This window comes from Bufo bufo, chromosome 1 (genome assembly GCF_905171765.1).
Source record: "Bufo bufo chromosome 1, aBufBuf1.1, whole genome shotgun sequence".
In the NCBI taxonomy this organism is placed as follows: Eukaryota; Metazoa; Chordata; class Amphibia; order Anura; family Bufonidae; genus Bufo; species Bufo bufo.
Genome location: NC_053389.1, coordinates 378,681,651 through 379,258,366, shown reverse-complemented (window position 1 = coordinate 379,258,366; position 576,716 = coordinate 378,681,651). Strand labels below are relative to the sequence as shown.

General features: G+C 44.4%; 1 protein-coding gene and 1 long non-coding RNA gene across 3 annotated transcripts; one reads left to right on the top strand and one right to left on the bottom strand.

The window, feature by feature from the left end:
* Window positions 1-26,909: 26,909 nt before the first annotated feature.
* LOC120977312 lies at window positions 26,910-40,596 on the bottom strand. The gene is made up of 3 exons (XR_005773870.1): window positions 40,586-40,596; window positions 29,655-29,666; window positions 26,910-27,090 (listed from the first exon to the last, which is right to left on the bottom strand). It is a non-coding gene; the product is annotated as an uncharacterized LOC120977312 (long non-coding RNA).
* Window positions 40,597-192,216: 151,620 nt separating this feature from the next.
* Window positions 192,217-571,426, top strand: PDLIM4 (PDZ and LIM domain 4). Of its 2 annotated transcripts, XM_040405182.1 has the most exons (8): window positions 192,217-192,416; window positions 331,613-331,764; window positions 351,189-351,239; window positions 419,567-419,645; window positions 527,363-527,559; window positions 541,080-541,237; window positions 569,651-569,771; window positions 570,252-571,426. In XM_040405182.1, the coding sequence occupies exons 1-8, from the start codon at window positions 192,324-192,326 to the stop codon at window positions 570,454-570,456; spliced, it is 1,056 nt and encodes a 351-aa protein (XP_040261116.1). In that variant the 5' UTR covers window positions 192,217-192,323; the 3' UTR covers window positions 570,457-571,426. The 2 variants fall into 2 exon arrangements, with proteins under 2 accessions (XP_040261116.1, XP_040261125.1); XM_040405191.1 differs by lacking the exon at window positions 351,189-351,239 and having other exon boundaries at window positions 192,220-192,416.
* The last annotated feature ends 5,290 nt before the right edge of the window (window positions 571,427-576,716 follow it).

Sequence of the window (576,716 nt, the reverse complement as noted above, 5' to 3'; positions counted from 1 at the left end):
GCAAAACACATACGGACATCTGAATGGAGCCTTATAGGGGGGTGATCAAAGACAGGGGGTGATCACCCCATATAGACTCCCTGATCACCCCCCTGTCATTGATCACCCCCCTGTAAGGCTCCATTCAGATGTCCGTATGTTTTTTACGGATCCACGGATACATGGATCGGATCCGCAAAACACATACGGACATCTGAATGGAGCCTTATAGGGGGGTGATCAATGACAGGGGGGTGATCACCCCATATAGACTCCCTGATCACCCCCCTGTCATTGATCACCCCCCTGTCATTGATCACCCCCCTGTAAGGCTGCATTCAGATGTCCGTATGTTTTTTACGGATCCACGGATACATTTATATTCCAGACTTCTTCTCACGCTTTAGGGCCCCTAGAATGCCAGGGCAGTATAAATACCCCACATGTGACCCCATTTCGGAAAGTAGACACCCCAAGGTATTCCATGAGGGGCATATTGAGTCCATGAAAGATTGAAATTTTTGTCCCAAGTTAGCGGAAAGGGAGACTTTGTGAGAAAAAATAAATAAAAAAATTCCGCTAACTTGTGCCAAAAAAAAAATATTCTATGAACTCGCCATGCCCCTCATTGAATACCTTGGGGTGTCTTCTTTCCAAAATGAGGTCACCTGTGGGGTATTTATACTGCCCTGGCATTTTAAGGGCCCTAAAGCGTGAGAAGAAGTCTGGGATCCAAATGTCTAAAAATGCCCTCATAAAAGGAATGTGGGCCCCTTTGCGCATCTAGGCTGCAAAAAAGTGTCACACATCAGGTATCGCTGTACTCAAAAGACATATCTTGGCAAAAGACAACTTTTCCCATTTTTTTATACAAAGTTGGCATTTGACCAAGATATTTATCTCACCCAGCATGGGTATATGTAAAATGACACCCCAAAACACATTCCCCAACTTCTCCTGAGTACGTTGATACCACATGTGTGGCACTTTTTTGCAGCCTAGGTGGGCAAAGGGTCCCACATTCCAAAGAGCACCTTTTGGATTTCACCAGTCATTTTTTACACATTTTGATTTCAAACTACTTACCACACATTTGGGCCCCTAGAATGCCAGGGCAGTATAACTACCCCACAAGTGACCCCATTTTGGAAAGAAGACACCCCAAGGTATTCGCTGATGGGCATAGTGAGTTCATAGAAGTTTTTATTTTTTGTCACAAGTTAGTGGAATATGAGACTTTGTAAGAAAAAAAAAAAAAATCATCATTTTCCACTAACTTGTGACAAAAAATAAAAAGTTCTATGAACTCACTATGCCCATCAGTGAATACCTTAGGGTGTCTACTTTCCGAAATGGGGTCATTTGTGGGGTGTTTGTACTGTCTGGCCATTAGGAAAAAGAGAGAATACAGCGGCTCACCCTCTCTCTATATGGAACAGGTGCTCACCCCCAGGTCCCACCCTCAAGACCAATGGTAGAGTAAAATATAGCAAATATGGGGGGGCACTCACAAAAGGGAACACCACAGCAATGACAGTGATTGTACACTTTAATCTGTTAAAATTTTAAGAACATACCCCTAAAATCATACAAATACATATACCACATATGACCCACACTCAGTCTCTGCGTCAAATGCGTAAATAATCAAATATAGAACCGCGTGCAAAAGATGTTTTATAGTAATGCCACCAGTTCTGTAGATAAATGCGCCAGCAACAGTGTACTGCTTAGGTGCAGTGATTCAATGCACCACTTCAATGTCCAGAGCACTTGATATAGTAAAGCACAGGTCCAAAACAATGCGGTATGGCCCCACAATCCTGGGTATGACTCACTTGCCTCTACAGTGCTCAGAATCGAGCCCGGTCTTACCCGTCTTCACTGCCTCCTCCGCAGCGGCGATCCAGGCGGCCGCTCACCACACAGCGTCTCACGTGGTGTGCTCGGCCTAAACGTGGCGTCCCACGTGACCTGGTTGCCTTGGGGACCGGATACACGCTCGTATGACGTCACTATTGAGCGACTGCCTTGGAATCCGTACGTAATGCTTGGTTTACTTTGCTTTTGCTTTTGAAGTAGCCGGCTTCTTCTTTCTTTAGATGGATCCACGCTCACTTCCAACCGCCAGACGCGTTTCAGGGTCCTACACCCCTTCCTCAGTGGCCAACTGAGTGAGCGGATCCTCACTCCTTTTAAATGGGATAACCCCGCCCACATTTCTCCATATTCCTTATATCATTGTATTCTATGGAGTGGATTTGCCCCTTGTGGAGTGGGTTCCTATTTCCAGTACATGGATCATACGTCAGTTCGTTATACATATTTAAAACAATAAATACCCCTAACAATGTATCTATTACTGTCTGGCCATTGTAGAACCTCAGGAACCATGACAGGTGCTCAGAAAGTCAGAGCTGCTTCAAAAAGCGGAAATTCACATTTTTGTACCATAGTTTGTAAACTCTATAACTTTTACCCAAACCATTGTTGGACATGTAGAACAATAAATTTAGAGAAAAATTTATATATGGATGTTGTTTTTTTTGCAAAATTTTGCAACTGAAAGTGAAAAATGTCATTTTTTTGCAAAGAAATCGTTAAATTTCGATTAATAACAAAAAAAGTAAAAATGTCAGCAGCAATGAAATACCACCAAATGAAAGCTCTATTAGTGAGAAGAAAATGAGGTAAAATTCATTTGGGTGGTAAGTTGTATGACCGAGCAATAAACCGCTAAAGTTGTGAAGTGCCGATTTATTAAAAAAGGGCCTGGTCACTAGGGGGGTATAAACCTGTGGTCCTTAAGTGGTTAAACAGTTCGGTGTTTATTCACACAAAAGGAAAAACAAAAATAACTGTTCACAGTCTTGGTGTTTGTTCACACCATGCAATGTCCATAGAACAAAATCTGGTTAGCAGTTTTCCATCCGCAGTCCACAGCAGGCTTTAGGGGCCTGTTTCCCGGCATGCGGCTCTCAGCCCTTTAGCACGGCACAAATTCACAGATCCCAAAACACAGACTCCCCATCTTCTCTGTCAGATGGAGGATAAACCACCCACAGATGAGACTCTGGCTGGGTTTTATATAGGCCAAAAAAAAAACGGCCTGAGAAGCCACCCACCCACCCAGCACTTTTGCTACTCCCAGTAACAGCCGGCCCGGATCGGCTTTACAGCCATACTAACAGCAAACAGTGTCAGTCAGCACTAACTGCTGCTGACACTTAAAACTACCGGCTCCTACCTCACCGAGGCCAGGAATTGCGGTGACACGCCTTCCTACATACCTCCCCCCTTTTTTCAACCCTGAGGGGGTGAACACCTGCCAGACAGTGTACTCGGGATAGGGCATCTGCGTTTCCCTGTAACCTGCCTGCCCTATGTTCTACGGAAAATTTAAAGTTTTGTAATGACAAGAACCACCTAGTGACCCGAGCATTCCTCTCTTTGGCCTGGCTCATCCACTTGAGAGGGGAGTGGTCGGTCACCAGACGGAACTTTCTCCCTAACAGGTAATAGCGGAGAGACTCGAGTGCCCATTTGATGGCCAGGCACTCTCTCTCCACTATACTCTACCTAGTCTCAGCTCGGGTAAGCTTCCGGCTCAGGAAAACAACAGGATGTTCCTCCCCATTGATGTCCTGAGAGAGTACAGCTCCGAGGCCTATTTCAGAGGCATCGGTCTGTACGACACTCTCCCTCTTGAAGTCAGGCGTCACCAATACCGGGGACCCACACAGGGCAGACTTCATAGGGAGTTTACAAATACGATGTTTAATGAATGGAATGGTAAAAACAAATCACTGGGACCATTTAGATAAATATAACACTGTAATCATGTATGAAGGTCATGACAAGTTCGGTCATCTAATCAAGGTATTAATGATTTTATTGTATATATATTTTTTTACATTACATATTAATTGTGACACCTTAATGGTGTGGGTAACATGGTATTGTATTGTGTTGATCATTGAGATTTTAGTATGTTTTGAGGTGAATAATGACTGTGATTTGGCAGAACTGACCATAGCCAGGTCGCTTCCGTATGGTGGGATATTAATGTATTAATTTTTCAAATTAATGTATCTATTTATTTATTACTGTTCAATGTTATATCTTTGTACATAGAGATATATGCATACCGGTGTCTCATTGGCCAAGATGTGATCCCTTTATAGCGATGGTATCATGCAAGTCATCTGGCTCATGTGATGCGCATGCTCCCGTGACGTAACCTCCCACGTACCTTAGACATTTCAGGTCATATCCGGGTAGGGGCTGTCCGACTTGCGGGTGCACGCGAGTTGGTCCGCTCACGTGGTTAGTCACATGGTCTTACAGCTCTCGCGCGGCGTGACTTGGACAGCCTTTACTTGGTCGCTTTTCTGGTCCGATCATGTGACCATACATGGATCACAAGATTAGGGCTAGCTATCACGAGATCGGGAGTCAGGCGGATTGCTCAACCCACTTCAGGTGTATTGGATAAGGACGGACCTCTCGCCCAATCTTAGGTAGGATAGAAAGAGAGATGGGTGGGATGTGTAGACACGCCCCCAGGAAGAAGCTCAGGCAAAATGTGCATTGGGGTTGGTGTGCCCTGCGACTCTGCTGGTCTGTATGACAATGTTAGATATTTTGCACATGCATTATTGTTAAGAGTATTGTCTTGTGGGTTGGACTTATACTGTGGATTGCATATTGAGGACGTTTGTTCCCTAAGTATATGCTTACAACAGTGCAACCAACCTGCCAGACATTATATGTAATTCAGTGATATAGTGTGGTAGCTACCTATGGGCTAAATTGGCCTGGATTATAATGTGCAATAAGCCAAATGATACCAATACCAGTGCCTACTGCCTCTTGGTTAGGTCATACTTGGGACTGGGGGTATCTTTGTGACACACCTGTGTTGATCAGTATCTCCAACATTGCTGTTTTTATACTTTATTCTTTAATTAATTATTTTGTAATAATAAAGATATATTTATTCATCATTTATGTGTGTTCGGTTTTTTGGTTGTTGTTGATGTGGCGTAACAACATTTAAGTTTGGTAGTCTGTCTACTTATTGTTGGCTTTGCAATTCCTAATTGCCTTAACTTTGTTCACCTGAGGTTTGATAACTCCGTGCCCAATTACATACCCCAGGTATTTGGTCTCTTCTAACCCTATCGCACACTTTCTTGGGTTAGCGGTTAAGCCAGCTTTCCTAAGGGAGTCCATTACAGCCTGTACTTTAGGTAGGTGACTTTCCCAGTCGGTGCTCTGGATAACGATATCGTACAAGTACTCCAAAGCGTACCAACGATGTGGACGGAGTACAATGTCCATTAGCCTTTGAAACGTGGCGGGAGCGCCATGTCGACCAAAGTGTAATACCTTGTACTGATACAGCCCCTCTGGCGTGATGAAAGTACCCTTTGGTGAGGTTCAACACAGAAAAATACCTTGGCCCAACTTCTCAATAAGCTCATCCACTCGGGGCATGGGATATGCGTCAAACTTGGACACCTCATTAAGTTTGCAGAAGTCGTTACAGAACCGCAATGTCCGGTCCGGCTTGGGTATTAAGACTATCGTACTGGCCCATTGACTTTTTGACTCCTCGATGACACCTAGCTGGAGCATTAGCTGCACTTCCTCCGTGATTGCTTGTCGCCGAGCCACGGGTACCCGGTATGGTTTTAACCAGACTTTTGCCTGAGGCTCAGTGATAATGTCATGTCGGACTATGGAAGTGCGTCCAGGGAGGTCTGAGAACACATCTGTGTTCCGACTAATGAACTCCCTGACTTCCTGAGCCTGTTTAGAGGAGAGGCTGTCAGCAATTTTCACTGTGGCATCCGCTTCCCTTGCTTCAGACAGAGGGCCCGAAACCGCTTCCCCTAGGAACCCTGGTCGTGGTCTGTCTTCTGTACAGGTTTCCCTATCTTTCCAGGGTTTGAGCAGATTCACATGGTACACCTGCTCCGGCTTTCGCCTCCCTGGTTGGTGTACCTTGTAATCTACCTCTCTAACTTTTTCAAGCACCTTGTAGGGCCCCTGCCACCTAGCTAGGAACTTACTGTCTACGGTTGTTACCAGAACCCATACCCGATCACCCGGGTTAAAGGACCAGACCCGAGTCTGCCAATTATAGATCCTACTCTGGATTCGCTGCGCTGTCTCCATATGCTCCCAAACCAGAGGTAAAACTGCTTCCATCCGTCCTTGCATCTGGGTGACGTACTCAACAACACTTCTGTGCGGTGTGGGTTGTTGTCCCCAAGCCTCTTTGGCCACGTCCACAAGAACGCAAGGGTGTCTGCCGTATAGCAGTTCGAAGGGCGAGAACCCAGTAGAGGCCTGGGGCATCTCTCGCACTACGAACATGAGATAGGGTAGAAGAAGGTCCCAGTCTCTCCCATCCTTAGACACCACTTTTTTTAGCATATTTTTTAATGTTTGATTAAACCTCTCTACCAGGCCATCCGTTTGCGGATAATACACGGACGTCCATAGCTGTTTTATGTGGAGCAACTTACAGAGTTCCCTCATGACCTTGGACATAAACGGGGTCCCTTGGTCAGTCAGAACCTCCTTAGGCAGACCCATGCGAGAAAACATCACCATTAACTCCTTAGCTATGAGTTTGGCTGATGTATGCCGCAGTGGCACCGCCTCCGGGTACCGAGTGGCGTAGTCAAGGACAACCAAGATGTGTTGGTATCCTCTAGCAGACTTCGGTACCGGGCCTACGAGATCCATAGCAATTCGCTTGAACGGGACCCCGATAATCGGGAGGGGTACGAGGGGACTACGGAAATGTGGCTGGGGGCTCGATATCTGGCAGGTGTCATGAGGGTATCTAGAACCACGCCTGACTCCGTTATACCCGGGGTCAGGAAGTCGCAGCGGTTGGCTGCGCGCTCTATGTAAGATAGGGCTGTTTCCTTATGGAAGCTTTCTGGGTTTGCTTTGCAAACCCTTTTGGCTCACTCAGGGATCCGTAGCTCCTTCTCCTCAGCTGTTCCTTGTCCAGCACTCCCAACCTCCTTATATTCCCCTCTCACACTTCTCTGGTTGCCAGATATAGAGCTTCCTGCCTGGACATCTATTCTGACCCTCTGGAGCTGTGTTGCTGCGTTCTCTGGTTGTTGGTCCAGAACGCTACCCTCCGGATCCCTGTTGGACCTTTGTGGTCTGCTGTGGTCGCCCACCTGGGTGTATGTGTTTGTCTGTATTGTCTGTCCTCTCCCTGGTGTTTCCCTCTTAGTGTCAGTGGTGCGGACTAGCGATCCCAACGGCCCATTCACTATCTAGGGCTCATTTTAGGAAAAGCCAGGGTTTAGGCACGTGATCGCCGCACGGGTGAGGAACCCGTCTAGGGACGTCAGGGCAGTCAGGTACCAGCCGCAAGGTGAGTCAGGGGTCACCACCTTTCCCTCTCCCTTGGGCAGGGCTTTCCCTTTTCCCTCCCTGTGTGTGTCGCCGGCCATTACAGCAGGTTGGGCTAGACTTATATACAATATTCTTCTACCTCTCTGAACACACTGGGCCAAAAAAAACGCTGTAGAATTCGGTCCTGCCTGGGGCACCATCAACTGTTCAATGGATTCACCTCGCAGCTGGTTTACTCGATACAAAATCTCTTGATGAACTACAAAACGGGGAAACACCGACTCTGCCCCGGTTGTTGTGGTTCCCCATCTATTATTAATACATTTTCCTAGGCTCAGGATAGGGTTGGGTCCCGATGTTGTGCAGTACCAAAATTATCCCCGGAGACATTGAGGTCGGCTAGCTCTGGACCAGGCGGCAAGTCCTCCATGTCTCCCACCATCACACTTAGCGGGGTTGTCTCCCCCTCTTCCACCGAAGTGGCGGTCACCCCTACCGCTGGCCCTTTGGACTCAGGTTCCCTAGGGTTCTTGTCTACCCCTCTGTCTTGTCTACCACTCTGCTAGGGTCACATCTGTCTCACGGTTATCTGTAACTTTCGTGTCCGACCATAGTGCCGGGAAACCGGGGTAGTCTCTCCCAATTATTAGTTACTATGGTAATTTTGTGGTGACTGCCACCTCATGAGTCCACCTGCCGACCACCGTTGATATAGAGACCAGGGCGGAGGGATAGTCCTTTAAGTCCCCATGAATACATACAATGCCGACCTTTCGGCCAGTATACTCGACGGGCCACACCAGGGCAGCTCTTACCAGGGACACCAGGCTCCCTGAATCCAGAAGTGCCACCACCAGAGTGTCCCCCACTTCCACCTGGCACAGATGGCTATTGTCTACAGTCTTGGAGGTACCTGTGGCACAAAGCTTCCTGGCATACAATGAGTGGCGGTAGCCATAGTTGGTATCCATGGGTTCACCCCGATGAGGACAGTCGGCCCTTATGTGTCCAGGTCTGGTGACACCGCCAGCAAACCACCAGGGCTGGATCTGCAGGGGATAAGTCCCGGGCGGGTTTGGCTAGCACTGGGCGCCGACTCTGGGGTGGATATTTCCGGGGTTTGACTTCCCTCTACCTAAAAGATTTCAGTTTGCTTTTCAATTGAGTTGTACAGTTTATAGGTCACATCAAAGGTGGAAAAAATGAAATGATTTATCTTTGTCTAATTTTTTTTTACATCACAGAAACCTGACATTTTAACAGGGGTGGGTAGACTTTTTATATCCACTGTATATATACATATGTAGTAGAGTTAACACACATGCTTTATGAGACGTGTTATCTAAACTATTTGTCTTAGGCTACATGCACACAAACGTTGTTTGTTTCCATGTACAGTTGCAAGAAAAAGTATGTGAACCCTTTGGAATGATATGGATTTCTGCACAAATTGGTCATAAAATGAGATCTGATCTTCATCTAAGTCACAACAATAGACAATCACAGTCTGCTTAATAACACACAAAGAATTAAATGTTACAATGTTTTTATTGAACACACCATGTAAACATTCACAGTGCAGGTGGAAAAAGTTTGTGAACCCCTAGACTAATGACATCTCCAAGAGCTAATTGGAGTGAGGTGTCAGCCAACTCTAGTCCAATCAATGAGATGAGATTGGAGGTGTTGATTACAGCTGCACTGCCCTATAAAAAAACACGCACCAGTTCTGGGTTTGCTTTTCACAAGAAGCATTGCCTGATGTGAATGATGCCTCGCACAAAAGAGCTCTCAGAAGACCTACGATTAAGAATTGTTGACTTGAATAAAGCTGGAAAGGGTTATAAAAGTATCTCCAAAAGCCTTGCTGTTCATCAGTCCACGGTAAGACAAATTGTCTATAAATGGAGAAAGTTCAGCACTGCTGCTACTCTCCCTAGGAGTGGCCGTCCTGTAAAGATGACTGAAAGAGCACAGCGCAAAAACTGCTCAATGAGGTGAAGAAGAATCCTAGAGTGTCAGCTAAAGACTTACAAAAGTCTCTGGCATATGCTAACATCCCTGTTAGTGAATCTACGATACGTAAAACACTAAACAAGAATGGATTTCATGAGAGGATACCACAGAGGAAGCCACTGCTGTCCAAAAAAAACATTGCTGCACGTTTACAGTTTGCACAAGTCACCTGGATGTTCCACAGCAGTACTGGCAAAAAATTCTGTGGAGAGATTGTAACGGTCGCGTACACACACACACAGGGGGGAGGGAAGTGACCACTGCGCTCCACCCTTACCCCTGGCCCTGCCTACTTGCCTCGCGAGTCCTAATGACAGGGGACAACTGGACGGCAATCCCTAACTTGGAGTAAGTGCAGGGATGACAGACAGACAAACAAACAACAGGACGTGAACGGACCGAGTCAATACCAGGAAAGCTGCAAAGTACAAATGGAGCAAGCAGAGAATTGTCAGGAGAAGCCGGGGTCATAAATACCAGGAGAGCAGAGAAGTACAAGAGGAGTCCTAAGAGAGTAGTCAGGTAGGAGCCGAGGTCACAATACCAGGACGGATGCGCAGTACAGGAGGATCAGGCAAAAGGATGGTCAAGGAACAGGATCAGGTAAGTATTCAGCAGTCCAACAAATAGCCAGGAACCTAGAAATTAACAGGCAACCTGTAGCCAGCAGGCTGCCTGTATTTATAGTGGGGAGTGAGGGTCATGTGACGTGGCCAGCGTCACATGACCGACAGACCAACCAGTCGAGCACCGAGTGATCAGCTCGGCGCTCAAGGCAGACTTAGGAGCAAGGAGCCACCCAGCTAGTAAAGCCGCCCTGGGAATGAGGTCAAACACAGAACCTCATTCCAAAAGCTAAGCAACAGTTATGCGGGCAATGGGGGACCGAGTGCACCTTCGGAACCCCGTGACAGAGATGAAACCAAAGTTGAGTTGTTTGGAAGAAACACACAACACTATGGCTGAGTTCACACGGGCGAGATTTCCGCGCGGGTGCAATGCGGGAGGTGAACGCATTGCACCCGCACTGAATCTGGACCCATTCATTTCTATGGGGCTGTGCACATGAGCTGTGAAAATCGTGGTGATGGACCATGTGATATGACGTCACCACAGGTCCTTTAGCCGGCAGCTCATGATTAAAGAAGTAAGAAGAGACCGGCAGCTACGCGATCAAGAGGAGAAGGTGAGTTAATTAATTGTTAATCAAGAGGAGAAGGTGAGTTAATTAATTGTTATTTTTTAACCCTCAATTGACCACCTACTAAGCATTCTGTATTAAAGAATGCTATTATTTTCCCTTATAACCATATAACGTCTGGGATACGGTCGACCAGGGAATGGCCTCTTCTCAGCATAGGCACCACTTTCGTCTGACACTTCTTTTTTCATCTTGATTGAAGAATCTATCGCTGAGGAGGTTCTTCCATGGACAGATAAGTAGGTCTTTACAACAATAAGGGAAAATAATAACATCTACACACCACCTAACCCAAACCTGAACTTCAGTGAAGAAGTTCGGGTCTGGGTACCACAGTCAGCTTTTTATCACGCGCGTGCAAAACGCATTGCACCCGCGCGATAAAAACTGAACAACGGAAAACGCAAAACTGACTGCAATTGGGTACCTACTCGCGTGGGTTTGCCGCAACGCATGCGGACCTTATCCGGACACGCTCGTGTGAAATCAGCCTATGTGTGGAGAAAAAGAGGCACAGCACACCAACATCAAAACCTCATCCCAACTGTGAAGTATGGTGGTGGGGGCATCATGGTTTGGGGCTGCTTTGCTGTGTCAGGGCCTGGACAGATTGCTATCATCGAAGGAAAAATGAATTCCCAAGATTATCAAGACATTTTGCAGGAGAAATTAAGGCCATCTGTCCACCAGCTGAAGCTCTGCACACCTGCACTGTGAATGTTTACATGGTGTGTTCAAAAAAAACATGGTAACATTTAATTCTTTGTGTGTTATTGGTTTAAGCAGACTGTGATCGTTTATTGTTGTGACTTAGATGAAGATCAATCACATTTTATAACCAATTTGTGCAGAAATCCATATCATTCCAAAGGGTTCACATACTTTTTCTTGCAACTGCATGTTCCGTTTTTTTTGCGGATAGGATGTGGACCCATTCATTTCAATGGGTCCACAAAAGATTCGGACAGCACACCGTGTGCTGTCCGCATCAGTATGTCCGTTCCGTAGCCCCGCAAAAAAAATAGGCATTGTTACAATGGATCCGCCAAAAAAACACGGATGGCATACGGATGTCATCCTTTTTTTGCGGATCCGCAATTTGCGGACCGCAAAACACATACGGTTGTGTGCATGTAGCCTTAAGCAAACACCTTCAATTGCTTTCCAATGGCTTTTGTTTCAAGATAACATGATGTGTTAAGAAATTTGAGTTAAGAGTTTGAGTGTTGACTCTGCTACATCTGTATATTCAAATATCACCCTTCCCTCTACAATCCCACTGTTGTCGAGTACACGACAATAGCTTGAGGGAAGGGCGGGGATGTATTTGCCTCCTCAGCCCCACTCACTGCTGGTAGCAGTTCAGGAAGGACTGAAGTATACTCTCGCCCTTAGGTACCTAGACATCACCCATCACGGCCGACACCTCCGACCTGCCCTTCACCGTAACCAGACATCTCCATCCACAGAATACACCATCTTCTCTCTGCATCTTGAACTTTCTTCCAACTGTCAGTGTCGATCTTCAGGTTTCAGCCACTCACACAGCCATCTTTTGTGGGTCAGACTCTGGGATGGCTTTACCCTCACCATCTCTCCACATAGCACCCCCTTCTTTCTGGGGTATGGTAAACCGTGGAATGGACTTCCATCCGACACTTGTCCTTTCATTCAGGTAGCAGCTGCTTCCATTGTCGTCTTTTATTGGTCACACTCTGGGATGGCTTCACCTTCACAGTCACCTTCTTTCTGGGATACGGTCGACCAGGGAACGGCCTCTTCTCAGCATAGGCACCACTTTCGTCTGACACTTCTTTTTTCATCTTGATTGAAGAATCTATCGCTGAGGAGGTTCTTCCATGGACAGATAAGTAGGTCTTTACAAGGCAAGTCAGAATTTCTGATTAGGAGGCGATGTCATAGTTCCTAAATTCTAACTGCGGGAAAGAACACCGCCCTATCTGATATTAAGTTCAACCCTTACAAACATCACCGTTCTTGGGTTCCCTAGGGGATCTACTCTTTTCCCCATTCATACAAAAACAGGTCACATCCCTCCCAACAGTAGAAACAGTCTGGGTAAGACTGTTCTGAGGAGGAGGAGACTGGAACAAGTCACAATACTCAAGCAATGATTGAATTGCCACATGGTAAAAGTACGCCCAAACAGGAAACAAGATGGCTTTCAATCAGCACACAGCCATCATTGTTAAGGGCAAATCCGAGAGCAAACATAGCAGCCTCCAGTGGTGAAGAGTAGAAGGGCAAAACAATAGTTCAGAATGAGTGAAACAGCGACCACTAGTGGTTAAATAGAAAAATACATCAGGATCCTGACATCTCCTTTCTCTTCCACAGCTCCAGCATTGCACGTAACAACACCCAGCTAGTTTATAGTGCCTTCCATACAGCTAGTTATTTAGACATTTCCCCATCACTGCCCCTAACAACTCCCAGTTAATTTATAACGCATTCCACCCAGCTAGTTACATAGAAACTACGCATCGCTGCCCCTAACAACACCCAGCTAGTTTATAGCTCCTCCCACCCAGCTACTTACATAGATCGTCCCCATCGCTGCCCCTAACAACACCCAGCTAGTTTATAGCTCCTCCCACCCAGCTACCTACATAGTTCCTCCCCATCGCTGCCCCTAACAACACCCAGCTAGTTACATAGACACTCCCTATCACTGCCCCTAATCACACCTAGCTAGTTTATAATTCCTCCCACCCAGCGACTTATATAGACACTTCTCATTGCTGCCCCTAATCATGCCCAGCTAGTTTATAGCCCCTGCCACCCATAGACACTCCTCCATCACTGCCCCTAACAACACCCAGGTATTTTATAGCTCCTCCCACCCAGCTATTTACATAGGCACTTCCCATCACTGCCCCACCACCCAGCTAGTTTATAGCTCCTCCCACCCAGCTACTTACATAAATACTCCCCATTATTGCCCCTTACAACTCCCAACTAGTTTATCGCTCCTCCCACCCAGCTACTTACATAGACTTACCCCTATCACTGCCCCTAACAACACCCAGCTAGTTTATAGCTCCTCCCACCCAGCTACTTACATAGGCACTCCCCATCACTGCCCCACCACCCAGCTAGTTTATAGCTCCTCCCACCCAATTAGTTACATAGACACTCCCCTATCACTGTCTCTAACACAAAGCTAGCTTATAGTTCCTCCCACCCATCTAATTATATAGACACTCCCCTATCACTGCTCCTAACAACACCCAGCTAGTTTATAGCTCCTCTAACCCAGCTAGTTACATAGACGCTCCCCATCACTGCCTCTATCAACACTTAGCTAGTTTATAGCTCCTCCCAACAGCTGGTTACATAGACACTCCCATAGCACTGTCCCTAACAATACCCAGCTAGTTTATAGCTCCTCCCACCCATCTAGTTACATAGACACTCCCCATCACTTCCCCTAATCACACCCAGCTAGTTTATAACTCCTCCCACCCAGCTACTCACATAGACACTCCCCATCGCTGCCCCTAACAACACCCAGCTAGTTTATAGCTCCTCCCACCCAGCTAGTTGCATAGACACTCCCCATCACTGCCCCTAATCCCACCCAGCTAGTTTATAGCTCCTCCCACCCAGCTACTTACATAGACACTCCCCTATCACTGCCCCTAACAACACCCAGATAGTTTATAGCCCCTGCCACCAAGCTAGTTTCATAGACACTCCCCATCACTCCCCCTAACAACACCCAGGTATTTTATAGCTCCTCCCACCCAGCTACTTACATAGGCACTCCCCATCACTGCCCCACCACCCAGCTAGTTTATAGCTCCTCCCACCCAGCTACTTATATAGACACTCCCCATTATTGCCCCTAACAATTCCCAACTAGTTTATAGCTCCTCCCACCTAGCTACTTACATAAACACTCCCCATTATTGCCCCTTACAACTCCCAACTAATTTAAAGCTCTTCCCACCCAGCTACTTACAGACCTACCCCTATCACTGCTCCAAACACCCAGCTAGTTTATAGCTCCTCCCACCTAGCTACTTACATAGGCACTCCCCATCACTGCCCCTAACATCCAGCTAGTTTATAGCTCCTCCCACCTAATTAGTTACATAGACACTCCCCTATCACTGTCTCTAACATGAAGCTAGCTTATAGTTCCTCCCACCCATCTAATTATATTGACACTCCCCTATCACTGCTCCTAACAACACCCAGCAAGTTTTTAGCTCCTCCAACCCAGCTAGTTACATATACACTCCCCATCACTGCCTCTAACAACACCCAGCTAGTTTATAGCTCCTCCCACTCAGCTACTTAAATAGACATTCCCCTATCACTGCCCCTAACAACACCCAGCTAGTTTATAGCTACTCCCACGCAGCTAGTTACATCGACACTCCCATAGCACTGTCCCTAACAATACCCAGCTAGTTTATAGCTCCTCCCACCCAGCTAGTTACATAGACACTCCCCTTCACTGCCCCTAACAACACCCAGCTAGTTTATAGCGCCTTCCACCCGGCTACTTACATAGACACTCCCCATCACTGTCCCTAACAACACCCAGATAGTTTATAGTTACTCTCACCCAGCTAGTTACATAGACACTCCCCTATCACTGCCCCTAACACCATCCAGATAGTTTATAGTTACTCCCACCCAGCTACTTACATAGACACTCCACATCACTGCCCCTAACAACATCCAGATAGTTTATAGTTTCTCCCACCCAGCTAGTTACATAGACACTCCCCTATCACTGCCCCTAACAACACCCAGATAGTTTATAGCTCCTCCCACCCAGCTACTTACATGGACACTCCTCATCACTGTCCATAATAATGCCCAGCTAGTTTATAGCTCCTCCCACCCAGAAAGTCACATAGATACTCCTCATCTCTATTTGCAACAACACTCAGCTAGTTTATAGCTCCTCCCACCCAGCTAGTTACATAGACACTCCCCATCACTGCCCCTAACAACACACAGATAGTATATAGCTCCTCCCACCCAGCTAGTTGCATAGACACTCCCCATCACTGCCCCTAACAACACCCAGCTAGTTTATAGCTCCTCTCACCCAACTAGTTACGTAGACACTCCCCTATCACTGTCCCTAACACCCAGCTAGTTTATAGGTCCTCCCACCCAGCTACTTACATAGACACTCCCCTATCACTGCCCCTAACACCCAGCTAGTTTATAGCTCCTCCCACCCAGCTACTTACATAGACACTCCCCATCACTGTCCCTAACACTCAGCCAGTTTAGAGCTCCTCCCACCCATCTACTTACATAGACACTCCCCATCCTTGTCCCTAACAACACCCAGCTAGTTTATAGCTCCTCCCACCCAGCTACTTACATAGACACTCCCCTATCACTGTCCCTGTTGCTGCTTTGACACGCCCATGGACTTAACATCCCAGAAAGTAAGAAAGATCCTGCATGGACACGGTCACGTGACCACAGCCCACACTGGAAATTATGTGCATTAAAGGCAAAATAAATACATTACAAAACTACAGCTACCTTCATAAATGATTATTTTAAAGGTATTATTCTGGGGTGCATGTTTTTGTATAGCTTTTTATTAACAATTCTGGCATTTTATTTAGCTTTTTTTATTCTGCTTACCATATGAGATAAATAATGCATTAGTTTTATAGCTTAAGTTGTTGTGGATGCGGTGTTACCAATTATGCATAGTTTTATTGATTTTTATTATTTACATAATAAAGAATTTGCAAAAATAAAAAAAAATTGTGGATTGTTTTATTTATTTATTTTAAAAACACGTACACTAGGTAAATATGGAATAATGTACCCCCTTACTAAAAATATTAAGGCTATTTTAGGTCACAGAGGAATTGTGTAACAACCACAAGTAAAGTTCTTCTATTCAGGTCATAAGGCCCTTTTCTGAAGTAAGAGGACCTTCCCATCAAGCAGATCACTTCACATCCATGTAGCTAATTCTTAAAATATTGTTTTAATATCAGCTTAATATCTATATCAAATTAATTCTATCTCGTCCGTAGGCTTCACAAATGTGGTAGAACATGGCTTTTTATTTTAAAATGAGGCATACTGTTCCTCACAAGGAGGAAGCAGCCAACTTGTACTACTGCACAGTGGAGAATATTCAAGTTGTGAAAATTGCTGGTTGTACTAGAACCAGTCTCATAATGGAAAAAAGTTGCTGCAGAAAAAAACACTTGAATTACCAGTTACAGCAACTATATGTGATGCTTGAAAGGAAGTGGCAACCCTTGTGTACACTCCCAGCTCCTTCATCTTGTAACAAGTTTCCATGAAAAGGCCCTTTACATCTGATTTAAGTACATGGATTTCTAGATCAAAGCACTGACATTTCCATAATTGGACAATGTTTAGCATTGGGCTGGAAATGTGTTCTTTGATGGCTAGTTATTTGGTGCATGAATGTTCCTCATTTTCTTGTAAACTTTCTAAAACTACGCCTTGTGTATGTAGTCAAATTCCAATTACAGTAACAGGCTGCAATAATTACCGATATGAATAACTAATCACCAAGGAAAAGATTCAGTATAACTTAAGAATACAGTGGACAGTCCTACTTAGCTGCCTAGCTGTCAGTTATTGCCTAGTTAGGATTGGAGATAACTCTGATCCTGGCTATTTAACCCATTAGATGAGGCGCTTGACGCAGACCACAGCATCAAAGTTGTTTACAGAGTGAAGGACTTCCTTTGTTCCCCATTTGCCCTCTGTGATGAGCTTGTGGGGTGCTGATGGTCACTAGGGCAGCTTGAGCCTTTACAAAGTCCTCTGGGTGTGCCATCTATGGAAGCCTATCAGGCCAGGAGGCAGGGTCTAATAGGCGAACTGTCAGTGTACAACTGACTAGTATAATACTTTATAGTAGATCTATGTTGTAATATACCAGCAATCAAGACATCAAAATGTCCGTTCCCTAGTGAGAAAGTGAAAAACAAACTTGTTTTAGAAAAAAAAAAAAAATATATATATATATATATATACACAGTTGCAAGAAAAAGTATGTGAACTATGGAATTGGAATTATATGGATTTCTGCACAAATTGGTCATAAAATATGATCTGATCTTCATCTAAGTCACAACAATAGACAATCACAGTCTGCTTAAACTAATAACACACAAAGAATTAAATGTTACCATGCTTTTATTGAACACACCATGTAAACATTCACAGTGCAGGTGGAAAAAGTATGTGAACCATAGAAATGAATGGAGCATGCTGGAAGTTGTATTTTCACCATAGCTGGAGTGCCGGAGGTTAGCCATCACTGCCCTAGACCATCCTGCTCCTCCAAGCAGGCATGTGCAATGCTCCTCTTACCCTGGTGCTGCTGTTCCGGTTGTTCCGTATGTCCTTCTCTGGCATGTGTCAGACTGCTACTTGAGGGCAATGACCTCTTCTTCCTGCCAATAGAGCATGTAGACTCTCTTCTACCTCTCCTGACCTGTACCTGATCACCATATTGACTCTTAACTGCATGCCCTGACCTCAGACTGTTTATCGGATTGCTTGTACTCTGCCTGCCCTGACCTTGGCCAGTCTCTAAGATTTTTGTCTTACACCTTGGTTCTCCACACTGGTGTCTCTGACCCCTGTGAGCCAGCGGTCACCCACATAGAAGCTACTCAAGGTGGTTGCAGTTTCATGGTTCTATCACGACCGGCGTGCCGATCACATACGTGACGCAAAGGGAGGGAAAAGGAAGGCCCTGTCCAAGGGAGAGGGAAAGATGGTGACCCCTAACTCACCTTGAGGCTGGCACCTGACTGCCCTGACGTCCTTAGATGGGTTTCTCACCCGTACGCCGATCACGTGCCTAAACCCTGGCTTTCCCTAAGATGAGCCCTACGTAGTGAATAGGGCAGTGGGAACACTAGTCCGCACCACTAACACTAAAGGGAAACACTAGGGAGAGGACAGACAATACTGACAAAACATAGTTCCAGGTGGGCGACAACAAACAACCAACAGGGATCCGGAGGGTAATGCTCTGGAACGACAACCAGGGATAACAGTAACTCAGCTCCAGTGGGTCAGTATAGAAGCCCAGGCAGGAAGCTCTATATCTGGCAACCAGAGAAGTGGGAGAGGGGAATATAAGGAGGTTGGGAGAAGAAGCTACAGATCCCTGAGTGAGACAAAATGGATTGCAAGGCAAACACAGAAAGCTACCATTAAGTAACAGTGCTATCTTTAGACATAGAGCGCGCAGCCACCCGCTGCGACTTCCTGACCCCGGGTATAACGGAGTCAGACGTGGCTTTTGACACCCTCATGACAGTGCCCCCCTTTCCACGAGGGGCCTCCAGACTCTCAGGACCAGGTCTCTCAGGATGAGAGGCCTGAAAAGCTCGAACAAACCTGTCAGCGTTTACCTCTGACGCTGGAACCCACATTCTTTCCTCAGGGCCGTAACCCCTCCAATGTACCAGATATTGAAGAGAGCGGCGGACCCGACGAGAATCAACAATTTTGGATATTTGAAACTCTAGATTACCATCAACAATAACAAGAGGGGGTGGCAGCGGTGACGGTTCTAGAGGTGGAACATACTTTTTGAGTAACGACTTATGGAAGACGTTATGGATTTTAAAAGTTTGAGGTAGCTCCAGGCGAAAAGCCACGGGGTTAATGATGGCTACTATTTTGTAAGGACCAATGAACCTAGGACCCAGTTTCCATGAGGGTACCTTTAACTTAATATTCCTAGTAGATAACCACACATAGTCATTCACTCCTAGGTCCGGACCTGGCGACCGTTTCTTATCAGCCATGCATTTATATTTACCTCCCATATTTTTCAAGTTAGCTTGCACTTTCTGCCATACAGATGAAAGAGATGACGAAAACCGTTCCTCTTCGGGAACCCCAGAAGACCCCCCCTCTTTGAAAGTACAGAATTGGGGATGAAAACCATATGCACCAAGAAATGGTGACTTGCCAGTGGATTCCTGACGGCGATTATTTATAGCAAACTCGGCTAACGGTAAATATGATGACCACACCTCTTGGTTGAGGTATGTCTCAAGGTTTTGGTTGGTACGATCAGTCTGTCCATTCGACTGAGGATGGAAAGCTGAGGAAAAGGACAAGTGTACCCCCAAACGGGAACAAAAAGCTTTCCAAAACGTAGAAATAAACTGGGTTCCCCAATCCGAAACAACATCGGAAGGGACCCCGTGAAGCTTCACGATTTCACTGATGAATACCTGAGCAAGAGTCTTATCATTAGGTAGTGCAGGTAATGCAATAAATTGTACCAATTTGCTAAACCTGTCCACTACTACCAAGATAACTGCCTTACCCGCAGACTAAGGTAAGTCAGTGATGAAATCCATTGACAGATGTGTCCATGGCCTATTGGGAATGACAAGTGGCAATAAAGACCCTGCAGGACGTGTATGAGAGACTTTAGCGCGTTCACAAGTAGAACAAGTAGACACAAAATCCATTACATCCTGACGCAACCTTGGCCACCAAAAACGACGAGACAATAGCTCCAAGGTTGCTTTACTACCCGGGTGCCCAGCAATTGCCGAATTATGATGTTCCTTTAATAATTTGAGACGCAGGTTTAACGGTACAAACAATTTCTCTGAGGCACAAGAGACCGGGGCGTCCCCCTGGGCTTCTAACACCGTCCCCTCCAGAACAGAGTGTACAGCGGAGACAACCACTCCTCTTTGTAGAATGGGTACCGGATCACCCACATTACCCCCTCCAGGGAAACTACGAGATAATGCGTCTGCCTTGGTATTTTTTGCCCCAGGATGATAGGCGATGAAGAAGTTAAACCTGGTAAAAAATAGAGACCACCTAGCTTGTCTAGGGGTGAGACGCTTAGCTGATTCGAGGTACAGAAGGTTTTTGTGGTCCGTAATCACAGTGACGGGGTGGATTGCCCCCTCTAAAAAGTGACGCCATTCTTCAAATGCTAGTTTAATAGCTAATAGTTCCCTATTGCCAATATCATAGTTCTTCTCCGCTGCAGATAGTTTTTTTGCAAGGAGACGGACCCTGAGACAGTACAGCCCCCACTCCCACCTTTGACGCATCTACTTCAACAATAAAAGGCTGGGAGACATCAGGTTGGATTAGTACCAGTGCCGAGGTAAACCTCTCTTTTAGAGAGGAAAATGCCATTTTGGCGGCGTCAGACCATATAGAAAAATCAGTCCCCTTCCTAGTCATGTCAGTAAGGGGTTTGACAATCACAGAATAGTTTTTAATAAATTTTCTATAGAAATTTGCGAAACCTAAAAACTGTTGCAGTGCTTTAAGGTTCTCAGGAAAATCCCAATCTACAATTGCCTGCACTTTCCTAGGATCCATACGGAAACCTGAAGCAGATAATAGATATCCCAGGAACTGTATTTCCTGAACGGCGAAAACACACTTCTCAATTTTCGCATATAATTTATTCGTCCGTAGGACCTGCAGTACCTGTCTGACATGCACCTCGTGTGTCTTCAGATCAGACGAGTAAATTAAAATATCATCTAGGTATATCACCACAAACCAGGATCCTATAAGGCTAGATAAGACTCTAGGTCAGGCATCCTCAAACTGCGGCCCTCCAGCTGTTGCAAAACTACAACTCCCGGCATGCCCGAACAGCCTACAGGTATCAGCATACAGCAGGGCATTGTGGGAGTTGTAGTTTTACAACAGCTGGAGGGCCGCAGTTTGAGGATGCCTGCTCTAGGTATTCCTGTGTATGAACACACCTACCTCTGGGGTCTGTTCATACTGCTAGGCAGTCAGGATACTTTTCTGTATTGAGCTATTAACTCTATGTATGAAGAATACACAACATATTCCAGATTATTTCTAATGTTTTAGAAGACTGGCAGATTGAGATTATCTGGATAATATAAATGACCTTTAGGGACAGAAAATATTTACTGACAAATTCTAATTTTTGGTAACTTTAAAAATAGTTCTTTAGGGAACAGCTGAGATACATCTGTACAAAGTCACAGTCCAAGGTCAGCAGATGAAAATACACCACCACCCACCAGGCTACACTTTTTATATAAACATTTCCAGATGGCCATAAAAGTCCCAGAATATTTCAATGCATGATTTCCTCTGACTTACTTAAGGTTCAGACCTTTTTTGGTGGTCTAGTAATGCATTTGACACATCTCTCAGGAATAAAAATACATTTCCTGACACCATGGACAAATAAGTGTTCAGAATCCATGTGTCGCATGTAGCAAGTGTGATTATTTGCATGAAGTGTAAGGAAATGACTGCTTTTTCCATGGATGCAGGACATAAAATATTAGTTTTTCCTGTTACAGAAAAAAGACAACTTCACAAGGAGACACAATTTTCCATTGTCTAATAGTTGTTAGATCTTTCTTTCCACAGTGTAATGTAAACTTAGAAGAATTCTGCATTTTATAGGAATATGAAGGACATGTTTTAAATGAGGGCACCAGTTTTACTACTGAAATTACAGAAAAGCCAGTAAGTATCTGTAACGCTACTCAAGCATCTACAATATCTTTCTTTCACAAAAATATATATATATATGCTATGAATACAAATACCAAAGAACTGCCATTGCCTAGTATGCTAATAAAAAAAAATATAGCTTTCCAGTGGCTCAGCTAAGTCTGTCTTTTTTATCTATCACTTTTATTTAATAATAGTGATTAATAATAATTATTATAATAGTTATTGGCAATGCTTCATGAGAAACCAATATGCAAAGAGGTATTTTCCCAAGAAAGAGAACCATCTCGCTAGCACCACCTATAAGAAGTGGCTCCTATGAGTCAAGATCCAACTTTCCAACAAACTTTGGGATTTGACAAGGAAATATAGCTAGGCCAGATATCCATCTGTAGACAGCTGTTTTGGAGTGCTTGCCACGATCAGTACGGAGTAGGATTCTGGAAAGTGCTGAGGCAGGGTGCTGAATGTCTCTAAAGAGATCAGTCCTGGAATCATACTCTGTACTGATTTAAATCAGCATGAACCTAGTGGTCTAATTTTTACAAGTTTGCAGTTAGTGAAAAATAGACTGGTGAGGAGGAAACTACCTAGTAAAAATAGATGGGCTTGTAGCCTTCCCTCCCCTTTTCCTCTCAATTCTACATTCAATATCCTACATAAACAGTGAGGGGCATTTACTAATGTCTTTACACCACAATAGTGGAGTAAAAAAAGTCGTAGATTATGGTGCACTCCATATGCGTACAATAATTAGCAACTTTTGAAGCTTCTTGCCACTTTTTTGAAGTGGTGAGAAAAGGAGGCAGGGCTTATAGGAGGGGCCCACAGGATTTACTATAACTTACGCAGAGGGACGGATTGGCCATGGACCCTACAGGGAAATTTCCCAGTGGGCCGATGTCCAGGGAACCACTCAAGCCCTCTTGATGGCCGCAGGTACATAATGATCTAATGCTCAACGGCCGCAGGTGCCCTCCTAAACTCAACTGTATTACTGTCCTCATGATGGTGATACAGTTAAATACTGTGATGAGGGCAGCAGTATTTTGTGCTGTCCTGTGGTATTTGGTTCTGCTGGGATGGTATTCTGTACTGCACTACAGTATTGCAGGCCCTACCTACTTTGTTTGTCCCCACCTACTTGTGTTGAATCCACTTACAACATGGGGCCACTTTTAGGTTTTTTTTCCAGGGCCACTTTAAGTTCCCAATCTACCCCTGCTTATGCCAGAAACTGACATAAGTTACATTTCACATTTCCACTGGCCGGCACTGCCTCATTGTGGCAGCACGTCCAGTTGCCAAGGGAAACGACATTGTGATGCAGTCCTCTCAGCCTGGGGCCAATAAAGGAGAGTGTCTAGCAAAACCATTAACTAGCAAAACCATTAACAGATTTATTTAACCAATCACTGGCAACAGGAGTCATCCCAGAAGATTGGAAATTAGCAAATGTTGTGCCCATTCACAAGAAAGGTAGTAGGGAGGAATCGGGCAACTATAGGCCAGTAAGCCTGACATCAATAGTGGGGAAATTAATGGAAACCATACTTAAGGAGAGGATTGTGGAACATCTAAAATCCCATGGATTGAAAGATGAAAAACAGCATGGGTTTACTTCAGGGAGATCATGTCAAACTAATCTTATTGATTTTTTTGATTGGGTGACTAAAATAATAGATGGAGGAGGTGCAGTAGACATCGCTTATCTAGACTTTACTAAGGCTTTTGATACTGTTCCACATAGAAAGCTTTTCAATAAAGTGCAGTCTTTGGGCTTGGACTCCCATATTGTTGAATGGATTAGGCAGTGGCTGAGGGACAGGCAACAGAGGGTTGTAGTCAATGGAGTATATTCAGACCAAGGTCTTGTTACCAGTGGGGTACCTCAGGGATCTGTTCTGGGACCCATATTGTTTAATATCTTTATCAGCGAAATTGCAGAAGGCCTCGATGGTAAGGTGTGTCTTTTTGCTGATGACACAAAGATTTGTAACAGGGTTAATGTTCCTGGAGGGATACACCAAATGGAAAAGGACTTAGGAAAACTAGAGGAATGGTCAAAAATCTGGCAACTAAAATTTTATGTTCATAAGTGCAAGATAATGCACCTGGGACGTAAAAACCCAAGAGCAGAATATAAAATCAGCGATACAGTCCTAACCTCAGTATCTGAGGAAAGGGATTTAGGGGTCATTATTTCAGAAGACTTAAAGGTAGGCAGACAATGCCATAGAGCAGCAGGAAATGCTAGCAGAATGCTTGGGTGTATAGGGAGAGGAATTACCATTAGAAAGAGGGAGGTGCTCATGCCGCTCTACAGAGCACTAGTGAGACCTCATTTGGAGTATTGTGCTCAGTAATGGAGACCATATCTCCAGAAGGATATTGATACTTTGGAGAGAGTTCAGAGAAGAGCTACTAAACTGGTACATGGATTGCAGGATAAAACTTACCAGGAAAGATTAAAGGACCTTAACATGTATAGCTTGGAAGAAAGACAAGACAGAGGGGATATGATAGAAACTTTTAAATACATAAAGGGAATCAAACGGTAAAAGAGGAAAGAATATTTAAAAGAAGAAAAACTGCTACAAGAGGACATAGTTTTAAATTAGAGGGGCAAAGGTTTAAAAGTAATATCAGGATGTATTACTTTACTGAGAGAGTAGTGGATGCATGGAATAGCCTTCCTGCAGAAGTGGTAGCTGCAAATACAGTGGAGGAGTTTAAGCATGCATGGTATAAGCATAAGGCCATCCTTCATATAAGATAGGTCCAGGGGCTATCCATAGTATTTAGTATATTGGGCAGACTAGATGGGCCAAATGGTTCCTATCTGCCGACCGTAATGACCGGCGTCACGCAAAGGGGGGGAAATGGGAAGGCCCTGTCCAAGGGAGAGGGAAAGGTGGTGACCCCTGACTCACCTTGCGGCTGGCACCTGACTGCCCTGACGTCCCTAGACGGGTTCCTCACCCATACGCCGATCACGTGCCTAAACCCTGGCTTTCCCTAGGATGAGCCCTGAGTAGTGAACGGGGCGGTGGGATCACTAGTCCGCACCACTGACACTAAGAGGAAAACACCAAGGAGAGGACAGACAATACAGACAAACATATAATCCCAGGTGGGCAACAACAACAGACCACCAAGGCCCAACAGGGATCCGGAGGTTAATGTTCTGGAACAACAACCAGGGAACACAACTACACAGCTCCAGTGGGTCAGTATAGAAGTCCAGGCAGGAAGCTCTATATCTGGCAACTAGAGAAGTGGGAGATGGGAATATAAGGAGGTTGGGATTGCTGGACAAGAAACAGCTGAGGAGGAGAAGGAGCTACGGATCCCTGAGTGAGCCAAAAAGGGTTGCAAGGCAAACACAGAAAGCTACCATTACGAAACAGCACTGTCTTTGTACATCGAGCGCGCAGCCACCCGCTGCGACTTCCTGACCCCGGGTATAACTGAGTCAGGCGTGGCTCTTGACACCCTCGTGACAAGAGGATTCAGCTGCGGGATCGGAGTGCCACCAGTGCAGAGCTTGCTCAGGAATGGCAGCAGGCAGGTGTGAGCGCATCTGCACGCACAGTGAGGCGAAGACTTTTGGAAGATGGCCTGGTGTCAAGAAGGCCAGCAAAGAAGCCACTTCTCTCCAAAAAAAACATCAGGGACAGATTGATCTTCTGCAGAAAGTATGGTGAATGGACTGCTGAGGACTGGGGCAAAGTCATATTCTCTGATGAAGCCTCTTTCCGATTGTTTGGGGCATCTGGAAAAAGGGTTGTCCGGAGAAGAAAAGGTGAGCGCTACCATCAGTCCTGTGTCATGCCAACAGTAAAGCATCCTGAGACCATTCATGTGTGGGGTTGCTTCTCATCCAAGGGAGTGGGCTCACTCACAATTTTGCCCAAAAACACAGCCATGAATAAAGAATGGTACCAAAACACCCTCCAACAGCAACTTCTTCCAACAATCCAACAACAGTTTGGTGAAGAACAATGCATTTTCCAGCACGATGGAGCACCGTGCCATAAGGCAAAAGTGATAACTAAGCGGCTCGGGGACCAAAACGTTGACATTTTGGGTCCATGGCCTGGAAACTCCCCAGATCTTAATCCCATTGAGAACTTGTGGTCAATCCTCAAGAGGCGAGTGGACAAACAAAAACCCACTAATTCTGACAAACTCCAAGAAGTGATTATGAAAGAATGGGTTGCTATCAGTCAGGAATTGGCCCAAAAGTTGATTGAGAGCATGCCCAGTCGAATTGCCAAGGTCCTGAAAAAGAAGGGCCAACACTGCAAATACTGACTCTTTGCATAAATGTCATGTAATTGTCGTTAAAAGCCTTTGAAATGTATTAAGTGCGTGTAATTATATTTCACTACATCACAGAAACAACTGAAACAAAGATCTAAAAGCAGTTTAGCAGCAAACTTTGTGAAAACTAATATTTGTGTCATTCTCAAAACTTTTGGCCACGACTGTAGGTAGAACTGAACCTTGGCATTGAGGCGATTGGTCTCAACTTGCTGGTTTGCCTCAGCCTGGCACTGCATGTGAAAAAACTCTTCCATCATGTTGAGGAGACTTAACTGGCTGCTGTTATTGCTACTGCAGTTTCTGCTGCTTGTGAAAGAAAGTGGGTGATTCTGTGGGGTGGAAAGGGGCCTCCCTTTCAGCATCTGCTCACCAAAAGCTGCAGCAAGATGCCTACTCAGTGTTTCCTGATAATAATGTAACTTGGCCACCCTTTCGGAGGGAGAAAAACATTCCCCCATTTTGAATTAATAGAGAGGGTCTAAAAGCTTGGTTATCCAATAATCATCAGACTGTTTGATGTGAATGATAGGCCTGTCAGTGTGTAAGCAAGCAAGCATACAGCTTGCCATTCTGGCAAGCGTGCCAGTTCTTTCCAGCTCTGCACTCCACTGAGACAATTAGGTGTTGTAGCCAGTGTCACCGTCATCAAGATCATCAACCTCCACCTCTTTCATTTACTCCTCCTGTGGCAGCTCCTCACCCTCCTCCTACATGGGAGTTTCACTTTGTGGGTCCCCAATAGCTACAGGGTGGACAGCAAGATGTGTTAGCTGTTCTTCTTTCGCCATTGTCCCTTGCTGCATGAGCATCAGCGTGTTTTCTAAGATAACTATGAGGGTACGAGATTGTTCATGCCGCAGTCGTCCCTACTGACAAGTTTTGTTGCCTCTTCAAGGGCTTCAGCACCTGAGAGGTGTCTCAGATGAGCTGCCACTGCCTGACCTTGAAACACCACATGCTCCCTGCTGAGGTGGACTGGTACATGACTAAACCATTAATGGCTTTCCACTGCTCGGACAGATACTCTAGCATGTGCAATGTTAAATTCCAGTGAGTTGGAACACTGCGGATTAAGCTGTTGCTGCAATTCCAGGAGAGTGTTCCTTGCACAAGCCAGTGGACTTTTTCAAAAAAGTGTTGCACAACAAGGTTAATCACATGCGCCATGCAGGGAGCATGTGTTATTTTCCCCAGGTTCAGTGCAGTCACTATGTGGTGGTCATTGTTGCTGAACACCTTGCCCAGTTACAGTTGGCAGGGTAACAGCTAGCGGGATGTTGGCTGCTTGATGTACTTTAGCAAATGCTCGCCCATGTAGCTACTCTTGTCCAGGCTGATTATCTCCAACACTGCATTGCAATGCTTCACTTGACACATGCGATAGCAAGGAGGGGGAGTGGGAGTAATACTGTATCCTTCTACTGTTGGGGATGGGAGGTTGTCCATGGAAAAAGAGGTGGAGGAGGTGTATAAGTGCCTGGTGTGGAAGCCAAGCCAACACAATCATGGAGGGGTCAAAAGAACCTGGCCTTGTTGCTAGGGTGCTGCCTCGCCGCGCCACAAAAAAACATTCATGATCCTGTGGGCCGTGTAAGACATGTACTGTTTCTGCCCATAACAGCTGCTCTAGGTGTCCACTGTGGAGTGCACCTTGCCTCAAAGCGACAGTCGCAAGAAGCGGCCCATGTTCTCCACCATGTGATAGTACAAGGCAGGGATGCCTTTTTGGGAAAAATAATGCTGGCTAGGTATCTTCTAGTAAGGCTGAGAGCTTGCCATCAATTCCCAGACTCTACTAAATGGTACGGCAATAAATGCACTGAAAACAACTTGGCCAGATAGGAAATGAGCTTGCGTACCATCAGATTGGTGGGCTTGTAAAGTTGTTTCCTGACCATGCATTCCATTATTGATGGCTGACAACGGAGCGGAGGAGTAGGAGTCTGATCAGGAGAAGCAGAAAGTGATGACTACAAGGTGAAGAACACCGTACTGGTCATGTAAAGCGCTGCTGTCTCTTTCTAATTTAATTTAATTGGTATAGATATAATATACCGTAATACTGAATATACTTTACATTTTCACTACTTTAGTTCAGACTTACCAAATTGATTTACATCCCTCCCTACCCCATGCATGTTAGGAGTAAGGAGGCCCACTATGACTTGTACATTTAGAAAAAGTGGTTAATGTTAATCTATAGCTTACTTTTTTATACTGTTATGCCTAGTACTGTAAACAATAATATGAATGTACTGCACTAGGAGGGTAAAAGTCCCTGTGTGCACAGGCCCTGGACATAGCTGTCTAATGGTGGGAAATGTTGCAGGTAGTCTGCACAGTAGACTCTGTGCATATTTAACTTACTCAGGTCCTTAAGCTGCTGTAAGAGCATGTGTCTAGGAGATCTGCAGTACCCCAGAGCAAGGGGGTATCTGCAAATTGTTCATTTCTTTATGTTATGTAATGCAATGTTATATCATGTATTGCACCCGGTATAACCATGTATGGATGGCACAGCCAGGGTCAACAACCCACTCCTGGCTGTAGTCTAAAGTGAAGTTTGGATGGGAGAGGAAGCTGTGACTTGTCCTCCCTCTTCTTAGGCCATAACAACTACAGAGTCTCACTGATCTCTGCATGATGTACAGAAGGAGAGAAGGAGTAAGACAAATGAGAGAACTAGAGAACCTAGAGTCTGCATGACCAAGTATTGCAGACAGTAAGGTGACCTGCTACCAAAAGCTGTTAAGACTTTACTGCAGTGAAGGACACTGTTAAGAATTCCTTCAAACCTGGAAATGAACTGACTAGTCATACCTCTAGAACCCTATATTCCTCAGTAGACATTACAGCCACCATTGCAAGTGCATAATTGCCCATTCTTGATTCTGCAGGAAGAGACTTGAGATAGATATAAACGGTAGAGAGCCATAACTCCCATCCTTGCCTAAATTCATACTTTTGTTCAATCAATATCTGGGAAGAATTGTACTGTGTACAGTCGGAATTGTGTTTTGTTATTGTTGGATGTACTACAACTCCAATTTTGCACTTCAGTAAAGATAGACATTTATTCTGTTACATCTGACCTGGTTACTGACTCTTGCAATACAAATATTCAACATCACAGGCAACCTGACTACCATCAGGCAGGAGACCCAACGTAAGAGTATGCCCTGGGGAAAGAAAGGATGTGTCCTCCAGCAAGAGGCTCTACCACTCCCATCCTCCACTCATACTCCTTCCAGGCCACTGCAGATGATGAATGCCAGTATACCGCAATCTTCATGGGGATAGCAGTAAGACAAATTGAACAGAAAGTAGGGAAGCAGCTGCTGGAAACAAAGCGAGAAAGTGGAGCTACTCATTTAAATAGGAGTATCAGTGGTGTTCCAGCTCTGTACACAGTTTACCTCCAAAACCTGTGGCTGCTGCTAATAGCTGATCGGTGGGGATGCTGGATGTCAGACCCCACTAATTTCATTTGATGACCTATCCTTAATAGGACATCAATAAATTAGTCCCAGAAAACCCCCTTTACTGGCATACATAAATGTATGGGTGTAGCAGTCTTTAAAGGGTACCTAAAGCATTACTGAAATCACAAAGGTGCAGCGCTTCTCAAAGTGCCCTGCACCCTTGACTTTCTGGTCAACTTTACCAGTGTGCAGACTGCGGAGTACTGATCTCATGTACTTTCTATGGATCCATACTCCGCACACTGGAAAAGCAGAGAATAGTTGAAGGTGGAGAGCTGATACACCTTCATGATTTCAGTACAGGTTTCAGTACCCTTTAATGCTATGGACACCTCTGCGGGCATTTTTATTATTGCATTCTACTTATTTTGAGCTAAAAATCATTTCATCATTTGGTCTTTATTAGAAAGTTTCATCGGTTTGTCTTCTAGAGCCTTCATTTACACTGCATCTGCACACTGTGTCTTCTGCTTCTCAGTGAATCCATCAAAGAGCTGCTCCGATTGCTCGATCGATAGTCTTTACCTCTAGTTCCCTCATAGCTCATAAACACTCACTTTAAGGGACACTACCATTTATTTTACTCATGTATATAATGCTGACATATCCGGATCACTTTACAGACATTATCATTGCTTGCTGTCTCCAACAGGGCTCACAATCTAAGTTCCCTATTAGTATGTATTTGAAGTGTGGGAAGAAACCAGAGTACCTGGAGGAAACCCACGCAAACATGAGAACATACAAACTCCATGCAGATGTTGTCCGTGGTCAGATTTGAACCTTAAACCAAAGTGCTGCAAGACTACGATCAATGTTTTATCATATACTAACAGTTTATACATAGAAATTATATGTAATTTCTAGGGATGAGCGAATCGACTTTGGATGAAACATCCGAAGTCGATTTGCATAAAACTTCATTCCAATACTGTAATGACCGGCGTCACGCACAGGGAGGGAAAAGGGAAAGCCCTGCCCAAGGTAGAGGGAAAGGTGGTGACCCCTAACTCACCTTGCGGCTGGCACCTGACTGCCCTGACGTCCCTAGACAGGTTCCTCACCCGTGCGGCGATCACGTGCCTAAACCCTGGCTTTCCCTAGAATGAGCCCTAGATAGTGAACGGGCCGGTGGGATCGCTAGTCCGCACCACTGACACTAAGAGGGAAACACCAGGGAGAGGACAGACAATACAGACAAACACATACACCCAGGTGGGCAACCACAGCAGACCACAAAGGTCCAACAGGGATCCGGAGGGTAACGTTCTGGACCAACTACCAGAGAACGCAGCAACACAGCTCCAGAGGGTCAGTATAGAAGTCCAGGCAGGAAGCTCTATATCTGGCAACCAGAGAAGTGCGAGAGGGGAATAAAAGGAGGTTGGGAGTGCTGGACAAGGAACAGCTGAGGAGAAGGAGCTACGGATCCCTGAGTGAGCCAAAAAGGGTTGCAAAGCAAACCCACAAAGCTACCATAAGGAAACAGCCCTATCTTACATAGAGCGCGCAGCCAACCGCTGCGACTTCCTGACCCCGGGTATAACGGAGTCAGGCGTGGGTCTTGACACCCTCGTGACAGTACCCCCCTCTCTACGAGGGGCCTCCGGACACTCAGGACTAGGTCTCTCAGGATGAGGCGCATGAAAAGCCCGAACTAGCCTGTCGGCGTTTACCTCAGACGCAGGAACCCACATTCTTTCCTCGGGACCGTAACCTCTCCAATGCACCAGATATTGAAGAGAGCGGCGGACCCGACAAGAATTAACAATTTTGGATATCTGAAATTCTAGATTACCATCCACAACAACAGGAGGGGGTGGCAGCGGTGACGGTTCTAGAGGTGGAACATATTTTTTGAGTAATGACTTATGAAAGACGTTATGGATTTTAAAAGTCTGAGGTAGCTCCAGGCGAAAAGCCACGGGGTTGATGATGGCTACAATTTTGTAAGGGCCAATGAACCTAGGACCCAGTTTCCAAGAGGGAACCTTTAATTTAATATTCCTAGTAGACAACCACACATAGTCATTCACTCCTAGGTGCGGACCTGGCGACCGTCTCTTATCAGCCATGCATTTGTATTTACCTCCCATATTTTTCAAGTTAGCTTGCACCTTCTGCCATACAGATGAAAGAGATGATGAAAACCGTTCCTCTTCGGGAACCCCAGAAGACCCCCCCTCTTTGAAAGTACAGAATTGGGGATGAAAACCATATGCACCAAGAAATGGTGACTTGCCAGTGGATTCCTGACGACGATTATTTATGGCAAACTCAGCTAACGGCAAATATGATGACCACAACTCTTGGTTTTCAGACACAAAACATCTTAGATATGTCTCCAGGTTTTGGTTGGTACGCTCAGTCTGTCCATTCGACTGAGGATGGAAAGCTGAGGAAAAAGGACAAGTGTACCCCCAAACGGGAACAAAAAGCTTTCCAAAATTTAGAAATAAACTGGGTACCCCGATCCGAAACAACATCGGAAGGGACCCCGTGAAGCTTCACGATTTCACTGACGAATACCTGAGCAAGAGTCTTAGCATTAGGTAGTGCGGGTAACGCAATGAAGTGTACCATTTTGCTAAACCTGTCCACTACTACCAATATAACTGTTTTACCCGCAAAGGTAAGTCAGTGATAAAATCCATTGACAGATATGTCCATGGTCTATTGGGAATGACGAGTGATAATAGAGACCATGCAGGACGTGTATGTGAAACTTTTGCGCGCGCACAGGTAGAACAAGAAGACACAAAATCCAATACATCCTGACGCAACCTTGGCCACCAAAAACGACGAGACAATAGCTCCAAGGTTGCTTTACCCCCCTGGGCCTCTAACACCTTCCCCTCCAGAGCAGAGTGTACTGCAGAAACAACCACTCCTCTTTGAAGAATGGGTACCGGATCACTCACATTACCCCCTCCAGGGAAACAACGAGATAGTGCATCAGCCTTGGTATTCTTTGCCCCAGGACGATAGGTAATAACAAAGTTAAACCTGGTAAAAAAAAATAGCGACCACCTAGCCTGTCTAGGGGTGAGACGCTTAGCTGATTCGAGGTACAGAATATTTTTGTGGTCCGTAATCACAGTGACGGGGTGGGCTGCCCCATCTAAAAAGTGACGCCATTCTTCAAACACTAGTTTAATAGCTAATAGTTCCCTATTACCAATATCGTAGTTCTTTTCTGCTGTAGATAGTTTTTTAGAAAAGAAAGCACAAGGACGCCATTTGCCAGGAGACGGACCCTGAGACAGCACCGCCCCCACTCCCACCTCTGACGCATCAACTTTAACAATAAAAGGCTGAGAGACATCAGGTTGGACTAGTACAGGTGCCGAGGTAAACCTCTCTTTTAGAGAGGAAAAAGCAACTTTAGCGGCGTCAGACCATTTAGAAAAATCAGTCCCCTTCCTAGTCATGTCAGTAAGGGGTTTTACAATAACTGAATAATATTTTATGAATTTCCTATAGAAATTCGCGAAGCCCAAGAACCGTTGCAGATCTTTGAGGTTCTCAGGAAGATCCCAATCTAAAATTGCCTGGACCTTTCTAGGATCCATACGGAAACCTGACGCAGATAAAAAATAACCTAGGAATTGTATCTCCTGAACGGCGAAGACACATTTTTCAATTTTAGCATATAATTCATTCGTCCGTAGGACCTGCAGTACTTGTCTGACATGCACCTCATGTGTTCTCAGATCAGACAAATAAATTAAAATATCATTTAGGTATATTACCACAAACCTGCCGATTAGATGACTAAAAATTTCATTAACGAAATGTTGAAAGACGGCAGGAGCATTGGTCAGACCGAAAGGCATAACTAGATTTTCATAATGCCCCTCAGGGGTGTTAAAAGCTGTCTTCCACTCATCCCCCTCCTTGATACGAATCAGATTGTAGGCCCCCCTAAGATCAAGTTTGGAGAACCACCTAGCACCCGCAATCTGGTTAAACAGGTCAGGAATGAGAGGAAGAGGGTATGGGTCTCGGATGGTTATCCGATTTAATTCACGAAAATCTAGGCAAGGACGCAGGCCCCCATCTTTCTTTTTAACGAAGAAAAACCCTGCAGCCACGGGTGAAGAAGAGGGTCTGATGTGTCCTTTAGCCAAGCTCTCAGAGATATAATCCTTCATGGCTTGTCTCTCTGGACCCAAAAGATTATATAACCTGGTCTTGGGTAATTTTGCGCCGGGAATAAGGTTAACCGGGCAATCATAAGGACGGTAAGGTGGTAACTTCTGACAACCTTTTTCAGAAAAAACTTCCTCAAAATCCAAAATAAATGTAGGTAGGGTAGTTATGGAGGCGACTAAGCAATTGCTATTTAAGCAATTTTCTCTGCAATGCTCACTCCACTCCGATATCTCCCTGGCCTGCCAATCCACCACTGGATTGTGCGCTACCAACCAGGGAAGGCCCAGCACTACCGGAGTGGGAAGCCCCTCCAGAACATAACATGAAAGCATCTCGTTATGGTGGTCCCCTACCCGAAGGTGTAAATTATGAACAATGTGGGTGAGGTTTCTCTGAGACAGAGGAGCAGAATCAATAGCGAATATGGGAATAGGTCTCTGTAGCGTACAGAGAGACAAACCCATAGTGCGGGCAAAATGGGCATCTATCAAATTTACCCCTGCTCCACTGTCTAGAAAGAAAGAAATAGTCTCCGTCTTAACACCAAAAACAATAACTGCAGGCAACATAAATTGCGATGTACGTATGGAGGAAACATATACCCCCCGGCTGACATCCTCCACACAGCCTGGGGTTAGTAGTTTTCCGACGGTCTTTTGTTTCTGAGGAAAGAAGGACAGACATTAATGAAATGACCCCTCTCCCCACAAAAAAAACAAACCTCACGCTTACGGCGAACCTCAGGAGGACGGACCTGACGAGTAGTTCCTCCTAGCTGCATAGGCTCGTCTAAGTCTGTACAGACTAACTGCTGCTTGGGAGGGGTTACCAATTGCTCCGGTTTTTTCAACCTGTCCCTAAGGCGTCTATTTGGATAGAAAGGGACATAACCGCATCAAGGGAAAAGGGGGTCTCATATAATGCAAGCGCATCCTTAACCCTTTCGGATAACCCAGAGCAGAACTGACTCCTGAGAGCCGGGTCGTTGGGTATCCGTAGCCCACCTACGGAAGTCAGAGCAATACTCCTCTACCGGCCGCTCTCCTTGTAGGAGTCTCCGTAAACTTGATTCAGCCAGTGCGACTCAGTCAGGGTCGTCATATATGAGACCCAAGGCCCCGAAAAACTTATCCACTGACCGAAGAGCCTGGGAATCAGAGGGTAAAGAGAATGCCCAGGACTGCGGGTCCCCCTGCAGTAGGGAAATAACCCCCACCCGCTGTTCTTCATTACCAGAGGAGTAAGGGCGCAGTTTAAAATATAATTTACAGGCCTCACGGAATGTCAAAAACTTGTCCCTTCCCCCAGAAAATCTGTCAGGGAGAGGGACCTTGGGTTCCGCAACAACCTGGTTACCAGTAGCAACCGCTGGGCTTGCGGTCAGTTGTAATTGCTGCTGTTGCTGGAGGACCGACGCCTTCAATCCTGCCACCTCCAAAGACAGGCCATGAAAGTGTTTGGACAGAGCAGCAATTGGATCCATACTGGATTCTAAGTAGGTAAAAAAAAATATATTTTTATATATATATATATACATACAGTGGGGGAAATAATTATTTGACCCCTCACTGATTTTGTAAGTTTGTCCAATGACAAAGAAATGAAAAGTCTCAGAACAGTATCATTTCAATGGTAGGTTTATTGTAACAGTGGCAGATAGCACATCAAAAGGAAAATCGAAAAAATAACTTTAAATAAAAGATAGCAACTGATTTGCATTTCATTGAGTGAAATAAGTATTTGAACCCTCTAACAAAAAAAGACTTAATACTTGGTGGAAAAACCCTTGTTTGCAAGCACAGAGGTCAAACGTTTCTTGTAATTGATGACCAAGTTTGCGCACATTTTAGGAGGAATGTTGGTCCACTCCTCTTTGCAGATCATCTCTAAATCCCTAAGGTTTCGAGGCTGTCTCTGTGCAACTCTGAGCTTGAGCTCCCTCCATAGGTTTTCGATTGGATTAAGGTCCGGAGACTGACTAGGCCACTCCATGACCTTAATGTGCTTCTTCTTGAGCCACTCCTTTGTTGCCTTTGCTGTATGTTTTGGGTCATTGTCGTGCTGGAACACCCATCCACGACCCATTTTCAGTTTCCTGGCAGAGGGAAGGAGGTTGTCGCTCAGGATTTCACGATACATGGCTCCGTCCATTTTCCCGTTTATGCGAATAAGTTGTCCTGTGCCCTTAGCAGAAAAACACCCCCAAAGCAAAATGTTTCCACCCCCATGCTTGACGGTGGGGACGGTGTTTTGGGGGTCATAGGCAGCATTTTTCTTCCTCCAAACACAGCGAGTTGAGTTAATGCCAAAGAGCTCTATTTTGGTCTCATCAGACCACAGCACCTTCTCCCAGTCACTCTCTGAATCATTCAGGTGTTCATTGGCAAACTTCAGACGGGCCTGCACATGTGCCTTCCTGAGCAGGGGGACCTTGCGAGCCCTGCAGGATTTTAATCCATTGCGGTGTAATGTGTTTCCAATGGTTTTCTTGGTGACTGTGGTCTCTGCTAATTTGAGGTCATTAACTAACTCCTCCCGTGTAGTTCTAGGATGCTTTTTCACCTTTCTCAGAACCATTGACACCCCACGAGGTGAGATCTTGCGTGGAGCCCCAGAGCGAGGTCGATTGATGGTCATTTTGTGCTCCTTCCATTTTCGAACAATCGCACCAACAGTTGTCACCTTCTCTCCCAGCTTCTTGCTAATGGTTTTGTAGCCCATTCCAGCCTTGTGCAGGTCTACAATTTTGTCTCTGACATCCTTGGACAGCTCTTTGGTCTTTCCCATGTTGGAGAGTTTGGAGTCTGCTTGATTGATTGATTCTGTGGACAGGTGTCTTTTATACAGGTGACTAGTTAAGACAGGTGTCCTTAATGAGGGTGACTAATTGAGTAGAAGTGTCTAACCACTCTGTGGGAGCCAGAACTCTTAATGGTTGGTAGGGGTTCAAATACTTATTTCACTCAATGAAATGCAAATCAGTTGCTATCTTTTATTTAAAGTTATTTTTTCGATTTTCCTTTTGATGTGCTATCTGCCACTGTTACAATAAATCTACCATTGAAATGATACTGTTCTGAGACTTTTCATTTCTTTGTCATTGGACAAACTTACAAAATCAGTGAGGGGTCAAATAATTATTTCCCCCACTGTATATATATATATATATTTTTTTTTTTTTTTTTTTTTTTCACCTACACAAAATAAGGGCCAGATATAATGTAATGACCGGCGTCATGCACAGGGAGGGAAAAGGGAAAGCCCTGCCAAAGGGAGAGGGAAAGGTGGTGACCCCTAACTCACCTTGCAGCTGGCACCTGACTGCCCTGACGTCCCTAGACAGGTTCCTCACCCGTGCGGCGATCACGTGCCTAAACCCTGGCTTTCCCTAGAATGAGCCCTTGATAGTGAACGGGCCGGTGGGATCGCTAGTCCGCACCACTGACACTAAGAGGGAAACACCAGGGAGAGGACAGACAATACAGACAAACACATACACCCAGGTGGGCGACCACAGCAGACCACAAAAGGTCCAACACGGATCCGGAGGGTAACGTTCTGGACCAACTACCAGAGAACGCAGCAACACAGCTCCAGAGGGTCAGTATAGAAGTCCAGGCAGGAAGCTCTATATCTGGCAACCAGAGAAGTGTGAGAGGGGATTAAAAGGAGGTTGGGAGTGCTGGACAAGGAACAGCTGAGGAGAAGGAGCTACGGATCCCTGAGTGAGTCAAAAAGGGTTGCAAAGAAAACCCAGAAAGCTACCATAAGGAAACAGCCCTATCTTACATAGAGCGCGCAGCCAACCGCTGTGACTTCCTGACCCTGGGTATAACGGAGTCAGGCGTGGGTCTTGACACCCTCGTGACAAATACTGTACGGAGCTGGAGCTCTGTACAGTATTAGAATGTATTGGCTCTGATGGGGTACCACTTGGAACTGAACCAGAGTTTGGGAAATGTTTTTTTACAGTACAAATTAATTTATGAAGTTATTACCAGAAGTCTCACGAGACTTCGCAAAGCAATAACTTTGGCTCATCAGAGCCAATACATTCTAATACCGTATGGAGCTCCTGCTCCGTATAGTATTGGAACGAAGTTTTATGCGAAACAACTTTATGTTTCATCCGAAGTCGTTTCGCTCATCCCTATTAGTTTTCAGTGGATGGTTTTCTGGATTTTTTTTTTAAATTAAAGACACTTTATGTCTTATACCTCCTGTTCTGGCTCTAGAACTTCCTCCTTTTTTGTTTGGACTTTTAGCTCAGCAAAGAGCCTCTATTGACTTTCTCAGTCAGACCATCACTGTGAACAGAGAGGCAAGGCAGGTGAGCGACTCAATTATTGCATCACACATTATATTCTGACTCCGATTGTTGTGATAGCAATCTATCCCTTGAAAGACCTCTATGCCTGGCCCGTATAAGCAGATGTAATCACTGCGGACAATCCTCATCAGATAGCTGAACTCACCAATACAGTGTTCATCCACAAAGTTGCTTTATTCTGTACATCAGACAACAGGATACAGCAGAATGTATGGATCTCAGTATTATGCGGTCAAAAGATGATACTTTCTTTAGCGTACCATGAAGAATACATGTGTCCCTGTTACATGTGGCCTGCTAGCTACATCCATGATACAGGAAGTGCTGTTCTCCAGAAGAAGGGTGTAGCATTGCAAAGGAAATGAATCATAGATCTCAGGGAAGGGAACATGGAAAAACAAGTGCATTACCAAAATAAGGCCACTAGATGGCAGCATAAAAAGTAACCATAGAAATATCCCTAGGAAATGGTTCAAAGAATAAACTATATAAATTCCCAGCTGCATTAATGTAAATATTAACTGTGTAACATCATACTCCCCATCTGGCATTGTAAATGTCACTATTTACACCATAACAGTAGTTATACAAATGCAAATAAACAACAGTGCAATTTGCTTTGATGTCTGAAGACCTGAAAGACATAAAAGACAACATGCGTATAATGCAACAACTATAAGACTTCAAGTTGTATCAATTAAAGTCACAGGTAGGATCCAGCAGCATACACAAGCAAGTTATTCTCCAAAGGGCAAAAGTAGAATAAGTTCCACGATAGGTCTGGTGAAAGTCTTTACAGTCCCTTGTCTTGCAACTTTCACCTCCACCTTGCGTACCTTACCGTCATCACTAATAACGCTCTTTACAATAAGTTCCATAGGCCACTCGATTCTTTTGGCTTGCTGGTCCTTGAGCAGAACGAGATCTCCAACTTGTATGTTAGGGTTCAGGCGTTGCCATTTCCTGCGTCCTTGCAGAGTAGAAAGATACTCCATTTTCCAACGATTCCAGAAGCAGTTGGCGGGGTGTTGTACTCGCTTCCACTGGTCATAGCACAGATTTCCTGCTTTAAAGTTTCCAGGTGGAACAGGAACGGACCCAAGCTTCTGGGTAAGCAGGGTAGCTGGGGTAAGGATAGTTGGGGTCTCTGGATCTGTAGACACTGGAACAAGTGGTCTTGAATTGATTATGGGAGATGTTTCTGCCAGGAAGGTGGTTAGAATCTCGTGGGTAAGTCTTGTGGAGTTCAAGTCCATAAGCATAGAGTCCAGTATTTTACGTGTGATGCCTATTATTCTCTCCCATGAGCCACCCATGTGGGAAGAATGAGGAGGATTGAAAATCCATGTACAGCCTTGATCAGCTAAAAAGTCTTGGATTGGCCTACAGTTGAGCTGTAACTCTTGACAGGCTCCAACGAAATTAGTTCCACAGTCAGACCTTAGTGTCTTGACTGGTCCTCTGATGGCAAGAAATCATCTTAGAAGCTTGAGGCATCCATAGATTCTACTTCTTCAATGTGTACTGCACGCACACACATGCAAGTGAACAGCACTGCCCATCGTTTGCTATTTGCTTGGCCACCTCGAGTTCTACAGGCTGTTACCATTCATGGTCCAAAGACATCCAAAACAACGTGAGTGAAAGGTGGGTCAGTACTTAACCTGTCAGCTGGCAAATCTGACATCTGCTGTTGCTGATGTTTACCTCTTATTTTATGGCATTGAACACAGCTGTGCAGTGTAGTTGTAATCTGTCTTTTTGCTCCTATAATCCAAAGGCCTGCAGATCTTATCGCACCCTCTGTGAAGTGTCTACCTGGTGCTTAACCCCTTAATGGTAATGTCGTATGAGCAGAGTGATGAGGTGATGGCGAGCAGGTATAATGAGAGGATTCTGTTCTTTCTCTCCCAACTCAGCCTTGTTTAAACGTCCACCAACCCTTAACATGCCATCATTGTCAATGAATGGGTTCAGGTTAGCAATTGGACTGTTCTTTGGAATGTCCCTCTTGTCACGGATACATTTAATTTATGATCCAAAGACATCCTGTTGTACACTGCGTATTATGATCATTTCACCTTCAGCAATGTCCTTTGCAGAAAGAAGCTTTTGGCACATGTGCCAACCTTGACATTAAACATCGGTGGGCTTCGTGTGAAAGCAGTGTGCAATATTGACTAACACCTTGCAATGGTGCATACAAGCCTTATCCACTTAGAAAAACGTTCAAAGCATTGACAGCCCAAGACAAGTCTTTGATCAGTTCTGGTAACAAGGGTTTTAACTTCAGGACGAATCTGTGGATCTTTGTCAGGTTCTAGAAGACTGAAGACATCAGCTGTGGTTTCTTCTGGATGATCTGGTGGCATGATCTGCAGGATTAATTTCAGATGGGACATAATGCCATTTCCTGATTCTTTCTACACGGTTGCTGACATACACATAGAAACGTTTTGTCTGGTTGTATATGTAGCCCAGAACAACTTTACTGTCTGTGTAGAATTTGGTGTCATCTATCTAAATGTCTAGCACACGCAGTTTGAAATCTGCAATTTCTACAGCTAGCACAGTCCACAAAGTTCAAGCCTAGGAATTGTGTGCTCAGTATTAGGTGCTAACTTAGCTTTCCCAAACAGAAACTGTATGTGAGTTTGATTAAAGGAGTCTCACCTTGAGGTAGGAAACTGCCGCTATGGCCTCATTAGATGCGTCTGAGAACATGTGAAGCTCTTTTCTCTGACTTGTAGCAAGGGAAGCTGAGGTGTAGAAGCGTGGTATATGGATTCCATCCAGGCATGTAGAGATTGTTTCCAGGACTCCCACTTTGAAAGCTTGTCTGATGGCAGTGGAGCGTCCCAATCTTTAATAAACTCTGAGAGCTGTCTAAGTAAGGCTTTACCTTGTATGGTAATGGGAGCCACACCACTGACAGAACACCATGCTTGGTAAATGTCTTGTCTGCAGAGCTGACTTGAAAGCCGAAGGTGTCTTTTAATAAGTCCCACCGTAGGCCCAGACTTCTCTGTACAGGTGGCATGTCCATTCCTAGATTTAAGTCTTTAAACCCTGTGGCATGATCACCAGGTTGAAAGGCTTTCATAACAGCAACACTATTTTAGGCAATCTTGTGTAGTCTGAGTTTAGCCGCAGAAAGCATACCTTGTGTCCTTTGGAGCAGGTCTATGGCTTCCTCATCTGTAGGTAAAGACTTAAGTCCATTGTCAACATAAAAGTCTCTCTCAATGAAGTGTCAAGCATCCGCGCCATACTCCTTTTCTCCATCACCGGCAGTCCTTTGTAAACCGTGTATATTGCAACAGCAGGTGAGAGACTATTTCCGAAAACATGTACCTTCATGCGGTATTCAATAATCTCATTGTTCATGTTGTTGTTACGGTGCCACAGAAACCTTAGGAAGTTCGTATGGTCTTCGCGTACAATAAAGCAATGAAACATTTGCTCAATATCAGCAGTTATGGCAACTGGTTCTCTTCTAAACCTCATAAGTACACCTACAAGGTTGTTAGTTAGATTCGGGCCAGTGAGAAGAACATTGTTTAGGGATACTCCTTAATGCTTGGCACTGGAGTCAAATACTATCCTGATTTGTTTTGGCTTACATGGATGATACACTCCGAAGAAAGGCAGGTACCAGCACTCATCGTGTCTTTGAAGTGGTGGCGCTGGTTCGGCGTGATCATTGTCAAAGATCCTTCTCATAAAGGCGATGAAATGGTCCTTCATTTCAGGCCTGTACTTTAGTGTTCGTTGAAGTGAGTTGAATCTGGATAGAGCCTGTTCATGATTGGTTGGGAGTTTGCCCTTTGCAGCACAAAGAGGTAATGATGCAACCCAGCTATTAGACTCATCCTGGAAGAATAATTTGTCCATTATTTTTATGAACTCTCTGTCTTCAACTGACAAGGCTATTTTGTTGTGATCACTTCTAGTACAAAACACTGTGGTACCTAGGTTGTCAACACAAAGGACAGGAGTAACATCAGGTACTTGGATGATGTCAAGGGGCTTCTCCTTTACTTCATAATGGTGAGGGCACTCTTTGAAGTGGGTTCCACGTCCATTTCCCAACACGTAAGTTTTGAAGGAGTGGATCTCAGATGATGTACGCATCCTGGCCAAGCATACATCGCCCTCTATTACCCAGCTTAGGCATAGTCAGGTCCATCGCACTGGTCGCATACTTTATGTACTCTGAGAATGTCCCTTCCTAGCAGGAATAATATTTCAGCACTCATGTCCATTGCAGGAATCTCATTAACAAGGTGCCTTAAATGAGGATGGTGATATGCAACTTCTGGAGTGGGAATTTCTTCCCTTTCATCTGGTATCTAGTCACACTCAACTAATGTTGGTAGGGGTATGCCCTCTCCATCGTTGATATAAGAGACATTGAACCCATCGACCCTTCTGCCGAAGGTCTCTACACGACCAGAACAGGTTCTGAGAGTATACGGTGTGACATGACCCTCTATGCCAAAGATCTCAAAGAATTTAGGCTTAACCAGGGATCTGTTGCTCTGTTCATCTATTATGGCTGTAAGAAGGTACCTGAAATCATCATGGATGGAAGGTATGTGTCACCAAGGTTCTTGGCCTTGGGAAGTAAGAGCCGGTATTTTATGTGTTAGCAGCAGCTATTGCTAATTGACACCTTGAGATTTAGCATGGCTGTCATAGCTGATCCAGGATGGCTCTTACTGGGAGTAGTCAAGGTGCTGGGTGGGTGACTACTCCCTATGTTCCAGGCTGGGCTTTGCCAGGCATAAAAACCAGCAAGCACTGCCAGGTGTGTGGTTTTACCTCCCTCTGACAGTGGAGTTCAGGAGTCTGTGTGCTTTGAACTGAGGGCTGTGCTGGGATTTGAGGTTTGAGCCGGGCAGGAGGACTCAGGCCCCTCTAAAAGGTGAACAGGCCGCCTATGGACTTGATTTAACAGGGTGTGAATTAACACCCAGGAGAAAATTTGACTTTTATTGTTTATGGACTTTCTTTGTGTGTGAACAAACACCTAGCCACCTGTGTTTTGATACACCTTATCTGCATTTTGTTATATACCAATGTATGAATAAACACCACAGTTTGATTCAAGAACTGTGTACTTTGCCTCTATACTGCATCCGCTAGTCCTAACTACCAGAGCGAATCCCCACATGGCATACATCCTAGCAGCTTTCTCAGGATGATCCTTTTGGTATATCTTGACTAGGCATATCTTGGCACAGCATTTGTGATCCATGCCTTCTCCACAGACTTCTGTGCATGAATAAGAAACATTATCTTTGCCTGGTGCTTGACTTTGTTGCTCCCCGCCATGATTTGAGATAGGGGTGGAGGTAGGTAGCTGCTGTGGGTTGTCTGGAAGTGGAGTAGGATGCATAGCAGTAACATGTCTGTCACTACTTGATGAAAACGTTACAGTCTTTAGCAAAATGGCTATAAGAAGCACAGCACTTGTAGCATATTCCAAGTTTCTGGAGAATCTCCTTGCGCTCTTGTAAAGTCTTTGCCCTGAGCCCACAACATTTCTTAAGAGGGTGAGGCTTCTTGTGAATAGGACACTGACGATTAGCGTCTTTATCTCTGTCATCCACAACGCCCTGATCAGTAGGTGAGGTTGTGAAGGGTGAGATGTCTGTCCTTTTAACAGATATGGTTCTATTAAAGTCTCTACGTTTAGCTGCTGTGTTATCATACCTTGATGATGATGAAGATGAAGCAGGCAAGTTATGTTCACTGAAGCGGAGATCGTTTCTCGTCCAGGCTTTATCACTAATGAACCTGCAAAAGTATGAGGATGGAGGAAAGAATACGTTATAGTCTCTTTTGCACCTTGAGCCCTGTTGTGCCCATTTCTCTTGCAGACCGTATGGCAGTTTAGACACCACTGGGTTGACACCATGAGCGGTGTCCAGGAAGCTCAGTCCACGTAGACGTGAGTCTGTCTTTGCCAACTCTAGCTCCATGAGGAGGTCACTTAGACCTTGGAGCTTGCAATAGTCTTTGTTCCCTATTTTTGGGAAGTTTTGCAGTCTCTTGAATAGAGCGCTTTCTATGGCTTCAGAGCTACTGTACCATAGGCTTGCTCAATTCCTGCCCATGCAGCAACAAGACCTGAATCTGGGTGGTCAACATGTACTGTCCTCAGTCTTTTAACACGATCTGCAGATTCTGGTCCCAGCCACCTTATGAGCAAATCAAGTTCCTCCTTAGCAGTAAGGTTGAGATCAGCAATAGCAGCCTTGAAGGTTGATCTCCAGGCCCTGTAGCTCTCTGGACAGTCGTCAAACCTTGAGAGGCTGGTGTTAATGAGCTCACGACATACCATATATCTGGCAAAGTCATTCAAGTCTGATCTCTCACTCTTTGAAACTTGTGGAACCCCTTGGGTGTGGAAGTTCTCTGGTAATATAGGGAGAGGTTTACCAGGGTAAAATTATGTTGCATGAATGTTTAACTGTGGTGTAGTCTCTAAGGCTTGTGCTGGCCTCTGGCTTAAGCTGCGGCTTATCACTGGAAGTCACCTTGTTGTTGGCATGAGTTGATGTGGTTTGCTGAGTAGATGCACTTGCGTTGTAGACTTAAAGAGGCTTAGGTATATAGAGCTGAGAGGTGTCTGTGTTGAGAGTCAGAACAGTGTTGTTAGTAGGAGGTACAGGAGATGACTGTATCTTTTCAAATGTTATGCTTTAGTACGTATTCACTGGTGTGTTCAACTGGCAGTCTGAATTAGTACTTCGTCCCATTGCTTGATCAAGGACTTTCAGCCTTGCTAGGGAAGCTGCTTCCTCCCTTTTCATTTGCAGAATCTTTATTTGTGAATCTACCTCTGCTTGTTGATCTACCATCTCAGCATGGCAAGCTGCCTTGCGTGCTTCTACCTCTGCTTCCTTTCTGGTGAAAGGGCTTTGCGCTCTTTTTTATTCTGCATCAGAGTGGGCCTCTATTAGTTTGTTGCTTAATGTTGACCTTCTGAAGCGAGAGGATCTAGAAGAAAGTGCAGTGTGCTTGGTTGAGGTGGATCTGTGAGATCTGGTTTCCTGCAGTTGAGTAATGCGGAGTTCTGACTTAAACTTACCATTTTGCACTGCGAGATCCCTTTGTTGGTTCAGTGCATCAGTCCTGGACTATTCTGCTGAAGAATCCTCTATATTAAAGTCCTGCAAGAAAGCTGAATATTTTGAGGACAGGCGCTGGTAACGTTCATACGCAGAAAATAGGCGATATATAGAGTCTCTTAAAGGGAACCTGTCACCGGGATTTTGTGTATAGAGCTGAGGACATGGGCTGCTAGATGGCCGCTAGCACATCCGCAATACCCAGTCGCCATAGCTCTGTGTGCTTTTATTGTGCAAAAAAACCGATTTGATAAATATGCAAATTAACTTGAGATGAGTCCTGTCCCTGAGATGAGTCAGGTACAGGACTCATCTCAGGTTAATTTGCATATGTATCAAATCGTTTTTTTACACAATAAAAGCATACAGAGCTATTAGGACTGGGTATTGCGGATGTGCTAGCGGCCATCTAGCAACCCATGCCCTCATCCCTTTAACCCCTTAAGGACTCAGCCCTATTTCCCTTAAGGACTTGGCCATTTTTTGCAAATCTGACCAGTGTCACTTTAAGTGCTGATAACTTTAAAATGCTTTGACTTACCCAGGCCGTTCTGAGATAGTTTTTTCGTCTCATATTGTACTTCATGACACTGCTAAAATTGGGTCAAAAAAGTTTATTTTTTTGCATAAACAAAAATACCAAATTTACCAAAAGTTAGCAAATTTCAAAGTTTCAGTTTCTCTACTTCTGTAATACATAGTAATACCCAAAAAATTTGTGATGACTTAACATTCTTCATATGTCTAATTCATGTTTGTATCATTTTGGGAATGCCATTTTCTTTTTTGGGGATGCTACATAGCTTAGAAGTTTAGAAGCAAATTTAGAGATTTTCCAAATCCCACTTTTTATGGACCAGTCCAGGTCTGAAGTCACTTTGTGAGGCTTACGTAATACAAACCACCCAAAAATGACCCCATTTTAGAAACTACACCCCTCAAGGTATTCAAAACTGATTTTACAAACTTTGTTAACCCTTTAGGTCTTCCACAAGACTTCATGGCAAATGGACATAAAATGTAAGAATTTCGATTTTTTGGAAAATTTTCCAATATAATCATTTTTTCCAGGAACAAAGCAAGGGTTAACTGCCAAACAAAACTCAATATGGGTTGCCCTGATTCTGTAGTTTGCAAAAACACCCCATATGTGGTCCTAACTACTGTTTGGCCAAACGGGAGGACATAGAAGGAGGGGAACGCCATATGGGTTTTGGAAGGCAGATTTTGCAGGACTGGTTTTGTTTATATCATGTCCCATTTCAAGCCCCCCGTTGCACCCCATGATCAGAAATTCCCAAAAAATGACTCCATCTAAGAAAGTACACCCCTCAAGGTATTCAAAACTGGGTTTACAAACTTTGTTAACCCTTTAAGTGTTCCACAAGAGTTAATGGCAGATGGAGAAACAATTTTGGAATTTCTATTTTTTGGAGAATTTTCAATTTTAACCCTTACTTTATTACTGGAAAAAATGGATTAACAGCCAAACAAAACTCAAAATGGGTTGCCCTGATTCTGCAGTTTGCAGAAACACCCCATATGTGGTTGTAAACTACTATTTGGCTAAACGGCAGGACATAGAAGAAGGGGAACGCCATATGGTTTTTGGAAGGCAGATTTTGCTGTACTGGTTTATTTACACCATGTACCCTTTCAAGCCCCCTGCTGCACCCCTAGAGTAGAAACTCCATAAAAGTGACCCCATCTAGGAAACTACGGGATAAGGTGGTTGTTGTTTTGGGACTATTTTAGGGTAAATATGATTTTTGGTTGCTCTATATTACACTTTTTTGAGGCAAGGTAACAAACAATCTTAATTCTAAAATTGTTTCTACATTCGCTATTTAGTTTTGTGGAACACCTAAAAGGGTTAACAAAGTTTGTAAAGTAACTTTTGAATACCTTGAGGGGTGTAGTTTTTTAGATGGGGTCACTTTTTTGGATTTTATAGTCTAGGCTACATCAGGGGGGATTCTAATGGGACATGGTGTAAATAAACCAGTCCATCAAAATCTGCCTTCCAGAAACCATATGGCGTTCCCTTCGTTATATGCCCTGCCGTGTGGCTATATGGCCATTTACGACCACAGAATCAGGGCAATAAATATTTAGTTTTGTTTGGCTGTTAACCCTTGCTTTATTACCGGAAAAAAAGGATTCAAATAAAAATTTTGCCCAAAAATGGGTGTTTTGGCACGGTTTTTATTTTATATTTTTAACGCTGTTCATCCGAGGGGTTTGGTCAAATGTTATTTTTATAGGGCAGATTCTTACGGATGCGGCGATACCCAATATGTCTACATTTTAAAATGTATTTAGATTTTACACTGTATTATCATTTTATGAACAAAAAAATTTTTTGCGGGATGAGATGGCAGTTTTATTGGCACTAATTAGGGGTGCATATGACATTTTGATCGCTCGCTATTACACTTTTTGTGACAAAAAATAGCTTTTTTTTTTTTTTTTTTTTTTTAACGCTGTTCATCCGGGGGGGGGGGGGGGGGGAGCGTTGGGTTAAATATTATTTTTATAGAAAAGAATTTTACGGACGCGGCGATGCCCAATATGTATGGCTCTCAGACTTTGAAGACACTAAGCAGGCATCCTCAAACTGCGGCCCTCCAGATGTTGTAAAACTACAATTCCCACCATGCCCTGCTGATAGCTGTAGGTTGTCTGGGCATGTTGGGAGTTATAGTTTTAAAACATCTGGAGGGCCGCAGTTTGAGGATGCCTGCACTAAAACTAATATTTTCTGAGAAAAAAAATGTGTTTCTGTGTCTCCAAAGTCTGAGAGCCATAGTTTTTTATGTTCTCTAGGGCAGCGGTCCCCAACCGCCGGGCCGTGGAGGATTGTTAGCCGGGCCGCGGCGATCAGGGCAGTCTTTAACTCTGTACTAATGAAGCGCTTCCATTATGGAAGCGCTTCATTAGTACAGAAGGACCAGGGAGCGGTGAAGGATCTGTACTCACCGCTTCCTGGTCCTCGGCTCGGCTATCGGCTGTGCATGGCTGCGCACAGCGTGAGGTCTCTCTGTGACCTCACGCTGTGCGCCGCTATACACAGCCAGCCGACAGCAGAATGAAGAGGATCGCGATGGTGACCAGGAGCAGGAGAGGTAAGTGTTTTTTTTATTTTATTTTATTTGCACTGGGGGCTGATGGCTGACCTGGGGCTGACATGAGGGACATGGGGCTGACATAAAGGGGCTAATGGGGGGCTTATGGCTGACATGAGGGGCTAACGGCTGACATGAGGGGCTAATTATGGCTGACATGAGGGCTAATGGGGGGCTTATGGCTGACATGAGGGGCTAATGGCTGACATGAAAGGCTAATGGGGGGCTTATGGCTGACATGAGGGCTAATGGGGGCTTATGGCTGACATGAGGGGCTAATGGGGGGCTTATTGCTGACATGAGGGGCTAATGGGGGCTTATGGCTGACATGAGGAGCTAATGGGGGCTTATGGCTGACATGAGGGGCTAATGGGGGCTTATGGCTGACATGAGGGGCTAATGGGGGGCTTATGGCTGACATGAAGGGCTAATGGGGGGCTTATGGCGGACATGAGAGGCTAATGGGGGCTTATGGCTGACATGAGGGGCTAATGGGGGCTTATGGCTGACATGAGGGGCTAATGGGGGCTTATGGCTGACATGAGGGGCTAATGGGGGCTTATGGTTGACATGAGGGGCTAATGGGGGGCTTATGGCTGACATGAAGGGCTAATGGGGGGCTTATGGCGGACATGAGGGGCTAATGGGGGCTTATGGCTGACATGAGGGGCTAATGGGGGGCTTATGGCTGACATGAGGGGCTAATGGGGGCTTATGGCTGACATGAGGGGCTAATGGGGGGCTTATGGCTGACATGAGGGGCTAATGGGGGCTTATGGCTGACATGAGGGGCTAATAGGGGGCTTATGGCTGACATGAGGGGCTAATGGGGGGCTTATGGGTGACATTGGGGGGCTTATGGGTGACATTGGGGGCTTATGGGTGACATTGGGGGGTTTATGGCTGACATTGGGGGGGTTTATGGCTGACATTGGGGGCTGATAGATGGCTAAAGGTTTGGGGGTTGATCTGAGCCATTGGGGGTCTGATCTGAGGTCTGATTAACATTGGGGGTCTGATTGCTGGTCTGACCTGAGGTGTAATGAAAAATATTTTTTTCTTATTGTTCTACTCTAAAACTAGGTGCATCTTACAGTATAGGGCGAAAAATACGGTACAGTGCAGCAGAGACCAGTGCAGCAGAGACCATAGTCAGTTTATATAGTCATTACATAGTGTTATATATTTTAATATGCACCTTGTGTTTTGTTATGCGCGTGAATCAGTCAGCCCCGCCCACCCCATAAGCCCTGGATCTGGCGGCAAGGGACCTGAACAATGGAATGCTAGTATAAAAGTGGTGGTGGGGGGCTGGGGTGGGGCAAGTGGCAGCACTCCTGAGTGGGTCTAGGGTCTCACAGCTAAGTGCTGTGGACCCCAACCACCAGAAACAATAAATCAGATAAAGTTTTTTTTTCCCCCTAACTAACTCTCCCTTCCATCCCTGCCTAATCATGCCTCTCCCTCACTGACCCTAACCTACCTGGAGGGTGATTGGTGCAGGAGGGTGACGGGTGCCGACGGGGGGATCGCAGGAGCTGGTGCAGAACGGTGCAGGTGCAGCAGCAGGAAGAGGAGAGGAGCGCCGGGAGTTTGAATCTCCCGCCTCTCTCTCCGCACCAAGGACAGCACCGCTAGCACCAAGGACAGCACCGCCACCCCCAAATGCTCGGACTGTGATTGGTGGTGTGTAATTACCGGAGACCCGAATGGACCGGAAACGCAGCAAACCGCAGGTCTGAATTGACCTGCGGTTTGCTGCGATCGCCGTTGTGACAGGATGCCCGCTGAATGATTTCAGCGGACATCCTGTTTCGATTAACCCTCGCCGCGCCGCAATGTAGTTTTAAAGTTATGACATACCGGTACGTCATGGGTCCTTAAGTACTCGGCAAACATGCCGTACCGGTACGTCCTAAGTCCTTAGGGGTTAATTCAGCTGGTTGATCAATAAAGTGTGACAAAACTGACATGCAGTGTGAGGTTCTGTCCCAGAGCTCTGACAGATTACTGGAGAACTCATCTCTAGTGGCTTCATAGTTTTCTCTGAGTTTCTGTGTCGGTTTTTATTGTAAGTTTGGGTCTTAAACTCTGTTCGGTAATATCTGCAGAATCTGCTTCCTGTACGTCTGCCAGTTCAGACGCAGGATATATCTGCATTGTTTCAGCCATAAAAGAGTGTTCAGAGCCTTGTTTAGATTTTTTTTACGGTTTTGCGAAAATGGTACTGTCTCTTTGAATCTACATTGGTTCGGCCATAAAAGAGTGTTCAAAGCCTTGTCTAGACATTTTTTTTTAAACGAAAATTGTACTGTCTCTTTAAGAAGACGAACAGCAGCTTAGGTGAGGTAACACAGTTCAATGTAGAGAAACAGTTTTCAACATTCACGTGAATTGCAGTAGGCTTGTGCGACCATGTGCTTTCACAAGATGGCGAATGGCACTGAGTTTGATTGCAGATTAGGCACACACATATACACAGCAGGCTGTAGGAATTCTATGCATCTTTTGACTATTCTGACTCAGATTGTTGTGATAGCGATCTATCCCTTGTAAGAGCTCTATGCCTGGCATGTATAAGCAGATATAATCACTGCGGACAATCCTTATCAGATAGCTGAACTCACCAATACCGTGTTCATCCACAAAGTTGCTTTGTTCTGTACATCAGACAACAGGATACAGCAGAATGAATGGATCTCAGTATTATGCGGTCAAAAGATACTTTCTTTAGCGTACCATGAAGAATACATGTGTCCCTGTTACATGTAGCCTGCTAGCTGCATCCATGATACAGGAAGTGCTGTACTCCAGAAGAAGGGTGGAGCATTGCAAAGGAAATAAGTCATAGACCTCAGGGAAGGGAACATTGAAAAACAAGTGCATTACAAAAAAGCATATAACCAACCATATAAATTTCCATAGGAAATGGTTCAAAGAATAAACTATATAAATTCCCATCTATATTAATGTAAATATTAACTGTGTAACAGCATACATTATACTGATGAGTGCAATGTGGGTATTTTGTGGGTATTTTTTATCTAGGCCTATGAAAAGAACAACAGAGCTGTCAATCTTTTATCACATATATTCAATTCGTATAATTCTAGCAGATAATATCTTTTCCTCACAGGAAAAGGAACCTGAGATAGGGGCTACAGATTGAGCCATCAGAGCATCTCTCTGACCGATTCACTAAGAAGGAGAAGGAACAGTCTGCAATTGCAGTGAAAATGAAGGCTATAAAAGACAAACAGTTGAAAATTTAAAAAAAAGACCAAATGAAATAATTTTTCGATGAAAAAACCCCAGAAAGCAATAATAAAAATGTGTCCATAGCCTTTAACCTTACACTTGAATCTTTATTTTCTAGCATGCTTGAAAAAAATTGGGATAGAATTCTTTTTGTACAAGTCATAAATTGGAGAGTGACATGAATTAAGTGCAGGGCATGAGAATTGAAGCAAAAGTGAACACTTAATCTTCACCAGCTTCTAAACAGATGTTAACGAGGTCAGCATTTGGCAACTTAAAATTATAACGTTAAACCCAGGGATTTTTAGCTGTTATGTACATACTGCAAACTTAGCTGCAGGCATATAGCAATTAGCTCGCTGAATCCACGCTGCAATATCCATATACAGTAAAATACTCAGTGTTAAGGGATTTAATAAAACAAACACTGCTGTTTCCCACAGCAAAAAGCACCGTAGTTATACGGGAAACGCAAGGACGCATTTGTGTTCTCTTTATTAATGGACTAAGGGTGCAGTCATGTTTGATTTCCTGTTGGAGATTCTTGCACATGTGTACTATGCGTCACTCATGTTAGTGTGCTGTATATGGACATGCCCAGACAGTCAGGTTTAGCTCCCTTAGCTTTCTCAATAACAGGGTCATATAGTCTGCATTTAATATGGGTCTATACATACGGAGTGGTACATTTTTAAGGCTCCTGCTGCACAAGGGGGTAATGTTTTAGTATTTTCATGTTTATAGGTGTGGGTTATTCATTAAGCTTTTAGTGTATACTAATAAAAGTTGCAGTTTTATACACTTTCACACACCTCCTCCCCTTTTCCGTGAATTATTATTGATTAAGATCTATGAATGCATGCATTTCATGCCAGCAAGCATACATTGCTATTTCAATGGAAACTTTTTTTGTGAAAAAAGTAATTCTTTTATGATTTTAGACATATTTTACATTCCGTATTAATTCATGATCAGAATCATAATAATAAAAAAAACTCACTGTCCAGAACCTCCTCTCCCAACATCACTGCTCTGCCCTCCCTGCTGGCCTTTGTTTTCCTGGGTGCAGCAGTGACGTGCTTGTATAGCGCATGTGACAGCTTTAGGCCTCTTGCACACAAACGTATTTTCATTCTCTTTCCGTTCCGTTTTTTGTTGCGGACCGTATACAAAACCATTCATTTCAATGGGTCGACAAAAAAATGGAAGGTACTCCCTGTGTATTCCGTTTCCGTATTTCCGTTAATAGAACATGTCCTATTATTGTCCGCATTACGGACAAGGATAGTACTGTTCTATTAGGGGCCAGCGCTTCCGGTCTGCAAAATACGGATTGCACATGGATGTTATCCATATTTTTGGCGGATCCGTTTTTTGCAGACCGCAAAATACACACGGTCGTGTGCAAGAGGCCTTAGTCATTCACTTTCCTCAGCAGACTTGTATTGTGTACCGCTGACGCCATTTGGTTGCAGGGGGTCACACACAGTATACAGGCATGTCATCACTTCAGTCAAAACATTTTATCACGGCTGTAGGGGTGGGGAGGATGGGCTCACTGAAGCTGGAACAGAGGGTGTTCGGGATGGTATCACATTTTCTTATTATTCTGATGATTAAAATGATGATATTGCATTGAATAGTAAAATAATATAAGTGATCAGCCTCCTTAACCTCTTACCGACCAGTACTGTACTAGTATGGCTCTGGCCAGGTCTTCGGATTGGAGCGGGCACCATAGCCGTGGGGTGCCTGTTTTTTCATACAGCAGACACGTGTGGCTCATGTCCGTGACCAGTGATAAAGCTGGTTGCAGACATTTAACACTTTGCTTGCCATGGTCAATCCTGACCATTGCATCAGAGCGTGCGAAAATTAGGAAAAGCGTGCGCTTCTGGGTATGCTCCCTCCGGCGGTTATTAGAGGAGCCGGGGCATGTTTGCAACAGCCTCTGTCATTGAGAATGACAGGAGGCGGCTGCATAGTGTTTTCTGTGGAGCTCCTGTCTGCAACAGGGCTCCATAGGAAACTAGTAAATTTCTCATAGACGCCAATGCTAATGCATTGGACTCTATGAAAATAGCAATCTAATGATTGCTTGTTATAATTCCCTATGGGAACCATAAAAAAGTGCAAAAAAACAAAAAAAAAGTTTTTAAAATTTTTTTAAAATTCAGATCCCCTTACCTCATATTAAAAATAAAAATGCTAAAAAAAAAAATACACATCATGGGTATTGCCATGTATGAAAACACCCACACTATAAAATATAAAAATATTTTCTCCATGTGGCAAATAGTGATGAGCAGCATAAGCAATATTCGTATTTGCAATATTTTGTGAATTTTTGGCCTAATTTTCACCACAAATTTGCAAATTCTAGAATTCGTGATCTTCAGTCATTATTTTCTTGATTGTGAAAATCGGCAATGTAATATGCGCGTATTGAGCCTGCAATACAGGCGTGGCTCACTTTTGGTAAATTTTTCAAGCTAGAAGTTTTCTGACTGGAGAAAATGGTTGGCAGCAACTTTCGTAACTGTGAGGAAGAACTCCTGATCACTGTAAGTAATTTTACATTACAGCACAGTTTTTTTATTACATTTCGCATGCATGGCAGAACAATAGCTTTATATGCAGATAGAGTGCTCCAATATATTTGCGATTGCACAAACCGGCACTAATCCCAATCACAGCACAGTAATTACTATCACACTACCTAACACCCTGCACTGGAACCTATCAGGTACACTATATCACTATTTAACCTACACTGACTATCTCCCACTAACTATCTGTATTATATATATGAGCTAACTATCTAATGTAATTGAATAAGGATCCAGATGACTCAGCAAAGCACAGAGCACAGCAATGACACTGCTCTCTCTCTCAGAACTGCAAAAAACACCAGAAAATGGCTGCTGGGGAGTTTCCTATATAGTAAGGGGTAGGCAACTTTCCTATTGGTTGCTAGGGATGCTGCTAAGCTCAGACAAAGATATTGCAGCCTTCTCATTGGCGCACAAGCAATAAGCAGTGAGGGTACTGATGAAAAAAAATAGAATATTCGCGATTACGAAGATATAGCACTATATTCTAGATGTTCGCGAATTCTCGAAGTGCCGATATTTGCAATAAAAATTTGTGATTAGAATATTCGCGAACAACACTAGTGGCAAACGGTGAAACAGAAAAAGTCAAAAATGTCCAATTCGCATTTTGTGGTCTCTTCATTTCCCACAAAAAATGAAATCAAAAGTGATCAAAAAAATCGTACATACCCCTGAATGGTATTAATGAAAAGTACAGATTGCGCTGCAAAAAAACTTCATACCCATACCTACAAAAAAGTCATAGGGGTCAGAATATGATTTTATCAGTATCTAAATGCAAGAAAAACCATATAAGGTATCGACCAGATTTGTACTGACCTGGAGAATGAAACTAACTGGTCAGTTTTATTGCATATCAAACGTCGTAAAATAAAAAAAAACATTTGGAATTTTGTTCCTGCTTCCCACTACATCATATAGAAACATAGAAACATAGAATGTGTCGGCAGATAAGAACCATTTGGCCCATCTAGTCTTCCCAATATACTGAATGCTATGGATAGCCCCCGGCCCTATCTTATATGAAGAATGGCCTTGTGCCTATCCCATGCATGCTTAAACCCCTTCACTGTATTTGCAGCTACCACTTCTGCAGGAAGGCTATTCCATGCATCCACTACTCTCTCAGTAAAGTAATACTTCCTTATATTACTTTTAAACCTTTGCCCCTCTAATTTAAAACTGTGTCCTCTTGTGGTAGTTTTTCTTCTTTTAAATATGCTCTCTTCCTTTACCGAGTTGATTCCCTTTATGTATTTAAAAGTTTCTATCATATCCCCTCTGTCTCTTCTTTCTTCCAAGCTATACATATTAAGGTCCTTTAACCTTTTCTGGTAAGTTTTATCCTGCAATCCATGTACTAGTTTAGTAGCTTTTCTCTGAACTCTCTCTCTAGAGTATCTATATCCTTCTGGAGATATGGCCTCCAGTACTGCGCACAATACTCCAAGTGAGGTCTCACCAGTGTTCTGTACAGCGGCATAAGCACTTCACTCTTTCTACTGCTTATACCTCTCCCTATACATCCAAGCATTCTGCTGGCATTTCGTGCTGCTCTATTACATTGTCTTCCCACCTTTAAGTCTTCTGAAATAATTACTCCTAAATCCCTTTCCTCAGATACTGAGGTCAGGACTGTGTCAAATATTCTATATTCTGCCCTTGGGTTTTTACGCCCCAGGTGCATTATCTTGCACTTATCCACATTAAATTTCAGTTTCCAGAGTTCTGACCATTCTTCTAGTTTTCCTAAATCCTTTTCCATTTGGCGTTTCCCTCCAGGAACATCAACCCTGTTACCTATCTTTGTGTCATCAGCAAAAAGACAAACCTTACCAGCGAGCCTTTTTGCAATATCACTTATGAAGATATTAAACAAAATCGGTCCCAGTACAGATCCCTGTGGAACCCCACTGGTAACATGACCTTGTTTTGAATGTTCTCTATTGACTACCACCCTCTGTTGTCTGTCACTCAGCCACTGCCTAATCCACTCAACAATATGGGAGTCCATGCTCAATGACTGCAGTTTATTGATAAGTTTTCTATGTGGGACAGTGTCAAAAGCCTTACTAAAATCTAGATATGCGATGTCTACTGCACCTCCACCGTCTATTATTTTATTCACCCAGTCAAAAAAATCTATAAGATTTGTTTGACATGATCTCCCTGAAGTAAACCCATGTTGTTTTTCATCTTGCAATCCATAGGATTTTAGATGTTCCACAATCCTATCCTTTAATAGGGTTTCCATTAATTTGCCTACTATTGATGTCAGACTCACTGGTCTATAGTTGCTCGATTCCTCCCTACTACCTTTCTTGTGAATGGGCACGACATTAGCCAATTTCCAATCTTCCGGGACGACTCCTGTTACTAATGATTGGTTAAATAAATCTGTTAATGGTTTTGCCAGCTCACCACTAAGCTCTCTTAATAATTTTGGGTGTATCTCATCAGGCCCCTGTGACTTATTTGTCTTCACCTTAGACAGCAAACTTAGAACATCTTCCTCTGTAAAGATACATGCATCAAACGATTTATTAGTCATTCTTTCTAGTGGAGGTCCTTCTCCTTTTTCTTTTGTAAAAACTGAACAGAAGTATTCATTAATGTCGTCGGCTAGCCCTTTATTCTCTTCTACATACCTTCCGTCCTTTGTTTTTAATTTAGTTATTCCTTGTTTTAATTTCCTTTTTTCATTTATATATCTGAAGAATGTCTTATCCCCTTTTTTCATAGACTGAGCTAGTTTTTCTTCTGCCTGCGCTTTAGAAGTTCTTATAACTTGCTTGGCCTCTCTCTGCCTAATCTTGTAGATTTCCTTATCTTCATTGCTCTGGGTTTTTTTATAATTACAAAATGCTAGCTTTTTATTTTTAATGATTTGGGCCACTTCTGCTGAGTACCACAGTGGTCTCCTCCTTTTTTTGCTTTTACTGACAAGTCTAATGCAATTTTCTGTTGCCTTCAATAATGCACCTTTTAAGTAGTCCCATTTCTCCTGGACTCCATGTAATCCGTTCCAGTCTGATAAGGACTCATTTATGACTAATTTCATTTTTGAAAAGTCTGTTTTTCTAAAATCTAAAACTTTTGTTTTTGTGTGGTGGGACTCTTTCACAGTTCTTATATTAAACCACACTGACTGGTGATCACTAGTTCCCAAGGTTTCGCCTACAATGACATCATATACCGAATCCCCGTTTGTGAATACCAAATCCAAAATGGCCTCCCTCCGGGTTGGCTCCTCAACCACTTGTTGTAGAGATAACCCCAGTAGGGAATTTAGAATATCTGTACTCCTGGTAGAACTTGCTATTTTGGTTTTCCAGTTTATATCTGGGAGATTGAAATCTCCCATAATGAGAACTTCTCCTTTCATTGTCATTTTAGCTATTTCTTCAACTAGTAGATCATCTAGTTCTTTAACTTGACCAGGTGGTCTATATATCACATCTACACGAGTTACTGCATGGTTAGCAAACTGCAACGTAACCCAAACTGACTCTATGTTGGCCTCACCAACTTGTATTAGGTTAGATTTAATGCTATTTTTCACATACAGGGCCACTCCTCCTCCTTTCTTGCCTTCTCTGTCTCTTCTGTATAAAGAGTACCCTGGTATGGTTATGTCCCAGTCATTTCTTTCATTAAACCATGTCTCCGTAACAGCCACTAAATCTACATTCTCAGATGCCATTATTGAATCAAGTTCATTGATTTTTTTACCTAAACTGCGAGCATTTGTAGACAGGACTCTGAGCTTATCATTTCTTAACCTCTGTGCTTCTGACCTGTTCTGGCATCGTTTCAGGGGGCAAATGGACTCTTTTATTTTCACTCTTTTGCCCCCCCTTCCTAGTTTAAATACTCTTTCGCAAATTCTTGGAGTTGTTCACTAAGTACATTTGTTCCTTTGAGAGAAAGATGCAAACCATCTTTTTTGTACAGTTCCTTTCTATTCCAAGTAGAGCTATCATGAGAAACAAAGCCAAATCCTTGCTCTTGACACCATTTACCAAGCCATATGTTGAACTCCTTTATGCGCCTCTGCCTATCATTCTGAACATTATGCACAGGCAGAACTTCAGAAAATGAAATGGTGGATGCAAAATCCTGTACGTCATTACCAAGTGTGATAAAAGATTTTTTCACCTCTGACACTTCATTGCAAGCCAGATCATTTGTCCCTAGATGGACAAGAACATCCACGTCCCCTTCCTGCTTTGCTTGCTTAACAATATTAATAATACGTCTTCTATCTCTTCTAGCAGTAGCCCCAGGGAGACATCTCACAAAACCATTTTCTTTAAGCTCCACACTTCTTATGATTGAATCACCCAGCAACAGCTGCTTCCTTTGAGACTTCACTTTATCTTTTTTGTTGCATACATTAGACATAGGAGTCGATGGTTTCACACCCTCTGTGCTTGAGTCCATATCCATGTTGTCCTTACATTCTGAGAGTGCTGCAAATGAATTATGGAGAACCACCGACTGTGGGACATGTCTTCTATCCACCACTCTAAGACTTCCAGAACCTACAGTAACCCATCTGCCATTTCTGGGGGTCCTCTGTGGCAGTGGCATTGCAGCAGTCCTAGCTGGAGTTTGTTTAACAGATAATTTAAATATTTCAGCTTTCAAAAATGCAATTTCCTGCTGCAGTAAGGAGAACTGTCTACAGATCTGACAGCATCCGAATCTCCAAAGAGTGGAACATGAAATAAATGCACAACAATTCCTGCACTGAACCAAGTCTGCCATTTTAAAGAGGAGGAAAAAAATAAAATAAAATAATAATAATAATAATAATAATAATAATTTGTAACTTTAAATCAAACAAATCTTACCTTTTTTTTGTATTGTTTCCACCTTCCAGCCTACCTCCTGACTATCTCCTGCAATATCTCTTTACTAGTACTTAATGTAGTACTTGAAGCTAGTACTTGCAATATGCAATATTAAATGGTGGCATTGGAAAGTACAACTTGTCCCGCAAAAAACAAGCCCTCATACGGCTAGGTGAACAGAAAAAAAAAATAATTATGGCTCTGGGAAGGCAGGGAGCGCAAAAACCCCCCCGCAAAAATGAAATAACCTCCGTGGTAGAAAGGGTTGAGGAAGTCTGTCAGTGCTTTTGACCATGCTAAACTGCTAACAGCATTAGGTAGGGGCTGGAGAGAGGAGGGCAAACATATCTTTTGTGGCGCGTTCATTATAACGAATAGTGTAACTATAAAGTTTTATTCTGCCTTTGCTTCACTGTGAAGTGCTCTGAGTTTGTACTGTTCTTGCAATCCCCCACCTAGTGCTGTCAGCAGTTCAGAGTGGCCAAAATGCTGAAAGACTCCCTTTAATACCGTTGAGAAGATTTTTAGTGGTACTGTTTGTAAAAAAAAAAAAAAAACTGTTTGGGATTCTCTTTTGATAATTCTGGATTATTGGAATTGCCTTGAAGAACGGTATTTAATAGCCTTTATCGCTTTATATTCAGATAAGAGCCAGCTACTGGCTACTGTGTTCATTCTAACTTTAATGTAGTTGTCTGTATAAGAGAAATGTGCTCTATTTTCAAGCTATTTTCAGGCTATTTTCAAGTTTCACAGCTCTAATGCATGACTGATAACAACTCAGTCAGCAAATAGGTGTGTATTGGAGTAACTCATGAGTGCATAGTGGTAATGTGGTGCATGGAAGGCAACTCGCAATATTTTTTTACTGAAATGATGTCAGTCAGACAGTTGCAACTTTAATTATTGTTTGTTTTACTATAGGGGGTAACACAACAGTTACAGAGACTTAAAACTGTGCACATGATTCTTTCACCATGCAATAACTGTATACAGTCTTTGTCTTATAAGCTCTGTGCTCTATACACTTTGCACCAAGACCAGCCAGTGTTTTTGTTTCTAAGGCTACTTTCACACTTGTTAATTCCGGTACTGAGATCTGGAGAGGATCTCAATACCGGAATTAAAATGATCAGTTTTGATATTGCACATCAGGATGCAGCCATTCCGTTAGGATGTGGTTGTGTGAAATTAAAACGGGGGGGGAAGTAAAGATCCTAAAAGGCTCCTAAAAAAACAGATCTATCAATATTGACTTACATTGTTTTCAGTGCCAGATCCGTTTTTTTCCATTTTTATAACCGGACACAAAACCGCAGCTTGCAGCAGTTTTGTATCCGGTCACAAAATGGAATGCTCACAGAATGGAAGACATCCTGAAAGGATCTCTTTCCATTCAGAATGCATGAGGACCAAACGGAAATGCAAGCATGAAAGTAGCCTAGTACCTCCTAGTATATATAAGGTTGTCTCATCTCACTGTTAATAAGGTGAGATTACACACAGTCCTGGCCACCTCCTGGCCGGGAAGCAGGAGAACGCTCCAAAGCTCTGCTGTTTCAGAAGCTCTCATTGCCATGTATGAGAGCTACAGAAAAAACGTAGCCCAGCAAGCTATGGTGCTTCCCTAACTGAGAAACAGTATAGCTTGCTGTGCTGCACTCATAGCTTTGTGTAGATAAGACGCGGCAGTCGTGTCTATTTAGACTATGGTGCTGCTTGTGCTGGCTTCCCAGCCAGAATCATATATTGAAAGAAAAAACAACCGCACTCAATACAAGAACTATTGTTCTGGTTTGTTTATTTTGTGGCAACTTCACCAATTTGTGACGTTTCGGTCATAAGACCTTTATCAAACACAAGTTGCCGTAAAGAAGAAACGTGGAAGGAGTAAAGCTAATGGTGTATCCACACCCATATAGCGTCTATATGGGTGTGGATACACCATTAGCTTTACTCCTTCCACGTTTCTTCTTTACGGCAACTTGTGTTTGATAAAGGTCTTATGACCGAAACGTCACAAATTGGTGAAGTTGCCACAAAATAAACAAACCAGAACAATAGTTCTTGTATTGAGTGCAGTTGTTTTTTCTTTCAATACTGCACTCATAGCTGTCATACACAGCAATGAGAGGTACTGAAAGAGCAGAGCGCCGGAGCACTCTGCTGTTTCCTGGCCGGGAGGTGGTCGGGACTGTGTCTCATCTCGCCTTAACAACAGTGGGATGAGACAACCCCTTTAAAGTGTCACTGCACATTGAGAACATTTTTGACATGTCATGGTGACATAACAAAGGTTTTGAATGGTGGATGTCCAAGTGCTGAGACCCCCACCGATCACTAAAACAAGGACAGAGAAGTGCATGCATAGTACTCTCTCTCCTCACTACAAGAGAAGGAGGTGAAACTGACTCAATAAAATGTCTATGCACCTGTCTCAATTCCATCTCCTGCAACGAGGATCGAGAGTGCAATAGGTGAGCATGTCTCTCTCCTCATTCTAGTGAAAGGTCGGGGTCTCAGCACTTAGACCATCACTGAGATCAAAACCTTTGATATGTAGCTATGACATATCAAAAGTTTAGTCAAAGTACAATGACACTTTACAAATCCTCATGGCTACATCCCATCAAAAGCTGACAACATATTACATTACATACATGCAATATAGCCATTAGTGAAAATTCATATAAAATTCATACAACTCATTGAACTTGCGGCATGTGTCTGCTGCAGCTCCCATCCTGACCTCCCTAGCACTGACAGGGTCGCATAGAATTATATTGATTTATGATGGGGGGGTCAGTCAGCACATCCCAATGCGCAGGTGCACGTTGCTATGGCTGATAACACAACATAGAACAAAACATACAATGCAACAGCACTCTGCAAACCAAATAAAGTACAAAAATGCATTATAATTGCTAATGCTATGCTTATAAATTAGAGATGCTTGGCAAATACATTTTGTACAAAATTATTTGAGCCCATCTGCCACACGTCAAGGCGATCTCTGTAAGACGAGAACCTAACACTAAATTCTACCTGTTATGTGCCATGATGGCTACCATACAATTCAGGGAGTGTAGGTGCCATATGCATGCTGGGCCCACCTTATTTTTATAATCTTTGGTGCCAATATGGCCTCCTTTATATCCAGGGAATGCAGGTACCAACAGGCATGCCGAGCCCACTCCACACCTCTCCTGGTGCCAAAAGGCCACCAACGAATGCAATGAGAGTCCACCCTATACCTCTCCTGGTGCCAAATGGCTTTCAGTGAGTGAGGGAGAGCAGGCTAAGCTTTATACTCACACTAATTAAAATAAGCCTATGGGGCAGACAGGCTGGTCAGGAGTGCACGACTGAAGTGTCAGCCACATCTCCAGTACAAACTGCAAAGAAAAAAAGGGGGTCAGTCAGCACATACCAATGTGCATGTGCACGTTGCTATGGCTGATAACACAACATAGAACAAAACATACAATGCAACAGCACTCTGCAAACCAAATAAAGTACAAAAATGCATTTGAATTATTAATGTTATGCTTATAAATTAGAGATGCTATGCAAATACATTTTGTACAAATTTATTTGAGCCCGTCTGCCACACGTCAAGGCGATCTCTGTTAGACGGGAACCTAACACTAAATTCTACCTGTTATGTGCCATGATGGCTACCATACAATTCAGGGAGTGTAGGTTCCACATGCATGCTGGGCCCACCTTATTTGTGTAACCCTTACAGTCCAGTAATGTATTGAATAACACTGACAGCATTATGTCAGAGTTATACAATACATTCCAGAACTCTAAGGGTTACATAGCATTATAAATCAATATAATAGTTCTTACTTGACCACAGCTCTACTGTACTATAAGTCACGGTATTATGGGAGTACAGTATAGTAAGACAGTCAGGCAGGAATTCTCAGCATCATAAGTCATTATACTGTGAGCTCAGTCAAAGAAGCAGTGTTTTTGTTCGGGGAAATGCAACCATCACACAGAGTGGTCATCAGTGTAGGATGTGGCCAAAGGACGTCCACTTCTATGCCTTTCTGTGACTCTTTCAGTCTCTTTGTATCTCTGTTGCAACCTGCTGATGACAATCTAAGCTCAGTGGCCACTTCTGTCTGAGAATATCCTGCTCGAAGCCTCGCAATGGCAAGGTACTGTGGATCAATTGTTAGGTGTCGTCTTGGTCTCATGATGACAAAATGTGAACAGCATGATGAGGAGGACTGTTTAAATACCAATTCTAATTGAACCAGGAAATGTATTTGGAGATTCATGGATCAAACACCTGTTGTGAATTTTGCCATTAAGCTCCTTGTTAGAGAACAGCAAGTTGTGCAAAAAGTATTAAAACATTGAATAGCTGGACATGTGCCTTCAACATTTTAGAGAAGGTCACATTTAGTCCACCTGTAAAAGTTAGAGTACATTTTATTCATTATACATCCTGAAATTTCACCCACAAGCCAAATATTCCAAACTTTTTGTGAGTAGTGTATATCACAGCACTATGCAGAGATGGTCATTACTCCTTGTTCCCAATCTAAATTCCTAATTGATCTTGGCATTATGCCAGTTACAGTAACTATTCAGCAGTAAAGCTTACTGTATATTACACTTGCAGATAATACTGAAGATCATTGTTAATGAGCATTCATATGAATGCTCGTTTGTGATGATCTGGCAGTGCAAAGATTCATTCACATGTCAGTGTTTTTGTCAGTGATTTCCATCATCGATTGAGAGTCAAAACCAGGAGTGGAGGCTACACAGACATAAGGTATACGGGAAAGATCTGCTCCTGTTCTGTGTTTAGAGGCACATCTAGTTTTGGCTCAAAATCACTGAGCAAAACACTGATGTGTGAATGAGGTATAATACTGCAGCCAATTACCTGATGAACGAGCAAACTCTATACGAGTGTATTACTGTACAGCGGCGGCAGCATGAAGCGTACGGCATCATAGCAACCAATGACGTTGTGCGCTTGTGCACTCAGCAGGGCGGGTTTTCACGGACCGTGGTCTGTGAAAATCCATGTATGTGTGAATGAGGCCTTAGAAGTTTAGAGATGTGTTATTAACCACCTCAGCCCCCCTACCTTAAACACCCTGAAAGACCAGGCCACTTTTTACACTTCTGACCTACACTACTTTCACCGTTTATTGCTCGGTCATGCAACTTACCACCCAAATGAATTTTACCTCCTTTTCTTCTCACTAATAGAGCTTTCATTTGGTGGTATTTCATTGCTGCTGACATTTTTACTTTTTTTGTTATTAATCGAAATTTAACGATTTTTTTGCAAAAAAATGACATTTTTCACTTTCAGTTGTAAAATTTTGCAAAAAAAACGAGATCCATATAGAAATTTTGCTCTAAATTTATTGTTCTACATGTCTTTGATAAAAAAAAATGTTTGGGTAAAAGTTATACCGTTTACAAACTATGGTACAAAAATGTGAATTTCCGCTTTTTAAAGCAGCTCTGACTTTCTGAGCACCTGTCATGTTTCCTGAGGTTCTACAATGGCCAGACAGTACAAACACCCCACAAATGACCCCATTTCTGAAAGTAGACACCCTAAGGTATTCGCTGATGGGCATAGTGAGTTCATATGGAAAATGATGATTTTTTTTATTTTTATTTTTTTTCTTACAAAGTCTCATATTCCACTAACTTGTGACAAAAAATAAAAACTTCCATGAACTCACTATGCCCATCAGTGAATACCTTGGGGTGTCTTCTTTCCAAAATGGGGTCACTTGTGGGGTAGTTATACTGCCCTGGCATTCTAGGGGCCCAAATGTGTGGTAAGGAGTTTGAAATATCTTGGCAAAAGACAACTTTTCCCATTTTTTTATACAAAGTTGGCATTTGACCAAGATATTTATCTCACCCAGCATGGGTATATGTAAAATGACACCCCAAAACACATTCCCCAACTTCTCCTGAATACGGAGATACCAGATGTGTGACACTTTTTTGCAGCCTAGGTGGGCAAAGGGGCCCATATTCCAAAGAGCACCTTTCGGATTTCACTGGTCATTTCTTACAGAATTTGATTTCAAACTCCTTACCACACATTTGGGCCCCGAGAATGCCAGGGCAGTATAACTACCCCACAAGTGACCCCATTTTGGAAAGAAGACACCCCAAGGTATTCGCTGATGGGCATAGTGAGTTCATGGAAGTTTTTATTTTTTGTCACAAGTTAGTGGAATATGAGACTTTGTAAGAAAAAAAATAAAAATAAAAAAAATCATCATTTTCCACTAACTTGTGACAAAAAATAAAAAATTCTAGGAACTCGCCATGCCCCTCATGGAATACCTTGGGGTGTCTTCTTTCCAAAATGGGGTCACTTGTGGGGTAGTTATACTGCCCTGGCATTTTCCAGGGGCCCTAATGTGTTGTAAGTAGGTAAATGACCTGTGAAATCCGAAAGGTGCTCTTTGGAATGTGGGCCCCTTTGCCCACCTAGGCTGCAATAAAGTGCCACACATGTGGTATCGCCGTATTCAGGAGAAGTTGAGGAATGTGTTTTGGGGTGTCATTTTACATATACCCATGCTGGGTGAGATAAATATCTTGGTCAAATGCCAACTTTGTATAAAAAAATGGGAAAAGTTGTCTTTTGCCAAGATATTTCTCTCACCCAGCATGGGTATATGTAAAATGACACCCCAAAACACATTACCCAACTTCTCCTGAGTATGGAGATACCAGATGTGTGACACTTTTTTTGCAGCCTAGATGCGCAAAGGGGCCCACATTCCTTTTATGAGGGCATTTTTAGACATTTGGATCCCAGACTTCTTCTCACGCTTTAGGGCCCCTAGAATGCCAGGGCAGTATAAATACCCCACATGTGACCCCATTTTGGAAAGAAGACACCCCAAGGTATTCAATGAGGGGCATGGCGAGTTCATAGAATTTTTTTTTTTTTGGCACAAGTTAGCGGAAATTGATTTTATTTATTTTTTTCTCACAAAGTCTCCCTTTCCGCTAACTTGGGACAAAAATTTCAATCTTTCATGGACTCAATATGCCCCTCACGGAATACCTTGGGGTGTCTTCTTTCCGAAATGGGGTCACATGTGGGGTATTTATACTGCCCTGGCATTCTAGGGGCCCTAAAGCGTGAGAAGAAGTCTGGAATATAAATGTCTAAAAATTTTTACGCATTTGGATTCCGTGAGGGGTATGGTGAGTTCATGTGAGATTTAATTTTTTGACACAAGTTAGTGGAATATGAGACTTTGTAAGAAAAAAAATATATAATTTCCGCTAACTTGGGCCAAAAAAATGTCTGAATGGAGCCTTACAGGGGGGTGATCAATGACAGGGGGGTGATCAATGACAGGGGGGTGATCAGGGAGTCTATATGGGGTGATCACCCCCCTGTCATTGATCACCCCCCTATAAGGCTCCATTCAGATGTCCGTATGTGTTTTGCGGATCCGATCCATGTATCCGTGGATCCGTAAAAATCATACGGACATCTGAATGCAGCCTGACAGGGGGGGTGATCAATGACAGGGGGGGTGATCAATGAGTCTATATGGGGTGATCACCACAGTCATTGATCACGCCCCTGTAAGGCTCCATTCAGACGTCCGTATGCGTTTTGCGGATCCGATCCATCTATCAGTGGATCCGTAAAAATCATGCGGACATCTACAGTGGGGGAAATAATTATTTGACCCCTCACTGATTTTGTAAGTTTGTCCAATGACAAAGAAATGAAAAGTCTCAGAACAGTATCATTTCAATGGTAGGTTTATTGTAACAGTGGCAGATAGCACATCAAAAGGAAAATCGAAAAAATAACTTTAAATAAAAGATAGCAACTGATTTGCATTTCATTGAGTGAAATAAGTATTTGAACCCTCTAACAAAAAAAGACTTAATACTTGGTGGAAAAACCCTTGTTTGCAAGCACAGAGGTCAAACGTTTCTTGTAATTGATGACCAAGTTTGCGCACATTTTAGGAGGAATGTTGGTCCACTCCTCTTTGCAGATCATCTCTAAATCCCTAAGGTTTCGAGGCTGTCTCTGTGCAACTCTGAGCTTGAGCTCCCTCCATAGGTTTTCGATTGGATTAAGGTCCGGAGACTGACTAGGCCACTCCATGACCTTAATGTGCTTCTTCTTGAGCCACTCCTTTGTTGCCTTTGCTGTATGTTTTGGGTCATTGTCGTGCTGGAACACCCATCCACGACCCATTTTCAGTTTCCTGGCAGAGGGAAGGAGGTTGTCGCTCAGGATTTCACGATACATGGCTCCGTCCATTTTCCCGTTTATGCAAATAAGTTGTCCTGTGCCCTTAGCAGAAATACACCCCCAAAGCAAAATGTTTCCACCCCCATGCTTGACGGTGGGGACGGTGTTTTGGGGGTCATAGGCAGCATTTTTCTTCCTCCAAACACAGCGAGTTGAGTTAATGCCAAAGAGCTCTATTTTGGTCTCATCAGACCACAGCACCTTCTCCCAGTCACTCTCTGAATCATTCAGGTGTTCATTGGCAAACTTCAGACGGGCCTGCACATGTGCCTTCCTGAGCAGGGGGACCTTGCGAGCCCTGCAGGATTTTAATCCATTGCGGTGTAATGTGTTTCCAATGGTTTTCTTGGTGACTGTGGTCCCTGCTAATTTGAGGTCATTAACTAACTCCTCCCGTGTAGTTCTAGGATGCTTTTTCACCTTTCTCAGAACCATTGACACCCCACGAGGTGAGATCTTGCGTGGAGCCCCAGAGCGAGGTCGATTGATGGTCATTTTGTGCTCCTTCCATTTTCGAACAATCGCACCAACAGTTGTCACCTTCTCTCCCAGCTTCTTGCTAATGGTTTTGTAGCCCATTCCAGCCTTGTGCAGGTCTACAATTTTGTCTCTGACATCCTTGGACAGCTCTTTGGTCTTTCCCATGTTGGAGAGTTTGGAGTCTGCTTGATTGATTGATTCTGTGGACAGGTGTCTTTTATACAGGTGACTAGTTAAGACAGGTGTCCTTAATGAGGGTGACTAATTGAGTAGAAGTGTCTAACCACTCTGTGGGAGCCAGAACTCTTAATGGTTGGTAGGGGTTCAAATACTTATTTCACTCAATGAAATGCAAATCAGTTGCTATCTTTTATTTAAAGTTATTTTTTCGATTTTCCTTTTGATGTGCTATCTGCCACTGTTACAATAAACCTACCATTGAAATGATACTGTTCTGAGACTTTTCATTTCTTTGTCATTGGACAAACTTACAAAATCAGTGAGGGGTCAAATAATTATTTCCCCCACTGTAAATGGAGCTTTACAGGGGGGTAATCAATGACAGGGGGGTGATCAATGACAGGGGTGTGATCAGGAAGTCTATATGGGGTGATCACCACAGTCATTGATCACGCCCCTGTAAGGCTCCATTCAGACGTCCGTGTGCGTTTTGCGGATCCGATCCATCTATCAGTGGATCCGTAAAAATCATGCGGACGTCTGAATGGAGCTTTACAGTGGTGTGATCAATGACAGGGGGGTAATCAATGACAGGGGGGGTGATCAATGACAGGGGGGGTGATCAGGGAGTCTATATGGGGTGATCACCCCCCTGTCATTGATCACGCCCCTGTAAGGCTCCATTCAGACGACCGTATGCGTTTTGCGGATCCGATCCATCTATCAGTGGATCCGTAAAAATCATGCGGACATCTGAATGGAGCTTTACAGGGGGGTGATCAATGACAGGGGGGTGATCAGGGAGTCTATATGGAGTGATCACCACAGTCATTGATCACGCCCCTGTAAGGCTCCATTCAGACGTCCGTGTGCGTTTTGCGGATCCGATCCATCTATCAGTGGATCTGTAAAAATCATGCGGACGTCTGAATGGAGCTTTACAGGGGTGTGATCAATGACGGGGGTAATCAATGACAGGGGGGTGATCAGGGAGTCTATATGGGGTGATCACCACAGTCATTGATCACGCCCCTGTAAGGCTCCATTCAGACGTCCGTGTGCGTTTTGCGGATCCGATCCATCTATCAGTGGATCCGTAAAAATCATGCGGACGTCTAAATGGAGCTTTACAGGGGGGTGATCAATGACAGGGGGGTAATCAATGACAGGGGGGTGATCAGGGAGTCTATATGGGGTGATCAGGAGTGATCAAGGGTGATCAAGGGTAAATAAGTGGTTAATAAGTGACGGGGGGGGGGTGTAGTGTAGTGTGGTGCTTGGTGCAACATATTACTGAGCTGCCTGTGTCCTCTGGTGGTCGATCCAAACAAAGGGGACCACCAGAGGACCAGGTAGCAGGTATATTAGACGCCGTTATCAAAACAGCGTCTAATATACCTGTTAGGGGTTAAAAAAAATCACATCTCCAGCCTGCCAGCGAACGATCGCCGCTGGCAGGCTGGAGATCCACTTTCTTACCTTCCGTTCCTGTGAGCGCGCGCGCCTGTGTGCGCGCGTTCACAGGAAATCTCGGCCATCGCGAGAGGACGCGCTGGCGCGTCCAGGAGGAATGAATCAACCACCTCCAGGACGCGTCTGTGCGTACAGCGGTCTGGAGGTGGTTAAATGACCAGCACAAAGTGAAAGTACCAGTCACGCAGTTAGAAAAACAGTTAAGCCTTTGTGACAGAACGGCTCAATATTTTTAATAAAGGCCTATTGAAAATAAAAATTTTAGCCAAAAAGGAGTAAAATGCAATCATACACAAAAATTGCCTCCGAAGGTGTACATAGCCTTTAATCAACGGCACACACAGATATGTCCATGGGTGTTGGATTTTATTCACATGCAAACAGTGTCCAGATACCACCCAGGTTAATATGGCATGAAGTTAAAGTATATCGCAGATACTGACAGACACCGGATCCTCTTGAATCATGCAACCATTTGCCATGACGTAAGGGGAGCCAGTCACCACCTTGGCCAGTGGAAGTAATGTAAAACTGGATGTCGACATTGAGGGAACCCAGAAAACCATTGCTTGCCTGGAGGAAAAGGAGCAGGCAGTCGCTGCCGGGAAGTAGATAAGTCATTTATCACGTCTGAGATGGCAGGTAACAGACGTGCGGCGCAGAGGGGAGGGAAGAGGAGCACCCTTTCACTAGGGAGAGGGAGGAGTGGTGACCCCTAACTCACCTGGCACTGGCACCTGGCTGCCCCGACATCCCTAGAAAGACTGCTAACCCGTACACTGATCACATGCCTTGTCCCTGGCTTACCCTGAAATAAGCCCTAGGTAGTGAGTAGGGCAGTGGGAGCACTAGTCATCACCACTGACACCTAGGGTAACAACAGGGAAAAGGACAAACAACACAAACACCACAAACAATCCCCGAAGGGAGACAACAACAACAACAACAGGAGTGAACCGGAGATCCAACACCTCGTGTTCCAACGGCTTTACAGCAACAGTTGTCCACCTGAGGTCAGAATAGAAGATCTGGAAGGAAGGTCTATATCTGGCAACATGGGAAGCAGAAAGGGAGAATGTACAGTAGCTGGGAGTGGCTGACAAAGAACAGCTGAAAGAAAAAGCTACAGATTCCATAAATGGGCCAAAAAGGATTGCATACCTAAGCAGGAAAATCTGGACCAGAATCTATTCTCACCATTAGATCATGGAGCGATCTTTTGAGAAACCGAGCTCGTAGCCACCCGCTGACCCCAAGCACAATAGGATCAGCGATAGATCGTGACACCCTCGTTACATCATCTTTACAGGTCTAGTCAAGTGGGGGAGGGTTTGCCAAAAGGTCCCCCATTCTTGTACAACCCATTTAAACACCAGTATGTCGACAGAAAAACATAAAAGTTGGCTTTTTAAATGCAGAGATGATAAAACAAAAAAATTGCCATGTTCTTAACCACCTCAGCCCCTATAGCTTAAACACCCTGAAAGACCAGGCCACTTTTTACACTTCTGACCTACACTACTTTCACCGTTTATTGCTCGGTCATGCAACTTACCACCCAAATGAATTTTACCTCCTTTTCTTCTCACTAATAGAGCTTTCATTTAGTGGTATTTCATTGCTGCTGACATTTTTACTTTTTTTATTATTAATCGAAATTTAACGATTTTTTTTGCAAACAAATGACATTTTTCACTTTCAGTTGTAAAATTTTGCAAAGAAAACGACATCCATATATAAATTTTGCTCTAAATTTATTGTTATACATGTCTTTGATAAAAAAAAAATGTTTGGGTAAAAAAAAATGGTTTGGGTAAAAGTTATAGCGTTTACAATCTATGGTACAAAAATGTGAATTTCCGCTTTCAAATGCCAACTTTGTATAAAAAAAAAATGGGAAAAGTTGTCTTTTGCCAAGATATTTCTCTCACCCAGCATGGGTATATGTAAAATGACACCCCAAAACACATTCCCCAACTTCTCCTGAATACGGATATACCACATGTGTGACACTTTTTTGCAGCCTAGGTGGGCAAAGGGGCCTATATTCCAAAGAGCACCTTTCGGATTTCACTGGTCATTTTTTACAGAATTTGATTTCAAACTCCTTACCACACATTTGGGCCCCTAGAATGCCAGGGCAGTATAACTACCCCACAAGTGACCCCATTTTAGAAAGAAGACACCCCAAGGTATTCGCTGATGGGCATAGTGAGTTCATAGAACTTTTTATTTTTTGTCACAAGTTAGTGGAATATGAGACTTTGTAAGAAAAAAATAAAATAAATCATCATTTTCCGCTAACTTGTGACAAAAAATAAAAACTTCCATGAACTCACTATGCCCATCAGCGAATACCTTGGGGTGTCTTCTTTCCAAAATGGGGTCACTTGTGGGGTAGTTATACTGCCCTGGCATTCTAGGGGCCCAAATGTGTGGTAAGGAGTTTGAAATCAAATTCTGTAAGAAATGACCAGTGAAATCCGAAAGGTGCTCTTTGGAATATGGGCCCCTTTGCCCACCTAGGCTGCAAAAAAGTGTCACACATGTGGTATCTCCGTATTCAGGAGAAGTTGGGGAATGTGTTTTGGGGTGTCATTTTACATATACCCATGCTGGGTGAGAAATATCTTGGCAAAAGACAACTTTTCCCATTTTTTTATACAAAGTTGGCATTTGACCAAGATATTTATCTCACCCAGCATGGGTATATGTAAAATGACACCCCAAAACACATTCCCCAACTTCTCCTGAATACGGAGATACCACATGTGTGACACTTTTTTGCAGCCTAGGTAGGCAAAGGGGCCCAAATTCCTTTTAGGAGGGCATTTTTAGACATTTGGATACCAGATTTCTTCTCACGCTTTGGGGCCCCTAAAATGTCAGGGCAGTATAAATACCCCACATGTGACCCCATTTTGGAAAGAAGACACCCCAAGGTATTCAATGAGGGGCATGGCGAGTTCATAGAAAAAAAATTTTTGGCACAAGTTAGCGGAAATTGATTTTTTTGATTTTTTTCTCACAAAGTCTCCCTTTCCGCTAACTTGGGACAAAAATTTCAATCTTTCATGGACTCAATAAGCCCCTCAGCAAATACCTTGGGGTGTCTTCTTTCCAAAATGGGGTCATTTGTGGGGTGTTTGTACTGCCCTGGCATTTGAGGGTCTCCGCAATCATTACATGTATGGCCAGCATTAGGAGTTTCTGCTATTCTCCTTATATTGAGCATACGGGTAATGAGATTTTTTTTTTTCGTTCAGCCTCTGGGCTGAAAGAAAAAAATGAATGGCACAGATTTCTTCATTCGCATCGATCAATGTGGATGAAAAAATCTCTGCCAAAAAAAGAAAAAGGAGGGGAAAGGCGTCTGCCAGGACATAGGAGCTCCGCCCAACATCCATACCCACTTAGCTCGTATGCCCTGGCAAACCAGATTTATCCATTCACATCAATCGATGTGGATGAATAAATCCTTGCCGGGATTTTTTTTTTATATATTACAAAGTGTTTGCCAAAGTACACTGCGTGCAGAATTATTAGGCAAATGAGTATTTTGACCACATCATCCTCTTTATGCATGTTGTCTTACTCCAAGCTGTATAGGCTCGAAAGCCTACTACCAATTAAGCATATTAGGTGATGTGCATCTCTGTAATGAGAAGGGGTGTGGTCTAATGACATCAACACCCTATATCAGGTGTGCATAATTATTAGGCAACTTCCTTTCCTTTGGCAAAATGGGTCAAAAGAAGGACTTGACAGGCTCAGAAAAGTCAAAAATAGTGAGATATCTTGCAGAGGGATGCAGCACTCTTAAAATTGCAAAGCTTCTGAAGCGTGATCATCGAACAATCAAGCGTTTCATTCAAAATAGTCAACAGGGTCGCAAGAAGCGTGTGGAAAAACCAAGGCGCAAAATAACTGCCCATGAACTGAGAAAAGTCAAGCGTGCAGCTGCCAAGATGCCACTTGCCACCAGTTTGGCCATATTTCAGAGCTGCAACATCACTGGAGTGCCCAAAAGCACAAGGTGTGCAATACTCAGAGACATGGCCAAGGTAAGAAAGGCTGAAAGACGACCACCACTGAACAAGACACACAAGCTGAAACGTCAAGACTGGGCCAAGAAATATCTCAAGACTGATTTTTCTAAGGTTTTAGGAACTGATGAAATGAGAGTGAGTCTTGATGGGCCAGATGGATGGGCCCGTGGCTGGATTGGTAAAGGGCAGAGAGCTCCAGTCCGACTCAGACGCCAGCAAGGTGGAGGTGGAGTACTGGTTTGGGCTGGTATCATCAAAGATGAGCTTGTGGGGCCTTTTCGGGTTGAGGATGGAGTCAAGCTCAACTCCCAGTCCTACTGCCAGTTTCTGGAAGACACCTTCTTCAAGCAGTGGTACAGGAAGAAGTCTGCATCCTTCAAGAAAAACATGATTTTCATGCAGGACAATGCTCCATCACACGCGTCCAAGTACTCCACAGCGTGGCTGGCAAGAAAGGGTATAAAAGAAGAAAATCTAATGACATGGCCTCCTTGTTCACCTGATCTGAACCCCATTGAGAACCTGTGGTCCATCATCAAATGTGAGATTTACAAGGAGGGAAAACAGTACACCTCTCTGAACAGTGTCTGGGAGGCTGTGGTTGCTGCTGCACGCAATGTTGATGGTGAACAGATCAAAACACTGACAGAATCCATGGATGGCAGGCTTTTGAGTGTCCTTGCAAAGAAAGGTGGCTATATTGGTCACTGATTTGTTTTTGTTTTGTTTTTGAATGTCAGAAATGTATATTTGTGAATGTTGAGATGTTATATTGGTTTCACTGGTAAAAATAAATAATTGAAATGGGTATATATTTGTTTTTTGTTAAGTTGCCTAAAAATTATGCACAGTAATAGTCACCTGCACACACAGATATCCCCCTAAAATAGCTAAAACTAAAAACAAACTAAAAACTACTTCCAAAAATATTCAGCTTTGATATTAATGAGTTTTTTGGGTTCATTGAGAACATGGTTGTTGTTCAATAATAAAATTAATCCTCAAAAATACAACTTGCCTAATAATTCTGCACTCCCTGTATATGAACACCGCCACCTCCTCAGCTCATATGCCTCGGCAAACGTATCTTTTACTGCAGAGGTCAAATCTCGTCTTGCAGCGCTGCATACACCGACTTGAGTGTAATCTGACAGCAGCGCAATGCTTCTGTCAGAATGCACATCAGTGCTGCAGCTAGTCGATCGGTTGGTCCACCTGGAAGGTAAAAAAAACAAAACAAAAAAGAAAAAACCAGGCCGCAACGCAATAAATTTATAAACTTTTGAACCAAACATATAAACTTTTTTAAACTTTTTTAACTGAACGTTAACTTTTTTACTTACCAGTAATTTGTTTTTTGTTTAGTTTTTTTTACCTTTTATAGAACAAACCTCTCCTTCCCCATGGGACAATGTACAAAGTGCAAATCGCCCAAAGATGTGGCGAAGTACGTTATGCACTTTATCCCAGGTGAAAGGAGAGGTTTGCAGCAGCTGTGAGTAAAAGGGCCCTAATAGCCCTGTGTGCCTGTCCAGTGAGATGCAATCCCTATGCTAAGTGTACCTGGGTGTGGTACTTCCGGAAACACTCTCCAAAGCATAGGGCAGGGTGGTCAGGACAGTCAGGACAGAAATAGCGGGTGTCACGCCTTATTTCACTCCTGCTACAGACACGACATCTTTTTCGGGTTGACGGTTGGGTTGAGGTACCAGGAACGACACTGGGGAAATGTCGCTCGTGTAGACGGCTAACTACACTGGTGGATGGGGCCACGGAACCTTCTGGATACAGGAGGTTCTCGATGATCTCTTCCTGGAATTTGAGGAAGGATCCTGTTCTCCCAGCCTTACTGTAGAGAACAAAACTATTGTACAGAGCCAATTGAATTAAATATACAGACACCTTCTTATACCAGCGTCTGGTGCGTCGGGAAACTAAATAGGGAGCCAACATCTGGTCATTGAAGTCCACCCCTCCCATGAGCAAATTATAGTCGTGGACTGAGAGGGGCTTTTCAATGACACGGGTTGCTCGCTCAATTTGGATTGTCGTGTCTGCGTGAATGGAGGAGAGCATGTAAACGTCACGCTTGTCTCTCCATTTCACCGCGAGCAGTTCTTCGTTACACAAGGCAGCCCTCTCCCCCCTTGCAAGACGGGTGGTAACGAGCCGTTGGGGGAAGCCCACACGACTAGTTCGCGCGGTGCCACAGGCGCAAATCCGTTCTAGAAACAAATGCCTAAAGAGGGCCACACTTGTGTAGAAATTGTCCACATAAAGATGGTACCCCTTGCCAAATAAGGGTGACACCAAGTCCCAGACTGTCTTCCCACTGCTCCCCAGGTAGTCAGGGCAACCGACCGGCTCCAGGGTCTGAACTTTTCCCTCATAGATCCGAAATTTGTGAGTATAGCCTGTGGCCCTTTCACAGAGCTTATACAATTTGACCCCATACCGGGCACGCTTGCTTGGGATGTATTGTTTGAAGCCAAGGCGCCCGGTAAAATGTATTAGGGACTCGTCTACGCAGATGTTTTGCTCGGGGGTATACAAATCTGCAAATTTCTGGTTGAAGTGGTCTATGAGGGGCCGAATTTTGTGGAGCCGGTCAAAAGCTGGGTGGCCTCTGGGACGGGAGGTGGTGTTGTCGCTAAAATGCAGGAAACGGAGGATGGCCTCAAATCGTGCCCTGGACATAGCAGCAGAGAACATGGGCATGTGATGAATCGGGTGCGTGGACCAATATGACCGCAATTCATGCTTTTTAGTTAGACCCATGTTGAGGAGAAGGCCCAGAAAAATTGTAATTTCGGAAACTTGGACTGGTTTCCACCGGAAAGGCTGGGCATAATAGCTTCCCGGGTTGGCGGATATAAATTGTGTGGCATACCGGTTTGTCTCTGCCACGACTAAGTCCAAGAGCTCCGCAGTCAAGAACAGCTCAAAAAATCCCAGGGCCGAACCGATATGAGTAGGGATGAGCGAACCCGAACTGTATAGTTCAGGTTCGTACCGAATTTTGGGGTGTCCGTGACACGGACCCGAACATTTTCGTAAAAGTCTGTGTTCGGGTTCGGTGTTCGGCGCTTTCTTGGCGCTTTTTGAAAGGCTGCAAAGCAGCCAGCCAATCAACAAGCGTCATACTACTTGCCCCAAGAGGCCATCACAGCCTTGCCTACTATTGGCATGGCTGTGATTGGCCAGTGCAGCATGTGACCCAGCCTCGATATAAGCTTGGGTCACGTTGCGCTGCACGTCACTCTGCTGATTGAAGCATAGGGAGAGGTTGCAGCTGCGACGTTAGGGCGAGATTAGGCAGTGATTAACTCCTCCAAAAGACTTAATTCTGTGATCGATCTACAGCTGTGGATCATTGAAGTACTAATATTGACTTGCTCACTTTTTTGAGGCTGCCCAGAGCGTTTTTAGATCACTTTTTTTCTGGGGTGATCGGCGGCCATTTTGTGACTTGTGGTGCGCCAGCACAAGCTATCACCAAGTGTATTTAACCATCTATAGTGTGGTTATTTTGTGCTATATCCTACATCAGCTGCAGGCTGAGCCTGTGTCACCGAAGTGCATTTAACCATCAACAGTCTGGTTATTTTTTGGCCATATACTACATCAGCTGCAGGCTGAGCCTGTGTCACCGAAGTGCATTTAACCATCAACAGTCTAATTATTTTTTGGCCATATACTACATCTGGTGCAGGCTGAGCCTGTGTCACCCAAGTGCATTTAACCATCAACAGTGTGGTTATTTTTTGGCCATATACTACATCAGGGGCAAGTTGAGCCTGTCACCCAGCGCCTAAAAAATAGACCTGACATTTCTATTCAAGCAAATCTGTACTGTTTTAGCTGGTCAAGTTATTTGTAGCGACCGTAAAAGCCCTTTTTTTTTCTGGGTTGAAAAACTATTCCCAAATTTGCCATTCTCAAAATAACTAGTTTCTGGTATTTGAGGCCTACTTGAAATCTATCCCAAAAAGGATATCTTACATTGAAGGTACTGATAGTGTCATTCAGAAAAACCTAAGACACACGCTACCGTGCAGATAGAAGTCTGATTCTGAGATTAAACCTTAACCTGTCACACAGTGCAAAAAAAAACAGGTCTCACATTTCTATTCAAGCAAATCTGTACTGTTTTAGCTGGTCAAGTTATTTGTAGTGACCGTAAAAGCAAATTTTTTTTTCTGGGTTGAAAAACTATTCCCAAATTTGCCACTCTCAAAATTGTGGTGAACGGGAACAATGAGGAAAACATCTAATAAGGGACGCGGACGTGGACATGGTCGTGGTGGTGTTAGTGGACCCTCTGGTGCTGGGAGAGGACGTGGCCGTTCTGCCACAGCCACACGTCCTAGTGTACCAACTCCCTCAGGTCCCAGTAGCCGCCAGAATTTACAGCGATATTTGGTGGGGCCCAATGCCGTTCTAAGGATGGTAAGGCCTGAGCAGGTACAGGCATTAGTCAATTGGGTGGCCGACAGTGCATCCAGCACGTTCACATTATCTCCCACCCAGTCTTCTGCAGAAAGCGCACAGATGGCGCATGAAAACCAAGCCCATCAGTCTGTCACATCACCCCCATGCATATCAGGGAAACTGTCTGAGCCTCAAGTTATGCAGCAGTCTCTTATGCTGTTTGAAGACTCTGCTGCCAGGGTTTCCCAAGGGCATCCACCTAGCTCATCACCAGGGGTGGAAGAGATAGAATGCACTAACGCACAACCACTTATGTTTCCTGATGATGAGGACATGGGAATACCACCTCAGCACGTCTCTGATGATGACGAAACACAGGTGCCAACTGCTACGTCTTTCTGCAGTATGCAGACTGAACAGAAGGTCAGGGATCAAGACTGGGTGGAAGACGATGCAGGGGACGATGAGGTCCTAGACCCCACATGGAATGAAGGTCGTGCCACTGACTTTCAGAGTTCGGAGGAAGAGGCAGTGGTGAGACCGAGCCAACAGCGTAGCAAAAGAGGGAGCAGTGGGCAAAATCAGAACACCCGCCGCCAAGAGACTCCGCCTGCTACTGACCGCCGCCATCTGGGACCGAGCACCCCAAAGGCAGCTTCAAGGAGTTCCCTGGCATGGCACTTCTTCAAACAATGTGCTGACGACAAGACCCGAGTGGTTTGCACGCTGTGCCATCAGAGCCTGAAGCGAGGCATTAACGTTCTGAACCTTAGCACAACCTGCATGACCAGGCACCTGCATGCAAAGCATGAACTGCAGTGGAGTAAACACCTTAAAAACAAGGAAGTCACTCAGGCTCCCCCTGCTGCCTCTTCCGCTGCTGCCGCCTCGGCCTCTTCTGCTGCTGCCGCCGCCTCGGCCTCTTCTGCTGCTGCTGCCGCCGCCTCGGCCTCTTCCTCTGCCTCTGGAGGAACGTTGGCACCTGCCGCCCAGCAAACATGGGATGTACCACCAACACCACCACCTGCGTCACCAAGCATCTCAACCATGTCACACGGCAGCGTTCAGCTCTCCATCTCACAAACATTTGAGAGAAAGCGTAAATTCCCACCTAGCCACCCTCGATCCCTGGCCCTGAATGCCAGCATTTCTAAACTACTGGCCTATGAAATGCTGTCATTTAGGCTGGTGGACACACACAGCTTCAAACAGCTCATGTCGCTTGCTGTCCCACAGTATGTTGTTCCCAGCCGCCACTACTTCTCCAAGAGAGCCGTGCCTTCCCTGCACAAACAAGTGTCCGATAAAATCAAGTGTGCACTGCGCAACGCCATCTGTGGCAAGGTCCACCTAACCACAGATACGTGGACCAGTAAGCACGGCCAGGGACGCTATATCTCCCTAACTGCACACTGGGTAAATGTAGTGGCGGCTGGGCCCCAGGCGGAGAGCTGTTTGGCGCACGTCCTTCCGCCGCCAAGGATCGCAGGGCAACATTCTTTGCCTCCTGTCTCCTCCTCCTCCTACTCAGCTTCCTCCTCCTCTTCTTCCACCTGCTCATCCAGTCAGCCACACACCTTCACCACCAACTTCAGCACAGCCCGGGGTAAACGTCAGCAGGCCATTCTGAAACTCATATGTTTGGGGGACAGGCCCCACACCGCACAGGAGTTGTGGCGGGGTATAGAACAACAGACCGACGAGTGGTTGCTGCCGGTGAGCCTCAAGCCCGGCCTGGTGGTGTGCGATAATGGGCGAAATCTCGTTGCAGCTCTGGGACTAGCCGGTTTGACGCACATCCCTTGCCTGGCGCATGTGCTGAATTTGGTGGTGCAGAAGTTCATTCGCAACTACCCCGACATGTCAGAGCTGCTGCATAAAGTGCGGGCCGTCTGTTCGCGCTTCCGGAGTTCGCACCCTGACGCTGCTCGCCTGTCTGCGCTACAGCGTAACTTCGGCCTTCCCGCTCACCGCCTCATATGCGACGTACCCACCAGGTGGAACTCCACATTGCATATGCTGGACAGACTGTGCGAGCAGCAGCAGGCCATAGTGGAGTTTCAGCTGCAGCACGCACGGGTCAGTCGCACTGTGGATCAGACACACTTCACCACCAATGACTGGGCCTCCATGCGAGACCTGTGTGCCCTGTTGCGCTGTTTCGAGTACTCCACCAACATGGCCAGTGGCGATGACGCCGTTATCAGCGTTACAATACCACTTCTATGTCTCCTTGAGAAAACACTTAGGGCGATGATGGAAGAGGAGGTGGCCCAGGAGGAAGAGGGGTCATTTTTAGCACTTTCAGGCCAGTCTCTTCGAAGTGACTCAGAGGGAGGTTTTTTGCAACACCAGAGGCCAGGTACAAATGTGGCCAGACAGGGCCCACTACTGGAGGACGAGGAGGACGAGGATGAGGAGGAGGTGGAGGAGGATGAGGATGAAGCATGTTCACAGCGGGGTGGCACCCAAAGCAGCTCGGGCCTATCACTGGTGCGTGGCTGGGGGGAAACACAGGACGATGACGATACGCCTCCCACAGAGGACAGCTTGTCCTTACCTCTGGGCAGCCTGGCACACATGAGCGACTACATGCTGCAGTGCCTGCGCAACGACAGCAGAGTTGCCCACATTTTAACGTGTGCGGACTACTGGGTTGCCACCCTGCTGGATCCCCGGTACAAAGACAATGTGCCCACCTTACTTCCTACACTGGAGCAGGATAGGAAGATGCGCGAGTACAAGCGCACGTTGGTAGACGCGCTACTGAGAGCATTTCCAAATGTCACAGGGGAACCAGTGGAAGCCCAAGGCGAAGGCAGAGGAGGAGCAAGAGGTCGCCAACGCAGCTGTGTCACGGCCAGCTCCTCTGAGGGCAGGGTTAGCATGGCAGAGATGTGGAAAAGTTTTGTCACCACGCCACAGCTAACTGCACCACCACCTGATACGGAACGTGTTAGCAGGAGGCAACATTTCACTAACATGGTGGAACAGTACCTGTGCACACCCCTCCACGTACTGACTGATGGTTCGGCCCCATTCAACTTCTGGGTCTCCAAATTGTCCACGTGGCCAGAGCTAGCCATTTATGCCTTGGAGGTGCTGGCCTGCCCGGCGGCCAGCGTTTTGTCTGAACGTGTATTCAGCACGGCAGGGGGCGTCATTACAGATAAACGCAGCCGCCTGTCTACAGCCAATGTGGACAAGCTGATGTTCATAAAAATGAACCAGGCATGGATCCCACAGGACCTGTCCATCCCTTGTGCAGATCAGATATTAACTACCTCCCCTTAACAATATATTATTCTACTCCAGGGCACTTCCTCATTCAATACTATTTTTAATTTCATTTTACCATTATATTGCGGGGCAACCCAAAGTTGAATGAACCTCTCCTCTGTCTGGGTGCCGGGGCCTAAATATGTGACAGTGGCCTGTTCCAGTGGTGGGTGACGTGAAGCCTGATTCTCTGCTATGACATGAAGACAGATTCTGCGCTGACATAAGGCCAGATTCTCTGTTACGCGACCTCTCTCCTCTGCCTGGGTGCCTGGGCCTAAATGTGTGACAGTGGCCTGTTCCAGTGGTGGGTGACGTGAAGCCTGATTCTCTGCTATGACATGAAGACAGATTCTGTGCTGACATAAGGCCAGATTCTCTGTTACGCGACCTCTCTCCTCTGCCTGGGTCTAAATATGTGACAGTGGCCTGTTCCAGTGGTGGGTGACGTGAAGCCTGATTCTCTGCTATGACATGAAGACAGATTCTGCGCTGACATAAGGCCAGATTCTCTGTTACGGGACCGCTCTCCTCTGTCTGGGTGCCGGGGCCTAAATGTGTGACAGTGGCCTGTTCCAGTGGTGGGTGACGTGAAGCCTGATTCTCTGCTATGACATGAAGACAGATTCTGTGCTGACATAAGGCCAGATTCTCTGTTACGGGACCGCTCTCCTCTGTCTGGGTGCCGGGGCCTAAATGTGTGACAGTGGCCTGAAGCCTGATTCTCTGCTATGACATGAAGACTGATTCTGTGCTGACATGAAGCCAGATTCTCTGCTATGGCATGAAGAGACTGATTCTGTGCTGACATGAAGCCAGATTCTTTGCTATGGCATGAAGAGACTGATTCTCTGCTGACGTGAAGCCAGATTCTCTGCTATGGGACCTCTGTCCAATTGATATTGGTTCATTTTTATTTTTTTAATTTTTATTTTAATTCATTTCCCTATCCACATTTGTTTGCAGGGGATTTACCTACATGTTGCTGCCATTTGCAGCTCTCTAGCTCTTTCCTGGGCTGTTTTACAGCCTTTTTAGTGCCCAAAAGTTCGGGTCCCCATTGACTTCAATGGGGTTCGGGACGAAGTTCGGTTCGGGTTCGGATCCCGAACCCGAACATTTCCGGGAAGTTCGGCCGAACTTCTCGAACCCGAACATCCAGGTGTTCGCTCAACTCTAGATATGAGCCGTCTCAACCCGAACTCCAGACTGGGCGGTGAAAGGGGGAACTACAGGTGCGGCTGAAGTTGGTGACTGCCAATCAGGGTTTGCCAGCACCTCAGGGATTCTAGGGGCTCTACGGGCCTGTCTGTGCGGTGGCTGCGACGGGGTAACTATTGCACGTGCCACCGTACCAGCTTCAACTGCCCTTCTGGTGCTCGCCACGTCACCATGTTGTACGGCAGTGCTGGTACTAGGTCCAGGGAAGGCTGCGCTGCTGGTGTATGCCTCACCACGTGATCCGGCAGCGACAGCCCCACTCTGCTGCTCTTGAAGCGGATCCTGCATAACCTGTGGTCTAGCGACACGGGGCCGGGTACGCCTGGTTCTATCAGGGACCTCCACCTCCTCGTCCGAACTTTGGGTCAGAGAGCCACTGCTTTCTAAAGGTTCATATTCTGACCCGCTAGATTCGTCAGATGAGGGTTCCCATTCCTCATCCGACTGGGTCAGAATCCTGTAGGCCTCTTCAGAAGAATACCCCCTGTTTGACATTTTGGACTACTAAATTTAGGGGTATTCCATGAGACTACCCAAGAAAAAAAGCAAACCTGTCTTACAAAGGGGAGGCTAGCGAAGTACCGAGGCCGCTGCGGTTGATAAAAAATATCAAAACTGATTTTTTTATCGCCGCAGTGCTTGTAAAGTGAATGTGCAGTGATCAAAAAATATATATTTTTTGTCACTGCGGTGGGGCGGGCGTGGGTGAACGCACGTGTGGGCGACCGATCAGGCCTGATCGGGCAAACACTGCGTTTTGGGTGAAGGGCGAACTAAAGTGACACTAATACTATTATAGATCTGACCGTGATCAGTTTTGATCACTTACAGATACTATAAAAGTACAAATGCTGATTAGCGATACGCTAATCAGCGAATCAGTGACTGCGGTGCGGTGGGCTGGGCGCTAACCGATCGCTAACTACCTAACCAAGGGGCCTAAACTATCCTAAAACCTAACAGCCAATACTAGTGGGAAAAAAAAGTGACAGTTTACACTGATCACTTTTTGTCTTTCACTAGTGATTGACAGGGGCGATCAAAGGGGTGATCAAAGGGTTAATTGGGTGCAGGGGGGTGATCTGGGGCTAAGGTGTAGTGTTGGTGCTACTCACTGTGAAGTCTGCTCCTCTGCTGGATCCAACCGACGAAAAGGACCAGCAGAGGAGCAGACAAGCCATATAACAGATCATATTTACTAATATGATCTGTTATATGGCTTGTGATTCGTTTTTTTGAAAATCGCCAGCCTGCCAGCCAATAATCGTTGCTGGCAGGCTGGTGACGAAATTGTTCTTTAACTTTTGCCGGCCCGCGATGCGCATTCACGGGCCGGCTTTGAGCGAAATCTCGCGTCTCGCGAGATGACACGTATATGCGTGACTCTGCGCAGCGCTGCCGCCTCCGGAACGCGATCCTGCGTTAGGCGGTCCGGAGGCGGTTAAGTACCAAACCAGCCCATTTAGAGTAGTGTCATACACAGCTTTTTGTGGCAGTTTTTGATGCAGTTTTTTTACACAAAGCCATCTAGCAGGATGGAAAAGCTTAACCCCTACACTACCGAGCTACTTTTCACCTTAAATCCCAGGCCGATTTTTGCTGATGTGTCACTTTATGTGGTAATAATTTTAAAACACTGTTACTTATCCAGGCCATTCTGAGACTGTTTTCTCGTCACATATTGTACTTCATTAGAGTGGTAAAATTGAGTACAAAAAAAATCTTTATTTATAAAAAAATACAGAATTTACCAAAAATTTCCAAATTTCAATTTCTCTACTTTTATAATAGATAGTAATAACTTCAAGTATAGTTATTACTTTACATTCCCCATATGTCTAATTCATGTTTGGATCATTTTGAAAATTGCATTTTATTTTTTTGGGACGTTAGAAGGCTTAGAAGTTTAGAAGCAAATCTTAAAATTTTTAAGAACATTTCCAAACCCTAATTTTTTAAGGACCAGTTCAGTTATGAAGTCACTTTCTGGGGCTTACATATTAGAAACCACCCATCACCCCATTTTTTTAACTACACCCCTCAAGCTATTCAAAACTGATTTTAGTAACCTTGTTAACCCTTTAGGTGCCACACGAGAATTAAATGAAAATGGGAATGAAATTTGAAAATGTCACTTTTTTTTTTAGCAAATTTTACATTTTGATCTATTTTTTCTGCAACACATCAAGAGTTAACAGCCAAACAAAACCTAAAATCTATTACCCTGAATCTGGCATTTACATAAACACCCCATGTTTGCTCAAAAACTGATGCATGCAAATCATGCTTCAGAGTGGAAGGAGCACCATATGGCTTTTGGAGAGCGGATTTAGCTGCCCCATTCTTCCAATATGGGCATGGCGCGTGTGCCGTGCAATGTACTATGCAATCCCAATATGAGTGGTATGTTAAGTAGTACTATTCCTATCAGTTTAATCCCTGTTACGTCCCCTATCAGGGGACATGTATGGAATAGAGTGTAGACAACCGCAAAGAGTTGTCAATAGTTGACACACTCATGACATAAATTTTATTCCTCTATGCGTCAATCTTGGTGTAGTGAGGACTGTGCTCGTGCGCACGTTTGGCAGATTGCAGGCGATGGCGGTTTTTCAAAGTCTATGGTCGTGCTGAGGTAGTTCAGTGACAGTTAAGTGACCCAGAAAACAATGATTCTGCAGTGTGGGCCCATTGTTGGCCTAGTAGGCTTTAATGATCACCTTAGATGATCACAAAGAAAATTAATGTTTTTTCTATGCAAAATTATCCAGCCGATCGCTTTTGGTCTGTTCACAATGAAGCAAGGACCTTATCTCATCTGGGGTGTGCCAACATTACCATTGCCAACACACTCAGAGGTGATCGCTTCATTGTGATACGCAAGCCCCTTCACCACAACAAGGTAACGATCACGAAGGGGAATTGACACATGTATGTGCCTTTTTTTTGTTTTTGCAGCCACAGTGCAGCACCAGAGGCCAGAAAAATTAGGCATGTACACATGCCTGAAAAAATAGGTATTGTTGCAGCCGCTGCTGTAGCAGAATTGATGTTTTCCAGGCAGAAAGTGCACTAAAACATTTTGGCTTGAACCCTAGTTGGTGGCGGAGAAGTCTCATCACCAGGCCTTTTTTAGTCAAATGTATCGCCCACTGTCAGTCCCTTTGGGATCCATGCCTCATTCATCTTAATAAAGGTGAGGTAATCTAGACTTTTTTGACCTAGGCGACTTCTCTTCTCAGTGACAATACTTCCTGCTGCACTGAAGGTCCTTTCTGACAGGACACTTGAAGCGGGTCAGGCCAGAAGTTCTATCGCAAATTGGGATAGCTCAAGCCACAGGTCAAGCCTGCACACCCAGTAGTCAAGGAGTTCATCGCTCCTCAGAGTGTCGATATCTGCAGTTAGGGCGAGGTAGTCTGCTACCTGTCGGTCGAGTCATTCTCTAAAGGTGGACCCCGAAGGGCTGTGGCGATGCGTAGGACTTAAAAAGCTCTGCATGTCCTCCATCAACAACACGTCTGTAAAGCGTCCTGTCCTTGCCGGCGTGGTCGTGGTAGGAGGATTACTTTCACCTCTTCCCCTGTTAGATTCCTGTTGTGCTGTGACATCACCCTTATACGCTGTGTAAAGCATACTTTTTAACTTGTTTTGGAACTGCTGCATCCTTTCCGACTTCCGGTAATAACATTTCAGGCACTTTCTGCTTATACCGGGGGTCTAGTAGAGTGGCCACCCAGTACAGGTCGTTCTCCTTCAGCCTTTTTATACAAGGGTCCCTCAACAGGCACGACAGCATGAAAGACCCCATTTGCACAAGGTTCGATGCCGAGCTACTCATGTCCCGTTCCTCGTCCTCACTGTTCTTCCCCCCAGCCACGTACAACACCACGGGTACCAGATAGGTGACAATGAGCACCCTGGGATGCCTGCTTTGGTTGGTCTTTATCCTCCTCCAAGCCACATTCCTCCTCTGACTCCTCTTCCTCAGACTCCTCTTCCAGCGTTGCCGCAGGTCCAGCAAGAGATGCTGATAAGGCTCCATTCAAGCGTCCGCAAAATGGGTCCGCATACTTTTCGCAATTTTGCGGAATGGGTGAGGACCCATTCATTCTCTATGGGGACGGAATGGATGCGGACAGCACACAGTGTGCTGTCTGCAGCCGCAATTGCGGAGCGCGGCCCCGATTTTGGGTCCGCAGCTCCGCAAAAAGATAGAGCATGTCCTATTCTTGTCCGCAGCTTGCGGACAAGAACAGGCATTTCAATGGGGGTGCCGGGCTGGTGTGTTGCGGACCCGCAATTTGCAGGTCCGCAACACACCACGGACGTGTGAATGTAGCCTAAGGCTGTTTCTGATGGTGACCACAACTCTTCCTCTTCACGCTCATCTATGGCCTGATCCAGCACTCTTCGCAGGGCACGCTCCAGGAAGAAAACAAATGGGATGATGTCGCTGATGGTGCCTTCGGTTTGTCACCACCCAAAAGGACGCATGAGCCTACAGGCATTGCGCATGAGCGTCCAGTAACGTGGCAAAAAAATACCCAGCTCCGAAGAGGCTGTCCTAGCACCCCGGTCATACAAATACTCGTTGATGGCTTTTTCTTGTTGGAGCAGGCGGTCGAACATTAGGAGTGTTGAATTCCAACGTGTCGGGCTGTCACAAATCAAGCGCCTCACTGGCATGTTGTTTCGCCGCTGAATATCTGAAAAGTGCACCATGGCCGTGTAGGAACGCCTGAAATGGCCACACACCTTCCTGGCCTGCTTGAGGACGTCCTGTAAGCCTGGGTACTTATGCACAAAGCGTTGTACGATCAGATTCAACACCATGCACGGCACATGTGTCAACTTGCCCAAATTCAATGCCGCCAACAAATTGCTTCCGTTGTCACACACCACTTTGCCGATCTCCAGTTGGTGCGGAGTCAGCCACTGATCCACCTGTGCGTTCAGGGCGGACAGGAGTGCTGGTCCGGTGTGACTCTCTGCTTTCAGGCAAGTCAACCCCAAGACGGCGTGACACTGTCGTATCCGGGATAGCGTGTGGAATAGCCCCTGGGGAGCTGCAGTTGATGTGGAGCAAGACGCAGCAGCAGAAGAGGACTCAGCCGAGGAGGTTAGCGAAGAGGATGGAGTAGGAGGAGTAGAGGAGGTGGCAGCAGGCCTGCATGCAAGTCGTGGCGGTGTCACCAACTCCTCTGCAGAGCCACGCATTCCATGCTTGGCAGCCGTCAGCATGTTTACCCAATGTGCAGTGTACGTGATATACCTGCACTGACCGTGCTTTGCAGACCAGGTATCAGTGGTCAGATGGACCCTTGCCCCAACACTGTGTGCCAGATATGCCATGACTTCCTTTTCCACAATAGAGTACAGGTTGGGGATTGCCTTTTGTGAAAAGAAATTTCGGCCGGGTACCTTCCACTGCGGTGTCCCAATAGCTACAAATTTTTTGAAGGCCTCAGACTCCACCAGCTTGTATGGTAAAAGCTGGCGGGCTAAGAGTTCCGACAAGCCAGCTGTCAGATGCCGGGCAAGGGGGTGAGTCTGTGACATTGGCTTCTTACGCTCAAACATTTCCTTGACAGACACCTGACTGTGGGCAGATGAGCAGGAACTGCTTAAGGCGAGAGGCGGAGTGGCGGATGGTTGAGAGGGGGCAAGGAGGACATCAGTGGTTGACATGACTGAAGATGCTGGACCAGGAGGAGGATGGCGGCTTTGAGTTTGTGTGCTGCTTGTACTCATGTGTTGATCCCATAGGCGTTTGTGATTTGAGATCATGTGCCTTCACAAAGCAGTTGTACCTAGGTGGGTGTTGGACTTCCCACGACTCAGTTTCTTTTGGCACAGGTTGCAAATGGCATCGCTGTTGTCAGAGGAAGACACACAAAAAAAATGCCACACTGCTGAGCTTTGCAATGACGGCATTCTGGTGGTGGCAACAGCATGCGTTGATTGGCGTGCTGTCTGGCTGACCCCGGGTGCCGATGCATGCTGTCTGACTGTGCCACTAGCTCCTTGTGACGACCTCCCCCTGCTTCCAACTCGTCTCCTCTTCCTCTCTGTCTCCAGATCTGAACTATCCCCCTGTTCTTCTTCTCTTCGAGCGGGCACCCACGTGACATCCACGGACACATCGTCATCATCAACCGCTTTACTTGTATCTGACAACTCAGCAAAGGAAGCAGCAGCGGGTACAACATCATCATCATCACACCGTACGTCCATGTGTGTAATGCTGCCTGACTGAGACATATCCCTGTTATCTACACCCTCTGGCAATAATGGTTGCGCATCACTCATTTCTTCCAACTGACGTGTAAATAACTCCTCTGACAGATCAAGTGAAGCAGCTGTGGTGCTAGTGTTGGTGGTGGCGGCAGGCGGGCGAGTGGTAACTTGAGAGGTGCCCAAAGCTGAGCTGGAGGAGGATGGTGCGTCAAGTTTCCAAGCGGAAACTGTAGAAGATTGGGTGTCCTGTGTTAGCCAGTCAACTATGTCCTCTGAACTTTTTGAGTTCAGGGTATGTGGCCTCTGAACACTGGGCATTATTCTAGGGCCAAAGGGAATCACAGAACCATGACCACGACGGCCCCTGCGGGGTGGCCTGCCTCTGACTGTCTTTTTTTTAGATTAGTTGTACTATGCGTGCAAGCTACTGTGACACCAGATATGAGTGGTGACACTGTGCACTGGCAGTAGTTGGCACAGTACACACTGTAGGCCTAACACACACGCTTGCAGGCAAGTAACTGAAATTAGATTACACACTGTACACACTGTAGGCCTGTCACGGATGGTGTTGCAGATAGCTCGAAGTCATGGATAAACATCTGACTGGCTTGATCCCAAACTAAGGAGCATAAAGGTGATCCCTATAAAACCCTAAGAGCTCACCCTGACTGCTTAGCACATACAAGGGTCTCAGAGGTAGACGATTGCATGCCCTCGTACCTAGACTGTGTGACACCTAAAAACCCTAAAATAGTGAGGGGACACGACCACCGGCTCCCTGCACTTAATATGGAGGGAGTCAGGGTCACCTAGAATCAAGCCAGCAAGGAAACACAATACATGAAAGGACTTATCTGAACAAGCAGCCACAGAAGTCTCCAGCAGTGAACACTTCAATCCAGGAAGTAGTATAAACCGCAAAGTGAGGCAGTATGGGAGGGAATATAAAGGAAAGAGGATTAGTCTAAATAGGTGACACCTGGGAGAAGGAAATGAGATGACAAAGTGAAACCAAAACAAAGAACATCATGCAAGAGGTAGAAAAGGACGTCTGTCAGACCTTCTCACAGAAGTGGCGGTGACAAGGCCTAACACACACGCTTGCAGGCAAGTAACTGCAATTATATTACAGTCAAAAAAGTTTTTTGTTTTTTTTATGTAATCTACTGTGACACCAGATATGAGTGGCACTGGTGGCACTGTGCACTGGCAGTAGTTGACACAGTACACACTGTATGCCTAACACACATGCTTGCAGGCAAGTAACTGCAATTATATTACAGTCAAAAAAGTTTTTTGTTTTTTTTTAAATGCAAGCTACTGTGACACCAGATATGAGTGGTGGCACTGGGCAAGTGGGCACAGTATACGCTGTGTGCCTGACACAGACGCTGGCAGGGAACTGCAGTTAGATTACAGAGGGCAAAAAAAGCAGACTGATGTACTAGCCCTAAAAAGGGCATTTTGGGGTGCTGTCAGGACGCTGTCCTTACAGCAGATCAGATTAGTCTTTCAGGACTGGAGTGGACACTGAATACACTGGCCTAACTATCGATTTCCCTATTAAATCAGCAGCAGCTGCACAGTCCCTCCTCTCACTAAGACTGCAGCTTCCGAATGAATCTAAAATGGATGCTGTCCAGGAGGTGGGAGGGTCTGGGAGGGAGGGTATGCTGCTGATTGGCTGGAATGTGTCTGCTGACTGTGAGGTACAGGGTCAAAGTTTGCTCAATGATGACGTATAGGGGGCGGACCGAACATCGCATATGTTCGCCCGCCGTGGCGAATGCGAACAAGCGATGTTCGCCGGCGAATAGTTCGGGACATCTTTAGTTATTAACGGTACACACTCAGATTGGGTCACTGTCACAAGTGGGGTACCTCAGGGGTCAGTACTGGGCCCTATTCTCTTCAATATATTTATTAATGATCTTGTAGAAGGCTTGAATAGTAAAGTATCAATTTTCGCAGATGACACTAAACTGTGTAAAGTAATTTACACTGAAGAGGACAGTATACTACTACAGAGGGATCTGGATAGATTGGAGGCTTGGGCAGATAAGTGGCAGATGAGGTTTAACACTGACAAATGTAAAGTTATGCACATGGGAAGGAATAATGCAAGTCACCCGTACATACTAAATGATAAAACACTCGGTAACACTGACATGGAAAAGGATCTAGGAAAACCCAGTGTCAGGCAGCTGCTGCCAAGGCCAACAAGATAATGGTTTGAATCAGAAGGGGCATAGATGCCCGTGATAAGAACATAGTCCTACCACTTTACAAATCGCTAGTCAGACCACACATGGAGTACTGTGTACAGTTCTGGGCTCCTGTAAACAAGGCAGACATAGCAGAGCTGGAGAAGGTCCAGAGGAGGGCAACTAAAGTAATAACTGGAATGGGGCAACTACAGTACCCTGAAAGATTATCAAAATTAGGGTTATTCACTTTAGAAAAAAGACGACTGAGGGGAGATCTAATTAATATGTATAAATATATCAGGGGTCAGTATAGAGATCTATCCCATCATCTATTTATCCCCAGGACTGTGACTGTGATGAGTGGACATCCTCTGCGTCTGGAGGAAAGAAGGTTTGTACACAAACATAGAAAAGGATTCTTTACGGTAAGAGGTGGTGATGGTGAGTACAATAAAGGAATTCAAGAGGGGCCTGGATGTATTTCTGGAGCGTAATAATATTACAGGCTATAGCTACTAGAGTGGGGAAAATAGGCTTCTACCTCACAGTTTTTTTTTTTTTGCCTTCCTCTGGATCAACTTGCACGATAACAGGCTGAACTGGATGGACAAATGTCTTTTTTCGGCCTTATGTACTATGTTACTATGTATGTTACATGGAGGGGGATGAGAAATGTGACATCTAGGGGGTTGAAATGTGACATGGAGGGGGAATGTAACAGTCGCGTACACACACACACACACAGGGGGGAGGGAAGTGACCACTGCGCTCCACCCTTACCCCTGGCCCTGCCTACTTGCCACGCGAGTCCTAATGACAGGGGACAACTGGACGGCAATCCCTAACTTGGAATAAGTGCAGGGATGACAGACAGACAAACAACAGGACGTGAACGGACCGAGTCAATACCAGGAAAGCTACAAAGTACAAATGGAGTAAGCAGAGAATTGTCAGGAGAAGCCGGGGTCATAAATACCAGGAGAGAAGTGAAGTACCAAAGGAGTCAGCAGAGGATCGTCAGGAGGAGGCCGGGGTCAAATACCAGGAGAACAGCAAAGTACACAAGGAGCAGGCAGAGGATCGTCAGGAATTCAGCAGGAGGTAAGTACGCCAGGAAAGACCAAATCACAGGTGGAACGTAAATTAACAGGCAACCTGTGGCCAGCAGGCTGCCTGTATTTATAGTGGGGAGTGAGGGTCATGTGATGTGGCCAGCGTCACATGACCAACAGACCAACCAGTCGAGCACCGAGTGATCAGCTCGGCGCTCAAGGCAGACTTAGGAGCAGGGAGCCACCCAGCTAGTAAAGTCGCCCTGGGAATGAGGTCAAACACAGATCCTCATTCCCAAAGCTAAGCAACAGTTCTGCGGGCAATGGGGGACCGAGTGGACCTTCGGAACCCCGTTACAGTACCCCCCCCTTTTACGAGGGGCCACCGGACCCAAGACTTTAGGCGATGGCTTTTCAGGGTGTTCTAAATGAAATTTTCGAACAAGTCTAGGAGCATGAACCTCCCTGGCAGGTACCCAAGATCTCTCTTCAGGTCCATACCCCTTCCAGTGAATCAGGTACTGCAAGGAATTACGCACCTTCCTGACATCCACTATTTTAGACACCACATACTCGACAGCATCATTAACAAGAACCTGCGGAGGCAAGGCTTTTGATGGTACTACCGGTTCAAAATATTTTTTAAGTAGAGACGTATGGAACACATTATGAATGTGGAATGACTCGGGCAGCTCCAACCTAAAAGATACCGGGTTAATCACTTCCGTGATCTTATATGGTCCAATAAAACGAGGAGCAAACTTTTTAGAATCTACCTTAAGAGTGAGATTCTTGGAGGACAACCATACCTTATCCCCAACCTGAAAATTCACCCCCCTTGAACGTCTCCTATCGGCCTTGAGTTTCTGTGAACTTTGAGCCTTTTCTAAGTTCGATTGAACCCGGGCCCAAACTGTACACAGTTTAGAGGAGAGCCTATCCGCCTCAGGGTTAGAGGAGGAGACGGATGACCCAGAATGAAAACGGGGATGGAAACCATGGTTACAAAAGAAAGGTGAAACCCCAGCAGAAGAATTGACACGGTTATTCAAAGCAAATTCAGCCAGTGGAAGAAATTTCACCCATAATTGCTAGTCATCAGCAACATACGACCTCGAGAATTGTTTGACAGACTGATTAAGGCGTTCAGTCTGCCCATTACTCTCAGGGTGGTAGGCAGAGGAAAAAGACAATGAAATTTTACATTTTTGACAGAAGGCCCTCCAGAATTTGGACACAAACTGCACACCCCTGTCAGAAACAATATTTTCCGGGATACCATGCAATCGAACAATTTCTTTCACAAAAATAGTCGCCAGGGTTTTGGCATTCGGGAGTTTAGACAGGGGAATGAAATGGACCATCTTGCTAAACCTATCGACCACTACCCAAACTACAGTCTTACCTTCCGCCGGCGGTAGGTCAGTTATAAAGTCCATTGAGATATGGGACCAGGGTCTACTAGGAATTGGTAGGGGTCATAGGTTACCAGCAGGGCGAGTCCTAGGTGTCTTGGACCTGGCACAAACCTCACAGGCTGACACGTAGGACTTGACATCCCTAGTTAGAGAGGGCCACCAATAAGATCTAGATACTAGATCCTTAGTGCCCTCAACACCCGGATGTCCACAACAGGCAGAATCGTGACACTCACCCAACAGCTGGAGACGAAATTGTACGGGAACAAACAACTTATCTGTTGGGGTGGATACCGGTGCCAGATGTTGGGGTGGATACCGGTGCCAGACCTAATGCGAGCCGAGATATCCTGGGTAAGAGCTGCTAAGAAGATTTTTGCTGGTAGGATGGATTCAGGTGGTACCTCAGTAGGTTGAAAAGCATGGAAGCTCCGAGATAATGCGTCCGCCTTCACATTTTTACTTCCCGGCCTGAACGTGATGGAAAAATCAAAACGAGTAAAAAACAGAGCCCATCTGGCTTGACGGGGATTCAACCTCTTAGCAGACTCGAGAAACATAAGGTTTTTATGGTCAGTGACAACAGTTACACAATGCCTTGCCCCCTCCAGAAAATGCCTCCACTCCTCAAATGCCCATTTAATGGCCAGCAGCTCCCTATTCCCTATGTCGTAGTTTCTCTCCGTGGGAGAGAATTTCCTGGAGAATAAGGCACATGGTCTCAGATTAGTGAGGCTAGCAGGACCTTGTGAACGGACTGCTCCTGCGCCATCCTCGGACGCATCCACCTCCACAAAAAAAGGTTTCTCCTGATCAGGCTGGATCAGAATGGGAGCGCTACTGAATGCCTTTTTTAATTTTTCAAATGAAGAAATGGCCTCAGTAGACCAATTCTCCAAATCCGCCCCTTTCTTAGTAAGGTCGGTCAACGGTTTAGCAATTACGGAAAAATTCATAATAAATTTACGATAGTAATTGGCGAAACCTAAGAACCGTTGTAAGGCCTTTAAGGATGAAGGTCTTACCCATTCCCTAATTGCTAGTACCTTACCAGGATCCATCTTGAAGGCGTGAGGAGTCAGAACATGCCCTAGAAACAGAATCTCCTGTACACCAAAGACACATTTCTCTTGTTTAGCGGATAGCTGATTCTCCCTCAACACCTCTAATACTTGTTTAACATGAGACACATGGGATTCGAAGTCAGGAGAGAATATCAAAATGTCGTCAAGATAGACAATAACAAATTTACCTAAGAACTCCCTAAGAATGTCATTCATGAAGTTTTGGAACACAGCTGGGGCATTGCTGAGTCCAAAAGGCATCATCTGATATTCAAAGTGTCCTACCGGAGTATTGAACGCCGTCTTCCATTCGTCTCCCTCCTTGATTCGGATTAGATTGTATGCCCCTTTCAGGTCAATTTTGGAAAACCAGGTTGCCCCCAGAACCTGGTTAAATAAATCCGGAATCAATGGGAGGGAGTATCTATTCTGGACAGTGATTTTATTTAATCTCCGGTAATCGATACACGGCCTAAGACCACCATCTTTTTTCTTAATGAAGAAAAACCCCGCCCCCATAGGAGAGACAGAAGGTCTAATATGCCCTTTACCAAGGCTCTCCTTAATATAATCTTCCATGGCCTTGCGTTCGGGCATAGAAAGATTGTAAATTCGTCCTTTAGGAAACTTGGCCCCCTCTACTAGCTCTATGGTACAATCATAAGGTCTATGGGGGGGTAGAACCTCCGGGGTTGGTGATGAGAATACATCAGAGTATTCTCTAACAACAGAGGGTAAAGTATCAGACTTTACTGAGACCCCAGCTTGTACCACGGACAAGCACGAGTCACACTTAGACCCCCATCTCACCAACTCCCCATTGGACCAATCTATAGTAGGGTTATGTAGTCAGGGCCAAGGCAACCCTAGTACCACCTCAGCAGGTAGGTTCTCCAGGACTAGAAGCGAACATCTCTCTGAGTGGCACACACCCACGGTTAGAGAAATCTCTGAGGTACATAAGCTCACCGTACCACCAATAAGAGGAGTAGCATCAATAGCCATGACATGGATAGGAGTTGGTAAGGCAAACATAGGAATACCCAATCTTACAGCATACTCAGAGTCAATAAAGCTAGCCGCTGAGCCAGAATCAATAAAGGCCTTACCCGGCCATTTATCTACTCCCAGAGAAATCGTAATGGGTACCGAAAGCTTACATTTAGAAAATTCAGGGTGTACCTGGTCTTTAGGTTGCCTTGCCTTAGGAGACTTGACAGAGAGGACCTTCTTAGGACACTGGTTGATCCAATGGTCAGGATCTCCACAGTAAAAGCATTCTCCACGTCTGCGGCGAAGATTCCCTCGGGTCATGCCAACCTGCATGGGTTCCTCGGTGGAGACCTCAGCATTGTCTCTGGGATAGGCCTCTGGCTGGACCACCATCTGGGAAGAGAACTGTTGTTCCTGTCGTCTCTCTCTAACCCGTCGGTCAAGTCGGACAACAAGGGTCATCATCTCCTCTAAGGTCTCTGGAAGTTGATAACTGACCGGAAGATCCTTTAATTTATCAGACAGACCTGATCTGACTCTTTAGGGCTGGTTCGTTCCATCCTGAGGGGACACACCACCTTCTGAATTGGGTGCAATAATCCTCCGCTGGTAAATTGCCCTGAACCAGTGCCTTTAGAGCCGTCTCGGCTACTAGAGCCCTGTCTGGTTCATCATAGAGGGTACCCAGGGCCTGAAAGAACCCCTCCACAGAATATAAACAACTGGCGCCAGCAGGTAAAGAGAACGCCCAGTCCTGGGGATCACCCTGTAATCGGGAAATGATAATGCCCGCGCGTTGACTCTCGGGGCCAGAGGACACGGGGTGCAAACGGAAGTAAAGTTTGCAACTCTCCTTAAAAGAGAGAAACTTCTTCCGGTCTCCAGAAAAGGGTTCTGGGAGCTTAATCTGGGGCTCAAAATGCGGACTGGAGGCCTGAGGAGTGGAAGAACCTTGCCCTAACTCAAAAGAACTGAGTTTTTCCCCTAACTCCTGCACCCTCTGCATCAGATTAGAGACATGGTCAGTCAGGGTCACCAGAGGATTCATAATACAGTGGTTATTGGGCCTGTCAATCTGTAACGGTCGCGTACACACACACACACAGGGGGGAGGGAAGTGACCACTGCGCTCCACCCTTACCCCTGGCCCTGCCTACTTGCCTCGTGAGTCCTAATGACAGGGGACAACTGGACGGCAATCCCTAACTTGGAATAACTGCAGGGATGACAGACAGACAAACAACAGGACGTGAACGGACAGAGTCAATACCAGGAAAGCTACAAAGTACAAATGGAGTAAGCAGAGAATTGTCAGGAGAAGCCGGGGTCATAAATACCAGGAGAGACGTGAAGTACCAAAAGAGTCAGCAGAGGATCGCCAGGAGGAGGCCGGGGTCAAATACCAGGAGAACAGCAAAGTACACAAGGAGCAGGCAGAGGATCGTCAGGAATTCAGCAGGAGGTAAGTACGCCAGGAAAGACCAAATCACAGGTGGAACCTAAATTAACAGGCAACCTGTGGCCAGCAGGCTGCCTGTATTTATAGTGGGGAGTGAGGGTCATGTGACGTGGCCAGCATCACATGACCGACAGACCAACCAGTCGAGCACCGAGTGATCAGCTCGGCACTCAAGGCAGACTTAGGAGCAGGGAGCCACCCAGCTAGTAAAGTCGCCCTGGGAATGAGGTCAAACACAGATCCTCATTCCCAAAGCTAAGCAACAGTTGTGCGGGCAATGGGGGACCGAGTGCACCTTCGGAACCCCGTTACAGGGAAAATGTGATATTTCTCCCCCTCCATGTCACATCACCCCCTGCTTTTTACATCACCCCCTTTGTGTCACATTTCTTCCCCCCATGGCACATATTTTCCCCCATGTCACATTTCAACCCCCTCCATGTCACATTTCAACCCCCTATGTCACATCACCCCCCCCCCTTCCATGGCATATTTCCCCCCTACCATGTCACCCCCACACCTATTAAAGGGGTTGTCCGGGTTCAGAGCTGAACCCGGACATCCCTCCATTTTCACCCCGGCAGCACCCCTGACATGAGCATCGGAGCAGTTCATGCTTCGATGCTCTCCTTTGCCCTGTGCTAAGTTGCGCAGGGCAAAGGCATTTTTAGGAGTTCCGGTGACGTACCGGGGCTCTCCATGGGGCTGACAGGAACCCCGGTGACGTCACCGGCACTGATGGGCGGGATTTAGCTCTGCCCTAGCTAGTAAAACGGCTAGGGCAGAGCTAAAGCCCGCCCCTCAGAGCCGGTGAAGTTTCCGCCCGGCAGTGTGTTATTAAAAACAAAAGAGCCCGTGCCCTGCGTGATTTAGCGCAGGGCAAGGGAGCGCATCGGAGCATGAGATGCTTCGATGCTAGGCTCAGAGATGCTGCCGGGGTGAAAATAAGGGTATGTCCGGGTTCAGCTCTGAACCCGGACAACCCCTTTAATGTTGTGTAAAAATAAAAATTATGCTCACCTGGCCCTGGTCCCATCTGCAGCAGCTCCCCTTCACCTCTGTGTGGTCCTGGTATCTTCTCTCTGTGCTCCCGACAAGACTTTGAGGACCTTTCCCACTCAGCCAATCAGTGGCCGCAGTTGTGTCATCTGTCAGACCAGTGATTGGCTCAGCGGGAAATCACTGCCCTGACACGTGACACAGCTGCGGCCACTGACTGGCAGAGTGGGAAAGGTCCTCAAACAACTTGTCGGGACCCGGCAGCCCAGAGAGAAGATATGAGGACCACGACACAGAGGAGAACAGCTGCAGGAGGCTGCTGGCATGCAAGTGATTAAGGGGAAAAAAAAAGCTTAATTTTTCCGATCCCCCCCTTTTCAGCGCCCTAAGGTAGCCGCTTGGTCTGCCTTATTATAGCACCGGGCCTGGTCAGAAGGAAAGGAGCACCAAATGGCTTCTGGAAGGCAGATTTTACCGGAATAATTGACAGGCGCCATCTTGCAACTGAACACGCCCTGAGGTACCCCTAGAGTGGAAACCCCCAAAAAGTGACCTCATTCTGGAAACTACACCCCTCAAGGAAAATTTCAAGATGTGTAGTGAGAACTTTGTCCTCAAAGGGGATTCATGGAATTGGCTGTGAAAATGAAAATTTTTTATGTTTTCCAGAAAAATTTACTTTAGGCCCAAATTTTTCACTTTCACAAGTGGGAACTAGAAAAAAAGGAACCCCCTAATTTATTGCCCATTTTCTCCTGATTACAGAAATACCCCATATGTGCTTGCATACTGCTATATGGGCGTACCACAGGGGTCATAAGGAAAGGAGCACCAAATAGCTTCTGGACGGCAGATTTCACTGGAATAATTGACAGGCGCCATCTTGCAATTAAACATGCCCTGAGGTACCCCTAGAGTGGAAACCCCCAAAAAGTGACCCCATTCTGGAAAAGACACACCTCAAGGTATGTAGTGAGCACTTTCACCCATCAGGCGTTTCACTCACAGAATTAGAAAATGGTTGGCTGTGAAAATGAAAAATTAAAAAATTTTCCAGAAAAAATTGCTTTACACCCACATTTTTCACTTTTACAAGGGGAAACAGGACAAAATGCACCCCACATTTTGTTCCCCATTTCCCCCCGAATACGCCAACATCCCATATGTGCTCAAAAAATGATGTATGGGTGCACAGCAGGGCTCTAGAGTCAAACAGCTAAATATGGATTTTGCTGACCTGAATTGGCCGACATTTATTTTAGGTGCCATGTTGCATTCAATAAATTCATGAGATCCCCAGAAATGAAAAACCCCAAGAAGTGACCCCATTTCAGAAAGAGCACCCCCGTATGAACATTTTAAGTGGTAGAAAGGGTACTTTTCAGCAAACAGGTATCTCACAGAAGGCAGAAATTCTAGAGAATGCATTTCAAAGCACACATTTGTAAAAATGAAAAATTACTAGCAGACCCCAATTTTTCACTTTCACAAGGGGTTAAAGGAGAAAATGCACCCCAGCATGTGTTCCCCATTTTCTACCCTTTTTGCAAACACCCCCTATGTGCTTGTAGCCTGTTGTATTAGAGCAAAGCAGGTCTCTAGAGCCATAGTGCAAAAAAAAACTGAATTAGTCTTACCGGTAATTCAGTTTCCATGAGATCACCACGACGGCATACAAGGAGATTAACTTTTGACCTCTGTAGGGGCAGGAACAGAGAAAGGTTTAAATCCCCCCCTACCACCAACACCAGTATTTCCAAAAGGTGGCGAATCACACAAGAACAAAATAGAAGGACCTCCGGAAAGTAACAAATAAACAAAATAAAAGGGAGGGAATAATGTGCTGTCGTGGTGATCTCATGGAAACTGAATTACCGGTAAGACTAATTCCGGTTTTTCCATAGCATCTCCACAGCGGAATACAAGGAGATATACAAAATAATATATCAAGGTTGGCAACTGCCTGAAGGACATTCCGTCCAAAAGACAAGTCCGATTTTTTAGAAAGATCAAGTCTATAGTGTTTCACAAAATATATGCACACTTGACCATGTAGCTGCTCTGCAGATGTCTTCAAGGGATACACCTGCCCTCTCAGCTTGGGAGGAGGACATGGCCTGGTTGAATGGGCCTTTAGGTTGTCAGGACAAGGATGGTTCTGAATCTCAGAGAAAAGAGAGACAGTATTCTTGATCCATCTGGCTAAAGAAGATTTGGATATTTTTTCGCCCTTGTTTTTCCCTGCAAATTGAATTAGCAGACTGTCGGATTTCCTGAAATCCTTGGTAGGTTCAATGTAATTCAGGACAGAACGTCTGACATCCAGGGAATGGAAAACTAATTCTTTATTATTTAAGGGACTTTCACAGAATGAAGGCAGGATGATTTCTTGACTAAGATGAAAATCAGATACTACGTTTGGAAGGAAACCCAGATCTAACTTGAGGATTATTCTATCGTCCATAACATGTAGGTACGGTTCTCTGATGGAAATTGCCTGTATTTCACCTAATCTACGGGTAGATGTGATTGCTATTACAAAAGCAGTTTTTAGTGAAAACTTTATAGAACAATTGTCCAAAGGCTCAAAAGGAGGTAGAGTTAGTCCTGAGAGTACGATATTTAGATCCCAGGAGGGGACTCGAGATCTTACAGAAGGCTGAAGTCTGGAAGCTGCTCTCGTGAACCTTTTAATCCAACGATGGTTTGCGATATCCTGATCAAAGAAACAGCCAAGTGCTGACACCTTGATCTTAAGAGTAGACGGTCTTAGTACTAGATCAAGCCCTTGTTGTAAGAAATCTAGTATTTTTGGAATGTTTGGTTTCTTTAAATTCGGGTATGTTTCACCTGACCAGGAATATAATTTTTTCCATATTTTCAAGTAGATTGCCAAGGTAACTTTTTTCCTGGAGGCTCTAAGGGTATCTATCACTTTGTCTGAAAGAATCTGGAACTTCAGTATTTGGATCTCAGGATCCAGGCTGTTAGTTTCAGGAACGGAGGATTGGGATACATAACTGGTCCCTGATGCAGAAGATCCCTCCTGAGAGAGAGAGGCCAAGGTTCCGAGACGGAGAGCTTTTTGATGGAGGAAAACCAGCTTCTCTTTGGCAAAAAGGAGTTATCGGAATTCATGTTGCTCTGTCTTGACATATTTTTTGAATCACTCTTGGGATTAATGGGAGAGGGGGAAAAGCGTAGCATAGACTCCAGTTCCATCTTAGAGAGAAAGCATCTAACGCCTAGGGATTGTCCCTGGGGTTTAGGGAACAGAATTTCTCCAACTTTGTATTTGCTTTGGAGGCGAAGAGATCCCCATTTGTCTATTATCATCTGAAAACACTCTATGTTCAGGGACCATTCTGTCTGATCTAATTTTTTGCGACTGAGGAATTCCGCCTCTAGGTTTAAAGCTCCTCTGAGATGGATTGCTGAAATGGAGCTTACATTGTGCTCTGCCCAATCTTAGATCTTGGATCACAGTGACAGAAGAGTGTCTGATCTTGTCCCTCCCTGATGTGAGAGGTAAGCAATAGCCGTCGTGTTGTCTGAGAAGACTTTTATGTGGTAACCTTGCAGGTTCTTTTCTGATACTTTTAGGGTTTCCCAGACCACCCTCAGTTCTCTGAAGTTCGACGACTAAGACCTGACTGATTGGGACCAAGATCCCTGGTACAAGAGGTCGCCCACTTTTGCTCCCCAGCCCGACTGACTTGCGTCTGTCACAATTTGTATGTAAGGAGTCTTTTTCCACAGTACACCCCTGGAAAGATTTGTTGATTCCATCCACCAGTTTAGGGACTTTTTTATCAACGGGGTATAAAAATTGTGCAGTCTAATGAGATCTGCTGTCTGTTTCAGACTCTGAGGATCCAAACCTGTAGGGGTCGGAAATGACTGACTCCAGGGTACCGATGGTATGGAATAAGTTAGTAGGCCCAAAAGACTCATGGCTTCTCTTATGGAGCACATCTTCTTTCTCTGAAAAAAAAACAGATTTTCTGCTGTAGTGATACAATCTTGTCCTGGGGAAGATATGTGGATTGAACGTGGTAGTGTCACAGATGATGTTGCAGATAGCTGGAAGTTATGAATAAACGTCCGACTGGCTTGATCCTAAACTAAGGAGCATATAGGTGACCCCTATAAGACCCAAAGAGCTCACCCTGACTGCTAAGCACATACAGTGGGGGAAATAATTATTTGACCCCTCACTGATTTTGTAAGTTTGTCCAATGACAAAGAAATGAAAAGTCTCAGAACAGTATCATTTCAATGGTAGGTTTATTGTAACAGTGGCAGATAGCACATCAAAAGGAAAATCGAAAAAATAACTTTAAATAAAAGATAGCAACTGATTTGCATTTCATTGAGTGAAATAAGTATTTGAACCCTCTAACAAAAAAAGACTTAATACTTGGTGGAAAAACCCTTGTTTGCAAGCACAGAGGTCAAACGTTTCTTGTAATTGATGACCAAGTTTGCGCACATTTTAGGAGGAATGTTGGTCCACTCCTCTTTGCAGATCATCTCTAAATCCCTAAGGTTTCGAGGCTGTCTCTGTGCAACTCTGAGCTTGAGCTCCCTCCATAGGTTTTCGATTGGATTAAGGTCCGGAGACTGACTAGGCCACTCCATGACCTTAATGTGCTTCTTCTTGAGCCACTCCTTTGTTGCCTTTGCTGTATGTTTTGGGTCATTGTCGTGCTGGAACACCCATCCACGACCCATTTTCAGTTTCCTGGCAGAGGGAAGGAGGTTGTCGCTCAGGATTTCACGATACATGGCTCCGTCCATTTTCCCGTTTATGCGAATAAGTTGTCCTGTGCCCTTAGCAGAAAAACACCCCCAAAGCAAAATGTTTCCACCCCCATGCTTGACGGTGGGGACGGTGTTTTGGGGGTCATAGGCAGCATTTTTCTTCCTCCAAACACAGCGAGTTGAGTTAATGCCAAAGAGCTCTATTTTGGTCTCATCAGACCACAGCACCTTCTCCCAGTCACTCTCTGAATCATTCAGGTGTTCATTGGCAAACTTCAGACGGGCCTGCACATGTGCCTTCCTGAGCAGGGGGACCTTGCGAGCCCTGCAGGATTTTAATCCATTGCGGTGTAATGTGTTTCCAATGGTTTTCTTGGTGACTGTGGTCTCTGCTAATTTGAGGTCATTAACTAACTCCTCCCGTGTAGTTCTAGGATGCTTTTTCACCTTTCTCAGAACCATTGACACCCCACGAGGTGAGATCTTGCGTGGAGCCCCAGAGCGAGGTCGATTGATGGTCATTTTGTGCTCCTTCCATTTTCGAACAATCGCACCAACAGTTGTCACCTTCTCTCCCAGCTTCTTGCTAATGGTTTTGTAGCCCATTCCAGCCTTGTGCAGGTCTACAATTTTGTCTCTGACATCCTTGGACAGCTCTTTGGTCTTTCCCATGTTGGAGAGTTTGGAGTCTGCTTGATTGATTGATTCTGTGGACAGGTGTCTTTTATACAGGTGACTAGTTAAGACAGGTGTCCTTAATGAGGGTGACTAATTGAGTAGAAGTGTCTAACCACTCTGTGGGAGCCAGAACTCTTAATGGTTGGTAGGGGTTCAAATACTTATTTCACTCAATGAAATGCAAATCAGTTGCTATCTTTTATTTAAAGTTATTTTTTCGATTTTCCTTTTGATGTGCTATCTGCCACTGTTACAATAAATCTACCATTGAAATGATACTGTTCTGAGACTTTTCATTTCTTTGTCATTGGACAAACTTACAAAATCAGTGAGGGGTCAAATAATTATTTCCCCCACTGTACAAGGGTCTCAAAGGTAAACGATTGTATGCCCCCGTACCTAGACTGTGTGACACCTGAAAACCCTTTAATAGTGAGGGGACACGACCACCGGCTCCCTGCACTTCATACGGGGGGAGTCAGGGTCACCTAGAATCAAGCCAGCAAGGAAACACAATACATGAAAGGACTTATCTGAACAAGCAGCAGCAGAAGCCTCCAGCAGTGAACACTACAATCCAGGAAGTAGTATAAACCGCAAAGTGAGGCAGTATGGGAGGGAATATAAAGGAAAGAGGATTAGTCTAAATAGGCGACACCTGGGAGAAGAAAATGAGATGAGAAAGTGAAACCAAAACAAAAAACATCATGCAAGAGGCAGAGAAGGACGTCTGTCAAACCTTCTCACAGAAGTGGCGGTGACAGTACCCCTCCCTCTACGGGTGGACTCCGGACACTCAGAACCCACCTTCTCAGGATGAAACCTATGGAAAGCCTTGATGAGACGAGTGGCCTTAATGTCCGCCACTGGGACCCACATCCTCTCCTCAGGACCATAACCCTCCCAATGAACAAGGTACTGGAGAGAACCGCGGACAATGCGAGAATCCACAATCCTAGAGACCTGGAATTCAAGATTACCATCAACAAAAATCGGAGGAGGAGGCAAAAAGGAGAGAACAGTGGGTTGGACAGAAGGTTTTAATAGGGACCTGTGAAAAACATTATGGATCTTCCAAGTCTGAGGAAGATCAATACAGAAGGCAACGGGATTGATGACAAACAAGATCTTGTAAGGCCCAATAAACTTAGGACCCAACTTCCAGGAGGGAACCTTCAGTTTGATATTCTTTGTAGACAACCAGACCAGATCACCCACATTCAGGTCCGGACCAGGCACACGTCTCTTATCCGCCACACGCTTATATCTCACTCATGCTCTTTAGAATACCCTTAATCTTTTGCCAAATAAATGACAAAGACGAGGAAAATCTCTCCTCATCAGGTAAACCAGAAGACCCCTCTCCAGAGAATGTCCCAAACTGTGGATGAAACCCATACGCACCAAAAAATGGTGACTTATCAGAGAACTCCTGGCGACGGTTATTTAAAGCAAACTCAGCAAGGGACAAAAAAGAATACCAATCCTCCTGATTCTCCGACAAAAAACAGCGCAGATATGTCTCCAGATTCTGATTGACGCGTTTTTGTCTGACCATTCGACTGCGGATGAAAAGCAGAAGAAAATGACAACTGAATCCCCAAGCGAGAACAGAAGGCCTTCCAGAATCTGGAAACAAATTGCATACCCTTATCAGAAACAATGTCTGAATGTCTGCAATTTAACAATGTGATCAACAAACGCTTGCGCCAACGTCTTAGCATTGGGTAACCCAGGAAAGGGAATGAAATGCGCCATTTTGCTACAACGGTCCACTACCACCAGAATCACATTCTTCCCTGAGGAACGAGGCAGGTCCGTAATGAAGTGCATGGACAGATGCGTCCAAGAACGGAAGGAATGGGTAACGGGAGGAGAGAACCCGATGGCCGTGAATGAGGGACCTTGGCACGAGCGCAGGTTTCGCAGGCTGCCACAAAACCCTCAACCGTCTTACGAAGAGCCGGCCACCAGAATCTTCGAGCAATGAGATCCACTGTGGCTCTACTCCCCTGGTGCTCAGCAAGGACAGTATCGTGGTGCTCCTTAAAAACGTAAAGCGAGGGGCACAAACAACCTCCCAGGAGGAGAAAGATCAGGAGCCTCTGCCTGGGGTGCCTGAACCTCTGCTTCCAAATCAGGATAAAGAGCAGAGACGACCACCCCTTCAGCCAAAATGGGACCCGGGTCTTCAAAGTTCCCCCCTCCCAGAAAACAACGTGACAGGGCATCCGCCTTCACATTTTTAACCCCAGGGCGGAACGTGACAACAAAATTAAACCTAGAAAAAAACAAAGACTATCTGGCCTGTCTTGGGTTCAGACGCTTGGCTGATTCCAAGTAGGCCAGATTCTTATGGTCGGTAAACACGGTAATAGGGTGTCTGGCTCCCTCTAGCCAATGGCGCCATTTCTCAAAAGCTAATTTGATGGCCAACAACTCCCTATCTCCCACATCGTAATTTCTCTCTGCAGAGGAGAGTTTCCTTGAGAAAAATTCACACGGTCGCCATTTGGCAGAAGAGGGACCCTGAGATAAGACCGCACCCACACCCACCTCAGAAGCGTCCACCTCAACAATAAAAGGTAGAGAGACATCAGGTTGTACCAAAATGGGAGCGGAAGCAAAACTCTCTTTGATACTAGAAAAGGCCTTAAGCGCATCTACCGACCAGGAGGAAAAATCTACCCCATTTTTAGTCATATCAGTGAGTGGCTTAACAACAGAGGAATAATTCAAAATGAACTTTCTGTAATAATTGGCAAAACCCAAAAACCACATCAGCGCCTTCTGATTCTCAGGAAGCTCCCAATCAAGCACAGCGCGGACCTTCTCAGGGTCCATGCGAAAACCAGAAGCGGAGAGAAGAAAACCAAGAAATTGAATCTCGGGAACCGCAAACACACATTTTTCCAGTTTAGCGTACAATTTATTCTCCCGCAGAATGAGCAAGACCTGACGTAGGTGGTCCCTATGAGTTTTGAAATCAGGAGAAAAAATCTAAATGTCATCTAGATACACCAGTACAAATTTCCCCATTAAATGATAAAAAATGCTGTTCACAAAATGTTGAAAGACGGCCGGAGCATTCATCAAACCAAAGGGCATAACCAAATTCTCGAAATGACCCTCAGGGGTATTGAAGGCCGTCTTCCATTCGTCCCCTTCCCTGACCAGGTTGTATGCCCCTCTTAAATCCAACTTAGAAAAAACTTTAGCCCCAACAATCTGGTTAAACAGGTCCGGGATCAGAGGAAGCGGATATGGGTCACGAATTGTGATACGGTTCAGCTCCCTGAAATCCAGACAAGGTCTTAAAGAACCATCTTTTTTCTTAACAAAAAAAAACAGCGGCAACAGGTGACTTTGAGGGTCGGATGTGTCCCTTTCTCAGGCTCTCAGAGATATACAGTACAGACCAAAAGTTTGGACACACCTTCTCATTCAAAGAGTTTTCTTTATTTTCATGACTATGAAAATTGTAGATTCACACTGAAGGCATCAAAACTATGAATTAACACATGTGGCATTATATACATAACAAACAAGTGTGAAACATCTGAAAATATGTCATATTCTAGGTTATTCAAAGTAGCCACCTTTTGCTTTGATTACTGCTTTGCACACTCTTGGCATTCTCTTGATAAGCTTCAAGAGGTAGTCCCCTGAAATGGTTTTCACTTCACAGGTGTTCCCTGTCAGTGTCATGGTCTTACCTTCTTGCTGTTCTCCTTCGTTTGACATGTGCTGGCGGCCATCTTGGTTTCTGGGTTTCTTGTAGCCTTCCACCCTGCGGCTCCTCCTTCCCACTGGGAGGAGCTGGATGCCTAGCTCATATATATAGGAGGTCTGTGGCTTCAGTTCCTTGCTTGGTCCTCTTGTGTTCACATGCTTCTAAGACTGCTGCTGCTTCTGGTTCCTGATCCTGGCTTCGTCTGACTACCCTGCTGGTTCCTGATCCTGGCTTCGTCTGACTACCCTGCTGGTTCCTGATCCTGGCTTCGTCTGACTACCCTTCTGGTTCCTGACCTCTGGCTTCGCAAAGACTCTGCTCGGTTTCACCATCCGTTTGGACTTTGCTTTACAGCTTTATTTTCAATAAAGCCTTCTTATTTTCACTTATCTCTTGTTGTACGTCTGGTTCATGGTTCCGTGACAGTCAGGTTTAATAAGTGGGATTTCTTGCCTTATAAATGGGGTTGGGACCATCAGTTGCGTTGAGGAGAAGTCAGGTGGATACACAGCTGATAGTCCTACTGAATAGACTGTTAGAATTTGTATTGGCAAGAAAAAAGCAGCTAAGTAAAGAAAAACAAGTGGCCATCATTACTTTAAGAAATGAAGGTCAGTCAGCCGAAAAATTGGGAAAACTTTGAAAGTAAGGGCTATTTGACCATGAAGGAGAGTGATGGGGTGCTGCGCCAGATGACCTGGCCTCCACAGTCACCGGACCTGAACCCAATCGAGATGGTTTCGGGTGAGCTGGACCGCAGAGTGAAGGCAAAAGGGCCAACAAGTGCTAAGCATCTCTGGGAACTCCTTCAAGACTGTTGAAAGACCATTTCAGGGGACTACCTCTTGAAGCTCATCAAGAGAATGCCAAGAGTGTGCAAAGCAGTAATCAAAGCAAAAGGTGGCTACTTTGAAGAACCTAGAATATGACATATTTTCAGTTGTTTCACACTTGTTTGTTATGTATATAATTCCACATGTGTTAATTCATAGTTTTGATGCCTTCATAGTCATAAAAATAAAGAAAACTCTTTGAATGAGAAGGTGTGTCCAAACTTTTGGTCTGTACTGTACGTACGCATAGCAACTCTTTCAGGTTGGGAGAGATTGTATAAACGTGATTTTGGCAGCTTGGCGCCTGGGATGAGATTAATAGGGCAATCATACTCCCGGTGAGGGGGCAACTCCTGGACACCACTCTTGGAAAACACATCCAAAAATTCAGAGAGAAAAGATGGTACAGTCTTGGTAGAAACCTCTGAAAGAGACGCCGTGAGGCAATTCTCTCTGCAAGAGTCACTCCAACCATTTATTTGCCTTGCTTGCCAATCAATGGTGGGGTTATGTTTAGTGAGCCAGGGTAGCCCCAACACTAGAGGAGTAGGTAATCCACTTAGGACGAAACATGACATATCCTCAACAGGAGCATCACCCACAGTCAAACAGATATTGTGAACTATGCCCTTTAACGATCTTTGAGAAAGTGGAGCGGAATCGATAGCAAAAACAGGTATATCCTTTTCCAAAGTGCATACCTGGAAACCATGAGTTATAGCAAATTGATTATCAATGAGATTGACAGCTGCTCCACTATCTACAAAAATCTCACAAACAATGTCTAGTGCCACCCTGGCAGGTAGGAGAAAATGGGAACTACAAGCAAACGGCAAACCTTCAATTTTTGCATCAACCTTGCCAATAGTAGCAAATGGAAAGTTTTTAGAGGTTTTTTTTCTTTTTGTTTCTTTTTATTACCCTCAGAAAACTCCATGAATCTCCTAGAGGAGCAAACATTAGCCAAATGATTTATACCCCCACAACAGAAACAAACCCTCCTCTGAGAGCTGAATCCTCTACTATCAGAGGCAAGCAAACCCAGCTGCATGGCCTCCTGCTCAGAGGGGATTGAGAGAGACTGAGACCCCTGAGTACTGAATGAGACAGCCCCACTGTCCTTGGGCTGAATATAACAGGAAGGAGTTGTCTCTCCTCTCTCTCTAAGACGCCTGTCAATACGAACAGCTAGAGACATGGCAGACTCCAACGAGGCAGGTCTCTCATGAAAAGCAAATGCATCTTTCAATCCCTCCAAAAGACCATGGCAAAATTGACTTCGGAGTGCAGCATCGTTCCAACCAGTATCAGCTGCCCATCTCCGAAAATCAGAACAATATATCTCTGTGGACTGTTTACCCTGGCATAAAAGACACAGTTTAGATTCAGCCAGAGCAATACGATCCGGGTCATCATATATCTGCCCCAGGGCTACAAAAAATTCATCCACCGATCGGAGGGGCCATGCCCCCCACCGGCAGCGAAAAGGCCCAAGACTGAGCGTTATCCCTGAGCAGCGAGAGGATTATCCCCACCATCTGCTCCTCATCACCAGAGGAATGGGGAAGTAGGCGAAAATGGAGTTTGCAAGCCTCTCTAAAGCGAACAAAATTCTCACTACCCCCGGAGAACGTATCCGGAAGCGAGATCTTAGGCTCGAAACAAAATCCATGAAGGCAAGCAGAACCGTTCACCTGAAACTGAGACACAGTTTTACGGAGATCTGCTACCTCCAGTGAAAGACCCTGCATGCGGTCAATCAAGGCTGAAACGGGATCCATGCTTAAGACGGTAATGGAGGTTTATAGTGTCACGGATGATGTTGCAGATAACTGGAAGTTATGAATAAACGTCCGACTGGCTTGATCCCAAACTAAGGAGCATATAGGTGACCCCTATAAAACCCTAAGGCTGGGTTCAGACCTGAGCGTCTTTGATATGCGCGTTTAACGCGCGTTTTTGATGCGCGTTTTTGACGAGCGTTTTTTGCAATAGTAAATGCGCGTTTGACGCGCGTTTGTGTGATTGACTGCAATGTCCTATGGCCACAAACGCGCGTCAAAACGCCCCAAAGAAGCTCAAGTACTTGTTTGAGCGTAGGGCGTTTTACAGCGCGTTTTTCAGCGCTGTAAAACGCTCAAGTGAGAACCAGGGCCATAGGGAAGCATTGGTTTTCATGAAAGGACTTATCTGAACAAGCAGCAGCAGAAGCTTCCAGCAGTGAACACTTTAATCCAGGAAGTAGTATAAACCGCAAAGTGAGGCAGTATGGGAGGGAATATAAAAGGAAAGGGGATTAGTCTAAATAGGTGACACCTGGGAGAAGAAAATGAGATGAGAAAGTGAAACCAAAACAAAGAACATCATGCAAGAGGTAGAGAAGGACGTCTGTCAGACCTTCTCACAGAAGTGGCGGTGACAGGTAGTCTAGGATCATCCCCAGAAACCATGTTCTTATGAAAGGTTTAAAGTTGGATTTTTTAATGTTTACTATCCACCCCAATCTGGTCAGTACAGATAGTAAGGTGTGTAAGTCATTTTTGGTCAGTTGAGGGTTGTCGCCAATCAGGAGAAAATCGTCCAAGTAGGGGATTATCGTCAACCCCTCCTTTTTCAAGAATGACACCATTTCCACTATCAACTTGGTGAAAATCCTTGGAGCGGAAGCAATTCCAAATGGAAGGGCTGTGAACTGATAATGATGAACCAGACCTCTGTTGTCTTTGATGGCAAATCGCAGGAATTTTTGGGATCTGACATGGATGAGGACATGATAATAAGCGTCCTTGAAGTTCACCGTACACATCAAGGCGTCCTTACCTATCAATGGTATTGTGGACGCTAGGGACTCCATCCTGAATTTTTTGTAAGTTATAAATCTGTTTAGAGACTTTGGGTTTATTATTGTACGGAAAGAGCCCTCCCTCTTTTTTTTTTACCAGAAAGAGATTTGAGTAGAAACCCTTTCCCTGCTTTGGGCAAGAGACTTGGACTATGACATTAATCTTTTAAAGATCCTGTACTCCCTGCCAGATCTTTTCCTGGAACCGGGTTGATATGAATCTGTTTTTTTTTTTTTTAAGAGAACTCAATCTTGCAACCCGATCCTACAATTTCCTTGGTCCAGGGATTCTGGAAGATTGATTCCAAGGACGTAAGGAAATTTAACAATCTCCCCCCTACTCTGGCATCATTTTTTTCCGCCAGGTTTCATATGAGAGGAGGGGAGGAAACCCCTTCCTCTACCCCCCTTGGGGTAGCTCCCACGCCCCAACTTTCCTTTTCCCCTATACGACCTGTCTTGACTTGTGGTGGAACGAAAGGAGTACCTACGCTTATAGATTCTGTCTTGGGGAAAACCCTTTTCTTGTCTGAGGCCTTCTCTAAGATCTTGTCCAGCACTGGACCAAAGACGAATTCTCCCAAAAATGGAATGGAGCAGAGCTTTATTTTTGATGTCTTGTCACCTGACCAACACTTCATCCAGAGTGCCCTACGGGCCGCATTGGAGAGACCTGTGTCTCTGGCAGAGAACCTCACTGATTCGGCCGAAGCATCTGCTAGAAAAGCTGTGGCTGATTTTAGAAGGGGTATAGAACTTAAAATTTCCTCTCTTGATGTTTTATCCCTAATATGATCCTCCAGCTCGTTTAGCCAAAGTAACATAGATCTGGCCATGCGATGTTGGACTTAAGGTTGAACATTGCTGCTTCCCATTACTTTCGCAACAGACTGTCGGCCTTCCTGTCCATAGGATCTCTTAACTGGGAGGCATCCTCGAAGGGTAATGATGTTTTTTTATTCACTTTTGCCACCTGTATGTCTATTTTAGGAATTTCATTGAAGATCTTAGATTCCACCGAATCAAATAGTAGATGATTTTTGAAGGTGTTAGATACCCCCAAGCGTGGCGTTAGATACCCCCAAGCGTCTGTCAGGGTCCGACCACTCCTCTAAAACCATATCCTTTATATACTCGTTGATAGGAAATACACAAGTTTTTTTGACTCATAGACCCCCAAACATCTCATCTTGAATGGAGTGAGAATTCTGCACTTCCTCTACCTCCATAGTAGATCTGACTGCTTTCAACAGATCTGCCATATCATCTGTAGAAAAATTAAATCTTCTATTACTCACAGAGGATTCTGCCTCAGAAGCTCCCTCCTCGTCTTCTCCAGTTTTAAAAGAGGAAACATCATCAAGGTCCTCAGAATCTGAGGATGAAAGAGATATCAACCTTTTCCTTTTGGGAGGAGGAGGATCCCCAGGAGTAGTAGACAATTGAGACAAGGAGGATTTTACTTCTTCCTGTATCATCATTCAAAATTCTTCCCTTAGTGAGGGAGTTTCCTTATGAATGATATTAGTAATGCAAACTTGCCACAATTTTTTGGGGTAATTATCCTGAAGCGGTATGTTACAAGAAATGCATCTGAGTGACTTCTTAACCTTTTGTGCCTCATTGGAGATCTAAAGGTAAAAATAAATCAGGAGGCACTTAGCATAAATATTATCTTTTATAATATTACGTGGTTTAAGGAGAGGGGGATCAAGCAGACTCCCTGACCAACACGCATTATGAAAGGTCAAAAAGTAATCTCCCCACCGGGAACTTACCAAAGGCGGCAATGGAGCGTCCGGCTCCTTAGGAGAACGCGGCTCTGGTCCAGACATGATGTAGGATGAACCGGCTGGATCACTGCTTCAGCCTTCAGCCCCCTTTATGCCGGCCAGAACGCTGCATGCCGCCATGCGTCACTCCGTCCGCCGGAAGGGACGTCATCATTATGCGCATGAAGCGCCGGGCGTGCAAAACCCGGCTTAACCTACCAGAGGCAAGGCGGGAAATGTCACCCCGGGAGCAGGCTCCAGATATACCGGAGCGAGCCCTCCCGATTTCCCCCCTGTCTAGCGTTAGTACTGGACCGCGGGAGGACATGGGGATACCATGATCCCAAATGGTGCACACGGTCCACGAATCCTTGTAAAAAGGAAACTTCATCTCCCTGCATACAGGGAGATCTTTCTCTGCCCCGTCCTCTGTAGGGACAGAAAACACTGGTGTTGGTGGTGGGAGGGGGAGGGGGATTTAAACCTTTCTCTGTTCCTGCCCCTACAGAGATTAGAGGTCAATCTCCTTTTATGCCGTCGTGGTGATGCTATGGAAAAATGTTTTTTGCAGGCCTGCATAAATAGACATGTATTTTAGGTGCCATGTTGCATTAAATACATTTCCTGAGGTCCCCAGAAATTAAAAACCCCAAGAAGTGGAAATAACACCCCCGTACAAACATTTTAAGTGGTGGAAAGGGTACTTTTCAGCAAACAGGCGACTCACAGAAGGCAGAAATTCTAGAGAAAGCATTTCAAACCACACATTTGTAAAAATGAAAAATTACTAGCAGACCCCAATTTTTCACTTTCACAAGGGGTTAAAGGAGGAAATGCACCCCAGCATATGTTCCCCTTTTTGCAAACACCCCATATGTGCTTGTAACCTCCTGTATGGGCGCACAGCAGGGCTGTAGAGGCAAACTGCAAAATATGGATTTTGCAGGCCTGAATAAACAGACATGGATTTTAGGAGCAATGTTGCATGTTAAAAAATTCCTGAGGTCCCCAGAAATTAAAAACCCCAAAAAGTGACCCCATTTTGGAAAGAGCAACCCTGTACGAACATTTTAAGGGGTTGAAAGGGCACTTTTTAGCAAACAGGTGTATTACAGAAATTAATATGTAGTGGTTGGTGAAAGGTGGATATGTAAGCTCTGTGGACAAAATCAGTTAAAAGGTGGTAAAATACAGGGTACATCAAGGATTAAATTATTCTATGGATGAGTGATAGATTCTGAAGCAATCCTTGATGCAAAGGCCCGGTTTTTCAGGGCAGGTTTTGCAATGGTGAATGGTGTCTTTACTTATCCCCCTTTTGGAACACATCTTTCTTGGGTCTTTCCCTTTCTCGCTGTTTGGGGGACTTCACCAGGAAAATGCTGCCCTGGTACAACTCGGGCACCATAACTTGCAGAAGTACTGGGGCCCTCGATTGCTTGGTTAGAAAAAAATAGGGCATTTATCACCACCTCTTGAAACTGTAGGAATGTTCTTGGATGTCCTCTAGATCTAAAAAGCACAAACACATTGTACAGCGCCATCTGTTCGAGGTGCACGGCCAGCTTTTTGTACCACAGTTTTGTTTTTCGTGTGGCATTGTAGGGCTTCAGAACTTGGTCTGAAAGATCAACCCCCCCATGTGTTTATTGTAGTCCAGGATGCAGTCTGGCTTGGGGATAGTGGTTGTGCTACCTCGTACAGCAGCAGCGGAGCGTGTGTTAGTGTAGATGGTGATCAGTAAAAGGACATCCCTCTTGTCCTTAACCACCAACATGTTCTCATTGAGGAGAGCACGGCTTTCTCTTTTTCTTAGTGGTTGACCTATCAGGGATCTAGGGAGGCCTCTCAGATTTTTGCGTACTGTGCCGCATGCCACAGTACCTCTGGAAGCTAGAGACTGGAACAGTGGTAGATTCATGTAGTAATTATCCACGTAGAGATGGTAACCCTTATCCAGCAGTGGGTGCAGTAAGTTGCACACAATCTTCCCACTAACACCTAGGACGGGGGGGGGGCATTCTGGGGGTTCAATCCGGGTGTCCCTCCCTTCGTAAACCCAGAACTTGTGAGTGTACCCAGAGCTACTCTCACAGATTTTATACATTTTTATGCCATACCTTGCCTGCTTGCTTGGCAGGTATTGGCGGAATCTTATCCTCCCTTTGAAAAGTAATAGAGATTCATCTACGCAGACATTTTTTGGGGTGTACACCAAGAATAATTTTTTTTTTCCCACAATAATGCCTCTTGTACATCATCTTATTATCTTTTGGGAGACACCTATTTCATTTCCCGTCAAAAAATTACTTGCTGGTTGAATAAAAGTAACTTTAAGTCAAAATTTGCCAGGGGTATGAATAATTATGGGCAGCACTGTATATATAAAAAACTGCAGATGTAAATGAGCACACTCGTTATCAATGCTCTGCAGCACGCACGCACACAGATCGTGCGTGCGTGTAAAAACTGTAGTATAAAAATTCACTACAGTGGTCAAAAAGTGAACACTGGCTAAAAATTTAACACATATATATATATATATATATATATATATATATGAATAAATACAGAGCTCTATATATATTTACATAAATACTAACTACAGTTTCTTCTTTTTGACAAAAAAAAGGAAAAATTGGCAAAATAATGAACATAGATGTGAAAAAAATAAAAATAAATAAATAATCCCCAGGTGCTTATCAGGCAGGTAAGCACTGAACAGCACTTGGCGGTCACAGCTCGCACGCAGAAAAAGTTGTGCAGAGCTGGAAAATAGTAAAAAACGAATAAAAAAAATAAATTAAAAAAAACGCACTGACCGTCCATATAAAAAGGGGAGGAGGGGGGTGAGGGATGGGAAAGGACAGGGATGGAGGGTGGTTTAGGGATCTAGAACAGCTGCAAATGGAAATATAAATCACTGCAGCTGTTCCAGATGTTCTTTTCTTCTTCTTTACAGGAACAGCTGAAGTCACAGTGGTGGTGCACCACATGTCCCATCAAGCCAACCAGCAGCACAGAGGGGCATAGAACCTCTCTGCATGCAGTCACCAGCTAGAATGGCTGCATGCAGCGCTGGCAGGGGACGCCAAACACTGGTGTCCCCTGCCTGACCCAGGGGAAACAGGTTCTGACAAGTTCAGCACCAGTCAACCCTGTACAAACCCTGTTCCACCCCCCTGCAGTTTCCTGGATGAATGAAAAATCATCCAAAGCTGCGATTGGCCGGTCTGCAGAAATCGGCCAATCGCAGCAATCAATGTTGCAGTGGGGCGGAAAAACCTCCCTGTACCCCTTGGGAAGATAGCTGCCTGCCGTCCTGAGCAGCCATCGTCACCCGGTTACCAAGCGACAAACAACATACTACAACTGCGACACAACTGTTGCAAAAAATTCTTACCTGATGGATTTTGTGCCACAGATCACAACTTGCATGCACCTTTTATTCCATTGACTTTAATGTAAGTTGCGTTTAATATGCGATTCACCTGTGACTTTTCTGTGGCTTGGCAGTGTTTTTTCAGTGTAAGGGCTCATGTACACAACCTTGTTTTTGGTCCACATCTTATCCACATTTTTTGTGGTTCAGATGCGGGCCGATTCATCTCAACGGGGCCGCAAAAGATGCGGGGACAGGACACCCGTCCATTCTGCGACCCTGCAAAAAAAAAATAGAACATGTCCAATTCTTGTCTGTTTTGTGGACAAGGATAGAACATTTGTGAATAAAAAAAAAAATGGAATAAAAAGTGATCAAAAAGTGATACACACCCCATGATGTGGTATCAGAGAAATGTAGAGTACAGACCAAAAGTTTGGACACACCTCATTCAAAGAGTTTTCTTTATTTTCATGACTTGTAGATTCACACTGAAGGCATCAAAACTATGAATTAACACATGTGGAATTATATACATAACAAACAAGTGTGAAACAACTAAAAATATATGTCATATTCTAGGTTCTTCAAAGTAGCCACCTTTTGCTTTGATTACTGCTTTGCACACTCTTGGCATTCTCTTGATGAGTTTGCATGGATCGGATCCGCAAAACACATACAGACGTCTGAATGGAGCCTTACAGGGGGGGTGATCACCCCATATAAACTCCCTGATCACCCCCCTGTGATTTATAACCCCCCTGTAAGGCTCCATTCAGACGTCCGTATGTGTTTTGCGGATCCGATCCGTGGATCCGCAAAACACATACGGACCTCTGAATGAAGCCTTACAGGGGGGTGATCAATGACAGGGGGGTGATCAGGGAGTCTATATAGAGTGATCACCCCCCTGTAAGGCTCCATTCAGACGTCCGTATGTGTTTTGCGGATCCGATCCGTGGATCCGCAAAACACATACGGACGTCTGAATGGAGCCTTACAGGGGGTGATCAATTTCCTCTAACTTGTGCCAAAAAAAAAAAATATCTTCTTCTATGAACTCACCATGCCCCTCATTGAATACCTTGGGGTGTCTTCCAAAATGGGGTCACGTGGGGTATTTATACTGCCCTGGCATTTTAGGGGCCCTAAAGCGTGAGAAGAAGTCTGGGATCCAAATGTCTAAAAATGCCCTCCTAAAAGGAATTTGGGCCCCTTTGCGCATCTAGGCTGCAAAAAAGTGTCACACATGTGGTATCGCCGTACTCAGAAGAAGTTGGGCAATGTGTTTTGGGGTGTCATTTTACATATACCCATGCTGGGTGAGATAAATATCTCGGTCAAATGCCAACTTTGTATATAAAAATGGGAAAAGATGTATTTTAGAGAGATTTCTGCCATCAAGGTATTTCGTGATGGGCATAGTGAGTTCATGGAAGTTTTTATCTTTTGTCACAAGTTAGTGGAATATGAGACTTTGTAAGGAAAAAAGATAAATAAAAAAATCATAATTTTCCGCTAACTTGTGACAAAAAATAAAGTTCTATGAACTCCCTATGCCCATCAGCGAATACCTTAGGGTGTCTACTTTCCGAAATGGGGTCATTTGTGGGGTGTTTTTACTGTCTGGGCATTGTAGAACTTAAGGAAACATGACAGGTGCTCAGAAAGTCAGAGCTGCTTCAAAAAGCGGAAATTCACATTTTTGTACCACAGTTTGTAAACGCTATAACTTTTACCCAAACCAATAAATATACACTTATTTTTTTTTTTTTATCAAAGAAATGTAGAACAATAAATTTAGAGAAAAATTTATATAGAAATGTAGTTTTATTTGAAAATTTTTACAAATGAAACTGAAAAATGTCATTTTTTTGCAAAAATTTCGGTAAATTTTGATTAATAATAAAAAAAGTAAAAATGTCAGCAGCAATGAAATACCACCAAATGAAAGCTCTATTAGTGAGAAGAAAAGGAGGTAAAATTAATTTGGGTGGTAAGTTGCATGATCGAGCAATAAACCGTGAAAGTAGTGTAGTGGAGAATTGTAAAAAGTGGTCTGGTCATTAAGGGTGTTTAAGCTAGGGGGGCTGAGGTGGTTAATATAAAAAGGGCAACATAGATATGTTAAATTAACCCTATACTTTGGTCACACTGTCAGTTTATGTGCAAAGTTTATTGCTACTCATATTGCTTAACCTATATACATTTATTGAGCTACATGATTTATACCTCTTACTTTGTGATTCAATAAGTGTCCCTAGTTGTGTGAACTATTCAATTATTTTTTATATTTGTGTTTTTGTGTGGTTTCTTATATATATATATATATATATATATATATATATATATTTATTTATTTTTTTTTTTTTTTTTTTTTTTTTATTTACTTTTTTTATTATTATTTGTTTTTTTGTGTTGTATATTATTTTTTATTAATTATTTATTTGTATTATATAATAATAGTTTTTTTAAAATATATATTTGTGTTTTGATGAAAAAAAAAAAAGGGGGGGGAAGGGAAAGGGGAAAAGAAGAGAAAAGGAATAAAAAAGAAAAAAAGAGAAAGGCGCTTTGTCCCATCGCCCACAAAGCACTCAAACGGAAGCCGGAGGAAAAAAGGAAATGCTGCATATAAAAAAAATTGGTGCACTTTTTTACAAGTATTGCATTGGGTCAATATAGTCCAAGAAATATACATGGAGCAAACGTGGTATGTCCTTCGCTGTATGTCCGGATAAAGGGATCCCAAACAACAATCCAGAAGATTCTTTATACTCAATGCTGAGCTGTTCCAGGTGAAGAAAGGAAAGAAGATATTCTGACAGCACCCAAAGTGATGAACCAAGTAATCACGTACAAAGCAAAAACAAAAAAAATAAATGTATAAATCTGAAAGAGAAAAATAGAAAACAAAAATGTGTATGAATAAAGCATTATCTGGCATAGAAACCTGTGAATAAAAGTTCCTCGTTAAGACCCTGCGGGGACAAACTATCTAAATTGTAAATCCATCGGGATTCAGCTTTAAGCAAGCATTGTGTCATATGTGTACCCCTAATGTTGTGATTGACTTTTTCTAAGCCCACCACCTGCAAACCATTATACCATGGTGATTTTAAGAAATGTGTGGCCACAGAAGTGAGAGGTTTCTCCTTTTCGACCCTATCCCGGGCAGCCAAAGCAATGTTGGACATATGTTGTTGGATCCGTTTCCCTAATTCCTGTGAAGTTTGCCCCACATATATTTTCTTACATGGACAAATGATTCCATATACAATGTTCCTGGTGCGGCAATTGACATAGTGATTAAGGCATATATATACTCCTTGTCATTTAAAAAATTGTCCTTGCCCAACATGAATGGGCAAACATTGCATTGGCCGCACGGATGTGTGCCCTTCAATTTGACACCTCTATTCAGCCCCCGTGTGGGGTGCTGAAAATGACTCCGTACGAGTTGGTCTTTGAGAGAAGGTGCCTTGCGTGCAATAATCTTTGGTTTGTTATCCACATAGGGCATCAACCTTTGATCAGACGTGAGCAGAAACCAATGATTCTCCAAAATCTTATAGAGTGCTGTCCACTGATTGTTGTAACGGGTAATAAGATTTATCTTGCCATCCCTAGTTTTAGTCCTGGGGGTGAACAGCTTAGTTTGATCCGAGCTCTTGGCATCCTCATAGGCACGGGATACAATTTTCTTGGGGTAGCCCCTATTCTGGAACCATGATGACAGATCTGCTGAGGCTGCCCTGAAATCGGTCAAATGTGTACAGTTGCGTCGTAATCTGAAAAAATTTACCTTTCAGTATTCCATTCTTCATATGTGCCGGATGAAAACTCCGGTAGTGTAGCATAGTCAAAATGAGGCTCAGTAGTGTGTGTGGCCTCCACGTGCCTGTATGACCTCCCTACAACGCCTGTGCATGCTCCTGATGAGGTGGCGGACGGTCTCCTGAGGGATCTCCTCCCAGACCTGGACTAAAGCATCTGCCAACTCCTGGACAGTCTGTGGTGCAACGTGACGTTGGTGGATAGAGCGAGACGTGATGTCCCAGATGTGCTCAATTGGATTCAGGTCTGGGGAACGGGCGGGCCAGTCCATAGCATCAATGCCTTCGTCTTGCAGGAACTGCTGACACACTCCAGCCACATGAGGTCTAGCATTGTCTTGCATTAGGAGGAACCCAGGGCCAACCGCACCAGCATATGGTCTCACAAGGGGTCTGAGGATCTCATCTCGGTACCTAATGGCAGTCAGGCTACCTCTGGCGAGCACATGGAGGGCTGTGCGGCCCTCCAAAGAAATGCCACCCCACACCATTACTGACCCAATGCCAAACCGGTCATGCTGGAGGATGTTGCAGGCAGCGGAACGTTCTCCACTGCGTCTCCAGACTCTGTCACATGTGCTCAGTGTGAACCTGCTTTCATCTGTGAAGAGCACAGGGCGCCAGTGGCAAATTTGCAAATCTTGGTGTTTTCTGGCAAATGCCAAACGTCCTGCACGGTGTTGGGCTGTAAGCTCAACCCCCACCTGTGGACGTCGGGCCCTCATATCACCCTCATGGAGTCTGTTTCTGACCGTTTGAGCAGACACATGCACATTTGTGGCCTGCTGGAGGTCATTTTGCAGGGCTCTGGCAGTGCTCCTCCTGTTCCTCCTTGCACAAAGGCGGAGGTAGCGGTCCTGCTGCTGGGTTGTTGCCCTCCTACGGCCTCCTCCACATCTCCTGATGTACTGGCCTGTCTCCTGGTAGCGCCTCCATGCTCTGGACACTACGCTGACAGACACAGCAAACCTTCTTGCCACAGCTCGCATTGATGTGCCATCCTGGATAAGCTGCACTACCTGAGCCACTTGTGTGGGTTGTAGACTCCGTCTCATGCTACCACTAGAGTGAAAGCACCGGCAGCATTCAAAAGTGACCAAAACATCAGCCAGGAAACATAGGAACTGAGAAGTGGTCAGGTCACCACCTGCAGAACCACTCCTTTATTGGGGGTGTCTTGCTAATTGCCTATAATTTCCACCTGTTGTCTATTTTATTTGCACAACAGCATGTGAAATTGATTGTCACTCAGTGTTGCTTCCTAAGTGGACAGTTTGATTTCACAGAAGTGTGATTGACTTGGAGTTACATTGTGTTGTTTAAGTGTTCCCTTTATTTTTTTGAGCAGTGTATATACTAGCTTATGTGTTATTCAGGAACAGGCACCCCTGAGGAAGCCAGTAGAGCCTGGTGATACGCGTTGGGCCTCTTTCCTGACCACCACGCATACCCCCACTATGCTACTTTAAATGCTAAGTATTACAGCTCTCCATTTGTTGTTGATGGATTTAATGCACTTTAAACTGTTATACATTCATCTATGTGGGGGCATATTTATGGCTTTGTGGTGAGTTAGGGTGGCATGTGTACATGGTTGGTTCACATGGCCTTGATTTATTGTATACAGTGGTATCAAAGAAAATTACAGATCGCCCTGCAAAAAATTAGCCCTCACGCAGCTCCATAAAACATAATATTAAAAAAGTTATGATGGTCTATTCTGGATGGTCTATTCCAGACCATCCAGATCGTCTATTCTAAGTTTCAAATTTTTCTCAGTATTAACCACCTCAGCCCCCATAGCTTAAACACCCTTAATGACCAGGCCACTTTTTACACTTCTGACCTACACTACTTTCACCGTTTATAGCTCGGTCATGCAACTTACCACCCAAATGAATTTTACCTCCTTTTCTTCTCACTAATAGAGCTTTCATTTGGTGGTATTTCATTGCTGCTGACATTTTTATTTTTTTGTTATTAATCGAAATTTAACGATTTTTTTGCAAAAAAATGACATTTTTCACTTTCAGTTGTAAAATTTTGCAAAAAAAACGACATCAATATATACATTTTTCTCTAAATTTATTGTTCTACATGTCTTTGATAAAAAAAAATGTTTGGGTAAAAAAAAAATGGTTTGGGTAAAAGTTATAGCGTTTACAAACTATGGTACAAAAATGTGAATTTCCGCTTTTTGAAGCAGCTCTGACTTTGTGAGCACCTGTCATGTTTCCTGAAGTTCTACAATGGCCAGACAGTACAAACACCCCACAAATGACCCCATTTCGGAAAGTAGACACCCTAAGGTATTCGCTGATGGGCATAGTGAGTTCATAGAACTTTTTATTTTTTGTCACAAGTTAGCGGAAAATGATAATTTTTTTTTTTCTTACAAAGGTCTCATCTCATATTCCACTAACTTGTGACAAAAAATAAAAACTTTCATGAACTCACTATGCCCATCACGAAATACCTTGGGGTGTCTTCTTTCCAAAATGGGGTCACTTGTGGGGTAGTTATACTGCCCTGGCATTTTAGGGGCCCAAATGCGTGCGAAGTAGTTTAAAATCAATATCTGTAAAAAATGGCCGGTGAAATCCGAAAGGTGCTCTTTGGAATGTGGGCCCCTTTGCCCACCTAGGCTGCAAAAAAGTGTCACACATGTGGTATTGCCGTACTCAGGAGAAGTTGGGCAATGTGTTTTGGGGTGTTATTTTACATATACCCATGCTGGGTGAGAGAAATATCTTGGCAAAAGACAACTTTTCCCATTTTTTTTATACAAAGTTGGCATTTGACCAAGATATTTATCTCACCCAGCATGGGTATATGTAAAATGACACCCCAAAACACATTGCTCAACTTCTCCTGAGTACGGCGATACCACATGTGTGACACTTTTTTGCAGCCTAGGTGGGCAAAGGGGCCCACATTCCAAAGAGCACCTTTAGGATTTCACCGGCTATTTTTTACAGATTCTGATTTCAAACTACTTACCACACATTAGGGCCCCTAGAATGCCAGGGCAGTATAACTACCCCACAAGTGACCCCATTTTGGAAAGAAGACACCCCAAGGTATTCCGTGAGGGGCATGGCGAGTTCCTAGAATTTAGTATTTTTTGTCACAAGTTAGCGGAAAATGATGATTTTTTTTTTTTTTCTTACAAAGTCTCATATTCCACTAACTTGTGACAAAAAATAAAAACTTCCATGAACTCACTATGCCCATCACAAAATACCTGGGGGTGTCTTCTTTCCAAAATGGGGTCACTTGTGGGGTAGTTATATTGCCCTGGCATTTTAGGGGCCCGAATGCTTGAGAAGTAGTTTGAAATCAAAATCTGTAAAAAATGGCCGGTGAAATCCGAAAGGTGCTCTTTGGAATGTGGGCCCCTTTGCCCACGTAGCCTACAAAAAAGTGTCACACATGTGGTGTCTTTGTATTCAGGAGAAGTTGGGCAATGTGTTTTGGGGTGTCATTTTACATATACCCATGCTGGGTGAGTTTCATATCTCGGTCAAATGCCAACTTTGTATAAAAAAATTGGAAAAGTTGTCTTTTGCCAAGATATTTCTCTCATCCAGCAAGGGTATATGTAAAAAGACACCCCAAAACACATTGCTAAACTTCTCCTGAGTACGGTGATACCAGATGTGTGACACTTTTTTGCAGCCTAGGTGGGCAAAGGGGCCCACATTCCAAAGAGCACCTTTCGGATTTCACCGGCCATTTTTTTACAGATTTTGATTTCAAACCACTTCTCACGCATTCGGGCCCCTAAAATACCAGGGCAGTATAACTACCCCACAAGTGACCCCATTTTGGAAAGAAGACACCCCAAGGTATTTCGTGATGGGCGTAGTGAGTTCATGGAAGTTTTTATTTTTTGTCACAAGTTAGTGGAATATGAGACTTTGTAAGAAAAAAATAAAAAATAAAAAAAAATATATAAAAATAAAAAAAAATTATCATTTTCCGCTAACTTGTGACAAAAAATAAAAAATTCTAGGAACTCGCCATGCCCCTCACGGAATACCTTGGGGTGTCTTCTTTCCAAAATGGGGTCACTTGTGGGGTAGTTATACTGCCCTGGCATTCTAGGGGCCCTAATGTGTGGTAAGTAGGTAAATGACCTGTGAAATCCTAAAGGTGCTCTTTGGAATGTGGGCCCCTTTGCCTGCCTAGGCTGCAAAAAAGTGTCACACATGTGGTATCGCCGTATTCAGGAGAAGTTGGGCAATGTGTTTTGGGGTGTCTTTTTACATATACTCATGCTGGGTGAGAGAAATATCTCGGCAAAAGACAACTTTTCCCATTTTTTTATACAAAGTTGGCATTTGACCAAGATATTTATCTTACCCAGCATGGGTATATGTAAAATGACACCCCAAAACACATTCCCCAACTTCTCCTGAGTACGGCGATACCAGATATGTGACACTTTTTTGCAGCCTAGATGCGCAAAGGGGCCCACATTCCTTTTATGAGGGCATTTTTAGACATTTGGATCCCAGACTTCTCACGCTTTAGGGCCCCTAAAATGCCAGGGCAGTATAAATACCCCACATGTGACCCCATTTGGGAAAGAAGACACCCCAAGGTATTCAATGAGGGGCATGGCGAGTTCATAGAATTGTTTTTTTTTTGGCACAAGTTAGCGGAAATTGATTATTTTTTTTTTTTTTATCAAAGTCTCCCTTTCCGCTAACTTGGGACAAAAATTTCAATCTTTCATGGACTCAATATGCCCCTCACGGAATACCTTGGGGTGTCTTCTTTCCGAAATGGGGTCACATGTGGGGTATTTATACTGCCCTTGCATTCTAGGGGCCCTAATGTGTGGTAAGTAGTTTAAAATCAGAATCTGTAAAGCCCTAAAGCGTGAGAAGAAGTCTGGAATATAAATGTCACAAAATTTTTACGCATTTGGATTCAGTGAGGGGTATGGTGAGTTCATGTGAGATTTTATTTTTTGACACAAGTTAGTGGAATATGATACTTTTTTAAGAAAAAATAAAAAAATTTCCGCTAACTTGGGCCAAAAAAATATCTGAATGGAGCCTTACAGGGGGGTGATCAATGACAGGGGGGTGATCACGGAGTCTATATGGGGTGATCACCCCCCTATAAGGCTCCATTCAGATGTCCGTATGTGTTTTGCGGATCCGATCCATGTATCCGCGGATCCGTAAAAAACATACGGACATCTGAATGCAGCCTTACAGGGGGGTGATCAATGACAGGGGGGTGATCACGGAGTCTATATGGGGTGATCACCCCCCTGTCATTGATCACCCCCCTATAAGGCTCCATTCAGATGTCCGTATGTGTTTTGCGGATCCGATCCATGTATCCGTGGATCCGTAAAAATCATACGGACGTCTGAATGGAGCCTTACAAGGGGGTGATCAATGACAGGGGGGTGATCAATGACAGGGGGGTGATCAGGGAGTCTATATGGGGTGATCAGGGGTTAATAAGTGACAGGGGGGGGGTGTGCGCGCGTTCACAGGAAATCTCGCGTCTCGCGGGATTACGCATATATGCGTGACTGTGCAAAGGGGTGCCACCTCCGGAACGCGATCCTGCGTTAGGCGGTCCGGAGGCGGCTAAAATGCAAGAAAAAAATAGACTGTGGTATCATTGTAATCGTGCTGACCCAGAGATTAAAAGTAACAGGTTAGTTTTACTGCATAGGAAACGGTGTAAAAAAAAACAACCCACAAACTGTGGCAGAATGTTTTTTTTTTTTTTTTTTTTTTCCCACTTCCCACCACTCTGTATGTGACCACAAATGGTGCCATTAGAAAATGCATCTTATTCCACAAAAAAACAAGCCCTAATATGGCTATGTCAATTAAAAAATAAAAAGGTTATGATTTTGGGAGGGTTGGCCATGAGAAGGCCTTGTGTGGCCACCTGGGCATCAGCTCACTGGGAAATTTCACTGTAGGGTCAAGGGCCAGTCCACCCCTGCTAGGACACCATTCTCTTGAATGGTGGGAGGTCCAAGTCAGACCCCCACCATTCAGATACTTATTATCTATTCTAATGATATTATTCACAGTTTGAACATAATCCTGTTCAGGGGAATAGATTGTAGAATGAGGTTGTATAACGACAAATTCACAGAACTGCCACCATTCTAAAATATAACCTTTATTATTTATTATATAAAAGTAGTAACACCCTTTTTTATATATAGATACAAAATATTAAATAAATGAAAAAAGGAAATGGTAAAGACAGAAAGGTATAGGTCTGGTAGTAAGGTCTTACTAAGATTATTTGATAGGGGTAGACGTAGATTAATAGGGGCCTAATGGGATATGTGTCCCTATATCTAGCCCTAATGTAAGATGCCCTACCTAAGTACGGAATAGCCGCCCCGATAGGGGCGATCCCGTTTCTCGTTCCTCCTGGTGACCCTGGAGGACCCTGTAGGGGAGGAGGAGCTGCCCTAATCGACGACCTATACTAAAGTACAAAAATAATAAATAAATAACAATATAAGTACCCAACAATAGTGACTGTTAATATCCAAGTGAAAAATAACCAAAAAATAGAAAGATGCTCAAAACCGTCCCTACGCGTTTCGCCTGGTTGTTATCAGGCTCATCAGGGGACAAAATTGATCATGGAAAACCCAACACCAGAGTACCTAATAAATTATTATAATATATACACTTTAATTCATTTATTTTTGATTTTCAATTAATTTTTGATAATTCATAAAATCATGATAAAGAGCCACTGATTTTAATAAACAAAGATGTGTATCAGCCTCATAATTAGTAGGCAAGTCCCAAAGAAATTTATATCATGCCTATTAAGGGTTTGAGAGATGGGGTCAAAAAGATGTATAGTCCAATCGAGACTGACTCTTCTATCTCACAATCCAAAATATGGCTAAATACCGATATATCAGTTTACAGATGTACACTTATATCCCATATAGACTATTAGTTTATAGTAAAACCAAAGAATTTAAGGCAATTATAAAACCTAAGTGGTATAGAGGTATAGCCATCTGCTGTGGCATGAAGATCACCAATATTAGGCCAGTTACACAGTATATAGAGGATCACACATCTAATATCAATGCATAATACAGCATTGACAATGGTCAGATAGCGCTATCATGATGAGCGATACTTGCGTTCCCCAGAGAGAGCTGATGGGCCAGTGGCGATAACCATGGATGAGGATGCCAGTGCCATGCCATGATCAATTTTGTCCCCTGATGAGCCTGATAACAACCAGGCGAAACGCGTAGGGACGGTTTTGAGCATCTCTTTCTATTTTTTGGTTATTTTTCACTTGGATATTCACCGTCACTATTGTTGGGTACTTATATTGTTATTTATTTATTATTTTTGTACTTTAGTATAGGTCGTCGATTAGGGCAGCTCCTCCTCCCCTACAGGGTCCTCCAGGGTCACCAGGAGGAACGAGAAACGGGATCGCCCCTATCGGGGCGGCTATTCCGTACTTAGGTAGGGCATCTTACATTAGGGCTAGATATAGGGACACATATCCCATTAGGCCCCTATTAATCTACGTCTACCCCTATCAAATAATCTTAGTAAGACCTTACTACCAGACCTATACCTTTCTGTCTTTCTGTCTTTACCATTTCCTTTTTTCATTTGTTATTTAATATTTTGTATCTATATATAAAAAAGGGTGTTACTACTTTTATATAATAAATAATAAAGGTTATATTTTAGAATGGTGGTAGTTCTGTGAATCTATTCTAATGATAGTAAGTTGTTATGATGGGACAACCCCTTTAAGAGTTCCTTCACACACAAAAAAGAGTAAAAAATGCCTGACTTATTTAAGTAGTAAAAACAATCAAATAGAGGTCTATGGGAGAAAAAAAACACACAAAATGAGGGGTAAAAATGCCAGACCCAGAGCATGCCGTAAAAAATACCATTGGCACAAAAATGACCATCAAGGATGAAAAAAACACCACTACAAGAAAGGCTGTTTGTCCTGCGTTTAATATTCCACATTCCCAACATCTGGAGATGGAATTTTTGTCTAAAAATGTGGCAAAAATGCTTGCAGAAAAAAACACTTCTTAAACCTCACACAACATAAAAAAAGCCAAAAATACCTGTGGATTCACACATAGATAGTTTTTAGGAACAACAAATTTTTTGCAGCATTCTTGGATTTTTTTCTCCAGCCATCTTTTTTGCAAAAAATGCTGCAACCAGATGCTATAAGTCAATAAATAGTGCAGTTCTAAGTGTTCACCTGTGTTTTTTTCTGTTCAGGGACTTTCTTTTTTTTTTTCAAAAAAAGGGGGATTTCTAATCCTATAAATGGTATAAACTTAGACAGGCCTGTACCAGGTTTTCATAGTGTCTCAGGCTGGATGATAAATGTGGTGCAAGGACAGACACTTTTGTCTAGCTCTATAAGTGGTTGGCTTATCAGAATAATATTTTAATTTTTAAACAAAACTGTACATCTTAGGCCCACCCTTTCCTGTGAATCCACACCCCTTCCCATTAAGTTACACCGCTTTTCAAGCTAGTCAGATAACATTGGAGTTAAGTCTAAGCTGTACCAATTAGTGCCACTTTTTAGACAGATATTAGGCACAACCACATTAGTAAATACAGTCCACTATGCTCTAGGCTTGTCTATAGGACTTGAAAAACACATGAAAAAATGCAACTAAAAGATAAATGAATGAAAAATTATGACAGAAAACACATAAAATTCAGGACTTTTTACAAGCCAAAATAAAAACACCCTCAAAAATGCATGTTAAGGAGGCCTAATGCGAATGATGAAAATACACTTCCTACTCTCTTTCTATATGTGTCATCTGAAACAATTTCTGATGAACTTGAATCACTGAAATGTCAATCTGACATTTGAGCAGCACAGGCAGTAGCTAGTCAAACTTTCCCTGACCTGCAGGAATCAGGCATGCAGGTTTTAATCCGGAGCAGTTGTGTGCAGACCCATAACTAATATTGCTAGGATGTGATTTATAATTGTGCTACTTGTTTATTCTGAAGCTACCCGCTGAAATTCAGCAAAATAACATGAAAGAATTTCTCATCTTCCAAGACAAAGTAGTAACAGTTTGTCCATCTGAAAATAGAAGAGAACGGGTCCAACTCAAATTAACAATTGGAAAAATACAAAAGCTCCAAAAATGTGGCGTTTACCACATATTTTTTAGCGAGCAATACACAGCTGTACAGAAAATGTCTAAAAAAAACAAATCCCTTCTACCCACAAGGGGGCATATCAAGTTGCTGAACTGAAACAACTCTAAGGTTCAGCAGAAAGAAGAGGCAAAACAATACATAAATATTTGTGCCTTTTGCATTTGCCAAGGAAAATACTCCTAGAATTGAAAATCATGGCATCATAAAGAAAGTTAAAATCACGACAGTGTACTGGCCGGGCCCATGCTGCAGAGATGAAATTGCGGTCCGCAATGCACAAGCACCGACCGTGGGGCAGCTGCATGCGGATCGTGGACCCATTCACTTGAATGGGGTCTGCGATACGCATCCGACGGTCCGCACCACACTTTTTTGCGGTGCAGAGGCATGGCCAGAAACACCACGGAAGCACTCCTTATTGCTTCCGTGGGTTTCCGATCTTTGCTTCCGCAACTCCGGGTTTGCGGACCCATTTAAGTGAATGGATCCGCATCCGTGATCATCTTAGTAAACATCTTAGTTTACACCTACCTTACACCATCAAAATATCCCAATGTTTTTTTTTTATAATGTTTTTAAACATCTTAGTTTACACCTACTTTTAGTACAAGGGAGATCAACTTTTTAGACTTCAAGCGTTGTCAGGTGGCCAGCATGCACATGGCCGGTGCCCAGTGTATGCGGGATGCAATACGGCCACGGCGGAGCAACGGCCGTGTGCATGAGCCCTTATGTTGTTGCAAGTGAAATATTTTTTAATCTTTGCTATGAGTTTTCCTGTTTGGCTTCCTTTAACCATATTTTTTGGCTTTTATTTTTTTTCTTGTAAAATCTAAAAACTGAGTCCTGATGGGCATTTGAGTGAAAACAAAAAAAGAGAAAATGGTCTGCTGGGGCGCTGGACACTAAAACTGTGATTTATTGCGTATAAATCATTAAAAACAAAACAATAAAAAAAGGGGCAAGCAGAGGGCAACAAGTTTCAGAGGTGGTCCGCCTCCTTTCTCAGGCCAACAAATACTGACATCATTGCCAATTAATAGCAGTGAATAGTAAGTGCAAAGGTCATATTTAGTGTTAAAAAATAATAAATCATAAGAAAATAAAAATATAAAAGACATAAAGATACTAATATGTGTCATATTATGACATGATTGTGACTTCAAGAAAAGTAAGTGTGAATCAGTGGCGTGCCTAGGGTGTTTGGCACCCGGGGCGGGTCCTTTTTCTGGCATCACTCCCCCAATACTTAACCACATACCTCTTACATCCAGGGACATCTCCTGTCATGTAGACCTTCTCTTTCCTCTTCTCCTCCATTAGACCGCCATGACAAATTTTTCCATCAACCTCCCCATCCTGGTGTCCCCACAGTGTTATCCTGCTGCTACCCCCAATACTGTGCCCGTTGTGCCCCCCAATGCCCCAGGTACTATACTGCTGGAAAAAAAAGAGTGACCCCAGTAGACATAATTGGGGTAATTTATCAAACTGGTGTAAAGTAGAACTGGATTTCGATTTCCAAAAGAGCTATCAAATATGAAAGGTAGAATCTGATTGGTTGCTATGGGCAACTAAGCCAGTTCTACTTTACACCAGTTTGATAAATTACCCCAAATGTCCCTATTGTGTCCACAGCAGCTATAATGTCCCCTAGAGTGCCCCCAGTAATAATAACACCCTATATTGTGCTCCATGCAATAATCCCTGTATAGTGTCCCCAAAACTAAATAGAATTGCCCCTACAGTGCCTCCCCAATAGCAAAGCCCCCCATGCTGCCCCCATATTGTAATTTCCCACACACTGCCCCCCCCCCCCATAGTAATCCCCCCATAGTAATTTGCCCCCACACAGTAATTTCCCCCACACTGCTCCCATACAGTAATTTCCCCCACACTGACCCATATAGTTATTGCCCCCACACAGTAACTTCCCCCACACTCTAATTTCCCCCACATTGCCCCCCCAGTAGTTTCCCCCACACTCTAATTTCCCCCACATTGCCCCACAGTAGTTTCCCCCACAATGCCACCCACACAGTAGTTTCCCCCACACAGTAGTTTCTCCCACACTGCCCCCCACACAGTAATTTCCCGCACACTGTCCCCACACAGTAGTTTCCCCCACACAGTAATTTCCCCCATACTGCCCCCAAACAGTAATTTTCCCCATACTGCCCCCACACAGTAATTTCTCCCACACTGTAATTCCCCCCCACAGTAATTTCCCCCCCACTGCCCCCATAGTAATTTCCCCCCCACTGCCCCCCATAGTAATTCCCCCCCACACACAATAGTTTCCCCCACATTGCCCTATATAGTAATCCCTCCCATAATTATTTGCCCCACATAGTAATCCCTCCCATAAATATTTTCCCCCACACAGTATCCCACCATAATATTTTTCCCCCACATGTCCTCCTGTGTGTCCCCCCCATTTCCCCCAAAGTTGGCACATAAAAAAAATAAAAGCCAGAAGCCTTTGGCGGTGATCGGTGGCGGGGCAGGGAACTATGCGCCCCCCCCCCCCCCCCCCCAGGCACGCCACTGGTGTGAATATTGCCAAAAATACATGAATACATGAATACAATAAAAAAAATCCCAGCCAATTACTACATAAATGAAAAAGCAAATAATGTAAACAATAATGACGATAATAATGGACATTTGGTCACTCATCCCAAAGAAATCAATAGTATATTAAGATAACTTTATGCTTCATTATATAGAGAAAAGAGAAAGGTAGAGAAAGTGAGACAGGAAGGGTAATTTTCTAAAGGATACAGCTGCCAAAGATCAAGACAGCACAACTAGACACCCTCAATGCCTCGATCATTGTGTAGAAATTTTTAAAGGGATTCTGTCACCAGATTTAACCCTATTAAGCTTGTGTCAGCTATACCTAACTAGCATATTCCTACCTTTATCTATGCCCAGTTACGCCTGAAATCTAACTTTCATAATATGCTAATTAGCCTCTAGGAGCAGGGGGGTTGTTGTTCCTGCTCCTAGAGGCTCCGTTCTCCAACCTTTGTCGCCTCCCTCCAAGTCCTGATTGACAGGGCCAGTCAGCGCTCGCATCTTTCCCTCACCACACCTGCGCCGAATGGCACAAGATTTGACTAGAGCACAGGGCTGGCAGACAGATCGTGGACCCATTCACTTGAATGGGGTCTGCGATACGCATCCGACGGTCCGCACCACACTTTTTTGCGGTTCTCTCTCATCATACTCTGATGTTTAAGCCTGCTTTTCTCCTTCATTCAAATAGTTCAATCTCTGAATATAACCCTATTGGTGCTAATGTATTCATATTAAAAATCCAACTTATCTCCACTTTAGACATTTTTTTAAATAAAATCTCCTCCTCTTTTATCTCCCTTAACTATTTCTATTCCACTAAATTGAGTTCCCACACTTAAACCCCCATGTTTCTCCTTATAGTGTCGGGATAATCGGTGGCCATCATATTTTCTATGGATATTATAAATATGTTCCCCCATTCTTTTATTTATTGACCTTTTTGTACATCCTATGTATATCTTCTTACATGGACAAGTTAATGAGTAAATGACAACCCGACTATTACATGTGATATAATCTCTTATCATGTACAAATGATCCATCTGTATTTTTTTATTTGTATAGTTCATCCAGATTTCTTAGTAATTGTTAATCTTTTGCATACCCCACATAGAAAAAAAAACTTTTAATGGTTGCTTTATTTTTCCCAAATTGTTCACCTGTATATTTATACATTTATTTGTTGGTGCCACCATATTCCACACATTTCTCGCCTTCCTATATATAAATTTGGGGACCTTGGGGATATAATCACTTACTATTTTGTCTTCTTTCAAAATATCCTATTGTTTTTTTAATAATGTTTTTAAAAATCTTAGTTTACACCTACTTTTAGTACAAGGGAGATTAACTTTTTAGACTTAACTATTGTGGGGTTTCCCTCTGGTAGATAGGGTAAGCGGGCGCAGAACAAAGGCAAAATATAAGTTTTTAACTCAAAATGTCAGTGTTTATTCACAGTTGAGGCAATTGCACAAAACCGCATGTAACTTTACAGTCTTGGTGTTTATTCACACACAATGGAAAGCTCATATAAGTCACCTTGCTGGCAGTTTTGCCTGCAGTAGTCCACAGCAGGCTTTATGGGGCCTGTTTCCCCAGCATGCGGCTCTCAGCCCTCCAGCACGGCACAAAGCCTCAGATCCCAAAAACAGAGACCTCTCTGCTGAGCCCAAGGCCTATTTAAGGACAGGTGCTGCCAAAACCCAGACTGGCAATTAAACTCCGGTCCGGAATTTTACCTCGCCTGGCTAGAAACTAGCCAGCCGCACATGCTGGGAGGAAAATACCTGCCTTGCCAGACACAACCCCTCACTGTATAACAAACCCCCCCTTTGTTCAACCCTGAGTGGGTGGACACACGCCAGACAATGCACCCGGGACAGGGCATCCGCATTTCCCTGCAACCGGCCTGCTCTGTGTTCTACTGAGAACTTAAGCTCTGCAGAGATCAAAACCATCTGGTGACCCGGGCATTCCTGTCTTTGGCCTGGCTCATCCACTTGAGAGGGGAGTGGTCGGTCACCAGGCGGAACTTTCTCCCCAACAAATAGTAGTGGAGAGACTCAAGTGCCCACTCTCTCTCCACTATACTATACTTGGTTTCGGCTGGGGTCAGCTTGCGGCTTAGGAAGACAACGGGATGCTCCTCCCTGAGACAGTACAGCACCGAGGCCTACTTCGGAGGTATCCGTTTGTACCACAAACTCCCTCTTGAAGTCGGGAGTCACCAAAACCGGTGACCCACACAGGGCCGACTTCAAAAGCCTCTTCCGCCCGATCATCCGAGCGAACCATCACCGATTTTCGTCCCTTCAATAGCCTGTGTCAAGGGCGCGGCTAGAGTAGCAAAATGGGGAACAAACCTTATGTAATAGCCCACCATTCCCAGGAATGACTTTATTTACCTAGTGGCGACAGGTCGGGGCCAATTCCGTATCGCCTCTTTTTTGTTTACTTGGGGTTTGAGGACTCCGCGCCCAATGACATACCCCAGGTACTTAGTCTCTTCTAACCCTATGGCACATTTTGTTTGGTTAGCGGTTAGGCCAGCTTTCCGAAAGGAGTCCACTACAGCCTGCACTTTGGGTAGGTGACCTTCCCAGTCGGTATTGTGGATGACAATATCGTCCAGGTAAGCCAAAGCGTACCAACTGTGTGGATGAAGCACAATGTCATTAGTCGCTGAAAAGTGGCAGGGGCGCCATGAAGACCAAAGGGTAAGACCTTATATTGATATAGCCCCTCAGGCGTGATGAAGTCAGTTTTCTCTTTGGCACCCTCAGTTAAGGGCACCTGCCAGTACCTTTTCGCGAGGTCCAAAACTGAAAAATACCGGGCTTGTCCTAACCTCTCAATGAGCTCATCCACCTGGAACATGGGATACGCATCTAATTTGGAAACCTCGTTAAGTTTTCGAAAGTCGTTACAAAACCGCAACGTTCCGTTCGGCTTGGGTATCAATACTATAGGAGTGGCCCACTCACTTTTTGACTCCTCAATTACGTTTAGCTGCAACATTAGCTGCACCTCCTCCGCTCTGGCTTGTCGCCGAGCCTCAGGTACCTGGTATGGATTTAATCGTACTTTTGCCGGATGCCAATGTCATGCTGGAATATGGAAGTGCGTCCAGGGAGCTCCGAGAACACATCTGTGTTCTGACTAACGAATTCCCTGGCCTCCTGAGTCTGTTTAGAGGAGAGGCCGTCAGCAATTTTTACTGTGGTAGCCGCCTCTCTTGCATCAGACAGAGGGGCCGGTACCTCTTCTCCTATAAAACCCGGCCGCAGGCTGTCTTCTATACAGTTTCCCTATCTTTCCACGGTTTGAGTAAATTCACATGGTAAACCTGCTCTGGCTTTCGCCGCCCTGGCTGATGTACCTTGTAGTTTACATCTCCAATTTTCTCGAGTACCTCGTAGGGCCCCTGCCTCCTAGCCAGTAACTTACTCTCCATGGTCGGCACCAGAACCAAAACCCGATCACCCGGGTTAAAGATACGGACCCGAGCCTGCTGATTATAGACCAGACTCTGGGCTCGCTGAGCTGCCTCCATATGCTCCCTAACAAGAGGCAACACTCTCTCTATCCGATCTTGCATCTGGGTAACGTACTCAATGACACTTATGTGGAGTGGGTTGTTGTTCCCACGCCTCTTTGACCATGTCCAAGAGACCGTGAGGGTGTCTGCCATATAGCAGTTCGAAGGGCAAGAATCCAGTAGAGGCCTGGGGTACCTCTTGCACTGCGAACATGAGATAGGGCAGAAGGAGGTCCCAGTCCTTCCCATCTTTAGACCCCATCTTTATTAACATATTTTTTAATGTTTGGTTAAACGTTCTACCAGACCGTCCGTTTGTGGATGGTAAACGGACGTCCGTAGTTGTTTTATGTGCAGCAACTTACAGAGTTCCCTCAACACTTTGGACATAAAAGGGGTCCCTTGGTCGGTCAGAACCTCTTTAGGCAGTCCTACTCAGGAAAACATCTCCATTAAGTCCTAAGCTATGAGTTTGGCCGAGGTATGTCGCAGCGGCACCGAGTGGCGTAGTCTAGAATGACTAAGATGTGTTGATGCCCTCTGGTGGACTTCGGTACTGGGTCTATGAGGTCCATAGCTATTCGGTCAAACGGCACTTCGATAATCGGGAGAGGTACTAGGGGACTATGAAATGTGGCTGGGGGCTAATTATCTGGCAGGTCGGGCAAGACTTACAAAACTCTTCCACTTCTTTGAATATGCTGGGCCAGTAAAACCGCTGTAGAATACGATCCTGAGTTTTCTGCAGCCCCAGGTGACCCCCGAGAACATGTTGGTGTGCTAGATCTAACACAAGCTTGCAATAAGCCTTGGGGACCACCAACTGTTCAATAGGCTCACCCGTAGTTGGTTTACCCAATACAACATATCCTGATGAACCACAAAACTGGGAAACATTGACTCTGCCCCAGGTTGTTGTGGTTCACTATCTACTATTAACAAATTTTCCCAGACGCGGGATAGGGTTGGGCCACAACGTTGGGCGGTACCAAAATTATCCCCGGAGACATTGAGGTCTGCAAATTCAGGACCCAGTGGCAAGTCCTCCATGTCTCCTACAATCACACTTAGCGGGGTTGTCTCTCCCTCTTCTGAAGTGCCGGTCACCCCTACCGCTGGCCCTTCGGTCTCAGGGTTATGGTCTCCCCCCTGAGCCAGGCCACTCTGCTAGGGTTACCCCTGTCTCATGGGTATCAGTCACTCTCATAGCAGGCCACAGTCCTGGGAAGTTTCTCCTTATTATAAGTTTGTAGTGTAAATTTGTGGCAACTGCCACTTTGTGAGTCCATCTGCCAGCCCCTGTGGTTAGAGACACCTGGGCGGTGGGATAGTCTTTCCGGCCAGTATACTCCGCTGACCGTACCAGGGGAGCCCTTACTAGGGACCCCAGACTCCCTGAGTCCAGCAGAGCCTCCAGTGGTGTGCCTCCTACCTCCACCTGGCACAGGTGGTTTAGAGATTTTGAGGTACCTGCTGCACACAGCTTCCTGGCATATAGTGACTGACGGTAGCCATAGTTAGAATCCATGGGTTCCACCTGATGGGGACAGTCATCTTTTACATGGCCCGGCTCCTGACACCACCAGCAGACTATCGGAGCCAGGTTCATAGAAGGTACACCCGAGTGTGTTTGTTTGGTACAAATCGCCGGGTCTGGGATGGAGATTTACGGGGTTTGACTGCCCCCCTCCCAAAAGAACCCCCTGTAACAGTCTTAGTAGCCTCGTAAGCCCTCCACTAGGTCCACCATTTCTAAGGCGTTGCCAGGAGACACCTGGCTGATCCAGTGCTAGAGAGGAGGTGGCAGAGCCTTCCAGAACATATCAGCCATCATAGCCGTGGGACTCAGCACATCAGGCTGTAGCCACTTTTGCAAGAGGTGGATTAAGTCATAATACTGGGTCGAACTACACCTCCTGAGAATCGGATGCCAGGAATGGAGCGACGACCTCAGCCCACTGGTCATGGGGTAGCTTTTCCCTGGCAAGTACTTCTTATCTTTTCTGCCCCTCAGTCTTATGCGTTAGAACACTAGTTGGCAACCCAGCAGCAGGGTTATATTTTTACCCCTGCCTCGCACCTTAAAGAGGACCTTTCACTAGAATAAAACATCTAAACTAACTATACAGACATGGAGAGCAGCGCCCAGGGATCCCTCTGCACTTACTGTTATCCCCGGGCGCCGCTCCGTTCTCCCGTTATAGCCTCCGGTATCTTCATAGTTAGGCTCCACCCAGGGGAACCTGCCGGGGTCTCCTTCTCCCATGCTGTAGCACTGGCCAATCACAGCGCTCAGCTCATAGCCTGAGAGAAAAAAAAGCCTCTCAGTGTCACGGCTGAGGATGGGGGAAATCCTCAGCCGTGCGATGCCCGATGATGTTATGGCTGCTCGGCCAGGACAACAGGATTAGGGAGCAGATCACCTCCTAAAGCGTCCCTAACCTGACCCTAACTCCTAGCTGCATGGGCCGACCTTTAAGGTAGGAGGACCCATGCTCCGGAACCTCTGATCCCTAACTCACCCTCCGACCGGTCCCTGGACTAGGAGTCAAGGTAAGACAGCCTGTTCCTACTGGACACGGAGGAACAGGGGTCTCACTGGCCAAGCTGCAGGGAAAAGGGGAACACAAACAGTCTTACGGATATGGCAGGTGAACTATCCGAGTTCGACCTACCTGCCACAGCCTTGCTGACTGGATCCCTGTGCAAACAGGAATCCAGATCCATAAGCTGCACTAAACAACATAGGAAAATCCCAACAGACCTTCACATAGACATCACACATAAGGATGAACATAAACTTAATGTGACATTATATTTATGAACCACAAGGGTGGCTCTCACTGGCAGTTGGTAAACACAGGAGGCTGCTCCAGCTAAGCATGGCTGAAGCAACCTACTGAGCCATGCCAAACACCAAGGCTATATAGGCCTAAGTGGCCACACCCACACAATCAGACACACCCTGTGACTCATACACACAGAAAGGGAGTTAACCCTTCCAAAACCACAGGGAAGGGAAACCACCAACTTAAAGGGGAAGTGTCAAAACGAAAGTCACACTGTGGCTGTTGCCGCAGGCAACGACATGGGTGGCTACCATGTCCTGGGAGTCAGCCCGAAGGCCGGGACACTGCCACCACATGTACACACTATACAAAACGTTGCTGCGAGCAGCCACAGTGAAGGGAAAGGTCTCAGTGCACACGTAAAATAAACACAGTGCACACCATACATACATACACACACACACACCTAACAAAGCGGTAGCTAGGTGTAACCGCATGAAGATGCCGCAAGCTGCCTAGCACCAGCTCAGGCTGCTATCTGCGACAATCTCCAACCACTTGTTGCCCGCGGCAACCACAAGTGAGGCAACACACAAGCAGCCCTTACCTGTGGTTGAACAACCAAAAACAAACCGCAGGGAACCGCATGTGGTTAAGGAGTCACGGTCATGGCCATGGCCGTGACACTCAGGCTATGAGCTGAGCGCTGCGATTGGCCAGCGCTACAGCATGGGAGAATGAGACGCCGGCAGGTTCCCCTGGGTGGAGCCTAACTATGAAGATACCGGAGGCTATAACAGGAGAACGGAGCGGCGCCCAGGGATAATAGTAAATGCAGGGGGATCCCTGGGTGCCGCTCTCCATGTCTGTATAGTTAGTTTAGATGTTTTATTCTAGTGAAAGGTCCTCTTTAAACTTATGACTGCTAAACGGCCTGTTACTGGGTGACACCCCTTTTACCTAGACAATTAATAAAGATTTATTGTTTTCACATTTTAGCGTCTTATACAGGCAGTGAATAGTTTAGAATAATAGACGCACACCCACATATTTTAATTCCGTAACTATTTTTTTTCAGCCTTTGGAATCAAAATAATAATGGCCTCCTCCATAGATTCAGACAACTTTTTGGATCTCTTGGCCTCAATCAGGACCTCCATTAATTCCGAAAGGAGTTCCTGACTAAATTCTTTATAAACCTCAATCAAATGGTAGTCCATCACTTCCTGGAGCCTTTTTGTCTCTAGTTATTGGAAATTGGAAAAGTTGCTGCTTAAGTTTTTATAATAGCAATTTGCATATACTCCAGAATGTTATGAAGAGTGATCAGATGAATTGCATAGTCCTTCTTTGCCATAAAAATTAACTTAATCCCCAAAAAAACTTTCCACTGCATTTCATTGCTGTCATTAAAAGGACCTGCTGAGATCATTTCAGTAATCATCTTGTTAACTTGTGAGAATGTTGACGAGCACAAGGCTGGAGATCATTATGTCAGGCTGATTGGGTTAAAATGGCAGACTTGACATGTTAAAAGGAGGATGATGCTTGAAATCATTGTTCTTCCATTGTTAACCATGGTGACCTGCAAAGAAACGCGTGCAGCCATCATTGCGTTGCATAAAAATGGCTTCACAGGCCAGGATATTGTGGCTACTAAGATTGCACCTCAATCAACAATTTATAGGATCATCAAGAACTTCAAGGAAAGAGGTTCAATTCTTGTTAAGAAGGCTTCAGGGCGTCCAAGAAAGTCCAGCAAGCGCCAGGATCATCTTCTAAAGAGGATTCAGCTGTGGGATCGGAGTGCCACCAGTGCAGAGCTTGCTCAGGAATGGCAGCAGGCAGGTGTGAGCGCATCTGCACGCACAGTGAGGCGAAGACTATTGGAAGATGGCCTGGTGTCAAGAAGGCCAGCAAAGAAGCCACTTCTCTCCAAAAAAACCCATCAAGGACAGATTGATCTTCTGCAGAAAGTTTGGTGAATGGACTGCTGAGGACTGGGGCAAAGTCATATTCTCCGATGAAGCCTCTTTCCGATTGTTTGGGGCATCTGGAAAAAGGCTTGTCCGGAGAAGAAAAGGTGAGCGCTACCATCAGTCCTGTGTCATGCCAACAGTAAAGCATCCTGAGACCATTCATGTGTGGGGTTGCTTCTCATCCAAGGGAGTGGGCTCACTCACAATTTTGTCCAAAAACACAGCTATGAATAAAGAATGGTACCAAAACACCCTCCAACAGCAACTTCTTCCAACAATCCAACAACAGTTTGGTGAAGAACAATGCATTTTCCAGCACGATGGAGCACCGTGCCATAAGGTAAAAGTGATAACTAAGTGGCTCGGGGACCAAAACATTGACATCTTGGGTCCATGGCCTGGAAACTCCCCAGATCTTAATTACATTGAGAACTTGTGGTCTATCCTCAAGAGGCGGATGGACAAACAAAAACCCACTAATTCTGACAAACTCCAAGAAGTGATTATGAAAGAATGGGTTGCTATCAGTCAGGAATTAGCCCAGAAGTTGATTGAGAGCATGCCTAGTCGAATTGCAGAGGTCCTGAAAAAGAAGGGCCAACACTGCAATTACTGACTCTTTGCATGAATGTCATGTAATTGTCGATAAAAACCTTTGAAACGTATGAAGTGCGTGTAAATATATTTCACTACATTACAGAAACAACTGAAACAAAAAGATCTAAAAGCAGTTTAGCGGCAAACTTTGTGAAAACTAATATTTGTGTCATTTTCAAAACTTTTGGCCACGACTGTATATCCTCCTCCAGTTGTTTTTCCATTTCTTCATTAAGATATTTAAACAAATCCTAGTTTTTATACAACATTTTTGACCTACACAAGTCGTGGTAATATTCCCAAAAAACCCCACTAATCTGTTCCAGAGTTCTTACCATTTGTCCGCTACTGTTCTTTAATGTACCAACCCAGTTTTTGTTGAATATTAATTATATTTGCCAGTAGCTTGCCTATCCTTTCATTCTCAGCAAAAAACCTAGCCCCCTGAAAGAATAATAATGTTTGAGATCTTTAACCCCTTATGGAAAAAGGGGTTATGGAAAAAGTTAACTGTCATCGGTCAGGGAGCTCCCTCCCTCTCCATCAGGGGGCTGCTGTGCCTTTGCAGCCCCCCGATGGAGAGAGCCCCCCGACAGCCCCCCTCAGCCCTGTGCTTACCCTTCCCCGTCTGCGAAGTTGTGGCAGACGGGGAAGGTTCCCATGGCAACAGGACGCCTGCTCAGGCGTCCTGCTGTCCATGGTGCTGAACAGATCTATGCTAAAAGCATAGATCTGTTCAGTGTAAGTAAAATACAGTGCAGAGCCCTACATAGGGTTCTGTACTGTATTATACAGACATCAGACCCACTGGATCTTCAAGAACCAAGTGGGTCTGGGTAAAAAAAAAAAAAAAAAAAAAAAATTTAAAAAAAAGTGAAAAAAGTTTTAAAGATAAAAAAAAAACATTTATCACTGAATAAAAATTAAAAAAATAAAATAAATAAACTACACATATTAGGTATCGTCGCGTCCGTAACGACCTGATCTATAAAACGGTCATGTTACTTTCCCCGCATGGTGAACGCCATAAAAATAAAAAAATAAAAACTATGAGAAAATTGAAATTTTGCCCACCTTACTTCCCAAAAAAGGTAATAAAAGTGATCAAAAAAGTCGCATGTATGCCAAAATAGTGCCATTCAAACCGTCATCTCATCCCGCAAAAAATGAGACCCTACTCAAGATAATCACCCAAAAACTGAAAAAACTATGGCTCTTAGACTATGGAGACACTAAAACATTTTTTGGGTTTTAAAAATGAAGTTATTATATAAAACTTACATAAATAAAAAAATTGTATACATATTAGGTATCGCCGCGTCAGTGACAACCTGCTCTATAAAATTACCACATGATCTAACCTGTCAGATGAATGTTGTAAATAACAAAAAAAAAAAAACGTGCCAAAAAAGCTATTTCTTGTTACCTTGCCGCACAAAAAGTGTAATATAGAGCAACCAAAAATCATATGTACCCTAAACTAGTACCAACAAAACTGCCACCCTATCCCTTAGTTTCTAAAATGGGGTCACTTTTTTGGAGTTTCTACTCTAGGGGTGCATCAGGGGAGCTTCAAATGGGACATGGTGTAAAAAAAAAAAAAAACAGTCCAGCAAAACCTGCCTTCCAAAAACAGTATGGCATTCCTTTCCTTCTGCGCCCTGCCGTGTGCCCGTACAGCGGTTTACGACCACATATGGGGTGTTTCTGTAAACTACAGAATCAGGGCCATAAATAATGAGTTTTGTTTGGCTGTTAACCCTTGCTTTGTAACTGGAAAAAAAATATTAAAATGGAAAATCTGCCAAAAATGTGAAATTTTGAAATTGTGTCTCTATTTTCCATTAAATCTTGTGCAACACCTAAAGGGTTAAGAAAGTTTGTAAAATCAGTTTTGAATACCTTGAGGGGTGTAGTTTCTTAGATGGGGTCACTTTTATGGGGTTTCTACTCCAGGGGTGCATCAGGGGGGCTTCAAATGGGACATGGTGTCAAAAAAACAGTCCAGGAAATTAGCCTTCCAAAAACCAAACGGCGCACCTTTCACTCTACGCCCCGCTGTGTGGCCGTACAGCAGTTTACGGCCACATATGGGGTGTTTCTGTGAACAGCAGAGTCAGGGCAATAAAGATACAGTCTTGTTTGGCTGTTAACCCTTGCTTTGTTAGTGGAAAAAATGGGTTAAAATTGAAAATTAGGCAAAAAAATGAAATTCTCAAATTTCATCTCCATTTGCCAATAACTCTTGTGCAACACCTAAAGGGTTAACGACGTATGTCAAATCAGTTTTGAATACCTTGAGGGGTGTAGTTTCTTAGATGGGGTCACTTTTATGGAGTTTCTACTCTAGGGTGCATCAGGGGGCTTCAAATGGGACATGGTGTAAATAAACCAGTCCATAAAAATCAGCCTTCCAAAAACCAAACGGCGCACCTTTCACTCTACGCCCCGCTGTGTGGCCGTACAGTAGTTTACGGCCACATATTGGGTGTTTCTGTAAACGGCAGAGTCAGGGCAATAAAGATACAGTCTTGTTTGGCTGTTAACCCTTGCTTTGTTAGTGGGAAAAAATGGGTTAAAATGAAAAATTAGACAAAAAAAATGAAATTCTCAAATTTCCTCCCCATTTGCCAATAACTCTTGTGCAACACCTAAAGGGTTAACAATGTATGCAAAATCAGTTTTGAATACCTTGAGGGGTGTAGTTTCTTAGATGGGGTCATTTTTGGGTGGTTTCTATTATGTAAGCCTCGCAAAGTGACTTCAGAGCTGTAGTGGTCCCTAAAAATTGAGCTTTTGTAAATTTCGGAAAAATTTCAAAATTTGCTTCTAAACTTCTAAGCCTTATAACATCCCCAAAAAATAAAATAGCATTCCCAAAATAATTCAAGCATGAAGTAGACATATGGGGAATGTAAATTCATCAAAATTTTTTGGGGTATTACTATGTATTACAGAAGTAGAGAAACTGAAACTTTGAAATTTGCTAATTTTTCCAAATTTTTGGTAAATTAGGTATTTTTTTGTGCAAAAAAAATAATTTTTTTGACTTCATTTTACCAGTGTCATGAAGTACAATATGTGACGAAAAAACAATCTCAGAACGGCCTGGATAAGTCAAAGCGTTTTAAAGTTATTAGCACTTAAAGTGACACTGGTCAGATTTCCAAAAAATGGCCTGGTCCTTAAGGTGAAAATGAGCCCGGTCCTTAAGGGGTTAAGTGTATCTTTAACTTTCCTATATTCCTCCTCCCAATTTCTCAGGTTTTCTGGTGAGGGATCTTCTGTACAGAGCTCTTTCGCATTTTTTTTAAAATTTTTGTTCTGCAACCTGAGTTTTACTATTTACTTGTTTTTTTCCAATTACTTAGGCTTCGTTCACATCACCGTTCAGCCTTTCCGTTCTCCTGCATGCACAACTTTTGTCTCCGCTTAAAAATAATCATCATTATAATCATCATTATAGTCTATGGGGTCCTAAGGGCTCAGTTTGACTCAGTTTGGCATCAGTTATGTGCCTTTTCCGTCCTTTCCGTTCTCCTGCTCCTAAACGGAGCAGGAGAACGGAAAGGCTGGACGGTGATGTGAACGAAACCTTAAGCTACATTCACACCTGCGTTAGGTGCGGATCCATCTGGTATCTGCACAGACGGATCCGCACCGATAATGCAAACGCTTGTATCCATTCAGAACAGATCCATTTGCATTACCATGAACAAAAAAAATAAATACATTTTTTTTTTTTTGTTCATGATAATGCAAACGGATGCGTTTTGACTTACACTAAAAGTCAATGGGAGGCGGATCCGTTTTCAATTGCACCATATTGTGTCAGTGAAAACGGATCCGTCCCTGTTGACTTAGGCTACTTTCACACTTGCGTTTGGGGTTCCGCTTGTGAGATCCGTTTGAGGGCTCTCACAAGCGGCCCCGAACGGATCGGTTCATCCCCAATGCATTCTGGATGGATAAGGATCCGTTAAGAATGCATCAGTTTGGCTCCGTTCCGCCTCCATTCCGCTCTGGAGGCGGACACCAAAACGCTGCTTGCAGCGTTTTGGTGTCCGCCTGGCTGTGCGGAGCCAAACGGATCCGTCCTGACTTACAATGCAAGTCAAAGGGGACGGATCCGTTTGACGTTGACACAATATGGTGCAATTGCAAACGGATCCGTCCCCCATTGACTTTCAATGTCAAGTCAGGAGTCCCTATTAATATACCATCGGATCAGAGTTTTCTCCAATCCGATGGTATATATTTTAACTTGACGCGTCCCCATCACCATGGGAACACCTCTATGTTAGAATACACCATCGGATTTGAGTTAGATCGTGAAAACTCAGATACGACAGTATATTTTAACACAGAGGCGTTCCCATAGTGATGGGGACGCTTCAAGTTAGAATATACTAAGAACTGTGTACATAACTGCCCCCTGCTGCCTGGCAGCACCCGATCTCTTACAGGGGGCTGTGATCCGCACAATTAACCCCTCAGGTGCCGCACCTGAGGGGTTAATTGTGCGGATCTCAGCCCCACAATCGGGTGCTGCCAGGCAGCAGGGGCCAGACCCCCCTCCCTCCCCAGTATTAAAGCATTGGTGGCCAGTGCGGGCCCCCCCCTCCCTCCCCAGTATTAAAAGCATTGGTGGCCAGTGCGGCCCCCCCCAGTATTAAAAGCATTGGTGGCCAGTGCGGCCCCCCCTCCCTCCCTAGTATTAAAAGCATTGGTGGCCAGTGCGGCCCCCCTCCTTTATCTTCCGGATTATATAATCACCAAACATCAACCCATCCAAATTCAGATATCAATCTGGCCAGATTAGTGTTACTTTTCAAAGTCTTAGGCCTCTTTCACACAGGCGAGTTTTCCGCGCGGGTACAATGCGTGAGGTGAACTCATTGCCCCCGCACTAAATCCGGACCCATTAATTTCTATGGGGCTGTGCAGATGAGCGGTGATTTTCACGCATCACTTGTACGTTGTGTGAAAATCGCAGCATGCTCCTCTTTGTGCGTTTTCCACGCAACGCAGGCCCCATAGAAGTGAATGGGGCTGCGTGAAAATCGCAAGCATCCGCAAGCAAGTGCGGATGCGGTGCGATTGTCACGCACGGTTGCTAGGAGCCGATCGGGATGGAGACCCGATAATTATTATTTTCCCTTATAACATGGTTATAAGGGAAAAAAATAGCATTCTTAATACAGAATGCATAGTACAATAGGGCTGGAGGGGTTAAAAAATAAAATAAAAATTTAACTTACCTTAATCCACTTGTTCGCGCTGCCCGCCTTCTCTTCTGTCTTCATCTTTGCTGTGCACAGGAAAAGGACCTGTGGTGACATCACTACGCTCATCACATGGCCCGGCACATGATCCATCACCATGGTAAAAGATCATGTGATGGACCATGTGATGAGCGCAGTGACATCATCAAAAGGTCCTATTCCTCAAAGAAGAAGACAGAAAAGAAGCCGGGCTGCGCGATCAAGTGGATTAAGGGGAGTTAAATTAGTATAATTTTTTTTTAACCCCTCCAGCCCTATTGTACTATGCATTCTGTATTAAGAATGCTATTATCTTCCCTTATAACCATGTTATAAGGGAAAATAATACAATCTACACAACACCGATCCCAAACCCGAACTTCTGTGAAGTAGTTTGGGTACCAAACATGGCGATTTTTCTCAGGCGCGTGCAAAACGCATAACAATGTTTTGCACTCGCGCGGAAAAATCGCGCATTTTCCCCGCAATGCACCCGCATTTTATCCGAGCCAAAAACATGACGCCCGTGTGAAAGAGGCCTTACTATTAGATAGTTTGTCTCTACTTAAATCCATCACTGCATTATAATCCCCTACGGCAATTAATATACATTCTTGTCTCTCAATCATATATTTCTGTAACTCATATCATACATCAGGCTTATACGGAGGTGGAATATAAATGTTTGCAATTACCGTGAAAATACCATTAATTTTACACTGAAGAAAGAGATACCTGCCACAGTCATCCACTTTTTTTTTAAATTCTTTTTATTGAGCATAAAAATACAGAAATTATACAAAGTACATACAACGGTATGTACCGTACAAAAATCACAAATACAATCCGTACATGTCATGTTGGTCAATCACGTTACCTAAGACACATTTCTAAATATATTGTTATGAATGCTTACAGTACATTTAATGTAGAACAGGAGTTCACAATTATCTCGACACTTCAGCCAAAGAGTTAGAAAGATCCTGCCTAGTGTTCATCGACTGCGGTGAGGAGCACCACCTCTCCCATATTTTAGCAGACTTCGAGGGACATCCCCTATTTTTGTATACTATATTCTCGTATGGGATGATGATGTTCACTAAGTTTTTCCATTGATTCAATGTGGGCCCTCTCTCCCCCATCCACCGAATTGCTACTGCTTTCAGTGCCAAAAACAAGGTCTCTCTCAAAAAAATTCTCTCGTAATGATCCCATAACTCGTCATCTAAAATACCAAAGATACATATTTTGGGGTCCATAGATACTGGACGCCCCAAAAGGATAGTTAAGAAATCAGTAACTTTTGTCCAAAACCTCTGAATGTGTGAACACATCCACATCAGATGCCAAAAGTCAGCACCTTCTATGGAGCATCTATGGCAACAAGAATGTGTGAGTACACCCATTTTATACAAACGTGAAGGAGATAACTGTATAAACTTATTGTTTATGGCCGGAGATACCAAAACTGGAGATTCTAGTAAATCTTCAATATCTTCATCAGTTAGGTCTGGTATCAATGTTTGCCATTTTGATAGTACCTTCAATGGAACTAGCTTACATTTAGCATTCAGAAGATGGGTGTATAATCCTGAGATAAACCCTTTGGGACCTTGAGATCGGATTACCCAATCATAGGGAATTTGGTTATCTGAATTTGGGACGCACCAAAATGTGTCTGCAAAGCATGACGTATCTGTAGGAACTTATGAAATGAACTCCTAGGTAAATCAAATTTACTGCACAAAGTGTCATAAGTACAAAAACTACACTGCTCAAAAAAATAAAGGGAACACAAAAATAACACATCCTAGATCTGAATTAATTAAATATTCTTCTGAAATACTTTGTTCTTTACATAGTTGAATGTGCTGACAACAAAATCACACAAAAATTAAAAATGGAAATCAAATTTTTCAACCCATGGGGAGGTCTGGATTTGGAGTCACACTCAAAATTAAAGTGGAAAAACACACTACAGGCTGATCAAACTTTGATGTAATGTCCTTAAAACAAGTCAAAATGAGTCTCAGTAGTGTGTGTGGCCTCCACGTGCCTGTATGACCCTTACTACAACGCCTGTGCATGCTCCTGATGAGGTGGCGGACGGTCTCCTGAGGGATCTCCTCCCAGACCTGGACTAAAGCATCTGCCAACTCCTGGACAGTCTGTGGTGCAACGTGACGTTGGTGGATAGAGCGAGACATGATGTCCCAGATGTGCTCAATTGGATTCAGGTCTGGGGAACGGGCGGGCCAGTCCATAGCATCAATGTCTTCGTCTTGCAGGAACTGCTGACACACTTTAGCCACATGAGGTCTAGCATTGTCTTGCATTAGGAGGAACCCAGGGCCAACCGCACCAGCATATGGTCTCACAAGGGGTCTGAGGATCTCATCTCGGTACCTAATGGCAGTCAGGCTACCTCTGGCGAGCACATGGAGGGCTGTGCGGCCCTCCAAAGAAATGCCACCCCACACCATTACTGACCCAATGCCAAACCGGTCATGCTGGAGGATGTTGCAGGCAGCAGAACGTTCTCCACGGCGTCTCCAGACTCTGTCACGTCTGTCACATGTGCTCAGTGTGAACCTGCTTTCATCTGTGAAGAGCACAGGGCGCCAGTGGCGAATTTGCCAATCTTGGTGTTCTCTGGCAAATGCCAAACGTCCTGCACGGTGTTGGGCTGTAAGCACAACCCCCACCTGTGGATGTCGGGCCCTCATATCACCCTCATGGAGTCTGTTTCTGACCGTTTGAGCAGACACATGCACATTTGTGGCCTGCTGGAGGTCATTTTGCAGGGCTCTGGTAGTGCTCCTCCTGTTCCTCCTTGCACAAAGGCGGAGGTTGCGGTCCTGCTGCTGGGTTGTTGCCCTCCTACGGCCTCCTCCACGTCTCCTGATGTACTGGCCTGTCTCCTGGTAGCGCCTCCATGCTCTGGACACTACGCTGACAAACACAGCAAACCTTCTTGCCACAGCTCGCATTGATGTGCCATCCTGGATAAGCTGCACTACCTGAGCCACTTGTGTGGGTTGTAGACTCCGTCTCATGCTACCACTAGAGTGAAAGCACCGCCAGGATTCAAAAGTGACCAAAACATCAGCCAGGAAGCATAGGAACTGAGAAGTGGTCTGTGATCACCACCTGCAGAACCACTTCTTTATTGGGGGAGTCTTGCTAATTGCCTATAATTTCCACCTGTTGTCTATCCCATTTGCACAACAGCATGTGAAATTGATTGTCACTCAGTGTTGCTTCCTAAGTGGACAGTTTGATTTCACAGAAGTGTGATTGACTTGGAGTTACATTGTGTTGTTTAAGTGTTCCCTTTATTTTTTTGAGCAGTGTATTACCGTCATATACATCTCCTAACAGATGCACATTATGCAGTTTCCAAAATTGAATTCCGGGAAGTGATAGTAGAGATGGGAACATGGGGTTATCCCACAGAGGGACTTCCGGTATGTGGTCCGAATATTCATATAAGGATTTACATGCTTTCCACACCTGGACACCCAGTCTATGTATTGGTAATAGTAGTCTAGGGAATAAATTCGGTTTTTCTAGAACCGGCCACAGTGATTTTAGGTCCAAAAATTCAGCAAGGAGATATTCTGATCTAGGTGTTTGGATATCTATATTTAACCATGCTTTCAAATAGCGTAATTGCCCTGCTAAATAGTATGTATATATGTCCGGTAAAGACATGCCCCCACATCCCCTCTGACGGCATAAGGTATCCACCGACAGCTTGTGTCTGTTAGGTCCCCACAAAAAAGGCACTAGCATAGATTTGTATTGTTGAAAAACCTTCTTTGGGATAATATAAGGTGCATGTTCCATAACATAAGAATTTGGGTAGAACAACTAGTTTGATCAAGTTGATGCGACCTGCTACCGATAATGGCAGGCCTCCCAAACCCTAAATTTCTCCTTACAGAAGTCTAGTAGAGGTCCAATATTGGAAGCATGAAAGGAGACTGCATCTTTTGTGATAGTAATACCCAGATATTTAAAACTAGATACTATGGGTAAGTCCCCATTAAGAAGCTGCACAGGGTCCATGTCAAAGGAAAAAGTATGGACTTGGTCCAATTGATTAGGAGGCCAGAGAAGCGACTAAATCCTTCAATTAATGTTACAGCTCTAGGAAGAGTAGTTTCTACATCAGACATGAAGAGCACCATATCGTCTGCGTATAAACCTGTTCTGTCTTCCCCTTGTCCCAGACTCACTCCCTTAAAGACTCTGTCTTCTCTAATGCGTATAGCCAGAGGCTCTATAGCCAGTGCAAATAGCAAGGGGGAAAGTGGGCAACCCTGCCGCGTGCCTCTACCCAACTGAAAGCTACTTGAGGATATTCCATTCACTAGGATATTGGACCTAGGCTCCTTATATAATATGGAGATCCATTTGATGAAATTAGGACCAATCCCAAAAATTGTTCCAGTGTGGTAAGTAAGTATGGCTATTCTATGGAGTCGAAGGCCTTGGCCGCATCTAATGAAGCTAATGCCCACCTCTGATGTCTAGCCAAGCCTACTTGCGTAATCACCTGCACCCTTCTGATATTATCCGATGTAGATCTCCCAGGCAGAAATCCCGACTGATCTGGATGAATCAATGGGCTAACCACCCCACTCAGTCTTGATGCCAGAATCTTCGCTAATATTTTGTAATCCAGATTCAGCAGGGATATCGGCCTATGAGAGCCACATTCCACTGGATCCTTCCCAGGTTTCAACAAAATCACAATAGATGCATCATAGAGGGATGGTGGTAAATTTCCCTGTCTAAATGACTCAATATACATGTGCAGCATAGATTGAGATATAGAAGCAGCATATTTGGAGTAGACCTCCATAGGCAGTCCGTCCGGTCCAGGGGATTTCCCTTTTGCAAGTGCGGATATAGCATCCGAGATCTCTTGAGTTGTTATATGAGCTTCCAATATATTCCTTGACTCCTGTGATAGTTTAGGAATCTCTATGTCTAAGAAAAAATTAAACACCGGACAAGATCCTAACTACCGTGGCATGAGCTAACCTAATCCTAAAGAGAGACAGACAAAATGCTAACGCTGAAACCTCATTACTCACAAAGGGAGACCCACCTCTACCTTCCACAAAACAAACGACTCCATGAACGGACATAGTCTGACCACGTCGCTGGGGCTACTGACGACTGAAGATACGACATCCCTAGGACCAGATCAGATTCCACAGATGTGGAGGGCACACTTCCCCTTCCAAATCGGCCCCCGCCGCCAATGAGCGAAATCTCTGAAACTGAAACCGAGACAAAGCATCAGCAATAGAATTATCTATACCTGGAATATGGCGCGCCTTTATCCAAATATTCAACTGCAAACAAAGCAAAACTAAATGGCGTAACAGCTTTACCACTAACGGACACTTCGAGGACAAGTGCACCAAAATAGAAACCCCTCTTGAATATCCATCTTTTTTCTACACAATTTAAAAGTTCCTCATCTAGATGTGTTTCCTGTAGGCAGATGATGACTGGCAAGTACCTCCCCACCCAGTCAAAAAAAGCAAACCTTTTTAATCTTTCTCCTAGCCCTCGTACGTTAATTGAAATAGATCTGATCATTCAGAGAACAATACAAACACCCTAGTCGGAGATAGATAAAAAATAAACAACCTTCACTCTTAGGGAAACCTAATCCACCCCAAACCCCCAAAAAAAAAAAACATTCTACTCCCCATATCATAACAGAGAGCCCCTTTTACATGCATTATAAACTCCTTATATCCCGCCCCGCCCTCCTTCTTAAACAACTACTTCACTTAAGCCCTTCAAATCTAGCCATTCGCTTCTTTTGGAGAGTAAAAAAACAATACTTTATCTTGGTGCAATACTCACAATTTGGCTGGAAAGACCAAATTGTATTTAATCCCGGCCTGCCTCAGTCTCATTTCTATACCATCATATTTTTTCCTTTGAGCGCTATGAGTTGCTGCCCGACTACAAGTCTACCGCCCTGTGCTCATAGCATCATTAAAGAATGTAAAGAATGGGACAATAGACCCACATCTGGGCTGCAACTCACAACATCATAGATCACTTTGATGCAGTGAGTTCAGCTCACATGAGCCATGGTCGGTCTGGGTAATGTGACCGTCACATGGACTACATTTCTCGGACTGCACACAATCTTGTGAAATTAGGCTAAATGTCTAATCTTTTGAACGTAATGAAACCAAAAGACATAACACAAGGATTTTTTTTAAAGTGGTTTATTGTAAAGTATGTTAGTGAAACAGAAATTGTTCAGATATTGTCCAAAAGGAGGTAGCGAAGTCGAGGTCACAAACAAAGTCGAGGTCAAAGCACACACGATAGACACAATCCTAAAGAACGTTGGTGAGGGTAACAAAAGACCAATCACAGGCCAGCAGGCTGCCTGTTTAAATATCCCTGAGTGGTGAGTCACATAACGTGGCCAGCGTCACGTGACTCACATTACACAGGCCAACATAGCCGAGCGCCGATTCATAATTATCGGGGCTCAGTTCCCCTGCTGATTGTCGTCTAGGGGAACGCTGGCCGCGCTGAGGAGGCGTGTGCGGCCGGGTTCTTCCCGCCCCCCTGGCGGGATGCCGCCGGTGCTGCAAGGAGGAAGCGCGTCGCCGACTCCCCATTACAGTAACCCCCTTTCCTCAAGGGGCCACCAGACCCATAATTACTGGAGCGGGTTTTTCCAGGTGAGTTAGATGAAATCTTCTCACTAGACTCCCACAATGCATCTTACTAGCCGGCACCCAAGACCTCTCATCGGGACCAAAGCCATTCCAATGGACCAAATATTGCAGAGAGTTCCTGTGAAGGGGATACAGGTGACACATACTTTTCAAGTAAAGACTTGTGAAAAGCATTATGGAGCATTAAAGGAGTCTGGTAATCTTAACTTAAAAGATACAGAATTGATAATGCCCCTATAAACCGTGGTGCAAACTTATTCAAGGGTACCTTCAAAGACAAATTCTTGGTGGAAAGCCACACTTTATCACCCAACTCAAAATCTACTCCTCGAGAGCGCTTTTTATCTGCAATACTTTTTTGAACCTCCTGGGCTTTTCTCAGGTTCAACTGAACCTGGGCCCAGACTGTGCACAGTTCTCTAGCCATTACATCAGCCTCTGGAATTTGCGAAGAGGACGGCGAAAACGAACTAATTTGCGCATGAAAACCAAGATTACAGTAAAATGGAGACATGCCAGTAGATGAATTCACCTGGCTGTTAATGGAGAATTCAGCCAGAGGCAGATGTTTCACCCACATCTGTTGGTAATCGGAGATATAGCACCTTAAATACTGCTCTAAAGACTCGTTCAAACATTCAGTTTGACAGTTGGTTTCCTGATGAAAGGCCGAAGAAAAAGACAGAGATGTTACATTTACGACTAGGGATGAGCGAACCCGAACTGTATAGTTCGGGTTCGTACCGAATTTTGGGGTGTCCGTGACACGGACCCGAACATTTTCGTAAAAGTCCGGGTTCGGTGCTTTCTTGGCGCTTTTTGAAAGGCTGCAAAGCAGCCAATCAACAAGCGTCATACTACTTGCCCCAAGAGGCCATCACAGCCTTGCCTACTATTGGCATGGCTGTGATTGGCCAGTGCAGCATGTGACCCAGCCTCTATATAAGCTTGGGTCACGTAGCGCTGCACGTCACTCTGCTGATTCAGTGCTAATATCGAATTGCTCACTTTTTTTTAGGCTGCCCAGAGCGTTTTTATATCACTTTTTTCTGGGGTGATCGGCGGCCATTTTGTGGCTTGTGCTGGCGCACCACGCTACCACCAAGTGCTTTTAACCATCAATAGTGTGGTTATTTTTTTGGCCATATACTACATCAGGGGCAAGTTGAGCCTGTCACCCAGCGCCTAAAAAATAGACCTGACATTTATATTCCTCCAAATCAGTACTGTTTTAGCTGGTCAAGTTATTTGTAGTGACCGTAAAAGCACACTTTTTGTTCTGGGTTGAAAAACTATTCCCAAATTTGCCATTCTCAAAATTAGTAGTTTCTGCTATATCAGGCCTACTTTAAATCTATCCCAAAAAGGATATCTTAGATTCAAGGTGCTGATAGTGTCATTCAGAAAAACTTAACACACACGCTACCGTGCAGATACAAGTCTAATTCTGTGATTAAAGGTATATCTGTCACACAGCGCAAAAAAAAATAGGCCTCACATTTCTATTCAACCAAATCTGTACTGTTTTAGCTGGTCAAATTATTTGTAGTGACCGTAAAAGCACAGTTTTTGTTCTGGGTTGAAAAACTATTCCCAAATTTGCCATTTTCAAAATTGTGGTGAACGGGAACAATGAGGAAAACATCTAATAAGGGACGCGGACGTGGACATGGTCGTGGTGGTGTTAGTGGACCCTGTGGTGCTGGGAGAGGACGTGGCCGTTCTGCCACAGCCACACGTCCTAGTGAACCAACTACCTCAGGTCCCAGTAGCCAGCAGAATTTACAGCGATATTTGGTGGGGCCCAATGCCGTTCTAAGGATGGTAAGGCCTGAGCAGGTGCAGGCATTAGTCAATTGGGTGGCCGACAGTGCATCCAGCACGTTCACATTATCTCCCACCCAGTCTTCTGCAGAAAGCGCACAGATGGCGCATGAAAACCAAGCCCATCAGTCTGTCACATCACCCCCATGCATATCAGGGAAACTGTCTGAGCCACAAGTTATGCAGCAGTCTCTTATGCTGTTTGAAGACTCTGCTGCCAGGGTTTCCCAAGGGCATCCACCTAGCCCTTCCCCAGGGGTGGAAGAGATAGAATGCACTAACGCACAACCACTTATGGTTTCCTGATGATGAGGACATGGGAATACCACCTCAGCACGTCTCGGATGATGACGAAACACAGGTGCCAACTGCTGCGTCTTTCTGCAGTGTGCAGACTGAACAGGAGGTCAGGGATCAAGACTGGGTGGAAGACGATGCAGGGGACGATGAGGTCCTAGACCCCACATGGAATGAAGGTCGTGCCACTGACTTTCACAGTTCGGAGGAAGAGGCAGTGGTGAGACCGAGCCAACAGCGTAGCAAAAGAGGGAGCAGTGGGCAAAATCAGAACACCCACCGCCAAGAGACTCCGCCTGCTACTGACCGCCGCCATCTGGGACCGAGCACCCCAAAAGGCAGCTTCAAGGAGTTCCCTGGCATGGCACTTCTTTAAACAATGTGCTGACGACAAGACCCGAGTGGTTTGCACACTGTGCCATCAGAGCCTGAAGCGAGGCATTAACGTTCTGAACCTTAGCACAACCTGCATGACCAGGCACCTGCATGCAAAGCATGAACTGCAGTGGAGTAAACACCTTAAAAACAAAGAAGTCACTCAGGCTCCCCCTGCTACCTCTTCTGCTGCTGCCGCCGCCGCCTCGGCCTCTTCCTCCGCCTCTGGAGGAACGTTGGCACCTGCCGCCCAGCAAACATGGGATGTACCACCAACACCACCACCTGCGTCACCAAGCATCTCAACCATGTCACACGGCAGCGTTCAGCTCTCCATCTCACAAACATTTGAGAGAAAGCGTAAATTCCCACCTAGCCACCCTCGATCCCTGGCCCTGAATGCCAGCATTTCTAAACTACTGGCCTATGAAATACTGTCATTTAGGCTGGTGGACACAGACAGCTTCAAACAGCTCATGTCGCTTGCTGTCCCACAGTATGTTGTTCCCAGCCGCCACTACTTCTCCAAGAGAGCCGTGCCTTCCCTGCACAACCAAGTGTCCGATAAAATCAAGTGTGCACTGCGCAACGCCATCTGTGGCAAGGTCCACCTAACCACAGATACGTGGACCAGTAAGCACGGCCAGGGACGCTATATCTCCCTAACTGCACACTGGGTAAATGTAGTGGCGGCTGGGCCCCAGGCGGAGAGCTGTATGGCGCACGTCCTTCCGCCGCCAAGGATCGCAGGGCAACATTCTTTGCCTCCTGTCTCCTCCTCCTCCTACTCAGCTTCCTCCTCCTCTTCTTCCACCTGCTCATCCAGTCAGCCACACACCTTCACCACCAACTTCAGCACAGCCTGGGGTAAACGTCAGCAGGCCGTTCTGAAACTCATATGTTTGGGGGACAGGCCCCACACCGCACAGGAGTTGTGGCGGGGTATAGAACAACAGACCGACGAGTGGTTGCTGCCTGTGAGCCTCAAGCCCGGCCTGGTGGTGTGCGATAATTAGCGAAATCTCGTTGCAGCTCTGGGACTAGCCGGTTTGACGCACATCCCTTGCCTGGCGCATGTGCTGAATTTAGTGGTGCAGAAGTTCATTCGCAACTACCCCGACATGTCAGAGCTGCTGCATAAAGTGCGGGCCGTCTGTTCGCGCTTCCGGCGTTCACACCCTGCTGCTGCACGCCTGTCTGCGCTACAGCGTAACTTCGGCCTTCCCGCTCACCGCCTCATATGCGATGTGCCCACCAGGTGGAACTCCACCTTGCACATGCTGGACAGACTGTGCGAGCAGCAGCAGGCCATAGTGGAGTTTCAGCTGCTGCACGCACGGGTCAGTCGCACTGCGGAACAGCACCACTTCACCACCAGTGACTGGGCCTCCATGCGAGACCTGTGTGCCCTGTTGCGCTGTTTCGAGTACTCCACCAATATGGCCAGTGGCGATGACGCCGTTATCAGCGTAACAATACCACTTCTATGTCTCCTTGAGAAAACACTTAGGGCGATGATGGAAGAGGAGGTGGCCCAGGAGGAAGAGGGGTCATTTTTAGCACTTTCAGGCCAGTCTCTTCGAAGTGACTCAGAGGGAGGTTTTTTGCAACACCAGAGGCCAGGTACAAATGTGGCCAGACAGGGCCCACTACTGGAGGACGAGGATGAGGATGAAGCATGTTCACAGCGGGGTGGCACCCAAAGCAGCTCGGGCCCATCACTGGTGCGTGGCTGGGGGGAAACACAGGACGATGACGATACGCCTCCCACAGAGGACAGCTTGTCCTTACCTCTGGGCAGCCTGGCACACATGAGCGACTACATGCTGCAGTGCCTGCGCAAGGACAGCAGAGTTGCCCACATTTTAACGTGTGCGGACTACTGGGTTGCCACCCTGCTGGATCCCCGATACAAAGACAATGTGCCCACCTTACTTCCTACACTGGAGCGTGATAGGAAGATGCGCGAGTACAAGCGCACGTTGGAAGACGCGCTACTGAGAGCATTCCCAAATGTCACAGGGGAACCAGTGGAAGCCCAAGGCGAAGGCAGAGGAGGAGCAAGAGGTCGCCAACGCAGCTGTGTCACGGCCAGCTCCTCTGAGGGCAGGGTTAGCATGGCAGAGATGTGGAAAAGTTTTGTCACCACGCCACAGCTAACTGCACCACCACCTGATACGGAACGTGTTAGCAGGAGGCAACATTTCACTAACATGGTGGAACAGTACCTGTGCACACCCCTCCACGTACTGACTGATGGTTCGGCCCCATTCAACTTCTGGGTCTCCAAATTGTCCACGTGGCCAGAGCTAGCCTTTTATGCCTTGGAGGTGCTGGCCTGCCCGGCGGCCAGCGTTTTGTCTGAACGTGTATTCAGCACGGCAGGGGGCGTCATTACAGACAAACGCAGCCGCCTGTCTACAGCCAATGTGGACAAGCTGACGTTCATAAAAATGAACCAGGCATGGATCCCACAGGACCTGTCCATCCCTTGTGCAGATTAGACATTAATTACCTCCCCTTAACAATATATTATTGTACTCCAGGGCACTTCCTCATTCAATCCTATTTTTATTTTCATTTTACCATTATATTGCGGGGCAACCCAAAGTTGAATAAACCTCTCCTCTGTCTGGGTGCCGGCGCCTAAATATGTGACAGTGGCCTGTTCCAGTGGTGGGTGACGTGAAGCCTGATTCTCTGCTATGACATGAAGACTGATTCTCTGCTGACATGAAGCCCGAATCTCTTTTATGGGACCTCTCTCCTCTGCCTGGGTGCCGGGGCCTAAATATGTGACAGTGGCCTGTTCCAGTGGTGGGTGACGTGAAGCCTGATTCTCTGCTATGACATGAAGACTGATTCTGTGCTGACATGAAGCCTGAATCTCTGTTACGGGACCTCTCTCCTCTGTCTGGGTGCCGGGGCCTAAATATGTGACAGTGGCCTGTTCCAGTGGTGGGTGACGTGAAGCCTGATTCTCTGCTATGACATGAAGACTGATTCTCTGCTGACATGAAGCCTGAATCTCTTTTATGGGACCTCTCTCCTCTGCCTGGGTGCCTGAGCCTAAATATGTGACAGTGGCCTGTTCCAGTGGTGGGTGACGTGAAGCCTGATTCTCTGCTATGACATGAAGCCTGAATCTCTGTTACGGGACCTCTCTCCTCTGCCTGGGTGCCTGGGCCTAAATGTGTGACAGTGGCTTGTTCCAGTGGTGGGTGACATGAAGCCTGATTCTCTGCTATGGCATGAAGAGACTGATTCTCTGCTGACATGAAGCCAGATTCTCTGCTATGGCATGAAGAGACTGATTCTCTGCTGACGTGAAGCCCGATTCTCTGCTATGGGACCTCTGTCCAATTGATATTGGTTAATTTTTTATTTATTTTTTTTATTCATTTCCCTATCCACATTTGTTTGCAGGGGATTTACCTACATGTTGCTGCCTTTTGCAGCCCTCTAGCTCTTTCCTGGGCTGTTTTACAGCCTTTTTAGTGCCAAAAAGTTTGGGTCCCCATTGACATTGGGGTTCGGGTTCAGGACGATGTTCGGGTCGGGTTTGGATCCCGAACATTTCCGGGAAGTTCGGCCGAACTTCTCGAACCCGAACATCCAGGTGTTCGCTCAACTCTATTTACGACCAAAAGCCCTCCAAAACCTTGAAACACATTGGACACCTCTATCCGAAACCACATTCTCTGGGATTCGGTGTAAACTTATAACATGATCAACAAACAGGGAAGCCAGAGTCTTGGCATTAGGCAAGAGGGATGAATTGCACCATTTTACTAAATCTGTCCACCACCACCCACACAACTGACTTACCCTCAGAGACCGGTAAGTCGGTGATGAAATCCATAGAAATATGGGACCACGGCCTATTCGGAATGAGCAGTGGTCGTAACTCATCCACAGGACGGAACCTAGGGGTTTTCGACCTGGCACAAACCTCACATGCGGAAACATATGAGTGGACATCTCTAGACAAGGTGGGTCACCAATAAAACCTGGAAACAAGTTCCTTGGTGGCATTAATACCCGGATGTCCGCTAAAAACAGAGTTGTGACACTCACCCAACAGTCGGAGACGTAAATGAACAGGGACAAATAATTTATCACTAGGAGATTGTACCGGATCCAAGTGTTGTCCAGCAGAAATTTCAGTCGTCAAATCAGCAGAGACCGAAGCCACAATGACTCCTGCTGGCAATATAGGTTCAGGTGGAGTGTCAGGAGGTTGGAAAGCACAGAAACTTCGGGACAGGGCATCAGCTTTATTTTTTTTACTTCCTGGCCTGAAAGTAATACAGAAGTTAAAACATGTGAAGAACAATGCCCATCTAGCCTGTCTGGGATTTAAACATTTAGCAGATTCCAAAAACATTTGATTTTTATGGTCAGCAAGAACTGTAACCCGATGTATGGCCCCCTCCAAAAATTTACGCCACTCCTCAAAGGCCCACTTAATATAGCAAGTAATTCTCTGTTCCCAATATCATAATTTCTCTCGGTAGGAGAGAACTTACGAGAGAAGAAGGCACACAGTCTCAGGTTCGTGAAAGTTTATGACCCCTGGGAGAGTACCGCTCCTACCACATCTTTGGAGGCGTCGACCTAGACCACAAAAGGCTTCTCTTGGTCAGCTTGGACCAAAATAGGCGAGTTAACAAAACACCTATTGAGTGTTTCAAAAGCCTAAGGCTGCGTTCACACGGGTGAGATTTCCGCGCGGGTGCAATGCGGTAGGTTAACGCATTGCACCCGCACTGAATCTGGACCCATTCATTTCAATGGGGCTGTTCAGATGAGCGATGATTTTCACGCATCACTTGTGCGTTGCGTGAAAATCGCAGCATGCTCTATATTCTGCATTTTTCACGCAACGCAGGCCCCATAGAAGTGAATGGGGTTGCGTGAAAATCGCAAGCATCCGCAAGAAAGTGCGGATGCGGTGCGATTTTCACGCATGGTTGCTAGGTGACAGTCTATTCACTGTATTATTTTCCCTTATAACATGGTTATAAGGGAAAATAATAGCATTCTGAATACAGAATGCTTAGTAAAATAGCACTGGAGGGGTTAAAAAAAAAAAAAAATTAACTCACCTTCTCCTCTTGATCGCGTAGTTCCCAGTCTCTTCTGATGAGCTGTCGGCTAAAGGACTTTTGGTGACGTCAGATCACATGCTCCAATCACATGGTCCATCACCGTGGTGATGTACCATGTGATTGGAGCATGTGATCTGACGTCACCAAAGGTCCTTTAGCCGACAGCTCATCATTAAAGAAGTAAAGAAGAGACTGGGAACTACGCGGAGGAGGTGAGTTAATTTTTATATATTTTTTTAACCCTCAATTGATCACCTACTATGCATTCTGTATTCAGAATGCTATTATTTTCCCTTATAACCATGTTATAAGGGAAAATAATACAATCTACAGAACACCGATACCAAGCCCGAACTTCTGTGAAGAAGTTCGGGTCTGGGTACCACAGTCGGTTTTTTTATCACGCGCGTGCAAAACACATTGCACCCGCGCGATAAAAAAACTGAACATCGGAACGCAATCGCAGTCAAAACTGACTGCAATTGCATTCCTACTCGCGCGGGTTTGCCGCAACACACCGGGACGCATCCGGACCTAATCCGGACACGCTCGTGTGAACCCAGCCTTAGTGACCCTTTCTGGTTAGGTCAGTGAAAGGCTTAATGAAAACCTGCTTTTAGAGAAGAGGGTCTCACCAATTCCAGAATCGCCTGCACCTTCCCTGTATCCATCTCAGGCCTCATGCACACGACCGTTATGTGTTTTGCGGTCCGCAAATTGCGGATCCGCAAAACACAGATGGCGTCCGTGCGCGTTCCACAATTTGCGGAATGGCAAACAGCCATTGATATAACAGACAAGAATAGGACAGGTTATATTTTTTTTGCGGACCACGAAACGGAGCAACAGATGCAGACAGCACACGGAATGCTGTCCGCATCTTTTGTGGTTCCATTGAAGTGAATGGGTCCGCATCCAAGCCGCAAAAACTGTGGCTCGGATGCGAACCAAAACAACAGTTGTGTGCGTGAGGCCTTAAACAATTGGGGTGTGAGAACATACCCCAAAAACTAAATTTCTTGCACCCCAAATATAAATTTTTCACCTTTAGTAAACAGTTGGTTTTCTCGAAGAACCTCCAGTACCTGTCTAGTGTGGCTAACACGAGACTCCCAAATCGGGTGAATAGATCAAAAATATCGTCTAAATAAACGATCAAGAATTTCCAATGAATTGCCTGAAAATATCATTGACAAAATTCTGGAAAATCGCTGGGGCATTGCTTAAACCAAATGGAATCACTATATATTCATAATGCCCCTCAGGGGTATTAAAAGCAGTTTCCCACTCATCCCCCTCCTTGATACGAATGAGATCATATGCTCCCCTGAGGTAGAGTTTAGTGAACCATTGAGCTCCAAGGACCTGATTAAACAGGTCTGGAATCAACGGCAAAGGGTATTGATTTTTGACAGTAATTTTGTTCAACTCTCGGTAATCAATACAAGGTCTTAACCCACCATCTTTTTTTTCAACAAATAAAAATCATGCCCCCATAGGGGAAACCGAAGGTCTGATATGACCTTTGTGTAAACTTTCCTTCAAATAGTCCCTCATAGACCTCCGTTCAGGGCCAGATAGATTATAAATACGACCCTTAGGGTACTTGGGTCCTGGAATAAGTTTGATAGCACAATCATCCCCCTACTTGGAAAATACATAACCAAAGTCACTGATGTAAGAGGGCAGGCAATTCGATTCAGAAGTGATTTCAGCTTGAATAACCGGTAAACAGCATGACTCACACTTTTGTCGCCATTTCTCTAATTCACCCGTGGACCAGTTGATAATTGGATTATGAATTTGAAGCCAGGGCATGCCCAAAACTACTTCCATGGGTAAATTTTTTAATATCAAAAAGGAACAACTCTCCATATGAGTAACCCCCACTGTCAAGGTTACCTCAGGCGTACAATATTCCACAGTACTGCCCACCAAAGGAGTGGAATCAATAGCTATAATGTGTGTAGGCTTGGGAAGAGACAAGATAGGTAATCCCAATGACAAGGCAACATTACTGTATAGTCGATACAATTCGATGCGGACCCAGAATCAATGAACGCCTTCCCAGACCCATTAGACATGCCCAAAGAAATAATCACTGGCAACAATATTTTTTCTTTTACTACTATTCTTCTGATCATCAGGCCTGAAGGATCTCTTGGAGGGAGGAATTTGGGGGCAAAGGTGTACCCAGTGATCAGATTCTCCGCAGTAGAAACAGGCACCCTTTTGGCATCTGAGATCCCTCCTGGTCATCCCAAGTTGCATGAGCTCTTCTGGGTTACTTTCCAACTTGACTCTCAAGGGTAAAGAGCTCGGTTTGACCACCACCTGTGGAAAAGTCAGAAGTTCGCCGTCTATCTCTAACACGTCAATCTAGTCTGACAGCCAGGGTCATAGTCTGAACTAAGGTGTCGGGGGTGGGATAGCAGATCAACATGTCCTTCAGTTCATCGGAGAGTCCAGTCCTGAATTGACACCTAAGTGCTGGATCGTTCCAGCCAGAGGAGACGCACCATTTCTGGAATTGGGTGCAGTACTCAACAGGTCTGTCCCCCTGACAAAGCGACTTTAACTGGGACTCTGCCACTGTCGACCTATTGGGTTCATCATAGAGTACCCCTGAGGCCTGAAAAAATGCTTCAACAGTAGCTAGGCAGGGGGAGTCCACGGAGAGGGAGTAAGCCCATTCTTGTGGATCCCCCTGCAGCAAAGAGATGATAATGCCTACCCTTTGCTATTCGGAACCTGAGGGATGAGGGCGTAAACGAAAGTAAAGTTTTCAGCTCTCCTTAAAAGTAAAAAAATTCCCCTGAAAAGTGATCGGGCAACTTAATATGAGAATCCAAATTCTAAGAGGAGTAAGCCGCAACAGGGGGGGTCTGGAGCAACTCCTGCTGCTGTAACCCCTCTACCAGTTCCTGCACCATTTGGGCAAGATTCTGAACTTGATCCGTAAGGATACGCATGGGATCCATGTTTAGAGTTATGCCCTGTGATTCTGTCATGGTAGGGAGGGATAAGTGCAGCCCTGATATCCACCCGCACCTCTGTCCCTACCTCCATGCATGGCCCGTCCTAACTGACGGCGTACAACTTGCGGACGGTCCCTTTCTTGGATAAGTGGCCTAAAGACATATACGAATACCATGGACAAAAGCAAAGGTCAAGCCAGGAGGACGCGTAAATACAAAAGGAGCTAGCAAGGTCAAGGTCACAAACAAAGCCGAGGTCAGAAGCCAAACGGTCACGTCAAGTACAAAAGGAGGTAGCGAAGTCGAGGTCACAAACAAAGCCAAGGTCAAAGCACACACGATAGACACAATTCTAGAGCTGGTGAGGGTAACAAAAGACCAATCACAGGCAACCTGTGGCCAGCAGGCTGCCTATTTAAATAGCCCTGAGTGGCAAGTCATATGACGTGGCCAGCGTCATGTGACTCACATTACACAGTCAAGCACCGATTCATCATTATCGGCACTCAGTTTCCCTGCTGATCGTTGTGTAGGGGAACGCAGGCCGTGCCGAGGAGGCGTGCGTGGCCAGGTTCGTCTCACCCCCTGTTCCCCATGCAGACGAGGACGCCTGCCGCTTCATCGCTCCTGCACGCAGGCGTGATGCCGGCTGCTCTGCAAGGAGGAAAAGCGTTGCCGGTTCCCAGTTACAGGTGCTGCATACAATTAAAAAAACGGCGAAAAACACTAAAAATGCTTAATTGTAGTGCAAAGATGTGCTCTAAAATGATGTAGTACAGTGCATTATGCACTATAGACTCTAAAGCAGGGGTGCACAACCTGCGGCCCGCGGGCCGCATGCGGCCCCCAGAGCCATGGTTTGCGGCCCCCGCCCTGCTGGGCTGAAACACAGCTGATCCTGCAATCAGCTGTGTTTCTGCACAGAGCACCGCACAGCAGATGGATCACAGGTTTTGCTCCTGCACTGTATCAGGAGCAGAAAGGGTCCCCGGCTATTAGTGAGAGCGGGGGAGCCGAGGAGAAGACAAAAGCGCTTTATTAGCGCTTCTGCCTTCTCCTCTATGAGCACTCTGCAGTGTAGACCCAGCGATCACGTGATCTCTGGGTGTCTCGGGAACTGAGGAGCGCTGCCCTGGTACAAAGCCTCCGCAGCAGGCTGGTTTCCCTGTAACTGGGGCTCCTTTGGATGCTCCAGTTGCAGTGGAAATAGTACAAAAAAAAGTCACTTATTGTCTCCCAAAGGTCTTTCAGTGACCTCTTAGGGACAAATTATGTGGTAAAAAAATATTTTAAAAAAAGTAAAAAAATGATAAAAAAAAAAAAATTTAACTAAAAAAGTGACAAGTATCCCCCAAGGTCTTTTTATGACCTCTTGGGGGACATATTATGTAGCAGAAATATATTAAGTTAAAAAAAAAATTCATACATAAAAGAAAAGACACCCACACCAATCAAAACCGTTACCATTACTGCCCCATTCACATGAAACTTTTCATATTATACACTCACCTAAAGAATTATTGGGAACACCATACTAATACGGTGTTGGACCCCCTTTTGCCTTCAGAACTGCCTTAATTCTACGTGGCATTGATTCCACAAGGTGCTGATAGCATTCTTTAGAAATGTTGGCCCATATTGATAGGATAGCATCTTGCAGTTGATGGAGATTTGAGGGATGCACATCCAGGGCACGAAGCTCCCGTTTCCACCACATCCCAAAGATGCTCTATTGGGTTGAGATCTGGTGACTGTGGGGGCCATTTTAGTACAGTGAACTCATTGTCATGTTCAAGAAGCCAATTTGAAATGATTCGAGCTTTGTGACATGGTGCATTATCCTGCTGGAAGTAGCCATCAGAGGATGGATACATGTTCTCATTCTGTTTACGCCAAATTCGGACTCTACCATTTGAATGTCTCAACAGAAATCGAGACTCATCAGACCAGGCAACATTTTTCCAGTCTTCAACAGTCCAATTTTGGTGAGCTCGTGCAAATTGTAGCCTCTTTTTCCTATTTGTAGTGGAGATGAGTGGTACCCGGTGGGGTCTTCTGCTGTTGTAGCCCATCCGCCTCAAGGTTGTGCGTGATGTGGCTTCACAAATGCTTTGCTGCATACCTCGGTTGTAACGAGTGGTTATTTCAGTCAACGTTGCTCTTCTATCAGCTTGAATCAGTCGGCCCATTCTCCTCTGACCTCTAGCATCCACAAGGCATTTTTGCCCACAGGACTGCCGCATACTGGATGTTTTTCCCTTTTCACACCATTCTTTGTAAACCCTAGAAATGGTTGTGCGTGAAAATCCCAGTAACTGAGCAGATTGTGAAATACTCAGACCGGCCCGTCTGGCACCAACAACCATGCCACGCTCAAAATTGCTTAAATCACCTTTCTTTCCCATTCTGACATTCAGTTTGGAGTTCAGGAGATTGTCTTGACCAGGACCACCCCCCTAAATGCATTGAAGCAACTGCCATGTGATTGGTTGACTAGATAATTGCATTAATGAGAAATAGAACAGGTGTTCCTAATAATTCTTTAGGTGAGTGTATATCAAAATACACAAAATAGAGAATTAATTATAATAATTTATTTTGGTGTCAGTTTGCATATTTAAAGAGGACCTTTCACGACAATAAAAAAATGTAAACTAACTATACAGACATGGAGAGCGGCGCCCAGGGGTCTCCCTGCACTTACTATTATCCCTGGGCGCCGCTCCGTTCTCCCGGTATACGCTCCGGTATCTTCATATGTTCAGCTCAACTGGGTGGAGCCTGCCGGCGTCTCCTTCTTCCAGGCTGGAGTGCTGGCCAATCGCAGCGCTCAGCTCATAGCCTGAGAGAAAAAAAAAACTCTCAGGCTATGAGCTGAGCACTGCGATTGGCCAGCGCTACAGCCTGGGAGAAGGAGACGCCGCAGGCTCCACCCAGTTGAGCTGAACATATGAAGATACCGGAGCCTATACCGGGAGAACGGAGCGGCGCCCAGGGATAATAGTTAGTGCAGGGAGATCCCTGGGCGCCGCTCTCAATGTCTGTATAGTTAGTTTACATTTTTTATTGTAGTGAAAGGTCCTCTTTAAAGAATAAGGAGCTATAGTTTGAAAAAGTATATACTTTTTAAAAACGTTTTGTACAGTTTCCCCCAAATAAAAATTGTTGCAAAAATTATCTTGGTAGTCCAACAAATAAGATAGTTACAACCATTTGAACCACCACGCGTGCTAAATCACAAAAAAGTGTCTGGTCATTAAGGCCTTTTCGGGCCTGGTCATTCAAGCGTTAACCAATAGGCTACTTCCCCACTAGCAAGGTAATGTGCTTACTGGTTACTGCAGGGCGCCTATACCTGGATTGGCAGGAGCTCCGTCCTCTGCAGTGAAGGAAACCGCTGATTTATAAATAGGAGGCAGGATGGAAGGAAATGTCGCCACTTTTCTGGTAAAAATGAGGCCTGGAGCATGGCCTCTGAAATAGAAAATTCATAATTACCTGCTCCACTCCGCTCTGGTCCTCTGCACTGCCTCCGCTGCCTCCATCTTCCGGTTCCCGCTCTGTTTACACCTGGCAGTGCATAACCATGGTCACTTGCACGGCTCCAGTCAATGACTGGCTTCAGCAGTGACACGCTGCTTGTGGCCACATCACCGCCTAAGCCAGTCATTGTCTGGAGTGGTGTATGACCATGTCCATGCACTGCCAGGTGTAAACAGCGGAGGCAGTGCGAAGGACCGGAGCGGTGGGGAGCAGGCAAGTATAACTCTTCGGTTTCAGGGGCTATGCTGCAGCACGATATTTGGGACAATTACTGGGAACAAGTGTTCATAGGAGCGCTCATATCTTATATCTGGCCGGTATAATCGTGGAGCTGATCAGTCGATAAACAAGGAATTGCTCATTTGTCGGCTGATTTGCATATTTTATCAGGATGAAAGATGTCCGATTATCTGCAGCACGACTGTGGCAGTGATCACTCCTCCCCAGTCACTTTGCACTGGCCTGTGTAATAGGCAGATGAGCGCCGACCAACATTTTTTTATTTGCGGCCCCTTGAAATAGAGCGATGTGACAATGCGGCCCCCAGACCAAAAAAGGTTGTGCACCCCTGCTCTAAAGTAACAAATGTGCTATTATTGTCTGCACAGGGGACAAGGATAGAACTGTTCTATTATGGGCCAGCTGTTCCGTTCCACAAAATGCGGAATGCCCAAGGACGTCATCCGTATTTTATGCGGATCAGTGTTTTGCGGACCGCAAAATACATACGGTCGTGTGCATGAGCCCTTATTCAACGGATTTCATAGCGGATTTTACCCCTTTTCAATGCAAAGAATGACACTAATCTGCATCTTGAGAAAAATGTAATAGGAATAGCTCACTCCTATGCAAATAGGGACCAGGTGCTCTAGGCCAGGAAGACTGTATCACCCATACAGACACGTATTAAAAATAAATACAGGGTGGGCCATTTATATGGATACACCTTAATAAAATGGGAATGGTTGGTGATATTAACTTCCTGTTTGTGGCACATTAGTATATGTGAGGGGGGAAACTTTTCAAGATGGGTGGTGACCATGGCGGCCATTTTGAAGTCAGCCATTTTGAATCCAACTTTTGTTTTTTCAATAGGAAGAGGGTCATGTGACATCAAACTTAATGGGAATTTCACAAGAAAAACAATGGTGTGCTTGGTTTTAACATAACTTTATTCTTTCATGAGTTATTTACAAGTTTCTGACCACTTATAAAATGTGTTCAATGTGCTGCCCATTGTGTTGGATTGTCAATGCAACCCTCTTCTGTCATGACTGTGACTGATCCAGACAGGTCTGGGAGGAGAAGGTCGCAGCGACTTGCTACTCGCGATAGCTTGTGAGTTTGCTCCGTGGTTCAGGGTATGTCATCTGGGTTTTGCCTTGTGAACCTTTTTGTCCTGACTGGGAGTTTGTAGGCATCCTTCTCAGGTGAGTCCTGTCTGCCACTCCCAGCTACTATATTAGTTTCACTTTCACTTGCAGTCATTGCCAGATATAGTCCTTACTTCCAGTTCTATTCTGACCTTTGAAGGAGATCGTTTGATGGTGTTGCTGTGGAGTTCTTGTCCGGCGTGGACTGTCGTGATTGGGATCGCCTTCTCTGCTCGTGACTGGATAAGTCTATCGTTTGATATAGTTTGTTTGTTGCTGTCTTCCCCTGCTGTTCTCCTAGACATGAGTGATGGTGACTAGTGCTCCCATCGGCCTTTCCCCACTCTAGGCTTGTTAGGGTGACTGAAGGTTTTAGGCATCCTGCTCGCCGCACGGGTTCACACCCCGTCTAGGGTATCAGGGCAGACAGGTGCCAGCTTAGGGTTAGTCAGGGGTGGCCATACTATTCCCATCCGTAGATAAGGGTCCCCCTTCCCCTCCGTCTGGTGCGACACGACTGCTGCTGGGGTAGCGGTCGTGACATCTTCTCCCACTGATAGCAACACCGCAGGAGAAATGCTAGCACAGGCTTCCAGTATCCGTAGTTTCAGGTGCTGCACATCTCGTATCTTCACAGCATAGACGATTGCCTTCAGATGATACGAGATGTGCAGCACCTGAAACTACGGATACTGGAAGCCTGTGCTAGCATTTCTCCTGCAAATGCAATATAAGGTGATCACACAATTTAATTCACAAACTCAAAATACAATAAGATACACACAATTGAATAAAATGTGTAATAAAAACACTAAAAATTGATAGCAGCACTAACATGTGTTATTTCATTTAGTATTTCATGATATAAGGTTATCGCAATCAAATATCCTATAATATCAATGATGTAATAATGTTTCATAAGGATATCCCAATAGTATTGGGTCCTGATGGGTTAAAAAATATTCTTTCTGCATATAATTCCGTGAATAGGAAACCAAAAAACAGGATATTGTCCTTTCTCTCAAAAATATCTGTATGGAGAGGGCAAAAAACGCTTGATTCTGTGATTGTTTGTCCTGTCCACAGTTTGAACACAGACCAATATGTCTTTGGTCGCAGTTTACTTCAATTGATAAATAAAGTGCTGTGTGCTCCGAGGTAAGAGAAATGGGTCTTACCTTAACCCGGATAATAGTTTAAAGTCAGAATGACTCACGCTTACTTGGCTCCTATGGTGAGCGTGGTCCCGCGTTTGGTGAAGCTGAACGCCGGAGTGGTGCGGTCTATGGCGTACTTCTGGCTTAGTTTGTACCAGGTTGCCTGTATCGCAGAATGCGCCGCGTCTCACGTGGTCTATGACGTACCTCTGGTCCGAGACTGCAGCGAGGTATCGTGGGAACTGGCGTGCTTCTGATCTGTGGTTGATGACGAAATATCGCGAGAACTGTGCTCGGCGGATCCTATATGAAGAAAATTTTCACTGGAGCGCTCCAGATTTTAAAGCAGATTATTCACAGGCTTTGTATTATCTGTATCATCTGTAAAAAGGCCTTGGTCAAAGTGGGAGTATATCAGCTGGTTACGCCAGACGTGTTCCGGGGACCTCTTACCCCTTCCTCAGTGGCTGCCACTGTGGACAGGACAAACAATCACAGAATCAAGCGTTTTTTGCCCTCTCCATACAGATATTTTTGAGAGAAAGGACAATATCCTGTTTTTTGGTTTCCTATTCACGGAATTATATGCAGAAAGAATATTTTTTAACCCATCAGGACCCAATACTATTGGGATATCCTTATGAAACATTATTACATCATCGATATTATAGGATATTTGATTGCGATAACCTTATATCATGAAATACTAAATAAAATAACACATGTTAGTGCTGCTATCAATTTTTAGTGTTTTTATTACACATTTTATTCAATTGTGTGTATTTTATTGTATTTTGAGTTTGTGAATTAAATTGTGTGATCACCTTATATTGCATTTTAGTCCATTTTTCCATATCTTACCACACTAATCTGCATCTATCTCCACAGCTTTTCTGCAACAAATCAGGGCCATAGTAGCCAACAGACCTGAATTTGCAATTACTATCCTTAATTCTCAGTGACATTCTCTGCAAATGTGGATCATCCCGGAGCGAAAACTGGTGAAGCCTATGTAAGGGTACTTTCACACTTGCGTTTTTCTTTTCCGGCATAGAGTTCCGTCCTAGGGGCTCTATACCGGAAAAGAACTGATCAGTTTTATCCCCATGCATTCTGAATGGAGAGCATTCCATTCAGGATGCATCAGGATGTTTTCAGTTCAGTCATTTTGACTGATCAGGCAAAAGATAAAACCGCAGCATGCTACAATTTTTTCTCTGGCCAAAAAAACTGAAGACTTGCCTGAATGCATTTACATAGGAATGTATTAGGCTACTTTCACACTTGCGGCAGAGTGATCCGGCAAGCAGTTCTGTCGCAAAACGTATGCAAACTGATAGCATTTGTAAGACTTAAAAATGCCTGATCAGTCATAAAAATACATTGAAATGCCGGATCCGTCTTTCCGGTGTCATCCGGCAAAATGGATACGGCATTTATTTTTCTCACCTTTTTTTCGGTATGCACATGCGCAGACCGGAAGGACGGATCTGGCACTAATACATTCCTATGGAAAAAAAATGCAGAATCCGGCAGTCAGGCAAGTCTTCCGTTTTTTGGGCCGGAGATAAAACCGTAGCATGCTGCGGATTTATCTTTTGCCTGATCAGTTAAAATTACTGAACACATCCTGATGTGCAATGCCGGAAAATAACTGATCAGTTATTTTCCGGCATTGCCGGAAAAGAAAAACGCTAGTATGAAAGCACCCTTAGTGCCGGATCCAGCATTCAAAATACCGGATCCGTCCTTCCGGTCTGCACATGTGCAGACCGGTAAAAATGTGAAAAAAAAAATCGTAACGGATCCATTTGTCCGTATGACAAATGGACAGACGGATCCGTTCTTGCAATGCATTTGTAGGATGGATCAGGATCCTGATCAGTCTTAAAATGCATTCAGTTGGCATACGTTTTGCCGGATCCGGCGGGCAGTTCCGGCGACGGAACTGCTTGCCGGATCACTCTGCCGCAAGTGTGAAAGTAGTCTTACCTTTGCCCACAAATGGGTGTTCCCAGCAGGTTTGAAGCACAGCGTTTCACAAGGAGCAGGCACCTCCTGACTACTTTGTCAAAGTTTTTTCTACTACCCACAGTGCAGACATGAGCCAGGGCCGTAACATGTGCTCGACCACTGAAGGCCCTTGTGGCCCAGCTGATAAGGTGGCATGTCTATTACCCCCTCCACACGTACCAGAAGCCTACCCTCCTAGTTCTGCATAGATGAACGATGCCCCTGCTCAGTGACCAGTCATTACATAAGCCATTTAAAGTGAACAGCCACATCCTGTCATCTGTAATAAGGAACAAGATGAAGGGAGACATACTGGATTGTATATGTGCAACCTCATCTTACATGTCAGACACTATTTCCTGAGCAAATCTGGAGCTTTTCAGTATCACGGAATGCTTTCTCAATATCATATGGAAGTAAGCAGATTTCTAAACTCTACTGCAGCTCAATTTCTGGACTGATTCAACAGGTTTTTTTTGTGGATGAGATTTGGTAAAATCATTGCCTTGCTTTATACTGCAGTTCTGCTTTTTGTGGCTGCCATATTACTTCAGCACTTTTTTCAGAATAAATTCGAAATTTATCATGACAGGAGCATAGCAGACAGACATCCCACTGTCGGCTCTGTATGAGAGGGAGGTGCTTGCACCAGGTTCCTTCACACGTAATCTTTCACTCCCGTTTTTCCCGTTGTTTTTTTCAATTTTATTCTTGGAACCAATGTTCCCTCTAAGTCTTTGCAGTTGGAGAGTGGAGCAGTTAGGCAGCTGGGCGATACATCATGAAATGTGGACACTCTGTTAATAACAGGGCTGTGGAGTCGGAGTCGAGGTCGAAGTCAATTTTGGGTACCTGGAGTCGGAGTCGGCAAAAAATGAACCGACTGCTACTAGATTTAAATTGGAATAAAAATAAAAAAAAGCAAGTTTAAATGTCCCAATTCACAAAAAGTTATAATTACCGTATTTTTCGCCCTATAAGACGCACCTGCCCATAAGACGCACCTAGGTTTTTGAGGAGGAAAATAAGAAAAAAAAATATTATGAACCAAAAGGTGTGCTTTTGGTGGGTTTTGAACTAATGGTGGTCTGTGGATGGCACTGTTATGGGGGCTTGGTACGGTTAGATTGGTACTATTTTGGTGGGCAAAAGCCTTTTTGATCGCTTGTTGTTGTACTTTTTGTGATGTAAGGTGACAAAAAAATGGTTTATTTAGCACAGTTTTTATTTTTTATGGTGTTCATCTGAGGGGTTAGGTCATGTGATATGTTTATAGAGCCGGTCGATACGGATGCGGCGATACCTAATATGTCTACTTTTTTTTTACTTTATTTGGGGAAAATTATGTTTTTGTTTATTTTTACTTGAAACTTTAAATTTTTTGGGGGGGAAAACGTTATTTTTTAAACTTTTTTTTAATTTTATTTTTTGTCCCACTTTGGGACTTCAACTTTTGGGGGTCTAATCCCTTTTACAATGTATTCCAATACTTCTGTATAGGAATGCATTGGCTGTATGAGTAATAGTGTGTGTATTACTCATACAGCTTCCGGCCTGTGAGATCCAGGGGGCTGGATCTCACAGGCTCGTAACTGGAAGGCAGCGCAGATGCCTAAGGAAGGCATCGCGCTGCCTTCCATGCCATCGGGTCCCCCCTACAGCCGCATGGGGACCCGATGGCACCACCGCCGGATAAGGTAAAACCGCAAACTGCAGGTCAATTTGCGGCGATTGCCGATGCAGGGGGGGTCACATGACCCCCCCCCGGCGTTGTGATAGGATGCCCGCTGAATGATTTCAGCGGACATCCTGTTCTGATTAACCCCCGCCGCAATGTAATTTTAAAGTTAGGACTTACCGGTACGCCCTGGGTCCTTAAGGACTCGTGTCATATATCTTCTATATGAAAAAGAATCTTCATATAAAAGAGAGGATAAAAAAAATATAAAAATATATTATCCTTCAGGCGGACATAAAAAACGCCTCTAAGTTCTTTTTATCAAGTATCTTAATTTGATTTGTGCAAGCAGTGAAACAAAGGAACAATTTTATGCAAAAATATATAATCGTTTATTATAAAAACAAAGAATATAAAAACAATACAACTGCAAAACAAATGATGAAGTTACAACGTAACATCCAAAATGTACCACACGGTGGTGTTCACACACCCCTATCTGATCAGCACAGTATGATTTATTGATTCATGACAACCAGTGTCATACTTTTAACAAACGGACTCATATACCAAGAGAAACTTAGGATCTTCTGTTTATCAAACAGGTTATAACAATAAAACACGGATTTACAGGAAAATTATTATCCCTTGACTCTGTTTTCCTATGACCAATCAAAAATATATGATATTAATATGATAAAATATTCAACTTGGCAATCAGACTAGGGAAAATAACTTTCCAAGGGTTTAGTCCTCTTTTAAATAATGTCAGATCTTCCATTAACAATATGCATCTTTGCTAAGAGAATAATCAGCATTATGGAGGCACCTAACACTATATATATTTCCACAATATGGGAACTCTTGGCTATATACAGAGAGAAATATCTTATTAATATCACGAGTAGTAGACAAAATATACGTTACCGGGTCAAAGGTAGACAGAGTTCAGATGGGACCAGTTCTGAAGAACTTTCCTAGTAATCCAAAAAGAATAATCCAAGTTTCTTCTGGTAAAGTTTTTCTTTTTGATTGAATGAATGTATGGATCAATGGATATATGGATCTTTTTCTCTAGCTCTTTTTTTTCCCTCTTGCTAACCTCTATGCTACTCCGCACACGAGTAATTATTCCCCCCCCTTATCTAAGAATCATCCCCTTTAGATTATGGATTCCCAATCAGGTAGGGTGGGTGTATTCGCATGCTAATAACATCATGACGTTATCTCAACTCCTAATATGGTATAGGACAAATAATGAAATAATATAATGTTGCCCATCTGCCTCCAGATGGCACTGCGGTACTGTAGGTGTACATCCCAACTTTTAAGCATTAAAATTAAATATCTAATAATATGTTTACAGGACCTCGTTGACCTTTCTCACTATAAATCATTGAGGAAGGTTTTTTCCTGACACTTTTAATTACCTATATACTGGACTTGTTGGAGTTGACTGTCTTCTCCTATCTTTTTGAAATATAGGTTGACTTGGTGAAAGTTTTATATAGCGGCTTTGATGCTTGGCATCGGAACTTGTACATTTCATTTATCTACATCCATGAATAACTTATTTTGAAATGGCGTTTACTTCTCCCAGAAACCCAATTAACATAAACTTACTTGTTTCTATATCTTCTACAATAGCTTCTAAATGGTAAATACATGGTATGACATCTATATAAATCGATACATTGTTACACATAGATAACACATTATATGAATTATTGATGAACATATGTTGTAAACTAAATATACCATACAGAGATATATATATATATATATAATAATAAATATATAAATTGAACCTCATACAGCAGGTGTGCGATAAAGACATGAATCCTTATCAAGTAACCTTGTTCCCTCCAGACAGACATGTTTTAGGGAGTTGGCATACTCCTTACAGATGGTCTCATATCTTTAGCAATAACTTTTAATACAATGTCCATTTATGTTCACAATTATTTTTTTTTATATAGACTGAACTTGCCATGAACTCATCTTGGCTTCCTCAGCCATATAATATAACTTTGGTTCAGGCTGATCTTATTCTTAAAGGCAATGAGATGAGCATTCATTTTGATTATAATGTCATTAGAGAATATTGTATACGTATGAAAATGCACAACACTCGGCAAACATGGCGTACCGGTACGTCCTAAGTACTTAAGGGGTTAAAGGGGTATTCCCATCTCTGACTTTTCTGTGGATTTACGACTAAGGACTTTGTCCGAAACGCGTCAACAAAATACCGCTTGTGTCTGCATTGTCTGTACGTGGATTTATGTTGCTTCAATAAATGGAAGATTTCTGCTGCAAAGCCTCTACAATGCCGGATTTTTTTCTCCTCACGTTTTGGATCCCCTGGTCCTTCCGTGCAGGCGGAGTATTCATACACAGGTGAGCTGGAATTGTAATTCATTGCACAAAGAAAATGTAGTAGATGTTACATGCAGTCCTATGTAACACAGCAATAACTCTCATAGTACAAATAAGGCTACTTTCACACCAGCGTTTTTGCTGGATACGTCATGGATCAGCAAAAACACTTCCGTCAAAATAATACAACCGTCTGCATCCGTTCTGAACGGATCCGGTTGTGTTATCTCTAAAATAGCCAAGATGGATCCGTCTCTAAAACCATTGTGTGACGGTAACGTACACTACACACAGGGGGGAGGATAGTGACCACTGCGCTCCACACTCACCCCTGGCCCTGCCTACTTGCCTCGCAAGTCCTAATGACAGGGGACAACTAGACGGCAGTCCCTAACTTAGGATACGTGCTGGGAAGACAGACAAGACAAAATAACGGAACGTGAACGGACCGGGTCAATACCTAGAGAGCTACGCAGTACTAAGGAATGAGCAGAGAATAGTCAGGAAAAGCCGAGGTCAAATACCAGGAGAGAAACGAAGTACAACAGGAGTCCGCAAAGAATCGTCAGGTGGAAGCCGGGGTCAGGATACCAGGAGAGATGCGCAGTACAGGAGGAGCAGGCAGAGAATCGTCAGGGAACACAGGATCAGGTAAGTATGCAGGAACAAAACAATCACCAGATACCTAAAATTAACAGGCAACCTGTGGCCAGCAGGCTGCCTGTATTTATAGTGGGGAGTGAGGGTCATGTGACGTGGCCAGCATCACATGACCGACAGACCGACCAGTCGAGCACCGAGTGATCAGCTCGGCGCTCAAGGCAGACCTAGGAGCAGGGAGCCTCCCAGCTAGCAAAGCTGCCCTGGGAACAAGGTCAATCACAGATCCTCGCTCCGGAAGCTAAGCAGCAGGTCTGCGGCTGATGGGAGACCGAGTGCGCCTTCGGCAACCCGTTACAGTACCCCCCCTTTTACGAGGGGTCACCAGACCCAAGACCTCAGGCGATGGCCTTTCAGGGTATTCTAAATGAAATTTTCGAACAAGTCTAGGAGCATGAACCTCCCTGGCAGGTACCCAAGTTCTCTCTTCAGGTCCATACCCCTTCCAGTGAATCAGGTACTGCAAGGAATTACGTACCTTCCTGACATCCACTATTTTAGACACCACATACTCAACAGCATCATTAACAAGAACCGGCAGAGGCGAGGCTTTTGATGGTACTACTGGTTCAACATATCTTTTAAGTAGAAATTTATGAAACACATTATGAATGTGGAATGAGTCATTCCATAAATCTCTCCAACCTAAACGATACTGGGTTAATCACCTCCATGATCTTATATGGTCCAATAAAATGAGGAGCAATTTTTTTAGAATCTACCTTGAGAGAGAGAGATTCTTGGAGGATAACCACACCTTATCCCCAACCAGAAAATTTGCGCCCCTTGAACGTTTCCTATTGGCTTTGAGCCTTTTCTAGGTTCATTTGAACCCGGGCCCAAACTGTACACAGTTCAGAAGAGAGCCTATCCGCCTCAGGGTTAGAGGAGGATACGGATGACCCAGAATGAAAACGGGGATGAAAACCATGGTTACAAAAGAAAGGGGAGACCCCAGCAGAAGAATTAACACGGTTATTCAAATCAAATTCAGCCAACAGAAGGTATTTAACCCATAATTGCTGGTCATCAGCAACATACGACCTCAGGAATTGTTCCACAGACTGATTAAGGCGTTCAGTCTGCCCATTACTCTCAGGGTGGTAGGCGGAGGAAAAAGACAATGAAATCTGACATCTTTGACAAAAAGCCCTCCAAAAGTTGGACACAAACTGCACACCCCTGTCAGATAAAATATTTTCCGGGAAACCATGTAACCGTACAATTTCTTTCACAAAAATAGATGCCAGGGTCTTGGCATTCGAGAGTTTAGACAGAGGAATGAAATGAACCATCTTGCTAAACCTATTGACCACTACCCAAACCACAGTCTTACCCACCGCCGGCGGCAGGTCAGTAATAAAGTCCATCGAGATATGGGACCAGGGTCTACTGGAAATGGGTAGGGGTCGTAGGTTACCAGCAGGGTGAGTCCTAGGTGTCTTAGGCCTAGCACAAACTTTACAGGCTGACACGTAGGACTTAACATCCCTAGAGTGGGCCACCAATAGGATATAGAAACCAGCTCTCTAGTGCCCTCAAAACCAGGATGTCCACAAAAGGCAGAATCATGACACTCACCCAACAGCTGGAGACGAAATTGTATGGGAACAAACAACTTATCTGTTGGGGTGGTTGCCGGTGCCAGATGTTGTTCAGCCTTAATGAGAGCCAAGATATCTTGGGTTAAGGCTGCTACGAAGATATTTGCTGGTAGGATGGATTCAGGCGGTGCCTCTGTAGGCTGAAATACATTGAAGCTCCGAGATAGTGCATCAGCCTTCACGTTTTTACTTCCAGGCCTGAAAGTAATGGAGAATTCAAAACGAGTAAAAAACAGTGCCCATCTAGCCTGACGGGGATTCAACCTCTTAGCAGATTCGAGAAACATAAGGTTCTTATGGTCAGTGACAACAGTTACACAATGCCTTGCCCTCTCCAGAAAATGCCTCCACTCCTCAAATGCCCACTTAATGGCCAGCAACTCCCGATTCCCTATGTCGTAGTTTCTCTCGGTTGAAGAAAATTTTCTGGAAAAGAATGCACACGGTCTTAGGTTAGTTAGACTAGCAGGACCTTGTGATAGGACTGCTCCTGCGCCGTCCTCAGACGCATCCACCTCCACAATAAAAGGTCTCTACTGATCTGGCTGGATCAGAATGGGAGCGCTACTGAATGCCTTTTTTAGTGTTTCAAACGAAGTAATGGCCTCAGTAGACCAGTTCTCCAAATCCGCCCCTTTCTTAGTAAGGTCGGTCAACGGTTTAGCAATTACTGAAAAATTCTTAATAAGTTTATGGTAGTAATTGGCAAAACCTAAGAACCGTTGTAAGGCCTTTAAGGATGAAGGCCTTACCCATTCCTTAAAAGCTAGTACCTTACCAGGATCCATCTTGAAGGCGTGAAGGGTCAGGACATGCCATAGAAACAGTATCTCCTGTACACCAAAGACACATTTCTCTTGTTTAGCGGACAACTGATTCTCCCTCAACACCTCTAATACTTGTCTAACATGAGACACATGAGATTTGAAATCAGGAGAAAATATCAAAATGTCATCAAGATAGACAATGACAAATTTACCTAAAAACTCTCTAAGAATATCATTCATAAATTTTGGAAAACAGCTGGGGCATTGCTGAGTCCAAAAGGCATAACCTGATATTCAAAGTGCCCTGCCGGAGTATTGAACGCCGTCTTCCATTCGTCTCCCTCCTTGATTAGATTAGATTATATGCCCCTTTCAGGTCAATCTTAGAAAACCAAGTTGCCCCCAGAACCTGGTTGAATAAATCCGGAATCAATGAGAAAGAGTATCTATTCTGGATAGTGATCTTATTCAATTTCCGATAATCGATACAAGGCCTAAGACCACCATCCTTTTTTTTTTTAAAACTTTCAATTTTTATTGATTTTTCAACATAAGAAAATCAGACAGTAAATATGTCATTTGCATAAGCCAGAACAATGTTAAGATTTGCAAGTACAACTTTGACATTTATATTGTGATGTTACATATTTAAGCCAACAAAAGAAAGAACCATCCTTCTTAACGAAGAAAAACCCTGCTCCCATAGGAGAGACAGAAGGTCTAATGTGCCCCTTACCGAGGCTTTCCTTAATATAATCCTCCATGGCCTTGCGTTCGGGCTGAGAGAGATTATAAATACGCCCCTTAGGAAACCTGGCACCTTCTACTAACTCTATGGCGAGATCATAAGGTCTATGGGGTGGTAGAACCTCCGGGATAAGTGAGGAGAACACATCAGAATATTCCCTAATGACCGTGGGTAATATATCAGATTCTACTGAGACCCCAGCTTGTACCACAGACAAGCACGTGTCACACTTAGGTCCCCATTTCACCAACTCCCCCCTGGACCAATCAATAGTGGGGTTGTGTAATCGGAGCCAAGGCAACCCTAGTACCACCTCGACCGGTAAGTTCTCCAGGACTAAGAGGGAACATTTTTCAGAGTGGCACACCCCCATGGTTAAAGAAATCTCTGAGGTACATGACCTCACCATACCACATACCAGGGGAGTGGCGTCAATAGCCATGACATGGATAGGTGTAGGAAGAGAAAAAATTGGAATACCCAGTCTAATGGCGTACTCAGAGTCAATAAAGCTGGCCGCTGAACCAGAGTCAATAAAGGCCTTAACCGGCCATTTATTAACCCCCAGAGATATTGTTATAGGTACCAAAAGCTTACATTTCGTAATATCAGGGTGTACCTGGTCTTTAGGTTGCCTTGCCTTGGGAGACTTAACAGAGAAGGCCTTCTTTGGACACTGGTTGATCCAATGGTCAGGATCTCCGCAGTAAAAACACACTCCACGTCTGCGGCGCAGATTCCCTTGAGTCATGCCGACCTGCATGGGTTCTTCGGTAGAGACCTCAGCGTTGTTTCTGAGATAGACCTCAGGCTGGACCACCATCTGAGAAGAGAACTGTCGTTCCTGTCGTCTCTCTCTAACCCGTCGGTCAAGTCGGACTACAAGGGTCATCATCTCCTCTAGAGTCTCTGGAAGCTGATAACTCACTAGAAGATCCTTTAAGTTATCAGACAGACCTGACCTGAACTGACTCTTAAGTGCTGGTTCATTCCATCCTGAGGGAACACACCACCTTCTGAATTGGGTGCAATACTCCTCCACAGGTAGATCGCCCTGAACCAGAACATTTAGAGCAGTCTCGGCTACCAGTGTCCTGTCTGGTTCATCATACAGGGTACCCAGGGACTGAAAAAAACCCTCCACTGATGTTAAACAACTGGCGTCAGCAGGTAAAGAAAATGCCCAGTCCTCGGGATCACCCTGTAACCGGGAAATGACAATGCCCACGCGTTGACTCTCGGGGCCAAAGGATACAGGGCGCAAACGGAAAAAAAGTTTACAATTTTCTTTAAAGGAAAGAAACTTCTTCCGATCTCCAGAAAAGGGCTCGGGAAGCTTAATCTGGGGCTCTAAATGTGGACTGGAGGCCTGAGGGATGGAAGTACCTTGTCCTAGCTCAAAAGAACAGAGTTTCTCGCCTAGCTTCTGCACCATCTGCGTCAGGTTAGAGACATGGTCAGTCAGGGTCACCAGTGGATTCACGATACAGTGGTTAGGTTACAGCGTGTTAATCTGTGACGGTAACGTACACTACACACAGGGGGAGGATAGTGACCACTGCGCTCCACCCCCACCCCTGCCTACTTGCCTCGCAAGTCCTAATGACAGGGGACAACTAGACGGCAGTCCCTAACTTAGTATACGTGCTGGGAATACAGACAAGACAAATAACGGAACGTGAACAGACCGGGTCAATACCTAGAGAGCTACGCAGTACTAAGGAATGCGCAGAGAATAGTCAGGAAAAGCCGAGGTCAAATACCAGGAGAGAAACGAAGTACAACAGGAGTCCGCAAAGAATCGTCAGGTGGAAGCCGGGGTCAGGATACCAGGAGAGATGCGCAGTACAGGAGGAGCAGGCAGAGAATCGTCAAGGAACACAGGATCAAGTAAGTATGCAGGAACAAAACAATCACCAGATACCTAAAATTAACAGGCAACCTGTGGCCAGCAGGCTGCCTGTATTTATAGTGGGGAGTGAGGGTCATGTGACGTGGCCAGCATCACATGACCGACAGACCGACCAGTCGAGTACCGAGTGATCAGCTCGGCGCTCAAGGCAGACCTAGGAGCAGGGAGCCTCCCAGCTAGCAAAGCTGCCCTGGGAACAAGGTCAAACACAGATCCTCACTCCCGAAGATAAGCAGCAGGTCTGCGGCTGATGGGAGACCGAGTGCGCCTTCGGCACCCCGTTACACATTGAAAGTCAATGGGGGACGGATCCGTTTTCCTTTGTGTATGAGAAAACGGATCCGTCCCCATTGACTTACATTGTGTGTCATGACGGATCCGTCTTGCTCCGCACCACATCACGGACAGAAAAACGCTGCTTCCAATCAGTTGCCTTTGTCACACAACCAATCTTAGGTGACAAAGCCAACCTCCTCCAATACTATATGCAGTGCCACCATGCAGGGCCGTCTTTAATATTGATTGGACTATGGGCAAAAATTTATTTGGGCCCCCTGAATCACGCCTTCCCACACCTTAGCAGGCAATCACGCCCTCCACCACAACACACACAAAAAATCCACACCCCTGGTAGAGTACAGTGAATGACTGTAAATACTTCCAGTTCTGAAGACTCCAGCGGCTCAGGATCAGTGCTCTGGGCAGCTGGGCTCAGGCTGGAAGTGGGCACCGCTCTGCAGGAAGGAGATCAGGGCTCACCCTAGTGTTACAGTGCACCCCAGCACCCCACAGTATAGCACCCTATAGTATACAGCAACCCACAGTATGCAGTATAGCACCCCACACTATACAGTACCCCACAGTATATAGTAGAGCAGTATAGCAGCCCACAGTATACAACACCTCACAGTATACAGTAGAGCAGTATAGCACCTCACCGTATACAGCACCCCAAACTATACACGATACAGCACCCCACACTATACAGTACAGCAGTATAGCACTCCACAATATACAGTACCCACAGTATACAGCCCCCCACACTATACAGGCCCCCACTATACAGTAGTTTACAGTATATTAGCATAACAGCCCCTCTCACCTTTTTCTGATGTAATCTTCACAAAAAAAGCTCCACAGTCAAGGCAAACTTCTACAGCAACACTCCTGGCAGGACCTTGATGACCTCATAGCCATGTGACCAGTAATATTGCTAGGTTACTGGTCACATGGCGATGATGTCATCTAAGGTCCTAGAGAATCACAGCTCTCACAGTATGCTGCCTGGAGTGCCGGCAGGCATGGCATGGCAGCACCCCCTGTGTAGCTGACAGCCTGACACCCGGGGCAGTGGCTAGCAGGGCTCAAGCGGGAGCTGCCTTAGGCCCCCAAGAGCAACTGGGCTCGGGGCAGCTGCCCCTTTTGCCTCTTGTTAAAGACGGCCCTGCCACCATGTAGCTTATGGGCACCAAATATGGCGTCCAGGCAAACAAACAAATCTGCACCTTTTTCTGGAAAACGCTGGCAAATGACATGTGCCAGGGTAGCAAAACCTTATAACCAATTACCGAACGTTTTCGCCAGCTTCACTCTCTTATCAGACCCTTTGTCAACAGTCGCCTGATCAACCGATATCAAAGCCCAGATATCAACAAGCTTGCGTTTACAAATACGATCCCTGATTTCAGGAGACAAGCGAGTACCGAGAGGGGACACACCACAGAACAATGAATCACAAATGGACAATCCAGCAGTAGACGGCAGATCCTTCATGGGCTGTGACACACCTGAAAGGGGAGGTGAAGGCGAAGGTACCATACTCCCTTTCAAGCGTGCAACAACCATTTTTAACGCCAACACTAAATCCGCTGGAGAATTTTCAGAAGCAGACCAATCAGGACACAAGACAACTCACTCACAGACCGTATCCCTGCAGACTCCAGGGGTATATTGGCTGAGGAAACGATTGCCAGAGCCGATGCCTGTCCCCAGGGGCGGATTAAGTGCATGATAGGCCCGGGGCTGTCTACCCAACTCGCCCCCTTACTCCTCCATTTTAGTTTTAGGTTTTTTTTCTGTATGAAGAGGCTGCGGTGCTTCGTAATCGCCATAGTCTCTTCCTAGGCCATATGACATTGTTCACATGGTCTAGGTGCAGCTCTGTCCGATCTGAGTGATTGGGGCTGAGCTGCAATACCAAGCACAGTGCTATCAAATGGAAAGCGCTGTGCTTGGTAAGGAGCAAAGAGGCTGCGGCGCTCACTGGGACATCGCAGTCTCCTCAAACAGCTGATTGGCAGGGGGGGGCAGGAGTCTGACCCCTACCATCTCATAACTCTGAGTACATAAGTCATAGATGTTACTTGCAGTCCTATGTAACACCCCACATAACACAGTGAACTGTTGTGTTATGTGGGGTGTTACATAGGACTGCATAGAACATCTACTACAATATCTGCACACAGAAAGTAATCACTGTTATCTAGGCTGTTACATAGGACTGCAGGTGACATATAGGGGAAAACAACATCACATACCTGTTACATCCAGGGACATCTCCTGTCATGTAGATCTTCTATTTCCTCTTCTCCTCCGTTTGACTCAGACTGCCATGACAAATTGTTTCAGCCGCATCTCGTCTCTACAGAGTTTGTTACACAGACACGTTGGAGTTCTCATAATTGGGGTCATTTATCAAACTGGTGTAAAGTAGAACTGGCTTAGCTGCCCATAGCAACCAATCAGATTCCACTTTTCATTTTCCATCTGTTGCTATGGGTAACTAACCCAGTTCTACTTTACACCAGTTTGATATATTACTCCAAAGGTCCCTATAGTGTCGTCAGCAGTTATAATGTCCCCTAGAGTGCCCCCAGTAATAATATTGTGCTCCAGGTAATAATGCCTGTATAGTGTCCCCAAAAATAATGTCCTCTAATAGCAACACCCCCACACTACCCCCATATAGTAATTTCCCCCACACTGCCCCCATATAGTAATTTCCCCCACACTGCCCCCATATAGTAATTTCCCCCACACTGCCCCCATATAGTAATTTCCCCCACACTGCCCCCATATAGTAATTTACCCCACACTGCTCCCATATAGTAGTAATTTCCCCCACACTGCCCCCATATAGTAATTCCCCCACACTGCCCCCATATAGTAATTTCTTCCACACTGCTCCCATATAGTAATTTCTTCCACACTGCCCCCATATAGTAATTCCCCCCACACTGTTCCCCATGTAGTAGTTTGCCCCCACAAAGTAATTTGCCCCCCACACTGCCCCCATTAAGTAATTTGCCCCGACACTGCCATCCATTAAGTAATTTGCCCCCACACTGCCATCCATTAAGTAATGTGCCCCCACACTGCCATCCATTAACCCCTTAGGGACGCATGACGTACCGGTACGGCATGTTTCCCGAGTCCTTAAGGACCCATGACGTACCGGAACGTCATGTTTAAAACGAGATTGCGGCGCTGCGGGGGTGTCACGTCTGTATGTGAGCAACAAGAGCATACACAGTGAATAAGCTACTGACCGGACCCAAACTAGGGAGGATAAAGGGTGACCCCTGTCAGACCCTAAAAGCTCTCCCTATGCTGCTAAGCACATGTCCAGATCCAAATGGTGGATCGAGACATGCCCGCGTACCTAAGGCTGATGACCACTGTAACCCCTACAATAGTGGAAGGGGCACGGCCACCGGTGCCCTGCTCAGAATATGGACGGAACCGGGGTCGCCTAGGATCCAGTCAGAAAACAAACAGAAACACACAATGTCTGCACACTTAACTGAAGGAGCTGCAGCAGCAGTGAAGACAGATCCAAAGTCAGCAGACACAATCCGAAGTACTTGCTTCAGCAGAACTCAGGTCCATAGAAAGATAACACACAAGTGAAGATACTCAAGCGAGAGATACAGCTCAAATGAAAAGTATAATCCACACCCTACAAAGGAGGAGGGGTGATTTAAAGGTAGAGAAATCAAACACAGGAGGGACAGCTGGGAGGAAGTAAAGACCTCAACACAGGGGCGGAGAAACAGAGCAGAGGGAACTCCTCCAAGCTCTAGTAGTGACATCATCACAGGGGTGGAGAAACAGAGCTGTGAGAACGTCTCAAAGCTCTGGTAGTGACAGGGGGTTTATCGGAACAGGATGCCCGCTGAAATCATTCAGCGGGCATCCTGTCACAACGCCGGGGGGGGGTCATATGACCCCCCCCGTATCGGCGATCGCAGGTCAATTCAGACCTGCGTTTTGCAGCGCTTTCTGCATCTTCTGATCCGGGGGATCAAACTTTAAAATGCCCCAAATAACGTTTTTTTCACCCCCCCCCCTGCACCCCTGAATGATTTTATGCCGGCGGGTGGTGCAGGGGGGGGGGGGGGGGGGGTTGCAGGCGGTGCGGCAGGCGGGATCGCGATCCCCCGCCCGCCTCCTCTTGAATATTCATTGGTGTCCAGTGGTTATACCAGAGTATCAGCACATTGCTGACACTCTGGTATAAACGGCTGACATCTGTGCTGTGATGTCAGCCGTTTAACCCTTTCCATACCGCGGTCCGTACGGACCGCTGTATGGAAAGGGTTAACAGTCAGGGAGCTCCCTCTCCCATCGGGGGCTGCTGTGCCTTTGCAGCCCCCAGACAGGATGGGGTCACAGAGGGAGGGAGCCCCCCTCCTTCCCCGTCTGCTCAGTTGTTGCCACAACTGAGCAGATGGGGAAGGTTCCCATGGCAACAGGACTTCTCAGGCATCCCGCTGTCCATGGTGCTAAACAGATCTGTGCTAAAGGCATAGATCTGTTCAGACAAAGTGTAAGTAAAATACAGTACAATACCCTACATAGTGTACTGTACTGTATTATACAGACATCAGACCCACTGGATCTTCAAGAACCAAGCGGGTCTGGGTCAAAAAAAAAAAAAAAAAAAAAGAAAAAAAAGTGAAAAAAGTAAAGATGAAAAAAAACATTTATCACTGAATAAAAATTAAAAAAATAAAATACACTACACATTAGGTATCGCCGCATCCATAACGACCTGATCTATATAACGGTCATGTTACTTTCTCCGCACAGTGAACGCCATAAAAAAAACAAAAAAAAACTATGAGGAAATTGAAATTTTGCCCACCTTACTTCCCAAAAAAGGTAATAAAAGTGATCAAAAAAGTCACATGTACGCCAAAATAGTGCCAATCAAACCGTCATCTCATCCCACAAAAAATGAGACCTTACCTAAGATAATCGCCCAAAAACTGAAAAACTATGGCTCTCAGACTATGGAGACACTAAGGGCTCTTTCACACTTGCGTTCTTGTCTTCCGGCATAGAGTTCCGTCGTCGGGGCTCTATGCCGGAAGAATCCTGATCAGGATTATCCTAATGCATTCTGAATGGAGAGAAATCCGTTCAGGATGCATCAGGATGTCTTCAGTTCCGGAACGGAACGTTTTTTGGCCGGAGAAAATACCGCAGCATGCTGCGCTTTTTGCTCCGGCCAAAAATCCGGAACACTTGCCGCAAGGCCGGATCCGGAATTAATGCCCATTGAAAGGCATTGATCCGGATCCGGCCTTAAGCTAAACGTCGTTTCGGCGCATTGCCGGAGCCGACATTTAGCTTTTTCAGAGTGGTTACCATGGCTGCCGGGACGCTAAAGTCCTGGCAGCCATGGTAAAGTGTAGCGGGGAGCGGGGGAGCAGCATACTTACCGTCCGTGCGGCTCCCCGGGCGCTCCAGAGTGACGTCAGGGCACCCCAAGCGCATGGATCATGTGATCACATGGATCACGTCATCCATGCGCATGGGGCGCTCTGACGTCATTCTGGAGCGCCCGGGGAGCCGCACGGACTGTAAGTATACCGCTCCCCCGCTCCCCACTACTACTATGGCAACCAGGACTTTAATAGCGTCCTGGGTGCCATAGTAACACTGAACGCATTTGGAAGACGGTTCCGTCTTCAAATGCTTTCAGTACACTTGCGTTTTTCCGGATCCGGCGTGTAATTCCGGCAAGTGGAGTACACGCCGGATCCGGACAACGCAAGTGTGAAAGAGGCCTAAAACATGATTTTTTTGGGTTTCAAAAATGAAATCATTGTGTAAAACTTACATAAATAAAAAAATTGTATACATATTAGGCATCGCCGCGTCCATGACAACCTGCTCTATAAAAATACCACATGATCTAACCTGTCAGATGAATGTTGTAAATAACAAAAAAAAAAAAAAAAAGGGTGCCAAAAAACCTATTTCTTGTTACCTTGCCTCACAAAAAGTGTAATATAGAGCAACCAAAAATCATATGTACCCTAAACTAGTACCAACAAAACTTCCACCCTATCCCGTAGTTTCTAAAATGGGGTAACTTTTTTGGAGTTTCTACTCTAGGGGTGCATCAGGGGGGCTTCAAATGGGACATGGTGTCCAAAAAAACTGTCTAGCAAAATCTGCCTTCCAAAAACCGTATGGCATTCCTTTCCTTCTGCGCCCTGCCGTGTGCCCGTACAGCAGTTTACGACCACATATGGGGTGTTTCTGTAAACTACAGAATCAGGGCCATAAATAATGAGTTTTCTTTGGCTGTTAACCCTTGCTTTGTTACTGGAAAAAGTTGATTAAAATGGAAAATTTGCCAAAAAAAATTGAAATTCTCAAATTTCATCTCCATTTACCAATAACTCTTGTGCAACACCTAAAGGGTTAACAAAGTTTGTAAAATCAGTTTTGAATACCTTGAAGGGTGTAGTGTCTAGAATGGGGTCATTTTTGGGTGGTTTCTATTATGTAAGCCCCACAAAGTGACTTCAGACCTGAACTGGTCCCTAAAAAGTGGGTTTTTGAAAATTTCTGAAAAATTTTAAGATTTTCTTCTAATCTTCTAAGCCTTGTAACATCCCTCAAAAATAAAATATCATTCCCAAATTGATCCAAACATGAAGTAGACATATGGGGAATGTAAAGTAATAACTATTTTTGGAGGTATTACTACAGTGGGGGAAATAATTATTTGACCCCTCACTGATTTTGTAAGTTTGTCCAATGACAAAGAAATGAAAAGTCTCAGAACAGTATCATTTCAATGGTAGGTTTATTGTAACAGTGGCAGATAGCACATCAAAAGGAAAATCGAAAAAATAACTTTAAATAAAAGATAGCAACTGATTTGCATTTCATTGAGTGAAATAAGTATTTGAACCCCTACCAACCATTAAGAGTTCTGGCTCCCACAGAGTGGTTAGACACTTCTACTCAATTAGTCACCCTCATTAAGGACACCTGTCTTAACTAGTCACCTGTATAAAAGACACCTGTCCACAGAATCAATCAATCAAGCAGACTCCAAACTCTCCAACATGGGAAAGACCAAAGAGCTGTCCAAGGATGTCAGAGACAAAATTGTAGACCTGCACAAGGCTGGAATGGGCTACAAAACCATTAGCAAGAAGCTGGGAGAGAAGGTGACAACTGTTGGTGCGATTGTTCGAAAATGGAAGGAGCACAAAATGACCATCAATCGACCTCGCTCTGGGGCTCCACGCAAGATCTCACCTCGTGGGGTGTCAATGGTTCTGAGAAAGGTGAAAAAGCATCCTAGAACTACACGGGAGGAGTTAGTTAATGACCTCAAATTAGCAGGGACCACAGTCACCAAGAAAACCATTGGAAACACATTACACCGCAATGGATTAAAATCCTGCAGGGCTCGCAAGGTCCCCCTGCTCAGGAAGGCACATGTGCAGGCCCGTCTGAAGTTTGCCAATGAACACCTGAATGATTCAGAGAGTGACTGGGAGAAGGTGCTGTGGTCTGATGAGACCAAAATAGAGCTCTTTGGCATTAACTCAACTCGCTGTGTTTGGAGGAAGAAAAATGCTGCCTATGACCCCCAAAACACCGTCCCCACCGTCAAGCATGGGGGTGGAAACATTTTGCTTTGGGGGTGTTTTTCTGCTAAGGGCACAGGACAACTTATTCGCATAAACGGGAAAATGGACGGAGCCATGTATCGTGAAATCCTGAGCGACAACCTCCTTCCCTCTGCCAGGAAACTGAAAATGGGTCGTGGATGGGTGTTCCAGCACGACAATGACCCAAAACATACAGCAAAGGCAACAAAGGAGTGGCTCAAGAAGAAGCACATTAAGGTCATGGAGTGGCCTAGTCAGTCTCCGGACCTTAATCCAATCGAAAACCTATGGAGGGAGCTCAAGCTCAGAGTTGCACAGAGACAGCCTCGAAACCTTAGGGATTTAGAGATGATCTGCAAAGAGGAGTGGACCAACATTCCTCCTAAAATGTGCGCAAACTTGGTCATCAATTACAAGAAACGTTTGACCTCTGTGCTTGCAAACAAGGGTTTTTCCACCAAGTATTAAGTCTTTTTTTGTTAGAGGGTTCAAATACTTATTTCACTCAATGAAATGCAAATCAGTTGCTATCTTTTATTTAAAGTTATTTTTTCGATTTTCCTTTTGATGTGCTATCTGCCACTGTTACAATAAACCTACCATTGAAATGATACTGTTCTGAGACTTTTCATTTCTTTGTCATTGGACAAACTTACAAAATCAGTGAGGGGTCAAATAATTATTTCCCCCACTGTATGTATTATAGAAGTAGAGAAATTGAAACTTGGAAATTTGCAATTATTTACAAAATGTTTTTTCATGAAGTACAATATGTGACGAAAAAACTCTCAGAATGGCCTGGATAAGTCAAAGCGTTTTAAAGTTATCAGCACTTAAAGTGACACTGGTCAGATTTGCAAAAAATCCTTAGGCCTCTTTCACACGGGCGTTGCGGAAAAATGTGTGGGTGCGTTCCGGGAACACCCGCGATTTTTCCGCACGAGTGCAAAACATTGTAATGCGTTTTGCTCTCGCGTGAGAAAAATCGCGCATGTTTGGTACCCAAACCCGAACTTCTTCACAGAAGTTCGGGCTTGGGATCGGTGTTCTGTAAATAGTATTATTTTCCCTTATAACATGGTTATAAGGGAAAATAATAGCATTCTGAATACAGAAAGCATAGTAAAACATCGCTGGAGGGGTTAAAAAAAAATAAAAACTTTTTTAACTCACCTTAGTCCACTTGTTCGCGGCCCGGCATCTCCTTCTGGCTTCATCTGAACTCTGTGCAGCAACAGGACCTGTGGTGACGTCATTCCGGTCATCACATGGTACATCACATGATCTTTTACCATGGTGATTCACCATGGTAAAAGATCGTGACGTACCATGTGATGACCGGAATTACGTCATCAAAGGTCCTTGACCTATAATTAATGCTCACCACAGGTCCTATTCAGTAAAGGGGACAGAAGGAGATGCCGACATTGCGATCAAGTGGATTAAGGTGAGTTAAATGATTTTTTATTTTTTTTTAACCCCTCCAGCGCTGTTTTACTTTGCATCCTGTATTCAGAATGCTATTATTTTCCCTTATAACCATGTTATAAGGGAAAATAATAATGATCGGGTCTCCATCCCGATCGTCTCCTAGCAACCATGCGTTAAAATTGCACCGCATCCGCACTTGCTTGCGGATGCTTGCGATTTTCACGCAACCCCATTCATTTCTATGGGGCTTGCGTTACGTGAAAAAGTGGAGCATGCTGCGATTTTCACGCAACGCACAAGTGATGCGTGAAAATCACGGCTCATGTGAACAGCCCCATAGAAATGAATGGGTCAGGATTCCGTGCGGATGCAATGCGTTCACCTCCCGCAACGCACCCCCACATTGCCCCCAATTAAGTAATTTGCCCCATGGAAACATTTGCCCCCACTGTCACTGTAGTAATATGTCCTCCTCTGCCCCCAAAGTTGGCACACACACAAAAAACTACAAAAAAAGGCTAATACTTACCTGTGTCCGGAATGGTGAGGCAGGCACGCGTACGTCAAAGCCCTGCGCGTGCCCCTATATAGGTGCGCGATGACATCATCATGCCTACTAGGCTTGAAGCCTATGGCGGTGATAGGCGGCGGGGCAGGAAACTATGCGGTCCCGTGCCCATGCCGTAATTTGTGGGTGTTTGGCCCCCCAGTAATGCCGTGCCCGGGGCTACAGACCCAAACGCCCCAATTATAATCCGCCACTGCCTGTCCCGCACCTGGAATGCTGGCCACAGGAACTTCACGGGAGGACTCAGCCAATCGCTCTCAGCAGCTCCCCGTACTCTGCCTTCTCCGTTTCCTGCTATTAGAAGCCGAGCCACAAGCTGAAGAGGAGGATGAGGACAAATCCATGAATGAAGATGATGAACACCTAGAACAACTGCGATGACTACCGCGTCGACCACGCAAACTCCTATGATGGCTTCTCCTGTGATGACTCTTCTTTCTCTTCCTCAACTCACTCAGATCCTACAACACAAGAATTGAAAAGGGGATGGGAACTACCTGCGACCAGTAAGGTCCTCCAACTGGACCAGGTATAATATGAGAATGAATACCAGGAATTGGTGCTGGAGGCATGCAATAACCTGTCAGAGCCAGCAGGGGGCTATCTGGACAGCCTGACTGTAAAGACACCAGCCGCACTTTACCTGAGGCTTCCACAGGGGCAACAGCTCTCCCTCCATATGACTCTGCACAGCCGTCCTAACAAGGGTTAATTCCTCACAACTTTCCCCACAGCTGGAGCTGTGGAGACAGCCTGCACACGAACAGGGGACCTATGTAGGAACTGAGGCACCGAGAACACTGTGGAGAGGGGGATGGGCACACCTCATTCCACTTACAACCCAGACACCAGGGATGGGAACAGCACAGGCATGGGCAGCCGACTGCTGCTTGTACCGGGACCTCTCTCTCTCCTGATGAGAGGCTGGAGCATGCAGGCCTGCCACTGCGGATAAGAAGAGACCCAGAAGAGCTATGTGCTTGCTGCGCCATCCGTGCAGGCTTCCCTGAGCTCAGTGACCACATAACTGAGCTGTCGTCACCTAGCAACATCCCAGGTCAGCATTCGGGACCTGGCCCCGCCCACATGACGTCAGCAGGGTGAGCAATACTCAGGGCAGGAGGCACTGAGTAGTTTAGTCCGGTGCCTGAGAAGTGCCCGGGAGCAGGCAGCGCAGAGCTCTGTACTATAGCCGGATCCTACACTATGGCACAGACTGTCACCCTCAATGGCCCCTCTCCCTGGGGGTTTAGACTGGTGGGGGGCAAGGACTTCAGCACCCCTCTGACTTTATCCCGGGTAAGTGGCATTGTTGCATCTCTCATACATGCGGAGTAACTTTCAGCAGAGACGGAAACTTAGGCATATGTCTTTTGGATGCCCAGCTGGCACCCGCCTTTTCCAGGGCTGCATGTCTTTCAAAGGAGATCTCCCTGGTCATTGTGCCTTGGATCATTTCTGGTCTCCATAAGGAACCTGTGGAGATGTATAGCTAGGATTAGTGACCGTGTGCAGGGGGCAAATACTAATAGTGTTGTCAGGAGATTCCTTATAGAGGCAGCTTATATCCATTTTATAGATTGGCACCACATATATCATGGCATCTGTGGTACCAGTACAGTCATTGATCAGCCAGGTGGTGTGCTTGGGCTGGTCCTTGCGAATGGTGATGATTCTGATCCAGTCACATCCATCATCCTGGTCAGAAATCTTCAGCACATGATGGAGTGCAGGGAACGACTTACTTTTACAGGACTAAATGATTATAGCTTTCACCCAGATGTCCCTGTGGTCCTGAACTGCTGCTCTGAGTATGTGCTTGCCATCAGAGGTGCAGGACTGATGCCTTCCTAGCACGTTACATATACCAAAACTGACCAGGGTGGCAGATTTAACTGAAATTGGTCTACCTGGAAGTGGGAGTGCCAGTCTGGATGTTCTGTGTGTTGCCCTCTAGACCTAATAAGGTGCCTGCTGCTCTACCTACAGAAGATTGTGAAAAGACAAAAAATGCCACCCTTTCTGCTCACTTAGTTGATACATGGCAGATTTGTGGCAGAAATTTCTATAATTGAAAGCTTTACTCTTTTACCACCACTGCCAGGAGAAACCTCAAGCGTTTTGCGTATGAAACCACCCTCAGCCAGAATCCTGGTGCATTTAGCTTAGTCAATCTCCCCCATTTCGTTAGTGCCTCCTATGTTGATGTTGGGAGGCACTTCTAATGTTGCTGAATAATCATTGCCTAAGCAACATTTTTTTTATTTATTACTATTTCCTGTGTGTATATCCAAAAGTTTGCTTTTGTTAGAGGCATCAATAAATTTCCTCAAACAGATCTACTGATGCTACTCCTACAGACAAGTCTATAGGCTGTGGACATAGCTCATAGCCGGTCACTGAAGGACTGAAGGACTGAACAGGAAGACGCCTTGTGATCATCTTGGTATTGGGAGACCCTTCTAACAAAAACTGCTTGCTTTCCATACATACAGTGGATATAAAAAGTCTACACACCCCTGTTAAAATGTCAGGTTTCTGTGATGTAAAGAATTTAGACAAAGATAAATCATTTCAGAACTTTTTCCACCTTTGATGTGACCTATAAACTGTACCACTCAATTGAAAAACAAACTGAAATCTTTTAGGTGGAGGGAAGAAAACAAAAAAAAAAAAAAACTAAAATAATGTGGTTGCATAAGTGTGCACACCCTTATAACTGGGGATGTAGTTGTGTTCAGAATTAAGCAATCACATTCAAAATCATGTTAAATAGGAGTCAGCATACACCTACCATCATTTAAAGTGCCTCTGATTAACCCCACATAAAGTTCAGCTGCTCTAGTTGGTCTTTCCTGAAATTTTCTTAGTCGCATCTCACAGCAAAAGCCATCGTCCACAGAGAGCTTCCAAAGCATCAGAGTGATCTCATTGTTAAAAGGTATCAGTCAGGAGAAGGGTACAAAAGAATTTCCAAGGCATTAGATATACCATGGAACACAGTGAAGACAGTCATAATCCAGTGGAGAAAATATGGCACAACAGTTACATTACCAAGAACTGGACATCCCTCCAAAATTGATGAAAAGACGAGAAGAAAACTGGTCTGGGAGGCTTCCAAGAGGCCTACAGCAACATTAAAGGAGCTGCAGGAATATCTGGCAAGTACTGGCTGTGTGGTACATGTGACAACAATCTCCCGTATTCTTTATATGTCTGGACTAGGGGTAGAGTGGCAAGACGAAAGCCTTTTCTTACGAAGAAAAACATCCAAGCCAGGCTACATTTTGCAAAAACACATCTGAAGCATGTGGGAAAAGGTATTATGGTCTGATGAAACCAAGGTTGAACTTTTTGGCCATAATTCCAAAAGATATGTTTGGCGCAAAAACAACACTGCACATCACCAAAAGAACACCATACCCACAGTGAAGCATGGTGGTGGCAACATCATGCTTTGGGGCTGTTTTTCTTCAGCTGGAACTGGGGCCTTAGTTAGGCTAGAGGGATTTATGAACAGTTCCAAATACCAGTCAATATTGGCACAAAACCTTCAGGCTTCTGCTAGAAAGCTGAACATGAAGAGGAACTTCATCTTTCAGCATGACGACAACAACCCAAAGCATACATCCAAATCAACCAAGGAATGGCTTCACCAGAAGAAGATTAAAGTTTTGGAATGGCCCAGCCAGAGCCCAGACCTGAATCCGAAGGAGAATCTGTGGGGTGATCTGAAGAGGGCTGTGCACAGGAGATGCCCTCGCAATCTAACAGATTTGGAGTGTTTTTGCAAAGAAGAGTGGGCAAATCTTGCAAAGTCAAAATGTGCCATGCTAATAGACTCATACCCAAAAAGACTGAGTGCTGGAATAAAATCAAAAGGTGCTTCAACAAAGTATTAGTTTAAAGGGAATCTGTCAACAGGATTTTGTGCGTAGAGCTGGGGACATGGGCTGCTAGATGGCCGCTAGCACATCTGCAATACCCAGTCCCCATAGCTCTCTGGGCTTTTATTGTGTTAAAAAACCGTTTTGATCCATATGCAAATGAACCTGATATGAGTCCTGTGTCCGGAGATGAGTCCAGCGGAAAGGAGCCCAGCACCGCCCCGCGTCCTCCGAATCTCCTTCTTGCTGGCTGACGTCACAGAGCTGGAGCGCCGAAATCTCACGATGCGCGAGCTAGCGCATGCGTAGTTCATTCCCTGTGCTGATGCCAGCACAGGGAATGAACATGATGCCGACACTGCGCATGCGCTAGCTCGCGCATCGCGAGATTTCGGCACTCCAGCTCTGTGACGTCAGCCAGCAAGGAGGAGATTCGGAGGACGCGGGGCGGTGCTGCGCTCAGAAAATTGGACTCCTCTCCGGACACAGGACTCATGTCAGGTTCATTTGCATATGGATCAAAACGGTTTTTTAACACCATAAAAGCAGAGTGCTATGGGGACTGGGTATTGCAGATGTGCTAGCGGCCATCTAGCAGCCCATGTCCCCAGCTCTATGCACAAAATCCTGGTGACAGGTTCCCTTTAAGGGTGTGCACACTTATGCAACCATATTATTTTATTTTTATATTTTTTTTCCTTCCCTCCACCTAAAAGATTTCAGTTTGTCTTTCAATTGAGTGGTACAGTTTATAGGTCACATCAAAGGTGGAAAAAGTTCTTAAATGATTTATCTTTGTCTCGTTTTTCTACATCACAGAAACCTGACATTTTAACAGAGGTGTGTAGACTTTTTATATCCACTGTACATAGGGGCAAATTATCATGAGGGAAATCGTTGAAATCAGTTTTGCTTGAGGGCTCATGCACACGAGCGTACTTGCTCAGTGCCCGCGTTGCAGACCATACATGGCCGTCTGCAATATATGGGCACTGGCAGTGTGCACTCCATATCATGGATGCGGATCCATTGACATAAATGGGTCCTCATCTGCCAGATACAACCGAAAATAGGATTTCAAATATCTTTTTGCAGTGTGGAGGCATGGATCGGAAGCCTATCGAAGCGCTTCTGTGTGCTTCTGATCCGTGCCTCCACACCGCAAAAAGATGGGTCCGCATCTGCAAGCGGAGTGCACACGGCAAAATTGTGGTCCACAGCACGGGCCCTGAGCAAGTAGTCATGAAACCCTGAGTCTGTGTTCTTTTCCCCAAAGATATCAAATGATGCACATTTTTTGATAAGTTTGGTGCGTCTTAATATGTTTATAGATGTTGCTTCAGGTATTATGCCAACACCTCCCCTTTCTGCACTGAACTTGCCACATTAGTGCAATTTTTTTAAATTCTATACCTCACTAGGGCTACTTTCACACCTGCGTTCGGTGCAGATCAGTGTTGTATAATGCAATTGCTTGTATCTGTTCATAACGGATCCGTTTGCATTATTCATAAAAAAAAAAAAAGTCTAAGTCAAAACGGATCCGTCTTGACTTACATTGAAAGTCAATGGTGGACGGATCAGTTTTCATTTGCACCATGATGTGTCAGTGAAAACTGATTCGTCCCCATTGACTTACATTGTAAGTCAGGACGGATCCGTTTGGCTCTGCATCGTCAGGCGGGCACCAAAACGCTGCAAGCTGCGTTTTAGTGTTCGCCTCAAAAGCGCAACGGAGACCAAATGCAGCCAAATTGATGCATTCTGAACGGATCCTTATCCATTCAGAATGCATTGGGGCTGAACTAATCAGTTTTAGGCCGCTTGTGAGCCCTGAAACTGATCTCACAAGCGGACCCAGAAACGCCAGTGTGAAAGTAGCCTAAAGGGGTTGTCTCACTTCAGCAAGTGATATTTATCATGTAGACAAAGTTAATAAAAGTTGCTTACTAATGTACTGTGATTATCCATATTTTTTCCTTTGCTGGCTAGATTCATTTTTCGATCACATTATACACTGCTGGTATCCAGGGGTTATGACCACCCTGCAATCTGGCAGTGGTGACCATGCTTGCACACTGTAGGAAAAGGCTCTTTTTTCCTATAGAGAGTGCTGTAAAATCACCAAAAAAAAAAAAAAGATACATTTTTTTTGCGCAAGAAAACCCAAGACAGAATTCAGGCCTAATAAATCCCCCATAATGTATGTGGTGTATTGTATCTTTCATTATAATATAAATATATATATATATATATATATATATATATATATATATATATTTTACACTCGAGTATAAGCCGACCCGAGTATAAGCCGAGCCCCTAATTTTACCCCCAAAAAAATGGGAAAAATTATTGACTCGAGTATAAGACTAGGGTGGGAAATGCAGCTATAATGCAGAGTGTATGTGTATATAATGCACACTCTACATTATATCCACAGATCCCCCTACAGTGCCATCCACAGATCCCCCTACAGTGCCATCCACAGATCCCCCTACAGTGCCATCCACAGATCCCCCTACAGTGCCATCCACAGATCCCCCTACAGTGCCATCCACAGATCCCCCTCCCCGACGCTCACAGCAGTATATTTAAACTAATCCGTAACCTTTAACTGTGGATATCTTACTTTGTCTTTGCTCCGGTAATACAGGCAGTGCGGGGAGCGGCGCTCACTCACTGACGTCACGCGCCTTCTCCCACTAGGCGGCGCAGGCGCGTGACGTCAGTGAGTGAGTGCCGCCCCCCGCACTGCCTGTATTACCGGAGCTAAGACCTAGACTCTAGTATAAGACGAGGAGGCTTTTTGAGCACAAAAATGTGCCAAAAAACTTGTTATACTCGAGTATATATATATATATATATATATATATATATATATATATAATTATTTTTTTTTACACACAGTTGAAACTCAAAAAAATTATATCGTGCAAAGTCCATTTATTTCAGTAATGCAAATTAAAAGGAATTGCATTAATGCAGCTTAAAATTAGAATTTTATGAAAAGGTTCAATATTCTAGGCTCAAAGTGTCACACTCTAGTCAGCTAATTAATCCATACCCCCTGAGCAAAGGGTACCTGTGATTTTGACTTTGGGGTTTCATAAGCTGTAAGCCATAATCATCCAAATTATACCAAATAAAGGCTTGAAATATCTCGCTTTGCATGTAATGAGTCTATCTCATATGTTAGTTTCACCTTTTTAAGTTGCATTAACCCTCATGCACACGTCCGTGGAACACGGACTGTGAGATACCGGCCTGGATTCCTGCTGAGTGCAGGAGCGCATGGAGTCATTGGTTGCTATGATGCCGTGCGCCCGCTGCTGTACAGTAATACACTCGTATTATCTATACGAGTGTATTACTTTACAGCAGCGGCGGCACGAAGCGCACGGCATCATAGCAACCAATGACGCCATGCGCTCCTGCACTCAGCAGGAATCCGGGCCGATATCTCACAGTCCGTGTTCCACGGACGTGTGCATGAGGCTTTACTGAAATAAATTAACTTTGCATGATATTCCAATTTTTAGAGTTTCACCTGTTTATGTGTGTGTGTGTGTGTGTGTGTGTGTATATATATAATAATTTTTTAGTACAGACCAAAAGTTTGGACACACCTCATTCAAAGAGTTTTTTCTTTATTTTCATGACTACGAAAATAATTGTAAATTCACACTGAAGGCATCAAAACTATGAATTAACACATGTGGAAGATGACCTGGCCTCCACAGTCACCAGACCTGAACCCAATCGAGATGGTTTGGGGTGAGCTGGAAAGGAGAGTGAAGGCAAAAGGGCCAACAAGTGCTAAGCATCTCTGGGAACTCCTTCAAGACTGTGGGAAGACCATTTTAGGGGACTACCTCTTGAAGCTCATCAAGAGAATGCCAAGAGTGTGCAAAGCAGTAATCAAAGCAAAAGGTGGCTACTTTGAAGAACCTAGAATGACATATTTTCAGTTTCACACTTGTTTGTTATGTATATAATTCCACATGTGTTAATTCATAGTTTTGATGCCTTCATAGTCATGAAAATAAAGAAAACTCTTTGAATGAGGTTTAAGTTTAAGACCACTTGAAAAATGGCAAAAAAAAAATCATATTTAGCATGGCTGGATCTTAACAAGGTTCCAAGTAGAGCTTCAACATGCAACAAGAAGAAATGGGAGTGAGACAAAACATTTTTTGAGCATTCAATTTAATGAAAACAATGAATAAACTGAAACAGGCAGTTTTTCAGCTGATCAAAAGTTTAGGACCACACCTCCAAAAAAAACCTAAACCACCTTCCCCCCCCCCAAAACAGAAATCCAAATTCCAAACATGAACTTAGTAATGAGTAGCTCCGCCGTTATTGTTTATCACTTCAAAAATTCATTTTGGCATGCTTGATGCAAGCGTTTCCATGAGGTGAGTGGGAACATTTCTCCAAGTGGTGAAGACGGCCGCACGAAGAAGGCCATCTACTGTCTGGAACTGTTGTCCATTTTTGTAAACTTCCCTTGCCATCCATCCCCAAAGGTTCTCAATTGGATTTAGATCAGGGGAACACGCAGGATGGGCCAAAAGAGTGATGTTATTCTCCTGGAAGAAGTCCCTTGTCCTGCGGGCATTGTGTACTGTAGCGTTGTCCTGTTGAAAAACCCAGTAGTTACCACACAGACGCGGGCCCTCAGTCATGAGGAATGCTCTCTGCAACATCTAGACATAGCCAGCCGCCGTTTGATGCCCCTGCACTTCCTGAAGCTCCATTGTTCCACTGAAGGAAAAAGCACCCCAGACCATTATGGCGCCCCCTCCACTGTGGTGCGTAGAAAACATCTCAGGTGGGATCTGCTTGTCATGCCAGTAACGTTGGAAACCATCAAGGTTAAAAAAAAATTCTCATCAGAGAATAAAACTTTCTTCCACCTTTGAATGTCCCATGTTTGGTGCCCTCTTCCAAAGTCCAAATGAACAGTTCTGTGGCGTTCAAGGAGACGAGGTCTTTGAAGACGTTTTTTGTTTTTGAAGCCCTTCAGTCTCAGATGCCGTCTGATGGTTATGGGGCTGCAGTCAGCACCAGTAAGGGCCTTAATTTGGGTCGAGGATCGTCCAGTGTCTTGACGGACAGCCAATTGGATCCTCCGGCTCAGTGCTGATGAAACTTTTTGGGGTCTTCCACTTGACTTTTTTGTTCCATAACCCTCAGGATCATTTAAGAAATTCCAAAATGACTGTCTTACTACGTCCCACCTCAGCAGCGATGGCGCGCTGTGAGAGACCTTGCTTATGCAGTTCAACAAACCGACCACGTTCAAAAAGGGAGTTTTTTTGCCTTTGCTATCACAACGTGTGACTACCTGACAGAAAATGACAATGAATCCACATCTTTGCACAGATATGGCCTTTTAACCCCTTAAGGACTTAGGACGTACCGGTACGCCATGTTTCCCGAGTCCTTAACCCCTTAAGGACTCAGCCCTATTTCACCTTAAGGACTTCGCCATTTTTTGAAAATCTGACCAGTGTCCCTTTAAGTGCTGATAACTTTAAAACGCTTTGACTTACCCAGGCCGTTCTGAGAGTTTTTTCGTCACATATTGTACTTCATGACACTGCTAAAATTGGGTCAAAAAAGTAAAAATTTTTTGCATAAAAATATACCATATTTACCAAAAATTTTGAAAAATTAGCAAATTTCAAAGTTTCAGTTTCTCTACTTCTGTAATACATAGTAATAACTCCAAAAATTGTGATGACTTTACATTCCCCATATGTCTACTTCATGTTTGTAGCATTTTGGGAATGATATTTTATTTTTTGGGGATGTTACAAGGCTTAGAAGTTAAGAAGCAAATTTTGCAATTTTTCAGAAATCTTCAAAATCCCACTTTTATGGACCAGTTCAGATTTGAAGTCACTTTGTGAGGCTTACATAATAGAAACCACCCAAAAATGACCCCATTCTACAAACTACAACCCTCAAGGTTTTCAAAACAGTTTTTACAAACTTTGTTAATCCTTTAGGTCTTCCACAAGACTTCATGGCAAATGAACATAAATTTTATGAATTTAGATTTTTGAAAATTTTTCCAATATAATACATTTTTTACTGGAAAAAAACAAGGGTTAACAGCCAAACAAAACTCAAAATGGGTTGCCCTGATTCTGTAGTTTGCAGAAACACCCCATATGTGGTTGTAAACTACTGTTTGGCCAAACGGGAGGACATAGGAGGGGAACACCATATGGGTTTTGCAAGGCAGATTTTGCAGGACTGGTTTTGTTTATACAATGTCCCATTTGAAGCCCCCTGTTGCACCCCTAGAATAGAAATTTCCAAAAAGTGACTCCATTTAAGAAAGTACACCCCTCAAGGTATTCAAAACTGGGTTTACAAACTTTGTTAACCCTTTAGGTGTTCCACAAGAGTTAATGGCAGATGGAGAAACAATTTTGAAATTTCTATTTTTTGGAAAATTTTCCATTTTAACCCTTACTTTATTACTGGAAAAAATGGGTTAACAGCCAAACAAAACTCAAAATGGGTTGCCCTGATTATGTAGTTTGCAGAAACACCCCATATGTGGTCGTAAACTACTGTTTGGCTAAACGGCAGGACATAGAAGAAGGGGAACGTCATATGGTTTTTGGAAGGCAGATTTTGCTGGACTGGTTTATTTACACCATGTACCCTTTCAAGCCCCCTGATGCACCCCTAGAGTAGAAACTCCATAAAAGTGACCCCATCTAGGAGACTACGGGATAAGGTGATTGTTGTTTTGGGACTATTTTAGGGGTAAATATGATTTTTGGTTGCTCTATATTACTCTTTTTTGAGGCAAGGTAACAAAATATTTGAATTCAAAAATAGTTTCTACACTCGCTATTTAGTTTTGTGGAACACCTAAAGGGTTAACAGTTTGTAAAGTAACTTTTGAATACCTTGAGGGGTGTAGTTTCTTAGATGGGGTCACTTTTTTGGAGTTTCTAGTCTAGGCTACATCAGGGAGGGCTTCTAATGGGACATGGTGTCAAAAAAAAAAAAAAAACAGTCCATCAAAATCTGCCTTCCAGAAACCATATGGCTGTTAACCCTTGCTTTATTACCGGAAAAAAGGATTCAAATGGAAATTTTGCCCAAAAATTGGTGTTTTGGCACCGTTTTTATTTTATATTTTTAACACTGTTCATCCGAGGGGTTTGGTCAAAAGTTATTTTTATAGCGACGATGCCCAATATGTATGGCTCTCAGACTTTGGAGACACTAAGCAGGCATCCTAAAACTGCGGCCCTCCAGATGTTGTAAAACTACAATTCCCATCATGCCCTGCTGATTGCTGTAGGTTGTCTGGGCATGCTGGGAGTTATAGTTTTACAACCTCTGGAGGGCCGCAGTTTGAGGAAAAAAAATTGGTAAAAAATTGGTAAAAAATTGGGGGGGGGGGGGGGGAATATACATATTGGGTATTGCTGCGTCCATATCGACTGTCTCCAAACACCGTAAAAAATAAAAACTGTGCTAAATAAACCATTTTTTTGTCACCTTGCATCACAAAAAGTGTAATAGCAAGCGATCAAAAAGTCACACGCACCCCAAAATAGTGCCAATAAAACCTCATCCCGCAAAAATCATACCCTACCCAAGGTAATCGCCCAAAAATTGAAAAGATTATGGCTCTCAGGCTATGTAAACACTAAAATATGATTATTTTTTTGCTTCAAAAATGAAATCAGTGTAAAACTTACCTAATATGTATACTTTTTTTTTTATTTATGTATCGCCGCATCCGTGACAACCTGGTCTATAAAAATATCACATGATCTAACCTGTCAGATGAATGTTGGAAATTTACAAAAAATAAAAACTGTGCCAAAACAGCTATTTCTTGTTATCTTGCCTCACAAAAAGTGTAATATTGAGCAACCAAAAATCATATGTACCCTAAACTAGTACCAGCAATACTGCCACCCTATCCGTAGTTTGTAAAATGGGGCCACTTTTTTGGAGTTTCTACTCTAGGAGTGCATCAGTCGAGGTTCAAATGGGATATGGTGTCAAAATAACCAGTCCAGCAAAACCTGCCTTCCATAAACCGTATGGCATTCCTTTCCTTCTTCCCCCTGCCTTGTGCCCATACAGCAGTTTACGACCACATATGGGGTGTTTCTGTAAACTACAGAATCTGGGCCATAAATAAATATTGAGTTTGGTTTGGCTGTTAACCCTTGCTTTGTAACTGGAAAAAATTATTAAAATGTAAAATCTGCCAAAAAAGTGAAATTTTTAAATTGTATATCTATTTTCCATTAATTCTTGTGGAACACCTAAAGGGTTAACAAAGTTTGTAAAATCTGTTTTGAATACCTTGAGGGGTGTAGTTTCTAGAATGGGGTCATTTTTGGGTGGTTTCTATTATGTAAGCCTCGCAAAGTGACTTCAGACCTGAACTGGTCCCTAAAAATAGTTTTTTTTTAAATTTCTGAAAAATTTCAAGATTTGCTTCTAAACTTCTAAGCCTTGTAACATCCCCAAAAAATAAAATATCATTCCCAAAATGATCCAAACATGAAGTAGACATATGGGGAATGTAAAGTAATAACTATTTTTGGAGGTATTACTATGTATTATAGAAGTAGAGAAATTGAAACTTGGAAATTTGCAATTTTTTTAAATTTTTTGGTTAATTTGGTATTTTTAAAAAAATAAAAAAAATGTTGGACTTCATTTTACCAGTGTCATGAAGTACACTATGTGACGAAAAAACAATCTCAGAATGGACTGGATAAGTCAAAGTGTTTTAAAGTTAGTTATCACCACTTAAAGTGACACTGGTCAGATTTGCAAAAAATGGCCGGGTCTTTAAGGTGAAATAGGGCTGAGTCCTTAAGGGGTTAAAGGCATGTGGTCCTAAAATTTTGATCAGCTGAAAAACAGCCTGTTTCAGTTTAATTGTTATTTTCAATTAATTGAATGCTCAAAATGTTTTGTCTCACTCTCATTTCTTCTTGTTGCATGTTGAAGCTCTACTTGGAACCTTGTTAAGATCCAACAATGTAAAATATGATTTTTTTTGCAATTTTTTTTCAAGTGGTCTTAAACTTTTGATCAGGACTAATATATATATATATATATATATATCTATTTATCTCTCTCTCCAACAAGTGTGAACAGCACAGCAGTATAATCTGGTGGTGGGTGCCAGCGGCTGATGAAGCGATCAAAGACTTCAAAATATCAAAATAACAATAATCCAAGAGAATCCACTGCACTTCCTTGCGTAAAAGCGTATAATTTATTTACCAAACAGCTGTGGGTGAATAAATTATACGCTTTTATGCAAGGAAGTGCCGTGGATTCTATTGGAATCTCTCTCTCTCTCTCGAAAAAAAGATGAGCAGCACACAATTTGCAGAGGTGCAATCCCTTGGGTAGATCACGGACTTGATCCAGTAAGTTATATATGTAGAAGAATCCAAGGCAGCACACGAATAACGGTGAAAAAAGTGGTGTTTATTCCCACATGTGCAGACAGCAACGTTTCAGCTCTCTCAATGGAGCCTTTGTCAAGCCATGGCTTGACAAAGGCTCCATTGAGAGAGCTGAAACGTTGCTGTCTGCACATGTGGGAATAAACACCACTTTTTTCACCGTTATTCGTGTGCTGCCTTGGATTCTTCTACATATATAACTTACTGGATCAAGTCCGTGATCTACCCAAGGGATTGCACCTCTGCAAATTGTGTGCTGCTCATCTTTTTTTCTTTTTCTATATATATATATTATATATATATATATATATATATATATATATATATATATATATATATTACAGTCAGGTCCATAAATATTGGGACATCAACACAATTCTAATATTTTTGGCTCTATACACCACCACAATGGATTTGAAATGAAACGAACAAGATGTGCTTTAACTGCAGACTGACAGCTTTAATTTGAGGGTATGTACATGCTAATCAGGTGAACGGTGTAGGAATTACAACAGTTTGCCCATGTGCCTCCCACTTGTAAAGGAACCAAAAGTAATGGGACAGAATAATAATTACAAATCAAACTTTCACTTTTTAATACTTGGTAGCAAATCCTTTGCAGTCAAATACAGCCTGAAGTCTGGATCGCATAGACATCACCAGACGCTGGGTTTCATCCCTGGTGATGCTCTGCCAGGCCTCTACTACAACTGTCTTCAGTTCCTGCTTGTTCTTAGAGCATTTTACCCTCAGTTTTGTCTTTAGCAAGTGAAATGCATGCTCAATCTGATTGAGGTCAGGTGATTGACTTGGCCATTGCATAACATTCCACTTCTTTCCCTTAAACTCTTTGGTTGCTTTTGCAGTATGCTTTGGGTCATTGTCCATCTGCACTGTGAAGCGCCATCCAATGAGTTCTGAAGCCTTTGTACGAATATGAGCAGATAATATTGCCTGAAACACTTCAGAATTCATCCTGCTGCTTTTGCCAGCAGTCACATCATCAATAAGTGTTAAGGCTGGCCGCAGGCTAGCCTGGATTTGTGGGAGGGGCCGGTACCTGTCTTAAGCAGTCTGGCTCTCCCAGGCAGCCTGGATTTGTGGGAGGGGCCGGTACCTGTCTTAAGCAGTCTGGCTCTCCCAGGCAGCACGTCGGCATTCGGACGTCTGCTACTTCCGGGTGTGACGTCATCAGCAAGCGTCCTGCACGAGTCGGATCTCAGAGAAGCCGGGTGTACCTTTCACTTCAGTCTGCAAGCTGTTCAGGTCGTTTTCCATGATAACTGCTTTGTTTGGGGAGCGTGGCAACGTGGAGGAGGGTGTGTAGAGAGGGGGAAGTGTGCCGGAGGATCGCTTCTCCTCACTGCGTTCAGGCACATGCAATTCAAGTTTTGGCACCAATGGGCAGCATTGTCACATAGTTGGAGCTCATTGCCTGTCTCAGCATAACCTGTATCTAAGTTCATACAGGGGCTGCGAGTCATCTGGGCTCAGCAGGTTAAACTCTGGCAGCTGGGTCCTGGTGCCATTACTGAGTTGATTACTTACAAGGTTGCTGCTTGTGCACATGTTTGACACTCATCACATACACTACATACATACCTTAGACACAGTTCGCACATCAGGCAGTTTGACGATAAAAAAAAAAAAAAAGGGTACAAGTGGATTGTTAAATAAAGAAAAAAAAAAAAAAAAAAAAAAAAACACCTTTATCCACCAAGCTTCATCCATACACCTCTAGCATAGGTACATCCGCCAATACAGCTACACGCTCGCACGACATACAAACCCCGTTTCATCTCGTAGACTAGTGTCATACGTCATATGGTCTGTTTTCCACAAATCCTATACTTACATACATCACCTACCACGTCTGTAGGTTCTTTAGCCCGCAGTATTCGTTTTAAATTAATCTGCCACGTCACAGATTCACACAAACTCGGGCTCGCTTCATACGTCAGTGGAAACGACTATCATACTCCCTGTCAGCCTCGAAGGCTTTTCGTTCAATCGTTTCACGCTGCTGGGGGGGGAAGGGGGGGGAAGGGGAGGGGCTTAGATTCCGTCATCTTGTTTGTCAGCTTACGGGCAGCAGGTCGTAGGGTTAACAGGTCGTTTTTTTTTTTTTTTTTTTTCCTCTCTTTTTCCTTCTTCGTTTTTTTTTTTTTTTGTTGTTGTTTTGTGGTGTTTGTTGTGTTGTTTGCAGTGGTCTACGCCATCTGCAACTTCAGCCAGTGCAGGCTCCTGCATGTCTGTGCCACATGTTTTAGGGCACATCCGGTCACGGTCTGCACATTGAAGCCGGCGTGACTGAGCCGGGTGAATGTGGAGGCACTAGACCAGCTGCTGCGGCTTCATCCGGTTCAGCCGTTCCGTACATTCCTGGTGGAAGGGTTTTCACGGGGATTTCACACTGGGCTCATCACCTTGCCCCAGCAGACTCATGAATGCCCCAACTTGCAGTCGGCTTCTAAACATGCTGGTCTGGTGGATTCACTCTTGGCAGTTGAGCTGGACAAGGGTTTCATCATTGGTCCTTTCCAGTCCCCTCCTTTCTGCACTTGGAGGGTGAGCCCGGTGGGGGTGGTGCAGGGAAAATATTCCAATAAATTTCGTTTGATTTATGATTTGTCTGCTCCACATTCTTCCCACGTTCCTAGTCTCAACTCGTTGATTCCGTCCGAGGAATTTTCCTTGAAGTATACTTCCGTAGACCAGGCTATTCAGGTCATTCTTCAAGACAGGCATGGGGGCTTGGCTGTCCAAAGCAGATGTCTCTGATGCGTTCAAACTGCTGCCCATTAGCCCATCTCTCTGGCAGTGGCATGGCATCAAATGGAGAGATGCGTACTATTTCGCCACCAAGTTGACGTTTGGTTCCTAGAGCAGCCCCAGTCTGTTTGACAGGTTAGCGCAGGCACTGGAATGGATTTTGTTGGAACAGGGTTGCCAGAATGTCATTCACTACCTGGATGATTTTCTGTTGATCGAAGAACCCTCACAGGCACCTGTTGACTTGCAGGTTCTCTTGCAGGTCTTCAAGGAGTTAAACGTTCCAGTGGCCGAACACAAAACAGAAGGGCCTGCGCAGGTTGTCACGTTCTTGGGGATCTCTCTGGATTCACGTGCCATGTCAGCCAGTCTGCCACAAGACAAACTCGACAGAATCAAATCAGGTGTCCGTTCCTTGCTCATGTCTCAGGTTTGCAAGAGAGAATTGCAGTCTGTTGGGCATGTTATACTTTGCCATGAGGATCATTCCTCAGGGTAGAGCATTCATTTCAAGATTGCTAGTCTTATTACAACAGACCAGTGATTTGGACGCATCAGTGCATCTTAATGCGAACGCCCGAGCAGATCTGTTCATGTGGGACAGATTTCTCAGTGGGTGGAACGGCATTTCCATGTTTATTCCGAGGGCCACTTCTGATTCTCCACACGTATTTTCAGACGCGGCTGCCTCGGTAGGTTTCGCGGCCATATTTGGCTCACATTGGTTCGCCGGCTCATGGCCCACACACGTGCTACAGTTGCCGGGGTTTTCTCAGATGTCGGCATTGTTCGAGATCTATCCTATCGTAGCAGCTGCTATAGTCTGGGGGCATAGGTGGTCGGGTCACACGGTGGTTTTCCACACTGACAACATGGCGACCGCAGAGATCATTAACAAGGGCAGATCTAAATCGTTACTTATCATGTCTTTCATGCGTAGATTGACCTGGATAGCTCTGGAACAGGGGTTTCATTTTCATGCCCGGTTTTTGGACGGGGTCAGCAACGTTGCAGCTGATGCTTTATCTCGTTTTGATTTTTCTCGCTTTTTCTTACAGAACCCAGAAGCAGACTCAGTGGGCACCCCGGTACCGGACTGGCGGCTGCTGGTCTTGGATTAGACTCTCTGATGGTGGTCGCCAGTTCACTCATTACCAAGTCTTTGTCGGCCAGTACGTTGCGGTCGTACCGCCGAGCGTGGGTGGTTTTTTCGAACTTTTAGTTGGCATATCCTAGAGGTGACACAGGTCAGGTCAAGTATATGGTGGCTTTCGTGCCTTATTGTCATTCGGTATTGGCTTTATCCTACAACACCATTAGGCTATATTTGGCTGGGGTGCAGCATTTTTTGGCACTTCAAGAGCCAGACAGACCCTCTATATTTTCAGCTCACCCGATCAAGGCCATCCTCAGAGGCATTCAAAAGAGCCAGGTCACGGTCAAGTCGGTCCGTCGACCTATTAAGGGGGACACGTTTCGTAGCCTGTCGGAAGTTCTCACATTCTCACCATTCAGAGTCCTTCCCAGCCTGGTGATCAAGGCAGCGATGTACTTGGCGTTTTACGGGTTTTTAAGACCAGGTGAAGTGACACAGGCCAGACAAGGGGCGGTGGCTCTCCGCAAGGGAGATTTAGTCAGGATGGGCAGTAACTCATTGCAGTTGCCTCACAACAAAACAAGGCAGGTAGGTCCCGGCCATGTAGTTAAGTTCTTCCAGACCACAAACGCATGGTGTCCAGTGACAGTCTTGGACAACCTCTTGCTGGCCCTTAGTCTTCACAGCCCCACCGACCCATTACTTCCATTCCCTGTTGGTCCACTGACGTCCAGCCAGTTCATCAAACATATTCGCATCCTGTTGACCAGTGTAGGATTGAATCCGGCTCAATTCTCGGGGCATTCTTTCCGCATCGGTGCGGCATCCGCAGCGTCCAAGCATGGAGTCCCTGTGCATATCATTAAACACTTGGGGCGCTGGCGCTCGGGGTGCTTTGTACGGTATATCCCGGAGCCACAAGCGGAGCTGGTCCAAGCATTCAGTACATTGGCAGAGTAGCACCTAGCACCTCAGGCCTATCCTTCACTCACTGGTGGGTTTTGCCCCCTTTTTCAGGCATACCGACCTAGTGAGGCCAAGGCACACCTCAGGCCAATTAGGTAGGGGGTGGTGGTTGGGCATCTTCCACTCGTTTAGGTCCTGACCACAAGTGTTAAGGCTGGCCGCAGGCTAGCCTGGATTTGTGGGAGGGGCCGGTACCTGTCTTAAGCAGTCTGGCTCTCCCAGGCAGCCTGGATTTGTGGGAGGGGCCGGTACCTGTCTTAAGCAGTCTGGCTCTCCCAGGCAGCACGTCGGCATTCGGACGTCCCCTGCCCACCCATTCCCATTCTTCATTCAACCATCACATTCAGGGTATGCCCCCTTTTTCAGGCATACCGACCTAGTGAGGCCAAGGCACACCTCAGGCCAATTAGGTAGGGGGTGGTGGTTGGGCATCTTCCACTCGTTTAGGTCCTGACCACAAATACAAAAGAACCAGTTCCATTGGCAGCCATACATGCCCACGCCATAACACTACTACCACCATGCTTCACTGATGCGGTGGTATGCTTAGGATCATGAGCAGTTCCTTTCCTTCTCCATACTTTTCTCTTCCCATCACTCTGGTACAAGTTAATCTTGGTCTCATCTGACTATAGGATGTTGTTCCAGAACTGTGAAGGCTTTTTTAGATGTCGTATGGCAAATTCTAATCTGGCCTTCCTGTTTGTGAGGCTCACCAATGGTTTACATCTTGAGGTGAACCCTCTGTATTTACTCTGGTGAAGTCTTCTCTTGATTGTTGACTTTGACACACATACACCTACCTCCTGGAGAGTGTTCTTGATCTGGCCAACTGTTGTGAAGGGCGTTTTCTTCACTAGGGAAAGAATTCTTTGGTCATCCACCAGAGTTGTTTTCTGTGGTCATCCGGGTCTTTTGGTGTTGCTGAGCTCACCGATGCATTCCTTCTTTTCAAGATCGTTCCAAACAGTTGTTTTGGCCACGCCTAATGTTTTTGCTATCTCTATGATGGGTTTGTTTTGTTTTTTCAGCCTAATGATGGCTTGCTTCACTGATAGTGACAGCTCTTTGGATCTCATCTTGAGAGTTGACAGCAACAGATTCCAAATGCAAATAGCACTTGAAATGAACTCTGGACTCATTATCTGCTCATTGTAATAGGGATGATGAGAGAAAAACACACACCTAGCCATGGAACAGCTAAGAACCATATTGTCCCATTACTTTTGGTCCCTTAACAAGTGGGAGGCACATATGCAAACTGTTTAAATTCCTACACCGTTCACCTGATTTGGATGTAAATATCCTCAAATTAAAGCCGACAGTCTGCAGTTAAAGCACATCTTGTGTGTTTCATTTCAAATCCATTGTGGTGGTGTATAGAGCCAAAAATGTTAGAATTTTGTTGATGTCCCAATAATTATGGACCTGACTGTATATAATTACACTGCTCAAAAAAATAAAGGGAACACAAAAATAACACATCCTAGATCTGAATTAATTAAATATTCTTCTGAAATACTTTGTTCTTTACATAGTTGAATGTGCTGACAACAAAATCACACAAAAATAAAAAAATGGAAATCAAATTTTTCAACCCATGGAGGTCTGGATTTGGAGTCACACTCAAAATTAAAGTGGAAAAACACACTACAGGCTGATCCAACTTTGATGTAATGTCCTTAAAACAAGTCAAAATGAGGCTCAGTAGTGTGTGTGGCCTCCACGTGCCTGTATGACCTCCCTACAACGCCTGTGCATGCTCCTGATGAGGTGGCGGACGGTCTCCTGAGGGATCTCCTCCCAGACCTGGACTAAAGCATCTGCCAACTCCTGGACAGTCTGTGGTGCAACGTGACGTTGGTGGATAGAGAGAGACATGATGTCCCAGATGTGCTCAATTGGATTCAGGTCTGGGGAACGGGCGGGCCGGTCAATAACATCAATGCCTTCGTCTTGCAGGAACTGCTGACACACTCCAGCCACATGAGGTGTAGCATTGTCTTGCATTAGGAGGAACCCAGGGCCAACCGCACCAGCATATGGTCTCACAAGGGGTCTGAGGATCTCATCTCGGTACCTAATGGCAGTCAGGCTACCTCTGGCGAGCACATGGAGGGCTGTGCGGCCCTCCAAAGAAATGCCACCCCACACCATTACTGACCCAATGCCAAACCGGTCATGCTGGATGATGTTGCAAGCAGCAGAACGTTCTCCACGGCGTCTCCAGACTCTGTCACATGTGCTCAGTGTGAACCTGCTTTCATCTGTGAAGAGCACAGGGCGCCAGTGGCGAATTTGCCAATCTTTGTGTTCTCTGGCAAATGCTAAACGTCCTGCACGGTGTTGGGCTGTAAGCACAACCCCTACCTGTGGACGACGGGCCCTCATATCACCCTCATGGAGTCTGTTTCTGACAGTTTGAGCAGACACATGCACATTTGTGGCCTGCTGGAGGTCATTTTGCAGGGCTTTGGCAGTGCTCCTCCTGTTCCTCCTTGCACAAAGGCGGAGGTAGCGGTCCTGCTGCTGGGTTGTTGCCCTCCTACGGCCTCCTCCACGTCTCCTGATGTACTGGCCTGTCTCCTGGTAGCGCCTCCATGCTCTGGACACTACGCTGACAGACACAGCAAACCTTCTTGCCACAGCTCGCATTGATGTGCCATCCTGGATAAGCTGCACTACCTGAGCCACTTGTGTGGGTTGTAGACTCCGTCTCATGCTACCACTTAAGTGAAGGCACCGCCAGCATTCAAAAGTGACCAAAACATCAGCCAGGAAGCATAGAAACTGAGAAGTGGTCTGTGGTCACCACTTGCAGAACCACTCCTTTATTGGGGGTGTCTTGCTAATTGCCTATAATTTCCACCTGTTGTCTATCCCATTTGCACAACAGCATGTGAAATTGATTGTCACTCAGTGTTGCTTCCTAAGTGGACAGTTTGATTTCACAGAAGTGTGATTGACTTGGAGTTACATTGTGTTGTTTAAGTGTTCCCTTTAATTTTTTGAGCAGTGTATATATCTCTACACATTGTTGGAAGATAAAACCAAAGTGGCATTATCAGAATTATAAGCTGGTGTTTGAGCTTCCCCGGTTGATTAATTAAGAATGACAATGGGATTATTCAGGGATAAGTACCCCAGCCATTCTGGAAGCATAGATGTCTGCATTGACAAAGAGCAATTTATTCTTTCTAACCCAAAATGTAGTAACCCTTGTGTATTTTGATTGTGATGGAGGTCCTTGCTGTGTTCTTAGCCAATGGGAAAATATTTTGGGACACATTTATAAAGAACTGTGTTTTATATGCCGGTTCTAATCTGTGGCTCTCACGCCTGTTTAGTGGCACATCTCGGGCTGTCTGTGCACCACAACCGAAATCTATGCCAGCCAGGAGCTGTCATCTTTTTCAGGTATAATTCTTGTCAGTTTTCTAGCATAAAATATGATAGATGTGCCAGCAGCCTCAGGCTTGCCCCACGTTGCCCATGCCCCCCCCACACACATTTCACTTTTTGAAAAGTGGTGAGCATGGCCAAACCCCTAGAAAATTGGAAATTTTTGCACAAGCGGTGGTGGCGCCGACATGTGCAACTTTTTGACTCCAGAAATCTGGTGTATGAGTTTTAATAAATTCTCCCTTTTCACGATTATATTTATTTACTACCCAGGCTTTTTTTAGACTAGCAGTTCTAGTATGTCTCGGCATCCTGACCCAACATCCATATAGGTAGAATGTGCAGGGGCATAACTATTGGGGATGTTAAGGGAGCCCACCATATGAAGAGACCACTACTGTAACAGAAGCAGGATAGATCGGGTCCATTCTCAGGATAGGTCGTCAATAGCTGAGAATGGGACATCAATATTCTGACCACCACCAATCAGCTGTTTGAAGAGGCTGTGGCGCTTTCAGTGAGAACTGTACGCAGCGTCGTACTTTGTATAGTGACTGTGCTTAGAATCCCAGCCCTTGAATGCGACTGAGCTGCACATAGGCCATGTAACCTGGGACTGTTGGGGAACCTGCTATGGATGATCTGCCAGAATTCTCCTTCTTGAAAACTTCTTTAATGATCTTGTATTGGGGCCTCAGAGCTACAGGTTATGATTCTAAAAGGTGTGACAGCTCTTCTTTTCATTAATCATTAAGTTGCTATGACTGTGATTCCGGTCATGTGGAGAAACACTGTAGTTACATGGCTAGGTGCACTTCTTCCAGATCCCACCCAAAGAAGGAGTGTCGGTTATGAAAGCTGGAAAATAACAAAAGCCACATTATGCCTTTGTTGACTTTACTAATCTGTTTGGTCGCAGGTGCAAATCAGTTACTGCAAATATGAAGTTTCAGTTTTGCTGAAGTTTTCTTTACTTGTGAATCAGCATGTAGCCTGTATGGATCCATAGCAAGTATAGAGTCTATTTATTATTTAGTGGGGGACATTTCTAGGTTGTAGGCCACTCAGGTCATACATATGTTACCAATTACTCCACTTCCAGACTAGACGGCTGTTCCGAAAGCATTCCCTCCTCAAAATACACTCCTTGTGTTATCATAGAAATACTAGAATACCAGGTCAAGCACAGAAGGCATAGGTTGGTGGGTATAGGGTTAATAAGCGTAGGTTATACTAGGGGTGGGCGATATAGGCGATATGCGATTATAAATTTGTGCCATGATATGGATTTTGTGCATATCGCCTATATCGCCGGACCGCGATATGATCGCGCTCTCGGCGCGCACCATGTTCTCCTGAGCCGGCCCGGCACAGTGGAGGCATAAGGAGGGAGTCCCTCCCTCCCCACTGTGCGCGGCTGCCGCTGACCACCAATGAGAACAGAGTAGGAGGAGGAGGGGAGGGACTGTGGCCACCAATGAATGTGCCGGCCATATCCCGGCCCCTATGACTGCACGCTGCGTTCTGCCGCAATGAACCCATCAATTGAGGGGTTAATTGCGCGGATCACAGCGTCCTGTCAGAGGTCAGGTCCCGGGAATGTTCTTCAGTCTCTGCATTGGTGGCAGTTCCGATCGGAGTCCCAGCAGTGTAATGCTGGGGCTCCGATCGGTTACCATGGCAGCCAGGAGTCACGCTACTGAAGTCCTGGCTGCCATGGTATGTTAGTGAGCAGCATTATACTCATGTGCGCCGTGGCCGCCGGTCGCTCCTTCTGTCTGTGTGGCGCATTGCTAATGCTTATAGCATTAGCAATGCGCCGCACAGACCTATGAGAAGGAGCGTCCGGTGGCCACGGCGCACGTGAGTATAATGCTGCGCACTAACATACCATGGCAGCCAGGACTTCAGTAGCGTGACTCCTGGCTGCCATGGTAACCGATCGGAGCCCCAGCATTACACTGCTGGGACTCCGATCAGAACTGCCCCCTGCCACCAATGATGAGGGGGACCCTGTGGCCACCGCCACCAATGATTAATACTGGGGAGGGAGGGCTGGGTTTGAGTTACCAGAGGGGGCTGATAAGAGGGAGAGGCTGGGGGGCACATGAGAGGCTGGCTGCCATGGTCAGCTCCCTGCTGTTGTGTGCACAAAGCACAGGGCAGCAGGGAGAGTGTAAAGTCCTATTCACCCTAATAGAGCTCTATTAGGGTGAATATGACAAGGGTTCTAGCCCTTAAGGAGGCTAATGGTTATTAAATAAATAAAAAAAAGTTTAAACACCCCCCCCCCTCAAATATAGAAAACTATATATCGCACATGCTTAAAATTATATCGCAATATAGATTTTAGGCCATATCGCCCAACCCTAGGTTATACAGAGAACAAAAGGTTCATGGAATGCCAGAGCCACCTCCTTCTAGTAATACGTTGACATGAACATGTAGCAATGGGGGGGGGGGGGGGGGGGGGACAAGTGGACAGATAACTATGGGGAAAAGTGTCTCTTGGAAAAAAAAGCATATGTATGGGTAGTACTGCAACCTCATTCTGTCAGGCAAAGGGACCAAGGCTTCCCATAGCCTGGAAATTAAAGTACAATACTCCCTACTATTGATTTATAGGGGTTGAAGAATGGGTTAAAAAAAACAAGCAAGCATTATTTATCTCACTTTCCACCCCCCCACCCCCCCTCTCCCTCTCTTCCTTGCTGGCGCTTACCAGGTCCCCTGCTGGTCTACACTCCCTGGTACCTCTTGACGTTCAGTAAATAACCACTCAGCCAGATGCAGTGATCCACATTGGCTGTGCAGTTATTTTATTGTGTGCCAAGAGGCACTAGGAAGTATAGCGTCGATACGACAGTGGTAAAGGATTGGAGAGTTGACTATTGTTAGTCGTCCCCCCCCCTCCATTTATAAGATTTTTTTTTCCCCCCTAGACAACACAGGGATTCTTCAGTGTTAGAAAATGATTGCTGCCTTCTTCACATAAGAGCGCCCCACTTGTCCATGGGTTGTGTCTGGTATTGCAGCTCGGCTCCACTGAAGTGTAGAGAGTTGAGCTACAAAACCACATACAACTTTTGAACAGGTGTAATGCTGTTTTGGGAAGAAGGCAGCCTTGTTTTTCTAACTTTAGACATCCCCTTTTAATATCTTTGGATGGCATGCGTTACCGGTAATAAATGCAGAGGTTTTTTTTCCCCGCAATTACAGGAGCACTAACTGTTCTAATCACAGAATACTGACAGCCAAGTGTAATGGGGCAGATTTACTAATCCTGTAGATGGCATAAGCTCAGACAGGCTGTCTAGACCTGCAACAGATTCATCACAGTGGCTCAGGCTGGATGATAATTGTGGTGTTGGGGTAGACACCCTGTTCAGGGATAGACCTACTTTTGTCAATCGTCTGGCTTGAGAATAGTTGACTTGTTTTGGCACTAAATATAGTATATTAGGTCCCCTTTCCCACAAAGTCGCACCCTTTTCCGATAAGCCTTTTCTCTAAATATAGATGCGCCAAAATGCGCCACCTTTTTAGATAACTTATAGCGGAATATAGGTGCATTCATATTAGTAAAGGTGGGCTGATGGTCCTAGAAGTGTGGCATGAAATGCATTAGTAGCTGACAGAATGGCTTCCAAGTTGATGCCTGTTAAATTTTTCATTGTATATCATAATTTGACTAGTACGGCATCCACAGATGAAGCACGATGCTGGGTTACTGGATTACATGGATAGTTGATGATATGGGCATAGGAACTCCAGAAGGTCCTCAGTGGTCCAGTTGCTGATCCTATTACTCTTTAATGTGGCTATATTTTTGACCAGTGGGCTCTGCTGCCTGACTACGGCATTTTTTTCCACATAGAAGAATCCAGATCCTATGGGTAAGAGCTGAACACTCTGAAGGTTGCGGCAAACCCGCGCGAGTAGGTACGCAATTGCAGTCAGTTTTTTTTGCACGCGCGTGATAAACTGACTGTGGTACCCACACTCTAAGGCTACATGCACACGACCATATGTGTTTTGCGGTCCGCAAAAAAAAAAAAAAAAACGGATGACATCAGTATGCCATCCGTGTGTTTTTTTTTTTTTTTTTTTGCAGATCCATTGTAACAATGCCTAAAACGGACAAGAATAGGACATGTTCTATTTATTTTTTTGCGTGGCTACGGAACGGACATACTGATGCAGACAGCACATTTTCAGATGCATTTTTTGCTGACCCATTGAAATGAATGGGTCTGCATCCTATCCTCAAAAAAAAACAAAAAAACGGAACTAACACGGAAAAAAATACGTTCGTGTGCATGAGGCCTAAATAACATATTGGAATAGAGTCAGCAGATGAAAGTCACACGAATCTGTCTAGATCCATAGGAGTTACTTTGTTTACACAAGGAAGGGATTTCCTCATTCCAGATGCTCAGATAAACCCATAATCTTAGCATGGTTCCCCAGTGACAGAAGATTATGGCCAAAACAAGTCAATCAGGGAGAACACAGATTTTACATGACAATGAGACTGGATTGTTTATCGCTTTTTCTCCTCTTTGTAAAGCTTTAGAAACTTTCACTTATAAAATAAAATGATGGTCAGACAAGAAGCCGTATGGTTACCTTTCAATGCAGCACATTTGTGTTGGTCCCAGCGTTTATCAGGTCAATCCTTTTAAAGCCCCCTGAGATACAAAATGTGTTGCTGGTATATCAAACATACTTTTTATCCGGAAGTCAACTTTAAAAAGTGAAGGAGCGAGACAAAAATAAAATATCTTATGAACATCTATTCTCTGTAATTCTAGAGTATGCTTGCCCCCCACCACTTCACCATGATGACTTGAAATTCTACTTCATGTGATGGCTTTATGCAATTTAGGAAAGGTATTTCTAACTTTATTACCATGGCGAACCCCTAAATATTTTTGCCATTTCTGGTAACTAGACCCATTCCTATAGGGGCAGGTAAAGCATTCTTTGGTGTAATTTCTGCCTCAGACGTCACTCCGGCTGCGATGTGTTAACTCTTTTACGAAGCATCTTTGAGCAGGTTAAAATCAGTTCTATACTGTAAAAGTGATAGCTCCTGTGGTTTCTGTGTTCTGGGGATCCACTTTTGAGGAACCCAAGGGTTTCAAAGAATCCCGATTGGAAAACACAAGTTACAAATGTTTGTGCATGTGGCATATCGCACACAAAATGTTTGGACTTTTTTAAACTTACACCATGTTTGCAGGTTTTTGGAAAAGTGGGCATGGCATGGGTGGAGCTTGGCAGATGGGTGGGGCCAGAAACTACCTTATATTATTGCTCAATCTCCACTTATAGCCATAAGCTAGCAAAGATTTGACTTTTTGGCACATAGAGGACTAAAGTGCGCGTAATTCATTAAGAGGCTTGTGTCATCAACATGTCATTCCGCCACCAATCCTTTTTTAATTGATCTTAGGGAGCTTCCCCTTCTTCTATACCACTGAACTATGGGGCTTAATACCATCTATGGTGCCTGTTCGTGTGTATCCATTGTACATACAGATGTCTACCAGAACCTCACCATGCCAATCTACATTCAAACTATACGTTCATCATAATTCACATAGTAAAAAGATGTGATGTGCTTTATGGTTATACATAGATCATACACACAACACTATTGAAAGGACGTGAGACAACCATAGAATCACTTTCTAGGTACTGTCTTATTTTACTGGTGATTTAGAATACGGGTACAGGCTCTCAGCTGGCTGTGTGGGTATAAAAAGAAGTACCAGGGCACTAGATATGGAATTTGCTCGACTCATGCTAGAGAAGGTCAATACATGATTAAAATGTCCAGTTGTCTATAAGTGACTGAAAACTGTATATAATCTACACCTGCACCTTACTGGAATTCTGCTTAAAGCACGTGTGATTGAGCAGATTCCATACCGAATATCGGTCCTTCTTCCTGTTGTGGTAAATATTAATAGTTGCAATCAGCTCGCATCAAAGTTTGTGTAAGGAAAAAGGTGAGTCCCCCTTCCCTCAACCCCAGTCAGAGAGCGACACATCTGTTACCATCTTCCTTGAAAATCCTGAGACTCCCCCGCGCTTCTCAGTCTGCTCACCTTTTATTTACTAACAAAAGGTGTAAAAAGGGGCTGGCCCAAGACAAGGATACAGGAAGTGATGACATAGGAATATAAGACATAAGACATAATCATTTACAATAACCTAGCTAGCTAACAAACACATTTATAACCTAGCTAGCTAACAAACACATTTATACTATAACCTACCATTACCACTGGAGCTAATTTTATCCAGCCTTGCTCAGTGATCAATGCCAGATAAAATTACTATGATCCTCATGCATGTTTATTTACAGGACAACGTCATTATCTCCAGCGGCTGATCAGGCGCACTAGAGACAACAAACGCACGTTCCTTTCGACATACACGGGAAGATATCCACTCCAATGGTTTACCCTGACACTGAGAGACATGATGACAATACACAATATATTAAATACATATCCTAATAAAATTTCCACAACATTCCTAAGAGTGTTTTATAAAGGTCATACTGACCATCAGAGCTGGGACACACAGAAACCATCCAACCACATAGATTATTAGTCGTAATTGTTAAAGGCTTTCTGTCACCACAATTTTTGCTATTAAACAGGCTGACATTATACATGGGCAAATGTCACCAGAATTTAACTCTGCTATTCTTTTTTTCAATGTGCCCCTGTTTTTGTGAAATTATAACTTTTTTATTATATGCAAATCAGCCTCTAGGAGCAGGGGGGCGTTGCACCTGCTCCTAGAGGCTCCGTTCTCCTACCTAATGTCACGCCCTTCTACACTTGATTGATAGGGTCAGGCCAGTGTTGGTCTCCTCCTGCCGACACTGTCTGCCGGGGAAATCTCGTGCCTGCACTGTCCCGCTCAGTATTTGGCGCAGGCGCCGTGAGGAAGCCGGCAAGCGTCCATCCCTCACTGTGCATTTGCCAAATACTGAATGGGATGGCGCAGGCGTGAGATTTCCCCGGCAGACAGGGGCGGCAGGAGGAGACCAACGCTGGCCTGGCCCTGTCAATCAAGAGTAGAAGGGTGTGACATGAGGTGGGAGAATGGAGCCTCTAAGAGCAGTATAATAAAAGTTATAATTGCACAAAAACAGGGGCACACTGGAAAAAAAGAAAAAAAGAATAGCAGAGTTAAATTCAGGTGACATTTGCACATGTATAATGTCAGCCTGTTTAATAGCAAAAATTGTGGTGACAGAAACCCTTTAACCACCTCAGCCCCCCTAGCTTAAACCCCCTTAATGACCAGACCACTTTTTACAATTCTCTACTACACTACTTTCACGGTTTATTGCTCGGTCATACAACTTACCACCCAAATGAATTTTACCTCCTTTTCTTCTCACAAATACAGCTTTCTTTTGGTGGTATTTGATTGCTGCTAAGATTTTTTGTTTTTCCGATATTAATCAAAATAGGCCGCAATTTTCTAAAAAAAAGTGAATTTTTAACTTTCTCTGGTTAAATTGTTCAAATATAATTACATTTCTATACAAGTTTGTGTCAGAATTTATTGTGCTACATGTCTGATTATACACTTATTGGATTTTTTTTATTTAGTGGTTATAGCATTTACAATCTATGGTACAAAAATGTGAATTTCCGCATTTTGAAGCAGCTCTGACTTTCTGAGCACCTGTCATGTTTCTTGAGGTGCTAGAATGCCAGGATAGTACAAATACCCCCCAAATGACCCCATTTTAGAAAGAAGACACCCCAAAGTATTCGCGGAGGGGCATAGTGAGTTCATGTATGATTTAATTTTTTTTCACTTTTAAAAATTGTTTTAAAAGTTGTCATTTACAGAGATATTTCTCACACACAGTATGGGTATATGTAAAAATACACCCCAAAACACATTGCCCTACTTCTCCTGAGTACGGCGATACCACATGTGTGACACTTTTTTGCAGCCTATGTGCACAAAGGGGCCCAAATTCCAATGAGTACCTTTAGGATTTCACAGGGCATTTTTTACACATTTGGATTCCAAACTACTTCTCACGCTTTAGGGCCCCTAAAATACCAGGGCAGTATAAATACCCCACAAGTGACCCCATTTTGGAAAGAAGACACCCCAAGGTATTCCGTGAGGGGCATGGCGAGTTCATAGAAGATTTTATTTTTTGGCACAAGTTAGCGAAAAAAAAAAAATATATATATTTTTTTTCTCAGTCTCCCTTTCCGCTAACTTGTGACAAAAGGTTCAATCTTTCATGGACTCAATATGCCCCTCAGCGAATACCTTGGGGTGTCTTCTTTCCAAAATGCAGTCGTGTCGCACCAGACGGAGGGGAAGGGGGACCCTTATCTACCGATGGGAAATAGAATGGCCACCCCTGAGTAACCCTAAGCTGGCACCTGTCTGCCCTGATACCCTAGACGGGGTGTGAACCCGTGCGGCGAGCAGGATGCCTAAACCCTCAGTTGCCCTAACACTGGACTGGGGAAAGGCCAATGGGAGCGCTAGTCACCATCACTCACGTCTAGGAAAACAACAGGGGAAGACAACAACAAACAAACAACAGCAGAGATAGACTTATCCAGTCACGAGCAGAGAAGGCGATCCCAAACACGACAGTCCACGCCGGACAAGAGCTCCACAGCAACACCATCAAACGATCTCCTTCAAAGGTCAGAGTAGCACTGGCAGTAAGGACTATATCTGGCAATGACTGCAAGTGAAACTGAAACTAATATAGTAGCTGGGAGTGGCAGACAGGACTCACCTGAGAAGGATGCCTACAAACTCCCAGTCAGGACAAAAAGGTTCACAAGGCAAAACCCAGATGACATACCCTGAACCACGGAGCAAACTCACAAGCTATCGCGAGTAGCAAGTCGCTGCGACCTTCTCCTCCCAGACCTGTCTGGATCAGTCACAGTCGTGACATTCTGCTATTCTCCTTAGGCCTCATGCACACGACCGTTGTTTGGGTCCGCATCCGAGCCGCTGTTTTGGCCGCTCGGATGCGGACCCATTAATTTCAATGGGGCTGCAAAAGATGCGGAGAGCACTCCGTGTGCTGTCCGCATCCGTGGCTCCATTCCGCGGCCCCGCTAAAAATATATAACATGTCCTATTCTTGTCCGCGCTTTGCGTTCCGTTCTCAAATTGCGGAAGTCAACACAGGCGCCTTCCGTTTTTTGCGCATACGCGATTTGCGGACCGCAAAAAAACGGCACGGTCGTGTGCATGAGGCCTTATATTGAGCATACGGGTAATGAGATTTTATTTTTCCGTTCAGCCTCTGGACTGAAAGAAAAAATGAACGGCACAGATTTCTTCATTCGCATCGAACAATGCGGATGAAAAAATCTCTGGCAAAAAATGTGCAAAAAAAAAAAAAGCTGCGATCGCTAATAAAGATCCAAAAAGCTCAAAAGTGATCTTTATAGCGCCGCAGCGATTTTACGGTGTTTTTGCAGTGATCAGAAAAAAAAACATTTCTGTCACTGCGGTGGGGCGGACTGAACGCAAGTGTGCGCACAAGATCAGGCCTGATCGGGCGAACACTGCGTTTTTTGTAGAGCCTAAGGTGACCCTAATGTACTGATATAGATCTGATTACGATCAGTCTTGATCACTTACAGATACTATATAGTACTAGTGCTGATTAGCGTCATCGCTGTCGCTAATCAGCGACTAATCAGTGACTGCGGTGCGGTGGGAGCTAACTACCTAAAAAGTGGCTAACTGGCGGTGATAAGGAACCCTTAGGCCCCATTCACACGTCCGCAATTTTGTTCCGCATTTTGCGGAACGGAATTGAGGACCCATTCATTTCTATGGGGACAGACTTTGTCCCGCTCGGATCCGGAATTGCGGATCTACACTTCCGGGTCTGCACTTCCGTTCCGCAAAAATATAGAACATGTCCTATTCTTGTCCGCAATTGCGGACAAGAAAAGGCATTTTCTATATAGTTCTGGCAATGTGCGGATCCGCAAAATGCGGAAAGCACATTGCCGGTGTCTGTGTTTTGCGGATTTGCAAAACACATACGGACGTCTGAATGGAGCCTTACAGGGGGGTGATCAATGACAGGGGGGTGATCAGGGAGTCTATATGGGGTGATCAGGGGTTAATAAGTGACAGGGGGGGGTGTAGTGTAGTGTGGTGCTTGGTGCTACTTACAGAGCTGCCTGTGTCCTCTGGTGGTCGATCCAAGCAAAAGGGACCACCAGAGGACCAGGTAGCAGGTATATCAGACGCTGTTAACAAAACAGCGTCTGATATACCTTTCTGGGGTTTAAAAAATCGCATCTACAGCGTGCCAGCGAATGATCGCCGCTGGCAGGCTGTAGATCAACTTGTTTACCTTGCGATCCTGTGAACGCGCGCTCCTGTGTGCGTGCGTTCACAGGAAATCTCGCGTCTCGCGTGATGACGCCGATGCGTCAAGGAGGAATAACCCTGCCGCCCGCAGGACGCATCCCTGCGTTAGGCGGTCGGGAGGTGGTTAATAAGCTCTTTTAGCATTCATCCACATACAGGTTATGTGATCCATTTTCACCCAGGCAGCCCTCTGACTTGAGCATCGGAGCAGTTCATGCTCCGATGCTCTCCTTTGGCCTGCACTAAATTGCGCAGGGCAAAGGCATTTTTAGGAGTACCGGTGACGTACCGGGGCTCTCCATGGGGTTGCCAGGAAGCCCTGTGACGACACCGGCACTGATGAGCGGGCTTTAGCGCTGCCCTAGCCAGTAAAACGGTAGGGCAGCGCTAAAGCCCGCCTATCAGAGCCGGTGATGTCACCGAACACACTGACCGCCCGGCAGTGTGTTATGATAACAAAAGAGCCCTTGCCCTGCGCGATCTAGCGGAGGGCAAGGGAGCGCATCAGAGCATGAGATGCTTCGATGCTAGCCTCAGGGATGCTGCCGGGGTGAAAGTAAAAGTATGTCGGGGTTCAGCTCTGAACCCGGACTTCCCCTTTAATAAAGCAGAAACAAGAGAAAACATTCCCACTTAGGTCTATAAGCTAAAATACCAAATACAAGGGGGAGTAAGAAATAATGTACAATGCTGTTGCCATATAACAGTTTTACAGGTGTCTATAATAGGATTTCTACAGACGTGCATAAGGCCAATACTGTGCATCTGTATGCCTCCAGTTTCATGTATGGAAGTTCTCTCCCAGCACTGCTTCCAGGTGACAATGTATACATATACGTGGAGGACCTAGAATCGGTGCAAGTTCTATTCTGTGACAATTTGATGCCACCTCAGAGACCCTCATGTTTTGGGAGAATGCATTCAGGCAGAAATTGACTGGAGAAGTGGCCATGCATGCTTTCTCAATGGAAGTCTATCTGTATGTGAATGGAGCTGTAGTGCACATATATGGCTGATGCTCTATTGAATGCCTATGAGGCTGCCAAGTACATTGCACGGCAGTGAATAAAACAATGGCCACAGATGCATACAACAGCGTTTTTCACTCACGAGACCCATTTGTGGGGATCCCAACTAGTGTTGGGCAAGCATGCTCGGCTGAACACCATTTTGACTTTTTGTTTATTTTTCTACGTAGCCAATAAACGTGCGGGGAAGTACTGGCACTCACTGTAATGCCGTAGCCATGTTGGTTACTGGCATTACAGTGATTGGCTGGCCGGAACGCGTCATCGGGTGCTATATAGCACCTGATGACACTTGGTTCAGCTCAGTCTTAGGGTCCATTCACACGTCCGTGTGTGTTCCACGGATCCGCAAAACATGGACATCGGCGATGTGCGTTCCGCATTTTGCGGACCGCACATCGCCGGCACTTAATAGAAAATGCCTATTCTTGTCCGCAATTGCGGACAAGAATAGGACATGTTTTATTTTTTTCAGGAATGGAATTGCGGACCCGAAAGTGCGGATCAGCAATTCCGGATCCAGGCAGCACATCGTGCTGCCCCATACAAATGAATGGGTCCGCAATTCCGTTCCGCAAAATGCGAAATTGCGGACGTGTGAATTGACCCTTAGTCAGGGAGAGCTGCAGCAGAAGGGACAGATAGTGTAGGGACAAGAATAATAATTATTTTTTTTTTTAGGCAGGGTTTAGTGTTGAAAGGTGTTAGAGACCCAAAAGTCCTTTTAAGGACTATTGTTTTATCTGGCTGCAATATATATTATTAGCGCAACCTGCGCTAAATTGCGTGCAATTGTTTGACTGCTGCTGGCAGTGACACAACCTCTGCTACATCTGTTGTCACATTTGCGCAACCTAAATATCTGTGACATTCAGCGCAATTGTTTGGTCGCTGCTGACAGTGAGTGCCGGTCTTTTCTTCAAATTACCTGCGCTACATCTCCTGAATAACGTTTGCACATCCTAAATATCTGTGACATTCAGTGTAATTTATTTGCGCATACTTACAAAACCTGCGCATACACTTACAAAATCTGCGCTACTGTACGTGTGACGTACTTGCAAGCATATATACCATTTAATATGCTCAAGGCGAGCAGTAAAGGGGGGGGAAGTGGCCGTGCTGCTGATGGTGCACGCAGAGGTCGTGGCCCTGGTTTCAGTGAAACTGTGCCTGCTGCCAGAGCACAAGAAACACACTCATCCACGATACCTAGCTTCATGTCCCAGTTTGCAGGGCGGCGCAGGACACCACTCTTGGAGTCGGACAAGTGCGACCAGGTGGTCGGTTGGATTGCAGCAGATAATGCTTTCAGTCGGTTAAGCACCACCCTGTCTTCCACAAAGTCCAGTCTAAGTAGCCAAGAGTTTGGTCAATGGAAGCCTCACCCTGATCCTCCTTCCTCCCACCATGGAGAGCCTTGGCAAACAAGTGATCCCACACTCGGATATTCCAAGGACCTCTTTTCATCGCCATTCCTTGATTTGGGCCTCTCGCCAAGCCCGCTTGAAGAGGGACATTAGGAGATCTTGTGCACTCATTCCCAAACTCTTGAGCATCCACAGTCAGAAGAGGATAATGATGGGGAACGGCAATTAGTGTTTCATGAGGTAGATGATGATGAGACACAGTTGCCAATAAGTCAATGGCAATTAGTGTCTCAAGAGGTTGATGTTGAAGATGAGACACAGTTGTCATTAAGTGAGGTTCTTTTTAGGTCAACAAGTCAGGAGGATGACCAGAGTAAGGAAGTGGAAGAGGAGGTGGTGGACGATGAAATCACTGACCCAACCTGGGAAGATGGCAAGCCGAGCGAGGACAGCAACAGGCTGGAAGAGGCAGTGGGGTGGCAAAAGGGAGAAGGCGGGCCACACCAAACAGGCCTGCAACTGTTCCCCGGAGCACCCCCTTGTGGCAATCTCCCTTGCCAAGGGGTAGGTGTTCCACAGTCTGGCGCTTTTTTGAGGAAAGTGCGGACGATAAAAGAATTGTCATTTGCAACCTGTTCCGTACCAAAATGAGCAGGGGCATGAACACTAGCAACCTTACACCACTAGCATGATCTGCCAAATAACATCAAAGCACCCTAATAGGTGGGCCGAACGCCTGGGTCCACAATCAGTGTCTGCGGGTCACACCACTGCCTCCTCTTCCCCTGTGTTGCATGCTGGCCAATCCCCTGTCCAAGACGCAGGCCCGGATGCCTCCCGCCCTGCACCTGGACCTTCACAAGCACCATCAGCTAGCACATCCACTTCTGTGTCCCAGCGCAGCGTACAGATGTCCATACCCCAGGACTTTGAACAAAAGCGCAAATACCCAGCCACCCACCCACAGACCATAGCACTAAATGCACACCTTATCAAATTACTGGCCCTGGAAATGTTGCCATTAAGGCTTGTGGACACTGAGGCTTTCCGCAGCCTGATGGTGGCGGCCGTCCCTCGTTACTCAGTTCCCAGCTGCCACTATTTTTCTTGGTGTGCCGTCCCCACATTACACCAGCATGTGTCCCGTAACATCACCCGTGCCCTGACCAACACAGTTATTGGGAAGGTTCACTTAACGACTGACACTTGGAAGTGCTTTTGGCCAGGGACGCTACATTTCCCTGACTGCACACTGGGTGAACGTTGTGGAGGCTGGGAACAAGTTGTACCCTGGGATGGCACAGATGCTACCGACGCCAAGAAATGCGGGCCCTACTTCCATCAGGATTTCCGCCACAGTGGCTGCAACCCCCCCTTCTCCTCCACTTCCACCTCTGATTTCTCATCTTGCAGTCCCAGTGAGCCATCAGTCAGTAGCTGGAAGCAGTGTAGCACTGCAGTGGGGAAGCGGCAACAGGCCGTGCTGAAACTAATTTGCTTAGGTGACAAACCGCACACCGCCGCAGAGCTGTCGAAGGGTATAAAGAACCAGACTGAGCTGTGGCTCTCGCCACTCAACCTACAACCAGGCATGGTTGTGTCTGATAATGGCCGTAATTTGGTGGCAGCTTTTAAGCTCGGCAAGCTCACACACATACAATGCCTAGCCCACGTGTTCAACTTTTTTCAGCAGTTTCTCAAAACCTACCCCAATTTGCCTGAGCTACTGGTGAAGGTGCGCCATGTGTGTGCCCATTTCCGAAAGTCATCTACAGCTGCCGCCGTTCTGGCAATGCTGCAGCAGCTCTTGCAATTGCCAGCTCACCGACTGCTGTGCGACGTGAGCACACACTGGAACTCCACGTTCCACATGTTGGCCAGGCTTTGTGAGCAGCAGAGGGCAATAGTGGAATACCAGCTGCAACATGGTCGTTGCCTTTCCAGTCCGCTTCCGCTCTTCGCAAGCGACGAGTAGGCATGGATGTTTGACCTCTTTGAGGTTTTAAGCAACTTTGAGGAATCAACACAGATGGTGAGCGACGTTGCGACGTAACCATCCCACTTCTGTGTCTACGGAAACGCTCGCTGCTCCCAATGAAGGCGGACGCTTTGCATGTGGAAATGGGGGAGCCAACTGAAAAAAATGGCATGGTGTTAAACAGGCAGGAAGTGCTCAAACCCATATGCAGTTGGGCATGTGTATAAAGGGGAGCAAATCCTGGACTTGTAGCCCGTTGCTAATGGCGATCCCCAGCAAAAATGCATACAGTGGAGGATGCCCACAGCGGACCACAAGTACCAAATAGACATCCTACACAAGATGGCAATTATGTGGATGTGATAGCCAATATAACAATATAATAACATTTGCAAAGACAGGTGCACTCTGCGGTCTTACTAAACCCTCAAACTGATGTTAAAATTGAGAGATTAGCCAACATATCCTACTGTGCAGGACATGTCTGAGCCCGATCACTGCACCAAGGTTTCTCAATGTAGCAGTGTGTGAATTACAGGAGCGTAAGGACCACCCTCAGTGGGGTAGTTCCCATAGCAGGTTTATTCCATCTGTTCAGCGTGAATGTGCCGAAAAAGAAGGAAGAGGATGAGGAGATTGAGGGTCATCCTCCTGATGAGAACAGCCAAGTCTTGTCTGTTGGGACTCTGGCACACATGGCTGACTATGTTATGCTGCCTTTCCCGTGAAACTCGCAATATACTGTACGTATTTTGGTCAACACCGACTACTGTTCGTTCACCCGTCTTGACCCCTGCTACAAAGAGAACTTCTCATCTCTCATTCCTGTGGTGGAGAGGACTAGCAAAATGGTGCAATACCAGAAGGTCCTTGTGGAAAAATTGCTCCAAAAATTTCCAGCTGGCGGCAGAGTACTTAGTTCCTTGGGCAACCGAGGAGGGGAGACAAGGGGAACACACAGCAGTTCCAACAGAGCAGGGCAACACTCTCCAAAGTCTGGGACCGTTTCATGACACCCCGCCAGCACCCTCACCCTGATGCGCTGCCTAGTGTCACAAGGAGGGAATAGTTTTGGAAGATGGTAAAGGAGTACGTAGCAGACAGTGTCAGCGTCTTCAGTAATCCCTCTGTGCCTTACAACTATTGGGTGTCCAAGCTGGACACATGGCACGAACTGGCGCTCTACGCCTTAGAGGTGCTGGCCTGCCCTGCCGCCAGCATTTTGTCAGAGCAGGTATTTAGTGCTGCTGGGGGCATAATAACTGATAAGCGCATCCGCCTGTCAACTGAAACTGACATGTTGACTCTTATCAAAATGAACAAGGCCTGGATTGCCCCTGACTTCTTTACTCCACCAGAGGAAAGCGGCTGAACATAAACACACTTTAAATGTGGCTTTTATGGTGTATTGAATACACTGTATTCCCATGCACCCCTTCCACCACAAAAAAGATTATATGGTTCAATCTTCCTTTTCTCGTCGTCCTCCTCCATCATATCAACATGCTTATTAGGCTGCCCTCACTCCTAATGTTTTTTTTTTTTAGAGGGTCAGCCCAGCAGCAGACCCTCACCCCTAATAATTTAGAGGGTCACCAGCAGGCCCTCGCCCCTAATGTTTTAGAGGGTCACCAGCAGGCCATCAATCATAATTTTTCAAGGGTGTGTATGATGCCCTCCTTTATGTGTAATAAAGGGTGTATTTGAGTGTCGGTTCCTTGTAATTTTTGGCAGCCCTTTCACTTAGTGCATACTGCATAGGCTTTATGAATGTAGGAGTCCCACTACCTGAACAATTGTATCACAATGTAAATGAGGCCCTTCTTTATGTGATATACAGGTTATATCGGTGTGCCTCTTCCTTGTAATTTTTGGCAGCACTTGCACTTTATATACAAGTAAATATACAGGAAAGAATGTTTCCTAACAATTTTTCCTCTAAAATCGATTTTATCTTCAGTTTGGTGCATCTGTAAAAGTGGCGTACTACTCAGATAACATCGTTCCTAGCAGCGACCTGGGAGTCCAAGATGCATCCAGACATCCTCCCCATGCTGTTCCCGAACCGTTTCAGTGGTGTTTCCATCAATTTCTGACCTTTTCCTGTGAACCAGACACCCTCCCCTCTTCAGAGCACAGGGGGTGCCTGGTTTAATTCTCTGGTTCTCCCATTAACTTCCATTGTGCCCTGGTGCTCTGTAGAGCACCCGAGCATCCCAAAGTGTTCTACTAGAGCACCTGAGCACTTTGGTGTTCGATCACACTAATCCCAACCGTTGGTACCTGCAGGTGATGGCATGGGTATAGTTCCTCATAGTACCATTCAGCGCCATAACATTCGGGTGCAAAGTGGGAAGGGGTTCAAATTTGCATACACCTTTATTATCTAAGAATCTTTTATTTGTTTTGTAATCCTATTTAAAGCAAAGCTCCGTCTGTATGTCGACCTCTGTATACTACTGTTTCTGAACAAAATGAGTCTGGTTATAGCTTTCAGTTCCAGTTACCAGACACTATTCAGAAATCTGATGCAGGAATAACTTAGAATTCAGTGCATTATACGAAATTAGCTAAACTGCTCAGAGTATGTCTGATGACAAAGTTCTGAAACAGCCGGCTGAATTATGAATTCAGTTCTGGACATAACACAAAACTAGTACAAGATAGTTAATGCAATGTAATTATTAATTGCTCACCTTCCTATGCAAATTTTATTAATGTAAAATAACACTTGAAAGGTGCATGAATTACCATCCTTTGCATGACATTTATATTGTTCATACTGTTATCCTAAGGGTCAAAACATATTAACATAAACTTACAATGCCTTGTGAAAATATGGAACATTCCCTTGGTGTATTTCATGTTTTGTTGCATTACAACCTGGAATTGAAATGAGTTTTGGAGATTTGTACCTTTTAATGTACACAACATGATTACCACTTTGAAGGTGTAAAATATTTTTCATCCTAACACAAACAATACTTAAGACATTAAACAAGCAATTTTAATGTGAGGTATCCCCTGATATTTAATGTTTTGTGAAGCCACCTTTTACTTTTCGCTTTAATATTTGAACCTTTCTGATGCAATTACGTTTTTTTGTGTTCCGTATACGGAACCATTCATTTCAATGGTTCCGCATTAAAAACGGAATGTGTTCCGTAAGCATTCTGTTTCCGTTTTTCCGTTCTGTACAAATATAGAGCTTGTCCTATATTTGGCCGTAAATCACGGGTCGTGGCTCCATTAAAGTCAATGGGTCCGCAAAAAAAAAGGAACACATACGGAAATGCATCCGTATGTCTTCCATATCCGTTCGGTTTTTGCTGAACCATCTATTGAAAATGTTATGCCCAGCCCAATTTTTTCTAAGTAATTACTGTATACTGTACATGGCATACGGAAATACGGAACAGAAACGTAAACACAACGGAACTCAAAAACGGAACAACGGATCCGTGAAAAACGGACCGCAAAAAACTATAAAAGCCATACGTTCGTGTGAACTAGGCCTTAGCCTAGCAATTTTAGACACTGGGATTTTTGCCCATTCCTACAGATCAAACTGTATTGGTGTTCAGCAATCTTTTCTAGTTGTGCCACAGATTCTCCACTGGGTTAAGGTCTGGGCTTTAACTTTGATATTCCAAGACGTTTAAATGTTTCCCCCTAAGCGCAGTATGTCTGGGGTTATTGTCCTGCAGGAAGGTTAACCTCCATCCCAGTCTCAAATCTCTGGCAAACTAAAACAGGTTTTCCTTAACCACTTCCCATGCGGGCCATTTACCCCCTTCCTGACCGAGCCATTTTTTGCAAATCTGACATGTCACTTTATGTTTACGCTTTTACTTATCCAAGCCATTCAGAGATTGTTTTCTCGTGACACATTGTACTTCATGATAGTCATAAATTTGAGTCAATTTATTTCACCTTTTTTATTTATGAAAAAATTCCCAAATTACCCAAAAATTTGAAACATTCACGATTTTCCAAATTTCAGTTTCACTGCTTTTAAAACAGAAAGTGATACCTCATAATATATTTATTACTTAACATTCCCCATATGTCTACTTTATGTTGGCATCATTTTGTAAATGTCATTTAATTTTTTTAGGATGTTACAAGGCTTAGAATTTTAGAAGCAATTCTTAAATTTTTTAAGAAAATTTCCAAAACCCACTTTCTAAGGACCAGTTCAGGTCTGAAGTCACTTTGTGGGGCCCCCATAAATGACCCCATTGTAGAAACTACACCCCTCAAGTTACTCAAAACAGATTTTAACATTTTAGGTGTTCCACAAGAATTAAAGGAAATGGAGATTAAATTTCTAAATTTCACTTTTTTTTGTCAGATTTTCAGTTTTAATCCATTTTTTTTTTTTTTAACACATCAAGGGTTCACAGCTCGACAAAACTTTAATATTTATTATCCTGGTTCTGCGGTTTACATAAACACCCCACATGTTGTCATAAACTGATGTAAGGGCACACGGCAGGGCATAGAAGAAAAGGAGCGCCATATTGTTTATGGAAGGCAGATTTTGCTGAACTGGTTTTTAGATGCCATGTCCCATTTGAAGCCCCCCTGATGCATCCTTACAGTAGAAACTCCCCCAAAAAGTGACACCATTTTGAAAACTAGGGGATAAGGTGCCAGTTTTATTGGTACTATTTTGGGGTACATATGATTTTTATTTGATCTATATTACGTTTTTTGAGAGGCAAGGTTTTGGCACCAGTTTTATTTTTTTTACAACATTCATCTGACAGGGTAGATCAAGTGCTATTTTTATAGAGCAGGTTGTTACGGATGCAATGATATCAAATATGTCTACTGTCTTTGTTGGTTTCAGTTTTACATAATAAAGCATTTTTGGAAAGAAAAATTATGTTTTTGTGTCGCTATATTTTTTTTATTTTTCTGCTAATCGTCTTGTGCAGGGTCTTGTTTTTTTCAGAAAGAGTTGACGTTTTATTGGTACCATTTTTGGGTACATATTATTTGATCATTCATTATCACACTTTATGGGGCATGGTGACCAAAAAAATTGGTTGTTTTAGCACAGTTTTTATTTATTTTTACAGTGTTCAGCTAAGGGGTAAGGTCATGTGACATTTTTTATAGAGAAGATTGTTACGGACGTGACAATACCTAATATGTATACGTTTTCTCATTTATCTAAGTTTTACACAATAATAGCATTTTTTTTTCAGCCCAAAAAATGATGTTTTAGTGTCTCCATAGTCTGAGAGCCATAGCTTTTTTTTATTTTTTGACCGATTTGTCTCAGTTGGGGTCAAATTTTTTGCAGGATGAGGTGACAGTTTAAATTGTACTAATTTGGGTGGCATACGCCTTTTTGATCGCTTGGTGTTGCACTTTATGTGATGTTAAGTGACCAAAAATTGCTTAGAGGGTTAGGTCACGTGATATTTTTATAGAGCAGGTTGTTACAGAAACGGCAATGCCTAATATGTCTACTTTTTTTGTTTATTTCAGTTTAACACAATAATAGCAGTTTTGAAGCAAAAAAAAACATATTTTAGTGTCTCCATTGTCTGAGAGTCATATATATTTTTTTGACCGATTGTCTTAGGTAGGGTCTCTTTTTTTTTTTTTTTGTGGGACGAGGTGACTGTTTGGTACTATTTTGGGGGGCATACGCCTTTTTAATTGCTTGATGTTGCAATTTTTGTGATGTTACATGACAAAATAACTTTTTGGCACAGTTTTTTTATTTTTTACGGTGTTCATCTGAGGGGTTAGGTCATATGATATTTTTATAGAGCTGGTTGTAACGTATGCGGCGATACCTAGTATGTATACTTTTTTTTTTATTTCACTTTAACACAATAACATGATGTTTTAATGTCTCCATGTTCTGAGAGCTATATTTTTTTTTATTTTTGAAGCGATTTTCTTATGTAGGGTCTAATTTTTTTGTGGGATGAGGTTACGGTTTTATTGGTACCATTTGGTGGGACATGCGCATTTTTGATCATTTGGTGTTGCACTTTTTATGATGTAAGGTGACAAAAATGTTATTTTAATTTTTTTTACACAGTTTAGGCTACTTTTACACTTGCGTTAGGTGCGGATCCGTCTGGTATCTGCACAGACGGATCCGCACCTATAAATGCAAACGGTGGTATCCGTTCAGTGCGGATCCGTCTGCATAACAGCTTTTTCAGATCTGAGTTTTCACGATTGTGAAAACTCAGATCCGACAGTATATTCTAACACAGAGGCGTTCCCATGGTGACCCCCCCTCCCTCCCTCACCTTCGCACAGACCTGTCACTTACCAGGAGGAGGAGCGCCGGCCGGCCACAGACAGCGCATGCAAGTATAAGTTAAGTAACCATGGCAGCCAGGACTGCAGTAGCGTCCTGGCTGCAGCGTTTTGGTGTCCGCCTCCAGAGTTGGAATGGAGGAGGAACGGAGCCAAACTGATGCATTCTGAACGGATCCTTATCCATTCAGAATGCATTGGGGATGAACGGATCCGTTCAAGGCCGCTTGTGAGAGCCCTCAAATGGATCTCCCAAGCGGAACCCTAAACGCAGGTGTGAAAGTAGCCTTAAAGGGCTTCTGTCACCCCACTAAAGTGATTTATTTTTTTGGGGCTAGTTAAATTAGTTATATAGCGATATATGAAAATATAATTGTGTTACTTACATTGATCCAGCAGTTTATTCAAAAAACGAAGTTTTATCATATGCAAATTCGGTCTCTACCAGCAAGTAGGGCGGCTACTTGCTGGTAGGTGCTGCATAAATCCGCCCCCTCCTCTTGTTGATTGACAGGGCCAGCCGGGATCTCCTCCTCCGGCCAGCCCTGTCGGCATTTCAAAAATCGCGCGCCCGTGTTGATTCGGCGCAGGCGCTCTGAGATGAGGAGGCTCGTCTCCTCAGAACTCCCTCAGTGCGCCTGCGCCGATGACGTCTTCTATTTCGGTGATGTCATCGGCGCAGGCGCACTGAGGGAGTGCCACAATTAGCAAACTGTAAATTAATCCATTCATTCTGATCAGAAGTAAATCTGATTTTCAATTTTTTATCCGTCTCAAGTGCTTTCTATCCTGGAATGATGTCCAGTCATTTCTGCTGGCAGAAAGAACCTTGTGGAAAAGCTGTTAAATTACTTGAACCAGTAAGCCCGGTTGTGTGAGCTTCTCTCACTCACTCTTTTTTTCCATTTATGTCATTGACTGCAATGGTTTTGGAGGTTTCTGGCACTGCTTAGAAAACATCCATCATCTTTAAGTTTCTCCATTAAAGTAACAACATATTTTGTGCTGCAGAGACTCAAGTAAAGTAGCTGAAATCTGCAAGTTTTCAGTGATGTAAAAAACTGCCACGAGGAAACTGCTACTGTCCAGATCTGTTCTCCTTTGGGTTTGCATAACAAATAATTGACTAAAACAGTTAAACAAGAATAGAGAACATTTCAGAGGATTAGAAATATATACTAGTAGATAGTTCTAGACCAGATTGTTTTAAAGACGTTTTCCGGGATTTTAATACTGATGACCTAACCTGTGGATAGGTCATCAGCATCTGATTGGTGGGGGTCCAACACCCGGGATCCCCGCCGATCAGCTGTATGAGAAGGCATCGGCATTCATGGGAGCACCGCAGCCTTCTCCATGCTTACCAAGTAAAGTACCCTACATTGTATTGCGACTGTGCTTGGTATCGCGCTCAGCCCCATTCACTTTAATGCTTGGTAAGCAGGGAAAAGGCTGCACCGCTCACAGGAGCGTCGGTGCCTTCTCAAACAGCTGATCGGCGGGGTTGGGTGTCGGACCCCTCTGATCAGATTAGGGGTTGTGTCGATACCAAAATTTTGATTTGATTCTGATACCATAAAAAAGTATTGCGATACTTGATACCATTCGATACCACGCAAAAAAAAATAAAGCACAAAAAGCCACGTGCAGTCCGCATTTAAAAAATGGCTAATCGCGCAGTTTTTATTTACTTATTTTTCTGTTCCGGCGTTCACCGCATAGGAGATTTTTTTTATTTTATATTTTATATGTTGGGAAAGGGGGTGATTTATACTTAAAGGGGTTGGCCACTCTTTAAATACTCTCCACTAGAGTGCTGCAGGCAGGGAAAAAATGAAGTCCGTAATATACTTCATTAAACACATCTGCCTGCTTTTCTTTCAGTTATAAGCCACTTCCCCTTAGTCCTGCTCTACCTTGCAGCTGAGTTCGTCCATGGCTGCACGCGACATGGAGGAGCTTGAGAGGAAGCTCGTCCATGCGCATGTGCAGTCTGCTCCTGTCAGTGGTCGACTCCCTGTTGCCCGCTCCAACTGTGACAGGAATCAGCTGCATGTTCCCTCTCTACAAACAGCTGATTCCTGTCAGAAGCTGGCTGTGATAAAAACCTTCAGAGTCCCTATGTCACTACCAGAGCTTTGAGACGTTCTCACAGCTCTGTTTCTCCACCCCTGTGATGATGTCACTACTAGAGCTTGGAGGAGTTCTCTCTGCTCTGTTTCTCCGCCCCTGTGTTGAGGTCTTTACTTTCGGTTTCCTTCCTCCCAGCTGTCCCTCCTGTGTTTGATTTCTCTGCCTTTAAATCACCCCTCCTCCTTTGTTGGGTGCGGATTATACTTTTCATTTGAGCTGTATCTCTCGCTTGAGTATCTTCACTTGTGTGATATCTTTCTATGGACCTGAGTTCTGCTGAAGCAAGTACTTCGGATATTGTCTGCTGACTTTGGATCTGTTTTCACTGCTGCTGCAGCTCCTTCAGTTAAGTGTGCAGACATTGTGTGTTTCTGTTTGTTTGCTGACTGGATCCGAGGCGACCCCGGTTCCGTCCATATTCTGAGCAGGGCACCGGTGGCCGTGCCCCTTCCACTATTGTAGGGGTTACAGTGGTCATCAGCCTTAGGTACGCGGGCATGTCTCGATCCACCATCTGGATCTGGACATGTGCTTAGCAGCATAGGGAGAGCTTTTAGGGTCTGACAGGGGTCACCCTTTATCCTCCCTAGTTTGGGTCCGGTCAGTAGCTAATTCACTGTGTATGCTCTTGTTGCTCACATACGGTCGTGACACCCTACTGCAGAAGCTACTTAGTCAATCCCCATCCCCCCTGCACTATCGCCACACCGCCGACCCGCTAAGCCACACCCACCGGTTCCGTTAGGCCACGCCCCCTGCAACCAACAGGGAAAGCTGGACATCTAGCCAGAAACTATGATTGTGTGTGTGTGTGTGTGTGTGTATGTATATGTATGTGTGTGTGTGTGTGTATATGTATATGTATATATATATATATATATATATATATATATATATATATATATATATAATATACACACTGCTCAAAAAAATAAAGGGAACACTTAACCACCTCAGCCCCCAGTGCTTGAACACCCTGAAAGACCAGGCCACTTTTTACACTTCTGACCTACACTACTTTCACCGTTTATTGCTCGGTCATGCAACTTACCACCCAAATGAATTTTACCTCCTTTTCTTCTCACTAATAGAGCTTTCATTTGGTGGTATTTCATTGCTGCTGACATTTTTACTTTTTTTGTTATTAATCGAAATTTAACAATTTTTTTGCAAAAAAATGACATTTTTCACTTTCAGTTGTCAAATTTTGCAGAAAAAACGACATCCATATATAAATTTTGCTCTAAATTTATTGTTCTACATGTCTTTGATAAAAAAAAAATGTTTGGGTAAAAAAAAAATGGTTTGGGTAAAAGTTATAGCGTTTACAAACTATGGTACAAAAATGTGAATTTCCGCTTTTTGAAGCAGCTCTGACTTTCTGAGCACCTGTCATGTTTGCTGAGGTTCTACAATGCCCAGACAGTACAAACACCCCACAAATGACCCCATTTCGGAAAGTACATACCCTAAGGTATTCGCTGATGGGCATAGTGAGTTCATAGAACTTTTTATTTTTTGTCACAAGTTAGCGGAAAATGATGATTTTTTTTTTTTTTTCTTACAAAGTCTCATATTCCACTAACTTGTGACAAAAAATAAAAAGTTCTATGAACTCACTATGCCCATCACGAAATACCTTGGGGTCTCTTCTTTCCAAAATGGGGTCACTTGTGGGGTAGTTATACTGCCCTGGCATTCTAGGGGCCCAAATGTGTGGTAAGGAGTTTGAAATCAAATTCTGTAAAAAATGACCTGTGAAATCCGAAAGGTGCTCTTTGGAATATGGGCCCCTTTGCCCACCTAGGCTGCAAAAAAGTGTCACACATCTGGTATCTCTGTATTCAGGAGAAGTTGAGGAATGTGTTTTGGGGTGTCTTTTCACATATACCCATGCTGGGTGAGATAAATATCTTGGTCAAATGCCAACTTTGTATAAAAAAATGGGAAAAGTTGTCTTTTGCCAAGATATTTCTCTCACCCAGCATGGGTATATGTAAAATGACACCCCAAAACACATTCCCCACCTTCTCCTGAGTACGGAGATACCAGATGTGTGACACTTTTTTGCAGCCTAGGTGGGCAAAGGGGCCCATATTCCAAAGAGCACCTTTCGGATTTCACAGGTCATTTTTTACAGAATTTGATTTCAAACTCCTTACCACACATTTGGGCCCCTAGAATGCCAGGGCAGTATAAAACTACCCCACAAGTGACCCCATTTTGGAAAGAAGAGACCCCAAGGTATTCGCTGATGGGCATAGTGAGTTCATGGAAGTTTTTTTTTTTTGTCACAAGTTAGTGGAATATGAGACTTTGTATGAAAAAAAAAATCAAAAAAAAAAATCATCATTTTCCACTAACTTGTGACAAAAAATAAAAAATTCTAGGAACTCGCCATGCCCCTCACGGAATACCTTGGGGTGTCTTCTTTCCAAAATGGGGTCACTTGTGGGGTAGTTATACTGCCCTGGCATTTTCCAGGGGCCCTAATGTGTGGTAAGTAGGTTAATGACCTGTGAAATCCGAAAGGTGCTCTTTGGAATGTGGGCCCCTTTGCCCACCTAGGCTGCAAAAAAGTGTCACACATGTGGTATCTCCGTACTCAGGAGAAGGTGGGGAATGTGTTTTGGGGTGTCATTTTACATATACCCATGCTGGGTGAGAGAAATATCTTGGCAAAAGACAACTTTTCCCATTTTTTTTATACAAAGTTGGCATTTGACCAAGATATTTATCTCACCCAGCATGGGTATATGTAAAAAGACACCCCAAAACACATTCCTCAACTTCTCCTGAATACAGAGATACCAGATGTGTGACACTTTTTTGCAGCCTAGGTGGGCAAAGGTGCCCAAATTCCTTTTAGGAGGGCATTTTTAGACATTTGGATACCAGACTTCTACTCACGCTTTGGGGCCCCTAAAATGCCAGGGCAGTATAAATACCCCACATGTGACCCCATTTTGGAAAGAAGACACCCCAAGGTATTCAATGAGGGGCATGGCGAGTTCATTGAAAAAAAATAATTTGGGCACAAGTTAGCGGAAATTGATTTTTTTGATTTTGTTCTCACAAAGTCTCCCTTTCCGCTAACTTGGGACAAAAATTTCAATCTTTCATGGACTCAATATGCCCCTCAGCGAATACCTTGGGGTGTCTTCTTTCCAAAATGGTGTTATTTGTGGGGTGTTTGTACTGCCCTGGCATTTGAGGGTCTCCGCAATCATTACATGTATGCCCAGCATTAGGAGTTTCTGCTATTCTCCTTATATTGAGCATACAGGTAATGAGATTTTTTTTTTCGTTCAGCCTCTGGGCTGAAAGAAAAAAATGAACGGCACAGATTTCTTCATTCGCATCGATCAATGTGGATGAAAAAATCTCTGCCAAAAAAAGAAAAAGGAGGGGAAAGGCGTCTGCCAGGACATAGGAGCTCCGCCCAACATCCATACCCACTTCAGCTCGTATGCCCTGGCAAACCAGATTTCTCCATTCACATCAATCGATGTGGATGAATAAATCATTGCCGGGATTTTTTTTTTTATATATACAAAGTGTTTGCCAAAGTATATGAACACCGCCACCTCCTCAGCTCATATGCCTCGGCAAACATATCTTTTACTGCAGAGGGGAAATCTCGTCTTGCAGCGCCGCATACACCGACTTGCGTGTAATCTGACAGCAGCGCAATGCTTCTGTCCGAATGCACATCAGTGCTGCAGCTGGTCGATCGGTTGGTTCACCTGGAAGGTAAAAAATACAAAACAAAAAAGAAAAAACCAGGCCGCAAAGCAATAACTTTATTAACTTTAGAACAGAACATATTAACTTTTTTTTAACTTTTTTAACTTTTTTACTTACCGGTAATTTTTTTTTTGTTTAGTTTTTTTTACCTTTATAGAACAAACCTCTGCTTCCCCATGGGACAATGTGCAAAGCGCAAATCGCCCAAAGATGTGGCGAAGTACGTTATGCACTTTATCCCAGGTGAAAGGAGAGGTTTGCAGCAGCTGAGAGTAAAAGGGCCCTAATAGCCCTGTGTGCCTGTCCTGTGAGATGCAATCCCTATGCTAGGTGTACCTGTGTGTGGTACTTCCGGAAACACTCACCAAAGCATAGGGCAGGGTGGTCAGGACAGTCAGGACAGAAATAGCGGGTGTCACGCCTTATTCCACTCCTGCTACAGACACGACATCTTTTTCGGGGTGACGGTTGGGTTGAGGTACCAGGAACGACACTGGGGAAATGTCGCTCGTGTAGGCGGCTAACTACACTGGTGGATGGGGCCACGGAACCTCCTGGGTAAAGGAGGTTCTCGATGATCTCTTCCTGGAATTTGAGGAAAGATCGTGTTCTCCCAGCCTTACTGTAGAGAACAAAACTATTGTACAGCGCCAATTGAATTAAATATACAGACACCTTCTTATACCAGCGTCTGGTTCTGCGGGAAACTAAATACGGAGACAACATCTGGTCATTGAAGTCCACCCCTCCCATGAGCGCATTATAGTCGTGGACACAGAGGGGCTTTTCAATGACACGGGTTGCTCGCTCAATTTGGATTGTCGTGTCTGCGTGAATGGAGGAGAGCATGTAAACGTCACGCTTGTCTCTCCATTTCACCGCGAGCAGTTCTTCGTTACACAAGGCAGCCCTCTCCCCCCTTGCAAGACGGGTGGTTACAAGCCGTTGGGGGAAGCCCACGCGACTAGTTCGCGCGGTGCCACAGGCGCAAATCCGTTGTAGAAACAAATGCCTAAAGAGGGCCACACTTGTGTAAAAATTGTCCACATAAAGATGGTACCCCTTGCCGAATAAGGGTGACACCAAGTCCCAGACTGTCTTCCCACTGCTCCCCAGGTAGTCAGGGCAACCGACCGGCTCCAGGGTCTGATCTTTTCCCTCATAGATCCGAAATTTGTGGGTATAGCCTGTGGCCCTTTCACAGAGCTTATACAATTTGACCCCATACCGGGCACGCTTGCTTGGGATGTACTGTTTGAAGCCAAGGCGCCCGGTAAAATGTATTAGGGACTCGTCTACGCAGATGTTTTGCTCGGGGGTATACAAATCTGCAAATTTCTGGTTGAAATGGTCTATGAGGGGCCGAATTTTGTGGAGCCGGTCAAAAGCTGGGTGGCCTCTGGGACGGGAGGTGGTGTTGTCGCTAAAATGCAGGAAACGGAGGATGGCCTCAAATCGTGCCCTGGACATAGCAGCAGAGAACATGGGCATGTGATGAATCGGGTGCGTGGACCAATATGACCGCAATTCATGCAATTCATGCTTTTTTGTCAGGCCCATGTTGAGGAGAAGGCCCAAAAGAATTTTAAGTTCGGAAAGTTGGACTGGTTTCCACCGGAAAGGCTGGGCATAAAAGCTTCCCGGGTTGGCGGATATAAATTGTGTGGCATACCGGTTTGTCTCTGCCACGACTAAGTCCAAGATCTCCGCAGTCAAGAACAGCTCAAAAAATCCCAGGGCCGAACCGATTTGAGCTGTCTCAACCCGAACTCCAGACTGGGTGGTGAAAGGGGGAACTACAGGTGCGGCTGAAGTTGGTGACTGCCAATCAGGGTTTGCCAGCACCTCAGGGATTCTAGGGGCTCTACGGGCCTGTCTGTGCGGTGGCTGCGACGGGGTAACTAGTGCACGTGCCACCGTACCAGCTTCAACTGCCCTTCTGGTGCTCGCCACGTCACCATGTTGTACGGCAGTGCTGGTACTAGGTCCACGGAGGGCTGCGCTGCTGGTGTATGCCTCACCACGTGATCCGGCAGCGACAGCCCCACTCTGCTGCTCTTGAAGCGGATCCTGCATAACCTGTGGTCTAGCGACACGGGGCCGGGTACGCCTGGTGCTGCCAGGGACCTCCACCTCCTCGTCCGAACTTTGGGTCAGAGAGCCACTGCTTTCCACAGGTTCATATTCTGACCCGCTAGATTCGTCAGATGAGGGTTCCCACTCCTCATCCGACTGGGTCAGAATACTGTAGGCCTCTTCAGAAGAATACCCCCTGTTTGACATTTGGACTACTAAATTTAGGGGTATTCCCTGAGACTACCCAAGAAAAAAAGCAAGCCTGTCTTACAAAGGGGAGGCTAGCGAAGTACCGGAGGCCGCTGCGGTTGATAAAAAATATCAAAACTGATTTTTTTTATCGCCGCAGTGCGTGTAAAATGAATGTGCAGTGATCAAAAAATATATATTTTTTGTCACTGCGGTGGGGCGGGCGTGGGTGAACGCACGTGTGGGCGACCGATCAGGCCTGATCGGGCAAACACTGCGTTTTGGGTGGAGGGCGAACTAAAGTGACACTAATACTATTATAGATCTGACCGTGATCAGTTTTGATCACTTACAGATACTATAAAAGTACAAATGCTGATTAGCGATACGCTATTCAGCGAATAAAAGTGACTGCGGTGCGGTGGGGTGGGCGCTAACTGACGTTAACTACCTAACCAAGGGGCCTAAACTATCCCTAAAACCTAACAGCCAATACCAGTGAAAAAAAAAAAGTGACAGTTTACACTGATCACTTTTTTTCCTTTCACTAGTGATTGACAGGGGCGATCAAAGGGGTGATCAAAGGGTTAATTGGGGTGCAGGGGGGTGATCTGGGGCTAAGGTGTAGTGTTTGGTGTACTCACAGTTCAGTCTGCTCCTGTGCTGGATCCAACCGACGAAAAGGACCAGCACAGGAGCAGACAAGCCATATAACAGATCATATTTACTAATATGATCTGTTATATGACTTTTGATTGGATTTTTTGAAAATCGCCAGCCTGCCAGCCAATGATCGTAGCTGGCAGGCTGGTGACGAACTTGTTCTTTGAATTTTGCCGGCCCGCGATGCGCATGCGCGGGCCGGCTTTGAGCGAAATCTCGCGTCTCGCGAGATGACGCGTATATGCGTGATTGTGCGCAGCGCTGCCACCTCCGGAACGCGAATCTGCGTACAGCGGTCCGGAGGTGGTTAAACAACACAATCACAATGTAACTCCAAGTCAATCACACTTCTGTGAAATCAAACTGTCCACTTAGGAAGCAACACTGAGTGACAATCAATTTCACATGCTGTTGTGCAAATGGGATAGACAACAGGTGGAAATTATAGGCAATTAGCAAGACACCCCCAATAAAGGAGTGGTTCTGCAGGTGGTAACCACAGACCACTTCTCAGTTCCTATGCTTCCTGGCTGATGTTTTGGTCACTTTTGAATGCTGGCGGTGCTTTCACTCTAGTGGTAGCATGATATGGAGTCTACAACCCACACAAGTGGCTCAGGTAGTGCAGCTTATCCAGGATGGCACATCAATGCGAGCTGTGGCAAGAAGGTTTGCTGTGTCTGTCAGCGTAGTGTCCAGAGCATGGAGGCGCTACCAGGAGACAGGCCAGTACATCAGGAGACGTGGAGGAGGCCGTAGAAGGGCAACAACCCAGCAGCAGGACCGCTACCTCCGCCTTTGTCCAAGGAGGAACAGGAGGAGCACTGCCAGAGTCCTGCAAAATGACCTCCAGCAGGCCACAAATGTGCATGTGTCTGCTCAAACGGTCAGAAACAGACTCCATGAGGGTGATATGAGGGTCCGACGTCCACAGGTGGGGGTTGTGCTTACAGCCCAACACCGTGCAGGACGTTTGGCATTTGCCAGAGAACACCAAGATTGGCAAATTCGCCACTGGCGCCCTGTGCTCTTCACAGATGAAAGCAGGTTCACACTGAGCACATGTGACAGACGTGACAGAGTCTGGAGACGCCGTGGAGAACGTTCTGCTGCCTGCAACATCCTCTAGCATGACCGGTTTGGCATTGGGTCAGTAATGGTGTGGGGTGGCATTTCTTTGGAGGGCCGCACAGCCCTCCATGTGCTCGCCAGAGGTAGCCTGACTGCCATTAGGTACCGAGATGAGATCCTCAGACCCCTTGTGAGACCATATGCTGGTGCGGTTGGCCCTGGGTTCCTTCTAATGCAAGACAATGCTAGACCTCATGTGGCTGGAGTGTGTCAGCAGTTCTTGCGAGACGAAGGCATTGATGCTATGGACTGCTCCGCCCGCTCCCCAGACCTGAATCCAATTGAGCACATCTGGGACATCATGTCTCGCTCTATCCACCAACGTCACGTTGCACCACAGACTGTCCAGGAGTTGGCAGATGCTTTAGTCCAGGTCTTGGAGGAGATCCCTCAGGAGCCCGTCTGCCACCTCATCAGGAGCATGCACAGGCGTTGTAGGGCGATCATACATGCACGTGGAGGCCACACACACTACTGAGCCTCATTTTGACTTGTTTTAAGGACATTACATCAAAGTTGGATCAGCCTGTAGTGTGTTTTTCCACTTTAATTTTGAGTGTGACTCCAAATCCAGACCTCCATGGGTTGAAAAATTTAATTTCCATTTTTTTTATTTTTGTGTGATTTTGTTGTCAGCACATTCAACTATGTAAAGAACAAAGTATTTCAGAAGAATATTTAATTAATTCAGATCTAGGATGTGTTATTTTTGTGTTCCCTTTATTTTTTTGAACAGTGTGTGTGTGTGTGTGTGTGTGTGTGTGTGTGTATATATATATATATATATATATATATACACACGTGTATGTATACATTGCAATGCATGGGCGCCGACAGCGTGTCCACTGTCTGCAGACATGAACCCATTCATTCCATAGGTTTCCGATCTGTGCTTCCATTTCAGACCACACCGTATCTTTCGGATTTCAGACCCATCACTTGATACGGTGCACACACGGATGGTGCCTGTATATTGCAGACCCCCTGTTCGCTGACCACAATACAGGCACAGGCAGGCTATGGTCATGTGCATGAGGCCTAAAACCATACCTCCTTCCAGTATCCGGCAGGACAGTCCCGGAATTCAGTGGCGGTCCTGGTACAGGGGAGGTATGTTGAAAATGGATCAGTTTTGCCCTAATGCATTCTGAATGGAAAAGGATCCACTCAGAATGCATCAGTTTGCCTCCGTTCAGTCTCCATTCCGCTTTGGAGGCGGACACCAAAACGCTGCCTGCAGCGTTTTGGTGTCCGCCTGATGAAACTGAGCCAAACATTAGGTGTCATTAGGTGTCATTTCATCAGTGCTTTAGCATACCTTCTTAACTTTAGAATAGAAGGAAGTAGGGATTATTGATTTTTTTAGGGCCGATACCGATAATTTGTGAACTTTCAGGCTGATAGACAATAATTTATACCGATATTCTGGGAATTTTTTCATTTAAAAAAATAAATAAAAATTTCCTACACAAATCTGCTGAAAATTAATGTTTATTGTTAACGTGTATTTTTTTTATTTATTTTTTGTAAATCTTTCTTTTTCATTTATACTTAATATTTTTTTCCCCCCCCTCGCCTATGACAGCACCCATGGATAGCATCCGCCCCTTTCCTCAGGACAGGAAACAGGAAGCACAGACTCTTTTAAAAGGGTAGTACAACCCCCATCACACCAGTTCTGTTTCCTGTCCTAAGGGACAGGGTGGATGCACAGCACGATAAAGAATGGAGCTGCGGGAGCCCCTGGTGTTTACCCGTGGGAGGAGGGCCTACCCGAGCGGCGTAAGTCTTCTCTGGAAGCTGCTGCTGGAGCCTGGATCCCTGTACTCCCCCTCGCTCCAGTCACTCCCCCGTCGGGGTCGCTTAGGTGTCCCCTGCACGGCGAACCTCTGCGGCCGTGCCTTAAGTTCGGCTGCGATCCGGCGTTCGCGCGGGAGCGCGGCGCCGTCACTTCCGGGTAAGCGCCGACTCCTTGGCTTCCAGTCCAAGCAGTGGGAGGGGACGTGCCTTGGACCGGAAGGGGAGGGTGCCGGTACGCGCTCGGCAAAGTTCAAATCCAGCCAGCTCTCACTGCAGGCTGGTGTTGTGGCCTGCAGTGATATCCATGGAAGAAAGCCAAAGGCAGAAAATGAAGCCCACACAGCGCGTTGAGCCCACTGAAACCACCAACGAGACTTTGGTACCGGTGGGGGTAAGAGGGGTGAATACCCTGCTTTTTTTCATATATTACATTATCCTAATGGGAGTCTTTTTATTCTGTGTGCCTAGACTTCCAAAGACAGAAGGGGGTCAAGATCCAAGGAGCGGGGCTGCGCAATTTGTAAGAGAAAGCTACCGTCCGGTTGGGGTAAACCTGCCTGCCAGACCTGCGTGGGCAAATTATTGGAGGATGAGGCCCCTTCTCTCTTATCAAGCCTAAAACAGATTATCAAGGACGAGGTCAAGGAGTCAGTGAAAGAGTCCTTGAGTAGTCTGCTTAAGATATCGTCCCAGTACTTCTACTGCTGCCTCTATTCCCCCTTCAAGTGATCAAGAGTTGTTATCGGGGTTAGAGGAGGAAGGAGAGCTACCGTCCTCGGATCACTCCCAGGATGAGCAATTGGCGGGAAGACCTTTGTTCCTATCAGAGAACATTAATTCCCTAGTCAGGATCGTCAGAGCGTAGAGATGAGTCGGCCAGCACACGCTGAGATGCACGCTGCGCGGGATAGGACCGGTTCCACGTGCAGTTGAATGGAAAATCCCAGCAGTCGTGACTTGATGTTCATAGAATTTTATTATCATAAATCAATATGTCCCATCATCTAGGACGCGTTTCGGCTAGACTGCCTTTTTGTTGAAAAAAGCAGTCTAGCCGAAACGCGTCCTAGATGATGGGACATATTGATTTATGATAATAAAATTCTATGAACATCAAGTCACGACTGCTGGGATTTTCCATTCAATCAAGGATCGTCAGAGCGACCATGGGACTTGATGACCAGTCAGAACCTCAGTCTATGAGAGATACTATGTTTGAGGGCCTGGGTCCTAGGAAGTTGAAGTGTTTTGACGTTCACGAGAATATAACTTCTGTAATTAAGAATGAATGGAGTAGGCCGGACAGAAAGTTTTTTGTGCCATCTGCCTTAAAGCGGAAGTATCCCTTTGAAGATAAGGCTTCAGCTGATTGGGATAGAGCTCCGAAACTAGACGCCCCAGTAGCAAAGATCTCTAAAAAGGCAGCCCTCCCGTTTGAGGACTCAGGAACGCTTAAAGATCCGATGGACAGAAGGGCCGAGGTATATTTAAAAAAGAACTGGGAAGCGACGGCTGGCTCATTCAGGCCCGCTATAGCCGCCACCTCAGTGGCCAGATCATTAAGAGTCTGGATGAACGAATTGGAGGAGCAGATAACGAAGGGGGCACCTGTGGATCAGTTGCTTGTTTCATTTCCAACCCTTTATAGTGCCATTGATTTTCTAGCAGATGCCTCAGTAGATTCTCTGAAGCTATCAGCAAGAGCCGCTGCTCCTTCAAATTCTGCCCGGAGGGCCATTTGGCTTAAGGATTGGAAAGGAGATTCGGGTTCAAAAGCGAAGTTATGTGCCATTCCCTGTCAGGGTGAATTCCTCTTTGGGCCAACGTTAAACGATTTGCTGGAAAAGGCTTCTGACAAAAAAAAGGGGTTCCCCTCTATATATCAGCAGCCTTCTAAGAAACCTTTTCGCTCTCAGACAACCAGATTCAACTTTAAGAGAAGAGAAGCTCCCAGACAATCTGGTAATGCGGCTAGAAGAAACAAGGGATTTCTTTTTTCAGGTGGAGAGGCCTCAAAAAAGCCTCAACAATGACGCCAGACCCCTGGTTGGAGGTCGGCTCTCCCTCTTCACAGAGCAATGGCGGAAGATCTCGAACAGCCCCTGGATTCTTTCAATTATTTCAGAAGGCTATTGCTTAAACTTCCTGAGAACTCCTCCAGAAAGGTTTGTCTTGACGGACTATCGCTCCAGCCCAGAAAAACTGGAGGCGTTACGTCTGGAGATTTCGGATTTCAGATTTGTTGGAGAAGAAGGTCCTGCAGGAGGTTCCAGCTCAAGAGAGGGGGAGGGGCTATTACTCAACACTTTTTCTTGTAAAGAAGCCAAACGGCACCTACCGTACTATAATGAACCTGAAACTGCTCAACAAATACCTGGTGTATAAGAAATTTCGTATGTAGACCATCAGTTCTATAATTTCAAATCTATTCCCAGGCTGCTACATGGCCACCCTGGATCTCGGGGACGCTTACTACCATGTACCAATCCATCCCAATCACCAGAAGTACTTAAGAGTAGCGGTTCAGTTTCCGGACAGACTCCTACATGTACAATTTCAGGCCCTGCCGTTCGGGTTATCCCAGGCATCCAGGCTTTTCACAAAAATTATTGCAGAAATGATGGCTCATCTGAGAGAGAGGGATTTGATTGTCATTCCCTATCTAGATTATTTTCTCCTTCTCTCTCAGGAACCAGACCAGTTAATCAATCGGATTTCCTGGTTCAGGGAGGTTCTAAAGAAACTGGGTTGGGAATTAAATCTCCAGAAATCCAGTCTTGTACCAAGCCAGTTATGCACCTTTCTGGGGCTACTCCTGGACTCCCAGAAACAAATGTGTTTTCTTACACCACAAAGAGTATCTCTGCTAGTCTACAGGGTTCAAGACATTATAGCTCGCCACTCCATCTCCTTAAGAGAAGCGATGTCAGTTCTAGGCCTGATGACGGCCGCAATCCCGGGAGTAGAATGGGCCCACTTCCACTCGAGGTCACTACAGTTCCAGATCCTGGGAGTTTGGGACAAAGATCCCCAATCCTTGGATTCTCTCTTTTTCCTTTCACCTCAAACGTTAAGAGACCTAGAATGGTGGACGGTGCCTTCCAACCTTCAAAAAGGAGTCCCTTGGTCAAGGAAGGATCCCCTAACTCTGACTACAGATGCAAGTCCTTGGGGTTGGGGAGCCCACACAGATTCTCTACTTCTGCAGGGACTTTGGAATCAGGAGATAGTCTCCAAGTCTCACAACTTCAAGGAACTTCTAGCGATCCTCATGGCCTTGAAGAGGAGCCTCCACCTCTTAAAAGGCAGAAATATCTTGATCTATTCAGACAACATGACGGCAGTAGCTCATATCAATCGTCGGGGGGACCAGATCCCCAGACCTGATGTCTCTGACCAAGGAAATTTTCGAGCTGGCAGAAGATTTCCTTCCATCAATCAGGGCAGTACACTTAAAGGGGACGGAAAATGTAATGGCAGATTTTCTGAGCAGACATTGTGTTCGGCAGGGGGAATGGTCCCTAAATCAGCAGATCTTCGACGATATTGCGGCCCTATGGGGTCTCCCGGTGGTAGATCTCTTTGCCACAAGGGAAAACAGAAGAGTGAAGAAATTCTTCTCCCTATCTCCATCGGAGCAGCCCACAGCGGTGGACGCATTGGCCCAATCATGGAGAGTAGGCCTCCTGTACGCCTTTCCTCCTATAAAACTACTCCCGAAAGTCCTAAAGAAAATTTGGGAGGAGAAGGCCCTAGTAATTACTATAGCCCCCTTTTGGCCCAGGAGGGTCTGGTTTTCCTGGCTAAGGAGGATGTCGGTAGCAGATCCCTGGGTACTTCCTGTCTTCCCGGGGCTACTAGTGCAGGGGCCGGTACTTCATCCACAGTTAGAGAGCCTGCACTTGACAGCTTGGCTGTTGAGAGGCAGATCCTAGAAATGAAGGGTCTTTCTGGGGAGGTAATAAACACCCTTTTGTCCAGCAGAAAGGCTGTTGCTTCAAAGATTTATTTAAGGATTTGGAGGGCCTTCCTTAGGTTTGCAAATAAGCCTGTTAATGTCCTAGAGCCCCCGGAGTTGCCACTAGTTCTTAGCTTCCTCCAGGGCTGGAATAAAAAACTTAGACCTAGTACTTTGAAGGTCCATATCTCTGCCTTAAGCGCTCTCTTTGAGTATAAATTAGCAGACCACCCCTGGATTAAAAGATTTGTCATTGCAATTTCTAAATTTGCGCCCGTCCAGAGTTCCTCCCTGGGATTTAAATCTAATTTTGTCTGCCTTAACTGGGGATCCCTTTGAGCCCATTGAAGATATCCCAATAAAAATCTTAACCTATAAATTATCTTTTTTGCTAGCCATTACATCGGCTAGAAGAGTGAGCGAGATATCGGCCTTCTCAATTGAGAGACCGTATCTTAACATTTTAGAAGATAGGGTTATTTTTATCTCCTGGCCCTGCCTTCCTTCCAAAGGTTTCATCATCCTTTCACCGATCACAGGATGTAATTTTACCTTCCTTTTGTCCCTTTGTCCCTCACCAAAGAATCAGAAGGAAAGGGAATTCCATTGCCTCGATGTTAGAAGGTGCCTAATTCGGTACCTTTCTGCCACTCAGGGCTGGAGGTCGTCCTCTAAGCTTGTGGTTTCCTTCCAGGGACAGAAGAAGGGCTCCCCTGCTTCCTCACAATCTATTGCCAGATATATTAAACAGGCCATTTACCTTGCATTTTTCTCTAAAGGGGTTCATCCTCCTGCCGGGTTTGGAGCACACTCAACTAGAGCGGTGTCTACATCCTGGGCCGAAAGAGCTTCTGCTTCTATTGACCGGATTGGCAAAGCTGCTACGTGGAGTTCTTCACATACCTTTTTCAAGCACTATAGACTTCAGCTTCCTTCACAAGAGGGTTTAGGGTTTGGGCGTAAAGTCCTCCAAGCAGTTGTCCCACCCTAGATAAATCTCGCCTAGATATCCATGGGTGCTGTCATAGGCGAGGGGGGAAATATGTGATTACACTTACCGGTAATCGTTTTTCCTTGAGCCTATGACAGCACCCGCCTAGGACCCTCCCATAATAATAATAAAAAATTTGTGCCTGGCACAATAGAAAACGGATCCGTCCCCTATTCACTTTCAATGGTGTTCAAGATAGATCCATTATGGTTATAGAAGACCTAATACAAATGGATCAGTTTATGACGGATGCATGCGGTTATATTATGGTAACAGAACCGTTTTTGCAGATCCATGACGGATCCGCAAAAAACACAAGTGTAAAGTAGCCTTGGGCACGTAGTGTCCCTCTTCCTTCTATTCTAAAGTTAAGGTATGCTAAAGCACTGATGAAATGACACCTAATGTGCTGTTGTCACTATGGCATCACAAGTAGGCAGAGATGTCATGTGACTGCTCCCCTGGAGATGCTTTGCTGTGATGCATGCTGGGATTTTTACTTTCACTTTGCAGCTGCTCCACCCACACAGCCTCTCATTAATGGGAGCATGCTATGCTAAATGCAGTAGAAAAATGATATATATACAGTATATCTGTCATGATACAAATTCCTCTTGGCTTTAGTTATTGTCTGGGGCACTTTATTTGTTTTTATACTTATGGTGGCCAACCCCTTTTTAATATTATTATTTATTTATTTTATTTTTATTTATTTTTTTACTTTTTATTTACTAACCATTTCCCCCTTAGGGGCTACCACCTGGGATCTTTTCATCCCTTGTCCTATTCACCGTGATAGAGCATAGTACACACAGCAGCAGGGAACTTACCATGGCAGCCAGGGCTTCAGTAGCGTCCTGGCTGCCATGGTAACCGACCGGAGCCCAGAATTACACAGCTGGGGCTCCGATCAGAAGCTGCCACTGCCACCAATGGAGGGGAGGGGACCCTGTGGCCACTGCCACCAATGATTTTAATACTGGGGGGGTTGAGTAGGGGGGCACATTGCGCCACCAATGATTTTAATACTAGGGATTGGGTGGGGGAGTGGACACACTGCGCCACCAATGATAATTAATCTTTTTAATACAGGAGGCGGGTGCTGACAGCAGATCAGTGGCAGTTAACCCCTCAGGGTTAGAAATGAATGGGTCTGCAATTCCGTTCCGCAAAATGCGGAACGAAATTGCGGACGTGTGAATGGGCCCTAATGCAAACAGATCTGTTCTGAACGGATACCAGCGTTTGCATTATAGGTGCGGATCCGTCTGTGCAGATACCAGACGGATCCGCACCTAAACGCAGGTGTGAAAGTAGCCTTACTGATACATATTCTTTTTCTAATCAGTTTTTATTTTCTGATCATAGATATTTTTTATCTATTTTTTGTTCATGACTATGGGGCAACCATTTTACCTAGGCTGCTGTTAATAGCAATCAGACATTTGGTTTACAGCAGCCACATGGACCATAGATACCTGTGGGCTGGAAATGACTCATTGACTTTGGGAGAGAGTTAGGAGTATGGTCTGTCAACTATGAAGAAGTACCGTATTTTTGTTTCTATAATATGCACCACACCATAAGATGCATTTTAGAGGAGGAAAATTAAGAATTTTTTTTTTTTTTATCATACCTCAGATCAGACCCCCAATTTTCATCAGATTCCCAATCTGCATCAGTCCACTTAGAGATCCAGCGTGCTCTTCCTGCTGCACGCACTGATCCTGTCCTGATGATGTATGTTGTCAGGACACAGCACAGCGTGGTGCTCAGAGAAGACCAGAGAGTGGTGGGTAATACCAGCGCTACACCACCACTCCCTAGTACTACTGTACTAATGAGGACTTCCATAATGGAAGTGCTCATTAGTATTTGCTTTCTAAGACTCAGTTTTTTTCCCCCTTATTATGGGAGGAAAATATATGGTAAGTAAGCTATGGCCACTACGTATTGTGAATGATGGATACTGTGTTATCTAATTGTAGGTGTTATCTTTCATGATAATCCTCTCTCCGATGATAATGAGAACTGCCAGATATGATCTGTACAGAATATGAAGTCTCAACGTACTATTAGACTTAGCGAACAGTCTAAAAACTGCAGGAGTTTAACAAATATAGATCACATGGAAATCCAAAAATAAAATCTGTACAAGTTCTTTACAAAATATGCAAAACATAAAAGCTTGATTTGAACAGTATGTCATTTTCTAATTACTAATTTTCTTTAACTTTTTGCTAAGAAGAAAACGAAAAGAGTCATCAATCCAGCTCTTAGCATTAGCCATCTAACTTGCATCGTCATTGACTTTGTAATTGTCAGCTCATAGCTTTATAGGGATAGTTCACACCACAGTATGGGGCCTGAGATTCTGGAAGTGCTGTTGTGATATATACAGTCCTGATCAAAAGTTTAAGACCACTTGAAAAATGGCAAAAAATCATATTTAGCATGGCTGGATCTTAACAAGGTTCCAAGTAGAGCTTCAACATGCAACAAGAAGAAATGAGAGTGAGACAAAACATTTTTTGAGCATTCAATTAATTGAAAATAACGAATAAACTGAAACAGGCTGTTTTTCAGCTGATCCAAATATTAGGACCACATGCCTTTTAAAAGGCCAAATCTGTGCAAAGATGTGGATTCATTGTCATTTTCTGTCAGGTAGTCACACGTTGTGATGGCAAAGGCAAAAAAAACTCTCCCTTTTTGAACGTGGTCGGGTTGTTGAACTGCAGAAGCAGGGTCTCTCACAGCGCGCCATCGCTGCTGAGGTGGGACGCAGTAAGACAGTCATTTGGAATTTCTTAAATGATCCTGAGGGTTATGAAACAAAAAAGTCAAGTGGAAGACCCCAAAAAATTTCCATCAGCACTGAGCCGGAGGATCCAATTGGCTGTCCGTCAAGACACTGGACGATCCTGGACCCAAATTAAGGCCCTTACTGGTGCTGACTGCAGCCCCATAACCATCAGACGGCATCTGAGACTGAAGGGCTTCAAAAACAAAAAACATCTTCAAAGAACTCGTCTCCTTGAACGCCACAGAACTGCTCGTTTGGACTTTGCAAGAGAGCACAAGACATGGGACATTCAAAGGTGGAAGAAAGTTTTATTCTCTGAGAAAAAAATTAACCTTGATGGTCCTGATGGTTTCCAATGTTATTGGCATGACAAGCAGATCCCTCCTGAGATGTTTTCTACGTGCCACAGTGGAGGGGGCACCATAATGGTCTGGGGTGCTTTTTCCTTCAGTGGAACAATGGAGCTTCAGGAAGTGCAGGGGTGTCAAACGGCCGCTGGCTATGTCCAGATGTTGCAGAGAGCATTCCTCATGACTGAGGGCCCTCGTCTGTGTGGTAATGTCACGGCTAAGGATGGGGGAAATCCTCAGCCGTGCGATGACAGAAGATGTTAGTGGCTGCTCGGCAGGAAGACAGAAATAGGGAGCAGGTCACCTCCTAGAGCTTCCCTAATCTGACCCTGACTCCTAGCTGCATGAGCCAACCTTGAAGGTAGGAGGGCTCATGCTCAGGAACCTCGGATCCCTACTGACCCTCCGCCGATCCCTGAGCTAGGAACTGGGTAGACAGCCTGTTCCTCCTGGACACGGAGGTACAGGAGTCTCACTGGCCAAGCTGCAAGGAAAAGGGATACAAAAACAGACCTATGGATATGGAAGGTGAACTGCACTAATTCCACCTACCTGCCACAGCCTTGCTGACTGGATCCCTGTGCTGACACGCTGACGTCCACACCATACTTAAAAGGACACAGCCAACACACATACAGACACAGGAACCCAGATCCATAGCTGCATTAAACATGAAAGGAAAACAACATCAACTTAACATCACATATAAACATTTGACATCACGTAAAAACTTATGACCACAAGGGTGGCCCTCACTGACAGATGGAAATAACCAGGAGGATGACTCCAGCTTACAAACAAGGCTGGAGTACCCCTCAGCTGTGACAGTATGACCACAAAGGCTCCTCACGTGGTGACCTTCGGAAGAGGGTGCAGCATTCATCGTCATCTGTTTTGAGGTGCATGCGCGTTCTCCGGAGGGAGAGCGTTTTAGGGATCACCGTTAACGGCGCGGTTGGTGGCTTTTTCCCCGCCACCTTACCAGCCGTGTCCGTGTTGGTGATCCCTCGTCCCTCTCTATGTTCCTATCTCTGGTCGTCTGCTGGCAGCATTCCGTTGGTGTTTCGGCTGTGTGCTGGTTAGGAGTGTCTGTTGCAGCGACTGTAGTGGGAACGTCTGTAGAGAGTGGACGCAGTGTCAGTGCGGTCTCCCCGGGCTGTTTCTTTGCTGGTCTCTGGTTCCTGTGTGTTGCTCCAGAGCCTGGCAGTCGGATCCATGGTTCCTGTGTGTTGCTCCAGGGTCCGGCAGCAGTCCTGGGGAGACTCGCATTTACTGGCGCTGATTCCCCTATTTTTTTTTTTCCCTTCTCCCATCCCTTTTTTGAGTTCCTCGTTAGTTTCCCCTTTTTTTTTTGGTGGGGGGGCTTTGAGGGGTGGGAGGGTCACGCCCATGTTTATGGTCGTGACTCCTGATCCGCATGCTGTTGCCTGCGGTTTGGTTTTATTGTCAACCACATGGTGAGGGCTGCTTGTATGTTGCCTCACGTGTGGTTGCCGCTGGCAACATGTTTGTACTTGGCAGTATAGCAGCCTGAGCTGTTGCTAGGCAGCTTGCTGTCAAGTGCATGCGGTTACACCTGGTTGGGTGTGTGTGTGTATGTATGCACTTTGTATGTCTGGTGTGCACGAGGTTTATGTAGGTGTGCACTGTGACACTTCCCTTCACTTGTGGCTGCCCGCGGCAACGTGTTGTATTGTGTACATGTGGTGGCAGTGTCTCGGCCTTGTGGCTGACTCCCAGGACATGGTTGCCAAGCGTGTCGTTGCCTGCGGTAAAAAAAAAGAAGAAAGGGCATCGCACGGCTGAGGATTTCCCCTATCCTCAGCCGTGACAGGTAACGACTGGGTTTTTCAACAGGACAACGCTACAGTACACAATGCCCGCAGGACAAGGGACTTCTTCCAGGAAAATAACATCACTCTTTTGGCCCATCCTGCGTGTTCCCCTGATCTAAATCCAATTGAAAACCTTTGGGGATGGATGGCAAGGGAAGTTCACAAAAATGGACAACAGTTCCAGACAGTAGATGGCCTTCGTGCGGCCGTCTTCACCACTTGGAGAAATGTTCCCACTCACCTCATGGAAACGCTTGCATCAAGCATGCCGAAACGAATTTTTGAAGTGATAAACAATAACGGCGGAGCTACTCATTACTGACTTCATGTTTGGAAGTTGGATTTCTGTTTTGGTGGGGGTTTAGTTTTTTTTGGGAGGTGTGGTCCTAAACTTTTGATCAGCTGAAAAACAGCCTGTTTCAGTTTATTCGTTGTTTTCATTAAATTGAATGCTTAAAAAATGTTTCGTCTCACTCCCATTTATTCTTGTTGCATGTTGAAGCTCTACTTGGAACCTTGTTAAGATCCAGCCATGCTAAATATGATTTTTTTTTCCATTTTTCAAGTGGTCTTAAACTTTTGATCAGGACTGTAGTAACTTAAAGGGTTTCTATCACTTCGTTTCACCTATTTAGCTTTCAGACACTAGCGATCCGCTAGTGTCTGCTTTATCTAACCATCCTAATATAAGAGCTTATTGTCCTGCCGTTTAGCTAAAAAAATAACTTATATAGATATGCAAATGAGCCTCTAGGTGCTATGGGGGCGTGATTAGCACCTAGAGGCTCCGTCTACCTTAACAAACTGCCGCCGCCCAGCGCGTCCCTCCAGCCCGCCCATCTCCTCCGGAATGCGATGCTCCTCGTATTCGGCGCATGCGCAGTGAATGTCTGATCGCTTCCCTGCTCAGACATCTCCACTGCGCCTGCGCCGATGACGTCATAGTGCTCCGAGGAACAGGCGCAGTGGAGATGTCTGAGCAGGGAAGCGATCAGACATTCACTGCGCATGCGCAGAACAGAGACGCGCACGGAGAGGATCGCTTCAGCTGGAGATGGGCGGGCTGGAGGGACGCGCTGGGCGGCGGCAGTTTGTTAAGGTAGACGGAGCCTCTAGGTGCTAATCACGCCCCCATAGCACCTAGAGGCTCATTTGCATATCGATATAAGTTATTTTTTTAGCTAAACGGCAGGACAATAAGCTCTTATATTAGGATGGTTAGATAAAGCAGACACTAGCGGATCGCTAGTGTCTGAAAGCTAAATAGGTGAAACAAAGTGATAGAAACCCTTTAACATCCTATTCATGGTTGGATTGCTAGGTAACCTACTGAGAAGAAAACATCTTTACAGAGTTTGTGAATGTGTTGGTTAGATAATGTGTACATGTATTGAAGACATAATACTCCTGTTAACATTACAAAGCAGAATCTTGTACTAGTGCATCTCAATAGCTAAAGGCTTTTGTTAAACCCCTCTGTACATGTGTTTCTGGCACAACCTATCCCTACAGTGTACCAGGGTGGATTTGATTTAAATCAAAATGATTTAAATCACGATTTAAATCACTAGTCAGTAAGGCTTGATTTAAATCATAGTTTTCTACATAAAGACTAATTCTTGCTGGTATAACTTATAATATGCAAGTAGATGAAGATTTAAACAACTTTTCATATTAGTTTGATTAGGTTGATTCTGCATTCATAGGTTTGTAGAAGTTAGGATTAAGGTATTTTTCTCAACTCTGTTCATGTTATAACATTTTTGCTGTGAAGAAGAGGCATGTGATCTCTTCTGAGTCAAATTCAGTTTTGAGAACTGCAAAAGTAAACCAAGCATCTGTGATAATATCTTGTAGGCAGAGAAACTACCCAATAATCTTACAAAAACCTCTGGAAGAGCATGACATTGTGAATGGATTAATGGAATTTATTTACCAAAAAAATTACACATATAGAAACATAGAATGTGTCGGCAGATAAGAACCATTCGGCCCATCTAGTCTGCCCAATATACTGAATACTATGGCCCTATCTTATATGAAGGATGGCCTTATGCCTATCCCATGCATGCTTAAACTCCTTCACTGTATTTGCAGCTACCACTTCTGCAGGAAGGCTATTCCATGCATCCACTACTCTCTCAGTAAAGTAATACTTCCTGATATTACTTTTAAACCTTTGCCCCTCTAATTTAAAACTGTCCTCTTGTATCAGTTTTTCTTCTTTTAAATATTCTCTCCTCTTTTACCTTGTTGATTCCCTTTATGTATTTAAAAGTTTCTATCATATCCCCTCTGTCTCGCCTTTCTTCCAAGCTATACATGTTAAGGTCCTTTAATCTTTCCTGGTAAGTTTTGTCCTGCAATCCATGTACTAGTTTAGTAGCTCTTCTCTGAACTCTCTCCAAAGTATCAATATCCTTCTGGAGATATGGTCTCCAGTACTGAGCACAATACTCCAAATGAGGTCTCACTAGTGCTTTGTAGAGCGGCATGAGCACCTCCCTCTGTCTACTGGTAATGCCTCTCCCTATACACCCAAGCATCTGCTAGCATTTCCTGCTGCTCTATGACATTGTATGCCTACCTTTAAGTCTTCTGAAATAATGACCCCTAAATCCCTTTCCTCAGATACTGATGTTAGGATTGTATCACTGATTGTATATTCTGCTCTTGGGTTTTTATGCCCCAGGTGCATTATCTTGCACTTATCAACATTAAATTTTAGTTGCCAGATTTTTGACCATCCCTCTAGTTTTCCTAAATCCTTTTCCATTTGGTGTATCCCTCCAGGAACATCAACCCTGTTACAAATCTTTATGTCATCAGAAAAAAGACACACCTTACCATCGAGGCCTTCTGCAATATATATTAAACAATATGGGGGGTCCCAGAACAGATCCCTGAGTTACCCCACTGGTAACAAGACCATGGTCTGAATATACTCCATTGACTACAACCCTCTGTTGTCTGTCCCTCAGCCACTGCCTAATCCATTCAACAATATGGGAGTCTACGTACAGCCTTATTCTACATAATTAAAAAACGAATCTTTATTTCATGATGGAATAACCTTTGGATGGTAATATATTTTCCTCAAAAAGCATTTTATATTAAAAAAAAATCCGATTTAAATTAAAAAAAAATCAGATTTTTTTGATTTTTTTTAAAAAATCATTAATTTTTATCCACCCTGCAGTGTACTGTTAGATGCCTCATGTTAAATAAGTTGTCTCATCATGGGCACTTGGGCACTATGGAGGAGGGTTTCTATTACCCAGACCAGAGAGCCGCTGAAAGTACAGACCCAGTAGGCCCAGACATTTAATTTGAGCTTCAATTTAGTTACTGTATATTACTGGGTGCAGGTTCTTTTGGGCAATTATAGCTATTCGGCATGTGTGTCTAAATTGGGAGCTGCAAGAAAAAGCTGATCGCCCAGCTGCCTTCACTATAAAAAATTATCATTTTGAGATAATGCCTTTAACCCCTTAAGGACCGGGCTCATTTTCACCTTAAAGAGGACCTTTCACCGATTCTTACCCTATGAACTAACTATACAGACATGTAGAGCGGCGCCCGGGGATCTCACTGCACTTACTATTATCCCCGGGCGCCGCTCCGTTCTCCTGCTATGCACTCCGGTATCTCCGCTCACTAAGTTATAGTAGGCGGAGATACCAGTCCCTAAGTTATGGTAGGCGGAGTCTGCCCTAGCGCTGGCCAATCGCAGCGCAGAGCTCACAGCCTGGGAGGTTATTTTCTCCCAGGCTGTGAGCTCTGCAATGCGATTGGCCAGCGCTAGGGCAGACTCCGCCTACCATAACTTAGGGAACGGAGATACCGGAGGACATAGCAGGAGAACGGAGCGGCGCCCGGGGATAATAGTAAGTGCAGAGAGATCCCCGGGCGCCGCTCCACATGTCTGTATAGTTAGTTCATAGGGTAAGAATCAGTGAAAGGTCCTCTTTAAGGACCAGGCCATTTTTTGGAAATCTGACCAGTGTCACTTTAAGTGCTAATAACTTTAAAAAACGCTTTTACTTATCCAGGCCATTCTGAGATTGTTTTTTCATCACATATTGTACTTCATGACACTGGTAAAATGAAGTCAAAAAAATTATTTTTTTTGCACAAAAAAAAAATACCTAATTTACCAAAAATTTGGAAAAATTTGCAAATTTCAAAGTTTCAGTTTCTCTACTTCTGTAATACATAGTAATACCCCAAAAAATTGTGATGACTTTACATTCCCCATATGTCTACTTCATGTGTGAATTGTTTTGGGAATGATATTTTATTTTTTGTGGATGTTATAAGGCTTAGAAGTTTAGAAGCAAATCTTGAAATTTTTCAGAAATTTACAAAAACTAAATTTTTAGGGACCAGTTCAGGTCTGAAGTCGATTTGCGAGGCTTACATAATAGAAACCACCCAAAAATGACCCCATCTAAGAAACTACACCCCTCAAGGTATTCAAAACTGATTTTGCATACATTATTAACCCTTTAGGTGTTGCACAAGAGTTATTGGCAAATGGGGAGGAAATTTGAGAATTTAATTTTTTTGTCAAATTTTTCATTTTAACCCATTTTTTCCACTAACAAAGCAAGGGTTAACAGCCAAACAAGATTGTATCTTTATTGCCCTGACTCTGCCGTTTACAGAAACACCCAATATGTCGCCGTAAACTACTGTACGGCCACACAGCGGGGCGTAGAGGGAAAGGTGCGCCGTATGGTTTTTGGAAGGCTGATTTTGCTGGACTGTTTTTTTGACACCATGTCCCATTTGAAGCCCCCCTGATGCACCCCTAGAGTAGAAACTCCATAAAAGTGACCCCATCTAAGAAACTACACCCTTCAAGGTATTCAAAACTGATTTTACAAACGTTGTTAACCCTTTAGGTGTTGCACAAGATTTAATGGAAAATAAAGACACAATTTCAAAATTTCACATTTTTGGCAGATTTTCCATTTTAATATTTTTTTTCCAGTTACAAAGCAAGGGTTAACAGCCAAACAAAACTCATTATTTATGGCCCTGATTCTGTAGTTTACAGAAACACCCCATATGTGGTCGTAAACAGCTGTACAGGCACACGGCAGGGCGCAGAAGGAAAGGAATGCCATACGGTTTTTGGAAGGCAGATTTTGCTGGACTGGTTTTTTTGACACCATGTCCCATTTGAAGCCCCCCTGATGCACCCCTAGAGTGGAAACTCCAAAAAAGTGACTCCATTTTAGAAACTACGGGATAGGGTGGCAGTTTTGTTGGTACTAGTTTAGGGTACATATGATTTTTGGTTGCTCTATATTACACTTTTTGTGCAGCAAGGTAACAAGAAATAGCTTTTTTGGCACGTTTTTTTTTTGTTATTTACAACATTCATCTGACAGGTTAGATCATGGGGTAATTTTATAGAGCAGGTTGTCACGGACGCGGCGATACCTAATATGTATACATTTTTTTTTATTTATCTAAGTTTTATACAATAACTTCATTTTTAAAACCAAAAAAATGTTTTAGTGTCTCCATAGTCTAAGAGCCATAGTTTTTTCAGTTTTTGGGCGATTATCTTGAGTAGGGTCTCATTTTTTGCGGGATGAGATGACGGTTTGATTGGCACTATTTTGAGGTGCATATGACTTTTTGATCGCTTGCTATTACACTTTTTGTGACGTAAGATGGCAAAAAATTGCTTTTTTTACACTGTTTTTATTTTTATTTTTTTACGGTGGTCATCTGAGGGGTTAGGTCATGTGATATTTTTATAGAGCCGGTCGATACAGACGCGGCGATACCTAATATGTATACTTTTTTTTTATTTATGTAAGTTTTACACAATGATTTCATTTTTGAAACAAAAAAAAATCATGTTTTAGTGTTTCCATAGTCTAAGAGCCATAGTTTTTTCAGCTTTTGGGCGATTATCTTGAGTAGGGTCTCATTTTTTTGCGGGATGAGATGACGGTTTGATTGGTACTATTTTGGCGTACATGCGACTTTTTTGATCACTTTTATTACCTTTTTTGGGAAGTAAGGTGGGCAAAATTTCAATTTTCTCATAGTTTTTATTTTTATGGCGTTCACCGTGCGGGGAAAGTAACATGACCATTTTATAGATCAGGTCGTTACGGACGCGGCAATACCTAATATGTGTAGTTTATTTTATTTTTTTTAATTTTTATTCAGTGATAAATGTTTTTTTTTTTATCTTAACTTTTTTCACTTTTTTTTTTACATTTTTTTGACCCAGACCCGCTTGGTTCTTGAAGATCCAGTGGGTCTGATGTCTGTATAATACAGTACAGTACAATATATATTGTTCTGTACTGTATTTTACTTACACTGAACAGATCTATGCTTTCAGCATAGATCTGTTCAGCACCATGGACAGCAGGACGCCTGAGCAGGCGTCCTGTTGCCATGGGAACCCTCCCCGTCTGCTCAGAACTTCGCAGACGGGGAAGGGTAAGCACGGGGCTGAGGGGGGCTCTCTGGGGGCTCTCTCCCTCTCCATCGGGGGGCTGCAAAGGCACAGCAGCCCCCCGATGGAGAGGGAGGGAGCTCCCTGACCGATGACAGTTAACTTTTTCCATACAGCGGTCCGTACGGACCGCGGTATGGAAAGGGTTAAACGGCTGACATCTGCACAGATGTCAGCCGTTTATACCAGGGTGCCAGCAATGTGCTGGCACCCTGTTATAACCACTAGAAGCCAACGATCATTCATGGGAGGCGGGCGGGGGATCGCGATCCCGCCTGCCGCACAGCCCGCCTCCCGCAACGCCCCCACCGCCTGCGACACCCCCCCCGCACCACCCGCTGGCATCAAATCATGCAGGGGTGCAGGGGGGGGTGAAAAATATAGATTTTAGCCACTCTAAAGTTTCTGACCCCGCGGTCAGGGACCGCGGGCATCAGAAACTGCAAAAAGCGCAGCAAACTGCAGGTCTGAATTGACCTGCGGTTTGCTGCGATCGCCGACACGGGGGGGGGGGGGTCACATCACCCCCCCTGGCGTTGTCACAGGATGCCGGCTGAAGGATTTCAGCCGAAATCCCGTTCCGTTTAACCCCTCGGGCGCCGGAATCCCGATTTAAAAGTTAGGACGTACCGGTACGTCCTTGGTCCTTAAGGACTCGGGAAATAGGGCGTACCGGTACGTCCTATGTCCTTAAGGGGTTAAGGACACAGGGCGTACAGGTACGCCCTTGTGCCCTGGTACTTAAGGACACAGGGCGTACATGTATGCCCTGTGTATTTTCGATCACCGCGGCGGGCGGTGATCGGAACCCCGTGCCTGCTCAAATCATTGAGCAGGCACTTGGGGTAAATGCGCCCCGGGGGGTCCGGTGACCCCACCCCATGTATGCCATCGCAGAAAACCGCAGGTCAATTCAGACCTGCGGTATTCTGCGTTTCCAGGTTATTCGGGTCTCTGAAGACCCGATAACCCGGAACAGGATGGTGATGGTGGTGTGATTTCACTCCACCAATCACCATTCAGCGATCCTGAGTGGTGATGGTGACATGATGTACGAGCAGCTCTGGGGCTCGTACTGGTTTCCCGGCCCACCAGTTAAATCCACCGGAGCACCCTGCCGGTGAACTAGTCTGGTGTAGCCCAGAGCGATACGAGCCCGTGATTCCTGATTTTGTAGGCCAATCAGGAATCCAGATTTCCACAGTGGGCTACACTGAATATGACTTTTTTTTGTCATTTTTTTCAGTGACCCACTGGTAAATCTGATGGTGGAGCAGACGAATCTGTACGCCCAACAGTTCGTCGCTCAACACCCGGGCTCTTTTTTGGCCAGGCCCGGTGGCTGGACGCCGGTCAGTGCAGCCGAAATGAGGACATTTTGGGGCCTCGTGCTGCATATGGGCCTGGTCAAGAAACCCAGTGTCAGGCTGTACTGGAGTGGGGACGTCATATACCAGACCCCACTTTACAGTACGGCCATGACACACTCCCGGTTTGAGGCCATCCGGAAATGTCTGCATTATTCCGATAATGCAGCATGTCCCCCCCGAGGTGATCCTGCCCATGACCGTCTGTATAAGATACGGCCGGTCATCGATCACTTTGGGGCCAAATTCATGGAGGCCTATGTACCTGGAAGGGAGGTCGTGGTTGATGAGTCTCTCATTGCGTTCAAGGGGAGACTCATTTTCCGCCAGTATGTGCCCTCCAAGCGGGCGAGGTATGGCGTGAAGCTATACAAAATTTGTGAGAGTACCTCAGGGTACACTTACAAATTTAGTGTATACGAGGGGCGAGATTCCCGGATTCAACCCCCAGAATGTCCCCCCACTCTGGGTGTTACCGGGAAACTTGTGTGGGACCTTATGTACCCACTGCTGGATAAGGGTTACCACCTTTACGTGGATAACTTTTATACCAGTATCCCCTTGTTCCAGTCCCTTGCCGCCAGATCCACGTCCGCTTGTGGGACCGTGCGGAAAAATCAACGCGGCCTCCCTGCCCACCCCCTCCAGGTACCTATCCCAGGGGTAAGACCCGTGCTCTTACCACTGGAAACCTGTTGCTGGTCAGGTATAAGGACAAGAGGGATGTCCTTATGCTGTCCACTATTCATGGTAACGGCATCACCCCTGTCCCTGTGCGAGGTACCGCGGCAACGGTCCTCAAGCCCGATTGTATCGTCGACTACAATCGGTATATGGGAGGAGTTGATCTCTCGGATCAAGTCCTCAAGCCATATAACGCCATGCGCAAAACCCGGGCATGGTACAAAAAAGTTGCGGTCTACTTGGTACAGGTTGCCATGTACAACTCTTTTGTACTATCCCGAAGCGCTGGCAGCACAGGGACATTCCTCCAGTTCTATGAGGCAGTCCTCATGGCCCTGATCTTTTCGAAACGGGAAAGAGCAGGCCGGAGTACCTCGGGAACTGTAGGTGCCCGGATCGTCCACTTTCCAGGTGTGGTCCCCCATACTGGAAAGAAGGGACGAACCCAAAAAAAAGTGCAGAGTGTGTCGCAGGAGGGGGATACGGAAGGACACGACTACTCAGTGCGACACGTGCCCCGATCATCCGGGCCTCTTCATTGACGGTTGCTTCAGGGAGTATCACACTTCCATGGAGTACTAAATTTATATCCCAATTTAGCACTGACATCGGATAAAAAAAACTGGTTCTCAGACTTGAGACACCCAAAAAAACTAAAATAATTTATTAAAAGTAGACATAGGTATCGCCGCGTCGGTAATAATCTCCTCTATAAAAATACCCCATGACCTAACCCCCCAAATTAACACGGTCCAGAAAAAAAAATAAAAAAAGGTGCAAAAAAAGTTTTTTTTTTGTCACCTTCCATAATAAAAAGTTTAATAGCAAGCGATCAAAAAGTCATATAGCCCCCAAAATAGTGCCAATAAAACCGTCGTCTCATCCCGCAAAAAATGAGCTCCCACATAAGATAATCAGATAAAATAAAAAAATAAAAAATGACTCCTAGACTTGAGATACCCCAAAAAAAAAATTGGGATCAAAAAGGATAATCTAGTCTAAAACCTAAATATTTGTAAAAAAAGTTGACTTATTAGGTATCGCCGCGTCCGTAAGAATCTCCTCTATAAAAATACCCCATGACCCAACCCCCCAGATTAACACGGTAAAAAAAAAAAAAAAAAATAGGAGCAAAAAAAGATTTTTTTTGTCACCTTACATAACAAAAAGTTTAATAGCAAGCGATAAAAAAAAGCCATAAAGCCCCCAAAATAGTGCCAATAAAACTGTCCGCTCATCCCGCAAAAAATTAGCCCCCACATGAGATAATTGGATAAAAAAAAATTGTATCCAAAAAGATAATATAGTCAAAAACCTAAATAATTGTAAAAAAAAAGTATACTTATTAGGTATTGCCGCGTCCGTAAGAATCTCGTCTATAAAAATATCCCATGACCTAACCCCCCAGATTAACACGGTTAAAAAAAAAAACGGTGCCAAAACCGCTATTTTTGCCACTTTTCCATTTCAATCCGTTTTTTCCGGTTACAAAACAAGGGTTAACAACCAAACAAAACTTAATATTTATTAACCTTGTACTGCAGTTTACAGAAACGCCACATTTGTGGTCATAAACTGCTGTATCAGTAAAAGGGAGGCCGCAAAAGGAAAGGACCGACATGGTTTCTGGAAGGCCGATTTTGATGGCCTTTTTTATTGACACCATGTCCCTTTTGAAGCCCCCCTGATGCCCCCCTAGAGTAAAAACTCCCTAAAAGTGACCCCATCTAAGAAACTACACCCCTCAAGGTATTCAAAACTGATTATACAAACTTTATTAACCCTTTAGGTGTTCCTCAACAGTTAATGGCAAATGGAGATGAAATTTCAGAATTTCAATTTTTGGTAACCTTGCCTCACAAAAATGTAATATAGAGCAACCAAAAATCATATTTACCCTAAAAATAGTCACCAAAAAAAAGGCCACCTTATCCCGTAGTTTCCAAAATGGGGTCACTTTTAGGGAGTTTCTACTCCAGGGGTGCATCAGAGGGGTTGAAACAGGACACAGGGTAAATAAACCGGTCCATAAAAATCAGCCCTCCAAAAACCAAACGGCGCACCTTTCACTCTACGCCCCCACTGTGTGGCCGTACAGTAGTTTACGGCCACATATTGGGTGTTTCTGTAAACGGCAGAGTCAGGGCAATAAATATACAGTCTTGTTTGGCTGTTAACCCTTGCTTTGTTAGTGGAAAAAATGGGTTAAAATTAAAAATTAGACAAAAAAATGAAATTTTCTAATTTCAATCCCATTTGCAAATAACTCTGGTGCAACACCGAAAAGGGTTAACGACGTATGTAAAATCAGTTTTGAATACCTTGAGGGGTGTAGTTTCTTAGATGGGGTCATTTTTGGGTGGTTTCTATTATGTAAGCCTCGCAAAGTGACTTCAGACCTGAACTGGTCCCTAAAAATTTCTGAAAAATTTCAAGATTTGCTTCTAAACTTCTAAGCCTTATAACATCCCCAAAAAATAAAATATCATTCCCAAAATAATTCAAAAATGAAGTAGACATATGGGGAATGTAAAGTCATCACAATTTTTGGGGGTATTACTATGTATTACAGAAGTAGAGAAACTGAAACTTTGAAATTTGCAAATTTTTCCAAATTTTTGTTAAATTTAGTATTTTTTGGTGCAAAAAAAAATATTTTTTTGACTTCATTTTACCAGTGTCATGAAGTACAATATGTGACGAAAAAACTATCTCAGAACGGCCTGGATAAGTCAAAGCATTTTAAAGTTATCAGCACTTAAAGTGACACTGGTCAGATTTGTAAAAAATGGCCTGGTCCTAAGGTGTAATAAGGCGGTGTCCTTAAGGGGTTAAAGGGGTTCACTAGGATTTTAATATTAATTGACTGTTCTCAAGATAGATCAACAATATGAGATTGGCAGGGGTTCAACTCCCGACTTTGTGCTGTTTAACTGTTTGAGGAAGTCACATTGCTCACCAGAGCTCCAGTGAGCTACGTGGCCTCCTCACAGCTTACCAAGCACATTGCCATCCATTGGATAGTGACTGTGTTTGGTATCACAGATGAATGGGGCTGAGCTGTGCCTAGGCCATGTAACCGATGCATGGCCTAGGAAGCAGCGCCGTAGCCTCTTCATACAGCTGATTGGCAGGGGTTCTTGGGGTCAGACCACTGACCGATCAGATATTATTAACCTATCTGGAGGATAGGCCATCAATATCACAATCCCTGAGAATTCCTTTAAAGCGCCTGTCTTGATGACCTATTCTGCTTTAAATAAATTTTAGTTGAAATTTTTGACTTCATCTGCTATGTATTTTGTTGTCCATTTATAAGTATTCGTAAATGGCTAAATATGTTCATACACAGTAGATGAAATTCAACCAAACTCACTGATTACAACTGATGATCCAATGTTTATGGGGGCCAACCAACTCTCAGGACGGCAGATGTCAGGGAAAGTCTCATATTTATCTATAGCCAGCTTTAGTCCAAAGATGACTCTAAAGTTGGAGCTGTACAAATTTAGTGCAAGGGAATACACCAGCAGTTGGCCATAAGTGTCAATCAGATTGTAGCTTTCACTTTTCATTGGCAGGATGCTTTGGGCAGCTGCTCTATTTTATTAAATTTTTTTTTTATTTTTATATATCCCCCCAAAGTATCTCTGCAAACAGTAGTCTGCAAAACTGTACAATGAATGGACATAGTAGAAGAGTCTGACAGTGGAATCCATTCATTACACGTGTTTAGTCTCAAAAGAACAATCATCTGAGAAATGTTACTGCTGAAAGAAACGCCATAAAGCTTTCAAGAATAATGTTTACAAGGATTATATGAGGCAAAACAAAGAAAGCCAAACACTTCGACCTCATCTTCCTGCTGTCTGGATTGGCTTATTTCATGCTAATGTGGAATCCAGCAGATTTGTAAAATTCAGGAAGGTACTGTCTGCTTCGACCATTGTTTACAGACCTAAGCAATGCATCATATCGTCTCAAATCGCTGTACTCTTCATTAATATCAGAATTGGATCGCTTATATAACTGCTTGAATTCATAAACTTGTTGTTTAACGCTTTTCTAAAGGTCAATAATCAGGGCAGTTGGTCTTCCTGATAGTTGCCTTGTGTAAAGGTGCCACAGATCAGCTGATGAACGAGAAAATATTTGTTCATGGAGTGAAAGCATAGCTGATGTGGTCACCTATATCATTATTCCTGGACAGCAGATGTGCTGCCTTGCGATAATGATTCTCTATGGAGACAGACAATCTCAGTAGTGATGCCTAATCCCCATACAGTGGAGGTGATTTCTGCATGTAAATGCAGCTCTCACCTCTGATGAGTAAGCAATTATTTGAAACAAATGGACCATTCCCAATAATTGACTGCTGTGTTGGCCAGCATAAAGGGGCCTTTGAGGCATCAGCAGAAAATCTACCGTATATCTATTTAGTTATATATTATATATCAGCTATTAGCATGGACTATACTCAAATTATAATCAGTTAAATACTAGGTGATATTGCTAGTTAGTAATGGCCACTGAAATTGAAGACTTCTAATAATTTTAATATTATATTACCTATAATTTAGAAGATGCATTAATCAGTGATGACCAACTGGAGGCTCAGAGTTGGTAAAACAATGCACATTAAGCCATAAACAATAGTAAGAGGATAGCTTGGTTTCTTTCTTTCTTGCTGGTGTAAGATATTGGTACCCACTTAGTCTTGGTGGATCATGGTGAGTAGGACTGTGTGGGACAGAATGGTCACAAAGATTTTCATGTCATTTTTGAACAGAGATATAGGATTATAATTGGAAGAGGTTAGGCAGTGGTGTAGCTATAGAGGATGCAGAGGTAGCAGTCGCTACCAGGCCCAGAAGCCTGAGGGGCCGCATAAGAAGACATCTGTATTATGGAAAGTACGTGCTGGTCAAGTTACACCTCTGACCGGAGGGAAGGGGTTAGGTCAAGAATTTGGCGTGGGGGGGGGGGTTGTCGGTGTATGCTGTTTCTATTTTTGCCTCAGGCAGCATGAAGGCTATGTGCTTCCCTGCCCCTGACCACAAAACACTGAGGGAAGGGGGGCCCACTATGAAGTCTTGTACCAGGGCCCATGAGCCTTTAGCTACACCCCTAGGGTTAGGGATCCATATTTGGTTTTGGGATAACAGTAATATAACGGATCTCCTAGCACCCTGACCGGGTACCTCCGTTGATAGATGCTCCTAGTGCTTCCCGAGGACTCCAAGCACTCCACTTGACACCATAAGCGCTGCAGACCCCACGAACCGCCGAAGCTTGGTTGAGGTCTCACCGTCTCCTACCCACCCTGGACCTATGACAAGGCTCCAGGCTCCAGTGGGTGAACCTCTCCTTAATCCAGAGAGCAGGAACAGCTCTTACAAGAGCTAGTAGTTATGCCAGGGCAGTATAGCAAATCTTCAGCGTATAGCAATTCCCCAGCTGTCGATCAGTTACCCAAACACCAGCCTCAACTTGGTAAAGGGTAAAAACAGGAACTCTTTATTGAGGGCTATCCGCCCGTATTTATGCAGGTCCCCATCTGGTGGACACTCCCCTAGGGGACCAGATGGAAGACTGTGACACAGGACAGATATGCAGCAATTCAGGATACACAGACACAATACATCCCCACAATGCATCATGGTTTCCTCCTCTCTGCCCTGGAGACACCCGAAGAGTAATTCAATTATCTCTCAGGACAAAGGGAAATCGCCAATACACATGTGTGGACAACAGGACAGAAATCACCATTTAAACATACAATGTCACAACCCTTACAGTAAACACAGACATTTAACATATCCCCAGATAGCTCAAGTCTGAGTGTATATTATTAGGTGAATGGCACTCAGACTACACGAATACAATAAAATTGGCTATCTGAGTACCCTCACATAACATAAAATACAATTCCAAAGACAGATGGTTCTGTCACACACCTCAAAACCCCACATATCCCCATAATGTATACATCCATGGATAGCTCTGATCTGGGTGAACAACATATCCAAAAATCACCCAGATCCGAGCAGGGGTTCCCAAATTCCATGGAAGTCACATTTGGCCGACTGCAAGCATGCTTTCCTGCCCAAAACAGTTCCACAGATTTAAGCTGTGCGGCCGGTCTGTCTTCTCCTTCAAAGTTAGTATGGGCCATAATCCTGGGGCAAGAGGCTGGCAACCAGGCCCCTCCAAAATCTACTGGCGAGGTTGGTTTCGCCACAAGTAACATTGCTTCTAAACATTTTGGTGGCACCAGTTGTCCTAATAGTAATTTATTACAGAATCTAGCTATATAAGAGCTAGTAAAGTGTTGACATTGTTATAGTGTATGGCAGAAAACCCTTTATGATCTGGTGTTTTTTCTAACTTCAATCTTTTAAGAACTTCTACTTTTTCCACTGTGATTTCTTTATTAAAATGTTTGTGTGAGTTGTTCAGTTAGGTATTTTGATTGGAGGGACTGTATGTCGTTTTTGGTAGTTGTCCTTTAACATTCTGTATATTGTATGAAGAGTAGTGAGAGTTCTACCTGTCTGTGTTTGAATTTTGATGACATCATAGATTTTTTTTTTGCCCGCCTGTTAGTTGTTGTGCAAGTTTAGCAGATTTGTTTGTCTATCTTTAGCATGTGTTCTGTGCCCATCCATGTTCTGCGGATCCGTAATCTGTGAAAACTGATATGGTCGTGTGAATGACCTCAGTTGGGGTGTGATCTTACTTGCAGATATGTCCTTTTATACATTTCCTCTTGGCTTGACATGAGTGGTGTAAAATGACCAGCTTAAAAAAAACATGATTTTCCAATACTGTGTCAAGAGATGTATATGCTCTATGGCGGAGATTTATCTTGAGGGGAATTTTTTAAGTCATTGTCACTGTATTGGAGTAATTTGCACCTAATTGAATAAATGTCACACGATCAATTTGGTGTATATTTTAATCTAACACTTCTGTTTTGAGGTGTTATTCCACTTTCTACACCTCTTTACTCGAGTAAGAATGTGACAATTCTTGACACTTTGTAAAATGTCCCCATTGATAACAACAGGCTCATCATACCCACTTTCCCAAACTGGAGTGAGTGATGAAAAACTGCAAAATGTCACACCATTTTATGTAACTAAGCCCAAAAAGTCACAAAGTCCTATTTTGATACCGGCCACAAACACAGAGTGTGACAGTCATAGATGTGTGGGTTTCTAAGGCTGGGCATGCATGCATATTAGATAGCTGTTGACCACAGTCACCACTACTTAATTTCATAAATGAGGAGGGGACAAAGCCACTTCCGGTCACTTCTTGCAGCAGCTTTTCTCCTCAAAGAATAAAAGGATCAGGCAGTTAAAGTCAAACTGCCTGACATTTCCCAGACATCTGCCATTGCTGTAGAGTTGATAGGCCCACATACATAACTTGTATGGCCACACTTCCCAGGCACCTTCTACATTGCAGCCAGGATCAGTAGTGCTGTTTTTGCATTTTCTTAATTTCACAAGAGCTTTCACGCTTCGGTGTGGGAGGGAAACACCACATGGAGCATAGGAGGGAAGGGGGGGAACAGGGAATCAGGCCTGAGAACTAGGGAAGTAATATGGACACCTCCTAGTGCAAACCCTAACCAAAATCGTGACTGATTACCAGTATAAACAGACTCCAAAGGTATGTGAGTTCATACGCAGGAATACCTAGAGTCCAATCTAGCCTTAAAGGACCCTGGTACTAATGGCAGGGACAAGACTACCCGTTCCTCCAAAAGGAAGGACGAACAGGAGTCTTTTTCAGGCCTAATACAAACAATAGGGAAATGCAACACACAGAACCCAAATAAAATACAAAAGGGAAAGGAAAGACTTAACTTCAAAGGGGCTTTGGAAGCACGAAGAACTCAGCCGAGATCCAACCACAAACTATCCACAGGCACAGAAGCTACAAACCGCACAGCATTGTGGGAGAGCAACTATAACTAAGGAAGGTTAAATTACCACATTAGCAACACCTGGAGGCAAGGGGTGTGGCCATTACCAGAAACAACACAGACGCCTATTGATCCACAAGGAAAACCTGTCAGATCAAACCACGTGTTGCCAGTCTCACAGATCTCCTGCCACTCACTGTCGCCGGGACGTCTGTATGTCTCGGTACGACCGTGACACTATCATCGTCAGCCACTGGCCACACCATCTGGTTCTAAACAGAGGACTGAACAAAGTAGAAAAATGATTTTGGGAAATGAAACTCCTTTATGGTCTATTAAATAAAGGTAAGGCGCTCTTTTCAGTATCGGCAAAATATGATAAACAAAAAGCGACCAGGACAGTCTTCTTTAATTGAGAATTTTCCGGTAAACTGACTGAACTTTGGCTAACAGCCAATCCTGTCAATGAAAACACGTTCCTTGTTACTCTTTGCTTTGGTTAATTAATTGTAAAATTGATGGAATACATCCCAGCTGTAGTAAGTGCTATTATTGTGAGTTATTTCAGAGCAGGTGAAACACTGTTACAACTGAAGTGAAGAGTTATTGCTCCTGTACGACAAGATGAGGATACTGCATCAGGGTTCTCTCTGCAGAGGACTGTTTTTCTGACCATTGTTACAACAGCCTTGGATAAACAGTCAGTCAACCACAGAAATGAATAACCTACACATAGAAAATGCCAGACCGCTGGTACTAATTAATTCTTTATTACAAAATCACATTAATAATTTAACAACATACATGATTAAAAGAATCAGTGCAGGAGATAAAAAGCGACATCGCTGGAGGAGACATACAATGAACGGAGTCCCTATCCTTAAACATGATTAGTCAGAAAAAGTTTTGCATGCATGAAATCATACATTGTAGAAATAAAGGACAATTACCCATACAGAGTCTCCTCCAGGATGGCGCCAACCCCAACGCGCGTTTCGGCGTACCTTCGTCTGGGGGTAGCGTCATCACTGGAGGACATGGTTTAAATACAAATATCAGCCAATCAACATACCAGTAATCATCGGTTCATACATCACCGGACTGCGCCGGATTTTGTCTGATGGACTTCCTAGATGCCGGCATCTGAAGGAACACGTGACCACCCGGAAACATGTGATCCGCTTCTGGTCACGTGATCCGGATGACGTCACTTGAACGCGCACAAACAAAGTCGCAGCTCAGTGGCGTCATCCAACCTTACTACATGATTCGGATCCATCATATTAGTATATCAATACATTTGAAAGGCAAAAAGGACATACATACGCAATCAAGATATATCGGAGAGCAGAAGGGGGGGGGAGGGAAAGAGGAGGTGTGGGAAGAAGAGATGAGAGAACAGAGGTAAGGTCCTTCAACCACCTGATTATTGTTCAGACCCTACCAACCCCATGTGCTGTGTGTGATGTAATAAACATATCAATTGTTGTATTCCATCATTCATTTTGATGTCGGTCACCACATCACATTCCCTGATGTGCATCATAAGAGGCAGAACGGGAGATGCAAGGTGGGGACACAGATCACAACCAATACTGTACTAGATCAATCCGTTAATCAATTGCATGGTCTGTCCATATATCAGTCACCGCATCACATTTCCCAATACACATGTTACATGTGGATTGGGTAATGCAAGGCGGGGACATAAAGTCCACTCAGTGATGACCCTAGAAGATCAGGGGAGAAAAAGTGATTAAAACAAAATTAAAATACATAAATTGAACCCCGTTTGGGTGTGGAGACCCATGTGAACCGTACTGCCTATAAGAAAGTGGAGAAACCAGTAGATTCATTCAGACCGCCCGGGTGCAGTGTATTCATTTTCCAAATCCACTTGCACTCGAGTTGTCCCAATCTTTTAGTGATATTACCTCCTCTGATGTTTTTCATGACACAATCAATCGCCTGTACTTTCAAATGCACAGGATTGCAGTCGTGATATGTCTTGCAACTGGTTTTAAATTACACAGATCTTCTTCCTCAGTTGCTGCCAATATATCTCTGACATGTTCTCGCACTCTCACCTTCAATTCTCTTGTGGTTAAACCCACATAAATTTTTGGGCAAGAACATTTAGCATAATACACGACTGCCGTACTCGTGCATGTGAGGCATTGTGTTATTTTAAAGGTTTTTGTATTGGTTGTGTCATCAAAAGAGGTAGCCCTCTCCATATTTGGGCATGCTATACATTTCCCGCATGGGACAAAACCCCACTTCGGCTTCCCCAGTCCTGGGAACAAAGGTTGTTTTTTGTTTTACATACAGGCTGCGTACAAGATGGTCTCTCAAATTCTTTGATCGTCTAGCCGTTATCATAGGATATGGTGCTATGAATTTTGTCAAGATGGGATCGGTTAATAGGATCGGCCATGATTTTTCCAAGATATCCTTCATCTCTATCCACCTTCCATGATACCCTGTGATGTATCGTGTCTTGTTATCCTTACTCTTTTGGACTTCAGAGAAAAGTAAGTCCTGCCTAGAGCATGTTTTTGCTCTCCTATAGGCCTTTTTGATTGCACGTTGGCTGTATCCACGACTTGTAAATCTCTCCTTTAATACTTTGGCCTGTTGCTCAAAAATTTCCTCTGTCGAGCAAATTCTCTGAGCCCGTAAGTATTGTCCAATCGGAATTGAGTTAATCATCTGTGGAGGATGTGACGAAGAAGCATGTAAGTATGAGTTTACTGATGTAGGTTTTCTAAAAACATTCGTCACTATACATCCATCGGTGCCTCTCTCTAGCTGCACATCCAGGAACTCAATAAATTCCTTACTATACTTATACGTTAATTTGATGTTTTTGGCGTTCTTGTTTAATGCCATAAAGAATTCCTCCAACTCCTTGGTACTTCCCTGCCAGATCATAAATACATCGTCGATGTACCGCGCCCAAAAAATGGCGCGGTCCATCGACATGTATCGATCTGACAGGAAAAGGTCCCTCTCCCACAGCCCCAGGAACAAATTTGCGTAAGAGGGCGCACAAGGCGCCCCCATCGCAGTTCCCTGGAGCTGCAGGTAGAAGGACCCTCCAAAGGAGAAGAAGTTGTGCGTGAGGACAAAGGAAAGGAGCTCCAGAAGAAACACTCTACGGTTGGCCTCCAAATTTTCCTGTACAAGGAAGAAATCCACTGCTTGAATACCATCCATGTGTCTTATACTCTTATATAGCGATTCAACGTCGCAAGTCACCATGAGTGTATTATCCCCTAGATGGATACCATCGACTTTCCGCAGGAAGTCGGTCGTATCCTTAATGTGGGATGGGAGACTGGCCACTATATCTTTCAATTGAGAATCTAGATATCGTCCTATTTTCTGTCAGACTGCCCCGGCCTGAAGTAATTGGCCTTCCAGATGGAACTTTTGGGTTTTTATGAATTTTGGGCAGCAGATATAGGGTGGGTACCACCGGTTCTTTTACAACCAGGGCATCATGTAGAGCCTTAGATATTATATGGTTATCCACCGCCTTCCCTAAAATTACACTCAGGTTTTTCTCAAAGGCCTGTAGGGGATTGAACGTGAGCTTCTTATAGCATGCTTCCTCTCTCAATTGTCTGTACGTCTCCCGTTCATACAGATCATGGGGCCATACTACAATGTTACCACCTTTTGTCGGATGGTTTAAACACGACATCTTGCAATCTGCCAAGGTTCTTCAGACTGAGCCGTTGAGCTCTTGACAGGTTGTCCTTTGGGGCAAACATTGACATGTTCTCAAATTGTCGAGAGACAAGCTTTACAAACAAGTCCACTGCTGGACATAGTGATAGAGGGGGGAATTTTTTAGACTTACATTTAATGGAAGACGGAATCTCCTCAGTTCTCTGCGATTCTTTTTCTCCTGATTCATTTTCTCCTGCCAATTCCTCCAAAATTTGGACTGCCTGCATCTCTTCAGCAGTAGATAAAACCCCACTCACATCCTCTTTATGATGCCATCTCCTTAGCAACAATGAGCGGGCAAAGATATGCAGATCCTTCACTGCTGTAAAAGAATCAAAATTTGCACAGGGAGAAAAGGTTAGACCCTTTTCCAGCAGTGAATTATCTGCTGGTGACAGAATGTGATTAGATAAATTTATTACCTTCAGCCCATCATGGCTGCTGGTATCCCTTCTATCTACAAAGGGTCTCCTTTTTCCATTTGAGGTCACTCCTGGTGGTCCCTTTCTTTTCTGAATCCCTGATCTCGTCAATCTTCCATCCGGTTCTTGACTGTCAGAGATCGATGACAGGGACAAAGTTGAGGATGTTCGATTCCAGGGAGTGAAATTACCTCTTCTCTGATGATACGTATTTTTCCGTCTCCATTTATACACATTTTTCTGTTGAAAATCTTCACAATCTCTAGAGAATTTTCTCGATTTAATCTCTTCAATTTCTTTCTCCCACTTCTCAAAATTTTTACTGAGTACCCCCTCGAAGGCAGCCAGGGATTCCCTATTACAGTCCTGTTTAAGGGTTGTCTGTAAACTCTCAATTTCTGCATCCAATGTAAGCAGGGTCTGGCTATTATATTTCACACCAGATTCATTAATTTTTTCGCTGACTCTGTGCATATTTCCTCCCAACTTGACAGAAAGCTTTCGCTATCAATATCAAAGGAGGGTGTCACCTGTATACGTAAGCCCCGTGGTATTAGATCCATCTGTAGGTACCTCTCCAAAAAAGCTTTGTTCCACCACGTCTTTGTCCTTCTGTGGAAAAGATTTGTGAGACTGGACTGCATCTCCTTCACATTGGCCGGGTCTCCACACCCAACACCCGCACCATTTTCTTTAAAAATATTATCCAGGGATGAAAGCCAGGATTGCTCTCTGGCCCTATAATCCATGGTACTGGTCGTGGTTAAATCTGTAATTAAACAGGATATAATTACACCAACCAAAATAAATACCTCAACCATCGAATGAATCCACATTCAAGTAATGCCCTAGCCTTTGGCAATAAATACATATAAATAACCTACATAGAAAATGCCAGACCGCTGATACTAATTAATTCTTTATTACAAAATCACATTAATAATTTAACAACATATATGATTAAAAGAATCAGTGCAGGAGATAAAAAGCGACATCGCTGGAGGAGACATACAGTGGACGGAGTCCCTATCCTTAAACATGATTAGTCAGAAAAAGTTTTGCATGCATGAAATCATACATTGTAGAAATAAAGGACAATTACCCATACAGAGTCTCCTCCAGGATGGCGCCAACCCCAACGCGCGTTTCGGCGTACCTTCGTCTGGGGGTAGCGTCATCACTGGAGGACATGGTTTAAATACAAATATCAGCCAATCAACATACCAGTAATCATCGGTTCATACATCACCGGACTGCGCCGGATTTTGTCTGATGGACTTCCTAGATGCCGGCATCTGAAGGAACACGTGACCACCCGGAAACATGTGATCCGCTTCTGGTCACGTGATCCGGATGACGTCACTTGAACGCGCACAAACAAAGTCGCAGCTCAGTGGCGTCATCCAACCTTACTACATGATTCGGATCCATCATATTAGTATATCCATACATTTGAAAGGCAAAAAGGACATACATACGCAATCAAGATATATCGGAGAGCATATACAATAATCATTTAATGTGGATATACAGAAAAGAAAGAAAAAGGTTAATATGAAAAAGTTAATATACAAAATAACTCATTACATACACACGTCACACACCAAGTTATTCCACACAGTATCAATAGACGGATAGGTAGGGCATCTTATCCCTCATCGATATAGTAGCAGATATCCATCTATCATATAAAGATCATACCCATCCATTACATTCAAAACTGGGAGTCTATAAATAATCTGATATTAGAGATGGTGGTGAAAAGTGCAAAGTGCATAAACTATTAGATGATATATAAAAATCCATAAAAAATATATATACATTATATGTGTGACCCACAGTATTGATACAACTGATGAATCGTAAATAAAGTGAAAATATATGAGAAGAGAGCGTAGCCCATATATGTAAATACAGATCAACACTTATATATGTGCGTGTCCTTTGCTGTTACCCAGTGAGTGTTAAAAAAGTGCAAGTGCATTATGAATATATCATCTCGGATACATATACAGATTCATTTATTTCTACAATGTATGATTTCATGCATGCAAAACTTTTTCTGACTAATCATGTTTAAGGATAGGGACTCCGTCCATTGTATGTCTCCTCCAGCGATGTCGCTTTTTATCTCCTGCACTGATTCTTTTAATCATGTATGTTATTAAATTATTAATGTGATTTTGTAATAAAGAATTAATTAGTACCAGCGGTCTGGCATTTTCTATGTAGGTTATTTATATGTATTTATTGCCAAAGGCTAGGGCATTACTTGAATGTGAATTCATTCGATGGTTGAGGTATTTATTTCGGTTGGTGTAACCACAGAAATGAGCTTATAGAGACATTTTTTGGATTATTACAGAGATCCAAAATTATAATGTAATTCTTCAAAAATATTCAAATATGGGAACTAAGTTAATATGATTTGCAAATTATAGTAATAGGCGAGCACACTTCATTTGGCATATGGATAAAATTTAATTAAATCACTCAATAGTAATACACGTGTATATGCAGGTAAAATAGAACAATGATAAATACTAAAAACTATTTAAAATAAATAGATGACCATATGTAGGGTATAAGCCTCAAAGCTATATAGTCCAGCAGAAGTTCAAAATGTAGTTCCCAATACGTGCAATGTTAGTATGCAATAGGTGGTATTAAGTATGATCCCTTAGGGAAAAGTCCATAGATGTATATATGGATTTGTATCCAACAGATTGCTGTGCAAATATTGGAGGACTCAGTTATTCCCGGAGTAGCTTAGGAGATCCGCTTTATGAATAAAGTATTCCAATCGACATCAAAAGTTCAAGCCTTTATATGTTTGTAGCTTGTAATAACAGCTTAGACGTTCTTACCTTCCTCTGTATCGAGGATCCAAGACGCTGGTGTTTGTTGGCGTCTTCCTCCTTGCCTCTCTAGCCGGCTTACCCGAAATATCGCGGGAGTTTGAGCGAGACTTGCAACTTGGTCCGTGCTTGTAGCTCTTCCGGCTTGGTGCAGAGGAAGGAATCTTACGGTCCTTGGTTCTTTAGTGCCGATGTCAGTTCGACTGTCCTGGCAATTCAATTTTCATAGCGTGGCCACGCTTATGACTACGGAGGTACTGTTCCCAGGTATCTGATCCGGCCCAGACGCGTTTCGGGAATAAACTATCCCTTCATCAGTGGTATAATATAGTTTATTCCCTAATATACCACTGATGAAGGGATAGTTTATTCCCGAAACGCGTCTGGGCCGGATCAGATACCTGGGAACAGTACCTCCGTAGTCATAAGCGTGGCCACGCTATGAAAATTGAATTGCCAGGACAGTCGAACTGACATCGGCACTAAAGAACCAAGGACCGTAAGATTCCTTCCTCTGCACCAAGCCGGAAGAGCTACAAGCACGGACCAAGTTGCAAGTCTCGCTCAAACTCCCACGATATTTCGGGTAAGCCGGCTAGAGAGGCAAGGAGGAAGACGCCAACAAACACCAGCGTCTTGGATCCTCGATACAGAGGAAGGTAAGAACGTCTAAGCTGTTATTACAAGCTACAAACATATAAAGGCTTGAACTTTTGATGTCGATTGGAATACTTTATTCATAAAGCGGATCTCCTAAGCTACTCCGGGAATAACTGAGTCCTCCAATATTTGCACAGCAATCTGTTGGATACAAATCCATATATACATCTATGGACTTTTCCCTAAGGGATCATACTTAATACCACCTATTGCATACTAACATTGCACGTATTGGGAACTACATTTTGAACTTCTGCTGGACTATATAGCTTTGAGGCTTATACCCTACATATGGTCATCTATTTATTTTAAATAGTTTTTAGTATTTATCATTGTTCTATTTTACCTGCATATACACGTGTATTACTATTGAGTGATTTAATTAAATTTTATCCATATGCCAAATGAAGTGTGCTCGCCTATTACTATAATTTGCAATTCCTTGTTTTGAGAGGGTGGGTGTCCCTCTAACTAGGCTAGCAGCACCTGTTCCTACATTTCGTTTGGAGTGAGCCACCATCTTTGATTTTTACATAAGTTAATATGATGTCCAGGCTTGCTGTTCCAGAGGAAAGGGCAACCACAAAATCCAGCAGCTCTCTGTTTTCCATCTTGTAAAAATCTCTGACACTGATCATGTTCGGGAAAAAAATTATGTCAACTGAGCAGTCACATTTAATGGTGCAGGATAAAAGCTGGTAAAATTGTATCTACTTATAGGTAAATTGACTTCTTGTTTAACCAAGGGTTATGCCACTAAATAGTTTTACATTTTTCAAACCAGCACCTGGATCTGATACATTTTGTAATTACAAGTAATAAAAAATTTTGTATAGCCAGTGAGTTATTCAATAAAATGTATTGTATAGCGCCACCTGCTGTTTGTTCTGTTCCTTATTTGTCCACCTCAATGTGGTAGTCACATGCGCTCAGTTCAAATCATCAGCTGACACCAGCCATATCTTCTGTTAGTAGCTGTGGCAGTTACAGGAGGAGAGCTGTGGCAGAAAGGATATGCAGCCTGAGAAAGGACATGCCCCAGGGGCTGCCAGCCTGAAATAAATCTAGCAGACCAATTTGAGCAATGAATGGGGGGATCTCTGGAACCATGTGAGGTACAGGGGTAGTTTTAGCTTTGTTAGAAATGTATTCTAAAGTACTATATGATACCTTATTTCCATTTTTTACATCAATCACGGCATAATCCCTTTAAATCACTATCACTGGGACAGCCACAAAACAGATTATTGATGCAGGAAATATTAAAGGGGTTGTCCACTTTATTTATATTGATGACCCATCCTCAGGATGCAGGGCCGTAGATAATTTTTTTTCCTGGGGGGAGTTCAGCTTTCTCAAATTATAAGAGTCATCATCCACATCCACAGATATCTCTCCCCCCCCCCCCATGACAGTGTCCCTATTGTAAGACGGACCCGCCGTTCCTTATGTAAGTGACTAAGTGAGCTACTTGTGCAAAGTATATGTACTACTACTATCTAATAATCTATCACTAACTTACTGGGACTGGGACTGTGAGGACTCCAGATAGGCTCCAGGCTGGCTCCCGCTCTTCAAACACTAAAACTAGGAGGCCGGCGGCAGCGTAACGTGACGTCACTTACTACGTCACGCCGCAGGCGCATGCTTCTCTCACTTTATTAATGAAGGCGGAGCAGGCGCGCGACGTCGGAGTGAGTGACGTTACGTGGCCGGGAGACGGAGTCACGGAGGCGGAGCACAGGAGCAGTGGGGGTGGACTGAATACACTGTATACAGTATGTGTCTTTGTGTCATAGTTACCATCTGTGCGGTCGCCGGTCGAACACTAGTGCGGGGCTGGCAGGCGGCAGTGCAGGAGGCGGAGCACAGGGGTGTGATTAGGGTGTGCCCAGGCACACCCGGCACACCCCGTGCGCACGCCTATGCTGCCCGCCCTGCAGCCTCCATGACCTCTCTGTGTGCCGCACTGCCCGCGCCGCTATTGCAAGCAGCGGCATGCCCGGGCCGTTCTCTGGCAGGTTAGAAGGACAGACACTCTGGGGGGGTTTTGCACCCCCATATCCCCCCCCCCCCTTATCTACGCCCCTGTCAGGATAGGTCCTCAGTATCTGATCGGTGGGGGGTCAGACTTGGCACTCCGACTGTTCTGCTGTTTGAAGAGAAGTCCATGGAGAGCGGCCTTCTCTTTAAACAGCTCATTGGCGGAGGCCCTGGGAGTCAGAACCCCACCAATCTGATATTGATGACCAATCCTGAGAATAGGTGATCAATATAAAGTGGACAACCCCTTCCTCATAGATTGTAATCTCTTGCAAGCAGGGCCCTCACTCCTCGGAATATGGTGGCGCTATATAAAGATTATTATTATTATTTAAGTCATGTCTTAGCAGGTGTGTACATTGGATAATTAAGAGATTCATTCCATTGGAACGTTATAAACCACTGTACCTCTGGTGTAACCAGTAGTGCACAGTAGACAGTTTAAGCAATAGGAATAAAGGCTATGCCACTGGATCACCAGGGATTTAAACTTCAGTAGATAATCAGATATTGAAATCAAAGTGGATGACCAATCAACAACAGTAGATCCAGGAGTGAGAATTGAACCAGTTAGTATGTAAATTAAATCATTGGACCTCCAAGTACGGACACTGAAAATGGGTGTACAGGGAGTGGACAATGTATCAGCTGATTTTCTGGGCATTTGGCATTGCATCTGTGGTTCATTATAGTACTAGATAACCATTGCACGAATAAAAGCATTTTATTATCATCTTCATTTGCGGAGGAAATCTGCTTTCTGTTATGGTTTAGTAAGTACTTTATGGGGGGAATTTATCATGGTTTTGGTACAATGTGGTGTATTCCAGTATCTGTAAAAGGACACCAGGGGGTTGCCTGGCATGGAGATGCAACTTCATAAATAAGACTTAAAGTGTACCTGATGTTTTTTTTTAAAAAGGTTGTATAATGCCTATGCTTCTTTGTACAATCATAACTGTGAAGGAGCAGTTATGTTTGGGCTTCCCTAATGTTTTTTCAGCCATTTTATTTCCTGTTTCAGCTGCACATCTAGATACATTTCACTCAGAAGCATCGGTGTCTCCCTTCTGCCAGCACTGTTTATTTTCAGCTCTGAGCTTACAGGACAGATAAAGAGGGATACCTCACACTTACAGATACATAGGAGGCTGCTGTGATGTCAGAAGCAGTGTAGAAGTAGTTGTTTTATCAGGCTCACAATCTTAGCTATTTATGACACGCCCCCCACTTCGCTCTGCTGTCTTCTGAGTTTCTGTTACCAGGGGCAGATCTTGTCTGACAACTTGTCTGCATTCCCTGGATTTTGTGTGGCTGTCATGGCCCATGAACAGGTAGGAACTAGTGATAGGGACCACTCAAATGGAGGCAACCTTGACGCGGTGAGTGGCTTATTACGCTTTGGCCAAAATGTACACCAATGTCTCATCCAGCATGGAGGCAGGGCAGAATGCTGGATATAGAGTGCGATCACAATTGTATTCTCCGTTTGTATATGTATTTCGCCATAGTGATCTGCACCTATATACAGGTTGTGCTGACTCAATCCCCCAAATTTTTTCTATGAGTTCAATTTTGTTGGAAGTGAGACCCCTATGGCCATGACTTTTTACAGTTTAAAGTTGTTATAATCTGAAATCCTGTCCTACTTTTCACTCCACTTCTGGCAAGGATCACCAAATTTGCACCAGATGTTGCACACAGGCTTCACTTGTATCATTTTTTTTGCCACAAAAGTGGTGTGGCAGAATTAATAAATGTCCCTACTTGTGCCTAGTATTTTCTACTATTGAATAGGCTGAGGACAGTTAAAAGGTCCACAAATGAAGGTAGTGCCACCAGGTATTTATGTAGAATCCCAGTGTTCTAAACAAAGTGGAATTTTTCACAACGCACCCTGTTTCCTGTGCCTGAAATAATATACAAAACGTTATTTTAGGGTTAGGATCACAGGTCATAAAATGGTGACATAATGGGAAAGTTTTATTGCTGCTGTCATACATAAGCAGCAGTGGTTATTTGAGTCATTGCAGACATACCGTATATCGAGAAAGCACACTAAAAACGAATATACGGTATGCACATCTGTAGTACTTTGACAAAGGAGGTCTTAAAAATGTCTCCAGCAGGAGAGGCTTACACTGGTTTATGAAGGTCCATATCTTGATGTTCTCGCAGACCTCCAATAGAATTAATCTCAGGAGGAGTAGTTAAAACTAGCAGAGATGCTATTTATATAATTTGCAGTTTCAAGCCTAATAATGTTTACTTATGCTACGTTCACACATGCGTTTACAAATCAGAGGAACCGTCCCCTACTTACTAATAGGATCCGGTGAGAATCTGTCCGCATTCCGGTTTTGGCAGGACAATAATTTGTGCACACATATGTGAACGTACCCTAAGATAAAAAAATATACTTCATAAACACAAACAGTATATTTTTCTAATATGTATTTTATGATTGTACAGTTTTTTTTTAAATTATTTATGTACAAGATTATGGGACAGCTATCTTAACTCCGCTACTGCAATATAGAAGATGCTAATAGAGACTTATCTGTGTGTAGGATTGGTTTCTAGCTTTATCTAGGCCTCAAGCAGTACTATAGAGCTGTCCATAAATCCCCCGATGATGATGAAATAACTGTGTCCTTATGTCTCAGTCTATACAGCAAAACTATAATAAAAACCCTGAAAATTCAATTTGCAATATCTCTCTTGTGGCTCAAAAGTTATCAAAACAGAAAGTTGCAACAACAACTGGAAACATTCACTGTGATTCACAACTATTTGACGTGTTCAATGTGTTGTCCCTGGTGCTGAACTTTGAAGTTTGGAACTTTCTGTGTTAACTTTTGAACCAAAATCTGATTGTGGCAATCTATTTCTGAGAAAATTATGGTCTTCTTTGATTTGCTACATGACCCCCTTCCATTGGAAAAATATGCTCCAATTTACTCCTTGATCCAATATGATGGCTTTCAACATGGCGGCCAATTATACACTACTCGTTTCTTGGTTATGGCCACCCTGCAATTCAGGAGAGCTAGTTGTGCCTTTACACCATAAGAAAAAGCATTGGCTTCTCTGGTGGCCAGGACCATGGGAGCATGCATTGGCCAGCACTTTTTCCTATAGTTAGTAAGCACGACCACAACTGCTGGATTGCAGGGTGGTCGTAACCATGGAAACAAGCAGTGTATAATGGGATGGAAAAATGAATGAAGCCAGCAAAGGAGCCAATATAGACAATCACAATACATTAGTAAGTGACTTGTATTAACATTGTCTACATGATAAATATTTGCTGAAGCGAGACAACCCCTTTAAGACGAAACAAGGTTAACAGCACTGTGCATGTCCTGCAAGGCTTCAGAATGTCTCAGAATAACTTTTAGCCAATCAGTCTTCCCACATACCAGCATGTCACCGCCAGACATCTGAGAAGCTCTGTCAGACGTTCTTCAGAACCTCCTTCTTGAGGTTCTTTTGTTTTGCTTTCCTTTTGTCATCTCGTTTCCCTCTCTCAGCTGTCATCTAGTTGCACTGATTGCATCCCTTTAAATCCCCTCCCATACTGCATCACTTTGCGGTTTATACAACTTCCTGGAGTGTGCTGATGCTAGAAGCTGTTACTACTGCATCCACAAGATAAGTCTGTTTCTTTATTTCTGTTTTCCTGTGGGCTTGATCTTGGGTGACCCTGACTCCCTCCGTATTAAGTGTAGGGAGCCGGTGGTCGTGTCCCCTCACTATTATAGGGTGTTCAGGTGTCATACAGTCGAGGAACGAGGGTATGCAGATTTTTGCATAGGCTGTGCAGTAAGGGAGAGAGCTAGCGTTGTTACAGGGCTTAGGGCTCTTTCACACTTGCGTTGTCCGGATCCGTCGTGCACTCCATTTGCCGGAGGTGCCCGCCGGATCCGGAAAAACGCAAGTGAACTGAAAGCATTTGAAGACGAATCCGTCTTCAAAATGCGTTCAGTGTTACTATGGCAGCCAGGACGCTATTAAAGTCCTGGTTGCCATAGTAGTAGTGGGGAGCGGGGGAGCAGTATACTTACAGTCCGTGCGGCTCCCGGGGCGCTCCAGAATGACGTCAGAGCGCCCCATGCGCATGGATGACGTGATCCATGCGATCACGTCACCCATGCGCGTGGGGCGCCCTGACGTCACTCTGGAGCGCCCGGGGAGCCGCACGGACGGTAAGTATACTGCTCCCCTGCTCCCCACTACACTTTACCATGGCTGCCAGGACTTTAGCGTCCTTGCAGCCATGGTAACCATTCAGAAAAAGCTAAACGTTGGATCCGGCAATGCGCCGAAACGACGTTTAGCTTAAGGCCGGATCCGGATTAATGCCTTTCAATGGGCATTAATTCCGGATCCGGCCTTGCGGCAAGTGTTCAGGATTTTTGGCCGGAGCAAAAAGCGCAGCATGCTGCGGTATTTTCTCCGGCCAAAAAACGTTCCGGTCCGGAACTGAAGACATCCTGATGCATCCTGAACGGATTTCTCTCCATTCAGAATGCATTAGGATAAAACTGATCAGGATTCTTCCGGCATAGAGCCCCGACGACGGAACTCTATGCCGGAAGAAAAGAACGCAAGTGTGAAAGAGCCCTTACCCTTTTGTTCCTTAGTTTTAGATCAAGTCAGTCGGATCTTCATTTGTCTTCTAGTTTTCTGTAACACCATCTGTGACACAGCACTTGTGATCATTTAGCTTCTGGGGGTGGTGGGACATGGGACTCGTCTGAGCAATGAATGGAAATGAGAGTGAGGGGGCTCTGCTGGGTGATTAGTGACATCTCTTCTGACAAACTCCCCTTCTCATTGCCTTTAGCAATGCCGTTAATGCCAGAAAAACTGCTTATTTTACTTTAAGGTGGATTTAGACAAACCAATAATTGTCCAGATTATCGGGAACAACCATTTCTGCGAACGCTTGTTCCCGATAACCTGGCCATCTAAATGTGCCGCTGATCACCTGATAAATGAGGAAAATGCTTGTTCATAGAGTGATCCTGTCGTTTGTGCAGGCACCACCAATCCTCATTTCTGGGCAGCAGATCGTGCTGTCTAAACAGCGATCTGCTGCCCAGAAACAATGATTCTGTATGGGGACGAGCAATCACAATGGCCATCCCTCATCCTAATACTGTGAAGGGTATTGCTGCATGTAAATGCAGCGGAGGTTTCCTTCACTGAACGAGCAGCCGATTTGTAGGGAAGGAACGCTACCTTCCTGACAATCGTCCCCTCCATCAGCCCGTCTAAACCCGCCTTTAGAAACCACTGTAAAGTAAAGTGAATGATATGAATATATTGGGTGAGATTTATCAAAACTGATGTAAAGTAAAACTGGCTCCATCTTTCATTTTCCAAAGGAGCTCTGAAAAGTAAAAGGTTGAATCTATTGGTAGCTGTTTTCTTTTCCACCACTTTTGATAAATCTACTCCATTATGTAAAATATGATCTGAATATTTGAACAATATAAATATATAATTTCAGCATGTCCTTCTTTTTTTTCTTTCAGTCAGATTTTTTTATTGAAGTTTTACAGGATGTAACATACACTTAACATCATTTACCAATGTCAATTTGCATGTTTCGTAGCAATATGTGCTGACACAAGGATTTAGGCACACGGATAGAATACATTTCAACTGGATGTTAAGCATGATAAGGGGGGTATAACACCATTAGAGTGGTGCCACACCATGTTAAGCAGAAATCTATATATTGGTTAACAGAACAAAACAAACAAACAAACATAGGTCTTGGATGTAGTCATATTGCCAAATTTTTTGTAGTTGGTTTATTCTGGGACATATCTGTCAGCCAAGTTCCCCATTGCCGTACGAAATTGTCAATGTTGTGGACTCTATAGGCCATAATTTTCTCGTACATACAGTTGTTATGGCCTTTAGATAAAATCTCTGCTGATGAAGGTACCGTGATTGACTTCCAATATTTGGTAATTGCCAATTTTGTTGTAAAAAATAAGTGGGCCACGGGGACTCGACTATGGGCTGGTAAGTATCCCTGTGAAAAAGAGAACCCTTCTAGGGGACATTTCAATGTTGCAACCGCAAAACTTGGACGCTATGCCAAATATCTCAGACCATAGGGATGACACTAGTGGGCATAACCACAGCACATGTAAGAGTGTACCTCTAAAACCTCAACCCCTCCAGCAGAGGTCCGTTACCCCCGGGTATATTCTACTGAGTTTGTCTGGGGTATAGTACCATCTTACGTAGGTTTTAACTGCAGCCTCGTATAAGGAGGTGCTGCCAAAGGTGGTTGTGAGAAATTTAAATGTGGCTAACCACTCCGCTTCAGTAATAATCTCTTGTAATTCTCTCTCCCATTCATGGAGAGGGGTGGTTTTGGAGTACCGTAAGTTGCTTTAGATCTTCGCTCCAAATAAAATGGCCTAATACCCAGTTTGGAGTCAGGTTGTGTTGGAGTGGACCACAATTCAATACACTCCAAATTAGCTACCACTTGATGAGGGAAATTAGATTGTAGCAGATGACGTACCTGCAGGTATTTGAAGAAGTCCCTCCTGGGGATCGCAAATTCCTGCTGGAGGTCCAAAAAGGATTTAACGATACCATTATTGTATAATTGTTTGATATATTGGATTCCTAAGGAACGCCACTTGCCTAGATCCGTGTTGGGGAGGTATATCTCTGCGAGTTGCAACGGTGAGATGTCTTTTATACGGATACATTGGTGTTTACTATTCTGGTGAAAAGAGCGCCAGTGGTGAACTGCAGCACCTAGTAGCGTGGGTAGAGAGGGTGTTTTGAATGGAGAATCACTGATGCTGTTAATAAGAAGTAGGGATCGACCGATATTGATTTTTTAGGGCCGATACCGATAATTTGTGAACTTTCAGGCCGATAGCCGATAATTTATACCGATATTCTGTGAAATGTCATTTAAAAAAAAAATAATTCCTACACAAATCTGCTGAAAATGAATATTTTTATTAATTGTAGTTTTTTTTTTTTGTAAATCTTTCTTTTTTATTTATACTTAATATTTTGGTGTTTTTTTTACTAACTTTTAGCCCCCTTAGGGACTAGAACCCTTGTCCTATTCACCCTGATAGATCTCTATCAGGGTGAATAGGAGCTCACACTGTCCCTGCTGCTCTGTGCTCTGTGCACACAGCAGCATGGAGCTTACCATGGCAGCCAGGGCTTCAATCGCGTCCTGGCTGCCATGGTAACCGATCGGAGCCCCAGGCTTACACTGCTGGGGCTCCGATCGGAGGAGGAGGGGAGAGGGGACCCTGTGGCCCCTGCCACCAATGATTAAAACTGGGGGGCTTGGGTGGGGGGGCGCACTGCGCCACCAATGTTTTTAATACTGGGGTAGGGGTGGGGGGCGCACTGCGCCACCAATGTTTTTAATACGGGGGTGGGGGGTACACTGCGCCACCAATGATTAATACTGGGGGGCTTGGGGGGTGCACTGCGCCACCAATGAAGATAAATCTCATTTATTCACATACAGTAGGCGGGAGCTGGCTGCAGAATCACATAGCCGGCTCCCGACCTCCTATGAGCGGTAGCTGCGATCCGTGGCACCTGAGGGGTTAACTACCGCGGATCGCAGCGACCGCTCATAGAGGTCGGGAGCCGGCTATGTGATTCTGCAGCCAGCTCCCGCCTCCTGTTCAATTTGAATGAATGAGTAAGTTAATATCATTGGTGGCGCAGTGGCCACAGCTCCTCCCCTCCTCTTCTCATCTGTCTCTTCATTGGCGGCAGCGGCAGCAGCATCACAGGGGGAGGGAGACACTGCTTCCTTCTCCCCTGTGCTGCTGAGGGAACACATAGAGCGCTGAGAGCAGCGCGATCCTTGTTCCCCATACGTTATCGGAATATCGGCAAAATTCTGAATATCGGCCGATAATATCGGTAAAACCGATAATCGGTCGATCCCTAATAAGAAGGGCTTTAAGATGCTTAGTTGGAGCTATTGCAGATTCAATCTGCACCCACGGGGTTGTAACATCTAGTGTCCACCATTTCCTAAGGGCCTGTATTTGAGTCGCCAGGAAGTAATCCAGCAGATTCGGAAGACCTCTTTTAGTTTTAGCTTTTGTGATGGTACCTGCTGCTATCCTGGGTTTGTTCCCTGCCCACACAAAGTTGTTGAGTAGGCCTTGTGCTGACCTGAAAAAGTGGCTGGGAACTCTAATGGGGACAGTCCTAAAAAGGAACAAACGTTTCGGTAGGATTAGTATTTGGAATGTAGCTATTGGGCCCACCCAGGAGATTTCATGTTTGCCATAGAGTAGGGTGTCATTTTTAATCATATCTAATAGTGGCGCATAATTGAGATGGTATAGCCTAGAAATAGTGAATCCTAGGTATTGTATGCTATCCTACCTTCAGTCAAAGAGGAAATCTTGCTTTAGAGATTGAAGTGACTGGTTAGGAATATTGAGGGGGAGAATCTGGGATTTAGTTTCCTTGACTTTGTAATGTAATAGGCGACCATATTCCTTAATTAGGGAGAGGGAAACTGGCAACGTGGACCACGGGGAGATGAGTGTCAAGAGTAGGTCGTCGACGTATAAGGATATGCGGTGCTGTTTCCCTTCTATGTGTATGCCCGTAATGTCTGGGTGAAGTCTAATTGCCTGCGCCAGGGGTTCTATAGCTAAAATAATGATCAGAGGCGAAAGGGGGCACCCCTGGCGTGTGCCGTTAGTCAAGAGGAAGGATCGTGACAGGGCTCCATTAACAAATACTTTTGCTGAGGGCCTAGAATAAAGAGCCTGAATAGCAGTGATAAAAGCTCCACCCAACCCCATAGTCTCCAGCACCGAGAACACGAACGGCCAGTTCAGGCGGTCAAATGCCTTCTCGGCATCTAAAGGGCCTCCTCCCCCCTCTGGTTGATCTAGTCTACCAGGTTCAAGGCCCGGCGAGTGTTATCTGTGATTTGACAAATAGAAGATTGGCACACTAATACATATGAATCCACACGGAATCTTCACAATTTATTACAACTATGTATCCTAGTTAAAAACAATACAATAAAAATGCACATATGGTAAAAATGTGTCAAATAAAATGATACACTATATTCTACAGTATTTCCAATAGATTCAATTAATAACTCCCAGTCCCCTTTGGTCAGATTTTAAATATGGAGACGACCACTGGTGAATGTCCACAGAAAATTTGTGTAGCTGGTTAACCAGCATCTATTAAGATAGGACCTACAAGCCACGCTCAATAGTAGTTTCCTGCATATCAGTAGAGCAGGCTATGCACCAAAGAAACATCTAGGGCATTTGCAAATTTTCTGTGGACATTCACCAGTGGTCGTCTCCACATTTAAAATCTGACCAAGGTGACTGGGAGTTATTAATTGAATCTATTGGAAATACTGTAGAATATAGTGTATCATTTTATTTGACACATTTTTACCATATGTGCATTTTTATTGTATTGTTTTTAACTAGGATACATAGTTGTAATAAATTGTGAAGATTCTGTGTGGCTTCATATGTATTAGTGTGCCAATCTTCTATTTGTCAAACAACTTAATTTGAAGGGTGAATCTACTTAGATTGTGCACCTTTTCCGTGAATGTGTGGTTAGTGAGCTATTTCTATTAATTTTTTTCAAGTTACCTGTGATTTGTCTACTTGACAAAACCTGTTTGGTCCGGATTTATTAAAGAGGGCAACACTATAGCCAGTCTAGTTGCTAGGACTTTGGCGTATATTTGTAGATATGTGTTTAGAAGGGAGATGGATCTGAAATTTTTTGGCTTTTCGGGTGGTTTTCCTGGCTTCGGAAGGGCTACAATGGTGGCCTCGAGCATTTCGGCTGGGAAGGAGCCTTCGCGGAATGCCTTTATTAAATACTTCCGTTAAATGAAGTGCCAGTTGGTCTTGGAAATATTTGTAATATAAGTTGGATAAACCATCGGGGCCTGGGGATTTATACGGGGGATGAGAGGCAATGATTTTTGCCACTTCAGCTTGAGAAATAGGGTTAGATAAAAGGTCACTCTGATGGGATGAGCTTTAAGTCCTTCAGATATGTGTTCATCTCTGAAGCAGATGCCTCAGATGAGCTTTGGAGGTTGTATTAAGCAGAGTAGTACTCTACAAATTGGTCTGCTAATACTTTTGGATCATAAATTTTGGTGCCGCTGGTTGGGTGTATAAGGTAGGGGATTCTGGATTTTGCTGCACGCATTTTTAGGCAACGGGTCAAGAGTTGGCCAGTTTTATTATCCTGTGAGTAGTACCAGGCCTTAGTAGTTCTCAAGTTTTTTCTCATATGTAAAAAGGAGGCATTCCCTGAGTTGTGTTCTGAGGGATTGAATTTGGGTGGCTCTGTCAGGGGAGAAGGAGTTTTTGTTGAGGGTTTCTAGTGATTGAAGTTGAGAGAGGATGTTTTGCAGCTTTTGCTCTCTTAACTTTTTTGCCTGATGGCCCAGTTTAATAAATATCCGTCTAATAAAGGCTTTATGGGCGTTCCATAGACTATAGGGATTCGAGACTGAGTTGCTGTTTAAGCTTTAGTACTCCTTTGGAGCTATAGCCAACTCTTTCTTATAAACTGTGATGGAAATGATGTAGGGGCTGCAGCGCCCTAGGGTATCTCTAATATTTTAGGTTTCCTGAATGGAGAGGGAGACGGCGGCATGATCCGACAATTTAATCGTCCCCATGGAGGAGTTAGTGACCAATTGTAGGAGCGATCTGCTGACTAGGAATAAATCGATGCATGAGTAAGACTTATGCACAGGTGAGTAAAAGGAATTAGTCTCGGTCAGCAGCATGCTGAAGTCTCCATATATCATACAGCTCCTCCCGCCGCAGCAGGGGGTTAAGGGTGGGATAAGACCCTCTACTACTTGCCGTTAAGTCCACTTCTGCGTCAGGCACTAAATTAAAGTCCCCACACATTATTAGGTGGCCTTTTCGAACTTTCTCAACCTTAGATAATACTTTATTGAGAAAGTGAATTTGATGTTTGTTTGATGCGTATATAGCAGCTATAGTGAATGGTATGTTGTTCACCGTGCACACTGCAATGATATATCTACCATTAGTATTTATTATCGTTGTACTCTGTGAAAAAGCGATAGTTATTGAAGGCTAGAAGACCCCCTTTGTTTTTTGCGGTATGGGACTGTATAACATGGGGATACGGGTGATGCCGAATTCTGTGGGCATCCTTGCTAACTATGCAATTCTTGTACAAATAATATATCAGCTTTTTGATGTAGCGCCTCAGACCATATGTAAGATCTTTTTTGAGGGCTATTGAGGCCCTTGGCATTCAGGGATAACACATTAAGAACCATGAGAAATATTTGAAATGCTTAGAACTATGAGTAAGCTACACAAAGTAAAAATTGACCAGCGTGACCCGATCAAATCCCTCCTCACCATAATGGCATCCAAGACTACTTGGTGAAAAAATACATACGACATTAAGATAAAATGTTAGAACAGAGAAAAAAAAAACAGAAACGTGGAATGAAACGGGTAGAATACTTAGATCCGGAGTATGTTCGATTACCCCCTATAGTACTTTCTGTCCGGACTATTTACCCCCTTGGGTAAAGTCCTGGTTGTTGCCAAGCACTGAAAACAAGCTTCATGGCATCTAATGAGCTGCCAACCTTCAGTGTTTGGTTCCTCTTTTTGCACTGACTGTGTGCCACTCAGAAGTCAGATGTGGTAGATAACAGGGGCGGACTGACAACTCATGGGGCCCCCGGGCAATAGGAGATTATAGGGCCCCTGTGTCCCCGCCCACCCTCAATTCTCACCCACCTCCCAGAGAACCCTTTTACCTTATGTTATCTGTAGTGTTACATAGGACTGCAAAAATACCCAGGAGCCAAATTAAATTTTTAGTTGCCAAATGTAAAATACATAAATTGGGCTACTTTCACACTAGCGTTTTTGCTGGATCCTGCAGGGTTCAGCAAAAACACTTCCGTTACTGATGCAACCATCTGCATCTATTATGAACAGATCCGGTTGTATTATCTGTAACATATCCAAGATGAATCCGTCATGAACTCCATTGAAAGTCAATGGGGGACGGAACCGTTTTCTATTGTCAGATCCGTTTTGCTCCACATTCCAGGACGGAAAGCAAAATACAACATGTTGCGGTTTGCTCTCCGGTCTGGGAACGCAACTAAACGGAACGGAATGCATTTTGGAGGATTCCGTTCTGTTCAGTTTAGTTTTGTCCCCATTGACAATGAATGGGGAAAAAACTGAAGCGTTTGATACCCTATGACAGAACTCAATACCGGAAAACTTTTAACGCTAGTGTGATAGTAGCCTTATAATAAAAAACGCTTGGAGGAGAAGATGAGACGCAGGTCACAGTAGTGAGCCAGCGCTACATATAGTAGAATACAGCACCACATACCTCTTACATCTAGTGACATCTCCTATCATGTAGATCTTCTCTTTCTTTTTCTCCTCTATTTGACCCAGACCGCCATGACAAATACTTTCAGACGCATCTCGTCTCTACAGAGTTTGTTACACAGACATGTTTATCAAACTGGTGTATAGTACAATTGGCTTTGTTGCCCATAGCAACCAATCAGATTCCACCTTTCATTCTCAAAAGGAGCTGTCTAAAATTAAAAGTGGAATATGGTTGCAACTGAGCCAGTTTGATAAATGATCCATATGGTGTCTACAGCAATTATAATGTCCCCTAGAGTACCCCCAGTAATAATAACATCCTATATTGTGCTCCAGGTAATAATACCTGTATAGTGTCCCTGAAAAATAATGTCCACTAATATGTCCTTGTAATAGAAATGCCCTTATAGTTCCTACCCAATAGCGACATCCCCCACACTGCCATCACAGTAGTAATTGTTTCCCACACTGCCCCCACAGTAGTAATTGTCCCCACACTGCCCCCAGAGTACTAGTATGTAGTAATTTGCCCCCCATTGTCCCTTCAGTAATTTGTATCCTCGCCTTCTGTGCCCCCCAGTAATGTCCCCCAAAGTTGGCATGGCACACAAAAAAAATTAAATAAAAGCCAATACTTACCTGTGTCCTAGACTCCTGGCGCTCACTCGTAGATAGGCAGGCGCGCGGCGCACGTCACTGTGCTGCATCCTGGCAGAGGCGCATGATGACGTTATCGCGCCCGCCTACGCCGTGAATTCTACTGCATAGGCTTAGCGGTGATTGGCAGGGCAGGGAACTATGCGATTCCATGCCCCGCTGTAGTTTGTGGGCATTTGGGTCGCCGATGGGCCCCCCAGCGATGCCGGGCCCGGGGCACGTGTACAGTCCTATCCTATAGGTAATATTGCGATTCGCGATGCTGCACCAGCCACCGGGCCCCGATAGCTGGCCCCGGGTGAATAACTTTGCAGTCCGTGCACATTATGTTATGTGCACGGCTGCGGCAGGCCCCCATCCCGGCCGCACCCTCGGACCACGTCCCGACCGGTCAGTCCGCCCCTGGTGGATAACCTCTTCAGATGGAATTGTAATGTTCCACAGTCCCAACAGACCCTTCTCAACAGATATGATGTACTGTTTTCCAGTGTGGTTAAACATCAGCTTTACTAGGAAACTCCACTTATACATGATTTTATGCTCTCGTAGGGCTCTGGTGATTGGAACCAGCAGACGCCTTTGTCGCAGAGTTGCAGCAGAGAGATCCATATATATGTTCACCGACTGAAATGGCGCTGGCAACTCTGAGAGCTGACGTGCTGCTGCCACAACGGCTTCTTTGGTTTTAATAAAAGAATACGAGCCAGAGTGTCTCTGGTAGTGTTGAGCGGACTTGTATTTTAAGTTCGGCGTCTAAAGTTCGGGTTATCGAAGAATCCCGTTATGGATTCCGCTACCATGGACCATAATGGAATTTAGAATCCATAACGGGATACTTTGATAATCTGAACTCGAACTATAGACGCCGAACTTAAAACACAAGTTCGCTCAACACTAGTCTCTGGGTGTCGTTTCTGGCAGGGCCCACAGGATCCCTAGACCCAGACATCTATCTATGATCAGATCCTGGGCAGAACAGGAGGATAATAGCTTCTGCATAAGGGACCGTAGGTAGTCCGTAAGGTCTTGAGGGCCAATTTTTTCTGGTATCTCCCTGAATTTTATATTCCACCTGGAGAGCTGTCCTCCAGGTTGTTTATTTTAGCTTTGATGCAGTCTATTTCTGCGGAGAGTTCCTCGTGGTTATCTATAAGATTATTATGCGACACAGCAAACTCTTTCATTTCAGACTCCACATGTGATATTCTGGCGTCTAGAACACTTGCAGAACAGATGAGATCGAGGCGGTAGCAGGGGGCTCCAGGCTTACCTACTCTGTTCCCGGTCGGAATCTGGGCCTTTGTTCCTCAGGGCTGCGCACAGTGGTGGAAGTTGGCGGCTGCACTCCCACGTGGCCTTGTGGAGGAGATGACCGCGCCGTTCCGGAGCTTCTTTCAGTGCGCACCGGATCGGGAGGTAAGTTGCGGGGACTGTTCTGCGGGCTCTCCCTCTGCAGTGGCGGGGAGGCAACGTGCGCCGGTCCGGGAGTTGATGATGGCACACGCTGTAATGCTGCTTCAGGCTGCGCGGTGTCCGCTCCATTCTCTAAATAGAAGTCCAGCCTACTTTGCTTGGCCTGGACTCGCTTGCTTCTCGGCATTGTGGTGAGTGTTTGGGCACACTTTCTTGCGGTTTAGCGGCTGAGAAAGAGGGGAACCTGCCTTATCTTTGTCGCTTGGTGCCGGAGCTAAAAGATCATGCGGCCATTCCGCTCGGCTGCCACACCCCCTTTAGCATGTCCTTCTATTCAGTATGAACAAACAGAACTTCTTTGATTGACATTTAAGATAGTAACATAGAGGGGAATTTAGTATACGGGAATATTTGAAGTGGGTTTTGCTTCATTGTGTGCTGGCGTATTCTTAAACCTAACACTTTTGTCTAAAGCTAATCCAGTTTTCCTAGTTCACTCCCCTACTGGAGTGAGATTGCGCCTTTTTTTTCTTCCGACTTTCAGTGATAAATCCTGAGTGAAACCCATTAACATAGCAAAACGCCCACTTTCCCACCTATAATTTCAAAACTGGAGTGATCGGTGTAAAAATGTAAAATGTTGCAAAATTCTTTCCACAAGTGAATCCAAAAATTCGCAAAAGCCAAATTTTGTGACATTTTCAAGCAAGAATTCTGGATAAATCAGGGCCATAGTTTGTAAGGCTGAAAAAAGACATATGTTCATCCATTTCAAACTTTCATCCATACCTAGAGCATATTATTAAGTTTGATATACCAGTTTTGCAGCTGGCATGGGCGGGCTGTGTAAATAGAATCAAGGTCTATACACAGTATTTGAAAGCTCATGACAGTGTTTTGTGATTAGCCTGGAATAAGAAGTAGGAGGGTGCAAATATTTGTGCATAGAGTATCTAAGTCTCGAACCTAAAGGGAACTGGTCACATTGAACATGGTGTCTGAGCTGCAGGAGGAGATAGAGGTATAGTTTTATGGAAAAAGATAAAACTTGTAATTTTTACATTTATATTCCTGCTCATCCTGGGCTTTGAAGTCAGGGAGGCGGTCCTATCAGTGATTGACAGCTATCTCTATATACACAGTCATAGAGGGCAGAATTCACATGTACAGTCGTGGCCAAAAGTTTTGAGAATGACAAAAATATTAGTTTTCACAAAGTTTGCTGCTAAACAGTTTTTAGATCTTTGTTTCAGTTGTTTCTGTGATGTAGTGAAATATAATTACACGCACTTCATACGTTTCAAAGGCTTTTATCGACAATTACATGACATTTATGCAGAGTCAGTATTTGCAGTGTTGGCCCTTCTTTTTCAGGACCTCTGCAATTCGACTGGGCATGCTCTCAATCAACTTCTGGGCCAATTCCTGACTGATAGCAACCCATTCTTTCATAATCACTTCTTGGAGTTTGTCAGAATTAGTGGGTTTTTGTTTGTCCACCCGCCTCTTGAGGATTGACCACAAGTTCTCAATGGGATTAAGATCTGGGGAGTTTCCAGGCCATGGACCCAAAATGTCAACGTTTTGGTCCCCAAGCCACTTAGTTATCACTTTTGCCTTATGGCACGGTGCTCCATCGTGCTGGAAAATGCATTGTTCTTCACCAAACTGTTGTTGGATTGTTGGAAGAAGTTGCTGTTGGAGGGTGTTTTGGTACCATTCTTTATTCATGGCTGTGTTTTGGGGTAAAATTATGAGTGAGCCCACTCCCTTGGATGAGAAGCAACCCCACACATGAATGGTCTCAGGATACTTTACTGTTGGCATGACAGAGGACTGATGGTAGCGCTCACCTTTTCTTCTCCGGACAAGCTTTTTTCCAGATGCCCCAAACAATCGGAAAGAGGCTTCATTGCAGAATATGACTTTGCCCCAGTCCTCAGCAGTCCATTCACCATACTTTCTGCAGAAGATCAATCTGTCCCTGATGTTTTTTTTGGAGAGAAGTTGCTTCTTTGCTGGCCTTCTTGACACCAGGCCATCTTCCAAAAGTCTTCGCCTCACTGTGCGTGCAGATGCGCTCACACCTACCTGCTGCCATTCCTGAGCAAGCTCTGCACTGGTGGCACTCCAATCCCGCAGCTGAATCCTCTTTAGGAGACTATCCTGGCGCTTGCTGGACTTTCTTGGACGCCCTGAAGCCTTCTTAACAAGAATTGAACCTCTTTCTATGAAGTTCTTGATGATCCTATAAATTGTTGATTGAGGTGCAATCTTAGTAGCCACAATATCCTTGCCTGTGAAGCCATTTTTATGCAACGCAATGATGGCTGCATGCGTTTGTTTGCAGGTCACCATGGTTAACAATGGAAGAACAATGATTTCAAGCATCACCCTCCTTTTAACATGTCAAGTCTGCCATTTTAACCCAATCAGCCTGACATAATGATCTCCAGCCTTGTGCTCGTCAACATTCTCAACTGAGTTAACAAAACGATTACTGAAATTATCTCAGCAGGTCCTTTAATGACAGCAATGAAATGCAGTGGAAAGTTTTTTTGGGGATTAAGTTAATTTTCATGGCAAAGAAGGACTATGCAATTCATCTGATCACTCTTCATAACATTCTGAAGTATTGCTATTATAAAAACTTAAGCAGCAACTTTTCCAATTTCCAATATTTATGCAATTCTCAAAACTTTTGGCCACGACTGTAGGTGCCTCTTGCCTTGGTGTGCTCATGGCAGCAGGCAGGGAGGGGCTGATAATAAATGGCACCCTGTGCGGAATTTGCATTCCTCCCCCCTCCCTATCATCATAATAATGAAAAAAAAATATTTTGGGCCAACGAAAACTGTACTGTATTCAGGGCCGTCTTTAATATTGATTGGACCCTGGGCAAAAATTTACTTGGGCCCCCTGGATCCCGCCTTCCCACACCTTAGGCAAGCACGCCCTCCACCACAACACACACAAAAAAAAATCCACACATCTGGTAGAGTACAGTGAATGACTGTAAATACTTCCAGTTCTGAAGACTCCAGCGGCTCAGGATCAGTGCTCTGGGCAGCTGGGCTCAGGCTGGAAGTGGGTACCGCTCTGCAGGAAGGAGACCGTGGCTCGGCTCACCCTAGCGTTACAGTGCACCCCAGCACCACACAGTATGCAGTTTAGCACCCCACACTATACAGTACCCCACAGTATATAGTAGAGCAGTACAGTACCCCACAGTATATAGTAGAGCAGTATAGCACCCCACACTATACAGTACCCCACAGTATATAGTAGAGCAGTATAGCAGCCCACAGTATACAGCACCTCACAGTATACAACACCTCACTGTATACAGCACCCCAAAATATACACGATACAGCCCCCCACACTATACAGTACAGCAGTATAGCTGTCACGACCGCTATCCCAGCAGCAGTCGTGTCGCACCAGATGGAGGGGAAGGGGGACCCTTATCTACGGATAGGAAATAGAATGGCCACCCCTGACTAACCCTAAGCTGGCACCTGTCTGCCCTGATACCCTAGACGGGGTGTGAACCCGTGCGGCGAGCAGGATGCCTAAACCCTCAGTCGCCCTAACAAGACTGGACTGGGGAAAGGCCGATGGGAGCGCTAGTCACCATCACTCACGTCTAGGAAAACAACAGGGGAAGACAGCAACAAACAAACAACAGCAGAGATAGACTTATCCAGTCACGAGCAGAGAAGGCGATCCCAAACACGACAGTCCACGCCGGACAAGAGCTCCACAGCAACACCATCAAACGATCTCCTTCCAAGGTCAGAGTAGCACAGGAAGTAAGGACTATATCTGGCAATGACTGCAAGTGAAACTGAAACTAATATAGTAGCTGGGAATGGCAGACAGGACTCACCTGAGAAGGATGCCTACAAACTCCCAGTCAGGACAAAAAGGTTCACAAGGCAAAACCCAGATGACATACCCTGAACCACGGAGCAAACTCACAAGCTATCGCGAGTAGCAAGTCGCTGCGACCTTCTCCTCCCAGACCTGTCTGGATCAGTCACAGTCGTGACAACAGCACTCCACACTATACCGCACCCACAGTATACAGCCTCCCCACAGTATACAGGCCCCCCCACAGTATACAGCCCCCCCCACAGTATACAGTCCCCCCCACAGTATACAGCTCCCCCCACAGTATACAGGCCCCCGCACAGTATACAGCCCACCACACAGTATACAGGCCCCCACACAGTATACAGGCCCCCACACAGTATACAGCCCCCCACACAGTATACAGCCCCCCACACAGTATACAGCCCCCCACACAGTATACAGCCCCCCACACAGTATACAGGCCCCCCACACAGTATACAGCCCCCCACACAGTATACAGCCCCCCACACAGTATACAGCCCCCCCTCCCACAGTATACAGGCCCCCACACAGTATACAGCCCACCACACAGTATACAGCCCCTACAGTATACAGGCCCCCACACAGTATACAGGCCCCCCACAGTATACAGGCCCCCACACAGTATACAGCCCACCACTATACAGTAGTTTACAGTATATTAACATAACAGCCCCTGTCACCTTTTTCTGATGTAATGTAATTCACACAAAAAAGCTCCACAGAACACTCCTGGTAGGACCTGTGATGACCTCATAGCCATGTGACCAGTAATTGCTAGGTTACTGGTCACATGGTGATGATGTCATTAAGGTCCTGATCACAACTTTAACCTCTTAAGGACATAGGGCGTACAGGTACGCCCTTGTGCCCTGGTACTTAAGGACACAGGGCGTACATGTACGCCCTGTGTATTTTCGATCACTGCCGTGCGGCTGGCAGTGATCGGAACCCGGTGCCTGCTCAAATCATTGAGCAGGCACCTAGGCTAAATGCGCGGGGGGGTCCCGTGACCCCCCCATGTCGGCGATCGCGGCAAACCGCAGGTCAATTCAGACCTGCGGTTTGCTGCGATTTCTGAAGTTTCTGGTCCCCGCAGTCCCTGACCGCGGGGATCAGAAACTTTATATGCCTAAAAAAAAAGTTTTATTCACCCCCCCCTGCACCCCCGAATGATTTTTATGGTGGCGGGAGGTGCAGGGGGAGGGTTGCGGGCGGTGTGGGCGGTGCGGGAGGCGGGCGGTGCGGCAGGCGGGATCGCGATCCCCCGCCCGCCTCCCCTTGTATAATCGTTGGTGTCTAGTGGGGATACCAGGGTGCCAGCACATTGCTGGCACCCTGGTATAAACGGCTGACATCTGCGATGCGATGTCAGCCGTTTAACCCTTTCCATACAGCGGTCCGTACGGACCGCTGTATGGAAAAGGTTAACAGCGCAGGGAGCTCCCTCCCTCTCCCATCGGGGGGCTGCTGTGCCTTTGCAGCCCCCCGATGGGGAGGGAGAGAGCCCCCAGAGAGCCCCCCGAGAGATCCCCTCCTTACCCTTCCCCGTCTGCGAAGTTCTGAGCAGACGGGGAAGGTTCCCATGGCAACAGGACGCCTCTCAGGCGTCCTGCTGTCCATGGTGCTGAACAGATCTGTGCTGAAAGGCATAGATCTGTTCAGTGTAAGTAAAATACAGTACAGAACAATATATATTGTACTGTACTGTATTATTCAGACATCAGACCCACTGGATCTTCAAGAACCAAGTGGGTCTGGGTCAAAAAAAAGTGAATAAAAGTGAAAAAAAAGTAAAAATCAAAAAACACATTTATCACTGATAAAAAATGAAAAAAATAAAATTCCCTACACATGTTTGGTATCGCCGCGTCCGTAACGACCTGATCTATAAAACGGTTATGTTACTTTACCCGAACGGTGACACCATAAAAATAAAAAATAAAAAACTATGATGAAATTGAAATTTTGCCCACCTTACTTCCCAAAAAAGGTAATAAAAGTGATCAAAAAAGTCGCATGTACGCCAAAATTGTAACAATCAAACCGTCATCTCATCCCGCAAAAATCATACCCTACCCAAGATAATCGCCCAAAAACTGAAAAAACTATGGCTCTTAGACTATGGAAACACTAAAACATGATTTTTTTTGTTTCAAAAATGAAATCATTGTGTAAAACTTACATAAATAAAAAAAAAGTATACATATTAGGTATCGCCGCGTCCGTATCGCCCGGCTCTATAAAAATATCACATGATCTAACCCCTCAGATGACCACCGCAAAAAAATAAAAATAAAAACGGTGTAAAAAAAGCCATTTTTTGTCATCTTACGTCACAAAAAGTGTAATAGCAAGCAATCAAAAAGTCATATGCACCCCAAAATAGATGCCAATCAAACCGTCATCTCATCCCGCAAAAAATGAGACCCTACTTAAGATAATCGCCCAAAAACTGAAAAAACTATGGCTCTTAGACTATGAGACACTAAAACATTTTTTTGGTTTTAAAAATGAAATCATTGTGTAAAACTTACATAAATAAAAAAAATTGTATACATATTAGGTATCTCCGCGTCCGTGACAACCTGCTCTATAAAATTACCACATGATCTAACCTGTCAGATGAATGTTGTAAATAACAAAAAAAAAAACTGTGCCAAAAAAGCTATTTCTTGTTACCTTGCCGCACAAAAAGTGTAATATAGAGCAACCAAAAATCATATGTACCCTAAACTAGTACCAACAAAACTGCCACCCTATCCCGTAGTTTCTAAAATGGGGTCACTTTTTTGGAGTTTCTACTCTAGGGGTGCATCAGGGGGGCTTCAAATGGGACATGGTGTCAAAAAAACCAGTCCAGCAAAATATGCCTTCCAAAAACCATATGGTGTTCCTTTCCTTCTGCGCCCTGCCGTGTGCCCGTACAGCTGTTTACGACCACATATGGGGTGTTTCTGTAAACTACAGAATTAGGGCCATAAATAATGAGTTTTGTTTGGCTGTTAACCCTTGCTTTGTAACTGGAAAAAAAATATAAAAATGGAAAATCTGCCAAAAAAGTGAAATTTTGAAATTGTATCTCTATTTTCCATTAAATCTTGTGCAACACCTAAAGGGTTAACAAAGTTTGTAAAATCAGTTTTGAATACCTTGAGGGGTGTAGTTTCTTAGATGGGGTCACTTTTATGGAGTTTATAATCTAGGGGTGCATCAGGGGGGCTTCAAATGGGACATGGTGCCAAAAAAACAGTCCAGCAAAATCAGCCCTCCAAAAACCAAACGGCGCACCTTTCACTCTACGCCCCGCTGTGTGCCCGTACAGTAGTTTACGGCCACATATGGGGTGTTTCTGTAAACAGCAGAGTCAGGGCAATAAAGATACAGTCTTGTTTGGCTGTTAACCCTTGCTTTGTTAGTGGAAAAAATGGGTTAAAATGGAAAATTAAGCAAAAAAATGAAATTCTCAAATTTCATCGCCATTTGCCAATAACTCTTGTGCAACACCTAAAGGGTTAACGACGTATGTAAAATCAGTTTTGAATACCTTGAGGGGTGTAGTTTCTTAGATGGGGTCACTTTTAGGGAGTTTCTCCTCTAGGGGTGCATCAGGGGGCTTCAAATGGGACATGGTGTAAATAAACCAGTCCATAAAAATCAGCCTTCTAAAAACCAAACGGCGCACCTTTCACTCTACGCCCCGCTGTGTGGCCGTACAGTAGTTTACGGCCACATATTGGGTGTTTCTGTAAATGGCAGAGTCAGGGCAATAAAGATACAGTCTTGTTTGGCTGTTAACCCTTGGTTTGTTAGTGGAAGAAATGGGTTAAAATGAAAAATTAGACAAAAAAATGAAATTCTCAAATTTCCTCCCTATTTGCCAATAACTCTTGTGCAACACCTAAAGGGTTAACAACGTATGCAAAATCAGTTTTGAATACCTTGAGGGGTGTAGTTTCTTAGATGGGGTCATTTTTGGGTGGTTTCTATAATGTAAGCCTCGCAAAGTGACTTGAGACCTGAACTGGTCCCTAGAAATTGAGTTTTTGTAAATTTCGGAAAAATTTCAAGATTTGCTTCTAAACTTCTAAGCCTTATAACATCCCCAAAAAATAAAATATCATTCCCAAAACAATTCAAACATGAAGTAGACATATGGGGAATGTAAAGTCATCACAATTTTTGGGGGTACTACTATGTATTACAGAAGTAGAGAAACTGAAACTTTGAAATTTGCAAATTTTTTTCAAATTTTTGTTAAATTAGGTATTTTTTGGTGCAAAAAAATTTTTTTTTTTTTACTCCATTTTACCAGTGTCATGAAGTACAATATGTGACGAAAAAACAATCTCAGAACGGCCTGGATAAGTCAAACCGTTTTAAAGTTATCAGCACTTAAAGGGACTCTGGTCAGATTTTCAAAAAATGGCCTGGTCCTAAGGTGTAAAAAGGCTGTGTCCTTAAGGGGTTAACACAGTATGATCGTGATGCCTGGACTCAGTGCAGGCAGGCACGGCAGCACCCCTGTGTAGCTGACAGCTTGACACCCGTGGCAGTAGCTAGCAGGGCTCAAGAGGCAGCTGCCTTGGGCCCCCCAGGAGCAACTGGGCCCGGGGCAGCTGCCCCTTTTGCCCCTTGGTAAAGACGGCCCTGACTGTATTCAACTGTTACCTTCAGCTCCATAGGCATTGGAAGGAGCCACAGGGAGCATGTGTGACCACCACTTCATTAAAACTCCTCCTCCATTCTAATTATTATAATTGGTGGGGGTTCCAGCAGTAGCGCCACCCAGTGGTCAGATATTTATCACTTGTAGTGTGGATATGTGAAACCTGTTTTGTATAGGATAACCTCTTAATTCAAAAATATGGGCCATAGGTGTTTTATTTATAATGTAACTTATTTCACTTTATACAGCCCTAAAAAGTGACTCTCATTTACAAGCCTGAAGTCTCCGTATATTTCAGTCCTGCAGGCTGCGGCTCCAGTCATCACCTCTGCTCTGCTCATTGGTGGTGGGCTAGTCACAGGGGTGGATTGGCCATAGAATCTAGAGGGAAATTTCCCGGTGGGTTGATGCCCCCAGGGGGCCACCCAAGTTCTCCTCTCTGCCGCTGGCCAGGTACATAATGAGCTCTCAAAAGTATTTAACACTGTGAGAATCGGATACTCATGTACCCAGGCAGTGACCACACTTGACCTCCTGAATTCAACTATGTCTCTCACCTCACCACCTAAGCCCCCTGCTCCATAGACAACTGGAGGAGGAGGACGGAAGATGGTAGCTACTGATGGCCACCACAGAAGGACTGCTTTTGGGGCAGAATATTGTGCTACACTGTTATTTGGTTCTGCTGGGATGGTATTTTGCACCATGGTATTGTTGACCCCGCCTACTTGTGTTGCCCCGCCTTCTGTTAATTTGGACCTGCCTATAGGCCAATTTTCCTTTTTTTTTTTCAGGGCCACTTTCAGTTCCCAGTCCACCCCTGGCTAGTCAGTATGGGCACTTTAAGAGAAATTTACTCCATCGCCACATGTCAAGTAAGGAAAAAGCAGGGGGTGGATGAGGGCACCTAACATGGAAGCGCCACAATACAGGAGAAGTCAGCACTGAAGAGCCAATAGGCTGCTAGGGAGTGTCTGGAGCATAGTGATTCCTTGACAGTCTGAATGGTCTATAACTTCTATGAGTGCTTCTGGTGATCAGCTCTGCGGACACAATGACAGGAGGGATCATCTGTAGAAGAAAAACGCAAGATGGGTCAAGATAGAAATAACTGCATGTGTTTATCCTAGTCAAATATTAAAGGGACTGTCCTAAGGGCTGCACATGCTGTAAAAATAACAAAACGGTGTGCCTACTGCTCTCCACTTCCTGTTCCTGTTCTCAAAACAGCAGAAAATGGCTGTGAGTGGTACTCAAGCCAGTCACTGGTTGGAATGATGACCCTCCTCAGCCAGTAATAATCGACAGCATTCATAGTCATTTACTGCTGTGATGTGACCAGGAGCAGGTAGTGGAGCGCGGCGAGGACCCCATCGCTGACAGAATGGCATCGGTGGGGAATCAGAGGTGAATATAGGTTCTGTTATTTTTGTAAAGAATGTGCAGCCCCTAGGACAGCTTTTTCCTTGTGCTTGAATATCTCTTTAATCATCAGAAACATCCAGGAGTATGGAGGAAATCAGCTTAGGGGTGATTTATTTATATGACTAAATATAGATGGCATTGCATCTAAGGGTTTACACGGTTTCATCCTTAAAAGGTAGCAAGGAGTGCATATTTTATGGAGACAAGAATGTGGAAACCTGACAAATGTTTGGATAAAATAGCAGGATTAGGATGAGTATAAAGAATTCTGGCTAGGAATCTGCACCTTCTTTTCTCAGATTTATAGCCTTATTGCTTCGCATACTGTTTTGTAGAGTCTCAAAGTTCATGATGAGGTTTAGTTTAGACAGGTTAAGTGTCCATTGTTTTCTTCCACTTGGAAAGCTTGCAGGCTGTGTGATAAACAAAGGAGCTATACCCAGGTGTTTAGCAAAATAGCTGCTCAGAATACAGAACCCGTACAAGGAGAAATTATATCCAGTAATTACAGCATCATAGCTATAAGAACAGACCTCACTTTTGTTAGAATTGCTGTGAGCTTAAAGGGGTTGTCCCACAAAATATATTCTACATTTTATAAAACCAGCACCTGGATCTGAATACTTTTGTAATTGCATGTAATTAAAAATGTAGTATAGCCAGGGAGTTAATCAATTAAATCAATCTGTATAGCGTCACCTGCTGTTTGTTCTTTTCTTATTTCTCCGCCCACGTTAGTAACATCACTCAGTTCCATCCTTCAACTGCCGGTGTAACGTTACATTACCCTACTTCGTGAGATTTCCCTACCTCCTAACTTCCGGTCGCACCGCTAATGACGTGAGGAGGCGTTCCTGAGTTTTGACGATCTGCGCATGCGCAAAAGGACAGTTTAGGGAAAATCTCACAGCGGAGTTCAGCTGCACACCGGGACACTGCATATGCGCCGGAGAGCCTCAGTAGGGAAATATTACGGCCCAGTGCGCAAGCGCGGCTAACTCCAGAACATCCATCCGATCTCCACACCTGCGCAGTGTGGGGGTAGGGAGATCTCATGGCCATATTTTCTGATATATATAGGGGTTGTCTGCCTGCGCATATATATATATATATATATATATATGCGCAGGCAGACAACCCCTATATATATCAGAAAATATGGCCATGAGATCTCCCTACCCCCACACTGCGCAGGTGTGGAGATCGGATGGATGTTCTGGAGTTAGCCGAGCTTGCGCACTGGGCCGTAATATTTCCCTACTGTGGCTCTCCGGCGCATGCGCAGTGTCCCGGTGTGCAGCTGAACTCCGCTGTGAGATTTTCCCTAAACTGTCCTTTTGCGCATGCGCAGATCGTCAAAACTCAGGAACGCCTCCTCACGTCATTAGCGGTGCGACCGGAAGTTAGGAGGTAGGGAAATCTCACGAAGTAGGGTAATGTTACGTTACACCAGCAGCCCTATCTATTGTTAGAAGCTGTGACAGTTACAGGGAGAGAACTGCAACAGAAAGGACATGTCCACTGAGAAAGTACACGTTCCCTGAGCTGCCAGTTTAAAATAAACAGAACAATTAGAGCAAAAATTGGGGAGATCTCTGGATTAGTGTTAATCGAGCACCAAAGTGCTTGTGTGCTCGGGTAGAACACTTTGCTATGCTTGGGTGTTTTACCAAGCACAATGGAAGTCAATGGTAGAACCCCAGGCACCCCCTGCTCTGAAGAGGGGAGGGTGTTGGGACTCTAGTTTGGCTTAGGAGTCCCTGCTCTGACTGACTCATATATGGAGTCAGTGCTTGGGGACACACCAGTGTATTTAAATTTAATTTCTGAAAAGTTTCTGCCGAGATATGAACTCCCAACATTGTACATTAGAGGTAAGAACTAGGGATCGACCGATATAGATTTTTTAGAGCAGATTCCGATACCGATAATCTGTGAACTTTCAGGCCGATAGCCGATAATTTATACCGATATTCTGTGAATTTTCATTTTTGAAAAAAAATAAATCCTACCCAAATCTGCTGAAAATTAGTATGTTTATTGTTAACGTGTATTTTTTATTTTTTTTTGTAAATCTTTCTTTTTCATTTATACTTAATATTTTAAACTTTTTTACTTAATATTTTAATCTTTTAATTTTTTTTACTAACTTTTAGCCCCCTTAGGGACTAGAACCCTTGTCCTATTCACCCTGATAGAGCTCTGTTAGGGTGAATAGGACCTCACACTGTCCCTGCTGCTCTGTGCTTTGTGCACACAGCAGCATGGAGCTTACTATAGCAGCCAGGGCTTCAGTAGCGTCCTGGCTGCCATGGTAACCGATCGTAGCCCCAGGATTACACTGCTGGGGCTCCGATGGAAACTGCCACTGAGGAGGAGGGGGCCCTGTGGCCACTGCATCAATTATTGATACTGGGGAGCTTGGGGGGGGGGGGGGGGGGCGCACTGCGCCACCAATGATTAATACTGGGGGGCTTGGGTGGGGGGGCGCACAGTGATCAAAAAGTCGTACATACCACAAAAATGGTACCAATAAAACTACAGTTTTGTACACACAAAAAACAAGCCCTCATATATGGTGATACAAATAAAAGTTAGATTTTTTTTTTCAAGGGTTTTTCTTTTTTAGATGTGGTTAAACAAAATAAAAACTAAGGTTTGTTATCTCTGTTATCGCATTGAGCAACATGAATAAAGATTTAATGTAATTTTTAGAGCACAGGCAGAATTTTTTTTCAGTTTTACCTCGCAGAGAATTTTTTTCCCCATTTTCCAATACAAGACATGGTAAATTAAACAGTGGCATTAAGAAATGCATCTTGCCCCGCAGAAAATAAGCCCTCATATGGGTATGTGAACGGAAAAATAAAAAAAGTGATGGCTATTGGAACGTGGAGAGGAAGAAAAAAAAAAAATGCAAAAATGAAAATAGGCCCAGTATTTAAAGGGAACCTGTCATCAACTTTGTGCTGAGTGTGCTGGGGGCAGTGTAGAGTGGTGGCGAAGATGCTAATTTCGGCGCTGTGTCACACATCAGCTAAAAGTGAGTGCCAGCATCGTGGTCATTGTGGCCCAGGCCTTGGGGGGGAGTCGGATCTGCCTGAGAGGAGTCATGCTTGTTCATGGTCTCCTGCACTCTCACCCATCTGACAATGATTGGCAATTCTCTCCTAGAGATAAAGGGAGAAAACTAGATAGAGGACTGTCAGTCATCAGCGGGTGGGCAGGGAGAGCAGGAGTTCATGGGTGGCCATGGCTCTTTTCAGGTTGATTTGGCTCTATTCGGGGCCTGTGCTGCAGTGATTTTGATGCTGGTTCTCAGCAACCACTTGCTTTTGGCTCATGGGTGACACACCGCTGGGGTCGGCATTTCTGTCGCTGCTCTGTACTGCCCTCAGTACGGTCAGCATAACATTTAGAAGAAGACAGTCGACAGCCCCAAAGGCTGGTCAGTTAGAAAATCTGCAAAAAAGCAAAACTAGGTCCATAAATCTGCAATGCGGCCAAAGGAGAAAAGTCTCCGTCTGGCTGAGAGGCAGCCAATGAACCTGTTCTCCATGACAAGGTTTAGTAGATCAAGTAGAGACTTTCAAGAGAAAAAATATGAAAAAATAAATAAAATACTTGCATAACTGGTGTTAGGCCGAGCATGCTCGATCAACACTACTCTGGATCCATGTGAGATCCAAGGCTGGTTCTATTTTGTTAGAAAGAGATTTTCAAGTATTATGTGATGTCAGATTTTCATTTTTATACTTTTTTTTATTTTTATATACTTTCTTTTGAAGGGTTTTTTCACCCCTAGCAGCCTCCTGGGCTGACCCCATTTTGAGGTCAGACCTGCTGAGGGAATCATACCCCACCACATTGCTCTTTTGCTCCCCTGCTGTCGCTGGAGATCTCGGGTCTCCCCACGCCAGCATCCAGTTTGACGCTTGTCATGTGGCTGCTGCAACTAAAGACTGGACACAGTGGTGACTTGTACCCCATGAGTCATGTGACCCAATTACATGACACATGGGTACACGTCACCACTGCGGCTAATCAGTCATTGGCCACAGATACCACTTGACCAGCATAACTGGATGCTGTCACTGGGAGACCTGAGATATCCAATGGTGAGCCAGAACTCAGCAGCGGGGATCAGGTAAGTATGATTCCCTCTGTAGGTCAGACCACACTGGGGAGGTCTGCCTGAAAGGCCCCAGGGGTGAAAAATGGGGCCTTTCCCCAACTTTTGGTTTTGTGCATAGCATTTCTGCATATCCTACTGCTGGGTCCCCCACTGATCATGAGAACGGGAACCCCGGACCCCTCAGGGCCTCAGAAATGAAGAGTGGCAAGTCGTGCAAGCATACTTCCGCTCCATTCATTTCTATGGGAGTTCCAGAAATAGCTAAGCATTGTACTCGGCCGTCTCCTGAAATCCTGTACAGATCAATGGAGCAGCAGCACGCATGCCTGACCTGCGTATTTGTTCATTTTGGGAAGCCCCAAGGGTTACGGGGTTCTCCTTCTCATGATCGATAACTTGATGCAACTGGAATTCCACCTTTATCTTCCAGAATAGTTAGGGTATAGAAGAACTGCAACTGATTTTTGGTGCCGATTGCACAACAACAGCAGTGTGCAATAAAATGTACTGTACGTGGAGGGGTTTTAAAGGCCCATTCCACAGGTAATGGGATCAGGGCATTTTTTGTAGCATGTTAATCATAGGGTAAAATCTACAAAAATCTGCATCAAAATCCAAATTTAATATATGCAGCCACTGTCATAAAGTAGAGTTGAGCGAACACCTGGATGTTCGGGTTCGAGAAGTTCGGCCGAACTTCCCGGAAATGTTCGGGTTCGGGATCCGAACCCAACCCGAACTTCGTCCCGAACCCGAACCCCATTGAAGTCAATGGAGACCCGAACTTTTCGGCACTAAAAAGGCTGTAAAACAGCCCAGGAAAGGGCTAGAGGGCTGCAAAAGGCAGCAAAATGTAGTTAAATCTCCTGCAAACAAATGTGGATAGGGAAATGAATTAAAATTAAAATAAAATAAATAAAAATTAACCAATATCAATTGGAGAGAGGTCCCATAGCAGAGAATCAGGCTTCATGTCAGCAGAGAATCAGTCTTCATGTCATAGCAGAGAATCAGTCTTCATGTCATAGCAGAGAATCAGTCTTCATGTCATAGCAGAGAATCAGTCTTCATGTCATAGCAGAGTATCAGGCTTCATGTCACCCACCACTGGAACAGTCCATTGACAGATATTTAGGCCCCGGCACCCAGGCAGAGGAGAGAGGTCCCATAACATAGAATCTGGCTTCATGTCAGCAAAGAATCAGGCTTCATGTCATAGCAGAGAATCAGGCTTCATGTCATAGCAGAGAATCAGGCTTCATGTCATAGCAGAGAATCAGGCTTCATGTCACCCACCACGGGAACAGTCCATTGTCAGATATTTAGGCCCAGGCACCCAGGCAGAGGAGAGAGGTCCCATAGCAGAGAATCTGGCTTTATGTCAGCAGAGAATCAGTCTTCATGTCATAGCAGAGAATCAGGCTTCACGTCACCCACCACTGGAACAGTCCATTGTCAGATATTTAGGCCCAGGCAGAGGAGAGAGGTCCCATAACATGGAATCTGGCTTCATGTCAGCAGAGAATCAGTCTTCATGTCATAGCAGAGAATCATAATTCACGTCACCCAACATTGGAACAGTCCATTGTCATATAATTTAGGCCCCGGCACCCAGACAGAGGAGAGAGGTCCCATAGCAGAGAATCTGGCTTCATGTCAGCAGAGAATCAGTCTTCATGTCATAGCAGAGAATCATACTTCACGTCACCCACCACTGGAACAGTCCATTGTCACATATTTAGGCCCAGGCAGAGGAGAGAGGTCCCATAGTAGAGAATCTGGCTTCATGTCAGCAGAGAATCAGTCTTCATGTCATAGCAGAGAATCAGGCTTCATGTCACCCACCACTGGAACAGGCCACTGTCAGATATTTTTAGGCCCCGGCACCCAGACAGAGGAGAGGTTCATTCAACTTTGGGTTGCCCCGCAATATAATGGTAAAATGAAAATAAAAATAGGATTGAATGAGGAAGTGCTCTGGAGTACAATAATATATGGTTAAGGGGAGGTAGTTAATGTCTAATCTGCACAAGGGATGGACAGGTCCTGTGGGATCCATGCCTGGTTCATTTTTATGAACGTCAGCTTGTCCACATTGGCTGTAGACAGGCGGCTGCGTTTGTCTGTAATGACGCCCCCTGCCGTGCTGAATACACGTTCAGACAAAACGCTGGCCGCCGGGCAGGCCAGCACCTCCAAGGCATAAAAGGCTAGCTCTGGCCACATGGACAATTTGGAGACCCAGAAGTTGAATAGGGCCGAACCATCAGTCAGTACGTGGAGGGGTGTGCACACGTACTGTTCCACCATGTTATTGAAATGTTGCCTCCTGCTAACACGTTCCGTATCAGGTGGTGGTGCAGTTAGCTGTGGCGTGGTGACAAAACTTTTCCACATCTCTGCCATGCTAACCCTGCCCTCAGAGGAGATGGCCGTGACACAGCTGCGTTGGCGACCTCTTGCTCCTCCTCTGCCTTCGCCTTGGGCTTCCACTTGTTCCCCTGTGACATTTGGGAATGCTCTCAGTAGCGCGTCTACCAACGTGCGCTTGTACTCGCGCATCTTCCTATCACGCTCCAGTGCAGGAAGTAAGGTGGGCACATTGTCTTTGTATCGGGGATCCAGCAGGGTGGCAACCCAGTAGTCCGCACACGTTAAAATGTGGGCAACTCTGCTATCGTTGCGCAGGCACTGCAGCATGTAGTCGCTCATGTGTGCCAGGCTGCCCAGAGGTAAGGACAAGCTGTCCTCTGTGGGAGGCGTATCGTCATCGTCCTGCGTTTCCCCCCAGTCACGCACCAGTGATGGGCCCGAGCTGCGTTGGGTGCCACCCCGCTGTGAACATGCTTCATCCTCATCCTCCTCCACCTCATCCTCATCCTCCTCTACCTCCTCCTCATCCTCGTCCTCTGTCCAGCACGTGCAAGCATGTGCAAGGTGGAGTTCCACCTGGTGGGCATGTCGCATATGAGGCGGTGAGCGGGAAGGCCGAAGTTACGCTGTAGCGCAGACAGGCGAGCAGCGGCAGGATGTGAACGCCGGAAGCGCGAACAGACGGCCCGCACTTTATGCAGCAGCTCTGAAATGTCGGGGTAGTTGCGAATGAACTTCTGCACCACCAAATTCAGCACATGCGCCAGGCAAGGGATGTGCGTCAAACCGGCTAGTCCCAGAGCTGCAACGAGATTTCGCCCATTATCGCACACCACCAGGCCGGGCTTGAGGCTCACCGGCAGCAACCACTCGTCGGTCTGTTTTTCTATACCCCGCCACAAATCCTGTGCGGTGTGGGGCCTGTCCCCCAAACATATGAGTTTCAGAATGGCCTGCTGACGTTTACCCCGGGCTGTGCTGAAGTTGGTGGTGAAGGTGTGTGGCTGACTGGATGAGAAGGTGGAAGAAGAGGAGGAGGAAGCTGAGTAGGAGGAGGAGGCAAAGAATGTTGCCCTGCGATCCTTGGCGGCGGAAGGACGTGCGCCAAACAGCTCTCCTCCTGGGGCCCAGCCGCCACTACATTTACCCAGTGTGCAGTTAGGGAGATATAGCGTCCCTGGCCGTGCTTACTGGTCCACGTATCTGTGGTTAGGTGGCTCTTGCCACAGATGGCGTTGCGCAGTGCACACTTGATTTTATCGGATACTTGGTTGTGCAGGGAAGGCACGGCTCTCTTGGAGCAGTAGTGCCGGCTGGGAACAACATACTGTGGGACAGCAAGCGACATGAGCTGTTTGAAGCTGTCTGTGTCCACCAGCCTAAATGACAGCATTTCATAGGCCAGTAGTTTAGAAATGTTGGCATTCAGGGCCAGGGATCGAGGGTGGCTAGGTGGGAATTTACGCTTTCTCTCAAATGTTTGTGAGATGGAGAGCTGAACGCTGCCGTGGGACATGGTTGAGATGCTTGGTGACGCAGGTGGTGGTGTTGGTGGTACATCCCATGTTTGCTGGGCGGCAGGTGCCAACGTTCCTCCAGAGGTGGAGGAAGAGGATGAGGCGGCAGCAGCAGAAGAGGCCGAGGCGGCAGCAGCGGAAGAGGTAGCAGGGGGAGCCTGAGTGACTTCCTTGTTTTTAAGGTGTTCACTCCACTGCAGTTCATGCTTTGCATGCAGGTGCCTGGTCATGCAGGTTGTGCTAAGGTTCAGAATGTTAATGCCTCGCTTCAGGCTCTGATGGCACAGCGTGCAAACCACTCGGGTCTTGTCGTCAGCACATTGTTTGAAGAAGTGCCATGCCAGGGAACTCCTTGAAGCTGCCTTTGGGGCGCTCGGTCCCAGATGGCGGCGGTCAGTAGCAGGCGGAGTCTCTTGGCGGCGGGTGTTCTGCTTTTGCCCACTGCTCCCTCTTTGTCTACGCTGTTGGCTCGGTCTCACCACTGCCTCTTCCTCCGAACTGTGAAAGTCAGTGGCACGACCTTCATTCCATGTGGGGTCTAGGACCTCATCGTCCCCTGCATCGTCTTCCACCCAGTCTTGATCCCTGACCTCCTGTTCAGTCTGCACACTGCAGAAAGATGCAGCAGTTGGCACCTGTGTTTCGTCATCATCAGAGACGTGCTGAGGTGGTATTCCCATGTCCTCATCATCAGGAAACATAAGTGGTTGTGCGTTAGTGCATTCTATCTCTTCCACCCCTGGGGAAGGGCTAGGTGGATGCCCTTGGGAAACCCTGGCAGCAGAGTCTTCAAACAGCATAAGAGACTGCTGCATAACTTGAGGCTCAGACAGTTTCCCTGATATGCATGGGGGTGATGTGACAGACTGATGGGCTTGGTTTTCATGCGCCATCTGTGCGCTTTCTGCAGAAGACTGGGTGGGAGATAATGTGAACGTGCTGGATCCACTGTCGGCCACCCAATTGACTAATGCCTGTACCTGCTCAGGACTTACCATCCTTAGAACGGCATTGGGCCCCACCAAATATCGCTGTAAATTCTGCTGGCTACTGGGACCCGAGGTAGTTGGTTCACTAGGACGTGTGGCTGTGGCAGAACGGCCACGTCCTCTCCCAGCACCAGAGGGTCCACTAACACCACCACGACCATGTCCGCGTCCCTTACTAGATGTTTTCCTCATTGTTACTGTTCACCACAAAAAGAAAAATATTATTTGGCCCAATGTATTGAATTCAAATTCAGGCCTTTTTTTTTACAGACACCTAACACTATCTGGCTATCTATTTAGGTACCGTATTACACTAATACAGGCACAGCAGTAATGACAGATTTAGCTGAATATAAATTTGAGGCCTATTATTTAGGCGCTGGGTGACAGGTATACGTTTACGGACAGAATTAGACTTGGATATGCACAGTAGCGTGTGTGTGAAGTTATTGAGAATGACCCTATCAGCACCTTGAATCTAATATACCCTTTTAGGGATAGATTTAAAGTAGGCCTGATACACAGAAACCACTAATTTAGAAAATTGCTAGGTTGGGAATTGTATTTCAACCCAGAACAAAAACTGTGCTTTGACGGACACAAAATAACTTGAGCAGGTACAGCAATAGCCACAGATTTTGCTGAATATAAATTTGAGGCCTATTATTTAGGCGCTGGGTGACAGGTATACGTTTACGGACAAAATTAGACTTGGATATGCACAGTAGCGTGTGTGTGAAGTTATTGAGAATGACCCTATCAGCACCTTGAATCTAATATACCCTTTTAGGGATAGATTTAAAGTAGGCCTGATACACAGAAACCACTAATTTAGAAAATTGCTAGGTTGGGAATTGTATTTCAACCCAGAACAAAAACTGTGCTTTGACGGACACAAAATAACTTGAGCAGGTACAGCAATAGCCACAGATTTTGCTGAATATAAATTTGAGGCCTATTATTTAGGCGCTGGGTGACAGGTATACGTTTACGGACAAAATTAGACTTGGATATGCACAGTAGCGTGTGTGTGAAGTTATTGAGAATGACCCTATCAGCACCTTGAATCTAATATACCCTTTTAGGGATAGATTTAAATAACCACACTAATGGACTTGGTGGCAGCTTGCCCCTGATGTAGGATATAGCCAAAAAATAACCACACTATTGATGGTTAAATGGACTTGGTGGCAGCTTGCCCTTGATATAGGATATAGGCAAAAAATAACCACACTATTGATGGTTAAATGGACTTGGTGACAGCTTGCCCCTGATGTAGGATATAGCAAAAAATAACCACACTATTGATGGTTAAATGGACTTGGTGGCAGCTTGTGCTGGCGCACCACAAGCCACAAAATGGCCGCCGATCACCCCAGAAAAAAGTGACTGAAAAACGCTCTGGGCAGCCTAAAAACAGTGAGCAATTGAATAGCAGCAGTTCAATGATCCACAGCTTTAGATCGATCACTGTCTTAAGTGTTTTGGAGGAGTTAATCACTGCCTAATCTTGCCCTAACGTCGCAGCTGCAACCTCTCCCTACACTTGTAACAGCAGAGTGACGTGCAGCGCTACGTGACCCAAGCTTATATAGAGGCTGGGTCACATGCTGCACTGGCCAATCACAGCCATGCCAATAGTAGGCATGGCTGTGATGGCCTCTTGGGGCAAGTAGTATGACGCTTGTTGATTGGCTGCTTTGCAGCCTTTCCAAAAGCGCCAAGAAAGCGCCGAACACCGAACCCGAACCCGGACTTTTACGAAAATGTTCGGGTCCGTGTCACGGACACCCCAAAATTCGGTACGAACCCGAACTATACAGTTCGGGTTCGCTCATCCCTATCAGAAAGCTCTAGCAGTGATTTATCTCCATAAGGATTTGGCAGTTAAAAATCCTCCTGTCTAAGAGTCCTTAGGTATACATTAGATTGTCGGCTGGTCCCACTGAAATTAGCACGTTCAGATAGTAGTTATCTCATTTGTATGTAATCTTTCTGGTTTTGCTGCATGCTCTAATAAATGCACTACAAAAATAAACTCTTTTACTTCCCAGCCTCAAAAAGGAGACATTTATGTCCTATGACAAAAGAATAAATGGAATGTGCATGTCAGATCAGTGGATGGTCCAGTAATGTGGAAAATATGTCTCTTAGAACCTGATTTGTTATGTTGATCTCATTGTTGATTATATTTCATGTTTATTTTACAACCCATAGAGAGAACAGAATCAGAGGACAGTCTCACATCCTTAGGGAGCCCAAAGCACAGAAGACAATGTGAAAGTTAAGTGCCAAAAAAAAGTGCATACTGGGCATGCGCAGTGCATTGCCCACTGTGAGCAGAGGCATACTGATATGCAGTGCGGGTGCCGGTTAAGTAACCAGTAACCGGCGCATGCACACTGCATATCAGTATGCCTCTGCCTTCAGTGGGCAATGTACTGCGCATTCCGGGCCTGATACAGAGGGGAGGAGTCAGGCGCAAGTAAGGCGAGGAGCACTGGGCACTTGCGATAGGTAATTTGCATATCTTTAAAACTTCATTTTTGGCACTTTGGAGACTCTGAATAACTAAAGCCAGGTACCATCAATGTTATATATCTTTCACACTACAGTATGTCGATTTTAGTGTTTTGCGTTCCGTTTTTCACGGATCCGTTTTTCCGTTTTTTTTGTTTCCGTTGTGTTTCCGTTTCGGTTCCGTTTTCCTGTATGGCATATACAGTATACAGTAATTACATAGAGAAAATTGGGCTGGGCATAACATTTTCAATTGATGGTTCCGCAAAAAACGGAACGGATGCAGAAGACATACGGATGCATTTCCGTATGTGTTCCGTTTTTTTGCGGACCCATTGACTTTAATGGAGCCACGTAATGTGAGGGAGCCACGGAAGTCGAGGGGGGCCCTTCTCCTCACGTGGCATCGGTCGTGGCGCTGCGGCCTGCAGCATCAGGCCGGCAGCCTTCCTCTCCCGGCAGAAGCAGGTGCACGACTCGCAAAACAGTGACACCAGTGGCGGAGACTGGTATTGCAGGCCAGTGCTCTTTGATGGACATGTGCAGGACTCGCAGAACAGTGACACCAGTGGTGGAGACTGGTATTGCAGGCCAGAGCTTTTTGATGGACAGGGCACTGGGGGTAGGAGCAGGTTTGGCCCCGCCCACTGCGCAGCTTGCGAATGCGTCGGAGGAGGTTCGGTCGGACGCGGCTCTCGCGGAGCAGGAGGGACCGGCCAGGAAGGACGACGTCTGGAGTGCGAGGAGGTGGCAGCCTTTTGGCGGCGTGCCCAGCATCGGAGAAGCGGCGGAGTCGCAGCCTAGCCATGTGTACGATGGCGCGGGTTTTCCGAATGACCAGGCTTTGGAGGATGGTGAAGTTAGCCAGGAGGATTCGGAGGGCGACGACAGGCTTGAGGACTGTGCTGGTCCGTCAACTTCCACTTACAGCAAGGAGGAGCTTCAGCGAGGTTGGTGGCTGCGGGGGAGGCTACCCCAGGGACAGCCAGGTGAGCGTCCGACAAGGCAGTTGCAGGGATCGGGTGCGGGGGCGAATCCAGTGGCGGTATGGGCTCCGGTGTCGGCGGCGGGTGTGGGGGAGCAGGCTAGTCCAGTTAGTTTTGCGAGCACACCGGCTGTCACGGCGGGTGCCTTGGTTGTAGAGGCGGCAGTGAGTGGGGGTAGTAAAAGTAAGGTTGGTGAGGACGTTTGGTTGGCGGATGCTGCAAAAGGGGAGGTGTATGTCTGTTTTGAAGGGCCGTTGGAGGCACATTTGAAGACGGAAGTCAGGGAGAAGATCTGGAAGGATGAGTATGTGGAGATTTTCTCCCTGCTTCCCCTAGAAAAGTTCCATCTCGACAGGGTGAAGCCGGTCGAGAGTAAAAAGGAGGAGGAGGAGAAGCGGCGTTACCAGCTGATTCCGCGTACATTTTTGAACTGGCTTCAGGTATTCGCTATTTTAGCGAGTGTGGTGGGCGAAAAGGCGCCGGACAATTGTTCCGCCCTCTTCTGCTACATGGACGCGATTGGGGAGGCATACAGGACGTATGGAGGGGTGGCATGGCTCAGGTACGATGAGCAGTTTCGCCAGTGGAAAGCGGTTCGGCCAAGTATTAAGTGGGACCATAAAGATATAAGCCTCTGGATGTGGCTGATGACGGCTCTGAGGACGAGTAACCAGCCCTTTTGGGAGTCATTTAGTAGGGGGGAAAAAGGGATGCTGCTGGCAATTCAATGAGGGTTATTGCAAATACCTCGCCGATTGCCGGTTTAAACACGAATGCTCAGGCTGCGGTGGGGCTCACAGTTTGTCGCGGTGCTTCAAGAGGGGGAAGGGAAAAGGATTTGAGGCTGCGCACAAGAGGGGTGACTCCGGTGAGGGTGGAAGAGATGGGGCCGTTTCTAAGGATCTATCCAAATAGGGAGGCGGCCGAGTTGTTGTGGGCGGGGTTTAGGGACGGTTTTAAGATCCCGTGCATTTCGGTTGGGGCTGTGGTCGCGGTGCGGAACTTGGCGTCCGCGCTGCAACGGCCTCATGTGATAGCGGACAAGATTGGGAAGGAGGTTGCAGCAGGGAGGATTGCTGGCCCGTTTGCTGAATGTCCCTTGCAGGGTGTCACCCTTAGGGCTGGTTCCGAAGAAAGAGCCCGGTAAATTTCGGCTTATTTACAACCTGTCTTTTTCTGTGGGGGGTTCGGTTAACGACGGCATCAGCGGCGAGTTATGTTCCGTGTCATATGCGTCTTTTGATACGGCTGTGCGTTGGGTCCGTCGTTTCGGGCAGGGGGCCTTGTTGGCAAAGACTGATATTGAGGCAGCGTCCATTCATCCGGATAGTTTTCATTTGCTTGGTTTTCAGTGGGATGGCCAATATTTTGTGGATTGTTGTTTACCGATGGGGTGTTCTATTTCGTGTTCATTGTTTGAGACGTTTAGTTCATTTTTGGAATGGGTGGTAAAGCAGGAGGCGGGTTGGAATGCGGTTTTGCATTATTTAGACGACTTTTTGTTTATAGGGCCGGCTGGTTCGCAGATTTGTTCGGTCTTGCCGCGTACAATGGAAAGGGTGGCAGTTAGGTGCCGTTGGCGCCTCCGAAAAAAAAGGAAGGTCTGGCTACGTGTGTGAAGTTTTTAGGCATCCTAATAGCGTGGCAATGGAATGTAGGTTACCTGAAGACAAGGTGGTGGATTTGAACAAGGAGGTTGTCTTCCTGAGTACAGCCAAGAAAGTGCAGCTGCGGCGGGTGCAGTCAGTGCTAGGTAAATTAAATTTTGCTTGCAAGATCCTGCCAATGGGTCGAGTGTTTTGTAGACGTTTGGCGTTGGCCACGGCAGGAGTGAAGGCACCTTTTCACTTTCTGCGGTTATTGTCTGAGGTGCGGGCAGATTTGGAGGTGTGGAGCCAATTTTTGTCGGAGTTTAATGGTCGTTCGGTCTGGATGGAAGCGCCCATTTCCAGTGTTGAGTTGGAGCTTTTCACGGATGCTTCGGGGTTAGGGGGTTATGGTGCGTTTTGTCAAGGGCAGTGGAGCGCGGGTACCTGGCCAGAGGAGTGGAGAGCAGCCGGGTTTTTGGGCAATTTGGCATTGTTAGAGTTGTTCCCGATTGTCCTGGCGACTGAATTGTGGGGGGAGTTGTTGAGGAACAATCAGGGGGTGGTGCAAGCAGTGAACAGTCAGTTTACTAACTCCCCCTTCCCCCCCCCCCCCGGTGCTGCGGCTGTTGTGCCACCTAGTTCTTAGGGGTTTACGTTTAAATGCTTGTTTTGTGGCTGTGCATGTACCGGGTGTCGATAACTCAATCGCTGATTCACTTTCTCGTTTCCAGTGGGATAGTTTTCGCAGACTGGTGCCGACTGCGAACGTGAAGGGTCTGGTTTGTCCTCAGTGGCTCTGGAGCGTGGCCTTGGGGGTCTCGTCAGATCTGATTAGGTGGTCCGTGAGTAGTAGTACGCGGGCAGCTTATACTTCTGTGTGGTCTCAGTGGGAGCGGTTGTTGGATCAGGTGGGGGGTTGCGAGGTTATCGAGGAGTTTCATTCATTGTTGGTGTACTTTGTGGGGCTGTCTTTTAGCGCGGGTTTTTAATTTTCGGTAGCTTCCAAAAGGGTAGCAGCGGTGGGGTTTTGGTTACGGTTGCGGGGAGTGCCCGATGTATCCAAGAGTTTTTTAGTGCGCCAGGCTTTGAAAGGGTATCGACGCAGTGTGGTAAGGAAGGACACTCGTCGTGCAGTTTCTTTTGCTGTGCTGCGGGAATTGTGGGAGCAAGCTGGTGTGGTGTGTTCGTCTGGTTATGAGGTATGTTTGTTCATAGCGGCATTTTTGTTGGCCTTTTTTCTTGCTTTTCGGGTATCTGAGTTGGTGTCTAGTAATCGGGTTAATGGGGGCGGTCTGTTACGGGAGGATATACGCTTTGGGGAGGATGGTTTGCGGTGTGTCTTGCGGAGGTCTATGATGGATCAGACTGGCAAGGGGGTGTGTATTTTGTTGCGCCTTTTGGGGGGGTCGTTTTATGTCCGGTGAAGTGCGTGGCGGAATTTTTGGGTAGGCGGCTGGATGTGAAGGGTTCGTTGTTTAATGCATTTCAATGGTACGGCTTTATCGCGTTTTCAGTTTGTGGCAGTCTTCCGTCGATGTTTGGCGGCAGTGGGTTATCCGGCTCAAGAATTTGCGTCCCATTCTTTTCGGATAGGCGCGGCGACTGAGGCAGCTAGATGGGGTTTGGGGGAGGACGCTGTTAAGCGGATTGGTCGCTGGGAATCGGCGAGTTATCGCTCGTACATTCACCCTCATATGTTGGAGGGTTTGGGTTTTTGGGATTGTCTGCGTTCAGTTGCTGTTATCAGTATAGTTATGTTCGGCCGAGCCTAATTTAGTTTTTTTACAGGGTCTGCACCGTGTCTAGTGTGGATCCTCGGACATTCGTACGTGCACTGGGGTGCTCTGCGGGCCGATGTGAGAAAGAACGGAAGGCAATTAGGTTTCCATCCAGAGGTTTTACAAGTGCGGTGGATTGGTTTGAGGGGGCTCATGTGGGGTAGGGTGCTTCCGGAATTCCATGCTTCCATTGTGTATGACAGGCCTCTGGATATTTTGGTGTTGCATGTGGGCGGGAACGACTTGGGGGTTCGTAGTTCCAGGGAGGTGATCCGGGACATTAAGCTGGATCTGCTACGGCTGTTGTGCGATTTCTCAGGTTTGTTGGTGGTGTGGTCTGAAGTGGTATCTCGGAGGGTTTGGCGCTTCGCAAGATCGGTGGATCGGGTTAATAAGGCGAGAATGAAGCTTAATAAAAAAGTTGGGAGTTTTGTTCGGCGCCAAGGTGGATTTGTGGTTCGCCATAGGGAGCTGGAGGCTGCATCGCCTCAGTTCTTGAGGGCGGACGGGGTCCATCTCAATGATATTGGAATGGATTTGTTGGCCTTGGGGCTTCAAGAGGGCTTGGAGACGGCCCTCAGGGTGTGGCAGGACAAACATAGGTGAGGTTCGTGGCATGTTAATGGAGGGTCCTGGAAGGCACTGCAAGGTTTAAGAGGTGCATGACAAGTTGGAGCGTGCATCTCAGGAAGTTCAGCAAGCTGGTGGTTTGGGCTCCTGTTGAGCAAAAGGGCCTGCAGGGGTATCTGGTATTATGGATTGGTGCCTTTAGGTCGGTTACCGCAGCAAAGGGTAAGGTGGGACGAGGAATCGATGTGTGGAGAGTGACGAAACTGCTTGCCTGGTTGCCTTCTAGGATCCTATCACCTGTATTTTGTTATGTTCTGTGTTGATGATTGTGTTACATGGTATATACGCTCACCTAAAGAATTATTAGGAACACCTGTTCTATTTCTCATTAATGCAATTATCTAGTCAACCAATCACATGGCAGTTGCGTCAATGCATTTAGGGGTGTGGTCCTGGTCAAGACAATCTCCTGAACTCCAAACTGAATGTCAGAATGGGAAAGAAAGGTGATTTAAGCAATTTTGAGCGTGGCATGGTTGTTGCTGCCAGACGGGCCGGTCTGAGTATTTCACAATCTGCTCAGTTACTGGGATTTTCACGCACAACCATTTCTAGGGTTTACAAAGAATGGTGTGAAAAGGGAAAAACATCCAGTATGCGGCAGTCCTGTGGGCAAAAATGCCTTGTGGATGCTAGAGGTCAGAGGAGAATGGGCCGACTGATTCAAGCTGATAGAAGAGCAACGTTGACTGAAATAACCACTCGTTACAACCGAGGTATGCAGCAAAGCATTTGTGAAGCCACAACACGCACAACCTTGAGGCGGATGGGCTACAACAGCAGAAGACCCCACCGGGTACAACTCATCTCCACTACAAATAGGAAAAAGAGGCTACAATTTGCATGAGCTCACCAAAATTGGACTGTTGAAGACTGGAAAAATGTTGCCTGGTCTGATGAGTCTCGATTTCTGTTGAGACATTCAAATGGTAGAGTCCGAATTTGGCGTAAACAGAATGAGAACATGTATCCATCCTCTGATGGCTACTTCCAGCAGGATAATGCACCATGTCACAAAGCTCGAATCATTTCAAATTGGTTTCTTGGACATGACAATGAGTTCACTGTACTAAAATGGTCCCCACACTCACCAGATCTCAACCCAATAGAGCATTTTTGGGATGTGGTGGAACGGGAGCTTTGTGCCCTGGATGTGCATCCCTCAAATCTCCATCAACTGCAAGATGCTATCCTATCAATATGGGCCAACATTTCTAAAGAATGCTATCAGCACCTTGTTGAATCAATGCCACATAGAATTAAAGCAGTTCTGAAGGCAAAAGGGGGTCCAACACAGTATTAGTATGGTGTTCCTAATAATTCTTTAGGTGAGTGTTTATATTGGTTAATATGTTGTCTAAATAAATAGGGCCGCGAAGTCTAATTTTCCATCAAGAAGTTGTCCTGTATTTATTCAGGCGGTGAGTGGTTTAAAATGGTTGTTAGTGTATGACTGAAGGGATCTTCCATACTAGTAAGTGATACATATGAGCTACGTCCCTAATCAGTGCCTGTATCTGAATTATTGGTAGATAATGTCTGGGACCACTCATTTACAATCAAACACCTTATCAGCAGAAGTAGCAATATACAGTGGAGAGCTAATAAGACCCAGACTTGTAAAACAAGAAAGTCCTCCAACTCCTAATCACAATAGAGTTGGATAGCGTCTATATGTAAAGAGCACTGAAGTAACTGGGACATGCCAAACAAAAGCTAAAGGGGGCTAGAAAAAAACGATGCCCCAGAAGAAGCGAAGTGAGGCGAAACGTACGTTGGGGTTTTCCAGCCCCCCTCAAGCTTTGGTTCGGTATGTCCCGGTTGCTCCAGTGCTTTTTGTATGTAGTTTGGGGACTCACTCTGGTAGACAGGATAAGCAGACGCAGTGTGTGTGTATACATACATATATATATATATATATATATATATATAAAGTTCTTTGGATCAAACAGTTCAGTGATTTATTCACACTTTAGGCAAGTGACAAAACAAACAGTCATATTCAAACAAAGTCACCTTGCGGTGTTGGTGGTACTTCACACCATGCGGCAATTCTGCCTTAAAGAGTCCTTGCTGATAACAGCGCCAACCTGTTTTCATGCCAAACCCTTCATCCAGACACAAGGCTCCCAGATCCCAACACAGGGACCTGGCTTCTGAGCCCAGCTTCCTATTTAAGGACAGCCAGGTGCTGCCAAAACCCGGACCGGTATTTAAAATCCGGTCTGGTATTTGACCTAACCAGGCTGTAAATCAGACCAGCAGCACATGCTGGGAGGAAAATACCTGTTTTCCCAGACCAAACCTCTCACTGTGTCACATACAGGGGGTGAACACACGCCAGACAGTGTACCCGGGACAGGGTATCCGCGTTTCCCTGTAACTGGCCTGCCCTATGTTCCACCAACAGCTTAGTTTTGTAGGGAGAGTGGTCAGTCACCAGGCGGAATTTTCTCCCCAATAAATAATAGCGAAGAGATTCTAGTACCCGCTTGATAGCCAGGCACTCTCTCTCCACTATACTATACCGGGTCTCGGCTGGGGTGAGCTTACAGCTGAGGAAGACAACGGGATGCTCCTCCCCGTTGACTTCCTGAGACAGTACAGTTCAAGGCCTACTTCGGAGGTATGGTCTGTACTATAAACTCCCTTTTGAAGTCGGGCGTCATCAAAACCGGGGACCTGCACAGGGCCGACTTCAAAGCGAATAAAGCCTCTTTCCGCTCGATCATCCCAGCGAACCATCATTAACTTGTGTCTCTTCAAGAGTCCTGTCAAGGGTGTGGCTAGAGTAGCAAAGTGGGGAACAAACCTCATGTAATAGCCCATCGTTCCCAGGAATGACTTTATATGCCTAGTGGTGACTGGTTGGGGCCAATTCCGTATCGCTTCTATTTTGTTCACATGGGGTTTAATGACTCTGCGCCCAATGACCTTCCCCAGGTACTTAGTCTCTTCTAACCCTATTGCACATTTTTTTGGGTTAGCGGTTTCCGAAAGGAGTCCACTACAGCCTGCACTTTGGGTAGGGGACTTTCCCAGTCAGTACTGTGGATAACAATACTGTCCAGGTAAGCCGAAGGGTACAGACGATGTGGATGAAGCACAATGTCCATTAGTCGCTGAAAAGTGGCGGGGGCGCCATGCAGACTAAAGGGTAAGACCTTAATTGATACAACCCCTCAGGCGTGATGAAGGCAGTTTTCTCTTTGGCTGCATCCGTTAAGGGCACCTGCCAGTAACCTTTCGTAAGGTTTAAAACAGAAAAATACCAGGCTTGTCCTACCCTTTCGATGAGCTCATCCACCCGGGGCATGGGATACGCATCAAATTTGTAAACCTCGTTAAGTTTTCGAAAGTCGTTACAAAACCGCAACATCCTGTCCGGCTTGGGTATTAATACTATAGGACTGGCCCACTCCCTTTTTGACTCCTCAATGACGTCTAGCTGCAACATTAGCTGCACCTCCTCCGATATGGCTTGTCGCCGAGCCTCGGGCACCCGGTTGGTTTCAATCAGACTTTTGCTTGAGACAATGTCATGCTGGATTATGGAGTGTGTTGTTCCTACGCCTCTTCAGCCACATCCAAGAGACCACGAGGGTGTCTGCCATATAGCAGTTCGAAGGCGAGAACCCAGTAGAGGCCTGGGGTACCTCTCGCACTGCGAACATGAGATAGGGCAGAAGGAGGTCCCAGTCCTTCCCCTCTTTAGACACTACCTTTTTCAAGTGGCGTTCACCCCTACTGCTGGCCCTTCAGTCTCAGGTTCCCAGGGTTCTGGTCTCTCCCCTGAGCCGGGCCACTCTGCTAGGATTACCTCTGTCTCATGGGTATTAGTCACTCTCATAGCAGGCCACAGTGGCGGGAAGCCCGAGAAGTCTCTTCCTATTATGAGTTCATAATGTAAATTGGTGGAGACGGCCACCTCGTGGGTCCACCTGCCGGCCACCGTGGACAGAAACACCAGGGCGGTGGGATAGTTCTTTAAGTCTCCATGGATGCACACGACCCCGACTTTTTGGCCAGAATACTCGGCGAGCTGCACCAAAGGAGCTCTTACCAGGAAATCCAGACTCCCTTAGTCCAGCAGAGCTACCGCCAGAGTGTCTCCCACTTCCACCTGGCACAGGTGACTATTGTCTATAGTCTCGGGTACCTGTTGCACACAGCTTCCTGGCATACAAGGACTGGTGGTAGCCATAGTTAGTATCCATGGGTTCGCCCCGATGGGGACAGTCGGCCCTTATGTAGCGAGGCTTCTGACACTGCCAGCAGACTATTGGAGCTAGGTCTGTAGGGGGTATATCCCAGTCGGGTTTTGCTGGCACCAGTCGCCGGGTCTGGGTTGGTTATTTGTCGGGTTTGACTGCCCCCCTCCCAAAAGAACCCCCCTGTAGAGTCTGGTAGCCTCATAGCACTCCACCAGGTTGACCATCTCAAGGGCATTACCAGGAGACACCTCGCCGATCCAGTGCTGGAGAGGGTACGGCAAAGCCCTCCAGAATACATCAGCCAACAGACGGTCCAGCATAGCAGTGGAACTAAGCACATCGGGCTGCAGCCATTTTTGCAACCGGTGTAACAGATTATAATACTGAGGTCTCTCAGGTTCAGCCTGGTTAAACTCCCACTGATGCACCCGCTGGGCCCGGACCACCACATTCACACCCAGTCTTGCCAGAATCTCACCCTTTACTGTTGTGTAATCGGCTGCTTGATTATCTGGTAAGTCGAAAAACACCTTGCTGGGGTCCGGATGCCAGGAACGGAGCGAAGCTCTCACTGATCTTGCGGTAGTTTCTCCCTCATGGCCACCTTTTCGAACACCGCCAGATAGGTCTCGGCGTCGTCCCAGGGGGTCATCTTAGGGATCGCCGCACGGACCGCTCTGGGATGCTCCTGCCGCTTTTAAAACCATCACATGTGGAAATAGCAGCTGTTTGTTTTCCTGCTGCTTCTTAATAGCCTCCCACTGTTGAAAGTTAGCCTCCACGAGGGCTTTCACGACAGCTTCCATCTTGTGAGACACGTCTTGTAATGTTGCTGGTTTCAGCCTTCACGCCAGCCTCACTGCATTTGCACGCATCCTCCACCAATTGTGGGGACTCGCTCTTGTAGACAAGACTTTAATTGCATATTGTGAATTGTGGAGGACTTTGTCTGGGTCTTATTTGCTCTCTGTTATATATTGTTACTTATGATATGGTGATTGGTTGCAGATGAGTGGATCCAGACACTATCCACCAACAATTCAGATACAGGCAATGATTAGGGACTTAGCTTATATTTATTATTGACAATTGGATAGGTTTGGAGTTTCTATTTCAGCCCCCTTTAGCTTTTGTTTGGCATGTCCCAGTTATTTCAGTGCTTTTTGCATATGGATGCTATCCAACTCTATTGTGATTAGGTGTTGGAGGACTTTCCTTTTTTACATATCATGAACTGCGGAAGATTGTGTCTGGGTCTTATTAGCTCTCCACCGTATATTGCTACTTATGATAAGGTGTTTGATTGTAGATGAGTAGACCCAGACATTATCTACCAATAATTCAGATACAGGCACTGATTACGGACGTAGCTCATATATATTACAACTGCACAGTTGCAATAAATGTGACTTGAAATGTGGATCTAAGCTTGGCAGTGGGATATCACTCTCACAGCATCTACCTGCATTGTTGTTTTTATTGATTGTCTTTGACAATTATATTTGTATTATGTATTATATTATGAGATAACATAATAAAGATGTCTTTCATACTATTGGTGTGGTATTATTGAATTGGTTGTCAGTTATGTTCCCACACATGATTCTTAATTACTTAGTGCTGGTTTAGGTATTACATTTTCATTACGACCAAATAAAAAATAAGATTTTTAGCCCAAAATGAGTAAAATGTGATGATAAAAAAAATATTGCTCCCAATGGTATCCATGGCTTTTAATTTGGGAAAACGCCTCAGTTTTGCAGAGCTGGGTACTTTATAAAATTCCCACGTTGTGGCAGTAATTTTCCTCATGCTGGTCCCTAGGTGAACGCATAGTGATAAATAATGTAAGTAATAATAATGTCTAGAGCATAACTGTAATTATTAGCAACATTAGAAACATTTTCGGGCAGTTCAGTTTTCTGGGACCACACGTCTTATCTTTCCTATTCAGATGTTGCCTTTTCCCAAGATACGACCCAACCCTTTAATCATCTCAGATCATTCTTTCCCATTTATACACTTGGTTAGTCGTTAATGCGGCCGGGAGGAGGGAGGTTACAGCTAGCCCCATTGTGTAATCAGAATGACATCTTTAATTGATGATTGTTCGGAAAAGCAGATTTCCCTTAAGATGGCAGTCTACTTCCCTTTTTCCTGTTCAGTAGGAATTGTGCAAGTGAACGTGCTTTACTGAATAAATTATAATGGGACACCAGCGTGGTTCAGTGTGTACACTGCAGACTTTTTATACTGGGAACACAGGCTCGATTTGACTGGGGTAAGCTCTATTAGCATGTTTGGCCTACAGGATATTTATGCAGCGTACATTCTTGAAGAGAACTGCAGAATGTATGCCTCAAACGTATACAGCTGCAAAGCACTCGCAGCATTGCACCTTTTAAACTTATGATTTGCGAGGGTGCAGGGAGTTGATCTCTCACCTATCTGATATTGATGGCCTGTCCTGAGGATAGGACATCAGTATTGTACTTTCAAATAAACCATCTAATTTATGTTCACAACAGCATTGGAGGTTCCATCATAGTTAACATGTAAACTAGTACCACATGCAGCTTCATTTTTCCTGACAAGATGTTGAATACCCGGGCAGAACCCAACATACCCAATTGTAAGAGAGTATGGTCTGTCGGGAGCCTTTAATATCCATTACCAGTCTTTACTTGGAGATTAGAATATACATTGAAAGGGTGTTACATGTAAATATAATGACCAATAAATAGCATTAGTCTGCTCTCTAGAATATATGAATATTAAGTCTTCAAAATCATCTGAAAAAATTTATTATGACACCAAAGGTAAATAAAAAACATAAAATACAACTATAACAATGTAAGAAAAATCTATTTAAAAAAAAAATATGCTACTATACAGTTAAAAAGTAAAAATTAAATTGACAACTGCCCCTCTACAGTTCATTTAGTATTAGTTCATATATATTGAGTACTTTGTGTAATTGATTTCCATATAAATAATTGATACATCTATTAACTTTTACCTTGTTCCAATATGCTCCAATATTTTTTATATTTTTATGAAATTATTATAACTGTATTTTATTAGTTTTTTAGTTACCATTAGTGTCATAATAATTATATATAAATATATATAGTACAAAGTTAATATAATTTTGAGTATTTTATATACATATTTATTTGTCCTTAAATTAGATAATTTTTGTACATGAGACCAGTCCGTGTGCCCAGAAAAATATACCATATATATCCATTTTTGGGAGGTGTTGCGGCGCTTTTTTTACCGATTATGTAAATATAAGGCACATGCACAGTTCCATGTCAAGACACACACGCTGTATTTTGCAGTGAATTTGAGGAAATGATGGCAAAAATGTAGCCGTTCCTAAAAATGTACAGTTCTAATAAATTCTGGAATGTGCTCCAGGTATACAGGTGAAACTCGAAAAATTAGAATATCATGCAAAAGTTTATTTCAGTAATGCAACTTAAAACGAGTTGCATTAATGCAACTTAAAATTAGAATTTTGTGAAAAGGTTCAGTATTCTAGGCTCAAAGTGTCACACTCTAGTGAGCTAATTAATCTATACCCCGTGAGCAAAGGGTACCTGAGATTATGACTTTGGGGTTTCATAAGCTGTAAGCCATAATCATCCAAATTATAACAAAGGCTTAAAATATCTCGCTTTGCATGTAATGAGTCTATCTCATATGTTAGTTTCACCTTTTAAGTTGCATTACTGAAATAAATGAACTTTGCACGATATTCTAATTTTTCGAGTTTCACTTGTACATACTGCACTGTATAGAAACTAAGCATTTACTGTAAAAGGAGGAAGTACCGCGTGATCCCCAAAACTATCAATTACATCTATAGCCAAAATTGGCTATAGATTCGTGGGTTCATGCAAGTGAATCAAAGGTTCCAGCACACATTGAAAACCATGGGGCATGTTTAAAGTCACAAGTATTACATCTCTAATCTGGATACTATGAGTGGCTCATAAGAATAGTGAGTACACGTATGATGTTCAGTACATTGCACACAGGGAAAGAAGAATGTATTCTCGAGACATGTAAACTCGTGCTAACATCCATCACCACATACTTCTGCCAAACACACCAAGAGGAAATGATACACCTCGCCCCATCACACCAAGCATAAACAATGTGTCCTGGACATCAAAGATTCATTACTCAGCAAGAGCGATAAGACTAAGACAATAAACATAACCCATGTAATGCCTCCCTCCAGAGAGCCACAGCAACATGATGTCACATACCACAGGGAAGATCTATTGTGCGGGGTAAGGGGCCGAACTGTGGAAATGTTATACGTATTCTGATCTATCACCACAAAAGAAGTTTACACAAGCATAATATACAACCTTAGAATAGTATTTCTAGTTCTAATTCCTGGCCTCATCGTTGGTGCGGCTGGACCATGCCAAGGCCTGTATGTCTGACAGTAGCAGGAAATTGGTAGTCCAGAATGTTGCAGTATAGATCCGTTCTTCCAAGAGCTTCATCTGTACAAGTGTCTCCTACATGAAGAGATCACATTTTACAAGCACATCTATTATTCGTCTACAACAATTCGACATCTGTTTTCATTATCTATATATTTGTATAGGATTATAACACCATGCACCTATTGTTCCTCTTCCTGTGCAGATTAATCCCGGAAGCAAGGCTGCTTTGGCTAACCTATGCCCAGGGGATGTTATTCTGGAAATCAATGGGGAGAAAACAGAAAACATGACTCATCTACAGGCTCAGAACAAGATTAAGGCTTGCTCAAACCATCTGACACTTTCCCTAAACAGGTCTGTACCTCATATATTTTATATCACAAATATTGTTATTTCATCGCTTTATTTTTTGAGAAATAGTTTCTGCTGATAATTCTCCTAATGCTGTTGGCCCCTGTATGCAGAGGAGAATTGAAACGTAGATGACCTCATTAATACAAATTAGAATAGACAAAATGCGATGGTGTTATAAATTAATGGGGCCCAAAGTCTGTATCATGGGTGTAGTACAGAAATCTGGACCAGTGTGATGTGAGAAAAGACTCAAATATAAAATGACCAAACAGCCTGCTGCAAGTTTATAAATAATATATTCACAAAATATTAGCACATACAGAAGAGAGAATCGCTTTTTGAGATGGTACTTAAAGGCTCACCACATCACCTAGAATAAGAAACTGCCACATGGAAAAAAGAAAAATAATCCACTCATTGTGGTACCACCTCCCAGGTCAGGACCCACTGGGCCAGTTTCTCACCCCTTAAAGAGGACCTTTCACCAGTACTGACATTACACTATAGGTTTTGTTGAATAAAATCATGGGAAAGATGTATATCAGGTAAGAAACTACTGAGCATGTCTGTTCAAATTCATAGTAATCCTGGAAAACCCATTTAACCACCTCAGCCCCCAGTGCTTAAAGGGTTTCTGTCACCCTGCAAAACTCTTTTTTTTTTTTGGATAGTTAGATTGCTCATAGTGCGATATAGCAGAATATAATGCTCTTACTTACTTTCATGCGGCCGATTCTTTATAAAACGAACTTTTATAATATGTAAATGAGCGCTCTACCAGCAAGTAGGGCGTCTACTTGCTGGTAGCTGCTGCAGAAATCCGCCCCCTCGCCGTGTTGATTGACAGGGCCAGCCGTGATCTCCTCCTCCGGCCGGCCCTGTCAGTAATTCAAAAATCGCGCGCCTCGCGTCATTCGGCGCAGGCGCTCTGAGATGAGGAGGCTCGTATCCTCAGCACTCCCTCAGTGCGCCTGCGCCGATGACGTCTTCTCTTTCGGTGATGTCATCGGCGCAGGCGCACTGAGGGAGTGCTGAGGATACGAGCCTCCTCATCTCAGAGCGCCTGCGCCGAATGACGCGAGGCGCGCGATTTTTGAATTACTGACAGGGCCGGCCGGAGGAGGAGATCACGGCTGGCCCTGTCAATCAACACGGCGAGGGGGCGGATTTCTGCAGCAGCTACCAGCAAGTAGACGCCCTACTTGCTGGTAGAGCCCTCATTTACATATTATAAAAGTTCGTTTTATAAAGAATCGGCCGCATGAAAGTAAGTAAGAGCATTATATTCTGCTATATCGCACTATGAGCAATCTAACTATCCCAAAAAAAAAAAAAATGAGTTTTGCAGGGTGACAGAAACCCTTTAAACACCCTGAAAGACCATGCCACTTTTTACACTTCTGACCTACACTACTTTAGCGGTTTATTGCTCGGTCATGCAACTTACCACCCAAATGAATTTTACCTCCTTTTCTTCTCACTAATAGAGCTTTCATTTGGTGGTATTTCATTGCTGCTGACATTTTTACTTTTTTTGTTATTAATCAAAATTTAACGATTTTTTAGCAAAAAAATGACATTTTTCACTTTCAGTTGTCAAATTTTGCAGAAAAAACGACATCCATATATAAATTTTGCTCTAAATTTATTGTTCTACATGTCTTTGATAAAAAAAAAATGTTTGGGTAAAAAAAAAAATGGTTTGGGTAAAAGTTATAGCGTTTACAAACTATGGTACAAAAATGTGAATTTCCGCTTTTTGAAGCAGCTCTGACTTTCTGAGCACCTGTCATGTTTCCTGAGGTTCTACAATGCCCAGACAGTACAAACACCCCACAAATGACCCCATTTCAGAAAGTACACACCCTAAGGTATTCGCTGATGGGCATAGTGAGTTCATAGAACTTTTTATTTTTTGTCACAAGTTAGTGGAAAATGATGATTTTTTTTTTTTTTTTTTTCTTACAAAGTCTCATATTCCACTAACTTGTGACAAAAAATAAAAAGTTCTATGAACTCACTATGCCCATCACGAAATACCTTGGGGTCTCTTCTTTCCAAAATGGGGTCACTTGTGGGGTAGTTATACTGCCCTGGCATTCTAGGGGCCCAAATGTGTGGTAAGGAGTTTGAAATCAAATTCTGTAAAAAATGACCTGTGAAATCCGAAAGGTGCTCTTTGGAATATGGGCCCCTTTGCCCACCTAGGCTGCAAAAAAGTGTCACACATCTGGTATCTCTGTATTCAGTAGAAGTTGAGGAATGTGTTTTGGGGTGTCTTTTTACATATACCCATGCTGGGTGAGATAAATATCTTGGTCAAATGCCAACTTTGTATAAAAAAATGGGAAAAGTTGTCTTTTGCCAAGATATTTCTCTCACCCAGCATGGGTATATGTAAAATGACACCCCAAAACACATTCCCCACCTTCTCCTGAGTACGGATATACCAGATGTGTGACACTTTTTTGCAGCCTAGGTGGGCAAAGGGGCCCATATTCCAAAGAGCACCTTTCGGATTTCACAGGTCATTTTTTACAGAATTTGATTTCAAACTCCTTACCACACATTTGGGCCCCTAGAATGCCAGGGCAGTATAACTACCCCACAAGTGACCCCATTTTGGAAAGAAGAGACCCCAAGGTATTCGCTGATGGGCATAGTGAGTTCATGGAAGTTTTTATTTTTTGTCACAAGTTAGTGGAATATGAGACTTTGTATGAAAAAAAAAAAAAAAAAAAATCATCATTTTCCACTAACTTGTGACAAAAAATAAAAAATTCTAGGAACTTGCCATGCCCCTCACGGAATACCTTGGGGTGTCTTCTTTCCAAAATGGGGTCACTTGTGGGGTAGTTATACTGCCCTGGCATTTTCCAGGGGCCCTAATGTGTGGTAAGTAGGTAAATGACCTGTGAAATCCGAAAGGTGCTCTTTGGAATGTGGGCCCCTTTGCCCACCTAGGCTGCAAAAAAGTGTCACACATGTGGTATCTCCATACTCAGGAGAAGGTGGGGAATGTGTTTTGGGGTGTCATTTTACATATACCCATGCTGGGTGAGAGAAATATCTTGGCAAACGACAACTTTTCCCATTTTTTTATACAAAGTTGGCATTTGACCAAGATATTTATCTCACCCAGCATGGGTATATGTAAAAAGACACCCCAAAACACATTCCTCAACTTCTCCTGAATACAGAGATACCAGATGTGTGACACTTTTTTGCAGCCTAGGTGGGCAAAGGTGCCCAAATTCCTTTTAGGAGGGCATTTTTAGACATTTGGATACCAGACTTCTTCTCACGCTTTGGGGCCCCTAAAATGCCAGGGCAGTATAAATACCCCACATGTGACCCCATTTTGGAAAGAAGACACCCCAAGGTATTCAATGAGGGGCATGGCGAGTTCATAGAAAAAAAAAAATTTTGCCACAAGTTAGCGGAAATTGATTTTTTTGATTTTGTTCTCACAAAGTCTCCCTTTCCGCTAACTTGGGACAAAAATTTCAATCTTTCATGGACTCAATATGCCCCTCAGCGAATACCTTGGGGTGTCTTCTTTCCAAAATGGTGTTATTTGTTGGGTGTTTGTACTGCCCTGGCATTTGAGGGTCTCCACAATCATTACATGTATGCCCAGCATTAGGAGTTTCTGCTATTCTCCTTATATTGAGCATACGGGTAATGAGATTTTTTTTTTTCCGTTCAGCCTCTGGGCTGAAAGAAAAAAATGAACGGCACAGATTTCTTCATTCACATCGATCAATGTGGATGAAAAAATCTCTGCCAAAAAAAAAAAAGGAAGGGAAAGGCGTCTGCCAGGACATAGGAGCTCCGCCCAACATCCATACCCACTTAGCTCGTATGCCCTGGCAAACCCGATTTCTCCATTCACATCAATCGATGTGGATGAATAAATCATTGCCGGGATTTTTTTTTTTATATATACAAAGTGTTTGCCAAAGTATATGAACACCGCAACCTCCTCAGCTCATATGCCTCGGCAAACGTATCTTTTACTGCAGAGGAGAAATCTCGTCTTGCAGCGCCGCATACACCGACTTGCGTGTAATCTGACAGCAGCGCAATGCTTCTGTCAGAATGCACATCAGTGCTGCAGCTAGTCGATCGGTTGGTCCACCTGAAAGGTAAAAAAAACTAAACAAAAAAGAAAAAACCAGGCCGCAAAGCAATAACTTTATTAACTTTAGAACAGAACATATTAACTTTTTTTAAACTTTTTTAAATTTTTTTACTTACCGGTAATTTTTTTTTTGTTTAGTTTTTTTTACCTTTATAGAACAAACCTCTCCTTCCCCATGGGACAATGTGCAAAGCGCAAATCGCCCAAAGATGTGGCAAAGTACGTTATGCACTTTATCCCAGGTGAAAGGAGAGGTTTGCAGCAGCTGAGAGTAAAAGGGCCCTAATAGCCCTGTGTGCCTGTCCTGTGAGATGCAATCCCTATGCTAGGTGTACCTGTGTGTGGTACTTCCGGAAACACTCTCCATAGCATAGGGCAGGGTGGTCAGCACAGTCAGGACAGAAATAGCGGGTGTCACGCCTTATTCCACTCCTGCTACAGACACGACATCTTTTTCGGGGTGACGGTTGGGTTGAGGTACCAGGAACGACACTGGGGAAATGTCGCTCGTGTAGACGGCTAACTACACTGGTGGATGGGGCCACGGAACCTCCTGGGTAAAGGAGGTTCTCGATGATCTCTTCCTGGAATTTGAGGAAAGATCGTGTTCTCCCAGCCTTACTGTAGAGAACAAAACTATTGTAGAGCGCCAATTGAATTAAATATACAGACACCTTCTTATACCAGCGTCTGGTTCTGCGGGAAACTAAATACGGAGACAACATCTGGTCATTGAAGTCCACCCCTCCCATGAGCGCATTATAGTCGTGGACACAGAGGGGCTTTTCAATGACACGGGTTGCTCGCTCAATTTGGATTGTCGTGTCTGCGTGAATGGAGGAGAGCATGTAAACGTCACGCTTGTCTCTCCATTTCACCGCAAGCAGTTCTTCGTTACACAAGGCAGCCCTCTCCCCCCTTGCAAGACGGGTGGTTACAAGCCGTTGGGGGAAGCCCACGCGACTAGTTCGCGCGGTGCCACAGGCGCAAATCCGTTCTAGAAACAAATGCCTAAAGAGGGCCACACTTGTGTAAAAATTGTCCACATAAAGATGGTACCCCTTGCCGAATAAGGGTGACACCAAGTCCCAGACTGTCTTCCCACTGCTCCCCAGGTAGTCAGGGCAACCGACCGGCTCCAGGGTCTGATCTTTTCTTTCATAGATCCGAAATTTGTGGGTATAGCCTGTGGCCCTTTCACAGAGCTTATACAATTTGACCCCATACCGGGCACGCTTGCTTGGGATGTATTGTTTGAAGCCAAGGCGCCCGGTAAAATGTATTAGGGACTCGTCTACGCAGATGTTTTGCTCAGGGGTATACAAATCTGCAAATTTCTGGTTGAAATGGTCTATGAGGGGCCGAATTTTGTGGAGCCGGTCAAAAGCAGGGTGGCCTCTGGGACGGGAGGTGGTGTTGTCGCTAAAATGCAGAAAACGCAGGATGGTCTCAAATCGTGTCCTGGACATAGCAGCAGAGAACATGGGCATGTGATGAATCGGGTGCGTTGACCAACATGACCGCAATTCATGCTTTTTTGTCAGGCCCATGTTGAGGAGAAGGCCCAGAAAAATTTTAAGTTTGGAAACTTGGACTGGTTTCCACCGGAAAGGCTGGGCATAATAGCTTCCCGGGTTTGCGGTTATAAATTGTGTGGCATACCGGTTTGTCTCTGCCACGACTAAGTCCAAGAGCTCCGCAGTCAAGAACAGCTCAAAAAATCCCAGGGCCGAACCGATTTGAGCCGTCTCAACCCGAACTCCAGACTGGGCGGTGAAAGGGGGAACTACTGGTGCGGCTGAAGTTGGTGACTGCCAATCAGGATTTGCCAGCACCTCAGGGACTCTAGGGGGTCTACAGGCCTGTCTGTGCAGTGGCTGCGACGGGGTAACTATTGCACGTGCCACCGTACCAGCTTCAACTGCCCTTCTGGTGCTCGCTACTTCACCATGTTGTACGGCAGTGCTGGTACTAGGTCCAGGAAGGGCTGCGCTGCTGGTGTATGCCTCACCACGTGATCCGGCAGCGACAGCCCCACTCTGCTGCTCTTGAAGCGGATCCTGCGCAACCTGTGGTCTAGCGACATGGGGCCGGGTACGCCTGGTGCTGCCAGGGACCTCCACCTCCTCGTCCGAACTTTGGGTCAGAGAGCCACTGCTTTCCACAGGTTCATATTCTGACCCGCTAGATTCGTCAGATGAGGGTTCCCACTGCTCATCCGACTGGGTCAGAATCCTGTAGGCCTCTTTAGAAGAATACCCCCTGTTTGACATTTTGGACTACTAAATTTAGGGGTATTCCCTGAGACTACTCAAGAAAAAAAGCAAACCTGTCTTACAAAGGGGAGGCTAGCGAAGTACCGGAGGCTGCTGTGGTTGATAAAAAATATCAAAACTGATTTTTTTATCGCCGCAGTGCGTGTAAAGTGAATGTGCAGTGATCCAAAAAAAAAAATTTTTTGTCACTGTGGTGGGGCGGGCGTGGGTGAACGCACGTGTGGGCGACCGATCAGGCCTGATCGGGCAAACACTGCGTTTTGAGTGGAGGGCGAGCTAAGGTGACACTAATACTATTATAGATCTGACCGTGATCAGTTTTGATCACTTACAGATACTATAAAAGTACAAATGCTGATTAGCGATACGCTAATCAACGAATAAAAGTGACTGCGGTGCGGTGGGCTGGGCGCTAACTGACGCTAACTACCTAACCAAGGGGCCTAAACTATCCCTAAAACCTAACAGCCAATAGTAGTGAAAAAAAAAGGTGACAGTTTACACTGATCACTTTTTGTCTTTCACTAGTGATTGACAGGGGCGATCAAAGGGGTGATCAAAGGGTTAATTGGGGTGCAGGGGGGTGATCAGGGGCTACAGTGAAGTGTTTGGTGCTACTCACAGTTCAGTCTGCTTCTCTGCTGGATCCAACCGACGAAAAGGACCAGCAGAGAAGCAGAGAAGCCATATAACAGATCATATTTACTAATATGATCTGTTATATGGCTTGTGATTGGATTTTTTAAAAATCGCCAGCCTGCCAGCCAATGATCGTTGCTGGCAGGCTGGTGACGAACTTCTTCTTTAACTTTTGCCGGCCCGCGATGCGCATGCGCGGGCCGGCTTTGAGCGAAATCTCGCGTCTCGCGAGATGACGTGTATATGCGTGACTCTGCGCAGCGCTGCCACCTCCGGAACGCGATCCTGCGTTAGGCGGTCCGGAGGTGGTTAAGCAGTATTTCTTTGGAGGTGTCTAAGAGTGAAATGAGCTCAGCCACGATGTGTAGACCACACATTGCATAGAACGGCAAGTGCTGAAGCTTGTGGCAGGTTAAAATCCTCTTATTTCATCCAGGCTTTCTCTGGAAGTATCATCCGCACAAGAACTGTGCGTCCAGAGCTTTTTGAATTGAGTTTCTATTGTCAAGCAGTCTCACACACGTCTCAGATTTCTTTAGGAATTGTAGAGTCTTATAGTAAAGCAAACCCATTTGACCCTACTGTGAAACATGAATATTTTTGCTTCAGTATTTTGTTTTAAATTGATGCATTGGTGCATGCTTGACTCCAGAATTTGTAAAGAAGATCAATACTAAAGGTTTAAAGGGGGTATTCAAATTGTTAGAAGTTATCCCCTATCCACAGTGGGGTCCTTCTGCTGGGTCCATCACCAATCATGAGAACGGGGGAACCGTACGCGCTGAAGCCCTCTGAAGTGAATGGAGCGGCTGGTTGGGAATGCATGCGGCCACTCCATTAATCTCTGTGGGAATTCCAGAGATAGCCGAGCACTATACACTATATCTCTGGCCTTCCATAGAAATTAATGGAGCACCCACGCCTATGTGCGACCAGCCACTCCATTAATTTCAGAGGTGCTGCAGGAGATACAGGGTCCCCGTTCTCATTATCGATGGGGATCCCAGCAGCAGGACCCCAACCTATCTGATAGTATATAACTTCTAACAACCGGAATACCTCTTTAACTCTCTCGATGTGTACTTTTTTTTTTATTGTTGTCTCTTTGGTGTTGATTTGGGCATTGTAGCTAAAGCCTAATTCAGACAAGGTGTTAAAGGGGTTTTCTGGGTATTTAGTATTGATGACCTATCCTCATGTGCCGGAACCTCAACAATAAACTGCTTAAGCTCTGCAGCCTCCTCGCAGCTTACCAGACACAGTGCTGTCAATTGCATAGTGGCTGTGCTTGGTATTGCAGCTCAGGCCCCTTCACTTGAATGGGACGGAGATGCTCCTAGGCAATGTGACCCATGAATGTGATGTCATTGGCCTAGGAAGAGGCCGCAGCACTCACTATAAACTAGCTGAGTGTTGTTAAGGCTAGTGATCGTGAGTGTCTATGTAACTAGCTGAGTGGGAGGAACTACAAACAGGCAACTTCAAACAGCTGATCATCGGGAGTTGGACCCCACAATTAATATTAAATACCCAGGAAACCCCCTTAAGTCCAACAGTATTAGATTTGAGCTGGTCAGTCCAAGGTAAGGGATGTCCCCATGACATGAATAAACCATAGGTGGAATTTTCCTTTTATGGGGGTTAAAGAGTTTATCCAAGATAATTAAAAAACTCAGACTGCTGAGGACAGTGATTGGCTGCAGCTGTCACATGCTGTATAGCAGCACATAAACAGCTGCAGTAGGATCTTACCGGCGCCGCAGCTCATTTGATCAAAATTTTAGACAATTAAAGGAGTTGTCCGAGATTTTTATTATTACGGACAACCCTTTTAATTTACAGGTCCAAAAGATGGCACTCTTGATATTTTTAGTCAGTACTAACTGCCATTGTTCTAGTCACCATGGACATCAGTGTTTATATACCTATGGACATTGATACAGATTGTGAACATTGATTGTGAATGGCTGAACAAAGCAAAATAAAATGGAGAATTACCTGAGGGATTAGGAGCAGAGCAGCTACAGACTTTCTAACCTGCAGATTCAAGCAATGTTTAACTTGCCAACTCTTAAAACAAATTTTTTAATGTACACTAAAGGACATTTTATATAACACATTTGGTACTTCTGTTTTAAGCGATGGTGCGTGCCTTTACAAGACTTTATAGAAGTATTTTTTATAAGAGCCACAAAAGTTTCATTTCTTCTTCATCTTCACTTTTGATTTTACATGACACTTTTACAGTTTTCACTTTGGAATGGACAGCTGGAATGTAATATTCTAGACTTTCCGTCGTATGTCCTTTAAGGAGAACAGGCTCGTCTACTTCTAGAAGGTTTAGTAGCACGGGTTAAATTAGCTACAGAAGCTTCAACATAGATTAAACGTGCAATTGCTCTAAGCTATGGATGAAGCAGCAAAGTGACACCTTCACATTACTGCTTGGATGTGATGATTACTAACAGGGGCAGTATTCTGTCATTGGGATGCATGGGTAGAATTTTTTTTTTAGGGTCATCCTGTAAACCCCTTCCCTCATAAATTTTCAAAAACAGCAACAACATGCATTTTCATTAGGATTTCTACTAACTATGCAGCTATTGACATTTTCCCAGACCTGGAATTACGAAGTGGGCAGCTATCCAACTTGAGCTTTAATAGAGTCCACTCTCATGCTCTGCTTTGCCCTGTTTTCAATGAGTCTATCATATTCTCAGCATGAGCAGATTCCATGAGGGTTACACTAGACATGGGCTACAAATGGATAGCACTGGTAAAAACTTAAGAAGTAGTAAAATAATGTTAACGTTATGCCTGGTTGAAAACAATACCCAAACAATAGAACTAAGGCTCCGATTATTTGTACAAAAAATCTCTTTATTAAATAAACACTATCACATAATCATAAATACAGAAGTAAACAGGTATGTTATAGTGAGGAAAGACCCGAGGAGGACCGAGGGATCGACACACATGGGCTTACATAAATTAGTAAAGAGCGCCACAACAAAGCCAGAAGAAGAAAAAAAGTAACTCTGGATGATTAAATCCAATAAGGGCATACATAGGCAGTGTTGAAATAAAAACAAGCTCAGAAAAAATACCCAGTATTAGCGCGCTGATCCCTCAGTCTCCTTGTCCCAACGCCGTTTCGCCAGCAACCTGGCTTCTTCCGGGGATAAGAGACTAATGAGAACTCTACCTTTTATACATTGCTCAAAAAAATAAAGGGAACACTTAAACAACACAATGTAACTCCAAGTCAATCACACTTCTGTGAAATCAAACTGTCCACTTAGGAAGCAACACTGAGTGACAATCAATTTCACATGCTGTTGTGCAAATGGGATAGACAACAGGTGGAAATTATAGGCAATTAGCAAGACACCCCCAATAAAGGAGTGGTTCTGCAAGTGGTGACCACAGACCACTTCTCAGTTTCTATGCTTCCTGGCTGATGTTTTGGTCACTTTTGAATGCTGGCGGTGCTTTCACTCTAGTGGTAGCATGAGACGGAGTCTACAACCCACACAAGTGGCTCAGGTAGTGCAGCTTATCCAGGATGGCACATCAATGCGAGCTGTGGCAAGAAGGTTTGCTGTGTCTGTCAGCGTAGTGTGCAGAGCATGGAGGCGCTACCAGGAGACAGGCCAGTACTTCAGGAGACCTGGAGGAGGCCGTAGGAGGGCAACAACCCAGCAGCAGGACCGCTACCTCCGCCTTTGTGAAAGGAGGAGCACTGCCAGAGCCCTGCAAAATGACCTCCAGCAGGCCACAAATGTGCATGTGTCTGCTCAAACGGTCAGAAACAGACTCCATGAGGGTGATATGAGGGCCCGAGGTCCACAGGTGGGGGTTGGGCTTACAGCCCAACACCGTGCAGGACGTTTGGCATTTGCCAGAGAACACCAAGATTGGCAAATTCGCCACTGGCGCCCTGTGCTCTACACAGATGAAAGGTTCACACTGAGCACATATGACAGACGTGACAGAGTCTGGAGACGCCGTGGAGAACGTTCTGCTGCCTGCAACATCCTCCAGCATTACCGATTTGGCATTGGGTCAGTAATGGTGTGGGATGGCATTTCTTTGGAGGGCCGCACAGCCCTCCATGTGCTCGCCAGAGGTAGCCTGACTGCCATTAGGTACCGAGATGAGATCCTCAGACCCCTTGTGAGACCATATGCTGGTGCGGCTGGCCCTGGGTTCCTCCTAATGCAAGACAATGCTAGACCTCATGTGGCTGGAGTGTGTCAGCAGTTCCTGCAAGACAAAGGCATTGATGCTATGGACTGGCCCGCCCGTTCCCCAGACCTGAATCCAATTGAGCACATCTGGGACATCATGTCTCGCTCTATCCACCAACGTCACGTTGCACCACAGACTGTCCAGGAGTTGGCAGATGCTTTAGTCCAGGTCTGGGAGGAGATCCCTCAGGAGATCGTCCGCCACCTCATCAGGAGCATGCACAGGCGTTGTAGGGAAGTCATACAGGCACGTGGAGGCCACACACACTACTGAGCCTCATTTTGACTTGTTTTAAGGACATTACATCAAAGTTGGATCAGCCTGTAGTGTGTTTTTCCACTTTAATTTTGAGTGTGACTCCACATCCAGACGTCCATGGGTTGAAAAATTTGATTTCCATTTTTTTTCTTTGGGTGATTTTGTTGTCAGCACATTCAACTATGTAAAGAACAAAGTATTTCAGAAGAATATTTAATTAACTCAGATCTAGGATGTGCTATTTTTGTGTTCCCTTTATTTTTTTGAGCAGTGTATATCGCTCCCATAGATGTAATCAGTACACTAATCCTCCTTCGGTGTGTGATAGAAATGAGCTCACCAATAAGAGCTCACATCATAAGTCAGGTGGTAAAAACGGGGAGGGGATTGGAAAGAACTCTAATGGAAATTACAGGTCAGCATGCGTCATCATGACACTTGGGTCACGTGACTGCTGCGTCGGCATGTCGTCACAAGTGCCGCCCATCAGTATTCTAATGGTATTTGTTAGTTAGCCGCTCGAAGATCATATTCACGTTACTAGCAGCGATAATAATAATCGTAATATGATCGCGATGTACATCCGAATCGTAAAAATAATAATAATCGTAATATAATCGTGGTGTACATCCGAGTCACATCTCCCATCATAAAAAAAACAGGAGATCGAAATAATCTTCAAAATGCTATGATCCCTAATTTGCATAAAAAAGGGAAGGGCAGGGGGAAGGAAGGGGGGGAAGGAAGGAAGGGGGGAGGGAAGGGACGGTAAAGAAAGAGATACATCATATGATTCCTGACACACCAGACACATGATCGGTCACATGATCGGAACATCCCGATAATACCAAGCAGTATAACAGTACATAATTGCACAGATTAAATCGAGGGGCCAGTGTTATCGAATATAAATAAATAAAGTGAATAGAGTGAACAATAGTGATAAGGGTGAACGGTGATGATTAAAGGATAAGAAAAACAGAAGGAGTGAGAATTCATAATACATAATTTTATATGGTGAAATACGAATAAATCCTAATACATCAGATAAATAATTGAATGATAAAATTCATATTACATGGTTTTATATGATAAAATACAAGTGAGTCCTAAAACATAATTGAGTGATAACCAATTTACCTATCAGAAAATTGCATTATCGATTGTGTGACCACTACACCTTATTAAGATGGCATGCATACCATGGTATTTATATAGAAAACAGTATCTTTCTGATGATGGCAAACATAGATGACGAAATGGGTGAGTTCATCCTGGAATTGCTGGAGTTTGTGTTAACCCACAATTATTTTCTGTTTGGGGATGCCTTCTACCTGCAGCTCCAGGGGACAGCGATGGGGGCGGCTTGTGCCCCGTCCTTCACTTGTCTTTTCCTGGGTCTGTGGGAGAGGGAGGTGTTCCTGACAGAGACATGTGATCATGTTGGTGGGGTCCAGATGTGGGCCCACTACATTGATGATATTTTCGTCGTGTGGCAGGGCCCACAGACTGGGTTCGGCCAGCTGGTGGAGGCTCTGAATGAAAATAACCGAAATATAAAACTAACTCATAGGATCAGCAAAACCCATCTGGCTTTTTTGGATGTCCTAATTTCGGTCGACGAAGCAGGAAAGATCTCCACAGACCTTTTTCGTAGGGAGACTTCCACGAATCTGGTTCTACATGCAAATTCACGTCATCCCTCGAATTTCATCCAGAACATACCATATAGCCAATTCCTGAGAGCCAAAAGGATCTGCTCAACCGAGGAAGCTTTTTGAGAATCAATCTCAGGACCTTTGGAACAGATTTTCAAATCATGGATAGCCTGGAACAAAGATACGACAGGGGTACAACAAAGCAGAAATGGCGAAAAGAGACCAACTTTTGGTATATCGACCGAAGGATAACAGCGCTTATACGGATGATAAGGTACGCTTCATCACATCCTATAATTCTCAGTGGAGTCTGATGAAAGACGCCATAACAAAATATTGGGAAGTATTGCATCTAGACCCCACTCTGACCAAGATTCTTCCTCCTTGTCCCTCTGTTACTTATAGACGGACAAAAAATCTAAAAGACCTTTTGGTCAGAAGTTATCATTTGGGTCCCAATATACAGAGAATGTTTGGCTCCAAGGGCCCCAAATGCTGTGCGGTAAGTGTGTGGCCTGTCCGAACATAGACAGAGCCTCACACTTCAGTAACCCCCAAAAAAGCGACAAACAGTATAAAATTTCTCACAACATTACGTGCAACACCTTCGGAGTAATCTATTTGCCGACATGCCCATGCCAACGTGTTTATGTTGGCATGACTACGAGAGAATTGAGGAGACGCACACGGGAACATGTTCTTGGTATAGAGGCGGCCCATGGCGAAGATGATCTGACTATGCTTAAACCTATTCCCAGGCATTTCAAAAAATTCCACAATTGTAACAGTACGACCTTCCGAGTGAAAGGTATTGACCGTATCTATACTACAGCACGCGGTGGTGACTGGAGGAGAATCCTGGCACAAAAGGAGGTAAGATGGATCCATGAGTTGGATTGTATGGTCCCTAGAGGATTAAATGATGATATGTCCTTTGTCCCATATTTATAATATGTGTTATAGGTTCCTTTGGTCTTTGGTTTCCTGCCACAGTCTGGCCCCTTGTTTTTATTTCTTTTATTACTCTATATGGTTTTAATAATGTTATGTTCTCCCCTTTTTTCTTAGTTCCAGTATTCATGTATCTGCAGTGTGTTCGGATGAGTCAGGTGGTGCGGCATTGGCTGCATTTGGTTCCATTAATAGCGCTGGACTGTTTGGGAGGACCCCTTCGTTTGGTCTATCGTGACTGACTCAATATTCGGGACTCTGGAATATATACACTCACCTAAAGAATTATTAGGAACACCATACTAATACGGTGTTGGACCCCCTTTTGCCTTCAGAACTGCCTTAATTCTACGTGGCATTGATTCAACAAGGTGCTGATAGCATTCTTTAGAAATGTTGGCCCATATTGATAGGATAGCATCTTGCAGTTGATGGAGATTTGAGGGATGCACATCCAGGCACGAAGCTCCCGTTCCACCACATCCCAAAGATGCTCTATTGGGTTGAGATCTGGTGACTGTGGGGGCCATTTTAGTACAGTGAACTCATTGTCATGATCAAGAAACCAATTTGAAATGATTCGAGCTTTGTGACATGGTGCATTATCCTGCTGGAAGTAGCCATCAGAGGATGGATACATGTTCTCATTCTGTTTACGCCAAATTCGGACTCTACCATCTGAATGTCTCAACAGAAATCGAGACTCATCAGACCAGGCAACATTTTTCCAGTCTTCAACAGTCCAATTTTGGTGAGCTCATGCAAATTGTAGCCTCTTTTTCCTATTTGTAGTGGAGATGAGTGGTACCCGATGGGGTCTTCTGCTGTTGTAGCCCATCCACCTCAAGGTTGTGCGTGTTGTGGCTTCACAAATGCTTTGCTGCATACCTCGGTTGTAACGAGTGGTTATTTCAGTCAACATTGCTCTTCTATCAGCTTGAATCAGTCGGTCCATTCTCCTCTGACCTCTAGCATCCACAAGGCATTTTTGCCCACAGGACTGCCGCATACTGGATGTTTTTCCCTTTCCACACCATTATTTGTAATCCCTAGAAATGGTTGTGCGTAAAAATCCCAGTAACTGAGCAGATTGTGAAATACTCAGACCGGCCCGTCTGGCACCAACAACCATGCCACGCTCAAAATTGCTTAAATCACCTTTCTTTCCCATTCTGACATTCAGTTTGGAGTTCAGGATATTGTCTTGACCAGGACCACCCCCTTAAATGCATTGAAGCAACTGCCATGTGATTGGTTGACTAGATATTTGCATTAATGAGAAATAGAACAGGTGTTCCTAATAATTCTTTAGGTTAGTGTATATACAATACACATAAATATTTTCTTTTTTCTTTTCTTTTTCTTCTTAGTCTTATTTACGATGATGTAGCTATTTGACATGTTTATGATGATATTTTTATATGTGTATTGTGTTAGATCCTCATATGAAGTCGGATATCCCTGGTTTTTATTCGAGGCCCTTATAGCTCACTATGTATTTTTACGTACGTAAAAAACTTTCTTAGTACTCAAAATAATTTTTCTTAGAGTCACTGCAACATGATATATATTTTCCACTCACGTTTTAGTACTTATAAAAACGTTATATAGTCACAGTATATATTATATACTGTTTTCTATATAAATACCATGGTATGCATGCCATCTTAATAAGGTGTAGTGGTCACACAATCGATAATGCAATTTTCTGATAGGTATATTGGTTATCACTCAATTATGTTTTAGGATTCACTTGTATTTTATCATATAAAACCATGTAATATGAATTTTATCATTCAATTATTTATCTCATGTATTAGGATTTATTCGTATTTCACCATATAAAATGATGTATTATAAATTCTCACTCCTTCTGTTTTTCTTATCCTTTAATCATCACCGTTCACCCTTATCACTATTGTTCACTCTATTCACTTTATTTATATTCGATAACACTGGCCCCTCGATTTAATCTGTGCAATTATGTACGGTTATACTGCTTGGTATTATCGGGATGTTCCGATCATGTGACCCAATGGTCTGGTATGTCAGGAATCATATGATGTATCTCTTTCTTTACCCTTCCTTCCCTCCCCCCTTCCTTCCCCCTGCCCTTCCCTTTTTTATGCAAATTAGGGATCATAGCATTTCGAAGATTATTTCGACCTCCTGTTTTTTTTATGATGGGAGATGTGATTCGGATGTACACCATGATTATATTACGATTATTATTATTTTTACGATTCGGATGTACATCGCGATCATATTACGATTATTATCGCTGCTAGTAACGCGAATATGATCTTCGAGCGACTAACAGATACCATTAGAATACTGATGGGCGGCACTTGTGACGACGTGACGACGCAGCAGTCACGTGACCCAAGTGTCATGATGACGCATGCTGACCTGTAATGATTTCAATTCAAGTTCTTTCCAATCCCCTCCCCATTTTTACCACCTGACTTATGATGTGAGCTCTCATTGGTGAGCTCATTTCTATCACACACCGAAGGAGGATTAGTGTACTGATTACATCTATGGGAGTGATATATAAAGGTAGAGTTCTCATTAGTCTCTTATCCCCGGAAGAAGCCAGGTTGCTGACGAAACGGCGTTGGGACAATGAGACTGAGGGATCGGGCGCGCTAATACTGGGTATTTTTTCTGAGCTTGTTTTTATTTCAACACTACCTATGTATACCCTTATTGGATTTAATTATCCAGAGTTACTTTTTTTCTTCTTCTGGCTTTGTTGTGGCGCTCTTTACTAATTTATGTAAGCCCATGTGTGTCGATCCCTCGGTCCTCCTCGGGTCTTTCCTCACTATAATATACCTGTTTACTGCTGTTTTTATGATTATGTGATCGTGTTTATTTAATAAAGAGATTTTTTGTACAAATAATTAGAGCCTTAGTTCTATTGTTTGGGTATCAATTTTTGTAAAATGTGATAGGGCTCTTTTCACTTTATTACTACCCGGTGTATATAAATGGTGGGCATCACTGGTTGAAATCAAGCAGCGCTTTGGTGTGACTATTTGAACTCCCATGTTAACAAGAATCCCTTCAAGTTTTACAAGCTTATGTGGGGCCCCCAATTTTGTAAAAACAATGTATTACTTGCACTGATCCTGATTTGCAGTCTATATATTAGCTCAGAGGTGTATTCAACTTCATGTATGTATCAAAGTATGTTCTTTGGATTCTAGCCCCAGTTTTAATTCCCTGAGATTGTCCATTTTTTAGTCCATGTCTTCCTGGAGCGATAACATTTTTATTTTTCCATTCACATAACCATATGTTACTTTTTAATGACATAATTTTTATGAATAATATTGCATACCAAAGTTTTATTCCTTTCATTTTTACAGTGTCCCTGATGTGGTAAAACTGATCTGTTCCCTTCTTTTTCAGATTACAGTGATACCACATTTCTATAGTCCAACGCAAACCAGTTGTGTAACTTTATTCTTTGTCTATGAGATGTACCAAATTCTCTATAGTGCTCCTTTGACCCCTTGATGTATAATATAGCACATTTAACATTCATGCACTGTATACTACCTTCTTATTTCATAACTTGATTAAATTCACTCAGGCTCCCAGTATGTAACATTCTAATGAAGTGAACTTTTTATCCAAGATCATATTTTCCTGGCTCATTTCCTAGATATTTTTATGGTATTTCAGTTAATGCAGCCAACGTCCAGCAGTAAAATCTTCACAGGCATGCTGTTTATTCCCATTTTCTGTTCTCTGTGCTATGCAGCACATTTTTCCTGTGAAAACAGTTTACCTGTACTGGTATCAGATTGTTATTCTATTACTATTATTATGATTACTATTATTATTTTGTTGCCATATTATTTTATGTGTAATAAAACTTCATTCCGAATAAGTAACATACTTCAACTCTATTTTAAGGGGCTACATTTTACATTGATGGTGTAGGACCTGGCGTGGGGAGGGGATCCGCTGCACTCACGTGTAATAGGAGCGATCTGACGGGGCCTGGCATGAAGTACACTGACAAACCCGGGCCCCGTCAGAGCGCTCTTCAAACATGGGGCGCAGAGGCGAGGAAGGGGGACACACTCACCTGGCCCGGCAGTTCTTGTCACTGCTGAGCTGTTTGTTTTCGGAGTAAAGCAGGGAGACCTCTCCGCTCCCTGCTTCACTGTTCTTCAGAGCTCAGGCGCTCCCCTTGCAGGCCGCACATCGCGCTGCTGGCTGTGGGAGGAGTGCTGAAGGCCCTGGAATCGGCCTCCAGCACAGCCAGCAGCGTGATGCGAGCGTGGGAGCGCGTCATCAGGGAAATGGGTAAGTATGTGTTGTTGTTTTTTTCCATAAAGCTGGAAAAAGGGGGCAACAACTAGAGTGAGGGTGCACAAAAGAGCATAACGACTGTGAGGGGCACATATCTGGGTATAACTACTGTGAGGGGGCACATATCTGGGTATAACTACTGTAAGGGGGCACATATCTGGCATAACCACTGTGAGGGGGCACATATCTGGGTATAACTACTGTAAGGGGGCACATATCTGGCATAACCACTGTGAGGGGGCACATATCTGGCATAACCACTGTGAGGGGGCACATATCTGGCATAACCACTGTGAGGGGGCACATATCTGGCATAACCATTGTGAGGGGCACATATCTGGCATAACCACTGTGAGGGGCACATCTGGGTATAACTACTGTGAGGGGGCACATATCTGGCATAACCACTGTGAGGGGGCACATATCTGGGCAGAACAACTGTGAGGGGGCACATATCTGGCTATAACTACTGTGAGGGGGCACATATCTGGCTATAACGACTGTGAGGGGGCACATATCTGGCTAGAACGACTGTGAGGGGGCACATATCTGGCTAGAACGACTGTGAGGGGGCACATATCTGGCTAGAACGACTGTGAGGGGGCACATATCTGGCTAGAACGACTGTGAGGGGGCACATATCTGGTCATACCGACTGTGAGGGGGCACATCTTGGCATAATGACTGTGAGGGGGCACAAAAGTAGGCGTAACTATTTTGAAGGGACCACAAGGTGGGCTTAATTACTGTGAGGGGCCACAAGGTGGGCATTAGTGTACTGTGTAGTAGCATTTACCCTGCTATACATTGGCATGGCTCAGTCTTACAGGCCAGCACAGCGCCCCTTGCTGGAGATTTCACAGGGGCAGTCACCATCCCTTCCTTATGTGATTATTCTTTTTTTCTCTATCACCACAGGCACCTTGTTCTGGATCCAGTGGACATCACGCCAGCGACACCCTGGATGAGGTAGGACCAGATTTTATTAGGACTGGGTGAGTGTAGCCATGCATTGGGCTTAGGACTCTTTAACACGAGTGGATCCTGTGTGGGTAATCCACTGCGTGAAAGCGAGCCAAGCCCCGTTCTGGTCAGCAGAGGCACGGAGCATTAACATGATTGATAATGCTCTGTGCCTCTCTGTGATCTTTTAACTACAAAATCACGGTGACAACTTTATCTCACTGTGATTTTGTAGTAAAAAGATCACAGAGGGGCACAAAGCATTATAAATCATGTTAATGTTCCGTGTACATTGGAGTTTCTATGTGCATATAGTAATTGAGGCAGAAAAAAGACATCCGTCCAGTTCGGCCTGTTATCCTGCAAGTTGATCCAGAGGAAGGCAAAAAAAAAACATGACGTGGAAGCCAATTTTCCTCATTTTAGGGAAAAAATTCCTTCCCGACTCCAATCAGGCAATCAGAATAACTCCCTGGATCAACGACCCCTCTCTAGTAGCTATAGCCTGTAATATTATTAAGCTCCAGAAATACGTCCAGGCCCCTCTTGAATTCCTTTATTGTACTCACCATCACCACCTCCTCAGGCAGAGAGTTCCATAGTCTCACTGCTCTTACCGTAAAGAATCCTCTTCTATGTTTGTGTACAAACCTTCTTTCCTCCAGACGCAGAAGATGTCCCCTCCTCAGTCACAGTCCTGGGGATAAATAGATGATGGGATAGATCTCTGTACTGACCCCTGATATATTTATACATAGTAATTAGATCTCCTCTCAGGCGTGTTTTCTCTAAAGTGAATAACCCTAATTCTGATACTCTTTCTGGGTACTGTAGTCGCCCTATTCCAGTTATTACTTTAGTTGCCCTCCTCTGAACCCTCTCCAACTCTGCTGTGTCTGTCTGGTTCACAGGAGCCCCATAATCTTATTGGTCTTGGCAGCAGCTGCCTAATACTGGTTTCTACAACTTAGTTTGCTGTTCACTAAAACCCCTTTTCCACGTCAGTGTTAGGCTCCATTCACACATCCGTAATAATGGGTCCGCATCTGTGACGCAAATTGCGTAACGGGTGCGGACCCATTCATTCTCTATGGTGACGGAATGGATGCGGAGATCTTCCGGTCCGCGGTGCCCGAAAAAAATTGAACGTTAGGAATTTTCTATTATAGTGTCGGCAATGTGCGGTCTGCAAAATGCAGAACGCACATTGCTGGTGTCCGTGTTTTGTGTGTCCGTAAAACACATACGGATGTGTTTTACCATTTAGTATTTACTGGTGACTTATTTTTCGTAGTAATAAGGACACTTGAGAAGCAGCACTAAGGTGAAAGAATATACATAAATCATTAGCTTTCTCTGTAAAGTGCCCCCCCTTCCATGTCGTCAGTGTATTACCATTTAGTATTTATTTATTTTACGCACATACAGTACAGACCAAAAGTTTGGACACACCTTCTCATTCAAAGAGTTTTCTTTATTTTCATGACTATGAAGGCATCAAAACTATGAATTAACACATGTGGAATTATATACATAACAAACAAGTGTGAAACAACTGAAAATGTCATATTCTAGGTTCTTCAAAGTAGCCACCTTTTGCTTTGATTACTGCTTTGCACACTCTTGGCATTCTCTTGATGAGCTTCAAGAGGTAGTCCGCTGAAATGGTCTTCCAACAGTCTTGAAGGAGTTCCCAGAGATGCTTAGCACTTGTTGGCCCTTTTGCCTTCACTCTGCGGTCCAGCTCACCCCAAACCATCTCGATTGGGTTCAGGTCCGGTGACTGTGGAGGCCAGGTCATCTGGAGCAGCACCCCATCACTCTCCTTCATGGTCAAATAGCTCTTACTTTCAAAGTTTTCCCAATTTTTCAGCTGACTGACTGGCCTTCATTTCTTAAAGTAATGATGGCCACTCGTTTTTCTTTACTTAGCTGCTTTTTTTCTTGCCATAATACAAATTCTAACAGTCTATTCAGTAGGACTATCAGCTGTGTATCCACCTGACTTCTCCTCAACGCAACTGATGGTCCCAACCCCATTTATAAGGCAAGAAATCCCACTTATTAAACCTGACAGGGCACACCTGTGAAGTGAAAACCATTTCAGGGGACTACCTCTTGAAGCTCATCAAGAGAATGCCAAGAGTGTGCAAAGCAGTAATCAAAGCAAAAGGTGACTACTTTGAAGAACCTAGAATATGACATATTTTCAGTTGTTTCACACTTGTTTGTTATGTATATAATTCCACATGTGTTAATTCATAGTTTTGATGCCTTCAGTGTGAATCTACAATTTTCCTAGTCATGAAAATAAAGAAAACTCTTTGAATGAGAAGGTGTGTCCAAACTTTTGGTCTGTACTGTATATAGCGCTGACATATTCTGCAGCGCTTTACAGACATTAGCATCACTCTGTCACCAATGGGGCTCACAATCTAAGTTAGAAATTTAGTATGTATGAGTAAGGCTACTTTCACACCAGCGTTAATATTTTCCGGTATTGAGATCCATCATAGGGTCTCAATACTGGAAAAAAACGCTTACACTTTGTCCCCATTCATTGTCAATGGGGACAAAACGGAATTGAACAGAAAATCCAAAATGCATTCCGTTCTGTTCTCATACCAGAGAGCAAACTGCAGCATGCTGCGGTATGCTTTCTGTCCTGGGATACGGAGCAAAACGTACAATGCAAGGTCAAAGGGGACGGATCCGTTTTCTCTGACACAATAGAAAACGGATCCGACCCTCATTGACTTTCGATGGAATTCATGATGGATCTGTCTTGGGTATGTTAACCGCCTCACGTCCGCCCATAGGATATAAACGTCCTATGGGTGGACGTCTATTTCTGACAGCACGTTTTAAAACGTCCTGTCAGAAATAGCAGCTGCACGCTAATCGTGCAGCTGCTGATCGGGTTGCCCGCTGTCAGTGACAGCAGGGCAACCCTAAGACAAGGCAGGGACAGTTCCCAGGTGTCCCTGCCTTCACGATCGCTGCAGACACAGCGCTCACCGAGCGCTGTGTCTGCAGAGAAGGAAGCGCTGTGCGCTTCCTGTTCCGGCCCGGCGGTCATGTGACCGCCGTGACCGGAGAGTGCAGGGGCTGTGTGAGGTCTCTCAGAGACCTCGATCAGCCCTGCTGTGAGGCTGTACAGCGCAGGATTGCTGCTGTACAGCCTCTATAGGGGTGCATTTGTCCTGTAACTGGGGCTACTATCTCAGCCCCAGTTACAGGAGAAATCAACTGTGAAAAAAAAAAGAAAAAGTGAAGCAAATGTCCCCCAGAGGTCTTGTATGACCTTATGGGGGACGAAAAGTGTAAAAAAAAATAAAAAAAATAAAGGGTTGAAAAAATAAAATAAAATAAAGTTTCACATGTAAAAAAAAAAAAAGTTCCCAAGTTAGGAATAAAAAAAAAAAAATTAAAATAGAAAAAATAAAGTAAAATAGACATATTTAGTATTGCCGCGTCCGTAAAAACCAGCTCTATAAAAATATCACATGACCTAACCCCTCGGGTGAACACCGTAAAAAAAAAAAAAAAAAAAACGGTGTCAAAACAAGCAATTTTTGTCACCTTGCATCACAAAAGGTGCAACACCAAGTGATCAAAAACGCGTATGTCCCACAAAATGGTACCAATAAAACCGTCACCTCATCCCGCAAAAAATGAGCGCCTACATAAGAAAATCTCTCAAAAAATAAAAAAACTATAGCTCTTAGAACATGGAGACACTAAAACATAATTTTTTGGGTTTCAAAAATGCTATTATTGTGTTAAAGTGAAACAAATAAAAAAAAGTATACATATTAGGTATTGCCGCGTCCGTAAAAACCAGCTCTATAAAAATATCACATGACCTAACCCCTCGGGTGAACACCGTAAAAAAAAAAAAAAAAAAACTGTGTCAAAACAAGCAATTTTTGTCACGTTGCATCACAAAAGGTGCAACACCAAGTGATCAAAAACGCGTATGTCCCACAAAATGGTACCAATAAAACCGTCACCTCATCCCGCAAAAAATGAGCCCCTACATAAGAAAATCTCTCAAAAAATAAAAAAACTATAGCTCTCAGAACATGGACACATTAAAACATAATTTTTTGGTTTCAAAAATGCTATTATTGTGTAAAACTTTAATAAATGAGAAAAAGTATACATATTAGGTATCGCCACGTCCGTAACAATCTGCTCTATAAAAATGTCACTTGACTGAACCCCTAAGGTGAACGCTGTAAAAATAAATAAATAGAAACTGTGCTAAAACAACCAATTTTTTGGTCACCTTGCCCCATAAAGTGTTATATTGAATGATCAAAAAATCATATGTACCCAAAAATAGTACTAATAAAACTGGCACCTTATCCCCTAGTTTCCAAAATGGGGTCACTTCTTGGGAGTTTCTACTGTAAGGGTGCATCAGGGGGCTTCAAATGGGACATGGCATCTAAAAACCATGTGGAGTTCCTTTCCTTCTGCGCCCTGCCGTGTGCCCATACAGCAGTTTACGACCACATGTGGGGTGTTTCTGTAAACCGCAGAATCTGGGTAATAAATATTGAGTTTTGTTTGGCTGTTAACCATCGATGTGTTAGAGAAAAAAATTGATTAAAATGGAAAATCTGCCAAAAAAGTGAAATTTAAAAATTTGATCTCCATTTTCCTTTAATTCTTGTGGAACGCCTAAAGGGTTAACAAAGTTTGTAAAATCGGTTTTGAATACCTTGAGGGGTGTAGTTTCTACAATGGGGTCATTTATGGGGGTATCCACTATGTAGGCCCCACAAAGTGACTTCAGACCTGAACTGGTCCTTATAAAGTGGGTTTTGGCAATTTTCTTAAAAATTTGAAGAATTGCTTCTAAACTTCTAAGCCTTCTAACGTCCTAAAAAAATAAAATGACATTTCCAAAATGATGCCAACATAAAGTAGACATATGGGGAATGTTAAATAATAAATATTTTATGAGGTATCACTTTCTGTTTTAAAAGCAGAGAAATTGAAATTTAGAAAATTGCGATTTTTTTTTTAATTTTTGGGTAAATTTGGGATTTTTTCATAAATAAAGGTGAAATATTTTGACTCAAATTTATGACTATCATGAAGTACAATGTGTCACGAGAAAACAATCTCTGAATGACTTGGATAAATAAAGGCGTTCCAAAGTTATTACCACATAAAGTGAGATATGTCCGTTTTGCAAAATTTGGCCTGGTCAGGAAGGGGGCAAAGGGCCCAGATGGGAAGTGGTTAAAGATAATACAACCGGATCCGTTCATAACGGATGCAGATGGTTGTATTATCAGTAACGGAAGCGTTTTTGCTGACCCCTGCTGGATCCAGCAAAAACGCTAGTGTGAAAGTAGCCTAACTTAAATATTACCATTCCCATGTGCATAACCTTACATTTGTCCGTTTTAAACCTCATCTGCCACTTCTCTGCCCAAGCCTCCAATCTATCCAGATCCCTCTGTAGCAGTATACTGTCCTCTTCCATGTTAATTACTTTACACAGTTTAGCGTCATCTGCAAAAATTGATATTATACTGTGCAAGCCTTCTACAAGATCATTAATAAATATATTGAAGAGATTAGGGCCCAATAATGACCCCTGAGGTACCCCACTAGTCAAAAACCGGGGGACTGGTGGGTAGGGATACCCTCCAAATCTCGCCTCTTTTTTAATAAACCCTTGTGGGCGCCAATAGTGGTGAATATTGGGAATGGTGGATTTATGTTGGGCTGCTTAAGTGTGTAATAGGTTTTCGTTCGCGTTATGTTTGTAGAAGTGGGGATGGTATAGTAATGTGTATAGGGATATTAAATGTATAAGAAAAAATGTACATACATGTATGTAAAAAAATAAATAATATCTGCATACAAAGAGCAAGTGATAGTACACACATATAAATTCTGCTGAGAGAATAAAAGGATAAAAAGATTGTACATAAAAGTGGGATCACTGCATACAGTCTCTATTGCCTAAGAGGCCGTGTTCTGCAGCGTCGTACACAGTATGATGTGGTACAGTAAGATAGAACAATGGATAAAAGTTTTTTTTGTGTTTAAAAAAATACCGACATATATATTAAAATATTGTGGTATCATAGGTAAATTTACTCCCTTCACGAGGGGGGCGGTTTACCAGGATAAGCATAATACACCTGTAAACCGAGTACCCCCCCAGCCTGGATCGCTTCTAGAGTTTTAACGGATAAAGGCAGCCAAACACACGGGTGCTTCTCTTCAAAGGTCTTTATTGCATGTATATAAAAATCTGGCTCAACGCGTTTCGGGACAGGCACGTCCCTTCATCAGGAGCAATAATGTCTCTGTGTTTGGTCACAGGTATTTATACCCTAATAGTCCTATTAAGATGGTTGTTAAAATGGCCACTAATTGGCTAAAGGGCGCCAAAAAACGGAAAAAACACACCAAATGACCTGTGCCAGTAGAAATGTCATCTACTTACTTCAATGCCCCTGCAACATCTTTTATGTTGGCCGCACGACACAAACCCTGAGAGAACGAATGAACGAACACCGATCAAACATAAAAAGAAAAATCACTACACACAGCGTCTCACGCCACTTCACACTAGCGCACGAAGGCAACCCCTAGATCTAAAGGTCATCCCCCTTGAACAAACCCCTTCCTACCAACAACTTTGTAGGAAGGAAATGTTCTGGATCTTTAAACTAAACACCCTCACTCCATTTGGCCTAAACGAAACACTGGAACACGCCAACTATTAATCAACAATTACTACTAACCAAAAACTGACCATAATAGCCAGACCCCACTACACCACCCACATCAAAAATAACCCTGCCACCACCCCAGATTGCCCAACCAACATATATCTCCCACTTATTAAAAAACTGCTAGATAAAAACACCGAAGTATTATATATATATATATATATATATATATGTAAAAACTCCTAAATAAAATAAATAAACAACCAAAAGAAACCGAAATAGAGTACGGAAACACAAAAAAAGAAAAAGGTGTAGCAAAGAGCGACGTAAGCAGACTATATCTGAAGAGTAAGTACACACATTTATCTGCCCACATTTACATATATAGAGAAGAATCAACGAAAAAATAACACAAAGAGGAAACCGATTTTACATTTATTTATCTATTTATTTATCAAAATATCGATTATATCGAAACCACATTTTAATACATTTTAATACATATGTCTCTGAGTACTAAACCCCACCATTGGAACCATCTCTTTACTATTTTTTTTCCTACTTTTCACCATTTTTTTAATTTATTTTTTATTTATTTTTAAAAAAAATTAACATTTTTTTATTTTCTATATTCCATTTTTTTTATATTCCATATTATTATATTATATTTATATCCCTCCTATGACATACTACACTTATGCCATGGAGAAGATTCTCCAATATATCGATCCTCATTATACAAAAAAGCCCAGTCCATACACCCCATAGAAGATTTCACTGCACGAGACGACACTACTTCCCCCCAAACTTGTAGCCAGACCACATAGCTCATACAGTCAAAAGAAATATCGATAAACCGGAAGTATCAAGTGCGTTCCAGCCTGGAACGCAGAGTCTAACTTCCGGAAGAAACACACCGCCCCTAGGAATAAATGAGGTGAACAGACCGGATGCTGTGTTGCGTTCCAACCTGGAACGCACAGACGTCTCAGCACATCCGGACACTCCCCCTCCCAGCCGGCTTCAGAGATCTGCTGGCCAAACACCTCCCAACGGCGGCCCCCTTATAATTTGCCCCAAAACACCCTCCCTCATTCAAGGGCGGTCCCCATACATAGCCCCAGATACATTGATATTGCTGCCTCACCAGGCGACCACGATGCGTTCCAGCGTGGAGCGCAAACAACTTCCGGTTATGCGGAAAAGCGCAGCCGGACACTCCCCCTTCCGGCTGACATCACTGAACAGCTAAAAACGCCCTTTACCACACAGGGGCGGTCCCCTAATGCATTTTTGGTGCGTTTTTTCCATTTTTTGGCGCCCTTTAGCCAATTAGTGGCCATTTTAACAACCATCTTAATAGGACTATTAGGGTATAAATACCTGTGACCAAACACAGAGACATTATTTCTCCTGATGAAGGGACGTGCCTGTCCCGAAACGCGTTGAGCCGGATTTTTATATACATGCAATAAAGACCTTTGAAGAGAAGCACCCGTGTGTTTGGCTGCCTTCATCCGTTAAAACTCTAGAAGCGAACCAGGCTGGGGGAATACTCGGTTTACAGGTGTATTATGCTTATCCTGGTAAACCGCCCCCCTCGTGAAGTGAGTAAACTTACCTATGATACCACAATATTTTAATATATATGTCGGTATTTTTTTAAACACAAAAAAACCTTTTATCCATTGTTCTATCTTACTGTACCACATCATACTGTGTACGACGCTGCAGAACACGGCCTCTTAGGCAATAGAGACTGTATGCAGTGATCCCACTTTTATGTACAATCTTTTTATCCTTTTATTTTCTCAGCAGAATTTATATGTGTGTACTATCACTTGCTCTTTGTATGCAGATATTATATATTTATTTTTTTACATACATGTATGTACATTTTTTCTTATACATTTGATATCCCTATACACATTACTATACCATCCCCACTTCTACAAACATAACGCGAACGAAAACCTATTACACACTTAACCACCTCAGCCCCCAGTGCTTAAACACCCTGAAAGACCAGGCCACTTTTTACACTTCTGACCTACACTACTTTCACCGTTTATTGCTCGGTCATGCAACTTACCACCCAAATGAATTTTACCTCCTTTTCTTCTCACTAATAGAGCTTTCATTTGGTGGTATTTCTTTGCTGCTGACATTTTTACTTTTTTTGTTATTAATCGAAATTTAACGATTTTATTGCAAAAAAATGACATTTTTCACTTTCAGTTGTAAAATTTTGCAAAAAAAACGAGATCCATATATAAATTTTGCTCTAAATTTATTGTTCTACATGTCTTTGATAAAAAAAAAATGTTTGGGTAAAAAAAAATGGTTTGGGTAAAAGTTATAGCGTTTACAAACTATGGTACAAAAATGTGAATTTCCGCTTTTTGAAGCAGCTCTGACTTTCTGAGCACCTGTCATGTTTCCTGAGGTTCTACAATGCCCAGACAGTACAAACACCCCACAAATGACCCCATTTCGGAAAGTACACACCCTAAGGTATTCGCTGATGGGCATAGTGAGTTCATAGAACTTTTTATATTTTGTCACAAGTTAGCGGAAAATGATGATTTTTTTTTTTTTTTCTTACAAAGTCTCATATTCCACTAACTTGTGACAAAAAATAAAAAGTTCTATGAACTCAATATGCCCATCAGTGAATACCTTGGGGTCTCTTCTTTCCAAAATGGGGTCACTTGTGGGGTAGTTATACTGCCCTGGCATTCTAGGGGCCCAAATGTGTGGTAAGGAGTTTGAAATCAAATTCTGTAAAAAATGACGTGTGAAATCCGAAAGGTGCTCTTTGGAATATGGGCCCCTTTGCCCACCTAGGCTGTAAAAAAGTGTCACACATCTGGTATCTCCGTACTCAGGAGAAGGTGGGGAATGTGATTTGGGGTGTCATTTTATATATACCCATGCTGGGTGAGAGAAATATCTTGGCAAAAGACAACTTTTCCCATTTTGTTATACAAAGTTGGCATTTGACCAAGATATTTATCTCACCCAGCATGGGTAAATGTAAAATGACACCCCCAAAACACATTCCCCACCTTCTCCTGAGTACGGAGATACCAGATGTGTGACACTTTTTTGCAGCCTAGGTGGGCAAAGGGGCCCATATTCCAAAGAGCACCTTTCGGATTTCACAGGTCATTTTTTACAGAATTTGATTTCAAACTCCTTACCACACATTTGGGCCCCTAGAATGCCAGGGCAGTATAACTACCCCACAAGTGACCCCATTTTGGAAAGAAGACACCCCAAGGTATTCCGTGAGATGCATGGCGAGTTCCTAGAATTTTTTATTTTTTGTCACAAGTTAGTGGGAAATGATGATTTTTTTTTTTTTTTTTTTTTTTTCATACAAAGTCTCATATTCCACTAACTTGTGACAAAAAATAAAAACTTCCATGAACTCACTATGCCCATCAGCGAATACCTTGGGGTCTCTTCTTTCCAAAATGGGGTCACTTGTGGGGTAGTTATACTGCCCTGGCATTCTAGGGGCCCAAATGTGTGGTAAGGAGTTTGAAATCAAATTCTGTAAAAAATGACCTGTGAAATCCGAAAGGTGCTCTTTGGAATGTGGGCCCCTTTGCCCACCTAGGCTGCAAAAAAGTGTCACACATCTGGTATCTCCGTACTCAGGAGAAGGTGGGGAATGTGTTTTGTGGTGTCATTTTACATATACCCATGCTGGGTGAGAGAAATATCTTGGCAAAAGACAACTTTTCCCATTTTTTTATACAAAGTTGGCATTTGACCAAGATATTTATCTCACCCAGCATGGGTATATGTAAAAAGACACCCCAAAACACATTCCTCAACTTCTCCTGAATACAGAGATACCAGATGTGTGACACTTTTTTGCAGCCTAGGTGGGCAAAGGGGCCCAAATTCCTTTTAGGAGGACATTTTTAGACATTTGGATACCAGACTTCTTCTCACGCTTTGGGGCCCCTAAAATGCCAGGGCAGTATAAATACCCCACATGTGACCCCATTTTGGAAAGAAGACACCCCAAGGTATTCAATGAGGGGCATGGCGAGTTCATTGAAAAAAAAAAATTTTGGCACAAGTTAGCGGAAATTGATTTTTTTGATTTTGTTCTCACAAAGTCTCCCTTTCCGCTAACTTGGGACAAAAATTTTAATCTTTCATGGACTCAATATGCCCCTCAGCGAATACCTTGGGGTGTCTTCTTTCCAAAATGGTGTTATTTGTGGGGTGTTTGTACTGCCCTGGCATTTGAGGGTCTCCGCAATCATTACATGTATGCCCAGCATTAGGAGCTTCTGCTATTCTCCTTATATTGAGCATACGGGTAATGAGATTTTTTTTTTCCGTTCAGCCTCTGGGCTGAAAGAAAAAAATGAACGGCACAGATTTCTTCATTCGCATCTATCAATGTGGATGAAAAAATCTCTGCCAAAAAAAGAAAAAGGAGGGGAAAGGCGTCTGCCAGGACATAGGAGCTCCGCCCAACATCCATACCCACTTCAGCTCGTATGCCCTGGCAAACCAGATTTCTCCATTCACATCAATCGATGTGGATGAATAAATCATTGCCGGGATTTTTTTTTTTATATATACAAAGTGTTTTCCAAAGTATATGAACACCGCCACCTCCTCAGCTCATATGCCTCGGCAAACATATCTTTTACTGCAGAGGAGAAATCTCGTCTTGCAGCGCCGCATACACCGACTTGCGTGTAATCTGACAGCAGCGCAATGCTTCTGTCCGAATGCACATCAGTGCTGCAGCTAGTCGATCGGTTGGTCCACCTGAAAGGTAAAAAAAACAAAACAAAAAAGAAAAAACCAGGTCGCAAAGCAATAACTTTATTAACTTTAGAACAGAACATATTAACTTTTTTTAACTTTTTTAACTTTTTTACTTACCGGTAATTTTTTTTTTGTTTAGTTTATTTTACCTTTATAGAACAAACCTCTCCTTCCCCATGGGACAATGTGCAAAGCGCAAATCGCCCAAAGATGTGACGAAGTACGTTATGCACTTTATCCCAGGTGAAAGGAGAGGTTTGCAGCAGCTGAGAGTAAAAGGGCCCTAATAGCCCTGTGTGCCTGTCCTGTGAGATGCAATCCCTATGCTAGGTGTACCTGTGTGTGGTACTTCCGGAAACACTCACCAAAGCATAGGGCAGGGTGGTCAGGACAGTCAGGAGAGAAATAGCGGGTGTCACGCCTTATTCCACTCCTGCTACAGACACGACATCTTTTTCGGGGTGACGGTTGGGTTGATGTACCAGGAACGACACTGGGGAAATGTCGCTCGTGTAGACGGCTAACTACACTGGTGGATGGGGCCACGGAACCTCCTGGGTAAAGGAGGTTCTCGATGATCTCTTCCTGGAATTTGAGGAAAGATCGTGTTCTCCCAGCCTTACTGTAGAGAACAAAACTATTGTAGAGCGCCAATTGAATTAAATATACAGACACCTTCTTATACCAGCGTCTGGTTCTGCGGGAAACTAAATACGGAGACAACATCTGGTCATTGAAGTCCACCCCTCCCATGAGCGCATTATAGTCGTGGACACAGAGGGGCTTTTCAATGACACGGGTTGCTCGCTCAATTTGGATTGTCGTGTCTGCGTGAATGGAGGAGAGCATGTAAACGTCACGCTTGTCTCTCCATTTCACCGCGAGCAGTTCTTCGTTACACAAGGCAGCCCTCTCCCCCCTTGCAAGACGGGTGGTTACAAGCCGTTGGGGGAAGCCCACGCGACTAGTTCGCGCGGTGCCACAGGCGCAAATCCGTTCTAGAAACAAATGCCTAAAGAGGGCCACACTTGTGTAAAAATTGTCCACATAAAGATGGTACCCCTTGCCGAATAAGGGTGACACCAAGTCCCAGACTGTCTTCCCACTGCTCCCCAGGTAGTCAGGGCAACCGACCGGCTCCAGGGTCTGATCTTTTCCCTCATAGATCCGAAATTTGTGGGTATAGCCTGTGGCCCTTTCACAGAGCTCATACAATTTGACCCCATACCGGGCACGCTTGCTTGGGATGTACTGTTTGAAGCCAAGGCGCCCGGTAAAATGTATTAGGGACTCGTCTACGCAGATGTTTTGCTCGGGGGTATACAAATCTGCAAATTTCTGGTTGAAATGGTCAATGAGGGGCCGAATTTTGTGGAGCCGGTCAAAAGCTGGGTGGCCTCTGGGACGGGAGGTGGTGTTGTCGCTAAAATGCAGGAAACGGAGGATGGCCTCAAATCGTGCCCTGGACATAGCAGCAGAGAACATGGGCATGTGATGAATCGGGTGCGTTGACCAATATGACCGCAATTCATGCTTTTTTGTCAGGCCCATGTTGAGGAGAAGGCCCAAAAAAATTTTAAGTTCGGAAACTTGGACTGGTTTCCACCGGAAAGGCTGGGCATAAAAGCTTCCCGGGTTGGCGGATATAAATTGTGTGGCATACTGGTTGGTCTCTGCCACGACTAAGTCCAAGAGCTCCGCAGTCAAGAACAGCTCAAAAAATCCCAGGGCCGAACCGATTTGAGCCGTCTCAACCCGAACTCCAGACTGGGCGGTGAAAGGGGGAACTACAGGTGCGGCTGAAGTTGGTGACTGCCAATCAGGGTTTGCCAGCACCTCAGGGATTCTAGGGGCTCTACGGGCCTGTCTGTGCGGTGGCTGCGACGGGGTAACTAGTGCACGTGCCACCGTACCAGCTTCAACTGCCCTTCTGGTGCTCGCCACGTCACCATGTTGTACGGCAGTGCTGGTACTAGGTCCAGGGAGGGCTGCGCTGCTGGTGTATGCCTCACCACGTGATCCGGCAGCGACAGCCCCACTCTGCTGCTCTTGAAGCGGATCCTGCATAACCTGTGGTCTAGCGACACGGGGCCGGGTACGCCTGGTGCTGCCAGGGACCTCCACCTCCTCGTCCGAACTTTGGGTCAGAGAGCCACTGCTTTCCACAGGTTCATATTCTGACCCGCTAGATTCATCAGATGAGGGTTCCCACTCCTCATCCGACTGGGTCAGAATCCTGTAGGCCTCTTCAGAAGAATACCCCCTGTTTGACATTTTGGACTACTAAATTTAGGGGTATTCCCTGAGACTACCCAAGAAAAAAAGCAAGCCTGTCTTACAAAGGGGAGGCTAGCGAAGTACCGGAGGCCGCTGCGGTTGATAAAAAATATCAAAACTGATTTTTTTATCGCCGCAGTGCATGTAAAATGAATGTGCAGTGATCAAAATATATATTTTTTGTCACTGTGGTGGGGCGGGCGTGGGTGAACGCACGTGTGGGCGACCGATCAGGCCTGATCGGGCAAACACTGCGTTTTGGGTGGAGGGCGAACTAAAGTGACACTAATACTATTATAGATCTGACCGTGATCAGTTTTGATCACTTACAGATACTATAAAAGTACAAATGCTGATTAGCGATACGCTATTCAGCGAATAAAAGTGACTGCGGTGCGGTGGGCTGGGCGCTAACTCACGCTAACTACCTAACCAAGGGGCCTAAACTATCCCTAAAACCTAACAGCCAATACTAGTGAAAAAAAAAAAGTGACAGTTTACACTGATCACTTTTTTTCCTTTCACTGGTGATTGACAGGGGCGATCAAAGGGTTAATTGGGGTGCAGGGGGGTGATCAGGGGCTACAGTGAAGTGTTTGGTGTACTTACAGTTCAGTCTGCTTCTCTGCTGGATCCAACCGACGAAAAGGACCAGCAGAGGAGCAGAGAAGCCATATAACAGATCATATTTACTAATATGATCTGTTATATGACTTTGGATTGGATTTTTTAAAAATCGCCAGCCTGCCAGCCAATGATCGTTGCTGGCAGGCTGGTGACGAACTTCTTCTTTGAATTTTGCCGGCCCGCGATGCGCATGCGCGGGCCGGCTTGGAGCGAAATCTCGCGTCTCGCGAGATGACGCGTATATGCGTGATTGTGCGCAGCGCTGCCACCTCCGGAACGCGAATCTGCGTACAGCGGTCCGGAGGTGGTTAAGCAGCCCAACATAAATCCACCATTCCCAATATCCACCACTATTGGCGCCCACAAGGGTTTATTAAAAAAAGAGGCGAGATTTGGAGGATATCCCTACCCACCAGTCCCCCTGTTTTTGGCTCACTACCTCATCCTATACAGGCAGACTTCCTTATCAACCTGACTAAACCCGGAGCAGCCTCTAGCACCTATTACCCAACTTTCTCTCCACCCCGCTCCTATCCACCCGAGGCGCCTCAAGTCTTTCAGATCTAGTGGAAACCCATTCCAAGAGATCCGTTTGACCCTCATACTTTCTCTCTCTCTCTCTTGTACCCCACTAGTGACAGTGACCCAATCAGAGTGTGTACCATTAATAACCACCTTCTGCTTTCTATCACTGAGCCAGTTACCCACATACAGACGTTTTTCTCCCAGTCCAAGCATTCTCATTTTATATACTAACCATTTATGTGGTACAGTATCAAATTCTTTGGAGAAGTCAAAATATAGGACATCCATTGATTCGCCACTGTCAAGTCTAGAACTTACCTCCTCGTAAAAAACTGATTAAATTAGTTTGACATAACCGATCCCTCATGCTGATGCAGTGTTATTTGCTTATTTTCATTGAGATACTCCAGAATAGCATCCCTTACAAAACCGTAAAAAACGGTTTTCCCACGACAGATGTTAAACTTACCGGCCTATAGTTTCTGGGCTTTGTTTTTTTTCCCCAGTTTTAATATTGGCACCACATTTGTAAGCACCAATCCTGTGGAACAGGCCCTGTCATTATAGAGTCCTTAAATATCACAACTAAGGGTCTGTGTCACGGGGTTCCGAAGGTGCACTCGGTCCCCCATTGCCCGCAGAACTGTTGCTTAGCTTTTGGAATGAGGTTCTGTGTTTGACCTCATTCCCAGGGCGGCTTTACTAGCTGGGTGGCTCCCTGCTCCTAGTCTGCCTTGAGCGCCGAGCTGATCACTCGGTGCTCGACTGGTTGGTCTGTCGGTCATGTGACGCTGGCCACGTCACATGACCCTCACTCCCCACAGGTTGCCTGTTAATTTCTAGGTTCCTGGCTATTTGTTGGACTACTGAATATTTACCTGATCCTGTTCCCTGACGATCCTCTGCCTGCTCCTCCTGTACTGCGCATACATCCTGGTATTGTGACCTCGGCTCCCACCTGACTACTCTCTTAGGACTCCTCTTGTACTTCGCTACTCTCCTGGTATTTGACCCCGGCTTCTACTGACCATTCTTTGCTTAATCCGTTGTACTGCGTAGCTCTCTTGGTTCTGACCCGGTCCGTTCATGTTCCGTATTTTGTCTTGTCTGTCTTCCCTGCACATATCCTAAGTTAGGGACTGCCGTCCAGTTGTCCCCTGTCATCAGGACTCGTGAGGCAAGTAGGCAGGGCCAGGGGTGAGGGTGGAGCGCAGTGGTCACTACCCTTCCTCCTGTGTGTGTGTGGACGTGACCGTTACAGTCTGGCTATGACATTACTTAATTCTCTTAGAATACGGGGGTGTATGCCATCTGGACCTGGCGATTTGTCTGTTTTAATATTTTTAAGAGGCTGCTGGCTGCACTTCTTCCTGGGTCAGACAGGGCACTTTTAATGGGGAGTTTACTTTGACAATCTTCATTTCATGTAACAATTCTTTTATTTCATCTGCACTAAAGATTTATGAGAATGGCATCCGGTAATAATAAATTTGGTGCAATTGCAATGTGGTTGCAAGGATTTTAGTAAATGTACGCCTGGAACATGCCTGGCATGGAGTTGTGAAATTTTTTTTTGTGACTTTATAATGAGTCGCACTTCCTAAATTTGTCAGAAATGCGATCTACTCTGAAATTCTGACCAAATTTTCACTCCAAATCTGTAGGTTGCAACATTTTTGCAAAAGTGAACCCAAAAAGTTGCAAAGCCCGAGTTTGAAGGCAAAATTCTGGTGTGCAAGGCTTGATAAATTCCTCCCAGTGAATTGATAAATTTTTTTCTGATTTTTTTTGCAGTTTGGCCTAATTTCCGGTTGCTTTACAATATAGTACTACTATCACAACCTTTGTGAATGTTACTCTATCAGACTTTGATGCCACAGTTTGCTGTATTAGCTGTATTATAATGAGGTTAGGCTACATTTGGAGAGTTAACTTCATTGCATAGTTAGACAAACTTCCTCCTACAGAGTCAATGTTTGTAGTAAGTAAATATGTTAAACAGATCCTTATTAACCTGTGCTGCATAAAACTGAAAAGTTGCATAGGTCATGGACAAGGGATAGCCACCTAAGGCACCATTTAGGAGGGAATACTATGTCCAGGCTGCTGAGGGGTTACTGTCTGTCATACAGGAATCATATTTTACCCCTGTTATTGATGCCAATGATAACAGACAGATAGGTATGTATAGATCTTGAATTAATGGAGATATTTTAATAACTTAATTTCATCGGGATGCAGAAACAGGAGGTGCTGTAATCTTCTTAGTACATGTGGATTGGCTTTTACTAAGGAATTTCTTGTCGTAGGAATTTCTATATTTGCTGTTCAGAGAACATACAATTGAATTAAAATGCCAAAGATATTATCCCATTCAGAAATAAGACAGTTTTGAAAGAAATAATATCTGCATTACTAGCATAGGGCTACACAGCTTACATTGTGGTAGAAAATCCTTTGAGGGACAAGATGGCCTGTGGCTAGTGTGAACCGTAACTTGGACATTTGCATTTTGACAGGGGGAGCAGACTTGAGTGCACATCATGCAGTGAATCTAGCAATAAGGGTAAATTGTGGCAAACATTCATTTGACGTTTGTCCAGTGAAGTTTCATATATGCCACAAGCCAAGAAACTGGAAAATTCAGTTCTTGACTATCTCACTGTACCTATGTAACCCTGCTTAAATGATCCTGGTTGCAGGTGCCCTGCCTATAGTATCAGGTACCGGTATTTATGTATTTCTAATATAGTTAAAATTTAAACACCAAATATGATATCATGTTATGACTTTCAGCGACTGCATTGAATTTTTCATACTTGAGGTCAATGTTTTTCCAATAGAAAACAGTCTCAGGAATGCATACACAGATACTGAATATATGGTGTGACCACAGCTGTGGAGGGACTATAGCACTTTACAACATCACAGCTGTTCAGATTTCCTTTATATTTGAAGGAAAAACAAATCCTAGTTAGATGGGAGAAGAATGAAGCTTAGACCATACACAGCATTTTGATAGTGTTTTCCATATAAAATGTATTCATTTATAAGTGTCACGGGGGGAAGGTTCATTGGTACTGTAAATGCGCGGAATGCCCATACATGAACTGATCCATTTTCTACAAGTAAGGCTACTTTCACACTAGCGTTCGGAGCGGATCAGTCTGATGTTTCATCAGACGGATCCGCTCCGATAATGCAGACGTTCGCATCCGTTCAGAACGGATGCGTCTGCATTAAAACTTAGAAAATTTTCTAAGTGTGAAAGTTGTCTGAGCGGATCCGTTCAGACTTTCCATTGAAAGTCAATGGGGAACGGATCCGCTTGAAGATTGAGCCATATGGTGTCATCTTCAAGCGGATCCGTCCCCATTGACTTACATTGTAAGTCTGGACGGATCCGCTCGCCTAAGGCTACTTTCACACTAGCGTTCGGGTGTCCGCTCGTGCGCTCCGTTTGAAGGGGCTCACGAGCGGTCCCGAACGCATCCGTCTGGCCCCAATGCATTCTCAGTGGAGGCGGATCCACTGAGAATGCATCCGCCTGCCAGCGTTCAGCCTCCGCTCCGCTCAGTGAGCGGACACCTGAACGCTGCTTGCAGCGTTCGGGTGTCCGCCTGGCCGTGCGGAGGCGAGCGGATCCGTCCAGACTTATAATGGAAGTCAATGGGGACGGATCCGCTTGAAGATGACACAATATGGCTCAATCTTCAAGCGGATCCGTTCCCCATTGACTTTCAATGTAAAGTCTGAACGGATCCGCTCAGACAACTTTCACACTTAGAAAATTTTCTAAGTTTTAATGCAGACGCATCCGTTCTGAACGGATGCGAACGTCTGCATTACCGGAGCGGATCCGTCTGATGAAACTTTCATCAGGTACAGATGATGAGAGGTATAGTTTTGAATCCTAGACTGCAAAATACAGCCACGCAGGTAGGTGAGAGCGAGGGTCATGGCCTACAATGCAGAGATCCTGACAACTAATGAAAGCTACATGTATACTGGCATTCAGTAGCAGATGTATTGGGCACCCTGCACATTTACAGTATGAGTGGACCTCCCCCTGACCCCCCTGTGTATACATGTATATTGCTGAGTGTGAGCTGGAAGAACCATTCGGAGTGTAAATACAGAGGGTGCCTAATGCATGCAATGGGTTTGATACAAGTACCTTTCATCACATCCAGACAGCTGATTAAAGGTACCGCTCGCATATATTCATGCAGTTAGTCATAAGTTAAGTTGTGATGCAGCTGGGGATGATGTGACACTGGCTTGACTGCTGGCTTGGATAGTATCTGCTAGCAGTAGTCATGTGTTATATGACGCAGTTAGGGGCGTTATCATGAGATTTTTTCAAAAGGAGTGACCTAAGAGGAAGGACCAAAGCAAGAGCCTTAGACACTGTGTATAACACAACCAAAGCCCTTTGGTCACATAAGTAGATGATGTCTCGAACCAGAGGAGAGAAAACTGCTGTGCCACTAAGGATAAAACGACACAACTAATGCTCTCGGGTAAATGGTGTCAGAAGTGAGGGAAAAGAAAGGGCGTGCAAGTAAAAGATACATTTTTGTATGACTATTCCCATTTAAATTCTATAGTGAAATATGAAAATACCTAAAAACAGAGAGTTTTAATTTTCAGGAGTTTTCTCCATAAATTTCTCTATCAAACTTTGAACAGGCCAGCATAAAAGCATTTAAAATATAATTAAAGTGTATTGTTTTTTTACATGCTTTTTAAAACGCTGACCACCAGGTATATTAGTTTATTTGGACTTGGCTACAGCTTAATTATTTCAATTACAGTTGCAAGAAAAAGTATGTGAACCCTTTGAAATGATATGGATTTCTGCACAAATTGGTCATAAAATGTGATCTGATCTTCATCTAAGTCACAACAATAGACAATCACAGTCTGCTTGAACTAATAACACACAAAGAATTAAATGTTACCATGTTTTTATTGAACACACCATGTAAACATTCACAGTGCAGGTGGAAAAAGTATGTGAACCCTTGGATTTAATAACTGGTTGAACCTCCTTTGGCAGCAATAACTTCAACCAAACGTTTCCTGTAGTTGCAGATCAGACGTGCACAACGGTCAGGAGTAATTCTTGACCATTCCTCTTTACAGAACTGTTTCAGTTCAGCAATATTCTTGGGATGTCTGGTGTGAATCTCTTTCTTGAGGTCATGCCACAGCATCTCAATGGGGTTGAGGTCAGGACTCTGACTGGGCCACTCCAGAAGGCGTATTTTCTTCTGTTTAAGCCATTCTGTTGTTGATTTACTTCTATGCTTTGGGTCGTTGTCCTGTGGTTCAGATGGTGCGGTACCGCAACAATGTTGGCTTAGGTCCAAAGGGATGTTCAAATGCGGACACCGCATCTGTACGTGTTGCAGTGTTATACAAACAGGACAGACTGTGGCCTCTTTTGCAATCCAGCAGTCATTTGAGATACAACAATACATTAACTGTAATACCACATATGTGGTGTATTGTGTGTCTTGTTCTATATGTCAATTGCAATATGTGGGATGTACGTCCAATGCCCTCAAAGTTCGGATATGCAGACACATCTCAGATATACCTCATGCTTTTGCCAAAAATGTGTCAGCAGTCAGCCAGCATTTTGCCTCTTGTCACCAGGGCAATATTGCTGGCATGAAAGTTCAGGGCATTGAACCAGTTAATTTTCCGAAACGGGGCGGAGACCATAGGAAAGCTCTTCTTTAACAGAGAAGCTTATTGGATTTTTAGATTTCAGTCCTGTATACCTTTGGGCCTTAATAAAAGACAAGATTTATTTTAGCATTACTAGATGTATCCTCTTCTCTTATCCTTCAGGAACAGTTATTGCATAAAAATTTTTTTTTTTTTAATGCAGTTCTGTTCCTGTGTCTCAGTGGTATATGCTGTTGGTGCGGTGAAAGCAGTTTAATTGCCAATCAATAATCCACAGCTGAATCACTGCTTTCACTCTGTATATAAGATTTGTCAGTCTTACTTTCTGTGTCATGAGGAAGGATCTGTAATATACACTCACCTAAAAAATTATTAGGAACACCTGTTCTATTTCTCATTAATGCAATTATCTAGTCAACCAATCACATGGCAGTTGCTTCAATGCATTTAGGGGGGTGGTCCTGGTCAAGACAATCTCCTGAACTCCAAACTGAATGTCAGAATGGAAAAGAAAGGTGATTTTAAGCAATTTTGAGCGTGGCATGGTTGTTGGTGCCAGGCGGGCCGGTCTGGGTATTTCACAATCTGCTCAGTTACTGGGATTTTCACGCACAACCATTGCTAGGGTTTACAAAGAATGGTGTGAAAAGGGAAAAACATCCAGTATGCGGCAGTCCTGTGGGCAAAAATGCCTTGTGAATGCTAGAGGTCAGAGGAGAATGGGCTGGAATGTTGACTGAAATAACCACTCGTTACAACCGAGGTATGCAGCAAAGCATTTGTGAAGCCACAACACGCACAACCATGGCCTACAACAGCAGAAGACCCCACCGGGTACCACTCTTCTCCACTACAAATAGGAAAAAGAGGCTACAATTTGCACGAGCTCACCAAAATTGGACTGTTGAAGACTGGAAAAATGTTGCCTGGTCTGATGAGTCACGATTTCTTTTGAGACATTCAAATGGTAGAGTCCGAATTTGGCGTAAACAGAATGAGAACATGTATCCATCCTCTGGCTACTTCCAGCAGGATAATGCACCATGTCACAAAGCTCGAATCATTTCAAATTGGTTTCTTGAACATGACAATGAGTTCACTGTACTAAAATGGCCCCCACAGTCACCAGATCTCAACCCAATAGAGCATCTTTGGGATGTGGTGGAACGGGAGCTTCGTGCCCTGGATGTGCATCCCTGAAATCTCCATCAACTGCAAGATGCTATCCTATCAATATGGGCCAACATTTCTAAAGAATGCTATCAGCACCTTGTTGAATCAATGCCACGTAGAATTAAGGCAGTTCTGAAGGCAAACGGGGGTCCAACACCGTATTAGTATGGTGTTCCTAATAATTCTTTAGGTGAGTGTATATTGATCCGAAACGCGTAGACAAAATGAGCCTGATGTTTGGTTTTAAGCACTTTTACTAATAAAATTCGCACTACGAGGTGAAGCTGGACAATCTACCCTTTTTTTGCTACTTCCCAGCCTTGGTTCCGCTTCTGTGTCCGTGCTCCTTGGTGGTGTATGGTGAGGTGAGCTCCAACTTGGTGTTTTCATGTTTTTGTCCTGTTGCAACACCCATCTTCTGTTGAGCTTCAGCTGGTTGAAAGATGGCCTTAAGTTCTCCTGCAAAATGTCTTGATAAACTTGGGAATTCATTTTTTCTTTGATAGCAATCCATCCAGGCCTGGCGCAGCAAAGCGGCCCCAAACCATGATGCCCCCACCACCATACTTCACAGTTGGGATGAGGTTTTGATGTTGGTGTGCTGTGCCTCCTTTTCTCCACACATAGTGTTGTGTGTTTCTTCCAAACAACTCAACTTTTGTTTCATCTGTCCACAGAATATTCTGCCAGTACTGCTGTGGAACATCCAGGTGCTCTTGTGCAAACTGTAAACGTGTAGCAATGTTATAATGCTTGCTCTGTGCTATCCTCCCATGAAATCCATTCTTGTTTAGTGTTTTACGTATCGTAGATTCGCTAACAGGAATGTTAGCATATGCCAGAGACTTTTGTAAGTCTTTAGCTGACACTCTAGGATTCTTCTTCACCTCATTGAGCAGTCTGCGCTGTGCTCTTTCAGTCATCTTTACAGGACGGCCACTCCTAGGGAGAGTAGCAGCAGTGCTGAACTTTCTCTATTTATAGACAATTTGTCTTACCGTGGAATGATGAACAGCAAGGCTTTTGGAGATGCTTTTATAACCCTTTCCAGCTTCATGCAAGTCAACAATTCTTAATCGTAGGTCTTCTGAGAGCTCTTTTGTGCGAGGCATCATTCACATCAGGCAATGCTTCTTGTGAAAAGCAAACCCAGAACTGGTGTGTGTTTTTTTAATAGGGCAGGGCAGCTGTAACCAACACCTCCAATCTCATCTCATTGATTGGACTCCAGTTGGCTGACACCTCACTCCAATTAGCTCTTGGAGATGTCATTAGTCTAGGGGTTCACATACTTTTTCCACCTGCACTGTGAATGTTTACATGGTGTGTTCAATAAAAACATGGTAACATTTAATTCTTTGTGTGTTATTAGTTTAAGCAGAATGTGATTGTCTATTGTTGTGACTTAGATGAAGGTCAGATCACATTTTATGACCAATTTGTGCAGAAATCCATATCATTCCAAAGGGTTCACATACTTTTTATTGCAACTGTACATTGTTGCTGCCCATACATGGAGGGTGGAGATTAAATATAACTCTACTATATACAAGGATGTAAAGATGTGCATTATAATGTACAGTAATGTTATGAATCCATCATGGGTGAATGGGCCTAATGTTAGCACAGAAAAGGAAGCACACAGGAAGGACACAAAATCAAAGTAGTTGCAAATGATATAATTTAATTTTGTTCTACAACACAGATGCTTTTTAAGATGCGAGGACATGAAGAACAGTAAATCAAACTTAGAGTCTTTCTACATATCTTATACATGGAAATTGTGCAGATCTTCTCACTGCTTGAAAATGATCGCCACCATATAATAGGAGGAGACATGTGTGCACTATGGTTGGGCACTGTAATAATCCCATGGTCATACCCATTCTATAAGATCAGCTCGGCTACCCAACACAACACAATGTATGGTTACCCCAACATCTCCTGACCAGACTGGATCCTGCAAAAGTGGTATACATAAGACACAGTTCAACTAGAAGTGGGATTTGAATGCACTTAAGATCACAGAAGAAAAAGGACCAATTTATTGATGCAAGGGCAGGCTAAAATGCTCGTACCTGTTTCCAACAGCATACAGATAAGCTACGGTGTTATATGAGGGACGTGCAAAACACTGATGAAGAGCAACTCACACCTCTACCATTAATATAGAGTGGGGGGTGATTTAGTATTATACACCATTTGGTTAAACATATGAGGGAAGTAAGTTTCACGTTTAATGAGTTGATATGTTTAGCCACACCAAATGCAGGCGCATAAAACCAAGTACACAGACATGCAATCTGTATAGATAAACTGAAGTGCTAAGTGAAGTGGCAGTATTATAGGATGCCACCTTTGCTTCAAGTTAATTCATGTAATTTCTTATCTGCTAAATCTGACCAGATCAACTGTAAGTGCATTTATCATGAAGTGAAAGTCTAGGATGAAGGGTTAGACCTGAGTGGTGTCCGAAGTTTGTCCTCTGTTGAGTCACTCACTAGTTCCAAGCTGATTCTAGAAGGAACATCAGACTCATCAGGGGCTTAATCAATTACTGTAGATTCTCTTGTCTGAGCAGCTGCACATGAGCCATAAGCCTGTACAATGCCAGGTGTTGTCTGGAGTGGTGTAAAGCAGTCCCTGACTCTTAAAGGAAGCATGCTCTCTGGAGCGATGAATCACATTTAACGTTTCTGACAGTCTGATTAATGAATATGGGTTTGAAGGATGCCCGGACCACCTTCCAGAATGCATATTGCCTTCTGGTGGAGGAGATATGGTACTTTTTTTCAAGTTTAGGCTAGAACCCTTAAAGGGTTATCCAAATTATAAAACATGCCCCCCAATGCCCAGGCCTCTCATATAGATTACACTTACCCGCATCCAATAGCAGTCAATGACAGGGACAAGCCTCCCTAGCATCACCCGCTAGGGTGGTGTCAATGGCCGGGGAAGAAGTTGCAGCACTTAACCGAGCACCAGCCTGTTCCAGTGATTGATCAGCAGTGATTGATCGGCACTGATTAGACAGAAATTCCCACAGACACACTACAATATCTTGTGAAAATCCTTTAAAGAAAAGTGGAAGCTGGTATAGTCGTTAAAGGAGTGCAACTCCATAGTAACACCCATGGTTTTAGAATGGGATGGGCAACAAGCTTATATAACTGTAATGGTCGTGTGTCCACATATTTTTAGTCATGTAATGTGGCACCTCCACTAGTATTCAATGGCTACAGTATGATAACAACTAAAAAGAAACGTCCAGTTCGAAAACTCCTGTTACAACTTGTAGACATCAAAAATGTATTATGAGAACATTGCTTATAGCTGCAGAACATAACGGTGAAACTGTATCCATTGCATCTGTAAAAGTCAAGCTCTAAATTTATTAAGAGAGAAAAATTGCAGTCATACACTTTACATAAAGAGCCTGAAAAATAAAACTCTAGGTGTCTGTAGACATAAACAACGTAAAACCTAAGAAACTATGCACCAAATGGATCCGCTACAGACATAACAAAGCGAGCACCAAACATCTGAGTGCCAGAAAGGCATTAATAAAAATAATGTTCCCCCAACAGAGGCATATAAAGCCTAGAGGTCTGAATGAAGTAACTGTCGGAGACATATTAAGTCTTGTCCTCCATTTACTCCAGAGATATCTGCTTTCTAAACCAGTTCAAAGTCTTTGTAGCTCTTTATAGCTTTATACACTGCTCAAAAAAATAAAGGGAACACAAAAATAACACATCCTAGATCTGAATTAATTAAATATTCTTCTGAAATACCTTGTTCTTTACATAGTTGAATATGCTGACAACAAAATCACACAAAAAAAATAAATAAATGGAAATCAAATTTTTCAACCCATGGAGGTCTGGATTTGGAGTCACACTCAAAATTAAAGTGGAAAAACACACTACAGGCTGATCCAACTTTGATGTAATGTCCTAAAACAAGTCAAAATGAGGCTCAGTAGTGTGTGTGGCCTCCACGTGCCTGTATGACCTCCCCATAACGCCTGTGCATGCTCCTGATGAGGTGGCGGACGGTCTCCTGAGGGATCTCCTCCCAGACCTGGACTAAAGCATCTGCCAACTCCTGGACAGTCTGTGGTGCAACGTGACGTTGGTGGATAGAGCGAGACATGATGTTCCAGATGTGCTCAATTGGATTCAGGTCTGGGGAACGGGCGGGCCAGTCCATAGCATCAATGCCTTCGTCTTGCAGGAACTGCTGACACACTCCAGCCACATGAGGTCTAGCATTGTCTTGCATTAGGAGGAACCCAGGGCTAACTGCACCAGCATATGGTCTCACAAGGGATCTGAGGATCTCATCTCGGTACCTAATGGCAGTCAGGCTACCTCTGGCGAGCACATGGAGGGCTGTGCGGCCCTCCAAAGAAATGCCACCCCACACCATTACTGACCCAATGCCAAAGCGGTCATGCTGGAGGATGTTGCAGACAGCAGAACGTTCTCCAAGGTGTCTCCAGACTCTGTCACGTCTGTCACATGTGCTCAGTGTGAACCTGCTTTGATCTGTGAAGAGCACAGGGTGCCAGTGGTGAATTTGCCAATCTTGGTGTTCTCTGGCAAATGCCAAACGTCCTGCACGGTGTTGGGCTGTAAGCACAACCCCCACCTGTGGACGTCTGGCCCTCATATCACCCTCATGGAGCCTGTTTCTGACAGTTTGAGCAGACACATGCACATTTGTGGCCTGCTGGAGGTCATTTTGCAGGGCTCTGGCAGTGCTCCTCCAGTTCCTCCTTGCACAAAGGCGGAGGTAGCGGTCCTGCTGCTGGGTTGTTGCCCTCCTACGGCCTCCTCCACGTCTCCTGATGTACTGGCCTGTCTCCTGGTAGCGCCTCCATGCTCTGGACACTACGCTGACAGACACAGCAAACCTTCTTGCCCCAGCTCGCATTGATGTGCCATCCTGGATAAGCTGCACTACCTGAGCCACTTGTGTGGGTTATAGACTCTGTCTCATGCTACCACTAGAGTGAAAGCACCGCCAGCATTCAAAAGTGACCAAAACATCAGCCAGGAAGCATAGGAACTGAGAAGTGGTCTGTGGTCACCACCTGCAGAACCACTCCTTTATTGGGGGTGTCTTGCTAATTGCCTATAATTTCCACCTGTTGTCTATCACATTTGCACAACAGCATGTGAAATTGATTGTCACTCAGTGTTGCTTCCTAAGTGGACAGTTTTATTTCACAGAAGTGTGATTGACTTGGAGTTACATTGTGTTGTTTAAGTGTTCCCTTTATTTTTTTGAGCAGTGTATTACGTTTATATACATAGCACAAATGGTAAAATACGGCACACGGTAAGGGAGCCATTTATACATTAGATACTTATTCTGCTTTTGTCCTTTGTCATATGCAATCATCTCTACCGCTTAGTATATGCCCACTTTACATAGAAAGGAATATCTTGCAATTTCCTCACTAACATGATTAGACTGTGCGGAATGAAAGCGAGTGCTGACAGACTATACGTTTGGTGGAAGACCATGAATAATTACTCATTTGATGTATTACTTGTAAGCATCAGGGAGGAATTACCATGGTTTATGTTTGTAGATTGATGGGATTAGGAAATATTCTTTTTGACTATGACATTTTCACAAAAGGATGCGAGGATTAATGGCAATGTACCTTAGTCATTGATTTCATAAAACAGCCACAATTAATTGCTGCAAATCTTTTACACCAAAAAACAATGCAGCACAATTATTCTGCTGCTAATGCCTATTACTGTCCCCACCCTTTACTCGTCATGAGAATCTTTCCTTTCCTTTAAAACGCCCTCATTATGTCATACTGTGCTTACAGCTGCACTCTGACTTGGCCGTCAAGGCTTTGCCTGTCTGGATCACACAGTACCTGCAAACTGCTATATAACTAACTTTATTATATTTCACATATTTTATACCATAGCATCATGTATACATACAGTGCAGGAAGAGCCATGGCAACAGTCAAGATAGAGCCCAATGGGGGAAAGAAGGTGTCCTGTTATTGTCAAGAAGGGTGAGATGACTCTTCAACCATTCAGACACCTCCTTATTGAGTCTTACAACACTCACTGGGCTCTTCTGTCCATCACCACATATATGCAGCAGTGCTGACTCTGACATACACCTTAAGCACACGCAACAGAAGTTCACATTACATTTCCAATAATAGTACAGTGGAGCCCAGCAATATTATGTTGCTAGTACAGATTTGCCCTCCGCCCAGTAGTTTAATGGTTAACCCTAGCTTTCAGTAAAAACTATGTTAATAAGTTGAATTATTTTTTCATGGAATTGTCAATGGCGATTGTCACAAGGTAGATAACACACTTATTACATAGCAAAATGTGTAAAAATCTGAATTTAAAGTGTACCATTGCCAGGTGTATTTTCCGAATGTCATCTTGTGTGTGCATGAGGAATAACACTATATTTGGTATTTGTATGACTCTCATAAGCAGCAGCAGTATGAAGAAGCATATTATAGAGCAGTAGTGAGCAGTGTAGCTGTAAATCCAGCAATGGGGTGAGATAGGAAACTTAATAGAGCTAGCAGCTGCGTCTATGCGCCTCTGTCTCTTTCCAGCAGCTGCTCCTTCCCCTTTCTATAGACGTCTATGGGCATCATGTAACTGCATCCCTCAGTAAGCTACTTTAGTATAGGCAATTAATATCTGATTGGAGAGATCCTGAAACCCCCCACAAATCAGCTGTTTCCTGCAGCCTCTGTACGGCCACTACATTTTGAATGGAGCTGTGTTTCCTGTTTCTTTTACATTGCTAGTTCCAGCGCCGGAGGCTGCAGGGAACAGCTGATCACTGGGGGTGAGGAGTTTCGGACCCTCACCGATTGGATATCAATGACCTATCCTGAAGACAGATCAGCAATATCAAGAGTCTGGAAAACTCCTTTAAGTAATCACTCTTGCACCCCTCCAATCTATCCTTAAAGAGGTTGTCTAACTTCAGCAAATGGCATTTATCATGATAAACTTTGCTGAAGTGAGACAACCTCTTTAATACCAATGATCTATTCAATAGATAGGTCATTAGTAGCTGATTGGTGGGGGTCCAACACCTGGGACCCCCATTGATCAGCTGTTTGAGAAGGCACCGGCGCTCCTGTGAGCACTGCGGCCTTCTCCATGTTTACCAACCACAGAGCTGTAAGTTGTTTAGCGGCTGTGTTTGGTGTCGAGCTCAGCCCCATTCACTTCAATGGGGCTGAGCTGCGCCTATGCCGTGTGACTAATGAACGTATTGTCACTGGCTTAGGGAAAGCAGCGAGAAGGCAGTGCCATTACTGCGAGCGCCGCTGACTTCTAAAATAGCTAATCAGTGCGGATCCCTGGTGTCAGACAGCCACAATCAGTATTTAAATCATGGAAAAACCCTTTAACTCTGCTACCTGGTTATTCCACCTCTGCCCTCATTTCTCCTTTGCCTCCTTCTGCCAATCCCTTTACTGGTTTAACTTGCCCAGCAAATTCAGTTCAACAAACTAACAACTACATATAAGGCCATCCACACTCTGTCCACTCCTTACATTTCTGATCTCCTTTCTAGTAACATCTCTACACGTAATCTCCAATCCTTTAAGACCTCCTCCTTTGTTCTCCTCTTGTCTGTTTTTCGCACAATCGTCTACAGGATTTCTTATGTTCATCTCCCATACTCTGGAACTCACTACCCCAGCTCATCAGACTCTTCTCCCAACAGCCAAACCTTAAAAAATAACCTGAATACCCACCTCTTCGGGAAAGCCTACCACCTGCAATAAGCATGCTGCCACCACACACACAAACAAGCAACCCTCACCTAGTGTGTCCGTCCTCACCCTCTCTGTAGCAGTCTATTAATAAGTTGATGCTTATTGTACTTGTGTTGTTTTATATTATGTTTGTATACCTCCTCTTAGATCTACAGCACCATGGGATTAATGGTGCTTTAAAATAAATAATAATGCCTCTGCATGATTTCTTTTCTGGATGTGTATTTTCTCAGTGGGGCCCTGTGGTTCAGGCTGGATATCTCGGTAAGGGCTCTTTCACACCTGCGTTCTTTTCTTCCGGCATAGAGTTCCGTCGTCGGGGCTCTATGCCGGAAGAATCCTTATCAGGATTATCCCCATGCATTCTGATTGGAGTGAAATCCGTTCAGGATGCATCAGGATGTCTTCAGTTCCGGAACGGAACGTTTTTTGGCCGGAGAAAGTACCGCTGCATGCTGCGCTTTTTGCTCCGGCCAAAAATCCGGAACACTTGCCGCAAGGCCGGATCCGGAATTAATGCCCATTGAAAGGCATTGATCCGGATCCGGCCTTAAGCTAAACGTCATTTCGGCGCATTGCCGGAGCCGACATTTAGCTTTTTCTGAATGGTTACCATGGCTGCCGGGACGCTAAAGTCCTGGCAGCCATGGTAAAGTGTAGCGGGGAGCGGGAGAGCAGTATACTTACTGTCCGTGCGGCTCCCGGGGCGCTCCAGAGTGACGTCAGGGCGCCCCAAGCGCATGGATCATGTGATCGCATTGGACACGTCATCCATGCGCATGGGCGCTCTGACGTCATTCTGGAGCGCCCCGGGAGCCGCACGGACTGTAAGTTTACTGCTCCCCCGCTCCCCGCTCCTACTATGGCAACCAAGACTTTAATAGCGTCCTGGGTGCCATAGTAACACTGAAAGCATTTTGAAGACGGTTCCGTCTTCAAATGCTTTCAGTACACTTGCGTTTTTCCGGATCCGGAGTGTAATTCCGGCAAGTGGAGTACACGCCGGATCCGGACAACGCAAGTGTGAAAGAGCCCTTAGAACAGTATACTATATAGTATTAATGCTGAGGACATTTGTGTCCTCACTCCCAGCTTCCTGTGTAATAACACCTCCTAGCAACAAATAAAACACTAATTCAAAAACAAACAACAAAAAACCTTTGTCCTAGAGTCCGTACAATGAGCAAGATGTTGGAGTAGAGGTATTGTATGAATAAGTGGAGGCAACACATGTTTACACTTAGTAGTCCATTACTAAATGCAATGTTAATGAAGATGGGGGTAAAGTACTGTAAATATACTAGCCTGGAAGGATTTGTTGTACTTTTTTACTGATTTTGTTTGTAGTTTTCACTAATACAGTTTAATTTGCGTTTGCCTGTTTACTTTCTCTAAATTGTGTTTAGTAATTATTAAAAGAAACCTCTCACTGGGTTTGGGATCCCCAAACCGTTGGGATCCCCATGCCGTTGTACAGCCGGGTTTTAGGGTTTCAAATGTGCCCATAGCAAACCCATCCGTCATAGCAAAGAATAGTAAATGGAAATTAAACTTACATGGAGAAGAGTCTGAGACTTACCTCCAGCAGCATTGGGCGCATAGGCACTGTGCTGATAAATCCGTGGACAGTACACTTCACTGCGCGTGTGCCTGATGTACAATGCATGCACATGTGAAGTGCAGTGTACCGTCCTCTGCTTAATCAGCAGAGTGTGCATGCACTTAGTGCTGCTGAAGAAGAGTCCTGGACTCTTCTCCCAGTAAGTTTGATTTTAATTTACTATTTTTTGCAAGAACAGAGGAGTTTGCTTTGGGCAGGTTTAGAACTCTAAACCCCAGCATAATGGAATGATGGTGGTTTAGTGGTCCCAAAGCAGGTGGTAGGTTCCTTTTAACCACCTCAGCTCCCCTAGCTTAAACCCCCTTAATGACCAGACCACTTTTTACAATTCTGCACTACACTACTTTCACGGTTTATTGCTCGGTCATACAACTTACCACCCAAATGAATTTTACCTCCTTTTCTTCTCACTAATAGAGCTTTCATTTGGTGGTATTTCATTGCTGCTGACATTTTAACTTTTTTTGTTATTAATCGAAATTGACCCAAATTTTTGCCAAAAAATGACATTTTTCACTTTCAGTTGTAAGATTAAAAAAATAAATAAATACATTTCTATATAAATTTTTCTCTAAATTTATTGTTTTACATGTCTTTGATAAAAAAAAATGCAATAAGTGTATATTTATTGGTTTGCGCAAAAGTTATAGCGTTTACAAACTATGGTGCAAAAATGTAAATTTCCGCATTTTGAAGCAGCTCTGACTTTCTGAGCACCTGTCATGTTTCCTGAGGTTCTACAATGCCCAGACAGTAGAAACACCCCACATATGACCCCATTTCGGAAAGTAGACACCCTAAGGTATTCGCTGATGGGCATAGGGAGTTCATAGAACTTTTTATTTTTTGTCACAAGTTAGCGGGAAATGATGATTTTTTTTTTTCCCCTTACAAAGTCTCATATTCCACTAACTTGTGACAAAAAATAAAAACTTCCATGAACTCACTATGCCCATCATGAAATACCTTGGGGTGTCTTCTTTCCCAAATAGGGTCACTTGTGGGTTTTTTATACTGCCCTGGCATTTTAGGCGACCTAAAGCGTGAGAAGAAGTCTGGAATCCAAATGCGTAAAAAATGCCCTGTGAAATCCTAAAGGTGCTCTTTAGAATTTGGGCACCTAGGCTGCAAAACAGTGTCACACATGTGGTATCGCCGTACTCAGAAGAAGTAGGGCAATGTGTTTTCGGGTGTATTTTTACATATACCCATGCTGGGTGAGAAAAATAGCTCTCTAAAAGTCAACTTTTCCCATTTTTTTTATACAAAGTTGTCATTTTAGAGAGATATTTCTCTCACGCAGCATGGGTATATGTAAAAAGACACCCCAAAACACACATTGCCCAACTGAGTACGGCGATACCACATGTGTGACACTTTTTTGCAGCCTAGGTGCGCAAAGGGGCCCAAATTCCAATGAGTACCTTTTTAGGAGGGCATTTGGATTCCAGACTTCTTCTCACGCTTTAGGGCCTCTAAAATGCCAGGGCAGTATAAATACCCCACATGTGACCCCATTTTGGAAAGAAGACACCCCAAGGTATTCCGTGAGGGGCATGGCGAGTTCATAGAAGTTTTTTTTTTTTGGCACAAGTTAGCGGAAATTTTTTTTTTTTCTCACAAAGTCTCTCTTTCCGCTAACTTGTGACAAAAAGTTCAATCTTTCATGGACTCAATATGCCCCTCAGCAAATACCTTGGGGTGTCTACTTTCCAAAATGGGGTCACATGTGGGGTATTTATACTGCCCTGGCATTTTAGGGGCCCTAAAGCGTGAGAAGAAGTCTGGAATATAAATGTCTAAAACTTTTTACGCATTTGGATTCCGTGAGGGGTATGGTGAGCTCATGTGAGATTTTATTTTTTTGTCACAAGTTAGTGGAATATGAGACTTTGTAAGAAAAAACAAAAAAACAAAAAACAATTTCTGCTAACTTTCTAATGAGCTCACCATGCCCCTCAAAAGTGATCTTTTTATAGCGCCGCAGCGATTTTACAGTGTTTTTGCAGTGATCAGAAAAAATATACATTTTCTGATCACTGAACGCAAGTGTGCACACAAGATCAGGCCTTTTTGTAGAGCCTATAGAACATGTCCTATTCTTGTCCGCAATTGCGGACAAGAAAAGGCATTTTGTATATAGTTCTGGCAATGTGCGGATCCGCAAAATGCGGAAAGTACATTGCCGGTGTCCGTGTTTTGCAGATCCGCGGTGTCCGTGTTTTGCGGTTCCGCGGATCCGCAAAACACATACGGACGTGCGAATGGAGCCTTACAGGGGGGTGATCAATGACAGGGGGGTGATCAGGGAGTCTATATGGGATGATCACCCCCCTGTAAGGCTCCATTCAGATGTCCGTATGTGTTTTGCGGATCCGCAAAACACATACGGACGTCTGAATGGTGCCTTACAGGGGGGTGATCAATGACAGGGGGGTGATCAGGGAGTCTATATGGCAGGGCTTGACAAATTTCCTTGGAATCTAGGAGCCAGCTAAAAAAGTTAGGAGCCAGGCGGAGCCGCGTCATAAAGCCCCCAGTAGGTGCCCGCATAGTGCCCCCCCCCACTTCTCCATAGAGCCCCCCCAATAATGCTGTATACCATGTTACATATACCGCCGCTCCGTCCCCAGACCCTATTGACTATAATGGGGACGGGGGTGGAGCTCCGGCGCAGCATGGCAGTTCGCGGTGAGAGGCCGCCGGACTAAAAAGTTGGACATGCAGTACTTTTACCATGCACTGCGCCAGAGCTCTGCCCCCATTATAGTCAATGGGGACAGAGCTGCAGTCTGGCGAAACAGCGGAAGGACGGATCTGACAGGGTGAACCGCCTGCCAGATCCATCCTGCCGCAAGTGTGAAAGTAGCCTTAGTTCTATAGCTACTGAATGAGACAGGAGAAGGGATGCCTTTAACATATAGATCTCCTTGAGAAGCCAATTTGATCCTAAAGGGTTAATTCACACTGTAATCTGAACTGTGTCCTGTCACTGTCACATCACTGCTGCAAAAGCATCAGCCACAGCCTCAGTGTAAACTGTTCTAGAGTCTGACTGACTGTTCTTTTAACTCAATGAATCGAATGAGTCACTAACTGTAGGATCTTTAGATTCTTTTAACTTGTGACTCATTCGATTCATTTCTATTCTAACTCCCTGTACAGACGGCTCAGAGCTGCTGGTGCTTGCCTTGCCTCAGCTCTGATTGGTTGTTGGGCGGGGAGGGGAGGGGCTGGCAGAAGCTGGCAGATTACACTCCTCCCGAGCCCCTCCCCTCCCTGCTGCCAGCGTCTCTGCTATTGTGTGCTGTGACGGAGCTGTTTCAAACGGTGCTGCCTCCGGACAGAACGGCAGCTCCGCACCCATCGCCCGGGCACCTTTGAAAACGGGCTGACAAATACCCAAGCGCCAGGACTAAATTCCTGGTCGCCATGGCGACCTGGCGCCTGGGATTTGTCGAGCCCTGCTATATGGGGTGATCACCCCCCCTGTAAGGCTCCTTTCAGACATCCGTATGTGTTTTACGGATCCGCACATCGGATCCGCAAAACACATACGGACGTCTGAATGGAGGTTAATAAGTGACGGGGGGGGGGGGGGGGAGTGTAGTGGTGTTTGGTGCTACTTTACAGAGCTGCCTTTTTCCTCTGGTGGTCGATCCAAGCAAAAGGGACCACCAGAGGACCAGGTAGCAGGTATATTAGATGCTGTTAACAAAACAGCGTCTCATATACCCTTCAGGGGTTAAAAAAAAATCGCATCTACAGCTTGCCAGCGCAATGATCGCCGCTGTCGTGTCAACGAGGAACGTGTCAACGCCGGCGTGTCAACGAGGAATGAATCGACCACCTCCGGACCGCAATCCTGCGTTAGGCGGTCCGGGGGCGTTTAAGGGACATCTGTCAGCAGATTTGTACCTCTGAAACTGGCTAACCTGTTGCATGTGCACTTGACTGATGAAGGCATCTGTGTCGGTCCCATGTACATATGTGTCCACATTGCTGAGAAAAATGATGGTTTAATATATGCAAATGAGCTTCTAGGACCAACGGGGGCATTGCTATTACATCTAGAGGCTCCTTCCTCTTTGCAACTGCCGCTCCCTTTGCACCTTGATGGAAAGGGCCAGGCATTATTATTTATTATTAAAGCACCATTCATTTCATAGCGCTGTACATATGAGAAGGGATATACATACATAATAATTGCACTAAGCATGAACAAGACCAGTTACAAACTGGTACAGAAGGAGAGAGGGCCCTGCCCGTGAGGGTTTACAATCTAGAAGGTATGGTGGAAGGACACATTAGGAGAGGGTAAAGCTGGTCATGATGGTATAGCAGCAGCAGGGTTACTGGTTGTAGGCTTGTCTGAAAAGGTGGATTTTTAGGTTTCTTTTGAAGGATTCCACTGTAGGTGAGAGTCTGATATGCTGGGGTAGCGAGTTCGAGAGTATGGGGGATGCACGGGAGAAATCTTGGAGGCGATTGTGGGAAGAGGTGATAAGAGGAGAGGAGAGAAGAAGGTCTTGTGAGGATCGGAGATTATGTGTGGGGATGTAGCTCAGAGATGTAGGGAGGGGACAGGTTGTGAACAGCCTTGTATGTATTTGTTAGTATCTTGAACTGAATTCGCTGGGCTATGAGGAGCCAGCGAAGAGATTGGCAGAGGAGTAACAGGGTGAGAGATGGATTAGTCGGGCAGCAGAGCTGAGGATAGATTGGAGGGGTGCGAGAGTGCTAGATGAAAGGCCACAGCGGAGGATGTTGCAGTAGTCTAGGCTGGCGATGATGAGGGCATGTACAAGCCTTTTCACAGGCTCAAAGTTGAGGAAAGCGCGGATGCGGGAGATGTTTTTGAGTTGGAGGCGGCAGGTGGGGGAAAGGGCTTGGATGTGTGGTCGGAAGGAGAGAGAAGAATCCAAGGTCACTCCAAGGCAGCGTGAGTGTGCAGCCATTGATTGTGATAGGTCTGTTGGTGGGGTTGAGCAAGATGGGGGAAAAATGATGAATTCTGTTTTATGTTAAGTTTTAGAAAGCGAGAGGAGAAGGAGGATATGGAAGGTAGGCATTGTGGGATTCTGGATAGTAAGGTGGTGATGTCTGGACCAGAGAAGTAGATTTGTGTTTCGTCAGCATAAAAGTGATACTCGAAGGCAGATACGACATTATCTGAACACAATCTCTCTCACCAACACTGTGAGCCCCTCTTCTCCGCTCCACCTCCTATTTGTCTGATAAGGATTTAAACTGTAGAGGTCTTTCCATAATCTACTTTAAACTCCTGTCCCCTATGCAAGGATCAAAAGATCCCTTCATGCTCGGATGGGAAGAGGAATTAAACAAATCCTTCCCTCTGGAACAATGGAAATCTGACATGTATGCCATGCTCAACAGAGTAGAAAGATTCCATTACGTTGGTATCTCACTCCGGACAGACTGTCCCATATAGTCCTAAACTACTTTTCCCTTTGTTGGCGCAAGTGTGGTTCAAGGGGCTCCCCCTACCATATGTGATGGTTCTTCCAGCAGTTTCATCATTATGAAGAGTGACAGAAAAGCTGTTGGAAGAGGTCTTAGATGTCCACACTCCCTTGTCTCCTGAACTGGCGATTCTGAGCACTGGTCTTGTTGGCATTCAGCCATCCTTCCGATGGTTAGTGTCACATATCCTCACGGCTACATGCAAGGTAATAGCAAGACATTGGAAGCCCCTTGAAACCCCCATTCCACTTGTCACCCCTAACATATCGGAGGTTACCCAAATGGTAAACTTACATATAATGCATGGGTTGGTTTTTGCCCCCTCCTTGCAATCCAGCGCACATGCCACTCCGCTGCCGACCGCCTTACTATAAAAGAATGTTTACGGGCTCACCAGAATGTTTAGGGACAAATCTGCTGCAGAATACTGGAGCAGAAGGATGTTGGTTCTTAGACCTACCTTTAAACAATTTTCCTGTCTCACAAAGAGGTGTGAGGCTAATGAGAAGGAGCAGACTACTAGCAGGTGGGCCACATACATTTACATTGAGCACACGCAACTCTAAAGATTACTATAAAACTCTTCATTCCATGACTGCACTTCATCCCTCTGCATTCTGTATATCACCGCTACATCACTGGGTCACTTATGCTAGGAGTATGGTTTCCCAGCGATATAGCAATATTAAATGAAGCTAATGTGATGAAGGACGGGCCCCCTACTTTGAGACCTGGTTGTAACTGTGACTGCTATAGCTACGGTACTTTTAGTTAATATAAGGGATACAGAGTAAAGCCTGATATGTAACCAGCTAAATTATTTTACGTTTTTCTCTTATATAAGAAAATACATATATTGAGAATATTGGGACTCAGTGTTTGCATTGTACAATCACTCCCCACCTTGTAGGGCCATTCATACATCTCAGATTTATCTGTAAATATTTAAGCAAAAGCACTTGAGAGAAATCTGTTAGGTACTTTAGGTGGTTAATGGGCTCATCAATCAACGGACGGAAAGCAAACAAGAAAAATAAACCAGCACAGGGACAACGCGTACATGTGAGGACATTTAGCTAGAAGACATAAAGCTCTCCCAAGCTGTGGCTTTAGAATAATCATTAAAGGTCCGCATGCCCTTAGCAGCCAATCAGATTCCACCTATGGGCAACTAAGTCAGTTCCACTTTACACCAGTTTGATAAATGACCTCCTTAGTGTTAGCTCACCGCCTGCCGTGGATTCTGGGACAGAATCCCACTGGTTTCTGAGGAATCTGAGGAAAGGGATTTAGGGGTCATTATTTCAGAAGACTTAAATGTAGGCAGACAATGTCATAGAGCAGCAGGAAATGCTAGCAGAATGCTTGGGTGTATAGGGAGAGGCATTACCAGTAGAAAGAGGGAGGTGATCATGCCGCTCTACAGAGCACTAGTGAGACCTCATTTGGAGTATTGTGCTCAGTACTGGAGACCATATCTCCAGAAGGATATTGATACTTTGGAGAGAGTTCAGAGAAGAGCTACTAAACTAGTACATGGATTGCAGGATAAAACTTACCAGGAAAAATTAAAGGACCTTAACATGTATAGCTTGGAAGAAAGACGAGACAGAGGGGATATGATAGAAACTTTTAAATACATAAAGGGAATCAACAAGGTAAAAGAGGAGAGAATATTTAAAAGAAGAAAAACTGCTACAAGAGGACATAGTTTTAAATTAGAGGGGCAAAGGTTTAAAAGTAATATCAGGAAGTATTACTTTACTGAGAGTAGTGGATGCATGGAATAGCCTTCCTGCAGAAGTGGTAGCTGCAAATACAGTGAAGGGGTTTACGCATGCATGGGATAGGCATAAGGCCATCCTTCATATAAGATAGGGCCAGGGGCTATCCATAGTATTCAGTATATTGGGCAGACTAGATGGGCCAAATGGTTCTAATCTGCCAACACATTCTATGTTTCTTACCTTGGTTTTTCAATTTGAATGTGGTGAAGCTACTCGCCCTTAAGCCTTTAGTCGCAAGTGGATACCCAACCCAATCTCAAGTGGTGTCCCATGGCCTTTCTTGGCGTGGCTACATGAACAACATCATGGCTTTTCATCAGAAAAAAGCAGAGGTGGTTTCTGTGCGTTTTTTTTGCACGGAATCCATGGCAAATTGCACAGACTTAAACCTCCATGTGAGCTAGCCTTTAGAGTTAATTATGTTGAGAAACTACAGTTTGGGTCTTCATTGTTTCCTGATACTTCACAAGTTATACCCCCATATTAAGCTAATCCTGCTGTACCCACGATCCGTTCTAACCACTCAACAGTTATTTGATGCCACTTCTCAGTTACAGTTAATTAGGTTGTGGCGCCACAGGAGTCTGTCGGCAGGTTTTGAGAGTGGCACAGAAATCAGTGTCTTACCCCCCCTGGTGTAGTGAATGCAAATGCCCAGGAGGAAGGCACCATCATGTTTAGTGCCCTGGGCTCTCTTTACTCAGTGCTTCTCAACTCGGAGTCACAACTAAGGTCTCCTGATTGGATGATTGAGCTGTCACTAAGGGGCTGGGAAGCATTTAGTGCAGAGATTGCTGGGCACTGAATATGAAGGGTCCGCATCCTGGGCACTTGTGGTAACTGCACCAGGGAAATTAGAACATTGTTTTCTGGGTCATGGTGCCTTCATGATTATGTCTTTAGGTATGCTTCACCCCTCTCTCCATCACCTATAGAGTGCTTATGCAATGAGCAGGACACTGGGTCAGTGGAGATGCTATGCAGTGGGTCAGTTTATATGTGTAATAGTTTGTGACGCCAATTGCAGCTTGCGCAGGTACTGTAGCAGGGCCCTTTAAGATGTTATAAGCTCACGTACCAGGTGAGGAATGCCAGAGGGGGAATAATGTCTCTGTGTAGCAGATATGGTAGTGTCAACGGTGTCTCCTACCTTGGTACGGCTGGACTCCTGTATCCTGGCTCACATGCAATAAAATGAGTGTTGTTAATAGGAGTAATTGAGGAATGATGGAAATCCACACAGATAATAGGGTCCAACTTGTCTTTACGTGGTGGTATGCAGCTTTGATCCATACAGGTACAGCAATAGTCTAAGATCCCAGCAGGTAATGGCAATATGTGGCAGGAATTTATATCTATTCTGCTTCTTGTACATACGCCTAGTAGAATCTGGCAGGTATCTATCTTCTGCTCTGTCTTTAGCCTGCTTGGTTTGGGCCTGACTAGCTGAAGAGGTATTTAGCTTCTCTTTGTCTTTGGATCTGTACTTACAGGACTGCTCGCAGGGTATGGTGTTGTCTTCCTGGAGATCTTTAGTGCTGTATATGGCTGCTTTCTTTGTCCACAGCTGAAGTAGATGACTCAGGCTGGGAAGGTTGATCTTGGGCCTCAGCCGAGGCTTGGATTCAAGGTTGGGATCCCTGTTTCTGGGAGCTCCTACTTGCACATCCTACCCCAGCAGGGGGGTGGCTACACACTGCCTAGAACTTTCCTTCCTCCCCTGAAGTTGGGTGTGGGAACATTCCACTCCTCCTCAGAAAGGGGGGGAGCTAGCCTGGAATGGTCTATTCCAGCCTAGATCTATTAACTAACCATGGTCTGCTTACATATTGCTGCCACCTGCTGGTGTACATTGAGAATTACAGCAAATATACAATACAAGCCTGGAAAATACATATACAGGAAAATGCACACTTAAATCACACCTGGTGACAATACATAAACACCTAACATGTTGTAGCAGGGGGAAAAGAGTTTAGTGACATACTCTGGGATGTTACACTGTCAGCAGTTTTGAGGACTACAATTGTTGATGGGCTTCCTTAAAGGGGTTCTGCAGTTTGTTTAAACTGATGATCTATCCTCTGGATAGATCATCAGCATCTGATCAGCGGGGGTCCGACACCCGGGACCCCCGCCGATCAGCTGTTTGAGAAGGCAGCTGCGCTCCAGCAGTGCCGCAGCCTTCTCATTGTTTACTGCTGGCCCAGTGGCGTCACGACTAGTATCAACTTGCCTGGGCAGGGCTAAGCTCCATTCAAGGGAACGGAGCTTAGCCGCGCCCAGGCCAGTGATACTAGTCGTGACGTCACTGGACCAGCGGCAAACAGTGAGAAGGCCGCAGCGCTCCTGGAGCGCTGCTGCTGCCTTAAACAGCTGATCGGCGGGGGTCCCGGGTGTCGGACCCTCGCTGATCAGATGCTGATGATCTATCCAGAGGATAGATCATCAGTTTAAACAAACTGCAGAATCCTTTTTAAGTCCTCCTGTGGTACATCTATACTGTCTCTTATGATTGTATCTGCATTCAAAGCTGCAAAATACCCCCTGTCTCACCGAAGGCTCTAATGCTGTCAAATAACACTTTACCTGAATTTAGAGAAAATCGCAGCAAAAACCTCATTTTATAAATCCAGCCTTAGGCCACATTCACACGAATGGTCCACATCCGAGCCGCATCCACACTCCGTGTGCTGTCCTCATCCGTTGCTCCATTCTGTGGCCCCGCAAAAAAAATACACCATGTCCTATTCTTGTCTATTTTGCAGACAAGAATAGGCATTTCTATAATGGGCCGCCTTTTCCATTCCGCAAATTGCGGAACGCGCACGGGCAGCATCCGAGTTTTGCGGTTCTGCAATTTGCAGATCGCAAAACACGGCACGGTCTTGTGAATGTAGCCTTATAATGATCTATGTATGAACAGACATAGCTCATAGTTGAGCTCCTGGTTATAGATACGACAAGTATGGACTGAACTAATCCAGAAGAACTCCACCCAGGGCCTTGATGTAGTCAACATTTTAAAAACGGACACAATTAAAAAACACAACTGAAAGTATATTACCATATACCATAACTTTAAGGGGTTGTCTCAGCTCAGACATTGGTGACATATCGGTAGGATATGTCAGACCTGTCGCACCTCTGGAACCCGCACCTATCTCTAGAACAGGACCCCCAAAGTGAACACAGAGCAGCCACACATGCTTGGCCAGCCTCCTTTCATTTCTATGGGAGTTCTGAAAATGGCAGCAGTCCCATAGAGGTGAATGGAGCGGTGGTTGAGCTTGCGTGGTACGCTCTTCATTCATTTCTATGGGATTTAGAAGATAGCTGAGCGCGCTCGCTTGGCTATTTTTGGAAGTCCCATAGAAGGAGAGCATGGCGCACACACTCAGCCACAGCTCCATTCACCTCCATGGGACTAGTGGAGATAACCGAGCGCTTGGCTGTTTTCAGATGTCACAAGCAGACAGCTGAGAGGCTCTGACAGGAGCCGTTCAGATCCTCCCCCTTGAGTTTCTTTGTTTTGGTTTTTGTTCCTCACCTCGTTAGGCTATCTCAGCTGTCATGCAGTCAGACTCATTACCTCCCTTTATATTCTCCCCCATAAGGTAGTTGGGTGTGGCTGATACTACTTCCTGGAATGAGTGTGCATGCTGACTTCAGCTCCCAGCTACCAGTTCTCAGTTCACAGTCGTCTTCAGATAAGTGCTGTTTTGTATTTATGATTTTCTGTTGTCTGGATCCAGGTGACCCTGACTCCCTCCGTGTCTGTGTAGGGAGCCGGTGGTCGTGTCCCCTCACTATTGTAGGGCCTTCAGGTTAAGATAGCCGAGGTACGTGGATATGCGCCCATTCACCTTTAGAGTGGTCGCATAGGCTGAGCATTAAGGGAGAGCGGCAGGTCGATTGCAGGGGTCTCCCTTTATGTTCCTTAGTTGTGGATCCAGTGAGTCATCATTTGTTATTTGTATAATTTGTATCATCTTATCAGCCACCAAAACCGTCTCAAGCATGGATCCGGTTTCACTTTTGGCTGAACGCTTCCAGGGTCTTTCATTGGAGGTAGCTGATCTCCGTAAGACTTTTTCTCAGTTTCAAGTGACCGGTTCAGCTTGCGTTCATGGAGTTTGTGCTGAGCCTAAGATTTCGCTCCCGGATACGTTTTCCGGGGGTAGTGAGAATTTTGTACGTTTTAGAGAGGCTTGCAAACTCCATTTTCGCCTTCTTCCCCATTCTTCCGGTGATGAAGAACGGAGGGTGGGGATCATTATATCGCTGCTCAGGGGTAATGCTCAGTCCTGGGCCTTTTCCCTGCCGGAGGGGGCACAACCCCTCCGTTCAGTGGATGAATTCTTTTTAGCCCTGGGTCAGATATATGATGATCCGGATCGTATTGCTCTGGCTGAGTCTAGACTACGTCTGTTATGCCAGGGTAAACAATCCGCAGAGATATACTGCTCAGAATTTCGGAGATGGGCAGCAGATACGGGTTGGAATGATGCTGCACTCCGAAGTCAATTTTGCTATGGTCTTTCTGAGGGATTGAAAGATGCATTTGCCTTTCATGAAAGACCTACCTCCTTGAATTCTGCTATGTCTCAGGCTGTTCGTATTGACAGGCGTCTTAGAGAAAGAGGAGAGATTTCTCCTTCTTGTCATGCTCAGTCCCGGGACAGTGCACCGGTGTCATTCTGTGCACAGGGGTCTCAGTCGCTGTCAGCCCCTTCTGAGCAGGAGCCCATGCAGCTGGGGTTGATTGCCTCTGACAATAGAGGATTCAGCCCGCAGGGGAGGGTTTGCTTTTGTTGTGGAGGTATAAATCATCTGGCAAATGTTTGTCCCTCTAGGAGATTCAGGCAGTTTTCTGGGAGTAATAAAGAGACAAAAAGGAGGAAATCTTTTAAGAATATTCCGTCTGTTACTATTGGCAGGGTTGAGGCGGAAATTGAAGAATTGTCTTTTGCTTGTAGTTCCCGTTTTGTCCTGCCTGCTAGGGTGGCGCTAGAGAGCAAGAGCATTTTTTGTGAGATTTTTGTGGATAGTGGAGCAGCTGTCAACCTCATTGATAACCAATTTGCAATAACTCATGGTTTCCAGGTTTGCACTTTGCGAAAAAATATTCCTGTTCTTTCTATTGATTCAGCTCCACTTTCTCAGAAATCATTAAAGGGCATAGTTCACAATATCCGTTTAATTGTGAATGATACTCATGTTGAGGATGTGTCATGTTTCGTCCTTAGCGGTTTGCCTACTCCTCTAGTGTTGGGGCTACCCTGGCTCTCTAAACATAACCCCACCATTGATTGGCCAGCGAGGCAAATAAATGGTTGGAGTGACTTTTGCAGAGAGAATTGCCTCATAACATCTATTTCTGAGGTTTCTACTAAAACTGTACCACCTTTCCTCTCTGAATTTTTGGATGTTTTCTCTGAGAGTGGAGTTCAGGATTTGCCTCCGCACAGGGAGTATGATTGCCCTATTGATCTCATCCCAGGTGCCAAGCTGCCTAAATCTCGTTTATACAATCTTTCCCAACCTGAGAGGGTCGCGATGCGTGCTTATATCTCTGAGAGTCTGAGAAAAGGACACATACGACCCTCAAAGTCACCTGTTGCCGCTGGTTTTTTCTTTGTTAAGAAAAAAGATGGTTCTTTAAGACCTTGTCTGGATTTCAGGGAGCTGAACAGTATCACTATTCGTGATCCGTATCCGCTTCCTTTAATCCCAGATTTGTTTAACCAGGTTGTTGGGGCGAAAGTCTTTTCCAAATTAGACCTAAGAGGGGCATACAACCTGGTTAGGGTCAGAGAAGGAGACGAATGGAAGACTGCTTTCAATACCCCTGAGGGCCATTTTGAGAATTTAGTTATGCCTTTTGGTTTGATGAATGCCCCAGCCGTTTTTCAGCATTTCGTCAACAGCATTTTTTATCATTTAATGGGAAAATTTGTATTAGTGTATTTGGATGACATTTTGATTTTTTCTCCTGATTTCAAAACTCATAAGGAACACTTATGTCAGGTCTTACTCATCCTGCGGGAGAATAAATTATACGCGAAACTGGAAAAATGTGTGTTTGCGGTTCCAGAGATCCAATTTCTGGGGTTTCTTGTCTCCGCTTCTGGTTTTCGCATGGACCCCGAGAAGGTCCGCGCTGTGCTTGAGTGGGAGCTTCCTGAGAATCAGAAGGCGCTGATGCGTTTTTTGGGCTTTGCTAATTATTACAGGAAATTTATTTTGAATTATTCCTCTGTTGTTAAACCACTCACGGATATGACCAGAAAGGGGGTAGATTTTTCTTCCTGGTCGGTAGAGGCGCGTAAGGCCTTTTCTGATATCAAGGAGAGTTTTGCTTCCGCTCCCATCCTAGTACAACCTGATGTTTCCTTACCCTTCATAGTTGAGGTTGATGCTTCTGAGGTGGGGGTGGGGGCGGTCTTGTCTCAGGGTTCCTCTCCTGCCAAATGGCAACCGTGTGCCTTTTTCTCAAAGAAGCTCTCCTCCGCAGAGAGAAATTATGATGTGGGAGATAGGGAATTGTTGGCCATCAAGTTGGCTTTTGAGGAATGGCGCCATTGGCTAGAGGGAGCCAGACACCCTATTACCGTGTTTACTGACCATAAAAATCTGGCCTACTTGGAGTCAGCCAAGCGTCTGAACCCGAGACAGGCCAGATGGTCTTTGTTCTTTTCAAGGTTTAATTTTGTTGTTACGTTCCGCCCTGGGGTTAAGAATGTGAAGGCAGATGCCCTGTCACGTTGTTTCCCGGGAGGTGGGAATTTTGAAGACCCGGGTCCCATTTTAGCTGAAGGTGTGGTGGTCTCTGCTCTTTTTCCTGAATTGGAGGCAGAGGTGCAGGCAGCCCAGTCAGAAGCTCCTGATCTTTGTCCTCCTGGGAGGTTGTTTGTGCCTCTCGCCTTGAGACACAAGATTTTTAAAGAACACCATGATACGGTCCTTGCTGGGCACCCGGGGACAAGAGCCACACTGGATCTCATTGCTCGGAGATTCTGGTGGCCTGCGCTTCGTAAGTCAGTTGAGGGTTTTGTGGCAGCTTGCGAGACTTGCGCTCGTGCCAAGGTCCCTCACTCACGGCCATCAGGTCCTCTCCTTCCTTTGCCCATTCCTTCCCGTCCTTGGACACATCTGTCCATGGACTTCATAACGGACTTGCCTCGTTCCTCGGAGAAGTCTGTGATTCTGGTGGTGGTGGACCGTTTTAGCAAAATGGTGCACTTTATCCCTTTTCCCGGTTTGCCCAATGCTAAGACGCTGGCGCAGGCATTTGTTGACCACATTGTCAAATTGCATGGGATTCCTTCTGACATAGTCTCTGATAGGGGCACGCAGTTTGTTTCCAGATTCTGGAAGGCTTTCTGTTCTCGCTTGGGGGTTCGCTTGTCATTCTCTTCTGCTTTCCATCCGCAGTCGAATGGCCAGACAGAGCGTGTCAATCAGAATCTGGAGACATATCTGCGCTGTTTTGTGGCGGAGAATCAGGAGGATTGGTGTTCGTTTTTGTCCCTTGCTGAGTTTGCTTTAAATAACCGTCGTCAGGAGTCCTCTGATAAGTCACCATTTTTTGGTGCATATGGGTTTCATCCACAGTTTGGGACTTTCTCTGGAGAGGGCTCTTCTGGTTTGCCTGATGAGGACAGATTCTCCTCGTCTTTGTCATCTATTTGGCAAAATATTCAGGATAATCTAAAGAATATGAGTGAGAGATATAAGCGTGTGGCGGATAAGAGACGTATGCCTGGTCCGGACCTGAATGTTGGTGATTTGGTGTGGCTGTCTACCAAGAATATCAAATTGAAGGTTCCCTCCTGGAAGTTGGGTCCTAGGTTTATTGGGCCTTACAAGATCCTGTCTGTCATCAATCCTGTTGCCTACCGTCTTGATCTTCCTCAGACTTGGAAGATCCATAATGTTTTCCATAAGTCCTTATTGAAACCTTATGTTCAACCTATTGTACCTTCTCCTTTGCCTCCTCCTCCGATTATGGTTGATGGGAATCTTGAATTTCAGGTCTCTAGGATTGTGGATTCTCGTCTTGTCCGCGGTTCCCTCCAGTACCTCGTTCATTGGGAGGGTTATGGTCCTGAGGAGAGGATGTGGCTCCCAGTGACGGACATTAAGGCCTCTCGCCTCATCAGGGCTTTCCATAGGTCCCATCCTGAGAAGGTGGGCCCTGAGTGTCCGGAGTCCACTCCTAGAGGGAGGGGTACTGTCACAAGCAGACAGCTGAGAGGCTCTGACAGGAGCCGTTCAGATCCTCCCCCTTGAGTTTCTTTGTTTTGGTTTTTGTTCCTCACCTCGTTAGGCTATCTCAGCTGTCATGCAGTCAGACTCATTACCTCCCTTTATATTCTCCCCCATAAGGTAGTTGGGTGTGGCTGATACTACTTCCTGGAATGAGTGTGCATGCTGACTTCAGCTCCCAGCTACCAGTTCTCAGTTCACAGTCGTCTTCAGATAAGTGCTGTTTTGTATTTATGATTTTCTGTTGTCTGGATCCAGGTGACCCTGACTCCCTCCGTGTCTGTGTAGGGAGCCGGTGGTCGTGTCCCCTCACTATTGTAGGGCCTTCAGGTTAAGATAGCCGAGGTACGTGGATATGCGCCCATTCACCTTTAGAGTGGTCGCATAGGCTGAGCATTAAGGGAGAGCGGCAGGTCGATTGCAGGGGTCTCCCTTTATGTTCCTTAGTTGTGGATCCAGTGAGTCATCATTTGTTATTTGTATCATCTTGTTTCCTGTACACCATCCGTGACATCAGAATGCCCATAGAAATGAAACGGTGCGCTCTGGACCCCCATTCTAGAGATAGGTACGGGTCCCAGAGGTGGGACCTGTACCTTTCTGACATTGTTGGCATATCCCAGAAATATGCCACCAATGTCTGAGGTGACACAACCCCTTTGACAATTTTTTTTTCATCTTTTTCCGATTATTCACATTTGCTTCATTTGCTGTTTGATTTGTTATTAAAATCTGCATTCCTTTAAATGTCAGCGACGTATGATGTCATAAGTGTTCAGTCTTTTGCTGGAAGATAATCTGAATATCTTCTTAGGGTCTATTCACACGTCCGCAACGTGTTTTACGGATCCGCAAATCACGGACAGCGGCAATGTGCGTTCAGCATTTTGCGGATTGCACATTGCCGGCACTATAGAATATGCCTATTCTTGTCCGCAATTGCGGACAAGAAGAGGACATGTTCTCTTTTTTTTTCGGGAACGTAATTGCGGACCCGGAAGTGCGGGTCAGCAATTCTGTGTCCGGGCAGCACATTGTGCTGCCCCATAGGAATGAATGGGTCCGCAATTCCGTTCTGCAAAATGCGGAACGAAATTGCGGACGTGAGAATGGACCCTTATGAATCAGGCTATTCATAACGTAGGTATAGGTGGCTGAGGAGCGCGGCCTGGTCAAGCATTCAAAAAATCTGATGAAATGTAAAATGGCTCGCTTGTGGTGAGTAATACTGTGGCTGTGTATAAGGAAGGTGTATGGCCTGTGAGTAATGCTCTCGCCCTGCAGGTGTGAACATGTCAAACGTGAGAACTGTTGCCTTTTTTCCTAATCATGTTAGAACGTCAGTAAGACATGTACATCATATTTTATTAGCTTAGTTTTAGTGAGTGACGTGAGCTTCTGGGTTTTTCACCCTTTCGATGCCATGATCACACTTCATCACTGCATCTAAAGACTTTAATGACCGCGATTGGCATTATTGCATTTATTAGCCTCGGGTCTCTGCTGTTTGATCAGCCAAAACTAGCCGGCCATGGCGCCCACTGCACATTCTAGAAGGCACCATGTTTACCCTCGCTCCAGCGCCATACATGTACGGCGCTGGTAGCGAATGGCTTAATATTAATGTTTAGGTATATTACTTTATTTTTGGCTTTCATTATCAACAAAGTATTGTTATGTAATAATTTTTAGACAGACCCTTCAGGCTGTATTATGAGCGCACCCTGTGCTGTGCCATGCTTGGATACACTTTCCCTTTATTTTTGGAACCGTGTAAAATAATGACAAATGATAACAAGTAAAAGATACAGTTCTGTTGGGTCAGATGTTTTATGCTTAGGCCACAGTCCTGTGAGAAATATGTCCTGTATGTTTACATCACATAAATACAAGATGAATAAAAAGGGATATGTCGCACAAGAGTGACTAGGGAACAACGTGAGGTGCACCCACAGATGACACGCAATCTGAAAGAGGAAATAATGTAATAATGCAGGGCTTGACAAATTTCCTTGGATTCTAGGAGCCAGCTAAAAAAGTTAGGAGCCACGCGGAGCCGCTTCATAAAGCCCCTAGTAGGTGCCCCCATAGTGCCCCCTCCCACTTCTCCATAGAGCCCCCCGAAAATGCTGTATACCATGTTACATATACCGCCGCTCCGTCCCCGGACCCTATTGACTATAATGGGGACTATAATGGGGGTGGAGCTCCGGCGCAGCATGGCAGTTCGCGGTGAGAGGCCGCCGGACTAAAAAGTTGGACATGCAGTACTTTTAGTCCGGCGGCCTTTCACCATGCACTGCCGTGCTGCGCCAGAGCTCTGCCCCCATTATAGTCAATGGGGACAGAGCTGCGGTCCGGCGAAACAGCGGAAGGACGGATCCGACAGGGTGAACAGCCTGCCAGATCCATCCTGCCGCAAGTGTGAAAGTAGCCTTAGGGCTCTTTCACACTTGCGTTATTGTCTTCCGGCATAGAGTTCCGTCGTCGGGGCTCTATGCCGGAAGAATCCTGATCAGTTTTATCCTAATGCATTCTGAATGGAGAGAAATCCGTTCAGGATGCATCAGGATGTCTTCAGTTCCGTAACGGAACGTTTTTTGGCCGGAGAAAATACCGCAGCATGCTGCGCTTTTTGCTCTGGTCAAAAATCCTGAACACTTGCCGCAAGGCCGGATCCGGAATTAATGCCCATTGAAAGGCATTGATCCGGATCCGGCCTTAAGCTAAACGTCGTTTCGGTGCATTACCGGATCCGACGTTTAGCTTTTTCTGAATGGTTACCATGGCTGCAAGGACGCTAAAGTCCTGGCAGCCATGGTAAAGTGTAGTGGGGAGCGGGGGAGCAGTATACTTACCGTCCGTGCGGCTCCCCGGGCGCTCCAGAGTGACGTCAGGGCGCCCCATGCGCATGGATGACGTGATCCATGCGCATGGGGCGCTCTGACGTCATTCTGGAGCGCCCCGGGAGCCGCACGGACGGTAAGTATACTGCTCCCCCGCTCCCCACTACTACTATGGCAGCCAGGACTTTAATAGCGTCCTGGCTGCCATAGTAACACTGAACGCATTTTGAAGACTGATCCGTCTTCAAATGCTTTCAGTTCACTTGCGTTTTTCCTGATCCGGCGGGCACCTCCGGCAAATGGAGTGCACGCCGGATCCGGACAACGCAAGTGTGAAAGAGGCCTTAGTTCTATAGCTACTGAATGAGACAGAAGAAGGGATGCCTTTAACATATAGATCTCCTTGAGAAGCCAATTTGATCCTAAAGGGTTAATTCAAACTGTAATCTAAACTGTGTCATCTGTCACTTCTCTTATCTCTCTGCTCCTGTCCCTTAATCTGATCACTGCTGCAAAAGCATCAGCCACAGCCTTAGTGTAAACTGTTCTAGAGTCTGACTGACTGTTCTTTTAACTCAAAGAATCGAATGAGTCACTAACTAATCGAATCTTTAGATTATTTTAACCTGTGACTCATTCGATTCTTACTTAGACTCCCTCCTGTACTTGTGTCAGTGACTCAGACCCAGAACTGCTAGTGCTTGCCTTGCCTCAGCTCTGATTGGTTGGTGGGCGGGGAGGGGAGGGGCTGGCAGAAGCAGCTTCCACTCTAGGATCAGATTACACTCCTCCCGAGTCCCTCCCCTCCCTGCTGCCAGCGTCTCTGCTATTGTGTGCTGTGACGGAGCTGTTTCCAACGGTGCTGCCTCCGGACAGAACGGCAGCTCCGCACCCATCGCCCGGGCACCTTTGAAAACGGGCTGACAAATACCCAAGCGCCAGGACTAAATTCCTGGTCGCCATGGCGACCTGGCGCCTGGGATTTGTCGAGCCCTGTATAATGAAAGAGGAAATAATGTATAATGGATAACAGTGGGGCACTCTCTATAGCAATGAGAACAGTGGATGATAGTGCATATAAAATTTATTAATATGTCTAAAATAAATCATTTACAGTTGATTAAATAATAGCAGCATTAGTAATAATATTAGGCATATTAAAACAGCAATATGAATAAAATAAATAGGAATAAGGATAAAATTGGTAGTCCGTCAATAGGTCACGGTTGAGCTGATACCTGGCACCAAAATATGTATGTGTGTATATATATATATATATATATATATATATATATATATATATATACAGTTGCAAGAAAAAGTATGTGAACCCTTTGGAATGATATGGATTTCTGCACAAATTGGTCATAAAATGTGATCTGATCTTCATCTAAGTCACAACAATAGACAATCACAGTCTGCTTAAACTAATAACACACAAAGAATTAAATGTTAACATGTTTTTATTGAACACACCATGTAAACATTCACAATGCCGGTGGAAAAAGTATGTGAACCATTGGATTTAATAACTGGTTGAACCTCCTTTGGCAGCAATAATTTCAACCAAACATTTCCTGTAGTTGCAGATCAGACGTGCACAACGGTCAGGAGTAATTCTTGACCATTCCTCCTTACAGAACTGTTTCAGTTCAGCAATATTCTTAGGATGTCTGGTGTGAATTGCTTTCTTGAGGTAATGCCACAGCAGCTCAATCGGGTTGAGGTGAGGACTCTGACTGGGCCACTCCAGAAGGCGTATTTTCTTCTGTTTAAGCCATTCTGTTGATTTACTTCTATGCTTTGGGTCGTTGTCCTGTTGCAACACCCATCTTCTGTTGAGCTTCAGCTGGTGGACAGATGGCCTTAAGTTCTCCTGCAAAATGTCTTGATAAACTTGGGAATTAATTTTTCCTTCGATGATAGCAATCCGTCCAGGCCCTGACGCAGCAAAGCAGCCCCAAACCATGATGCCCCTACCACCATACTTCACAGTTGGGATGAGGTTTTGATGTTGGTGTGCTGTGCCTCTTTTTCTCCACACATAGTGCTGTGTGTTTCTTCCAAACAATTCAACTTTGGTTTTATCTGTCCACAGAATATTTTGCCAGTACTGCTGTGTAACATCCAGGTGCTCTTGTGCAAACTGTAAAAGTGCAGCAATGTTTTTTTTGGACAGCAGTGGCGTCCTCTGTGGTATCCTCCCATGAAATCCATTCTTGTTTAGTGTTTTACATATTGTAGATTCACTAACAGGGATGTTAGCAAATGCCAGAGACTTTTGTAAGTCTTTAGCTGACACTCTAGGATTCTTCTTCACCTCATTGAGCAGTCTGTGCTGTGCTCTTGCAGTCATCTTTACAGGACGGCCACTCCTAGGGAGAGTAGCAGCAGTGCTGAACTTTCTCCATTTATAGACAATTTGTCTTACCGTGGACTGATGAACAGCAAGGTTTTTGGAGATACTTTTATAACCCTTTCCAGCTTTATGCAAGTCAACAATTCTTAATCATAGGTCTTCTGAAAGCCTTTTTGTGCGAGGAATCATTCACATCAGGCAATGCTTCTTGTGAAAAGCAAACCCAGAACTGGTGTGTGTTTTTTATAGGGCAGGGAGCTGTAACCAACACCTCCAATCTCATCTGATTGATTGGACTCCAGTTGGCTGACACCTCACTCCAATTAGCTCTTGGAGATGTAATTAGTCTAGGGGTTCACATACTTTTTCCACCTGCACTGTGAATGTTTACATGGTGTGTTCAATAAAAACATGGTAACATTTAATTCTTTGTGTGTTATTAGTTTAAACAGACTGTGATTGTCTATTGTTGTGACTTAGATGAAGATCAGATCACATTTTATGACCAATTTGTGCAGAAATCCATATAATTCCAAAGGATTCACATACTTTTTCTTGCAACTGTATGTGTGTGCTCTGGGTATACGCAGTTAATTTCCAGTTATTATTTGTATCAATTGGACTCCAATCTGAGGTGCAAGTTAGTGCTGCTTATATGCAGAGCGGCGTCCCGCTCCTTAACCTGAGACAGCGGCGTACCGCTGTAAATTTCGAAAAGCGATCGCTTACTATTGTAGACACTTCGAAATCGCCTACCCTCGTCTCGGTGCGCCTTCTGTGTGTATCGGTGCTCCGGTCCCGAGGGCTGTTAATCTGGAAGAGGATCCCACGCCAACACCGGAAGTCCACGTAGGTTCGCTGGAAGTAAAGATTTCCCTTATACAGCAGAGACCTCCCGCCAGCCACGTGAGGTCTCTGCGTGAGGAGGGGAGGGGGGAGGGCGCAATTCGCCACCAATGATAATTAATGTTTAATGCAAATACAGTCGGCGGCAGAAACACATTGCCGGCACCCGACCTCTGACAGGGAGCTGCGATCAGCGGCAGTTAACCCCTCAGGTGCTGCGGACGCAGCGCTCTGTCAGAGGTCAGGTGCCGGCAATGTGTTTCTGCCGCCTGTATTTGTAATGTATTAAACGTTAGTTATCATTGGTGGCGGACTGCTTCCTTCTCCCCTGTGATGCTGAGGGAACATTGCCGCGCTGAGAACAGCAGAGTAGCACAGCCTAGTATCGATAAAAGGCAAATCCCGGTATCGTATCGATACCGGGACAAAGTATCGATTGGGTATCGAAAATTCGATACCCGAAACAACCCTACCTGCAGAACATTTGTGTCATGCACACTCACAAGTTGCTGAAGCTGGTCTCCCAGCCAGTCCCATAAATGCTCGACTGGTGATAAATCTGGTGACAGGGCAGGCCAAGCTCTGTGTGTGCGCGCAATGGGCCATGTAGCAGAGCTGTGTGCGCACAGTGGGCCATGTAGCAGAGCTGTGTGCGCGCACAGTGGGCCATACAGCAGAGCTGTGTGTGCGAAATGGGTCATGTAATAGGGCTGTGTGTGTAATGGGCATGTAGGAAAGCTGTGTGTGCAGTGGGCCATGTAGCAGGGCTGTATGCGCGCAATGAGCCATGTAGCAGAACTTTGTGTGTAATGGGCCATGTGGCTGAACTGTGTGTGCAGTGGGTCTTGTGGCAGAGCTGTGTGCAATAGGCTTTGTGGCAGGGCTTTGTGTGCAATGAGCCATGTGGCAGGGCTGTGTGTGCAATGGGCCATGTGGCAGGGCTGTGTGTGCAATGGGCCATGTGGCAGAACTGTGTGTGCAATGGGGCATGTTGCAGAGCTGTGTGTGCAATAGGCCATGTGTCAGAGCTTTGTGTACAGTGGGCCATGTGGCATAACTGTATGTGGGCACTGTGTAAGGCTCTGTTATGGCGACATTGTGTATGGCAGTGTTATGTGGGTACTGTGTATGGCAGCGGTATGTGGGTACTGTGTATGGCGGCATTGTGTATGGCAACGTTATGTGGGCACTGTGTATGGCAACGTTAAGTGGGCACTGTGTATGGCAGCGTTATGTGGGCACTGTATGGCAGCGTTATGTGGGCACTGTGTATGGCTGCGTTATGTGGGCACTGTATGGCAGCGTTATGTGGGCACTGTGTATGGCAGCGTTATGTGGGCACTGTGTATGGCAGCGTTATGTGGGTACTGGCACTGTGTATGGCAGCATTATGTGGGTACTGTGTATGGCAGCGTTATGTGGGCACTGTGTATGGCAGCGTTATGTGGGTACTGTGTATGGCAGTGTTATGGTGGCAGTGGTCTTATTTTTTGTGCATAATGTTGAAAAAATGTAAAATTGTCTACATTTGCTATTTCTGCACAGAAGACATAGAGGAGACTGGTAATGGTTTTCCTGCAGATATAGCAGCCTCATAACGTTGTGTAGGACTATGTATTATATATATGAATTACCGCATAATTCGTACTCCTGCTCTGCTAAAAATACTTCTCAAATATTGTAACTGGAGTATTTTTACTCTTCTAAAAAAAAAGTGTAGTGCAACCTCTGGGTGCCATGACACCAAATTTCCTTCTGGAAATGGTCTGGGCTGAGATAGGCGTGTGTAATGAAGGTGCCATCACTTCGCCCAATACCTCCTAATAGCTAGGTCAGACTGGCTTAGATGCATGCAGGCAGTTTGTCAAAACGACCATCAAGTTTCTCTCAGTCCAATGATGCACCTTCTCTGAGTCTGTCAACTGGGCAAAGTTTCTTCAAATGTGTGGTAGAGATACCGTATTTTTTGCCCTATAAGACGCACTTTTTCCCCCAAAAGTGGATGGAAAATGGCAGTGCGTCTTATGGGGCAAAGGCTGCCATTTTTACACTGATACACCGCTGACCGCAAGCTGCACAGCGCGGCCGGCGTGTGTATCAGCGAGGAGGGGCTGGCCTTTAGTGGTGGCTGACTCCTGTAGACAGGGTCGTGCACTCCCTTAGCCTTTTCTGCCTCACAGGCTGATTTTAATTAGCATGAGTATATAGTCTGCTCAGCATGCATGCTGGTATTTATAGTCCCTGGATTCCATGAAGGCCATTTTGGCTCCACACAGATATGGATCAACAGGGGCTCAGCATGCATGTGGGACCTGCACTTCCTGGATTTCATGGTCGCTGTTATGGCACCCAACAGATGAGCTTTAGTGTTAGGACCCGTCTTATAGAGATCGCCTTGGCGTGCGGCAGATGGGCTCAAATGATTTTGTACAAAATGTATTTGCTAAGCATCTCTAAGTTATTAGCATAGCATTTACAATGTAATATACTTTTGTACTCTACTTTTGGTTTGTAGAGTGCTGTTGCCCTATGTGTTTGTCAAATGTATATTTGCAGCCACACTAGCGATGTGCACCTACGCATTGGGATGTGCTGACCCCCCCTTTTTGTGTCTTTAGTTTTGTAATGGCAGCGGGGCCCGGTGCAGTCACTGTATTCTATTGCACCGGGCTCCGCTTACTGTACTAATGCTATCTACTGTAACTGCAGGCAGGCAATGGTTAACTATAGATATGTTCGATCCAGCACTGAGCAGCCTGTACTTGCGATCATGGTTGGGCGGGTGGGCACTAGCATCGTAACTTCCTACGTCACGCGCCTGCTCCGCCCACTTTATGAATGAAGCAGGCGGCGCAGGCACGTGATGTAGGAAGTTACGCAGCCAGTGCCCGCCCGCCCTACCTCCAGCCTGCTATGATCGAAAGTACAGGCTGCTCAGTGCTGGATCGAACATATCTATAGTTAACCATTGCCTGCCTGCAGTTACAGTAGATAGCATTAGTACAGTGAGCGGGGCCTGGTGCAATGGAATACAATTACTGCACTGGGCCCCCGCTGCCATTTAAAAACTAGTGTAGTTGCCAGCCCCCACCCCCTGTATTGGGGGTCATTCACAGTGGCTGACACTGTTATGGGGGGGAATCTGTGGATGTCAAATAGCATAAGATGCTATTTATCTGTCATCCACAGATCCCCCCCATAGCAGTGTCATGCCATCCACAGACGCCCCCATAACAGTGCCATCCACAGACGCCCCCATAACAGTGCCATCCACAGACGCCCCCATAACAGTGCCATCCACAGACGCCCCCATAACAGTGCCATCCACAGACGCCCCCATAACAGTGCCATCCACAGGCTACCATTAGTTCAAAGAAAAATACGGTATGTCTAGCAGTCAGCGATCTCTCACCAAGACATGCACTAGACAAAAGTAGCAAAACTTTTTATAGGGCAACAGGGGAAGCACATTTACGCCCTCTTGTGGCAAGACCCAGTATCTGATCAATCACATATCTGCTGAGTTTTGCAGCAATCTGACATTTCCTGGGTGTGTTATTTTTTTTGTCATTAAATGTAACATATGTGGATGACTTTTTCTGAGTCACCGCATCGTGGTGTGGACTCCTTTAGCTTCAATGGGTCCATGGTCTGCATATCTGCGAGTATAGGACATGTACTATGTTTTGCAGCGCAGCCGCACATTGAAGTCAATGAATCCGTGATGCAGCTGATATCCGTGTGAGGACCGCAAAGCACATATGGTGGGGTGGTGTACATGGGGCCTTATGTTATAAAATGAAAGATCAGGTAATAGGGGTCCTAGGTTTGAATCTGACCAAGGACAACATCTGCATGGAGTTTGTATGTTCTCCCCATGTTTGCGTGGGTTTACTCCCAGACTCCAAAGACATACTGATAGGGACCTGAGATTTGAGCTGCATTGGGGACAGGTTGATGCTAATGTCTGTAAAGCTCTGTGGAATATAGTAGCGTAATTACATTTTCAGCTCCTACTCTACGCTATTACTCGACTTGTTCCCTCTTGTTAGACCGGGTTTCCATGTTTGGGTTTTTTATGCAGTTTTTGAGTGGATTCAAAACAAGGAAAAGACTCTGTGTCCTCAGTTTATGATCCGTTCCTTGCTTTGACTTCACTAAATACATCTAAAAACGAGAATATGGAAAGCCATTCTAAATGGAGCAGTTCTAGGCAGTAGATGACTGGTCTCTTATTATGTTGTAGAACATGGAGCTGATACTAGATGATACAATGCATTGTAGCATGTCATATGTAGGCCCATTATGTCCTCAAGGCTACAATAACAGCTATAACTTAACCCATGCTTTATCAGACTAAATGTTTTTTTTACATGCCTTAGGCGGAGAGTCTTAACCTCGGATGGCTATTTTAATTTTTTTTAGAGGAAGGAGAAGAAAGAGCTGACACATGAAGTGAATTCTTACTCAGCACATCTGACATCAATTTTCTTGTCTCTGTGATATGTAAGAAACAGTAGACAAGCCCAGTAGTTGTCACGTAGGGTGACTGTCTACAGCAAACGTTACCTGAGCAGACAAGCAGAATGTACATTTTTGTTCCAAACCTGAATGCATCTTGAAGTAAATTTTTTAATATTTTCAAGACATTGCATATTCTTATTAGTTTATTTTCTCCCTGGAAGAATCCTTGAATGCAGGCTGTTTATGGCCATGTTCTGTATTTGTACTTGTTGGTCCTTGTATCCAGATGCTGCCTGTGCCGTTGTATCAAAAGAAAAAGGAAAAACTGCGTTAGGCTACTTTTACACTAGGGTTTTTTGCAGATCCGTCATGGAAATGCAAAAATGCTTCTGTTACAATAATACAACCGCATGCATCCATCATGAACAGATCCAGTTATATTATGTCTTATATAGCCATGACGGATCCGTCTTGAACACTATTGAAAGTCAATGGGGGACAGATCCATTTTCTATGGTGTCAAATTGTGTCAGAGAAAACGGATCCGTCCCAATTGACTTACATTGTGTGCCAGGATGGATCTGTTTGGCTCAGTTTCGTCAGACAGATACCAAAACGCTGCAAGTAGCGTTTTGGTGTCCGCCTCCAGAGCGGAATGGTGACTGATCGGAGGCAAACAGATGCATTCTAAGCGGATCCTTTTCCATTCAGAATGCATTAGGGCAAATCCACCCAGCCCCTATTAAGGGCTCATGCACATGAACGTATTTTCTTTCCGTGTCCGTTCCATTTTTTTTTTTGCAGACCGTATGCGTAACCATTCATTTCAATGGGTCCGCAAAAAAATTGGAGTTACTCCATGTGCATTCCGTTTCTGTATTTCTGCATGCCCGTTTTGCAAAAAAAATAGAACATGTCCCATTATTGTCTGCATTACAGACAAGGATAGGATTGCTTTATTAGGGGCCAGCTGTTCTGTTCCGCAAAATACTGAATGCACACGGACGTCATCTGTATTTTTTGTGGACCGCAAAATACATACGGTCGTGTGCATGAACCCTAATACACAGAAGAAGGGAGGGTGGGCATTTAAATAATTCTGCTCTTCCTGCTGAAATGCTGCCTGGGCCAATCAGCTGACAGAATCAACTGGCACGATCTACAGCTTAATGCAAGAACCAGGTCATGCCAGTTGTATAGCTTGACCCAAAGATGATCTCAACTAATAATACCACCTAGCCCAAATAGGGGGAACCATGTTTTTCCCCAAGGTATCCACTATGAGGGCACTTGCCATTAGGTATCGATGTAGTGCAGGTCCTTCTGCATTTTCTCTGCAGGTTTGAATAATAATTTGAATGTGTCACTGTAGCCGGAATAAACCCATAAATATGTTGAAGAATATAAATGTTACCTAATTCTACTATTTTTTTCTGTATGCAAGGTTCACATAAATATGACAATCCACAGTAATTGAATCAGTGGAGAAAAAGTTGTAGTGTATTTTGTTACCGTATCATTTTTGTAAATTTTTTGTTTTTGGGTCAAAGTATTAAAGGGTTTGGGTGCTTTCTGGCTGCTATTGGCCCTCGCTTTGCCCATAGTTGGGCAAATCTTCTGTGCTTACAAAATGGTGCAGAATATTAGCAAAGGTTGTATTAGTAAGTGCAAAATATTCAGCTTTCAAATACATTGATGAACAGTGACCAGGAAATGGCCAACCCCTTTAAATCCATTATGAATTAAACTAGTTCATTCAGTGCTAGATTAATATTTTGCCAGGGAAATCTGCTTGAATAACCGCTCAGGGGGAAAATGCTGTGGACTGTCCCCTAGAAAGTTCACTCTCACTTGCTACCATGCAAACATTGGCATTTGCCGTATGCTGACGAGTCATAGGTGTGACTCAATTAGCATGCATGATGAATAAGGCTGAGATGCTATATGGTAGAAGCAAAAGTACTACACGGTCTGGATATAGGTCCCCCATAATGGAAATAGATGGTAATATCAACTATATGGAGTAATATATGAACACAAACCCATCTTTCTAAACTTGTAACAATTTTATCAAGTAGAGTTACAAAAGTTTGAGCTAAATTCCCATTTAGGGTACAGCCGCATGGTACGTGTGGCCACATGCAGCCAAGCCATGCCCTCCCACAGCAGCCAATGCTCTTCATGATTTGCCCGGTTGCTACAGATGGGCCTGGTTGGGTAATGTACAGCCAGTGGCACTATAAGCTTGTACTCTTACATAATTCAAGTCTACTTACCAATCTCTCATTGACCGCAGTTTAAGCATCTCTGGTGACCATGGCTAAATGTTATCACCAATAACAAGTCAACGGGCCACATTTACTAATAGCCTTGCAGTTGTTGTCTGGCCTAACTTGTGCCATTTTTCTCATGCAGTGGGTTTTGGAACGATATATTTTTAATGTGCACCAAAATAATGATAGAGTGCACCCTACTCAAAACTTTTTTTGAGACCCAAAAGTAAGCATGACTAAATGAAGTTGTAATATGTGCTGAATTTATTATTGCCATGCACTAGTTTCTAGGTGCGAATACCTTAGTGATGGATCATGTGACGGACCATGTGATGAGTGTAGTGACGTCATCAAAGGTTCTATTCCTCACAGAACATGACAGAAGAGATGCCGGCTGCGCGAACAAGTGGATTAAGGTGAGTTAAATTATTATTATTTTTTTTTTTAACCCTTCCAGCCCTATTGTACTATGCATTCTGTATTCAGAATGCTATTATTTTCCCTTATAACCATGTTATAAAGGGAAATAATACAATCTACACTACAACTGACCCAAACCTTCACTTCTGTGAAGAAGTTCGGGTCTGGGTACCACAGTCAGTTTTTTTATCACGCGCGTGCAAAACACATTGCACCCCGCAATGCACCGGGACGCACCCGGACCTAATCCGGACACGCTCGTCTGCAAGGGGCCTAACTGATACTAGGCTGCTTAGCAGCGCAGCCTAGCATCGGTAAATAGTAAGACCCGATATCGTATCGATCCGGGTCTAAAAGTATCGATTAGGTATACTTCGATACCCGGTGCAACCCTAGTGCAAATAATGATCTAAAGTAACCCAACTTAGGCTACTTTCACACTAGCGTTGTTTAAATCCGGCGTTCAATTCCGACACTGGAACTGCCCGCCGGATCCAGAAAAACGTGTGAAAACGAATTACATTTGAATCCTGATCAGGATTTTGATCACAATGAAAAAATGCATTGGAAAAAACGGATCCGCCATTTATGGACTTTAACTTTTTTTTCACATTTTTCGGGTTTAACATGCAAAAGCCGGATCCGTTTTGACGGAACACACGGCGCCGGATCCGGCGTTAATGCAAGTCAATGGGAAAAAGACCGGATCCGTCGTTCAGTCAAAGTGTTCATGATTTTTGGCCGGAGGTAAAAATACAACATGCTACGGTTTTCTGAAAAGCCTGATCAGTCAAAAAGACTGAACTGAAGATATCCTGATGCATCCTGAACGGATTGCTCTCCATTCAGAATGCATTAGGATAAAACTGATCAGTTCTTTTCCGGATTTGAGCCCCTAAGACGGAACTCAGCGCCGGAAAAGAAAAACGCTAGTGTGAAAGTACCCTAAGAGCTGGTGTACAGTACCTTGCAAAAGTATTCACCCCCCTTGACTTTTTTCGTATTTTGGTGCCTCACAACCTGGAATTAACATGGATTGTTTGAGGATTTGCATAATTTAATTTACAGAACATGCCCACAACTTTGAAGATGTTTTTTTTTTTATTGTGAAGCAAACAACAAATAGGATAAAATAACAGAAAAAGTCAATGTGCATAACTATGCACCCCCCTAAAGTCAATACTTTGTAGAGCCACCTTTTGCGGCAATCACAGCTCCAAGTCGCTTTGGATTAGTCTCTATGAGCTTGCCATATCTTACCACTGGGATTTTTGCCCATTCCTCCTTGCAAAACTGCTCCAGCTCCTTCAAGTTGGATGGTTTGCGCTTGTGAACAGTAATCTTTATGTCTGACCACAGAATTTCTATTGGATTGAGATCTGGGCTTTGACTAGGCCTTTCCAACACATTTACATGTTTCCCCTTAAACCACTAAAGTGTTGCTTTAGCAGTGTGTTTGGGGTCATTGTCCTGCTGGAAGGTGAACCTCTATCCTAGCCTTAAATCACACATAGAGTGGTACAGGTTTTGCTCAAGAATATCCCTGTATTTAGCAGCATCCATTTGTGCCCCAACTCTGACCAGTTTCCTAGTCCCGGCTGCTGAAAAACATCCTCACAGCATGATGCTGCCACCACCATGTTTCACTGTGGGGATGTGTTCTTTGGGTGATGTGATGTGTTGGGTTTGCGCCAGACATAGCATTTTCTTTGATGGACGAAAGGTTAAATTTTCGTCTCATCAGACCAGAGCACCTTCCTCCATATATTTTGGTAGTCTCCCACATGCCATTGTGCAAACCCACAACTTGCCTTTTTGTTTTTAGCTGAAAGTAATGGCTTTCTTCTGGCCACTCTGCCAACTCTATGGAGCATACGGCTTATTGTTGTCCTATGTACAGATACTCCAATCTCTGCTGTGGAACTCTGCAGCTCTTCTCGGGTTACCTTGGGTGCTCTGTGCTGCCTCTCTGATTAATGCCCTCCTTGCTCGGTCCGTGAGTTTTGGTGGGCGGCCGTCTCTTGGCAGGTTTGCTGTTGTGCCATGTTCTTTCCATTTGGTTATGATAGATTTGATGGTGCTCCTGGGGATCATCAAAGATTTGGATATTTTTTTATAACCTAACCCTGACTTCTCAACAACATTGTCCCTTACTTGTTTGGAGAGTTCCTTGGTCTTCATGGCAGTGTTTGGTTAGTGAGGCCTCTTGCTTAGGTGTTGCAGCCTTTGGGGCCTTTCAAAAAAGGTGTGTATATGTAATGACACATCATGTGACACTTAGATTGCACACAGGTGGACATCATTTCACTAATTATGTGACTTCTGAAGGTAATTGGTTGCACCAGAGCTTTTTATGGGCTTCCTAACAAAGGGGGTGAATACATACACACATGCCAATTTTCTGTTTTCTATTTCTAAACAATAATTTTATTTATATATTTTTCTTATTTCAGTTCACCAACTTAGACTATTGTGTTCTGATCCATCACATAAAATTCAGATTATCAAAACATTGAATTTAAGGCTGTAATGTAACAAAATACGAAAAAAGTCAAGGGGGGTGAATACATTTGCAAGGCACTGTAAGTGGGGGAAAAGCTTTTATCAAAATGAGCCGTTCGGCTCAGTTATGTGCCGAATCCGTCCTTTCCGTTCTCCTGCTCCTATAACAGAGCAGGAGAACGGAAAGGCTGAACGCTGATGTGAACTCAGTCTTAGGCTCAGTTCAGACCTGAGCGTTTTACAGCGCGTTCCTACGCGCTGTAAAACGCTCAACAAGGAGAAACCAATGCTTCCCTATGGGAATGGTTCTCACCTGGGCGTTTTACAGCGCGTACGATCGCGCTGTAAAACGCCCGACGCTCAAACAAGTACAGGAGCGTTTTTTTGGGCGCTTGTCGCGCGTTCCCGTACATAGACTTTCGGGAACGTGCGACACTGTGTGTACGCTTGTCTCTGTATGCGCGATTGTAAACGCCCGTACAATCGCGCATACAGAGCGCTCCTTTCAGAACGCTCAGGTCTGAACTGAGCCTTAGATTCTTATATACTTCTACTTGGATCAATTCTTGCACTTTATTACTAAGTGCAGATGCCAAACCATCCTTCAGTATTCACTGTAACTAGAGACATGTAGTGGGCTAGTATGCTTCCAGAAAGTGTATGCACGTATCATAGTGCTAAGGGTTAAGGTTATACAATGACGTACTGTGGCTTAGAATATTTTTTCATTTTACAAACCCCTAGTTTTGGCAATTAGGGAAATAAAAAAACAAGGAAGTGCTAGTAGCCACCAGATGGGCTTTTAAATAGAGTATATTTTCCCAAAAATGCAGCAGTATAAGACAGTTCTGTCTAAATGGAAAGTTCAATTTTGTATGGAAACTGAAGAGAAACCATCCACAACAACTTAATAAGGCCTCCATTTAAGAAAGGGAAATTATTGTAAACGTTGCTTGGAGTAAGTGGCTCATTTACAATTCACTCAGTAGTGGCTAGCAGACAGCTCAGAAATGCTAGAGCTCTAGTGAACGGATCAATTGTAGATGGTTATTTTCAATTGTAGCGCCATCAATTACTGTTATACACAAGGGGTTGGTGAATAATATGTGCAAGATGACAAGCTGTCTTACAGGGGCTCTTCATTCCAATCTGGAGCAACCTCTTTGTTCTCCTGAAGATGTTCGAAAGATTGTAGAGAACACTGTTCATACAAGACCATCAGTTTCAATGCTCCTTGTAGTAGACCCTAGTCTTTAGTAGACCTTAGATTTTGGGTTAACCGTTTTAACAGTCTTCAATTTTGTTATAAAACCTTAATACATTATGAATAAGGCCAGATTAGCACAGTAATATTTGGTTTACATTTGTCAATTTAGGTAAAAAAAAAAAAAATGCCTGAAAACATAACACAGGAAGAAAATGCAGGGCAAAAAAGTGCCCCAATCCTTACTGTTATTTTTCCCCATTTTCTCAATTAAAAGAAATAACTTTGTTTTCATAGTAGACTAAGACTGTAGACTAAGACTTAAAGGGGTTGTCTCACTATAGCAAGCGGCATTTATCATGTTAATACAAGCCACTTACTAATGTTTTGTGATTGTCCATATTGCTTCCTTTGCTGTCTGAATTCATTTTTTCATCACATCATGCACTGCTTGTTTCCATGTTTATGACTGCTTTTAAATTCAGCAGCGGTGGCCGTGCTTGCACCCTATAGGAAAAAGTGCTAGCCTATGTGCGCTCCTATAGTCCCAGACGGAGACTGGAGAGGCTGGAGCTTTTTCCTATAATTTCTATCCTTTGTGTTCCATTGTGGTTTTATGGGAGGAATGGCACTGCATACACATACTGCATTCCCACAAATCTACCGGTACTGCCCATGGAGTCTCCAACAGACCTTATGACAGCAGTGAGAACAGAGCCATAGTCCCATGAGCACAACCCTTCCTTAAAACTACAGTCACTGAACACCACTTTGTTCCCATGCAGTAGGTTTTTATACTGTCCAGCATTTTGTTGGCAAATGTTTATGTTGGTGACTTGGATCAAAATTCTGTAATGTACGATACAATACCTTATCACATATAGGAGAGCATTAGGTGTTGATGGGGCTGAATGGTAAAGACAGCTTGTAGTAGAGTTAAGGCTACTTTCACACCTGCGTTAGGTGCGGATCCGTCTTGTATCTGTTCAGAACGGATCCGTTTGCATTACCATGAACAACATTGTTCATGATAATGCAAACGGATCCGTTTTGACTTACACTGAAAGTCAATGGGAGGCGGATCCGTTTTCAATTGCACCATATTGTGTCAGTGAAAACGGACTATTGACTTACATTGTAAGTCAGGACGGATCCGTTTGGCTCCGCATCGTCAGGCGGACATCAAAACGCTGCTTGCATCGTTTTGGTGTCCGCCTCCAGAGCGGAATGGAGGCTGAACGGAGGCAAACTGATGCATTCTGAACGGATCCTTATCCATTCAGAATGCATTGGGGCTAAACTGATCCGTTTTGGGCCGCTTGTGAGAGCCCTGAAACGGATCTCACAAGCGGACCCAGAAACGCCAGTGAGAAAGTAGCCTTAGTTGAATGGAAAGATCACATTTCAGGATTACCTTTGTCATGCAAGATCTTTGAATTATGTCTTGGGGAAAGTATGAGGCATTTACTTTCATGTTTTTCTGCTATTCACAAAGCATTCAGTTTAGTACTGTACTGTATATCACAGTTTTAAGAATATAATATACAGTGTGAATGTCTATGTTTATGACGCTGATATGAATAATAATAATTTTCGCAGATACAGAGCGTAGCCTGGGTCCGTTACATATTGATATTCTAGACTATGATGCATATTCTTTATGTATTAGTGCAATATACCATAATATATATGTAATGTTTATACTTTTTGTAATTTGATTAATATTTATAGAAATAGATTTATCTCCAATTTAGGTTCCTTTCACATTTACATCTCAGCGGTTAATTCTAAAGAACAGCAAAAATGATGCCAGTGCCCAGCAAATGGTGCCTGACAAACAACATTTACTACAATGGGTCCATCAGTTTTCCATCATGGTGTCTGTCAATAGCACAGCATGCTGTCCGATTTTGTCTTTGGGGAATACAATATCTCCTGATGGAGACCACCTTAGTTGTCATGAGGAGACTTATAGGCCAGGCAATGCTCCTCTGAAATTCTGGTAAGAAGGGGATGCAAATAAGCTTGATCCTTGCCACGCCCATCAAGCACATACTGCTCGATCCCCTGAAGACACCAGAGCAGCTGGCGAAACATGTCGGGGGGGCAGTGTTTGAGGGATGATTTTAGGACAGAAGTGAAGCCTTAGTGTTAGGAAGAGATACTACTGTATGTGGTAGGTAGGGAATACTTAGAGTGAGTAAGAGTCTAGAGCCAGCGCGCAGCCTCCCACGACATTATAACAGCACTTTAAACATTAGTGCTGATGAAAAATACATTAACAAAGAGGCGACACAACTGATAGTTTTAACGGCTATAATTTAATGGTCAGTAAGAAGGTTTATAATAAGTAACATTAAAAGTAAAGTTTTATGGGGATGAATAAGACATATGTCAAGATAAGGCAAACAGTAGTCTGACTAATTGTAAATAATGGTTTAATGTGCCTTTACATATTTCTGGGTAAAATTTATGTACTATGTGACTATAAGGCTGGATTCACATCTGCGGTTTTGTCTTTGGCAGTCTGTTCCAGTGGAGGAACAGACTGCTTGAGTTTACTGGCACAGGATTCCCATTCACTATAGTAGGATTGGCTTTCAGGCGGACAAAAAATGCTGCATGTATGCCAGATGCAGTGAATTCCAGCAGTCTGTTCTCCCGACGGAACGGAATTAAGGACACAGATTTGAACCCAGCCTAAATTGCATATGTTGTAGCTCCACACAAAAATCTTATAGTGAATAGTAAAGCTCTGCCAATTCAGTGGTTTGGTCACCCTATACCATACCATCACAGCACATGTTTCCTCACTTATACCAAGGATGCTCAACCTACGGCCCTCCAGCTCCCACCATGCCCTGCTGAAGGCTGATAGCTGTAGTCTGTCCGAACATGCTAGGAGTTGTAGTTTTGGAACAGCTGGAGGGCCGCAAGTTGGGCTTCACTGACTTATACTATTACAGCAGAGGTTCAGGCACCATTACTAATAGTGGTAGAAGGAGTGACAACATCAAATAGTGAAATAAACAGCCATATTAATCCCAACATCTGTAGACCAACCCGTGCAGGACTATTTTTTTGAGACGTCTAATTACTGTGCTAACAGTATCACAGCAAAGTTTTAAACTTTTTTGCCTACAGTATAGTATTACAGCTGAGATTCAGGTTTCCATTGCCTGTAGCATCACAGCAGGGGCCTGGATCAGTCTTTTTTTCCTTGTTTAAACTTATAGAATGAATAACTACTGTAATATTTATTTTATTTGAACAGAAACATGCACCCACCTGAATTTTGACATTCTCACGTTCCTATGGACTTGAAGAATAGGTGCAAGAAGTAGCACCTTCTCCCATGCATTTGCTTGAATCACACTGGCTTGCTGAACTGTTGGCATATTTAAAAAATGTAGCATAAACTAATCACAATTCTAATTACTTAAATACTTAGGAATTTACTTAAAGTTTGATCAAAGTGTGACGTGGGAACCTCTCAACAACGTATTTCACTGATACTTTATATATAAGGTGTTGATTATGTGAGTGATGATGTAATCTTTTGCTGACCAGTATTGAAGTATTTTATTGGGCATAATGGAAAAATAACTCATTTTTGCACATTACGTATATTCGGTGCAGTTCCCCAATTGAAAAACTGAATCTTTAAGCATGCCACATACCGTATATAAAGAGGCTCCTGCACTATTACACTACTTCTGTCTTAACCCTTAGCTGAATCAGCCACAGCTGAATGTGACCCTTAGGCCTCCTGCACACGAACGCGTGCGCCCCGTGGCCGTTATGCGGGCCACAATGCACGAACACCGACCGTGGGGCAGCGGATCGCGGACCCATTCACTTTAATGGTTCTGCGATCCACCCGTTTCGCAAAAAGATAGGACATGTTCTATCTTTTTGCGGAATGGAAGTACTGGATGAAACCCCACAGAAGCACTCTGTAATGCTTCCGTAGGGTTCCATTCCGTGCTTCCATTCCTCACCATTCCGCATCTCCGGATTTGCAGTCCCATTGAAGTGAATGGGTCCGCATCTGTGATGCGGAATGCCCACGGAACGGTGCTCGTGTATTGCGGTCCACAATACGGCAACGGGCAGCACACGTTCGTGTGCAGGAGGCCTTATGGAAGACCTAAAATCTACATTTTCATGACTTCCTTTTTTATTTTCATCTATGTATTTTCTAAGCATTTTCAAACAGTTACATATAATGTATAGAATTGTTGATTATTAAAAATGGTAAAATTTGTTAACTTGTATTTTATTTATGCACACAGCAGTATCTGTATTTCTGTCTGGAAGATACCTTCCACATTTTTCGTACTCTCTTGAATAGAAAGAATGGGGTATTTTCTATAATTTGTGAAATGTCCACAGGATCCACAAACAAAAAAAGGATGTGTACATGGCTCCATAGAAATGACTGAGGGTGTGCTATCTGCAAAAAATGTGCATAACAGTCCCGTTTATAGGAATGTGTACAGGAATATAGTATTGGTGAATCTAGTAATGAGTGAGGGTGATGTGCATGGTTTCCAGGAAATATCACATTATATGTGTGAGGCCATTCTTTAGATGTCATTATCAGTGATTGATTATAGTTTTACCTTTGGTTACAGATATGAAGGGAGGGCATGGTCACCTACAGAAGAGATCAGACAACAACCTCGCAAATATAGCCTGGAATCAGAGTTACAGGTAAGAGAACCATGTCACTATAAGACTTATTGTTGCTGATCCATTGGTCCTGAGTACAGAGTAGATAAATATATACAAATGGCTGTGTGTGGCTGGATTTTATTATGACTTTATTTTAAATATTTCCTATCTATCGTCCATATTTAACATCTATTTTCATAAGAGATAAAAGAAGCCTAAAGTTGACCGAAACAGAAGATTGTTCGTCAGGTGAAATGTAGTCGTCATCGCCTAGAAAAAAGTTGGTTGGGCTTCAGAATACTGTTCTGAGACAAATCCATCAGTTCAGCTTTGATTTGGTCAAAAATCAGCTTAGAAGGAGAGAAGAGAGATGGACTGGAGACCGAGTCCTCCAGACAAACAACCTGACAGATTTGACTGTGAATTTTATTCTGCAGTTTTCTATGTACTGTGATAAATAGAAGCTGTAGAATCCAAACAAAGCAAAATGTCTGATAAAACTCATTACAATTATTTTTAGGTAAAAACACATGCGTTTCAGTAAAAAAAAAACTAAATATCCCCATAGATTTCCATAGACAATAAAACATTTTCAATTATATTTTTTCAAAATTCAGTCTCATCACTAATGTCACAGAAGGGTAATGCTGTCCATGTTGTATGTATTATTAAAGAACTCCACAAAATACTATTTTTGTAATATTTAATACATAACCGGAAATATCTGCCAAGTAACTTCTTTTAGTTTAGTATACTTTTCTACTGCATATGCAATTAGATTATAGGAGAATGTCAGCTGATAGTGTCAGAAATATCACCTCTGTGGCACTTTGCCATGTCTGTCCCTATCTGCTCACGAGGAGATCTTGCGCCTGTAGCAAGAGATATCTTTGTGTAAGTGTGCAATATGTCTAAAAGCGATTTATTACTTTTTTTTCTTTTTCCATTAACTGCTAATGCAAAGATTAGCATGCTCATAATATTACAGAGTATGTGAGTCTTCAGGACACTTTAGGCTACTTTCACACTGGCGTTTCTGGGTCCGCTTGTGAGATCCGTTTCAGGGCTCTCACAAGCGGCCCAAAACGGATCAGTTTCGCCCGAATGCATTCTGAATGGATAAGGATACATTCAGAATGCATCAGTTTGCCTCCGTTCAGCCTCCATTCCGCTCTGGAGGAGGACACCAAAACGCTGCTTGCAGCGTTTTGGTGTCCACCTGGCGATGCGGAGCCAAACTGATCCGTCCTGACTTACAATGGGGACGGATCCGTTTTCACTGACACAATATGGTGCAATTGAAAACTGATCCGCCTCCAATTGACTTTCAATGTAAGTCAAAATGGATCCGTTTGCATTATCATGAACAAAAAAAATTTATATATATATATATATATATATATAAAAAAAAAAGGAAGAAGGCGGCGGCACTGGAAACAAGCAAAAATGGGTGCTATGTCCAGGGATATTGCTGCTTACCCCAGATGAACAAGAACGAAGAAAGGACAGCACTCCAAGTAAAAATATGATGGTCTTTAATCACCCATGTAGATGGCAACGTTTCAGCTCCAAACAAGAGCCTTTCTCAAGCAATGAACACACTATATGCTGGGGTATATATAGTCCAACCCCCATTACAACATAATACAATCAATCAACAATAAAATATATAATTAACAGTGCAAAAGTGTGTAAATAGTATCCATACTTAAATACAATTGTGTAATATCCTTGAATAGGAGATGCCATAATAATGCATCCAAAATATAATAAATAGTGTACATATTATAACCTAAAAGGAAGTAATTGGTGATAAGGAACAGGTGTATATATTAGTGCAAAAATTAGGAACGATGATGCTGCAAAGAAAGAAGGAAAAGTGTTAACATACCCAGCGCCGTCCATCGCACCAAACATGTCACATGTCGATCAAACCGGCGTCAGGAAATAGGTAGTGCGCAGACGCCAACCGCGTCCTGTCACGGCGTGACGTCACCAGCATTGGTTGCAAAGACACGCGCACAGACATGCGCATTACCGCCGAGAAGCTCAGTCGGCCATACTACGAAAGGTCATTGCGTCCCACATGTCCATGTGTATGCGCATGTCCATGTATGTGTAGACAGGACAGCGCAGCACGGGAATACAAGCCGTGCTATACAATATGTATACACAGGGGGGGGGGGGGGGGGGGGGGGGGGCAGGGCAGGACACTGTATCACAAAGTAGCACAGATCCCACCAACTAAGGGAGAACAGCGGAGATCACAACATCAATGTCGCGATCCTCACCAAGATCACCCATAGATCTCCCACAAACCAAACATGTATCGATATACCGCAGTGTAGACTGACACAGAATATAAATAATAGTGAGTTAGCCAGATCGAAATTACACATCATAGTAAGGGCACTCTTATAGATAAATAAGGACATGTGGATACAATGTACGTGCACCAGGTACGTCACAAATCCTGTTTCCGCAGCATCATTGGAATCTGTGAATATAAAAAAAAAAAAAAAAAAAAAAAAAAAAGAAAAAGAATTAGAAACATGGCTTAGTAGTGTTCAAAAATACACTATGTAGCACAAGAGAAGACGGCGCATATCACATAAAGAGGGCAAACAACTCATTTAAACATAAATCCCCGGATTGTAATCCACATTGAGTCCATTGGGTCTCAAACTGTTAAGAGTATAGATCCAGAGGAGCTCTCTCTTTTTGAGAATCCGTACCCTGTTCCCCCCACGTCTGGGCATGGGTACATGATCAATGGCCCAACATTTCAGATCTTTTTCAGAGTGTTTAAATTCTGTGAAATGTTTGGCAACTGGGAGGTCCTTTCTCTTTTTACGAATGGACAAGCGGTGATTGTTAAGCCGCGTCTTAAGATCAGTTGAAGTTTCACCCACATACAATAACTTACATGGACAGATCAAGACATAAACCACGTAACAGGAATTGCATGTAAGGTGAAAACGAATAGGGTGTACAACTCCGGTGGCAGGATGATGTTAACATGGGTATGTTTCCTTCTTTCTTTGCAGCATCATCGTTCCTAATTTTTGCACTAATATATACACCTGTTCCTTATCACCAATTACTTCCTTTTAGGTTATAATATGTACACTATTTATTATATTTTGGATGCATTATTATGGCATCTCCTATTCAAGGATATTACACAATTGTATTTAAGTATGGATACTATTTACACACTTTTGCACTGTTAATTATATATTTTATTGTTGATTGATTGTATTATGTTGTAATGGGGGTTGGACTATATATACCCCAGCATATAGTGTGTTCATTGCTTGAGAAAGGCTCTTGTTTGGAGCTGAAACGTTGCCATCTACATGGGTGATTAAAGACCATCATATTTTTACTTGGAGTGCTGTCCTTTCTTCGTTCTTATATATATATATATATATATATATATATATTTTTTTTTTTTTCATAGTAATGCAAACGGATCCGTTCTGAACGGATACAATCGTTTGCATTATAGGTGCGGATTCGTCTGTGCAGATACCAGACGGATCTGCACCTAACGCAGGTGTGAAAGTAGCCTTAGTGACATTAGTGTAACAGCTTTTGTTACCCCTGGCTTCATGATCTGAGCATTACCTAAAGGCCTAACAGTAATCTGGCACTATTCTTAACAACTGTGGTATCACTGTGCTCAAGAAGAGTAGTAGTGATATACAGAGAATTTACCTCTTTAAAGATACAAATAATATTAAAATACATCATGTCATTTTTCTCCTTTCTTGCATTTCATGAGAATCTGAGGAATTTGGTGGTACTATTCTATTAGAATCCAAGAAACATTGTTGGAACCTGTTAGGGAGGCTAAGTTCACCATCTAGACCACAGCCAATGAACCCCAAAATTGCACTCTAGGTAGTATAAACCTAATGCTACCCCTAGGTTGCTCACCAGAGCCCGCTGCAAGGCTGGATAGACTTTGCTGCTAGGTAAACAGGTTATGTAGTTACATAGTATGGTTGAAACGTTCATCAAGTTCAACCAAGGGATGGGGATGTTAATTTTAGGAAAGGGAAGTGATTGGAATCTGGGGAACATTGGTGGAACCATTAGATTAGAATCTGAGGAACATTAATAATTTCACTTCATGAAGATCTGAGGAACATTTGTGGTGCCATTTCATGTAAATCTGAGTAACATTGGTGGTATAATTTTATGAGAATCTAAGGAACACTACCGTTTCTCAAAAGCTCACAATACAGTATATAGATTATTGTAATCTGAAATAAGCAATTTTGGCCATGATCGTTTGAAAAATGCAGTAAACAATTGTTTGTGATAGTCTACAGCAGATTTCGAAAATGGGATCTGTCAGGTTGGAAAACTTTAGCCATTGTCAACTGAAATTATGCATGTGACATGATAAGCTGAATTAGGCTGATCATTTGCCATTGTTCTGAAGGACTAGGGCAGTGGTCGGCAAAGTGCGGCTCGCGAGCCACAAGCGGCTCTTTTGATCCTTGAATGCGGCTCTTTGGTTCGGTCTGGCGGGTGGGCGGCCGCGCAGCCATATCGCGCCGCTCAAGCTGCTTGCAAAATGTCCGTCATGCGCCTCCTGCCCCGTCTGTCTGATCCTTCCACTTTATGAATGAAGCAGGCAGGCGGAGCAGGAGACGCATGACGGAGGGTGAGATGTCAGCAGCAGAAGGATGGGCAGCGGCGGACTTTCGGCAGAACACCGGCCATGTGAGGAGTGGTGAAGAGGCCGCCGCTCAGGAGGAGCGAAATGTCCTGCAGCAGAAAGGTAGGAGCTGCCCCCGGTGTGTGCACAGCGCCGGGCACTGCACCGGCCCCGCCGCAAGTGTCCCTGCCTCCTCCCTTCCCCCCACTAATACATTACTTTACTTACTGGAGGGCACTTATGGGGGATATCTGTGGAGGGCACTTATGGGGGATATCTGTGGAGGGCACTTATGGGGGATATCTGTGGAGGGCACTTATGGGGGATATCTGTGGAGGGCACTTATGGGGGATATCTGTGGAGGGCACTTATGGGGGATATCTGTGGAGGGCACTTATGGGGGATATCTGTGGAGGGCACTTATGGGGGATATCTGTGGAGGGCACTTATGGGGGATATCTGTGGAGGGCACTTATGGGGGATATCTGTGGAGGGCACTTATGGGGGATATCTGTGGAGGGCACTTATGGGGGATATCTATGGTGGGCACTTATGGGGGATATCTGTGGAGGGCACTTATGGGGGATATCTGTGGAGGGCACTTATGGGGGATATCTGTGGAGGGCACTTATGGGGGATATCTGTGGAGGGCACTTATGGGGGATATCTGTGGAGGGCACTTATGGGGGATATCTGTGGAGGGCACTTATGGGGGATATCTGTGGAGGGCACTTATGGGGGATATCTGTGGAGGGCACTTATGGGGGATATCTGTGGAGGGCACTTATGTGTGCAGCCCGCATCATGGACCCATTCACTTCAATGGGTCCAGGATCCGGGATATGAGTGCTACAGTGTGCTTCTGTGGTGCTTCTGGCTGTGCCTCCCCACCGCAAAAAAGTAGTGCATGCGCTACCTTTTTGCGGTGCGGAGGCACAGCCAGAAGCACCACGGAAGCACTCTATAGCACTCATATCCCGGATCCTGGACCCATTGAAGTGAATGAGTCCTTGATGCGGGCTGCACACGGCCAGTGCCCGTGTATTGCTGACCCGCCGTATGCGGCCTGCAATATGGCAACGGCGGGCACACGGTCGTGTGCATGAACCCTAATAGTCCTCACTGGTACTGTTGATGCAATATTTTAGGTTTTAAAAATGTGGCTCTCGAAAGAAATTTCAATCGTGTTTCTGGCGATATTTGGCTCAGTTGACAAAAAAGTTTGCCCACCGCTGGACTAGGGAGTTTGATTTTTTTAAAAACAAACTCCCTGATTAGCGAGGTTAAGCGGGAATCAGGGCCGGCCTTAGGTGTTCAGGCGCCCTGTGCGAGCTAACCTTGTGGCGCCCCCCCCCCAAAAAAAAAAAAAAGATGTGATGAGCTCAGTGACGTCACCACAGGTCCTGAAGAAAGAACAGGAGACCGGCAGCTACGCGATCAACTGGAGGAGGTGAGTTAATTTTTTTTATTTTTATTTTTTAACCCTCATTGGCACTTCCCACTGAGCCACCAATGTTTCTTATACTGGGGTGTTGGGGGGGGGGGGGGGGGCGCACTGTGCCACCACCGTTTCTTATACAAATACAGGAGGCGGGTGCCGGAATCAAATAGCCGACACCCGACCTTCGTGACAGGGAGCTGCGATCAGCTGCAGTTAACCCCTCAGGTACCGCACCTGAAGGGTTAACTCAACTGCAGCTGATCGCAGCTCCCTGTCACGAAGGTCGGGTGTCGGCTATTTGATTCCGGCACCCGCCTCCTGTATTTGTATTACAGGTCAGTTATCTTCATTGGTGGCGCAGTGGCCACAGCCCCTCCCCTCCTCCTCCCGTCTCTTCTTATTGGCAGCGGCGGGGGCAGCAGGCAGGTCAGACACAGGGGAGGAGGAATCAGGTCAGACAGGGGAGGGGGAGATGGAGGGGGCGCCCCGAGGGAGAACATATTACATTGCGAGCTGTCGGCCGCCCAGCGCCCCTGTTGCTATGGCGCCCTGTGCGGCCGCACAGCCCGCACACCCCAAAGGCCGGCCCTGGCGGGAATGTTGCTGTTGGGATTGTTCATACGAACGAACCCACATATATCTGATCAGCCACAATGAAGCCGATCAATCTCTCATATGTATGGCAGGAAAATTTACGTGAATATTACATGAGAATCTGAGAAACATTGGTGATATCATTTCATGAGAATCTTAGAAACACTAGTGGTACCATTTTATGAGAACCTGAAGAACGTTTGTGGTTTTTCATTAGAATATGAGAAAAATTGGTGATACCATTTCATAAGAATCTGAGGAACCTTAGTGATACCATTTCAATAAACACTTGATTCTCTTTAAGATGCGTTGATTTTAGACTTTCATTAATAGAATAACTATATATGTATGCTGATATTGGTACAATATAGGTATCGTTTTGAGGGAAAGCATTATTTAACCCAGCATAGTAGCTGAAGGTAAAGTAGCTGCCAGCATCTATGAGCCAGTTACATTTAGCAGGGCATTTTGCTAACATCTGAAGAACGCCTGTGTTATAACATCTCTTTCTCCATCTGCTGCTCAGGATACCATACTCAGAGTGGAAACATATTGAACACAAACTTTAATTTGACAGATGAAATTATAGGCTGTTTGCTTCTGATTGATGGAAAAGTTTACAGGCCTACCTCAGTAGTGTAGTTCCTGACACTAAGCAGACATCTTACTTTAGAAACATGATTGCTCTGAGTATCAAAGCTGCATTTCTTGGATTACAATGACCATTTTAGGTGATTAATATCAATATTAAAACGTTTCAAAACTCTATCCTCTAATATGTCTTTTGGGGTGCCATTAAACTGGCAATGAAAAAATCTTTATATGTGGCACGTTATGCAGGCCTCCAATGTGGCCTTTGACTCATAGTCATGGAGGAGACAAAGGTAATGCCTACCAACACCTGTAAGACTTGTTTGAAGAGTATATTTGAGCTTTCCTGTCATTTCTATTTCCCATAAAAGAACAATCCTTGCACATCTTTCTTAGACGTCTGTACTGTTCCTCTGTTATTCCTTCTGAATATATACAAATACATTTAAGTATTACCATCACTGTTGTCAGAAGGGTGTGTCTTTGCTGTGTCTTACCCTGTGAGCACTGATTGGACAGTGGCAGATTGTGTAGAGACGCACCCCTTCAACAAGTAGAATGGAAAAACCCAGATTTCTTATTTACTATTACATTTCCAGGAGGAATAAGATGCTGTTTAATTCATAAGTCATTTCATGAGGAATACTGATATTTCCTGAAATAAACATATCAGGAGTGATGGTATGTCCTCTTTAAATAACAATATTTGGTGACACTGCACCTATTCCAGTTGGTTTCTGTTGTTGCCTTAATCACACAGTCTAGAGAAAGTTGTATGGCACATGAAAAATTAAGAATCAGACACTTTTCTATGTGGTGCAACCTGAGAACATATAACTAATAACAAATTTGGTTTCCAGAGGTCAGATGAAAAGTGATCTTTGACTGCTCTCATGCATCAGAGGTCAGGTTGTTGCGTCTTTGAACTCCATCTGGTGTTCCCTTGCCACAGGCTTTCCTTTATATGTGAGAATAATTCTTTCTAGCACTTTGTACTTGACAATGCTATTTGCCTACCACAGTCATGAGTTGTACTTAGTGAAACAATGCTGGTTGTTCACAAGCATACTGAACTTCACTTTTCCTGAATACTATCTGTGTCTCTTGAAACTCGGATTCTCCCAGGACTTATAGTAAGACAGAATTTTGTAAGTGGATGGTCGCAACAAAAATACATGAAGCACTTGCCGGTAACAAATATGCATTATTTTTTTTTGTCTTATTAGATGCACTTTTTTTTCTCCCCGAAGTGGGGGTAAAATTTTAGTGCATGTTATAGGGCAAATACTAATCAGAGCTTCCATTATGTTAGCGCTCATTAGTACAGCAGAGTGGTGAATGCAGTGGTCCCTGTGCAAGCTCTGTGACCTCACACTGTGCGACTTCAGGTCACAGCACGGCAGGAAGAGTGCTGGATCTCAGGAGTGGCGTTTGGTTTCAGAACAGGAGAGGTGAGTTTATTTATTTATTTATTTTTGTCTGATCCGAGGTCTGATTAACATGGGGTCTGATAGGGGGTCTTATTAACATGAAGGTCTTATAAACATTGAGGGTCTGATCTGATCTTATTTTCCTCCTCTAAAACCTAGTTGTGTCTTATGGGCAAGTGCGTCTTGGGGGAAGAAATATGGTACATAAGTAAATTCACTGATAGACTATAGTGTTCATCATTCACTAGATCCCGTTCTCTTCTGTCTCTGTAACTGCTGCTCCCTCTGTGCTTCAGTATTTGGCACAGGCACAGTATGGTTAAGAGGCTTGCAGCACAGAAGAGACTTGCCAGCGAGCCTCTTTCCAGTAGATTTTAGGAGGTCAGGGGCATGCATGATCATGTTTACACCACCTGCCCCTGCCAATCAAAGTGCAGTGGATGTGGCGGTTGCAGAGAGAGCTGAGCTTCCATGTTGCTCCTAGAGGTTCATTTGAATATATTAAAACAATGTTTCTCAGGAGTGTGGGGACATTTTAAAATGTAACCAATACAGATGACTTCACCTGCCAAGCACATATGCAACAGGTCAGCCAGTTTCATACGTAGAAATCTGCTGACAGATACCCTTTAAGGTGCATTCCCCGAGATATTAATACCAAAATTATTGATTATGTTGGACGACTTGATGAAGAGGGGGAAATTGCCAGACTCGCTGAGAGAAGCCTTAATCACATTAATTCTAAAACCAGGTAAAGATCCAACTCTGCCGGATTCCTACCGACCTATTTCATTGTTTAACACTGATAATAAAATACTGGCCTGGATCCTGGCAGCTAGACTTAGAAGTGTGGTTTCTGGGCTTGTTCATGAGGATCAGACGGGATTTATGTCAGGTAAAACTACAACTGATAATTTTGTGAACACCCAGCTTGAACCTACAAACTGTGGTGAAAGATTGATGGTCACTATAGATGCCTCAAAGGCATTTGATACGATAGAGTGGCCTTTTCTGATTATAACATTGAAGAAGATTGGCTTCGGTGACAATTTTATTTCATGGGTAAGATTTTTATACGGGGTATAAGTGATAATAAATGGGGAATATTCCGATAAAATACACATAGGTAGGGGGGTGAGACAGGGATGCCCACTTTCCCCGCTACTTTTTGCTATAGCCATGGAGCCGTTGGCTGATATGATTAGGCAAGAGAAAGAAATTGTAGGGTTTACATACGGTGAACATGAGGAAAAGATTGCTCTATATGCAGATGACATTATGTTATTTGTAGGCTCACATGGATCACTTATCTAAAATTTTCAGGTATTTGATCATTACGGCAAACATGCGGGGTTAAATATAAACTGTTCTAAATCGGCCTGCGTCCCGATTGATCCTCTGAACAATTTTATACCAGGACCACTGGAAATTAAGAGAGCTGAGGAACCCGTTAAATATCTGGGTATTCAAATAACTCCAAACCCCAATGGATATGTTAAACTGAATGTGATCCCTAAAATACAAGAGATTAGGAAAAAAATTGAGGTATGGAAAAGATTATATGTCTCGATGGCAGGTCGTATATCTTTGGTAAAAATGTGCCTACTACCCTCCCTGAATTATATTCTATGGAACTCACCTGTAATAATCCCCAAAAAAATATTAAAAATACTAGCCAGTCTCTTAATGGACCTGATATGGCGAGGGAAAAAACCAAGGATAAAAGCAGAAATATTGTGTATTCATGAGAAGGAGGGTGGATTATCAATGCCAGACCTGGAACTCTACTTTATATCTGGACAATTAAAAAACACGATAACGTGGAGCAATACGCAAAGATATAAGGCTATGATTGAAGGGATAAATCTTAGGTTAAAGAACTGTACTATCTTCCAAATAATAGAAGCGGTTATTCTGACTCAACAGGGTAAGATACCGCTATTTCAGCTGATGGACAGAGTTTGGAGGCAGGCAAGAGCATTATGGAATCAGTCCGGACTCCATGCCAACACTTTGTTGTGGGAGAATACCCAACTCTTAGAACTCAAGCTAATTGAACAGAAAATATGGTGGAAACATGGAATCTATAAATTAGGGCAGGTATGTAGACAGGGGGATGCAAGATTATATGAAGATCTTAAAAAGGAGCATGGATTCGGTAATATAGACCTGAGGTTCTATTACCTACAATTAAAAAATGCACTACGAGCATTGCTAGGAAAAGATATACAAATTGACACTTTCCCACAGCCATTAGTAAATATCTCTAAATTGACACCAGGGGGAAGATTAGTATCTAAAATATATCAAAGCTTATTACAGCAAAAGACTAAGAAGAGAGCAGGTATTAGCTTAATGTATAAATGGAAAGATGCTATAAGCCCTCAGCGAGAAGAGTTTTGGGATACGGCTATACAAGAAAGAAAATAGGATTTCAAAGAACTTTTCATATAGGATTACCCAATTCAATATACTATATCGTTTATATTATTCCCCAAGGATACTAATTAAGTGCTACAAACCTAAAATCTTTATTGTCCAAAATGTGGGGAAGTTGGGGTGGACGACGTCCATATACTTTGGTTATGTATAAAAATCCAAGAGTTTTGGGCAAAGGTAAATGATAGAATAGAACAATATCATAAAATTTAAATCCCCAGGAAATTTGAGATATGTATATTGGGGGTGATGGAAAAAATCGACACCCCCCAACATCGAGAAATAATATCCAAACATCTCTTTCAAGCAAGGAAATGCATTGTCCAACATTGGGGAGGTAGTGCTGTACCCACGGTCAGGGAATGGGAGAGGTTCCCTAGAACCTCACTTGCCATAGAAGAATTTCACCTGGCAAATACTAAAAAAAAAATGAAATTTACTAGAATATGGCAGAAATGGTTAATAAAGTGATCTCCATATGTGAAGATGGCATGAGGTGTGCTGGTGCTGTGGGGGAGTTGGAGAGAGAGAGGAGGTACTTTTTTTTTTTTTTTTTCTTCTACCATGTGGAAAAAGAGACTGGGGGGGGGAGTAATAAAAAAATGTTTTTTTAAATGACAATGTTATGAAATCAAAAGATTGGTACAATTTATTGTATTATGGAAAATAAAATAAAGAAATATAAAAAAAGTTAATAAAAAAAAGGTGCAGGTAAAAAGTGTCTGAGCTTTAGGTATTTGCTAGTCCTAGTGAAGGTGTGCTCATTCTGTCTGCCCGTGTATCAAACGCTTCCTGTTTGCCAACTATGACCATGGACTACTTATTGTGACTACTGCCTGTTAATTGTATAGACTCTCATCTGCCTGCCCTGACCTCGGCCTTGTTTCCCAGATACACACAAACTCTGCTTGCTCTGACCCCACCCTGTTTCCTGACAATGAGTATTGCTTGATCACCTGGTGCTTCACTCTAGTGTCTCTGACCCCTCCGGGGTTAGCTGCCAACTACATCAGGACTATTCCAAGAGGTAGCGGCCTGGTGGCTCCCTTGCAGGAAAGACAGGTGGTTGTACAGGGGTTCAACAGTGATAACCAGGGGACTGCCAGGACAACGCCTTCAGGAATAGCCCAAAGTCAAACAGGTTAGTTGGCACAATGGTTCCACAACCATTTTCTGTTACAAACAGAAACTGAATGAGGATGGCAGTGGATGAAGTGAATGGCAATCTAGCAATAAAGCAGATTGGAGATGGTAATGGCATTCAGGTATAGAGCAATCAATGTTGCTGAGCAGAAATCAAGACAGAGCTGACCATGCCCTGCAATACAAACCACTAAGACATCCAAGAAAATTAAAACACCAAACTCAGCTAAACTATTACAGCAAACTTGAAATCTAGCAGCAATGAAAGGCAAAACCACAGGTCTCAGAACACACTGATACAACTCAACTAGAGTAGAATATGATACTAAGAATCTGGAAATAAATGCGTGGAGCTTATATTATCACCAGCACAGACATGCAGAAACTCTGAACATTTAAAGGAAGGCTAATCAATCAGAAGCTATACCTTAGTAAACAGAAAATTATGAGGCAGCAAAGAAATCCCTATTGCTCATAACAGTAGTGTTAGAAGAGCTGTTACAGAAGTAGAATATGAAATCCATGACCACATTAGCTGAAATTAGGTTGTGTTTATTAAGTAATGTATAATTCATATGTTGTTCTGAAAACATATGATCTTCATCTGTTCACATCTGTGTTGGGGGCTTCCAAGGCAGATTCCATAAAAATACCGGACAAAATATATCAGCATGCTACTTTATTTTGTCTGGTAAAAGACCAGGCTTTCTAATGGAATCCCAGTGGATCCCATAGTCAGTGGAGGCCATCAGGCGCCATTCGTATCCGTCATTTGACATCTCTTCTGTTATTTTTGTTGTTCTATTCCTATAATAAAGTGGTACAATAGAAATAAAAGATCTGGTGTGAACCCGCCTTAGTATATTAATCTAAAGTGTTACTACTTATGTCTGCTTGAACCATTTATGAGCAGCAGCAGATCCAGCAGTGAAGAAATAAAGAACACATTACCACTGTCAAAATGTGAATATTTAGAAAAGACATTGAATTTTAAAGATGTAGCATTATAAACTAAGATCAATTTTGTTGAGTTATAGTATTTACTGTGATGTTTTTTTGTGGATGTAAATGGAAGCATTGAGACTGGCAAATTAGTCATACATTTGTACAGTACTTCAGTGTTGTCAAAACCTTTGAGCATGCAAATAGATGATCGACTGAGCCAAAGCTTGTACATGATGAACAAATAACCATCTCATTTTTAACGTTTATGTAAAGCTACTACTGAGATTCCTGAAAGCACAAGTAGAGGACAGGGTTTTTCCGATGAATCTGGTTTGAAATCAGAGAATAGTTTGAGCTGACAGTAATACACGTGGCACATATCCTGGTAGTCTCTCTGGTTTTCATTTGTATAATACAAATGGTAGCACTGTCTTCCCTTGCTATGCACAATACATGTCAGCTGATAATTCAGAGATCCAGACACAGGAAATTTACTTTATGTGAGTGCCAAAAATGGCTGACAGATTTCATGTAGATACGTCCAACAAATTACATTTTCTATATTAATTTCATTTATAGAAAGCTTTGAGTTCATTCTAAATGGCAATAGTCATGAGCCAACAAAAATTACTGTTTAGCCAGCTTACATCTTGGGAAATTACTTATGTCGGGAATATATAGTTTTCTGTGATGTTGAGCAAGTATGAGGTTGTAGGCAGGAAGCACTGTCAATCACTCTATATGGGTGGGGAAGCGTTCTTTGAGTCATCAGCATTTACTCAGCATTTTACATGAAAACAATAAATCAGATCAAAAAGTACTCAAATTAATGGAGTGGTATCTTTGCTAATACTTCCCATTGGGGAACAGAAATGCAGAATCTCACTGCCACGGTTCATACCACTGTATTGTGTGGGTCCAGTTTCTTAGAGACAGAAAATATGTCTTCTGTGTATATTAACTCATGCACCTAGACTACATCCCATGTATATTGGGGATATATTTCCCAATTTTTAAGCATATGATCAAAAGATGAACTTTAAAGCAGCAGTGCTGTGCAGTGTACTGTATTTGTGCTTTACACTGCTTGATAAAATGTCTCTTTTCCATGGCTCTGCATCTGCTGGCGTCATGTATAGTCAACCAGGAGTGGAAATTTTAGGATAAAACTCATTCCAATCCCACACTGGTTAATAGGCCAACAAGCTTTCGCATTGCAGAAATATTACATTTCATATATTCAAGAATAGTAGGACTTGTGGCGGACGTCATGTTACCAAACCTCACTCCTGGGAATTTCTACTTTGAGATTAAAATTTGCAAGACTTTATTCCAATAATAGAAAAAAGTTTTTCATTACCCTGCAAAACTGCTTCCACAGTGGATGACTTCATGAGTTGGCATCAGAAGTGATTACCAGCCTCTTGAGATACACACAATCTTTGTTGGAAAGAGCGCTTGAAGCTACTAGTACAGTAACTTAAGCCAACCACAAAGTTATGAGACATTTATTTCACATTTTAAGGTCACATATCACTGGCTTTTTTGTTGCTCTTTGAGGCCAGTTTACTGTTTGTGCTCCTAGTGCACAAGCCAGAACACGCTCACTGAGTACATAATTACTAAGTCCTTTAGCATGTTGTACATGACCTAGAATATTAGTGACAGAGAAAATAATTTGTATGTGCACAGTTAGGTCTTGAAAAAACAAATGGAGCAATGAATTTGCAATGATAGGTTGGGATTAGGTAAATTCTTTGTGGACAGTGTCAAGCAGTAGACTTCTATGGCTAGCACTAGAAGATCAAGTGCAAGATGTGAACTTTGTTCTCTATATGTTAATATTTTGGTGATTGAGTAGATGCATAAGCATATATCCATTTGATAGCATCATCCTATGTCTAGGCACTTTGAATCTGTATCCATGACTTAAATCTTTAATATTAAGTCAGCCATGCACAGTACATGCAACCAAACCTCCCAATTTCTGCAGGACTGGCCGACTATCTAATGCATATGGGGGCTTCTGACTGTCCACAAATTAAATCACAAATCGTCACCTGTATAATCTGCCCGGAGGGGAGGAGGATGGAGTGATGTGCATTTCAGCATCCCTCATGGTGTTTACATTTATTGAACATTTTACAATTTGGAAATACTCAATAAAATAAATATGAAGGTGAACTACCTCTGGTTTGTGATTATGAATTAAGAAGCTCCCTGTATCTTATGCTATATCATGAGGCTAAAAGTGATCACGATTGCCTATTGAACTTTTTCTGTGGCTTCGGACTGTCTCCAGTGGCAGATGTTGGGGAAAGGAGTGATGGAATTCAACAGGACCAATCCTTTTGTTTTTAGGAGATAAACCTCCAGCAAAAGACTCTAGCAACAGCTTACTCCCCTCTCTCTATTGAGAAGGCCAGAATGCACGTGTATGGGGGGAGGGGGGCAGCAACTGCTGTCTAATGTGTGTGGCTAGGGTCAGACACAAGAAGACTGTGACTTCAGCCATTACCTGAAGAACAGGAACTGACATCAGAGAACTGGTTGCATTTTGATAGATTCTCCTGTACAGCCCAGTAACCTGCAGCAGTTTTGTTTTTACCTGTGTTATAAAGGATCTATACTGTATGGAGCACCTTTGAAACTTGCATTTTGGGAACCTCTGCCTCCCTCTGTTCTCTTGTAATTAGAGACCCAGAGTACAACTCACTGGAACAGGAATCACTCCATGTATAAATGATATGATCTGCTATCTTAAAAAGTGATTATGTCAAATGCCTTATTTGGGAACATGGACATCAGTGAGGTGGGCCTTCCTCTCAGGACCCCCTATGCATGCCTAAATGAAGAGCCGCTCTGTGAGCCAGTAGATGGGAAATGTAAAGTCTGATGTGGCATTCTACTGGCACTAACTGTTGAATACCAAGGAGATAAAGACCTGTGGGAGGGAGTTTTGAGCTCTGTCAGAGCTTAGAGACTACAAACCTCTTTCGTTGAAGGACTCATTACTTCTGTGACTTACAACCATGTTAATGCCCTCCAGTATGTGTATATGCTAACATTATTGTCCATATAAAATTATATTATGCCTCAAATGCCACTGTTCTTGAAGATGCAGCTAATATGAAGATTTGTTCCACATTTACAATAGGTCATATCCAGTATATTATCTGTAATATTCATGTAAACATTTGCACAAATCTGTGTCTGTGGCTCCCCCAAACAATATCATTTTAAAGAGATTGTTCCACAAGGATATTTGATAGCGTTTGATTGCTAGGGGTCCTATTGCCGGGACCCCACATTCACAGTAATAGAGTATCACATCACTTGTGTGAATAGGACAACAGTCATGCATGAAAATCACAGAAATAAGGTAATAATGCACTTAATAAAGTAGATGCAAGCATTATATATGGACAAAGTCCTCACTCTGATATGATAAAATCTGAGACACTTAGCCAATATATTTTGATCAAAACACATCTGTGCCCGCCTACCAAGCCCTAAGGTGGTCTCAGGTCAGACGGGTCCTACGCTAAACCTACCTAAGCCATTAAGCTTCTATGTTCAGGAGCGAAGACCCCACACATATGGTGTGCTGCTCCTAGTCACCTCCATGTGCATCAAGCAACCAATGGGAGGAGGAGCCAGCACACCTATATGTACCACCTAATCAAGGCGCTCTATGAGATAGGAAGGGCAAAAGTGCAAAGGAATGCTACTCCCAAGATAAAGTAGGAGCGCATTCACACTTGAAGGTGCCACTCCCTCAAGCATATACTACATAAACAAACAAAAAAAATGCTACTCCCAAGATTTCGTTTATGTAGTATATGCTTGTAGTAAACTGCTAAACACAATGATGGGCTCATGTTCTTTATCACGGCATGTCACCAGCGCTCATTCGTACCGGAGGACCGGGAAGTGGTGAAGGCTCTGTACTCACTGCTTCCTGGTCCTTGGCTGTCAGCTGTGCAGTGGCTGCGCATAGTGTGAGGGCGCTCTGTGACCTCACTCTGTGCTTGCCGGTTCACAGCACAGTCGGCGCAGGGTGAAGAGGATCGCGCTGTAGGAGAGGAGTGGTGGCGTACAGAGCAGGAGAGGTAATTGTTTTTATTTTATGTCATCTGAGGCAGGGGCCTGATCAAAAGAGGCATGGGGCTGATATGCGGCTGGGGGCTGATTTGAGGCTGGGGGGCTGATTTGAGGCTGGGGAGCTCATTTGAGGCTGGGGGGTCTTATCTGCGGTCATATTGGGGTCTTATTAACATTAGGGGTTTGATCTGAGGTCTGATTTAGGGTCTTATTAACATTGGGGGTCTGATTGGGTCTGTGAGCTGAACTCTGATTAACATTGGGGGTCTGATTGCTGGTCTGATCTGAGGTCTAATGAAAAATATTTTTTCTTATTATCCTCCTCTAAAACCTAGGTGTGGTTTATGGGCCAGTGTGCGTCTTATACAGCATCTATGATAACCCCTTTAACAGGTGAAATTCCATGAATCTGTCAGAAAAGGGGGAAACTAACTCTCCTTAGGGAGAGAGCACCTTAATCAGTGTGAGGAGACTTATAGGCCATACATGCTCCTGTCAGAATTTTGGAGAGAGTTCAGAGAAGAGCTACTAAACTAGTACATGGATTGCAGGATAAAACTTACCAGGAAAGGTTAAAGGACCTTAACATGTACAGTGGCGGAAATAATTATTTGACCCCTCACTGATTTTGTAAGTTTGTCCAATGACAAAGAAATGAAAAGTCTCAGAACAGTATCATTTCAATGGTAGGTTTATTGTAACAGTGGCAGATAGCACATCAAAAGGAAAATCGAAAAAATAACTTTAAATAAAAGATAGCAACTGATTTGCATTTCATTGAGTGAAATAAGTATTTGAACCCTCTAACAAAAAAAGACTTAATACTTGGTGGAAAAACCCTTGTTTGCAAGCACAGAGGTCAAACGTTTCTTGTAATTGATGACCAAGTTTGCGCACATTTTAGGAGGAATGTTGGTCCACTCCTCTTTGCAGATCATCTCTAAATCCCTAAGGTTTCGAGGCTGTCTCTGTGCAACTCTGAGCTTGAGCTCCCTCCATAGGTTTTCGATTGGATTAAGGTCCGGAGACTGACTAGGCCACTCCATGACCTTAATGTGCTTCTTCTTGAGCCACTCCTTTGTTGCCTTTGCTGTATGTTTTGGGTCATTGTCGTGCTGGAACACCCATCCACGACCCATTTTCAGTTTCCTGGCAGAGGGAAGGAGGTTGTCGCTCAGGATTTCACGATACATGGCTCCGTCCATTTTCCCGTTTATGCGAATAAGTTGTCCTGTGCCCTTAGCAGAAAAACAACCCCAAAGCAAAATGTTTCCACCCCCATGCTTGACGGTGGGGACTGTGTTTTGGGGGTCATAGGCAGCATTTTTCTTCCTCCAAACACAGCGAGTTGAGTTAATGCCAAAGAGCTCTATTTTGGTCTCATCAGACCACAGCACCTTCTCCCAGTCACTCTCTGAATCATTCAGGTGTTCATTGGCAAACTTCAGACGGGCCTGCACATGTGCCTTCCTGAGCAGGGGGACCTTGCGAGCCCTGCAGGATTTTAATCCATTGCGGTGTAATGTGTTTCCAATGGTTTTCTTGGTGACTGTGGTCCCTGCTAATTTGAGGTCATTAACTAACTCCTCCCGTGTAGTTCTAGGATGCTTTTTCACCTTTCTCAGAACCATTGACACCCCACGAGGTGAGATCTTGCGTGGAGCCCCAAAGCGAGGTCGATTGATGGTCATTTTGTGCTCCTTCCATTTTCGAACAATCGCACCAACAGTTGTCACCTTCTCTCCCAGCTTCTTGCTAATGGTTTTGTAGCCCATTCCAGCCTTGTGCAGGTCTACAATTTTGTCTCTGACATCCTTGGACAGCTCTTTGGTCTTTCCCATGTTGGAGAGTTTGGAGTCTGCTTGATTGATTGATTCTGTGGACAGGTGTCTTTTATACAGGTGACTAGTTAAGACAGGTGTCCTTAATGAGGGTGACTAATTGAGTAGAAGTGTCTAACCACTCTGTGGGAGCCAGAACTCTTAATGGTTGGTAGGGGTTCAAATACTTATTTCACTCAATGAAATGCAAATCAGTTGCTATCTTTTATTTAAAGTTATTTTTTCGATTTTCCTTTTGATGTGCTATCTGCCACTGTTACAATAAACCTACCATTGAAATGATACTGTTCTGAGACTTTTCATTTCTTTGTCATTGGACAAACTTACAAAATCAGTGAGGGGTCAAATAATTATTTCCGCCACTGTATAGCTTGGAAGAAAGACGAGACAGAGGGGATATGATAGAAACTTTTAAATACATAAAGGGAATCAACAAGGTAAAAGAGGAGAGAATATTTAAAAGAAGAAAAACTGCTACAAGAGGACATAGTTTTAAATTAGAGGGGCAAAGGTTTAAAAGTGATATCGGGAAGTATTACTTTACTGAGAGAGTAGTGGATGCATGGAATAGCCTTCCTGCAGAAATGGTAGCTGTAAATACAGTGAAGGAGTTTAAGCATGCATGGGATAGGCATAAGGCCATCCTTCATATAAGATAGTGCCAGGGGCTTTCCATAGTACTCAGTATATTGGGCAGACTAGATGGGCCAAATGGTTCTTATCTGCCGACACATTCTATGTTTCTATGTGAACAGAGGTTTAAATGTTTCATGTTCCTTGCATTATTTTTTTGTTTATTTATTATCTTGCTTGTTTCTGTGTAAATTATGAGTTTATGAATTTTTTTAAAGCATTAAAATTCTCATTTTTACACATAAATAAAAGAAAAAATCAAATGCTAATAAGCATATTAGACAATATTGGAATTACATCATTCCATTCTTATAACAAATACAAATAAATTAACATATCGAAGTATACACAGGTATAGGTCAATTGTACAAGTAATTTGAAACACAAATTAAAAATTTCATGGAAGAGAGGGAAGGAAAGGTGAACACTAGCAGATCAAATTGGCTGTCCATATTCTGTGCAATGAGCAATAAAGCCCCATACATTATAGAAGAGTATAAATGGCGTCGTTTTCAATTGCTTGTAGCCATATCTTCCAGACTTTGTAGAATTTTCCTGGGTTATGAACTGTAAACCATCTTTTCTTTTCGAAGTCGCAAATCTTACTGAACTCAGCTGTCACGACCATGGTCATGGTCGTGACTCAGGATCCGCATGCAGTTGCCTGCGGTTTGGTTTTATTGTCAACCACATGGTGAGGGCTGCTGGTATGTTGCCTCATGTGTGGTTGCCGCTGGTAACATGGTTGTACTTGGCAGTATAGCAGCCTGAGCTGTTGCCGGGCAGCTTGCTGTCAAGTGCATTCGGTAACTCCTGGTTGTGTGTGTGTGTATGTTATACACTTTGTATGTCTGGTGTGCACGAGGTTTATGTAGGTGTGCACTGTGACACTTCCCTTCACTGTGGCTGCCCGTGCCAACGTTTGGTATGGTGTACATGTGGTGGCAGTGTCCCGGCCTTCAGGCTGACTCCCAGGACATGGTTGCCACGCATGTCGTTGCCTGCGGTAACAGCTGCAGTGTGATGTTCATTTGGACACTTTCTCCTTTAAGTGGTGGTCTTCCCTTCCCTGGTGTGAGAAGGGTTAATTCCCTTCTTTCTGTGTGAACACTGGGTGTGTCTGTGTGGGTGTGGCTACATGGGCTATAAAGCCTCAGTTGAGACCTGAAGTCTGAGGGGTACTCCAGCCTTGTGTGTAAGCTGGAGGCACCCTCCTGGTTTATACCATCTGCCACTGAGAGCCACCCTTGTGGTCATAAATCTTGTTTGATGTTATGAAGTTTATGTCACATACGATGTTATGAAGGTGTGTGTTTGGTACACTTGTTTATTGCAGCTTATGGTCCTGGGTTCCTGTGTGATGTGTGCTGTGTCCGTGTTTGTTCTTTGGACATCAGCGCTTCTGCATGGGTTCCAGGCTTTGTGTCTGTGGCAGGTAGGTGCTATACTTGGTGCATTTACCTGCCATTGCCATAAGTTGTATATGTTCCCCTTTATTGTAGCCTGGCCTGTGAGACTCCTGTTCCTCCGTGTCTAGGAGGAACAGGTCGTCTTACTTTGCTCCTAGCTTTAGGGATCTGCGGAGGGTTACAAGGGATCCGAGGTTCCGGAGCATGAGCCCTCCTACCTTCAAGGTCGGCTCATGCAGCTAGGAGTCAGGGTCAGATTAGGGATGCGATAGGAGGTGACCTGCTCCCTAATTCTGTGCTCCTGGCCAAGCAGCCACCACCATCTTCCGTCATCGCACGGCTGAGGGTTTTCCCCATCCTCAGCCGTGACATCAGCATACCATTCCCTTAAAGTAGGTGGATTCTTTTGGAGCCATCTTCTCGGGATCAATAACTTTGCAGCATTCAAAATAAACGAGCATAGGTCAGATTTCACACAATGCTGCTGAGAATTGTATATATTGAAAAGGACCATGTTAATGGACAATTTAACCTCAGAGCTAAAAATTTTATTAATAATCTTGCTAATACCCTCCCAAAATGAGGAAAGCAGTGTACAAGAAAACCAGAGATGCTCATAGTTTCCAACACCTTTTCCTAATCTCCAGCATGTATCAGGTATTTCTTAATTGTACCTATGGAGTAATACAGGGGTCTTATACCATCGTGTTGTGATTTTGTATTGCAACTCCCGATAATTGTATGCTGGGGAGTTGGAAAAGGCATTTTGGATAACCAACAGTTTCTGAGACTCTGTTAGTTTATATTGTAATTCTTTGTTCCACTTGGAGCAGAACCCTGGTTCCTGTGTTGAGGAGTTTATCATTTTATAGCATTTTGCCAAAATACTTGTCGTCAGAGTTTTTAGCTGGATTAATTTATACCACCAATCATTCTCGAAAGTTGGTATGATGGGGGTTTCAAAATTTTTAAGCAAATTGGCCAATTTGTCATATTCTATATCTGGTATGTGCGGCGTAGCAATTAAGTTACTAAGGTCATTCCTGTTGTTAGACACACACTTGTTAGAGGAATTCGACAAATTCAATGCTGTATCTGACTTCAAGATTAACCTCACCAAATCTGAAATATACAATATTAACGTGAGCAATAGGTCTTGGAAGAAGGTTGTATCTATTAGTTCCCTGAAACCCACGAAAAATTGTTTCAAGTATTTAGGGGTAAATATGTGTGACAATTCATCAGAGTTATACAAGTACAATTTCCCTAGTATTTTAAAATCAACTTAAGGAGTGGGAGGACTTATGGATTTCCTGGTTTGGGAGGATTTAACCTTGTCAAAATATACGTTGTGCCTAAAGTCCTTTACTTGTTACAAACAATTCCTATAAATATTCCAAAAGCCTTTTTCAATAAATACAGGAGGATCATTTCGAAATTCATATGGAAAGGCAAACAGAGCAGGCTCTCATATGATCTCCTAGCCCGCCCCAAGTATCGTGGAGGTGTTAACCTTCCTGATATAGAAAAATACTATAAAGCTTCATCCCTGACCAGGGCCTTTGAATGGTTCATTCGACCAATTAGGAAGAAATGGGTTATCGCTGAAAAAGATCTAGCTGGCCTTAGCTTAACAGCCCTTCTATGGAAATCCACCTCCTGTCAAAATAGGCTTAAAAAAATCAAGAACCCACTAACTAAAGATACAATTAGAAAATTGCATACTTTGAACGCATCTTTACATTTACTCCCAGAGATAATTAGAGAATCCCCAATTATTTGCATAATCCCTGAGGATTGGCATTACTGGATGGATAAATTAAAAAATGACCCTTCAGGAGACGATATCCCCTTAAAGGCTTCTTGGCACAAAGGTAGACCCATTAACAGGAATAACCTTAGTATCTTGCTTGTTTCTGTAGTTTTCTAATGCCTCGTGTTCACACATGGCATATTTTTATTGCAAAATGTCTGAAACTAAAATGCAACATTCGAATGGGGCTAGTAAAAATCACACTCTCCAAAGTAAAAACTGGCAGAGTTGCCCATAGCAATCAATCAGATTCCACCTTTTATTTTTTTTGGAAACTTTTTTTGGAAAATGAAAGGAACAATCTGATTGGGTGCTATGAGCAACTAAGCCAATATTATTTTGCAACACTTTTGGTAAATCTCCCCAATGTGTACTGGTTATAAATGATCACTTCCTCAGATTTTAAGAGATAGGCTTATACTCTGAATTGTAAGCTTCTTCAGATAGAAAGCCGTGGATCATATGCAATGCTGAAGTGCTAACATTTGGACATATTGGAGAGAACTGGAAATTAAAAAAATGTCTCTGTTGTACAAGAATGTTACCAATCTGTAAGCAATGTCACATGTGAAAGCAGATTTGTGCAGGGGTAAGTGTAGGCATATGGCCGCCTTATGAAATGGCTGCTATAAGTTGCTTACACAGTAAAATCTATAAAGTGATCTCTGTGAGAACTAAAGTAACACAAATAAAAAATTATGAATTTACATGTCATTTTTCTTCTACAAATTCAACAGCTGCTTTATCAAACTGCCTCCAAATTGCTATCTGGTGCCTTCCCATAGTATTTCAGACTGGGAGTAAATGGCACGGCTGATGAACACATAAGCACCGTCATTTCCAGGGAAGCAGCTTTCCTAGTGTAGCAAGCAGTCATTGTTTCTAGTAATAGTATTTATTGTTAAAGGCAGACGGCTAAAATAAATAATCTGTGCTTTCCCTGCAGGAACCGAGAGTTCAGGAAAGTAAAAAGTCCCCAGGTCACTTGGCTCCACTGTGTGCAGCAAAATAATTATAGCATTCTCTTGGGAACCATCCAGTGAAATTACCATCACTGATGAGTTGGTATTTCCAGAAATCTCTATTAGACTATAGAGGACAATTTAACATTTTAATGGAGCGAAGTGAAATTCTTTTGCCGATTTTACAAATGTTACAGTTTGTGAAATACAAACATAAGAAAGTCCTAAAACATCAGTATAAATGACCAGAGGAGAAATTCTTGCATATATGATGTTCTCTGGTAAAGCCCGTTCTCAAATTATATTTCATCTAAATATAGGCTATAGTCGAAATCATACTTAAAGTCAAGAGAAAAAGATAGCATAACCATTGTCTGTCCTGTCTATTGAAGGAGTTATGCTATGATTGATGTAAAAATGAACAACAGTCATCATATAGTGCATGACTATTTATTTCTAGCTAGAACCAGCCTAGTACCTCACATGGATCCAGATATCTCCACGTTCACTTCTCCAATTGGTCTGCTAGATTCTCTTCAGGCTGGTAGTTTAGTAGCAGTGAAAGGATGGAACTGAACATGTGCGACCACCTCAGTAGGTTGGTGTGCACATTACTATACAGATTACACACAGCAGGGTGCTATTATAATGAAGTAAAGAGAATATCTCACAACTGGAGCATTTTCGTAACAGAAATTAAAATACAAATGTAACTAGTTTTTCATGCTTAATTATATAACATCTAAAAGTGGCACAACCCCTTTAAGAAACAAATACCCTCTAAAGACAGCAAAAAAATAAAATACACAACCATTTTCAATATCTTCAATTTATTCTGAAACCAAGTAGAAGCTTTTAAGTAAATATTTTTTGTTGGAGTTTATCCGTCTCTCGCATCGTTCTGGCTCAATATGCTTTACTTCATTGATGTTTGAGGGCATTGATTTATAGCTATCCTAAGATCCCACCACACCATCTTAATTGAGAGGAGGGCTGGACTTTAAATTTCCATTTTAAAAGCTTGATTTTCTTTTTTGCCATTCAGATGTTGACTTGTTGGTGTGCTTGGGGTCAATGTCCTGATACATATTTTAGCCCTGCTTAAGACCTCCTGCACACTCTGTGCCCGTTTTGTGAACCTTAAACCGCGGGTCCACAAAACACAGGCATTGGCCGTGTACACGTCACATCGCTTTGCAGACCAGTTGACTTCAATGAGTCACATACCCATTTAATTTAAATGGGTGTGCACCGTGATGCGGAGTTCACGCGTGTCTATGCCCAACAAGGGCATGGCGGCCCCATCATTGTGTGCAGGAGGCCTAAGACTGAATACATCAATCGTATCCACAGCCCCCCATTCACCCCACGGAAGGCAGAAAGAGTATGTTCTTTTTCACATATTTTCAAATATATTTTTCTGTTTAAGTCAACCAATAAATTGACCAGAATCAACAGTTTGCATATATAATATAAATTTATATCATACCATACCACAATTAGCTGGTTGCCACGATCGGGAACAGGTCCGCATTACTTCAACCAAGCTCTGCCTTGTCAATCAAGTAAAGCGTGACCACTCCCTGAGTGAACTGAAACTGCATAGCTAGGGAGCTGTGCATGCGCTGAACTAGGAAGATGAGACAACCCCTTTAAACTGTACATGTATCCAACATTTGCAGTTTTGAGATGTTTGGCATTCTAGATGGCAGTTTTTTTATGTGTTCAGGAGAAATTTGCACACCTACTGACCAAGAAGTAAAATAACCTGGTCAGTATGCAAAACATATAGGGGCAGTATTATAGAGTCAGGGGTGCTGCTGCAAGGCTTCCTTTTTCAGAAGAATGACTAGACTTTCTAAGAAGAGTTCACACAAGGTATCAAATTCTCTGAAGCCTTTCACTTGATCTACATCTGTCTCCTAAAACATAGGCTCATGTTTGGTATGTACTTTCAGCACCTGATGCATATACTGAATGGGTCCATAGACCCCCCCCCATGGACCCAAAATGTACCAGAAGAGTGTCCTGTTGTTATTCTCCAAGCAGGTATATGTTGGCATACTGATTTAATGAATTACAGGTCCAGGTTCCTGCATAGGAAGCAGGAGATGCAAGGGTGCACAGAATGGCTTGGACCCACCCTCTGTGCACTTAATTGACCATTTGCATATGTATTAAAAGTACTTTGTGTCCTAAATGAAGCAGCATATCGCTAAGTGAAAGGTATCATTACATTCAGCTGAGCTAGTCCTATAAGGCATTATGCTTCTGTGTTTAGATTCACTTAGTGTGACTATAAAAGGAAACCATCAGTAATTAGAAGCATTCGTTTTTTTTTGCTTTGTCATTTAGAAGGCTCAGGTTTGGCAGTTAAGACATCTCATGTAATCAGCTTATCGTAAATTTCTTTGGCTCGGGAGCCAGAGGATCTTACACTTCAGCAGACATTTCCTTTTAGGTACAGTACTTTGAGAGACCCATGATTGAAGATTAACCACAACCATTACATGATGCTCTGAATTGTGACCCAAACAGCAAGGTGCTGACATTTCATTAAATACATAGATTTATGCATTAAATACTCAGAATTGTGACTCTAACAGCGGAGACGATGACACTTCATTATATACAAGATTACATATAGATGTATGCTTTAAAGAGCCTCTGTCGGCATGATCAACCCTATTAAACCAGCCCTGGTGGGGTGATCATGCTGATATAAACGATACCTTATTCATCTTTGTAGATTACTGCATTGTGGAGATATAAGGATTTTTATCTTTATGCAAATCAGGCAGTTAGAGCACAGGGGGGTGGGGGCGGTGAACCCCTCAAGCACCGCTACAGCTACACCCCTAGAGCAGGGCTTTGTTTGACAGAGCTAATAGCCCTCTCTAATGGTGCCTGTGCTGTTACTCACTAATAATCATTGGTGGTTCAGCATTAATATGTTTCGTTGAGTCATTAGTCTTAGGTCATTCTTCTAGGTAACATGCTATGGCTTATATGTCTACAATCATTGGTGGCAGTGGAGATTCTGAAGATGGTAACAAACGCTATGCGAGAAGGAGAGAATACTTACCTTTCTATCCTGCCGGCAGCTGCTCCCCTCTGCTGTGTCTGAAGCAGCCAGCAACTTACCTTCCAGGTGGATGGAAAGGTAAGCTCTTCTCCCCGCATAGTGCTTGTTATCTGCAGAGGCGATGCTGCCATCAATTATTGCATACATATAAGCCACAGCACTTTATCAAAACCATTCAATCCTAGAGGAATGAATGATTTTGGTAAAACACACTGACACCAACGACTCCATGTTAATGCTGGACCACCAATTGTTATTATTATTAGACACAAGAAGACAGCACTATTAGCCCTGTCAAACAAAAGGAAGGGAGGATTGTTCTGAGCATGAGGGGTGTAGCCTTAGTGGTGCATGAAGCACTATGGTCCAACCAAACCACCCCCTGGTGCTCCAACTGCCTGATTGGCATAAGGATAATATTTCTCTTATCTTGGGAACGCTGCAACCTACAAAGACCAATAAGATTCATCATGATTAACCTTACCAGGCAATATGCTTGGCTTAGTAGGGTTTATCATGCTGATCAAGGCTCTTTAAATAGTCTGAATTGTGACCCAAACATCAGAAGCACAGACAACATCATCATGTAGAATGACAAGTTTTATGCTTCGTGTCATTCAACACGTTCACCCTGCATAGAAAGGAAAACATTGGCACCAGCTAATCATCCTGGCTGCCAAAGAAAATACTTTTATCATACGTCAGAAGTATGCCATATTCTTTCATCAAGGTCACTCCTAGATAAGCCATGTCCCATATTCACAGATATATATGTATACCTTCCATCTAGTCATTGCTAGTTCTTTTTGATGAGTTCCCTGGACTTCCATGCTGGACATGTTTGTCTTGTCATAAAGGGCTGAATTTCTGAGTCACGTGCAGGCCAGATACAGTCTTGTTTCATAAGAGCAGAGAGTGGCATGTTGCCGAACAAGTCACCTGGCTGGAACAAAGAAGCAGTTTAGTAAATTAATTGGGAACCGGTTGTAATGCACAAGCGCTGAAATATGGATTGTTCTTACCTGCTACGGTATGAGAGGCCCAGACACAAAACCTTTCCTTGGAAGTACTTTTACTACCGACTCATTAACCCTTCACTAGTAAAGGAGAAGAAGGTTCTTTTGTCCTATGTACTGCTGTTTAGGGGTAGGTTCCATGAATGCAGGCTAGGGATGAGCGAATCGACTTAGGATGAAACGACTTCGGAAGAAGTTGATTCGCATAATACTTTGTTTGAATACTGTACAGAGCGAGTGCTCCATACAGTATTAGAATGTATTGGCTCCAATGAGCCAAAGTTATTGCTTCGCGAAGTCTCGCAAGACTTCGGGTAATAACATCATAAATTAATTTGTACTGTAAAAAAACATTTCCCAAACTTGGTTTTGGTTCCCTAGTTCGGGAAATGTTGTTTTACAGTAGAAATTGATTTATGAAGTTATTATGTGAAGTCTCGCGAGACTTTGTATTGGCTCCAATGAGCCATTCTATTACTGTATGGAGCGCTCGCCATCTGGTGGTGGCTTCAGGCAGGCAGTTTTATAATAAACTGATGAAACAGTCACAAACATGTAGGGTGGGAGACTTATCAATGTATTTATGCCAATGTTCTGGTAGAAATACATCAAGAAATATAGTGTTTAGAATGAGCGCCATATTTGTGATGCACCTGTTCCACTTATTCCATCATAAAAGTCAGATAAGGTAGGTTAGGTGGAGGCTACCGTTTTTTTGTATTTTTTTTTATTATTCATATTTCTTCCACTTAATAAATAAAGTAAATTCATGAGAAATCTGCAGAGCCATACTTTGCATTCCACATTGCCCAGGAATGTTTGACGAACATGTACTGGGAAATTCGGGGTGGTGGATGACATATACTAAGTTTAACTAGAAGGCCCTGTGAGGTCTTTTTACCCACTGATTGCAGCTTTGTTCACGTTTTCTTGTATTATTATTCTTACTATAGCTCTTTTTATATATGATTGTGCTTGACAATAGCAAGCAAAATGTATTAAAAGGATTTTCCTGGACACCTATCTTGATGACCTATCCTCAGGTAATCAATATCTGATTGATGAGGGTCTGACACACGGCACTCCCACTGATCAGCTGTTTGAAGAGGCTGCAATACTCTGGTGAGCGCTGCGGCTTCCTCACAGCTAAACGAGCATCAGCGCTCTACATTGTATAGTGGCTGTGCTTTGTATTGTAGCTCAGCCCCATTCACTTGAATGAGATTATGCTTCAACTAGGCCATGTAACCAATGAATGTGACATGACTTGGCCTAGGAAAAGACCTAGACTCAAAGGAGCGCTGCAACCTCTTCAAACTCATGATCGGCAGAGGTGTTGGAAGTCTAACTCCCACCAGTCAGATCTTGATAATCTATTCTGAGCACAGGCCAATATATATAATATATATATATATACCCTAGAAAATACCTTTTAATAAACTGTGAAATCAGTATCCATGAAAAAAGCATTTTGACAGGAAAAGTAGTCTGTTATTTTTCTCCAGCAGAAGCCCCCAACACAAAACGGATGTAAACAAAGTCTACGTAAAATCTTTGTGGAGGCGATGATTACCTTATAATACCTTTTATTCAGGCTTAGTCTGGTTTTTGGTGGCAGTATTGTTTTAATCCGTAGTGCTATACTTGCCATAAAGAAGAGGATTGTTAAGGGTGTTGCAGCTTGATGCTTGGACAGGGCCTTAGTTGCTGTACTAGTCTCAGTTTATAGTTCCTATGTAGACCATATGTGTCACCATACAAACTACAAACAAACCCTCAGGAGAGATTTATCAAAACTGGTGTAAAGTAGAACTGGCTTCGTTGCCCATAGCAACCAATCAGATTCCACCTTCCATTTTGGACATCTCCATTGGAAAATGAAAGGAACAATCTGATTGTTTTCTATGGGCAACTAAGCCAGTTTTCCTTTACACCAGTTTTGGTAAATCTCCCCCTATGTGTTATCTAGTGTTGTAGTCATGTTGCACTCTGTTCACATATGCATTGTAGCTTTTTATGATGTACATAGCCTAATATTACCTTCCAACTGCCCTTTTTGTGGCTTGCCTATGGTTCGAAAGTGCAGATGGCCTGTAAGCAAGCATGTTGTACCTATAGGGCACAGTGAAGATAATGACCAAAAATTAGGCTATTAAAAGCAAGGTACAGCATACATATATGAAAGCATGATAATACATGAAGTGTAACAAACATCTGGCACTCCATAGAGGCAAAGACCTAACTTTTGCACTTATGTTGGTCTGTTTTCTGAGCAAGCATTATAATCCCATTCACATTTATGACAGGGCCATTAACATTAAAGGTTGTCTGGGCTTTTTAATATTGCTGACCTATCCGCAGGGTAGGTCATCAATATCAGATCAGCGGGGGCAGGCCCAGCACTATGAAGTGCCTTTTGCGCTGTGGCATTAGAAGAATTCTGATATCTCTGACTTTTTTGTCTAACCAGACTGTCTTTTATTCTTTAAGTCCTCTAGCGCGGTTCTATGGAAACAGTAGGTTTAAAGAGCACACCAAATGCTCTTTATTAACTTCAACTTTTCTTCATATATAACACTGCCGCCTCCGCAGCAGATAGTCCATGTACATAACACGTGTTGAAAAGATATCACAAATTGGCGGTATGCATAAGGTGGTGGTTCAACTGTTCAATCTTGTGATTCAACATAAAATGGTGCATATATTTCTCTCTTCAGTATCTGTACTCTCACTTTAAGTTATTTAAGCACATTATGATCTCTCTGTGAGGTATATCTGAGGTCTAATTAATAGGTCTATTTGCTGAATTTGGTCGCAGTATGCAGTTAGCAGTAACTATTTGCAGATTGGTTGAGTATGATCTGGTATGGTTGTATGCAATTTGGATTGCAATATGGAATTTGAATTTAGATTGTGAACTTTTGGCCTTTCTGCTTTCATAAAACACATCTCTTAGTGGGGTGAATGTCTGTTCAGCTTCTCTCCTCTGGTGTAATGATTCTAGCAGCTCCTGCTAGGGGAATTTCCCACACAGGCTGTGTGTGAGGCTGGCTGTGATTGGTCAAGACTCCTGCCCAGCAACAACAGTTTAACTCAATGCTTTCTGTTTCTGCTGTGTCATTGAGCTTACCTTACCTTATATAATGAATCTTAAAGGCATATTATCTTTTCTGCTTCTGTGAACACAATATATAACAGTTTTATGACATCCAAACATGAAGTCACTGTAAATAACTCTGCTTTTGTCTTTAACACACAAACATAGGAACTGTATTAAGGTTATTAGCAGGTTTAGCTTTATGCACATATAAGCAACCTAGGACAGGTCTTAGCTGGCCAGCTACACTAACACCCAGCACCCCCGTCCATCAGCTGTACAGGGAGACAGCACGTGCCATCTCCCTTCTCTCATCCTGCTCACTGCTGTATGTCTATGGGATAGGAACAGCGGACAGAAAGAGAGAAGGGAGACGGCATGTGAACATCGTGCACCGTCTTCCCGTACAGCTGATCGGCGGGTGTGCCAGGTGTCGGACGTCTGCCAATCTGATATTGATGACCTATCCTGAGTATTAAAAAGCCCGGACAACCTCTTTAATTGCACTTGGTATTATTTGAGTGTCCTGGCTCACAGACCCTGATTATTGCAAGCTTCTATAGATTTTACTGGCATTAGTCAGTCATTAGTTACCTGGTATGTGCCTTTCAGCTAGAGATAGTCCCTTGTAGATTGAACAAGCTAGTTGTACCTAAATTTATATGTCACAGAATTCATGGCATGTAAAGAATTAAGTGCATGATCTTAATTCTATGTTGTATGGTTTTCTAGAATTTGCTGTATAGTTCAAGGTAGTCTCACAGTGATTTAAAGATGTCATTATGCTGACATCTATGATTTGCTATAGGCGCATGGAGCCAGCTCCCCGAGATGTCTGCATTTTTATTATGTAGTTGTCTTCTGCACATAAATCTACAAAGGAATTCATGAATTTCAACAAGAAACAGACACTTCAAAAAGTATTTACTTAAGGTAACATATGCATTGAAGTAGCTATGAAAAGGGAAAATGGCAGGCCATCAAAAGGATCAGTAGGACAATGTAGCCTTCAATACTGTAACTTTGGCGCTCTTAGGCCTCACTCATATTTGTGGATGGATTGCTATGAAGTACGGTGGTATACTTCACATTCACTAGAACTGTTAACATCATCAAAGTGGATCTGTTACCAAAATATGCTGTTTTGTTTAAAGCAGATAGGTTATCAGGCTATGTGTAAGGGCACCATAGTATGTGTGAAGGTCCGCTCTACTGTTAGCCAAAATGGCACAAAAATATATAGCGGTTTGGATAATAGGATCTATCAAAGATTACACTGGATAAATACAGTAGATTAAGATCAGTGTGTTTTGAAAAAGAGCATTCCCCCTGCCCCTTCCTCACAGTGATTGGACTCCTTTGTATGCAGACTACTGTACGTTATCTACATTAGACAATGGTGGGTCGGACTTTTAGTTTCTAAGGGCCCCTATACGCATTTACTATTGTTGACCAAAACCCAGTTTTCAGCTGGACCAGCCAATGGCTATGGGGGAGCCAACTCTGCCCCAACAGATGATGTTGAATTTGCCCAATCCTTTTGTTCTCCCAGGAGATAAGATGCCTCCAGAGGTCCCTGGCAGTGCCTTTCTCTTCTCTACCCATTGAAAACACATACATATTTGGCCAAGTGTGTATGTTTATGGGGGAGTTGGGAGAAGTAACTGGTTCATCCTTCTGCTGCTACCTGCTCATTCTCTTGTTCTTGCACAAAGAAGCTAAAGTACATTTTCTCACTTTAATTTCTAACATTTGGATGTCATCCGTGTATGTAGTGTCCCACTAGGTAAAGGTGGGCACTACACAAGGGTTAATATATCTATTGTATTAATGTGATGTTTCATGTTCATTTTCCCTGTGTTATCTGGGTAGCAGGCCTATTAGAGGGTAGTTCAGCCTCCTATACACTAGAGCAGTGATGGCTAGCCTTTTAGAGGCCGAGTGCCCAAACTAACCCTAAATCCACATATTTATCGCAAAGTGCAAACACGGCAATTTACCCTGAATACTACAGTCCAGTACAGTATATCTTCCATGTACATTTAGTTATTATAGCCTGACTACATTCAGTGCGCTGCCTGTGCCGTTCATAGCGCGCTGCCTGTGCCGTTCATACCATCCCCTGAGCTGATGGCTGGAAGGAAAAGTCTAAGGCCTCTTTCACACTTGCGTTGTCCGGATCCGTCGTGTACTCCATTTGCCGGAAGTGCCCGCCGGATCCGTAACACCGCAAGTGAACTGAAAGCATTTGAAGACGGATCCGTCTTCAAAATGCGTTCAGTGTTACTATGGCACCCAGGACAGTATTAAAGTCCTGGTTGCCATAGTAGTAGTGGGGAGCGGGGGAGCAGTATACTTACAGTCCGTGCGGCTCCCGGGGCGCTCCAGAATGATGTCAGGGCGCCCCATGCGCATGGATGACGTGATCCATGCGAGCACGTCATCCATGCGCGTGGGGCGCCCTGACGTCACTCTGAAGCGCCCCGGGAGCCGCACGGACGGTAAGTATACTGCTCCCCCGCTCCCCACTACACTTTACCATGGCAAACAGGACTTTAGCATCCTGGCAGCCATGGTAACCATTCAGAAAAAGCTAAACGTCGGATCCGGTAATGCGCCGAAACGACGTTTAGCTTAAGGCCGGATCCGGATTAATGCCTTTCAATGGGCATTAATTCCGGATCCGGCCTTGCGGCAAGTGTTCAGGATTTTTGACCGGAGCAAAAAGCGCAGCATGCTGCGGTATTTTCTCCGGCCAAAAAACGTTCCGTTCCGGAACTGAAGACATCCTGATGCATCCTGAACGGATTTCTCTCCATTCAGAATGCATGGGGATAATCCTGATCAGGATTCTTCCGGCATAGAGCCCCGACAACGGAACTCTATGCCGGAACAGAACAACGCAAGTGTGAAAGAGCCCTTAGGCATACTGGTACACCATAGACTTTTACCAGGGTGCGGGTGCCCACACAGAGGGCTCTCAGTGCCGCCTCTGGCACCCGTGCCATAGGTTCGCCACCACTGCACTAGAGAAAGCTAGTAAGCACTTAGTATATATAGCTAGGCCCAGACAGGGAAGATTAGTGCATACCAGGTGGCTAGTAGTGCATGCTAGCCTGCCTGAAGTCCCTGAGCCTCTGTTAGCTCAGAAGATTCACCCCAAGAGAAGAGTTTGCCTCCTGGGAGAAACCAAGTTCCTTAACCAGAGCAGAGCCATTATTTTCCAGCTAAACAAGTAAGCTGAGGGGCAGAAGGATCATTTATGTGGAGGAAGTGATATATACCTGAGGAGGATTTCTACCAAGGTTTAAAGCCTGCATTAGGGCATACGGGCCTTGGGAATACAGACAGCCAGGATATCTGAAGTATAGTGCAGCCTGGTCTGTGAGTGTGATTGTACCCTCTGAGTATCTTGCAAAGAACTTAACACCTGCCATTGACGTGTAAAGCCTGCTATTTATCACTGCTGCAAAGTGGAACTGAAATCCAATTGTACAAAGTTGAACTGTTGTTAGTAAAGAAAAGTTTGGTTCACCCTACCATCGTGTTCCTCATTTACTACAACTATAAATCGGTGTGCCACCGTTACAGGCACTGGCGTCACGAACCTTAAAGGGACCTTGCACTAGGCACATTAAACATTGGCAACATCCAGGGCACCTCGTCCACCATCAGGCCTGGTCCCTATATACAGAGAGTGCCCCAGAGGACTACTGTGCCAACCTTTCCATCACTGCTGTACGCTGCCCAGGGTCATCCTACAAACTGTGAGTAACCCATAGCAACCCTCGTTTGCCTAAGTAACCGTGACCTCACAATTGCTATACCCTGCAGGCCTACGTACTGCATGTTACTGTAGTGTGCCTCCACAACAATGCTTCTAGGGGAAAATTACTCAATAATATTACATGTGTGCGGCCAGGCACCATGCATCCACAGACCTCCCCTGCTTGGGCACCTTAGTTCAATGATTGACAGGTTAGTAAAACCTGTTTTTCCGCAGAATAAAGCCACAAATAGCTTTTATAAGGCCACCTTAGAAATCAGAATGCTACCCTGGACATGAGCATATGTTTAGCTCACAGGGCTTATAGGTGGTGACAGAATCCCTTTAATCATATACATAAATATGATAATTTGGGGCCCAGTCCTCCACACCATAGAGCAAAGTGTGCAGATACTGCTTATGTTTGGAAAATGTAATAAAAAGTTCGTGAAAGAAAAAAATAAGAAAACCTCCCTGAAATGAGAAGTGCACCTCCCTGAAATGGGTTTTTGCAGGTTGGGATGTCTGATAATGTGCCGTTGTGCGTAAGCTCTTATGCTTTATAGAACATTCTGCATGTCCATTTATTTAGGGTCTCCACCTGAATATATTTTTGAAGAAATACTGATGACTAACTTGGGGAATGGCATGACTCCTGCCAAGCTGCTTTTCCCTTTCTCTGCTGTCAGCTCAGTGCCAGTCTGGTTTTCAGTGGAACGAGTGAATCATGCACGACAGTCTAGTTGTTAGGGAAACACGACCTTACAACTCCAGCAATTGAAATGTGGCTGTCAGCCAGAAAGTCGCTAGCAACCAGTTTGTCCCAGATCAGGTCAGCTCCTGGTAGAATTACATTAAACGCCATTTATTCCACCACAGACAAATACGTATTATATACAGCAGTGCTCCAGACTAAAAAAAATACCTGGTAGCCATTGGCTCCTGAACTGAAAAATTTAGGAGCCAAATAAAATTTTTAGTCGCAAAATCGAAACCGAATAAAAATTTGGGTATCGTGACAACGCTACGCCGATCAGATCGGCGTAGGGTTGTTTCGATACAAAAATTCTGATTCGCTTCCATCACCATAAAAAAGTTTTGCGATACTCAATACCACGAAAAAAAAAACACTGAAAAAAGCCGCGGCTTTTGGTGTTTTTTTTTTGCGTGGTATTGAGTATCGCAATACTATTTTTTGGGGCGACAAGGTGACTAAAAAATGGCAAATCGCATGGTTCTGTTACGGCGCTCACCGCATAATAGATATTTTTTAAAATAATTTAATAGTTTGGACTTTTCGGACGCAGCGCTATGTAATATGTTTATTTATTTATTGTTTATATATTTTATATGTAAAATTGGGAAAAGGGGCATTTAAACTTTATATTTTAGGGTACTTTCACACTAGCGTTTTTCATTTCCGGCATAGAGTTCCGTCACAAGGGCTCTATACCGGAAAATAACTGATCAGGCATATCCTCATGCATTCTGAATGGAGAGTAATCCGTTCAGGATGCATCAGGATGTCTTCAGTTCAGTCTTTTTGACTGATCAAGGCAAAAGATAAAACCGTAGCATGCTACGGTTTTATCTCCGGCGAAAAAAACTGAAGACTTGCCTGAATGCCGGATCCGTCATTTTTCCCCATAGGAATGTATTAGTGCCAGATCCGGCATTCAAAATACCGGAATGCCGGATCCGTCCTTCCGATCTGCGCATGTGCAGACCTGTAAAAATGTGTAAAAAGATACAAGACGGAGATCCGTCCTTCCGATCTGCGCATGTGCAGACCGGTAAAAATGTGTAAAAAGATACAAGACGGATCCGTCTGTCGGCATGACAAGCGGAGAGATGGATTCGTTCTTGCAATGCATTTGCCGCAAGTGTGAAAGTAGCCTTAGTGTTTCTGTTTTTTTTTTGTTTTTTTTTACTTACTATTAGCCCCATTAGGGGCTGGAACCCGTGTCCTATTCACCCTTAGGCCCCTTTCACATGGGCGAGATTTCTACGCGGGTGCAATGCGTGAGGTAAACGCAGTGCACCCGCACTGAATCCGGACCCATTCACTTCTATGGGGCTGTGCACATGAGCGGTGATTTTCACGCATCACTTGTACGTTGCGTAAAAATCGCAGCATGCTCTGTTGTGCGTTTTTTACGCAACGCAGGCCCCATAGAAGTTAATGGGGTGCGTGAAAATTGCAAGCATCCGCAAGCAAGTGCGGATGCGGTGCGATTTTCACGCATGGTTGCTAGGATGAAAGTCTATTCACTGTGTTATTTTCCCTTATAACATGGTTATAAGGGAAAATAATAGCATTCTTTAATACAGAAAAGTAGAAGGTCAATTGAGGGTTAAAAAATAAATAAATAATGAAATCACCTCCTCCAATTGATCGCGTAGCTGCCGGTCTCCTGGTCTTTCTTCAGGACCTGTCAAAGGACCCCTTGGTGACATCACTGTGCTCATCACATGGTACATCACATGATCCATCACCATGGTAATGGACCATGTGATGAGCTCAGGGACATCACCACAGGTCCTTTGACAGGTCCTGAAGAAAGAACAGGAGCCACCAATGTTTATTATACTGGGGTGTTGGGGGGGGGGGGGGCGCACTGCGCCACCAATGAAGATAACTGACCTGTTGATACAAATACAGGAGGCGGGTGCCGGAATCAAATAGCCGGCACCCTACCTCTATGACAGGGAGCTGCGATCCGCTGCAGTTAACCCCTCAGGTACCGCACCTGATCGCAGCTCCCTGTCATAGAGGTCGGGTGCCGGCTATTTGATTCCGGCACCCGCCTCCTGTATTTGTATCAACAGGTCAGTTATCTTCATTGGTGGCGCAGTGGCCACAGCCCCTCCTCCTCCTGTCTCTCTTATTGGCGGCGGCAGCACAGGGGGGAGGGAGAGACTCCTCGACTGCGCTGCTGAGAAGAACATCGGCGGCGGGGCAGAGAACTAGCAGCTCCTGTGCCCCGCCGCTGTATTCAACGGCAGAGCTGTGGCGGCAGGTCTAGTCGCAAATGGCGACAAGACTAAAAAGTCTTGGCGCCATTTGTAAATTCTAAGTCGCATTGGCGACCATTTTGGTCACCATCTGGAGCCCTGATACACTACAGTGGTCTAATGATACTGAGCAGTCACTTGCTCATTATCATCAGACCACTGTCAAAGCATGACGTGGCTCCATTCGATATATGACGCATTACAAAATTTGACTATAATCCTTTCATGTATCTTATCTACATCAGGGGTCACCTGCCACCGCCACTCCAGCTGTTGTGAAACTTCAACTCTCAACATGCTCCATTCGCTTCTGTGGGAGATCTGAGAACAGCCAATTATGTGGGCATGCTGGGAGTTGTAGTTTTGCAACAGCTAGAGTACCAAAAGTTGCCAACTCATAATCTACATCATTTACATCCAACACTTTCAGTTTTCTGGTTGGACTACAGCTCTTACCAGTGACTCTATATTGAGGATAAAAGGGGGTGGGGCAACAGGTGGTCTCTACATGTATTAATAGGACACTTTGTAAGGCATTATAGAAAATGGACAAACATTTATAAAGATGAAAAGAAAATTGAAAGCAACGCATATTGTTCTATACAGTTTGCATCCATCGGAGATCCCTGCGAAAGTGGTTTACACGCTGATCCCAAGTTCCAGGCCCCTTTGGGTTTTGGTCCTGAGATTTCCAGATCTTCTAGCATACTGTAGTTGGTGACACTCCTTTAGGCTCCTATAGGATTGTAATTCATATTGCAGTTTGCTTTTGTTGACAGAAGTGTCAGCATGTCCTCCAACAATGGCCGCGTACCCTGGCTGCTCCACAGATTTCGGCACTATTTTCCAGAGGCCCATTCCTGAGCAATCGTGCCCATAGTTTTGGCTTGTGATATGCTGCTTAAGCCATGTACTGTACCTGGCGCTGATTCTTAGTGAGGAGTGACCCATTGCCCTGATGTTGTCCAAACAGAGCAGACAGCGTCAGATGTCTGGTTCACTCCTCAGTGAATACCATTTCAGGGACCACCTCATTGACAGTGCTTGACCTCAATAGCATATCGGAATCCAATTAAACAGCCTCAGGAATGTGGGGGCCTAGGAAAAAAAAAGCGCTGAAAAATGTGGAGCGGCAACTGCAAACAGGTGAAGGCGGTTCTCTTTAATACAATTTGATTGCTTGGTCATTCTAGTAATAAATGGGAGTCCCCGCCAAGGTAAACTGCTGACATGTCTCTGACATATCCCTTTTTATAAACCTGGCGCTACAGTTTTAGACCTTCATAATGACTTTTCTTTACTTGTAATCTCAGGCTAAACATTTCTAAATATGTTCAGTAAGTCTGGCCTTCTGGAGCACTTGTACGCTTTTACATGTAATTTATTTACCATGAAATTATTTGTGACATGATTGATTCCAGAAAACATATTAAGCATGGCTGTGATCCCATAGCGTGCTCATAAGAAGAACAGTTGCACTCATTCTCCTTGGTAAATGTTCATACAACTGCTAAAACGAATGTTTCAAAGATAATCAGAAAGAGATGCTTCCATTTCTAAATGTTCAGACATTAGATGATAAAGGAGGATACTGGCAAAGCAGAGAAACATTGTAGTGAACCTGTTGACGTTGATGGCATTACGGTGGCATTCTGATTATCGAATGCTATGGCGTGTCAGCCTCTAAGTCGCCCCCTGAGACTGAGGGAGCTGCAGCGGATGATAGTTAGTAGGACATTTATAGATCAGAAAGTGATGGCACTTCAAAAAAACTAAAGAATTCTATCAATCCTTAATATTAAAACAATGCCACACTAAATATAATTACAGTGTAAGGCCTCATGCACACGACCGTTGTGTGCACCCGTGGCCGTTGTGCCGTTTTCCGTTTTTTTTCGCGGACCCATTGACTTTCAATGGGTCCGTGGAAAAATCGGAAAATGCACCGTTTTGCAGCCGCATCCGTGATCCGTGTTTCCTGGCCGTGAAAAAAATATGACCTGTCCTATTTTTTTCACGGCCAACGGTTCACGGACCCATTCAAGTCAATGGGTCCGTGAAAGAACACGGATGCACACAAGATTGGCATCCGTGTCCGTGGCCGTAGGTTAGTTTTTATACAGACGGATCCGAAGATCCGTCTGCATAAAAGCTTTTTCAAAGCTGAGTTTTCACTTCGTGAAAACTCAGAACCGACAGTATATTCTAACACAGAGGCGTCCCCATGGTGATGGGGACGCTTCAGGTTAAAATATACTAACAGAACTGTGTACATGACTGCCCCCTGCTGCCTGGAAGGTGCTGCCAGGCAGCAGGGGGCAGCCCCCCCCCTGTAGTTAACACATTGGTGGCCAGTGTGGCTGGCCCCCCCTCCCCTGTAGTTAACTCATTGGTGGCCAGTGGGCCCCCCCCCCTCCCCTGTAGTTAACTCATTGGTGGCCAGTGGGCCCCCGCTCCCCTGTAGTTAACTCATTGGTGGCCAGTGCGGCCGCCCCCCCCCCTCCCCTGTAGTTAACTCGTTGGTGGCCAGTGGGGCCCCCCCCTCCCTCCCCTGTAGTTAACTCGTTGGTGGCCAGTGGGCTCCCCCCTCCCTCCCCTGTAGTTAACTCGTTGGTGGCCAGTGGGCCTTTTCCCCTCCCTCCCCCTCCTAATTAAAATCTCCCCCCTATCATTGGTGGCAGCGGAGTGTACCGATCGGAGTCCCAGTTTAATCGCTGGGGCTCCGACCGGTAACCATGGCAACCAGGACACTACTGCAGTCCCGGTTGCCATGGTTACTTAGCAATTTGTAGAACCATTATACTTACCTGCGAGCTGCGATGGTCTGCGTCCGGTCGGGAGCTCCTCCTACTGGTAAGTGACAGGTCCGGCCGGGAGCTCCTCCTACTGGTAAGTGACATGACCTGTCACTTACCAGTAGGAGGAGCTCCCAGCCGGACCTGTCACTTACCAGTAGGAGGAGCTCCCGACCGGACGCAGACCATCGCAGGTAAGTATAATGGTTCTACAAATTGCTAAGTAACCATGGCAACCGGGACTGCAGTAGCGTCCTGGTTGCCATGGTTACCGATCGGAGCCCCAGCGATTAAACTGGGACTCCGATCGGTACACTCCGCTGCCACCAATGATAGGGGGGAGATTTTAATTAGGAGGGGAGGGAGGGGGGGGCCCACTGGCCACCAACGAGTTAACTACAGGGGAGGGAGGGGGGCCGGCCACACTGGCCACCAATGAGTTAACTACAGGGGAGGGAGGGAGGGGGGGGCCCACTGGCCACCAACGAGTTAACTACAGGGGAGGGGGGGGGGCGGCCGCACTGGCCACCAATGAGTTAACTACAGGGGGGGGGCCCACTGGCCACCAATGAGTTAACTACAGGGGAGGGAGGGGGGGGGGGGCGGCCACACTGTCCACCAATGTGTTAACTACAGGGGGGGGGGGGCTGCCCCCTGCTGCCTGGCAGCACCTGCCAGACAGCAGGGGGCAGTCATGTACACAGTTCTTTTAGTATATTCTAACCTGAAGCGTCCCCATCACCATGGGAACGCCTCTGTGTTAGAATATACTGTCGGATTTGAGCTTCACGATGTAACTCAAATCCGACGGTATATTCTAACATAGAGGCGTTCCCATGGTGATGGGGACGCTTCGAGTTAAAATATACCATCGGATTGGAGAAAACTCAGATGGTATATTAACTCCTGACTTTACATTGAAAGTCAATGGGGGACGGATCCGTTTGAAATTGCACCATATTGTGTCAACGTCAAACGGATCCGTCCCCATTGACTTGCATTGTAATTCAGGACTGATCCGTTTGGCTCCGCACGCCCAGCCGGACACCAAAACGACTTTTCTTTCATGTCCGTGGATCCTCCAAAAATCAAGGAAGACCCACGGACGAAAAAACGGTCACGGATCACGGAAAAATGGAACCCCGTTTTGCGGACCGCAAAAAAATACTGTCGTGTGCATGAGGCCTTAGGGTACTTTCACACTTGCGGCAGAGGATTCCAGCAGGCAGTTCCGTTGCAGGAACTGCCTGCCGGATATGCAAACTGATAGCATTTGTCAGACGGATCAGGATCCTGATCTGTATGACAAATGCATTGAAATGCCGGATCCGTCCCTCCGGTGTCATCTGGAAAAACGTATCCGGCATTTTATTTTATTTTATTTTTTTAAATTTGCGGTCTGAGCATGCGCAGACCGCAATGCCGGATCAGTTTTGCTGGAACACTCTGGGCCGGATCCGGCATTAATGCATTTCAATGCGAAATAATGCCGGCAAGTGTTCCGGAATTTTGGACGGAGATAAAACCGCAGCATGCTGCGGTCTTATATCTGTCCTGAAAAGGCAAAAAGACTGAACTGAAGACATCCTGATGCATCCTGAACGGATTGCTCTCCATTCAGAATGCATTAGGATAAACTCATCAGTTTCTTTCCGGTATTGAGCCCCTAGGACTGGACTCAGTGCTGAAAATGAATAATGCTAGTGTGAAAGTCCCTTAACCTACCTGTACTTGTACATGAAATCAGACATGATCTGCAAGTTCTGACCCAGACCAGCACGTTGTGGATGCTTACATTTGCTGGACATATTAGAAATGTTACACACTGGATACACAATTCTGGATTTAGTTCAGCTATTTGAGTGCCGGTATTTTTCTTTTTGGCAAGCCTCTGAGATTGCAGCATGTGGATTCAATTGTCTTGAAAACATAAGTCTGATAAATCGGGATGACGGGGTGAATTATAATTATTCATATAATGTGTATTTATTTGAGAAGTTTTATTAACTCAAATTCCACAGAGAACAGTGAACACTTTGTCTTACTGTAATGGTAAATGAAAGCGACTTAAAGACCATCACATGCAAATCTCAGACCGGCAAAACACGGATCCCAGACGTGTGCATGCTACCATTTATTTTTTTCACTTCAATAGAAACGTCCTATTCTTGTCCACAAAACGGACAGAAAAAAGACATGTCCTTTCTTTTTTGCGGGGCCATGGAACAGACGGACCAAACAAACTGCTGTGTGCATGAGCCCTCAGGTTACTTTTCCACAGTCCTGTTTTTGGCTCACAGTCACTGATGGAAATCACTCATCAAATACTGACTGTGTGAATGTGGCCTTAGGTCTTACACTACTGATTAGACAGTGTCAACGTTTGTAGTGACATACCCCATTAACAAAGGGAATGGTAATAACTAGAGTTGAGCGGACACCTGGATGTTCGGGTTCGGCCGAACTTGAGAAAAAAGTTCGAGTTCGGGACCCGAACTTGACCCCTAACCCCATTAAAGTCAATGGGGGACCCGAACCTTTGAGCACTAAAATGGCTGTAAAAATGTCATGGAAAGGGCTAGAGGGCTGCATATGGCATCAAAATGTGGTTAAGAGCATGGCAAGTGCTCTGCAAACAAATGTGGATAGGGAAATAACTTTAAATAACATAAAATAGGTAAAAATAAAAAATTATAATCTTGATCTAGGAGGACGAGGTCCATATGGAGTAGGAGGTTGAGGAGGCGGTGGATGTGGTGGTGTAGGTGGAAGCGGCGGTGGAGGAGGAGGAGGTAGCCTACACTGCTTTTTGGTTTAAAATTAGATTTTTTAAATTTGGGTACACAAATATAACCTGTGATAACCCCCTCCAGTCATGCTAAACACACGTTCAGACAATACACTGGCTGCATGGCAGGCCAGCACCTCCAAGGGGTAAAGGGCAAGCTCAGGCCATGTGCCCAATTTGGAGACCCAGAAGTTGCAGGGGCTGACCCCTGTCAGTCAGTTCGTGTAAGCGTGTGCACACTTAGTGCCCCACCATGTCGCACGTCCCCGTGATATTCACGATCCAATTTGATATCTGCTCTATCAACTTTCGATGTTCTTTTATCCGCCTACCATGGTGATCACGGGTGGCGGGGAATCAGGGTTCCAGGCCAGAGAGGGAGCGTAATAAAGAGACCACATCCAAGGGAGGATTCATTTATTCAAATTTAAAATTATAGAGTTGAAATATGGGAGAAATTATTAAAACATAAAAGTGTGACAACTTTTCAAAGTTTAACCCCTTAAGGACACAGCCATATTTCACCTTAACCACCTCAGCCCCCAGTGCTTAAACACCCTGAAAGACCAGGCCACTTTTTACACTTCTGACCTACACTACTTTCACCGTTTATTGCTCGGTCATGCAACTTACCACCCAAATGAATTTTACCTCCTTTTCTTCTCACTAATAGAGCTTTCATTTGGTGGTATTTCATTGCTGCTGACATTTTTACTTTTTTTGTTATTAATCTAAATTTAACGATTTTTTTGCAAAAAAATGACATTTTTCACTTTCAGTTGTAAAATTTTGCAAAAAAAACGAGATACATATAGAAATTTTGCTCTAAATTTATAGTTCTACATGTCTTTGATAAAAAAAAAATGTTTGGGTAAAAAAAAAATGGTTTGGGTAAAAGTTATAGCGTTTACAAACTATGGTACAAAAATGTGAATTTCCGCTTTTTGAAGCAGCTCTGACTTTCTGAGCACCTGTCATGTTTCCTGAGGTTCTACAATGGCCAGACAGTACAAACACCCCACAAATGACCCCATTTCGGAAAGTACACACCCTAAGGTATTCGCTGATGGGCATAGTAAGTTCATAGAACTTTTTATTTTTTGTCACAAGTTAGCGGAAAATGATTATTTTATTTTATTTTATTTTTTTTCTTACAAAGTCTCATATTCCACTAACTTGTGACAAAAAATAAAAACTTCTATGAACTCACTATGCCCATCACGAAATACCTTGGGGTCTCTTCTTTCCAAAATGGGGTCACTTGTGGGGTAGTTATACTGCCCTGGCATTTTAGGGGCCCAAATGTGTGGTAAGGAGTTTGAAATCAAATTCTGTAAAAAATGACCTGTGAAATCCGAAAGGTGCTCTTTGGAATATGGGCCCCTTTGCCCACCTAGGCTGCAAAAAAGTGTCACACATCTGGTATCTCTGTACTCAGGAGAAGGTGGGGAATGTGTTTTGGGGTGTCTTTTTACATATACCCATGCTGGGTGAGATAAATATCTTGGTCAAATGCCAACTTTGTATAAAAAAATGTGAAAAGTTGTCTTTTGCCAAGATATTTCTCTCACCCAGCATGGGTATATGTAAAATGACACCCCAAAACACATTCCCCACCTTCTCCTGAGTACGGCAATACCAGATGTGTGACACTTTTTTGCAGCCTAGGTGGGCAAAGGGGCCCATATTCCAAAGAGCACCTTTCGGATTTCACAGGTCATTTTTTACAGAATTTGATTTCAAACTCCTTACCACACATTTGGGCCCCTAGAATGCCAGGGCAGTATAACTACCCCACAAGTGACCCCATTTTGGAAAGAAGACACCCCAAGGTATTCCGTGAGGGGCATGGCAAGTTCCTAGAATTTTTTATTTTTTGTCACAAGTTAGTGGAAAATGATGATTTTTTTTATTTATTTATTTTCATACAAAGTCTCATATTCCACTAACTTGTGACAAAAAATAAAAACTTCCATGAACTCACTATGCCCATCAGCGAATACCTTGGGGTCTCTTCTTTCCAAAATAGGGTCACTTGTGGGGTAGTTATACTGCCCTGGCATTCTAGGGGCCCAAATGTGTGGTAAGGAGTTTGAAATCAAATTCTGTAAAAAATGACCTGTGAAATCCGAAAGGTGCTCTTTGGAATATGGGCCCCTTTGCCCACCTAGGCTGCAAAAAAGTGTCACACATCTGGTATCTCCGTACTCAGGAGAAGGTGGGGAATGTGTTTTGGGGTGTCATTTTACATATACCCATGCTGGGTGAGATAAATATCTTGGTCAAATGCCAACTTTGTATAAAAAAATGGGAAAAGTTGTCTTTTGCCAAGATATTTCTCTCACCCAGCATGGGTATATGTAAAATGACACCCCAAAACACATTCCCCACCTTCTCCTGAGTACGGCAATACCAGATGTGTGACACTTTTTTGCAGCCTAGGTGGGCAAAGGGGCCCATATTCCAAAGAGCACCTTTCGGATTTCACAGGTCATTTTTTACAGAATTTGATTTCAAACTCCTTACCACACATTTGGGCCCCTAGAATGCCAGGGCAGTATAACTACCCCACAAGTGACCCCATTTTGGAAAGAAGAGACCCCAAGGTATTCGCTGATGGGCATAGTGAGTTCATGGAAGTTTTTATTTTTTGTCACAAGTTAGTGGAATATGAGACTTTGTATGAAAAAAAAAAAAATCAGCATTTTCCACTAACTTGTGACAAAAAATAAAAAATTCTAGGAACTCGCCATGCCCCTCACGGAATACCTTGGGGTGTCTTCTTTCCAAAATGGGGTCACTTGTGGGGTAGTTATACTGCCCTGGCATTTTCCAGGGGCCCTAATGTGTGGTAAGTAGGTAAATGACCTGTGAAATCCTAAAGGTGCTCTTTGGAATGTGGGCCCCTTTGCCCACCTAGGCTGCAAAAAAGTGTCACACATCTGGTATCACCGTACTCAGAAGAAGTTGGGCAATGTGTTTTGGGGTGTCTTTTTACATATACCCATGCTGGATGAGAGAAATATCTTGGCAAAAGACAACTTTTCCCATTTTTTTATACAAAGTTGGCATTTGACCGAGATATTTATCTCACCCAGCATGGGTATATGTAAAATGACACCCCAAAACACTTTGCCCAACTTCTCCTGAGTACGGTGATACCAGATGTGTGACACTTTTTTGCAGCCTAGGTGGGCAAAGGGGCCCACATTCCAAAGAGCACCTTTCGGATTTCACCGGCCATTTTTTACAGATTTTGATTTCAACTACCCCACAAGTGACCCCATTTTGGAAAGAAGACACCCCAAGGTATTTCGTGATGGGCATAGTGAGTTCATGGAAGTTTTTATTTTTTGTCACAAGTTAGTGGAATATGAGACTTTCTAAGAAAAAAAATAAAAATCATCATTTTCCGCTAACTTGTGACAAAAAATAAAAAGTTCTATGAACTCAGTATGCCCATCAGCGAATACCTTAGGGTGTCTACTTTCCGAAATGGGGTCATTTGTGGGGTTTTTCTACTGTCTGGGCATTGTAGAACCTCAGGAAACATGACAGGTGCTCAGAAAGTCAGAGCTGCTTCAAAAAGCGGATATTCACATTTTTGTACCATAGTTTGTAAACGCTATAACTTTTACCCAAACCATTTTTTTTTAACCCAAACATTTTTTTTTTATCAAAAACATAGAACAATAAATTTAGAGAAAAATTAATATATGGATGTCATTTTTTAAAAAAAAATTTACAACTGAAAGTGAAAAATGTCATTTTTTTGCAAAAAAATCGTTAAATTTCGATTAATAACAAATAATGTAAAAATGTCAGCAGCAATGAAATACCACCAAATGAAAGCTCTATTAGTGAGAAGAAAAGGAGGTAAAATTCATTTGGGTGGTAAGTTGCATGACCGAGCAATAAATGATGAAAGTAGTATAGGTCAGAAGTGTAAAAAGTGGCCTGGTCATTAAGGGTGTTTAAGCTAGGGGGGCTGAGGTGGTTAAATTGCAAATTTTCAAGTTTCAATTTCTCTACTTCTATAATACATAGTAATACCAACAAAAATAGTTATTACTTTACATTCCCCATATGTCTACTTCATGTTTGGATAAATTTGGGAATGATATTTTATTTTTGGGGGATGTTACAAGGCTTAGAAGTTTAGAAGCAAATCTTGAAATTTTTCTGAAATTTTAAAAAACCCACTTTTTAGGGACCATTTCAGGTATGAAGTCACTTTGTGAGGCTTACATAATAGAAACCACCCAAAAATGACCCCATTCTGGAAACTACACCCTTCAAGGTATTCAAAACTGATTTTCCAAACGTCGTTAACCCTTTAGGTGTTCCACAAGAGTTAATGGCAAATGGTGATAAAATTTCAGAATTTGATTTTTGGGCAAATTTTCAATTTTATCTTTCAATATATCTTTATTGAGAATTTTTTCATAAATCCAAAAAATACAGTGATCAGAGGGATCGTACATATCACCCGTGCAACGGGTTGTATTATATTACATTAATATGCGTTGTTCGCATGTATCAGGTGGAATCATGTACTCCAAAGATTACATCTGTACAGTAGGTTGGTATAGCGTCAGTACAATCCAATGACCGTATCTTACAGAATAAACATGGAGAAATGAACGGAGAACGAGAAAAGAAATAAATAAAGAAAAAGCAGAGAGGCAGACTCTGTGTAGTATATCGAGGCTTCCGAATATACATCAAAAGCATAAATTAATGCAAGCAAGTATTGACTGTGTAAATGCCCTTTATGTTTATAGGTTGTTAGAGACAATCTATTGATCACTGGAGTTACCACTCCATTGTGCCCACTCCCTTTCAAATTTGCGTACCGCAAAGTTTTTGTGTGCTAAAATTTTTTCAAAAGACCTAGTAGTGTCCACTGAGTTGATGATTTCCTGTATGGTCGGAATTGTTGAACTTTTCCAGTTCCTAGTTATAGCCAATTTTGTGGCTAGGAATAAGTGCATGGCAATGGTCCTAAAATCATATGGGATCTCTGTAATGTTAATAAAAAGCAAGGCCAAAGCTGGGTCACTTTTTAGCTCGCGGCCCGTTATTTTTGACACTAGCTGGAAGATGCCAGCCCATAAATCCTTTAACAAAGGACAGCACCATAATATGTGTATAAGGGACCCTTTGCCCCCACATCCCCTCCAGCACAGCGGCTCCAAGCCAGGATAAATGCGGCTCAATTTCAGAGGGGTAAAGTACCACTTGAGTAGAGTTTTCGAGTATGCTTCAAGGTGAGATACACATTTCAATCGTTTAGTTGCATATGTGATAGCTGTGGACCACTGCGCTGGGGGGATGCTACGGCCAAGATCTTGTTCCCATGAGATAATGGGTGCGGTTTTTACAAAGGAGTTTTTCTTGCTAAGAATGTATATAGAGGGCGGATTCCCTTCCACTTGGGTTGTGTCAAGTTCCATTGGCACAGGAGTTCCGCATGTGAATGAACCATCAGCGTAGGATTTGTGGCTAAAAGGTGGCGAACTCTCAAATACTTATAAAAGTCATTTTTGTGTATTTTGAACCTTTTTTGCAGATTTTCAAAGGAGTCAAGATCCTTCGAATTGAGCAAATCCGCCACCGTTGCTATTCCCTCCTTTTTCCATCCCTCTAGAGAGTGGTCAGGGATAAGGTATTGCAACGCCTCTATTGGAGTGATTTTTGCTATGGAAACAGTTGTTCTATGATCACTGCCATGGTATCTTTTCCAGGCTTTCAAAGAAGTAGAGAGTAAATACGGGAGGGAATGTGGTGATAGTTCTTTGAAAAAAGAGGCTAACAATATAGCCTTCAGGTTATGAGTAGGGGCGAGTGTCTGTTCGATATGGACCCAATGTTTGGGATTATCAACGACCCACCATTCCCTAAGTTGGTGTACTCTAGTGGCAAGATAGTAATCAAAAATATTAGGAAGATTTAGGCCTCCCACTTTCCTAAATTTGGACATTATTGATTTAGCGATGCGAGGTGGGCCCTTCTTCCAAATAAACTTATTCAGTAGTTTGTTAACAGTGTTAAAGAAGGAGCTGGGAAGGTCCACTGGGAGAATTCTGAATAAATAAAGAAGCTTAGGGAGCACATGCTGCTGAAAGGCTGCCACCCTGCCCAACCATGAAAGTTCCGTTTTCATTATGTTATCCAATTCTTTCTGGAGGTCTAGGAGGAAAGTAGGAAAATTTGCTTCGTACAATTTTGGGATAGTAGGGGTAAGTTGGACCCCAAGGTATTGAACTCCTGCTGTCTGCCAATCCCAAGAGTAGGACTGTTTTAACTGGTTCAGGGTATGATTGGGTATAAAAAGGGGGAGGGCTTGGGACTTGCTCTCGTTCAACTTATAAAATGACAAAGAGCCATATGTATGTATGACCTTTTTTAGCTCATGGAGGGACACGGCCGGGTTGGTTAGGGAAAGAATTATGTCATCCGCATATAGTGAAAGGGTGTGTTGCCTATCACCTATCCGGACTCCCGAGATGTTCCCATTTTGTCTGATAGCTTGCGCTCACGGCTCTAAGGATAAAATAAAGATGAGGGGGGATAGGGGACACCCCTGCCTTGTTCCATTTGAAAGGATAAAGGGGTCTGACAGTTCCCCATTAGTTAAAACTCGAGCAGCAGGGCCTCTATACAATGCTCCTATAGCTTTGATGGCATCTGCAGGGAATCCCATCTTTTGGAGCACCGAGAAGGCAAACGACCAATTAACTCGGTCGAATGCCTTCTCGGCATCCAGCGTAAGGAACACCGTGGGTATTCGTAGATTGTTGACTCTATCAAGAAGGTTTAATACTCTTCTAGAGTTGTCAGTGATTTGCCTACCCGCGACGAAACCCACTTGGTCAGGAGCAATCAGGGACGGGACAATCTCCGCCAACCTGTTCGCCAATAGTTTAGCGTAAATTTTCAGGTCAGTGTTGAGGAGGGAAATAGGCCGGAAATTTTGGGGGGCGGTTGGTTCCTTGCCAGGTTTTGGCAAAGTGACAATAGTGGCCTCTAGCATCTCTTTGGGCATATGACCGTCTGACATAGTTCTCAATAGGGATGAGTGTAGGTGCGGTCCTAGGACCTCTGAGAAGAGTTTATAGTAGGAGTTAGACAGGCCATCCGGGCCGGGACTTTTTTGATGGGGTAGTTGCTTAATAATACGCAGTATTTCCTCCAGTGTGAAGGGCATGCAGATTTTAGTTTTCTGTTCTTCAGACATGGAAGGCAATGAGAGGGAGTCGAGGAATTTATCTATGTCCTGCTCAGAAGGTTGAACCACCTCCTTATTATCAGCTAGGTTATATAGTTGTGAGTAAAAGGACATGAAACTGTTTGCAATTCCTTTTGGGTCATATATTTTGTGGGTTTTTGAGGGGTTCCAGAGAAAGGCGATCCGGGAATTTTGGGCCTTACATTTGATTCTGTTGGCTAGTAATTTCCCAGCCTTATTTGCTTGTGAATAATACATAGCTTTCACTTTTTTCAGGGACATTTCATATTTATGCAGCATGTGCTCCCCCAACTGAGCCCTAAGAGAGCGAAGCTCCTCCGAGTGGCTAGGAGAAGGAGATGCTTTATTCAGAATCTCTAATGCACGGATTTTGTTCATTAGATAAGTAGTGAGGTGTTCCCTTTTCTTTTTAGCTCTGTGCCCAAGCTTAATAAAAATGCCCCTAATATAGGCCTTGTGTGCTATCCAGGTGATAGATGGATTATCTACTGAGTTAACATTATTCTGAAAATATTCAGATAGTGCGGTTTTCACCTCTAGCTGGCAATCCAGGTCGGCCAGTAAATATTCACTTAATCTCCAAGTCGGGTTCGGAGGGCGGTTATACTCTTCTGAGACTGTCACTGAAACGGGTGCATGGTCTGACCATGATATGGTACCAATTTCGGAATTTGTGATAGACAGGAGTGAAGCTCTGTCCACCAGCACAAGGTCTATGCGGGAATACGACAGATGTGAGGGAGAGAAGTACGTGTAATCACGTTCTGAGGCATGGTGTAGGCGCCAGATATCGTATAAGGCCATTTTGGAAAGTGTGCCCGTTAGTGTATTAGAGTCCCTTCTTGTGAGGGAGGATGAGTCTACAGAAATATCTGGGACTATATTAAAATCTCCACAAATAAGGACCCTTCCCTGCTGAATGGATTGGACCTTATTCAGGAGCTTTTGAAGGAAGCGTTGAGGATGTGTGTTGGGTGCATAAAGACTTACCAAGGAGTATAAGACGTTGTTCAGATAACATACGTGAATAATATACCGCCCACCGGAGTCGACACTGGAGGATACCGCAGTATACGCCACCGTGTTTTTGATTGCTAGCAGCACTCCTCTTTTCTTTTTGGTGCAGTGAGCCTGGAGGATAACTGGGAAACATCTGTGTTTAAGACGGTCAGCATCAGCAGCTAATATATGTGTCTCTTGGGCACAGAAAATATCACATTGCAGGGAGAGGGCCTCCCTCCACATCAGGTTGCGCTTATAAGGGCTATTTAGCCCCCTAACGTTTAAAGTGCTAAGCTTCAGTACCATTTTTAATCGTCAGAGCTTTTGGCGCAAAAAATATATCCCGATGCGGAGGGAGGCACAACCCAAGCAGCCAAGGATTCACACCAGTAAGTATAACATAGCATAGAATTCTGCCTAGAACATAAAAAAAAAGAAGAAAGGTGAGAAAAGAAAAGTGAGACAAAAACAATGACTGGGAGAACATAACACATAGTAAGGCACTGATTTGTGCCTTAGCACTTTTGGGGAATGAGTCCTGCCAAAAGCCAGAACAGAGGCTAGTAGGACTGCTGCTCCATAACATTAGAAGCAGAAAAGATGTCCCCTTTAATGTGTTTTCTTGCGTCGTCTATTCTCCACCAATTGCCAATCTCCATAACTGTGATGATGCCTAGGAGCCTCAGGATCATGAATGGGTTCCACTGTAATGTTCCATGAAGCGAGAGTTGCTTTTCCCTCAGCTACTGATCGGATCACTACCATTGAGCCCTCCTTGTGAATTAAAAGCTTTACCGGAAAACCCCACCTATAAGCGATGGAGTGTGCTCTCAAGGCAGTAGTGATAGGGGCCAGGGACTTCCTAAGCTGTAGTGTCGCTGCTGAGAGGTCCACAAATAATTTCACCCCCTCATATGGGGCCGGGAGAGTTCCCAATTTCCTTGCGGCCGTAAGGAGTTGCTCCTTAATGAGAAAAAAGTGCACCCTTGCTAGCACATCTCTTGGTACATCATCCGGCAGGTGCTTAGGCTTGACAATCCTATGTGCTCTGTCTATTATCAGATCACTTTCAGCGCTGTTAGGTAGGAGCAAGCGTATCAGCTTCTGTATATATCCTGTTAATTCAGACGTGGTTACATCTTCTGGGACTCCCCGCATTTTGAGGTTGTTCCGGCGGGAACGGTCCTCTAAGTCCGCAATTTTAGCTTTAAGTTGGGTGACTTCATCAGAGAGGAGCTCATGAGAGTCGATTAAAGTGTTATGGGAAGAGGCAAATTCGCCCATCTTCGTCTCCACATGTTCCATCTTATCCCCCAGCACTGTTACTGTAGCCTGGATCGGGATTAGTGATTTAGCTATTTGTGCAGTGATGGAATGGTGAAATGCTAGAAGCATGTCTTTTAATAAAGTTCCAGAGGCTGGTTGGTCTGATGTCTGCAGACTCTCAAGCGCCTCTTGTATAGATGGGGAACCCGGCTGACTCCCAGATGGGATTGTACACTCACCGGAGTTGCTGGGGCCTCGATACCGTGGCCTCTGTTTGTCAGGGCTGGCGGACGGTGAGGTCTGGGTAATGGCGTTCTCAGGAGGCGTGGGAAGGTCTTCCACCATCATTCTGTGCTCTCTATGTGAGGCTGCAGCTGGAGGGGATTCCACAGGAGGGGTGCTGGATGGAGTATGCTGTTGCTGGTGACCGGACGGAGAGTGCGCTCCTGATGAAGAAGAAGGACTGGAGCCCGGTGTGCTGCGCGCTTCTTCTCCGCCGGCGCCATCTTTGAACTTCTCCTGGGTGAAGTAAAAGTTAAGTTTGCCTTGTTGTTTTAGGCTCTTCTTGCCTCTGGTCATCATGGAGGCATACAGGAGCTTGTAGAGATGAACAGGCGGCTCTTTGGTGGATGTGAATGGGGTTTAGCAGGACTGTAACGCTGTAATGGAGCAGGAGCTCAGGTTCATGCGTCCATCTCCCTCGGCTGCTTGGCCACGCCCCCCAAATTTTCAATTTTAATCCATTTTTTCCAGTAACAAAGCAAGGATTAACAGCCAAACAAAATTCTATATTTATTGCCCCGATTCTGTAGTTTGCATTGCAGAAACACCCCATATGTGGCCGTAAACTACTGTACGGGCACACAGTAGGGCGTAGAGGGAAAGGTGCACCGTATGGTTTTTGGAAGGCAGATTTTGCTGGACTGTTTTTTTTTTACACCATGTCCCATTTGAAGCCCCCCTGATGCACCCCTAGAGTAGAAACTCCATAAAAGTGACCCCATCTAAGAAACTACACCCCTCAAGGTATTCAAAACTGATTTTACAAACTTTGTTAACCCTTTAGGTGTTCCACAAGAATTAATGGAAAATAGAAATACAATTTCAAAATTTCACTTTTTTGGCAGATTTTCCATTTTAATAATTTTTTTCCAGTTACAAAGCAAGGGTTAACAACAAAACTCAATATTTATGGCTCTGATTCACCCCATATGTGGTCGTAAACCGCTGTACGGGCACACGGCAGGGTGCAGAAGGAAAGGAATGCCATACGGTTTTGGAAGGCAGATTTTGCTGAACCGTTTTTTGCTGTCCCATTTGAAGCCCCCCTGATGCACCCCTAGAGTAAAAACTCTAAAAAAGTGACCCTATTTTCGAAACTACGGAATAGGGTTGGAGTATTGTTGGTACTAGTTTAGGGTACATATTATTTTTGGCTGCTCTATATTACACTTTTTGTGAGGCAAGGTAACAAGAAATTGCTGTTTTGGCACCATTTTTATTTTATGTTATTTTCAACATTCATCTGACAGGTTAGATCATGTAATATTTTAATAGAGCAGGTTGTCACAGACGCGGCGATACAATTTTTCTATTTATGTAAGTTTTACACATTGATTTCATTTTTGAAACAAAAAAAAAAATCATGTTTTATTGTCTCCATAGTCTGAGAGCCATAGTTTTTTCAGTTTTTGGGCAAATATCTTGGGTAGAGTATGATTTTTGCGGGATGAGATGACAGTTTGATTGGCACTATTTTGGGGTGTGTATGACTTTTTGATCGCTTGCTATTACACTTTTTGTCATGTAAGGTGACAAAAAATTGATTTTTTTGCACCGTTTTTTTTTTTGTTTTTACGGCATTCACCTGAGGAGTTAGGTCATGTGATATTTTTATAGAGCAGGTTATTACGGACGCGGCGATACCTAATATGTATACTTTTTATTTATGTAAGTTTTACACAATTTCATTTTTGAAACAAAAATAAATAAATCATGTTTTAGTGTCTCCATATTCTGAGAGACATAGTTTTTTCAGTTTTTGGGCGATTATCTTAGGTAGGGTCTCATTATTTGCGGGATGAGGTGACGGTTTGATTGGTACTATTTTGGCATGCATACAACTTTTTTGATCACTTTTAATACCTTTTTGGGGAAGTAAGGCAAAATTTCAATTTCATCATAGTTTTTTCTTTTCTTTTCTTATGGCGTTCACCGTGCGGGTAAAGTAACATGACCGTTTTATAGATCAGGTCGTTATGGACGCGGTGATATCAAACATGTGTAGGGAATTTTATTTTTTTCATTTTTAATCAGTGATAAATGTGTTTTGATTTGTACTTTTTTTTTCACTTTTTTTTTACCCAGACCCACTTGGTTCTTGAAGATCCAGTGGGTCTGATGTCTGTATAATATAGTACAGTACACTATATAGTGTACTTTACTGTATTTTCACTTTACAAAGTCTGATTAGACTTCTGCCTTTAGCAGAAGTCTAATCAGCACCATGGGCAGCCTCTGATCAGTACCATGGACAGCCGGACGCCTGTGAAGGCGTCCGGTTGTCATGGTAACCATTACTCGCTGCCACAGCAGAGCAGTGGGTGATGGGGAGGGAGGGGGGCTCCCTCCCTCTTAACCATTTCCATACAGCGGTCCCTACGGACCGCGGCATGGAAGGGGTTTAAACGCATGGCATCTGTGCCAGCACAGATGTCAGGCATTTCAAGCAGAGTGTCAGCAATCCTGAGAAAGGGGGCGGGCGGATGATCGCATGACCGCCCGCACTCCCCGCACCCTTCCCCCCCCCCCGCTGAGCCCGCCGGCAGATAACAACGAGGGCAGCAGGCGGGGGGGGGGGAGTTAAACATCAAAATAAAGCTTATTCAAAGTTTTTGATCCGATCAGAAACTTCCGAAACCGCAGCAAACAGAAGGTCTGAATTGACCTGCGGTTTGCTGCGATCGCCGACATGGGGGGGGTCGCAGGACCCATCCGGCGCATTTAGCCAAGGTGCCTGCTCAATTATTTAAGCAGGCACAGGGTTCCGATCACCGGGCGGTGGTGATCGCAATTATACATGACGTACCGGTACGTCATGTGTCCTTCAGAGGTTAAGCATTGAATGAAAGGATGTGGCGCGCATTAATTACTGAATAATATATTAAATTTTATTCCCTGTCACCTATGCAGAGCAGGTGTTTATTCACGTCTAAAATTGTATAATGTCAACCCAAGAATGTAACAGAAAAATTATTGAAATTTATTAAGCTGTCAACTAGGTAGAGGAGGGGTAAATTATACCCAAAAAATGGTGAATTTCACCCGAAAATGTAAATGACAAAGTAGTGAAATGATATAAAATAAAATACGTACAAATAAAAAAAATATATTTGATTTATGAGGTGGAGTTCCATATGGAGTAGAAGTTTGAGGAGGCGGTGGGTGTAGCGGTGTAGGTGGAAGTGGCGGGGGAGGAGGACAAGGTAGCCAACACAGGTTTTTGGTTTTAATTTTTTTTTTTTTAAATTAGGGTACACTCTAAAAGAGTGTGAAATATCCAAAATACAAGAATGAGCAAATGCGCTGCAGTATAACAATGGCTACTTAGTGCCGGTTTACATGTCTATTCTGCACAAGGTACGGACAAGTCCTGAGGGATCCATGCCTGGTTCATTTTAATGAACGTGAGCTTGTCCACGTTGGCTGTGGACTGACGGCTGCGTTTGTCTGTGATGATGCCCCCTGACATGCTAAACACACGTTCAGATAATACACTGGCTGCAGGGCAGGCCAGCACCTCCAAGGCGTAATGGGCAAGCTCAGGCCATGTGCCCAATTTGGAGACCCAGAAGTTGAAGGGGGCAGACCCATCATTCAGTACATGTAGGCGTGTGCACACATACTGCTCCACCATGTTGGTGAAATGCTGCCTCCTGCTAAGACGTTCTATATCAGCTGGTGGTGCTGGTTGTTGTGGCGTGCTGACAAATCTTTTCCACATTTCGGCCATGCTAACCCTGCCTTCTGAGGTGCTGGCGGTGCCCCAGCTGTGTTGGCGACCTCTTCCTCGTCCTCTACCTTCGCCTTGTGCTTCCACTGTGCCCCCGCTGTCAGGTGGGAATGCCACCAGCAGCGCGTATACCAGCGTGCGCTTGTACTCACACATCTTATGATCACGCTCCAGTGACGGAATTAAGGACAATACGTTGTCCTTGTAACGGGGATCCAGCAGCGTGGCCACCCAGTAATCAGCAAGTTAGAATGTGGGCAACTCGGCGGTCGTTGCGGAGACACTGCAGCATGTAATTGCTCATGTGTGCCAGGCTGCCCAGAGGCAACGAAAAGCTGTCCTCTGTGGGAGGTGTATCGTCTGTGTCCTCTGTATCCCCCCATCCACGCACCAGTGATGGCCATGAGCTGGTCTGGGTGCCACCCTGCTGTGAACATGGTTCCTCCTCCTCCTCCTCATTTTCCACCTCGTCATCCTCCAGAACTGTGCCCTGGCTGGACAATTGTGTACCTTGGATTTGTGGGTGCAGGAACCCACCCTCGGAGCCACTTGGGAATGACTGGCCGGAAACCCTATGAAATGATCCCTCCTCCTCCTGTGCCACATCCTCTTCCATCATCGCCAGTAGCGTTTCAAGGAAGCATAGAAGTGGGATAGTAATGCTGAGAACGGTGTTATCGGCACTGGCCATGTTGGTGGAGTAACAAGGAACACAGGTCTCGCATGGAGGCCCAGTCATTGGTGGTGAAGTGGTGCTGTTCCGCCGAGCAACTCACCCGTGCGTGCTGCAGCTGAAACTCCACTATTGCCTGCTGCTGCTCGCACAGTCTGGCCAGCATGTGCAAGGTGGAGTTCCACCTTGTTGGCACGTCGCATATGAGGCGGTGAGCGGGAAGGCCGAAGTTACGCTGCAGCGCTGACGGGCGAGCAGCAGCAGGGTGAGAATGCCGAAAGAGCGCACTGACGGCCCGCACTTTATGCAGCAGCTCTGACATATCGGGGTAATTTTTAAGGAATCTCTGCACCACCAAATTCAGCACATGCGCCAGAGCTGTTATGAGATTTCGCCCATTATCGCACACCATCAGGCTGGGCTTGAGGCTGACTGGCACAAACCACTCATCGGTCTGTTGTTCAAGGCCCGTCCACAGCTCCTGCACGGTGTGGGGTTTGTCCCCCAAACAGATAAGTTTTAAAACTGCCTGCTGTCGTTTACCCCTGACTGTGCGGAAGTTGGTGGTGAAGGTGTGACGCTGACCGGATGAGGAGCTGGTAGAGGATGAGGAAGCAGAGTAGGAGGAGGAAGCAACAGGAGGCAAACTGAAGCGCCCTGCAATCCTCGGTGGTGGAAGGACATGCGCCAAACTGCTATCTGCCTCAGGCCCAGCCGCCACTGCATTTACCCAGTGTGCTGTTATGGAAATATAACGGCCCTGAACGTGCTTACTGGTCCATGTATCCGTAGTCAGGTGCAGCTTGCCACAGATGGCGTTGCGCAGTGCACACCTGATTTTGTCCCCTACTTGGTTGTGCAGGGAAGGGGTGGCTCATCTTGAAAAGTAGTGGCGGCTGGGCACGACGTACTGTGGGACAGCCACCGCCATAAGGCCTTTAAAACTATCAGTCTCCACCAGACGGAATGACAGCATTTTAAAGGCCAGTAATTTAGAAATGCTGGCATTCAGGGCTTGGGATCGCGGGTGGTAGGAGGGTACTTCCTCTTCCTCTCCAGCGTTTGGGAGATGGAGAGCTGAACGCTTCCTTGGGACATTGTGGAGATGCTTGGTGACCCAGGTGTTGGTGTTGCTGGCAGATCCTCCATTTGCAGTGTGGAAGGTGGCACTGTCACTCCAGAGGTGAATGAAGAGGCCAAGACTGCAGCAGAAGAGGAAGCAGGAGGAGCCAGAGACCTTTCTTGGTTTTTGAGGTGCCTGGTCATGCAGGTTGTGCTCAGGTTTAGAACGTTTATGCCTCGCTCCAGGCTCTGATTGCACAGCGTGCAAACCACTCGTGTCTTGTTGTCAGCACATTGTCTGAAGAACTGCCACGCCAGGGAACTCCTTGGAGCTGGCTTTGGTGTGCTTGGTCCCTTGCTGCGGTGGGCAGTAGCAGGCATACTGTCTAGGGGACGGCCGCTCTGCTTTTGCACCCTGCTCCCTCTTCTACTGTGCTGGTGGCTTTGTGAGACCACCGCCTCTTCCTCAGAACTAGACAGGTCACTCGCATGACCTTGATTCCATGTGGGGTCGAGGACCTCATCGTCCTCAACATCATCTTCCACCCAGTCTTCACCCCTGCCTTCCTTGTCGGTCTGCACACTTTCGAAAGCCCCAGCAGTTGGCACCTGTGTTTCGTCATCATCCGAGACGTACTGAGATGGCTGATTTGCATAGGGGGTGAGGTGAAAGACTGATTGACATCGGCTGCAGGTGCCAACTGTGGTCTTTCAGCAGGAGACTGGGTGGGACCCAATGTGAAAGAACTGGATCCACTGTCAGCAACCCAATCTACTATCGCCTGTACTTGTTGAGGCCTCACCATTCGTAGACCAGCATTAGGCCTGACCAAATACCGCTGCAGGTTCTGTCGCCTACTCGCAGCTGAGGAAGGGGTTTCACTTGTGCGTGTAGCTGGCACAGATCGACCACGTCCTCTCCCTGCAACAGGAGCTCCACCAGCAGCACCACGACCTGGGCCACGTCCCTTATTTGACGCTCTCCTCATATTTCTCAAATTTAGGATCTTGCCCTAAATGGGTGTTTAATTAATATTAGAATAGAACAACAGTATGTAAAGGGTGTATCTCACACGGCCTGAACCAGACTAGGCCTCAATTAAAGATTTATTTGCCCAAAATAGCTGTATTTCAAACCCCTGTATGTAGAGGGTGTATCTCACACGGCCTGAACCAGTGTAGGCCTGAAATAAATATTTCTTTGCCCAAAATGGCTGTATTTCAAATGGCTGTATCAAACCCCTGTATGTAGAGGGTGTATCTCACACGGTCGGAATCAGTGTAGGCCTGAATTAAAGATTTATTTGCCCAAAATGGCTGTATTTCAAATGCCTTAATCAAACACCTGTATGTAGAGGGTGTATCTCACACGGCCTGACCCACTGTAGGCCTGAATTCAATATTGGTGCACCAAATGGCGGTATTTCAAATCTCTGAATCTAACCCAAATGTATTAAGGGTGTATCTCACAATGACATCTGCATCAAAGGCTGCCAACAATTTTTTTTTTCCCCAAACGAGTGTTTGTTTAACTGAATTTGACAGCAGTATATACCGTATTTTTTGCCCCATAAGTTGCACTCTTTCCGCCCCAAAAGTGCCAATTTACATCGCAGTCTGTGATGCTGCAGCATCACAGACTGCGATGTATTAGTGAGGAGGGACTGTAGTAGGTGGGGAGAGCGGCGGGGCAGTGCAGGCACTGTACTCTGGCCCCGCCGCTCAGTATGTACTGTATTATACGTAGTGTTAATCATCATATCTAAACTGAATAATGATGCGCTCCCCATGTGTACCGTACTTACCGGTACACATGTCACGCTCCTGTAGTAAGCACTAGCAGCTAGCAGGCAGGCCGGGCGGCCGTAACTCACGGAGGTCACGTGCCTGCTCTGCCTACTTTATGAATGAAGCAGGCGGAGCAGGCACGTGACCTCAGTGATTTACGGCCGCCCGGCCTGCCTACTAGCTGCTAGTGCTTACTACAGGAGCGTGGTAAGTACGGTACGCAGGGGGAGCGCATCATTATTCAGTTTAGATATGATGATTAACACTACGTATAATACAGTACATACCCGCACTGCCCCGCCGCTCTCCCCGCCTACTACAGCCCCTCCCTAGGAATTTGTGGATGGGATAATGATGGTGGGGGGGGGGGGGGTTTGTGGATGGCATTATGATGGGGGGATCTGTGGATGACACATATAGCAGTGTCATCCACAGATCCACCACCCCATAACAGTGCCATCCACAGATCCCCCTCCACCATCATAATGCCATCCACAGATCCCCCCCACCATCATAATGCCATCCACAGATCCCCTCCCCACCATCATAATGCCATCCACAGCTCCCCCCCATAACAGTGCCATCCACAGATCCCCCACATAACAGTGCCATCCACAAATCTCCCACCCCATAACAGTGCATCATCCACAGATCCCCCATAATAGTGTCATGCACAGACTGACATTAGTTCAAACCCCCCAAAAGCACACCTTTTGGTTAAAAATATATATTTTCTTATTTTCCTCCTTAAAAACCTAGGTGCGTCTTATCGGCCGGTGCGTCTTATAGGGCGAAAAATACGGTAAGCCTGTAATTTCACACGTGCTGATGCTGCAAGGCCTGAAAATAGTGTTTTTTGTAAAAAAAAAAAGTGTGTTTTTAAAACCCCAGAAATTATGGGTGTATTTCTAGCTTAAATTGCACACTGACTAATCCAGATGTTGTATATTGCCCAAAAAAATGGTGATTTGCAATGTCCCAAAAGCTCAGATGCAGTGCTGGTGCACTGAGCTTGCATAAAATGGCTGCCGCCGCCCACCTAACAAACGGATAAAAGTTGTTGTTTTTTTGGTCAGTGGGCTCAGGGCAGGGTAAAACGATTGTGCCCTGCACCCACACAACTACAGTCCTGATCAAAAGTTTAAGACCACTTGAAAAATGGCAAAAAATCATATTTAGCATGGCTGGATCTTAACAAGGTTCCAAGTAGAGCTTCAACATGCAACAAGAAGAAATGGCAGTGAGACAAAACATTTTTTGAGCATTCAATTTAATGAAAACAACGAATAAACTGAAACATGCTATTTTTCAGCTGATCTAAAGTTTAGGACCACATGCCTTTATAAGGCCAAATGTGTGCAAAGATGTGGATTCATTGTCATTTTCTGTCAGGTAGTCACACCTTGTGATGGCAAAGGCAAAAAAAACTCCCTTTTTGAACGTGGTCGGGTTGTTGAACTGCATAAGCAGGGTCTCTCACAGCGCGCCATCACTGCTGAGGTGGGACGCAGTAAGACGGTCATTTGGAATTTCTTAAATGATCCTGAGGGTTATGGAACAAAAAAGTCAAGTGGAAGACCCAAAAAAAAATCATCAGCACTGAGCTGGAGGATCCAATTGGCTGTCCGTCAAGACACTGGACGATCTTTGACCCAAATTAAGGCCTTTACTGGTGCTCACTACAGCCCCATAACCATCAGATGGCATCTGAGACTGAAGGGCTTCAAAAACAAAAAACGTCTTCAAAGACCTCGTCTCCTTGAACGCCACAGAACTGCTCGTTTGGACTTTGCAAGAGAGCACCAAACATGGGACATTCAAAGGTGGAAGAAAGTTTTATTCATGTCCAGATGTTGCAGAGAGCATTCCTCATGACTGAGGGCCCTCGTCTGTGTGGTAACGACTGGGTTTTTCAACAGGACAACGCTACAGTACACAATGCCCGCAGGACAAGGGACTTCTTCCAGGAGAATAACATCACTCTTTTGGCCCATCCTGCGTGTTCCCCTAATCTAAATCCAATTGAGAACCTTTGAGGATGGATGGCAAGGGAAGTTTACAAAAATGGACAACAGTTCCAGACAGTAGATGGCCTTCGTGCGGCCGTCTTCAGCACTTGGAGAAGTGTTCCCACTCACCTCATGGGAACGCTTACCTCAAGCATGCCGAAACGAATTTTTGAAGTGATAGATAGGGATGAGCGAACCCGAACTGTATAGTTCGGGTTCGTACCGAATTTTGGGGTGTCCGTGACACGGACCCGAACCCGAACATTTTCGTAAAAGTTCGGGTTCGGTGTTCGGCGCTTTCTTGACGCTTTTTGAAAGGCTGCAAAGCAGCCAATCAACAAGCGTCATACTACTTGGCCCAAGAGGCCATCACAGCCATGCCTACTATTGGCATGGCTGTGATTGGCCAGTGCACCATGTGACCCAGCCTCTATTTAAGCTGGAGTCACGTAGCGCCGCACGTCACTCTGCTATGATCAGTATAGGGAGAGGTTGCAGCTGCGACGTTAGGGCGAGATTAGGCAGATTAACTCCTCCAAAAGAGTTCATTCTGTGATCGATCTGCAGCTGTGGATCATTGAATTGCTATTATTGACTTGCTCACTTTTTTGAGGCTGCCCAGAGCGTTTTTAGATCACTTTTTTTCTGGGGTGATCGGCGGCCATTTTGTGACTTGTGGTGCGCCAGCACGAGCTATCACCAAGTGTATTTAACCATCGATAGTGTGGTTATTTTGTGCTATATCCTACATCAGCTGCAGGCTGAGCCTGTGTCACCGAAGTGCATTTAACCATCAACAGTCTGGTTATTTTGTGCTATATCCTACATCAGCTGCAGGCTGAGCCTGTGTCACCGAAGTGCATTTAACCATCAACAGTCTGGTTATTTTTTGGCCATATATTACATCAGGGGCAAGTTGAGCCTGTCATCCAGCGCCTAAAAAATAGACCTGACATTTCTATTCAACCAAATCTGCACAGTTTTAGCTGGTCAAGTTATTTGTAGTGACCGTCAAAGCAGACTTTTTGTTCTGGGTTGAAAAAGCATTCCCAAATTTGCCATTCTGAAAATAACTAGTTTGTGGTATTTCAGGCCTACTTGAAATCTAACAAGACAAAAACACAGAAATGAAGTGGCAATTCTGGAGGAGCTGCTCAGCCCCTGACACTGTGGCGTGTCTTTTATTGAGGGAGCAGCCCCACCGCATGTGGACCGCAATAATCGACTAACCCCAGCAAAATATGCATACAATGGAGGACGTCGACGCGGTCCACATGCACCACAAGAGCAAACTACACAGAATGTAGCAAATAAACATATGAAACACAGAGAGGAAATGCACCAAACAGAAATGCTACTGACTATACTGGGAAGTCATACATGCAGGTATTAAAAGCTGAGACTTTCGCCAATATGTTCCAGTCAGGAAGATATCGGAGCCCATCAATGCACCACGTCACGGTCACTCAGCATGGCAAAGGGTCCTAGCCGCTACTCTAACTATGGTGTGAACATGGTCTGGGGGTGATATAATTCAGCACACAGCCAAGCCTCCACACAAAGGCCCAGCATGAATACTGTGGTAGTACAATGTGAATGAGGCCAGGCCGTGAGCCACACCTATGCCAGACCATGTGATGGAAGTAACCAGGTGCAACAGAGTGTCCAAACACACTCAAATCTAACAAGACAAAAACACAGAAATGAAGTGGCAATTCTGGAGGAGCTGCTCAGCCCCTGACACTGTGGCGTGTCTTTTATTGAGGGAGCAGCCCCACCGCATGTGGACCGCAATAATCGACTAACCCCAGCAAAATATGCATACAATGGAGGACGTCGACGCGGTCCACATGCACCACAAGAGCAAACTACACAGAATGTAGCAAATAAACATATGAAACACAGAGAGGAAATGCACCAAACAGAAATGCTACTGACTATACTGGGAAGTCATACATGCAGGTATTAAAAGCTGAGACTTTCGCCAATATGTTCCAGTCAGGAAGATATCGGAGCCCATCAATGCACCACGTCACGGTCACTCAGCATGGCAAAGGGTCCTAGCCGCTACTCTAACTATGGTGTGAACATGGTCTGGGGGTGATATAATTCAGCACACAGCCAAGCCTCCACACAAAGGCCCAGCATGAATACTGTGGTAGTACAATGTGAATGAGGCCAGGCCGTGAGCCACACCTATGCCAGACCATGTGATGGAAGTAACCAGGTGCAACAGAGTGTCCAAACACACTCAAATCTAACAAGACAAAAACACAGAAATGAAGTGGCAATTCTGGAGGAGCTGCTCAGCCCCTGACACTGTGGCGTGTCTTTTATTGAGGGAGCAGCCCCACCGCATGTGGACCGCAATAATCGACTAACCCCAGCAAAATATGCATACAATGGAGGACGTCGACGCGGTCCACATGCACCACAAGAGCAAACTACACAGAATGTAGCAAATAAACATATGAAACACAGAGAGGAAATGCACCAAACAGAAATGCTACTGACTATACTGGGAAGTCATACATGCAGGTATTAAAAGCTGAGACTTTCGCCAATATGTTCCAGTCAGGAAGATATCGGAGCCCATCAATGCACCACGTCACGGTCACTCAGCATGGCAAAGGGTCCTAGCCGCTACTCTAACTATGGTGTGAACATGGTCTGGGGGTGATATAATTCAGCACACAGCCAAGCCTCCACACAAAGGCCCAGCATGAATACTGTGGTAGTACAATGTGAATGAGGCCAGGCCGTGAGCCACACCTATGCCAGACCATGTGATGGAAGTAACCAGGTGCAACAGAGTGTCCAAACACACTCAAATCTAACAAGACAAAAACACAGAAATGAAGTGGCAATTCTGGAGGAGCTGCTCAGCCCCTGACACTGTGGCGTGTCTTTTATTGAGGGAGCAGCCCCACCGCATGTGGACCGCAATAATCGACTAACCCCAGCAAAATATGCATACAATGGAGGACGTCGACGCGGTCCACATGCACCACAAGAGCAAACTACACAGAATGTAGCAAATAAACATATGAAACACAGAGAGGAAATGCACCAAACAGAAATGCTACTGACTATACTGGGAAGTCATACATGCAGGTATTAAAAGCTGAGACTTTCGCCAATATGTTCCAGTCAGGAAGATATCGGAGCCCATCAATGCACCACGTCACGGTCACTCAGCATGGCAAAGGGTCCTAGCCGCTACTCTAACTATGGTGTGAACATGGTCTGGGGGTGATATAATTCAGCACACAGCCAAGCCTCCACACAAAGGCCCAGCATGAATACTGTGGTAGTACAATGTGAATGAGGCCAGGCCGTGAGCCACACCTATGCCAGACCATGTGATGGAAGTAACCAGGTGCAACAGAGTGTCCAAACACACTCAAATCTAACAAGACAAAAACACAGAAATGAAGTGGCAATTCTGGAGGAGCTGCTCAGCCCCTGACACTGTGGCGTGTCTTTTATTGAGGGAGCAGCCCCACCGCATGTGGACCGCAATAATCGACTAACCCCAGCAAAATATGCATACAATGGAGGACGTCGACGCGGTCCACATGCACCACAAGAGCAAACTACACAGAATGTAGCAAATAAACATATGAAACACAGAGAGGAAATGCACCAAACAGAAATGCTACTGACTATACTGGGAAGTCATACATGCAGGTATTAAAAGCTGAGACTTTCGCCAATATGTTCCAGTCAGGAAGATATCGGAGCCCATCAATGCACCACGTCACGGTCACTCAGCATGGCAAAGGGTCCTAGCCGCTACTCTAACTATGGTGTGAACATGGTCTGGGGGTGATATAATTCAGCACACAGCCAAGCCTCCACACAAAGGCCCAGCATGAATACTGTGGTAGTACAATGTGAATGAGGCCAGGCCGTGAGCCACACCTATGCCAGACCATGTGATGGAAGTAACCAGGTGCAACAGAGTGTCCAAACACACTCAAATCTAACAAGACAAAAACACAGAAATGAAGTGGCAATTCTGGAGGAGCTGCTCAGCCCCTGACACTGTGGCGTGTCTTTTATTGAGGGAGCAGCCCCACCGCATGTGGACCGCAATAATCGACTAACCCCAGCAAAATATGCATACAATGGAGGACGTCGACGCGGTCCACATGCACCACAAGAGCAAACTACACAGAATGTAGCAAATAAACATATGAAACACAGAGAGGAAATGCACCAAACAGAAATGCTACTGACTATACTGGGAAGTCATACATGCAGGTATTAAAAGCTGAGACTTTCGCCAATATGTTCCAGTCAGGAAGATATCGGAGCCCATCAATGCACCACGTCACGGTCACTCAGCATGGCAAAGGGTCCTAGCCGCTACTCTAACTATGGTGTGAACATGGTCTGGGGGTGATATAATTCAGCACACAGCCAAGCCTCCACACAAAGGCCCAGCATGAATACTGTGGTAGTACAATGTGAATGAGGCCAGGCCGTGAGCCACACCTATGCCAGACCATGTGATGGAAGTAACCAGGTGCAACAGAGTGTCCAAACACACTCAAATCTAACAAGACAAAAACACAGAAATGAAGTGGCAATTCTGGAGGAGCTGCTCAGCCCCTGACACTGTGGCGTGTCTTTTATTGAGGGAGCAGCCCCACCGCATGTGGACCGCAATAATCGACTAACCCCAGCAAAATATGCATACAATGGAGGACGTCGACGCGGTCCACATGCACCACAAGAGCAAACTACACAGAATGTAGCAAATAAACATATGAAACACAGAGAGGAAATGCACCAAACAGAAATGCTACTGACTATACTGGGAAGTCATACATGCAGGTATTAAAAGCTGAGACTTTCGCCAATATGTTCCAGTCAGGAAGATATCGGAGCCCATCAATGCACCACGTCACGGTCACTCAGCATGGCAAAGGGTCCTAGCCGCTACTCTAACTATGGTGTGAACATGGTCTGGGGGTGATATAATTCAGCACACAGCCAAGCCTCCACACAAAGGCCCAGCATGAATACTGTGGTAGTACAATGTGAATGAGGCCAGGCCGTGAGCCACACCTATGCCAGACCATGTGATGGAAGTAACCAGGTGCAACAGAGTGTCCAAACACACTCAAATCTAACAAGACAAAAACACAGAAATGAAGTGGCAATTCTGGAGGAGCTGCTCAGCCCCTGACACTGTGGCGTGTCTTTTATTGAGGGAGCAGCCCCACCGCATGTGGACCGCAATAATCGACTAACCCCAGCAAAATATGCATACAATGGAGGACGTCGACGCGGTCCACATGCACCACAAGAGCAAACTACACAGAATGTAGCAAATAAACATATGAAACACAGAGAGGAAATGCACCAAACAGAAATGCTACTGACTATACTGGGAAGTCATGCATGCAGGTATTAAAAGCTGAGACTTTCGCCAATATGTTCCAGTCAGGAAGATATCGGAGCCCATCAATGCACCACGTCACGGTCACTCAGCATGGCAAAGGGTCCTAGCCGCTACTCTAACTATGGTGTGAACATGGTCTGGGGGTGATATAATTCAGCACACAGCCAAGCCTCCACACAAAGGCCCAGCATGAATACTGTGGTAGTACAATGTGAATGAGGCCAGGCCGTGAGCCACACCTATGCCAGACCATGTGATGGAAGTAACCAGGTGCAACAGAGTGTCCAAACACACTCAAATCTAACAAGACAAAAACACAGAAATGAAGTGGCAATTCTGGAGGAGCTGCTCAGCCCCTGACACTGTGGCGTGTCTTTTATTGAGGGAGCAGCCCCACCGCATGTGGACCGCAATAATCGACTAACCCCAGCAGACTTTTTGTTCTGGGTTGAAAAAGCATTCCCAAATTTGCCATTCTGAAAATAACTAGTTTGTGGTATTTCAGGCCTACTTGAAATCTATCCCAAAAAGAAAATCTTACATTGAAGTTATTGATAGTATCATTCAGAAAAACCTAAGACACACGCTAGTGTGCTGATAGAAGTGTCATTCTGTGATTAAACCTATAACTGTCACACAGCGCAAAAAAAAACAGGTCTCACATCTCTATTCAACCAAATCTGCACAGTTTTAGCTGGTCAAGTTATTTGTAGTGACCGTCAAAGCAGACTTTTTGTTCTGCGTTGAAAAAGCATTCCCAAATTTGCCATTCTGAAAATAACTAGTTTGTGGTATTTCAGGCCTACTTTAAATCTATCCCAAAAATAAAATCTTACATTGAAGTTATTGATAGTATCATTCAGAAAAACCTAAGACACACGCTAGCGTGCTGATAGAAGTGTCATTCTGTGATTAAACCTATAACTGTCACACAGCGCAAAAAAAAACAGGTCTCACATCTCTATTCAACCAAATCTGCACAGTTTTAGCTGGTCAAGTTATTTGTAGTGACCGTCAAAGCAGACTTTTTGTTCTGGGTTGAAAAAGCATTCCCAAATTTGCCATTCTGAAAATAACTAGTTTGTGGTATTTCAGGCCTACTTTAAATCTATCCCAAAAAGAAAATCTTACATTGAAGTTATTGATAGTATCATTCAGAAAAACCTAAGACACACGCTAGCGTGCTGATAGAAGTGTCATTCTGTGATTAAACCTATAACTGTCACACAGCGCAAAAAAAACAGGTCTCACATCTCTATTCAACCAAATCTGCACAGTTTTAGCTGGTCAAGTTATTTGTAGTGACCGTCAAAGCAGACTTTTTGTTCTGGGTTGAAAAAGCATTCCCAAATTTGCCATTCTGAAAATAACTAGTTTGTGTTATTTCAGGCCTACTTGAAATCTATCCCAAAAAGAAAATCTTACATTGAAGTTATTGATAGTATCATTCAGAAAAACCTAAGACACACGCTAGCGTGCTGATAGAAGTGTCATTCTGTGATTAAACCTATAACTGTCACACAGCGCAAAAAAAAACAGGTCTCACATCTCTATTCAACCAAATCTGCACAGTTTTAGCTGGTCAAGTTATTTGTAGTGACCGTCAAAGCAGACTTTTTGTTCTGGGTTGAAAAAGCATTCCCAAATTTGCCATTCTGAAAATAACTAGTTTGTGTTATTTCAGGCCTACTTGAAATCTATCCCAAAAAGAAAATCTTACATTGAAGTTATTGATAGTATCATTCAGAAAAACCTAAGACACACGCTAGCGTGCTGATAGAAGTGTCATTCTGTGATTAAACCTATAACTGTCACACAGCGCAAAAAAAAAACAGGTCTCACATCTCTATTCAACCAAATCTGCACAGTTTTAGCTGGTCAAGTTATTTGTAGTGACCGTAAAAGCAGACTTTTTGTTCTGGGTTGAAAAAGCATTCCCAAATTTGCCATTCTCAAAATTGTGGTGAACGGGAACAATGAGGAAAACATCTAATAAGGGACGCGGACGTGGACATGGTCGTGGTGGTGTTAGTGGACCCTCTGGTGCTGGGAGAGGACGTGGCCGTTCTGCCACAGCCACACGTCCTAGTGAACCAACTACCTCAGGTCCCAGTAGCCAGCAGAATCTACAGCGATATTTGGTGGGGCCCAATGCCGTTCTAAGGATGGTAAGGCCTGAGCAGGTACAGGCATTAGTCAATTGGGTGGCCGACAGTGGATCCAGCACGTTCACATTATCTCCCACCCAGTCTTCTGCAGAAAGCGCACAGATGGCGCATGAAAACCAAGCCCATCGGTCTGTCACATCACCCCCATGCATATCAGGGAAACTGTCTGAGCCTCAAGTTATGCAGCAGTCTCTTATGCTGTTTGAAGACTCTGCTGCCAGGGTTTCCCAAGGGCATCCACCTAGCCCTTCCCCAGGGGTGGAAGAGATAGAATGCACTAACGCACAACCACTTATTTTTCCTGATGATGAGGACATGGGAATACCACCTCAGCACGTCTCTGATGATGACGAAACACAGGTGCCAACTGCTGCGTCTTTCTGCAGTGTGCAGACTGAACAGGAGGTCAGGGATCAAGACTGGGTGGAAGACGATGCAGGGGACGATGAGGTCCTAGACCCCACATGGAATGAAGGTCGTGCCACTGACTTTCACAGTTCGGAGGAAGAGGCAGTGGTGAGACCGAGCCAACAGCGTAGCAAAAGAGGGAGCAGTGGGAAAAATCAGAACACCCGCCGCCAAGAGACTCCGCCTGCTACTGACCGCCGCCATCTGGGACCGAGCACCCCAAAGGCAACTTCAAGGAGTTCCCTGCCATGGCACTTCTTCAAACAATGTGCTGACGACAAGACCCGAGTGGTTTGCACGCTGTGCCATCAGAGCCTGAAGCGAGGCATTAACGTTCTGAACCTTAGCACAACCTGCATGACCAGGCACCTGCATGCAAAGCATGAACTGCAGTGGAGTAAACACCTTAAAAACAAGGAAGTCACTCAGGCTCCCCCTGCTACATCTGCTGCTGCTGCCGCCTCGGCCTCTTCTGCTGCTGCTGCCGCCGCCTCGGCCTCTTCTGCTGCTGCTGCCGCCGCCTCGGCCTCTTCCTCCGCCTCTGGAGGAACGTTGGCACCTGCCGCCCAGCAAACATGGGATGTACCACCAACACCACCACCTGCGTCACCAAGCATCTCAACCATGTCACACGGCAGCGTTCAGCTCTCCATCTCACAAACATTTGAGAGAAAGCGTAAATTCTCACCTAGCCACCCTCGATCCCTGGCCCTGAATGCCAGCATTTCTAAACTACTGGCCTATGAAATGCTGTCATTTAGGCTGGTGGACACACACAGCTTCAAACAGCTCATGTCACTTGCTGTCCCACAGTATGTTGTTCCCAGCCGCCACTACTTCTCTAAGAGAGCCGTGCCTTCCCTGCACAAACAAGTGTCCGATAAAATCAAGTGTGCACTGCGCAACGCCATCTGTGGCAAGGTCCACCTAACCACAGATACGTGGACCAGTAAGCACGGCCAGGGACGCTATATCTCCCTAACTGCACACTGGGTAAATGTAGTGGCGGCTGGGCCCCAGGCGGAGAGCTATTTGGCGCACTTCCTTCCGCCGCCAAGGATCGCAGGGCAACATTCTTTGCCTCCTGTCTCCTCCTACTCAGCTTCCTCCTCCTCTTCTTCCACCTGCTCATCCAGTCAGCCACACACCTTCACCACCAACTTCAGCACAGCACGGGGTAAACGTCAGCAGGCCATTCTGAAACTCATATGTTTGGGGGACAGGCCCCACACCGCACAGGAGTTGTGGCGGGGTATAGAACAACAGACCGACGAGTGGTTGCTGCCGGTGAGCCTCAAGCCCGGCCTGGTGGTGTGCGATAATGGGCGAAATCTCTTTGCAGCTCTGGGACTAGCCGGTTTGACGCACATCCCTTGCCTGGCGCATGTGCTGAATTTGGTGGTGCAGAAGTTCATTCGCAACTACCCCGACATGTCAGAGCTGCTGCATAAAGTGCGGGCCGTCTGTTCGCGCTTCCGGCATTCACACCCTGCCGCTGCTCGCCTGTCTGCGCTACAGCGTAACTTCGGCCTTCCCTCTCACCGCCTCATATGCGACGTGCCCACCAGGTGGAACTCCACCTTGCATATGCTGGACAGACTGTGCGAGCAGCAGCAGGCCATAGTGGAGTTTCAGCTGCAGCACGCACGGGTCAGTCGCACTGCGGATCAGACCCACTTTACCACCAATGACTCGGCCTCCATGCGAGACCTGTGTGCCCTGTTGCGCTGTTTCGAGTACTCCACCAACATGGCCAGTGGCGATGACGCCGTTATCAGCGTTACAATACCACTTCTATGTCTCCTTGAGAAAACACTTAGGGCGATGATGGAAGAGGAGGTGGCCCAGGAGGAAGAGGGATCATTTTTAGCACTTTCAGGCCAGTCTCTTCAAAGTGACTCAGAGGGAGGTTTTTTGCAACACCAGAGGCCAGGTACAAATGTGGCCAGACAGGGCCCACTACTGGAGGACGAGGATGTGGAGGAGGATGAGGATGAAGCATGTTCACAGCGGGGTGGCACCCAAAGCAGCTCGGGCCCATCACTGGTGCGTGGCTCGGGGGAAACACAGGACGATGACGATACGCCTCCCACAGAGGACAGCTTGTCCTTACCTCTGGGCAGCCTGGCACACATGAGCGACTACATGCTGCAGTGCCTGCGCAACGACAGCAGAGTTGCCCACATTTTAACGTGTGCAGACTACTGGGTTGCCACCCTGCTGGATCCCCGGTACAAAGACAATGTGCCCACCTTACTTCCTACACTGGAGCGTGATAGGAAGATGCGCGAGTACAAGTGCACGTTGGTAGACGCGCTACTGAGAGCATTCCCAAATGTCACAGGGGAACCAGTGGAAGCCCAAGGCGAAGGCAGAGGAGGAGCAAGAGGTCGCCAACGCAGCTGTGTCACGGCCAGCTCCTCTGAGGGCAGGGTTAGCATGGCAGAGATGTGGAAAAGTTTTGTCACCACGCCACAGCTAACTGCACCACCTCCTGATACGGAACGTGTTAGCAGGAGGCAACATTTCACTAACATGGTGGAACAGTACCTGTGCACACCTCTCCACGTACTGACTGATGGTTCGGCCCCATTCAACTTCTGGGTCTCCAAATTGTCCACGTAGCCAGAGCTAGCCTTTTATGCCTTGGAGGTGCTGGCCTGCCCGGCAGCCAGCGTTTTGTCTGAACGTGTATTCAGCACGGCAGGGGGCGTCATTACAGACAAACGCAGCCGCCTGTCTACAGCCAATGTGGACAAGCTGACGTTCATAAAAATGAACCAGGCATGGATCCCACAGGACCTGTCGATCCCTATTAACTACCTCCCCTTAACAATATATTATTCTACTCCAGGGCACTTCCTCATTCAATACTATTTTAATTTCATTTTACCATTATATTGTGGGGCAACCCAAAGTTGAATGAACCTCTCCTCTGTCTGGGTGCCGGGGCCTAAATGTGTGACAGTGGCCTGTTCCAGTGGTGGGTGACGTGAAGCCTGATTCTCTGCTATGACATGAAGACAGATTCTGCGCTGACATAAGGCCAGATTCTCTGTTACGGGACCGCTCTCCTCTGTCTGGGTGCCGGGGCCTAAATGTGTGACAGTGGCCTGTTCCAGTGGTGGGTGACGTGAAGCCTGATTCTCTGCTATGACATGAATACAGATTCTGCGCTGACATAAGGCCAGATTCTCTGTTACGGGACCTCTCTCCTCTGCCTGGGTGCCTGGGCCTAAATGTGTGACAGTGGCCTGTTCCAGTGGTGGCTGACGTGAAGCCTGATTCTCTGCTATGACATGAAGACAGATTCTGCGCTGACATAAGGCCAGATTCTTTGTTACGGGACCGCTCTCCTCTGTCTGGGTGCCGGGGCCTAAATGTGTGACAGTGGCCTGTTCCAGTGGTGGGTGACGTGAAGCCTGATTCTCTGCTATGACATGAATACAGATTCTGCGCTGACATAAGGCCAGATTCTCTGTTACGGGACCTCTCTCCTCTGCCTGGGTGCCTGGGCCTAAATGTGTGACAGTGGCCTGTTCCAGTGGTGGCTGACATGAAGCCTGATTCTCTGCTATGACATGAAGACAGATTCTGCGCTGACATAAGGCCAGATTCTCTGTTACGGGACCGCTCTCCTCTGTCTAAGTGCCGGGGCCTAAATGTGTGACAGTGGCCTGTTCCAGTGGTGGGTGACGTGAAGCCTGATTCTCTGCTATGACATGAAGACAGATTCTGCGCTGACATAAGGCCAGATTCTCTGTTACGGGACCGCTCTCCTCTGTCTGGGTGCCGGGGCCTAAATGTGTGACAGTGGCCTGTTCCAGTGGTGGGTGACGTGAAGCCTGATTCTCTGCTATGACATAAATACAGATTCTGCGCTGACATAAGGCCAGATTCTCTGTTACGGGACCTCTCTCCTCTGCCTGGGTGCCTGGGCCTAAATGTGTGACAGTGGCCTGTTCCAGTGGTGGGTGACGTGAAGCCTGATTCTCTGCTATGACATGAATACAGATTCTGCGCTGACATAAGGCCAGATTCTCTGTTACGGGACCTCTCTCCTCTGTCTGGGTGCCGGGGCCTAAATGTGTGACAGTGGCCTGTTCCAGTGGTGGGTAACGTGAAGCTTGATTCTCTGCTATGACATGAAGACTGATTCTGCGCTGACATAAGGCCAGATTCTCTGTTACGGGACCTCTCTCCTCTGCCTGGGTGCCTGGGCCTAAATGTGTGACAGTGGCCTGTTCCAGTGGTGGGTGACGTGATGCCTGATTCTCTGCTATGACATGAAGACAGATTCTGCGCTGACATAAGGCCAGATTCTCTGTTACGGGACCTCTCTCCTCTGCCTGGGTGCCGGGGCCTAAATGTGTGACAGTGGCCTGTTCCAGTGGTGGGTGACGTGAAGCCTGATTCTCTGCTATGACATGAATACAGATTCTGTGCTGAAATAAGGCCAGATTCTCTGTTACGGGACCTCTCTCCTCTGCCTGGGTGCCTGGGCCTAAATGTGTGACAGTGGCCTGTTCCAGTGGTGGGTGACGTGATGCCTGATTCTCTGCTATGACATGAAGACAGATTCTGTGCTGACATAGGGCCAGATTCTCTGTTACAGGACCTCTCTCCTCTGTCTGGGTGCCGGGGCCTAAATGTGTTACAGTGGCCTGTTCCAGTGGTGGGTGACGTGAAGCTTGATTCTCTGCTATGACATGAAGACTGATTCTCTGCTGACATGAAGCCAGATTCTTTGCTATGGCATGAAGAGACTGATTCTCTGCTGACGTGAAGCCAGATTCTTTGCTATGGCATGAAGAGACTGATTCTCTGCTGACGTGAAGCCAGATTCTCTGCTATGGGACCTCTGTCCAATTGATATTGGTTCATTTTTATTTTTTTTATTTTAATTTTAATTCATTTCCCTATCCACATTAGTTTGCAGAGGATTTACCTACATGTTACTGCCTTTTGCAGCCCTCTAGCTCTTTCCTGGGCTGTTTTACAGCCTTTTTAGTGCCCAAAAGTTCGGGTCCCCATTGACTTCAATGGGGTTCGGGTTCGGGACGAAGTTCGGGTCGGGTTCGGATCCCGAACCCGAACATTTCCGGGAAGTTCGGCCGAACTTCTCGAACCCAAACATCCAGGTGTTCGCTCAACTCTAGTGATAAACAATAACGGCGGAGCTGCTCATTACTGAGTTCATATTTGGAAGTTGGATTTCTGTTTTGGGGGGTTTAATTTTTTTGCAGGTGTGGTCCTAAACTTTTGATCAGCTGAAAAATAGCTTGATTTGTCTCACTCCCATTTCTTCTTGTTGCATGTTGAAGCTCTACTTGGAACCTTGTTAAGATCCAGCCAGGCTAAATATGATTTTAGGCCATTTTTCAAGTGGTCTTAAACTTTTGATCAGGACTGTATTTCTATGTAGATCGCTGAGTTAGATTCTCTCCTATTCTCTCCCTGAAATCACCAGTCCAGCAGCATCCTCTCCTTACACTTGTAACAGCAGAGTGACGTGCAGCGCTATGTGACTCAAGCTTATATAGAGCCTGGGTCACATGCTGCTCTGGCCAATCACAGCCATGCCATTAGTAGGCATGGCTGTGATGGCTTCTAAGGTCAGACAGTTAACCGCTTGTTGATTGGCTGCTCTGCAGTTTGGGTTCGCTCAACCTTAGTAATAACCAGTTGTGAATTTATGAATTCCTTTTCTTCTTGGGAAAAAATACAAAATTGTTTGTTATTCTAAAGGAAATACAAGAATTAAGCCAGTGGGAAAATGCCATTAGTTATATTGAAAATAACGTGACAGACTCCCTTTAAAGGAATTTTACTGCTGTGCAGAGTCAGCCCAGGTGAAGTTCCAGGCACTGTGGCAAGAAATTAGAAGGAAAAAAAGGAAATAAGTTCTGAAAAAAAGACAAGACGGCTACTGGAAAATATTATTCAGCTTGTGAGTGGAGGCATTTTTGTTGGGGAGTGAATGGAAAGACTGCTTCAATGGCTTTGCATAGAGAACTATGTTTTCATGCTACCCCACTCACTGTTTAGTCTGAACTAGACCCAAGGGGATAAGGGGAATTCTCTGAGCAGCAAAATCATGTTCCTATTCATGGTGTTTAGTGTGATGTACTTGTTAGCTGTGAACATCTGTATCTTGAATCAGGTGACACATGGAGAATTAAATAGCCTCTCTTTTCCCTCTGGGAAAAATCTGCATAAAAGTGACAGCTAGCTTATGGAAAAAAGAAGAGGCCTCAAAACCAGGTGTGATATGGACAGTAGATGATGATCATATTTTAGATTATAATTATATATATATATAATATAGGGACTGCTCTGAAGTATCCCCTGGCAACTACCCTAATGGCCCAAGCCTATCCTCCCTAATTATAATATACTCTACATGTACTGCATGATAAGGATGATTAAAATACACATCCTATAAGAGGCAGAGATTACTGAAGATCAAGCATAATCTCTACCTCTGTTATGACCCTATGTCAATAGTTGCTGGGTCATCCCTAGAGAGCAAGGAAAGCAGTCATGTGAGTGGAAGCTATGGAAAGAGTTAAAGACACTAGACACCTTAGACATAGAAAAAATATTTTTACATATTTTAATGGTTGCAAGGAGTTTAAAAAAAAGTTGCACTACATTTCAGGCTGCAATCTTTATTCCTCAATTCATTTTCTGGTTTGCACCCTACTTCTAGTTCCTGACTTTTCTTCTATGGTTATGTCACTCCCAGCAATACATGCTGGACGTGAGATCTGCGTGTCAAGAATGTTGATGCCATTACTAGCTCTCGTGTATCTCATATACTGTACCAGCACAGCTTCATTTTTCTATTGCTTTCTCGTCCTACAGCTCATGAGAGATCTCTTCCCTCATGTGCTAATGGACACTGATGTTGAAGAGCGGTATAATTGCAATAAGCATGAACATGGAGACTTACAAACTGGCAAAGACGGGAAAAGGACCCTGTCTGCGAGGGCACAATCTACAAGGGATGCGGGATGAATACATTAGGTGAGGCAGTTACACTGAATCTACAGCAGCAAAATGGTAGCTACTTAAAGGGGTGTTCTCTTCTCAACGATTCATGCAAACTTGTCCATACCCTTTCAGCATGTTTCCTATGGAGAGCCCCAATGGTCTGTCCCCAAAGTTCAGACATTTATGGTGTATCCTATGCCTATTGTCATAAATGTGTTTTGTTGGAGTAACCATTTTGCATGTACATAGCTTTAATAACTAAAATAGCTAAAATGCTGACCAGTGTATGCACAATGGTATAGATATAAAATGCTGACCAGTGTATGCACAATGGTATAGATATAAAATGCTGACCAGTGTATACACAATGGTATAGATATAAAATGCTGACCAGTGTATGCACAATGGTATAGATATAAAATGCTGACCAGTGTATGCACAATGGTATAGATATAAAATGCTGACCAGTGTATGCACAATGGTATAGATATAAAATGCTGACCAGTGTATGCACAATGGTATAGATATAAAATGCTGACCAGTGTATGCACAATGGTATAGGTATAAAATGCTGACCAGTGTATGCACAATGGTATAGATATAAAATGCTGACCAGTGTATGCACAATGGTATAGATATAAAATGCTGACCAGTGTATGCACAATGGTATAGATATAAAATGCTGACCAGTGTATGCACAATGGTATAGATATAAAATGCTGACCAGTGTATGCACAATGGTATAGATATAAAATGCTGACCAGTGTATGCACAATGGTATAGGTATAAAATGCTGACCAGTGTATGCACAATGGTATAGATATAAAATGCTGACCAGTGTATGCACAATGGTATAGATATAAAATGCTGACCAGTGTATGCACAATGGTATAGATATAAAATGCTGACCAGTGTATGCACAATGGTATAGATATAAAATGCTGACCAGTGTATGCACAATGGTATAGATCTAAAATGCTGACCAGTGTATGCACAATGGTATAGATATAAAATGCTGACCAGTGTATGCACAATGGTATAGATATAAAATGCTGACCAGTGTATGCACAATGGTATAGATATAAAATGCTGACCAGTGTATGCACAATGGTATAGGTATAAAATGCTGACCAGTGTATGCACAATGGTATAGGTATAAAATGCTGACCAGTGTATGCACAATGGTATAGATATAAAATGCTGACCAGTGTATGCACAATGGTATAGATATAAAATGCTGACCAGTGTATGCACAACGGTATAGATATAAAATGCTGACCAGTGTATGCACAACGGTATAGATATAAAATGCTGACCAGTGTATGCACAACGGTATAGATAAAGCCACGTACACATAAGGCCGCTTTTATTTAAATGTTTTCCCCTTTTAATATCCAGTTCTGGTTTTGGCTTCTTCTTGGTCATTAGTAAGGGCTGTTTCACACGAGCGAGTCCATTGTGGGAATCGCGCTCCGTGTGTGAGTGTGATCCTCCGCTCTGGACTTGCAGGAGCGCACGGCATTATCATGATTTATAATGCTATGTGCCTCTGCTTGACCTTATTTCTACAGAATCATAATGACAGAGACACATAGCATTATAACTCATGATAATGCCGTGCGCTCCTGCAATCCAGAGCGGAGGATCACACTCACACACGGAGCGTGATTCCCGCAATGGACTCGCTCGTGTGAAACAGCCCTAAGAGTAAAGCCTCATTCACAAGTCAGTGTTTTGGTCAGGGATTTCCATCAGTGATTGGAGCCTCCACAGACATGAGGTATAAGGGAAAGATCTGCACCTGATCTGTGTTTAGAGACACACCTGGTTTTGGTTCAAAATCACTGATCGAACACTGATGGGTGAATGAGGCATAACAGTGAACCACCTTTAGACATAATGAATTCTACAATACATAGGGTTCTACGGTAATATTCTGAATTATGTTTTTGAATATTATTATGACCGTGATCTGGCACCTTGTTTATGAGTAGTGACAGCAGAGTTAATATAAAACTTTCCGTAAAATAAAGATTCACTGTACGTATTTTGCCTTTATTTTTGCAGAAATTAAAACAAGCTTTTACACAAGACAGGATTGTTCCTTTCCAGAGAAGCTTTCATAGGGTTTATAACATTTTCATGCTCCAGGAATCTTGTATTGTGGAAATCTCTAGTCCAGCTGATGTTAAGCCAGGGAATTTACAATGAGATACTGTGTCTGCCCACATATTCAGCCCTCACCAATATAAGAATGGCATCCATGTCTAACAGAACCAGTACATAGAGAGCAGTACATTTAGTCTGACAAACACACAAAATACCTCATACAGTGCGGTTTACTTTAGAGGCATTTATCATCTTGATTTGCTAAAGGCTGACAGTCCTGATGGTCTGAAGGAGGCTGAATCATATTACTATTTCCTATGAAAATTATATTGCATCATTCATCAGCACTTGCTTTGTCTTTTGACAAGTGCTGATACGTAGTGTTAAGACCATTCATGGACATCACATGGAGTTAATGGGTCACAGGCATTTGTTTAGCACCACCTGTGGAGAATATACGCTGAAGTTACTTGAATACAGATAGTGTGGAGCCTGTTTTATCTGATTGTACACAGTCTGAGTAAGAAAAGGTACACAGGATTTATTCAAAGAAAAAATATTTATTTAGGAGTTTTGTGATGTGACCACAGCATTATTGGACAGCTTCATTGGGATGTAGGTAAAGTCATAGAAAACTTTGCACTGTTTTTTGGGTTTCTGCTTTTGTGTTTTCACATAATAGTTGTAACTGTTGACAGGTTAACTCTATGTGGACAAGCTGGCTCTCACCCCCACAGATTTCGGAGCATCGGTGGGAATCTGCGCCAAAAGAGCATTTATGATGTTGGGCACAGATACTTGATAGCCCAGCGGTCCGTGCCAGCGCTGCTGCACTGAACCGCAGGCAAGGGCGCCGGGCTCCCTCTTTCCCTGCCGCCATGCGCCGTGCTGACAAGTGCGAGCAGCGGATAGTTTAACTATGGTATCTGTGTTCCATGCCAGAGTTTCCTTCCTGCTGGAGACTTGTACTGGTGTTTGAGCTTGCATAGGAGTGTCTCTCTTCACCTATGAAGCAGCACATACACGCCCTCTGTCTCACCAGCCTATGGCTGGATTGCAGCAGGTATTTTAAGGCGCTTCCTACCACAGGAAGATGCCTGAGCAACCCATGGTCTCTAGCTCGTCTATCTTCAAGTGCTAAGGTGTCTCTCTTGTCTGCTGTGTACTGGACCTTGCTTACTAAACTCCTGGACTTTGCCTGTTTGCCGCCTGCCTCTGACCTCAGACTTCGTTTATGAACTTTGCCTGTTTGCCGCCTGCCCTTGACCTCGGACCTCATTTATGGACTTGGTTTGTTTACTGCCTGCCTCTGACCTTAGACTTTGCTTACTGACTTCGATTGATTGTTGCCTGTCCAGACCCGGAACCTCCTGGCCACACAAGTCCCCTCGGTACTTGCATCGAGTACTCTGACCCCCTGGTCAGCTGCCACTGACTCTAGGACTGCTCTGCAGTAGCCCCTGGCAACTACCCTAATGGCCCGAGCCTATCCTCCCCATCAGAGGCTCTAGTGAAGAACAGGTAGTGGCTTAGTTACGCCCCTCCAGAGTATACCCATTCAGTGGTGCAGTGGGTCCACACCGGCTTGCATAACTCTTGATGACAAGGTCTGGCTTGCAGTCTTCTTTCCAGTTCATCCCAGTAGTGCTCATTGGATTGAGGTTAGGGCTCTGCATTCATGTTACACCAAACACATGAAACCATGTCTTTATAGACATTGCATTGTGCATGCGGGCTTAGTAATACTGGAGCATGACAAAGGAAAGCGTATTCCCCAAACCATTGCCACAGAATTAAAATGTCTTCATGTATCATTAACATTGCTTCTGACTGAAACTAAGGGGCCTAGCTCCATAATATACTTCATTCCCCAATTTTACAATATATATGATGCATTAATGTTGGTACAGCTGATGTATGATGCATTCATGTATGATGGAGCTTTCATTAAATTAATTTTTGTTACACCTTGAACGTTCATTTGGGGAGAACGTTAACACAAACATTCATTCATTACAGTGTTAGCTTGCCACGAAGGTAAAGATACAGGGCCAGATTTATCCTTACTCTGACAGCTCACTCCACTTTCACATATGGCTAAAGTCAGTTTTAGCCAAGTCAGATTTATGATCTTTACGCACATCTTTACAAAAAAGTCGCACGTTTTATTAAAAAGTCTCATAAGATAAGCATGGTCCTCACTGGAGTGAAATTGCACATTTTTTTGCGACTTTTTTGCGACTTTTTAAATAGTCCCAATAGTAAATCTGTCTAGAGATTAATTTACATAATTAAACACGCCCACTTTCAGAAAACTGGCGAGCATAGTGCAGAGCAGTAAAAAGTCTCAAATTTGTGCGCAGTTTTTGCGTTTGCGCATTTTTTTGCGACTTTTTCACCCCATTATTCTTACTTGAGCTAATGATAAATATGGCCCACAGGCTCCATGCATCTACCACACCAGATTAATCCGTCTGATTGCCAAAGCACAGTCCCATACTATTATCCCTTCTTCACCAAATTTTACATTAACCATGATAAATTCCAGCAGGTAGTGTACTCTGTTTTACATAGTTTTACAGATGATTCTTGGCATTGCAAATTGTAATGAGTGTGCAGCAGCTTGACCATAGAAACACATTTCAAGACACTCTTGACATACTGTTTTTGTTCTGATGTCACTCCTAGATGCAGTTTATAACGATTGACCAAGAATAGGCCATTTTTATGCTCAAAGCACTTTAGCATTCCGCGGTCTGCTCTTTGAGTGCATAGTCTACCGCTTCGCTACTGTGTCGTCATTACTCCTAGATGCTTCCACTCCATAATAATAGTGCTTATGGTTAACTGCAGTAGATCTAGCAAATTAGAAATTTTATAAACTGACAACCATAGAAGTCCATCATGCAAGAAGGGTCCAGTACACAGCAAGATAGCAGTGAAGAGTTGCATGCAGGCCTTCCTTAAGTTACAGGTGTTGAAATGTTGATCTTATGTGCTTTTGTGCTCCACAATAAAAATCTATCTGGAGGTGCTAGTGTCACATTTAAAGACACTTAGCTCTTCAGGTTGACTAAAGCCAGTGTTTTATCTATGGGGATTACATGACTTAAAGGGGTTATCCGAGTTAATAAAAAAAACAAAAAAAACTCTTAAAATCCATCAGGATATACATATAATTTGGTTAAGCTAGATTTCATCAAGTTAAAACCCATATGTACACCTTTTCATGGTTCTGTCATTGCTGTGTTTACATGCTGAAGTACATGCTGAGGGGGCGTATAACAACAAAGTCTGAGCTCTGCCTCATGAATATTTGTGGGCGTGAACAACCTGACCTTCCCCTCACCCTGCTCTGCACTTTGCATAAAAATAAAAAATACACACACAGGGCAGAAGATCTTCCTGTCACATTGCAGCTGTACAGTAGAGATGGGAAGTTCGGATCTTTTTCATGAATCGGTTCATTTGAATCAGTTCACTCAAAAGAACCGATTCATGAATCGGATCTTCGGTTCACTTCCTGAGCCGGCAGAAGCAAGTGAACTGAAGATCAATGCGCATGCTCAGCTCATCGGATCTTCGGTTCACTTGCTGAGTCGGCTCTCAAGTGAACCGAAGGTCAGGAGGGACTTGCTCCTGGCAAACACAGTTCTGCTGCAGTGAATGCAGTGGAGCAGACTGTGATGTAGTGGCTATAGTTATTGCAGGGACTCAGAGAATTGTCTGAGAGTTTATTAGTCAAAAGAATCATGTCACCGAGTCCCTGCCAGGCTTCCTGCTCTGCTACACTGCTGCATGCACCCTGTACACACACAGCTCTGCTACATGCTATACTACACACCCTGTACACACACAGCTCTGCTACATGCTATACTACACCCCCTGTACACACAGCTCTGCTACATGCTATACTACACACCCTGTACACACAGCTCTGCTACATGCTATACTACACACCCTGTACACACAGCTCTGCTACATGCTATACTACACACCCTGTACACACAGCTCTGCTACATGCTATACTACACACCCTGTACACACAGCTCTGCTACATGCTATACTACACACCCTGTACACACACAGCTCTGCTACATGCTATACTACACACCCTGTACAAACAGCTCTGCTACATGCTATACTACACACCCTGTACACACACAGCTCTGCTACATGCTATACTACACACCCTGTACACACAGCTCTGCTACATGCTATACTACACACCCTGTACACACAGCTCTGCTACATGCTATACTACACACCCTGTACACACAGCTCTGCTACATGCTATACTACACACCCTGTACACACAGCTCTGCTACATGCTATACTACACACCCTGTACACACACAGCTCTGCTACATGCTATACTAAACACCCTGTACACACAGCTCTGCTACATGCTATACTACACACCCTGTACACACACAGCTCTGCTACATGCTATACTACACACCCTGTACACACAGCTCTGCTACATGCTATACTACACACCCTGTACACACACAGCTCTGCTACATGCTATACTACACACCCTGTACACACAGCTCTGCTACATGCTATACTACACACCCTGTACACACACAGCTCTGCTACATGCTATACTACACACCCTGTAAACACAGCTCTGCTACATGCTATACTACACACCCTGTACACACACAGCTCTGCTACATGCTATACTACACACCCTGTACACACACAGCTCTGCTACATGCTATACTACACACCCTGTACACACAGCTCTGCTACATGCAATACTACACACCCTGTACACACACAGCTCTGCTACATGCTATACTACACACCCTGTACACACAGCTCTGCTACATGCTATACTACACACCCTGTACACACACAGCTCTGCTACATCCTATACTACACACCCTGTACACACAGCTCTGCTACATGCTATACTACACACCCTGTACACACACAGCTCTGCTACATGCTATACTACACACACAGCTCTGCTACATGCTATACTACACACCCTGTACACACAGCTCTGCTACATGCTATACTACACACCCTGTACACACACAGCTCTGCTACATGCTATACTACACACCCTGTACACACAGCTCTGCTACATGCTATACTACACACCCTGTACACACAGCTCTGCTACATGCTATACTACACACCCTGTACACACACAGCTCTGCTACATGCTATACTACACACCCTGTACACACAGCTCTGCTACATGCTATACTACACACCCTGTACACACAGCTCTGCTACATGCTATACTACACACCCTGTACACACAGCTCTGCTACATGCTATACTACACACCATGTACACACAGCTCTGCTACATGCTATACTACACACCCTGTACACACAGCTCTGCTACATGCTATACTACACACCCTGTACACACAGCCCTGCTACATGCTATACTACACACCCTGTACACACACAGCTCTACTACATGCTATACTACACACCCTGTACACACAGCTCTGCTACATCCTATACTACACACCCTGTACACACACAGCTCTGCTACATCCTATACTACACACCCTGTACACACAGCTCTGCTACATGCTATACTACACACCCTGTACACACACAGCTCTGCTACATGCTATACTACACACCCTGTACACACACAGCTCTACATGCTGTACTAATGACCCCAGCGCTTCCATGAATTTTTGATAATCAAGTGGATGTGCGCTTGCAAAATGCCGCACAAACCCTCATCCAGCTGATTTCTGTGTGGCCGCATCACTTGCGGTGCAGCCTCTTCACTTCCGGTATAGAGCTCTGGCAAGGTATAGAAATTTTCCAGAACACCGGCAGTGTAAAATAACTAAAGGACGGATTCGAAAACGGAGAAAAAGACTGCCAGAGGGATCCGTCCATCCACATGTCAAGTGGATCGACGGATCCATCCTTTCGGTGCATTCGTAGACGGATCCGTTCTTGCAATGCATTTCTAGACGGATCCGCACACGGATTAGTCTACAAGAATAGGACATGTTCTATCTTTTGTGGAGCTGCGCACCTGAAGATCGGGGCCGCGCTCCGCAAATGCGGCTGCAGACAGCACACTGTGTGCTCTCCGCATCCATTCAGTCACCATAGAAAATGAATGGGTCCGCACCCGTTCCGCAAAATTGCGGAACGAATGCGGACCCATTTGCGGATGTGTGAATGGAGCCTAAGGGTACTTTCACACTAGAGGCAGGATCGATCCAACAGGCTGTTCACCCTGTCAGATCCGCCCTGCCGCTATTTGGCCGTGCCGCTGGACTGCCGCTCTGTCCCCATTGACTATAAAGGGGATGGTGGTGGAGCTATGGCGCAGCACGGCAGTGCACAGCGAGTTGCCGCTTGACTAAAAGTACTGGATTTCCGACTTTTTAGGGTACTTTTACACTAGCATTAGTGTGATCCGGCAGGCAGTTCCATCGTCGGAGCTGCCTGCTGGATCCGCCGATCAGTGTGACAACTGACAGCATTTGTAGACGGATCCAGGTGCGGATCCGTCTAGAAATGCATTGTAATAACGGATCTGTCTATCTGCTTGTCATGCGGATGGACGGATCCCTCTGGCAGTCTTTTTCACAGTATTCCCGGTTTGTGCATGCGCAGACCGGAAGAACGGATCCGTCCTTCAGTTGTTTTGCAACGCCGTATCCGCAAGGCAGCTCCGTCGTCGGAGCTGCGTGCCTGCTGGATCCGCCGATCAGTGTGACAACTGACAGCATTTGTAGACGGATCCAGGTGCGGATCTGTCTAGAAATGCATTGTAATAACGGATCCGTCCAGCGGCACGGCCAAATAGCGGCAGGGCAGATCCGACAGGGTGAACAGCCTGTCGTATACGTCCTGCCGCTAGTGTGAAAATATCATTAGCATTATCTGTATCTAAGCAATATCTATATTATTCAAATATATATTCAATATGGATATTGCTTAGATAAATACATATATTGGTGGCAGATAAGGATTTTATATAGCTGAATAATGATGTTGATGATGATAATAATGATGGGCAATAATTTATTTATATTTCCCAGGGGGTGTTCAATGTGTACTAGTGTGGGGGAGGGGGGGCAGGGCTGTAATAACGATCCCCAGATGCAGAGGGGAACGTTTACAAACTTGCACCTCTAGCCCCAGTGAATGCAGGAGGGAATAACATACCCTGCTGCCGGAGAAGAGATCACCTCGGCTCTGGTATGTGCTGCACATGAGCGATCGCATACCAGAGCCGAGGCAGTGAGAAGAGCTGGAGGGGGGAGGGCACCAGAGGCTCTGACGTTTCGTTTACAGAGCCTGGACACTCCCTCAAGCAGGGAGACGGCTGTAAACGAGACGTCATCAGCAGAGCAGAGCCGGGCAGTGTGAGGAGAGCTGGAGGGGGGAGGGCACCAGAGGCTCTGACGTTTCATTTACAGAGCCTGGACACTCCCTCAAGCAGGGAGACGGCTGTAAACGAGACGTCATCAGCAGAGCAGAGCCGAGGCAGTGTGAGGAGAGCTGGAGGGGGGAGGGCACCAGAGGCTCTGAAGTTTCGTTTACAGAGCCTGGACACTCCCTCAAGCAGGGAGAAGCTTGTAAACGAAACGTCATCAGCAGAGCAGGCTTACTGACGTCAGGTGAAACATGACCCTGAACTGAACTGGCCAAACAGTGATAGATAGGTGATGAAAGTGATTTTAATAAACTTTCACTGGTCTACAATAAAAGCAATTAGAATAGATTTATTTAAGTCGGATAACCCCTTTAAGCACTCCAGCTGTGCTAAAACTACAACTTCCAAGATGTACACTTGCTTGGCTGTTCTCAGAACTATATAGACGTGAATGGAGCATGACGGGAGTCGTAGTTTGACCACAGATGGAGTGCCAGAGGTTAGCCATCACTGATAGTGTGTGTATCCTGCTAATGAAGTAGTACAGAAGTGCGGGAAATAATTTCCTCAAATTCATATTAATCAGCATATGAATGCTGCTGTAAAATGCTGCAAAAGACAGAACGTAAAAAAATATATATATAAACATAAATTAGCCGCATCCTCCGGCTGTCCGTGCGCCAGAATGAAATCTACAGCTGCCTGGAGCTGGCATTGTTTTCTGTCTTCATTTGTGCCCCAATACAGGAGCACATGAAGATAAATGTGGTGGACCCACTGGCCCTGCCCACTTAGGCTACTTTCACACTAGCGTTCGGGGCTCCGCTTGTGAGCTCCGTTTGAAGGGGCTCACAAGCGGCCCCGAATGCATCCGTACTGCCCTAATGCATTCTGAGTGGATGCGGATCCGCTCAGAATGCATCAGTCTGGCAGCGTTCAGCCTCCGCTCCGCTCAGCAAGCGGACACCTGAACACTGCTTGCAGCGTTCGGGTGTCCGCCTGGCCGTGCGGAGGCAAACAGATCAGTCCAGACTTACAATGTAAGTCAATGGGGACGGATCCGTTTGAATTTGACACTATATGGATCAATTTTCAAACGGATCCCGTCCCCCCATTGACTTTCAATGTAAAGTCTGGACGGATCCGTCTGAAGCTACTTTCAGACTTTGAATTTTTTCTACAATATAATGCAGACGGATCCGTTCTGAACGGATCCAAAGTCTGCCATATATGAGCGGATCCGTCTGGGCAGACCCCAGACGGATCCGCTCTGAACGGTAGTGTGAAAGTAGCCTTACCGCGCAAAAAGTCACAAACATGTGGCTTGCAAACTACACCAAAAAAGAGGAGAAGGGAGATGATAAATCCCCCCACACTATCTGCTTCTTAGGCTAAAGTATGAATGGCTCTATGCCAGAACCACAGCAAAAGCTCAATTTTTGCTCTTCAAAGAGAGCAATAATTCCCTGAAACATTTTAGAAGATTTACTTCTCAATAATCATACCAATAATATTTCATCTGGGATTCTGATCTCTGCTGTAAATCAAGTTTTCTTCAGTGCAGTAATGATTCTCACATGGCAATAACTTCCTCTTTTGTTAGGATCTTATAAGAAAAGGAAATAATTTTATGTGTCCTGCAGGGTCTCGTCACTAATGTAAATGTAAATAATGGACAATAAAGGCACATGCAGGAACAAGTTCTTCTTTTCACTTATTATATGGTTGTCCAATTAGGGTAGCCCTGTCCATATGCCCAATTAAGGCATATCAACTCCATAGAGAGGGGACCTTCACTCAGGAACCCCTCTATGAGCCCTCCTGCTTTGGATGATTCAGTGCAGTCATGTGTTACATGGCTCTCATTCATTTCAATGAGCACCAAATGATGCCAATTTTTACCTACAGTTTACTACAGTCACTAAAGAAGGGGTTGTGCTGATGAGACAGCCCCTCTACTATTAGATGGTGTGGATAACAGCTTACTTAGGGCTCATGCACTCAAATGTATTTTTTGTACACATCCAATCTGCATCTTTGGGGCGGCAAAAGATTCGAAGAACACACTGTTTACTGTCCGCATCCTTTTGTTTCCATTACGGCCAAGGATAGGACTGTTCTATTATGGGCTGGACGTTCGGTTGTGCAAAATGCAGACTGCACACAGCTGGTATCCAGGCTACGGTCGTGTGCATGAGCCCTTAGATTCCCCTTTTCTCCGAGGGGCATTATATGGCCTATAAGACTCCCTATGCCAACGTGACTGTCTCTACTTCTTCAGTGTAACATGCAACTTTGGGCAGTATTTTCTGGCTGTATACTTTTCCTTTGTGTCAAACTAATAAATGAGTAGATGAGTTACATTGCAATAAAAAAAACATTTGCTGCATTTGCTGGGTATGGTTTGGCATTAAACAATGCCCACCCTTAATCAGAAACATCCCCCATCCTTCTGTATTAAAGTATGATTTAGTAAAGCAATTGTCACCATGTACAAATGGTAGTATGGCCGTGAAATATAAAACTACCAATTTAATACAGTACTGCTATGGGCTATCTCAGAATATTGAAAACATGTGGCAGGAGACTGCTGAATATGAGCAAGGGATGTCTAATGTTTAGAATGTTGGGTGTCCGACAGGACTGAAGGACTTGATGTCTGTAGGCCTGTTGTGCAAGATTACAGTTGCATTTGTTGAATGATGTAGTTATAATCATTGTTAACTAAAAAATACCTGGATATCAGGCGGGTAATATAAAGCAAAGCAAGTGCACAGATTGTAGCTGGCGTAGACAGGGTTTGTGCTAATGGACAGTGTGATCAGAGGATAGATAATTTTGTGCATTAGGTGTATAATACATACAGTAGTGGGGCAGGTTTAATAAGCCTCTAACTGGTGTAAAGCTGTCTAGTCCTGCCCCCGATTTACGGTAGCTGAAGCATGGCTAGACACTTTTGTCTAAGTCTATGCAACTATCTTGGCTGAGACAGAATTTTATGCCACAATTATTGCACAATTCTGACGTAAAATTGCACATTTTAACCTTTGCTGATGAAGCCCCAGCCCTTCCAGGGTTCCAGATGGCAACCAAAATGGTCGCCAATGTCACTCAGAATTTACAAATGGCAACAAGACTTTTTAGTCTTGTTGCCATTTGCGACTAGACCTGCCGCCGCAGCTCTGCCGTTAAATACAGCGGCGGGGCACAGGAGCTGATAGTTCTCTGCAGTTCATCCTGATTTGATCTGATGATTTGTGCGCGCGTGCGCACTCAGGGGTAGGGAGGTCTGATGCAACATTTTGCACTGCAAAATCTCTATACCCCTAAGTGTGCACGCGCGGTGCACGAAGTACTTCTATCGCGGCGCTGCAACGATTCTCTCCTAAGCCAGTGGATGTGCGCTTGCGCAGCGCCACGCACACCCTCCTTTAGCTGATTCCTGTGCGGCCATGTCACTTCCGGTATAGACTTTTCGAAAGGTATAGAGATTTGGCAGAACACCGGCACCCTACCTCTATGACAGGGAGCTGCGATCCGCTGCAGTTAACCCCTCAGGTGCGGTACCTCAGGGGTTGACTGCAGCGGATCGCAGCTCCCTGTCATAGAGGTCGGGTGCCTGCTATTTGATTCCGGCACCCACCTCCTGTATTTGTATCAACAGGTCAGTTATCTTCATTGGTGGCGCCCCTTCCCCCTAACACCCCAGTATAATAAACATTGGTGGCGCAGTGCGCCCCCCAACAGCCCAGTATAATAAACATTGGTGGCGCAGTGCACCCCCCCCCCCAACACCCCAGTATAATAAACATTGGTGGTGCAGTGCCAATGAGGGTTAAAAAAATAATAATAATAATTTACTCACCTCCTCCAATTGATCGCGTAGTTGCCGGTCTCCTGTTCTTTCTTCAGGACCTGTGGTGACGTCACTGAGCTCATCACATGGTCCATTACCATGGTGATGGATCATGTGATGTACCATGTGATGAGCACAGTGATGTCACCACAGGTCCTGAAGAAAGACCAGGAGACCGGCAGCTACGCGATCAATTGGAGGAGGTGATTTCATTATTTATTCATTTTTTAACCCTCAATTGACCTTCTACTAAGCATTCTGTATTAAAGAATGCTATTATTTTCCCTTATAACCATGTTATAAGGGAAAATAACACAGTGAATAGACTTTCATCCTAGCAACCATGCGTGAAAATCGCACCGCATCCGCACTTGCTTGCGAATGCTTGCAATTTTCACGCAGCCCCATTAACGTCTATGGGGCCTGCATTGCGTGAAAAACGCACAACATAGAGCATGCTGCGATTTTCACGCAACGCACAAGTGATGCGTGAAAATCACCGCTCATGTGCACAGCCCCATAGAAGTGAATGGGTCTGGATTCAGTGCGGGTGCAATGCGTTCACCTCACGCATTGCACCCGCGCAAAAATCTCGCCCATGTGAAAGGGGCCTAAGGGTGAATAGGACAAGGGTTCCAGCCCCTAAGGGGGCTAATAGTAAGTAAAAAAAAACAAAAAACACAAACACTAAGGCTACTTTCACACTTGTGGCAGTGTGATCCGGCAAGCAGTTCCGTCGTCGGAACTGCCTGCCGGATCCGCCGATCTGGATGTGACTGAAAGCATTTGTGAGATGCATCCGGATGCGGATGCATCTCACAAATGCATTGCAAGAACGAATCCATCTCTCCGCTTGTCATGCGGACAGACGGATCCGTCTTGTATCTTTTTACACATTTTTAGGATCCGGCATTCCGGTATTTTGAATGCCGGATCTGGCACTAATACATTCCTATGGGGAAAAATGCCGGATCTGGCATTCAGGCAAGTCTTCAGTTTTTTTCGCCGGAGATAATAAATAAATAAACCATGCGATTCGCCATTTTTTAGTCACCTTGTCACCCCAAAAAATAGGATAGGACTGTTCTATTATGGGCCGAACGTTTCATAAAATGCGAAATGCACGCAGCTTTTTTTGGTGTTTTTTTTTTTTGCGTGGTATTGAGTATCTCAATACTTTTTTATGGTGACGAAAGCGAATCAAAATTTTGGTATCGACAAAACCCTACGCCGATCTGATTTTTGAGTGAGTCATAAAAAGTTGTAGAAAACATAGTTGTGCCAATTTGTGTAACTTTTTAGACAGATTCGAGTCACAAATACATTAGAAAATGATTACTCTGTGATGCTTTTACCTTTAAAGAGGTTGCTCTGCCAATTTTCTAATAATGAAATTCATAAAGAATAATAAAGAATAATTCATTCTCACCTTACCTCCTGTTTTGCTGATGCCCTGTACTTCCCAGGCTCTCTTGACACAGACTTATGACTGCTGCAGACAGTTGTTGACTATAGCTGGTCACCGTTGAGGCCAGTAATTGGCTTCTACAACCATATATTTATGGGGCCTGGAATTACAAAGATTGATGTGGGACCTGGGAAGTGTCTATATGGGAGTGACAGCAGGGTAGGAAGCCTGAGTATGATATATTTTATTATTCTAAACTACCCTGAGCAATTTTGTAATAGGATTTTAATGGCTAGTCAACTTTGTTACATACTAAGTTCTCAGTAGAAGAAACTCCAACACATGATACTCTTAATAGAGCTATGATTAAGAGCGCCACGTGCGCTTGAAAAGCGTAAGTGGTTACTCTACGTTGGATTTCAATGGAGTCTACAAATGAGGCTTTTTTATGGATGCTGGAATTTTCCCTACTAATCGTATTTGCATGTTCCCTACATAGATAGATATGTTACAGGTATATTTAGCCTGTGGTTACAGATAGTACAATGAATGTACTGTACTCCACTGAAGATGTCAGGTACTTATAAAAGTAGTTGAGTGTTATTCTTATGCCTACTGGTTGCACAAGGAGAAATAGTACGCCCAGATTCTGGACCTTGTCGCACACAAGTACTACAGCCATCTGCTTATTTCTTGACGGCTGTAGTTATGTTAGAAGATGTGGAAATCCGTGTTTAGTCTTGACTTTCAGCAGCTTAGTAGTAGTTTAGTGTGTCATGTACAGTTCCTGCACCACTTTAAATATGCAAACAGGATTTACAGTAGCATCACACAAATATTCCAAAGACGGAAATGACATCAGATCAACAGATGATGCTTCTTTAACAACCGGACTGTAAATAGGGGTTAAAAGTTGAAATCCCACACTTACACCAGGAAGCACAAAAGAGATGGAATTATATAGTCACACAATGTACATTTATAGATTAATTGTATTTGCTAAAAAATTAGATGAAGAGAAACACAGCAATTATTTTATTGTAAGCGAGGAAGTCCTAAAATACAGTTTATTTGATGAAACTTGCATTTACCACTTTAACAGAATATGACCCTCATTATCCAATGTCGTATAACGATTACATCATATGCAATTTGGGGTTTGGATTGTGACCATACAGTAAAATGAATTCAACATTAATGAGACCTATGGATAACAGAATAATAGATACAAATAGCTGTTTATAGAGAAATAACCCGTTACAGGGTAAAGAATAATAGGAAGCACAAAATCTAATGCAAATGTGAAATAGGAAGACAATTCCCATTTTCTCATAGCTATTCTTCCTTTTGTATCTGGTCCTGTTAGATTAAAGATAATGTCTGGGCTGGAAACTAGTAATAGATTGTTGAATGTAAGATGAAAATATGCTTAATATACTGTATGTTCCGTAGTGCAGAGGAAACTGGAAGATCTGAATTGTGAATACTGCGGTCACTTAGCAGGAAGGAAATGGCACTTTTATCCTGGACAGGATCTCTAGAATGAAGGATTGCATTTTGTACTGAACATTTATAAATGCAGTGACTGTCCGTACATAAGGTTATGCATCGGTTATGTAACTGTGTGGGAGTGCATTGCAGTAGTGGCACCATTTATCTGTCTGCCTCAGTCCAAAAACATGCTTGTTGCAAAGAGGTCACTCCAAAAAGCTTCCCAGCGAGCTTGCTGATGGTATGATGAGAGTACAGGCTCTCACCCGATCTACTGTATTCAGCAGGGCAGGGTGCACATCAATGCTCTAACAAGTTTAAAGCCACTGGAGAATCCTAACCTGCCAAGCAAAGTAGTATTTGTGAAACAATGAACAATGGCCGCCAGCAACCTGTTCTAGAATGTGAGCAGCACAGGTTGCCTCCACTTGCAGAGCTATCTGGGGTGGAACGGGGCCTCACTACACAATACACTCTGGCAGTGGCATATACCAAATATTTGTGTGTTAGGCTGCCATGATGGCATATCGTAGGCAGGATCACATCATTAGCATCTATTGTAGAGCAGTGTAGTGAGATCCCACCTCTCACCTCCCCGTAAACAGCTCTGCAAGTGGAGGCAATCAGTCCTACTCACATTCTAGGACAGTTTGTTGGCAGTCATTTTAAGTCATTCCTTTAAGGTGTCCACACATATTAAATAGAAGTAGAATGATGCTTGAACAACCACTGAAGAAACGATCATCCTGTGAACGATAGTTTCGCAAACACAGCCATACATGTTAGTACACATTGGCCGATACGGTTCAGACTAACCATACATGTTCAGTAAAACCAGGCATTGAATGAAAGAGCTTTCTGGGAACATTATTATCAGGCTGAAATTTCATGCAAGGGCAACTTCTTTTCAGATGATGACTGAAAGTGTGAAAAAATCGCATGTAAATGTTACAGATTGCTACTGTCTGTGTCTTTGATTAGTATAATGGGATCTTCACATCAATACTGTATTTAGAGTGTAAAGTTACGTTTTCTACATTAACCAATAATATGGCTAACTGTTGGGGATAAAAGGGCTAATTACCCTCCTTATAATTGGCATGTGTACAGTTAAAGAGCCAGCAAACGTCTGTTCATCAGGTGATTGGGTCTTTTCGCCTGGCTCCAAAAATCAGTGTTTCTGTACACCAGATTGTCCTGTGGGAGCAGCATTCTGCTGTCCAAAAACAATTAATCTGTATGGGGACAAGTGACTGCTAATCTCCATACAGAGTTGATGACTGCTGCAAGTAAATGTAGCTCTCACCTCCTCTGACAATCAGACAATTATTTAGAACAAAGGGTTTGTTCCCAATAATCTCCTGTAAAATCAGTAAATGTAAAAGGACCATTAGACATGCAGTTTAAAAATGCATTAGAACTGTCATAGTGGTTGATGCGGTTTGGTGCACCTTTAGAATACCAGGGGAGTAACTACCATAGCGGCAGACCATGCAACTACTATGGGGCCCAGGGCAAGAGGGGGCCCAATTGGGATCATACCCTCTTCTACTGGGGGTGAAAACTTGGTCAGGACTCTACCCTCTAAAGAAACAACTTTTAGCAAATGAGGCTGTGGAAGAAATGGCCCTAGGGTCACTGAAATGGGTTTAGGCAGAAACCCTTCTGTCCTGTGTACGGGGCCTGGTATGATCCTTGCTATGGGTCCCTTACTTCTCTATGTACGCCACTGACTGACACTATTAACTGCACGCCAAAGTGAAGAACTATAAGACAAGGAAACCGTTATTTTAATTTTTTTTACATATGAATTTTTTATATGAACATTATATATGCGAGAGCTCTGCATTTACACTGCGTGCAGAATTATTAGGCAAATGAGTATTTTGACCACATCATCCTCTTTATGCATGTTGTCTTACTCCAAGCTGTATAGGCTCGAAAGCCTACTACCAATTAAGCATATTAGGTGATGTGCATCTCTGTAATGAGAAGGGGTGTGGTCTAATGACATCAACACCCTATATTAGGTGTGCATAATTATTAGGCAACTTCCTTTCCTTTGGCAAAATGGGTCAATAGAAGGACTTGACAGGCTCAGAAAAGTCAAAAATAGTGAGATATCTTGCAGAGGGATGCAGCACTCTTAAAATTGCAAAGCTTCTGAAGCGTGATCATCGAACAATCAAGCGTTTCATTCAAAATAGTCAACAGGGTCGCAAGAAGCGTGTGGAAAAACCAAGGCGCAAAATAACTGCCCATGAACTGAGAAAAGTCAAGCGTGCAGCTGCCAAGATGCCACTTGCCACCAGTTTGGCCATATTTCAGAGCTGCAACATCACTGGAGTGCCCAAAAGCACAGGGTGTGCAATACTCAGAGACATGGCCAAGGTAAGAAAGGCTGAAAGACGACCACCACTGAACAAGACACACAAGCTGAAACGTCAAGACTGGGCCAAGAAATATCTCAAGACTGATTTTTTTAAGGTTTTATGGACTGATGAAATGAGAGTGAGTCTTGATGGGCCAGATGGATGGGCCCGTGGCTGGATTGGTAAAGGGCAGAGAGCTCCAGTCTGACTCAGACGCCAGCAAGGTGGAGGTGGCGTACTGGTTTGGGCTGGTATCATCAAAGATGAGCTTGTGGGGCCTTTTCGGGTTGAGGATGGAGTCAAGCTCAACTCCCAGTCCTACTGCCAGTTTCTGGAAGACACCTTCTTCAAGCAGTGGTACAGGAAGAAGTCTGCATCCTTCAAGAAAAACATGATTTTCATGCAGGACAATGCTCCATCACACGCGTCCAAGTACTCCACAGCGTGGCTGGCAAGAAAGGGTATAAAAGAAGAAAATCTAATGACATGGCCTCCTTGTTCACCTGATCTGAACCCCATTGAGAACCTGTGGTCCATCATCAAATGTGAGATTTACAAGGAGGGAAAACAGTACACCTCTCTGAACAGTGTCTGGGAGGCTGTGGTTGCTGCTGCACGCAATGTTGATGGTGAACAGATCAAAACACTGACAGAATCCATGGATGGCAGGCTTTTGAGTGTCCTTGCAAAGAAAGGTGGCTATATTGGTCACTGATTTGTTTTTATTTTGTTTTTGAATGTCAGAAATGTATATTTGTGAATGTTGAGATGTTATATTGGTTTCACTGGTAAAAATAAATAATTGAAATGGGTATATATTTGTTTTTTGTTAAGTTGCCTAATAATTATGCACAGTAATAGTCACCTGCACACACAGATATCCCCCTAAAATAGCTAAAACTCAAAACAAACTAAAAACTACTTCCAAAAATATTCAGCTTTGATATTAATGAGTTTTTTGGGTTCATTGAGAACATGGTTGTTGTTTAATAATAAAATTAATCCTCAAAAATACAACTTGCCTAATAATTCTGCACTCCCTGTAGAGGGACCATGATCATATAATAGGGTGTATGAATTCTGTTTTTTTTTTATTATATATTGTTTTCTAGTGTGTTGTATTATATACATTAATTAGTATACAGTATGCAAATTACTGTGAGCCAGCCATTTTTTAGAATTTTTAGAATTTTTTTATTATTTTGCATCCTCCAAGCATATAATAATTTCTAGTGGAAATCTGAACCAAACAGCTATTAACCAAGGAGTGTCTAAGCACAATCATACACATGCTATGTGAGCCTCCCCTTAAAGCGAACCTGTCACCATGATTTTGCACACAGAGCTGGGGACATGGGCTGCTAGATGGCCACTAGCACATCTGCAGTACCCAGGTCCCACAGCTCTCCGCGCTTTTATTGTGTTAAAAAAACCTTTTGAGTGATATGCAAATTAGCTGATATGAGTCCTGTAGCCGGAGATGAGTCAAGCGTCAAGGAGCCCAGCACCGCCCTGCGTCCTCCGAATCTCCTCCTTGCCGGCTGACGTCACAGAGCTGGAGCGCCGAAATCTCGCGATGCGCGAGCTAGCGCATGCGTAGTTCGTTCCCTGTGCTGATGCCAGCACAGGGAATGAACATGATGCCGACACTGCGCATGCGCTAGCTCGCGCATCGCAAGATTTCGGCGCTCCAGCTCTGTGACGTCAGCCGGCAAGGAGGAGATTCGGAGGACGCGGGGCGGTGCTGGGCTCCTTGACGCTTGACCATCTCCGGCTATAGGACTCATATCAGCTAATTTGCATATCACTCAAAAGTTTTTTTTAACACAATAAAAGCGCGGAGAGCTGTGGGACCTGGGTACTGCAGATGTGCTAGTGGCCATCTAGCAGCCCATGTCCCCAGCTCTGTGCGCAAAATCATGGTGACAGGTTCGCTTTAAGATACAGATGTAGCATCGCTAGCGGTCACAGTGGAATCGCAGGAGAGCAGAGCGATATTCCGTTTCATTAGCTACGAAGAGCGTAAAAAGAATAGTAAGAAAATTCAGGGTGCAATTTGGATTTGTAACCATCAGATGGCGCATGGAAATGAAGTTTAATACGGTAGTATTTGTATGTAATGAAGTAATTAATGAATGGCCCCCTGTGGGTTCCCTATCTGAAGCTATCAGTAGTTGATCAACATAAAAATGAAAAATAGAAATATATAAAAGGAGCATAAAAATGAAAAAATGAAAATTTAAAAATAAGAAATATAAAAAATCTGGCGTTATTCCGTGGCAATAAAATATCTACAGTATAATTTAGGTCTATACTAAACAGTATAGTTAGCTGAACACTTATTCATCCGATATCTATTCTTCACAACCCCCTGTACATACATGTGTAACTACCATAGCTGCAGACCATACAACTTCTATGAGGCCCAGGGCAAGAGGGAGCCCAGTCTTACTTGGGATTATCTCCTTTTCTACTGCAGATGAAAACTTGATCAGGACTCTACCTTTTAAAGGAACAACTTTCAGCAAATGAGGCAGTAGAATAAATGGCCCAAGGGTCATTGAAAGGGGTTTAGGCAGAAACCCTTCTGTCCTGTTTGGTGGGCCTGGTTTGATCCTTGCTATGGGGCCCTTACTTCTCTGTGTACGCTACTGGCCTGGGCTAAGTTTTTACAAACAATTAGTTGGTTTATTTTGAGGCAAAATTCTGGCACAATTTTGGTGCAGTGGGTTGGAGCTTGGGCCATGCTTATTACCTGAAACCATACTCGCTCTCCAAAAGACAGGCAAAAGGTGTTTAAAGGCCCATTTACACTGGCCAGTGTCAGGGCATTTATCGGGAAGTAGCATTCGTTCCTAGGAGTAGCCCCTACCCCTGAACTTTGTTCATTGTTTTACAATGTATTTAGAGTCCTCCTTCTCAATGAACACTATATGATGGGATCAGGCGCCCCACTAGACATTAGATGATATAACCTGTTTGTCATTGGACCGATAATGATAGAACTCCCTTCTCACTACAGATTAGGTGACATAACTCTCTTCTTATTTGACATTGAGTACTGGACATTAGGTGATATAACCTACTCACTGGACATTACAAACCACCCTCTCACTTGGCAATGGTTGACAGAACCACTTTGTCACTGGACTTTGAGTGACATAACCACCTTTTCTCTGGATATAGAAGGTGGTTATGTAATTCAATGTCCAGTTAGATGGTAGTTCAGTCACTCAAACTGGACGTTGGGTAATAGAACCACATCCTCACTGGATATTGAGTGAAAGAATTATCTTCTCACTGGACATTAAAAACCACCCTCTCACTTGGCATTGGTTGACAGAACCACCTCACTGGACATTGAGTGACAGAACCATCTTCTCACTAGATATTGGGTAGAACAACCACATCCTCATTGGATATTGTGTGGAAGAACCACCTTCTCACTGGGTATTGGTTGACAGAATCTACTTTTCACTGGACACTGGTTATTGGAACCCCTTCCTCCTCTCCTCTAGTTCCTTTTGTGCAGCCTGGCTGAGCCTTTGTCACTTGTAGTTAAACTTTTCTGCACAAGAGCATATATTTTTCTGACTACTCTGCCTTCTCCCATTTATACTTGTCTTCCATCATGTTTGGCCTCCTTCCTCCCCCTTGCCCCTCAATGTCTGGGAGGGTTGGTTCTCTTCCTTGTCAACATTCTCCTCCCCTCTGTGATGATTCTATACAATGCTGGTAGTGAGGAGGTATCAGCATGCCCCTTCTTTTCTGCAGGGGAGATACCAAGCTGCTGATTGGTACAGGGGAAGTAAACACAGTTGAAAATTGTGCCACAGCCAGGGGTCCCAATGCAGGTGCACCGTTTTCCCTATGGTTAAAGTGGCCCGTGTGCAAATAGTCATTGTTATAGCTTTGTTATTACACAAGAAGGTCTTTTTGGGGAAAAAACCCAGTAGGGCCTTCACATATCCATTTACTCTGAAAAAAAAATTATGTAAGCAGCCTAAGATTGAAATAATTACTTGAAACTAGCTGGTCTTAGATGTTTTCACATGTATGAACAGTGATCCAAAAAAGTTTTTCTCACAGCTGTCATTGAGATAAGATTACTGGTAGATCCAGCTGCTGGATCTGTTGAGAACATTGGCATCAACATAGCACAGTGGTACTACCATCCGGAAATGCTGTGTGGGAAAAAAACTCTGCTAGTTCTTAATTTCTCAGGGTCACGCTGTATGGTAACTTGGACCATACAGTTCCATGCTTAGATCATTACTGTAGAGAGACAGTTTTTCACATTGCTGGAAAATGCCATCTAGCTACTTCTGAGGGAAAAAAAGTTATTTTGTAGCATAAAGATACATGCACGCGACCGTATGTGTTTTGCGGTCCGCAAAAAAACCCGATCTGTATGCCATCCATTTTGTTTTGCGGATCCATTGTAACAATGCCTAAAACAGACAAGAAAAGGCTATGTTCTATTTTTTTTGCTGGGCTACAGAACGGACATACAGATGCGGATAGCACACGGTGAAATGAATGGGTCCGCATCCTATTCGCAAAAAAAATAAACTGAACGGGCACGGAAACAAAATACTTTCGTGTGCATGAGGCCTTAGCCTCAAAAATTCTACTTCAGTTTAGAAGCAAAGTGGCGAGTGCAGAAAGAGATGTAATAGAAGGAGCAGATACTTCCTCCATCACACTCACTTTTAGCCTTTGTGGTGACTGGATTTCAGATCCATGGAAATGTGTCCAGTATGCATGTTGAATAATCACTTTTTAAAGTTTCCTACTTGTACAATGTTTGATTCTTTGTAGACAAGTGATGGATGACTTTTCCATATGACACTTGACATTTGTTCTGACTCACAGAAGAGTAAGTAATAAAGAGGCATTTGCTTTGAATGTCACCCCAAGTTCTTTCTTCCTAGAAAACGAACGGCCCTTTCATTAATATGTTCTTATGGATTTCTAATCAAAAGCACAGAAAGCTTTATCTGAGAAGCTATTGTCAAGTCTCAGGCTAATGTCTCTGTTTTCCCCAGCCAAGATGAAAGTGAGACAACGAAAAGTTATAACATGTTAAAGCTGTAAGACTTGGAAATAGTGCACATTTCATAAGTGATGAAAACAAAATGAACTAAACTTGGATATTTTTTCAGGATTCTTAGTCTCGATCTTTGTTTCTTAGATGCTGGTGATCCAGTTATGTTGACTTTCCTGAGTGATTTATAATGTTCTAACGATTAAGCTATAATCAAATTTTGGTATACAGATTCCACATGCTCACAAGTTTTGAAAAATGCAAGGATAGGTTTGCAGTTCATTTGCTATATTGGGGCACATTTTTAGACATTGTAAAGATTTGCCACATTTCTCAAAGTGGTTCATGCTGGCTTATAAATCTGTTGCAATTTTAGACACTTTTATCTAACTGTACATCACATATTCCTTTAATTACTCTGTTGCCAAAATGTTGTGCCAATTTGTGCAAAATGTTGGAGCACTCCGGTTATGATAAAAGTACAACTCTCAGCATACTCCATTCACTTCTATGGGAGTCCCAAGAACAGTAAATTAAGTGTATATTCTGGGAATTGCAGTTTCACCACAGCTGGAGTGTCAGAGGTTGTTTATCCCTGTGCTATATCATACCCATTAGATGCCAAACCACACCACCTTGTCAAATCAGGCAAAAGAGAAGTGTACAAAACACATGATAAACGTAGTACAAAGCATATCTGCCCAGTATTTCGTGTACTGAATATTCCCTATTGTTCTATATTGATTTTTCTGGCATCTTTCTTTTGTGTGATTTATTAGAACATTGTGGTTACAGATATTTTTCCAAGCTATTACACTGATGTTCTATTCATCAGTAGTTCATCATGTTCTGATACAAAAACTTGATGTGTGCATTCCCCTTTAGTACAGACAATGATATAATGGAAAATAACTAAAATGCCATTTTAATGTATAAAAAAATAGGCAAGCACTTTTTAACATTTTAAATGTCATAAAATAATATAGTCGAGGCACATTATTATGACCACTTCCTACTTTTGACGTCGGCAGGGCATAGCTCATGGAGGAAGTCACATGTCATGAGCTGGCTTGGTGGGGATATAAAGTGTGCTATAGGCTGTCTGCCAAAGTGAACCAGGGGGCTACCAGACATGTGTCTAACACAACAGTTCTGCAAACTCTATGCTGTATGGGGCTCCGAAGCAGATGGATGGTCACTGCACCTATGCTAACGAAGTTGCATCAGCACAAAAGGTGTCAATTTCCATAGCAGTTTCGGAATTTGCCCTCTGCTAACTGGTATAGGAGTGCCTTCTCTCTGATGAGTCACAATTTTTGCTTTATCGAACAAATGGACGTTGGAATGTCATCAGAGCACAAATACCCTGCAATCATTGGTAGAAGAACACAAGCTGGTGGTGGTAGCATAATGGTCTGGGAAATGTTTTCATGGCTCTCTCTGGGCCCACTTATCCATGTGTATGGTACTGTCAACCAATTTGTGTATGAATCCACCCTTGAATATCTCGTACAGCCATACATACTTATTGTCTTCCCTGGAGCGGTTGGGATATTCCAGTAAGACAATGCAACATGTCACAAGGCTATAGAAATGTCTAACATTGGTTGGAAGAACATGATCACAACTTCCATGTACTACCCTGGCCCAATAATTTCCCAGACTTTAACCCAGTTAATCATCTGTGGGACCACCTCAATCGTAGTGTTCGCTCTATGGATCCACTCCATGCATTCCCCAACGGCTGTGGGATGCACTGCAGTCAGCATGGCTCCAGATACCTGTGACAACATACCCGGACCTTATTAAGTCACTCCCAGCCTGTCTAGCTGATGGCGGTTACTCTGGATATTAGCTGGTGGTCAGAATAATATGACTTGACTGTGTATAAGTTTGGAAATAGTTTACCGTTTCGGGGCCATTTTTTCCATTAGTATACTAAGCCACTTTTGCACTTCTGCTGGTTGCCCTTAAAGGGGTTGTGTCACTAATATAAAGGTATCCCGCCCAACAGATATTAAACTGTTATATCACTTTCCCAAATACTACCAATTATCAAACCCGCCTTATTCCAAGTTATTAGCATGCCATTACACCCTGTGGCAAGTCTGTTTGTTATTGGCAACGTCCTCTAGTGGAGCCTTGTAATACAGGGCGCACAAGCTCACTGTGCTTTTTTTTTTTCTTCCCTTCAATAACCACTCCGCTATGTGTAGTGTCAGTTATGGGTGGATGGATTGACAGACCAATAAACAGAATGATGAATTTTGCTATAACAAATGATGGACATGGAGCAGAAGTTGTGTTATACATCTAGTTACAAGAAGCATGTTTAATATGTGGAGGTAGAAAATGAGTTGGTTAGTGTCACATGTCTTGCTGATGTCAGGACACATCTCACTGCCCTAAGGCATGATGGGACAGCAGACACATGGAAAACCAGGACGTAGGATTTATTTGTGGGAAGCGAGAAAACAATTCTATTCCATTTGGTGGAATTTGAAAAAAAAACTCAATTCCTTCAGTTTTACAGCGTTCACTATGCTGCAAAACTGACTTGTGCACTTCATTCTCTGTATGATTATGGCGTTGCCACATATGTATATTTTTTGTTGTGTTTTGTTATACTGTAAAAAAAAAATCAACTTTTGAAAACATTTTTTTCTTTTCATCCCCATATTCTGACCTCTATAATTTTTTTTATAGTTGTGTCTACGGAGATGTGTGAGGGTTTATTTTTTGCAGGACGATCTGTCGTTTTTAATCCCTTTTTATTCCATATTTTTTGGGATAAGAGTGATGAAAAAATTGGGAATTAGCCATTTTTTTTTTCATTGGAATATTCATCATATAGGACTTTTTTTATATTGTAAAAATACGGACGTTTTCACACTAAGCGACGCCCATGTTGATTTTTTTTTATTATTATTATTTAAGTGTTGTTATTTTGATTTTGGGGAAAGGTGGGTGAATATAATTTTAATATATATCTATTTTTTTGGGGCTTTTTATCAGGTCCCCAAGTGGCCCACAACATGCAATCATCAGATTGCAATTTGTATAGGGAAATATAATTTTCTCCATTATCCTATTTAGAAATACCGATGTAGTTAGAGTTAGGCCTCTTTCACACTACCGTTTTTATTTTTTTCGTTTGGCCGCAAATCACGTTCCGTGGCTCCATTAAAGTCAATGGGTCCGCAAAAAAACGCATCAGTATGTCTTCTGTATCCGTTCCGTTTTTTGCGGAACCATCTATTGAAAATTTGATGCTCAGCCCAATTTGTTCTATGTAATTACTGTATACTGTATATGCCATACGGAAAAACGGAATGGAAAAACAGAACCGAAACGAAAACGCAATGGAAACAAAAAAACGGAACAACGGATCCGTGAAAAACGGACCGCAAAACACTGAAATAGCCATACGGTAGTGTGAAAGAGGCCTTAAGGCTACTTTCACACCTGCGTTAGGTGCGGATCCGTCTGGTATCTGCACAGACAGATCCGCACCTATAATGCAAACAATTGTATCCGTTCAGAACGGATCTGTTTGCATTACCATGAACAAAAAAATATATATAATATATTTTTTTTGTTCATGATAATGCAAACGGATCAGTTTTGACTTACACTGAAAGTCAATGGGAGGCGGATCCGTTTTCAATTGCACCATATTGTGTCAGTGAAAACTGATCCGTCCCCATTGACTTACATTGTAAGTCAGGACGGATCCGTTTGGCTCAGTTTCGTCAGACAGACGCTTGCAGCGTTTTGGTGTCCGCCTCCAGAGTGGAATGGAGGCTGAACGGAGGCAAACTGATGCATTCTGAACGGATCCTTCTCCATTCAGAATGCATTGGGGCTAAACTGATCCGTTTTGGGCCGCTTGTGAGAGCCCTGAAACGGATCTCATAAGCGGACCCAGAAACGCCAGTGTGAAAGTAGCCTAAGGCCTCATGCACACGACCGTATTTTTTTGCGGTCCGCAAAACGGGGTTCCGTTTTACCGTGATCCATGACCGTTTTTTCGTCCGTGGGTCTTCCTTGATTTTTGGAGGATCCACGGACATGAAAAAAAAAGTCGTTTTGGTGTCCGCCTGGCCGTGCGGAGCCAAACGGATCCGTCCTGAATTACAATGCAAGTCAATGGGGACGGATCCATTTGACGTTGACACAATATGGTGCCATTTCAAACGGATCCGTCCCCATTGACTTTCAATGTAAAGTCTGGAGTCCCTTTTATACCATCAGATCGGAGTTTTCTCCAATCCGATGGTATATTTTAACTTGAAGCGTCCCCATCACCATGGGAACGCCTCTATGTTAGAATATACTGTCGGATATGAGTTAGATCGTGAAACCTCATTTCCGACAGTATATTCTAACACAGAGGCGTTCCCATGGTGATGGGGACGCTTCTAGTTAGAATATACTACAAACTGTGTACATGACTGCCCCCTGCTGCCTAGCAGCATCCGATCTCTTACAGGGGGCCGTGATCAGCACAATTAACCCCTCAGGTGCCGCACCTGAAGGGGTTAATTGTACTATCATATCCCCCTGTAAGAGATCAGGGCTGCCAGGCAGCAGGGGGCAGACCCTCCCCCCCCCTCCCCAGTTTGAATATCATTGGTGGCCAGTGCGGCCCCCCCCCCCCCTTCCTCCCTCTATTGTAATAATTCGATGGTGGCACAGTGTGCGCCCCCCATTGGCCCCCCCTCCCTCTATAGCATTAACAACATTGGTGGCCAGTGTGCGGCCTCCCATCTCCCCCCCCCCCCGATCATTGGTGGCAGCGGGTTACTAGCAATAGTACAATAGTAAAAGATTCATACTTACCTGGGAGCTGCGATGTTCGTGTCCGGGCGGGAGCTCCTCCTACTAGTAAGTGACAGTTCATTTAGCAATGCGCCGCACAGACCTGTCACTTACCAGTAGGTGGAGCTCCCAGCCGGACACGAACATCGCAGCAGCAGCCAGCAGCAGGTAAGTATGAATCTTCTACTATTGTACTATTGCTAAGTAACCATGGCAACCAGGACTGTAGTAGCATCCCGGTTGCCATGGTTACCGATCGGAGCCCCAGCGATTAAACTGGGACTCCGATCGGAACTCCGCTGCCACCAATGATGGGGGGGGGGGAGATGGGAGGCCGCACACTGGCCACCAATGTTGTTAATGCTATAGAGGGAGGGGGGGCCGATGGGGGGCGCACACTGTGCCACCAACTAATTATTACAATAGAGGGAGGGGCGCACACTGTGCCACCAACGAATTATTACAATAGAGGGAGGGAGGGGGGGGGGGCGCACACTGTGCCACCAACGAATTATTACAATAGAGGGAGGGGGGGGCCGCACTGGCCACCAATGATATTCAAACTGGGGAGGGGGGGAGGGTCTGCCCCCTGCTGCCTGGCAGCCCTGATCTCTTACAGGGGGCCGTGATCAGCACAATTAACCCCTTCAGGTGCCGCACCTGAAGGGGTTAATTGTGCTGATCACGGCCCCCTGTAAGAGATCGGATGCTGCCAGGCAGCAGGGGGCAGTCTTGTACACAGTTTGTAGTGTATTCTAACTAGAAGCGTCCCCATCACCATGGGAACGCTTCTGTGTTAGAATATACTGTCGGTTCTGAGTTTTCACGAAGTGAAAACTCAGCTTTGAAAAAGCTTTTATGCAGACGGATCTTCGGATCCGTCTGTATAAAAACTAACCTACGGCCACGGATCACGGACACGGATGCCAATCTTGTGTGCATCCGTGTTCTTTCACGGACCCATTGACTTGAATGGGTCCGTGAACCGTTGGCCGTAAAAAAAATAGGACAGGTCATATTTTTTTCACGGCCAGGAAACACTGCTCACGGATGCGGCTGCCAAACGGTGCATTTTCCGTTTTTTTCACGGACCCATTGAAAGTCAATGAGTCCACGAAAAAAAACGGAAAACGGCACAACGGCCACGGATGCACACAACGGTCGTGTGCATGAGGCCTCACACTCATGCTTTCTGAGATTTCTGAGATGTGTTATCTAAACTAAGCAAACACCTTCAATTGCTGTAGCTATATTACAATTCTGTGCTGCCTCCTGCTTACCTGAATTGTAATATGCAAGCAATGGAATCCTAATACAGGCTTAGGCTAATTACTGCAGTGGGGTGCCTTCCCTTATTAACTCCAGAGGGAGGCAGTCCGGCCCGCGAAACGCGTGCCTCTGGGTTTTCGGCTTCTCAGATTTGGCTTCTACAATCTAATTGATGTAATCTTGATGGCCCATCGACCCATTTATCTAATGGCCCATCGTATTCCTTGGAGAAAAAACAGCCTTAAGATCATCCAGAAACAGTATGATATGCTACTGGACATCATGTTACTTTATGCTAGAGCAATACTTAGTGTAATAATATTTTTGTGTTGTGCATTTTTATACTGTTTTGTTGTCATTTTTATTATTTAGGATATTTTCCCAATGGAAAGTGCTAACAACAGACGATCTGCACCAGTTTCCCCTCGAGGCAGTCCAAGCGATGTCCGACCAATGGTCAACTCCCAGTACAACAATCCATCAAGACTCTACACAAACAACAACAATAATGCTATAGAATCACAGCTGTCTTCACATATGGGCAGGATCAATATCTCTTCTCCCCAAAGGTACGTTCACATACAGATCTTCAATCTTATGTAATCAAAGGTGAAAATATGTGATTTACATCTATTGACGTTTTAGCCAGATCACTCTTATGATCCATGGTTCTTTCTAGGACATTCATGTAGATGTCCCTTTTTATAAACAGTAGATTAATAGGAAAGACTCAGTATCAGCTATTTTAGGATTAATCCTTATCTACAAAAGTATTTCAAAAGTGTTTTGAAATTTCCTTCACAGAAATAAACTGATTAACATACAGTGAGATTCGGAGTGGAGTAAAGATCTCAGTCTGGTTTTAGCTTTGGAATGAACATGTATCTACAGAGTACTGGAATCAGCAATAAACATGGCTTTGTACAGAATATTTGTAATTGGACTCCAATCCATCTGCACTGAATCATATGGATGTGTATATTTACACTGAAAGGAAATCTTATGTATACAGTGATACTGCCAAATATTGTTTAGTGAATTTAGTTTCTACAAGCACACAACATACGTTTCTCACTATTAATTTTCTTTGTATTGTAAACACTAAAATAAATGTTGTAGCTAGAGATGAGCGAATTTCTAAAAAATTAGATTCTGCCGATTTGCCGAATAAAAAAAAAAATTTGGTTCAATCCGAATGTATTTTTTGTGAATCGCGTAAAAAAAGCGGCTATTTCCTGGCTGCAGAGAGCCTTTATAGTGGTGTAGAACACTGTACCTTTCAGTAACACACATAGGGAGTCTGCTGTGGTAGTGAAACAATACTGTGAGTCAGTATGACATGCAGATGACAGGTGTCGCTCTTAGAATCACTGCACACTTCACTTATTTGGGCAGTTACTGGGCCAAAGCTGACCAAATAACTCAAGTGTGAACTCAGCCTTACAGATCAATGTTAGTGTCAAGAAGAAGTGCACTCCTTTTACACCGTCGGCAGCTGATTCCACATAGATGTCTGCAGAACCTGTTCTATTAAACACTTATACAAGTATAGATATAACGGATCTGGTCTGTGGAGTGTCCGCCTTCACTCGGTGAACATTTGGTCATTAATCCATCAGTATTGCTAAAGCCCAAAAAAACAGGAGTGGATCCAAAACAGAGATGACACGTGAATGGAATATTTGCATGTCGTCTGTTTTGTACCCACTCCTGCTTTTGGCTACCAAATCATAAGCCAATTCTGATGCAAAATAGAGACCATGTCATGCAGACCTTACAGCTGTTACACAGACAGGATCCGTTGTGCGTCTCATTTTTCCTTCCTTCTGACAGATCAGAAGAAGGGCCAAATAAATGATGATGTCAGCCAGGCCGAAAGGCAAACTAGTGGCTCAGTCATGAAGTGGGGAGGGTGGGAACAGCATGAGAAGTACACAGAGTGGCCCTATGACATAGTGGTGAGGTGGAAGCAGCATGAGGAGACCTCTGTCTGCACAATGACAGTGTGGAGGTGGCAGCATCAGGAGGCCACAGAGTGGCAAGGTGACATATTGTGGAGGTGGCAGAAGCATCAGGAGACCACAGAGTGGCAAGGTGACATAGTGTGGAGGTGGCAGCAGCATCAGGAGACCACAGAGTGACCCGGTGACAGAGTGGGGAGGTGGGTGGCAATACCAGTACCAGCTGAAGATGGTAGGTGAAAGAAGGAGCACTTGGCATCAGATGTGTGGCATCAGGCAGGGGGCAGCATCAGAATAGTAGCTGAGGCAGGTAGCCAGAAGAAACCGGTCTCTTTTGTTGGTGTGGCACCATGGATGATCTTGTGTGATGCATCAGACATTGGTTGGTGGAAATCCTGGCTGATCCACACCCGATTCATCTTGACAAGGGTCAGTCTCTCTACTGAACGGCGAATAGGCACTTATTTTTTTCCACGTATACACGCCACAAAAGGCTTTAGAACATATACCGTATTTTTTGCCCCATAAGACGCACTCCCCCCCACCCCCCCAAAGTGGGGGGAAAGTGCCCCTGCGTCTTATGGGGCGAACGCTGGCAATTTACATTGCAGTCTGCGATGCCGCAGCATCGCAGACTGCGATGTATTAGTGAGGAGGGAGGAGTGTGTCACCTTTTTTCTTCGGGACATTTAAAATCTTTTTTTGGAATTTAACCACTTCAGCCCCCCTAGCTTAACCACCTCAGCCCCTATAGCTTAAACACCCTTAAAGACCAGGCCACTTTTTACACTTCTGACCTACCCTACTTTCACCGTTTATTGCTCGGTCATGCAACTTACCACCCAAATGAATTTTACCTCCTTTTCTTCTCACTAATAGAGCTTTCATTTAGTGGTATTTCATTGCTGCTGACATTTTTACTTTTTTTGTTATTAATCGAAATTTAACGATTTTTTTGCAAAAAAATGACATTTTTCACTTTCAGTTGTAAAATTTTGCAAAAAAAACGACATCCATATATAAATTTTTCTCTAAATTTATTGTTCTACATGTCTTTGATAAAAAAAAAAAATGTTTGGGTAAAAAAAAATGGTTTGGGTAAAAGTTATAGCGTTTACAAACTATGGTACAAAAATGTGAATTTCCGCTTTTTGAAGCAGCTCTGACTTTCTGAGCACCTGTCATGTTTCCTGAGGTTCTACAATGCCCAGACAGTACAAACACCCCACAAATAACCCCATTTCGGAAAGTAGACACCCTAAGGTATTCGCTGATGGGCATAGTGAGTTCATAGAACTTTTTATTTTTTGTCACAAGTTAGTGGAAAATGATGATTTTTTTTATTGATTTTTTTTCTTACAAAGTCTCATATTCCACTAACTTGTGACAAAAAATAAAAACTTCTATGAACTCACTATGCCCATCAGCGAATACCTTGGGGTGTCTTCTTTCCAAAATGGGGTCACTTGTGGGGTAGTTATACTGCCCTGGCATTCTAGGGGCCCAAATGTGTGGTAAGTAGTTTGAAATCAAAATGTGTAAAAAATGACCGGTGAAATACGAAAGGTGCTCTTTGGAATGTGGGCCCCTTTGCCCACCTAGGCTGCAAAAAAGTGTCACACATGTGGTATCTCCATACTCAGGAGAAGTTGGGCAATGTGTTTTGGGGTGTCATTTTACATATACCCATGCTGGGTGAGATAAATATCTTGGTCAAATGCCGACTTTGTATAAAAAAAATGGGAAAAGTTGTCTTTTGCCAAGATATTTCTCTCACCCAGCATGGGTATATGTAAAATGATACCCCAAAACACATTGCCCAACTTCTCCTGAGTACAGCGATAACACATGTGTGACACTTTTTTGCAGTCTAGGTGGGCAAAGGGGCCCACATTCCAAAGAGCACCTTTCGGATTTCACCGGCCATTTTTTACAGATTTTGATTTCAAACCACTTCTCACGCATTCGGCCCCTAAAATGCCAGGGCAGTATAACTACCCCACAAGTGACCCCATTTTGGAAAGAAGACACCCCAAGGTATTTCGTGATGGGCATAGTGAGTTCATGGAAGTTTTTATTTTTTGTCACAAGTTAGTGGGATATGAGACTTTGTAAGAAAAAAATAAAATAAAAAAAATCATCATTTTCCGCTAACTTGTGACAAAAAATATAAAATTCTAGGAACTCGCCATGCCCCTCACGGAATACCTTGGGGTGTCTTCTTTCCAAAATGGGGTCACTTGTGGGGTAGTTATACTGCCCTGGCACTTTCCAGGGGCCCTAATGTGTGGTAAGTAGGTAAATGACCTGTGAAATCCTAAAGGTGCTCTTTGGAATGTTGGGCCCCTTTGCCCACCTAGGCTGCAAAAAAGTGTCACACATGTGGTATCGCCGTATTCAGGAGAAGTTGGGCAATGTGTTTTGGGGTGTCTTTTTACATATACTCATGCTGGGTGAGAGAAATATCTCGGCAAAAGACAACTTTTCCCATTTTTTTATACAAAGTTGGCATTTGACCAAGATATTTATCTCACCCAGCATGAGTATATGTAAAATGACACCCCAAAACACATTGCCCAACTTCTCCTGAGTACGGCGATACCACATGTGTGACACTTTTTTGCAGCCTAGATGCGCAAAGGGGCCCACATTCCTTTTATGAGGGCATTTTTAGACATTTGGATCCCAGACTTCTTCTCACGCTTTAGGGCCCCTAGAATGCCAGGGCAGTATAAATACCCCACATGTGACCCCATTTTGGAAAGAAGACACCCCAAGGTATTCAATGAGGGGCATGGCGAGTTCATAGAATTATTTTTTTTTTGGCACAAGTTAGCGGAAATTGATTTTATTTTTTTTTTCTCACAAAGTCTCCCTTTCCGCTTACTTGGGACAAAAATTTCAATCTTTCATGGCGAATACCTTGGGGTGTCTTCTTTCCGAAATGGGGTCACATGTGGGGTATTTATACTGCCCTGGCATTCTAGGGGCCCTAAAGCGTGAGAAGAAGTCTGGAATATAAATGTCAAAAAATTTTTACGCATTTGGATTCCGTGAGGGGTATGGGGAGTTCATGTGAGATTTTATTTTTTGACACAAGTTAGTGGAATATGAGACTTTGTAAGAAAAAAAATATAATTTCCGCTAACTTGGGCCAAAAAAAATGTCTGAATGGAGCCTTACAGGGGGGTGATCAATGACAGGGGGGTGATCAGGGAGTCTATATGTGGTGATCACCCCCCTGTAAGGCTCCATTCAGACGTCCGTATGTGTTTTGCGGATCCGATCCATGTATCCGTGGATCCGTAAAAATCATACGGACATCTGAATACAGCCTTACTGGGGGGTGATCAATGACAGGGGGGTGATCAATGACAGGGGGGTGATCAGGGAGTCTGTATGGGGTGATCACCCCCTGTCATTGATCACCCCCCTGTAAGGCTCCATTCAGACGTCCGTATGTGTTTTGCGGATCCGATCCATGTATCCGTGGATCCGTAAAAATCATTCGGACGTCTGAATGGAGCCTTACAGGGGGGTGATCAATGACAGGGGGTTGATCAATGACAGGGGGGTGATCAGGGAGTCTATATGGGGTGATCAGGGGTGATCAGTGGTTCATAAGGGGTTAATAAGTGACCAGGGGGGGTGTAGTGTAGTGGTGTTTGGTGCTACTTTACTGAGCTACCTGTGTCCTCTGGTGGTCGATCCAAACAAAAGGGACCACCAGAGGACCAGGTAGCAGGTATATTAGACACAGTTATCAAAACAGCGTCTAATATACCTGTTAGGGGTTAAAAAAATCGCATCTCCAGCCTGCCAGCGAACGATCGCCGCTGGCAGGCTGGAGATCCACTTTCTTACCTTCCGATCCTGTGAACGCGCGCGTTCACAGGAAATCTCGACTCACGCGAGATGACGCGTATATGCGTCGCTGAGCGCAGGGCTGCCGCCTCCGGACCGCAATCCTGCGTTAGGCGGTCCGGAGGCGGTTAATTTCACTGATAGTTCATCATTAGATCTGTTCATGTATACACGTTTAAAACACATATGAGGCCTCTAGGAATAAAGGCTACATTTTTCCACGAGAGAATTTATTCTTTGATTATTGTTATGCCCAGAAAGATGAGAAGGTTAAAATATCTAGATTATACTGCATACTCCGAATGGCATTGGCAACTGTAACACTTTTTAAAAGCCCAAGTAAGTGGGAGCAAGAGTTGCATTGCCCTCCACTACCGTGGACCAGCATTTACAGAAATGTAAGAAAGGCTACAATTTCCAATGCTCATAGATTAATTCAATTTAAGATCTTGCACCGATTGTATTATACGCCAAAAATGCAAGCGAAATTCCCCCAAAATAAAGGCCGAGATTGCAGCTGCCCTAAATGTGGATATGTGAATGCGGATTACAGCTACCTACTTTGGAATTGTAGTAAACTAAAAAAAAGTACTGGGAACAGGTCTTTGTAATTCTACAAAAGGAGTTCTCTATGATCAGGGGCGGACTGAGAACCCTCAGGGCCCCCGGGCAAAATAAATCAAGGGCCCCCTTACAGGCCCCACCCATTTTCTGCTGCAAGCCCCACCCTTGTCCCGCCTCCATGCCCCACCTCCATCCACACCCTACACAATCTTTAATAAGATTTCAAAGTTAAAGTGACACAAAAGGCACCCAGACCACTTCAGCTCATTGAAGTGGTCTGGGTACAGTGTCCCTTTTGCAAATCGAGCTGCAATGTTATAGAGAAACTGCATTGTTTACGTTCCAGCAATAAGTCAGCCTCTAGTGGCTGGCAGCCACCTCAGGGCTTCCTGGATTAAAACAGACCTTTGGTCTGGTATCTGACGCTGGACGTCCTCACACCCTGCATGATGACCTCCAGGGTCAAATTTTTCCCAATAGGAAAGCATTGATTCAATGCTTTCGTATGGGGTGATCTAATCTCAGCGTCCATTAGTGAGCCTCTGTTAGAAGCAGTGTGGGCATAACTACTGTGAAGGGGGCACATATCTGGGCATAACTACTGTGAAAGGGGGGGAGGCCCTTCACAGTAGTTATTAATCCCTTTCAGCAGTCCCCCCTTCTAAACTGAATAGTGATGCGCCCCCCATGTGTACCGTACTTACCGGTACACATGTCACGCTCCTGTAGTAAGCACTAGCAGCTAGCAGGCAGGCCGGGCGGCCGTAACTCAGTGAGGTCACGTGCCTGCTTCATTCATAAAGTAGGCGGAGCAGGCACGTGACCTCCGTGAGTTACGGCCGCCCCGGCCTGCCTGCTAGCTGCTAGTGCTTACTACAGGAGCGTGACATGTGTACCGGTAAGTACACATGGGGAGCAGGGGGAGCGCATCATTACTCAGTTTAGATATGATGATTAACACTACGTATAAAACAGTACATACTGAGCGGCAGGGCCCGCCGGTCTCCCCGCCTTATCCAGCCCCTCCCTAGGAATCTGTGGATGGGATAATGATGGGGGGGGGGGGGTCTGTGGATGGCATTATGATGGGGGGGATCTGTGGATGGGACTGTTATGGGGGGGGTCTGTGGATGACACATATAGCAGTGTCATCCACAGATCCACCACCCCATAACAGTGCCATCCACAGATCCCCCCCCCCCATCATAATGCCATCCACAGATCCCCCCCACCATCATAATGCCATCCACAGATCCCCCCCACCATCATAATGCCATCCACAGATCCCCCCCACCATCATAATGCCATCCACAGATCCCCCCCACCATCATAATGCCATCCACAGATCCCCCCCACCATCATAATGCCATCCACAGATCCCCCCACCATCATAATGCCATCCACAGACCCCCCCATCATAATGCCATCCACAGCTCCCCCCCATAACAGTGCCATCCACAAATCCCCCACCCCATAACAGTGCATCATCCACAGATCCCCCATAATACTGCCATTTGTTCAAACCCATCAAAAGCACACCTTTTGGTTAAAAACATTTTTTTTCTTATTTTCCTCCTCAAAAACCTAAGTGCGTCTTATAGGGCGAAAAATACTCCACTGCTGAACGGCAAATAATATATATATTTTTTGCCACTAATACACGCCAAAAAGGGCTTTAGAACATATAACTGCACCGCTGAACGCAGGGCTGCAGACTAAAAAAAAATATCAAGGAGCCATTGTCACCGCCACGTCTGACAGACGTCCTTTTCTACCTCTCTCATGATGTTCTTTGTTTTGGTTTCACTTTTTCATCTAATTTCCTTCTCCCAGGTGTCACCTATTTAGACTAATCCTCTTTCCTTTATATTCCCTCCCCATACTGCCTCACTTTGCGGTTTATACTACTTCCTAGATTGAAGTGTTCACTGCTGGAGACTTCTGTTCCTGTTTGTTCAGATAAGTCCTTTCATGTATTGTGTTTTCTTGCTGGCTTGATTCTAGGTGACCCTGACTCCCTCCGTATTAAGTGCAGGGAGCCGGTGGTCGTGTCCCCTCACTATTATAGGGTTTCCAGGTGTCACACAGTCTAGGTACGAGGGCATTCAATCGTCTACCTCAGAGACACTTGTATGTGCTTAGCAGTCAGGGTGAGCTCTTAGGGTTTTATAGGGGTCACCTTTATGCTCCTTGGTTTGAGATCAAGCCAGTCGGATGTTTATCCATAACTTCCAGCTATCTGCAACATCATCCGTGACAACCATTGGCTCCTAACCTGAAAAATTTAGGAGCCAAATTTAAATTTTTAGGCTGGGTTCACACCTGAGCGTATTCGATAAGCGCTATTTACAGGCGTTTTTATCGGGCGTTTTTGAGGCGTATTTTGGAGCAATTTTGTATTTTGGAAACGCTCGTAGTACGCGCGTTTGTGTGATTAACCACAGAGGAATCCAATGAAAAACCGCTACAATACTCGCGACAATACGCCCCAAAGAAGCTCCTGTACTTCTTGGGGCGTAGGGTGTTTTACAGCGCGTTCGTACGCGCTGTAAAACGCTCAGGTGAGAACCATGCCCATAGGGAAACATTGGTTTTTTGCCTGTTGAGCGTTTTACAGCGCGTAGGAATGCGCTGTAAAAACGCTCAGGTGTGAACCTAGCCTTAGTCGGCAAATTTAAAATGCATATAATTACGGTATAATAAAAATAAAAACACATGTCTTACCTAGGGTTGTCACGATACCAAAATTTTGACTCTATACCATAAAAAAGTATTGCGATACTCGATACCACATGAAAAAAATAAAAACACCAAAAAATCTGCGTGCATTCCAGATTTTATGGAACGTCTGGACCATAATAGAACAGTCCTAACTAATTTTTGTCGGGACAAGGTGACAAAAAAATGGCAAATTGCACGTATGTTGTGGAATGTTAAGTATGCGCTGAAAAACTTCTCAAGCTAACCTGTTCTGTGGAGCAGTCGGCATGGAGCGGCTCCCTGTCTTCATGACTGAAGAGCAAGCTGCTACTGTGTTCAGCGCGGGAGAATGGGGGTGGTGTGAGAGGAGCAGCCAATGGCAGGGCAGCCCAGGGATACTATGACCAATCTGCAGCCTCCTCACTAATAACAGAGCTCTGTACTGTGCGGAGCTCTGTTATTAGATTGCCGTCTGCCTGCTGTATGAAATCCCGTTCTTCTTAAAGCGGCAGAGCAGCTGAGGGTCTAGGCGCAAATGGCGACAAGACTACAAAGTTCTGCTTTAATACTGTGGAATGATTCCTCTCTATCCTTTCCCTGAACTTCTATACAGCAAAATAAAAGTTTTAAAGTATTTTCTACCACTGACATCTCTCCCTGCACTAAGTACACTGGAAAATGGCTGAATCAAAGATGACTGAGGCTATTAATTTGGCTGTGACATCACAGGGCTGGCTGACTGCTGATTGGCTGGCATTGTAGGTGATCCCTCAATCCCAGAGTTCTTTGCATCATGTCCTGACACGTGCAGCAGCCATTTTAGGGAAAAGCGAAGCCTGAGAAAATTCAGATTCGGTGCAAATTTTTCCTGAAATTCGGATCGAATTCCACTTCGTCAACTTCTATTCGCTCATCTCTAGTTGTAGCCTATGTATGATCGCAGGCAGGACATTTCAACAGTGTGGCTTTTGGTTGCAGATGTCTTGAAAACTGTTAAACTTAGGCCTCATGCACACGGCCGTGCCGTTTTTTGCGGTCCACAAATCGCGGATCCGCAAAAAACGGAAGCTGCCTGTGGTTCCATCCGCAATTTGCGGAACGGAACAGGCGCCGGCAATATAAATGCCTATTCTTGTCCGCAAAGCGTGGACAAGAATAGGACACGTTATATTTTTTTAATGGGGCCGCGGAACGGAGCCACGGATGCGGACAGCACATGGAGTGCTGTCCGCATCTTTTGCGGCCCCATTGAAGTGAATGGGTCTGCATTCGAGCCGCCAAAACGGCGGCTCGGATGCAGACCCAAACAACGGTCGTGTGCATGAGGCCTTAAAGTTAGGTTTACTTAAACATTTTCCATGAAAGAGTGTGGTGGGATTCGCAAGGTCAGATGATCTCCTTATGAAAGCCTTTGCATGGTGTATTTTACTCTATGAAATGATTAACCCATTCTCGTAATATTTGTATGTTGGAAGGGCATGTATGGAGCAGCTTCTAGATCAGCATAGGATTCTGCAATGTTGATCCAGAGGAAGGCAAACAACTCCCAAAAAATACTGTAGAAGCCAGTTTTCATGTTCACAGTAGCATTATGAAATCCGGCAGCATAGCCGGATAATGCTGGGAACCGTCGGATCCTCATTGCTGGAATGCAGCCAGACAAAAAGACATGCATGCATGCTGGGCGATATCTCTGTATTGATGTATTTGATAAATTTATACATGACTATTAGGTCTTACTTATTAGATCACCACTCAGCCGTGGTTTTTCTAAGGCTGCATTTACATTGCGTTTTTGTCCTTTTATTGGGGGTATACATCTGCATATTATAAAATGGTATAAAAAAGTATAACATTGACTTTAATGGGCCAAAGCGAGATCAAAGGATTCAAAATAGCGAAGTCAACCATTGCATCTAAGGCTGCTTTTCAGCGCTAATGCTTTCCGTTGTTGTGCTCCATTTTAGGAGCAGACTATCAGGCTTCCGTTAGGGAGCGCAATATTTTACCAGACAAAATAGTAATGCGATGGATGCCCCTAATAGAGAGGTTAGGCAGATGGAGGGGACCCTTATGTCATTCAGTTGCCCCATGAGAGGTTGTCATGGCAGCCAGGAGTCTAGTGAGGGTAACATTTTGCACAATTTTTCATGGTTGGCTATAAGTGTTATCTAATCCAGCAGATGTCCACAGCCTTATGTTGCTGCATTGTTCTCCTGTCGTGTAAATGATGGTGAATAAGTGAAAACTGATGTATAACTGAAGCTCGAAAGAACAACGATACAGAAGCAAAATACATTTTGTCATATCTCTTTAATCTCCCACATACGTTATGGTTGTTGAAATATTTGCTCTCATCTAATTGAAACATACGGTATTCATTGGGCTTCATTATACAATTTGCTCATTTGTAGCTGGTTGCTATGTCAACTAACCCACGCAGGATGTACACCGCAGATTTGACAGCAGATATTCTTCTGCGATGGGACCTTACGTATTGCTGTTTTACAGAGGAGGTCATGGTTTTCCATGGAAGGTGAAATGTTTATGAAGGTCGTACATCGATGTAGGATTACATGCAGGATTGATGAGACAAAGTAACTGCAGACAGCTTGTTGAGTTTTGCCTGGACGTCTTTGGCAGGGGCATACTGTATGTGGAGGAATCTAGGAATGCTTTCTCTATCGTTACAGATATACACTTATAAAGCAGGCATATGCCTGGCCTGTTCAGCTTGTCAGGATATCAGTCATTTAAGTAATTTCACGTTCTGCACAAAATATGAAAGCAACTCATGTAGCAGCCAGAGGCTGACTCAGGGGCGTAATGCCACTGTAGCAGCCAGGGCACACAATGTTATGAGGGCACACAGTCAATAAAAGAGTGGAGGATGTGCAGCATTACTTACAGAACTGTAAAACCCCACCCCACCGGCTCCGCTAAGCCACACTCGGACTCAGTTAGGCAACGCCCCAACAACTCCACAGCCAACGGGGATTTTAAAAATTAAGGTAAAAACGGCCGATCAGCTGCAGGTGTGGGAGGGAGGGTGACTTTCTTCCTGCAGCTCACGTTCAGACAGCACAGTGCTGCTGTCTGAACGTGAGCTATTCAAAAGGACATCCCTGCTCCGGACAGTGTGGCCTAAAACCAGACCTCTGGCCACCCTATGCACATGGCAGTGGGCATTTTGGTGTGTACTGTTAATGCTCAGTGGATAGAGGGGCCTCTAAAAAATCTTGCTATGAGGCTCAGCCTTTTCTAGTTACACCAGGGAAACTAGACAGACATACATTTGTGAAATTGTATGAAGCCATATGGTCAGTGCAATAGTTTGCTATTAAGTAAACATATTGGAGAAACTTTACTGTTGAAAATGCGCCAGTTTCCATATTTATAAAAGGTCCATGCACCAGAATAGCAAATGTGCCTAATATAAAGATAATATTAATATTAAGTGCGACAATATTAGTAAATCTGCCCCACTGTATTCCTAGTGTTTATAGCCTTAGATATATTTTTTTAAAGCAGACTTGAAGGGGAGTCCAGGTTTTCAAAAATGATGGCATTTACTTAGGACGGGATGGACCATTAGTATCAAATCAGTGGGAGCATGCCTCTAAGCACCCTGGAAGATCTGCTGTTTAAAGGGGTGCTGCACCTTCTTCATTGTGTGCACTGGTTCATAGTACAAACGCTGTTTAGGGTGGCCATGTTTATTAGTGCAGCTCTGTCTCATTTACTTGGGACAAACCCGCAATACCAAACACAGCTGTTAGAAAAAAAGTATGGCAATCGCAGTAAAGAGCAATATAAACAATGAAGAGGCTCAGAGGTGACCAGCTCCCCTTGCGTTGTGACAACTGATTACATGGCACCAGGGGAGCACCGCTGTGGCCACCGATGGATGCTTATTGCAGCACTACAGCAAGATCAAGAGCCGGCCCAGGAGCGACACAGATCGAACCCTGCGGCAGGGACCAGGTAAGTATGATCACCACCGTGGGTCGGCCACTCTGGGAGGTCTGTATTAGTCTTGGATAACCCCTTTAAACAGTTGTGCCAAGAGTTGGACCCCCAAATGGTTTTTATGCACAAGGCCACAGTATCCTATTTTTGTGGAGAGAAATGTGCCTTTTGTGGAGAGAAATGTGCCCCTAGCTCAGACTTTTGATGAACAGGGCCCTGCATTAGGTATGTCATTTTGCTGGGCCCTTCATTCTTGCACTGTTCAATGTAGCATGTGCAGTGTTTGTTCTAGTCCCAGCAGAACTGATGATAAATTAATGGGCGCATTCATGAAAATACAGGGCCTTGCAAGATGGCATACTCAATGCCTGTCCTTTTCAATCAACAGTTTGAGGGAGGGGCTGCTTGGTTGCACCAAGGCAGCAGGAACATCGTCGGTGCACTTACAGCTAATTTGCATGTTGATTAAAAGTTTAAATTATTGGAATGGAGCCAAGGATTTACTAGAAAAAGGCAGGTTTTTTTCAGGTTAATGAACTCTAATTGGCAGTGGGCTGCGTTATCGTTCCTGCTGACAGACTCCCTTTTAAACACTGCATCTGCAGTGTACATGTACTGTATGTAATGGGAAAGATGGGGTATACATTAAATGGACACATAGGCCTCCATTATTATGAAAGAGACCAAAATAGTGGTATCCTCTGGGATTTCCTTTCTTTACTGCATGGAATAGTTTAGCACACCTGGTATGCATTTTGGGTGCCTATGGGTGATGAATGCCACTCAGTAACATCTGTTACACACATGCACTTGAGGTTTTCTTTGGAAAGTCCGCCCGATGGAAGCCTCATTTATGAACTGCTAGTGCAGTTTGACGTTCCCAGCTATGCAGCCTGGCACTGGAGTCGCATTAAAGATTATTCCATGATACAGAAAATTAAGTCCTTATGTGTTTTTCAGTGCTTTAGACATATAATAGTTCATTAGTACAGATGACTGTTGTTAATTGTTTGATGATTTGTTGTCAACAGTGTTGACCCACAGAGAGGTGCCTCAAGAAGCCGAAATGGAATACACGTTGAATCAGATGTGTACAAAATGCTCCAAGATTATGAAGAACCAGTGTCACAGCCGAAGCAGTCTGGATCATTCAAATATTTGCAAGACATGCTAGAAGCTGGAGAGAATGGTTAGTATACATCGCTCCAAACATGTCTATGTGAACCTTCTCTAGTCTTCTTCTTAGTCTAAAAGGGGTACTTCTTTTTTATGTTGCAGCTTATTTTTTACAGAATAGTAAATCATACAATTTTCTAATATACTTGTTTTATGCTGTCTGTCAGAGCCATTGTGCTCCCTATTCTCCTCTATGTATTAACTTCAGTAATAGGAGTCTGTCACCAGTATTATGTTATGCTTTGTTCCATGTGACGGCACCATAAAATGGTGACAGAGACCCTGATTAAGAATCTGGGTAGCTTTTTCCTACTGACCCCGTCATTTTCCTAAAAACATATTGAGAAGCTCCAACGAAAGCCGAGCACTGGTGTTGGCCCATTACACTGAATGAGCTCATTTTTATGAGTTCCCTGTTCCCCATATTTTAAGATAGAAAGAGAGCTGAAAATTTATTAATTAGCAGAAAAGGTAACCTCTGCATGTGGTCCAAGCAGACTGAGAGCAAGTATGTATTATTATGCAGTCTCCTGCTAAAGACACCTGTGAATATGTGGTCGTCAGTTTTCCTACACCAACATATGGACCTCACTGTCCTATTAAAAATTGTACTTGTATTTCCGCGTCAACACAGACTATTTTTTATATGATTGTCTGAATTTAGGCCTTTAAAGGGGTTTTCCAACAGTTAATTACAGATGAGCTATCTTCCGATAGCGCCGTGGCCTTCTCCAGCTTTGCCTAGGCCATGTGACGTTACGTTCATCAGTCACATGGCCTAGGCGCAGCTCAGCCCCATTGAGGTGCATACTAATGGCCTATCAAAAGGATAGATCATCAGTTGTAAGGTCTCAGAAGCCCTTTGGACTCACAGTAATATATGTCAAAATAGTGTTGGGCTCAAATATGTTCGAATCGTGAATTTTGGCACTTCGAGAATTCGCGAATATTTAGAACAGGCATGCTCAACTCCCACAATTCCCTGCTGTAGGCTGATAGCTGTAGGCTGTTCGGGCATGCTGGGAGTTGTAGTTTTGCAACAACTGGAGGGCTGCAGGTTGAGCATGCCTGATTTAGAATATAGTGATATATATTTGTAATTTCGAATATTCTAGATTTTTTTTTTTTTCATCAGTAACCTCCCTTCTTGCTTGTGGGCCAATGAGAAGGCTGCAATGTCTTTGTCTGAGCTAAGCAACATCCCTAGCAACCAATAGGATAGTTGCCTACCCCTTACTATATAAGAACCTCCCCAGCAGCCATTTTCTACAGTTTTTTTGCAGTTATGAGAGAGACAGCATTGTCATTGCTGTGCTCTGTGCTTTACTGTTTATTACATTAGATATAGTTAGATGGTGTGTGTGTGTGTGTGTGTGTGTGTGTATATATATATATATATATATATATATATATATATACACTCACCTAAAGAATTATTAGGAACACCTGTTCTATTTCTCATTAATGCAATTATCTAGTCAACCAATCACATGGCAGTTGCTTCAATGCATTTAGGGGTGTGCTCCTGGCCAAGACAATCTCCTGAACTCCAAACTGAATGTCAGAATGGGAAAGAAAGGTGATTTAAGCAATTTTGAGCGGGGCATGGTTGTTGGTGCCAGACGGGCCGGTCTGAGTATTTCACAATCTGCTCAGTTACTGGGATTTTCACGCACAACCATTTCTAGGGTTTACAAAGAATGGTGTGAAAATGGAAAAACATCCAGTATGCGGCAGTCCTGTGGGCAAAAATGCCTTGTGGATGCTAGAGGTCAGAGGAGAATGGGCCGACTGATTCAAGCTGATAGAAGAGCAACGTTGACTGAAATAACCACTCGTTACAACCGAGGTATGCAGCAAAGCATTTGTGAAGCCACAACACGCACAACCTTGAGGCGGATGGGCTACAACAGCAGAAGACCCCACCGGGTACCACTCATCTCCACTACAAATAGGAAAAAGAGGCTACAATTGGCACGAGCTCACCAAAATTGGACTGTTGAAGACTGGAAAAATGTTGCCTGGTCTGATGAGTCTCGATTTCTGTTGAGACATTCAAATGGTAGAGTCCGAATTTGGCGTAAACAGAATGAGAACATGTATCCATCCTCTGATGGCTACTTCCAGCAGGATAATGCACCATGTCACAAAGCTCAAATCATTTCAAATTGGTTTCTTGAACATGACAATGAGTTCACTGTACTAAAATGGCCCCCACAGTCACCAGATCTCAACCCAATAGAGCATCTTTGGGATGTGGTGGAACGGGAGCTTCGTGCCCTGGATGTGCATCCCTCAAATCTCCATCAACTGCAAGATGCTATCCTATCAATATGGGCTAACATTTCTAAAGAATGCTATCAGCACCTTGTTGAATCAATGCCACGTAGAATTAAGGCAGTTCTGAAGGCAAAAGGGGGTCCAACACCGTATTAGTATGGTGTTCCTAATAATTCTTTAGGTGAGTGTATATATAATACAGATAGTTAGATAGTTTTATTTATATATATATATATATGTTAGTAAGGCTGAAGCTCAGCCTGCATTTGTGGGAGGAGCTTGAGCCTTTTATCAGCCCCTCTCTCGCTCACCTGGCAGGCGTTCCGGTCTTCAACTTCCGGGTAGGAGAGTCACGTGTGCTTCCTTCGTTCGGCCGGCCGCCTCACGCTGCAGCTCCGCTTCAAGTGGGTAAGTTGGGGAAATCGGTCAGTGCCCAAGCCGAGCGCCAGTTCTGCGGGAGCAGCGTGCGTTCCACTGTGGAACGCACGCGGCGCCTCCTCCTGGCTGCAGCACCTTTAGTTCCATGCTCTGGGGCTTTTAGCTCAAATTCCACGGGTTCTTGATTAAATGTGAAGCCGCTATTTGTTCATTTCGGTACAGGGTTCCCCCCCCCCCCTTTTTCGTTTGCTGCTACCGATTCCTTGCGGCTGCCCCAGGGTATGGTGAGGGAAATTGCGCCCCCCCGCGGGGTTATGGCGCAGGCTTCTGGACGGCTCGGGCACATGTGTACAGGGCTGCTGTTTCCTGCCCCTACAACATGAGTCCTGTTGTCATGGTTTTATTTTCTGTTTGCATGCAACAATGTTCAAGACCAAGTTAACTATCTCCTGGGCCAGGGTTCCGCGTGCTGGCATCCCAGGTGGGGTGCGGCAGGGCCTTCTGCCATGCTCTCGGGGGCCATTGGTAAAAAAAAACAACTAAAACCTTCCGCCTTAAACGCTAAGGTAGCAATTCATTTGTAGGATTCGCCCTGCTACTTTTCAATTGTTCTCTACCTGGTTGCGCCCAGGCCTGTTCTCATCTACCTGGTACGCCCAGGCCACTGTTGTCTGTGTGTCCATAGCCACTTAGATCTTTGATTGTTCACCAGGGCACGGTCGGTGGTCTTGTCTCGTCACAGTGTCATCCCCTGGATCGCCCAGGGCACGGTACATTCCTGGTACGCCCAGGTCCTCCGCCTTTTCTCCTTCTCTGATACGTGTGTCTCGTCGCACCTTTCAGCTTTTCAACTTGTCCTGGTTTTTCTGTACTGTCTAAGGGGCCATTCTCCGGCTGCTCCTCAAGTTGTTCTATGCTCTTTTTCCCCTGACTCACAGGTTCTCCATGTAAGTCTCCCGCCCTTCGCGGGCCGCTGCTACGCGCAGCCTCTGTCTCATGGCAACGCGCCATCGCTTCTTTCACCTACCTGGTGCGCCCAGGTGGTCTCCTTCTGTCAGTAACCAATCAGATACACTCGGTTTGTTTACATGACCTAGGGGTGCGCCCCATCCTGGCCAGTTTGCCTGGTTCTAACAGGTATGGGGTCATCCTTTATTCTGCACTCTCAAATTTCGCCTGTTGCTCTTTGTTTTTATTTTCAGGGTTTTCCCTATTCCCAGGTTCCTATCGGTCCTGTACAGGTAAGTTCTCACTGACACCGTCAGCGTACCCCTCGGGTCAATGTTCACAATTAATTTGATTCTTCGTCTATCCGGCCAGGTCAGGTTCTGCTAATCCGTGTTACGGGTTCTGTTTCGGGTACGTGTTTATCTTCGCCAGGTCCATTCCCCAGGTGGCCCCCTCGCATTTCATCCCTGACAATCTCAAGAGGGACATTCTGGCAGGGAAGGATGTTAATCTGGCATCGATCCTCATTGCCGCCCAGGATGTGTCCGAGAACAGGGTGATCAATTGTGGGGATGTGTCTGTGGTCCTCAGGGCCAAGGACTCTCGGCTTAACCGCAAGTTGTCTATTCCTGAGTTTGTCTTAGCATTTTGCCTCTTCAGAGACATTGTCTGCACCGCACAGCCAGAAAGGAGGGAAGAGCTGGACAGCTACTTGTACCTGGTCCCTGACCTGGATCACAAGTATGGTGGTTCAGCCTTCTACGACTACCATCGTTCTTTCTTGGCTAAAGCGGCAGCAGCCTTGGCACAGTTCCAATATGTCACCAGCTGGGCCTCCATTGACACAGAACTCTTCTGCCGTCACTTCGCGGGCCTCAGGGCACCCACCTGCGCGATGTGCCAGTCTATCTTTCACACGTCTGAATGGTGCCCAAATAACGCCCACCTGTCTCAGGACAGGGCTCTCCCGGGAACCTCCGGGTCTCAGCAGTCCAACCCCTCCACTGACAAACTTGGCCGACCCATCTTCTACTTAGGAAGGAGTCAGATCTGCAATAAATTCAATTCGGGTGGTTGCTCCTATGCCAGTTGCAGATCTCTCCACGTGTGCTCCTTGTGTTTTAGAGCCCACCTGCGGTCCTCCTGTCCTAAAAAGGCATCCAAAGGATCCTGACTAGCCGACATTAATGTGGACCTCTTGGCGGCTCTCCTTCGGGACCACCACGATCAAAACTTCATGGCGTTCCTGTTGGCAGGCTTCTTGCAGGGGTTCCACACAGGGCTCATTGCACTTCCACAGGTTCCTTGGGAAAGCAGGAATCTGCTATCGGCCACCATGGACCCACCAGCAACGAGCGATTTGATCCGGTCTGAGGTGGAGAAAGGTTTCCTCATAGGCCCTTTCCCACTAATTCCCTTTGTGTCATGGCACATCAACCCAATCGGCCTAGTGTCCAAGAAAAACACTAATAAAAAAAGGTTGATCTATGACCTGTCCGCACCTCACGTTTCTGCTATTCCCAGCCTTAATTGAGGTACTCCTCCATAGACGACGCCATACGAGCCATTCTGTTGCATGGCAGGGGCGCTTGGTTGGCAAAGGCGGACATCGCCGATGCTTTCAAGCTCCTTCCCATCCAACCACAGCTGTGGCAGTACTATGGCATCGAGTGGGCCATCGAGTGGGCCGGCCAATATTACTTTGCCAACAGACTCACGTTCAATAGCCCCTGGTTATTTGACCAGTTTGCCAAAGCCCTACACTGGATCTTGGTCCATCACGGTGGCCTTCAGACGGTCATCCACTACCTAGATTACTTTCTGGTCGTTGAGGGCCCGCAGGGCGGATCTGGCATTCTCGCCGTCCTCCTTAAGATGTTCGCCAGTCTAGATGTTCCGGTCGCCCAGGCCAAGACTGAGGGTCCCTCCACTAGGATCTCGTTCCTGGGCATCATCCTGGATTCTGTCAGCCTGCAGGCCAGCCTCCCGGAAGAGAAACTCACTCAGTGCCGAGATGTCATTTCCCACGCTGCCTCCTCCGGGTACCTCACTAGGGTCGAGTTGCAATCTCTTCTGGGCCGGCTTAATTTCGCCTCGAGGATCATGCCCCAGGGAAGGACATTCGTGTCGAGGCTACTCCAGCTTCTTCCCTCGGCACCCGAACAGGACAACATCCTCCATTTGGACGGACAGGCGATGGCAGACCTGGCCATGTGGGAGTTGTTCCTCTCCCAGTGGAACGGCATCTCCCTCTTCGTCCCTCCGTGGTCACCCTCCTTCCCGACTATCTTTTCAGATGCCGCCGCATCCTGCGGTTACGCAGCCATTTGGGGTCCCCATTGGCTGGTTGACCGTTGGCCCATGTCCATCCTGGAGGATGCCGAGTCCATCTGCACCTCCTCCTTGTTGGAGTTATACCCTGTAACGGACCGTTTCAGCAGACAAGGGGTTAAAATCCGTTTAGGCGATGTGCCCCTTTTTGAGAGACAGGCCCAGCTACTGCAGAACACCAGACTCCCGAACTGGATACAAAGTAGCACTCCAAACTGGAACCTCACGAATAGCTGCTAGCAGACGAACAGGAATCAGCTTACACTCCTGGCAATCAGTCTCTAACAGCATACAGCGGATCCCCCCAATAACGAGAGAAGGCTCCGTGTTGAGGGTCAAGCAGTGGTCTGAGGTGCTGGCACACCCAGCCTGGTTTTTATTGCAGTTGTTGCAAATACATGTCCGCCCACAGGGAGGTATAAAACAACCAAGCCCATCTGGTGTACACGCCCCTAGGGGACCAGAATGAAGACTGTGACATAGGACAGATATGCAGCACTGTAGGATACACAGAGACAATACATCCCCACAATGCATCATGGTTTCCTCCTCTCTGCCCTGGAGACACCCGAGGCGTAATCCAATTATCTCTCAAGACAAAGAGAAGTCACCAATACACATGTGGATATAACAGGACAGACATCACCATTTAAACACACAATGGGACAATGGCACAATAGAAACACACCCAGCATATTCCTCCCAAGCTGACAAGTTACACTTATTATAAATTGTTACAACTTTGTGAGTTTACATTGGCCATACATATAACTTACATCATTTTAAACAGTATAACTTGGGGACAAACCTATCCAAAATTCACTTGAATAGGTTCAGGGGTTTAAAAGTTAGTATGGGCCATAATCCTGAGGCAAGAGGCTGATAAACAGGCCTCTCCAAAACCCAGTGGCGAGGTTGGTTTCGCCACATACCCCATTGTCGCAGCTGCTCAGGCATGGGGTCATCTCTGGGCTAACTCACCGGTAATGTTCGTAACAGACAATCAGGCTCTAGTTGACATCTTGGCCAAGGGTAGGGCTAAGTCCCAAAAGATCATGGCACTATTGCACCAGCTGGTATGGCTTGCCCTGTCCCACAATTTCCATTTACATTGCAGCCACATTCCGGGTCAGCAAAACGTAGCGGCTGACGCACTATCTCGGTTTAATTTCACACTCTTTTTTCAGGTCATGCCAGAAGCCGATCCACTCAGATGTCCCACCCCGGCATTCAGTTCCCTGACAATGGGCTAAATACACTCGTCTCCTCAGCAAGGGACCTCGCACAGCAGTCCCTCGCCCCAAATACGGCCAGGAACTATCAATCAGGCCTGAGAACCTACCGGGAGTTTTCAAATCTGCACCCACAGGGTGGCCTAGCGGACATCCCATACATCATGGCCTTTATCGCCCACTGTCATCACCATTTGCATCTCTCATACAACACCATCAAGTTATACCTTGCGGGCGTCCAACACCACACCATGCTCCACAACCCGGGGGGGAAGGGGGGGGCTCAATTTTTTCTGCGCATGCGGTCAAGGCCACCTTGCGTGGGGTCCAGAAAGGTAGGGTCAATCCCCCGTCCCGTAGACAGGCGGTCACAGGGGAGATGTTCCGGAGGTTGTCTTCAGCCCTGGATGGTGCCCCTTTTGGGCCCTTCTCCAGCTTAGTCATTAAAGCTGCTATGTATTTGGGCTTCTACGGGTTCCTTAGGCCAGGCGAATTCACTTGCAGTTCTGCGGGGCGTAGCGGTCTGTCCAAGGAACAGCTGGTGCGGAACCGGGACCATTATACGCTTAAGTAAACATCCACTAAAACAAGCCAAACAGGTCCCCGGTTGAGGTTACTTTTTTCCAGTCTGGCAATAAATGGTGCCCGGTACAAGTCTTCGGGCAGCTCATGCACGCCATCCATGAAGCTCCCCCTCACAGCCCACTGCTACCTCATCTTAATGGCTCTCTCACCTCCACGCAATTCATCGGCCATATCCGCACTCTTGCCTCTGCCTTAGGATTTGACCCTGACTCTATATCTGGCCATTCCTTCCGCATTGGAGCTGCTTCTGCGGCTTCTCAGCACAGGGTCCCCGCTCATGTCATCCGGAGAATGGGAAGGTGGCACTCGTCTTGTTTCACCAGGTATATACCTAACCCACAGGTTGACATTTCGCAGGCCTTTCAGTCTCTGGTGTAATGAGTTAATAAAATTCTTGAATTAACTTTCTTGGTTTCCTTTTTGCCCCCTTATAGGCTGCTCTCATACCCGGCTCCAGGCACAGCTCAGCCGATTTAGGTTCAAGGCGGGCACGCATGCCCGAGTCCGTATTATTAGCCACGACCACAAGTTAGTAAGACTGAAGCTCAGCCTGCATTTGTGGGAGGGGCTTGAGCCTTTATCAGCCCCTCTCTCCCTCACCTGGCAGGCGTTCCGGTCTTCAACCCACCCGCCCATTCCCCTTATTTTCTTAATCTTCTCCTTTAGGGCAGCCCCCTTATAGGCTGCTCTCGTACCCGGCTCCAGGCACACCTTAGCCGGTTTAGGTTCAAGGCGGGCACGCATGCCCGAGTCTGTATTATTAGCCACGACCACAAATATACACTGCTCAAAAAAATAAAGGGAACACAAAAATAACACATCCTAGATCTGAGTTAATTAAATATTCTTCTGAAATACTTTGTTCTTTACATAGTTGAATGTGCTGACAACAAAATCACACAAAAATAAAAAAATGGAAATCAAATTTTTCAACCCATGGAGGTCTGGATTTGGAGTCACACTCAAAATTAAAGTGGAAAAACACACTACAGGCTGATCCAACTTTGATGTAATGTCCTTAAAACAAGTCAAAATGAGGCTCAGTAGTGTGTGTGGCCTCCACGTGCCTGTATGACCTCCCTACAACGTCTGTGCATGCTCCTGATGAGGTGGCGAACTGTCTCCTGAGGGATCTCCTCCCAGACCTGGACTAAAGCATCTGCCAACTCCAGGACAGTCTGTGGTGCAACGTGACGTTGGTGGATAGAGCGAGACATTATGTCCCAGATGTGCTCAATTGGATTCCGGTCTGGGGAACGGACGGGCCAGTCCATAGCATCAATGCCTTCGTCTTGCAGGAACTGATGACACACTCCAGCCACATGAGGTCTAGCATTGTCTTGCATTAGGAGGAAACCAGGGCCAACCGCACCAGCATATGGTCTCACAAGGGGTCTGAGGATCTCATCTCGGTACCTAATGGCAGTCAGGCTACCTCTGGCGAGCACATGGAGGGCTGTGCAGCCCTCCAAAGAAATGCCACCCCACACCATTACTGACCCAATGCCAAACCGGTCATGCTGGAGGATCTTGCAGACAGCAGAACGTTCTCCACGGCGTCTCCAGACTCTGTCACGTCTGTCACATGTGCTCAGTGTGAACCTGCTTTCATCTGTGAAGAGCACAGGGCGCCAGTGGCGAATTTGCCAATCTTGGTGTTCTCTGGCAAATGCCAAACGTCCTGCACAGTGTTGGGCTGTAAGCACAACCCCCATCTGTGGACGTCGGGCCCTCATATCACCCTCATGGAGTCTGTTTCTGACCGTTTGAGCAGACACATACACATTTGTGGCCTGCTGGAGGTCATTTTGCAGGGCTCTGGCAGTGCTCCTCCAGTTCCTCCTTGCACAAAGGCGGAGGTAGCGGTCCTGCTGCTGGGTTGTTGCCCTCCTACGGCCTCCTCCACGTCTCCTAATGTACTGGCCTGTCTCCTGGTAGCGCCTCCATGCTCTGGACACTACGCTGACAGACACAGCAAACCTTTTTGCCCCAGCTCGCATTGATGTGCCATCCTGGATAAGCTGCACTATTTGAGCCACTTGTGTGGGTTGTAGACTCCGTCTCATGCTACCACTAGAGTGAAAGCACCGCCAGCATTCAAAAGTGACCAAAACATCAGCCAGGAAGCATAGGAACTGAGAAGTGGTCTGTGGTAACCACCTGCAGAACCACTCCTTTATTGGGGGTGTCTTGCTAATTGCCTATAATTTCCACCTGTTGTCTATCCCATTTGCACAACAGCATGTGAAATTGATTGTCACTCAGTGTTGCTTCCTAAGTGGACAGTTTGATTTCACAGAAGGGTGATTGACTTGGAGTTACATTGTGTTGTTTAAGTGTTCCCTTTATTTTTTTGAGCAGTGTATATTACAGATAGTTAGTGGGAGATGGTCAGTGTAGGTTATATCCTGATATAGTATAGTGTAGCTGTTGCAGTGCAGTGTGTTAGGTAGTGTGATAGGTTCTGCTGTCCATACATACATGCAGACCTGCTAAAATGTGAAGTTTCACACATTGCGACAAAATATGCGCATCATTAGTGCCGATTAGCGCAATCGCGAATATATTGGAGCACTCTAACTGCATATAAAGCCATTTTTAATGTTCTGCTGTGCCAACCATTTTCTCCAATCTCAGGAAACTTCTAGCAGCCTGGAAAATGTATCAAAAGTGACCCACGTCTGTATTTTGCGCGCATTAGGCGAATATTAAATTGTCGATTTTTCGCAATCAAGAAAATTTGTAAGTGTGTATTCAACTGTCCCCTACATCAGACAGCGGATATGAATCGGCACTGTTTATGGATATGCACAGTGGTCAGATAACCCTCCGGAAAGTCTGCCCCATATATACAGGTTGGGCCATTTATATGGATACACCTTAATAAAATGGGAATGGTTGGTGATATTAACTTCCTGTTTGTGGCACATTAGTATATGTGAGGGGGGGGAAACTTTTCAAGATGGGTGGTGACCATGGCGGCCATTTTGAAGTCGGCCATTTTGAGTCCAACTTTTGTTTTTTCAATAGGAAGAGGGTCATTTGACACATCAAACTTATTGGGAATTTGACAAGAAAAACAATGGTGTGCTTGGTTTTAACGTAACTTTATTCTTTCATGAGTTATTTACAAGTTTCTGACCACTTACAAAATGTGTTCAATGTGCTGCCCATTGTGTTGGATTGTCAATGCAACCCTCTTCTCCCACTCTTCACACACTGATAGCAACACCGCAGGAGAAATGCTAGCACAGGCTTCCAGTATCCGTAGTTTCAGGTGCTGCACATCTCGTATCATCTGAAGGCAATCGTCTATGCTGTGAAGATACGAGATGTGCAGCACCTGAAACTACGGATACTGGAAGCCTTTACTAGCATTTCTCCTGCGGTGTTGCTATCAGTGTGTGAACAGTGGGAGAAGAGGGTTGCATTGACAATCCAACACAATGGGCAGCACATTGAACACATTTTGTAAGTGGTCAGAAACTTGTAAATAACTCATGAAAGAATAAAGTTACGTTAAAACCAAGCACACCATTGTTTTTCTTGTGAAATTCCCAATACGTTTGATGTGTCACATGACCCTCTTCCTATTGAAAAAACAAAAGTTGGATTCAAAATGTCCGACTTCAAAATGGCCGCCATAGTCACCACCCATCTTGAAAGGTTTCCCCCCTCGCATATACTAATGTGCCACAAACAGGAAGTTAATATCACCAACCATTCCCATTTTATTAAGGTGTATCCATATAAATGGCCCACCCTGTATAATAATGGTAGATGAACTGTTCTGGCCTGCTGTATCTTTGCAGTCTGAGTCGTGCCACGACTTAGCACCGATACTAAGTCTGGTTTATGAACTTGGTTAATATCAAGTGCTTTGTTCACAAAGGGTCCATATCTGTAGCCCAAGTATAACACAATGGTGTTCATGTACTTGACAGCCAGAGTGGTCCCAGGAGAACCCCTTCCACCACTAAAGTAAGGCTACTTTCACACTTGCGTTCAGAGCGGATCCGTCTGGTGTCTGCACAGACGGATCCGCTCCTATAATGCAAACGTTGGGATCCGTTCAGAACGGATCCGTCTGCATTATATTTGAGAAAAAATTCTAAGTGTGAAAGTTAGTCAGATGGATCCGTCCAGACTTTACATTGAAAGTCAATGGGGGACGGATCCGTTTGAAATTGCACCATATTGTGTCAACTTCAAACGGGTCCGTCCCCATTGACTTACATTGTAAGTCTGGACGGATCCGTTTGGCTCCTCACGGCCAGGCGGACACCCGCACGCTGCAAGCTGCGTTCGGATGTCCGCCTGCTGAGCGGAACGGAGGCCAAGCGGAGCCATCCTGATGCATTCTGAGCGGATCCGCATCCACTCAGAATGCATTGGGGCTCTACGGATCCGTTCGGGGCCGCTTGTGAGAGCCTTCAAACGGAGCTCACAAGCGGAACCCCGAACACTAGTGTGAAAGTAGCCTTAAGGGCTAACTAATCATTCCCAGCCCTGCCCGATGCGTTTCTGGTGACCCTGTATCGGGCACCTCATCAGGAGCTGTGAGCAATTTTGCGAAGAACACTGGCTAGTTGCCTAAGTTAAGAAGCTGGCAGAGAACGCCTCACGTGGGTCGTGCAGCAGCATCTGCTCTAGTATGGCCGCACGTGCCTGTCTGCTCCTGCTCATTAAATAGGGATGAGCCAAGGATACGGGGGAAGGCACTTGTCTAAAGCTGCCAATCTAGGGAGAGGGGCGTTTCCAGCCTGAACGCAACGCCCCAGATCCCGATGTACCTCATGTAAGTCAGAGAATGTGCACCTCTAGCCGTAGCGTTGTAAATGTCAGGGGATCCTTAGGCGGCTATTCATAATCATAATGAAGGAGGGGATACATACAAATATAGTTAGGCACAGTGAAAATGGAGGTGGAAGGACAGAAATGATCCATCCACAACCTTTAAGCTTGACCTCATCACTGCTGTATAAAAAGATTAACACTGCCAAAGGGGTTAGTATGTTATGCATGTAGCGGTAGCTAAAAATAGAATAGGCACATTATAATTACAAGCTACATTGTATCTAGAAACCGCTGGCAGGAAGACATGGACCATGTTTACTCACAAGTCACGCTGTCAAAGTAGTTGAACACACAGCACTGACATTCACCTGGAGAGTCACCAGGTGAAAGGACAATTATAGAAGAGTCTCTTAGAGAAACCCGTATTTAGAAACAGGGTCCACTTGGATGAAAGTAATGGGTGGAATAGGGATAGGGAGTATGGACGGAGGGGAATGGTTAGCCAAATTACAAGAGAAGAGGGGGAGTGAATTATGGAATTAAATGAACTATGTATAGCTGCTTTGCTCATTCAGACCCCTAGGTTTCTCAAAACCTTTCTCAAAAGCCTATGGTCAATGTCACTCCCTCTGGGTGACTGACAGATCCGTTCTATACCCTGAAAGCTAATCACACCTGGATCCCCTGCGTGTTAGCCAATATAGCATTGCTTACCAATGAAAATATGCTTTAAGTAATACCGTACACGCACAATTTGATAGCTTTACTTTCTACAATACAGACACAAAAGAGAATAGCATCTATTATAAATAGAATAGATAAAGCTGTTCTAACAATAGCAAGGTAGCCCGCACATGGAAATATGTTGGAGATGAAGAGTTGAGAATGGGTTATATAAATACGGTACAGGCAGTTTGCCTTCCTCTATACTATGCCTGGAGAATAAATACAGAAAGAAACATAATCTTATCAGGAAATTTACTGATAAAGCACACAGAGTTTGGTATTCAATGTCAGGCCTTGCTGAATTGTGGCGATTCCTGTATAGATGTAATAAATCAGGAAGAACCGCATACTTTATTACTATTATGTAAAGCAATAATAAGATCCCTGCCAACAGCAACAATTCCTATCTGCCAGTATCTAGCAAGGAGCCCTACTGCTAGAAGAGCGGCATGAAAAAAAGTTTTGTGTTATCTTAGGATGACTGCTGCAACCACATAGGCCAAGTTCTCTTAAAACAATAGACGTGGGAGGTTTCTATGATTTCCTCCTGTCGTTCCATCGTAAATGCCCAATTACAAGCACTGTGAATCCCTGCATAGCAACAGATGGACTGACTGGTTCATTTCCAGCTATTAGCTCATTAAATACTAAGACCGATAGGTAAAGGCAGTAGTCAGCAGTCAGTGTATTCAGGCTTTTTGGGGTATTCATATGGAGAAGGTACTAAGGTGTTGATATGTACAGCATAATAGGTTCAATTACAAGGCCCTCGGCCCACCATTTGTATCATCTATGTGAGGCCTCTTTCACACGATCGTATGTATTTTTCTGTATTTTGCGGTCCGTTTTTCACAGATCCAATGTTCTTTTTTTTATGTTTCCGTTGTGTTTCCGTTCTGTATTTTTGCAAAAACATCTCCGTATGGTTTCCGTATGCAATCCGTTTTTTGCTGATTGCAAATGGAAACATAACATTTGTAATCCGTCACAAAGACCGTGATCGCCGAACAGTGTGCTGTCTTCCTGGCGCTAGAGTTCGACATATCGCGGATCGGGTTGACAGATTACTGGGAGGGGCTGGAGAAGATCCAGCGGTCATGGTCCATATCGGAACCAATGACAAAGTTAGGGGTAGGTGGAGAGTCCTTAAAAATTATTTCAGGGATCTAGGGCAAAAGCTTAGGGCAAGGACCTCAAAGGTAGTATTTTCCGAAATACTACCGGTACCACGGGCCACACAAGAAAGGCAGCGGGAGATTAGGGAAATTAACAAGTGGCTCAAGAACTGGTGTAGGATGGAGGGGTTTGGGTTCCTGGAGAACTGGGCCGACTTCTCTGTCGGCTACAGGCTCTATCGTAGGGACGGGCTGCACCTCAATGGGGAAGGGGCAGCTGTGCTGGGGAAGAAGATGGCTAGAAGGTTGGAGGAGTGTTTAAACTAGGGACTGGGGGGGAGGGTAATTACACTATAGAAGGGGAAGATAGTGCAGATAGAGACCGGGGGCAAGGTAGTGGGACTGGGGGAGAAATGGAAGGAGGGACAAGAACAGTTCAGAAGGAAAGGTGTAGGGTAAAAAATATACATAAACCTCTCAAATGTATGTATACTAATGCCAGAAGCCTGACTAATAAAACTGGTGAACTGGAATTAGTGATGTGTGAGGAGGACTATGACATAGTGGGAATAACTGAGACATGGCTGGATGATAGCTATGACTGGGCAGTTAATGTACAAGGTTACAGTCTGTTCAGAAAGGATCGTCAAAACCGGAGAGGTGGAGGGGTCTGCCTTTATGTAAAGTCTTGTCTAAAGCCCACACTCCGTGAAGATATAAGTGAGGGACATGAACATGTGGAGTCACTATGGGTAGAGATACATGGAGCTAAAAACAACAATAAATTACTAATAGGAGTCTACTATAAGCCACCTAATATACCAGAGTCCACAGAAAATCTACTACTAAACGAGATAGACAAGGCGGCAAATCATAATGAGGTGGTTATTATGGGGGACTTCAACTACCCAGATATAGACTGGGAAACTGAAACTTGTATATCTCATAAAGGAAACAGATTCTTGGCAATAACCAAAGACAATTATCTCTCCCAACTGGTTCAGGACCCGACTAGAGGGACGGCCATACTGGACTTAATATTAACCAATAGACCTGACAGAACAACAGACGTGCAGGTTGGGGGACACCTGGGAAATAGTGACCATAAAGTAATAACCTTCCAATTATCATTCAAAAGAGCGTTTCTACAGGGAGGAACAAAAATACCAAACTTCAAAAAAGCTAAATTTAGCCAACTAAGAGAGGCCATAGGCCTAACTAACTGGGACAAAGTCCTCAAAAATAAAAATACAGCCAAAAAATGGGATATCTTTAAAAACATCCTAAAATCTCATTGTGAGAGGTACATACCGTATGGGAATAAAAGGTTAAGGAACAAAAAGAAACCAATGTGGATAAACAGAACTGTAAAGAAAGCAATAAATGACAAAAAGAAAGCATATAAAACACTAAAACAGGAGGGTAGCACGGAAGCACTGAAAAACTATAAGGAAAAAAACAGAACATGTAAAAAACAAATAAAAGCGGCCAAACTAGAGACCGAGAGATTAATTGCCAAAGAGAGTAAAACTAACCCTAAAATGTTCTTCAATTATATAAATGTTAAAAAGTATAAATCTGAAGGTGTCGGCCCATTAAAGAGTAATGAGGGGGGAGTCGCAGAGAGCGATGAGGAGAAAGCAAAGCTGTTAAATATTTTTTTCTCCAATGTATTCACTGAGGAAAATAAACTGTCAGATGAAATGCTGAATGCTGAAATAAATTCGCCATTAAAAGTGTCCTGTCTGACCCAGGAAGAAGTACAACAGCGACTTAAAAATATCAAAATAGACAAATCGCCAGGACCGGATGGCATACACCCCCGTATCCTAAGGGAATTAAGTAATGTCATAGCCAGACCCTTATTTCTGATATTTGCGGACTCTTTACTGACAGGGAATGTCCCACAGGATTGGCGCATGGCAAATGTGGTGCCAATATTCAAAAAGGGTCCAAAAACAGAGCCTGGAAACTATAGGCCGGTAAGTTTAACATCTGTTGTGGGTAAACTGTTTGAAGGTTTTCTGAGAGATGCTATGTTAGAGCATCTTAACGGAAATAAGCAAATAACGCCATATCAGCATGGCTTCGTGAGGGATCGGTCATGTCAAACTAATTTAATCAGTTTCTATGAGGAGGTAAGTACTAGACTTGACAGCGGCGAATCAATGGATGTCGTGTATCTGGACTTCTCCAAAGCATTTGACACTGTACCTCATAAAAGGTTAGTATATAAAATGAGAATGCTCGGACTCGGAGAAAACGTCTGTAAGTGGGTAAGTAACTGGCTCAATGATAGAAAACAGAGGGTGGTTATTAACGGTACATACTCAGATTGGGTCACTGTCACTAGTGGAGTACCTCAGGGGTCAGTATTGGGCCCTATTCTCTTCAATATATTTATTAATGATCTTGTAGAAGGCTTGCATAGTAAAATATCAATTTTCGCAGATGACACTAAACTGTGTAAAGTAATTAACACTGAAGAGGACAGTATACTACTACAGAGGGATCTGGATAGATTGGAGGCTTGGGCAGATAAGTGGCAGATGAGGTTTAACACTGACAAATGTAAAGTTATGCTTATGGAAAGGAATAATGCAAGTCACCCATACATACTAAATGGTAAAACACTCTGTAACACTGACATGGAAAAGGATCTAGGAATTTTAATAAACAGCAAACTAAGCTGCAAAAAACAGTGTCAGGCAGCTGCTGCCAAGGCCAATAAGATAATGGGTTGCATCAAAAGGGGCATAGATGCCCGTGATGAGAACATATTCCTACTACTTTACAAATCACTGGTCAGACCACACATGGAGTACTGTGTACAGTTCTGGGCTCCTGTGAACAAGGCAGACATAGCAGAGCTGGAGAGGGTCCAGAGGAGGGCAACTAAAGTAATAACTGGAATGGGGCAACTACAGTACCCTGAAAGATTATCAAAATTAGGGTTATTCACGTTAGAAAAAAGACGACTGAGGGGAGATCTAATTACTATGTATAAATATATCAGGGGGCAGTACAGAGATCTATCCCATCATCTATTTATCCCCAGGACTGTGACTGTGACGAGGGGACATCCTCTGCGTTTGGAGGAAAGAAGGTTTGTACACAAACATAGAAAAGGGTTCTTTACGGTAAGAGCAGTGAGACTATGGAACTCTCTGCCTGAGGAGGTGGTGATGGTGAGTACAATAAAGGAATTCAAGAGGGGCCTGGATGTATTTCTGGAGTGTAATAATATAACAGGCTATAGCTACTAGAGAGGGGTCGTTGATCCAGGGAGTTATTCTGATTGCCTGATTGGAGTCGGGAAGGAATTTTTTATTCCCCTAAAGTGAGGACAATTGGCTTCTACCTCACAGGGTTTTTTTGCCTTCCTCTGGATCAACTTGTAGGATGACAGGCCGAACTGGATGGACAAATGTCTTTTTTCGGCCTTATGTACTATGTTACTATGTTACTATGTTTGTAAACAGTAAATACGTGGGAATGGATCCGCAAAATACAGATGACATACGGATGTGTTCTGTGTGTATTCCGTATTTTTTGCGGACCCATTAAAATGAATGGAGCGATGGGACGTTATTTGCGGACAATAATAGGACAAGTTCTATCTTTAGTGGAACGAATATATGGAAATACGGAAACAGAATGCTCACGGAGTACATTCCATTTTTTTGGCAGATCCTGTGAAATGAATGCTTCCGCATACGGACCGCAAACAGAAACCACAAAAACGGATATAAATGTTTGTGTGAAAGTAACAGCCTTAGTAACAGCTCTAAGTTGTTCTCAAGGCACCAGCACATAGAATGATGTGTCTGTATCATTGACTACATTGGTCCTTATTAGTATGGATCATTTGTAAGGTTTCAGAAACTTAGAACCCTTTGCAGGAATACAGAGCCTTGCCTTTGTTCTCTCATGTCCTATAACTAAGTTGTCTCCAAGTTTCATTGCCAGTAGACCCATATAAACAGAACTACACTGCTCAAAAAAATAAAGGGAACACAAAAATAACACATCCTAGATCTGAATTAATTAAATATTTTTCTGAAATACTTTGTTCTTTACATAGTTGAATGTGCTGACAACAAAATCACACAAAAATGTAAAAATGGAAATCAAATTTTTTAACCCATGGAGGTCTGGATTTGGAGTCACACTCAAAATTAAAGTGGAAAAACACACTACAGGCTGATCCAACTTTGATGTAATGTCCTTAAAACAAGTCAAAATGAGGCTCAGTAGTGTGTGTGGCCTCCACGTGCCTGTATGACCTCCCTACAACGCCTGTGCATGCTCCTGATGAGGTGGCGGACGGTCTCCTGAGGAATCTCCTCCCAGACCTGGACTAAAGCATCTGCCAACTCCTGGACAGTCTGTGGTGCAACGTGACGTTGGTGGATAGAGCGAGACATGATGTCCCAGATGTGCTCAATTGGATTCAGGTCTGGGGAACGGGCGGGCCAGTCCATAGCATCAATGTCTTCGTCTTGCAGGAACTGCTGACACACTCCAGCCACATGAGGTCTAGCATTGTCTTGCATTAGGAGGAACCCAGGGCCAACCGCACCGGCATATGGTCTCACAAGGGGTCTGAGGATCTCATCTCGGTACCTAATGGCAGTCAGGCTACCTCTGGCGAGCACATGGAGGGCTGTGCGGCCCTCCAAAGAAATGCCACCCCACACCATTACTGACCCAATGCCAAACCGGTCATGCTGGAGGATGTTGCAGGCAGCAGAACGTTCTCCACGGCGTCTCCAGACTCTGTCACATCTGTCACATGTGCTCAGTGTGAACCTGCTTTCATCTGTGAAGAGCACAGGGCGCCAGTGGCGAATTTGCTAATCTTGGTGTTCTCTGGCAAATGCCAAACGTCCTGCACAGTGTTGGGCTGTAAGCACAACCCCCACCTGTGGACGTCGGGCCCTCATATCAACCTCATGGAGTCTGTTTCTGACCGTTTGAGCAGACACATACACATTTGTGGCCTGCTGGAGGTCATTTTGCAGGGCTCTGGCAGTGCTCCTCCTGTTCCTCCTTGCACAAAGGCGGAGGTAGCGGTCCTGCTGCTGGGTTGTTGCCCTCCTACGGCCTCCTCCACGTCTCCTGATGTACTGGCCTGTCTCCTGGTAGTGCCTCCATGCTCTGTACACTACGCTGACAGACACAGCAAACCTTTTTGCCACAGCTCGCATTGATGTGCCATCCTGGATAAGCTGCACTACCTGAGCCACTTGTGTGGGTTGTAGACTCCGTCTCATGCTACCACTAGAGTGAAAGCACCGCCAGCATTCAAAAGTGACCAAAACATCAGCCAGGAAGCATAGGAACTGAGAAGTGGTCTGTGGTTACCACCTGCAGAACCACTCCTTTATTGGGGGTGTCTTGCTAATTGCCTATAATTTCCACCTGTTGTCTATCCCATTTGCACAACAGCATGTGAAATTGATTGTCACTCAGTGTTGCTTCCTAAGTGGACAGTTTGATTTCACAGAAGTGTGATTGACTTGGAGTTATATTGTGTTGTTTAACCTCCTCAGGACCGCCGTACGCAGGATTGCGTCTTTGCGGCGGCCCTGCTCTTCTGGGTGGACGCGCCGACGCGTCCTCTCGCGAGACGCGAGATTTCCTGTGAACGCGCGCACACAGGCGCGCGCGTTCACAGGAACGGAAGGTAAGAGAGTGGATCTCCAGCCTGCCAGCGGCGATCGTTCGCTGGCAGGCTGGAGATGTGTTTTTTTTAACTCCTAACAGGTACATTAGACGCTGTTTTAATAACAGCGTCTAATATACCTGCTACCTGGTCCTCTGGTGGTCCCCTTTGTTTGGATCGACCACCAGAGGACACAGGTAGCTCAGTAAATATGTTGCACCAAGCACCACTACACTACACCCCCCCCCCCCCTGTCACTTATTAACCCCTTATTCACCCTTGATCACCCCTGATCACCCCATATAGACTCCCTGATCACCCCCCTGTCATTGATTACCCCCCTGTCATTGATCAACCCCCTGTAAAGCTCCATTCAGATGTCCGCATGATTTTTACGGATCCACTGATAGATGGATCGGATCCGCAAAACGCATACGGACGTCTGAATGAAGCCTTACAGGGGCGTGATCAATGACTGTGGTTATCACCCCATATAGACTCCCTGATCACCCCCCTGTCATTGATTACACCCCTGTCATTGATCAACCCCCTGTAAAGCTCCATTCAGATGTCCGCATGATTTTTACGGATCCACTGATAGATGGATCGGATCCGCAAAACGCATACGGACGTCTGAATGAAGCCTTACAGGGGCGTGATCAATGACTGTGGTTATCACCCCATATAGACTCCCTGATCACCCCCCTGTCATTGATTACACCCCTGTCATTGATCAACCCCCTGTAAAGCTCCATTCAGATGTCCGCATGATTTTTACGGATCCACTGATAGATGGATCGGATCCGCAAAACGCATACGGACGTCTGAATGAAGCCTTACAGGGGCGTGATCAATGACTGTGGTTATCACCCCATATAGACTCCCTGATCACCCCCCTGTCATTGAATACACCCCTGTCATTGATCAACCCCCTGTAAAGCTCCATTCAGATGTCCGCATGATTTTTACGGATCCACTGATAGATGGATCGGATCCGCAAAACGCATACGGACGTCTGAATGAAGCCTTACAGGGGCGTGATCAATGACTGTGGTTATCACCCCATATAGACTCCCTGATCACCCCCCTGTCATTGATTACACCCCTGTCATTGATCAACCCCCTGTGAAGCTCCATTCAGATGTCCGCATGATTTTTACGGATCCACTGATGGATGGATCGGATCCGCAAAACACATACAGGCGTCTCCCTGGAGCCTGATCACCCCCCTGTCATTGATCACCCCCCCCCCCCCTGTCATGCTGCATTCAGATGTCCGTATGATTTTTACGGATCCACGGATACATGGATCGGATCCGCAAAACACATACGGACATCTGAATGGAGCCTTACAGGGGGGTGATCAATGACAGGGGGGTGATCACCCCATATAGACTCTCTGATCACCCCCCTGTCATTGATCACCACCCCTGTCATTGATCACCCCCCCTGTCATTGATCACCCCCCTGTCATTGATCACCCTCTGTAAGGCTCCATTCAGACATTTTTTTGGCCCAAGTTAGCAGAATTTTTTTTTTTTTTTCTTACAAAGTCTCATATTCCACTAACTTGTGTCAAAAAATAAAATCTCACATGAACTCACCATACCCCTCACGGAATCCAAATGCGTAAAATTTTTAAGACATTTATATTCCAGACTTCTTCTCACGCTTTAGGGCCCCTAGAATGCCAGGGCAGTATAAATACCCCACATGTGACCCCATTTCGGAAAGAAGACACCCCCAGGTATTCCGTGAGGGGCATATTGAGTCCATGAAAGATTGAAATTTTTGTCCCAAGTTAGCGGAAAGGGAGACTTTGTGAGAAAAAAATAAAAAATATCAATTTCCGCTAACTTGTGCCAAAAAAAAAAATTTCTATGAACTCCCCATGCCCCTAATTGAATACCTTGGGGTGTCTTCTTTCCAAAATGGGGTCACATGTGTGGTATGTATACTGCCCTGGCATTCTAGGGGCCCCAAAGCGTGAGAAGAAGTCTGGTATCCAAATGTCTAAAAATACCCTCCTAAAAGGAATTTGGGCACCTTTGCGCATCTAGGCTGCAAAAAGGTTTCACACATCTGGTATCGCCGTACTCAGGAGAAGTTGGGGAATGTGTTTTGGGGTGTCATTTTACATATACCCATGCTGGGTGAGATAAATATCTTGGTCAAATGCCAACTTTGTATAAAAAAATGGGAAAAGTTGTCTTTTGCCAAGATATTTCTCTCACCCAGCATGGGTATATGTAAAATGACACCCCAAAACACATTCCCCAACGTCTCCTGAATACGGAGATACCAGATGTGTGACACTTTTTTGCAGCCTAGGTGGGCAAAGGGGCCCATATTCCAAAGAGCACCTTTCGGATTTCACAGGTCATTTACCTACTTACCACACATTAGGGCCCCTGGAAAATGCCAGGGCAGTATAACTACCCCACAAGTGACCCCATTTTGGAAAGAAGACACCCCAAGGTATTCCGTGAGAGGCATGGCGAGTTCCTAGAATTTTTTATTTTTTGTCACAAGTTAGTGGAAAATGATGATTTTTTTTAATTTATTTTTTTCATACAAAGTCTCATATTCCACTAACTTGTGACAAAAAATAAAAACTTCCATGAACTCACTATGCCCATCAGCGAATACCTTGGGGTCTCTTCTATCCAAAATGGGGTCACTTGTGGGGTAGTTATACTGCCCTGGCATTCTAGGGGCCCAAATGTGTGGTAAGGAGTTTGAAATCAAATTCTGTAAAAAATGACCAGTGAAATCCGAAAGGTGCTCTTTGGAACATGGGCCCCTTTGCCCACCTAGGCTGCAAAAAAGTGTCACACATCTGGTATCTCCGTACTCAGGAGAAGTTGGGGAATGTGTTTTGGGGTGTCATTTTACATATACCCATGCTGGGTGAGAGAAATATCTTGGCAAAAGACAACTTTTCCCATTTTTTTATACAAAGTTGGCATTTGACCAAGATATTTCTCTCACCCAGCATGGGTATATGTAAAATGACACCCCAAAACACATTCCCCAACTTCTCCTGAGTACGGAGATACCAGATGTGTGACACTTTTTTGCAGCCTAGGTGGGCAAAGGGGCCCACATTCCAAAGAGCACCTTTCGGATTTCACTGGTCATTTTTTACAGAATTTGATTTCAAACTCCTTACCACACATTTGGGCCCCTAGAATGCCAGGGCAGTATAACTACCCCACAAGTGACCCCATTTTGGAAAGAAGAGACCCCAAGGTATTCGCTGATGGGCATAGTGAGTTCATGGAAGTTTTTATTTTTTGTCACAAGTTAGTGGAATATGAGACTTTGTATGAAAAAAAAAAAATCATCATTTTCCACTAACTTCTGACAAAAAATAAAAAATTCTAGGAACTCGCCATGCCCCTCACGGAATACCTTGGGGTGTCTTCTTTCCAAAATGGGGTCACTTGTGGGGTAGTTATACTGCCCTGGCATTTTCCAGGGGCCCTAATGTGTGGTAAGTAGGTAAATGACCTGTGAAATCCGAAAGGTTCTCTTTGGAATATGGGCCCCTTTGCCCACCTAGGCTGCAAAAAAGTGTCACACATCTGGTATCTCCGTACTCAGGAGAAGTTGGGGAATGTGTTTTGGGGTGTCATTTTACATATACCCATGCTGGGTGAGAGAAATATCTTGGCAAAAGACAACTTTTCCCATTTTTTTATACAAAGTTGGCATTTGACCAAGATATTTCTCTCACCCAGCATGGGTATATGTAAAAAGACACCCCAAAACACATTCCTCAACTTCTCCTGAATACAGAGATACCAGATGTGTGACACTTTTTTGCAGCCTAGGTGGGCAAAGGGGCCCATATTCCAAAGAGCACCTTTCGGATTTCACTGGTCATTTTTTACAGAATTTGATTTCAAACTCCTTACCACACATTTGGGCCCCTAGAATGCCAGGGCAGTATAACTACCCCACAAGTGACCCCATTTTGGAAAGAAGAGACCCCAAGGTATTTCGTGATGGGCATAGTGAGTTCATAGAACTTTTTATTTTTTGTCACAAGTTAGTGGAATATGAGACTTTGTAAGAAAAAAAAAAAAAAAATCATCATTTTCCGCTAACTTGTGACAAAAAATAAAAAGTTCTATGAACTCACTATGCCCATCAGCGAATACCTTAGGGTGTCTACTTTCCGAAATGGGGTCATTTGTGGGGTGTTTGTACTGTCTGGCCATTGTAGAACCTCAGGAAACATGACAGGTGCTCAGAAAGTCAGAGCTGCTTCAAAAAGCGGAAATTCACATTTTTGTACCATAGTTTGTAAACGCTATAACTTTTACCCAAACCATTTTTTTTTTTACCCAAACATTTTTTTTTTATCAAAGACATGTAGAACAATAAATTTAGAGCAAAATTTATATATGGATCTCGTTTATTTTGCAAAATTTTACAACTGAAAGTGAAAAATGTCATTTTTTTGCAAAAAAAAACATTAAATTTCGATTAATAACAAAAAAAGTAAAAATGTCAGCAGCAATGAAATACCACCAAATGAAAGCTCTATTAGTGAGAAGAAAAGGAGGTAAAATTCATTTGGGTGGTAAGTTGCATGACCGAGCAATAAACGGTGAAAGTAGTGTAGGTCAGAAGTGTAAAAAGTGGCCTGGTCTTTCAGGGTGTTTAAGCACTGGGGGCTGAGGTGGTTAAGTGTTCCCTTTATTTTTTTGAGCAGTGTATTATTGAAGCCAAGTGTATATTATGCCATATACAGATAATATGTTCCCTTTTCAGCGTCCAGGTGATCAAATGCTGATTCATTTCACTTGGCACAAGGACAAATTCATATTGTTTTCAGTTGGATCAGAAACGATTAATCAGGCCAGTAAAGGAGCCCACTGTACATTCTAGAAAGTATGAGCGCACAAGCAGAGCTTCCCCATGTCAGGTCTGCTGAAGCAATGTAACCTCAAATATGCTCTTATGCAATACAGTCATCTGCTGTGTCTCCACATCTGTACAAATATGGAGTGACGTCTCTTATGAAAACTAGTCCACAGCAGCAGATTTCATTCCAGGTTTTAAAAAGAAGTGTCCCGTCATGTATTCATATTGTATTATTTGTATTAATATTGTGATATTGTATTCATATGTTTTAATAATTTAGTAATGTACTAATTTATAAGCGCTGCCCAATTAAAGCTGTGCTGCAGCCCAACCACGCAGCTTAACCCCTTCATGAAAATAAATTTTCAGGTTTTTTCAACTTATTTTTTAATGCTTGCTTTCCCAGAGCCATAACTCTGGGAAAGCAAGGTGGAATGTCCAAATGGGGTGGAATTGAAAAAAAAAAAAAAAAAAAAGCTATTCTGCCATAGTTTTATGGGTTTTATTTTTGGGTCAGTACATTTACAGTGATACCACATTTATATAGCTTTTCTTGTGTTTTGATGCTTTAAAAAGCTCTTAATCACAATATTTTGAGCCCCATAAATTTTTTATATTTAAGTCTGCAGGTCAGTGTGAGGGTTCTTTTTTTGTGAGTAGATCTGTAGCTTCTATTGATGTTTTTGGGGAGGTGTAGCAAAAAAAAAAAAAAAAAAGGCAAATCAGCCATAGCACCCTGCAGCTATGATGCTCTTGAGTTGATATTATGTTTAACTTTAAAGACCGACATTCACCATAAATTTACAGCAGGTGGTCAGGAAAGGGTTAAAAATACCCTCCCATCCACCGAAAATCTGCCACCAAAACAGAGTCTGTGAGCTATCCCATTAGTGATCAGACTGAGTGCTCAAAAATCTCTCTGTACTAGCATTAAAAGTCCGGTGCCACTGTTCAACTACAGCTCCACAGTCCTTTCCCACCATGTTCTACCGTAATCTCTGTATTCCGTGCAGGGAAGGAAAGGTGAATCATCAGTGCTTATCTTCCTAATAAGAGACAAAACTGAAACCTATAGAGGAGAGTTACCTGCCAGACATTAACTTATTCACTGTCCTGGACCATTAGGAGTGCAGCCGTTAATATTATCTCTGCCCTAGACCAGGGATGGGCAAACTGTGGCTCTCCAGCTGTTGTAAAACTACAAATCCCATCATGCCCTGCTGTAGGCTGATAGCTGTAGGCAGACTGGGCATACTGGGAGTTGTAGTTTTACAACAGCTGGAGAGCCGCAGTTTGCCCATCCCTGCCCTAGACCAACAGGGATGCTGCCAGTAACTGTGACACCGCTCGTGGACCATCAGGGATGCTGATATTAAAGTATTGACTGCCCTGCCACAGACATCGTCAGAAACCCATCACTACCCTAGATCACCAGGGATTTTGTCTGGAACCTTTCTAGCACGTTAGACCACCAAGGAAGCTTGCATTAACAGATACATTTAATGCATACATTAAAGGGAATCTGTCATCAGGTTAACCAAGCTATTCTATCTGAGGGCATAATTATAATAATGACAGACACCCTGAATATAGTATAATTTGTAATTATTAAGGCTGGAGCCACACAGCAACTTTAGACATGACACACTTTGCATGGCGAAAGATCACAGTGTAGCAGTGCAGCATCTTAATTAGTGAAAATGAATTGGGTTGTTTCAACCCGCAAGTTTCCACAATCCGACAGTCGTGAAAAATCCAAACCTGCTGGGATTTTTGAGACTGTTGCATCAAGGTAGCAGCAGTGTGACCCATCCACTTTCACTAGTTCAAATACTCCAGTGCAACACTGATCTTTGGCCATAGTAACAGTTTATAAGTCTGAAAAAACACATCTGTCCATCCAGTCCAGGCTATTATCCTGCAAATGAATCCAGAAGAAGGCAAAAAAAAAACTGTGAGGTAGAAGCCAATTTTCCTCATTTTAGGGGAAAAACTCCTTCCCAACTTCATTCAGGCAATTAGAATAACTCCCTGCATCAACAACCTCTCCAGAAATCTAATAACTGTAGCCTCTAATATTACATTCCAGAAATACATCCAGGCCCCTCTTGAACTCTCCAGTCTCACTGCTCTTACCATAAAGAATCCTCTTCTATAATTGTGTAGAAACCTTCTTTCTTCTAGTTGTAATGGATGTCGCCTTGTCACAGTTACAGTCCTGGGGATAAATAGATGATGGGAGAGATCTCTGTACTGACCCCTGATATATTTATACAAAGTAATTAGATCTCCCCTCAGTCATCATTTTTTTTCTAAACTGAATAACCCTAATTTTGATCTTTCTGGCTACTGTAGTCCACCCTTTCCAGGTATTACTTTAGTTCCCCTCCTCTGAACCCTCTCCAGCTCTGCTGTGTCTGGCTTGTTCACAGGAGCCCAGAACTGTACACAGTACTCCATGTGTTGTCTGACTAGTGATTTGTAAAGTAGTAGGACTATGTTCCCATATGCACTCCATAATCTTTTTGGCCTTGGCAGCAGCTGCCTGACACTGGTTTTTACAGCTTAGTTTGCTGTTCACTAAAATTCCTAGGTCCTTTTCCATGTCAGTGTTACCCAGTGTTTTACCATTTAGTATGTACGGGTGACTTGTATTATTCCTTCCCATGTGCATAACCTTACATTTGTCAGTGTTAAACCTCATCTGCCACTTCTCTGCCCAAGCCTCCAATCTATCCAGATCCCTCTGTAGTAGTATACTGTCCTCTTCCATGTTATTTACTTTACACAGTTTAGTGTAATCTTCAAAATTTATATTTTGCTGCGCAACCCCTAGTGATATGTTTTGCATCCAAAGTTTTTGTGTATTCCCAGCCTTAATTATTATAATTTATGTTATAATCGGGATTTCTGTCACTACTTAGTGTTGCCCTAAGGTTGGATAGCGGTGACAGATCCCCCTTAAGGCATTAGGCGGTCTAAGGCACAGAAGGGGTTAAATCCCCTTCCCTGTTGATCTAGGGTAGTAAAGTTGTTAATGCAAGTTTCTCTGGTGGTCTAAGGTAATGGAAAGGTTCATGCCAACATCCATTGTGAGCTAGAGTAGTGAGAGGTCTCTGATAATATATCTGGGTTTAAGGCAGTGAAGGCATTAATAACTGCATCTGTTGTGGTCCAGGGCAGGAATAGGATGAGCCCCAGCCTAAAGCCTTTCTACAGTATATGTGGATAATAAAAAAAAAAGACACAGGAATTCTTTGCCTGTATCTATTGTGTTTTCATACATCTCACTAAATGATACAGGCAAGGAAAGCTGATCTATGACGGAAGATGTCCAGATTTCTGTCAGAAGCTCAGTGTACACTTTTAAGAAGTAGTTTCAGATCTATCTGACTTGTTGATGTGCTGCCATGTTATAGTAATCTCAGCCTGTTTGTGGTTTAGGCAGGACTCTGTACACATATCTGATATACTATTTTTATACTTGGCAGGTGAAAAGCTAGAAAGACCAGCCAGCTCCAGGAATGTCAAGTCTCCTGTGTCTAAGCTGAGCAGTCCACTGACTGGCTTACAGATGCTCCCGGAGTGCACCAGATGTGGGAACGGGATTGTGTAAGTAACAAAAATAATCTTAAAATACAGAATTTCTCCTTACTATACAGATTCTTTGTAGAATTTGCCTGGGTCGTTGGTGCAAATAAAGATCAATGCAGTTGTACGTATGTACCACAGGCCAACATGTGAAGAACCTTGCACTTGTTTGAGAATTTGAGACATAGGTATCAAGTTGTTTTTTTTTTCGTTTTCTTTGCATTTGCTTCAAACACTGTTATATTTATACATATGCCCCGAGATTAAAAAAAAAAAACTACTAAAATCTTTGAGCTCATTATACAAATTTTTCTGAAATGTATAATGACAGAAACATGCAACAGCAGGGAAACCCACTTAGACTTTTACCAATGGGACCTTTTGTTAAGCAGTAAGATAATTTCTCACTTTTTGGGGTTACACTTTCATGGTTTTCCACTGACACATTCATGTTTGTATGGTTCTATGGTGAGTAATTGTATTTTCTCCCTCATCATACAGCGGTACTATAGTCAAGGCTCGAGACAAGCTCTATCATCCAGAATGCTTCATGTGTGATGATTGTGGCCTCAACTTGAAACAGAGAGGCTATTTCTTTATTGAAGAGCAGCTGTACTGCGAAACTCACGCCAAGGAGAGAGTCAAGCCTCCAGAGGGATATGATGTTGTGGCTGTTTATCCCAATGCCAAAGTTGAACTTGTCTAACTATTAAAGCAATCTTGCTGGAGAAGTCTACAGTCTTACAGAGCAATACTCCCAGAGCCCTTCCCACAAGAAATAATAGTTTTACATTCCCTTGACAAGACATCTCCATGCTAACATTGTATCCAAGAAAACCATGCAGAACCACAATGAAAACGCTTCAGAATATACATTTACTTCCTGAATGAATTACACTGAACATAATATCTATAGGGAGCCATGTCAGAAAGGTTTCTAACCCTTTTTTGCATTAACTACCCATATGTCTTGCGTTGCTCTTTGTTTAATATGCAGTCTATATGTGTGCAGTCTACAGTTTTTCTTCTTTTGGCACCAACAGAATCCGCTGTAAATACTAAATAAAATTGTTCTTCTGCGCTAATAAAATATATTGTTTTTAGTATTTTCAAGCAGTGTCTTTTTTGTATCTGACAATCCCCAAAAGTCATATGATAACAGGTTACTGTGTTTAGTCTATGTATACCTTATTATATATAGCTTTTCCTTCTGGACATCCTGTTGCAGTGTGTGCAGATCTTCTCCATGCCGTATTCTGTAGCATGGCACTTTTGGGCTCTTCACATCATGCTATAGCCCTTCATTGAGCATTTTGCCAGGGGACTAGGGGGAGATTTATCATCTCCTATGCGCCAAAAAAGTGACGTTTAAAAGTCACATCGGCGACTTTTTAACTGCCACTTTAAAAAAAATTGTTACATCTGCCACTTTTAGTCATCCTCAACACTTTTCTGAAAGCGCGAGTGGCGAGCTGCCCTGACAAGTTTATCTTCATTTAGTAGTATTGTAGTCTACCATGCTATTGTGTCCTGCAAAGACGCACAGAAATAGAAGCAAGTCGAAGTCCAAAGTTTAATCCCTTCACGCATTTGGACCTAACTGTACGTCCAAACTGCAAGTGACAGTGCATTTGGACATACAGTCACGTCCAAACTGCTTACCGGAAATTTGGCAAAAGAAACGGGAAACAAGGCGCTCATAGGGTAGTAAGTTTTGGGTACCAGATTTAGAGAGTATGCTGTGTCAATTGTTATACTCACCTCCTAATATTGTGCGTGTGTCATTACAACACTCGCGAAGGCGGGGGGGAGGGGTGTTGTGCTGCCAGTATCTTCTTAGTTCTTGGAGTTGCCTTGGAGTGATGCAGAGTACTGTAAAAAGCTGTGTACTGGGGTCGTACACGATTTGATACCTCTTGGCGCAAAACCACATCTGCGAGTGACGTCTTTTAAAAAGGTATTTATTATTCAGGTGACAAAGCGTTTCGGAGTGAGGGTACTCCTTTTTCAAGTCTAAAAAATATAGTAGTATCTCATACAGTATATTATAGTATCTCATACTACTATATTTTTTAGACTTGAAAAAGGAGTACACTCACTCCGAAACGTGTTGTCATCTGAATAATAAATACCTTTTTAAAAGACGTCACTCGCAATTGTGGTTTTGCGCCAAGAGGTATCATATCGTGTACGACCCCAGTACACAGTTTTTTACAGTAAACTGCTTACCGGGGCTGTGACACTATAAAGTGTCACAGCCCCGGAGTCTCCACTCTCCCCGAGAGCAGAGACACCGGGGAAGCCGGCAAGGGACCAATCAGAGTGGCCCCTTGCCAGCCAGCGCTCTGATTGGTTAATCTCTACAGATTAACAAATCAGAGCGCTTCAGTGACAAAATGCTGGTTTCAGGCTGTGATCTCCACTCCACCGTGTCTGTCCCATATGCTGCCATTGCCCCCCAGATGCCCCCTGCAGCCTGATCCACTGTGCGGCTGTGATGGAAGAGGCTCAGGAACGAGCCACTGCCATCAGCAGACACACTGCTGCTACGGCCGAAATCGATGCTGGCATCGACCTCGGCCATTTAACCCCATAGATGCTGTGGTCAGTAGCCGCCAGCACTATCCATGGGGTTGAGAGGGAGAGAGTTCCCTCTTTCTTCTATTGGGCCACCGCTGCTGTGATGGCAGCGGCCCAATGGTTACCATGGCAACCGGACGCCTTTGTAAGGCTGCCATGTACCTAAGACTGATCAAACCCTAAGGGTCTGATCAGCCTGAGGCCTCTTTCAAACTAACGTGCGCGCTCCATGGCCGTATTGCGGACCGCATTTGTGGATCCGCAATACACAGGCACCGTTCCGGAGATGCGGAACGGAACCCTACAAAAGTGCTTCCGTAGTGCTTCCGTTCCGCAAAAAGATAGAACATGTCCTATCTTTTTGCGGAACGGCCGGATCGCAGACCCATTAAAATGAATGGGTCAGCGATCCGCTGCGGCTGCCCCACGGTTGGTGTTCGTGCATTGCGGCCCGCAACGTTCGTGTGCAAGAGGCCTTAGTGTGATTGTAGCACTGACAATACAGTGCATTGCAATAGATGACTGTTGCAATGCACTGTATAGCGATTAGGCCCACTGGATCTTCAAGATCCAAATGGGTCTAGATAAAAAAAAAGTTAAAAAATACAGTATATAAATAAAAATTTTAATACAAATATTTTTTTCTCATATCCGTTCATTTATAAGTCACTAAAAAAATAAAAAGATAAAAAAACTATACATAATTGGTATTTCCGCATCTGTAATGACCTGATCTATAAAAGTATCATGTTACTAATCCTATGCGGTGAACGCCGTAAAAAAAATTATGCAAAAAATGACGGACTTGCTGTTTTTGTCACCTCACCTCCACAAAAAAATTAATAACAAGTGATCAAAAAGTTGTATGTATCCCAAATTGATACAAAAAAAAACTACAGCCAGTCCCGCAAAAAAACAAGCCCCCACACAGCTACATTGGTTAAAAAAATATAAATGTTATGAACTTTAGTATACGGCGAATATCATTAATTTTTAACACAAAAGGGATTTTATGCTGAAAAGTAGTAAAACATAAAAAAAAAACGGTATAAATTTGGTATCTCCATAACCATATCAACCCACAGAATAAAATAATCATAATATTTACCACAACAGGAACTCCATAAAAAATTTAAAACTGTGGCAGAATTGCCATTTTTACCCACTTCACCTCCACAAACAATGGGGTATAAAGAGTGATCAAAAAGACCTATGTACCCAAAAATGATACCAATAATAACTGCAGCCCGTCCCACAAAAAACAAGCCCCCACACAACTACATTGGTGAAAAAATATGAATGTTATGTTAGTATAAAGTAACACAAAAGGGATTTTATGCTGAAAAAGTAGTAAAACATAAAAAAATATAAATTTGGTATCGCCATAACCATATCAACCCACAGAATAAAAATAATCATAATATTTACCGCAAGAGGGACCCCATAAAAAATAAAAATAAAAAACACTTACAGATTTCACTTTCACAAAAACTAAACTAATTTCAGTAAATGATATGTTAGAAAATACTGATGCCGCTCTTTCCCTTCTGAATGCTGCGGTGCCCCCAAACAGCTGTTTATGACCACGTATGAGGTGTTGCCATATTCAGGAAAAAATGTATAACAAATTGTGGAGTGCATTTTCTCCTGTTACCCCTTGTGAAAATGAAAAATTTAGTGCTAAAGCAACTTTATATTGGAAATAAAAGATAATTTTTCATTTTCACAGCCATGTGTTTCTAAATTCTATTAAACACTTTTTGGGTCAAAGCATTCACTTCACCACTAGATTTATTCCTTGAGGGGGTAGTTTACAAAATTGGGTCACTTTTGGGGTTTTTCTTTTCTAGGGGTACCTCAAGGTCTCCTGTGACAGGCACCTGAAAACCATCCCACCAAAATCTGGAATCCATTAACAATATGGCGCTCTTTTTCCCTCTGCACCCTGCCGTGTGCCCATACAGCAAGTTACGACCACATATGGGGTGTTTCTGTAAACTTCAGAATCAGTGTAATACTATAAATATTGAGGTTTCTTTGGCTGTAAACCCTTGCTGTGTTACAGGAAAATTGGATTTAAAAGGAAAATCGCCACAAAATTAATTTTTTTCATTTCCCCTCCATTTTGCTTTAATTCTTGTGGAACACCTGAAGGGTTAATAAAGTTTGTAAAATCAGTTTTGAATAACTTCAGGGGCGTAGTTTCTAAAATGGGGTAATTTATGGGTGGTTTCTATTATGTAAGCCCCACAAAGTGACTCCATATTTGAACAGGTCCTTTAAAAAAAAAAGTGGGTTTTCTTAAAAAGTTATAAATTGCTTCTAAACTTCTAAGCCTACTAACATCCTAAAAAAATAAAATGACATTTACAAAATGATGCCAACATAATGTAGACATATGGGGAATGTAAAGTAATAACTATTTTATGAAGTATCACTATCCGTGTTAAAAGCAGAGAAATTAGATTTTTTTTTTTTTTTTTTTATGCATAAAGGTAAAATGTATCAACTCAAATTTACCAATAACATGAAGTATGATGTTTCACGAGAAAACCGTTTCAGAATGGCTCGGATAAGTAAAAGCGTTCCAAAGTTATTACCAGATAAACTGAGACATGTCAGATTTGAAAAATGTTGCTCCGCCATTTGGTCCAAGCTGGCTGTCACTTGAAGGGGTAAATCTTTTGGACATCATTTGCCTCATTGAAGACGATGGGTCACCTGAGGGATGCTTTTGGAAACCATTTTCAGGAAATGTCATGAAAAAGGCACTGCCAGCTTTTGCAACACTTGAGACAACATTAATGATACTTTTAGATCCAAGATGTACCCCCATAGTAAAGTTATAGAAAATTAATATCTTTATTTTACCACATTAAAGCAAATTTATATAAAAATAAAATGGAGCACGTTGTAAATGGAGGCAGAAAATATTGTATGTGCCATAGTTTTATAGGTGCCTAGCTTGTAAGTCAATTTTGTCTTAATACACTTGCCATAGATGCTGGAACATATAGTAATGGCTCTGCTTTTTACGGCAGTGTTGTGTCCATTCCCTTTGTTCATGGAAAGGATGGTTAATGCCTGTTTGGAATTACATTGCACTTGCTCTGGATTCACATACGTTATGTATTTTTGCTCCATATGGTTAAGGGCCCTTGTACACGACCGTATGCCCTCCGAGACATTATGCCCTCCGAGCGGCATTGATCGTGCGCACGGTAATACACAACATCATAGATTACAATGAAGCTGTGCACTTCGAGCCGCCAGTGCAGGGCAATAACCCAGCAGGCGGACCGACGTGCACAACGTCATTATAATCTATGATGCTGTGTACTCCTGTGCGCACGATCAATGGCGCTCCGGGACATATGGCCCTCTCACGGACCATATGTCTCGGAGGGCATACGGTCGTGTGCAAGGGCCCTAAGACAAATGATCAGTGTGCCATTATATCTTAAAGGGGTTTAACAGATTTAATTAGCTTGTAGTACCTAATTAAAAAAAAATCATATTCACCAGCTCCCCACCTCTCCAATACGGGACCCTGGGTCCAGCAATCTTCCTGTCGCTGGCTTAATTCCAATCAAGGTACAGAAAGGATCACGTGAGCATGATTAGGTACTACACGCTACAGAGGCTACTTAAAAAGGGACCAGATTTATCAGAGTGGTTCAGGCTGGATGATCAACGTGGTGCGGGGACTCTATACCAACTATTGGGTGACAAGTTTAAGACAGACTATTACAATTGTGGCATAGTTTTGCTGTAAAATGTTTTAAATTAGGCCACAGCCTTTCCATGTGAATTGAAACCCTGGTAAGCCACACACCCTTTTTGAACTAGGTATATAGGATTTCTGAGAACTAGATGTGCTAAATTGTGTCAAAAATGTGTAGTAAAATCAGGCAGCAGTGGTCCAGTCTGTCTGCTCACATTCAGTGTATGTGGGCAGACAACCTGGACCCCCACACTCCCTCCTCAGAAAGTGAGGGACATTCTCCTTCTCCCTGGGTGTTTTGGGCAGCGATAGATCCTACAGGGAGGTCAGGCCTGGGGCTACCACCCTTAGTCCGTCATTGGCAGCTATAAAGCAATTTGTGCAGCAGCTGAGATTTATAGTGCTCCTCCTGAAATGTGGTGCATCTACTGTAGCTGTTAGCCTGTACAATCTGTGAATTAGGGCGAAACCATGCAATAAAACAATTTTATTTTTACACTGGAGTCTTGGCTGCAGAATGATATTATGTTATACTTAACAAGGATAATACCACAATAAAGAAAAGGAGTGCGTGACACACCGGTATGAGAAAATACAAATCAATTTTATTCAATATCCATAAAAGACATACATGATACATATTATAAGACAATAAATGAGCA

Bases quoted from the DNA above. Each gene is read 5' to 3' on its own strand.
- PDLIM4 (XM_040405182.1), top strand. From the start codon at position 192,324: ATGGCACAGACTGTCACCCTCAATGGCCCCTCTCCCTGGGGGTTTAGA. The intron at 541,238-569,650 runs GTTAGTATACAT...TATACTTGGCAG, and splicing joins GCTAGAAGCTGGAGAGAATG to GTGAAAAGCTAGAAAGACCA. The intron at 569,772-570,251 runs GTAAGTAACAAA...CTCATCATACAG, and splicing joins AGATGTGGGAACGGGATTGT to CGGTACTATAGTCAAGGCTC.